The sequence below is a fragment of the Typopeltis vanoorti genome, chromosome 6 (genome assembly GCF_054136105.1).
Source record: "Typopeltis vanoorti isolate ZY-2024b chromosome 6, IOZ_Tvanoo_1.0, whole genome shotgun sequence".
NCBI classification, from domain to species: domain Eukaryota; kingdom Metazoa; phylum Arthropoda; class Arachnida; order Uropygi; family Thelyphonidae; genus Typopeltis; species Typopeltis vanoorti.
Window position 1 is genome coordinate 156,954,325 of NC_143554.1, and position 545,676 is coordinate 157,500,000.

Consider the following 545,676-nt stretch of genomic DNA (forward strand, 5'->3'; position numbering starts at 1 on the left):
TGTTTAAGGTTTCCTTGTCCTGCGGGGCTCTGGTGTTGTGATATCACTTTCTGGCCTTGTTTTTGGCCCTAATCAAGTCCATTATCTCTTCTGGGATCCAGTTAGGAGCGTGGAAGACAGTGGTTTGAGTGACTGAAGCTATTGCTGTGTTGATGTGCCTAGTTAAATTGTTTACAGCATGATCTATTTCTTCTTTTTTTACGAATGACAGGGGGAGGACCGATGTGGACTGGAAGCACCGTAGAGAGCTTGTCCCATGGTATGAAAGAATGATGCGGAGAGAGTTGGTCATGGAGTCCTAACCTGAGTAGGATGGGATTATGATTTGAGTTAAGCTCTTCTACTGTCTCCAGCTGGTATTGATATTTGATGTGTCTGAGGATAGCTATGTCTAATACATCAGAACTTCCTGATGGGCTGTAGTGGGTGGGCTCAGTGGGTCCAGCTACTATTGATGAGTTGAGTAAAGTGTAGTTGTATAAGGTACGGCCTTTGGCGTTGTTTGACGAACTGAACCAGGCCGTATGTTTGGCGTTAAGGTCTCCAGCTATAATTATGGAATCCGTGGAGCCGAGGATGGAGTCTAAATCTGCTGTCAATAGTTGAATACTGGGAGGATTGTACGCTGCGTAGATTTTGAGTTTGCCGGCGTTATTAGTGTGCACCTTCACACCCGTAACCTCAAGGTTTAGAGTTTGAGGATTGGTCAGCGAGTTGTGGCTTAACTAATTTTTGATAAAAATAGCTGTTCCGCATCCACTAGAGTTAAGTCTGTCTGTCCTGTGTAAAATGTAACCTCTTAGTTTTGGGTTGTTTGATGGTCTGAGGTGGGATTCACTGATCAATATTATGTCTGGATTGTACCTTTTAGCAAATTATTGTAGCTCGAGAATTTTGTTTGTTAAGCCATTGGCATTCCATGCTGTTATCATGAGAGAATTAGGATTAAATTTTTTAAACATTATAGAGAGCTGTTAATATGTATTGGGTTTCTAGGTAGAATCTTTTTCTGGAGGATGGTGAGATGCTTGCTTTGATGAATTCATGCAGCATTGTAGCAAGTGATGAGGTTAAAGCTGATGTAAGATTGGAGCTTGTTCGCTCTTGTGATGAAAAAGTCTGGGTTTTTACCGCTTCCGCATATGATTTGGACATGGTTGAGGGTCGGGTGCCTTCCTGTGATGTCGAATGTGAGATAATATGGTCTGGAGGGCGAACTGCTTGGTTGTGCATTGTGTCATTTCTTTGAGGAGCGTGGTTAGTTCTAGATGATCCACGCTTTTTTGGGTGGAAAAGGCAACCCTTGTAATTAGAGGGATGAGGTCCTTTACAATTGGCACAGCAGGCAGGTGTGGATCTGGGTTTGGTGTAGGAGTTGGTTTGATGACCCTCACCGCATTTTAGGCATCTGTATGCAGCTCTGCACAACTTTTGGGCATGCCCGAACCTCTGGCATCTGTGGCACTGCCCTGCCGATGCCTTCTTCCTTAGAGGTTCGGTTGTGATTTTAAGCTTACAGATGTCCGTGACTTCATAGATGCTTTTTTGTGTATTGGAGATTTCGACCAACACCAGTGGCATTGGTGTTTTATCAGACCTCAACATTCTACTGACTTTGGTTGGAGTCAGTCCTTGATTAATGAGGTCAGCTGTGATCTCATCAGTTGTGATGCCTTCAGCCACTCCTCTTAAAACTACCTTTAAGTTCTTCTCGCTTGCTAGCGCAAAGGTGTGGAAGGGAAGTTTGGAGTTATCAAACATATTCGTCATCAAGCGATAATCAGTGACAGTGGTATGGTGGATCTTTACACCCTCTTCAGTATTTCTTGCCCAGAAAAAATTGATATTTTGTTCTCCTAGGGATCTTGAGACTGAGGTCCATTTGTCTTTATCTCGAAGGATAACTGGTGGGACCTTTTCTTTTCTGTCTTGGGAGATCTGATTTTGTTGAGTTGATACATTATCTTCCAATTCACCTCCCGATGTTCTGCGACGTTTATTAGATTGTTCCTCATGAGAACAATCGAACTGTCGGGGAGTCTTTGTGTGTAGAACAGGTATTGTCCTCTTCTAAATCCAAATCATCATCTTCAGTGTCATTTACTTGAGTGAAGAGATTCAAGCAACCAGGATAGTCGTATCAAATTTCTTAAGGATGAATTTAAGAACGTCAAGTGACATATCTTTGTTTAGCCGTTGAATGGCGTCCTTGATATCTTTTACATTCTCCATTCTTGTGTTTGAAATATTAAGATATATTTCGGATAAGTATGATGGCAAATAGAACAGGCTAGGGCCAGAAAATTATATCAAAAGTTAAATTCTTACCTTCTATTCCGTGAACAAAGCAGATTCACAATATCTAAAACTCACTAATCACTACTGAAATCAACTTCGCAACAACTGAGTGCTCTTTTAGAGAGAGGTATGTGAAAATAAAAGTGATAAGTTATGCTTTTTTTGTTTTTTATAATACTTTAAAGAAATTTCCAAAATATATTAAGAGATAATAACTTAAATAATTTTTTGAGATTTTTTTATAATAATTATAAGAAATATTTGGAAATGTCATATTTATTTCATTTCTAAATCCAGTATTTGTGCCTACTCTGGCACTGAAATTCGATTCGCGCGCACACACCCACCCACCCACCCACACACAGTGTGTGTGTGTGTGTCAGAGAGAGAGAGAAAAAGGTTTGGAAAACAGCGAGAAATACGAAGACCTGGTCGGAAAATAATTTCCTAATTATTAATATTAATACTTTCGGAATGAAGTTTGTATTGAATAAATAAGGAAAAATCAGTTTGTAATTCCCAGGCTGCGCATATCTTATAATGGCGGAAGGCGTTCGCTTTTCCCATTCCTCCTCAAGCAAGAGTTCATCAGAATTCTGTTACTTCACCTCCGTTCATCTCATTCACCTCCAATACTACTCGCAGTTTCTGCTTTGCTGATTATAAATGAGAGAAATCTTGAGTGCTCAAGATTTTCAATCTTGAAGATCATCCATAATAAGCATACTAAACAAAAATCCCGAAGTTCGTAAGCCTTTTACAAAACTACACAAGAATTTCTGTTGGTTTAACGTCCGATGAAATATAATTATTATAATTATAATGATCATTTACTAGTAGGAATGCATCCATTTGTATGATCATCTGTTGAATGATATTAGGTAATGTTAAAGAATTCCCGTTTGTGTCCCATTATAATCTGAATTGCTATTTAATATACTTCTTATTTCACTTGAATCACTTTATTTTCCGAAATTTGACCTGGTAACGGTGAAATCTCGTGGAAAGAAATAAGCCGACTTTATTGTGCTGTTGGGTGACAATTTCTTAAGCAGTCTGTGATGGAAGGAACTCGATGTCAAAGAATATTTGACCTGATTATAGTCGTGCTGTACTAACTTGGGAACTAGCAAAGTGCATGGATATTCCAATTATAAAAATAAAAAAAGGTTACAAAATTAACTCAAAGCAGGAAATTATGGTCAGCTGAGACAACTACTGGGTTCGTTCTTATGGTATGAGTTGCTAGATGAGAAGGGATAACGGCCGTGCATGGGAAGTATTTTTAAAAACACATCACTGATGCAATATTGGAATGTTTCCCTAGAGGTCAATGAATGAACATAGCCGGATCGAAATGGATGCGCCATCTTATTAAGGAAAAGATTACTGGACACAAAAGCTCATTCCTCAAGAAATAAAATTCGTTTTGATTAAAAGTATCCACTCGCTGTGTGTCACACTGACTCCAAAGCTACACCTCTGCAGTGGAGGAATAACTCAGGAAGTATTGAGGAGTCCTATGAATGGAATATGAACTCGGCAGTATGGATGGAAGGGATGCGAGCACAGACACTGAAAGAAGGTTCAGATGAACTGGCTTTTTGTTTACCTGGTTGTATAATTTGAGTCTAAGCAGATGGAGATATTCTCAAAGGATATATGATAATCCCATGATATAAGGGTGGTGCAATTGAAGAATGTATGGTAATCCCATTCCAGAAGGGTCTTGCAAAAATGGATGCGTCTAACAATCGATAACAATATCTCTGGAGCTGTGATGAAGAGTTTGAAAGAGTTGGTGAGAATCACGTTCAGAAGCGGGAGGTCCGATATTGTATGCTCTGCAATGAACGGCATGAATTTATTAGGAAAGGTCATGTTTGAATAATTTGCTCACATTTCATGTGAGCAAAAAATTCAATGTCACGGTTGAGTTAGATCGACAGGATTCAGCATGGGATCAGGGATCAGTCCTTGGCCAATCGATAAAATTTAAGTATATTAGTTCGTGGATTTGGCCTACTGGGGATACCACGTTAAAAAAAGCGCGCCTACACCTTTTATCACTTCTATCAAGTATTCGTACTAAGAAACAACAACAACAACAACAACAACAACAACAACAACACAACAACAGTATTACGTCCTACTGCATGGAAGCCTGCTCAATGGAAACCGCCTTCTGTTTTGATACAAAACATTCGTACTTGCATTTCATGAATCGCATTTATGTCGGCTGAATGAATCGCATTAATGTGGCCGATCGAACAGGCATGAAGCCAAATTGCTCCTTTGAAATCTCCACTTCCTTCCTCGGTCTTCCATCAAGAACCCTTTCTAGGATCTTTATTATGTGGGACATCAACTTTATTACTCAGTAATTCTTACAGTCTTGTGCATACCCTTTACCCTTGTAGATGGGGACAAGAGTACTTTTCCTTCATTCTTCGGGTAAATTTTCCTATTGGCAAACTTTCATGAACAGATCTCACAGCAGGTCAATTCCCTCTTCCCTCAGAGCCTTCCATGCCTCCACTGGAATCCTGTCTGGGTCCAATCTTCATCCTCTTCATGGCCTCCTTCACTTTCACTCTACTGATGTTCTGCACCATATCCTCAGAAGGCTGCCCATCTTCTCTGTGAGTCCTCGCATTTTCCTCATTCAAAAGTTCCTCAAAGTACGTATATTCTCCATCTGTTTCTTATGTCCACATCCCTCCATAATATTCTTCCTTCAGTATTTAGAAATAAAAAAATAATAAATTTATACGGTCACGTACCATGTTGCTACTCCAGGAAAAGCAGCCGCCATCCACCATAGAAGCGACCAAATAAACAATGAGTTTCTTTTGGTGAATAATAGCGATATCTTAAAGAAAAGTGAGGTGATTTCTGTTTAGGCTACATCGATCTTTAGAGAGAGAGAGAGAGAGAGAGAGAGAGAGAGAGAGAGAGAGATGGAAACAGCATACAGAAAGAATGAGTGAAGGAAGATTTACCCACAGAGAGATACAAAGAAATCGACCTCAGGGGAGAAGGAATGGACGAAGGCCTTTGAAAAGATTAGAAGAGACCATAACAGGCCATTAGACCTATTACTGGAAAGGAAGAAAAAGAAGAAGATGATGATGGTGTATTTTAGTGAGTTCGAATTCACGAAATTCTAACCAATAGTTTATTAACTGATACTAGATGACAAAGGAAGACTAATATTAAATAATCGTTAACAGAAGCTCTATATCACGATCTTTTAACGCAGGTTACGCGCAAAGCTACGTAGCTCACTTCACTCGTATTTGCTGTCACAAAGAACACAAACCACATTCAGATTACCGGAGTAATCCTGAATAAAAATGTAATATCAGACTCTTTTAAAATTATTTTAAAAATAATTCTTTTAAAAATATTTTTTTAAAAATTTAATAGCAATAAATATATAGTTCTTTAATTTTTTAATAATTAATTATTTTTACATTTCTGAAAAAAAATTCCAACACACGATTTTTTTCAATGTTATGTACATTAAAATAAGAAACTATGGTATTAATTATTAGAATATCAACACCATTTTGATAACGTTGTTCGGATTTTAGAAAACCGTGAAAAAATAATAACGGGTAAGATTTTAGTTCGAATAACTTGAAGAGGCAAAATGATATTTCCTTTTAATATGACTCAACTTATGATTAAGAAAATACGAGACAACAAGATAAACAGTTGAATAAGAATCGTATAAATAATCATGGGTACAAAAGTTGAAACAGAAAACATAACTGGAACTTCAGTAAAAGATATGTTTACGAAAAATATTGTCAACGAAGAAAAAAGACAGAGATATCTACTAACAATCCAAATCTCTAGCCTCATTAGTTTCTTCTAGCATAATCTCGCCAGTATAACACGACATTGGATATCTAATCACAACAAAGTGGAGGACTTTACGTTTTCTAACATTGAAGTGACATCAAATTTCCCATGTCCGCAATTCCAGCCTATTCAAATCATTCTGAAAGTACTGCATATCAGTAACATTTCTGATTACGTTTTCTATCTTTGCATCATCAGTAAATAGTTTACGTCGCTTGTCAAATCCTTCCCAATGTTTTTAATGTATATTGAATTAAAATATAATTTTTAATATACGTAGGCTGTTCAATAACTAATAAGACTATATTTATACAGAAAACAGATTACCTTTAATCGTCATCATTTACATGGTCTTTTTCGAAGTAACTGATGTGAGACGCGATGCATTTGTCCCAACGTTGCGCCCACTTCTTAAACACATGTGAGAGTCCGTTTTTTGAGAGTTCTTTCAAAACCGCCTCCACAGCTTTTACACATGCTTTGTTGCTTTCGAAATGACGGCCTCTTAGTGGTTTCTTGAGCTGAGAAAACAGCCAGAAATCGCACGGTGCGAGATCAGGACTGTATGGACGGTGTGGTAGGATATCTGTGTTGTTCTTCTGCAAAACGTCCACTACACAACCAGCAATATGTGGCCTTGCATTATCGTGATGCAATAAGAAGCCATTCTTCAGCAATGGACGCTTCCTTTTGACGTGCTTCATGATAATCGCTGCTGTGTTGATCATTGTCTCTGTGATGGACGTTGAAGGTCTTCCCTGACGTTCAAGATCTTCCACATTTTGCCTTAATTCCTTAAAAGTTTTATGCCAGCGAAAAACACTTGCCCTCGACATTGCTTCATCGTGGAAAGATTCGTGTATCATGTTAAAAGTGTCCGATGCCGATTTTTGCAAACGCACACAAAATTTAATCGCATAACGCTGTTCCAAGGACGCTTCCATTTCGAAGACTGGTCGCACCACCAAGGCGCGCCGATGAGCAGTTGCGTTTAGTCACGTGACACTCTGGCACATCAGCCCGTATACGCCATTTATCAACCCCTTTTGTTAATACATACAGCAACATTTCTTTATTATACAGAAATTAATATTGTGATGAGTGGTTTCACCACAGTAAAATTAGTCTTATTACTTATTGAACAGCCCAAGTATATTGCACTATGTCCACTGTTATTCAATAAATTTTATTGAATAACAGTGGACCAAGCCCTGATCATTGTGGTATTCCACTGGTTATTATTATTATTATTATTTTATTTTATTTTTTATTAATCTTTGTACTGGTTATGGGCAGTACTACCCTTACATCACGTCCAGACATTTCGTCCAGACTTGATATAGGCCTAAGCCTTTACAAGTGTTTCACCCTATGCCTGTTCTAGTTACCATTGTAGTCATTCTCTGGTGGCAACGCCATGCCACCAGTGTGCCCTGTAGGGGCCCCTCAAGGAAAGAACTTTTATATCCTTCTACGTAAGCCCAAGCTGTTTTAAGTCCTTATAACTATCTGCACTCCATCCGCCGTGTAAAGAGATGGTGGCGCTGGTAAACCTAGGAGTTTCCCCATGCTCCTCCCGTATCTTGCTAACTAGATCTTGGTTATTCTTATAATAGTTTACCTTATTATTATGGCTATAGGCTATGGGCGTCCTGTTCCCACCGCATGGGCATCAACTACCCAAACGTCATTATCTCTTTTAATCACTAAGTCTGGCTTACGCAAACTCGCGGAGGTCGTATAATGTGGTTCCACCGAAGTCTCCCAACATTTGTTCTTAAAACGGTTGTTCAGAATGGAGACCATGGCATTATGCCTCCTCACTCGGACCCCATCGGTGCGGAAGCAACTTTGCAAATGGGCTGTATGAGACACTGTCTCACTGTAGTGGCAGCCAGCCCTACAGTTGGAGTCGTCACTACCCCATCGAGCTGTGCGGGCTCGAGTAGGCAGGGCATTGATCCTCGTCCTGATAAGGTCAATATACTCGAACCCAGGGAAGAGTCTGGTGTAATCCCTTACCCAATCATGCCGGAGAGACACCAGATATGACTCTTTTAAAGGAGCACCATCTACAGAACAGTGCAACAGAGATGTCCATCTCTTGTGTTCTGCGGGTGCTGACTCGATTAAAAACTCACATCCCCTATATACCAATTTTTGATATGTCCGTTGACTATTCTCTTATTCACACGATTATTTTATAATTCAAACTCACATTCTCTAATTTATGCAACAGTCTGTACTGTTGCATAAATTAGAGAATTGTACTGTGGTGTACTGTGCCAAAAGCCTTAGCAAAATCGAAACGCATCATGGTGTATTCATTCCCCTTGTCTAGTTCGGCTGTAGCATTGTTATAGACTGTGAGCAAGTTCCTGAAACATGACCTTCCCTTAGATAAACCCATGTTGCTCATTGCAAAGTAGAGATTCGCTGTCAACCTGTTTCTGAATGCAGGCCCTGACCAATTTTTCCAAAATCTTCACCACCACTCCTGAGATACTGATTGGTCAATAGTTGGAAACGTTAGTGTTTGCACCACACTTGTGAATGGGATTACCATGCATTCTTTCCACTCCTGTGGAATTTTATCTTCATTTAAATGTTCCCTCGCAGTCCTCTTTCAAATTTAAAGTACTTTTAAATTTGTAAAAGTATGAACATTTGACTTAAAAAGTATTGAGGAATTTCAGTTTCGAATTACATAAATATTAAGGCTTAATGAAAGTTTCTAATTAATTAATTTACTTGTTTGAATATAAAAACGATTTGAAAATCAATAAAATTACTGTTGAACGACTTTCTTTCCTGTCCTATTACTCATAAAAGGGGAATGCAGTATTGTTGTTCTCAAACCAAATCCAATTCATCCATAATGTGTATTTTTGAGGATTTTTTAATTTTTTTTTAGAAAGGATGGCATGTCTAACATATATGCAGGCATCTCAGCTGAAAGTATTGGATAAGATGTTGAGTTGTTCTATTTACAAACGGTCTCAATAGCTGTTAGCAACCATGTTAGCACCAACTGGATCGATCAGTTCAGTGCATAAGAATAAAATTTTTCGTTGAAGCGTTCAAGTTCGAGTTATAGAATACGATAAAGCATCGAATTCCATGCTGAACTGTACATTATTCAGATTCAATATGAACAGGTGGACAGTTATATCATGATACGTAAACAATGCCTAACGTAACCCTACCCACAGCTGGAATGTTTACTCCAGTAACCAAATATAGCATAGCCTTTACTTTGAAATGACTGGTGCTGCTTTCTGTATATAAATGAAGAAACTACACATCGGACATCAAGCCTCAACAATTTTTGAAGCGGTGTTTTTGGCAGAGTAGATTATAGTTGTTTGTCTCAACCGTTCTGTAACAGATCAATGTAGATAAAGCATATTTTTCGAAGTTTGCATTAAAAACATAAAATATTATAAATATTATCTTAAGTTTAATATCTATGAAAATTTTAAGATAAACATTCATATTTTTTTTTTTTTTTGGAAAATGTTTTTGGCAGTATTAAGAAACCTTTTAAAATAATTATTAAATAAATTTGAATAATATTGCATTTTGTATTGCAATACTGTATTCGTTTATTTATATTAAACATGAAGAAATGCACAAAGAAGCTGGTTATGTAATAGCGTGAAAAAAAAAAAACGAAGTAGGATTGAAATTCTGGAAAGACTTTCCATTATCTCTTCAGTTCGATGCACATCTGCAGCAAGCTTGACAGATGACGACGGTCTGATCCAGATTTGTGCTGATTTATACGTTACGTGCGTTCTATAATAGATTTTGTTGTGATTATTATTTTTAGTATTATTAAAGGCTTCTATTAAGAAAGTTATGTTTATTTAGGATGGCAACGGTATAAACTGCAAGATTGAAATTAATATTTTACCAAAATGTACTCGTCGCTAAACCAAATAGAGATTAGAATTGGTTTGACGTAAGTGAAGGGGGAGGTGAAGCTTCCGGAGGGAAAGAAACTAATTCCAAAGCCATGGGGAAGGAATATCTGCAAGTAGTTCCGAAATTAACAGGTTATAACTCCGGTCTTCATATGAAGTACGAATAAAAACACTTTAAAATATCTTATCTTGTTTTTAGCATAAAATAGTTATTATAAATCATACGGAAATTTAATTTTTATTTCAAATTTTATAAAAATTAAGTCTTTTTTAAAACACATAGAAAAATGTATGTAAAATTGTTAACACACTTGTTTGAATTAACTATTAAACCTAAATATATAAACGAACTTGCCTTATAAGGACTAGCTTATACGGACTAGCATAATTGTGACCTTGGCATAATTGTGACGTTTACATGTCATTTATGTAATGAATCATATTCTGAGATACGAAATACTATCAGCGATCTAAATTGCGAAGAAAAAGTGAAATTTAGATTGGACGCACACACAGTTTTGGAAATGAATAAATCATCTGGAAATTTATAAAAGATCGTTGATCGCTTGCAGTCCTAGTCAGATTTATTAATTATTGAAGAAACATTAAACTAGAAAATCAGTACAACATAATAATTCTCGTACTTTCTAACATGAATAGAAGTATAAATAATCACTTTGAGTGATAGAATAACTAAATAGAATCAGGCGGAAAGAAAAAAACGACTTTTTTGTTGCTTGAAAAGTGTTCTACAAATATAATGTTATCTCGATATTTCTGTCTCGTCCTAGATGGAAAAATATTGCAAACAACTGGTAAATATCTGTTAGGTTATATTTATATTTCATGCGTTTTAAAGATCAGTTTGATTGAGATTATAATAATAATAATAATAATTATTATTATTATTATTACTATTACGGAAAATTAATATACGCAAATATTTTCAACTTTTTTAAGTTAATTATCTAAACGATAACTTCTAAAGTTAGAATTAATAATACAAACTTAAAATCTCACCTTCAGATCGCGATTTTTAATAATATATCAAAATTATTAAAAATCGCGAATTAAGTTATTAATCTCGATCTCACGCAAACACACAAAATAAACGTATTTTGGAAAGGAAACTTGATTACTTGACGTTTCTATTGAGACTAAATAACACATTTTCTGTTCTTTCGAACAAATGTACATTGTCTATTAAGAATGCTGGCAGTAGCGTTCTTTGTTTGGGAGAAGCAAGATGCTAATCAAGACTGAAAATTTCAAACAAGTACCGAAAGAGGTTGACACAATACGCTCAACTCATTACTGTTCGTGGGAGCATTAAACACGTCGCTCATTTTAATGGATATTTGTAACTTGTTCAGCTGTATATGAAGTGAGTTGCTTCTATAACAGGGACAAATAGTGAACAGATGGTAATAATTTTCTATGGGTCATCGCTCCTTTTATTCTCGTAATCCGTGTTCGACTGGCTGATGGGGCTTCAGAGTTTCAGGGAAAGCGAATAGTATTTAATTAATATAAATTTGAATGATTCCTCGTCACCAGAAGAATATTCTTAAGTTATGTTATATTATGACAAGTTATGCTATGGAAGCAGCTGCTCTCTCTCTCTCTCTCTCTCGCTCTCTCTCTCTGCGTGCGTGTGTGTTTGTGTGTGCGCGCGCGCTCATCAGAATAGTTAATGCGAAAAAAACGATTGATTACAGGCTGTAACCAAAATAAAATTAATGCGATCTGCATCAACCAATCACCGCGTTTTTCCTCCACTAATAAAAATATTTGTACATGCATGCAAAGATTTAATCATAGCTACACGAAACTTCTGCAAGCCATTTCATGCTTTCAGTAACCCAGTAGTGGTCTCACATCGCGCAATGCAATCCATCTCTCACCTGAACAAAATCAGAAACATCCACGTCCATCGTGGACTTCGATCCGAAGAATGTTGGGTTAAGAGCACCTTCGCTAAACATTCTCTCAACAAGGTCAGCGTACCTTCAAGCAGTGCATAAAATGCCTCATCATTCCCTTTACATCGTTCATTTGTTTAATGAATTTATTTAATTTAATAATGAATTTATCTAATAATGTTATCTCAACTATTATTATAACTGTTTACCTGTACCAAATATCTGTCTCATACGAGCAAAGGAACCACGGAGGTAACCGGTGATCCGCCCCTTCAAGGCAGACCGCCTTGAGTAGGCCTCGGTTGCATGGGTTCTTTTAGAAGTGGAAGAACCCATGCAACCGAGGCCTACTCAAGGGGGTAGGCCTCCATCGATCGGCCAGGAACACCATACACCTGTGTGCCCTTGATGATATACTTCATTTCGACTTTCAGTCTGTTGTTTAGAACACGGGCGAGGATCTCGTAATCTGTGTTCGACAGACTGATGGGTCTCCAGAGTTTCAGAGAGAGCGAATAGTTTTTAATTAATATAAATGTGAATGATTCCTGGTTACCAGAGGAATATTCTTAATAAGCATATTGAGTAGATTATTATTAACTGATTAAGTTATAATCGCAATGCAGATTAAAAAATATGCGTGAATGTTTTTAAAAAACTCTCGTAATTGAAGTTGCATTCTTTATAAACAGTTGCATCCGATTATTTAAACTGTTCATAAACTCTTTATAAAAAGAAATCCACAGAATTTATTGTTCCAAAGGCTCTGAATAGTTAAAAAAATACAGTTCTTGATTTCTTTTAGATGGATTTGTTTTTTCTGTTATTCATTGAATTTACTTTCATTTTTTATGATTTTTCATGATTTTAAATTATTTTAAATGACTGATTCCGAGAGATAATGAGATGACATTGTTTATTTAATAAAGATACTACTAGTTTACTAGTTTCGTTGAATGATCAACTTCTTCAGGTATCACAACCAAAGAAATATGCAAAAAATAACAGAGACTTAAAAATTGTATTAACATTACTAGTACAAAAGAGAGTAGTACATTTTGAAAACAGTAATGCGAACTTGAGTTCCAAATAAAAGTTGACTTCCTGCTTTCACGAGTGCGCCAGTATTGAACAGAGGCAATGTGTGCGTCAGAAAGACTGAAACTTAGGGAGTTATTCATATGTGAAGAATATAAGGCAATTTCTCCGGATTTGACAATCTTTCTTTCAAGTTCATCATAGCACACAGGAATAATAGAAGTTTGTGTCCAGTTTACGTGTTGGACGCCTTCGTCTGAGTTAACTCAAAAGAGAACGTAGCTAGAGAGAGCGCTGGCTCTAGTCCTGTTGTAGGAGATATCTCTACGGTGTTCTTCCAAAGGTAGAAGGATGGATTTAGCAGTTTGGCCGTAGTATGGCTTTCCACAATCACCTAAGATCTTGTAGACTCTTGGAAACTGAGTTGGAAGATGTTTCTCTTTAGGTTTACTAAGTATGGAGCGAAGTTTTGGGAGTGTAGTGAAGCAAGTTCTGAAGTTAAATTTCTTGAGAATTTTAGCCAGTTTTGGCCAAAGAGAGCTGATGTAAGGCAAAGAAATAAATGCTTTGGGGGAAGAGGGATCTTCAGAAGCAGTGAGAGATGGAGAGAAAGAAATTTGTCAATCTTATTAGGAGAGAAACCATTATTGATAAAAGCCTTTTTAAGAAAAAGGAGTTCGTTTTCAATTTCTGTTTCTTCTGCTAGTAAATATTTGACCCGGTGTACTAAGGTGGAAATAATACCTAACTTTTGTGAAGGGTAGTGATGGGAAGAAGCATGAAGGTATCTGTCAGTATGAGGAGGTTTTCTAAAAATTTAGATTTAATACTTTCAGCACATCTGGTAAGTTTCAGATCTAGACAGGGGAGGCAGTCATCGGATTCCAGTTCGAAGGTAAAAGAGATTTTTTCATGAAACTTGTTTAGGTGGTCCAAATATAAATTGAGGTCGTTGACACCGTCTTCCCAGATGAGAAATATATCGTCTATATAATGATACCAAAATTTTGGTTTAAGGGGGAAGGAGTTAATAGCTTTTTCTTCAAAATCGTTAAGAAATATATCAGCGAGAATCGGAGAGAGTGGGCTGCCCATGGCCAGACCTGAGTTTTCTAAGTAGATCTTATTTTCATATTTGAAGTAACCTGCCTTTATGCAATGGGAGAGTAAAGCAAAGAGTTTTTTGGATCATTTATTCTTAAGAAGATTCAGGACTTCTTGAGCAGGAACATTTGTGAACAGAGAGAAAATATCGAAGCTAGCCATTAAATCTTTTTTTTTAAGTTTGATGTCCTTAATTTTTGATACAAAGTCAACAGAGTTTTAATATGAGAAGAGGAAATTCCAGAAAGATTTCTTAAAAAAGTTGCGAGGTACTTAGAAAGGTTGTAGGTAGGTGAGTGTATCCCTTCAACTATTGGTCTGAGCGGGACCATATAATTGAAGGATTAAAGGATGTAGTGATCTAAGTGAAAGAAGGATGTTTCTTGGTAACTCCAAAGTGGTTTTTAATAAATTATTGATAACAACTTTTTACAAAAAGGTAGAACCAAAATGAGAAATTGGGCTGTCTTGCATATATTTAAGAGAATCAAATCTTCTGATTAGGTTAATTTTATTAGAATTCTGAATTTTAGAAGCTTTAAGAGTGCTAATTTCTTTTAAATGGTTCCAAGATGAATTGTCTAGAGAATGAGATAAACGGGTTTCAAGATAGGACTTCTTTGAGAAATAAGTGGCAAGACAACGTTTGGTTTCAAAAATGCGTTCCGATAAAAGTTCCAATTTGGCTCTGATGTAAATTCTTTTTGTTTCTAGTCTGACGAAGGTATCTACAGATATAGTAACAAAATTGTCACTTTTCACTTCATTTGTACTTTATTCAAAATTATAATTCCGTTATTTGATATTGACTCTGATTTTAATTCCCCCATTACTAGAATGTATGGGTGGTAAAGTTGTGAAATAAGTTTCGACTCACACTCAAGTCATTTTATTTTAACTTTTATCATCTACAGATGGGTGAAAAGATAAGAAAAATATTCCTTCTCTTTAGTTTTGAAAGCAGCATAAACATATTCTGTCTATTTCTTCTTGTTACCTTGCTACAAGCATTCATCAACTTCTCAACTCCCCAAAATTGGTATTTGGGGAGTTGAGAAGTTTTAATAAAGCGATGGGTTAAAATATGAGCTGTCTGTCTGTAAATAACCAAATTCTAACAGTCGTATTGTTAGAATTTGGTACGACTGTTTTTGTTTCCAGTCTGATGAAGGTATCTACAGATATAGTAACAAAATTGTCACTTTTCAGTTCATTTGTACTTTATTCAAAATTATAATTGCGTTATTTGCTATGACGTCTGTTTTTAATTTCCCTACACTAAAATAATATGGTTGGTAAAGTTGTGAAATTAGTTTCCACTCGCAGTCACTTAATTTTAAACTTTTATCATGTACAGATGTGTGAAAATAAAATAAAATGTACCTTCTCTTTATTTTGAAAACAGCATAAACGTGTTCTCTCTATTTCTTCTTTATCCTGTTTTCTCACTCCCCAAAATTTGCATTGGTGCTATCTGCACACAGTACGATACCTTTTTTATTTTCCATACCAAGGTTTTAAGAGTTTTAGTAATGTGATGGTTAAAATATATACTGTCTCTCTGTAAAATATCCAAAGTAATGTGATAAATAACAAATCCTTATTATGTTATAGACTGATTATTATTATTGTCTGTATACAAATATATATGTTCGGATCTGTTTTCATTCATGTTCCGAGAACTGTGTGCGTGTGTTTGTGTGCAACTGAAATTAACACAGTAGCGGATAGTTGCGCCATCTATGAGAGAACTAGTGAAAATCAGGCCTGGAAGTACAATTATCACAACACCCGAGTACAGAGATTTACAATTTAAAACATCTAACTAATGGAAATGATAGGAACAGTAACTCATTTTATATAATTATGTGTTCCATAGATGTTAGTCTTTTTGACCCTACTTCTTCAATATAATGAAAAGGATTTTTTTAAAAAGGTGCGTTTTTCAGAAATTTAGATGAAGGAACTTTATCACAATAAAAAAATTGATTGTGATAAAAAATTTGTTTTGGTGCAACTACCAAAATGAGCGAAATAAAATAAATATGGAAGTATTTTCGTGAACATTTCACTGCTTTCCACCAGTTAAGTGGTCTACTGATCCTCCTACATTTTCATTGTTGCTAATTCATTATTAACAACAATGAGCAGAACACTGTGAACTCTGTAACTCTATCGCCTCATGCTTTTATGAATTATTGCGTATTAAGTTATATTTCATTGTTGCCTGGATATAAATAGAACATTCGGATAAACCGTTACAGTTCACTTGGTTTACAATGCGTGACTTGAAGTGTCAGATCATTGGGAAGTTTTCTATATCAATGGGTGTAGAAGGAGAATCAAATCTTCGTTACAGCTAAGGGATGACAGGAAAAAAACACAGAAGAATATTAATATAAATGCATACCGATTAGGCGTGGCGAGGAGAGGGGTGTGCATGCATAGCATGCGGTTGCTGTCGAATTAATGTATTGCGTGTAAACCATGATAGAACGCTTGAGTTTATTCGCATCTTCTACGAATTCTGACGATATCTGACACATTTCCATATGCTGTTCTCAAATGAGCTGAAGGTGACGGATGTTTCCGTGGTTATAGGGCTACGAAAGTATCTCGACCTTTCATATCATTGATGAACCGATGAAAAGTGTTGACTCTAATTTCGTTGTAGAAGCGATATTAACCCAAGAAGTCTGGATTGAGTTATACCAATATATTATGGCTCTCCTGCCTGATAATCTGGCTCTCAGATTTTTGAGGATGTCGGAACTCCTATGGTTCTGCGTGCGTGTGCAGTGAGTGTTTGATATAACTGCTAGTTTGCATACTCTGAAGGTGAGGCGTTGGGTGGGCTTTAATGTATAAATAAATAAAGATTTTAAATAAAACTGCAATCAGTATATCGTCTCTTTTTTATTCATTCTCTTGCGACTTCTTTTAGGGAAAAATGAAAGAAATGGAAATTCTGAAGATAAGTGAAGGTTGCATAAAGGTTACTATGAATTTCCACAAAGTAAAATAGGTTGAAGGGGAAAAACCAGCTTATCGATACGTATGTGGTCGCTTCTCTTGTGGATCAGCTCTGCAATTGTCGTTGGTTGGAATGAGGATTGCTACAGACCACATTGATGTTCTGCAGTTGTGTGTGTTTGTGTACAACTCAGTATTAACAGACCATCAGCACCACTGTCGAATGTGAGGTGAGGTATTCTGTTCTTGTAAACAATGTCAAGAGAAATTTGTGTTATTTCAAGTTTATCTTTATACAATTGCATGGAATCACTCTTTTGTGTCCTAATATTGCCGGTGAAAGGGTCTCAAACTTTATGCTAATCTGGAGACTTTGTTCCTAGACCAAACGTGATATTTTTTTCAGCCAATTCGGGCCTCTTAGCGTCATCAACCAGAAGAAGATTTCAACCTTGGACATTCTAATCGAAAGGAACACTTCACACTGATTCATTTATGAGGGCAGTGTGACAGCATTTGATGTTCGGGATATATGTATTCCAGAATATATTTCTTTTACTCAAGACCTCTTATTTATTGCAAAGTAATTCTCGTATGATGAGAAAATTGCACGCAAACACAAGTGATTTATAGCGCTAATCATAGAAACCACACAATCAATAGAACGACTGCATACAACGATGAGCTGCATGTTTGTTAACGATGAGCTGCATGGAATTGGTTTTCAATTTAAAGTATTTAAAATATACAGCCTACAAAAGAAAAAAAATTACAAAGTAATTATTTTATTTTTTATTATTATTATATTATTATTATATAAAATAATTCATCAGAAAAAGAAGAAACACTTAAATTTTGGAAGTCAATCTGGGATAATCCTATTAAACATAATAAAGATGCCTCATGGATTAAGGAAATAGAATCAGAAATGAAACAAAAACAAATGAAACATGTCATTATTATTAAAGAAATGGTCAGCGCACAAGCTAGAAAATTAAAAAAAAAAAAAAAAACTGGAGTGCACCTGGCAAAGACGAACTACTTGGATTTTGATTTAAAGCATCTAGCCACTCTACATGATCGAATTGGCAGAACAATTTAATTATTTGTTGCAGTCAGGCTAAGTGTGAAACTGGATGGTATCAGGACTCACTTTTCCCTTCATGAAAGATAAGGGTGCAGACCCAAGAAACTCTCGTCCAATTACATGTATACCAACTATGCTTAAGCTGTTCACTGCAATCATAGCAAATTCCATATACCACTACTGTCAGATAATCAGATTTATCCGATTGAACAAAAAGTCAATTTTCAAAAAATCTTGAGGAACAAAAGACCAGATCCTTATTAATAGAATGATTCTCAGAAATTTTAAAAGACAAAAACTAACTTAAATATGGCATGCATAGACTGTAAGAAAGCATTCGATTCCCTCCTACATCCCTGGATCTTAAAATCACTAAAATATTTGGAATTTGCAAAAACATATGTTCGTTTATGGCTGCTGCTATGAAATGATGGAAAACAACTTTAACAGTGAATAATGAACGATTCGGAGATAACAGGAATAAACGTGGAATTTTCCAAGGTGATTCCTTGACACCATTGCTCTTCAACATTTGTTTGTTAACGGATTTTGTGAAGAAAACAACACTTGGATATGAAATTCCTAAATGTAATATTAAAATATCCCATCTGTTGTATATGGATGACTTGAAGCTATTAAAGTTGTTTTCCCTTTTGGATGTCCTCACAGCAAATAGACTCTTTACTGAAGACAGTTCGTATTTTCAGTCAGGACACCAAAAGGGAATTTAGTTTAGATGCATTTTATCTATTAAACGAGGAAAACTTAATGACAGTAGCAATTTTAATTTTAATTAAGAGAAATATATAAATAATATATATAATATATAATATATATAATTTCTGGTGACGCACACTATAAATACCTAGGAATATTAGAAGCCAGTGATATTCTCCACTAGAAAGTTAAACCATAGGCAGCAGCGCAAGAATACACCAAAAGAGTTAGAAATATTCTGAAAAGAAAACTAAATCAATTAATCGCAATTAGAGCAATGAATTCTTGGGCTATACCAGTGATCCGATACACAATTGCCAAAAATAGATTGGACAAAAGAAGACCTGGACAAACTAGACCGTAAAACTAGAAAACTAATGACTATGCATCATGCATTACATCCACGAAGTGATGTTGACCGGTTGTACCTACCGAGGAGAATAGGTGGACGGGGTCTGCTGTAAGACAGACTCAGGAAGAAGAAGAAATTAGTTTAAAAAAGTTACATCGACAATAGCTCTGAGCAAATGCTTCAAGCAGTTACACAAGAAGGTCTTCTGAAAGCAACAGGAAACAAATCCGATTACAAAAAAGGAACTGCAAAATAACCGATATGTTCGCGCAGAAAATAAACCATTCCATAGCCAATTTCTTCTTCAAGATGAGATACTGAGGAAATAACTGACCTGAACAAGACGTGGCAATGGCTGCAATATGGATACATTAAAAAAAGAAACAGAAGGATTTATTCTAGCAGCTCAAGAACAGGCATTAGAAACTAATACAATCAAAGCAAAAATTTTCAACATCAATGATAACAGCAAATGCAGATTATGCGATCAGAAAGATGAGACTGTAGAACATCTAATCAGTGCCTGCAGCAAAATAGCTCAAACTGACTATAAATTCCGCCATGATGAAATGGCCAAAATAGTTCATTGGCATGTATGCAAAAAATATGGCTTTCCTACTTCTGATAACTGGTGGCAGAATAAAATAGAGACTGTATTGGAAAACGAAACAGCAAAAATTCTCTGGGACTTTCTAATACAAACTGATCGGCATTTGGAACACAACAGACCTGACATCACAATTATCGAAGATCGACAAATTTGGATTATCGATATTGCAGTAGCCTGTGATAACAACATTAACAACAAAGAACTGGAAAAAATTACTAAATATCGAGATCTGGCAGTCGAAGTTGTCAGGCTGTGGCTTAAACACACCAAAGTCATCCCAATAGTTATCGGAGCACTTGGTGCAACGTTAAAGTGCAACTATATATCCTTACGTTTTCATGACATTCAATAACAATAAACTATAAGGGGTCCGCTACGACAAATAAAATGGGAAATAAAAACGTGACTTTGAGAGTCCTCAAATGCTGGGTCGATAACAGCTGATCTTCGAATGAAATTCCTTTTCTAGGGCGTTTGGGTACGTTGTGTAGGGCCTATTAGGAAATTACTCAGTCATAACAGTTTAATAAATCCCTTTTTAACTGGATGTTTATAAAATTCTTATTGAAATATGTTTTTAAAATTGACTCAATTCGTTCTCAAATTTGAAGGATGCCAAAAACAATTCAATATCAAAATTAGATCTCCTAAACGTAAATTATACATCCAAACACCTCAAAGATTTTATAACTGAAAGCCTAGGATGAGTCTTGCATGACTGACTTCACTTTTGACAATAGCCTTACTAAACCTAAAAGAAGTGGTCATACTATGTAGAATTTCTCTGAAGGAAATACGCTTTAGACGGTTAAAAGTACGTATTATATTTAAATAATGGACTGGCTTCCACCATCCTTCGCTTTCGGATGGGCCTGTTAAAACAGGAAAAGCAGGATACCTTTTCAACGAATTACAAAGTCACCTAACTTTTTTTCCTCATCCTTATTTGTTTGATCTACTTCTGCCCTCTGAAACTGGAGTGTTTTCCAGAAACTACAACCTCCCACTTATCAAGAAAAATGTCCACAATAAGTGTCTTCTTTTCTAACCCTTGTCTGCTTCCCACATGCGAGATTGATGTGTTGTAGGTTCTTCTGTCTCTCCTGTGCAAAGTTAGTTTGAAAAATGAAATATCTAATTACTTATATTTTAGAGTACAAATTTTATTTATTTTTTATATACTTTGTCTTTAAATTAAACTTTATTCTTTTTATTTAATTTATCGTTTTTAATTAACATTGAATCGAATTAAAAAGTACCATTTATTACTTTTAAAACTGTTAAAATTAAAATTTTATTTAATCTAATTTTGTCTAATTTAGGCAGCATTATTTGCAATGTTATGTGGATTCCAAGTTCTTTTTAATTCCGCACACTATCAAAATTCCTTACCTGCAATTTTTCTTTAAATTCTCTCTGAAAGCGCAACTGCTCCGTTTTACGAGGTACGGACTGCCAAATGTCTTCACACTTGACTCATAGAAGTTAAACAACCTCACAAAGTTCCGCGTGAACATTGAAAATGCCTTACAATAATTGGGATTTTTATTCATATATGATTCATCGAAAGAAATATGCAAACCACAGTTGTGCAAATAGTGCTTGCACATGTAACAAACACAACTATAAAATTGTTGTGCATTTTAGTTTTAATTTATTCTATTTATTCCTAATGTGCCGATCAGAATGAAACGATTTTGCAGAATTTAAAAATTAGATTGTTTTTACTAATTAGCACTAATTTGATGTTTAAAACCCTGTAGCGTAAATAATGTTACTTTGTAGACTAAGGATTATTATTTTTATAAAGTGTCAATATAATTTTCCAGTTTTCTTTTATTCATATGAAATATATTTTCCTTTAAAAATTGCAAAAAAAAATACCTGATTTAATAAAAGTAATGTTGCAAAATATTGTGAAAATTTCTCATTTTTCTGTCGTAATACTTTTTACAAGTAAATCAAGTACAACAGTAACACATGCATTATGACATAATTTTAAGTAGACAGTGTGGCTTGAAATAATTATGTTTTTAAGTATACGCATTACTTACATTAGTAATTCATTTTTAAACTGGTTTTCTTGAAATATTTGGATAATTCGGTACTTAAAAGCCGAATTAGAATATCAAAAATTGAAAGGCCCGCCCACCCATCCCGTTGCACCAGTCGAAAATGCAACATTCATGTACTCGTCTCTGTACTTCAACTGCCATCTTGGTTAGCTTTCCCACCTTGTACCCAACCATCGACACTGTAATTTCTTAACGACTGCAATGTCCAGCTTCTTGATCACCAACACTCCCTGTGCCGCGCCTCTCCAGTGTGGAGCAAAATGCTTCAGCAAAAGCAGAGATGAGAACTAGTCCACTCTTCGCGGAATTCCGAAAAAAATAAAACATCAAAGTTAACTAATTCTCGACACGAATCCCTTCACCACCCGCTCCGGGTTGAACAGGGTTTAGAGTCGAGTTTATATACGCGAGTGCATTGTTGAAAAAAAAAAAAAAAATACCAAACAATGAAACTGTCGTTTTTCATCTGCAATTGTCGGTTGGAAGCAGTGTTTACGCAACAATACAAGCCCTGTACCATAATCATATGGACCAATCACAGATTTTGTTCTATCTTCTGTACAACTAGTGATTTGTTGAATTAAAAAATGGCGTAACAATCGGGGGGGGGGGCGTTTACCTTTTCCAACTGTCCGATAGAATTGATTCAGTGAAAGATGAATGAAATGTCCATTTTATGTAATTAATAAATATCAAAACGGACATTTTAAGCGTATTTCTCAGTACCTAAGAAAAGAAAGGGTTCTGTGCTTTATTAATGATATTACAGTAAGTATTGTACATCTGCTCGAAAAGGGGATTTCTATCATAAGCGATGAAGAAAATACAACTATAAACTCTACTCCAACTAAGTTGTTCGCAACGGATGTTTTCAGAAACTCGTGCACAGATTGCCGTTTTGTAATTCTGCTGCACAATTAAATCTTCACATTTTGACAACCATCAAGATCGCCAATCTCCTTCAATCTCATAATATCGGAGTGGCTTTCGAGCCTACTTTGACTATGCGCCGTTTACTTCGTTCGACCACAACCATTTCTATCTTGATGTCTATAAAGATGACGCCAAAGATGAATATTTTGAAATAAGACAGAACGTACGCATTGAAAACTGGCTATAATCGGAACAGGCCATCCGTGATGAGTTCCAGAGCACCAGTCACACCAAGTTGAGCACTAATACTGTACCAGAAGAATTCCATTAACTGGGTTTCCCGGAAGATAAGCGGCACACAAGACGAATATCGCAACATCGAACCAGGTGCTCGTCTGGGCTGGTGGAAAAAGTGTGTGAACTGGACAATTGACCAGTGGAAAACGGTACTCTGGAGCTATGAATCAAGGTTCACCTGTTTCCAGTCTGAAGGCAGGATGTGGAGGCAGCCTGGTAAACGCTTGTTCCCACAGTGTGTTGCACCCACAGTAAAGTTTAGTGGTGGAGGAGTAATGGTGTTGGGTGCATTCAGAAGGTTTGGAGTGGGACCACTGGCCGTTGTCCATGGTTCCATGAAGGCAGCTCAGTACCTTGATATTTTGGATAATCAGGTGCTGCCTACAATTGGGAGATTTTATGGAAAGGACCTTTGTTACAATCAAGACGACAACGCCCCATCCCACAAAGCTGCAGCTGCTATGGAATGGAATGAAGAGATGAGTGTTAATCGACTTGCCCTCACCTACCCAGAATCCTGACCTCCATCGAACATCTGTGGGACGAATTGGAGCGGCAAATCAGGTCCAGAGGAGCACGTCCTCGATCTCTCGCTGAACGCAGTGTTGCTTTGATAGAGGAATGAGGAAAAATTCCACCTGATGTCTGCCACCACTTGACGGAAAGCCTCCCTCGTGGGGTGCAGGAAGTGATCGAAGCTAAAGGTGAACATACCCGCTGTTAGAGTTCGCCTGCTGGTATCAATTGTAAATAGCTAAAGGGTTCGGTCGATTATTGGGAAATAATGTATGCGTGTTACACTGTTCCTTGTAGTAGGTCTGTAAATTCTTTATTTAACAAAACTTTCAAAAATTTCTAAAAATAAATGATAATCTTCTTACTTGAACCCTATCGTATTCATGCATACATCATTTGAATATTTTTTAAAGATTAGTATTTTTCTTTCAAACGTTTTACGTTATTTTCGACTTAGCGAGAAAAGCAAATGTGTTTTGCTTTGTGGAATTCTTCACGTTCCTTGCGCACTTTTATTCCTGCGATGAAAAAAGGCTTCAAAAGGAATTTGTCAATTTACTTAAGAAATTAATCTACTTCGCCGCAGGGAATTGAATACTTTCCCGTGAAGATATCAAACGTCTTTCATTCCTCTTATGGTGCACAATTTCCAAAACTACGATTTTGATATGCTTTGACAAATGAATGGATAAAAATACATTAAGAAATTTAGTTTTAAAAATGCGAGAAATGTAAGAAAATTATTATTTTCTTACTTTCCTATGACTTCAGTTGTTTCTTTAAATTTCTGAATAGGAAATAGTGATATGGGGCCAGGTTTCGCGAATAGGGTGGGTGAGGCAGACATTGAAAGACCAAGTTGTGTATTTTCTGTTGGGTTTCATGAGGAGTTGTGCTTTGTTCTGCAAAAGCAACACGACTCTGCTCACGCGATATTTTTCTTCATTACCTCCTCCAATTCTTTCAGTGCTACTGAATAAACTGATGCTGTATCAGTTTCACCCTTTTTGAGGTACTTGGAATGGATTGCACCATCGATATCCCAAAAGAGAATGGCAAGAACCATCCCTGCTGACGTTTGGGTTCGGAACTTCTTTGGCCTTGGGGAACATTTTGTGTTCTACTCCACTGCCTGTTGTTTGGTCTCTGGGTCATAGTGGTGAAGTCATGTTCCAACACCAGCCACAATACGAGCCAAAACATTTGCATCCGATTTCTCTAATTGACCCAAAATCCCTTGAGATAACAGAACACATTTTATCTTTTGGTCAGCATTCAAATATTTGAGGACTCATTTCGCTGAGTGCTTCTGCATGCCCGGATGTTGGTGGATAATCACCCCAAATAGTTTCATGTATATGCCCAGAATTTTTGCAATGTTTTTGTATTCGTCTGTCATCAAGGATCATGGAATGCACGGCATCGATGTTTTCAGGGGTGATGTCTGTGGAAGATCTTCCTGACTTAGGGGCATTTGTTGTATCAAGATGCCAAGATTTATACTGGGCCACCCATCTGGCAATTGTTGGTTATGCTGGGGCAGAGTCTCCTAGAGCCTTACACAGAGTTTGGTGAATCCCCCCCCTCCCGTAAGACGTCAGGCTGAACATTGTGACTGTTTTCTCTTATGGGAAGCATGAAGCTACTAACAATGGTTTTTACTTCAGTAATTCATTACGATTTTAGGGAACAAATCTCATTAAAATTTCTAAATATTTATATACATTGTCTCCATTTTTTATTAGTTTAACATATAAACTTTGAAATCAAATATATAATAATATTAATTATCTAAATTTTCATAACATTTTGAAAAATTTTGAAATTTGCTTTTTTTTTTTACCCCCAAACCTTTTTGAATATAGCTTCTATAATTTATTTAAGTATAAAATGCAAAACTTTTAAACTAATGCAGTCAGCTGAGGCTGTTATTATATTGTTTATTCTTGGGTTAGTAGTTTCACTATTTTTTTTCAACTCATGTGTTTCCGATATTTTTGGTCCCTCCCAATGTAAAGAGAACTTGATCTCAAAGAAAGCTGTGCACTTTCTCAAGAATCTGTTTATTTTTTCTTCCTTGGACTTGCTCTAAACCAGACGACTGGGATGAAGATCGTCTTTTCCCCAAGATTTGAAATGACATACCCTTTCTTCCCGCGTAAGGATCTTCTTAGAGTTACCCCAGTTTCCCAAATTTTATGGAGAAGAATAAATTGGATAATCTGGGAACGATGTTCGTTTAGGTTCACGCCTCTGTGTATAGCAGGAACAGTTTAACTCCATCAGCTGCTTCATTACGGCATTTCACGTGCTTTCTTGATTTCTGATAAAATCTCTTTTCAAATAATGTAGTAAAGGGTCCAAAAGCTTAGACCCCTTCAAAATGCCAAATTTTATTCGGCTAGGGAAAGATAGGGTTTTTCCGGTAGTGTTTTTCTCTTATCTGGCGCTTTATCTTTCTATTCCCTTCTGCCATACGACCGAGGGGGGTGGGATGTATCCGTGTGTCTTCACGGGGCCGGTTTGCCTGCTTGCGGGATGAAAAACCTCAGATAAACTGAAGGAAAAAGACTGCTATCCACGCACAAGACCGGCTAACTTGGCTATGCCTGAGGAAGATCCTTCAGCTCCTCACATCACCGACTGGAATCGAACCTACGACACTCCTTCCCCAGGCATATGGTTACGAAGCGTTTAGCCACGAGTCTAACCGCGCGGACTTTTTGGCACTTTAAGCATACGCAAATCGTACTTTTTATTTGCCTCGGTGCACTAAACGATTGTCCAGTTGGTCAAGAATGCCATATAGGGTTTATCTGTAAGTGGTCCACAACACTCTTAAGGGAAGTGGTTTTATAAAGATATCTGATAAAATGATAGCCTTTCCAAATAAATAGCGATCGATTAACAGGGGGTGTTTTAGCCTATCTTCTACCATAAGATGCTATTTGACCTCCTCCGACAAAAATTCGAAACTCAAAAGGAGAGGTATCCCAATGGTTACAGAGATGTCCATCTCAGAAGTGTTGGTTTTCTTTCCACACAACCTGAAAAACCGTCAAAGAAGCAGTTGCGATTAATAGAAATTTATCCATAAAAACTATCCAGTTTTGCCAAATCTATTTTCCAAGACGATATCGCTATATCAGAGTCTATTTAATTTAGTGGGTTTCGATGACGTCTTTTATCAAAGCATGGGCTCGAGTAGGATTCGATGGACCTTTATCAGAGTTGTTCAGGTGAGGGTGAGTTATCTGGTCTCATGGGTTGGCGGAGGTTTTCCTGCAGGAAACCCAATTTTTTTTATCTCATAACTAAGAACGCCGTCAAATAGAACCCCAAGCAGTTTCCATGCAAACATATGAAGGTATAGTAGCACCGATTTTGCGGCATTGTTGATTCCAGAAAAAAAAGCCATTCTCCCCGACCAAAGGAGGTCACGTAATGACAATTCATTACCACACCTCTCACCCACTAATTATGACTCTTCCATATCTCGAAAACACCGTGCACTAGTAAAGACTGAAATAGTGTGAATTTAATGAAATGCATTAGCATAAATGGCCCACTGCAAATGGATACGGACTGGCACCTTCTCTCGACATCGTCACCATTGTAAACTGTGCCCTGCTCAGAAAGCCCTGTCACCTGTTCCTTATCACGTGTCCATCAATTACCATGCTTATTATCATCTTTGCTATTTCAGACAGACTGGCAGTTCTGCCTTGATTAGAATTGAAGCCCTCAAAGACTCTCTTAGATTTTTGAAATCCAAGTCTTTAGCATTGCAATTAACACCACGCGCAAGGTTCGTTGGAACCGGAAGCTCAGATTCGACCGTGTTTTCCTGAAAACATGTGACGTGCTCAGAAATCATCTGAACCTGAGCCGATCAAACTGCGTGCCAATGTCCAAGTTTTGGGAGATGATCACCATTGATTGTTCTTAAGTTTTTAATTAATATTTTTTAAAGAATTTTTATCTCCGCAACTTTCTTCAGTTGTTCCTTTGACATTCATTATTGTGATTCGTGTTCTTAATGCAGTTTTAGTTTCTCTTTCCATGACGATATCCACGTGGCGTTGCATGAAATAAATTGCAGATTTTGAATCAATGCTGTATAATTTTTGTTACGTGTGTAAACAGCGAAAGTTATTTTTGAAAGAGAGCCTTGTATTTATTCTCTCTCTCTCTCTCTCTCTCTCTTATAGCAGATATTTCAGAGTCACATGATCATTCGGATCTCAAACTATTCGCACCTCAAAATATAGGCCAATGGCATTCTTTTCTTCTGCGTATCTCGTAAATGAACATACCAATTGATTGAGTACCTACGTACATCACGTTCGTCCCTTGTATATTCCAGTAGATTACCAACCCATTTTCTCTTTGGAAGAGTCAATAACATAACAAACTCACGCAATATGTGAGATGAAATTGGTTTCAATCGGTTCATTTCTACTGACAAACCTTGAGAAAAATAACTTGAACTGATCGTAATAATAACTCAATATGTGGATGTTGGTTCTAATGAAACAGAAATTCGGCTTCAGTACTTGAAACAAAACCCTGATGCAGATAATTTTTATGATCATTGTGTTTGTTTTTCAAGCCCTTGGTAGTGAATTTTGGAACTTGATTTTCCGCTTCGATGTCACTTCCGCCTGACGCCCAATGTATACCTGCAACGTTTCGCAGCATTAGGATCACTGGGTGGCGCTCCACTAGGCCTTAAACAGGGATACCTCAATTTTTATCAGTCTGTAAATGCTTAGAAATTATGGTTTAATTTAAACTCTAATAAATTGCTATTTATTGATGCTTGGCCCCATACAATGATAAAATATCTTCCTCTAAGGGTATCGTTCCACGTATACCATACATTTATGCTCATCACTTTCAAGTTAGCCTTATTTGTTGTATTGGTACTGCTTATTCCAAACGGATAACTTCATCCGTTTTTATGTAAATATACTTCGTAAAATACGAGCCCACGAAAGGTTGTAAGTCTATAAGTCATTAGTATACTGTGGGTGGACTAAGAAAGTTTTCTGTAATTAATATATTTTATGTATTTTTTTTTTTTAAATATCCGAACCCTGCTCTAGACAAACACATATCTTTTTTGGACCACTTCAGATATCGAATAAATGGGACCGACCGGTGATTGGCAGTGTAGAATTATGATTATTTAAATTGATTTCTGTACCCGCGTCCATTGTTGTGCACGTTGTGCGTGTTCGCGCTAGCTTGTTTCAGTGGCTGTAGGTAGGTGGCATTCCAGCAGAATACTTGGATTTGTATGGACAGACAGAAACGCTCTTGGAAAAATACCATCAAAAAATCACTTCTTCCAGCATCTCCTGCAGGCATTTCAGATTCATTAGACCTCTGCCACAACCCTTGAACACATTCTGAATTAAGCGAGAGCACCCACGTTGTCCACAATCTCAGAACGGTCAACGCACCTCCACTTCAGAAATAGCCTTCGTTCACGCCTGCAATGCTATGCAATGCAGAATTCAGGAAAAGCGTCGAGCTCATCATACACATTGCTTGCAGCATCCCAGTCAGCTGCCCTCACAGACCCTCTCTTGTCAAAGACTAAAAGCTCATAATTGGCCAACCTTCCTCTTGCGGGACTGGTCAGGAATAAGAACTATATGACACATTCTAACATTTATATATATAACTGATACTCCGCCCAAAACGTCAGTGGGTCTTGAATATATAAGCTGTGTATATATAATATGTAAATAATATGTAAACTTTGCATATACAATGAAAATTAGTAACGGAATAACACTAGACCTGAATACGCCACTTGGCCTAGACTTATGATAGAAATAAAATGTTATTTTTTACTTATATAATATATGATGATGACACTTTTTATATAAAATAAAAAGCTAATAATTATTATATAATTAAAGTTGTATAAATATTACTTATATACTTTTAAAATGAGTTTGAAATTCTTTTTAATTTAATGCACCATATTATTTTTATATTCTCTTTATTTAAATAATGAGAAAATTGATGTGCTAGTAGGCTTCATGTTATGAAAGAAGTTATCCGTGGCATATCTGTGGTCTGTAGAGGCGTTGAAAATTGAAAATATTGAAAATATTTGAAATTTGAAAAATCCGTGGGATGTAGAGGCGTTGAAAATTGAAAATATTTGAAAAATAGTATATATATATATATATAGTATATTTGAAAAATAGTATATATAGAGGCGTTGAAAATATTTGAAAAATAGTATATATAGTATAGTAGAGGCGTTGAAATTATTTGATAAAAAATGCTGTTTTTTAACCTGCTTTATTTGCTGGAATAAACAGTTCTTTCATTAAATACGAGCACGTGATTAACCGTGTTCTGCTATTACAGTGAGAGCAAGTTACAGGAAACCTGTTGCCGTGATTGATCTGCTCATATTTTGATATTATAAAAATAATTAAGTTCCAAAAAGAGCAGTGCTAGTTCTTAAATTGTGCCTGGAGAATGATTGAGAAAAATAAAACAAATAAACTTATGTCATGTAGAATGATAATTTCAAAGTATTTCTCAAGAGCAGTAGAATAGAATTCTGATTTTCTACACCTCAAAAATCCTGTCTTAGTAACACGCACTGTTGTTGCAGTGAGGAGGCAAATTAAGTGTTTTTAGTTACATGAAATCATCTTGATCTAAAAATTGTGGCATGCAAGACTCGCTTACGATCGGTTTAATAGTCTGTATTTTCACGCTCTCTGTTACGACTATCAAGTTACGAAAAAATAGCGAAGACACGTCCCCTTTTTTCATTCGAAACATCAGACTAGAAAAGGTCCACTTGTGTGCTGCTAAACTTTTTGACAGCGAATAGAAAGACCTTTAAGTATGGAATAAGGATTACCTTCCAGACTCGACATTGTCTTCAGTTTTTTTTTTAACATTTTAAATATAAAATACTAGCAGCATTCCTTCTTCACCTGTGTCTCGTCTTTTTATATATAAATGCTCGATTCGTTACATTCAGGATGATAAGATCGAAATCGTGATGTACGCCCAATTCATAATCTTAATCAGTGGAGAGTTTAAGAACAGGACCAAACTATGGAAATCGCTTGGTCCAGTTCATTGCACAATATTAATAATTGTTTAACTACTTAATATTAGACTTATTATAATATTACTTACCAAGCAAGAATTAATTACACATCATTCACCAATAAAAATTACACACTTCAAGAAACGTATTAATGACCAATCAGTTTCCAATACTTTTTCTCGATCTCTTCAATAAAATCCTTGCAATAGATCTTTCAAAAGTGATTGTTTAATTTTAAATTTTAATAACTTACGATTTTAGAAATGTTAAGATTATATTAAACACCTTTCAACAGCTCAAATATTGGAATCCTTTATGCGATGCATGTTCATTCTTACATTCTTGGAATCTAATCAATCGACCGTAAGATGCGGTGATTGATTCATTCAATCCAATACCCTTGGAGGGTAATGGATGGCAATGCTGCAACCAATGAAATTCTAACTGAGGCTCGGCTATTGCCGTTACCCTCTTGCCATGATTACAGCTTTAATAGCTCAATAACACCTTATCCCTACACTGTCCTCTACAGATAACGGGGAAGATGAAAAGCATTCTTGCTTCGCTCCTTTAAGTCAGTCCTTATAAGGATAAGGACTTACATTTCCTGCCGCTAGTATCGACATTGTTTCATATCTTAATCATAAGCAATTGTCTATTTGCTATCGTGACAAGGGCAGGGTATGTCCTACCCCACAGAACAGATTTTGGGCCTATCATGGAGGCACCGTATGAAGAACTAAATTTCATAGAACTTCTGGCTATCGTCAAGCATGTAGGCAATCTACTGCACACTAAATGGCCAGGTAAAGTCGTAATTCATCAAATCGAAGAGGTTGATTCAGATGACCCTCAACTTTCTGAATTTCATCCCATTATCCATCAAGATAGCACCAGCGTAAGAGAAACAACTGCTGATTACAATTCCATTGCAGATCACAGCGATTATCAAGAGATTTGTGCTCGCAAGAGACGTAAAACTGCACCTCTGAACCACCCAAAGCGGATCGAATAGAAGAAGACGGTCCAGACCCAGACTCTCCTACTTCCTCAAGAGAAACGATACCTCCAATTATTCTGCGAGAAAAGAAAAAATCGATATCCCTAAGGACTATGATGTCCAATTTAAAGATTACATAGAGTAAAGCAAAGAATGTCTCATAAGGTATTAAAATACAGCCCTGCTCAGTGATGGATTATCGAAGGTTGACTGGTGAATTGGATGCCAAAGGTATACAGTATCACGCCTTTTCACTAGGATCAGAAAGAAACCTCAAGGTAGTAATCAGAGGTGTCTAAGAAGACGTGTCTGGGAAGAAGAAGTGGTTGCGAATCTCCACCACCAAGAACTTCCACCCGTTAAGGTCAGTCGAATGACCAAAAGAGACAAGACTCCAATGCCACTGGTTCTAATTGAGATCACTCAGGCTTATAAGCATATATATGATGTGACATCCATCTGTGGTCTAAAAATTACTATAGAACCACTAAGGAAAAGAGCTTCAACAGGGCAGTGCCACAGATGTCAAACATTTGGCAATGCCCAGAAGATGTGCAGGGCTGAATCAGATGTCTAAAATATGGGGTCGCCCACCCAACAAATACATGCACTAAACCAAAATCTACCCGGGCAAAATGTGCCAATTGTGGCGGTCCCCTCACTGCTAATTACAATGGATGTGCTCACAATCCAAGAAATAGAAAATCAGAAGCAGAAACATTTTCTTCCTCACTCAGCACACCTGTGTCAGAGACTACTTCACAGTTTCCTGAAGTTCAATATAAAAGGTCAGATGCCCTTCAGAAGAAGGCAGAGGGTCCCAAAAGAGTAACTTCGCAACAACAATCTAGGACATATGCGGATGTAACTCGTCCTAAACAGTCATCCCGTGAACAGACAACACCATACACAAATCTGGCAGCTATCATTACTTCTTCTCTCGCAAATATGCTGTTGGATTTTAGCAGTTCCAATCCTTCACAAAGTTCTACTAACAGATTTCTAAAGGACACACAAGCCATTATTTCAGTGCTCACTATTGAACAGTACCAAAGTAAAACCAGAATCTCTAGAGATCATTGCGTGGAATGCGAACGGCATGAGGAGTATGATTTTAGAACTTCAAAATTTCGTCCAAAGACATCAGCCAGATGTCCTTTTACTAAATCGGGTTGTCTGATGGTGTTAGGTGCTTAAACGTACCTAAGACCATCAGACAACCCCAAAATTTGTGGATACCAACTGTACAGAGCTGATAGACTATCCCACAGAGGAGGAGGCACGGCAATTTTCATTAAAAATTTCATCTCTCATCACTCCATAAACATCCCTCCTATCATCAACCTCGAGGTCACCGGCATTGAGATTATCACGAGTTCTGTCGGCAAATTAAAACTCTTCGCAGCATATCATCCTCCACATAAATCATTACTGTTCTCAGATTTGAACGCCTTATTCGATACCGGAGAGCCTTTCATTGTGGCAGGTGATTTAAATGCCAAGCATTCAACCTGGAATAGCCGTTCCACCATTTAAAATTGAAGGATACTACAAAACTATGCTGCTGTCAACACCCTTCTTGTAATAGGTCCTGCTGATATCACCCATCGCAACACTAATGGTCGGGCTGATGTGTTGGATATAGCCATATTGCAGCACATCAGATTCTAATACAATTTAATGATGATCAACAATCTGTCATCAGACCATAACCCAATACGATTCAAATTGGGAAACCTCAATGCATGTATTGTAACGCGCTCTGTTCTTTGTTTAATATAATTGGAATCGGTTGATTATAGTTTGTAACAGTTTTTTACTTTTTAGTCCCTTACATCAAATGCCAACAGCCTTAGTTGGTGAAACTAGGTCAATATAGTCCCATTAGAAGTCATCCCATAGCTTTTATCGTCAAGAAAATTAAACATTTTTTAACATAATGTATCTTCTTTTCTATTCTTTATTACTAATTAGTTGTGCGCGCTTTCCCTCTCCTACCTTTTTCACGTACTCTACTGCGTCTTAAGTTTATCCACCTTCCGTATTTATTAGTCGTATGCCTATGAATACTGAAAAATTTATTTGTAAGACTGCGCTATCAGAATATCAAATATTCGGCAAAAGACTGAATAAAACTTCCAGTAGATCTCTCTCTCTCTCTCTCTCTCTCTTACTAGTGTAACTTCCTTCAACAAAGTTTACATAAACAGTCGTGGTTCCTAAGTAATTAAACTGCACTTTTAATGCCTCACTTGTTTCCCCCTCACAAGTGCGATTATTTTTATAAACAGTGCACGATAAAGGATCAGGCATCACCCTTTTAACAAATAATTAAAACTCATTTATTGACATTACTATGAACTATTCATGAATTTAAACATTAGGGAGATTGCTTTCTCTACCCATCTCTAAAATCTTTAGCATAAAATTAGAACCCTTTCACTTCAACACTAAATCATCTCTTTAACTCAAAAACTTATTTTACTCTCTGCTCACAAATTCAACTTATTAAACTTCTAGTTTACTCGCAAAGAGGGCTAACTCTCTGCTAAGTTATCTTTACAAATTTGATATCAACTTCTAACATGCCAATTGACTCTCTTAGAGACACTTCTCGTTACTATTAAACTAATTCTTAACAGTCCATCTATAACATATCTCCTAGATCAGGGGTTCTCAACCTTTTCCAGTGGCGTACCACTATATTCAAGTCAAGATATTAGATGTACCAGTAAGGTAGTGACTCTTGTACCACCAGTGGTACGAGATCCATTACCTTACCATAGTATGACTCTAGTCGTACCATAGGTTTACAATCTCTGTCCTAGATGATAAGAGAAATTGCACAAAATGATGGAACTTACAGAGGCTCTCTATCGCACATTCAGTCAAGAGTCTTGCACCAAAGTCTCTTTGGCTTTTCTTTCATCTCGAGTTTTAGGCTTCCTTCAGGAGTGTCTTGCATCAGCGGTATCACCTCGGATATTGGCAGGCTTTTGGACTGCAATCTGCGGTACTCGAATAGCACATACAAGAGGTTTCAGCATACGGGCAATTCTCCTCTGGATCCTACTTCGGGAACTTCTACTTCTAGCTGCCGCCACTTCTGCTACTAATCGCCGATGACTGCAAGTGCCGCCGAGTGGCTCTGCCTCTCTTCGGTAACAGCGCTTCGCCTTTGCTCTCTCGGCAACTGGACCTGGATTCTCCCTTTAATAACTGGAGCCTTGCCTCTCCTCTTTTCTCTGCCGCCACTGCTCTGGTTCCGACCTCCTCTGTTGTGGTTCCGACTGCCTCTCTTTCTTTGCCGAAAACTTCCCCTAGTTCTCTGCCGGAAACTGCCTCTGATTCGGAATCCGCTTATGGTCCGCAGCTCGCCTCTGCTTTCTTTCCGACTTCTGATGACTCTGTGCTGAAGACTGGAAGCCCCTTATGCTCGGCTCAGCCCCCTTTTATTTTGCGATCTCGGGACCTTGCACTAAGGGTAGTAAACCCCGAAGAATTAGGCATGACTCTTTCATCTTATTTTAGGTTTGACCGGCTCGTTGTTCTCCTCTGTTTTGCATGGGACTTGACCTCTGTAAAAATTGATGTCAAGCGCTTTGATATTTTTAAGCTACAATCCAGTTTTACAATCCTATCGGTAGGAACTAGAATTCTCTGGGTTCACTTTGGGATGAATAATTTCGAAAATGGACTCTCAGTTTTGCTGCGTTCTGCTTTTCTTTGCTTCCCTAAATAAAGCCTCTCTTCAAGACATGGCAACAAGTGAACGCGTAGACAGAATGATAAATATAGAAGATACGATTTTGTATCCGATAAAGAACGTTTTTTTTTTTGTTTTTTTCATATAACATTATGTTATTCGAAACAGATGCCGATGGCATATTTTTAAAAATATTTTATTTTAAATTAATTTGTTTTGATTCATAATTCATACGGAAATTAGATGGGATTCAACCTACTTTGAACTTTAAACTTAATTGGTTGATGGACTGAGTCCTTGACTCTTTATCTCTTCATCTGGATTTTAGTTTGTGGGATTATTGTGGGTAATTTAGCCGCTCATTGTGAACATTGAGGTTGTATAAGCTTTTTCTTGCGATGGAGGATTTCAGTTTTTTATGTTTGAAACGATCTGATGGCTTGTAGTCCGCTGCCTGTCGAACCAGCTGAATTGGGTGATTATCCGTGATTCTGAAGAATTTCTCCGCAATGCTTGTCATGTACGTCTTCGTATCTGGAAGATTGGCTTCTTGATGTAACTGGATGTTTCTGATGAACCACGGGGCATTAAACGCCGTTCTTAGGCATTTATTCTGTATTATCTGAAGTCTGTTGATGTTGCTTTTAGTCGTGTGACGCCAGGTTGGAGAGGCGTAATTTAGTTGCGGTCTGATTACCGATTTGTAAAGGAGGATTTTGTTGCTTATGCTTAGGAAGCTGTTCCTATTCAAAAGTGGATATAGCTGTGCTATGGTCTGACTTGCCTTAGTGGCGACACTATCCATATACGACTTGAAGTTTAGACATCTATCAAGATAAACTCCCAGATATTTGGTAGAATTGCGCCAAGGGATGATTTTACCAACATTTGAATGCTTCTATTCGGTTCTGCTTTACGTCTGGTAAAAAGTACTACAGAGCTTTTGTTTGGATTAATTGCGATACGCCAATTGGTGTACCAATCCTCCAGTTTATTGACTTCCCTCTGCAGCTTGATTGTGGCCAAGTGTGAACGGAGGGATCTGGCTATAATGATTGTGTCATCGGCATATAGAGCGGTAATAGCTGGGGAGAGTTTGGGGAGATCTGCCATGTATATGGAGAAGAGTAGGGGAGACAGCAGAGTGCCTTGAGGGACTCCGGCCGTGATTCCTCTCTCTGTGGGTCTGATACTGTTGAGTTTTGTTTTACATTTTCTGTTATTTAGATATGATTTGATAAGTAGAACTAGTGGTAATGGACTACGAACTTCGTGTAGTTTAAACATTAGTCCGTGATGGCAATCTCTATCAAATGCCTGAGTGTCGTCCAGGAAAACTGCGCCAGAGTGTTGGTGCCATTCATATCCTTGAGTTATATGTTCGATAACTCTGTAAATTTGTGGCGTTATGGGGTAATATTTCCTAAAGCCGAATTGTTAAATCTTGAATGACATGGTTGATATCTATTGCGTCTTGAACCCGTGTGAGAATAGCACATTCGGCTATCTTACCTATGCATGAAAGAAGGCTGATTGGTCTGTAATTTTCAGGAAACTGTGTATTTATTCCAGGTTTGGGAATTAGGAAAACGTCAGCAATTTTCCATCGCTCTGGAAAATAATTTAACCGGAAGATGGCATTAATGATGGCTACCAGATGCATAACCCCTTTGCGGGGAGAGTAACTTGAGAACTTTGTTTGTTATTCCATCTGGACCCGGAGCCTTTTTGTTATTTAGTTTTCTTAAAATCTCATATATTTCTGTTGGTGACACGGATTTGTTATTGGATTGGAGTGAGACATTTTGAGTTATTTTACGCACTCGGGTGTGAAATTTATATCTGTATTGATATAATTGGGGCTGCATTGTTTTTCTAAGCTGTCAGCAAATGCTTCAGCTTTTTCCTCGTCGTTGTATACAACATTAGATTCACCATGGATTGGAGGTAATGTATAAAGATCATCATTTTCTATATTGATTGATCCTCTGTGTTTAATTGGTGAATTTTGTTATTCCAGAGTTGGTTACGGTGGTCCTTTAGGGCATATCGAACCTGGTTTGTTGCTCTATTGACTGTTTATCCGCTGGGTCCATTGCTCTCTGATATTGTCTTCTTAATATGTTTTTCTTCAGCCTGCCTTATCCTTATAAGGACTGGCTTAAAGGGGCGAAGCAAGAATGCTTTTCATCTTCCCCGTTATCTGTAGAGGACAGTGTAGGGATAAGGTGTTATTCAGCAATTAAAGCTCTGATCATGGCAGGAGGGTAACAGCAATAGCCGAACTCAGAACTTCATTAGCTACAGCATCGCCATCCATTACCCTCCAAGGGTATTGGATTGAATGAATCAATCCTTCTTCAGCCTGCCTATGTTCTCCTTTTATCTTCATTCTGATTTATGGGTCTTATAAAAGGGTGTGTGATTTGGATATTTACTAATGAACATCATTGAAGAGAACTCACTCAAGAGACTATTTAAAGTTAGATAAAACTACTGTTTTAATTTCCTTAGATATGTTTAAAGAAATATGCTTAAAAGTCTAAACACGGGATTGATAAATGTCAAAATATTTTCCTTCTGGGATCTTTCGTGAAATTCATCACTGAGGCAACTCGTAGCAAAGGTGGAGCAAGCTCCGCATTAAGTCTTCATATTTTATCAAACTGGCATTTTGCACTTTCAAAAGCTTAATTTGGTTTTACAAATATCACTTTGGCATAGATCATTTTATCCTAAAAGCGAGGCTAATTCAGTAATTGGTTGTCTCAATTATACATCCGTTTTCATCTTTTATTAAAGAAAAAGTAAAAAGTAAAAAATAAAAAAAAAGGAAAAGAAAAGAAAAGAAAAAGAAAAAAAGAAAAAAAAAAGAAAAGGAAAAGAAAATAAGGCGAAGTCGTCATTTTCTTGGCTAAAATAAGATCGCAATAAGATGGATTTAATTTATGTGATTTCTTTTTCTTAAATGTAATATTATTAACAAAGGTTTCCATATCACTTAAAATTAGCATGTTTAACGAAACAGTATAAATACACATATTTCGGAAGCAAGCAGAAAGGAATTTGTAAGCCATAACGTGAACGACCTTTGGAAAGAGCAGCTTGTGAAACGAAGCATTTTGCAGCGTAAAAGGTCCCAAGTTACACGATGTTTTATGTGTGCCTTAGAAGTGTTTCTAGTACAGGTTTGCCTTCTTATAAATTCATTTAAGCTATTATAGTGATAAATAAATGTTAACATAAATCCGATTTAAAATATTAAGGTGAATTTTATATTAACTAAAATAATTTGATTGAAATATGATATACTGAAAAAATATTTTTGTTGATTATTCTTTGCAAATACACCTTTTTAATAATAGTATAATTTTTATTGTAAATTACATAGACGACAGGTGCGTGTGTGTGAGAAAAGGGAAAGTAGAAATACCTATTTATTCCTGATCGTGGATACTTTTTATCGTGGATACTTTGACATAGGAGAAGAAAAAATTTAATTTTAAATAATTTATCAGTTTTGAGGATATAATTAACCACGTTTTTACATATGACGTACCACACCAAGATGGTGTAATCTAACATTATGTCATTTGTACGGATTGTGATTCCATGTCATGAATGTTTCAGTCTGCTAGAAATCGGTGTTATGTTATTATATTTCTAGAAGTTTTCGTAAATGTATTTCGTTTAGGCAAATATGCGTGATTATTCTATTTTTCAATACATATTCCTTTTTATTCAGCAATTAAATTAATTTCCCATCCAACTTAATTTAGGTATTAGCCAGTGTTAAGGCTAATACTTTTCTTTAAAAAATCCCAACTATTGGTAACAATAGTGCAGTTAATTTTATTTTCAGTGTAATGTCTTCCAAGCAGAGTATTGCATCTAGTTGTGTCGTATGTTTACAGCGGAAGAAACACGAATTTCCTCGAGTAAAAATTCTGCCAAGTCGGTATGAGACTGGCTGACTTCTCTAAATGCGTGTAATATCTACCTAAAATGATGACGTCGATTGTTAATAATTTGCTTTATATTATCCAGTTGTCTTATTTTATTCTTATATATAATTTCTTTCATTTAGATCAGGGTTTCTCAAACTGTGTTCCGCGGAAGGTGAATAGGTGTTCCGCGAGAAGTTCTGGAATTTGTCATTTTCGTTTTCCAAGCATTTTTCATGAATAAATATTTTATAGTAAATATATTCTCAGGAGAATAATATTCGTGAATATGTCGAAAAGCTCAGACCCACAACACCTAATAACATCTGTGTAGCGTTAATTTTCACACATCGAAAGCCTTTCAACATTTGGAAGAGGGAATGCCGCTGTTTATGACCGGTCATAAAAATTGCTTGCAAGCTCATTACAACAACTGGTGTCATATCCTCTGTTCTCAAAACTGAAGGAAATGACGTCTGTGTAGCAAATGTCAGTGACCAGGCAGCATATTTTTAAACATGGAAGTATTCATGAATTATCTTAATTTTCACACATTGAAATCTTTCAACAATCGGGAAAGAGAATACCGCCATTTATGACCGATCATAAAAATTGCCTGCAAGTCGATTACAACAATGGGCGGCGTGTTCTCAAAACTGAACGAAATAACATCTGCGTTGCAAATATCAGTGACCAATCAGCAAGGAAGTATAAAGAAAATTTTTCCACTGAAATTGAAGATCAAGGTATTCTGTATCTGGTTCTCAAATCTATTACTACTGAATACTTTCTTCGCAAGTTCGTATTGCAGTGTGTAAGTGCTTGTTCTAAAACCGGAGTGCCGTGATTTTTTTAAAAGTAACAGGAATACAGAGTTAAAATCTAATATGAATAAGAGTCCAGGCTCTTTGTTTAATTTTGGTATTAAGAAATCTCTTATTGAAAGTGTTTATGACGGAGCAGATAGTGAGTCATCCACCTCAAGCCTACGAAGATCTCCAGGATGTACAAAAGGAGGGAAAAACTGCCAGCACACAGGAGAAAGAGTCTACATTCACTCGTAAGTACTTATAATAATATTATAAATATATTTGGTGATCAGAATGGGATATGTCAATGAAAATCAGCACAAATTAATTTAATGATGTTTGCCCGAAGAAACTACGACATGTTACAAGATTTCATTAGTCCAGTGATTGATAACTAATTTAAATGTAATTTATATTTGTCAACATGCCACACCGTATACATAAGTGTACTATTACTCTTTATGATTATGCCATAATTAATTATTAATACTTATGTTAATGTATGAACTTTAAAAACTTTTGGAAAGTATTTACGAGTAAATTTGTTTGGACCTGGCCCTCGGAAAAAAAGAAATCAGCTAACGCCTTTTTATTCCCGTATATAGAGAGTAGGCGAGGCGGCTCTTAAAAAAAGAATTATTCTTACTCTTAAACAAATTTTATAATTAATATCTGATTTATTTCGAGCTGTTTATTTTTAGTTACTGAAAAGTAAAAGCAATTGTAATCATTCTTATTACAATTGCTTTTACATTATTTGATACGGTTTAGTACTTTTCTTACAAGTTTACTTTTGAGTGTTGCGGTCTTTGTTTACAATTTTGCATTATTCATTTACTTTTATATTATTCGACATTTCTTATTTATAATCTTATTGTTTTTCATACTAAAGTTACCTTTACAACACAATGCTATTTGTTTTTATTATAGCTCTGATAAATATTGGAATTTGAATATTACTGAAAAAATACCCATGGATCCTTGTTTAAAGACAGGAACTTTAACACAAGGAGGAGCAAATACTTCTGCTGACACATCTACTCGTATGATTGGAGAAGATATGGAATTGCAAACTGCGGTTTCTTCAAAAGCTAATATTAAAGAACAAGAGTCATCTAAGAACAGACCAAAACGGAAGTACCATGAAAGTTATTTAAATTAATGATTTACGTGCATTGGCACTACACATGCTCCTGATGTTTTGTGTAATAAAATACTAGTAAACAGTTCTTTGGCTCCAGCTAAACTTCGTAGGCACTTCGAAACGAAACACACTGATTACAAAGGAAAAGATATACAGCTTTTTAAGAGACGACGTGACTCGCTTGAAAAATCTTAACTTCAAATGGCTACAATTGCTACAACTGAAAATGCAACAGAGGCGTCTTTTCGCGTGAGTTACCGCATTACACTTCATGGTGAAGCTCATACAATTGGTGAGACGCTCATTAAGCCTTGTGTGAAAGACATTGTATCATGCATGTTAAACGAGCAGGTTGCTAAAAAAATAGATGCAGTACAATTGTCAAATGATACTGTTTCACGCCCATCAAAGATCTTTCTGCTGACATAGAAAAAGAGCTAATTCATCGACTTAGACTTTGCAGTGAATATTCATTGCAAATGGATGAATCTACAGATGTTGCCGGACTCGCTGTATTACTAGTGTTTGCTCGTTACATATTTGATAAAAGTATTGAAGAAGATTTACTCATGTGCGAATATCTACAAGAAAAAACTACCGGAGAAGATATATTTAAGTGAATTAATAATTATATTACAAAACAGGAAATCGGTTGGGAGAAGTGTACTGATATTTGTACAGATGGTGCTCAAGCAATGGTAGGAAAGAGGAAGGTAGTTGTAACACGTATCCTGCAAATAGCCACAAGAGCCACCAAAAGTCGTGTTTTGCATAGACAAGCACTAGTAACAAAAAGAATTCCTACATATTTAAAAATTATTTCGGATGAAATCGTAAATATGATCAACTATGTAAAATCTCGACCACTTCAATCCAGATTATTTAAAATTTTGTGCGATGAAATGGGTAGTGCACACAACGCACTTTTATTACATACTGAAGTGAGATGGCTATCCAGAGGAAAAGCATTATCGAGGCTTTTTGAACTTCGTAGTGAGTTAATGGTCTTCTTGGTGTCACATAATTTAGGACAAAATTTTATTGAATTATTAAGAAATTCTTCATGGTTGATGAGTCTTGCGTATCTGGCAAATATTTTTACAAAGTGCAATGAAATTAACTTATCATTACAAGGAAAGAATACTACAATTTTTAATACAAGAGATAAAATTGCATCTTTTGATAGGAAGTTGCAATTCTGGATTTCTACAGTTGAACGGAATAATTTTGATTGTTTTCCCACCTTGCATGAATTTTTGACTGAAATAAATTCAAAAGTAAATGAAGACGTATCTAACGTAATTTTAGAACACTTGCATGACTTGCAATCAACCATTTTGCAATATTTTCCAAAATCCGGTGAGGACAATTCCTGGGTTCTGAATCCATTTACAGTGACAGCTAAGCCAGCAGGCTTCAGCGCAAGTGACTATGAGAATCTAATTGACTTAATTAGTGACTCTGATTTAAAACAAAAATACAAGGAACTGCAAAAATAAATGATTTCTGGACAAATTTAACAGACGAGTACCCCAGCATGTCAAAACTAGCTATTCTTGTTTTACTTCCTTTTAGAACCACATATTTATGCGAGGCAGGATTTTCATATTATGCTGCAACCAAATCAAAGCCCAGGAACAGACTCGATGCTACACCAAATATGAGAATTCAACTTTCTAATATTGCGCCTGATATCAAAAGAATTTGTAATTCAAAGACCCAAAAACATTAGAGTCATTAAGAACTTAATTTGCAATATACGTTTTACTATTTTTATCTATTTTGTTTTTACTAATTAACATTTGACAATAAATGATTGCTTTTTTTCTTAACGCTTAGATTTATTCATTCATTTTATTTATATTTAACCTACAAAACCAGCACACAGGAGAAAAAGTCTGCATTCACTCGTAAGTACTTATAATAATATTAAAAAGTTTTGGTGATCAGAATGGGATATGTCAATGAAAATCAGCACAAATTAATTAAAGGATGGTTTAGTTGATGTTTAATTAATTATCAATCAATAATTAATTATCAATTATTAATAATTGATAATTAATGTATTTTATTAATTATTAATTAATACATTACAAAATAACCAAGTGTTCAGTGAACATTTTAGGATTTGTGAAGTGTTCCGTCGTAGAAAAAGTTTGAGAAACCCTGATTTAGATGATCGCCTTTTAAAGTTAAAGACCAGCCGAATTTTGGATCTTTTTTTTCGCTACTATGATGATTGCTTCAGTTTATAACCAATTCACATTGGAGATTCTCGTATTTATTTTCACGATGGTGGTGGCGATTTTGGCATGTTTTATGCCATCGATTTAAAACAAAAAGAGTAAGGATCACAAAGTATGATTAACAATATTTATCTCACTTTTAAAATCCAGATATCGAACTCATTTAAACTTTTCATTCGACCTTGGAACGTATTCTCGCTACCAACTTCCTGCCAATCGTGGAATAACAAATTTTGCTGCGTTTACAATTTACGAAGGTTTTTTTATTTTTTATAATAAAGATTATTCTTTAACACAGAATAATTCTGTAAAACATATGAATTGTTTTCGTGTATGAACCGAAGAAATTCGACTTGCTCTTTTTTTATCATATTTTAATAAGACGGTCTTGTAAATATATCTAAATGTCATGGAAATTATCCCTTATTAAGATTTTTTTAAAAATGTTTTCCAAAACTTGTTTAAAATTTTTAAAAATGTACTCGTTATACTTTATTGAATGTGTCATTTCGAAATGTATCTAAAAATTAACTAGTAATGGTTTATACAATAACGTCAGCAAATATTCCCCCATGCAATACGATTGCTTTTTCTTTCAACAAATTATTTTACAGAACAATATTAAAACTTCATTAAGTTTTCAAAAAAAAAAAAAAGTTTGACATATTTTAATGACGTAAATACCCTCTTGCCGAATTTTTGGGCTCATCAGTCTGTCTCAAATGCTCTCATAGTAGTTCTTTATATACGAATGAATGATCATTAACTCGGTTAATATACATATTTTTTAAAAAGAATTCAATGACTAGATCAGAGATTTAAGTAAAACGGTTTTAATATAAAAACACGACTAGTTTCGGCTTGTAACAGCCTTCTTCAGGTGACATTATAAAAGAAAGAAAAAAAAAACACTAAACATTGAGGGTTAAAAGATTATGAACAACACAAACAGTCTTTATACATAATTAACATGAAAACGTTGTAGTTGTATTTGAAGCTGTTCTTTCGTTTGTTGCATTGTTGGGAGAGTGCGTGCTTGCTGCATCACGTGAACTCCCGTACATGATTACAGCTGAATGACTATCTGGGAGATTGTAGTTCAAGTTATTATTTAGATGAACAGGATTGAAGATGAATTCTCTAGATTCCACGATTTTTCTCTCTAGTTCATCATTGCAACGGAAGATGTTTGTAGATTTTTCCCAGCAGACTTTGACTTTGGTTTTCATCATTAGGATTAGCCGAGAAAACGATATGACTTGATAATGCACTGGCTCGTTGTCTCTGGTAAGTAATGTCCCTCAAGTGTTCTTCCATACGCAATTCGAAAATACGCAAATCTTCGTGTGACTGGATAAATCAATTTGGTTGAAAAACCAAATTGATTTATCTTTTTTTTGGTTTTTCAACCAAATTGATTTATCGAATCACACGGTGGCAAGGTTTTTACTTCTCTCTCTCTCTCTCTCTCTCTCTCTCTCTCAAAAAGCTGGAAACTGACTGGCGTCATATATTTTTGTTTGCTTAATAACATTTAAAATACAGAAGATATTAACTAACCTCGTTCTGTTTCTGGAAAACATATTTCCTGATCTTTGATCCTGGACTTAATATTTTTTAAGCTGTGCTTCTAATTTCATTTGAAATTCCGAACACAAGCAAATAATTCTCCATTGATGATAATAATACAGAAAGAAAGACACAAAATGTCTTCCTTCGATGTTAAATTAAACATATTTAAATATATCGGACAAATCTCATCACTGGCTTCAATTTTTTTTTTTAACATATCTAAGCATAAAATAATTCATATGTCGTATTATTTAACTATAAAGAGCTAATAAGCTTCATTTCGTCAATGAAAACATTACTAAAATTAAGGGGATATTAAATCCCACATAGTTTTAAAACCGAATAAGAAACTCAAAGATTGAAATCAGAGAATTTCTTGCCGAATATAGTAAACTATAAAGTATCGGCGACACTAGAGTTAGCCAATGCAAGTGATCCTAGTACGTAGTACAATAGTATTACGTAGTACAGTAGTATTACGTAGTATTGTACTACGTACTAGGATCACTTATCAACTATAAAGTATCGGCGACACTAGCGTTAGCCAATGCAAGTGATCCTAGTACGTAGTACAATACTACGTAATACTACTGTACTACGTAATACTATTGTACTACGTAGTACGTAGTACAATACTACGTAATACTACGCAGTATTGTACTACGTACTAGGATCACTTGCATTGGCTAACGCTAGTGTCGCCGATACTTTATAGTTTACTATATTCGGCAAGAAACTCTCTGATTCCAATCTTTGAGTTTCTTATTCGGTTTTAAAACTATGTGGGATTTAATATCCCCTTAATTTAAGTAATGTCGTATTATAAAATATATTATGTTATTTCATATTCTAAAAGTTGTATATGCAAATCTCGAAAAAAAAACTTTTATATTTGTTTTAGAATTCAAATTATTTCAAAATTATAATTATTTCTAATTATGAAATATTAGATAACATAATAATATAATTAATGATTATTATAAAGTTTATTATTTTAATAAAGCTTTTAGAAACAAATTTCAAATGAATTTATATTTAAGCTATTTTATTCAAATTTCACATCACTCTTTACTGACTTTTAACATAATACTTTTTAATTAATGTTATAATATTATTATTAGTAGTAGTAGTAGTATCACGTGACACCTCCAAGATAACCAGGAACTCATCGTGTAAGAACAGTCTATTCGGCTACACACAACTCAGTACCGTAGTGACACTTCTACCATCACAGCCCGTGCTATAATTATGAACAGTAATTTTGTCTGCAAATTGCGTGTGTTCTCATGTCCGATTTGCCTGTATGCAAGATGAGAAGCCTGCTGCCTCCTACCTTTCAACAGAAAAACCCAACATAAAAATTCCTCTCGTCACGACGAGAATCGAACTCAGTTTTTTCCAATTCAAGGGCGCAATGTCCCGACTTCAAGGCTCTTAAAATGACGTATGCTAACTCGTATGTTAGCGATGTCCCTTTCATAATCATAAATAACTGCTTTGGAAAGAAAACTACTTTCACAATCCTTAAAGAGTTTCTTTAAAATAAACAGAAGTTAAAAAGAGAACGATTATACTCTTCTAGAAATTGAAATGAAATAAATAAAAATGAAATCTCGAAAACATCGTTCCACTCCTCGAGCAGAAAGAACTCTTTTTACATTTTCGCAAATTACGATTCCGCCTCCCAAATATATGTGAGTGCACTTTATGGGACCTGCTGGCTTAAGGGACAAGAGCACGGTAGGAAACTGTCAGTATCTCGTGTTCCTAATGCTAAGCGTTATCTATGTAATCGTAGATGTTGTTCCAGCGTGGATGTTTCAGATTTGAGGGTTAAAAAGACTTTCTTCTGAAAGAAATCCCGTGGATCGCTTTTGTTGAAAGATCTGAGGAATCCAACAGTCCGGAAAAAGTCGTAACGCATTCCAAACCAATGCTTTTTATTTATTTATTTATTCTGCCATTCTTATTTGCTTTTATTTAAAGTACATTATTGATTACACTGAAAAACAAGGCCAGAAAGAGGTATCATAACACAAGAGCCCCTCAAGATAAAGCAAATTTGAATCAATTAAACAAACATGTACGTGAAGCCCTCCAAAAACATCGAAACCAAGAATGGGAATCTAAGCTAACAAAATTAAACCCTGAGGACAACTCCATATGGAACTTTCTGAGAACCTTTGGAACCAAAACACAACTTTTACCCCCAATTCAAACCTCGAATGGAACAGCTCACACTGATAAAGAAAAGACAGAGGCTCTAGCTGACAGCTTGGAAAGTCAATGCAACCCCTCATATGAAAATGTGAACATCAATCTCATCTACAAGATTCACCGCCGAGTTAGGCAGGCCATAACACAAAAAAAGATGACCTAGAACCTCTCACACCGACTTCTCCAACAGAAGTTATAAACATTATAACCCACCTGAACAACAATAAAGCTCCAGGCTCAGATGGAATTACAAACAAAATAATTAAACTACTCCCCAGAAAATCCATTGTACATCTAGTCAATATAATTAATGCCATCCTCAGACTCCAGTATTTCCCTTTAACATGGAAAATAGCAGATGTCACACCAATCAAAAAGATGGGAAAAAACGCTCAACTCCCTGAAAACTACAGACCTATCAGTCTTCTGTCAAACCTTGGAAAGATTGCAGAAAAAGTAATCCTCACAAGAGTTCAATTACAAACGGATAAACTAGGTATAATCCCAAATGAGCAATTTGGATTTAGAAAAAACCACTCCACTGTTCAGCAGATCCACAGGATCGAGTACATCTCCGAGGGCTTCAGCCGGAACCTTCATACAGGTGCAGTCTTTTTAGATGCTGCAAAGGCTTTTGATAAGGTGTGGCATCAAGGTCTTCTCTACAAGCTCATCACATTCAATATGCCTACTAATCTAGTTAAAATAGTTCACTCTCACCTCAGAGACAGATACATGCAAGTCAAAATAAATGAAACTGTATCAACCAGACGCAAGGTTCTGGCGGGAGTGCCGCAAGGCTCACTCTTGGCCCCCTTGCTGCTTTCTATCTATATTGCTGATATCCCTCAAAACCCAAGCTCAACAATCACTGCATTATATGCTGATGACACCGCATTATTAGCAAGATCTCTCACCCCCAAACTAGCTATTAAGAGACTCCAAAGCAGTTCACACGCTCGAAAGATGGTTTATGGACTGGAGAATTCAAACCAATCCACAGAAGAGCTCAGCCATACTGTTCACTAGAAAAAAGCCTCAAATCAAGGAAGATATACATTTACTAGGTGTTAAAGTCCCATGGCAGAATACAGTCAAATATCTTGGAGTAATTCTGGATAAAAAAACTACAATTCACCAACCATATAGAACACATAAGTTCAAAGACATCCAAAGCAATAGCGCAGCTCTACCCCATGATCAACAGAAAAAGTAAATTCGATACTCAGAACAAACTGCTCATATACAAGATGGTAATACGCCCAGTCATAACTTATGCATCTCCTGCTTGGAGTCATACTTCGAAAACAAATATTCAAAAGCTGCAGAGAATACAAAACAAATGCCTGAGAATGAGTTTGGATGCTCCGTAGTTCATCAGAAATTCCCAAATTCACAGAGACGTCAGCATTCCCCACATCACATCTCTTCTTCATAATCTAGCTGAAAAGTTCTTCATCAAGACAATTAATCATCCGAACCCACTGATCAAGCAAGCTTCAGACTATAATGAAGCAGATTTCTGCAAATACAAGAGACCCAAGTCAATTCTATGCTCAGCTGAACACAGTTAATCTCACTGCCCTGAAAGGGCAGTGAGATTAACTGTGTTCAGCTGAGCTTAAAGCTCAATATATTAAAGCTCAATAATTAGCTAGCTTAAAGCTCAATAATTCTCCAACCAAAGAACTTTCCTTTTCAGATGGAGAGGAATATGAAAAGCATTTATGCTTCACCCATCAAGTCAGAACCGTTATGCGTTATGCGTCGTTTATTTGTATATTATTAACTGGCGTTATGACAAAAACTGTAACAAGAGCCTCTTTAAAATTCTTAAATTATTTAAAATTATTCGTTTTCCTCTCTCAGGAGGTACGATGCTTTATAGCAATAAAAAATTAAATGTTAAATTAAAAATGAAAAACTTAAAATTAAATAATTTGTGTTTAAATGCCTGTGATTTACGGATACTGCAGCTGATATTCATAGACAAATACTGTATCCAATCTCTCATTTTCAAATAGAAATTCGATCCAAATTCGATCCTTTATTTATTAGAATAATTTACTTGTTATAGAAATGTTTTAAAACCAACTGAACGTTTTTTTTTCAGGGTTTCAAGGCAGTTAGTTATATTGCGAACACTACCCAGAGCGATGTGCGTTTTAAAAGCATGAAAATGAGATGGCAAGTATATGTTCATCCTATTATCCATTTGCGACCATTCAAAGAATTAACGTGAATAATTTTAAAGTTTATTGGTAAACATTTTTTTTTAGCTCAAAGAAGGTTCAGTTCAGTTCGTGATAGAATTTAATTCTTTTAGCATATTCGTGGAAGCAAATCTGTAAAATTAATGTGTATCGAGTCGCTTCTGCGTCCATTAGAGATATGCGAAATATTTCGTTCATCTGCCTTCCTGTGTGCACTGAGCACGTGCCAAAAGGGACAGGAAGGTGGATCGCCTCACAAATCTTAAGCACGGATTTCAAATAAATGTCAGTAAAATCTCTCGAGCCGAAATAAAACCATCGCTTGCTTTACGACGGGCGGAGGAAACTAATCTAATAGAGAAGTATGCATCTAAAACAAAATAATAATAAAAAAAAAACCTCTGTCTTTCTTTTGATATACTCGTCGGCCTTTCTACAAAATATTGCACTGAGTTGTTTGAACAAGTTGGTCTGTCACAAATATCATGATAGTTCTGACGAAGCCAGCGATAGCAAAACGGACAATGAAAAAAATATTCTTCTTCCTCTTCTTCTTCTTCTTCTTCTTCTTCTTCTTCTTATTATTATTATTATTAAGAGAAATCCTCAGGGACTCATCGAGGAAGGTCACAATCTAAACCCACCACCTTTCATACCTAATCTTGAATTCATTCACGCTGCTCGCACTCACAACATCCAATGGCAATCCGTTCCAATCAAGCACCGCCCTATGAAAGAAACCCCACGCTCTCATCCTTTCACTGCATTCGTTCTCAACTTCCATGGATTCACTCTCGTGTTCTCCCTATCTTCCATCAATTGAAATCCTGTATGAACCCTTTCAAAAGTTCAATCCTATAACTCGTCTTTCTCCTGTCTGCTAGTGTTGTCTGCAGTGTACAGATTCTCCAAGTGTCTTTTCGTAATCAGTATTCCACAACCCCGATATCATTTCTAACACTCTTCGCCCTCTCTTCACTGCATCGGACACCAGTCGACATCACGGACACTAGAAAGCCAGACGTGCTCACAGTAGGAAGGTGTTCGGAAGGCCTTGTGCAGAGGCAAAATGACTTCGTTATTTTTACACAACACGATGTTCGTTTTAGTATTACATTATTCGCTAAGTTGTATTCGCAATCTTTGAAACATGGCCTTTGAATTTCAACGTACTATCTACAAAAACTTCAAGAACCCGAGGCTGATCGGCTTCTTCTAGAATAATCCCACCAGTTGGGCATGACGAGATATCCCGCCATTCGATAACTCATCACACCAAATTGCATGCTTTACATTTACTGAAATTCAGCTGACATGTTCACAATTCCAGCTTATTCAAATCATTCTGCAAGTATTGCAGTACAGCAGCATTCCTGATTATCCTGACTACCAGATCGTTCCCAATGTCATTAATGTACAGATTGAATAACAGTGGACCAAGGACTGATCACTGTTGCAAAAATGTTCCAAATCCATGGTGAAGGGTGTTTAAAAATCTTTTTTTTAAGACATCGTCTTTTCTACATGATGCGCGTAGTCATGGTACAATTTTCATTAGAGGAAAATCTTTCGGCATCCTTTGTACTCCTCATCTCTCTTTCTTTCTCTCTCTCTCTCTCTCTCTCTCTCTCTTGCTTCTTGTGTGTGTGTGCGTGCGCTCTTTTATGTGTTCTCTCTGGACCAAAAGTCAAATATAATAAAAACAATTCATGACATGCGTCGAAGAATGTTAAACTCTAATATGAAAATATTTTTCCACACAACCTGCTGAAAGACCTTTCACAGCCATTAGGAGATGCTTGATGGTCCATGGAAATGCAAGCGCAGTTGAACATTTAAATTGTAACAAACAAAAAAGTGCCCGATTAATAAAATAGTCCCTTTTAAATGTTGCTGACATTTAATGCAACACACACACACACACACACACACACACACACACACACACACACACACACACACACACACGTTCGCACTTTCTTTCAGTTAGAACTTCGTTTTGAGGTCAGTGATGATTACTCTCTTCAAAGCGAAGGAGATTTTTTTAAAAGCAAACATCTCTGGTTTTTATTGCTGTTAGCCAAAGTACTTTGCCCATTGATCTCACGAGAAGAAAACAAAAGTCCTTTGAATAGGATTAAGTTAGGAAAAGTTCTCAACCAGAACACGCAATTTCATACAAGATAATTCCAACGCGAACTCAATATGTGGCTGTCAGATTCAGTTGTAAATAAATGTATTGTCATAACTCTTTCACAATGTTGAATGAACAATACCTACATCTGATTTTTTTTTCGAAATTCGATTGCGATATCCAGAAAAATTCTTCGGCAAAATCAGAATGATTTCGATGTTATGTTGCTTAGAATTTCATTTACTGTCCTAAGTTATTTGACCTTTCTTGCCTCTAAAATGATTTATTGTGTCTCTTTCCAAAAATTGAAACCAATTTCACATATGCGAAAAAAAAATCAATCCTGAAATGCCCACTGATCAGCTTTTGTAATGAGTCTATTTAGTGATAGTGAATTTGGTGTATTTTATTCTACAAATCAGTGCACCGGAAGAGATGCACTGATTGTTCTTTCACTTTACGTATAATAATTGAATAATTTTTTTTCGAATTTTAAAATTTTCAAATGTTTGCTTTGAAAATATGATGTCAAATATTTATATTTTTAAATAATATTTATTGAAATAAATATGTCCTTTTTCTTTCGTTTCTAGCAAAATAGCATTATATGGATCATCACATTTCAGATTTAGAAACGATTTTTTGTTATTCATAAGACAAAATTAAAAAAAAAATGTTAAAATTCTAAATTGCCTTACTCGGTTTCCGATTGTGTCTTTTTGGTATCAAAAATTTATATCCTATGATATTTTAGCAGTGATTCTTCCCCTTCGTCATTTATTTATTTATTTGTATTATGCATATTACGATAATATCTAGTGCATAACCTCGTAGATATGTTGAAAATATAATGTGAAAAATATCATATACGGAATGATTCAACACTTTTGCTCATTTTGAAGATTTTCTAATGCTTCCCCCCCCCCCTCCTTATTCTCTCCTTGAACTGAATTGCATAACTACTCTAAATTTCTATACAGGTTTGAAAGCTTTTCTAGGCAGCATTCAAAATCAATTACTTCATTTTACCATTTTGACAAAAGATATACGGCAATCAAATTGTATCGTGAAGCTTCTGAATCTGTTCTATTTATTTGCAATCTAAAACCAGCTGTTCTACTGCCCGCTGAAATTATGTGAAATTTTAGAAATAATATGCTATATTTTCACCATGCAAAATTGTTTATATGCATACCACACAAAAGAAAGTTCAAAGTTCTGTTAATATTATTTGTGTTTGTTTTTCTTTTAAAAAAATCTAAATATTAGTTCTTCTGCTGCTGGAAGCTATTTCTGAAATAATCTACGTCTTATAAATACTGGTAATTCTACAAATCAGTGCACCGGAAGAGTTGCACTGATTGATCTTTCACTTTACGTATAATAATTGAATAATTTTTTTTCGAATTTCAGAATTTTCAAATGTTTGCTTTGAAAATATTATGTCAAATATTTATATTTTTAAACAATATTTATTGAAATAAATATGTCCTTTTTCTTTCGTTTCTAGCGAAATAGCATTATATGGATCATCACATTTCAGTTTTAGAAACGATTTTTTGTTATTCATAAAGACAAAATAAAAAAAAATGTTAAAATGCTACATTGCATTACTCGGTTTCCGATTGTGTCTTTTTGGTATCAAAAATTTATATCCAATGATATTTTAGCAGTGATTCTTCGCCTTCGTCATTTATTTATTTGTATTATGCATATTACGATAATATCTAGTGCACATCCTCATAGATATGTTGAAAATATAATGGGAAAAATATCATATATGGAATGATTCAAAATTCTTTTTCATTTTGAAGATTTTCTAATGCTTCCCCCACTCCTTATCCTCTCCTAGAACTCACAGGTTTGAAAGCTTTTCTAGACAGCATTCAAAATCAATTACTTCATTTTACCATTTTTACAAAAGATATACGGCAATCAGATTGTATTGTGAAACTTCTAATTCTGTTCTATTTATTTGCAAACTAAAACCAGCTGTTCTACTGCCCGCTGAAATTATGTGAAATTTTAGAAATAATATGCTATATTTTCACCATGCAAAATTGTTTATATGCATACCACACAAAAGAAAGTTCAGTAGTATTATTTTTGTTTGTTTTTCTTTAAAAAAATCTAAATATTACTTCTGCTGCTGGAAGCTATTTCTGAAATAATCTACGTCTTCTAAGTACTTGGTAATATCCTCTTAGCTGGAGGAAACGTTGAAGGCTTATTACTCTCAGTGCTATTGAGAAGAAAGGGGAGAACACTAAAGTGCCCCAGGCTGTAGTGCAGAATATGTCAAGAATGTCTTGTTTCCTTTTCGATTGTTGATTACCTATATTCTAACAGAAATACTGATATTTCGTTTACATGCTTATACATTATTTATGCCAAAATAATTGCTTAATTTATAATGATCAGTTTTACTTTTATTATCAAAAGTTAGAAATTAAATCATACAATTATCTTGAAAAAGAGGATTTGAATTATTATCAAAGAAAAGGTGCATATTCGTTTCATAATCTTCTTTTTTTGGGGGGGGGGGATATAGACCTAAGCAATCTGCGGATATTTCAGATAATTTATTTCATAAATCGTTCGCAAGACAGCTGTTACAAACGTAAATCACTTGGGGAATATTACCCATTCATTTTAGTGTAAAACAGTAGCAAAGGTTCAGTTACTTTAGATATCTAATCTAGAAGAAAATGTTATGTCTGCTAAGATTAGAATCATACGTGAATAATTTTTCTGACATGATTTCTCTATTCGTAATAATGTAACCAATTTCCAGATTTTTTTCCCTCCTGCAGACTTCATGTTATATGCAGTGATTTCTTCTTTGAACTATAAGAAAAAAAATCAGATAACAGGAGAAAAATATGCAGTATTTTCTTTTCCACTAGCTGAATTTACAATGTTCTTCCTTTGTGTTTTGAAGAAAAACTGCAAATGACATTTTTCTTACTATTTTTGCCATTATAACATGTCATATAATTATAAGAGTGACATTTTACCGTTTTTCTCCCACACGAGAAACAGAAATAAGGTGGTAATAATATTGTTGATTCTGCCAAACTTCATCGTAGCAGACATTTTTATTACAAAACTTTGTAATATATATATATATATATATCTCCGAAACAAGAAATTTGGAACCCATATCACATCAATGTTGAGTGTTGGCAAGGTGAAAATGTTCCCGTTATTATTTATATATTTCATTTATTAACTAGGGGGCTATGCCCAACCCCCCGTGTTCCGGTATGGTAGACCAGTTCTCCTTCAATTGTGATAACTCGAAAGGGGGTTCAGCCACTGAATTCTGATGACTCGAATTTTGAAGACTCGACACTCAGGGTAGCCCCTGAATTCTGATGACTCGAATTTTGAAGACTCGACACTCAGGGTAGCCCCTGAGTTTCAAAACGTTTCGATAAACATGACATAAAAAAGCTTATCATTTTATATATATATAGGGTAGATTTTATTTCATTATTTTTTTGATGAAATACTTTACCTGGAATACTCTTTCCAGTTTCTCTGTGTCAAAAAAGAACTGAAAAATTAGCCTTCAAGATGAAAAAGAAACAGTGCATTCGGGTATCCCTCTATCAATATTTGTAGTCCTGAAAAGGACTGTTTTGATGGCCTTGAAAACAAACATTTTTTATTTCATACTGTTCAGAATTTAAAATTCTTGACCAGCGTGGAACACCTTGAAGCAAGGGTAAACACACAAAACAATTTTACACTCAGGGCACCAGATTTTTGTTTCCTTTCTGATATTTTTTTTATTACATACATAATATTTGCGTGGAGGTTTTTTTTTATTAGCCGTTGGTGGTAGATTTTCGGGATAATGGTTGGAGTTAGCAGCGTTCAACCTCGGATGTCTGACCGGATTTGCTGTTTTTCTGCTTGCTGAAGAAGGTGCATGTGCATGCAGCAATGCTTTCGCAATTTCTATTCTGTATTCTAGATATGTTATGGTAGACAAACATTTTTTCTTATACAGGAGGAAACTGTTCCAAATAACAAAATCCAAACACTTCAAAATTCAAATAACATGTCCAAACACTTTTTTGTAATATTTTTTATGCTGTTTCCTCATTACAGAGTAGAATGATAGCTGCTGATCGCACCTGTCGACTCAACCCATAGTGTCGTTGTATGCACATACAGCAATGGGTTTTTCTTTCTTCAAACCATGCTTCTCCACGGATTCCGCTGATGGATTGTGCAGGGAAGATAGCAGAAAAACATCTTTTTTGTCTTTCCAACCTAGTGCAAAGACTTTCCCTCGCTGATAAGTTCGGATTTCCCCCTTCGATAGCTTTCCTGAAGCCAGATCTGGAGGCATATCTCGCCTTTTTGCATTTACAGTACCATAACTATCTGTAAGATGCTGTAAAAGCAAATCAGCGAGTTCAGGACACATATATAGTAATTATCCATTATAATGCAGTAAAGGGTCTAGTAATGTAGTTACTAGACTCCAGTAAAGGGTCTAGTAACTGCATTACTGCACGCATCGGCAAGGGGAGATCCGAATATTTATTCGGATCTCTTTGGGATTTCAAGTGGATATCCTTGGGATTTCAAACCCGTATAAGGTTTGAAATCCCAAGGATATCCACTTTTCGATTCGCAAAGCATAAAAAATTTTACTCCATACTTCGCTTTCTTTTTGGGAATATACTGCTTACATTTCAGTCCACCTTTGAATGGCATAAGGCTTTCATCGATACTCAAGTCTCTCTCAGGAATGTAGAGTGATCTACATTTTTGACGGATTTTCATCAGAAAATCATAAATTTTGTTGAGGACTGGGCAAGGATGTGTTGCCTGATCGTATTCTTCATTATTCTGAAAATGCAAATACTTCATGATGAGACTGAATTGTTTTTCAGTCATAACATCACGAAACATTGGCGTGTTCAGAATCCAGTCTGTAGACCAATGCATTTCGAGAGCGGGCTTTCGAAATGTATTTCGAAACTTCGGGTTTTTCACTTTCTTTATTCTGATATTGCATTTGAAGGATGACAGTGATTTTAAATATTAATTTCACCTGTATCCGAATATCACATAATTTCCTGATTTATAATAATCACGAAATATGTATATTGTCTGATTTATAATTTGCTAATTTATAATAATCACCACATAGTTTCAGTATCGAAAAATTAAAGTTATGTGGAACAATTACTAGAGAAAAATAACGAATCAAATAAAAACTGTACCTATGTTTCATAACAGTTTTCGGGTGTGTGATAGTAATGCAACGGGGGGGTTAAACTATCAGAGGCGAAATAAAGTTCAATTCTATTGTAAAAATATGGAAATAAACTTTCACATTTGATATACATATTTTGAATGATAAAAGTAAGCAAATGTATCGCTTACTTTAAAAATTGGAGAATAAAATATCTGAATTATGCAGAAAATATAAATTTAAATCATAACTGTTAATTTCATTTTGTAATGACCAATTATACAAGGAAACCAAGAAAGTAAAAGTACAGATTACTATACAACATGAAGAAAAAATTTAATAATATGATTAAAGAATTTCATGTTATTCTCTATAAAGCAAAGTTGCTCAAGCGTGTCCTAAAGGAAATCTGTTAAGTAATATTCGATTTCGATGGTTTTGTACAAAAATAAAATTAATATAACCTGGAGCCGGTTTTCTTTTCTTTTTTTAAAAGAATATTCCAAATAATTATCGTGAATTAATTTCTTCGAGAACAAAGAAAAATCTTTTGTCTAGTAGCGATTAGAAAAAAATTAGCGCAAAAAAATAAAAAATTAAATTGGTTAAGTGAAGAAATTATGCAAGACCTTTATTTTGTCCAGAAATTAAAATTGTATTGTACAATAAAAAGAGAAAACAAAAATATAAATAATTTCTCTATTTTTAGTCTATCATATATAACTAAAATCCAGTTCACCAGCAGGGAACAAGAAAGTCCTTTTCTTGTTATAGGCAACTGGGAGGCAGCTACGGACGGGAGATAATCCGATTAACCTTTCTCTTCAGCGTGAGGGTTTATCACACCTTCTAATGGACATGACAATCAAATTGCACTTCTTATCCAGGTTCTTTAAACAGGTGGGCTGAATCTTATCCAGATTTATTTGGACGTCTATAGACGTCCTAGCCGGTAGGAAGGTTAATACCACTTTCAGATTTTTCTCACTGTTGAGTGCAAACGTGTGGTATAGCAGGTTGTTGTTATCTAGCAGTTTGGTTATTTTTCTGTAGTCTGACGATGTTTTAGGTTGAATACGTATCCCTTCCGTGTTTTGGGGCTTTTTTTTAGTTCTTAAAGATCTTATAAGAACTGGGCAATGAACTGAATCCTTGACTCTTTATCCTGTTATCTGAATGAAGAAAATCTGTGTGGATTGAGTGTTATTGAGCTAAAAGCTGTAGTCATGGCTGGGTAACGGCAATAGCCGAACCTGAGTTAAAACTTCATTGGCTACAGCATTGCCATTTGTTACCCGGGAAGTCCTAAAAAGGACATTTTTTTGTTGTTACCTCCGGTCTTCCCAAACTCGTGTTTGTGGCTTTTACCAATTACCATTAACATTACTGACAGGATCGGTGAAGCACAAGTGCTTTTCATATTCCCCTTTATCTGTAATGAGAGTTATTTGGGAATGGGAGATTTGTGTGCAATTAAGCTCGCCCTCTGAGGGAAGTTGTGTTAGCTATGATCGGTTGAGAGAAGAATAACCTTCGGTCTTTTGTGTTTGTAGTAATCAGTCTCGTTGTAATTGACAGTTTGTACGATTAGTGGGTTCGAATGTCAACTTGATTTCACGAAGAATTTTTCTGCAGGATCACGAAGAAGGGAAGAAATGTATGGAATGCCAGTTTCTCGGTGAATCTGTGAATATTTGTGGCTTTCTTAAAGTTCTTAAAAGAACTGGGCGATGAACTGAGTCCTTGACTCTTTATCCCGTCATCTGAATGAAGAAAATCTGTGTGGATGGAGTGTTGTTGAGCTATTGAGCTCTGGCTGGGTAACGGCAATAGCCGAGCCTCAGTTAAAACTTCATTGGCTACAGCATTGCCATTCGTTTTATCACTCTGTTTGTGGTTTTTTATACTGTGATAATTTTTTTGTAATAATATGATATAAAAATTTTAAGGGTGTACATAAATTTTTCATAAATTTGGAAATTGCTTTTCAAACATAATATAAGTTATGATAGTTAAATTGCGTGTTTCTGCATGAGGTCGCTCACACCAGTTTTAACGAATTCTCCAACTATCAAGCAAATTTGTTTTACGAATATAAGGAAATATTCAGGTTTAATTGTGCCTTCCCTTCATGTTAGGCGCAAGAGAGTGCAAAGGAAAGAAGAAGCATCACAACTACTGCCAGTCGCCGTGCAGACCACCGTGCGAGTAAGTTGTTCCCTTTTTGTTTAGGTTATTTTTCAATGACTCTGTACGTTTTAATCGCAAATAAAAGATTTTCCTCGTAAAAGCAATAACCAATATAATTTGGGACGATTGCTTAATTTTTTTTTTCAACTATGGCCACTCCATAGAGAATCACTGAAATGCGTAACAATTTGTAACAATTGAAAATTTGCATTTTGATACGAATTTTAAATACAGTTAGATAATACGCACAGAAATCGGAAAATAATCACTCGGGAAATTATTGTTTTTCCGGATTGAACCAAAGAAAGGATGAAATAACTCGTTTACCTTTCTTATTTCTACGCAAGTTCCAACCTCCTTCGACTATAATCAATCAAACAATCCGCGAAAGCTCTGGCAGAAAACGGGACATTCGTCGACACTGCTTCCCTTCCCGTGGTAAATATGGGCAAAAAAGTTATAAATCATTTATAGAAAATTACTTCTCCATATCGGTGTCCTAAACACATCAGTTCACACTTCGCGCACGCAAACTAGATGAAACTCAGAAAACAAAACAAAAAAATTCATTGCAAATGGTTTACAGCCATTGATTTCTGGGTGCTCTTGTCTCAGCGCACACCCTATCTCCTCGCCTTCTGGGTGAATTAAAACCACTATAACGCTAAGAATTGGACCTCCTGCGCCATCTGCAAGTCTGTTTAAAGGTCTCAAAGGGGGTCTGTATTTGTGACCGCACACCCTGGTTATTAATGCGACTGTGGTGCCATGTTTACGAGTAAAAAAAAGTGTCCTCTTCATGAAGCATTAGTTATATTTGTTTAATTTTAAGAATCACGCGAAGCCAGGAAACAGTTAGGGGAGTGTTTGCCAGGAATAAATGCAAAAATGTAATATCGGTGATATTGCTATTCCTTGGATGTGCGCGGAACACACCTTGACCCCCCCATCACACACACACCTCCTCCCCCATGGACCACATCGTACAACCTCATCGTCTAAATATGATACGTTGTTGTGTCTTAGGTTAGTTGAGGTCGCCTAACAATTTCGTCAAAACAGGCCGAAACGGATAACGTGTTTTTAAAGGAGTGAAAAGAAAATGTAAAAATGGTATTTTTTTAGGAAGAAAACACCAGTACGTAAAAATTGTACAACTAAACAAGTTTTCTATACTCTGTGGCATCTTACATTAGGAATAAAATATTTTAATTCGAAAAACTTTATTAACTGATAGCACACGTCGTGTAATATTTCAAACACGTGACTTATTATGCCATTCATAACCTTAATCCCTGTGCATTTTACTGTTTGTATGCTGACCATACTTGGTTTAAAGTAAGGCCTTGATGTTTGGTACACTCTATTAATCAGGCTTCTTTGATTTTGCGAACATAGTTGCTGAATTCAACGTATAACATTCTTGCGAGTTACCAAAGTACCTTTTGCCTTTTTTGATTGGGGGCACGACAAGCTAGAATACATTGGCGCACTCACCTTTACATCTTTAATCTGTTCTTTTGTGTGAAACTCTCCCGTATATCCCATTTGTGTGGCGTAACAGGTACTGTCCCTCCTAAAATTTTATATTCACTTAATCTGAATGAGGCAGTTTTGGTGACCCCAGCATCTCGGAGATTTTAAAACTTGCAGGACGGCAACATTCAACTTGTACTAGTTTAACATTAGCAGCTTTATGCCTGCCGTTTTTATTGTACGGTGTAGAAACTTTATGGTAAAGAAAGTCCATTTTTTCTTCTACATCTGCCAAACCAGGTGATGAGCTTAGTAAATGATCAAGTCTCTTCAGATAGCTGTGGCCAGGGATGAAAACATTTCCAATCGGACTGCTTTAGAAGGCTTCGGTCTAACCTATTCCAGGCAAGGAAGCCTATTAAAAATCCAGATTCGCATTGAGAGGTTGTAGCAAATGGGATTAAGGCCAAAAGAGCGACACCTGCCAAACCTAGGTATTCAGCTATTTGAGAACACCAGAATTCATCAAGATTTTGTTGCCTTAGCAAAGATTTGCTCCGTAGTTCGATGAGATCATCCTTCTTGTTATCAGCGTAATCCATCAAATCTAAATAGATTTTATTTGTAGGTTAGATTAGGTTAGTTTAGTTTGTTTGATTAATGTATGCATCGGTTTTGTGCTCGTATGACAAACAAACAAACACACACACTAAAGAGAAGAAAGAAAGGGAAAATAATATGATGGTTAAATGAATAATTAGAATCTTGTTTTCATACGATTGCAGTGTCGGAAGAATGATGAAAGTAAAGAAAAGGACGCTTTCCCCACCCAGTTACATTCATGAGAGAAACACATCACATTTATAACCTGCAAAGGCATTTAAAAGCCGCAAGATTCACCTGCGTTATTCTGAATGCCGAAACAAGTCATTTTTAGCTAACTGAGAGAGAGAGAGAGAGAGAGAGAAGGATCGTCAATTGGACGAACTGCCATCTTTCAGACAGCATACGGAATTTTCAACTTTTCAAGCAGTTTTGGTCACCGACAGAAAGTATTCTAAAGGTCAGCGAAATTGAACTTTACAGCTTGCCTTCTCAAATAAAACTGCATAATCAGCCAGTTGGTGTTTCAAAGAGAATGATCCGATTTCAAATAATTATATTTAATAACGAAAATGTGGTACAGTTACAAAATAAATTACCGAATATGAAGTAAGTTTCACTCACCACAATTACAATGCTCAATATGCCCTCCACCTGCTGCACGAACAACAAGAAAACGTTCCTGGACGAATGCCATCAAAAAATCACTTTTTCAGCTTCTTCTCGAGACATTTCAGATTAATTACATCTATGCAACAACCCTTCTGAAATAAGCCAGAGGATCCACGTTGTCCAATCTCCGAATGGTCAACGCACCTCCGCTTCAAAAATTGCCTTCGTTCCACCGCTATGCTATACGACGCAGCAAAAGTGTCGAGCTCATCATACCCGTTGCCTGCAGCATTCCAGTCAGCTTCCCTTGCAGACCCTCTCTTCCTCAAAGAGTAAAAGTCTCATAATTGGTCAGCCTTCCTCTTTCTGTACTGGGCAGGAATAAGAACTATAGGAGACCTTCTATAACTGAAACTCCACCAAAACTTCAGTGAGTCTTGAATACGTAAGCTGTGTATATATAATATGTACATAATATGTAAACTTATAATAAAATTAATATAATAAAAATGAGCAAAGGAATAACACGAAATCTGAATACGCCACTTAGTCTAGATTCATGATAGGAATAAAATTTTAGTTTTACTTAAATAATACGTAATAATGATATTTTGTCTATAAAATAAGCAGCTAATAATTATTATATAACTAATTGTTTATAAATATTACATATATACTTTAAAAATAAGTTTAAAATTCTTTTTAATTTAATGCACCATATTATTTTTATATTCTCTTTATTTAAATAATGAGGAGACGGAGGTGCTTTTGGCTTATGTTATGTTATAAAAGAAGTCATCACGTTGTATGGTTTTTAACCTGCTTTATTTATTTGCTCGAATAAATAGTTCTTTGATTAAATACGAGCACGTGATTAACCGTGTTTTGCTAGTACAGTGAGAGCAAGTTACTGGAAACCTGTTGCCGTGATTGATTTTCTCACATATTTTGAAAACAGTTTCAATTTCAATATTTTGACATTATAAAGATAATCAATATCAGTGCTGGTTCTTAATTGTCCTAAAGATAATCAAGAGCAGTACTAGTTCTTAATTGTCCCTGGAGAATGATAATAAAACAATAAACTTATATCACGTGGAATGATAATTTTCAAGTATTTCTCAAGAGCAGAAGAATAGAAATCTGATTTTTTCTACACCTCAAAAAGAATCATTTACTCGTGTCTTAGTAACACACTATTTTTCCAGTGAGGTGGCAAATTAAGTGTTTTTAGTTACATGAAATCATCTTGATCTAAAAATTGTGACATGCAAGACTCGCTTACGATCGGTTTAATAGTCTGTATTTTCACGCTCTCGGTTAAGACCATCAAGTTACGAAAAAATAGCGAAGACACGTCCCCTTTTTTCATTCGAAACATCAGACTAGAAAAGGTCCACATGTGTGCTGCTAAACTCTTTGACAGCGAATAGAAAGACCTTTAAGTATGGAATAAGGATTACCTTCCAGACTCGACATTGCATTCAGTGTTTTTAAATATTATAAATATAAAATACTTACTAGCAGCATTCCTTCTTTACCTGTGTCTCGTTTTCGTATATATGAATGCTAGATTCGTCACATAAGATCGAAATCGTGATGGACAGCCAATTTAGATCTGAACCAAACGATTTCCATAGTTTGGTCCAGTTAATTGTGTAATAGCATAATATTAATAATTATTTAACTATTTATATTAGACTTATTATAATATTACTTACCAAGCAAGAATTAATTACACATCATTCACCAACAAAAATTACACACTTCACAAAACTTATTAATGACTAATCAGTTTCCAATTCTTTTTCTTGATCTCTTCAATAAAATCCTCGCAAGAGATGTTTCGAAAGTGATTGTTTGATTTTAAATTTTAATAACTTGCAATTTTAGAAATGTTAAGAAATTATATTAAACACCTTTCAACAGCTCAAATATTGAAATCCTTTATGCAATGTAAATTCATTCTTAGTTGATGGATTTGCCCTTGGAGGGTAATGGATGGCAATGGATGGCGACGGCTGTTGCTGTTACACCCTGGGGCACAGAGTTTCGAGAGTTTTGAGTTCGCTCTCTTAAGGTTTTTGCCATAAGAGAGCAATTTGAGTCTCCGGGGAAAGTGTTATCTGGCACGGTCCGCTGAGGGGCTTTATCGGTGAATGCATTTCTTCGGAATATATGAGCGGTTCTGCTCGGTGGTGGTGTGTGGATGGAAGGCCATCACTGAGTGGAGCCAACGCTGAGATAGACGGTCTTTCGCTCACGATTGAGTGGCCTAGGGATCGTCCGAATTTTTAGAGACGGCTTTACCTTAACATATGGCAGTGCTGTAGCCAATGAAGTTATAACTGAGGCTCGGCTGTTGCTGTTACCCTCCTTCCATGATCAGAGCTTTAATAGCTCAATATCACCTTATCCTTACACTGTCCTCTACAGATAACGGGGAAGATGAAAAGCATTCTTGCTTCGCCCGTTTAAGCCAGTCCTTATAAGGACTCACAGCTCCACAGTAGTAAATTGTTCAAGTCGGTTTTCGAACTCTGTGAAAATATTGCATTATATCAAGCAATACTTAATTTGAGTTGTAAGTCAGCAGTTAGAATTGAGGAAGATGGTTTAATGTTAAATCTGCAGTCAACCAAGGATGTAGCTTTTTAATCGCAGCTTTTTACTTCAACAGTTTTACATTTTGTTTGATCGTTTTTGTATCATAAATATCACATTCGCCAGCATGACAGATTTGGCTAATTCCCTTTTTTTTTTTTGTTCTATTATTAGAGTTATATTTGTGACAAGTTCATTTAATTCTCCACCCAGTTCTGCATTTCCTGAGTCATGACCATTACACTAACAATCCGTTTTGTCTTTCTTTAGTTGAGACGTGAAAGCAATTCAGATAACCCAAGAGGGTGAGTCGCCTCTCGCTAGGGAAGTCCAGGAGTGTGTGGTTGCTTCTTATAGCCTACCGACTTGTGTAGTTCGTTAACTCTTTTTTTTAACTTCTAAAATTTTGTGTTAAATTCAACACCGGATTTTTTATGTATTTGTTACCTCCAACTTGATTTATAACATTTTTTATTGAATTTTCTTTACCGATTATGTTTTATTTTAGCTGGAAAATTCAGAGAATCGTCTAAAAATAGCACTGTGACTGAACACAGCTATTTTTGTCTTTCTTTGTCAAAATCCTCCTTTTTTTCCTGCTTTGGAATGAAAAGTGACTTGAAGAAAATAATTCCTAAAATAACTTGTTTATAACCGATTTTACTCTGAAGGCAACTTTTCTCAGCACGAAGGAAAAACGGAAACTGAAAATAAATGAAATCAAACCGAATATTTGCATTTTCAGAACGGAAATCGAATAATCAGTTAAAAGTATCAGCCATGTGAAAATCAAGTGTTACCAATTCAGTTGTTAAATCCAGACACGGAACTAAAGCACTATATGTTGATTAACCAACCTCTCGTGTATGGGCTCAACATAAAAAAAAAGAAAAAATCAGCGAAATAGTTGTGGAGAAACACTATATTTTCAAGTACGGCAATCTGCTTTCATCTACTAAGTAATCAGCATTTTATAATAACCGATCTTAAAATCTTCACGAAGTTCATTAAAAAAAAAAATCACCTCCAAACCCTAAAGTGGATTTCTATATCCATGTTATGCAGACGTCTCCTATCCCTCTTATCGGTATGTCCTGAACTATAATTCAATCGCTTTTAGAAAAATTTCTATTAAAACTCCCAGTGAGCACGTTGGACTTTTAATCTCATAGTGGCTTGAGTAGAGGGTTATGTAATCGTGGACATAACAGTGTTAGTTGAATGATCTTTTTTTTTTTTTTTTTTTTTTTTTTTGACAGATGAAAGTTTAAAGCCCATGTTTTTTGGAGAGAGGGAAAAAAAAAATAAACACTTTTCCGTGCCAGAGATCGACTAACTCGGGAACCGGCCGGAGAAAGGTTTAGAAAAAGTTCCTCTACTCTGCTAATGGAATCGAAACTGGTTGTTTTTCGAATCGCCTTCAAATATTTCACTTTTTCTTTCTTTCTTTTTTTTTTTTGTTTTTAATTTTAGAGTTTTACAACTTCAAGTGTTTTTTGTTTTATTCGAGATAGATATTCAATGCGTATTCACCTTTAGGTTCGGAACTGGCTCGTGGATGATATATTTTCTTTTACCCTCCCCCAATAATCGGACTCTTCCAATGGGGAGGGAAAACAGGGAACGATTCCTCTCTGGTTTGATGGAATTCAATGTAATTTGATACTGAAAATCACTAAGAAATTTGGTGGCTTGAGCTTCACCATTTAAATGAGAAGTAGACGACGACATCAAGTTATATCTTCAGACAGCCAATGCTAATTAAAATTAAATTGTACTTGCAGAACGTAATTGAACTGTTCTAACAATGATAATAATGGTATAGTGCGACCACAGATGCAAGACCTCCTTGAGGCTTCTGCGCATGGCAGAAGAAGGCGAATCCATTCCGATAAAAGTAATCAATGCGTTTCGTGGGTTGAGTGTTTATTGTTGTACGTCGGGAAATGAGCTTTTCTTTTAGAAAATTCTAGTTTTTCAAGTGGGAACTATTTTGCTCGTACAACAGATGGAATCTTTTTACGTATAAAGCACGTGATTTCGCCTGTTGCTAACGAACTCGTACATCGCCTTATTCTTTTCTCCCCTTCAACATGAATTGACTCTTCTTGGCGCATTGCCAGCAGAGGGTCTCGCATCTGTTGTATTCAGAAACACTCTTTTAATACCGTTGACTGCAATTCTCTTCTTGTGATTCCTGTTGTCATTCTGCACCCGAGATTAGGTTTGCTGTTTCCCAGTTAAATGTATCCATGCTAATATAAGAAAGAAATTATTTAAATTCTAATTTAACAACAAAATTCAGCCTTTCGGACAATAACACTAACATGCAACATCCTCAGCCTCCGAAAGATTTGGGCTTTTCTGTTCAAGACTTTGTTTCTTCCCCGAACAACTCCTAACACCATTACTGGGCCTGATTTATAAATTAAAATTTATCAACGGTATGGACGTATGCATAGGAAAACACATAGATATGTAGGATTCGGTACTATCCACGGTTTCAGATATCCGCGGCGTGTCTTGGAACGTATCCCCTGCTGATAAGGGCTGGGGGGAATATATTCACTTGACACGCGGACAGGTGGACTGTAGGAGGTGCGAGAAAAATTTTCAAATTTGAATTCTTCAATTGTTTCCTTGGATTTATCTGCTGAAGAGAGATCCAGTATTCTCACGATGCAAAAGTATACATTTGACAGTGGGACTTTACATTTACTATTTCTTCTTCCACTTCTCAATGTTTCCTTCCAGTCGTATACTTTTCTTGTAATGACACGGGGTTCTTTACACTTTTGTAAAATTTTTCAGTTAATGTTTTCAATCCCGTCTCACCCAAAACATCTATGCCAGCACAGTACTCATCTTAAAAAAAATCCAACCCATGCGTAATGTTTTTAAGAAATCACCATAAAACCAGGAGCTGTAGCAACAACTAAGTGAAACAGCTAAAGAAGGCCTCATACAGTGCTCAACAACCAACTTCGTATCCTAAAATCAAATCAAGTACAGACCACTAAAACAGGGATTGTGTTATTCATATTCAACACAATCGCACTGCAGAAAATGTGCTCATCATGCTGCACATCTATTCTCAGCAAAGAAGGAGAAAGAAGAAGTAAGTTATACCAACACAACACGATCGACAAAATTAACATACATAAATGTTTCTCATTAACATATTTTATTTTTCACTGTGTCTCCAAAAGCAAATATTTGACTGCTAACAGGAACTCCGAAGAGGTCCTGTCACTAACTGTCTCTTGAGGTAGCTTTGGCCAGAGATGAAAACATTTCCAACCGGACTGCGTTTAGAAGGCTTCGGTCTAACCTACTCCACACAAGGAAGCCAGTTTGTATCCCACTGAGCGCAATCCACTGCAGCTCTCATCGAAATGGTGCAATCACATGCGACTCGTAGCTCTGAATGCATTTCTATTCTCTGATCTCGTCGAATATCACTAGGGGCGAATACCAGGAAGGGCATTCGATCGATTTCTAATCTTCGCAGTTGAAAATCCAGATTCGCATGGAGATGTGGTAGTGAACTGGATTGAGGCCAAAAAAGCGTTACTTGCCAAAACTGGATATTCACCCATTAGATTTCATCAAGATTTGATTGCAAAGATTTAATAAGATCATGCTTCTTCTTATCATCATAATCGATCAAATCCAGAATGATTTGATTTGTACGAGGGGCTGGTCGTAATTAAGCGAAAGCAATGCTTGTGCCTCCTCCAGCACCCACCATGTTACTCACTTGAAATTGGTGTTTTGGGAAAGGGGGATTGATTGTAACAATGTACAACTAAAAGGTTCTTCGCACCTCCCTGCTGTACCCCCCTCCCCATCGGGAGGTACACCTCAGTTTGGGGAACCCTTCTATAAACGGATTCTGGAGTTTGTTTAATCTGGAGAAAAGGAGGAATGTGGTCTGAGCCAATGGTGATCAGTCTTCTGTGGCGTCAGTGGTATACCCCACAGCAACATTTAAGAAAGGGGGTGCAGGAGTCGATCAGATGTCATCGACTGCTGCAACTCGCATTATTTCTTCAACTGTGAATTATTAAAAAATATCAAATGCTCTTGTTTTTCTGATTGCAAATGCACCTGCCTTGTTACACTACTTTTAATTCACGACTGATTGTTGATGTACGCGTCGGTTTTGTTTGTGCTCGTACGGCGAACAACAACAAAAAGTAACGAAAAGAAAGAAAGAAAAGGAAAATAATAAGATGCTTACGTGCATAATTATATTCTTGTTTTCGTACAATTAAAATAATTTAAATAACTTCTGTGGATCAAAGATGAGACGCGCATTTTACAGTTGGAAGAAAAATAATAAAAAAAAGAAAAAACAGGCATTTAAAGAAGCTGCAAGATTCGCCCGCGTTGTTCCGAATGTTGAAACAAATTATTTTTAGCTAACTGAGAGAGATAGAGAGAGAGAGAGAGAGAGAGAGAGAGAGAGAGAGAGAGAGAGAGAGAGAGATCATTAATTAGTCGAACTGCCCTCTTCCGGACAGCATCAGGAATTTTCAAGCAGATTTGGTTCACCGCGAGAAAGGATTCGGAAAGTGAGTTTTGCCACTTTTCTAATCATTGTGAGACCAATTTTGGATTTGCTCTAACTTAGTTTCAAAGGTATGAAATAAGATTATCAGTCGCCACTTTTATTCGGCTGAAATCCAAAAAGACGCGTCTTGCTACGTTTCAAATGTTAGATCCGAAAAATAAATAAATAAATACTTGAAAAGTAACGAAAAACGCCCGGATCATTATTTACTTAACTATTTTAATAATTAATGCTAATGATTATTACATAATACTTTAATGTAATTATTAAAACTAATATCCGTTACGAAGCTGCCTCTCAGCTGTAGCCAACCTGTCGCAAAATATTTTGCAGAAAGGCTTTTAATTCCACGGATTCAATTCTTGATTTTTCATTTTTCCTTTCATTTTGCGTGCGATTTTTCGGACTGATTTTGTTGAATGTCATTTAGCAATCTGCAATGCTTGAGAACGAAATACCTTATTTAAATGAATAACTTAAATAACTGCAGCTCACAAAAGTGTATTCATTAAGTAAAATGTAAATTTTTAATTGTGAATAAATAAATAAATAAATATATATATATATATATATATATATATATATTATTGCATGTTATTAAGTTTAATTTTGCATGAAACTATTTTTCCCATACTTAATTGTAAAATACCACATTATCTAACAGATACACTATATACTTATATCGTGTATAACATAACTGGGAAACTAACACTTTATGCAGCTTACAACCCTCCATCAAAGAATCTACTACATTCAGATCTGAATGCCGTCCTGGCAATAAAGAGCAAGTCATCATTGCCGGTTACCTAAATGCGAAACACCCTCCATGGAACAATAAAACCACCAACAGAAACGGCTACACCCTCTTCAGCTACTCCAGTTCAAACTATGCAGTGGTTGAAGGCCCGTAAAACCAACACATCATAATATGTATGGCACAGCCGACATACTTGACATTGCTATCCTACAAAATATTAAGCTACACTATAGCCTAGACTCTTTAAACGAGCTGACATCCGATCACAATCCAATCCTGCTCCAGCTGGGAAAGCAAGAACAACTGCTGCTTCCCCCCCCCCACACACACACACACTCCTTCATCTCATGGAAAAAACTAGCAGAAGTACTATCGGAACACATTCGACCTGTCCCTCACATCAGATCCATAAAAAAAGAAATTGAAAATGCTGTCAAAAGGCTGACTCAGCAAATCAACACAGCCATAAAGGTTGTCACCTCTACCAAAACCACTCTAAAGCCAAACCAACTACCCGAAGACATCGTGGATTTAATTAGGGACAAAAATAAAGCAAGGAAAAGGTACCACAACACCCGTACACCTCATGACAAAAAGATCCTCAACAAACTGAACAATGAAGTTAGAGAAGCACTTAAAGCTCACAGGAACGAAATATGGGAAGCCAAATTAGCTTCTATCTCACACGGCGAACACTCCATCTGGAACATATTAAGAAGCCTCAAAAACAAACCTTTTCCCCCACTCAAGTCAGACAGGGGCCTAGTACACACGGACGCAGAGAAAGCTGAAGAGATAGCAAAGAACCTAGAAAAACAGTGTAGCCCTACATACGACAACTTGGATATCAAGCATGTCTTTAAAATCCACCGCCATGTTAGATATGCACTAAAACTCCACGAAACCTGCAACAACAACCCTCAACCAGTAGGTGTTCCCCAAGATTCCCTGCTGGCACTGATCTTATTCTTGATATATATGGCAGACATCCCGCACAACCCAATGTCATCCAGCTTAGCACTCTATGCGGATGACACAGCAGTACTTGCCAGATCTCTACAAACACATCTCATCACTAAAAACTGCAAGAAAACCTACTAAAACTAGAACAGTGGTTCTCCAAATGGAGATTACAAGCGAATCCCCAAAAGAGTATAGCGATACTTTTCACCAGAACATTGGCAACTCCCAAGGGGGACCTTTATCTATTCAACACCAAAATCCCCTGGCAAACAGAAACAAAATATCTTGGGGTAATTCTAGGCAAAAGATTAACGTTCAACCCACACATCAAAGCCTTATGTGCGAAAGCATCTAAAATCGTCGCACAACTTTGCCCTCTAATAAATGGAAAAAGCAAGCTAAAAACCAGAATTAAAGTACTCCTCTACCTGCTGACGATCCGCCCCATAGTGACATATGTATCTCCAGCCTGGAGCCACACATCCAACACCAACATGCGCAGGCTACAGAGAGTGCACAATAAGTGTTTGCGCATGATCCTGGATGCACCGTGGTTTGTAAGGAACGTCCAACTGCATAGAGATACAAACATCCCTTACATCTACTCCTTCCTACTAACTACAGCGGAAAAATTCTTCTCAAAGATCTCTACACACACCCCAACGATCTAGCTAAACAGACAGCAAACTATGACGAAACTGACCTCTTCAAATAACAAGAGGCCAAAAGCCATCCTAAATACTAGCAATAACGATTAATCTCCGTGCCCCCCCCCCAGGGCGAACTCTCAGCTCATAAATCTTTCCTTCAATTCGTCCTCCCTATCAGACAACGGGGAATAAAAAGCATTTTGCTTCACCCTTCTGGTCAGTGATGTTATGTTATGTAATGTATGTAACAGTTTTACTTTGCTTTAGTTCTGTTAATCCAAGGAGATATTTTGTAGCCGAATATTTGAAAGGGTTAGTGTGGGAGAAGCGCTTCAGTGACATTAACAACATTTCTTCAGACGGTTCCGGACTTACTTATGAAACAACAGCCAAACATTGGCAGTCATAACAAATCAGAATCGATGTATAATGAAGGGCTGTAAACGAATTGCGTTAAATAAATGTTTAGTTTAACAGAATGTGCAGTTATGCTCTCCTTGCAAACAATATGAACAAAAGTAGAAATTTCGTGCAAATACGCTTCAGAATTCTGATGACTGAGCTGTGGCCACAAACATTTTCTTCAGTTAATTTTTTTTTAAAATTAAATTTATATATTTTTAAAAAACCTGAATTCTGACGTTTAACCCTAATAAATTTGCTTTAAATAATTCGATACATTTCTATCTTTAAAACAAAACGCAATTTTATTTCAAGGTATGGGATGCATTTCACATTAAATATCCCCCCCCCCCCCGATTTCCAAATTCCTCAGCAGGAATGCGTAAATTTGGAGATAACCAACTCACCGCAAAGTGCCATTGGATGCGATATTATTCATCGATCAGTTCTTTCAGTTGCAGAATAAAAAATAAAAGGTGAAAGGAGATTGTGAAAGGAATCCTAAAAATCTCTTACAGACACCACCATCACATTTTCACTTGGAAAAGATAGAAGACCGTTTAAATCTTTATCATTTTCCTGTCGTGCATCTCGGATTGTCTTCAGTTCAGGCCGCTGTTGCATGTGACCACTCGTAGCACGTGGATGGTAAGAGTGGTGTTGTGCAATGCACTGCGAGACTGGTCAATGGACTCTTGGAAATGTGTGGGATGGAGTGATGAATCACTTGCAATTAAAATGAAGTGTTTGGGCACCATGGCGACGACCAATTTTGTCAGGTCTGTTAAATGTGGTGGATATGCTAAGATATAATTATGAAAAGTCTAATGGAATTAGTAGGAGTCAAGCAACTCCTACTATTTATCCAATGGATTTGAATTCCTGAAGAGATGGAAGAGAGAAGAATGTTTGCAAGTGAGTTTCTAATTTCCATTCATTCTTCGTCTTCTTCTGCTTTCTTAATCTTATTATCCATCGATTTCTATGAAGAGTATCTCACGGCGGTTGATGCACATCAATCAGTGGAACGAATGAAGAAAATATCAGAATAATATTTTCTGATCGTTAAATTTCAGGGAAGCTCAGTTGATTGGAAAAGGGGGATTGGGCTTATTATCCGGAAATCAATCGAGGATCAAAGTGAAATCATTGGAGAGGAAGGAGAGTGACAGTTTCAACATCAGTTGAATTAGAGAAGAATCCCACCGGCTTTTGAAGCCATTTTGTAATCAAACTTTGTCCGGATGATACTCGCCCATACGATTTGACATTGAAATCATTTGCGATTCCGTATTTCGGTTGAGGAAGGCATCTGAGAGTCCACTGCACAATCGTCGTTTTTAATTTCTGGAGAAATATCCCATCAATAATAAAAGGAAATGTTAAGGGAGAGAAAAAGGCATAATAGAAAGACAGATTCAACGGTAACATCCGTTGGCTTCCTGTAAGTAGTCAGATAGCAAATATTTTCTTTCTTTCTTTTTCTATAAGATCACGAAAATAAAAGTTTATTTTATAAACGTGCAGAGAATGTTGAAGCGGAAAGAATAATTAAAAAGACGGAACATCACAAAAAATATCGTAAAAAAAAAAAAAATCAGCTAACGCCTTTTTATTCCCGTATACGGGGAGTAGGCGAGGCCATTGGTGCCGAGGGGGGGATTATTAATCAACGGACCTAAACCTTTCACAGGATAAAGGTGGTCAGCCCTACGCCCCGGTGTATCCTATGTCCTGTAGTGTTGCGTTATCAAGGCCGGCTTGCCTGCTTTGCGGGATGAACAACCCCAGGATAAAACTGGGGGGAAACCTACTGTCTACGAACAAGACCGGCTAACTTGGTATTGCTGAGAAAGATCCTGCAGCTCCTCACGTCAGCGACGGGAATCGAACCCAGGACACTCCTTTCCCAGGCATATGGTGCGAAGCGCACAGCCACTGGGCTAACCGCATGGACAGTATAATAATATAATATTATAATAATAATTATTATTATATTATATCAATTAATAAATTGATAAATTTATTACATTATATTATTATATTCTCATTATAATATAATAATAATAATAAGAAGCCTCTGGAGCTCAGTGGAGTTGCGTTTGCACACCACGACGCTTGACCGCACGAAGGAAGTCTTCTTGATTTCCAATCTGGTCGGCGACTAGAAGAAATTTTTCTAAGCCTTTTTTCGACCGGTTCCCGAGCTTGTCGATCTCTGCACCGGCAAGCAGGTTTTTTCTTCCGGAAACTCGGGTTTTTCGTCCCGTAAACTCAAGAAAATCGACCGTAGAACCCACACTATTTTCAGACATTAAATAAAAGTGTTAGGGTTAGGAACCACGAGATGGCGGCACTTGTTGAGCCGCCTCTCTTTACTGTGTGCTGCTTAATTAGTGATAGATAGCCTTGGGTCAGCTATCTCTGATTTATACCAGTGGAGATTGAACTGCCCACTCAGTCTCCAAAAGTTAGATAGGGCTTAAACGGCCTCGCCTACTCCCTATGCGGGGTTAAAAAGGCGTTAGCTTATTTTTTTTTTTTAATAAGATGAATTTGAAGGACAATTCATGATTAAGGAGAAGGTTAAGGAACAGTGGAAGAAATGCTGCCAAGTTGAAAATTGCTAAATAAATCTCTGAAAACGAATACATTTTTGAGTTCATATTATTCTCAGATTACTCTTCGATATTTATTTCTTATAATTATTTGCAATGGTTCCTTCTGTTCTTGTGGTGTACGTTTAAAAGCAAAACATTCCGGCAGTTGAACTCTTATGAATTCCCTCATCCTCTTCTTCAAAATATGCTTCTTTTTTTTTTTCGTTTGGGTTAAGAACACGAAAGAACGAACGTTTTTAATTGAAGAAGATCGCAGTCGAGTTAGGGATAAAAATTATTCATGGGTGAGTTCAATTAACACTTTTCCTTCTGTTGGAACGCGGGGGGATTCGTGAAGATGAGGTCGGACAAATGAGGGACATTAAAAAATGTTGTTTAGAGTTCAGTAGCAGAGAGAGAGAGAGAGAGAGAGAGAGAGAGAGAGAGAGAGAGAGAGAGAGAATTTCTCTGATCATAAGCATAAGCAGAAGACAAACATGTAATGCAGGAAATAAAGTTTCAGGAAATATAAACATATTAATGAAGTTGCGAAGTTACTTGGAGAACGGACTGAACAATAACTATCCACAGATCTCGAACCACGTGAAAACAGAAAGTTGTTCGTTTTCCTCTGTTATCATTAAGGCATCTCATTAATGATAACTTACTTTTTGTTTCGTACTATTTTTTTCTAATATCAGCACTCGTATGAAGCCATAAAAGAAAAATATACGTAGGGTGTTCAATAAGTAATAAGACTATATTTATACAGAAAACAGATTACCTTTAATCGTCATCATTCACATGGTCTTTTTCGAAGTAACTACCGTGAGACGCGATGCATTTGTCCCAACGTTGCGTCCACTTCTTAAACACATGTGAGAGTCCGTTTTTTGAAAAGTTCGTGAGTTCTTTCAAAACCGCCTCCGCAGCTTTTACACATGCTTTGTTGCTTTCGAAATAGCGGCCTATTAGTGGTTTCTTGAGCTGAGGAAACAGCCAGAAATCGCACGGAGGGAGATCATGACTGTATGGAGGGTGTGGTAGGATATCTGTGTTGTTCTTCTGCAAAACGTCCACTACACAACCAGCAATATGTGGCCTTGCATTATCGTGGTGCAATAAGAAGCCATTCTTCAGCAATGGACGCTTCCTTTTGACGTGCTTGATGATAATCGCTGCTGTGTTGATCATTGTCTCTGTGATGGACGTTGAAGGTCTTCCCTCGCGTTCAAGATCTTCCACATTTTGCCTTCCTTCCTTAAAAGTTTTATGCCAGCGAAAAACACTTGCCCTCGACATTGCTTCATCGTGGAAAACTTCGCGTATCATATCGAAAGTGTCCGATGCCGATTTTTGCAAACGCACACAAAATTAAATCGCATAACGCTGTTTCAAGGACGCTTCCATTTCGAAGACTGGTCGTGCCTAAGGCGCTCCGAAACAAGCTTGCGTTTAGTTACGTGACACTCTGGCACATCAGCCCGTATACGCCATCTATCAACCTCTTTTGTTAATACAGACAGCAACATTTCTTTATTCCGCAGAAATTAATATTGTGATGAGTGGTTTCGCCACAGTAAAATTAGTCTTATTACTTATTGAACCGCCCACGTACAAAATGAAACTTCTATTAAGTTTATAACTGAAGCCATTTCTTTGACACTGAAATTCATTTGAGAAATATTCCCGTGAATTCAGTCGATGACTATTTTTTAGATGAACACGTTTCAATGCATCCACTTTCCTTCATCCCCCCCCCCCCCCAAAAAAAGCTTTCTGAATTCTGAACGCTGCCATAGTGAAAATTGAAAGGGAGCTCTCAATATCTCCAAATAGGTGAAATTATGGGAAAATATTACGAAATGGCAGAAAGAGGTAGCTGGATTTTAAGAATTCTTGAACCCAAATTCGCAAAAATTAACACATGTTGGAGTAAATTGACAAAGTTTTTTTCATTATCATCCTGCTACAGCATCTGTACTTAACAGCGCTGCACGTACACTCAGTTGACAAAAGCATTTGTGCACCTTACGTGCCATGCAAATGTTCTATCAATGAAAGGTAGAATGTGCTGCTTGTTTGCACTGTACTCGATGCCAAGATGCTACAATCAGCTAAAATGAGACTTCGGACGTGCGATGGTAGTTGGGTGTCACCAATCAGTATGACGAAATTCACCGTTGCGTATGTCATTCGTAGATGGAAAATTGATTTGCTACCACAGCAGGAAAACGCCTTTGGAAGCTACCAACACTCACTGACCGAGATCGATGAGCTCTGTCTCGGAATGTTCTTTCATCCCACCAACGGCGGATCTCACAGTCAACCTGGAAAATGCTGCAGGGTCATCTGTCAGCAGTAGAACTGTCTGCATAATGTTGTGCCTTAGGTTACCACGACAGAGCTGCTACGAACAAGCTACACATCACCACTACAACCTCAACGCTAAACGACGTTCGGCCTGGTGTCATTCACACCGTTCCTGGACTGTAAATGACTGGAAAAGGGTTCAGTGGAGCTAAGAATCACAGTTCGCAATATTTCATTCTGACGGCGTGTTTGGATCCGGAGATCGGTTACGGCAGGATTGCATCGTTCCGTAAGTTAGTGTAGACAGCTCCAGTATTGGCGTCACATTTCCAGTTTCTTAAAAGGACTCTTAATACAAATATTCAGAAGCAGATATGACTATTTCGAGCTTTCCCATGTGTTCTATCAAACTAATGTATGACATTTTATGACAAATAAAATGACATATATATTTTTGAGAATACGCAAATTTTCTGGAGTTTTTTAAATGAAGCCAGTTGTTTAAATGAAGTAAAAAAAGGGTTATCTCGTTGTCGTAAATAGCTTTTTTTTCTCCCATTATAATTCTGTCAAGTCTTAGAACTGTAGAATCAGTGACTTCCTCCCTTTTTCTTTCAAATCTCTATTCCAAATAAAGATTGGGTCCAGGATTCTTCACTGTCAGAGTAATAGGATCGACTTCATAGTTGGAAGTATCGCTTTACCAGCAAAAAGAGATCATCTGCAAGTTCTAATGGATGGGAAGTCACTGATTCTGCAACTTTAATAACGTTCCTAATTTACTCAATACTTGTACGCAAAAGGAGCAGGAAAGGTAGGATCTTTGGACGTTTCGTATAAAATTTCGGAGTTTCATCATTTTCATCTTTTCTCCTAATACTGAATGGACCTTAATTCAAGAAATTGTGTTACGACTTTTTCAAAAGCACGTTCAATGAAAAGATTCCTCGTTTTGCTAATCTTGGACGATTCGTCCTTCATTTATATATCTTGATGTGCGAGGGTAGTCTGGAACGTTTTCGGCCTAACAATGAAAAAACAAATTTATAATTTCAAAATTATTTTTATTTTTCAACAAAATCTCCCTTAAGACTTACACATTTATTCCAGCGATGCTCCAGCACGATTATCCCGTCCCTGGAGTGGTTCTCAGTCAGATCTGCAAAATACCCCTCTACAGCTGTAATCACCTCTTGATTCGAAGAAAAACGCTGACCAGCGAGGAAGAGTTTTAGTTTAGGAAAGAGAAATAATTCAGATGGACCAAAATCTGGGGAAGAGGGTGAATGTTCCAACAATTCATAGCGCAGATCCCTTAATTTTTCCATTGTCAAAACACCTTTGTGGAGTGTTTTCTTCTGCAGACCGGATCTTTTCTCATAAATTATTTTGTTTTGCCTGGTTAAAAGATCGGGATAATATTCCTCGGTTACTGTTTTTCTCTTTTCAAAATAATTAATAAACAAAATGCCTTTAGCATCCCAAAACACAGATGCCATGACCTTTCCCGCTGATGGAACCGACTTTGTCTTCTCTAACGCTGAACAACCGGCTTCTGTGGACTGTTTTGACTGCTGTTTGGATTCTCTTGTGTAATGGAGAATCCAAGTCTCATCCATAATAATAAATCGACGCACAAAATCAGTTTTATTTTTGTTAAAACGCTCCAAGCACTGTTCAGAGATTTTCATGCAAGTGCGTTTTTGATCTGCTGTGAGCAAACGCGGCACCCATCTTGCACAAAGCTTTTTCATTTGCAATTCTTCATGCAAAATATATCCTACACGTTCCTTTGAAATGGCTATAGTCTCAGAAATGATTTCTGGTGTTACACGTTTTGGACGTCCTTCACGTGGATCATTTTCAAGGCAGGTCCGGCCATGTTTAAACTCTGCAACCGATTTCTTAATTGTCGAAAACAAAGGAGAAGAGTTTCCATAAAGCTGCATGAACTTTGAATGAATTTCTTTTGCCGTTAAACCTTCTTTTGCAAATAATTTTATAACCGCACGAGCCTCAATTTTATCCATTTCAAGGGATACAGGCAACTCTTTTGCTTCAGACAGCTGTATAAAACAAACTACTTCACAGAGCGACTTGCAATTTCACATCGATGCTTACGACAGATGTACCAACTTAGGAAAAGAAAATCTTGCCACTAATGTTGCCGTCTATGGTCGAGGCTGAAAACGTTTCAGACCACCCACGTATAAACAACAAATTGTGCTGCATGCGTTTCTTGTTTAGCAAATCGAGCACTTCGATCAAAAAAGACCAGCGTTACATACGTGTACATCGAGATAAGTTTAAGATGAATTTCTTGTTCAACAACCCAGTCATACATACGACTGGGTTGTTGAACTGGAAGATCGCAAAAAATTCCAGTTCCTCGTAGAAGTAAACGAAGATACGGAAATCCTACCGCGACTGGAAGACTTTTACGTCTTTTCATACCTTCATTAATTCCAAAAGATGAAAACATTGCGAGGCAGACCAGATAAGATTTCGGATGTGTCAGTTAATAGGAATTAGAACTCCACTACCTGAGGCTTAACTACGCCCTCAATGAATAAGAACCGAAGACAACCAACAAAATGCTTCATAAAACTCCAGTACTTAAAACAACAGTTTAAGATTACCTTACAGGAATTGTGTTACGGCCAAGTGGCTTCCTTGTTCAGTGAGTACCACATCAAAGTGGCTTTTTAACCTTTGCATAAAATCTCGAGATTCGTACACCGTCGAAACCTCCTTATCCTCCCATGAATAAACCAGGCGTCGTTCACATTCGTTGCTCTGGTGTTATTTGCCGTGGAAGACGCACAGGAAGTTAGTAGGAGATCCGCATGTCTGAACAGGTGAGCGACCTAGGAAGAGGAAGACAGCATGAATCAGGATTTGTATCCTGTGCAGCTGCCACAAGCCATCAAGTAGTTGGCCAACAAGACCAAATGCCTCATCATAATTGTTTTACAAGAACCTTCAAGGAAGCCTCGCAAATTTAACGATCTCCGTGCAGTGCATTGAAAATCGAGGCTTAATCTTAAGCCAAGTTTGGTTTGCTTTCATTAAAAACCGAACTTCCGAAGGCCTTGGATATGACCCGCGCCAGAGCACGGAACGTAACACCAACTACCAGCAGTGTTCTAAGACGAATAAAGTGATAACTTTAACTGTTTTTTTCCGGATGTTTATTTATACGTACGAATTATGACATTCGGGTAACATCCAAAATATGTAATTAATTAATCAATCCAAAATATGTTGAATGAAATACAAAATATGTATTTCATTCAACTCGTTTAAAGTCTCTTTTCTGTACAACGTTTGCTACTTCCCCCGACTTGCATCGTCAGGGGAATTTGGGTTACATTTCATTAAACTCGTTCATGCTACCTAAAAAAGCAAATGCGAAAACTTGTAATGCTATAGAATGATCAGCCTAATGAGTCACGTTCTCAAAATGTTTCTGAAAATAATTCAAAAAAGAATATACATAAAATGTGAAGACACCATCAGTGATACCCAATTTGGCTTTAGAAACGGATTGGGAACAAGAGAGGCTCTTTTCTCTTATCAGATCGTATTCCTAAAATGTATTGACCAAAACAAGGAAATATTCATTTGCTTCATCGACTTCGAGAAAGTATTTGACAGTCCAACATGCTAAAATTATTGTACACTTAAAAAGAATTGGATTAGATGGTAAAGACATCAGGATCATCTAAAACGTATATTGGAACCAAAAGGCATCTGTTCAAGTTGATGACTATTACAGACTCCATTAACATCAAACGAGGAGTAAGGCAAGGATGTGTGCTGTCACCTCTTCTTTTTAACATGTGCTCAGAAGCAATATTTCAAAAAGTCTTGGAAGGAACAAAGGAAGGGATTAGTGTAAATGGTGACATCATCAGTAACATCTGATATGCTGATGACACAGCTCTCCTGGCTGACAATATTCAGGATCTTCAAAATCCTCTGGAACTAGTGAATGAAGAAAGTGAAAAAACGGGATTAAGAATAAATATCACCAAAACTAAATTAATGGCCATAAGCAAGAAACCAATTCTTAATTCAGCACTTCCTTTAAGTGGAAAACAAATAGAAAGAGTGGCAAAGTTTAAATATCTCGGATGCTGGTTAAATGAAGATTGCAATCCGGAAATGGAAATAAAAGTTAGAATTGAAATGGCAAGAAAAATATTTCTCTTGATGAAATCAACACTGTGTAACCGCAGATTAAACTTAGAACTTAGAATACGCATAGTTAAATGCTATTTATGGTCTGTACTGCTGTACGCTGCAGAAATTTGGACCTTGAATACAACATCAATTAAAAAACGTGAAGCCTCGAGATGTCGTTATACAGACGAATGTTAAAAATCCCATGGACAGCAAAAACGTCCAATCAGGAAGTACTGGAACAAATGGGGAAATCACGTGAACTTTTAGATACCATAAAAAGAAGGAGTGCATACCTTAGTCACCTACTTCGTAATGAAAAATACAAGATACTTCAATTGATTATAAAAGGGGAGATAAATGGAAGAAGAGGACAAGGAAGACGAAGAAAATCTTGGCTGGCAGACATCAGACAGGACTGGCATGAGCTTTGAGGGACTGTTCAGAGTGGCTGAGGATCACTCAAAATTTGCCAAGGTGGTCGCCGACCTCCGATACGAGATGGCACTCAAAGAAGACGAATAATGATCTTCAAACATGTGTTATCAATACGATAAACTATCTGCACAAGTGCGTGCATTTTTAAAAATATAATAAATTTCGCTATTCACTAAACTGTGCGTTAAAATTATTTACGTCTCGTGCGAAGTGCTTCTGAAGTGAATATTTTGCCACCACGTATCAAACAATCGTTTCAGAAATGAGCGACGCGCGCGTCGAACAATATTATGACGTCATAATCGCTCATGCAGAAGAAGGGAAATAAACGTCACAATCACTCAACAGTCAAACCAACTATACAAAAGAGAGAAGGAAATCTTATCATTTGCGTGTTCTCGTTGACGGTATAATAACAACCTCACCGAGGCTTACATACGTCGTTCGTGGTTTCGGTATTTTAATTAGAAAAAAGATTTCCGAATTGAGCTTTGAATGTAAGCAAACGCCTCGCGCTGAATGAAGTTGCTCTCTCCGAATGCTTCTCGAAGATTAGTAGCATTCGCGTATTCGGAGCTACGGAGGAAGGACATCCGCGTGGAGATTGTGCGGAAGTGAAGACTGCATCGAAGCGCCGGTTAAGGTTAGAGCGCAATCCGAGAGACAATTCGTAAGAGAAACGTAGGTTGCTGGTGTATCGCCAAGGGCACTCGAGAGAAACGACTCCGAGGCATTAAGTAAAGAGAGGAGGAGCTAGAGAAGGATAACCCTGTCGCAGGACGGAGGAATGGAGAACGACGGGGCGGCTCGACGGTAATCGGGAAACGAGTTGCAACTGAGACGCTTCTGGAAAGAGGATTGGGAGGGAGGGCCAATAAAAGACGATTTCATGTAAGGGTTCGTTGCTTTTGTCAAGTACACTCTTCGTGTCAGCGAATTATTTTCTTTACCTGAAGGTTCCCCCTTTTTTTTTTTACGGTTCAGTAACGTTTTAATAAACGCTTTTCCGCTGATCGTATATGTACAGAGGAAGAATAAAAAAAATTAAGCAGCAATTCATTTTAAATTAATTAAATTTTTTCTGACAATAACAAGGTTTATGATCATGCGGAGTATTCACATATAATGAGACATGTGACTATTTTATATTCTGTACAGTACAAAATGCCGAGTACGTTATTTTTTATAAATATAATTACACATTTTTAAACTACTTTTTCTAAACTACTTAAATATTTATCCATCGTATTTATATTGGCAGGAATGTGCGTGCAATTCATCGTACAATGCAGCAATACTACTCGCAGTTCAACAGTAATAATAGCAATCGTGGAATGATTTTATATTAATATACACCATTTTTCTGCATTCTGTCTTTTGTATTTTTCTTTCAATATTTTTATACATGAAGTATTTAATACATATAATTTACAACAGATATTTTTAATAATATAAATTTGTGTTGTTTTACTTCTCAACAAAAATCCACTGAACAAGTTACCGAGTACTTTCTTTTTGATATACTTGTCTGTTTGTTTCGATAGTATTTCTGCTATTTCCCTCGAAGCTCTTGCAGCGCTTATCTGAGGAAGGTGGCCGTGGTTTCGTGGTTTAGTTTCAGTACCCTTCTCGAGCAAACGTGGATTTAAGCGTTTATATATACGAGGGTGGTCTGAAAAGTTCTCGAGCTAACAATAAAAAAAAACGAATTTATAATTTCAAAATTATTTTTATTTTTCAACATAATCTGCTTCACGACTAATCCATTTATTCCAGCGATGCTCCAGCCCCATTATCCCGTCCCTGTAGGGGTTCTCACTGAAAACTTCGTAAGATCTGCCAAATACCCCTCTAGAGCAGCAATCACCTCTTCAGACCAGCGAGGAAGAGTTTTATTTTTGGGAAGAGATAGAAGTCAGAGGGGGCCAAATCTGAGGAATAGGGTGGATGGTCCAACAATTCATACTGCAGATCCCTCAATTTTTCCATTGCGAAAACACCTTTGTCGCTGGTGCATTGTCCTGATGAAAGATGATTTTTTTTTCCTACAAACCTGGTCTTTTCTCACGAATTTTTTCGTCTAGTCTGGTTAGAAGATCGGAATAATATTCCCTGGTTATTGCTTTACCCTTTCCAAGATAATTAATAAACAAAATGCCCTTAGCATCGCAAAACACCGATGCCATCACCTTTCCTGCTGATGGAATCGACTTTGGTTTCTTTGGCGCTGAACAACCGAATTCTGTACACTGTTTTCACTGCTGTTTGGATTCTGGTGTCTAATGCTGAATCCAAGTCTGATCCATAGCAATAAATCGACCAAACACACAGTCAGTTTGATTCTTGTTAAAACGCTCCAAACGTTGTTTAGGGATTTTCATGCAAGTACGTTTTTAATTTGCTGTGAGCGAGCGCGTACCCATCTTGTGCAAAGCATTTTCATTGGCAATTCTTCATGCGAAATATATCCTACTAGTTCTTTTGAAATGCCTATAGTCTCAGCAATTTCATCCATTTTGACCAGCCGGTCATCCGATACCATATCGTGCACTCCATCAATGATTTCTTTTGTTATTACACTTTTTGGACGTCCTTCACGTGGTTCATCTTCAAGGCTGGTACGGCCACGTTTAAACTCAACAGCCCATTTATTAATTGTCGAAAATGAAGGAGAAGAATGGCTGTAAACATTTATAAACTTCCAATGAATTTCTTTTAGCGTTAAACCTTCTTTTACAAAGAATTTTATGAAAGCCCGATACTCAATAGTAGTATGGGAGCCACTTCTGACCAGATCAAGATCAAGATAAGATAAGAAAAGTGGGCGTGGCTTCCTGACGTCATTGTGAGTGACGTCCCCCCCACCCCCCCCCCCCCCCACCCCCCCCCCCCCCCACCCCCCCCCCCCCCCACCCCCCCCCCCCCCCACCCCCCCCCCCCCCCACCCCCCCCCCCCCCCACCCCCCCCCCCCCCCACCCCCCCCCCCCCCCACCCCCCCCCCCCCCCACCCCCCCCCCCCCCCACCCCCCCCCCCCCCCACCCCCCCCCCCCCCCACCCCCCCCCCCCCCCACCCCCCCCCCCCCCCACCCCCCCCCCCCCCCACCCCCCCCCCCCCCCACCCCCCCCCCCCCCCACCCCCCCCCCCCCCCACCCCCCCCCCCCCCCACCCCCCCCCCCCCCCACCCCCCCCCCCCCCCACCCCCCCCCCCCCCCACCCCCCCCCCCCCCCACCCCCCCCCCCCCCCACCCCCCCCCCCCCCCACCCCCCCCCCCCCCCACCCCCCCCCCCCCCCACCCCCCCCCCCCCCCACCCCCCCCCCCCCCCACCCCCCCCCCCCCCCACCCCCCCCCCCCATTATAACAAGTGAAGCAAATTATTGAAGAAGAAAAACGAAATTTAAATGATTATCTGCAGCAAACAACAGAAAAATTTCTAATTGAGGTAAGGAAGGAAGGTTTATTTAAACCCATGGAGACAAAATTGGAATACAAAACCAACCAAGTAAAAGTGAGAACTGAGAGATAGAAAAATAAGGCATTGCATGGAAAATACCTTCACAGCATAGAGGACAGCGCTGACAGAAACTTGACCTGGCAGTGATTGAGGAATGGAGCACTAAAGAAAGAAACAGAATCGGTAATTTTTGCGGCACAAGAACAGGCCATTAAAACCAACGTTATGAAGACAAAAATACAACAAATTCAAGAAGACAGTAAATGTAGATTGTGCAAAGAAAAGGAAGAAACGGTAGACCACATTATAAGTGGATGCAGCAAAATCGCACAAATTCAGTACCGTAAAAGACATGATAACGTAGCTAAGATAATCCACTGGCATTTATGTAAAAAGTAGGGGATTAAAGTATCTAACGACTATTGGAAGCATAAAGTTCACCAGAAAGTGGTTGAGAATGAAAAAGCAAAAATACTCTGGGATTTCAAAATTCAGACTGACAAAATCTTGGAATGTAATACACCCGATATTACAGTGGTTGAAAAAAGTGAAAACAAGGGTGTTCAGTTTATCGAAATTGTAGTACCAGGAGACAGTCGGATTGATGACAAAGAAAATGAAAAAGTTACAAAATATCGCGATTTGCAAATCGAAATTGAACGAATCTGGCAAAAGAAAACGAAAGTTGTTCCCATAATAATAGGTGCTTTAGGCGCCATCCCTAAAACATTGAAAAAACATCTAGAAGCACTCGACTTAGATGGATTAAAAATTGGGCAGCTGCAAAAGGCTGCTTTGTTCGGCACAGCTTTCATTTTCAGAAAGTATTTCCACAACTCATAAGCCCTTGGGAAGGGCTGGAATTAGTGAAGTATAACCAGCCTTTTCTTAAGACTTCGGTGTTTTATAAACTCCCCTCTAAACTATATTTGGAATGATGATCCAAATCCATCCTTCGGTAATGCTGCGGCAATGGCAGTCGAGAGGAGGACTTCTGCGCTGCCGTTGAGAAGACGTTGTTCAAACGTAGTGTAAGATACTCGGAAAGCCTTCAAGAGATTTTTCAAAAGATGGTTGAAGGGTCCTTAAAAGAGAAATTCTTAAAAAACTGTCGCTGCTTGTGGTACGATTTTCATCCCTCATGGCAGCCAGAAGCACTCACCCACTTAACACACGGTATTAATCCAGTGGCCTCATAGCCTTAGCTGCTTCGATTTTAATTCCACTTCAAAGCAGCTTCGTGCGGAAACTTCTAATGAGTTCTGAGAGTTGGAAGAAAAAAATCTTGCAAAGATTTGTTCAAGTTAAGGGATATTACATCCCATATAGTTTCTTAGCCGAATAAGAAACTCAAAGAGTTTCATGCCGAATATAACAACTATATAAAGTTCGGCGATTCCAAGCGTAAGCAAATACCTGGATACTGCAGCAACTGACCCTTAAGGTAGTGCAAGCTGAGGCAACTCGTGTCGAAGGTGGAGCAAGTTCCGATCACTATTCTTGATATTTACCCATAATGTGAACAGCTCCTAGGAACTGTTTTACTGTTCTACATTATGAGAGAAGGTCACTACCCAGAACGGTTCAACCTTATGTATAGGTGAAGCGGGCTCTAAAAATAAGACGATCCCGAAAGATGGCCCAACTCAGCGTTGTTCCACTCGATGACAGGCTCACCCCATCACCAAGAAGAACTTCTCAGCGTTGGCTCCATTCAGTGATGGCCTTCCACCCACACGCCACCACCGAGCAGAACCACTCAAATTCCGAAGAAAAGCATTCACTGACAAAGCCCCTCAGCGGGCCGTGCCGGAGAAAACACTTTCCACGGAGACTCAAATTGCTCCCTTAAGGCAAAAACCTTAAGCGAGCGAACTCATAATGGCCCTCACCGGTTTCGACCTTATGAATAAGTAAAGCCGTCTCTAAAAATTCGGACGATCCCTAGGCCACTCAATCGTGGGCGAAAGACCGTCCATCTCAGCGTTGGCTCCACCCAGTGATGGCCTTCCACCCACCCGCCACCACCGAGCAGAACCGCTCAAATTCCGAAGAAAAGCATTCACCGACAAAACCCCTCAGCGGGCCGTACCGGAGAACACTTCCCCGGAGACTCAAATTGCTCCCTTAAGGTAAAAACCTTAAGAGAGCGAACTCGTAATGGCCCTCACCGGTTTCAACCCTTTTTGAGGTCTCATCAGTGAGTAGCTTGACCTAGTTAATATCAAGTTTGTAGCGAGCAGAACTTACACCCCTTCTATGAGTATTGCGTTGAGGTGTCCTAATAAATTATTAGATATATGAAGAGCCAAAGGCGACATATAACTTGTTCAATGCGACATATTAGGCGACATATAACTTGTTCAAGTTAAGGGATATTACATCCCATATAGTTTCTTAGCCGAATAAGAAACTCAAAGAGTTTCATGCCGAATATAGTAGAAACTATATATATAAAGTAGAAACTATATAAAGTTCGGCGATTCCAAGCGTAAGCAAATACCTGGATACTGCAGCAACTTGCAAAGATCGTTGAAAAACCCTTTTGAAGAGGCCAATAACCCTTCTGGATTGTTCGGGATATGCGGTTAATATCCGAATCGAATCTTAATGAAAAAGAAAGAAATATATTTGTTGTTCTTTCTCACCTCTCTTTCTTTTAATTTCTTGAGGTTTCTTACATTTAAAAACCATTCGGGAGTATTATTACGAGTGGGATTCTTCACGTAATATCTTGAGAGATCTTCATAGCACCTCAAACTTTTCACGATTCCTTCCGATGACTTCCTTCACAGTCTCACTTAAGTAACTCACGCGAATAAATATCCCCAACTAACAAGAACGTGACGACATAAAAAACACATTCTTAATCAGTATTCAGTTTCGGATTTCGCATTCAACTTTCTTTATTGATTTCCTTTTTCCGTTTATGATTATAATTTAGAAACTTCACGGCTGGCATTGATATCCCCACCCCCCAACGCACAACCTGTTTCTTCATTCTCCATAAGTCTCCACCCCCCGCATTGCTTTCTCTTTCCTCATATTACAGTCGTGCCAGCTCATCGTGAATTCTCCGTATTAATTTGCTTTGCTTGTCCGAGAATTAATTAAGTTGGCTTTTTCGCAAAAATAAATACAAGAGCATGCAAACAATCAGAGCCAGCTAAAAAAAAAAGGGGGAGGAAAGACAACTGTAACCAAGTTCATTGCCTCATTATTGACTCAGTTTTCTTTTTTTTTTACCTTCCAAAATGTAAATAATAACAAAATTTGTCTCAACAAACGAATCAGCTAAAACCACCTATCAGTGCAGGGTTTGTCATTGCGGAGTACAAACAGAGATTTAACCTTCTTAGGTGTTTGTATAAAAGGGAGAGAGGGGGGTTTCTTGATAAACAGCTACCTGACCTCGCTATACAGTGTTCCTGATTCCACTGACCTTCGTTCACCTACCTTCACCTCTGTTCCCGTGTGTTATATTACCAATCCGTTAATTTAGTGTGGCAATCTTTTCACTGATATTTCTGCACGCAATGAACAAGGGGTGCTATTCTGTACGTAAGATTGAAATTATTAGAAAGTAGTCATGCGAGTGGGGGTGTAGCTCAGTGGTAGAGCATTCGACTGCAGATCGAGAGGTCCTCGGTTCAATCCCGCGCGCCCCCTTGAATTTTTTTCCCCATTCTGCTTTCGTTGTTATAAACATTGGAAGGGATTATTTTCCTACAAGTTGTTTTAAATATTAAAAAAATAATTTATGCAATAATAGCAATCAATGAATAGAATTATAAACGATAGTTAATTGCGATTGGAATCAATTTCCCCCGTTTCCATTCTTCTCAATAAAAAATTTAAAAAATAAAACATGTTTTCTTCATGGCATAACTGGTTGGATATCCTTGAATAACTTAGATGTTTAAGTGAAGTATGCAGTTAAAAGTTATCTTACATAATAGCTAGGTATTATTATTGTTGTTATTATTATTACTATTATTATTATTATTGGGTGACATTTCAAGTTAATCCCGGAAACACCTCGACCACACACAACTCGTCAACCCGTCAGCTCCGTTCGACTCAGTCTTCCATGTACATACGAGAATGCCTTTATTATTCATCTGCTTCTAGTGCCATCTACCGGTGAATAAAGTATTTTTGTCTGTATTAGGTACGTTTTACCTTTACTAATATATATTAGGTACGTTTTTGGCAGATTTGTTTAACGAAAACTCCCATATCCTCTTATCACGGTTAGAAGGGACGGATCACCCGAGTGTTTCCATAGGCACTGGGCTACTGCGCAGCAGACACAAAGAATGACGGAGCATTGGAATGGATGGAGACCGACGAGGAAGGAACAGCAATTACCAGCAAAAATTCAATTGGAAACTGAATGTCGCATTACAAACGTACACTCTCAATGTTCCAATTGGAGGTTTTTTGCGCGTTTCTTAGACATTAACTTCAAGACATCTAGAAGTCATCAGGAAACATACTTGGATTTCGTTGTCTCTTCACCGGTTGTTTCTCTGCTATTTCCGAATGGTAAAAAACCTCAGTTTCGAGAAAAAAATCCCAGCGCACACTGGCCGAAACCCGGTGCTGCAGGCACCCAAAATAAAAGCTTTTTACCCATTGATGTGAGTAAAATTTCAAACCTGAGAGTGTTGCGAGCGACCCTCAAAAAGTCTTTCAAATGACCCTCATAAAACCGAACTGCACAACCAAGCCAATTCACGTTCTGCACTTCGACCTGAGTTTTCTTTAGACAAAGCAAGCCTAACACTGCAGGTTGTGATTCTCTCATTCTATTTTCTGTTTCACTGCCGGCCTATAACCACCTTACCGGCCATTATGGATCAAATACGCATCCTCATACGCTTCGGATCCATCATATATTTCAATGTAATATGAATGGTATTACAATTTTAATATGCACTTCGCATCCATGATAACCTTGACATTTATCGATGTCTTGGTCGGTAGCGTATAAACAACACAATAAGTGATTTCTATTATGATTTTTAAGGAAATCGAAATATCATAAAAAATATGCATATTTGTGGTGAGGTTCATTGTTTCCCAAATTGAATTTGATTGTCGTATTTGAATTTTCTTTTTCTAATTCTGATTGAATAAAGAAATCGAACCCGGTTTAACATAATAAAAGACCATAAGCCAGCTTTAATAAGAATCTAATTATCGTCAATTAAACGATCCCAACAGTTTATACTTTTGGTTCAGTCCTTCATCGAATTATAAGCAAACGATTTTTCCACGTGAAGCGTCTTCACCTCTGGTCTACTTGTATCTGTTCATGTATCGACTTAAACTTCATTGTAGGTCTGGAGTGGCTTAGAAAATTTCATTTTTTACATAATTAGTTTAAAGAAGTCGATTCGTAGATTTTCATTTCTTCATAAATGCATAAATTTTAGCGAGTTCATAAAAGACCCTACAAAACCAATTCTGCCTTCATCGGTCTCCACATCTTTTCTTCAAGTGGGTGAATACAGCCTTGAGAAATGCTATTCTGCCAAAACACTGTCCTGTCTTCTTTCATGCAAGAAAGGTGTTAACTTCCTTTATATTCGAGGATGCTGACACTCCAAGACCACACCCAACAGCTTTCTCTTCCGCGGGTGGAATTTTTCTTTTAAGAAACGCACCAACCTCTGTAATCTTTGGTGTCTGCTTTTCCATTCTCTTATACAACCCGAACATTCAGCTCAGCCGGTATTGAGAATGCCCTCTGGTGGGAAAATCCCGGATTCAAATCCCGTTTAAAACGCGAAGAAACTTTCCCAGAGCTTATCAAGGAAACGAAGGGTTGGGCGATCTTATACGCGATATAATTGTTTTCTTAAGGAATTCCACAGGTACTCATACACTAACATGGAATTCTCTAACAACAATAAGCAGAAACTGTCCAACATCCTGTTTTTATATATTTCATTAATCCACTGAATTGCTTCTCTTAATCCTGCCGCTTTTACGAAATAATTTTATTATTATTATTATTCAAGGAGAACATCAATAAATTTATCCTCTTTTAATCCGTGTCCACACACACACACACAGTTCTAATTTTCTATTGGTCCTCGAGTGCAAGATGCAGAATGAAAAACGATTGGTTGCAAATTGCACGTTGAAAATCAAGATTGTTTGAAATGGGGTCGAATTCAAATATTTCGGGAAGAAATCATGCGATGCAAGATTTCGAAGTTTGAACGGCAAAAGAGTTATTCCGGAATAACATTGGGACGTGAATTTTTCAAGTTTTATTTAATTTCGGTGGGGGAAGTGTTTACCCTCCCAGCAATGTAGAATAGAGATCGTATTAGTCACTGTACGGAATTGGTTTTACCCTGTCAATATGATAGTTCTTACAATATGAAGAAAGTTGTACTCTAATATAGAAAGGCTTTGTATTAATCATGCAAGCGCATTAATATAACTGGGAGCCAAGTAGAAAGCGGATAAAACTTCGAAGGTTTGTACTGTTTCGATTTTTTTTGAATTTTATTATTTCATTTCAAAACAAAATAATTAGTTTGTTTTATTCTAAAGACAAAATTATGTCGGTTAAAAATGCTTTAGCTAGTAAGTCGAAGTCAGTTTGATGATGTAATTGGATAACAATAAATGCAGTAAAATCTAGACTTTGTGTTCGTCATCTTAACATCTACCGTGAATTAAATGGATTATGATTATTACACTCTTGTGGTGTAGGTGGACATTTCAGTGCATAATAAGAAAATTATTTTGCTCTTTAAAGTGATATAACAGGTTTGATGTAAATTCACAGTTCACGAATTGGAATCAGAGGACGTTTCGGTTTGATTTATTCCACTTTGATATCCACTGTGGCTAATAAATTAGGGGAAAGAAGAAAGATAGTAATTGTAAACTCTTACGTGTAACTACGTGTTCACCGCCAGAGGGCATTCAATACGAATATTTATTCCGTTGAAACTAAATTCCTTTAGTTAGTCGTAATTGTCGTAAAAAGAAGGAAAGAACAAATTCTCCTTGTTATTTCTTCTTCACATCTTCCCACTTCGAGCGAGTTTCAGTAGCTCTAACCTTGAATAACACACAATTTCAGCGTGTTGTTAGTTGGACACACACGTGCGCATATTCATTTTGTGCCGGCTTGATGTAATTAAACTGATGTTAGCGCCTTCGAGCCCTGCAAGAGATTATTAATGGGAAAAGAAAATTCTTCCCCAGGTGAGGCTCGAACTCACAACCTCGGCATCACTCACAAGTACTGTCTTATAAGTACCGCGCGCTAACCAATTGCGCCACTGGGGAGAGCTGCCTTCATTTATCTGAGAAATTATCGTGTGCTTCCTCTGAATGAAAGAGCAGACTTACAATATTTGCCACGTACTCGGAATAGATACGACAAGAGCATAACCATCTCAGTATAGTAGATTACTTAAAAGTGCTAAGAATAAACGATTTTTTCTTTAATTGTTTTTTCAAAAATTGTGAATTTTTTCTTAAATTTTTGAAAAGTCTTAAAAAACTGACGGGGGTACTCATAGTATTCTAGTATCGTAACAATGGGATTTTCTTTTAAACTGAGACAATTTAATTACAATCCCACCCATGAAATGCTGTAGAACTGCACTACTAATTGGTATTTGAATTTGTGGGTGGGAAGACAATTCAGAAAACCTGCCAGTTCCTTCCTGCAGCAAATACAATGGTGTTCTTTCACTGCGGAAGGGAAAAATCATCTTCTTTCTCAAGACATCCTCAAACACGTATGGCATCAATTTCATGCAGCAAACATACTCTGACTGCCGTTCCGTCTTCTTGGAATTTGATGATTTTATCTTCTTTACAATCTAATCGGGTGGCTTTGATCCCTTCGTGGAATTTCGGATTAATTTAATTAAACATGTAGAGTCTGGAATGGATTGAAAATTTTCCCCCTTTTGGTCTCTAGAGCAGATTATAAGAAATATATTAAAAGTACAAATATATAAAATTGATAAGAACAGAAAAAATATTCTAAGCCTCCCCGATGTAGCAAAAAGTACAAAAAGTCTGCAAATAACCTTTCGCCAGTGCGAGTACAGCACGATTACTGCGATATAAAATCAATAAATTGATTTTATTATCAAATACTGGTTCAAATCCAAAATAAATCTTGTTCGAAATGGTTACCATCATTCCCATATTAACTGAATTATTCCCATTAACAAAATATCAGACATTCCTTTAATAAACGGAATGAACCAATAACACGCAACTAACGGTATATTAGGCATCGGCTATACACATACACTGCTTAGAAAGAAGTCAACGAACACATGGGCACAAGGCACATCATGCCGTGTAAAGAGTCACTCTTTTGTGGATGATATAAATTTAGACACGAAATCAATTGGAGCAAAACGATGCTCCCAAGTCAGTGCAACTGTTTCCGGGTAAAATTGTTGCAAGAAAGGAACTGATGGAGTTAGTTTAAAAGAGGCGATGTCCTAGGATGACATGTTGCAGGCAAATTGTCTCTTTTGCAAATTTTTGACAAATTGGGCAATCCCATTTCAATCAGAGATACAATACTCAGATGGATGCTGAGGGAGCCAACTGCCACCCACAGATCACATTTACCGACAACGACAGATTAATTTACCGAACATGACTGTGGTACACAACGAAGGAAATGTAAAAATCGCTACTGTTCGGCGGACGCATTGAATGTGGAGTTTCGGGCATCAACTAGAACACGAGTCTGCACACAGACATTCAGAACCGAGGCTCAGAACATTGGGCTTCCATAGTAGGACCGCAATATGCAAGGGCTTCATTACCCGAACAAACTTGCAGCGTCGTCTTCGGAAGTATAAAGAACGTGTCGAAAGCTGTGTTACGGAGCGACGAGTCACGCTACACCCTCTACCGACCAAATGGACTGGTGTGGGTGTGATGCATGCCCGCTGAACATATCTTACCAGAGTGCAGGACGTCAGTTATGAAATTCAGAGGAGGCGGAGTGAATGCATGGCCCTGTTGTTCTTGGTTTGGTCTCAGGCCTCTGTCTGTGGTGCCACGAACATGAAACTCCGAAAGGTACCCGAACATTCTGGACGACGCAATGCTTCCTATTTTTGTGGTGTTTCTACTGAACTGACATTGTCTCTTTCGGCAAGACAATGCACGGTGTCATAAGGTGCTGCAGCGTAACTTCGTGGTTGGTGAAGGTCACCACACTTGACTGGCCTTCACAGAGTCCGGATCTCAACCATATTGAACATGTGTGGGATGAACTGGAGCGTCGGGTGAGGTCAACGGACTTTTACTTCACAACAGTCTAGGACTTCAATACGTTGCTCACCTTAGCTGTTTGTGAGCAACGAACAGCTAAGGTGAGCTATTTGTTGCTCACACTATGGCGTCCATTGATTTCTTTCCACACATTTTCACCAGGAAAGTTTATACGATCAATGTGTGTGTGTGCGTGTGTGTGATAACGGGAAAGGCCGAAATCGGAGCGATTTCGAAAGGATCTCAATATCAGTTCCCTTTTATTTTGAGCAGAACGAAGCACAAGGAAACCGCGATAACAACAACAACAACAACCACACGAAGCATCTTCTAATCTGCTTCAGCCCAGAAATGCAAGGAGACGGCAATGAATGACCCTTTGGAACATGTTGTTGGGTCTTTTAATCGCATCTCGCACCTAATAAAAGCACTCAGTACAGCACTAATCCGAGCAGTGTTGCCGACCGAAATATGAATCCAGTTGACAAGAATCACGACTGAAAATGAACAAGCTGATTATTAATTTCAGTCCATCTTAATGGGGAGTTCCACGGTGCGCGTGCAAATGAGTGGAGTAACTACGACTGATGAGAATTTACGACGATGTAAGCCGATATTTGATCAGATTGTGCGAAGCTGTTGCTGTCACGCATCCACGGAAGCAAATGCTCAGTAAACGACAGAAAGAGGAAGGGATGAGCCTCTCAACATTCCTATAAGTACAAAAATTAAATAAAACAAACGCATAATAAATAAAATAAGCCGAAAAGTATTTCCTTCCGTGCATGAATTTTATGAAATTTCAGATTTAGAATCCCCGAAAATTGTGAGCAATTTACCCCCCCCCCCCCCTAGGAAAATTAGCCATTCCGTTTTTCTTTTCGATCGGATCGCATTCATTGGCGGAAAAATTCAAAACGTTGGGAAATTACATTTCGCAATAGTTGGCTCTGAATAGATGGAAGTTCTTCCCTTGAGGGCTCTACCGTTGTTTTAATGAAAACAAGGGAGATATTCCCTCGCCCCCTCTCCCCTGTCAGTGATTCTGTAAATATCACGGTTTGCGATCACTTTTGTTATTTTATTTTATTATTATTATTTTTTTTTTATGAAATGGCTTGGATTCTGAAGACCCTTAAAAGTCGAATTTCATACCAACCTCTTCTTTGGTTCAAACGTGCACTTCAGCAAGGCAGAAAATGTGAGAGAACTCCGTTTTTCTCTCTTTCTCCCTTTCTAAAGGGAGACAAAACTGACTTCTGTGTCTTATGACCTCGTCTGGTCTTTTCGGTGTTCCAAAGGAGTAAAAAAGGTGCTTCAATTTTCTTGTCTCGATGATCCAAATCCATCCTTCGGTGATGCTGCAGCAATGGTAATTGGGAGGAAAACCTCTACTCTGCTGTTGAAAAGACGGTTTTTAAGAAACGAGGGAAAGGTTCAAGAGATTTTTCAAAACGAAGACACATAGTTCTTAAGAGAGAAGTCCTTAAAAACTGCCAGTGCTTGTGGCACGATTTTCATCCCTCAAAGCAGACAGCCCAGCCAAAAGAACTCACCCACTGAAGACACGTTTTTAATCCAATGCCTCATAGCCTTAGCTGCTTCGGCTGTAATTCCACTTCAAAGCAAACGAAGGCAAAGCATATATATATATATATATATATATATATATATATATATATATATATATATATATATATATATTCTTTCAAAAATTATTTGAAAAATCCTTCTGAAGAGGCGAATAACCCTTCTAGCTGATAAGGGTGGTTAGGGATATGCGATCAATATCCAAAAACGAATGTTAATGAGAAAGAAAAGAGATTTATTTGTTTCTTCTCTCTTCCCTCTGTTTCTTTTAATTTCTTCAGGTATCTTACATTTATTAATCATTCTGGATTAATTTTTATCAGTTTCATAATAACTTGAGGGGTCTCAATCGTGCCTTCAATTCGGAAGGCACTTTGTCTCCTGCGAGGTGTTTTGATATCCCCACCGTGTCACTCACTCTTTCGAATTTTCTTCTTAAACCAAATTCCTGTTGGACTCATAAAGGATCAACATTAAGACGAACTAAAATTTCACGATTCATTCCGATTACTTCCTTCACAGTCTCCCTTAAATAACTCACGCGAATAAATATCCCCAACTAATAAGAACTTGATGGCATAAAACACATTCCTTCTCGATATTCAATTTCGTCTTCCTTTTAGGATTTTGCATTCAAACTTTCTTCATTGTTTTTTTTCTTTCTCCCTTTTATAATTATAATTGAGAAACCTCGTGACTGGCTTTAAATCTCCTCCCCCCCCTCACCACACACATACCGTGTTCCTTCATCCCCCATGAGTCTCCACCCCAGCACTACTTTCTCTTTCCTCATATTACAATCACGCCAGCTCATCATGAATTCTTCGTATTAATTTGCTTTCTTTTTCATTGGCCAAGAATTAACGAAGTTTGATGTTTCGCAAAAAGAAAGAGACAAGTTAATTGTGCATGCAATGCATCAAAGCAAGCTAAAAAAAAAAAAAAAAACACTATTATTCTCAAGTTCATGGTCTGATTATTGACTCACTGTATTGTGTTTTTACCTTCCAAAGTGTAAATAATAACAAAATTTGTCGCAACAAACAAATCAATGCAGGGTTTGTCATTGCAGAACACAAACAGAGATTTAACCTTCTTAGGTGTTTCTATAAAAGGGAGAGGGGATTTTGATAAAAGCTACGTGAGCTTCCTATACAGTGTTCCTGGTTCCACTGACCTTCGTTCACCTACCGTCACCTGTGTTCACGTGTGTTATATTATCAGTCCGTTAATTTCGTGTGGCAATCTTTTCACTGATATTCCTATACGCAATGAATAGGGTGTGTTATTCTGTACGTAAGATTGAAATTATTAGAAATTAGTCATGTGAGTGGGGGTGTAGCTCAGTGGTAGAGCTTATGTTAAAAGGACTTTAGGAAGAAACAGACACTGAGCAGATTATGATGTTAAAAAATATGGTAGAATAAATTGTTAAAATATACATATTGCTAAGATATATATATATAAAAAAAAAAAAAAAAAAAAAATGTAAATCAAAATGCCCAATAGAAAAAGCATTCTATGTACATGTGTATATATATTGTAAATAGTTGTATATATATTTATTTTCAATGTAGTTAGATGCTTTGGTGTAAATAAAATATAATGGTAGAGCATTCGACTGCAGATCGAGAGGTCCTCGGTTCAATCCCGAGTGCCCCCTTACTTTTTTCTTTTTCGTTTTCTTAAACAGTCGAAGGGATTTTTTCCCTGTAAGTCGTTTTGAATATTAAAAGAATACTTTATGTAATAACAGCAATCAATTAATAAAATTATAAAAGATAGTTAATTGTGATTAGAATCAATTTCCCCCCCCCGTTTCCATTCTTCTCAATAAAAAATAATAAAAAAAAAAACATGTTTTCGTTATGACATAACTGGTGTTGGATATCCTTGAATAACTTGCATGCTTAAGTCAAGTACGCAGTTAAGTTATCTTACACAATAGCTAGGTATTGTTATTATTATTACTTTGAAATGTCATAGCATGCGTGACATTTCAAAGTAACCCCGGGAAGACACACCACGGCACACAACATGTCAGCTACGTACATGCGTGCTAAAGGGTGTTTCCCCTAATATAAATTCGCTACTTATAACTACCTGCGCGATTCGGGCAGACAGAAATTTAACGAAGATAGAATTTGATTTTTAAGTCGCGCGGTGAAAAATATATGAAAAGATAAGGGGCTACTACGATTTCTAGACTGTGTTTTTGTCAAAATCGCGTCGTACTGCGTTGAACAAGGGTTACTACAATTTGTAGACCGCGTTATATTGAAACCGCGTTGTATAAGTACCATGTTATACGAAGGTTACCTGTACTGACCATTTAAAACTATATATTTAGAAATTTATGTACATTTAATCATACAAATACAACATTTATTTTACAAATGATATTCTATCTTTTTCAATTTAACTACTTGAATACAAATTCTACCCTCCGGTTCTTCTGTATGAAGTGGTCAATAACATCGTCATAAAACGTTGGTTGTAACTTAATTTTCCCAAGCAACACGCACACTTGTAAAGGCTGGCTGAAGCTCGCTGGCTAGAGCTACTTTGACTGCGTATGGCCCGCATTTAAGCAACAGCGTGAGAAGACGTGGAGGGAAAAAACCAACAAAAAAAGTTTTAAATATAAAATTCCAAAAAAAAAAATAAATAAATAAAAAATTGTATACTACTAACCTTACCCAGAAGTAACTGAGGAATAGGAAGAGATTACTAACCAAATGATTAATAGATATCAAGTATGGAATTTTATGTCTTGGTAATAGAATAATTGTTTTTAACGTTAATTAAAATTATGTCATTAGCTAGTAACTACTAACACACTAATCCCCTGTCTCGCCGTGCCGTCTCGAATCCAACCCTAACTTTAATATTTGGATTTGGGACTGCATGACGAACAGAATCTAGGAAGGGGGCTGACACCTTTCGCTAGAGAGAACCTCCACCTCTGTAATGATAAGTCTTTAAATAGGAACCCACCCCACCCACCCACTTCAAGACTAGTTTTTATTCAGCTTTCCTATCAGTCTTCTCACTTCCAGACCAGTTTCAACAGAGCTCCCAAGTCTGCAAAGTCTACAAATCTCCTCTGCTGATGCACAGCCAGAGTGGGCAAGGACGACACAGACCAGTGGGAGATTCAAAGAGACAAAATGGTGAGCAACAGAAGGTATAAAGTGTAATTAAAGAAGTGGAAGCTTAGGCTGAAACTTTAATAATTGTGTTTCATCGATGGGTATGTCTTCCATTGGCCTTGGCAGAGCTGTGCCCTGGTCATGGAAGGCGTCTAACAATAGTTAGAATAAACAGAAATGGCACTCAAACAAGATCTGTTCTTATCAGCTACATATCTGATACGGGTCCCATCGGGATCCAAGATATTAAACTGCTTTTTGGAAGTCGGTGGAGTGCATTGGACATTTTTAGTTGTTTGAAAGGCTTACGTTACAAAATAATACACTTTTCGATTTTACTGTCGAGGATGTGCTTCTTCTAACGAAATTTTACGCAAACATTAAATACTGTATCGCTTACCCCACTTTTAAAATTTCAGTGAGGAAGGCGTAGTCGCCCACCCCCATCTTATATTCGTGATGTAACCATTTTAAACAGTTTCAAAATATGGAGTAACCACAAGAATGGAAGAACTAAATTATAATTGATATGAGAAAGAAGTACCGAATAACTAAATAAAACTTTAACACTCAAAAAGTTGGTTCGCAAAAGAGAAAGCTACTTTCTCCAAAATCCTTAGTCCTTATAAGGACTGGCTTAAAGGGGCAAAGCAAGAATACTTTTCATCTTCCTCGTTATTTGTAGAGGACAGTGTAGGGATAAGGTGTTATTGAGTTATTAAAGCTCTGATCATGGCAAGAGGGTAACAGCAATAGCCGAGCCTCAACTACAACTTCATTGGCTACAGCATTGCCATCCATTACCCTCCAGGGGTATTAATCACCGCATCTCACGGTCGAGTTCCAACCCTTCCTCCAAAATCGTTTGTGCAAGCATTCTAATAAAGAAATAATAGCTAAAAAATTTCACTTTATTTCACATTCTCCTCGTCTTTAAATCCGCAGAACGGAAATGACTTGGGTTTCTTTTGGAACTCGGGAATTTTCTGCCTAATCTTGATCAAGACTCGCTAACGAGTGGTATTACAAGAATCAGAACGAAATGATTACGAGTTCAATATGACGATCTGTGATTTGTATGCGACGGAGTATTTCTTTGCTGATTCTTTCTAGAAAACAACGTCAGAACACTCGCATTACCTTACGAAGCGAGTTGTTATCCAATCTTATCCGATCATAACTTGAAATGGGAGCGACGTCCCTCTCTTAGGTGGTGAATTAGACAAAAAGTAATATCGAAGTCACAAATTATCAATCCTTTTCAATACCTCTTTAATTAATTATTAATGTTTATTGTTAAATAACCGAATTGCATTCTGGTGCATCGCAGCTAAGGCTATGAAGCCACATCATTGTGCCCTTAAATTGTGTGCGTTCTTCTTGTCGGATTACGGGATGAAAAATTCAAGTTTACGGGAGGGAAACCTTCCGTTTCAGTATGAGATGGCTACTTCATCTTTAGATGAAAAAGAAAATATCTAAAGGCTATTTGTATCCTAAATGGGATTCTAACCCAGGACGTTCCAGAGAGTAGCGCCTGTGTAGTTCAGTGGAAGTGACATATGCCGTCCAGAATGGTAGATCATCCGAAGAAAGAGCATCGTAAGTTCAATTCTATTCGCTGACTAGAGGAACTTTAACTAAGTCTTTTTTCCCAGTTTGGCACACGCAAGCGGATTTTTTTCTCAAGGAAACTCAATTTTTCATCCGTTGATTCAAGAAAATTCAACCTTAGAACCTACACCCTTTTCAGACAGTAAACATAGTGTTTAGAAATAAGGACCACGAGATGGCGTGGTCCTTATTCCTGTCACTGAAAAGTTAGACAGGAATAAAACGGCCTCGCCTATTCCTTAAATAGGATAAAAAGGTATCAGTTGACATTTTAATTTGACATCCTTTAATTTGAAAGTCAAATTAAAGGATGTCGATACCGAATGATTTACGGAAGTTTCTTCGGTATAAGAAGAGATCACCACATTGATTATGGGAGGCTTGAAGTGACTTTAAAATTCCGTATTTGATAGCCAGAGTAAGATTTTAGGCATATCTGATCTTACTTGCTTTACAATCTGAAAAAAAGTAAGAAAGAATCAAATTCCGACTATAGTCAAAATCAGTTGAGCGATGTGTCCTGTAGATAAGAAAGGAAGAAAAACGAAATATCAGAGTTTATAATTCTGTGAAGGTTTCAATAAGTAAAAATGGTATGTTATTATGAGAAAAAACCGCTTGTCTGTGTAAGAGATCGACTAACTGAAATAAAAAGTTTAGTGAACGTTCCTCTAGTCAGTGACTAAAATTGAACTTCCGGTGTTCTTTCTTCCGGCGGTCTAGCGCCGTGGACGGCACAGACCACTTCCACTGGGCTACAGGGGCATGTTCAAAACTATGAACTAAAAAAAAAAAAGTTTAAATGTAAACATAAACTGACTATTTAAATCATTTCTCGTATATGTAATTTTAATGATTTGTGTTCGTGATTAATATATTTACTAAAATCTATAAAAAGTCTATTATTTGTTTTTTAAAAAGACAGACTGAATATTTTCTCTTTAATTGTTACGCTCTTTTTCAAATGTAATAAAAATAACTTATTTGTCATCTGAAAAATATTAGATACATATATATATATATGTGTGTGTGTGTGTGTGTGTGTGTGTGTGTGTGTGTGTGTGTGTGTGTGTGTGTGTGTGTGTGTGTGTGTGTGTGTGTGTGTGTGTGTGTGTGTGTGTGTGTGTGTGTGTCTAATCTTTCTTAGATCAAAGATAAGATAACATGTATATCTTATATATCAAATCAGATGATACAGTACTAATTTTCTCTACAGACACAACCGAACAAATGAAAACCATCTTGAATGCCGATCTTTTGAAAGTGACAAATTGGTTCCAGTCAAACAAACTCAGTCTGAATGTCTCAAAAACTAAATATGTAACTTTTAACTTGCTAAATACAACTGGCAAAATGAACTTCGCTGCACAATTAAGTTTGAATGATTGGAATTGCAGGACAAATTCAAATTGCAACTGCGAGAAAATAGAAAAAGTCAGTGTAATAACTTACTCGGGATTAAAAATTGATAGTAATTTAAGCTGAAAACCTCATATCACCGGTGTCGTAAATAAAGTAAGGATTATGTTAAACATACTTTGCTACCTAAACAGATTCTTGAATTTAAATATGCTAAAAATATTATATTTTGCCTGGATTCAAAGCACACTACAATGTGGTATATTAAGTGGGGGAGGAATCTATCGCACTACTCTGAAACCTTTAGTCTCGACTCAGAATAAAGTAATTAAAATCTTAACTATAAACAAATAAGGATTCTGCAATGTGTAATAAATACACCATACTAAACATACTATCCCATAGATATTTATACGTCTATGGGGTACTGTTATTCATAATACCCGCAAGTCCAACCACTTGCCAGAAGATATTATGAATCTGATTAGAGAAAAAAATAAGGCAAGAAAAATATATCACAACACCAGGGCGCCGCAAGACAAACGGATCCTGAACAGGTTCAACTCTGCAGTGAGAGATGCCCTTGCAGCCCATAGAACTCAACTCTGGGAAGAAAAACTAACCTCCATCTCTACTGATAACCACTCCATATGGAATCCGAAAGATTAAAAACAGAAACAAACCTCTTCCCACCCCCTCCAAACAGATTCAGGTCTCATCCACACGGATGCTGATAAATCTGAAGCAATAGCAAATCATCTTGAAAAACAATGTAAACCTGCATACGATCACCTCCATTTTAATCATATATATACAAGATCCACCGTAATGTCAGATATTCACTGAATTCTGCTATCACATATTCCACTCAAATTGCACCCACCTCACCTGCTGAAATATATGCTATTATTAAGATATTCAAGAACAAAAAGGCTCCTGGACCCGATGGTATCTCCAACAAGGAAATAAAGCTTCTACCACGTAGAGCCATTGTCCATCTGACAAATATAATTAACTCCATCCTTCACTACAAACATTTCCTTCCTACTGGAAACTGGCGGACATAATACCGATCCATAAGCCTGGCAAAGATCCCAGATCACCTCAAAATTACAGACCAATCAGTCTCATCTCTAATCTCGGCAACATTACTGAGAAGGTAGTTCTTACCAGACTTCAATATTCAGTACTCCGATTAAATATCCTGCCCGAGGAGCAGTTTAGCTTCAGACAGTCGCATAGCACCACGCAGTAAATACACAGATTGGTGGAACACATCATCACGGGTTTTAACTGGCGTCAATGCACTGGGGCTGTTTTCCTTGACATAACCAGTGCATTTGACAAGGTTTGGCATTATGGTTTGCTATACAAACTGATATCATCTGGTGTACTACCAATCGGAATCATTCATCTTATAAAGGCATACCTCTACGATAGGCGCATGCAAGTCAGGATGTGTGGGGTAGTCTCGACCCAAAAACGCATCTTGGCTGGAGTTCCACAAAGATCCTTACTAGCACCAATCCTATTCTCCTTATACTTGTATGATATACAACACAACCCATTATCTTCAATTAAAGCCCTATAGGCTGATGATACAGCGATATTAGCCAGATCCTTAAAGCCTCAGTAGCCATCAAGAAACTGCAAGAAAACCTGCTGCTAACAGAACAATACTTTTCTAAATGGCGCCTCCAAGTGAATCACCTGAAGAGTGTAGCCATCCTATTCTCCAGAAGATCACTGCTTCCTAAAGAAGATATTCTCCTTTTCAACACTAAAATTCCGTGGAAAAATGATATCAAATATCTTGGTGTAATACTGGACATAAAACTGACTTTCAGCTCCCATATCAAGACTCTCTGCGCAAACACATCAAATTCCATAGCCCGCCCAGCTCTATCCGCTAATTAACAGAAATAGTAAGCTGAGCACCAGAATCAAACTTCTCATATACAAACTGATGATTCGTCCAATACTCACCTATGCTTCACCGGCCTGGATCAAATTCTAATATTCTCAAACTACAACGTATCCAGAATAAATGTCTCAGAGTGATCCTGGGGGCCCCATGGTTCATTCGAATTGTCCAGCTACATCGGGACACAGATGTCCCCTATATTTACACTTTCATGCAGACTATAGCAACCAAATTCTTCTCAAAAGTATCTGTGCACCCTAACAAACTGATCCAACTGGCTGCAGACTATGACGCAATGGATTATTTCAAACATAAAAGACCTAAAGTCATCCTAAACTTCAGCACTGAGGACTAATCTCTTAGTCCACTCAGGGCGAGCATTTAGCTCATAAACTTTCTCCACTCACAGTTTCTCTCATGATAGCCGGGAATATGAAAAGCTTTTGATTCACCCCCTTATGTCAGTAAAGTTGATAGTTGATAGTATTATTCATAAAAAACGACAACGAAGACGTAAATATCAAACAAGATACTTTGCTTGGTAGACATAAGGGCCTAATATATTTAGTTCCAAAAGCAAATAAAGAAGCAACACACAAACATTATACTTATTTAGCGCCAAAGGTATTCAACACACTACCTTTAACAATAAGAAATGAAACTAACCCAAACCAATACAAATCTGTAATCAAAGAGTATTTATTTTCTCACAGAAATGAGGAAGCTCTGTTCAAAATAATTGTATAAATTATTACTTTTTAGCATATTTGTATTCAAAGATCGTCTTATGTGTAAAACGTAAAATTTAAATGCTATTGAACTGCTTTGTTTTATTTTGTTCCTAATTAATTATGCAACTTTCTCTGTATGATGAAATTTTATTTTATCTGCGATTTTATTATGTAATTATATAATAATAATAATAATAATAATAATAATAATAATAATAATAATAATAATAATAATATGTAATATGTATATTATATGAATGTACATATGTGTATATAATGAAAATGTATTGCATACATTTTTGTGACTTTATGCATATCGTAACCTGGACGAGCTGTTGCTCTTAGGTTACACGTGATTGTAAAATATTTTGTACTATTATGGGAAGCTTACAAGTAAACATGATTTTTTATTTAAAAAAACCTTTACAACATGATAATATTGAAAAGTATTCCTAAACAGTTTCAGCATTCGTGTTGCACTCATCAGAATTTATTTCGAAGCTTTTTTTTTCATCCGCAGACTTCCGAATGTCATCAGAATGCGAACAAATAGACGCAGATGAGCAACGCCAACCACACCAACAGACCTTTTGAACGCATTTTTTTTAATCTAATGCACAAATGTTATTGTCATCGAAGTAGCTGCAGTGCACAACAATATTAGAACACCTTAACGCATCCTGGAATAGAACTGACCCTTCTTCCAAGAAGGAGGATGGAAAGTCATATCATTTCATGAATTCTCCGTCGGTTTACGATGACTTGACCTCCAAAGTGGAAGGTTGAGCTTGAAATTCCGTCAATAAAAACTATTGTGCGCTACATTTTGCTCCTGCATTGCTGTGCTCTTCGGTTTTGGTAACAGAGTCCCCCCCCTCCTCCGGGGACTTCTCGAGTTCATTCCACTAACCACACCAACAGACCTTTTGAACGCATTTTTTTAATCTACTTTTTTTTAATCTACTTTTTTTTAATCTAATGCACAAATGTTATTGTCATCGAAGTAGCAATTGGAAAACTGAATATTGCAATACTTCCGAATATTTAACATTAAGTAAGGTAAGCATCATATAGCATGGTGATTTTTTATCTCTTGATTCTGAATAGAAAAATATCTATATATATATATATATATATATATATTATTTATTTTATACAGGATTACTTTAAAAAACTAATTTCACAGTTCTGTAGTTCTTAAAAGAACTGGGCGATGGACTGAGTCCTTGACTCTTTATCCCGTCATCCGAATGAATAAAATCTGTGTGGATGGAGTGTTATTGAGCTAAAAAGCTCTAGTCATGGCTGGGTAACGGCAATGGTCGAGCCTCAGTTAAAACTTCATTGGATACAGCATTGCCATTTGTTACCCTGGAAGTCCTGATTAGTAAGTAAAGGGTAAAATCTCAAAAAATCAGACGATCTCGAGACCACTCAATGGTGGGCGAAAGACCATCTATCTCAGCGTTGGCCCTACTCAGTGATGGCCTTCCACCCACACGCCACCACCGAGCAGAACCGCTCAAATTCCGAAGAAAATAATTCTTCACCGACAAAGCCCCTCAGCGGGCCATGGCGGAGAACTCTTTCCCCGGAGACTCAAAGTGCTCCCTTAAGGCAAAAACCTTAAGAGAGTGAACTCAATAACTCATCATCCAGGATAACAGCAACAACCGAACCTCAGTTAACTTCCTTGGTTCAGTATTGCTAATCGTTACTCTGATTAGTAAGTAAAGGGTAAAATCTCAAAAAATCGGACGATCTCTAGGCCACTCCATAGTGGGCGAAAGACCGTCCATATCTCAGCGTTGGTTCCACTCAGTGACGGGCTCCCCGACCACTGAGCAGAACCGCTCAAATTCCGAGGAAAATAATTCACCGGCAAGAACCCCTCAGCGGGCCGTGCCAGAGAACACCTTCCCCGGAGACTCAAAGTGCTCCCTTAAGGCAAAAACCCCAAGGGAGCAAACTCAAAAACTCACACCCAGGATAACAGCAACAGCCGAACCTCAGTTTACTTCCTTGGTTCAGCATTGCAAATTGTTACTCTGATTAGTAAGTAAAGGGTAAAATCTCAAAAAAATCGGACGATCTCTAGGCCACTCCATAGTGGGCGAAAGACCGTCCATATCTCAGCGTTGGTTCCACTCAGTGACGGGCTCCCCGACCACTGAGCAAAACCGCTCAAATTCCGAGGAAAATAATTCACCGGCAAGAACCCCTCAGCGGGCCGTGCCGGAGAACACCTTCCCCGGAGACTCAAAGTGCTCCCTTAAGGCAAAAACCTTAAGATAGCGAACTCAAAAACTCATCACCCAGGATAACAGCAACAGCCGAACCTCAGTTTACTTCCTCGGTTCAGCATTGCTAATTGTTACTCTGGAAGTCCTAAAAAGTCGGTTCAGCATTGCTAATTGTTACTCTGGAAGTCCTAAAAAGGACTTCTTTCTGTCCTCTGATATCCTCCCTTTCACAGTTCTGTATTTATAAAAAGATTTATATATATCCATGATATATTAATTTAGAAATGGTGTGTACTGATCATAGAACGTAATAAAGGATGTTATAATCATTTCTAGGTGAAATGCTTTTGTAATAAATATTTTGCATGTTTTGGAAATGTTTTAATATTTTATAAATTTAATCTGAAGAAATTTAGCACTTTTCAAAATAAGGGGGGTAGAAAAATCATTGTTTCTAATTTTCATCCACGAACTTCAAGTTTAGCAAAAGTTCGTTATAAGATCAGAAATGCACAAAGCTGTAGTCCGGTTGCAGTTAAAGTGAAATATTTTCGTTTTTCACAATTTCAAAATCTAAATTCAGACATTTCTTTGAGAAGAAATGAAATCTGCTCTTTTCTTTCTTTTTTACTTCCTTGTGAATATCGAATGACAAAAATGTCATCATCAGGATTTTTTTTTTCAGTTTCGCGATCTTTCTCTCAGTAGCAATTTAAATTTTTTTATTTCTACATTTTAAAATCTGTGACGATTTATCCTATTTTTGATCATAAAGGTTTGTTTACGTGGACTTCGAAATCTTTGAGGGTTTTTTTATTTTAATCGATGCAGCATCGGCTGAACCACCTAAAATATATTTCGATGTTTTCTAAATCTTAAAATGATAAAATATGTAGCATATTGTAACGACACATTTATCGATTTATGATTTATCTTTTAAGTAATAAAGAAAAAAATAAAATTTACACAATGAGAATGACAATATTTCCAAGAACAAACAAACGAGGAAAAAAAAAACATGAACAATAGAGAAGACATTTGATAATACTGGAAACATAAATAACGAAATACACAATTCTCATATAAATGTTAGTAAAGAAATAAATATTTTAAATATTCAATTAAACATATTATGCGTATAAAAAATAATGAAAAAAGATGAAATTTAGAATAACATTCCTTTAAAGATTAATCTTCTTTAAGTAGTCTAATATATTTCTTAGTTTCGTAACACACCTTTTAGAGTTAAGGATTATTGATATCTTTAAGTTGTGTGGCGAAACCTTGTAGAGTGGCGCTGGTGCCTGATAGCGGTTGCCAAATGTTTATATATATATATTTATTTATATGACCAGTGATTTTGATAGTTGTTAGAGTAAGTTGAGTGGTAAAAGATCACTTGTTTGGGAATATTTACTGCGTTGTTTTACTGATCGTGGTATTTCGTGAAATATCAAGGTAAGACTTTGTTTAGATGCAATTTAATTGCTATCGCCTTCCTTAGCCTACGCTTGATATTGCTGGCAGTCTTTTGCGGCTGCGGGATATTTTATTAACGCACATACGCAGTTAAATCGATATGAGCGTACCTGACCTAGACGTATTCACTGATTTGCTCGATAAAGAGCCAGCTCTTGTACTTATTGATAAACTCCAAAAGAAGTTCAAGCTGACATGGCCTACTAGCACGATTGACCCCGACATCATTATCGAGTCACTCGATAAAAAGCTAGCACTCAATTTTATTAAAAAGCTCCTCGAAAAGTTTGAACGGGATATGCCCAGCTACTTAAACTTGTATTCCTCACTTGAAGTCGATGTTGAGGAAAATGAAGACTCCCCTCAAATGGAGGAAAAACTCAATCTAGTTGTCTCTACCTCTAATCCTTCTGATCAAGAAGAAACCCACGCACGTAAGAAGAGAAAAATTCTCGCTGCTGAGTCAACAAATGTTGTTGGTATGGACGAGGATGTTCCCATTTCAGATCCCTCTGTTTTCCCCAATGAAAAGGTGCCACCGATTATCCTAAGGGAAAAGCAGAGATGGAGAATACTCAGAACCATCATGGCTAATTCACAAATCAGTTACACATCTGCTAAAAATGCAGACGAAGGAATACGAATCCAGCCCACCACGGTGGCTGACTATAGAAATCTTACAAAGGAACTGGATACAAGAGGAACTCAATATCACACATTTTCACTTGCCTCCGAAAAAAATCTGAAAGTAGTCCTACGAGGAGTCTCCGAGGATATTGACACAGATGAAATAGTTACTGACCTTAACCTACAGGAACTACCCCCATAAATGTCACTAGAATGTTTAGATCAAATAAGACACCTATGCCTTTAGTTTTAGTAGAAATTCATAACATTTACAAAGACATTTAAAATTTAAAATCAATCTGTGGACTCAAAATCACCCCAGAACCATTGAGAAAGAAATCATCTTCTGGGCAGTGCCACCGATGCCAAAAATGTGGCGAGAATCACCCCACAAACACCTGCGCCAAGTCAAAATCCATCCCGGATAAGTGCGCTAATGTGAGGGTCCTCACCCTGCTAATTATAGAGGGTGTATACATCACCCCAAAAACAGATGGAATGATCCAAATCATCAATCTACCTCGTCATCTAGTGCGAGAGTTCCTGAAGCTCAGGCTACTCAGTTCTCCAAGAGTGAGAACATGACAACAGGTGCTGCCCATCATTAACTGAGCCCCTTAAGAAAACGAATCTTCAACATCAAGTGAGAACATATGCTGATGTGGCCCGCTCCAAACAGATAGTACAAACCCAGAACCGGAATAATCCACACTCAAATCTATCAGCTGTTATCACCTCTTCTCTTGCAAACATGCTGCAGGATTTCAGCAACTCAAATCCATCCTTAAGTGTCACAAAAAGATTCCTACAGCAAACCCAATCCATATTATCTGCACTCTCTGATGCATAGAAAAAAAATCGTTCCAAACTCTCTTAGGATTATCGGTTGGAATTTCTAACAAACTGTTAGAAATCCAGGAATTTAATAATAGATACAACCCAGATATACTGCTAATTAATGAAACTCACCTGAGGCCTGCTAACACCCTGAAAATCAGAGGGTATCAGATTTACAGAAACGATAGGCTTGGGTATAGAGGGGAGGTACAGCCACCCTTATCAAAAGCTATATCAATCATCACTCAATAACCAACCCTACTACCACCAACCTCGAAATCACAGGAATCAATGTTCTCACAAACTCAATTGGAAACCTCAAAATTTTTTCTGCATACAACCCTCCATTAAAGACATTATTGACCTCAGATCTGGATGCCATCCTTGGAGTAAAAGGACTGGTCATCATTGCTGGAGTCCTCATTGCAAAGCATCCTGCTTGGAACAGTAAATCTACTAACAAAAATGGTCGCATCCTTTCTAGCTACAAAGGATCAAACCATGCTGTTGTGGCCGGACCTACCGAACCAACTCATCTCAGTATATCTGGCACTGCTGACATCCTGGATATAGCCATCCTGCAAGACATTAAACTACAGTACATCCTTATATCACTAAACGAGCTGTCGTCGGATCACAACCCAATTCTACTGCAATTGGGAGAACAAGAATGCCTGTCTCCTCCCTCTCATTCAGGCATATCATGGGAGAGATTGTCTAAAGCACTTAGGGATCAAATAGGACCCGTCCCTCACATATGCACACCAGAAGATGTGGAATCTGCAGTGACTAGCCTCACCCAACAGATTAAGTCCGCTATAATGGTTGCAACCTTCCAGAAACCTGTTCCCAAGCCTGATCGTTTACCTGAGGACATTATGGACCTGATCAGAGAGAAGAGCAGAGCTAGGAAGAGATTTCATAACACTCGCGCACCTCAGGATAAGACAGTGCTTAACAGATTGAATGGAGCAGTAAGAGATGCACTTAAAACACATAGAAACGAAGTTTGAGATAAAAAGTTAGCCTCTATCTCACCTATTGATCACTCTATCTGGGGCCTACTGAGAAACATCAAAAATAAAAACAGATCCCTCCCCCCCAATAATCTCAAACCAGAGCCTAGTCCACACAGATGCAGATAAGGCAGAACCATACTTAAAAATCTTGAGGATCAGTGCAAACCTTCTTATAACAACGTTGATTTCAATCATCTGTACAAAATCCACAGACAGGTTAGGCATGCACTAAACCTCTCGGATATCAGTGCTGACCATATTGCACCCGCATCACCTGTTGAATTATACGATATTATTAAAAAACTTAAGAACAATAAAGCTACTGGACCAGACAGCATCTCAAACAGGGTGATCAAGCTGCTGCCTCGAAAAGCTATAGTGCACCTGACCAGTATAATAAATGCGATCTTAAGACTTCACTATTTTCCCTCCACCCGGAAACTGGCTGATGTGATTCCTATACATAAGCCAGGCAAAGACCCACACTTACCGCAGAGTTATCGTCCAATCAGTCTCATCTCCAATCTGGGTAAGGTTGCAGAGAAGTCATCCTCTCACGACTCCAAACCTCAGTAAATAACCTAAACATCCTCCCTAAAGAACAGTTTGGTTTTCGACAACACCATAGTACTACCCAGCAAATCCACAGAATTGTGGAATATATCACCACCAGCTACAACTGGCGCCAGTGCACGGGAGCTGTATTCCTAGACCTATCCAAAGCATATGACAAAATCTGGCATTTTGGACTCCTGCACAAACTTATCTCAGCCGGTATCTCACTAAAAATGGTTCATCTAATCCGTTCATATCTTCAGAATAGATCAATGCAAGTTAAAATTAACGGTTCTACATCGTCCCAGCGCCATATCTTTGCTGGAGTGCCGCAGGGATCTCTACTGGCTCCATTGCTGTTTTCTGTATACATGTCAGACATCCCACACAATCCGATGACTTCCATTTTAGCTCTGTATGCGGACGATACGGCAATACTAACCAGATCTCTCAGACCCCACTTCGTTACCAGAAAGCTTCAAGAAAATCTTCTAAAGTTGGAGGGTTGGTTCTCCAAGTGATGATTGGAAGTCAACCCCCTGAAAAGCTCAGCCTTTCTTTTCTCAAAAAGGCCAATATCTCCTGCAGGAGATGTGTTACTATTCAATACTAAAATTCCCTGGCAGAAAGAAACAAATTACCTGGGCGTGATTCTCGACAAAAAGCTATCTTTCAACCAACATATCAAGTCTGCATGCGCAAAAGCATCTAAAGCCATAGCTCAGATCTACCCGCTAATTAATAGAAATAGCAAACTCAGCAACAGAATCAAATTGCAGCTATACCAGATGACGATTCGTCCTATAATCACCTATGCCTCTCCAGCCTGGAGCCACACCTCTAATACTTACATTATCAAGATACAGAGAGTGCAGAACAAGTGCTTGAGAATGATTTTGAACGCCCCGTGGTATGTTAGAAACAGCCAACTCACAGAGACGCAAATATTCCCTGTATTCTCTCTTATCTACAATCCTTAGCTTCCAAGTTTTTTCTAAAGACGTCCATACATCCCAACGATTTGGTTCAACAAGCTGCAGCATACGAGCGAACGAACATATTCAAATATAGAAGAGCAAAAACTATATTAGCCTCCTATAACGATGCATAATCTCCATGCCCATTCAGGGCGAGCAAACTGCTTCTAAATTTTACCCTCACTGTAACCACAACAGATAGCGGGGAATATGAAAAGCATTTTGCTTCACCCATAAAGAATAAATGTCAATTGTCAATTGTATGGTTGCCGGGATAAGAATAGCACCAATATCGTGCGAGGCGACTAAAATTGGTACCCAGGGAGTGTAATGGTTGGCAGTGCTGTAGCCAATAGCCAATGAAGTTCTAACTGAGTATCGGCTATTGCTGTTACCCTCCTGCCATGATCAGAGCTTTAATAGCTCAATAACACCTTATCCCTACACTGTCCTCTACAGATAACGGGGAAGATGAAAAGCATTCTTGCTTCGCCCCTTTAAACCAGTCCTTATAAGGATTGTGCAACCATTGCAAACAGCATTTAACGACTAGTTAAGTCGTTAAATGAGGTTCACCATTACTACTGGTCATCGATTTCGATGGGAGCGTTTGTGTTTTGAAAGGGAACTTCACTTTACCTCACAATTCCGATTTAAAGATGTTTGGATACCGAATTAGTTTTAGTACTTCTCTTTTCCGCATATGTATATATGTATAGAATCACACCGTACCACTCGTTTATATCACTGATGATTTGACCAAATGGGTGGAGGTTAATGTTGATTTCCGTACTTTGCTTTGCGTGTGTTCTTCTGGACGGTTTATCCGTTTCGCAAGATGACAAACCCGAGTTCTACAAGAAAAAAATTCTACCACTTTCTTAAAACATCAATTAACTCACCTTCAGATAGGAATCCCCCTAATAAAGGTTTGCTTCATAGACGGGATTCGAACCCATTTCTTTCTAACCAAAGGGCATCGTCGAATGTAATTTAGGCACGAAGGCTCAAGTTTCATCTTAGAGAAAATAATACTGAAATTACTGTTAATGAAATTATCATGTAAATGTTTGTAAAGAAAATATAACTTTAAAATAAAAAGTGATATACAAAACGTATGTATATATTAATTAAAGATGAAATTTAGATATTAATTAATAAAAATTTTAGATGTTGATTGAATAATCAACATTTCCATAATATACCTCTTAGTTTTGTGTATCATTATTATATGTAAATTTCGTTCAAGTAAATTTCGGATCAGGCGTGTGAGAGAGAGAAAAAAGTCCCCTTTTAGGACTTTCAGGTTAACGAATGGCAATGCTATAGCCAATGAAGTTTTAACTGAGGCTCAGCTATTGCCCGTTACCCAGCCATGACTAGAGCTTTTAGCTCGATAACAATTCATCCATACAGATTCTCTTCTCTCAGATGACGGGATAAAGAGTCAAGGACTCAGTCCATCGCCCAGTTCTTTTAAGAACTTTCGTTCAGTAGTTTTTATACTTATTCTGCAAATGAGATTCCAATTGTAATAAATATAATATAATATAATATATAAATATATATATATAATAAGGAAAAGTCGGGCAAGTATATTTCAACAAAAGAAATATGTATTCATTCGCAAGATATAGATATATATTTATCGAATCAGAATTTTTTAACTACGATTGTTTTTCAGAAACAAAATAATACTATATGGTTAAGATATTCAGATAAATTCAGGACGTTGTTGTTGTTGTTGTTAACAGAAACCTCCAGGGAGTTAGGAACTCATCGAAGGAGAACACAAACTATACGTGCCAGCTACCATACTTGTTCTTGAATTAATGCACACTGCTCGCACTCACAACATCCAATGGCAATCCATTCCAATCACGCACCACCCTCTGAGAGAAAAATCTAGCCCTCACCCCCTTCTTTCTCAGCTTCCCCTTGTCCTTTCCCCACCTTACATAAATTTAAAAATTCCATCAGTTGAAATCATGTATGACCCATTCAGAAGTTTGTAAGTCTCAATCATATCACCCCTCCCTCTCTCTCTCTCTCTCTCTCTCCTGTTTGTTAGTGTCTGCAGTCTAAAATTTCTCAGTTTGTCTTCATAATGAGTATTCCACAATCCTGATATCATTTTTAACACTCTCCTTTGTACTCTCTCCACTATATCAGAATCACAACGGAGACCAGATCTGCGCACAATAGTCCAAGTGAGGTCTTATCAAGGCCTTGCAAAGAGGCAAAATAACATCTTTACCTTTACATGTGAATGTTCGTTTCAGCATTGCAATTATCATTTCAGTTGTGTTTGCAATCTTTGAAAAATGGCCCCTAAACTTCAACTTTCTGTCTATCAACACTCCAAGATCCCTATCCTGATCAGTTTCTTCTGGCATAATCCCACCAACCTAATAGGACATTGAATATCTAATCACGCCAGTGTGAATGATTTTACATTTACTGACATCCAGCCTATACAAATCATTCTACAAGTACTTCAGTCTCAGCAGCAATCTTGGTTATCCTACCTATCTTTGCATCATCAGCAAATAGCGGAATGCCGCTTGACAAATCCTTCCCAATATCATTAATGTACAGATTGAATAACAGTAGCCAAGCACTGGTCCTTGTGGTACACCACTGGTCACCTTAAATCTTGAAGACTCACATCCTCCATATGCGATTTTTGATATCTGTCAGTCAGCCATTCTCTTATCCAAGCTAATCGTTTATAATCCAAACCCATATTCTCAAATTAATGCAACTGTCTTCCATGCTGTGTTCTGTCAAAAGCCTTAGCCAAAAGTATCATGGTGTAGCCATTCCCTTTGTCTAGTTCAATGACAACATTCTGATAGAATCTGAGCAAGTTGCTAAAACATGACCTTCCCTTAGTAAACCCATGTTGTTCATTGCAAAGCAGAGATTCTCTGCCAGCCCATTTCTGAATGCGAGCCCTAACCAACTTTTCCAAAATCTTCACCAACACTCCTGAGATAATAATTGGTTGATAGTTGGACGCATCAGTATTGTGCCACCCTTGTGCAATGGAATTACCATGCATTCTTTCCATTCCTTTGGAATCTTTCCTGTTCTGAGAGTCATATTAAACACCTCGTCAAAGGAATGGCCAGTTCAGCTGAACGCTCGTTTAGCACACCTGGTGATATCCCATCAGTCCCTATTGCTGAATTCTTATTCAATAATTCGTGCAACAGCGTTAATACGTTCTCCTCATACGGTGAGGGTGAAGCAGTGATGTCAGCGGTGTACACACCAGATTGATAGCTTTTAACAAACTAGGCACTCGTTAATTGAACAACCTCTTTTTCATCTCTACAATCACACCATCTGGATTTAGAAGAGTTATTCTTTCATATTCATTCTTTCTTTTACTTGCAGCATATCGATAGAATTCTTGTGGGTTGTCTTTAGCACGCAGAGCCAGTTTCTTTTCACATTCACACTTTGATTTCCACGAGCTGTGACTATTCTAGCTTGCTGCTTATAATTTTCATAACGGATATTATCCTTAATCCTTATGCACACGGTATTCCTTCCGCATCGTCCTTTTCTTACTAATCTCTTGCTTAATAAGATTACACATCCATTTGACTCCTACTCTATTTATTCTTCGAACTCTTGGGAGACATTCTGATATCGCATCATTTAAGTATTGTTTAAATTCTTCCCATGCACTGTAAGTATTCTTCCCATCCATCAACCGATCCCATTCCACTGAACTCAGAATATTCCTCAGTTGGCCATAATTTCCTGCTTCGTAGTTCAGCACGGAACCTTTCCTGAATGGAACATTCATAAACTTAGCCACTTCCCAAGTGAGTACCGTACGATCACTGTCACCAATCGGAGGCAGAATTGTTACGCCTTTAACTGAAACGCTCTCTGACACTATAATCAAATCTAACACTCTTTGCCCTCGAGTTCCTTCTGTCACGTGCTGATTGAGGAAGTTGTCCCACAACAGCTCAATAAATGCATTTTCATTCTTCTCATGAGATTCTACTGCTACCCAATCAATATTTGGATAATTAAAGTCTCCAATTATGATTACTCTTTTCGCGCGTTGTCTCGATGTACGTCTGTGCTCTGAAACAGTCTTTGGCGCAAGCACTTTTCCATGCCGACAACCTTCGCTTGTTCAAACACATCAACAGGTTCATTCCTTTTTTTTTCCTGAATAGTTGCCCAAACACGGTAGTGACGTTTTATAGGTTTCTCAACCTGTATCGTATGGGATCAATAAAAACATTCGAACATTGGAAAATCAAACAAAATCCACTTTAAATGAAGAATTAAAAATGCAACCAAAACAGGTGGAAACATCGCAGTTCGGAAAGTTGTGTCTCCGTCCACCCATACGAAGCACTCCTTCTAAGTCCGCTGCTGAAAAAAAATTTCTGCTGATTTTGACTAAAAAATGAGCGTCTTTCGCACTGAAAATTTATAACCTTGAAATATGAAAAAATTGGAATTCTGTCTCCAAGATTTTCACAAGATTACTTTTTTTTTCTGAAAGAAGGGCTTCCCATTCTTTATTGAATGTATTAAATAAAATCCATCTGAAAGTTTAGAAACTTAATTTTGATTCTTTGAAAACAATCAAAAAGTGACCATTGATTATTTTTTAAGAAATAATCTAGTTTAATAAATAGGATAATGTTTGGTGATTTTATATCATAAGAAATTGAAAGTTTTAATTAAATCCAATATAAACTTTAGGATAATTTGAAAATTAATAAAATTTGAAGATAACTATTAAATTTTGCTTATTATATATGAATAAATTTAACACACCTTTGATTTATTTGAATGAAAATTTTATTTCAGTCTCCTGTACCAGATCGTGACTAAGCGTGTAACGATGTATAGTTTCATTACTTGACATTTATTGAAATTCCAGAATTATTAAATTATTGAACTGATACGTGTGAAATTTCCTAACGATTTAAAGCCAGCATTAATGCTGTCAATAAGAGATTTACTATATTCGCCTGAGAACTTGTTAACATCAACTGACAAGAAGGAAACATGCATCACGCAAAACGTTCAAAGGTAAAATTCGTATAATGAATTCCGCCCTTGAAAGTTTTGCATACGTGTGGTATCTGTAGAGAGAGAGAGAAAAAAAAAAAAGAAATGTACGTGCCTTTTTTTTCTATGATAAGATGTAAAAGGGGTATTCGTGAAAGTCTATGTACGACGTGAAAGCAATGTAACATTCCTGCTTCATCTCTTAATTTCGAAATAATACTTTTGAAGAGAGGGGGGGAAGTGATCGTATTGTTTTCTTGTATAAATGCAGACCTTCTACTGCTTCAGAAAGAAAAGCAATCTCGTGCCCATACCGCCCACTGAGATCTTTATGTAGGTGTATGTGTGTATGAAAATGTCACTTACGCAGCGTATATGCAAAATATTTGGTCACACACACACACACAACCATTTACGTTCGAGGCAACCATTTAAGAATTCCTGTCAGCAATCGTCAACAGTGTGGATCAGAGTGGGAAAAAGAAAATATCTTTCCGAGATCGATAAAGGGCTTCTTGAGTGTGCCCGTCTGGCTGGAGCCACGATTCTGAAAACAGCAGAGTTAACATGTTTCTCAAAACGCGAGATATCCAAGGTGTTTAATCAGTGGAAAAACAACCCACATTGCTTGTGTAAGAGGCGTAACTGTGGTCCTAGAAACGAGATTGCCTCGTCTTAGAAGACTTCTACGGAAAAACGGAATGTTCTTTGAGCAGCAATTGACCGAAGCATTTAATGAAGGCTCTACCCCACTCACCCCCACCGAAATACGAGCAGGGAATTGAAGAGGATTAGTAATGGCAGTCGCATGCCTAAACGGTATTAAAGAAAAGTTTCTAATACGGTGGTCGGTATGAGCATGATGGATTATTTATTTATTTATTTACCTATATCGGTGGAAGATATCACAAATTGCAAAATAATAAGTGAGCCACACACACACACACACACACACACACACACACACACACACACACATTTAATCCCAAAGGATTCGTGGGAATGCATTATTCCGAAATTAGTGAATTCTTAATTAAACATTCTTCATGTTAAAATAAAGAAGACTAGAAATATTTAAGAAAAACTATTCCTTCTTATTTAGAACAGTCATTTAGAAATACCCGTGCATTAAATGCGATTTCTAAATATTTTCATATTCATAAAAGTCAGATTTTTAAACAGATTAATTCTTTAAACCCCGATGTAAATTCTGTATTTACATATTTCGTTAGTATATCTTCAAGAATTGTGAGAAGACGTAGTGGAAGAATACTTGAAATCTTGGGCGTGCATTTAAGTACGATAAAGTGATGCAGCTGCCATATGCTTTCTTAATAGCTCGTAATAAATTTGCGTAGGTCGGCTAACCTTTAAAGATTACAATTTAAAATTACGAAACATTACATACATAAATTGTTTCATATCATATATATATATATATATATATATATATATATGCAAACATACACACCATTGCACGCATTTAAGATACTACAATTATATAATTCTTATAAAAATAATTTAATGGTATATTAATATTTTGTAAAAATCTAAGAAAATTCTCTTAAATACTTTTATTTTCAATTATTTTTCAAATAATATTAAGAGTACAATATTACTTTATAAGAATTCCTTGATAACTAAATATATGAACTGTTCATAAACTGTCTCTCTGAAGTTTCATTTATGGCAGTAACAATGAGAAGTGATTTGTTTGCATTTAAGTGAGGCTGATGCAAGTACAGCCGCAAAGTCAGTAGTACTTTTTTAAATATATGTGTTCCACTGACCTGATTGTTTGTTTAGAAAAATAAACACATTTGAAAGAGAAATAGAGAGAGAGAAATAAAAAAAAAAAAAAGAGATCTACTGGGTCATAACGTACGTGTGAAGGGTCAGAGCAAACTCCCTCCTCATCGTGCCCACTCCGATATGTACACAAAACTTCGCACGGAAGAGGGTGCAAAGTGCAGAACGTAAAATGCTGTTTCCAGTTAGCTTCGTTTTTCCCCTCAGGTGGCTTACAGAATTTTGTGGGCAACTGCAGAAAACCTTGGAGTGGCATTGCTATGCAGATGTTTTAATTAATATGTGAATAAGCTATTCTGATGAATTTAACAGGAGATTGAACAATGGGATTATATTGAATGCGAATGTCAGGCGACAAGAGCGAGAAGGATTTGAATGTGACTTTCCCTCACTTGCAAGTTTTCGTCGAGTTTGGAGATCTTTCACTCCAGTCTAACATCCTCCCACCTCCCTGCTAAGGGATGAATTCGTGAATATTCTTTGATCCCACAGCTGCACTTTAACCTCAGCAAACCACACGTATCTCGATTGATTTTTGCTTAAACTGGAAACCAAATTGATGTGCAGAAGTGGGCAGAAGTGAGGTCATCACTGATTTGCAGACGCGTATAAACAATTCATAAAGAATTGAGTCACTATGACTGATCCCATTAACACGGATAACTACAAGATTAGTAGTCCAAAGGCAAAGGAGTCCCCTTCCATGCTTTAATTGTGTCCAAAATATTTTACCTTTCTTCAGTCAATATCCTTAAGAAGTCTTAAAGTTCTACTAATCTTTTCTAACACCCATTCATTTGTACGCCTTTCAGTATATGATATCCTCAGCAGCCTTCTATAACACTACATCTCAAAAGCAGATATCGGTTTCTTATCTGACATCTTCAGGTTCCAAGTTTCGCATCGTTAAGTCGCTGTTGGAAAAGCAACTGCATCCAGAATCCTCAACTTTGTTCCCATGGAGATAGATCCATCCTTCCAGATTTTAGACAGGTCTCTGACTGCTGTTTTAGCCATTCCTAACCTTTTTCTGACATCTTCTGAACAGCAATTCTTCACATTAATAACGGATCCCAGGTACTCAAACTTGCTGACTTCCTCAATTCTTTCTCCATTAAGATACATTTGTTTCTCAAGAGCTTCTCTGTTTGTGTTTCCTTTGAGAACCATAATCTTTGTATTGCTAGGATTGCGTTGAAGCTCTCTGTTATTACTGATCTTGTTAACTGTGTCAAGAATTAGTCCTAGTTCTTCCATGTCATTCCAAAGTAGTACTGTATCATCAGCGTACCTCAGATTACTGATCAATCTACCTCCTCTCCTAATTCCTGTCCTGAGCTCACCGAATGCTTCACGCATGATGTCCTCTGCATATATACTAAACAAGTGCGGAGAAAGTAAACATTCTTGTCTAACTCCTTTTCCAACTTGAAGCCAGTCAGTCAATCCAACACCTGTTCTTACCGTGGCTTCTTGCTCCTTATACAAGTTGGCCATGAACCTGATAGTGTGTTGAGGAAAACCCATTCTTTTCATTACTTCCCACAATTTCACTTACTCAACACAGTCAAAAGCTTCAGAGTAGTTTAAGAAACACATTACCAGAGGGAGTCTGAATTCTTTATATTTTTCTATGATCTGTCTAAGGCAAAGTATCTGATCTCTGGTGCACGTATAATGACCTGAACAAATATAGTCGTAAAGGTTTATGAATGGTTTTGAACCAATAACAACGCAATCGCATAAGTGAAAGCAGCCATCAGAAAACTCAAGAATAATCCGCTGCCAGGAATGGATCAAACACAAGCAGATGTAAAAAAAAAATACCCGCTTTATATTTCGTAATAACAATACGCCCACACACAGTTTTTTTCTTCCCAATAGCAATACATGCTAAATATGTATATGTATGCTACACATCCACATCCACAACTCAACCTAAATGTACATGTACAGGAAAAGAAATTATACGGAATAAAGAATCGTCTATTATTAACGTCAGAATTCGAAGGAAGACGCAAGACCTTGCTGACTATAAGGGTGAAGCAAAATGCTTTTCTAATCCCTGCTATCTGATAAGGATTACTGTGAGATGAAAGGTTTATGAGCTAAGAGCTCTGCCTGAGTGAGTGCGATTCAGAGATCTTCATTTGGAAGTAGGATGGCCTTCGGTCTCCTATATTTTGAGAAGTTTGTTTCATCATAATTGGCTGCTTGTTGCACTAATTCATTTGGATGTGAAGAGGACACTGAGAAGAACTTCACTGCTGAAGACTGCAGGAAGGAGTAGATGTAGGGGATATTTGTATCCCGGTGAAGTTGGACATTTCTGACGTACCATGGTGCGTTCAAAATCATGCGGAGACATTTGTTTTGCACTTTCTGTAGTTTGAGGATATTTGTACTTGAGGTGTGACTCCAGGCTGGGGACGCGTAACTAATAATGGGTCGAATCATCAGTTGATAAAGGAGCAGTTTTATTTTAGTATCCAGCTTGCTATTTCTATTGATAAGAGGGTAAAGCTGTGCAATGACTCTTGATGCTTTTGAACATGAGGCTTTTATATGTGAACTGAAAGTTAGTTTTCTGTCCAGCAGTACACCCAGATATTTGGCTTCTGCTTTCCAGGGAATCTTGGTATTAAATAGGAAGATGTCATCTTTGGGGAATATTGAGTTTTTGGTGAAGAGCATGGCAATACTCTTCTGAGGGTTTACTTGCAATCTCCATTCCGAGAACCAATGCTCTAATCTCTGCAGGTTTTCTTGCAGTTTCTTAGTGACAAGGTGCGGTTTAATAGATCTGGCTAGTATAGCTGTGTCGTCTGCGTATAGGGCAATGATGGATGACATTGGATTGTGCGGAATGTCCGCCATGTAAATCGTGAAAAGTATCGGTGCCAGAAGGGACCCTTGAGGAACTCCTGCCAAGATGCGTCGCTGGGTAGATAATATATCATTTAGTTTGACTTGCATTCGTCTGTCACTAAGAAATGACTTTATAATTTGGACTAGATCTAATGGAATGCCAGCTAAAATCAACTTGTATAGTAGTCCAAAGTGCCATAACTTATCAAACGCCTTCTCTAAATCAAGAAAAACTGCTCCGGTGTATTGATGCCAATTATAACTTGTGATAATAAATTCTATTAGTCTATGAATTTGTTGGGTGGTACTGTGAAATTGGCGAAAACCAAACTGTTCTGAAGGAAGGATGTTTAATTTTTTTACTGAAAGTTGAATTCTGAAAAGGATAGCTTTTTCTGCTATTTTGCCCAAATTAGATATCAGACTTATGGGACGATAACTTTGAGGCTGCTGAGGATCCTTGCCCGGTTTGTATATTGGAACTACGTCTGCCAACTTCCATGCAGAGGGGAAGTACTTAAACCTGAACATAGCATTTATTATTGTTGTGAGATATACGATGGCCTTTCAGGGTAGCAGTTTAATAACTTTGTTGGAGATGCCGTCAGGCCCTGGAGCTTTTTTATTCTTTAAATTCTTTATGATGTCGTAAATTTCAGTTGGGGAAGTTGGTGTGAGTTGGCTGGTACAGGTATCGGGCCGTTTTAGCACGTGTCTGACGTGGCGGTGGACTTTGTAAATATGATTGAAATTTAGATTTTTGTACGAAGGGCTACACTGTATTTCTAAATTTTTTGCTATAGCTTCGGCTTTTTCAGCATCTGTGTAAACAATGTTCAGGTCAGATTTGAGAGGAGGAAGAGATTTGTTTTTGTTTTTGATGTTTCTCAGGAACTTCCAAACGAATTGATCACCAGGTGATATGGAGGCTAATTTGTCTTCCCATAGTTTGTTTCAATGGAACAAGCAAGAACATATGCTGACGTGGCCCGCCCCCAAAAAGCAATCCATGACCAGAATATGAAAAATCCACATTCAAATATAACAACCATCATCACCTCTTCTCTTGTAAATATGTTACAGGATTTCAGTAACGCAAATCCATCACTGAGCACTACAAAAAGTTTCTTGCAGCAAACACAGTTCATTTTATCTGCACTCTCCAATGCATAGGAAAAAATTTACCCCAGATTCTCTAATGATTATCTCATGGAATGCCAATGGCCTTAAAAATAAAATACTAGAAGTGCAGGAATTCAATGACAGATACAAACCGGATATACTATTAATTAATGAGACTCATCTAAGACCTTCTGACAATCCTAAATTCAATGGATATCAACTCTACAGGAATAACAGACTGGACTTCAGAGGTGGTGGCACAGCCATCCTCATTAAAAATCACATCAATCATCATGCCGTAGCCATTCCCACAACCACTAATCTTGAACTTACTGGTATCAATGTCGTCACAAGCTCTATCGGAAACATAAAAATATATTCTGCTTATAACCCACCATCCAAAACATTGCTGACCACAGATCTGGATGCTATCCTCGGCATTAAACTACCGGTTATTATTGCCGGAGATTTTAACGCAAAACATCACGCATGGAGCAGTAGGTCTATAAATAGGAATGTCCGCATCCTTTTTAACTACACAAGCTCAAATTGTGCAACTGTGGCTGGTCCCTCAGTGCCAACTCACCACAGTCCTACTGGCTCATCCGACGTCTTGGATATAGCTGTCCTTCAGAATATCAACCTACAGTACTCCCTGGAATCATTGAATGAATTATCTTCAGACCACAATCCTATTCTGCTCCAACTGCGTTATCAGAGGGATTTTTCCCATTCGCCTCACACCTTCATTCCCTGGGAAAAACTATCCAAAATACTTCCAAACCACATTGATCCCATCCCTCATATTAATTCCAAGGAAGAAATTGATTCTGCAGTCAATAAACTTACTGATCAAATCAACACAGCCATAGCATCTATCACCTCAACTTCAGTTACCTTCAAGCCTAAACGATTACCAGACAACATAATGAACTTAATCAGGGAAAAAAATAAAGCAAGAAAAAGATACCACAACACCAGAGCACCCCAAGACAAAAAATATCTCAACAGCATGAACAGTGCAGTGAGAGATGCACTCAAAGTCGAAGGAAGATGCTCACACGTAATCTATAAAAGAAATGTTATAATTAAATAATAAAGGTGTGGTAAAATTTGGCCAATTTAATAACATTAATTAATAATATAAAGCATTAATTTATAAACACGAGTTTTTTAATTTAATACGTATTTTATTAGAAATAATTAAAACTAAATATTTATTTACACACTTCTTACTAATATGTCAACCATCTGACGAGAAAACGAACAAACAAACAAACAAAATTCCAAACATTACACTCGTCAAATATTTCGGAAAAAGGTGAACGTAGTTTCGAATTCGACGTACTGTCTAAAACCCCATTTTCTGCTTTGGTTTCATCGAATGGCACTTGGCGGAGGTTTCTCCCGATTCAACAAAACAGAGAACTTTTCCCCTGATCTCTATTTTTATTTTTATTTTATTTTTTTCATTGACAAAATAATGTGCAACCCGCAACTGTTATTCACGTACTTATGCAGTTTGAAGTCTCCCAATCAATTAATTCGACTCACCGATTTCTATTTTTTTTTTTCTGTGCAAAGGCCGTAACATGAATGTGGACCGCATGACAAAAGCGAAGATAAAAATGACTCCACTTTTATTTAGTGTCACTAATTAACAAAGGGATAATAATTTCCTATCATAAATGGCTAAGATTTGCCAATAATATCTTAGAAAGTAAAACAAACATTTTGAGAACTATCTCATTCGCTTGTCCGGTTAACAAGAGCTAAAATCTTATTGTTCTGAATGAGGCACCCCTTTGGGTCATAAAGAAACTCACTGTCTCAGTAGTTTTACTGTCTTGATTCAATCCTTTTTTTGTGCGTTTGCACTGAGTTCTTGGTAGAGCAGAAATCTCCTGCATGGCAATCGCATTTGCTGCTACAAATGAAAACGCAAATTTTCCAGCCCTGCTTACGATCTGAAAAGAAAAAAGAAATCAATTTTTCTTTGATTATATTTGTTGGATGGTGATATGCACTAATTAGGAAGTGTGTACTGATCCTAAGGTTATGGCTGTAGAATAGAAACCTTAGCGGACAATGGTGAACTGATGACTGAGAACGCTAAGATGAACTTTATGGATAGAATTGTTGAGAGCCATTAAGATCTGTGAATAAGAAATTCCATATTGGGGCATCGCAGATCTAATGAATCCTTAGTCATGTTTCTCAATTAGCACGAGGATTTGAAAAGTCCCTCTGCAGAGTAATCTGTAACGATCTCCCCGTTGATTGGATAGACATGGATTGGATTGGATTGATTTCGGTGGTTTGGATCGAATTCGGTCCAGCAAAGTTTCGAAGAATGGTTTCTCGGCAGAAGATGAGATGCCCAGTCTCAAAAGAAGGTGATGCAGTTTTTCTTTAATTTAGGGTTAAATGAGATGACCTTGAGAGAGTTTTATAAGAATTACAACATCCATGATGCCATCAAAAACATTGCTGATTCTTGGGAGGAAGTGAAGCAATCAACAATTAAAGGGGTGTGGAACAAACAAGACATTGATGAAACCTTTACTATTCTTTTTTTTTTTTTAAATTTCTCCTCTCTAAACGTTTTGTATGAGTCTCTGTTTTTATGTTCTGCTTGTTTGAAAGAAAGAGCACAACAGTTCCTATAATTCCATCACTTATTATTACAGTTCACGGATATAATTAATATTATTACACTATCACACTGTATGATTGTTGCTACATACGAGCCACTATAGTATTATTATTATTATTATTATTATTATTATTATTATTATTATTATTATTATTATTATTATTATTATTATTATGATATGCGCTGTTCATCAGGGATCCGAGTTACGTACAAATCTGACTTGAAGACGTCCTCAGGAACTTATCTCGTTCGTAACCCGGGGACTGCAGAATTTTAACAACGGCTTAGATTTTAAACTGAGACAATTAGTTAATGTGAATTCTACCCACGAAATGTTGAAAAATTGCATTTTAATACTGCTGGTTGGTATTTGAATTTTCTGTTGGGGAAAAATAATTCAGAAAATCTCAGAATACTGAAGTTGAAAACCGATTTCAAACCAGTTCTCTCTTGCAGTAAACACAACTGTGCTCTTACACTGAGGGACGAAAAAAATTATCTACCTCCCCACATGAAACATGTTTTAATACGTGGCACATTGAAATCCAAACCCACAACCTGCATGTTGGAGAAGAAATATCTTAAGGCCCTCGGTTCCTAGGCCAGCAAACATACTTTGACTCCCGTTCCATCTTCCTGGAATTTGATGTTTTGAACCGCTTTCCAATTTAATTTGATAGTTTTAATCCCTTCGGATAATTTCAGGTTAATTTAATTTTATATTGATAACCTGGAGTGGCTTCAGAACGTTTCATCTTGGTCACTGGAGATGGTTTCCGGACAATTAAAAATAAATTAAAAATACAAAACTATATAAAATTGATAAAAATAGTAAAAATATTTTTAGCCTACGCACGGTACAAAACGCACTCTAAGTCTGCCTGTCCTGGGTGGGAAAAATATTAAAAATAAATAAACCTTTAGGTTGCCAATTCAGTATTATGCAATTAAGAAGGAAGAAGTCGTTACTGACTACAGCAGGGAAATCTTTTCAAAAAATGAGTTTTGCTATGAATCCACCGTGCAGGAGTTTAACAACTACAGTCATATAAAAATGAATTGTTTTTTATTTGTGTTCTTACTCATTAACACATCTCTTGTACTTTTACGCGGGGACCCTTATCTATGTTTACACTTCACGAAGAATTAAAATTGGAGGAATGCGATGCTTACGAGTCACTGCGACTGTTTCCCGGTGAAATGGTTGCTAGAATGGAACTGACGAAGTTTGAAACAGGCGATGTGATACGATGACATGTCGCAGGCAAATTGTCTGTTTTGCAATTGTTGAGAATTTGGGCAATCCCAGTTCAATTACTGATACCATACTGAGATGAAACTCAATGCTGCTGCAAGTGCTCCCGCAGTTGACAACCCACCACATTCACCGAACTTGACCGTAGTGCACAAAAGGAAATGTAAACATCGCTATTCTTCGGTCGAAACGTTGGATGCGGAATTCCCGATTTCGACAGGCACACGAATCTACACAGGAACATTCAGAACAGATGCTCACAACAGGAATTTCCATGGTAGGACCGCAATATACAAGATCACATCGCCCGAAACCAAAATGCCGTTCCGTCGTCACACCCTCTACCGACCAAATGGAGGTGTGGGTGTCGCGGATATCCGCTGAACGTCTCTTACGCGACTGCGTAACCCCGACTATGAAATTCAGAGGTCGCGGAGTGAAAGTTTGGTCCTATTTTTCCTGGATTGCATCCGATCTCTGTTTGTGGTGCCATGAAAAGTGAATGAACCCCGTGAGGTATCTGAACATGACTGACGATGCAATGCTTCCTACTTTGTGGCGAACTGGCCATTTTCTCTTTCAGCAAGACAAGCACAGTGGCATGAAGGATGCTGTTGTAACTTCGGGGTTTGTGAAGAAGAACGTCACCACACTTGACTGGCCTCCACAGAGCCCTGATCTCAACCTTACTGAACATCCGAAGGATGAACTGTATAGCGTTCGGGTGAAGTCAACGGACTTCCACCTCACCACAGTCCAGGACCTCATTACATGCGTACCTGAAGAATGGTTCAAATTTTCATTGATCGCTATCGTAAGCTTGTGGAAAGTATTTCCAGTTGGATTGCGCAGTCATTGCAGCGAAGAGAGGTCGTCCGTGCTATTTAGGTGCGCTGTTTGTTGCTCACACTATAACGTCGTCCGTTGACTTCTTTCCAAAAAGTTCATTTTCTCCAGAAAACTTTGTAAGTTCAGTTTGTTTGTCTATGTGTGTGTGTGTGTGTGTGTAATAATGGGAAGAGGTCGAAATCGGAGTGATTTCGAAGGGATCTCAATTCCAATTCTCGTTACTTCGAGATCGAGATGAACGAAGCACAAAAACAACCACACGAAGCCTTCTTCCAATCTGCTTCAGTCAAGAAATGCAAGAAAGTGTTGGCAAGGGAATGATGCTTCGGAACATATTTTACTGCTAGATTTTTCAACCCCCCCTTCACACTTGTAAAGCAAGGACTTAATCCAGCACTAATCCGAGCAGTGTTGCCGACCCAATAAAGAATCCACACTTGAATGAAAATGAAGAAGCTGATTATTATTTTCATTCCACCGTAATGGAAAGTTGAACACTGCACGTACAAATGAATAGATTACCGACGATAGAAAAGAATTTCCGATGGTGATATAAGCCGATGTTTGGTCAAATTGTGATCAGATGCGAAGCTGTTACTCTCGTGCAAGCAAAGAAGCGAACGACAGAACGAGGAAGGGATGAGCCTTTAAACATTCCCATAAGTCCAAAAATAAAATAAGATTAAAGTAAAATAAATGAATAACAAATAAAATAAGCCGAAAAACATTTTCTTACAGGAACGAATTTTAGTGAAATTTGGTGTTTAGAATCACCGAAAAATTTTGAACAATACCCCCCCCCAAAAAAAAAAGTTTTTTTCCCATTCTAGTTTGTCTTTTAATCGGATCATTCACATTATAGAAAGATCAAAACTGTTGGGAAATTACATTTCGCAATTATTTGCTCAGACCAGATTGAAGTTCTGCCTTTCAGCGCTCTACCGTTGTTTTGATGAAAACAAGGAAGATATTCCTCCTGGCCCCTCTCCTCCTGTCAGTGATTCCGTAAATATTACGGTTTGCGACCACTTTCTTAATGTTTCTATGAAATGGCTTGGATTTTGAAAACCCTTAAAAGTCTTTTTTTTTTTTTTTTTTGCCACACGGTACCAATCTCTTCTTGGGTTGAAACGTGCGCTTCAGGAAGGAAAAAAACTGTGAGTGAACTTAATTTTTGTCAAAAAGATTTTTGACGAAAATGACAAGGTTCTGAACAACTCCTCTTTAATCATGGCCACCCTGCATTTATCGGATTCAATGCCGCTTTCCTTCCTAATGTGACATATAGATGGGATTCCTACTCAGACAGTACACTTTATGATGTCTTCATTAAGCACATTTGTCGAAGGAAAATATACGAAAATCCTTTGTTGAAGTAAAAGGAGATTTGAGTCTTAAGAAATCTCTGAAAACCAAAGTTTCAGTTAGTTTAAAATGGAAAGGTAGATATTCGGAAAAAAGTTTTCATACTTGGTAGTTATTGTTGCAGCGCTCAAATATTTGAATAAAAATATTTGAATAAATATGAAGACAAATTGTTTTCACAATTAATTTTGAAATTTACTTTTTTTTTTATTAATTTAAAGCCAAATTGCAGCTGGTAACTTATGCTGATTTGTTTCGCGATTGCTTTTAATTTTCCACATTTTTCGAACCTCAATTCCCCCCCCCCCCAAAAAAAAGAAGCTGGGTGTTTGTTTACGTAAGAAAGAATTAGGGATTTCCAATAATAATGTAGGAAACATATTATTGGAATCAGAAACGATTCAGTTACCTCGCTTAAAAGGAAATGAAGTGCATTGTTCACTTTTTGTATTGTTGTCCACCTATATTTAACATCGCTCAAAAACAAAGAATGGTTAAAGAAAGAACTGTTAGACCTACTTTATGATGGCCTTCGTTTTGCTTCAGAATGAGGAACAAAGTGAGTAGATTTCTGGAAATATAGACAGTAATTAGTCTTAATTAGTTTAGATTATATTTAGTAACTTATATTTAGTAACTTATATTAATTTTAAATCAGTCCTTCTTAATAAAATCTCATTTAAAATAATAATTTCGAAGTTAAATAACTCGATCAAATTAAGTTACTGAAATATTCACGGAAACAATCTGAATATTTAATTTTAATAATTTCTAAGTGTAAGAATATAAATGCGTTTATAAATAAGAAAAGAATGTTTGTTGATGAGGCAGGTTGAAACCCTTTCACAAGAGCATCCATACATGCTTTATGATTTTTAAGGATTTAAGGTTCGATTCAGTTTTGTTTATACATTCTGCTAAATAAGATAGGAGGGAGGTCATTCTTTGATTCTGATTTCAATCTTCAAGTTTACAGAAAACTCAATCCTAAATCGCTGGATCTTTGCGTAACTTCATTCTTTAAGTTATTTAATTTTCACTCACATTTTAGATGATTGGTGTTTATTATAGTTTGTAGTAAATTAATAATAAAACAATTTATTACTATTTTTATTATTATTATTAAATTAGAATAAATTAACCGTTTAACGCGCCTTTTATTCCCCCAACATGAGGGATAGCTGGGTACCGCACTGCATCTTAATCATCGCTGAGAGCTGAGTTCATCGCGGATCACGATAGTACGGAACACAACGGCCATCTTGTGTTCCTAGCTCTGACTGGCCTTATTATTAGAAGTAGTTTCAAACGTATGTCAGTTTTTCCGAGCTGCAGAATTAAAATCCAGATTATTCTTGAGTAACCTGATTATCCTTCGTATACCATTCAAACTAACTCAAGAGAGCTTCATAAAATTTCAACGTCTGGAATAGAATCTAAACGGACTTTCTTCTGGGTCGAGCTTTCTCGAACCAGAAACGACGCTTCAACTCACACACGCGCCAATTAAACATAAGATATTAAATTAAGAAACGAATCATAAATATTATTAATATAAGTATTAGAAATTTTCCTAACAAATATTAATAAATAATCATATGTGCGTATTACATTTTATTTTGTAATGAGGTGTTGTAGAATTTGAATAATTCTCAATTTTCAATCAATCAATTAATTCTCTGATTATAGAAATATCAATAACCTTTAGACAAAAATATCTTATCAGCAATAGAGTCGAACTAGTTCATTAAGTCGTTGTACTATACATTATGAATAGTTAAGGTATGCATCTAGTTATCTTTTAAGGAAATAGGGATGGAGAAGGAGGAGGGATGAATTCCCTTTAGCTTATATTCAAGTGAACATAAGATTTATTTTTTTAAAAATTAAACTCCACTGGTCCCGATCTGATCTCTGCTAATTAAATACGTCACACGTCATCTGATAAAATATATCCGCACACCCATTAGTAAGGTTGAATATGCTTACATACCTTACATGTTTGGCTACTGCAGTTATAAGCGGACCGTCTCAAAAGCTTCACAGAAAAACAAGTAAAATGGGCCGTACTGAAGGGCGTAGTCAGTTTTGAGGTGGCAATGTGACCTTTGCACCAACTCAGTGTCGGAAACGTCTGCCCTCCTGCTGCAGCTGTCCCGATCAAAGTGTGATTCACTCAATCTAATATTCGTAAATGACAATGGAAACATTGCGAAAACCTTCGAGGAAGAGATCGAATTTGTAAAACAAAACTTCCTCTTAACGGAATTCGTTCACAGTATGAATGACAAGAATAAAGAGTGGAAATTGGTCAGTTTTATAATCAGAAATAAAAGCCTTCGTGAATATTCCCAAATTGCTACGACATCATAACCGTACTCAATAAAATTAATCACCAGTTAACCAGTTTCGGTAGTTGAGACTTTGCCCCTACGGAGAGGATAATCTGTATGAGCGGTCTGCCCGGGATAAGTAACGATGTGCGTGTGCCTAGGTAATGAGGAAGAAGTAAAGAGCATCAGAACAGCTTAAATTTCGATGTCAAGGAAATCTGCTTCGTTGTGGGTGGGTTAATAAACAACCAATGAGATGATTCGATCTTTGTATCCACACCAGTTAAATTAGAATTCCCATTTTTCGTTTTTGGCAAACAAAATAAGATGCATCAGAAACAGACGCCACCACGTTACAACGTTTGTCAATATACTGATCATCTACTGCCCTGAATAATGTTCCAAAACAAAACAAAAAGATCAACAAAACCTCCCATGTCCAGCGTCATACCCCAACAAAAAACTATAAACCATCCTTTAAACCTTAGAATTGCATAAATCTTACCAGTTTTGCTAGTATTATACTCATTAAGAAGATGAAACATTTCGAGGTGTATAACTAATGTTTATTATGATCTGCGGTGTTGGAGGAACTTGTTGTTGCACCGAAAACCAACAGGGAGATTTTACATAATCCCCTCATCATAGGGCCGGTAAGAAGTGCACTGACTTACTTGACAACGTAAGTCTGTTTCTACTGATCATATGTTTAAAAAATTAGGGAACTAAATGACCTTCAAATACACACACATACACAAAAAATCTAATAATTATGTATTAAATATGGTTTGTAATGTGAAAATCTGTATCTAATAATCTCTGTAATGTAATAATCATAGATATGACAAGTGCATATCTACCTACTATACCTTCTGCATGACTATTATTTTAGTAGACAGTATGTAAATAACCCTCTTATTACGGACATATTTATAATAACAAAACTCTCTTGTATATTTCTCATTCCAGAATCTAAACGTTTGTCCAATACTGTATATCATATAAAAGTTTGTCTTATATTGTATATCATTGATTTGTTGAATATTATATCTCATCAGTTTATCTTATATTGTATGTCATCATTCATCTCTAATATTGTTTATCATGTAAACGTTTGTGTTATATTAATATCATCGGTTTGTCCATTATTGTACATATCATATAAAAGGTTGTCTTTATATATCATCAGTTGGTCTTATATTGTAAATCATCATATTCTCTAATATTGTTTATCATATAAATATTGTCATGTATTGTACATCATCAGTTTGTCTTATAATTTTAATATCATCTAAAAGTTTCTCTTATATTGCATGTCATCAGTTTGTCCAATATGTTATATCATATAACTTTGTCATGTATTGTGTATCATTATTTTCTCTAATATTGTTTATCATATAAAATATTGTCATGTACTGTATATCATCAGTTAGTCTTATAATGTGTACCATGATTTTGTACAATATTGTATATCATCTATATATTTGTCTTATATTGCATGTCATTAGTTTGTCCGTTTCTCCACTATTTTATATCATCATTCATCTCTAATATTGTTTAGCATGTAAACGTCTATGTTAAATTGATATCATCAGTTTGTCCATTATTGTATATATCATATAAAAGATTGTCTTTATCTTTATATATCATCAGTTTGTTCTTATATTGTATCTCATCATTTTCTCTAATATTGTTTATCATATGCAAGTTTGCCTTATATTCATATCATCAGTTTGTCCATTATTGTTTATCACATAAAATTTTGTCATGCTTTGATCATCAGTTTGTTCAATATTGTATATCATTTAAAGTTTGTCATGTCTTGTATATTATCAAAAAGTTTGTCATGTACTGTATATCCTCAGTTTGTTGTACATTTTATATCCTCAGTTTGTCGAATATTGTATATATCATATAAAAGATTTTCTATGTATTTCATTAGTTTGTCCAATATTTTATATCATATAAAAGTTGTCATGCATTGTGTATCAACAGTTTGTCCAATATTGTACATCTTCTAAATCTTTGCCTTGTACTGTATGTTGACCCAAATTGTATTCTTTTCCTTTTTTTATTTTGTCTTATATGTACTATGAATAAATCAAGCATACTGCAATTATTTATTGTAATCATTATCTGTATTTTATCTCACATTGTATTGAGCTTTATGTACTGCACTGCATTAATGTTATTGTGAAATCGAAACCGTCGATCAACCGCAGCACATCCAGGACCTGGTTGGCCAGTTGGTTTGAGAAAATCGCCTGTCCACGTACGAAGTTCGGAAATGTCACTCGACAAGCAATACCAAAAGACAGCGGATCATCGAGATCTGAAGAACACGAGTTTTTTTCATTGGTCGGACTAAACTTCCGGAAGGACAAGGTCAACTGTCAGGTCGAGTGGTGGAAAGTTTGCCGCGATTGAACTGTGCAGCGGTGGAAGTGATCGTATGTATGAATGACTCTTCAGAATAGTTTCAGTCCCACGGAGGAATGTGACTGTGGCGGATGGTATGAGAAGGCGACCTGTACGAATGTGTTGTTTCAACTGTGAAGTTTGTGAAGGAGTCGTCATGTGGGATTTTTTTAATATTTCTTTTTTGATTAGCAGTAAAAAACTTATAAAAAACATAAAACATAAAAATATAAAACCCATAAAAACGTAAACAAAATCGTAAAAAACAAAACAAAAAGCAACTACTTCCAGTAACGGAGAATCTTAACGCTGCTCCCTCTAACGACATTCAAGACAATTCTTGCTTTCAACTTTATCGCAAAATTTAAGTGAAGTCCCTTTTCGCTATCAACAAGAAGAATTTGATGAGATGGAAGTTGAAGAACTTTGCTAGCGGAATGCCTTTCGGATGAATTGGAACGCTGGGAGCGAAGCCTAATTTCCCGGCATCGGTGACCGAACTGACGAATTCTCTATTGAAAGAACGGAAGGGAATTCCAGAACAGCAGGAACGAACCAAAATCGAGTGGGAAGACTTCGCAAAAAAACTGAATGGTGTTTTTAGAGCACAGGGGGGACCAACTTCAAATTACTGACTTTCGTATAACAACGAGAGTTTGGGTGAGAAGGCGGGGGATGTATTTGATCAGATTCATCAGAGCGTAGCTTAAATAAATCCGTTTTTTCATCTCAGGTAAGTTATACGCTTTCTTATTCCATTAAGAAATCATGCGAACAATTCCGACTGAAAAAAATAAGAAACCTTTGAACAAGACGAGAAGAAGGAAGACTTTCTCCAAGAATGTTCCCTCCTCCCTAGCCATCTCCTGATGAGGCACCAAAAAGTGCCGAAACATGTTTCTTGAATGGGGAAACTGAGGATTTAATTAGATTTAATATTTTTAAGACTGAAATGTAGTCTCACGTGAGAGGCAGCCAATAAGCCAGGAGGCGTCTCTGTGGGTGTTAAAAGAGGGCAAAGTTCAATCGAAATTTAGAAGAAAATTAGTTTTCTTGTGTCCCTTTGGAGGACATCGCGATATGTCAAGAAACATGTCGAGATGGTGGGAAAGAGACTCGAAGAAGTCAGAAGTGTTTTTTTTTTGTTGTTGTTGTTGTGAATTTCTGATTCCAGCCGTACTCAGCAGGACCAAGAACTCGTCAGATGAGTGCACTGATGATGAGAGGTTTGTTCTGAATTTGTAACACTAGAGCTATGTTTTATACACCGAAAACCATTGGCAGGGGCGTGCAAACAAAAAGGAACAAAATATTAAAGAGCTGGAAAAAAAAATTAAAAGGAAAAAATAAAGTAAAAATTTGTCTCGTTAAATATCCTGCATTTTTCATTTGATAGAATTAGAAACTGTTTATTTATAAGACAGGCCTTTAAACTATCTTAAGAAAAAATAATTTTAGAAACAAAATTTACAAAACATTTTAAAAGCGAATTTTTTGGTTCTAATTTTTTTTTCATTTTTATATCAATTTTCTTCACAAAATGAAAAGATAATGAAATCGGTTCGACACCCAACAAGTAACCGCATTAGAAACCACACTTTTTTCTTGATAAAGAAGGAATTCATAAAATTATTTGAGTTCAAAAACTTCTCAGACGGACGCTGTCATCCCTTTCATTTACGTCATGTTCGGTAAGGAATTGACAATAGATCGATTGCATGATGTTGTTCCGATCGACCTCTGTGCTCCGGAACAGTCTTCGGCACAAACAATTTTCCACGACCACAAAACCTTCGTTTGTTTAAAACACCAACAGGTTCCTTTCCTTTCCTTTTTCTTTTCTTTTTTTTTTTTCCTTAAATACTTGGCCAAACGCGCCAGTGACGTGCTGCAGGTTTCTCGATCTGTTCCGTATGGGGTCAATATAAACCAAAACATTGGAAGATTGGAAAATCAAACAAAATTTACTTTAAATGAAGAATTAAAAATGCAGCCAAAAATAAATGGGAACATCGCAGTTCTACGGAAGTTGCGTCGCCGTCCAACCATACGAAACACTCTTTCCGAGACTTGGAATTCTCAATTATTTTGGCCTTTCTTCGTCCATAATGTCCTTCGCGTTGTGTTTCGTCAACAAAACGCAATTTAATCAGAATTATGCGTTTCTTGGACTGGGGTGTTTGTCAGCTGCAACATTCTCAAATTCGTCCACATATTCGGTAGGAGGCGGTTTGTGGAGCATTCTTAACACCCAATTTATGTACGGGAATTGCACGATGCTTCTTAAACTTTTGAGGCTGTCTTTCTGTCATATTCGAGTTCCCCTTTGAGTTCTTTATGGGGTAACTTAATTTGTTTCATGCTCACGCTATCCGAACATGTCCACCCCATCACGCCGACGTTATCAAAACTATTCCATCATCATACATCATGGTAAGTATTCTTACCGATTTTCGTACTGTTATTTAACCCTCATCTGCTTCTTAGAATCATTGTCTGTAAAGAATTCCAATACTTTCTACGTTTGCTTGTTTAAACAGAGAATCAGTAGAAAATGCATCAAAATATTTACGCGCAAAAACATTATGAGAGAATTATTTCGACACTTCTAGCTTATCTCGTAGCAATGCGCAGTTCCGCTTACACTTGACAACACCACTCAAATTTACCTTGCCTAGAAGCAGTTAACTGTAAGAAGAATATCAGAAAATCCCACCTGCTGATGCAATCAATTCTGAGAGACACCCCTCGCAGCGCCATCTATCGCGGCCTAGTGAACGAAAACTCTCGGTGGCTCTGCAACGAATGATTAGTCGTTTTGAAGAAACGGGATCGTTGGGGGTAAGACCTAGTAGAAGTCGCCAACCAATCAGATCGAAACAAGTCAGTGAAGTTGCTACCGCCGTTGAGGTCCATGTCATGATGTATCAAGACACACCGATGTGCCTTACACAACTGTCTGGAAATTTCTACGGAAGAGTCTGATCTTCTACCCGTTCAAGATCACCCAGACACAGGAGTTGCGTCCGCAGGACTTAAAAGCCGACTGACATCCACTTGAACATTCCTTGCTCGGGTGGAGTTGTACGCTGCGCAGCCATGGATGATTTTGGGTGGAGATGAGGCTCACTTTCACCTGAACGCAGCTGTGAATACAAACAGTAACCGAAGATGGGCTACGCAAAATCTGCATGCGATCCAACAAATCGGTTTGCATTCACAAGGCTGTTTTGGGTTTACCGCTTCGTTTATCATTGGATCGTTCTTCTTTGAGAACATTCGCCGTTCAGGTTCTCTGAGCTGCTGAGTTTCTGCCGAGAGGCATCGCGATATGACAGACAATTTCGTTTTGCAGAGCATCGTCTGTGCATGGTGTCAGTCATTTTCGTGCAGAATGGGGGCCTCTCCACGGTTCGGTCGATCCGTACAGGGGGTTCTTCAAGAATGTTTCACGGAAGCCGGAGTGACCAGCCGTGCATTTCAAACTTAATGGCCGTCTCGTTCACTTGATCTGCCCCCCCCCTCCATCACTTCCGGCTGTGAGGATTTCTTAAAGACACGGTTTATCGGGATTATCTTGATAACTTGTGAAAGGCTGAAATTATTTTAATGACTTATTATTTAATTGCCATCCAAATAAGTGGTTTCACGTGGTGCTCGTTTATTAGTCCTTAATGAGTGTGTGCAACCGCAGCATAATTTGAACATCAGAGAACGACTGTATCTGACGTCATTAAAATATAAAATTGTGAAGAAAAGATAAAGTCAACATTTCCTCAAAAAATGTGACGCAAAGGGGATAGAAAACTGTTGAAAATTGATTACATGATCATCAACTGATTCCCTCTACTAGAAATTTCGGAGGATATCCCTGGTGCAGAGTACTTTTCTAAGAACTTTTGCTGCCTGAAATCTAAACATACCCCCCCCCCCCAAAAAAAAATAAAATAAAATAAAATAAATCTGATCGGGCTCTACTTGTGGATTCAGAGCTCGCCATGATTGGACAACAGGATGTTGGAAAGCTCTGATGTCCACGCTCTCTGGCGGCAGCCACGAGAAGATTGTTTATAAAATGACATTTTCTCTTCGGTGTGAAGAGAAAATATCAATTCGTAGTCTAAACGAATGCAGTTTAGACTACGATCCTGTGTTGGGATTCCATGGAAAAAATGCTATTTGGACATGCTGGTGACATTTTGTTGTCTGTGTTGTGGGGGGTTCTACAGAAATGACTCTTATGAGTATCGGCATGGTGACGAACTACGTCATAGTATTGCAAGAACGAACGTAGAATATTTCTGAAGAGTTAAAATGTTCGTCATCCAACTTTACATTGATTGCATTTTGAATGAGAGAATTGCAGAAACTGACTGCATTTTGACAATTTTATAGATCGAAATAAATGATGTCGATTTTGGTGGAGTAGAAACAACCAAAAAGATTATTAAAAACTTTTATTTAATTTTTGACAAAGTGATTCCATCCAACAGTCTCTTTGACATTTGGAATTTGTTTCCATCGAATCTTTCTCTGCTTTCGCAGAGAGATTAACTCCACGTATTAAAAATAAATAAAAAATAAATAAATATGAACAGAAATTCCAGCAGTGAGAGTAGCTTAAATAAACAGAAGAAATCTCAGCAGCTTTTACCTCAGGTTAAGAAACTAGCAGCAAAGGGCAGACACGGCATCATTTCTATATTTATTACATCGTAAAGTTATTTTAGATTTCTATTATCGTGATTTAATGCACTTAAAGAAGAAGAAGAAAGTGTTATTTATTTATTCTTGACTTATAAAACAAAATATTGGGATTCAGTGATGAAGAAACGCAAATGCAAAGGTTGGAAACAGAAGCGAAGAATGAAACTGCAAAGCGGTTCGTTGGGCGAACGAAGAACTCCTCTCTATTGGCCGAGGTTGTTCCCTTCAGGGGGTCAAGTTTATTTGATGTTTCCGCGAATATACGAAGCACCCCTTCTTATTCTTTCAAGTTCCAGTTTCAAGTTCAACTATTACTCTGAAATCGAACAGGATTTCTATTTTCAACACAATTTTTCACTCAAATTGTCTGAATTGTTCAATCTATCTTTCAGGCAGACCAAAATCCGCTGACTTAATTTCTTTGTTGATCAGCAATCAAAATATTGTGAGTTTGATATTACGTAAGCGTCTAAGAAAAAAAAAAGTTCATGCGATACCAATAACTATTAAAAGAAAGGATAAAAATATTTTTTTATTATATCGGCAAGAAACAAATTTTCTAATTTCACCTTCTTTTCTGATTATGTGAATTCGACATGCCTTGGTTCGGTATTGCATCGCTTAAAAGAGGATGAATTCCTTCCAGCTGGTTCGATGATCTCCTTTTATTAGTGTTCTTCATGAGCAGTTTCACTGACGTCGGTTCGGTTTCAAACTTCGGTTCTCATCGCACACCTGGCCTCATACGACAACTTTCCTTGTGAGGAAAAATTATCTCTAAAGCATCCACGCAACATTCGATATTTGATGTTTTGTGGCATCTGTTGTGTGAGCTGAATATGCAAAACAGTAAAAATAGTATTTTGAGACTAGTTTTGTTCAAGGTAATATGTTTTCTCAGACAGTCGACTTCATTGAAGGCATTCCTATATTTTTAATATTAATTATAGAAATCTGATAGAAAGATTTATTTTTTATAGAAATCTTTTAGTTGCTCTAGAAAATCTGGAAAATTACTTAGATTTCATAAGTAAGTTTTAATCTACCTTTATCTATTTTGAAAAAGATTTTTATATAGAGTTGTAAATTGGCGGATGAAATTGGTCATCGCTTAACACAGGTGGATGAAACCCTAGGACGGTAATGCTGTAGCCATTGAAGTTCTAACTGAGGCTTGGCTATGGCTGTTACCCTCTTGCCATGATCAGAGCTTTATAGCCCAATAACACCTTATCCTTACATTGTCCTCTACAGATAACGGGGAAGATGAAAGCATTCTTGCTTCGCTCCTTTAAGCCAGTCCTTATAAGGACTACAAGGACTGTGAAACTGGTTGGTTAAACAAGTTCGAACGATTTGGGCTTCGAGAAAACTACCAGTGACGGCTGTTGCCGTCACCCAGCCTTTACCAGACCGTATAGCTAAATAAAACCCCATTCACACATTTTCTTCAATCAGATAAAGAGACAAGATCTCAGTCCATCTCCCAAAAAAAGAAAAGTGAAATTGGTTCTCCAAGGTTGCGTTTTTCGATTTCGTTTGCTATGAGGTAATCAAAAACGACCTTTCACGAACTAATTGAAATATTTAAACTAAACATGGCAAACGAAATCTGTATTCAAATCCAAGTTAATCTTAGATGTGAGACATATTTGATCAGCCAAAGAAAGCGAGGTGAATACGATGTTTGTGAATGTCTTTTATGATAGATGACTTTACTCGTCCGATGCGAAACTGCATTATGCAAAAGCGCGCGCAACACAAGAAATGTAAAATTCGGACAAGAGTGGCTTTTATTATCCTCTCAAAATTCCATTAACGATTTTTGAATGGTTATGTAAGGGCACTCTTTGCTGATGGCATCTGTCAGAAATCGAGAAATTTCATATTTCTGTTCATCACATGGATTTGAAGATGCGTAAAAAATATTTCAAATTTATCGAAGTGAGTTCAGAATGAATTACAAAAGACGGGAAAAACTCACATTCTGTTTACTAGCAAAATGTTTCACACGCTATTTTTTCAGTACAAAAAGTGGGATGGGAAAAGCACAACAACAATTGTTAAAAGCGCCATCTTAGGAGCGAATGGGAGATACAAAAATGGTCAATATTTTCCGAACTAAAAAGCAATTATGTGTAAGTAAAAGTTGGGAAAGATCAGCAGATTAAAACGAACTCTTTCGGGTGAGGAGATAAACGTAGACCGTTGGGTCCATTTACGTTACGCCAAATGTGCAACTTTTCACAAGTTTCTTTCGAACGCGTTCTACAAGGAATCAAATTTTAAGAAGAATTCTTTTCTCTTCTTTTCCAGTGGACTCTGTGCTTGGTGGATATGACATAACAGAGCAAGTCCGTTCTTCGAGACGAATAAAAACAGATGTTCCAGGCTGTTCGTAATATGATAAGTCACAAAAACAAGGAGTCTGCTCTGCTGAGCAGCCAAACAGCTAAGAGGAAGAAGCTTGTCCACAAGAGATGGGAGAAAAGTTGAGATATTTCTGACATCACGAAAGGCTACAAAGATGTTCCGTGGTTCTAAACTTTTCGCTACACCTTCGACAATTCCTCGGACATAAGGGAGACGAATATGAGTTGTTCCTCTCGAGAGGAAGAATCCATCCTTTAACTGATAAACCAATTTTTCGATGAAGAAATCACTAAAACTGTTCGAAGAAAAGTTGACTTAAAATGCTGTAATTCCTTCTGTAGAAGTTCGTTCGAAGACCAAACAGATTTGGCACGATCTATTAAGGTCTTCATAACCACAGATATTATTATTATTAATTATTATTATTACGTTTTATTACCTTACCTAACCCCCCCCCCCTCCCACCACCACAAAAGTCGACAAAACTCGATCATACTAAAGAGCATTGTCGATAACTAAGTAAAAAATACAGACTGGAATTCCCTACTTAAAATAAACGAACCTCTATCATTATACCAGAATTTTCAACTGAAGTTCACATAAATATACAAAAAAGCAACAAAACCTACACAAACGAGGCGACAAAACCTACACAAACGAGGCGACAAACTGACAACAATCCATGGATAAATGGCGACATACTAAATATATTACTGTAAAAGAAAATTTATGGAAAAAAGTCACCCAGTAAAACACATTTATAAACCTTATACTAAAATACCACGGTTTCTATATAGATTCCCACCTTAAATGGATAAAACATATAGAATACCTACACACCAAACTCCGGATCATCGCAGCAAAACTCTTCCAAGTTAAAGACATTATTCCGCCCAACATAAAAAAAACTCCTATATCACGGTATCTGCGAATACCTACTCGGATACGGAATAACAGTCTATACAAATACATCAAACAGCCACCTAACAAAATTAGAAACACTACACAGGAAAATCATGTCAACAGTGATCTGGACACCTTACACGCAACAACCAATATCCGACAAGCACATGGCGATACACGGAATTCTGAGTATCGAAAACCTGAAACACTACATTACATTAACAAGGAATTACTTCAACATCACCTATCGAAACAACAGAAACACATATCGTATAACACGACCCACAACAACCCTCTACATCCCAACACCCTCCAACAACTCATACGGTTCTTTTGTGAGATCACATCAGATACCCACGCAACTCAACAACCTACCAAGAAAGTTAAAACACGTAGATAACTACAGAACATTAAAAAACGAACTCTGGAAAATATACCAACAAAGTTAATATACCATTAACATTAATATATACATCACAAATCACCAGCATCCAATGCCAACATCCCATACATAAACAGTAGCAACAACACAAATAGTGAAGGCTAAATCCCACTCTCTTCATAAAAGATAACCGAAGCTTCGAAGTAGGTGGGATTAACTTGCCTCACTCATCTACAAGTAATCCTTATAAGCAAATGCAGAAATATGTATGTTTTATCACTCTTTCTCAATTATTATTATTATTATTATTCTGTATACTCTGTATTCAAAAATTCTGTATAGTCTTTATTGATAATATTAGACGAACATGTGTTGTAAATACACAATATAGAAGCAATAAAGTATTATTATTATTATTATTATTATTATTTTAAAAAAAATATTATTATTATTATTGTTGTTGTTATGGTGTGAATCTGCGTGGATATCACTGCCTGTGAGTCTTTTCCAGAAAAATTTAAACCTGTAGGCTGGCACTCAATTCACAGATTCAAAAATGCAATTTGATTATTTTCTTTCTTTCTTTTTTTTTTTTTTTCGTAAGGTGAGTCGGTTCCCAGGATGAAGTTCATTTATTTTGTATAGAAACTGCTGCATCTCAGAAGAAGAATCGTCGAACACTGGAATAATGTCTTAAACACATCTGCACCAATGGGCAGGTTTATACGAAATACTGTCGGGAAGATGTCGCTTAAAGTGTTCCAAAAAAACATTGACAACTGTTGGAGAAAAAGAACTGTTCGTAGCTGTTCCGTTGATAAAATTTGTTTCGAAAACTGAAATATCCAGAGTGAATAACAAACTCAAATAGTTTTACAATATCCGATGAAAATTTTTATTTGCATCAAGCTGTGGTATCTGATAATGGAATGTCAACCAACGAGGATGACAACAACAAGATGGATCATAACATGAGATGGTTAATCTGCGTGAATGGTCTCCCATACCGACCACGCAAGAACGGTCCAATAAATGTGTATGCAAAATAAAATGATTATTATCGTATTGAACTGATCTTTAATCAGTTAATTAACTTGATTAAACTGATCTTTAATTTAAAGCAGTGTTGGTTATTTTCTGAAAAGCACGAGAACTGTGGTTAGCCTACCATTTGTGTCCAAATGCATGCCCTTTAGATTCAGACAAAAACTATGTTTTATTACGAACCTGGTGTAATTTGAAGGGTACTCAATTCTTGTAAAATGCATTTGTAATAATAACAATAATAATAAAATATATTTGCGGCTCGGAAAGGTTTCCATTCTACGAGTAGAACATACATCTTGCAGGATGAGATAATTATGTTGGTGTATCTGCGCATATCCTAGAAAAAATGAAGCACCTTTGAGGGACTTCCTTTCAGTTTGTGTTCACTTTTAATTCCACGACTAAATTATCATTACAAACAATATTGCACCTTACCCAAAGAAGCAACCGCTACAGTTTTTTTTTTTTTTTTTTTTGGAGATGGACTGAGTCCTTGACTCTTTATCCCGTCACCTGATTGAAGAAAATCAATGTGGATGGGGTGTTATTGAGCTAAAGGCTCTAGTCATCTAACTCTAGCCGTTACCCAGCCTCAGTTGAGGCTGGGTAACGGCAATAGTCGAGCCTCAGTTAAAACTCCATTGACTACAGGATTGCTCAAATATACTGCTACACACTGACTGTTAACTTTTATGGCGAGATGGATGACAATGTCTTGGATTTTTATCCCTTCATCGTTAAGGAGTTGAAAAGTGAAGAAACGATTACCCAGCACCTGGCTCACCCAATTTAGGGCCGTGTCAGAGCGCTCGTGCCGATGTGTAGAACTGCCTTCGGGCGTTATGTTTCCATCTGTTCTCATCGTAGTTGGTTTTGACTCTGGAATGAGTTGATTGGGGTGGAGAACCGCCTTAGCAAAATATGTAGAGCCAGTCCGGAGAAGTGATGTGGGTTTATCTGGGATGTTAGCATCTGGACGTAGAAAAGAATTCCTGACAAACAACGGAGCATCAAAAATCATACGGAGACACTTATTTTGAATCACTTGTAGTTTTTTTATGTTTTGCTGGTGAAGTGTGGCTTCAAGCCAGTGATCCGTATGTTAAAGCGGGTCTGATGATTGATTTGTAGATCCGTAGCTTGTTTTCGGTGCTAATTTGGCTTCTTCGGTTTTAGGAGAGAGTAAAGCTGGACAATTGTGGAATTGGATTATTGTAGGCATATACAACGCGAGGTTAAAACTGAGGCGGTTTTCTAGTTGTATGCCTAGATATTTGATTTTAGTTTGCCATGGAATGTCTGCATTGAACAGTTTAATTTCTCCACAGCGAGATGTCCTGTTCGACGCAAAACGCCCATTAAATTACGGATTAGGCCTAATCATGAACACTCCGTTCGATGAGCTAAATTTTAAGGAGCTGCTTGCAGTTTTCAGACATGTAGGAAACTTGCTACACACCAAATGGCGGGGCAGAGTAGAGATCCATCAGTTCTCTGAAGTTGAATCAGAGGAATGTCATCCCTCTGACCTTCTCCCCAGCACTTCCCAAGACACCAGCAGAGAAGATGCCTCAACCGTCGACACTCAGTCCTTAGAAGACTCTGAAAACTACGAGGAGGTCAGCAGAATAAAAAACGTAGGAAGGTGACTACAGCCGTAGAGCCCGAAGCACGAGGCGACTATAACCGCAGAGCCCGAAGTACCGATGGACACAGCTGCACAGATCAAAGAGTGAGTCCCATCGGTGATTCTACCTGCTAAAGAACAATGGTTGACAGTAGCGGAGGTCATGAAGAACTCAGAAATTAAATTCACTTCGGCTAAAAACTCCGACGAAGGAGTCCGTATTCAACCTGAAGGAGCATCGGACTACCGTCGGCTTACCAAACTCATGGACGAACTGGAAATTCCATATCACACATTTCAACGAAAGAAAGAGAAAAACTTAAAGGTTATCATTAGCGGTTTAGTGGAAACGAAAACATCAGAAGAGATAGCCACTGACCTAAAATCACAAGGCCTCGAGCCGATAAAAGCCTCTCGATTGTATCGGGTAGACAAACGTCCCGTGCCCCTGGTTCGAGTGGAAATCAGCAAGGATCAGAGATAGAGAGATCTATGATCTAAAAACTGTTTGTAATCTAGTGATAAAAACTGAGCCACTCAGAAGGAAAACATCTGCAAGGCAATGCCACCGCTGCTAGAAATACGGGCATGCGTAGAAACTTTGTAGAGCCGAGTACAGATGTGTAAATTGCGGAGATAAACACTCCACCCACACATGTTCCAAACCAAGCACTACTCCTGCTAAGTGTGGCGGTCTGCATCTGGCAAACTACAAAGGCTGCACACTCCACCCAGCTAACCTTCTGAAAGCTAGAGAATTAGGAACTCCAACATCACAGAAGCGTACAACACCTTCTGCAGCAGAAAACCCTCTGCAGACTACAACTGGCAGATTAACTCGTGCTTGTGCACGAGGTAATCTGTCAGTTGTAGAAACCGGAAAAACCCACTCCAAGCAATCAAACCTCTACTGCTACTCTAAGTGTTACCTTACGGGAGATGCTAACTGCTTTCGGCAAAACCAACCCTAATCAGAATGATACAATCAAGTTCCTGAAAAGTACCAAAGTCATATTCTCAATGCTTAATGGATAATCCAACTATCTCACAGATTGAATTGTGGAATGCTAACGGTCTTAGTAAAACTCCTAGAGCTACAAGAATTTGCAGACCGCTTTAGAATTGATATTCTTTTAATTAGTGAGACGAACCTTCGTCCCTGCAACAAACCTAAACTTAGATATTATTCTTTTCTCAGAAATGAGACAGGCTCAATGCCAGAGGTGGTGGCACAGCTATCTTTGTCAAGAAAAACATCCGTTATAACGAAATCAAGAAAACCACCACGACAAATATGGAAGATATAACGAAATCAAGAAAACCACCACGACAAATATGGATATGGAAGATATTAAAGAATTTTGCGTTGAAATTCACACCAATAACTCGCTGTGGAAACTGGCTAAAGCTACACATCAGTCCTTATTGCGCAATTAAAGCTCTGATCATGGCAGGAGGGTAACAACAATAGCCGAGCCTCAGTTAGATCTTCATTGGCTACAGCATTGCCATCCATTACCCTCCAAGGGTATTGGATTGAATCAGCCCAATATTTTAAATAACTTATAAAAGTATTACGCAAAGAGTATAATGGTAGTTGAAAGTAATATACATTTTTTCTTTTAAAATTTAATTATAACTAAAGATACTTAAAGATTATTCTAGAATATTAAACTTACAATATTATTTTAAATAAAAATATATTGTTTTCTATATATTTTGATGATTATCAAAGTGAATATATCAAGATATTTTCTGTATTTTTGATTGCTGTATTTTAGGAAAAATTCAAGCAAAATATATATTCGATATATCGACAAGGTTCGTCGACAAACTCAACTCGTCATGGAGAGTTAATTTTGCAAGCTGAAATGTAGATTCACACCAGACAAAATATAATATTCTTTTTTTTTATTTAATTAAACGCAGAAGAAGAGGCGTAATTATGAATTTGGCATAAGATTTTTTTCTACATCTCTAACTAAATCTTAGCAGATGTTTTTAATATTCGGGATGTTTTCAGTTTAAGGATTTCTATTTATTAGTAATTAAAAGAAAGGATAATAAATGCTCGATATTATTTTATGGCCAATAAAAAAAAACTAAGTTTGCTATCGAAACATAAGTTGGACTTTTGAGTTGAACTGAAATTGCAAATTTTAAAAATTATTTCCGTTGTTATCGAAAGAAACGTGGATTTGTTGTTTGGCCATAAAACGACACTCGATATTTATTGTCCTCTGATTGTCTTCAAATAACGATGACAGTCTACAATGACCAGCAAGTTTATACAGTTATGATGGTACAACATTCAGTCTACGAGAGGGATTTCAACTTGAACCAGTAAGAAAGAATTCCAACCAACTTGAAATCCGAAAACAAAGAACTCGTTAAATTGGGGAGACAAGCAGCTCGTGTTTCTATTTTTAAATATTGCCTTTTTTGGAGATAACCGTGGCAAAGGTGGACTAAGCTCCACACGCTGTTAGATTTAAATATTTCAATGTCCTAAATCTTTTTAGTTTTAACCGTTGGTGAGTAGATATTATTTGGGGATATAATAGCTTCTTGCTCAGGAGGACCACTGTTTGGGATAATCGTTTCAAGTTGCAGAAAATTTATTTGAATGAGTTGCCTTTTTATTCTGATTAATTCGGGAAGTGCGTATTCTTCTGATTTGACCTTTTGAAAAGTGCGATTTCGGACCAAATAGGTTGCCACACGATGAGAATACGTAAGTTGTAAAGACGAATGTTTTAATGTGTGTCCATTTTCAAGTTCGCTTACAGCAACGAGATTTCTCTTGGTCTTCTTCACATAACTGGGGGAAGACTTCTCGGATCCAATGTGTTCGCCATTTTGTGAAAAGATTATTCTCCAACCCCTTGCTAAACTGCTAAACTTATTCCGTGTTACACTAACATCACCACGTACGTTGCCATAGTCATACGCTATTCAGCTTTTCTTTCCTCTATTTCTTTACACCCTCTGTCCAAAACGAAACCGAACTTTTCGAAAATAGAAGAAACTAGTGGCGCCACCTGTTTTATCTTTTTGTTCTCGAAAGCGGCAACTTTCATTAGGGTTGTATCAACTGTTTATGACATTCATTACATTAGAAGCCGAGTTATAGTGCCAATAGTGACAGTGTATTTTGACGAACAGTCGGTCGTCACAATATCCATGCAGTATGCGACGAATTCTCGCTATCAATCGCTTCAAAACTTCGAGATAAAACTTACCATTGATCGTTTGGCCAGGCGGAACGAATTCTTTGTGGATAATGCCCTTGGAATCGTAGAAACAAATCAGCATTGTCTTTTCTTTTGACTTATCCAAGCGTCTTTTTTTCGGATGCCCCTCTTGGTGGTCTCCACTCAGCACTCTGTTTCGGGCTCATACTCAAAACATCACGTTTCTTCACCAGTAACGATCGTTTCAAGGAAGTTTGAGTCCTTACTGACTCAAACTTGCACTATGTCTGGAGTGACTGGTCTTCAGATATTTGAAGTCTTTAGCAAAATTATGTGCCACATCACCGAGGAACGGAGTTACCATAAGGCATCGCATGATGTCCATATGGACATCATGCAATTGCACGAGAGGATTCTCTTCTTTTAAAGACAAATATCGCTTTTTTTTTGTTCCATTTAACAACTCAGTCAATCTATTACTCGAGAACGGGAACCAGTAACTCCCACGGCACCAAAGCATGCAGACAGACTTTGGAGAAATTAAGAAGCATTTGTACTCTTAGATGGGTTCTTACCAGCATGATCATTTAGTCTTAAATTTATTGCTTGTTTGATAAATCTAAAGATGCTGGTATTTTAAGCCCTCCTTTGCTCTTTCCTTCATGTTCTCCGTTGGAGTGTCGTAATTTTTTCCAGTTTTCTATTTAGCTCATTTCTCAAGTATTCCCACGCGTTTTTCATTTTATCTTTCCGTCAGGTTTCGTGAATTCTCAGCCTGAGAGGATCAGGCACAAATCAGATCGACGTCTAAAGCGAGCCAGGGACCTGATTTTTGCCATTTTCTCCCTTTCATGTTCATTTTCTGGTGCATCAGACATCACTACGAACGCTTCTGACTGTTATTTATTCTTTGTGCATTTGTATTCAAAATATCATCTTGTTTACCCACAACATACACATTCAGAACGTGCAGAGAAACAATGAAGGATGTAACACACATTCGTGTTCGATTGAGTCTTACGATCACATCCTCCTGTCTGGGATATTAAGCGATTGCTGCTTTGATGCGTCAAGATGCGTGAAGACACACACACACACACACACACACACACACACACACACACACACACACACACACACACACACACACACACACACACACACACACACACACACACACACACACACACACACACACACACATTCCTCGTATATTCTTCATTGTACTCGCTTTTATTTAGAGGTCAGTGGTTTCGAATAATCATTTAATTAACGATTTGTTTGTCATCAGAAATTCCATGTTTTCTGAACATTTTATTTAGCTTGTTCAATAATCGAATGCGATGGGAACACAAATCCTGACAGCGTGCACTAACCACGCGGATTTCTTATTTACCCCTGTACCATTTCTTTTGTATATACTTCATTCATGTGGTCTCTCTCTCTCTCTCTCTCTCTCTCTCTCTCTCTCTCTCTCTCTCTCTCACTCTCTCTCTTCTTTTCTGTTATAATTATACACTCTAAACCAATAAAACCAAATTGCCTGACTTTTTCAGTGTACAAAGGTGACAATGAGCTCAGTCCGAAAATAATACGTCTTTAGTCGGGACAGACCGGTTCGAATTTAAACGTGGCCCTATCAGCCTTGAAGATGATCCACATGGAGGACGTCCAAAACGTGTAACAACACCAGAAGGTGTTGTTGATCAAGTGCACGATATTGTATTGGAGGAGCGGCGAGTCAAATCGCGTGAAATTGCTGAGACTATAGGCATTTCAAAAGAACGTGTAGGATATATTTTGCATGAGGAATTGCAAATGAAAAAGCTTTGCTCAAGATGGGTGCCGCGCTTACTCACAGCAGATCAAAAACGTACTCGCAGGAAAATCTCTGAACAGTGCTTGAAGCATTTTAACAAGAATAAAACTGATTTTGTGCATCGATTTATTACATTCACCATAACACACCAGAATCCAAACAGCAGTCAAAACAGTAAACAGATGCAGGTTGTTCAGAGCCAAAGAAGACAATGTCGGTTCCATCATGAGGAAACGTCATGGCATCGGTGTTTTGGGATGCAAAAACCATATCGTTTATTATTTATCTTGAAAACTGTAAAACAATAACTGGAGAATATTATTCCGATTTTTTTAAGCAGACTAGACGAACAAATTCGTGAGAAAAGACCCAGTTAGCAGAAGAAAAAAATCATCTTTCATTAGGACAATGCACCTTCCCACAAAGGTGTTTTGACAATGGGAAAATTAAGGGATCTGCACTATGAATTGTTCGAACATCCACCCTCTTCCCCAGATTTGGCTCCCTCTGACTTCTGTCTTTTCCCAAAACTAAAACTCGTCCTCGCTGGTCAACGTTTTTCTTCGAATCAAGAGGCAGCTGTAGACGGATATTTGGTAGATCTTACTGAGAACCACTACAGGGATGAGATAATGGAGCTGGAGCATTGCTTGAATAAATGTATTATTCTTAAGGGAGATTATGTTAAAAAATAAAAATAATTTTGAAATCACAAATTCCTTTTTCATTTTTAGGCCGAGAACGCTTCAATCCACCTTCGTAAAAGAAGCAAACCCTTGAAAGAATAAAATAACACGTAAGAAACAAAACGAATTCCAACCGACCTCAGAGTATTAACCATCTTTTCTACTGAATTATCGTAGCCGAAATAGCAGAGGACACGCAATCTTCTCTCAAACATCTCAGAACGGAAATGACTTCCAGTGACCCCAAGAGGATCATATTAACCGAGAGATATTTTTATCTAACAAGTAGATATTATTTCACTGTGAAGAAGTGCATTTGATGAAGAAAATTTCGTTGCTAATCAGACGAAACAGGATCCAAATTCACACATTGTGGGCAGTGCTGCTGATAGAACCACGTGTGCTCAAGCTTTTCTGAAAATGATGACAACGAGTTGTTCTTGACAACCAAGTTACCATATTCTACTTACGAAAAGCAAATTCATTGCTTAGCAGTTAAGATGTAGATATGCTTCTCCGTAAGCCCTCAACATCACGAAGGCTTACAAGTTGGTGAATTCATGCACAAGTTCAGTGTTACGAGACACCTCATCTCGCTTATTCATAAAAGAGAAAAATTAAACTGAGGATTTTTTTTAAAAACAAAACAAAACGTAATCTCATAACAGTTTCTAAAATCATGGCACATGCTATATATTTCTTAAGATTGGTAAGAAGGTAATTTTTAATAAGGTGAACTTCTTAATATTTACTTCCACCACAAATCTCAAATTTCTTTTATTAGATCGTGGACTCGGCCTACTGGGGATACCACGCTAAAAAAACGCGCCTAACACTCTACCTCTGAAATGGTGTGGAAAAGAGTTCACTTGTGGCCGCGCTGTCCATGACTCGGTTTCAACGGCACTGTCGATCTACAGAGACACTTGTTGGTTATTGCTTAGTGTCCATTAAAAAAAGTAAATCACGAAGTCGTTACGGGAGTGTCACCCAACCATTAATTTTTTCGAATACTTTCATCAAGGAATTCTGCAAGGCTACGATCGTCCGTAACCATTTCCTCCTGAAGGCGAACCCCGTTGTCCGTATTATAAGCTTTGGTAAAGCTAATCTTACGGATTTACTGTAGTGGTGATTGCAGTCCCGTTTATATTTAGCTCGTAACATGACTACTGAGGTACCCACTTTTTTTTTTTTTTAATTGGGGACTCTCTTCGCACCCGTCGGACTGTATTTTTACTGGTGGGAGAGAATCTTCCAATTTTTGTTTGTTTGCTTTTGTGTATTTCTTGGAATTCTTCGTGGGTTACTTCTTGATTCAGGGGATTCAGAAGTTGAGTTGTCGGCCGAACTTGATTACCTCAGTTACTTCAAGTGCAAAGTCCGTTGACGCCACTTGAACTGATGACACGACCTCTATCCGACATGACCTTTTCGCCTCCGATTTAGAAAAACAGGAAGTAAGCTTCATCAGAGTCCAAGTTTATTTTTTTTTTAATATTTTTAAAAAAATGTTAAAGGGACTCGTTTTATGCAGATGAGTTCTTGAACACCCACAATTTCTGGAATTGTTCAATGTCGAATTTCAAAAAAGTGTTCCTTATATAAGATTTGTTTCTAATCACAATTTGATAATATCATGTAAGTTTTCTCGGCTTACTTACATGTTACTTACTTAATAATACTTAATACTTAGTTTGAAATTACTGGAATATTTATTTATTCCAGTAATTCTCTCCAAAACGTTTAGTAACATACTATTAAGCGACAGGAGAGGTAAAAGAAGGTTACTGAAATTTCCTGCACATTTTTAGAAAAATATTTGATATACAATGGGGGGGGGGGGGGGAGAACGAAATGTTTAAAAAAAAATGAAAATTTTTGTTTACTGTTGTTTGAGATTTGTGTTGCGTGTGTCCCAATGAGTCTGGAAGAGAAGAATGTTCGATGTAACAAAAAGGGATCGAATAAGAAACGCTACAATTAGAGAGATGACTGCAGTAGAAGCTGTTGTGAAGTGCTGTAAATGGAGAACGGGGGCGGTCATATTAGAAGAGTGCCAGACGAAAGGTGGACAAAATTAAACACTGAGTGCATACTAACAGTAAGAAAGAGAAAAACAAGATGGAGGGATGATCTCCAAAGAATTGGTACGAGATGATGGGAATTGGCTGAAGTGAAAGAAAACTGGAAAGTTAAGGGGTGACCTGCATCCAGCAGTCAATGGGAAGAGGACGAAGAAGAAGAAAAAGAAGAAGAGATACCAAAAATGATTCCTCTTTTGCCACCGAATTCTAAATTTGTGAAATGGACCTACTGGGGATATTTGTTTAAAAAAAAGAAAAATAAACACGCGTCTATCTGCTCTACCTCGTAGGCGGTGTGAAAAAGAGCAAACTTGCGAATTTGTATTCCGATTAAAAACGGTGTCAACATTAAGGAGAAACGCATTCGGACTTAACCATACATAAATGAGTAACTGTGGATTTATATCCTCTTTCTTTGGCTCCAACCAACGCCGAATCCTCTTCCAGTAGAAGTCGACCAAACTCTCGTTCCCTACGATTTCTAAATTCAAAAAATAAAAAAAAAGAGAGATGAAAGTAAGCGACTGGAACAGGCTTGTGCATTTTTTAGCCGTAAAATGTGTTCAGTATTTCGATGTTCTTTGTTTCAGTAGAAAGGATATTAAATACAATAATCCAATAATACGAGTCTCGCTATTTAATATTTTCGTGTTTAGTCTGAAATGGTTGTGCCGAGGTTAGCATTCCATACTGGATCTTATTTTACGACTCATAATAATTGATTTTTGCTAATTGTATGCTAAAGTAGTATTTCGAGTTTCCTCGATGTTGTGTTAACAGACTGATTCTTCCCGATATAATTTTGTTACGATTTCACTACCTTAATTGCAAAAAACTGAACTTTGTTGACTGAGTCCGCACCTGCTGATGCGACTGAACTCTCGAGTAGTTCAAAGAGAATCGTATTATTATATATATATAAACTACACGATACTTTGCTGAGTTGTTTTTCCCACTTTTATTCTCTCCTTTGTTTGTCGGTTAAAGTTGCTCTTGAACTCTAAGAGACGAAATATGCGTTTCTACATTTGTGACACGTATTTACGGATGAAAATCTTTTTAAGTGTTTTTCTGACAACCAAACTGAAAGAATACGCAGTTAATCAGATAGAAACAGATATCACGGTGAATTGATTTAAAGATGGAGACGAATAGTTGAATTTATAATACATGAGATACCAGGATATTAAATCACACTTTTTATGCTTTCAACGAAACGTAATACTAGATCCTTGACACTTATTAGTAATTGTTAGAAAATACTGCAACAAAAATATTGAATATAAAAATAGGTGTTACATACTTGTCTATTGTTTTATATTAGTATTGTAGTAGTTTTTAAATTAATAAAGAATTCTGATCAACTTTTATTCTCTTCATATTATTTTAGAGAAGAAACCAATTATCTTTATAAAAATGATAATTCGGAGGATTTTGATGCCTTTTTAGAGATTCGCGTAAATGTGAAAATATATCAAACATATCTTTATGGTTCCAACTATTCATTTCATTGTGTAGGATGTGCACAAATCTTTAAAAATAAATTTAATGGACAGGGTTTAAAACATGTTATTTTATTTTAGTTGATAGGGAAATAAAGTTCACGATAACGTTGATTACGAGGAATAAATATATTGTTAAGAAGACAATGGCAAAGCTAAAGATCTTGTACAAATATTCAAGAAACGAAAAACATCGTATCTTGGCCACATCATGAGAAAGAGCAAATACCAACTTCTACAAACTATTTTGGTAGGAAGATTTGATGGCAAAGGAACTAGAGGAAGAAAGAGAATATCATGGTTTGACAACATCAAGACGTGGACAGGAAAGAGCAGCGCACAACTGCTCCGATTAACACAAGAACACAGTTTGTTCGCTGACCTTCGATAGAGCACTATAAGAAAATTGCCAGTATATTTAGTAATTGTAATAAACCTGAGCATATTACAGAATTAATTAAGAATGCTTCGTTTCCTTATTTCATTGCCTGACCTCATCAACGTCCTTTTACCTAAAAATCTTCTGGAGTGCATTCATTCATTTAATTTCGTATAAGAATGCTTCGTTTCCTTATTTCATTGCCTGACCTCATCAACGTCCTTTTACCTAAAAATCTTCTGGAGTGCATTCATTCATTTAATTTCGTATTTTTTCAGAGGAAATATTTTGATTTTGAAGTAATTTCTGACAAGAAGCAAGCTGAAATCATACACGATTACGAGGAAGAATTGAATTTAAAGATAGTATGAATGAATTAATTTAAAGATGAATTAGTTTAAACCACCACAAAATAACCTACAGAATTTAACCTGTAGGATAGGATTTCTTCTCCTCGATTCCATCGCCTAAATGTCTTTTTTTTCACATAATAATATCAGCAACATTTAAAATTTTTAAAGGCGTTCTTATTTAAAATTTAAATTTTTTATAAAGATTAAAATATTTTAAAACTATTTTTAAAGATTAAAAACAATATTAAATTATATATGTTATTATATTTTTATTTCTAAAATAATATGAAAGGGATGACATTAATTGGAAGTTTTGGCAAATAATCCGGGAATACAGATTGAATTAAATCCAAAGTTGAAATGTACTCACAAATAAAACAGAATTCTAATAATAGCGGGTTGGATTTTATTTTTCCCACACGTCTCTTTCTCCGTCGGATTTGAATAGTTTTGACATGAGTCCAACATTACTGCAGCATCCGCTTACTGCTTTATTGAGTATTCTTAACACGCTACAAGAGAAGTTCCTCTTCGACAGGAACATTTGGATGTTCCGGCATAACCTCCACGTTTTCTGATGTTACTTTTTCGTTGATAGACGGGTTCTGATGCTGATGCTTTCGTGGTTTCAGTTTACCTCGCTTGCCATCCGGAAAAGTAGAGTTGGCGGTATGCTAGTGGCTTTCGGGACCACGTGTTTTTGTTGTTGGTGTGAGCAATAAAAAAAAAAATTCTGGCTTGCTTCTGTTTGATTGCTGCGTCCGTATTATAGAAGGGGGGGGGAATGGGGGACGTGTGAGTTGTTCTCTGCTGTCTCCCCAGGAATAATGCGTAGTTTGTTATGAAGGCTCTATGGGTTTACTCCATTTAACGCTCGAGAGGTCGCATCTGATCTGACAGATAAGATATCTATTGTACAGGTTGAAGGTCATGAGTAGTTGTGCATTCGTATGTTACGAGTGATATTCCGCACTTCTGTTTGCTGTCAGTTTGGTTTAGCACATGTTATGTAAAGGTTTGTGATATTTGACAGTAAATGTTATCTGAGAGATACGGCAACCTCCGATGTCAGTATAGTATAGTTTAGTTGTTGTTTTTTCTTTGTTTCTTTGTTCAATAATTTCTAGATTGTAATTGAAAATAAATAAACCATCATGTATTACTGAAATAGAGAGCCAAAGGCTTATTTCATCATACATATCCTCTAGGAGATGTACTTTACATTTAGAGAAAATACTGAGGACAGAGCTCTTGAGCTTGCTCCACCTTTGCAACGAGTTGCCCAGTGTGGCACTACTTATGCTTGTGTCCGCCGAACTTTTAGTTTCTATATTTTCGGCACGACACTCTTGAAATAATATTGAAATAATGTTGGATTCAATATTTATCATACATATTTCTATCATACATACCATCTAGGAGATGTGCTTTACATTTATGGAAAATGCTAAGGAAAGTGGTCTCTAACACTTTTGCTGCGAGTTGCCCAACGTTGAACTACTTATGCTTGTTCCGCCGAAACGTTTTGTTTCTATATATATATATTCGGCACGAAACTTTTGTAGTTTCTATATTCGGCTATGAAATAATGTTGGATTCAATATTCACTTATTTGTACCATCATGAATTATATTTGTAGTGTTTGTTCTTTTTTTTTTTTTTTGCATTTTAGCACATACTTCAGTAGTAATGAATGTTATCTCTCAGATATACCGAGTCCTACGCTGTGCAAAATTACCACCGCGACCTCCCGACTTTTAAGGTTGTCGGCAATATATAACCCGAGGTACTTAGCGGGTGTTACGAATGCGATTTCGGAACAGTGGCAGCTTAATGCAATGGTATGTGTGACTACATATCGTTAGTGGTGCAGGGTGTATAATTCTTTGGTCTTTATTATTAGTATTTGCGTTTTAGTGTTGTTTACTGACTATTCTACGTAACTTTGCAAGGAAAGAAGAGCAGATGGAGAAATCAGAAGAATGGTTTACTTCAAGGCAGCGTATCGGCCCCGATTCTCTACAATATATATAACTAACGATCAGCCAACCCACCCACAAGTGAGGAGGTTTATCTATGCCGATGACACAGCTATATGCAGTAATGCAAGGAGTTTTGAAGAAGTTGAGAAGAGTGGCAAAAGCCTTAGAAACACTCTCCACTTACTATGATACCAATTGCCTGAAGCCTAATCCAAACAAAACTCAGGTTTGCGCTTTCCATCTGCGCAATAAGGAAGCAAAACGCCAGTTAAATATTGTCTGGAGAAGAAACGCCTCGAACACTGCAGCAACCCCAAATATCTTGGAGTTAAGCTAGATCGTACCTTGTCATATAAGATGCATTGCCAGGAACTAAAAGGAAAAAATCTATGCAAGAAATAGCATCATAAGAAAAATGACTGGCACGACGTGGGGAGCTCAACCAGAGGTACTTCGCTCGATGGCTTTGATAATGTGTTTTGCTGCGGGGGAGTACGCTGCCCCAGTGTAGGAGGCATCCGTCCATGCAAAACACGTGGATGTGGCTTTAAATGATACCATTAGGATCATAACCGGATGCCTAAGACCAACCCCAGTCAACAAGCTGTATCCCTTAGCAGGCACAGCGCCACCAGGCATAAGACGTCAAGTGGCGGTGAGATGGAGAAAAAAAAGCAGATGACGGACGAAAGCCATCCAATGTACGGCCATATCATCACGGCTTCTAGACTCAAATCAAGGCGTATTTTTATACAACGAACTAAACCACTGATCCATAAACCTGAGAAGCGACGCCTTGTTCTATGGAGGGAATCGGTTCAACTTCAAGAAGTCCCGTAATTAAGGAAGAGTTAACCCAGGGATATCACCTACCCTACAGCACCTGGAGGACTCTGAACCGTCTTAGAGTGGGAGTGTCCACATGCAGAAGTAACCTGATGAAATGGGGTATGCAGATGATGACAGCTGTGACTGCGGAGACGTCCAAACTGACAAACGTCTTTTATATTGCCCAAATCTAACCGAGGGATGACATTCTGACGGTCAATGACAAGGCGATACAAGCCGCTGTTTTTTGGATGGAGAGGATATGATTAGTGTTCCGGACTCGGAAAGTAAAGTAAGTAAGTTTTGTTTACTGTAATTGAATTATGATAGAAGTAGTCAGTTATTTTATTTAGGTCGTGTTGTGCTTTGGAGAGGGCAGTGTTGATGTCTGCGTGGACTGCTAATAGTGCTGCGCCATCTGAGTATTGATTATTTGACTTTGTCAGTTCAAGTTTTGAATGTCGTTTATGCATATGTTGAACAGTGTGGGTGATAATATTTTCTTCGCGTTTATTTTAATAACTTTAATAAATAATAATAATAATAATAATAATAATAATAATAATAATAATAATAATAATAATAATAATATAATAATAATAATAAAGGTTTGCGGCTGTAAGCAGCGAGTAACTCGGAACCGACCGACCGTAAAAGGTTCGTGTGGTTGGACGAAAGAAGTCTAAAAATTTACTGAAGGAAGTGCGACAAAATTACTACCAAGATCTATGGTATGACGGAAACATTCAAAACAGAAAACTACCCTTTGTAAACATCTCTGATAAGTTGGAAAACATCGCTCTAGAAGAATTAACAGAAGCATTAACCCAAAGTAAAACAGGAAAGGCTCCAGGAGAAGACAATATAAACTTGAAACTTATATGCAGGACTTGAATTCTCACTGAGGTTACTTAACTTTTATAATATGATCTGGAAAGAAGGAAAATGCCCACAAGATTGGAACAAAGCAAGAGTTATTCCCATCTACAGAAAAGGACACAAATCTGATTGTAACAATTATCTTGGAATTAGCTTACTTAGTGCATGCTGATTCCACGTATATGCTTGTAATAAAGCATATAAAGTTATAAAGTAAGTGCAAAAATCTTAGCATATAAACTTAAACGTATAGTAGACCCAAAATTAATAGAAGAACAAAATGGATTCAGAAAAGGCAGGTCTTGCATGGACTCTGCATTTACGTTAAAATTATTAATTGAAAAAACAGAAAATGAACATAGAAACACACAGAGCTTTTATGGATTACACCAAAGTATTTGATAAAATTATCAGAGAAAAACTATGGGATATCCTAGAAGAATATGAAATACCAAACCAACTCTTTAGAGCCTTATATATTATATACCAAGATAATAAAATATCTGTGAAGTACAATAATTTAACATCAAGCTAGAAACCAATAAATCGAGGAGCCCTCTCTCACCGGTTTTATTTAATATATAGATAGATAAAATCATAAAAGAATGGACGATAACTAATGAAGGAGGATTCAAGATACACCGTAGCAACAGATTAGCTACTCTTCTTTTTGCTGATGACCAAAGAATCCTTGGAAATAATGAAGATGAACTACAAAAATTATTATGCAGTCTAAATAATCTGATAAAAACATGTGGTATGGAAATATCAACAGACAAAACAAAAGTCATGGCCTTCAAAGTGCTAATCCGATAAGAAGCAAAACAGTAATAAACAACAAAATAATAGAGCAAGTAAATACATTCAAATATTTAGGTTGCAGAATGTCCTATGAAAATGAAGCTGATATAGAACCAAAGATAGCAAACTTTTTAAAAGTAGCAGGCATTATAAATAAAATTTTTAAACCCAATTATGTTCAAAACACACACGAATAAGAGTCTACAATAGAGTAGCTAAACCCACCTTACTTTATGGCAGTGAGATATGGACAATAAAAAAAGCAGATGAAAGAAGAACTGAATCATCCGAAATGAAATTTCTGAGCAGAACTGAAGGAGTCACAATAATGGACAAAATGAAAAGCAGCGAAATCAGAAAAAAACTTGGAATTACAACCTCTCTAAATGAAACAGTTATTTGCTTCAAAGAAAAACGCATACTGAGAATGAATAAAAGCAGAATACCTAAACAACTTCTAAATTACCACCCAAAAGGTACTCGATGCAAAGGAAGACCCGTAAAAAGATGGAATTGAGTCCGGGACATGCCATTGGCCTATAAGTCTGGAAAGGAAGAAGAAGAAGTACGGCTGTTGAGCAGTTAATACTGGGGGAAATGAGCAGCAACCCTCACTCGAAATAAATAAATAAAACTGTAGACTTATTACAAAAGCGCTTTCAGGAGGACCATTTTATCGAAATCACGGAAGATCCTCAGAAATTTCAAAATAATCTTCGTTGTCTTCAAAACGCCAAAATCTGCTACAAAAGAAATCTTCTGAAGCCGACTTCGCGGATATTTTGCGCTTTCTTCCTTCAACGATGCAACAACTCCTTTAAGAACAATCGCTTTCGGAAAAAAAAATTGAAAGTAGCAATCAAGGTTGTTTTCAAATATGACTTCGGGACATGTTTTTCTTTCTCTCTCTCTCTCTCTCTCTCTCTCTCTCTCTCTCTCACACACACACACACACACAGTTAGAGGGAGAGTACAGGTAATTCCTTCTCAGCCCCTCCATCTTCTTCCAGTGTTGAACCTAAGTATCTGAAGTCCCTCACCTTCCTGATGACATTTCCTTCCAGCTCCAGATCTGTCTCCAGGCTGCCGCCCACTGTGCAACACATATACTCTGTCTTACTTCTGCTCAGTCTCATACCTCTCTCTTCCAGTACTTTTCTTCAACTTTCCAGATTAGCTGCCACTTCTTCTCTTGAACTTGCACACAGCAACATGTCATCCGCATGCAGCATTGTCCAAGGCGCGTCTTCTCTCACCTCCTCCGTCACCACCTCCATCACAATATTAAACAGAAACTGACTTAATGCTGACCCTTGATGCAAGCCAACTGTCACTGGAAAACTTTCTGTCTGTCCCAGACAGGTCGGAACACTTGTCTTCACATTTCTGTACATCTCCTGCACCAACCTGACATATTTCTACGGAACCTCCTTCTCCCTCAGACACCTCCAGACTTCTTGCCTTGGCACTCTATCGTATGCTTTCCCAGATCAATAAACACCAGATGTAATTCCCGTTGTTTCTCTCGAAACTTTTCCATCATCTGCCGTAACCCAAAGATAGCATCTGTCGTTGATCTACCAGGCATGAAGCAAAATTGCTCCTTTGCAATCTCCATCTCCTTCTTCAATCATCCATTAAGAGTCCCTTCATTGTGTGGAACATCACCGTTATTCCTCTGTAATTCTTACAGTTTTGTGCATCCCCTTTACTCTTGTAGATGGGGACAAGAGTACTTTCCCTCCACTCCTCGGGTGTATTTTTCTGTTGGCAAACTTTCATGAACTTGTCCCACAGCAGGTCAATTCCCTCTTTCCCTCAGTGCCTTCTATGCCTCCACTGGAATCCTTTCTGGGCCCATCGATTTTCCATTCTACATCCTCTTCATGGCCTCCTTCACTTCCACTTTACTGATGTCCTGCACTATCCCTTCAGAAGGCTGCCCATCTTCTCTATGAGTCCTCGCGTGGATTTTCTCTATATTTTCTCTAAATGAAGGAGCAGGGTTATAATAGTTGCCATGCTTGGAATAGATAAAACAAAAACATAAACATTTAGATTTCTTCAAAAATTCTGTTTTTTTTTTTTTTTGAATTTTTGTAAGGTCTTTGAGTTTTTGTAAAAAATATATTGACCAGGTAGGTGTGGTACTACAGTATTCTAACAAAGGGATTTTCTTTAAAACTGACACAAGTATTTAATTTCAATATTATCCATGAAAGGTTGCAAAACTACACTATACTACCGTTAGTTAAGGTGTTAATTAGTTAAGTTAATTTGTTAAGGCTGGGAGAGACAATTTAGAAAACCTGCTCAGAAGACTTAACACGAACAACGTTTTCCAGCCAGTTCAGTCGTGCAGTAAATACGACTGTGCTCTTACACTGCGGGACAAAAAAATCATCTACTCTCTAAGGTATCCTGAAACACGCATGGCACAATGAGATCCGAACTCACATCTTATACGTTAGCGAACAAAATGCGTTAATTCGCTCAATTCACGGCTGGCAAACATCCCCTTGACACCTGTGAAGCAAGACTCAACGCAGCACTAATCCAAGCAGTGTTGCCGACCCCAAAATAAACCGATTGGAAACCCCCTCAGGATTGAAAATGAAGAAGCTTATTATTATTCTTCTTCATAAGGAAGTTACACATTGCACGTGCAAATTAGTGGAGTAACGACGATAGATAAGAATTTACGACGGTGTAAGCCTACATTTGGTCTGATTGTGATCAAGTGCGAAGCTCTCACACATCCGCTGAAGCAAATGGTCAGTAATGGACAGAATGAGGAAGCGATCAGCCTTTCAACATTCCCATAAATAAAAAAAATAAAAATAAATAATAATTGAATAATAAAACAAATAAGCCAAAAGTGTTTCCTCCACGCACGAATTTTACTGAAATTTGGTGTTTAGATTCCCAAAACGTTTTGAGATTTGAATTTTGATCACTTTCTTAATGTTTTTAGAAATGGCTTGGATTTTGAAGACCTTCAAAAGTCAACTTTTTAGCAATCGGTACCAACCGCTTCTTGGGTTGGGGTGCGCACTTTAATAATTAATGAAAAATGTGACAGAACTCCGTTTTTCTCTCTTTCCCTTTCCGCGTTTTATAAACTCTGTTCTTATCGGTGTTCCAAAGAAGTAGAAACGATTCTTCAATTTTCTTGTCTCGATGATCCAAATCCATCCTTCGGTAATGCTGCAGTCGCGAGGAAGACATCTGCTCTGCTGTTGAAAAGACGTGGGTTCAAACGTAGTCTAAGAAACGTTCAAGAGATTTTTCAAAAGGTGGTTGAAGAGTCCTTAAAAGATAAATTCTAAAGAAAGAGTCAATGCACGTGACACGATTTTCAATTCTCAAAGCTGGCAACCCAGCCAAAAGAATTCACCCACTTAACAGACGTCATTATTCCAATAGCCTCACAGCCTTAACTGCAATTCTGGTTCAAAGCGAACTAAAGCGTAGCAACTTCATACGGAAATTCAAGTTTACTTCGATGATTTCGAAGAAAAAAATTCTTGCAAAGATTGCGTTGAAGATTCTTCAAATTGTTTTGAAGAGTAAAATAACTCGCCGGCATCGTTGGCTGAGTGGTTAGCGGATCCGCTCTCGAACCAAAAGGCTGCGGGTTCGAATCCCGTGTGCGTATGGATGTTCGTGATTGTCTGCGAAAATACTACTGGTGGTGGTTAGCGGTGGTGTAGATGACGAAGGTAGTTGCAGGTAGTGGATTTGAGTATTAATTAATTTGCTGGTTTGAATAAACAAACAGAACTTTCTTGAAAATAATCTCCGAAATTGGTGGGGACGGGGTCTCGTAGAGTAGGTACCCTCCCTCGATGAGTCTTCAAACTCCCGGGAGGTGGCTCCGGATAACTCTTATCGCTGACAAGAGTTATTCGGAATACGCGATCAAAATCCAAACGTCATTTCAATCAGAGAGCAAAAAGATAAATTTATTCCTTCCTTTCCACTTTTGTTTCTTGTAATTTCTTGAGGTTTCTTACACTTACAAACCAGTTCGATTAATTGTTATGAGTCTGATTCTCCACAACTTGATCAATCTTCATCGCACCTTCAATTCGGAAGGCATTTTGGCTCTTCAGGTGCGTTTTTGAAGTCCCCTCTTTGTCATTCACTCTTTCGAATATTTTTCTTAAGATAATATTCTTCTTGGACTCACGTTGTCTTCCCTCCCCCGTGTTGCAGTCGAATTCTCATCATGAATCCGTCATCTTAATTTGCTTTCTTTGTCATCGTCCAAGAATTCTCGGACCAAGTTCGCTTCTTCGCACGCAAGAGAAGTTTCTTGTGCAGGGGATGCGTCAATGCAAGCCACAAGAAAGAGAAGCAATCATTCGCATGAAATTCAGAACTTATTAAAGAGAACTTCGTTTGGGGTAAAGAATGGGAGTGAAGTTCACGCAAGAGTTTTATAAGTCAAGTTCATCGTCTCATTACTTACTCATTTATTTTTGTTTTTTATTTTGTTATCTTCCGATGTGCTGTCGTAACAAAACTTCATCGCAACGAACAAATTAGCCGAAATCACATATCAGTGCAAGGTTTGTCACTGTGGCGTACAAGGAGGGATTAAACCTCATTTCGCGTTTGTGTAAATGGAAAGGGTTCTTTTTAAAGAGCAATCTGGTTTCTTATATGGTGTTCCTGACTCCACTGTCCCCCCCTGCTAGTGTTACATTTTGGGAATATCGATCCTTCGCACTTCTTGTTAACTTAGTGTTTCAATGGATATCGCATCAACAACTGCGTCTGAATAAAAAAATTATATTTATTTATTTTCGTTATTTTTTCAATATTTCTCAAGCATTGTATAATATCCGAAATCCTTTCACTGATATTTCGTCATGCAATGAACAGAGTGCCAACTTTGTGTAAAACAATAAAATTATCAGCAAATTCGAATGTAATTGGGGGTGTAGAGCTTCTACTACAAAGTACACCACGCTTGTTTGCCCACCAAAATATGGTGCACAGCGAAAGGGATCCCTCTTCAAGGCCCCGCCAGATGTCATTTTTGTCCCCAACCAGAAACACTTTACCACTTAATGATGTACTGTCCTCACACCTCCCGAATATGGAACACAGTTCAAACATTCATAAAACACAAATAACCCTTTACAGAACACACATTATACTGGTTACACGAAGGGAAAATTAACACAACTAAAGCAATCATTATTATAACAACAGTCTACTCGATTTGGACATACAGATGCAAAATTTACGGAAGGGAAATAGGACCAGACATACTCAAGAAAATAAACAACATATTAAAAGACACAATCGCAGATACCATAAACAGAAACAAAATAACAAAACACCAATGGCGGCAAATAGGTCTCATCTCAGAATTCGAAGAACAACTGCAAATCATAGAAATAAAGGACCCACCATAAATTGAAAAAAAAAACATAAAACACACATATACACGATAAAATATACACAAGCGAAAGAAAAGCATATTGTAAACTTTTTCATTAAGCTGTATAACCAATTGTACATTAATTGCTTTATGCTCTTATTAATTGTAGTTCTGTGCATAATATTTGTCAATTATAGAGGTTGTAGTTTATGTTTATGTATCAAAAATGTCAATGACAGTCTAGATAGTGGAAGAACTTGATGACTTTTTGCTGATCCGGTGGGTAACTCAAATCTCTGACAAATGTAACCCTCTCCTTCTATGTTAAAACAAATACCACATATGTATATAGACATTTGCAATCTGAAAATGATAATAATGAAACAATAAATCATGTAATGATATGCAAAAACAAGTTTTAGTAATTATATGTTAAGAATATTTATGATATGTAAAGTAACTACGTGTGTATGTATAAATATGGTATATTTAAATAGCGCTTAACACTTCATGATAAGTTAATAATGTATAATCCAAACTATATCTGTATAATCCCAACTGTATATGTATAATGCACAATCCAAAGTGTACATTATACTGTAAATGTATAATGTACAATCCAAAATGTTTACAGTCCAAATGAAAAATTGTCAAGTCAAACATAACAAAGGGCTATAAAGAAGTGTCTCCGAAAGAATAATTATATGTATTATAAGTAAAATAGTCATATGCATAGAATACGTATTATATGTAAAATAGTAATAGGTATATATGTATATGTGTGTATATGTACATACATGTATAAATAAGTACATTTATATATGAATATTGTCAGATTAGTTAACTATATAAAATCCATTGTTGTATATTTTAAAACAAACCTTACGTAGGTTTAAGGAAATGTGTCTCTTATAGGAATTTCATTATAAAAAGGAAATATGAATTATGGAAATAGAAATGTGATGACTGGTAACTTAAATTCATAATACAGAATTCCATGGATAGTAAAGTTATGTTGCATTAAAAGAAAAATACTGCTCAACTCATGTAAAAAGAACTGTAGGAAGAAGCAGACACTGAGCAGATTATTGATGTTAAAAATAAGGAAAAATCAATTGTACATAATATATATTATTAAGATCAAGAAATGTAAATCAAAATGCCAATTAGAATAAGCATTCTATGTACAAATGTATATATATTTATTTCGATTGTACGTAGATGCTTTATGGTTAATAAAATATAACTGGTAGAGCATTCGACTGCAGATCGAGAGGTACTCGGTTCAACCCCGAGCACCCCCTTACTCCTTTTATCTTCGGCGTTTGTTTTATTTCATACAATCAAGGAAGGGATTTTTTTTCCTATTACTCGTTCAATTTTTTTAATACTCTGTGCATTAATAGTAATCATCATCAAATTCCTGCCATGTGCCCTCTAGGGGTGTGAAGGATATGATAGTGCTACATGTAAGACTTATCACTACCTTCCTATCAACCACACACACTCACACAGTTCTAATTTTCTATTGGTTCTCGAGTCTCGAGTTCAAGACGCACAATGAGAAACGATTGGTTGTAAATTACACGTTGAAAATCAAGATTGTTTGAAATTTGATTGAATTCAAACCTTTCGGAAGAAATCATGCGATACAATATTTCACAGTTCTCCCCCCCCCCCACACACACACACAGACACCAAAAAAAGAAAAAGAAAAGAAAAGAACGGCGGAAAGTTATTGCAGAATACACAATTCTCCATCCTCTTGACGTTGGGACATGAATCGTTTTCCAAGTTTTCATATTTTGGGAGGGGAATATATTTATAGGTTTGAGTTTGTTTACTGAATTGGTTTTACCCTGTCGATATGATAGTTCTTACAATATGAAGAAAGTAGTACTCTAATACAGAAAGGCTTTGTATTAATGACAGCATATTAATATAACTTGGGGCCAAGTAGAATGTGGATAAAATTTCTAAAGTTTGCACTGTTTCGATTTTTTTGAATTTTATTTTTTTATTTTAAAACAAAGTAATTAACTTGCTTTATTCTAAAGGCTAAAATTGTGTTATGTTAAAAAAAAACTGACTTTAGCTAGAAAAACGAAGCCACTTTGATGAGATTTTTCATATCAGCATGCAGTAGAACGAAGACTTGTGAAAGGCATCTCAACATCTACCGTAAGTTAAACAGATTATTATTAATATACGCTTCTGCTGTGGGTGAACGGGCTGAGTACATAATAAGAAAGGAATTTCGTTTTTTTTTAAATAAAACTGCCAGATTTAAAGTCAATTCATGTCAGTTGTGCAGGTTTCAGTAGCTCTAACCTTGAACCTCACGCACAGTTTCAGCGTGTCAGGTTGGACACGCACTTCCGTCTGCTTGATGTAATTAAACTGATGTTGTCGCCATCATTCTCTGCACGATATTATTAAAGGGAAAAGAAAATTCTTCCCCAGGTGAGGCTCGAACTCACAACCTCGGCATCACTCACAAGTACTGTCTTATAAGTACCGCGCGCTAACCAATTGCGCCACTGGGGAGGACTGGCTTCATTTATCTGAAAAATTATTGTGTGCTTTCTCTACATTTCCTCTGAATGAAAGAGCAGACTTACAATATTTGCCACACACTCGGAATAGATGAAACAAAAACATGACCACCTTAGAATATTGGATTACTTTAAAGCGCTGAATGGGAATAATTCATTCTGTATTTTTTTTAAAACAATGTCTATATATATGTATATATATATATATATTTTTTTTTTTAATATTTAAAAAGACTAATTTTTTGAGGGGTGAGAGGAGGTATAGTACTGTGTTCAATAACAACGGCTTCTGTTTTTTGAAACTGAGACAATTATTTATTGTGAATCCTAACCATGAAAGGTTGCAAAACTGCACTACACTACGCCATACTACTGCTGGTTAGTATTTGAACTGAAAACCCAGCATGGCACAACAAGCATGGCACAATGAGATTCGAACCTACAACCTAAAGGAGTTTGAGAACAAATATCTTAAGGGACTCGATTCCATGGTCAGCAAATATACTTTGACTCCCGTTCTATCTTTCTCGAATTTGATGTTTTATCTCTTTTGCAATCTAATCGGGTAGCTTTAATCCCTTCGTATAATTTCAGGTTAATTTAATTAAATATTGAGAGTCTTGAGTGGCTTGCAAAAGTTCCATGAAAAAATATCTTCAGCCTACCCACGATAAAATGTACTGAAAGTCTGCAAATAATCTTTCGTTGGTAAGAAAAACATTAAAAAGAAATAAACCTCCAGTTTGCAGGGTGATGCCAACTCACTATTATACAAGTGAGGAAGAAGCAGTTGCTGAGTCCTAATCCTAATCCTGTGGCTTACTCTCTTTGAGAGGGTTGCAGCTGATTACTGGGAAGATAATTATGAAGCAAGGTGGTTTCCAGTTGCAATCCTTGCCGTAAGTATTTATGACTGTAGCCGTGTGTGTTCACGAGACCGGTTGGCCTGTTTTGAGGGATGAAAAACCCGAGTTATTACCAGGATTAAACCCTCCACCTCCGTATGAGACCGGTTATCACACCTTCAGTAGAAAGAGACCAGAGCAAAGGTTCCTTACATCAGGGGCAGGAATCAAACCCAGGTCTTTCCTACCAAATTGATTCGTCTATACAGACTAAGCTACGGAGGATCGCGTTACTGACTACAATAAGCAAATCTTTTCAAAAAGTGAGTTTTGCGAAGTATCCACTGTGTAGAGTTTTACAACTACCGTGACATAAAATCAATAAATTGATTTTATGATTTATTTTATAGACAAACAAAAAATCAATTGTTTTCTCTCTTCTTGTTCAATAACACTTCTTTTGTATTTTTAAACGGTGTCCCTTATTTACGTGTCATGAAGAATTAAATAACAAATTATCATCACTGGCACCAATCCAAAACTAATGTTGTTCGAAATGGCTGCCATCATCCCCATAGTATCAGATTTATATTCATTCGAAATATCAGACATTCCTTTCTAAATGAAATAACGACGAAACTAACGCATATTAGGCATTCGGCGATACATATTGTTAAAAAGTCTGTTTTTCTCGTAATTTATATCTCTTATCTTTTATACTTCACTTATACTTAATTCTATCCTTTCTTACTTAACGCTTCTTCAATCAAACTCCTACCGGCTGCGCCATTGTTAAAAAGTTGTTTCTTATTATTATATCGATGTTCTATATTTATTTATATCTTTATACTTAATTTTAATCTTATTTTATATCTAGGATTGTTTCCTCTTCGGATACTGGCGAATTTATATTTTGCTGCGCCAGCCAGTATCCTATAGTAGAAAAGATCCTTACTCAGGGAGACAATACTAGATTCTTAGCTTTCTTACCCAATATCTTACTTAACTGCCCTATAGATCTAGATTATTGCAGTCGTCACCTAAATCTATATTTATATTCATTCACTAAATCCTTCCCGCCCAAATCAGGTTGTATTTTCATAAGCGGTAATTTGGAATCGTAACCAGGCATGACTCACGTTCAGGAAAATATGACATGTTTATTGGAATATCTAAAACACAATACAAAATTCATACACTTAATAATGTTCAATACTAAATAAACTCGAACTAAGAGATTAACACATTCGAACTAAGTAAAACTTATAAGGCATTCTAAACACTGTAATTACGCATTGGGATACAAATCAAATGATAATAAGTTAAGCTAAATTCCTTCTAGCAGTATTACTCGTAAGACCAACCTATCAACCATTCTAATGTTACTGAGACTCTAAATTCTACCTTTCATATCGCATCAAGTTAATTCTATCACATACAAGTTACAAAATCTCTCCTAAACAATTCTTCTTACTCACAAACAAGATGAACTATCTAAACAGTGACTGTCCACAGAGTTCCTTATTATAAAGTTCTTAATTTCATAATTATAAACAATCTTCTTTCTTCTAATGAACATTCACACAAAATTAGAGCAATAGCACCTTACCGACCTTTTTTTTCTCCACGTCGTTCTGCACCACGTGTTTGTCTGGATATTTCTTATCTATCTTGGCTGTCTATGCGCCAACGTAGGGGTTACGCTATCTTCATTCTTTCTGCCAGAAACGGACTCAAAATCTTTGCGTTTCAGGAACAACTCGATGGGGCTTTTCAGCAACAGCTTGATTCTTCTAGGACTGGAATTTTCTTCCTTCAGCTTTGCATAGAATCCAGCTTCATTTCTTTACAAACGCTCGCTGCCCGACATCACAGACTTCATCCCCCTCCCCTTTAAGCGAAACTGCCCGCCAACTTCCGAACCACCCAACAGGAAAACGATACGACAAGTGATCAAGAAAAAGCTCCTTGTTTCAGGCTCAATCCCCTTTTATACTCCTATAGAACGCCCTCTTTTTCCCGCCCCTTTTTGCACACGATCCTTACTAATTTTTCCCTTTGGCTTATCCTTCGTTTCTACGATGCTAATATACTCGGATTCATGGAATACATGGATACGTGATTTTCCGAATAAGCTATACCCACCAGCGTTACGCTGTACGCGTGTAGCTTTAGGCCTTCCAGGAATTAATACTTAACAGCTTTATGATGACTCACAATAGATTTTTACATAGCTTAAGTAAGGCTTAAATTTAATTCATATTATCTCTCTTTTTAAAGACATACAAAAAATTAAATCTCAAATCAATCACAATAGCTTAAATATAAAGGTGCGTAGATAAAGAATACAAATTTTTACATAAAGTGAGGAAGTTTCACTTTTAATTACAACTGATGTGCAGGTATTTCTCTATGTTTGCCATTTTTATATGGCAAACATAGAGAAATACCTGCACATTCTTTCCAATCAGTGTATGTAACAATATACACTGATTGGAAAGAAGTTAATGGACACACCCATGGGCTGGGTACACCGTGCTGTGAAATACGTCACGTGTTTGTAGACGGAAAAGATTTGTGCACGGTATCAATATGTATTAATATGATGCTCTCTAGTCAGCAATAGCATCCAAATGAAATGGCTGAGAGAAAGAAATTAACGCAGTTTGAAAGAGGCGTTACGAGAGGATGCCGCGTTGCACGCCTGTCTCTTGGGCAAATTGTTGAAAAATTTGGCCATCCCAGGGTCAACAAGGAATGACAACAAACTGAAATGGAATCGAAGGGAATCGACTGCAAGTGTCACTTGCATGAATTACTCACCCAAGCCGAATGTAGGGTGCCATCAAGGATATGTAAATATCCTTGATAGCACCCTACGTTTCGAAGAGTGTTATCAAGGATATTTAATTTCGAAGCCGAAATGTCGATTGCGGACTTTAGGCATCGACTGGAACACGAATCTGCACAAAAATATTCAGAATCGACGCTTGCAACGTGAGTTTCCATGTCAGGACAGCAATGTTCAAGCCCCATATTACCCGGACCAACATACGCCATCTACCGACCAAATGGATGGGTTGGATGTAGCCGATGTCCGCTGAACATCTCTTACCAGAGTGCATAACACCAAATATTAAATTCGGAGATGGCTGTGTGAGGGCATGGATCTGTTTTTCTGGTTTGGCTTCATTTGCGGTGCCATGATCATTGAACTCCGAGAATTATCTGAACATTCTGGACAATGCAATACTTCTTACTTTGTGGCGTTTCTACAAAACTGACCAACTTCTCTTTCAGCAAGACAACGCACCATGTTATAGGGCTGCTGGCCTCCACAGAATCCTGATCTCAAAACTATCGAACATCTGTGGGATAAACTGTGGTGTCAGGTGAGGTCAATGGACTTCCATTTCAAAACACTCCAGGACCTCAATACATGACCACAGGAAGAATGGCAAAAGATTTCCATTGATTGCTATCGTACGCTTCTGGAAAGTACACTTCATAGGTCTGCTTCATTCATCGCCACGAAACGGAATCCTATGTCCTCTGAAGGTGGGAGGTATGGCTGTCTGTTCCTAACATTATGACATCCGTTGACTTCTTTCCAGGCAGTGCATTTTCTCCAGGAAAGTTTCTGTGCGTGATTTCGAAGAGATATCAACATTCGAGATGAAAGGATTGGAGAAATATCATCGGAGTGATAAATTCCAGTTCCTGTAATTTCGAGAAGAACGAAGTACAAAGAAACCGCTGATAATAACAAACACTCGAAGCCATCGTCCACTATGCTTGAGCCAAGAAATGCACGGTGATGGGATTTGGAAGGATGATGTGGAACATGCTTTCCTGTTGGGTCTTTCGATCTCGCTTGTAAAGTAAGGACTTAATGCAGCACTAATTCGAGCAGTGTTGTTGACCCCATTAAGAAAGTGAACATGCGTATTAATATTATTATTATTATTGAAAGGAGTGAATTATGAAAGGGATTATGAAAGGAGACCATGACAATACCCCAATATACTTGTCTGAATACCTTACGCCATATTATCACAAAATATTCTAGCAAGCAAGGAAAGTAAAAACAGAAAACAATTACCAGTTTATATGGATAAGAAACAGCAAAATATTCCTTAGAAAGACACAAGACGCAAAACCAATCGAAATAAAATCCGTAGATGACCTCAACAGGCTGTCACATTGAAAGGAATATTGACAACTCGTAAAGAAGGAACAGCACACCAACCAACATGAATGCACACCATCAAGCTGACGTAATCACCCCGGAACATGATAATTGCCACATTCTGAAATCAATAACAGAATAGAAACAACTGACAATCCCCCAAAAAAGGACTATCTATTCTCCACATCAACATCAGAAGCATTCAAAAATACTGGCTGACCGTGCAAGCTTATCTGAAGGAAGATATAGACGAAATAGACATTTTAATACTGACTGAAGTATCTACGACAAACGAAGAGGCATCCTCCTACCAAATGCCACACTTCCAACAACACATACACTGCAGACAAACAAAACGAGGCGGTGGTATAATAATATTTACCAAACATAAACTAGAAGTAACAGAAATAAACTATAAATTAGAATAGGCAGAAAACATATGCATCGAAATTAAAAACATCAAACAAGAAAACTCCCTGATATTAAACGCAATATACAGACCACCCAACTTAAGCACCACAAAATTCCTAGAAGAACTAAACAGATGGCTTTCAGCCACGAAAGTAGGCACCTCAAAATACTTGATAATAATAGGAGACATTAATATAAACATTAGGAACATAAATAACAACACAGAACAATACCTAGACCTATTATCAGCATATAACATAACCCCATCCATACAGTCGAATACACGAGAAGAGATAGTCGGAAACACAACAACCCCAACCTGCATTGATCATATAAATATAAGGGCCCCTCCAAACAGCCACACAGCAGCCGTCATAACATGCAAACTAGCAGACCATTATTTCACAGCATTGCAGTTACACACTGAACCAGAACCCATAAAAATCACTGAGACTACAAAACAGTATCATAGCATTGTAAACGAAGCAATAGTGAACGATGAAATCAGAAAAACAGACTGGATGCAGATAGCTTTTGACTCTGCTGAAGCTGTATATAATAATCTTAAACTTGCATTTAACAAAATATATAACAAAGCATTAACAAAAATAAAAATACGCCCCCAAACAAAACAAAATCCATGGATAACAGACAACATACTAACAGACATACAAAGAAAAGATGCCCTATGGAAACAACTGAAGAAGTCGCCGAACAATATCGCTTTAAAAGCTGAATACAAAAGAAAACGGAATCTCCTAACAACCCAGATTAGAACGGCAAAAAGAAACTATTACAGCAACAAATTAACAACAGCTCAGAATGACATAAAGAAAACCTGGCACCTGATTAATGAAATGCTGGACAATATACACAGAACCACTGCCTCAGAAACAATAAAACACAGCTTTGCCTGCGATCCCAAATCCCTCAAACAGTTGGCAAACAACTTTAATCAGCACTTCGTGAACTCTGTCCAAAAGCTACAAGAAACAACCTTTCCTCACACACACGAACATTCTCCACTAGGTCCACGAGCAACCCAGTCGATGAGGTTCCCCACAGTAACAAAAGAAGAACTATCACTGGCAATTCAACAAATTAATCCTAACAAAGGACCGGGGATAGACGGAATCAGACCAAAAGACATCAAGAAACACTCAACCGACCTACTTCCAGTTATACAAAAACTGTTAAATAAAATCTTCGAAACGGGACACATACCTGAAACACTGAAGACTGCACTAATCACACCCATACACAAACAGGGAAAAAGAAACATAATAAGTAATTACAGACCTATCACCACGCTACCTGTAATCAACCAAATCATGGAGCGCATTGTACATCAGAAACTCTCTACATACGTTGAAAAATTTGAAATCATACCCAAAACACAATATGGCTTTCAAAAAAATAAAGGAACAGCAACACTCCTGAAATATTTCACAGATCTAATAAACGCTGCATTGGATAAAAACAGAATAACATTAGTGATATTCATTGACCTAACAAAAGCATTTGACACACTAACACATAAAACCTTGTTAACGAAACTTACCCATATCGGAATTGGAGGTCGTCTACTCCAGTGGTTTAAAGCATACACGAAAAACAGAAAGCACATCACAAGTATAGGATCAGCATACAGCAAAGAGGTACATGTAACCTGTGGAGTACCGCAAGGAGCTGTCCTATCTCCCATTCTATTTAACATATACACACACGACATAAGCCAACTCCCCCTAAAAAGTAAAATCTTCCAGTATGCAGACGACACGGCCAATCCATTCACAACAATGCAAATGTCGCTTACAAAAATATGCAACACGACATCAATCAAATCACCAACTGTTAACCGAAAACGGCATATATATAAACCCTGGAAAAACAAAGCTAATGATATTCAAAAACCCCCAAACCGTGCGCATAGAAACTAAATATCTCACTATCAAACATTCATCCTCCTATACACAAAGTGCAGAACCTAAAATCACAACCATCACACAGGTGAAAACAACACGCTACCTTGGACTTCACCTCGATGCTGATCAAAGTTGGAATAGCCATACAAACTACCTACATACCAAGCGTAGGATAATAGCAAGCAAACTATACAGATTAAAAGACATTGCCCCAACCCACATAAAAATACTAATCAATAAAGCATTATGTGAAAACATTTTAAGATATGCAATCACATCATACGCATTGGTTGCAAGATAAAATGGTAAAACTGATATTCTGGGAACAACCCACTCTCATGCAGGAAGCACGGACACAACACAAAATATTTAAGGTGACATATAGAGTAACCAGAACAACATATCAAATAACAAGACCACAGTCAACAAACTACATAACATATAAGTACAACAATCACTACCGCAAAGCCACCCGAAACTTCTACTTCTGACATGATAAACAAACTGCCGTTCGACAACAGAAACCTAGGAACATACAGAGAGCTGAAACAGGCACTATATAGATATTATAGTGAGAATGAAAATGAGAGCAATTCCTGATTCTCTCTCCCCCACCACACATGCACACACACACAAACCTATTACAACCCCCCCCCCCCCTCTCAAAAACTATCACTACAAGAACACAAAGAAACAAACACACCATGTCTAAATCCAACCCTATTTGCACAAAAAAAAGAAAAAAAAAGTTCAACTGTAATAGCAGTCAAATCTTCCAAGCATGTACCAACAAACAGTAAAATCAACACCTGGCTTGTGACCAGTATAGGAACACAACCATGAAACCACCACCGTCTGTCATCTATTATCTTCCTCAGATAAGCTCAGCTAAGCTTCGAGGAAGAAAATGACTAACTTGCAAATATCTGTTATACACACTTGTAATGCGTTATAAATATTATATACATATAATTACTACAGCAACTATGTATGCAATTCATCTGAGACATAAAAAAAAATAAAATAAAAATAATAAATAAATAAATAAATAAAATAAATTATTATTATTATTATTATTATTATTATTATTATTATTATTATTATTATTATTATTATTATTATGTATATTCTAAATTCAAAAATTCTGTATAATCCTTATTGTAAATATTCTAAATATTATTTAGAAATATTATTATTGTATGTAATTTATACTGAGACATAATAAATTGTTTTTCTTTTTTTTTTAAATAAAAATAAAAATAAAAAAAATAAAAATAAAAAATGTAAAAAAAAATATTATTATTATTATTATTTCCGACAACTCCAAAGAGTCGACAGACTCATCGAGGGAGGTTCTAACGTCATGTCAAGAACAACTATTCAACATCCACACAGTATCTCTCATACCTCACCTTGAACTCATTCACAGTCATGACACTCACAACAGACTCTGGCAGCTTATTCCACTCATTGACCACTCTCCAAGTAAGAAAACCTAGTTCTAATGCCCTTTCTAACTAAACTCTTGCTCAGTTTCCATGAATGGCCCCTAGTCTTCCCACCACCAGTCCTATTTTCAAAAATATCTTCTGGATTAATCTTATAGAAACCCTTCAGTAATTTGAATGTCTCAATCATATCACCTCTCTTCCGTCTCTCAACCAATTTTTGCGACCCACAAATCTTCAGCCTGTTCTCATAAGGTTCATTCCATAGACCTGCTATCATCTTGGTCACTAGCCCCTGGATCATCTCCACCTCCTCCCCATCAAGAAGAAACCGTGGCGCCCATATCTGGACACAGTAGTTTTGTGGGGTCTTATCAAGGCTCGATACAGAGGAACAATAACTTGTTTGTCTCTGCTTGTTAAAGTATTTTTCAGCAACCAAGTGATTTGATGAGCTGATTTAGCCACTTTTGCGATGTTCCCGCAAAACTTCGACTCCCTATCCACCAACGCTCCCAAATCCCTGGCCTCATCAATCTCTTGGAGTAAGGTTCCACCAATGTGATATACTGCTGCTAATCTTTTCACCCCAAAATGCATAACCTTACATTTTGCCACATTAAATCGACATCCATTTTCCTTAGCCCAGTCCTCCAATCTATCCAAATCATCTTGCAAAATTTTGACATCCTGTGCACTCACTATTGCTCTACCCAACATTGCATCATCAGCAAACAAATAAACACTTCCTCTCAGATCCTTTCCTATATCGTTAATGAACAAATTGCAAAGTAGTGGTCTAAGAACTGAACCCTCCGGCACACCACTAGTCACAAGCTGTCTTTTGGACTCTACTCCAGAATAAATCACTCTCTGATATCTCTCCATCAACCATCCTCCTATCCATCTCATCAACCCTATACCCATTCCCATATGCTTCAGTTTACTGATTAGCATTCCATGTGGTATCCTGTCAAAGGCCTTAGCAAGGTCCAGTAGAATCACTGTAAACCCATTACCCTTATCCAGTTCAGCCGTCACTGTGTTATAAAACGTGAGCAAGTTACTGAGGCATGATCTACCCTTCAAAAAACCATGTTGTCCCCCATACCATATCCCATTTTCATCTTCCCAATCCTGTATTTTTCTCTTGATTAATTTCTCCAAGACCTTGACAACGATTCCTGATATGCTAATCGGTCGGTAATTTACAACAGCAGTCTTGCAACCTCTTTTATGCAGTGGAACTATTTTTCCCCCTTTCTGTCTCCTCGGGACTATCCCAGACCCGAGACTCAAAAATTAAATAAAATGGTCAAGGGCACTGACAATTCTTTAGCCGCTTCACGTATGACACGAGCTGGTATACCATCCAATCCCACAGATGTATCGACGTTGAGGTTTTGTAATAGACTACTCATCTCCACTTCATTCACCACAATTCTCGTATAATCTATTGGTTCATTAATTCCTGCAATGTCACCACCTGGATGATATATTCTTGCAAAGTGCTCGCTCAGTAATTCAACTATATCAACTGATTCAGTTACCTCCCTATCATCGGCATTCTTTAAAATCATTCTACCATATACATTTTTTCTTTTACTTGCAACATATCGAAAAAACTGTTTGGGATTCTCTTTAGCCTGCATGGTTAATATTCTTTCATAATCCGTTTTTGCCTTTCTTACCACACTCGTTACCCTTCTGGTCTCCGCTTTATACCATTCATGTGCCTGCTGGTCACCTTTCTCCTTAAATTTCCTTCATAGTTGGTTCTTTTTTTTGTAGCTCAAGCATAATAGTGTTATTCATCCATTTAACCCCTACTTGATTTATTATTCAGACTCAAGGTATACAATCAGTCATTGCTTCTGCAAACACTTACTAACCACCTCCCATGCACTATCAACCTTCAGCCCTTGCAGTTTTACATGCAAGGCCTGGAAGTTGATATTGTCCCCTCCATTTGTCTCCTCCATATTTTGATGCCTTATACTAACTGTCCCATTCCAATTTGTTGTCATTTTTACTGGTTTAGGCATATTACACACATTCATACACTCAACCGTCTCCCTGCAGTCTTCATATCCACTCCCCCCCCCTTTAATAACTCTAGTTTCCCTGATTCTGCACATCCACTTCATTCAGCAACAGCTTTTCAAGTCCGTCTCCATACACCAAATCCATTCAAATGCAAACCATCCATCTTATATAAATCCTTTCGCCCACTGAACTCATTCCACAAATTCCACACCACTCCTCCTGTATAATCCACGCATAAAGTCATTAGCAATTATGGCCCTCCTTCTATACTCTTCACTGTCATACCGTGGAAACAGACTCACCATCCTAACTCTCCCACTCTTCTCTTTTGCTACCTCAAGCAATTCCCTCACATCCTCACTCATAGCCATTTTGTCTCCTTTCAAATCATTCGTTCCTGCTACTACTACTATCAATTCTTTCACTCTCTGTTTTTGAGCTCTAATAGACTCGCTGACGTCCTTAACGTTCGCACCAGGTTGGTACGATTTTGTTAAACTCTCTACTAACACACCTCTTACTAAGGAATCTCCATACAACACTCGCTCTTTCATTTTGTTTACACTCACTGTCATACTCTTATTTTTTTTTCTATCATACTTTTGCCGTTTATCAGCCGCTATGCTCGGTAAACATTTTTGCCAACGCTCGAGTTGCCGATTTCCGTATGTATCGCTCCGCGTACTAGAGCGATCTCACTCATTGCACCAGTCTCATCATTTTTATTCTCCGATAATTCATTCATTCGTTCTGTGTGTTTACCTCTCACAGCTATCTGGTACTACCTCGCAAATATCACTATTTGCTTGATTCTCACTTTCAACAACGATATCACTCGCGTGACCTGATTTACACTCTTTAATTCCTCACATTCTTTACACTTTGTGCACACATTCACTCCACTTTCGTTGTTTAACCAGACTCCAACCGCTCTCCTCAATGCATACATTTCGCAAACGGTACACTGAATCAAATCCTTTAAATTAAAATTTTTAGACAAATATGGCGCCCTGGACGCCATCTTTGTTGTATTCCTCTTTATGGGAGCCATGTGCACGATAATCATATCTATCAATTTACTATTTAAAATACTCAGAAAATACCCCAAAATCACCCACACACACTAAAATACGAAAAGTAAACAATACTATGCAAATTCACCAATTATTACTCAAAATGTTCAGGAGCTGTCCACAAACACTACACACCATATAGCCCTCTAGTGGCAGTTATGAAATAGCTTAGATTTTTAAGCTTAAAAGTCAATTCTTTTTATTAATCGGTATCAACTTCTTCTTGGATTGAAACGTGCACTCTAGTAAGGAGGAAAACGTGACAGAATTCCGTCTTTCTCTCTCTTCCTTTCTAAAGAGAGGCAAAAAGGACTTCTGTGTTTTATAAACTATATTTGGATGGATGATCCAAATCCATCCTTCGGTAATGCTACGGCAATGGCACGCGCGAGGACTTCTGCGCTGCTATTGAAAAGACGTTGGTTCAAACGTAGTCTAAGATACGCGAGATTTCTCAAAAGGATTTTTCAAAAGGTGGTAGAAGGGATTTTCAAGGGATTTTTCAAAAGTTGGTTGAAGGGTCCTTAAAATAGAAATTCTTTAAAACTGTCACTGCTTGTGGAACAATTTTCATCGCTCATGTCAGGCAGCCCAGCTAAAAGCGCTCACTCGCTTAATAGACGTTTTTAATCCAATGGCCTCATAGCCTTAGCAGCTTCGATTTTAATTCCACTTCAAAGCAGCTTCGTGTGGAAACTTCAAATGAGTTCTGAGAGTTGGAAGAAAAAAAATCTTGCAAAGATCGTTGAAAAATCCTTTTGAAGAGGCCAATAACCCTTCTGGATTGTTCGGGATATGCGGTTAATATTCGAATCGAATTTTAATGAGAAAGAAAAAAGATATTCTTGTTATACTTTCTGTTTCTTTCAATTTCTTGAGGTTTCTTACATTTAAAAACCATTCGGGAGTATTATCATGAGTGTCATTCTTCACGCAATATCTTGAGATATCTTCATAGCGGCTTCAATTCGGAATGCACTTTGGCTCTTGCAATGCGTTTTAAAAACCCCTCCGTGTTATTCGCAGTTTTCGATATTTTTTTAACCAAATAATTCTTGAAATCACAAAGCATCGTTCTTAAATCGTAATGAACTCAAATTTTTCACGATTCCTTCCGATGGCTTCCTTCACAGTCTCACTTCAATAACTCACGCAAATAAATATCTCCAACTAATAAGAACGTGACGACATAAAACACATTCTTAATCAATATTCAGTTTCGTCTTCCTTTTCGGATTTCGCATTCAAACTTTCTTTATTGATTTCCTTTTTCCGTTTATGAATATAATTTAGAAACTTCGCGGCTGGCATTGATATCTCCCCCCAACGCACACCCTCTTTCTTCATTCCCCATAAGTCTCCACCCCCAGCATTGCTTTCTCTTTCCTCATATTACAGTCGTGCCAGCTCATCGTGAATTCTCCGTATTAATTTGCTTTGCTTGTCCGAGGATTAATTAAGTTTGTTTTTTCGCAAAAAGACAAGCGCAAGCAATTCATCAGAGCCAGCTAAAAAATAAATAAATAAAGACAACTGTAGCCAAGTTCGTGGTCTCATTATTGACTCGCTTTTTTGTTTTTTTATCTTCCGAAGTGTAAATAATAACAAAATTTGTCGCAACAAACAAATTAATGCAGGGTTAGTCATTGCGGAGTACAAACAGAGATTTAGCCTTCTTAGGGTTTGTATAAAAGGGAGAGAGAGGGTTTCTTGATAAACAGCTACCTGATCTTCCTATATAGTGTTCCTGGTTCCACTGACCTTCGTTCCCCTACCTTCATCTCTGTTCACGTGTGTTATATTACCAATCCGTTAATTTAGTGTGGCAATTTTTTTACTGATATTTCTGTACGCAATGAACAAGGGATTTTATTCTGTGCATAAGGTTGAAATTCGGGAAAGCCAGATATGTGAGTGGGGGTGTAGCTCAGTGGTAGAGCATTCGACTGCAGATCGAGAGGTCCTCGGTTCAATCCCGAGCGCCCCCTTCCTTTTTTCTTCCATTCTGCTTTCGTTGTTATAAACATTGGAAGGGATTATTTTCCTACAAGTTGTTTTAAATATTAAAAAAAAAAAAATTATGCAATAATAGCAATCAATGAATAAAATTATAAACGACAGATAATTGTGATTAGAATCAACTCCTCCATGTTTCCATTCTTCTCAAAAAAAAAATGTTTTCGTCATGGCATAACTGGTTGGATATCGTTGAATAACTTAGATGTTTAAGTGAAGTATGCAGTTATAAGTTATCTTACAAAATAGCTAGGTATTATTATTATTATTATTATTATTATTATTATTATTATTATTATTATTATTATTATTGGGTGACATTTCAAAGTAATCCCGGAAACACCTCTACTACACACAACTCGTCAACTCTTCAGCTCCGTACGACTCAGTCTTCCATGTACATACGAGAATGCGTTTATTATTCATCTGCTTCTAGTGCCATCTACCGGTGAATAAAGTATTTTTGTCTGTATATTAGGTACGTTTTTGGCAGATTTATTTAACGAAAAGTCCCATATCCTCTTATCACGGTTAGAACGGGTGGGTCACCCGAGTGCTTACATCGGCACTGGGCTACTGCACATCGGACACAAAGAATGAGGGAGCATTGGAATGGATGCAGACCGACAAGGAAGGAACAGTAATTACCAGCAAAAATTCAATTGGAAACTGAATGTCATTACCACTACAGACGGCCGACACGTAAAGATCAAATGAGCGGATATGAGTCATGTACGCTCTCAATGTTCCAATTGCAGGTGTTTTGGACGTTTCTTAGAAATTAACTCCAAGATATCCAGAAGCCATCAGGGAGACATCCGTAGATTTCGTGGTCTCTTCATCGGTTGTTTCTCTGTTATTTCCGAATGGTAAAAACCTCAGTTTTCGAGAAAAAAAATCTTCCCGCACACTGGCCCAAACCCGCTGCTGCAGGCACCCAAAATAAGAGCTTTTTACCCACTGATGTGAGTAAAGTTTCAAACTTGAGCGTCTTATGAGCGACCCTCAAAACCGAACTGAACAGCGAAGCCAATTCACGTTGTGCACTCCGACCTGAGTTTTCTTTCCACAACGCAAGCCTAACACTGCAGGTTGGGATTCTCTCATTCTGTTTTCTGTTTCACTGCTGGCATATAAGTGTAATCCCATAAATCATTATATATATATGTATGTATATATATACAGTATATATATATATATATATATATATATATATATATATATATATATATATATATATATATATATATATATATATAATATATTATATATATATATAATATATATATAATATATATATATAATATATATATATATATATATATATATATATATATTATATAATATATTTTTTTTGTTTGTTTGTTATTGATTGGAAAAAGATATTGAGGGTGATTATTTAGTAAAATTGTGTTAGTGAAAGCATCGCGTAATGTCGAAATTGCAAAAACACTTTATGATGAGTAACATTTATTTATAAAAGAGATTTCTGAATTTAGAAAGTAATTTTTTTTAATGTCTACGTTTTTAATATATATAAGTTTATAAGGTGGTTTTGCAATGGAAATTAAAAACATGTTCATGAAAATACTTCAAACTGTTTTTGTGTAAGTCATTATATTTTTCTTTTTTCTTTTTTTGTTTTTGCTTGTTATGATGTTGGGGAAAGATTTTGAGGGTTGATGTTTAGTAAAATTTGTTAGTGAAAGGATTGCGTAGTGTCGCAATTGCAAAATCACTTTTTGATGATTAACATTTATATATAAAAGAGATTTCTGAATCTAGAAAGTATTTTTTTTTTAGAGCGATCATCAGTCATTCGGTTTGTTAATGACTGCATAGTGCATAATCATGCACCATGTCGAAGTTGATTTAACGGATTCTTCTGTAAGTGAAAATGAACAACAACACACAGGTCATGGCGTTAATCCACGTGTTTCTCTAGCTGGTGAGGCTGGAAGCTCTCGTGACCGCCCACAATTCAGGTGATTTCCTCTTATGAAGCCCTCGTAGAACTACTTTTAGATAACAGTAAAATTATCCAAGATGCCAGGTTAGTTTCAGAAGAGCAAATGATGGTTGCCTACTCTCCTATTGAAGGCACTGAGCCTGAAAATAGGAAAGGGAATGCTGTCATCTCCTCATTTGTAGCTGCTTACAGTAGGATAAAGTTATATGAGGTCATGGAACCCTTGCAAAGACGGCTTTTATACACAGATACCGATTCTGTCATTTTCAGTGAAAAACGGGCGATTACTCACCGTCCACTGGTCACTCACTACCTTGGGGAGCTAGGTGACGAACTCGACGGTGACTTTATAGTTGAGTTTGTTACCACATTCCCCAAATCTTATTCCTACAGAACGCGGGAGGGTAAGATTGTGACCAAATGTAAAGGCATTACTTTAAATTCTCGCGCGGCCACTGAGATTAATCTGGAATCTATGATAGCAGCAGTAAGGGGTGAGCCACAAAACATCCAAATTCCTGTGCCATTTTCGGTCCATAGAGACAAATGGCGCTGTCAACTCAAAACAACCTCCGTCACAAAAAGATTTGGATACGCTTTTGCAAAGCGCAAAGTGTCAACAGATACATGCACTTTTCCCTATGGGTATTTTAAAGGATAATTTCTTACAGTCACATACCTATATAAGCAAAAGATGACATCTATGGGACAGAAAACTAAACAACATTCTACCTAGTAGGTAAAAATCCATGCTTGTTTCCCAACACGATAATTGCAGTGTCGCCCTTCTCTTGTGCGGTTTTCACATCACTGTTATTGTTACTATTATTCCACAATAGCTTTTTATTTCTTAGAATTTAAAAAGAAAAAAATTCGTCTTGGTATGATTACATGGTGACTGTGATAAAAAAAAATCTTGATGGGGATATTTTTTTGATATTAAAAACAAGTGTCTATATTTTTTTACATGATCTCTGATTATATAAAATAATCACAGTCTAATTATGTTATCATTTTCGCCATGTTCATACATCCATTAACATGCATTATTTCCGGAGCTACTCAGTCAGGAAGAACAACATTCGTGTTGTCTCTTATAGAACATTGTAATCAACTAATCAAACCACCACTGGAGCGAATCGTTTACTGTTACAGTGAAAATCAGGATAAATTTAAAAAACTTACCAACATAGAATTCGTGAATGGTTTGAAGTTACCTGAATTTGATTCTAATGTGAGAAATTTACTCATAATCGATTTGGTTCACCAGACTAAGGACAGCACGGAACTAGCTGATGTTTTCATAAAAGGTTCACATCACCGTAACATCAGTGTCATTCTACTGACACAAAATTTATTCTGTAAAGGTACACATTTTCGGACAATTTCTCTCAATAGCCATTATGCTATTGCTTTTAAAAATCCCCGAGACTCTTTACAGTTTTTTCATTTAGCTTTCCAAGTAATTCCAGGACAAACGAACGTATTAGTTCAGATTTATAAAGATGCAACTCGGAAACCCCACTCATATTTAGTTTTAGACTTTAGACAGGAAACACCTGATATTTTACGCTTGAGGTCACTGATTTTGCCAGGAGAAGAACCCAATACAGTATTTATCCCTGAATGGCTGATAGAAACAAACGATATGAATATCTCATCAAGTACTTATCTCATTCCTCTCCCAAACAAGCGAACGATGCTTTAAAACACTGCATTTCCAGCCAAATCACCACTCTGTGAAATGTGCAAAAATGTTTTATCTGGAAATATTCCACTAAAACATAACCAGAAGTCACGCCTACGAAGGAAAAAAAAAATTATAAGCGCACTAAGTAACAAATCGCTTCCCTTCATTACTAGAAGAAAACTGGTTTTACAGCACGGGGGAGCACTGTTCCCATTATTGGGCAGTATCATTGTTCCTTTATTGACTTCACTTATTAGAAAATGAATATGTTTAAAAAATTTACGCTCCTCCAATCCCCAGGTGAGCGTGAACTGTACGCACTGGATGATGAAATGAGTGCCATTTTAAAAATCAGAAATAAACATGCAGATGAAAAAGTAAAAGCATATTTAAATGTTCTGCAAAAGTATTTTGGTTTGAAAAACCAATTCGCTCACACAGAAGGAGAGCAACAGGAACGTAGACTGCCACATCCAGAACCTACACTAAACAAACCGAATACCCAGAACCATTCCCGTCAAACATCAACATCATCCAGTCCCAGTGAGGAACATGCTTCCATTAAAATCCCTGCCCGCAGGAGAGGTCAAAGAAGAGTACCAAATTCGTCTTTTTATCTCTCCGAAAGCTACGTGGGAATGAGAAACTGATGTGGAAAAAATGGTAAGTGAAAAACAATTTTTTAAATTATTTTTTATTTTCAGTAAATGATCTGTCACAGAATAAGTGACAACAATAATATCATTTAACCACAAATCCTTAGAATTACATTTGCTAATAATGTTTTGCATAGAAAGACCGCGACATCTCAATATTAAAAAATATACACAGTGCAAACCACACGCGACAGAATCATTAGTGTGTACAAGTGCTCTATTATAATGCCATATATTAGTGTTGATATTCAGAAAGCTAACAATATCGCCTTCGGGTGGACGACCGAAGCTATCGAAAAAATCACCGTTTTTTTCTTTGATATGGATAGCTTGCCAATGTTGTACTGTCAACCAAGTCGGATCTGTGTTCACGACGAACATCGACTATCGTTGTCTGATCGGATGTTGTGGCAATTCATCACGAGCACAAACTCCTAAACCCACTTTTCTTGTGGTGGGTTCTAACTCTAGTATGCTTACTAATTGTTCAGTGTTCATAGTCCAGTAACACAGAACGATCTTTTGTTATGAATAACGAACACTCAAATTCTGCATAAAGAACCACTGTGATGTTTTCAGGAAGAGGTTGAGCAAATTTAATTTCGAGGCGCACACTTCCTCTTCTTAACAGGCTGACATGGGGGGCAACAGCATTTTCATCTGGCGTTAAGACAAATCCATAGAGAACGTTTCCCTTTACGTATTCTTCATAAGAAATGTTATTATCACAGTCTCTGTTCCATTTGCCTAGTGATGTGAACAGAACATGTAACATCTGCTGTAATGCCTTTCTTTGAAGTTCGGAGTCAAAGGTTGTGAGGGATACTGAATACCGTCAGTTGTCACCACAAGAAAAGTTAGATTGAAATGATGAAAATTAAATGGATTTCTGTTGAAAGTGCCATTAAATCCATCACTAGCGACCAGTGCAATAATTAATCTAGATGGTATTTCACCTAGATACAGGTTGTCTCGTGTGGCATCTGACATACCCTTGGCAATCGAAAAATAAGACACTTGCATTCGATTGATAGGATATACCATGTTTGACTTGTCTAACAGAGACAGGTGAGCCAGTTGAATCTTTGGGTTTATTTTGACTTTGCGGACAAAAACTGTAGCCTCTTCAATTTGCACTTTAGCCTTAGCATCAGCATTTGCAGTCGATAAACAAAATTCGGGAGAACTGCGAACCATACGAACACGAACAGAAACGTTGTTGATCTACCGGTCTTGATGCATGGTGTCAGCGTGTATTCGCACAAGCATCTCGACACTTTTCGATTGGTTAATTCGGGCTTGTCGTTCACGCATTCCACATTCACTTTTGGTAAACATATCCCTAACATTAGCCACATCATCTTTAACAAATAGTTAATTTGTCAGTTGACTGTTTTAGCATCTCTGTCATAATTTAGTAGGTTTTCAATATAAGCCCTATAAGGATACGTGTCTGATGCCACATTCACTAGTTTATCTTGGAGAAAAAAGTCAATTTGACTGAACAGGGAATGGAAAAAATTATTCACAACACCAACTGAAGAAACTTCGATAGGTTTACCATCATTGTCAGTGATGTTTACCATCATTGTCAGTGATGATTTTCCCAAATCCAAGTATTCTTCAGATGTACCTGGTATGCAAAATTCCACAGGACCTCCACTATCAGTACTGGATATTGCTTGATAGGTGACATAAGAACATTTTTCCACACACAAGTTGACACGAGGGTGGGAAAAAAGATCTAGCTCTGACATCATATCCTCAGCAAAGGATGTCATCTCGCTTGCGCTTTTTAGTATTCGTTTTTTTGTTCTTGCCTCCTTGATCTCTCTGAAGTAATCGACTCTGAGCCTTTTCAGCAATGGTTTTCCCAGCTTCTGATGCTCTGTTTATAATAGCTCGACGTACAGGTACCCCTTCCAATATATATCCTATCATATGCTGACCGGCTTTTAAAGCTTGACGACCGACAAATTGAGCTGCAGGTTTTAAAAGTGGACTTAGAAAGGAGTAAGCACTTCTAAAATTGCTACCTAATCCGTACCCACGCTGTACTGGAGGTGCTGTAAATATTTGAGCCCCACCAGCCTGCAGTGTGTAATAGCTGAGATAATCAGTTATCCTTCAATTGTCGGAAGTGTAATTTCACTATTGTCTAGCCGCCACGAAAATGAAACAACTCGCCGCTGTCAGAACGAATTTCAATACGAATTGACTGATATGTTTGTTTTCGTAACGGTACTAATCAGGGTGAGCAAAAACGAAGGAACACTTGGTGCTGCACTGAACAACTCGTAACAATTGTGCACATGTATCACCAACTATCTGTTTTTGTATTAAATCAGAATAAACAAAATATGCGGGTTAACCCCTCTTTATATAAACTGGATATTTCCCAGTGATTGTGCCTTTCAGTTTAACACTAATCTGATTAAAACCCAGTAGAAGGCCCAACCCCGGGGCCTCCTTGGGAAACAAAAAGTTATAATCTTTTGGGACTGTCAGAGAAATGATGTTGTTGGGATTCTTTTTTCCAGTAATCACGGAACTCATATCAAATACTGCTTGAAGAAGTTCAGAGGGTGAATTGTAACGGCCATGGGGAATGTTGCACACTTTGTAAAATCCTTCTTTAGACTTTTCAAAAACTTTATTTTCTGTGATGTTGTTGTTGCCAATAGTGTTGACTCTCAATATCGACAATGTTGACCTCCTCCAACTTTACGTATTATATGAAACTCATCGTAACCGGAATCGATGTTATTAAATTCTCCCGGAAGCTGAATATCGGCAAGAGCAACTTCCCATTTACTTTTAAGTCTGATCTCGTGTGGTATTCCACTTGAAATTTCGTTTGTGTGTTAGTAAGAAGCATTTTCATACTGGCGTTATTGGGAAAGGTTAAGTAAAACATCTTCGCTACTAACCCAAGAATTATACGATGAGGGATTACCGAGCCACTTAACAAAACACTGAAGCTTTCCTTTCTATTTGCGGTGTTTAAGTACTTGTTCGATTGGATACACGTCTTCCGGAAGTTCATTTGGTATATCAGCCTTTTGCAGTTGAGGTTCATAGAAAGTTCTTCACTATCTCTCTGTCCCGACCTCGAAACTCTATATACTACAGGGTTTCTGTTAATAACCTGAGCAATAGTGAACAATTCTCGTGTCCAGTTACCCCAAACCCTTTTCTAAATTTGTGGGTATCATCACTTAAAACCACACTATCACCTACGTGAAATTTTGGTCTGGTAGTCTCCTCTTGGGTTCCGTACAAATATTTCTAAACACGATCCCCGTTGTGAAGGTTAACTTCTGAAGGAGTCATACCGATAGCGCTGTGTGGTGTGAGATTATAAGTATGTAGAAGGGTCGACAAAACTTTCATATAACATTTACTTTTAGTATACGTCTTCCATTTATAGATCTTTGTTTTTCATGTTCTAATAAATCTTTCTGCAAAGGGTGCTTTCATTTCGCTCCTGGTCTTGTAGAAATGAATATTATGGTTCTTAAACAATGCACGAACATTCTTGTTGCAAAACTCTTTTCCTTGATCACTGTTTATGTAACATGGCAGTTCTTTAAAAATAGACTCAAAAGCATTAACAACAACGTCTGCTGATTTTTTCTTCAGTGTTCGAACCCACGCAAATCGGGAAAAACAATCAATGCACACAAGAAGGAAACACACACCCACATTCTCTTTTGCATGGGATGACATATCTGCCAAATCACATTGAAAAGTGTGAAAAAGTGTCGGGACTTTGATTTGATTGCGTTTAAACTTTCTTCTAATGGGTTTATGTCTCACATAAGTAAGCTGTGTTACTAACCAACTTTTCACGGTTTCATGAGCAAATTTGCATGTTTCTGTAAAGCTTTGATACTTCCAAAACTAACTGCTGTATTAGGATTACAGTAATCTGCCAACTTTTCTATTACTAACAATACGTTTTTTTTCTTTGCAGGTGAAAATCAAGAACCATCGCAAAAGTGGCAGATACTTGCTTTTATAGCAGTACTGCTAATATTAGTGTATGTGGAAATTGCCATACTCATATGGGACACAGTATCAAAATCATCCAATCGAACATTTCTCATCAAACAAATGTTACGACAAGAAAAACACCACATGCATTGGTGATATCTGTAAATTCCTATTTCTGCATATTACATTGTAAATAATATCTGTGAAATAAAATGTGCAAACTTAAATGAACATACGGTTTCGTCGATGTGTTATGCATATTTAAGTAAGATCACTTTTGAAATCACACATAATTTATTTATTTATTGAACTTCAAGATCTTAAATTTAGACAAATCAAAATATTCGGATGAATTATGAATAAAATACGAATTCCAATATGAATATAGAATAAAATATGTATATGAGCTATGGAAAAAAAAGTGTGTTTGAGAGACATCAGCATATAATTAAATTATTCAGAAACGCCTAATCACTCCCACCACTAGATTCTACTATACTCAAAGAATTGGCACCCTTTAACAGGAATGAAATACACCAAAATGTATTGGAAAATTAGTACAGCCATCTGTAGACAACCAAAGACAAAACATGACGATAATGACGGATGTGTGTCACCCTGGGAAAATTCAAAGATATCTTATCTCGAAAACATCGCTCACAATTCCACAGGCAAACCAAAACACCATATGATATCACAGAGATACATATGTTCCCCAGAAATTTCCAAACACATAAGGTCACGATTGCTTATCCCTCAATATCATCCAGAATGCATTACACGAATCCAACACACCACGTGATGTCTCTGACAGAAGGTGGGCCCCAACGAAATTCCAAACATTCCAAAATTTATCTAATCACTATCCATCAGCCATAATGCCATACGCAAACCATTTACGTATCTACAATAACGTCGGTTATTGTAGATAAGTAAATGGACGACGGACACGTCGCTTCCCCTTTCAGCCTACCCCTATTGGTTTCTTAGTGTCCCACCAGTGACGACATGAATGTTTATCCACTAATATATCTCCCTTTTTCATTCAAAATAATAACATCACATATTTACAACAAATAATTATGTCACGATTCCTTATCTTATCTTGATCTTGATCTGGTCAGAAGTGTGCCCCCAATCACGACACGATTTTTTATCCACTAATATATCTTCCTTTCCATTCATATCAATAACATCACTTATTTACAAATAACAAATAATGTCACTTATCTTCATTTGATCATAACACACACCCACTACATGATTCCTTATCTTATCTTATCTTGATCTGGTCAGAAGTGTCCCACCAATCACACCATGAATCCTTATCTCTACAATCACCCATAATTCCATACGCAACACAAGAACTGGAGCTATTGACACATATTCCCCCAGGGAAATTTCAAACATTCCAAACTCATGACGTCATTATCTCAACAACCAATCACGTCACGATTCCTTATCTTATCTTGATCTGGTCAGAAGTGCCAAACTAATCACAACACGAATCCTATCTCTACCATAACCCGTAATTCCATACGCGAACCAAAACACAAGAACTGAAGCCATTGACACATATACCCCCCAGGGAAATTACAAACTCATGACGTCACACACAATGATGTCAAATGACGTCACGTTTCAGCTGTCACTTCCCCCATCATTTACCCTACCCCTATTTGGTCGGAAGTGCCCCAACTACTACTTGAAATGTTTGCTTTCGTAACGGATAATAATCAGGGTGAGCAAAAACGAAAGAACACTTGGTGCTGCACTCAACAACTCGTAACAATGGTGCGCATGTATCACCAACTATCTGTTCTTGTATTAAATCAGAATAAACAAAATAAATATACTCTTTATATAAACTGGATATTTCCCAGTGATTGTGCCATTCAGTTTAACACCAATCTGATTAAAACCCAGTAGAAGGCCTAATCCCGGTGCCTCCTTGGGAAACAAAAGGTTATAATCCTTTGGAACTGTCAGAGAAATGGTGTTGTTCGGATTCTTTTTTCCAGTAATCACGGAACTCATATCAAATACTGCTTGAAGAAGTTCAGAGGGTGAATTTTAACTGCCATGGGGAATCTTGTACACTTTGTAAAATCCTTCATTAGACTTCTCGAAAACTTTATTTCCTGTGATGTTATTGTTGTCGACAGTGTTTACTCCTACTCCTACTCCTCCTCCAGCTCCACGTATCATATGAAATTCATCGTAACCGGAATTGATGTTATTAAATTCTCCCGGAAGAAGAATTTCGGCAAGAGCAACTTCCCATTTATGTTTAAGTCTGATCTCGTCTGGTAATTCCACTTGAAATTTCGTTTGCGTGTTAGTAGGAAACATTTTCATACTGACGTTACTGGGAAGGGTTAAGTAAAACAACTTCTCTACGAATCCAAGAATTATACGATGAGGGATAACCGAGCCACATAACAAAATACTGAAGATTTCTTTTCTGCTTGCGCAGTTTAAGTACCTGTTCGATTAAATACACGTCTTCCGGAAGTTCATCGGGTATATCAGCCTTTTGCAGTTGAGGTTCATAGAAAGTTCCCTCCACTATCTCTCTGTCCCGACCTCGAAACTCTATATACTACAGGGTTTCTGTTAATAACCTGAGCAATAGTGAACAATTCTCGTGTCCAGTTACCCCAAAACCCTTTTCTAAATTTGTGGGTATTATCACTTAAAACCACACTATCACCTACGTGAAATTTTGGTCTGGTAGTCCCCTCTTGGGTTCCGTACAAAAATTTCCAGACACGATCCTCGTTGTGAAGATTAACTTCCGAAGGAGTCATACCGATAGTGCGGTGTGGTGTGAGGTTATAAGTATGTACAAGGGTTGGCAAAACTTTTGTATAACTTTTACATTTAGTAAACATCATCCATTTGTAAATCTTTGTTTTCAATGTTCTGATAAATCTTTCTGTAATGGGTGCTTTCATTTCGCTCCTGGTCATGTAGAAATGAATATTATGGTTCTTAAATAAGACACAAACTTTTTTGTTGCAAAACTCTTTTCCTTGATCTGTGTTTATGTAACATGGCACTTCTTTAAAAATAGACTCAAAAACATTAACAACAGCGTGTGCTGATTTCTTCTTCAGTGTTCGAACACACGCAAATCGGGAAAAACAATCAATGCACACAAGAAGGAAACACACGCCCCCATTCTCTTTTGCATGGGACGACATATCTACCAAATCACATTAAAAAGTGTGTGAAAGTGCCGGGACTTTGATATGATTGCGTTTAAGCTTTCTTCTAATGGGTTTATGTCTCACATAAGTAGGCTGTGTTGCTAACCAACTTTTCACGGTTTCATGTGGCAAATTTGTATATTTCTGTAAAGCTTTGATACTTCCAAAACTAACTACTGTATTAGGATTATAGTAATCTGCTAACTTTTTCATCTCTAATAATAAGTTTTTTTTCTTTGCAGGTGAAAATCAAGAATCATCGCAAAAGTGGCAGAGACTTGCTTTTATAGTAGTGCTGCTAATATTAGTGTATGTGGAAATTGGCATACTCATCTGGGAAGTGGTATTAAAATCAACCAATCGACATGCCTCATCAAAGAAATGTTACGACAAGAAAAACACCACATGCATTGGTGATGTCTGTAAATTCTTATTTCTGCATATAATTTCCATATTATTTAACAGGAAAGAAATACCCCATCTATAAACAAGAAACACAAAACTTGATGACAATGACGGAAGTTTGTCACCCTCAGAAAATTCCAAGATATCTTATCTCAAAAACATCGCCCACAATTCCACAGGCATACCAAAACACCACGTTATGTCACAGAGACATATGTTACCCAGAAATTTCCAAACACATAACGTTACGATTCCTTATCTCTAACATCACCCACAATTCCATACGCGAACCAAAACACAAGAACTGACGTCACTGACACATCTGCCCCAAGGGAAATTCCTAACATTCCAATCCCATGACGTCACGAAAAACATCACATACAATGACGTCAATCAGCTTATCACACAATAACGTCACGATTCCTTATCTTATCTTGATCTTGATCTGGTTCAGAGTGACCCCCACTACTACTACCTACTACTTTGGTTTTACCCTGTCGATATGATAGTTCTTACAATATGAAGAAAGTAGTATTATATATAGATTGTATTAATCATGTAAGCATATTAATTGTAACTGGGAGCCAAGTAGAATGTGGATAAAATTTAAAGTTTGCACTATTTCGATTTTTTTGAATTTTATTATTTCATTTCAAAACAAAATAATTAGTTTGTTTTATTCTAAAGACAAAATTATGTAGGCTAAAAATGCTTTAGCTAGTAAGTCGAAGTCAGTTCCATTATGTAATTGGATAACAATAAATACAGTATAATCTAGACTTGTGTGCGGCATCTTAACATCTACCGTAAATTAAATGAATTATGATTATTATACACTTCTGGTGTGGGTGGACATTTCAGTGCATAATAAGAAAATTATTTTGTTCTTTAAAGTGATATAACCGGTTTAATGTAAATTCATAGTTCACGAATTGGAATCAGAGGGCGTTACGGTTTGATTTATTCCACTTTGATATCCACTGTGGCTAATAAATTAGGGGAAAGAAGAAAGATAGTAATTGTAAACTCTTAAATGTAACTACTTGTGCACCGATAGAGGGCATTCAATACAAATATTTATTCCGTTGAAATTAAATTCCTTTAGTTAGTCGTAATTGTCTTAAGAAGAAGGAAAGAACAAATTCTACTTGTTATTTCTTCTTCCAATCTTCCCACTTCGAGCGAATTTCAGTAGCTCTAACCTTGAATAACACACAGTTTCAGCGTGTTGTTGGTTGGACACGCACGTGCGCATATTCATTTTATGCCGGCTTGATGTAATTAAACTGATGTTAGCTTCGATCCCTGCAAGAGATTATTAATGGGAAAAGAAAATTCTTCCCCAGGTGAGGTTCGAACTCACAACCTCGGCATAACTCACAAGTACTGTCTTATAAGTACCGCGCGCTAACCAATTGCGCCACTGGGGAGTGCTAACTTCACCTATCTGACAAATTAGTGTAGACTTTCGCTACAGATCCTTTGAATGAAAGAGCAGAGTTGCAATATTTGCCACGTAGTTGGAAAGATAAAACAAAAAGTAACCATCTCAATATGTTAGATTACATCAAAGTGCTAAAAAGGAATGATTTTTTCAAAAATTGTGAATTTTTTCTTTCATTTTTGGAAAGTCTCTGAACTGATGGTTTTCGTAAAAAAAACTGACGGGGTAGTTATAGTATTCTAGCATCGTAACAATGGGATTTTCTTTTAAACTGAAACAATTTAATTACACTCCCACCCATGAAATGCTGTAGAACTGCACTACTAATTGCTGTTTGAATTTGTGGGTGGGGAAGACAATTCAGAAAATCTGCTCAGGATGCTAAACTTGAAAAACGTTTTCAAGCCAGTTCATTCCTGCAGTCAATCCAACTGTGCTCTTGCACTGAGGGACGAAAAAATCATCTACTTCCTCAAACACGTATGGCACCAATTTCAGGGCAGCAAACATACTCTGACTGCCGTCCCGTCTTCCTGGAATTTGATGATTTTTATCTTCTTTACAATCTAATCGAGTGGCTTTGATCCCTTCGTGCAATTTCGGATTAATTTAATTAAACATGGAGAGGATTGAAAGAATTCCCCGTTTGATCAGTAGAGCAGATTTTTCAAACTATGTAAGAAATATATTAAAAATACAAAATTATATTAAATTCATAAGAACAGAAAAAATATTCTTAGCCTACCCGAGGTTGCAAAATGTACATAAAAGTCTGAAAACAACCTTTAATAACTCACACGAATAAATATCTCCAACTCTTACGAACGTGATGGCATAAATAACATTCCTTCTCAATATTAAATTTCGTCTTCCTTTTAGGATTTTGCATTCAAACTTTTTCGTCGTTTTTTTTTTTTCTTCCTTTTATGATTATAATTGAGAAACTTCGTGACTGGCATTGCTATCCCCTCCCCCAACACACACCCTGTTTCTTCGTTCCCCATAAGTCTCCGCCCAAGCACTGCTTTCTATCTCGAAAAAAAAAAAAAAAAGACAACTGTAGCCGAGTTCATGGTCACGTTATTGACTCACTTTTTTGTGTTTTAATTTCTAAAGCGTTCATAATAACAAAATTCATTGCGACAACGAAATCAGATAAAACCACATATCAGTGCAGGGTTTGTCATTGCGGAGCACAAATAGAGGTTTAACCTTCTTCGGTATTTCTATAAAAGAGAGAGAGGGATTATTGATAAACAGCTACCAGACTGACCTTCCTATATAGTGTTCCTAATTCCACTGACTTTCGTTCACTTACCATTACCTGTACTCACGTGTGTTATATTATCAATCCGTCAATTTAGTGTGGCAAACATTTCACTGATATTTCACTACGCAGTGAACAGCGTGCGTTAATCTGAACATAAGTTCAAAATTATCAGGAGGCGGGCATGTGAGCAGGGCTGGATTAACCATGAAGCAAAATAAGCACGTGCTTAGGGCATCATGGAAAGGGAGGTACCACAGAATTTCTGCTTTAGTTAGATGACGAATTTAATTAAAATTGACTTTTAATTAGTTTTTCATTGTTTTTATCTTTTCTTACTGTTACTTACTTAGTTTCAATAAATAATGACATGTAGAAGGCCTAATAAAACTAACCACGTGCATGACGGTTCGTTTACACCGTATTATCGCTCACGACGCTTTCTGGCACTACCATTGTGTCAAATGAGGTAATTTTTTATAATTAACGAAACCATTTTATTTTTTATTTTCCTGTCTGTTTTACGCCTTGTTTTAATAAATTGTGTCTTATAAAAGGCTCCAGAAGCAACTATAAAACAAATCACGTGGTTGTCTCAGAAACGCGCCTCCGGTAAAAGGCCTAGCTGTCGCAGAAGTGCGACTCCGGTAAAATAAGAGTTACTTAAAGCACAAAGCACAAGATTCAGCTGTAAGCCGAAAATTAAATTGTTCATATGATTTTCCCTGTGATATGTGTAACTGTGTTGATTGCCACCTAATATTCAAAAAAATAATCTTTTTATTTCTGTATTTAACAGATCCCAAGAAAGATGAAACGTGTTCAGTTAAGTGGTGCACAAAAGCGAAAACTATCAAAAAAGAAACAAGAGGAGACTTTGGAATTAGATTCCAAGACTGCAAAGCTGACTATTTCATAACTTCAAATCAAAATACGATGATGTTGGAATTATCAAGGTGTCACAAGCAGGTTCATCTAGCACATGTCTCACTACTGACCTCACTTTGTCCGTAAATTCTCTTGATATCTCTACTGCAAATGTTGATGCAAGTTGCTTAACAAAACATTCTGAGGTTCAAATAATTGCTGAAAATGAGTTTAGTGGGTGATGGTGGTGAAATGATTCAGTCTGCAAAAGATGAAGTAAATATAGCAAAAGATCCAGGGTTGTGGCTTGATTTCTCTACTGATGACGTGGCTTATTGGACTGCTTGTGGACCCAGTGACTGTCAACACCACAATGGGCCATTTGACAAGTCTTACCGACATTTCAGTAGTGGCAAACCAGCAAGATACTGTTCGCAGAAATTTTTTGTTGGGACAAAAGCCAATGGTGAGAAACAGAAGAGAGAGTGGTTATTGTATTCACCACAACGGGATCAGTTTATTGTTTTGTTTGTAAACTGTTTGTTCCTAAAAAATTCTCACATTTTGTTACAAGAGAAGGATTCAGTGACTGGCGAAATACTATTGTAATTGATCAACATGAAAAAGCACTACTCACCAAGACTCTATGCTAAGATACTTAACTCGCAGACAAGGTGTAGGGTTGGGACAACATTTGGAAAAACAAATTCAGGAAGAGTGTGATTACTGGGAACATGTTCCTGAGAACACGGCCCTAAAAAGTTCCCATTGCGAAATGGGAACGTTTTAGGGCTACTTGAGCTCATAAGTCAGTTTGATCCATTTTTAGCAGGTCACATTGCGAAATATGGAAATTGTGGCAAAGGAAATCCTTCTTATCTGTCCAAAGCCACCTGTGAGGATCTCATTCAACTGATGGCTCGAAATGTCCACGTGCTTATTGTTAATGAAGTAAAATCTTCTGGTTATTTTAGTTTGTCTGTTGATTCAAAGCCACCTGTGAGATCTGTCACATATCGACCAGTTAAGTGTTGTACTTAGGTACTTAAAAGATGAACAGCCTATTGAACGCTTTTTAACCTTTCTGGAAATGAAAAGCCATACCGGTGAGGAAAAGGAAAATCAGGTGTTGCAGTACTTACGTAAAGTTTGTCAGCTAAACTTTTCAAAATGTAGGGGTCAGTCTTATGACAACACTGCTAACATGTCTGGGTATTATAAGGGGATGCAGCAAAATTTTTTAGAAAAAACAAGTTTGCTATATATGTGATCTGTGCAGCTCATTCTCTAAATTCGGTAGGCCGAAGTACTGTTGACTACTGTCAAGAGGCGGTTAATTTCTTCTCCACAGTGGGGTTGCCCTATAACTTTGTTTCAGCCTCAACCAGCCGGTGGGCAATTCTTAAAGGTTGTATTGGAAATGAAAATGTCTTAAAATCCCTCTCTGATACCAGATGGGAGGCACATGCTATGGTCACAGCAGCAATTTTGAAATCTTTCCTTCAAATTTTAGAGGCGTTAGACTGCATAGCCGAAGACCAGTCACAAAAGGGAGACATTAGAAGAGAAGGCAGATAATATTGCAAATAAGATGCAAAAGCTGGAATTCGATTTTATGTTGAATTTTTGGGATGAGATTTTGCAAAATTTTCATAGAGTAAGCCAAGTTCTACAGAATGAGGATGTCAACTTAAAAACATGTGCAGATCTGTATGGATCATTAGCTGACCAATTGTGCACTTCACGAAATGAATTTGAAAGATATGAAGCAGCTACAAAGGAAGTGCTACCAGATCTTGATTACAAGGCAGCTCAAACTTGCAAACGTATCAGAAAGAAGGTACCCAATGACGGAGATGCTCCAGAAGTATATCTGAATGCCAGAGATAAATTTCGTATCACCACCTTTAACACAATTGTTGACAAACTTTAAACTGAGATGAGAAGAAGAGGAGAGATATACAAAGAAATACCAGAGAGGTTTTCTTTTCTAAGTGATGCGCCACATAATGCTACTTCAGTGACTTCATCATCTACTGAAATTGAAAGGTATTCTCAGTGTTGTCAAAAGCTGATTGATGCTTACCCAGAGGACTTGAACACTATTTCTCAGCTGAGCTTCAGCAGTTTCACTCATATATGTGCCATAAGTTCAGTGCAACAAAACATGTAAACATAAGATTCAGTTATGCTGAACTTTATAAAATAATTGTAGAAGACAATGTTGAGTGTGCCTTTCCAAATGTAGACATTGCCTTTCGTACATTTTTAGCATTAATGGTCACAAATTGCTCAGCTGAGCGTTCATATTAAAAATCCCATCAGAACAACTATGCAACAAGGCAGGTTGAATGCCTTATCTCTACTAAGTATAGAAGCAGATATTCTATACTTATCTCTTATGTTACGTAAGATTAAATTTGAGGATCTGATCAAAGACTTTGCAATTAAAAAAGTAGGAGAAAACTTTTCAAATCTAAATAACGTTGAAGTATACAAAAATAAACATTATTTTCCATATTACTACAAGTTTTGTTTCATTTTGAAAAATAAAAATGTATTTTTATTATTGTTTATATTTTGATATCACATATATATGGGGCACCAAAATCTTTTAAGTGCTTAGGATCTCTATGGGTCTTAATCCATTCTGCATGTGAGTGGGGGTGTAGCTCAGTGGTAGAGCATTCGACTGCAGATCGAGAGGTCCTCGGTTCAATCCCGAGCGCTCCCTGTTTTTTTTTTTTCTTCTTCTCCTGCATTTATCTTTTAGGAAAAATTCCTAGACGAGAGGGGAGTATTTTTCCCTACAAGTTGTTTAAAATATTTTAAAATAAATACTCTCTGCAATAATACAAATCAACGAATAAAATTATAAACAACAATGAAATGAGATTACCATCGACACCTTCCCATCTCCCCCTGAAAAAAAAACATACCTACAACAAGCTCTCGAAACGACATAATTGGTTCGTTATCCATACAAAACATGTTATCGGTGAACACAAACAACTCTTATCTGTTACCTTTCGAGTGCGACATTCTTTATTCGATACAATAACTTATATGTTTAAACAAAGGATGCAATTATAAGTTATTTTACACATTAGCTTATTATTATTAGGTGACACCTCAAAGTAGTACCAGGACTTATCGCCAGAAGACATCACTCCACACAATCTACCTTCCAAACACTCAATCCATCACACACACACACACACACACACACACACACACAACGCTAATATTCGTAATCTGCTTTCAACGCCATCTACCGTCCACTAGCAATATTTTCGCCTGTAAACTATGCGTGTGCATGTTCTCTGGAAGATTTGCGCAATGAAAAACACTGCTGCCTCCTTATTAAATCGGATTAACCATCTTCAATTCGCATTCTTTTCCAATCGAAGGGCGCAATGTCCCGTCACTCTTCCAACTGCTACGGAGTGCTTCTTACTGTTCAGGACTTCTTCGACCATTTAATGAATACTTTTTTTTATTCGCTTGAACTCGGTAGAGAATATAAAACGCATTTTGTAACCGAAATTGATTGTAAGTGAATAAATTGATTCGAAAATTGTGATTTGATGTGTTTAATAATAACGTAAACAGAAACCTTTTCACGAAATATGGAAAAAGTGAAATAGGAAACTTGGAGCTTAAAACTAAAATTAAATTAAAATGAAAATAAAATAAAATAAATTAAATTAAAATTGCCTTGGCAGGTCTACTAATATTCTCAATACTTGCACTTTAGGCTTCGAATAAGTAAAGCGATGGTCTCACATCGGGAAATAAACTGCAGAAGTTTCAGTTTGAAATGCAATGGCATCATACACTCGGCGAACCAACTAGCAAAATAGTTTTTATTTCTTTATTTTTTTATAATAGCAAATTTTTCGGTGTATTTGAGGGGCATTAAAATTGTAATAAATGTGGAAAAAAATTAATAACTAAGTTCAGGAATATACACACGAAAAGAAGTTATCATATGCAGCAAAACATGGTTGTGTAACTCTGAACTTATATATAATAAATTTTCTTTGAAATTTGTAAATCAATAAAAGAAACGCACATGCGCAAACTGAAACTGATAATACTTCAGTGCTGACTTTACAGTAAATATTTGAATTTTATGCACCTGCGGACAAGGATTGTGATAAGGAATAAGCTCACAAGGTAAGAGGTAGATACTTGCAGCGTGCATTTGATTACAAAAGGTGCTGCGTGTGCAAGAGTTAACATGCATGTGGAAATGGAAAGCTGCAATCGTTGGGGGTGGGGTGTTACTTTTTCGGAACAAGTGGGCGCTATGATATGACATGGAAAATGCAAAGGACAATTATGAGATCAGGGGTATTATTGTTCCCAAATATTTGGCATGAGCGTAACATGGACAGAAGGTAACAGCCAGATAGTAATAGAACCGGAATGGTAGAAAATGTTTCGTCACAAGGAAAGAAAGGGAAAGTGATCAATGCTATTTCTCTTCTGAGAGGGCAGCCATCATACGAAATAATGCACACGCGAGTGGAGAGTGTTTCATATGATAGTTGACGATTTGTGCCCTCTAATAGCACAGAACTGAAGGAGAGTAGCAGCGATAACTTAAACAGGGCAGCGATATTTTGTGGGATTTTGCTGGACTTCACACATTGTAACCTGAGATGAGAGGGATATCTTCAGGCAAATTATTATGGCAAGTAGAAAATGGGTGATCTCTATTAGAGATTTTAGGTCTCGTTTGAGGGACAAAGGTGGCAGATACCATGTTATGGTGCAAGAACACAATGGTCATAGTTCTCCTCGTCTTCGTTGGTGAGAGTGATCATGTGGGATTACTCGGCTATCGCAAAGGCATAGAGTATTAAAGAATCTAAATAGCAGTGGTTCTCAAAGGGTGCGCCCTGTGGTATTCCAGAGAAATAAGTGTCCAGATATAAAAATAAATATAGTTACTCTATTATACCTTTTCATTACGGATATACCGCTCTTTTTGTGATCACATCATTATTATGTTAATTAACTGGATTAACTAATTTTTTAGGTTTTTCTTGCAAAGAGAACAAGAATATGGTTTATTCTTGTTGTGTATATTACTTATTTTAAAAGTGTTGGAAGTGGATGTTATGTGCACTTATTTTCAGATAAATACACCCAAATAAAATGGATAGATTTCTCAAAAAGAAGCGTGATACTCAAGAATTAGATTCTGGAAGTGAGCAAAAGTTAAGTGCAAGTAAGAAAGCAAAATCGCGGCCTACTCGCAAATATAATGAAAGTTATTTAAGCTTTGGTTTCACTTGGACCGGAAGTGAAGATCATCCTTTGCCGCTATGTTTAGCATGTGATGTTAAATGGCAAATGAATCATTGCTTCCTAGTAAATTCAGTAAACATTTTAAAACTATACACTCTAATTTACAAGATAAATCTGTAAGTTTTTTCAAGAGATTGTCTGAACAGCAAACAAAAGCGGCAAATTCTTTTAAAAGTATAATGACTGTTTCTGATAAAGTTCAAATCGCTTCTTATCAAGTCTCAGAACTGATAGCAAAAAATATGAAAGATCATACTTTAGGTGAGTCACTTATTTTGCCTGCATGCAAAAAAATGGTCATGACGATGCTAGGAAATGAAGCAGCAATGAAAGTAAGCAAGATTCCTCTATCCAACGATACAGTTCACAGGAGTATTATAGAAATGTCTTCTGATATCGAGAAAAATGTATGCAGTAATAAACTTCAGTATTCAAATTTTGCATTGCAATTTGATGAGTCAACAGACATTACCCACAAGGCGCAACTCTTAGCATTCGTCCGTTTTATTAATGAAGATCAAATAGTAAATCAGTTTCTTTTTTGCAAAAAATTAAGTGCGTCTACAAAAGGTGAGGACGTTTTTAACATTTTGAATAGCTATCTTGATAAATGGCAGTTAACATGGAAGTCGTGTGTAGGCATTTGTACAGATGGAGCCCCTTCCATGGTAGGCTGTGTTAAGGGCCTTGCATCTTTTGTAAAAAAAAAAAAAAAAAATGAGAATGTTATCGTAACTCACTGCTTTCTTCATAGGGAGGCCTTGATGGCAAAAACATTGGGAGAAAAATTAAGAGAAGTTTTAGATCAAGTTGTTCAGATGGTAAACTTTATTAAAACAAGACCTGTCAAATCGCGTTTATTCGAAAAGCTTTGGATTCACAACACAGACGGTTGCTTTTACACACTGAGGTGAGGTAGCTGTCAAGGGGGAAAGTACTTACCCGTGTACACGAGCTACGACAAGAACTTCTTGCGTTTTTTGAAGAGATGAAACAATTACATTTTTGTAACCTCCTTCGGTGCGAATTTTGGATTGCCAGGTTACAGTATTTGGCCGATATATTTCAGCAGCTCAATATTTTGAATACTAGCATGCAAGGGAAAGAAGAAAATATTCTCAAATCCACTGACAAAATTAAAGCGTTTCAGAGATAACTACAGATCTGGAAAAGAAAAGCTGTTGAAAGTAATTTGGAAATGTTTCCATTGGTAAGTAACACTTGCATAAATGAAACACCTCCAATAATTTTTCTTCTAAACTTGTTGAACATTTAACAAGTTTAGAAGAAAAATTGAGTTCTTATTTTCCATCACTTAACACTGAACAATACGATTGGATTAGAAACCCATTTATGGAAACTTTAAGTGATTTGGTTTAACATTAACAGAAGAAGAACTGGCAGCTATATTCACTGATCGTGGATTGATGATTAAACACAAGGAATTGTCTCTTGAAGCCTTTTGGATTTCTATAAAAGAAGAATATGTGTCAATATCTAAAAAAGCTTTGAACATTTTACTACAATTTTCAACATCATTTTTATGTGAATTAGGATTTTCTACCCTCACCACAATTAAGCGTAAAAAGAGAGGAACTCTTCAATGTATTGACGAGGAAATGAGAGTTTGCCTTTCAAATATATGCCCAAACATTGAAGCAATCACTAGGACATATCAGGCTCATGTTTCTCATAAACACAAGAATGAATAAACTTAAGGTATGGTGTGATTTTCTTTCTTGACTACTATGTATAATAACTACAACACTTTTTTGAATGTTAGTCAAGTGACTTTTAATTTATCGTCCTACATGTTTCACCGATACTGCTATCGGCATCTTCAGGGAACAATTGGTAAGCATATATGAAGGTAACAGACTAGGTTTTTAACTGACAGTTCTAATTCATACAAAATTAGTATTGTGCGAGACAATGCACGTGTCTCGGGAACAAGATTTATTTGTTACGAGACATGATATAATTGGCGTGAAAGTTCATTTCTTTGACGTTTAGTAATCTAATTAAAGCTTTAATTTCCGGTAGGATTAGGCCTTGATTCTTATTTAAATCTTGTTCTCGAGACACGCACATTGTCTCGCACAATACTAATTTTGTATGAATTAGAACTGCAGTTAAAAACCTAGTCTGTTACCTTCATATATGCTTACCAATTGTATTCCCTGAAGATGCCGATAACAGAATCGGTGAAACATGTAGGACGATAAATTAAAAGTCACTTGACTAACATTCATAAAAGTGTTGTAGTTATTAAACTTAAGGTATGTTTCATTTTATTTTTTTCTGTAATATTTGACTTAATTATTATAACATATTTCTCGGAAATGTGTATATAGTGCGCCTACAATTATTTGTAGGATTTTAAATGCGCCCCGACTTCAAAAAGTTTGAGAACCACCGCTATATAGAATCACAAGTCACGTGATTATAATATAATAATCTTCAGGCAGTACCACTGATGGATTATGAGATCACTAGTGCAAGAGAGCAGTTGGGATATTTCTTGACAGCAAATCGTACCGCGAGCATGAAAGAAAGAAACTTAGGGAAAAAAGAGGCAACTAAAGTAAGAGAAATTATAATTATTATTATGTGACACCTCCAGGGAGTCCAAAGACTCATCGAGGGAGGACACCTACTCCACATCTGTTTCCACCACCCAATCAACTAACTACAACTACATCAACGCCATCTACCACCTGTTTCCACCACTAATACTTCCACAATCACAAACGTCCATGCCCATGGCGGGATCCAACCCGCAGCCTTTTTGCTGGAGAGTGGATACGACCTCTCAGCCAACTATATAATACTGATTATTTGGTGGGCGTGATAATGTGGGATTACTTGGCTATCGCAAAGGCATAGAGAGAGAGAGTATTAAGGAGTCTATATGGAATCACAAACCACCTGATTTATAATAATCTTCAGGCAGTACCATTGATGGAAATCAAACAGGAATTTGAAGAGTATGCTTTTAGCCGACAAGTGGATTGGTTTTTCAGCTGACGGAGAGTTCTGTAGAGATGAGCAGTGGCAGAAATTAGGGCAAGATGCAAAAGTACCGTCTGACCTCTAAGCCAATGACGTATTATCGAACTCTCATGGAGATATTCCCATTTCTTTCAGATAATGTGAAGAGGAAAAGAGCTAATACTGCCAGTATCCACTTTGCGGCTGTTCAGAAAAGTTTGGTTAAGCTGTAAAGTAATCAATAGAACGTGGATGCCAGTTGAATATCGTTAAGTGTAATGTACGTTTTAGACTTGTAAATAAAAGAGACAAAAAGGACATTCCTAATCTACACTGGAAGAAATAGGAGAAACAGTAGATATTGAAGGTATAGTGAATAGAAATTTAAAATGCAAGGAACATATTGCATGGATGGTCAAAAAATTTCAAAGATAGACAGAATCAACATCAATTATTCAGCAGATATATGGTGTCAGGAGGTGAATAATACACAGTACAGATCAGACCACATTTGCACCGCTATACTCAGGTCTCGTAACCAGGATCTGGAATGGATGAAACAACCTTGGCGAGAATAAGAAATGTGGATTCAAGAAAGGAGTTCAGGACTGTGCAATGATAGCTATGAGGGGAGATCGAAAGCATGGAATGTGCAGTTTGGTGGAGAGAAAACAGGAATGTCTACCATGCATATTTACGAATTTAGGGACACAAAATATACGTGTTGAAATGATTATTTTAGTTATTATTAATAAAATAACATTTGATGTTTCGATGCCAGCATCGAGGTCATCATCAGAAAACTAGACGTGTATATGAAGACAAGCTACATGCTCTTGCACTCTACAAAGGTAAACTGAATCTACGCTGTTAATTGATCTTTTACTTAGCTTGACCGCAAGTGGTAAAAAAAAAAAAAAAACACAATAAACCCTGCTCAAGTCCTCCCGTACTAGGCTTTTCTTCGCGACTTGTACAGTTCAGGTTGCTATACTAAGATTTTCTTCTGGACTTATCCATTTAGGTTGCTATTGAATGTTAAAAAAAAAAACTTCACATCTTCTTGTATTGAGATTTTTCTTTGGCTTGTTCCGGTTGCCATAATGGTTGTAAATGGGTCCTCCACATTCTTTGAATGGTTAGACCCCCCATTTTTGTTCAGATTAGGATTGTTTGAGCATTTCACATGCTCCTTTAAATTTCCTCTCGAACCAGGTTTTGGTGTATCTTTTGGTATCTTTCCAATCAATTCTGTGGCATGTCTGGAGTGCATGGTCCAAAAGGCCGGTTTTTCCAAAATGGATATATTTAATGTGTTCGTCGTTCCTAATTGAGATGGTTCACCCCGTTTCCCCTGTATGACAAATTACATGTGCATTGTATTTTGTAAATCTCTGGGTGGGCTAGGTGTGGAAGAGGATCTTTGGAAGAACTGAGTAGGTGTCTTAATTTTGTCAGGGGTTTAAAGGTGGTTTTGATGTTGTATTTGTGCAGTGTTGTCTATTTTTTCAGAAATGCCTCTAACATAAGGAATGGCAATGGCATTCTTGAAATCTTTTTCGTTTTTAGTGGTGTCTCTGTGGAGGATCTTTTGAATAGTTTTTTTACTGTATCAATTTTTTATAAATGTATGGTTGATCTCGTATTCCTAGTTTAGAGCTTGCTCATTTGAACAAATAGTTTGAGCTCTGTGTAAGAGTGCTTATGAGACCTAGTTTTTGTTGGGTGGTGGTAGGAATTTTTGTGTATTTACTGGCCTGTGTATGTGGGTTTGCGGTAGACTGAGGAGAGACAGCGAAGATGTGTGACAAGTGTTTCTAGGAAAGGAAGTTGTCTTTTTTCGATTTCAGTGGTGAATTGTGTTGTTTGTTTAGGTGGCTAAGGCATGTATTTAGTGCTTCGCAGCCATCCTTATAAGGACTGGCTTAAAGAAGCGAAGCAAGAATGCTTTTCATCTTCCCCATTATCTGTAGAGGACAGTGTAGGGATAAGGTGTTATTGAGCAATTAAAGCTCTGATCATGGCAGGAGAGTAACAGCAATAGCCAAGCCTCAGTTAGAACTTCATTGGCTACAGCATTGCCATCCATTACCCTCCAAGGGTATTGGATTGAATGAATCAATCACCGCATCTCATGGTCGATTGATCCCAATTATATGTTTCACCTTCCGCTTCGCAGCCATGGGACCAACTAGCTAAAATATCATCAAAGTATCTGAGCCAAATTTTGGTCTTTAGGCATGCTGAGTCTAGAGCTCGTTGCTCAAAGTCCTCCATATACAGGGTGTTCGGGATAAATTTGACAGTTTCGTAAGGAAAAAGAAAATCTTCTTTGTATCTATTAAATTTAATGAATTGACAAAAAAACATTACAGGCAGAGTTAATTACAATACTATCAACAAGATTTACTCAAAATAACCACCATTAGCATCGATCACAGCTTCAATTCTGCTTCGGAACCTCGAACAAGCTGATGCTACAGTCTCCCTGGGAAGGGCCGCAAAAACTGTTTTAATTTTATCCATTAACTGGGCTTTTGTATTACTGGAAGTGCGATTGGTGTCTTTTTCAACTGCGCCCCATACAAAATAATCCATGGGGTTAAGGTCTGGGGAGTTTGGAGGCCAAACATTTGGACTGGTGAAGTCGTAGAAATTTTCAGACAACCATTTTTGACTTTTCCCAGAGGTGTGGCAAGGGGCCGAATCCTGCTGCCATACATACGGCCTACCATTGGCTACCCTTGTTATCCAGGGCTTGACTACAGTTAGCAACTCCACGAACAAAGCCCGAATTCCAATGCCAGGGTTCTTCAACACCTGTTCCTGCAGATTTGCAAGGAATTCTGCTGTACGAACGCAATCAGATCGTCTGCTAGGGATCTTTCTTCTTGCTACATCCTCGTAGTCACCATTGCAAGTCTCTAGTTCATGCCTGATTGTTTTTACTGTATTCAGGGAGCATTGGGGAGCAGTCGTAATATCCTTATTTTGATGGCGGGCACGAATCATCATGATACAAGTTATTCTCTTCCATGATTCAGGTGGGTTCCAGCTATCCATCCTTTCTGACATCTTGTATATGAATGAAGAAGGGTCCAAACTTTTAAATGAAGAGAAGTGTGTGTTAATACATGTAACTTACGGAAAAATATAATTAATTATAAATATGTCAAATTTATCCCGAACACCCTGTAAGTTAGCTACTGAGGGGGGAAGTCGTGAACCTGAAAGTGGTCTCTACCTTCTTTTTGAGGATAAAAATTGTTTTGCCACACGAAATATCTGGAGCAGAGTACCTGGGCAAATAGGGCCATGATGTCGTGTGGAAATATGTTCTGTAGGAGGAGCACAACAGTATCGATCGTGACATTGGTGAAAAGGACAGTTGTGTTAAAGCTCACTAATAAATCTTGATCGTTGAGTGTAATGATTTTAATTTTGCTTATGAAATGTGTATTTATGTAGGAAGGGGAATGGCCTACCATTCCCCTTCTTCTTCACTAATTTTTTGGCTAAGTAGTAATTCGGGTTGTTCGATTCCTTCAACAATCGGATGTAGTGGCGTGTTTGTTTTGTGTATTTTTGGCAGGCTGTAAATTCTGGGTGCACAGGCATAATGAGGTATTAGTTTTTTGGTAGTTTCTTCTGGCAATGTGTTAATGGATTTAACTGATTCAGTTGTTTTCTTTTTGATGCGTTTCGTGGGGTTGTAGTTTACCATTTGGTAGGTGTTGTGGTCCGATACCAAATGGTTTATTTTTTTTTTTTTTATGTAGGTTGTCTGATCTAAAACAGTAGCATTCCCTTTATCTGCTTTTGTGATTATAATGTCCTTGTTATTTTTTAGGGTTTTGTTTAAGTTGCTGCTTAGTTTTTTGTTTGCATTTAGTATGCACGATGTTTCCATACATATTTTGTCAGCTAGATTGGCAGGGAGGGATCATTTATCATATCGAGACTTCTCTCGATATGATAAATGATAGCCAATTTGTTTACTGACCTTGGCGCAATGGCGTAGCTTAGGCCTTTTTCCAGTAGTGAGAGTTCACCTTGGGTGAGGTTGTAGCTTGATTTGTTAATAACCAGGCCGTGGTCTGATGGCGGTTGGTTGCTCCTAACTTCGGTTGTTGGTGATTGGCTGCTCCTTTGGTTTTGTGTCCCTAAATTCGTAAATATGAACGCTAATCATCATGTAACCTTAAAAGAATGTCTAACATGGCTGTGAGAAGTGCTGCCTGCATAGATTTTTCAAATCACAGATGAAAAGGAAAGGATAACAACTTGGGGTCATCCGTGGAACAACCTCTGGCACTGCAAAAAAGCGAGTTTTTTTTTCTTCGTTTTGTTGTGAATTGAAAGTGGGATCGTGGTAGGTAGAAAATTAAGAGTGTGGGAGAGTTATTATTATTACTATAAAAACCTCCATGGAGTCAAAGACTCATTGATAACATAATGGCATTCTTGAAATCTTTTTCGTTTTTAGTAGTGTGTCTCTGTGGAGGATCGTTTGAATAGTTTTTTTACTATCCATTTTTTATAAATGTATGGTTCATCTCGTATTCCTGGTTTAGAGCTTGCTCATTTGAACAAATAGTTTGAGCTTTGTGTAAGGGTGCTTATGACACCTAGTTTTTGTGTTGGGTGGTGGTAGGAATTTTTGTGTACGTACTGGCCTGTGTGTGGGTTTGCGGTAGACTGAGGAGAGACAGCCTGAGGGAAGATGTGTGACAAGTGTTTTTACTAATAAATATGATTCTTCTATCAATAGCAGAGTTATATTAAAACTGAAGATACCAAAAACACGTTTCTAGTCCAGTTTTTGATTGTCTGTTTTGTTTCTAACCTGTCCCTATGAGCATTAAGTTAAAATAGGTTTGAACACCATTTGAAACTGGCTTGAAGTTATTCTTTTTTATATAAATATATAATTTATTTAGTGAAAGTTTAAAGAAAACAACTATATAATGAACAAATATAAATAAAAAATAACCTACAAATAATGGGATGCATACAAAACATGGAGTGGTGTTCAGAGATGTTCATTTCACATCATCTTTTGCAATATTATACAATTGCCATGCTTGCAATAAGAACACAGAAGGATTTCAAATTCTTTATTGCAATGTGTGAGGAACTTACAAGCCCTGATGTTCGATAAGATCTTAGCTCGTCTTGCATCTTAATACAAAGTCATCTACTTTGTGAACAATCATCTTCTTCACTATGACCAGTCACGAGGAGGCAAGTTAATCATCTTGGTTACTCTCACTTTAGCAGCACATCACAGAGCTTTATCCTCTCTCAAATGTACTTTTATCTGAAAATTGTACGCGTGATCTGCAGCCGATTTTGAAGTTGGTGGGTTGTAAAACCTGAGTTTTCTGGGAGAAAAAACCCTGCCAAAAACAGATGAGATCGATTAACTCACCTTCAGTTGAAAAAAGCCTTCAGAAAAGTTTGCTTGTACTAAGACAGGAATTGAACCCTTGGGATTTCCAAATGATGGCGGTGTCCTTAAGGATAACTCGATGGAATCGATATTTAAATAAATTTATAAATTTCAAGTAAATTAAAGGCAAAACAAAAAAAGTGTTTTATAAGTTGGTGTAACTAACTAAATAGGTCTTTACATCACGGCAAATATACATAAAATAAAATATAATACAACGTAAATGGTGAATTCTTAAAAAAAAAAAAAAAAAAAAAAAGATGCCTTAGCAGTAATAATAAAATTAATAACTTTTTTTATTCTAGAAAAAAAATTCATTTTAGTAATATTACAGAAAAGTCGTTCATCAATAAAGAAAATATTAAACTAATTGACAGATCAATAGAAGCACATCGTATGCAGTTTATTAAAAAATATTTATTGTTAATATTGCCTTATAAAGCATGGAATGAAATTAAACGGTGGTTCTCAGCGATATTATTAGTTGACTTTATTATTTTAATCTCTAAGCGAAATAATAAAAAAATGAAACGAAAAAAACATGCACACTGACACTTAAGATTAGCACTACTGTTTAATTGCAATTAGTCCAATTACACTTTCCATAACAATCGAAGCAAAGAAAAATTCACGTACGTTGTTTTTACGAATAAAATTCTAATTATCTTATAAGTTTAATATTCAAAAAAAGATCGGAAAAAATTATACCCGCTCCCTTTCGTAATTACCCCCAGAACTTTTCCACTACTTTATTCTGGGTGAGAAATCAAGCCAATGCTTGCAAAAAAGGAGTTGGTAATAGCACAACTACGATGCACATCGAATTAGACACGAGTGTGATGCAAAAACATGTCTAAACTTCTAGTCATCATTTAAGCCTTGTTTGCTGCAGATGGCTTAAATATTTTTAAAATTATTTCAAAATGAATTTTATAGATATCATCATCATCATCATCGTCAAATTCCTGCCATGTACCTTCAAGGGGTGTACAGGATATGAACAGTACTACATGAAAAAATTACATCATTACTAACTTCCTATCTACAATTTTCCTCCAAATCAGTCTGTTACTTGTCAAGACTCCAACATTATCAGATCTTATATTTCTATCGTCTAAGGCACTTTGTACCGTATCAATCCACCTACATCTTGGTCTTCCTCTGGGTCGTTTTCCTGCCAACCTGGCAGAGAACACTTGTTTTGCTAATCTTTCCTCTCCCATTCTATTTAAGTGACCATACCATCTGAGATTAGCTCTGCTAACGCATTCCTGGATGCTGACAATGTCAAGTTCTTTCCTAATATCCTCATTTTTAATATGATATTGCCATTGATGCCATCTGTTCATGCCTCTAATCTTTCTCAGGACTCTCATATCTGCGGTCTCTAGTCTTTGGTCAAGTGTTTTACTTCTGACCCAGCTCTCAGATCCATAAGTTAAAATTGGTTTGAACACAGTCTTGTATACAGCTAATTTAGTGTTCCGACTAATTTCTTTCTTATTCCAAATGAATTTATTCAATTGACTTCCTACGATACCAGCTTTGCTGATTCTGTTGTCTATTTCTATATTTAGTTTACCATCTTCAGTAAAAATTGTGCCTAAGTAGCTGAAATGTTTTACTTGTTCCACAGGTTCTCCATTCACAACACAGTTGACATTTTCAATGATTCTGCCTATTGAAATACACTTTTATTAATACAGACCAGTATTTTACAAATAAACATTTATTAAAACCTACCAGTTTCGCCAGCAAACTGTCTGGCTTTTTCAAGGTATTACGGAGATATGAAAGTAAATGCAAATTAAAAGTAACATAAAAAACGTTGTAAACCAACGTTTTTTATGTTCAACATCAAAAACTTCTGTTGTGCATTTCAATAGAAATGCACAACAGAAGCATTTCTTCCGGCTTAGCACATCATTACTGCACGTCTAACCACACGATAGATTGGCAAAACAGCTCCATGCCATATCTCGATGACGACTACAGGCATCGTGTATTTAAGGAAGCCACAATAGTACTAATAACCGGCGGAAACCTCAACAGAAATCAGGGTATAATTTTCAACAGTTCGTGGAAAAACTTGATCCTCTCTCTCAATCAATCTGAACTGCAGCTGGCCAGTAATCACATTGCAAGTCTACAACAAACGCGCATGCGTGATAATGAATAAGAACAATAAGCCATCTTTGTCACGCGAAACGTGTAACCATAGATACTAGTTTGGTTTACAACGTTTTTTATGTTCCTTTTAATTTGCATTTACTTTCATATCTCCGTAATACCTTGAAAAAGCCAGACAGTTTGCTGGCGAAACTGGTAGGTTTTAATAAATGTTTATTTGTAAAATACTGGTCTGTATTAATAAAAGTGTATTTCTATATAAAAACGACCAAAAATGTATACTTTGATTCTGCCTATTTTCATTGTCTTTGTCTTTTTATTGCTGACCTTCATACCATATCTATTACAACAGATATTCAATTTAGTCAGAGAATCTTGCAGACTTGTAGCGGATTTATTTAGAAGTATAACATCATCCGCAAAAAGCAAAGAGCTGACATTAACATCTCCAATTTTGATATCAGGTTTAATACCACATTCCTTCATAATGTGATCCATATAGATAATGAATAACAGAGGGGATAATGTACATCCTTGTCTCACACCAGATTTAACATTAAACCATCTTCCTGTACTTCCTTCAATTCTAACTGCTGACTCAAAACTCAAATAAAGACTAAGTATTGCTTGATATAATGCCCCATTGACACCATATAACTGCAGCGTATTGAACAGCTTCTCTCTTGGCACCTTGTCATATGCCTTTTCCAAATCAACAAAACTTAAATACAGATCTTTGTTATATTCCCATGCTTTCTCGACTATTTGTCGTAAAGTGAAGATCTGATCCTGACAGCCTCTATTTGGCCTGAATCCAGCTTGTTCTTCACCAAGCTTTTCTTCCACAATTCTTCTCAACCGTTTCTCAAGTATACTTGCATAGATCTTGCCAGGAACACTCAGTAGGGAAATACGTCTGTAATTCTCACATTCAGTTTTATTTCCCTTTTTATATATGGGTACTATGAGAGCTCTACTCCAATCATCGAGAATTCGTCCCTCTGTCCAGGCTTTCTGAACTATGCAGTGCAGCCACTGTAAGACTCTTATACCACCATACTTCAGCATTTCTGGTCGAATATCATCTACTCCTGCTGCCTTTCCACATTTCAAGCCTTTGATGGCTTTTTCTACTTCAAGTATGGATATGTATTCCTGACTGCATGCCTGGTCAGTGTTTTTTATCACTGTGCTGTCATCACTGCTTGTTTCATTTAGCAATTTTTCAAAGTAATTACTCCATACTTCAAGGATATCTTTTTCTCCTGTTTTCATTTCACATTTATCATCTCTAATTCCTTTTACAGCACACTTTCCTCCATTCCTAAGCTTCTTCAACAACCTCCAGAATATTTTGCCACTTTCTTGATATTTATTTTCTATATTCATGCCAAACTCCTCCCATGACTTTTGTTTAGCTAGTTTTACACTGTTTAGCTTTCTTACATTTGTCTCTGTATTCTGTAAGAGTAAAAGCTCACTTATTTGCCAGGAACTTTTGATATGCTTTCTTCTTTTCCTTCACTGCCTCTTTAACTTCCTGTGTCCACCAGGGAGTTCTGATTTTTTTATCTTTGCACACAACCTCACCACATGCCTCTCTGGCAGAATTAATCAATGTTTCCTTCAGAGTTTCCCACTGAATCTCCAAGGTTTGATTCCTGTTCTCAAACTCTTTCATTTTCTTTTCAATAATATTTCTGTATTTTAGTCTACAGTTTACATCTGAGAGCTGCTCAACTTTTATTCGCTTTAAAACTTTCTTACATGTTATTCTTTTCAATATGAAATTCAATTTTATCCTGCTCAAGACTAAATAGTGATCACTTCCAATTTCAAATCCTCTGTACACTCTGGTGTCCTGCACCAGGGAGAAAACATCACTATCAACAATAACATAGTCAATGAGACTTTTCTTATTCCTAGCCTCTTCTCTCCGTGTGAATTTGTGCACATTTTTATGTTGGAACATGGTGTTAGTAATAACCAGTCCATGTCCTGAGCAGAAATCCAACAGATATTTGCCATTATTATTAGCTTTGCTCTTTTCTCCAAATTTTCCCAAAATATTTTTGTATGTCTCACAATCATTTCCTACTCTACTATTTAGATCCCCAACAAGGACCAACTTTTCCTTTTTCATTGTGTCAGTTGCTTTTTCTAAAGCCTCAAAAAATTCCTCCACTTCTACCTTAGTAGAACCTTCTGTGGGACCATAGGCACAAATAAGTCTCATTGTCCAGTTCCCCATTCTCATATTTGCTCACATTACTCTACTTGAGACTGACTGCCATTCAAGAAGATTAGCCTCGTATTTTGTGTTGAATACTATGGCTACTCCTTCTTTTCCTTGATTGTTATTGCCTGAATATAACATTTTGTATTTATTGCTCAGAAAGATCTCACCAGTTTTGGTCTTTTTTGTTTCAGTCACCCCTATTATGTCGATCTGGTACTTATCTAATTCCTCAGCTAGCTCCATTTCTTTGCCATTCAGGCTTCTTACGTTGATAGTACCGATCTTTAACTCTGGTGATGTTGAGTTGGGGTTTATTTTCAGATTTGTTCCAGTAGCTGACTTTTCGCTGTTCGCCCTGGTTCCCTGGCGAAAACAACGGGGGCCTTGTTTAACCGGGCGACGCCCCAGCCGGCATGAAATTTTGTCATGTTGTACCATCATTTTTTATTTTGGTTTAACCAATAAGAATACAATTTGGTCGGCTAAATCCCAAATTGCCAGCCCATCCTCGTTCGTTCAGTATCAAAGTAGATACCCAACAGGGTGCACCACGAGAAGGTGAGGATTGGACATTAGGTCAGAAGCCACTGGTCGGTTCTCCGCATTCCTTTAAAGGCTATGTGGAGGTCTCCTCTCAGTTATACAGCTTTGACCCTTAAGCACCCCTTTTATAGATATATTTCCTTCATTTTACTGCTCTTGTGGCTTCAGTGTCCGTAGAAATGGCTTCCACCACTCCTCCCTTTCAGTTCCACTACAAAATCCTCTTTCCACTCCACAAGACTGTGGCCCTCGAAAGGGTACCACTGAACTGAACGTGTCACGATGGACCCCCACGTCTCCATATCCTCTTATCACAGTTAGATCACCCAAGTGCTTCCAATGGCACTGGGCTACTGCACAGCGAACACAAAGAATGAGGGAGCATTGGAATGGATATGGACCAACAAGGAACTGCATTTACTGAAAAAATCCAATTAGAAGCTGACTGTCCCATTACAAAAGCTGACTGTCCCAATGTTCCAATTGGATTTTTTTTTTTTTTCATTTCTTAGAAATTAACTCCAATATGTCTAAAAGCCAAATGTGCCCTCTCTCAAATATTTCTAATGCTTTATAAAACCCAACTATGAAACAAGTAAAATTGATCTCAGCATAGTGATATATAAAGATATTCAGATATATGACATATAATAATTAGTTTAAAGTGGATTCTTGCGATTTTAATTCTTCACTAAATTGGAAAACATTTGTAACTTCATAAAACTGCAGACTCTATAAAACTAATTCTGCATTCATCGGCCTCCACATAATTTCTTCAAGTGGGTAAATACAACCTTCTGAACTACTCTGCCAAAACACAGTCCTGTCTTCTTTTGTACAAGAAATATCTTCACCTTCCTTTATATTAGAGAATGCTGTGACTCCTAGACCACATCCATCAGCTATCTCTTCTGTGAGTGATATTTAATCTTTCTGGCACAAACATCTCAACCTCTAAAATCTTTGGTCTCCTTTTCGTTCATTTATACAAACCAATTCTCCTTGCTCTGTCGGTATTTTAAAATCCCAATCCACATAGCAACAGAGCTGTAAAAGTATGAAATATATAAATGCATATGCCAAAGTGTATTCGTAACCCCCTGCCCATTTTTTTTTTTTTTTTTTTTTTTTTGATGACATTGAAAATTTTCTTATTTTTCGATAGCTACTGAAATAGTATGGCTCTTTCTTTGATAATTACTATCATGCATCGAACAATAGTTTGCTTGTGAAAATGCAACTCTCTGACACAGTTTTCCCTTGGAATTGAATGAGGGTTTTTGCCCTCTTAAGGTTTCTGTTTGGTCTCTGAAGAGAACCAACCAGTTCAAAACAGCTGTCAGGCCAGTGAAACCTTTATCTAAAGCACTAATAAAAGACGAATACACAGATACATGGGTAGCGCCCGTGTCTTTTAAATAACACTACTTAAGGCACCTTCGAAGCTGAGGATCATATTTTCAAAAGCTGTCTGGTCAATTTTTGTTAACTTAAACTTGGAAAGTTTCTGAAATTGGCCATCTACATAAATAAGGGTTTGAAATAAGGTTGTATTTTTATCTATCCCCTATTTCTATTTAGAAATAGGCCTTGTTGGCCAAGTGGATAGTGGATCCACTTTCCAGCTAAAAGGCTGCGGATTCAAATCTCGCATGTGCACGGATGTTTGTGATTGTCTGTGGAAATATGTGATAGATGGCGTTGGCATAGTTGCGGTCAGTTGGTGATTGAATGGTGGAGACAGTTGTAGAACAGCTGCCCTCCCTCGATAACTCCTCTCCCTGGAGGTGTCAAATAATAATAATAATACTCTATAACTTCTTGTTCCCCAAAGGGAGTATGTGCGACTCTTTTAGAAATCGAGATCCAGTCGATCTCCATGCTTCTTTGTACTTTGTCGCCAATAGCTGATTTAATTTCTTCCTGCAATTTGTGGACATACAAATGATGACAGTATCTGGTACTCAAACAAGCACATTGTTAATTGTGTGGGTTTTTCCTGTCAGTTGGAATGTTTTGTGGAATAAAATCTCCAGTCTGAGGAAGACAAGACATGAGTGACAAACAAGTTGCATTACCTTTTTAATCCTAACTGGTAATACTGTCTGAAATGGTGGGAGTTCTATGGTCGATTTTTCTATGGTGTGTGGTTAAAGAAAATATTTATTTTCACGTAAAATAAACCTAACTGTCCACATCTCAAATCAATCAGCTAATCAACTGAGTCACTTTAGTTGAACTCTCCAAAAGATAAACTCCAAACACAACTGATTGAAGAAATGCTTCATTTTTTTATAATTTCACATCTTTTACATTATATTTTTCTCCTTTTTTTTGCTATAATTGAAACTGTGTGTGTGTGTGTGTGTGTGTTCAAAACTAATTTGAAATTACATTCATTCATTCATCCAAAATTTAATGAAATCTGGTATTTAAGGTCATTATTAAAATGTCATTTCAGTCGACCATTTTGAATGGCAAAATTGGATAAAACAAAATTGTATTGGCCATGCCATGCATAATGATAAAAAATATTTTAGATTCAACCGCTGTAATAATTATTGGTGTTATGTGATTAGCAAATGCACCTTTTTATGATTATCTAAGACTTATGATGTCGAATCTGGTATAACTGCAAAGTGAATCTTGTTTATATGACTTGTTCATGAAACCGGTTTTAATATGCCTTGAAAGTTCAAAAGACTGATTTTGTCCTTGTTTATCTGTGGTAAGTGAAACTACAAATGTTTCAGGAATGTTATTGTGAACACAGCAGTGTCTTAACTTTAAAATTGCAAAGCTTTCCTGGAAAAAAAAGAGATAAAGAGAGAATTAACAATAATGCTTTTCCAAAGAATAAAATTTTTCTGCACAAAACTACTGTTATTATCTTAATAAATGAAATTTATTATATAAAATGCTACAGGTCAAGGGTAGTTAAACTGTTAAAAATACTAATAAAATAATTAAAAAGAAACTGTTTGTGTTCTGTGTGTGTATCAGTTAATAAAGAATGACTAGGTTATATCATTAAGTCACATTTTATTCATATTAAGGAGGATTTTATGTTTCCTGGTATGTCTGTTTGAAGAGCTAGCATTGTTGGTAATTTATATATTGTATGTCAATCAAGTTATTACCAAATAATTCTGAATGATAGTGGTACATATTCATAGGGTCATTTAAGGATAATTATAGTCTCATCTCATCTTCCTTTCCCTCTTTTACCTTGCGGTGTTGAAGGTTTATTAATCATCGGACCTTAAACCGCTCATAGAATAAGATGGTCAGCCCTACACCCCGGTGTATCCTATGTCTGTAGTGTTGGGTTCTCAAGGCCAGTTTTCCTGTTTTGCAGGATGAAAAATCCCAGGATAAACTAGGGAAAAAACCCTACTATCCACGCCCATGACCGGCTAACTTGGCTATGGCTGAGGAAGATACTTCAGCTCCTCTCCTTACGTCACTGATGGAAATCGATCCTAGGACACTCCTTTCCCAAGCATATGGTTGTAAAGTGCACAGCCACTACGCTAACCGTGCAGATAATTATAGTAACCTAGCATAAAGTGTGCATATCAGCTGAAACACACACATTTTAGATAGTAAAAGGCTGAACTATTGGTTTTACTCCAGGTGCTCCAGCTTTCTTTTCAAAAACGCAAAAATATGAATGGTAGTCTAGAACACTTATTTTCAAGTAACAGAGTTAATGTCAAAAACATCATAATCATAATCAGTGTTGCTAATGATGGTAAAGGCTGAAATAATAAAAATGAGGCCCACACATCAATATTCCATCTGTGCAGAATTAAATACAGAAATGGCATGTTTTTTTTTTCAATAACTTATCATTTGAGTGTAATAAAGATGAGTAATTTCTGCATGTGGGTTAGTAATTTTGAATTGTGGTCAAAGCGAATAAGATAATGAGATCAGTGTATGTCAGTTAATTGCACGAGCTCTCCTGGTCTACCTGTTTTTGGGAAAAAATAATAAAAATAAAAAATAAATAAATACTCTTATCACTTCCTTCTGGATACAGGATAACTATCCACATGAAACAGGTTATCTGAGTCTGATGGTTCAAATTTCAAGGTAAGGATGGATGTTTTATGAATTTTATTGCCAGCACGAGACCATATCCTGCTTACCCCCCCCCCCCCCAACCAGCCATGAGTCTATAGCTGTCCAGCTAAATCTGGATACAATTCTGTAACACCTGTTGAATAACATGGATAAGAAGTGCAACTTGGTCTCACTATTTCATCCATGTCGGCCTGTATTAATAGAAGCCTGAAGTAGTCCAATACAAAGATTCATATTTGGTCTCGAAAACAGAGTTCCTAGATTATCTAACCTTCAGCACACCTAATACTCATATGCTATAGGCTAATAGCTTTTCACTGGAGGGGATTCATATGGAAATAAATGACTTTTAGTTGAAAAAGCCTTTATAAAGTTTCCTTGTGTCCTAGATAGGATTTGAAAACTCAGGTCTTTTGTATTGAAAGGAATAATAGTTTCCTACTGAGCTATCAAGGCCGTCTGTATATGAGAATAATTTATGAAAGAAATTTGTTAAATCAACAAAGATTATCAGAATAATTAAAGGTTGCATAGTACAAATAATAAGGTCAAATGAATTTAATTTACCCTTGAAATTCTGCAATCTTAAATGTTACCAGGATGTACCAGAGAAAACTATACAGGAGCAATGAATGGCAGTTAAGCTTAGATACTGGTTTTTTATGCATCTGTTGGACCATTTCCCAGAAAGGATCTTTTTAATTTGAGCTGATTACTAATCATAATAATTCATTTTTAATCATAATCAAGTTTAATGATTAAAAATGAAAAATTAGTAAAAAAAAATGCAAGTACCTTGGATTCTTTTTTTATGAACCCAGAATATGACCTCAAATAATGATTTCAATGAAGATCTAATAACCTAGCAAAACTTAATCCTCTGTAATTAAAAAATAAAAATAAATAAATGCTTCTTCCATAATTCCATTTTAGAAATGCATAAATCCATAGACAACATGAAATTTCTCTTCTTGGAATAACATTACCTCTAATCTATCTTAGTAGAAACCTATTGTGTCTCAGCATCCAATTAACCAGTTTTTTTTTTTCTTTTTCCAAAACTAACCACAATACCTGTTTTAAAAAAAATCAGCTAATGTCTTTTGTTCACTTATAGGAAATAGGTGAGGCCTTTTAACCTTATCTAGCTTTTGGAGACTGAGTGGGCAGTTCAATCTCTACTAGCAGCCAAACAGAGATAACTGGCCCAAGACTATCACTAATTATAAGTGGCAATGATGAAGAGTGGCAAACAAGTGTTGCCATCTCTTGGTACCTAACCCTAACAGGATATGCTATTTTCTGAAATAGTGTGAGGTTCTATGGTCAATTTTCTTGAGTTTACAGGATGAAAAACTTGAGAAGAAAGGCTTAGAAAAAGTTCTGCCAGTCGGCAACTAGACTTGAACTTAAGTCTATTCTATCTTTGAGCTGCCTAGCACAGAGGATGCAAACATCACTTCCACTGAGCTACACAAGCCAAATTACCCATTTATTCAATATAAAGTGCAACAAGCTCTTCAATCATAAAATACTGCTGTGTGGAGTTGTGATCCTCAGTGCAGAAGAGATAAGCTGATTAAACACTGAACCTTACTAATACACTCTATCTTTTTTTTTTTACATTGTTTCTACTGCATTTTCTATACACATTTCTATAGCTGATGGTCATCAGAACAGAACAAAATCAGAGTAATTCTCTCGATTTCAGTAATTAGAATGGTTCAAATACTGCAATGACGGATGGAATGAAAGCAGAGAAGATCCAAACAGAGTTGTCAGAGGGTGTGTGTGTGTGTGTGTGTGTGTGCGCACGCATGGGAAGAAAGCTGATTCCAGAGTGCAAAAATCATTGTTAGGTCCGACAGAAGAGTGGAATTTCAGTTTAGAAACTAGATTCAGGGACGGCGGAGGAGTTCAGTATTTAAAATCTTATATGGGCCCCAATCTTTAGGAATTAATCTTTACTTCTGTTAATTTACTTGAGTGCTCTTGTGCTATCTTAGACACACAATGCCTATTAATCAAGATAAAACATAAAGAGCAACTTGTTTTATAGAGCTGGCCAGTTGGCAAAAGTATATGTTTTATGTTAAAAATACCAAGCAATTTTAAACCTGGTTTTACTCCATTTCCCAAGTAAGCAAACAGACAAACAAGTCAAGTTTGCACCTGCAAGCCTAGCTGATCCTACAGGTAGTGCAAGACCAAGGCAACTCGTAGTAAAGGTGGCATAACCTTTACCATGGTTATGCCACCTTTACTTGCACATAACCTTTACTTGGTCTTGCACTACCTGTTAGATCAGCTAGACTTGCATCACTTGTAGGCACAAACTTGACTTGTTTGTCTGTTTGCTTACTTGGGAAATGGAGTAAAACCAGGTTTAAAATTGCTTGGTATTTTTAACATTTATTATACCCAAGGTAAAATACTTTCTACAAAAAAGTATATATTGCTTTGGATTGGACCTTACTAATGTAGAGGTCCAAAACGGATTGAAAATACTTTCATGTTTGGTTATTATAGCAAGATTTTAATATTATATAACTGTTAATTCACTTAGTGTACTAATGTACCATAGATTTACAACTAATTGAGAGCAGAATTTACACAAAAAATTATAATTTTGTATATGAGATGAAGCAGTTTATCAAAGAATGAAGTGAAATCAACAATGGCTCAGTAATACTAATACTACAAAACACATGATTAAACAGGTTTGAATGTCCAAAACAGACCATCTTCTGCAGATGATAATAGCTTTTTTGCAAAATGTGATTTGAAAATAAATATCAATCCTTATTTTTGTAAAAGCAGTAGAGGTTGCACTAACATGAGATATGCAATCGAAGAATGGAGTAAAATTAATCATTTTTGTAACCATCCACTACACCTTGTGACAATGTATGCTCAAAATCGCTATAAGTTTTTCCTATTCTGTTGTCTTCATTTTTGATTGGCATATCAGCATTAATATTTGAAATACAGGCAAATTTCTGAAAGCACATTTTATAATGTTTAGAAGAGGGGGGGGGGGAAATACTGCAAAATTTTCTAAGATCAAACAAAGGGATGAGAAACTAGTTCTGTTTATAATTTAAAAGAATAAATAACAGCCTGCCTTTGTGAGTTATTTCATTTATATATTTATTGTTGCTTTTTTTGCTTATCTTGTTCTCTTGAACTTAATCTCAATTCCCTTATTCTAATACTGATTAATTGCATGGTTCAAAACTGACAGATGCACTGCTAGAAGTAAAATGTCCAAAAAATAAAAAATAAAAACAGGCTAAAAGCAGGTATAAAAATCACCCATGAAGAGCTGCCTTTGTATATCAAAATAAATTGAAATAAAACTGATGAAGACATAAAATGGACTTAAGTAAATTCTGTAATAATTAATGATTCTGTTTAGTTAACTTAATCTTGTCTACTGCTAATTTTTTTTCTTGAACTAATACAAAAATAAGCTGGTCAATTTCAAAAATTCTACTAAGTACAAAATAAGTTATGAAACTATTTATTACGAAATGTGATAATGTTGGTTGCATTTGTGTAGAACAACTGTGATTTTTATTACAATATGATGACAAACATAAGTAGTAGTTAGAACTCATGTCTCCATGGATTCTTGATCAGCACCTGAAATATTAAAACAATTATCAACAGTAGCCTTTTTCATGTGGTACATAGTAATTATGATATTTTAAAAAATAATTTGATGTCTGTTCTAGAAACAATTCTCTACATGCAATTTTGTACATGAGAACAAAGTACCATTCGACTATATGCAATTCAAAACATAGATAGCTTATAGAAAGATAATCAATTATAGAAGCAAAATCAACTGTGGGTGTCTTTCATTTCTTTAATACTTGAACACATAAAACCAATTTCATACGGATAAACACTGCCACTTAAGGTGATCTGCAGTTAGACAAATGGCAGGTATCCCTACAGATTCTAATCAAATAACATAGTTTCCAAACCATACATTATGATGATACCACATAATTAGATATTATACCAGATGGAACATTTACTGGTCTCACAAGGCCCCTACTGTTTTGACTTGGAATCAGATGAATAAGGAATACTTAGTTACCGAAATAACTTCAACCTCAGCAGAATTTAAGCACTCAATGTAAAAGAAATGCAGAGAGTAGAGGAACTGAGAAAATATCATTTGACATAATTTTTGTTCACGAATCGAAGGCCAATGCAGGTGAGATCCTGCAAAATAATATGCATGGCTACCTCCATAACAAGCATAATAAACCACCAAAAAAGTTTACACTTAATTCCCAGATAAAATGCCATGCTAAACAGACCTCCTACAGAAAATTTTCTCTAGTCATCACCACAGGATTTCTATAATGAGAGTCAGCCATATGAAATGATTTTGTACAAGCTACAAGATCCTTGATAAGCAATATCTCAAAATTGATCTTTTCACCATTCTTAAGGAGGGTAAAGAAAATGTAATAAATTGTAAATTGTGCAAATCTGGTATATCAGGTTCTGATATACCAGACGTGTTAAGACAATGATGACAATATTGCTTAGGGAATGCTTATGAAAATACTGACCAAACTGCTCACAAACATATCGTAGTTTTGGACCATTTGCTCTACCAACCCCATCTGAATGAAAATAATGCTCAACACTAAATGTCTTTTCTTCCAACATTAACATCATTGTTAGCTAAATGTAATATGCAGTCTCTACATATTGAAAGTTTATTTTTCACTTGGTTAGACTATAATAAATTTAGTTTAATCCTTTATCCAAGTGAGAGCAAACAAAGTTTGCACCTGAAAATATCTTCAGGACTGAATATGGTGTTGTACTATCTTACCTGGGTAAGTAGTACAACACCAGGCAACTCGTAGCAAAGGTAGAACAAGCTACCAAGACCTCCTATCCCAGTATCTCCCATAATGCAAAACACATCTCCTTGTGGATATGTATATAATGTTATGCATTAAGGGATTGGCCACTACCCAGACTAGTTTCGACCTTTATTGATGTCTCTTCAGTGGGAGCCAGGCCCAGAGTTGGAGATACCAGGCAGAAGCAATAGCAAGGTCATCTTTACCTATAGGAGTTGCCAAAGGGTTTGCCACCTTTTTTTTTTTATTAAATTACTCTGAATTTAGAGAAAGATGTTGAAAGTTTATTTTTCACTTGGTTAGACTAAAAAAAAGTTTGTCAATGAAACCAAATATTTGACTATAAATAAAAGTAACATACCTAATTCATTAAACATAAATTCTTTTTGATATTCTTTCAAAAACTGTGCTGATCTTGATTCATCTAGGAAAAGAGAATAAACTCTCTTCACATCACTGATATTGACCTCAGAACCCTAAATAAAGAAAATACTGTGCTCAAAAACCATTCAGTCATGTCATCAGAAAGAACATACAGCAGTTCAAATTATCATAAAAGTTTCTATGACAACAGAGACATTTATGTCACACGAATGCTAATGTTTTGCTATATTCAGAATAATTTAAGAATTAATATATATAAAGTTGGCTCACTGCCCTTAAGCTGGCAGCAAGATTATACACTATTCTTTCACAAAATTAGAGATAATTTATTGCTATTCATTTTATAATAAATTTAAAACATTGTCCATGAAAAGGAAACATTAACTATAGTATTCAACACTAAACACAATAACCTCTTGAATGACATGCAATTTCAAATGAAACTTAACAATAATCCTTATTTGTGCTTCTGGTTTTATAGAAGGTTCTATTAAGGAAGAAATAGTTCGAGTGATGTAGAGTTTTTTAAATCATTACAGAGGCCTGCAAAAAAGGAAAAACTGTTTCAGGAAGACCTTAATCTTAAACTGAAAAGAGATATATAGAAATGCTTGGAAAAAAATCTAAATAAAATAGCAAAGCTAATAATAATGATAAATATTTGTTGGATTTCTGGACACAACATGGACTAGTCATCACTAATACTATGATTAAACATTAACACGAGCACAAATTCATATGAAAAGAAGACAAGCAAAAAAAGTCTTACTGACTCTGCTGCTACTGACAGTGATATCTGTCAGTAGTATAAAAATCATAAAAAATAGCATACAAATAAAAAGTGATCATCATTCAGTTTTGAACAAGATAAAGATGAGTATCACAGTAAGAAGAAATATGTATAAAAGTTTAAAAATAATCAATCCCACAAATATTATTTGGAGGAAAGAAAAATGAAAGCTAAAAAAAAAAAAAAATTACAGATCCTGCAGCAAAATCAGAAGAAAACACTCATGGATTCAGCCAAAAGGCACATGGCCAAGTTGTGTGAAGAGAGAAAAATCAGAACTTAACTTCAGTGTAGACGCATGAAGATAACAAAGCTATCCTGGAAGAGAAGAAATCAAAGGAAGTTCCTGGAAAGTAAGTCAGTGGGTAACCTGACTGAATACAAAGAAATGTATCTGTGCATGTAGCTAAATAAAAGTCATGGAAAGGAGACTGGTAAGAATATACCATGAAAGTAGCAGAACGTTCTGAAGCATACCTAGAGCTGTTGCCCCCCCCCCCCCCCCCCCCCCCAGGGTGGTCTCTGAGTTTGCCACCCCTCTCAATACACACCAAAAATACTACAAAAAATCAAAATGACATATAGGGAAATAAATTAAATCACTATGCTTATTTTTGAAGTAAAACTTTAATTTCAACATTCTAAAATGTTATTTTTCTTGCTTTTCTGTTCGCAGAATCGTCACTGACATTGGCAAAATCTATTTCATAGTAATGTAGGTAATTCTTAATCAATTTTATTTCGAAAACCTCCTCTCACAACTAGCAACACGTACAGCAATTGAGAGGAAAATTCGCAGTAGTGTTACAATATTTGGAAATTAGTTCTCGACACTGTATTTTAGAAAGGTTCAAAGTGCCACCTGGGGTGGACTTCCCCCTCTGCATCACCCCCCCCCCTAGCTACGCCACTGTTCTGAAGGCTATTGAAAAAGCATAGAAATGGAGGAAAGAGCACTGTAAAGGAAATCAGAGTGAAAATAAAGATATTCTGAATGTCTGAGTTTAAAAAACTGTTAAATGAAGCAGCAGTTTCAGAACAGTGGTTAAAGTTATTAAAGAAAAATGGAATAATAACATATACTCCAGATTATTAAGAAAAATTATTACAGTGCTCATCTATGAGAAATAAAAGTATGTAAAAATTATTAAGGAATTTCCCTACTGCACATTTCAGGTAAATATACTCAAGAAGAGGTTAAGAAAAACCCAGGAAAGAACAAGCTGGTTACAGACCAAATAGGGTTTGTCAGGATCACACTTTTTCTTTATGACAGACAGTCATAAAGAAAAACAAACAGAAATTATGGAAATAGATACGGAAAATGCATGATAAGGTGCCAAGAAAAACTATTCAAAAACACTACAATTATATGGTGTAAATGAGACATCGCACAGAGCAACAGTCTACATTTAAGTTAAGTAAACACTTAGAGACTACTGATAAACCCACTCGTGAGGTTCGTGAATGATCTGACATATACCATTTTGTACAAAATAGAGTAACTTGGCTCGCTTTCATCCAACAGACTTTATCCCTAGTCCTATATGAATAAATGAAGCATTTAGACTGACAAAGATATAGGATCATGCTTTGATGTAAAACCACAGTAAGATGCACATTATCTACACTGTTATTCATCATTTAATGTCATAATATCTTTTAAATATTTTACATCCAGGTAGAGATAATGCAGTGATTAGGGTGACAGAAATCAATGAGATAAAGGCAAATGAAATGAAAATACAAGGTATTTTACAAAATATCAATGAGAATGCAGTCACATGATATCAGCCCATGTACTATGAGAAAGTGCAGGAGAAAATTTCTGGCTATTGTTTCATTTAAGACCTATACAATGTCAAGGTCCTGAGGGAGTAGAAAGAGGACAAGATAGTTCAGTTACATAAATGGCTCCAAGAGAAAGAGAGAGGGAGAAAACTAGCAAATTACAGACCAATCAGCTCAAGATTGTTAGTTCAGGTCTCAGAAAATTTGATTAAGGTCAAAAATCAGGATGGATAAACAAGAATACAATATTCTCTGGAGGACAGCCCGAATTTGTGACTACACCACAATACAGTTAGATTTTGCAAAGGCACCTAATAAATACCATGTGGAACCCTATTAAATATATATAATATATTATAACATATATTATAATCATCATCATCATCATCAAATTCCTGCCATGTACCCTCAAGGGGTGTACAGGATATGATAGTACTACATGAAAAAAATTACAGCATTATTAATTTCCTATCTACAATTTTCCTCCAAATCAGTCTGTTACTTGTCAACACTCCAACATTATCAGATCTTATATTTCTATCATCTAAAGCACTTTGTACCGTATCAATCCACCTATATCTTGGTCTTCCTCTGGGTCGTTTTGCTGCCAACCTGGCAGAGAACACTTGTTTCGCTAATCTTTCCTCGCCCATTCTGTTTAAGCGATCATACTACCTGAGATTAGCTCTGCTAACGAATTCCTGGATGCTGACAATGTCAAGTTCTTTCCTAATATCCTCGTTTTTAATATGATACTGCAATTGATGCCATCTGTTCATGCCTATAATCTTTCTCATGATTCTCATATCTGTGGTCTCTAGTCTTTGGTCAAGTGTTTTACTTCTGACCCAGCTCTCAGATCCATAAGTTAAAACTGGTTTGAACACTGTCTTGTATACAGCTAATTTAGTGTTCCGACTAATTTCTCTCTTATTCCATACGAATTTATTCAATTGACTTCCGACCATACCAGCTTTCCTGATTCTGTTGTCTATTTCTATATTTAATTTACCATCTTCAGTAAAAATCGTGCCTAAATAGCTGAAATGTTTTACTTGTTCCACAGGTTCTCCATTCACAACACAGTTGACATTTTCAATGATTCTGCCTATTTTCATTGTCTTTGTCTTTTTATTGCTGACCTTCATACCATATCTATTACAACAGATATTCAATTTAGTCAGAGAATCTTGCAGACTTGTAGCGGATTTATTTAGAAGTATAACATCATCTGCATAAAGCAAAGAGCTGACATTAACATCTCCAATTTTGATACCATGTTTAATACCACTTTCCTTCATAATGTGATCCATATAGATAATGAATAACAGAGGAGATAATGTACATCCTTGTCTCACACCAGATTTAACATTAAACCATCTTCCTGTACTTCCTTCAATTCTAACTGCTGACTTACAACTCAAATAAAGACTAAGTATTGCTTGATATAATGCCCCATTGACACCATATAACTGTAGCATATTGACTTCTCTCTTGGCACCTTGTCATATGCCTTTTCCAAATCGACAAAACTTAAATACAGATCTTTGTTATATTCCCATGCTTTCTCGACTATTTGTCGTAAAGTGAAGATCAGATCTTGACAGCCTCTATTTGGCCTGAGTCCAGCTTGTTCTTCACCAAGCTTTTCTTCCACAATTCTTCTCAACCGTTTCTCAAGTATACTTGCATAGATCTTGCCAGGAACACTCAGTAGGGAAATACCTCTGTAATTCTCACATGCAGTTTTATTTCCCTTTTTATATAAGGGTACTATGAGAGCTCTACTCCAATCATCCGGAATTCGTCCCTCTGTCCAGGCTTTCTGAACTATGTAGGGCAGCCACTGTAAGACTCTTTATACCATCATACTTCAGCATTTCTGGTCAAATATCGTCTACTCCTGCTGCCTTTCCACATTTCAAGCCTTTGATGGCTTTTTCTACTTCAAGTATGGATATGTATTCCTGACTGCATGCCTGGTCAGTGTTTTTTACCATTGTGCTGTCATCGCTGCTTGTTTCATTTAGCAGTTTTTCAAAGTAATTACTCCATACTTCAAGGATATCTGTTCCTCCGATTTTCATGTCACCTTTATCATCTCTAATTCCTTTTATAGCACTCTTTCCTCCATTCTTAAGCTTCTTCAACAACCTCCAGAATATTTTGCCACTTTCTTGATATTTATTTTCTATATTCTTGCCAAAGTCCTCCCATGACTTTTGTTTAGCTAGTTTTACACAATGCTTAGCATTCTTGCATTTGTCTCTATATTCTCTAAGAGCACAAGCTGACTTATTTGACAGGAACTTTTGGTAGGCTTTCTTCGTTTCCTTCACTGCCTCTTTAACTTCCTGTGTCCAACAGGGAGTTCTGATTTTTTTTAATCTTACAGAGACAACCTCACCACATGCCTCTCTGGCAGAATCAATCAATGTTTTCTTCAGAGTTTGCCACTGAATCTCCAAGGTTTGATTCATGTTCTCAAACTCTTTCATTTTTTCTTCAATAATCTTTGTGTATTTTAGTCTACAGCTCACATCTGAGAGCTGCTCAACTTTTATTCGCTTTAAAACTTTCTCACATGTTATTCTTTTCAATATGAAATTCAATTTTATCCTGCTCAAAACTAAATAGTGATCACTTCCAATTTCAAAAATCCTCTGTACATTCTGGTGTCCTGCACCATGGAGAAATCATCACTATCAACAATAACATAGTCAATGAGACTTTTCTTATTCCTAGCCTCTTCTCTCCATGTGAATTTGTGCACATTTTTATGTTGGAACATGGTGTTAGTAATAACCAGTCCATGTCCTGAGCAGAAATCCAACAGATATTTGCCATTATTATTAGCTTTGCTCTTTTCTCCAAATTTTCCCCAAATATTTTTGTATGTCTCACAATCATTTCCTACTCTGCTATTTAGATCCCCAACAAGGACCAACTTTTCATTTTTCATTGTGTCAGTTGCTTTTTCTAAAGCCTCAAAAAATTCCTCCACTTGTACCTTAGTAGAACCTTCTGTGGGACCATAGGCACAAATAAGTCTCATTGTCCAGTTCTCCATTCTCATATTTGCCCACATGACTCTACTTGAGACTGACTGCCATTCAAGAAGATTAGCCTCGTATTTTGTGTTGAATACTATGGCTACTCCTTCTTTTCCTTGATTGTCATTGCCTGAATATAACATTTTGTATTTATTGCTCAGAAAGATCTCACCAGTTTTGGTCTTTTTTTGTTTCAGTCACCCCTATTATGTCGATCTGGTACTTATCTAATTCCTCAGCTAGCTCCATTTCTTTGCCATTCAGGCTTCTTACGTTGATAGTACCGATCTTTAACTCTGGTGATGTTGAGTTGGGGTTTATTTTCAGATTTGTTCCAGTAGCTGACTTTTCGTTGTTTGCCCTGGTTCCCTGGCAAAAACAATGGGGGCCTTGTTTAACCGGTCGATGCCCCAGCTGGAATGAAATTTTGTCATGTTGTACCATCGTTCTATATTTTGGTTTAACCAATAAGAATACAATTTGGTTGGCTAAATCCCAAATTGCCAGCCCATCCTCGTCCGTTCAGTATCCAAGTAGATACCCAACAGGGTGCACCACGAGAAGGTGAGGATTGGACATTAGGTCAGAAGCCCTGGTCGGTTCTCCGCATTCCTTTAAAGGCTATGTGGAGGTCTCCTCTCAGTTATACAGCTTTGACCCTTAAGCACCCCTATATATTATAATATAATTATAATATATATTATATTATAAATTATATAATATAATATAATCAAAAAGTACTATAATAAATAATTATAAATAAAATAAATAATAAGAAATAATAGCAGAATAAAGAAGAAGCAGGTGACCTATGTTGAGCCATGATTGGAATGGAAATAACCAGTTGTTTTCTGGTGGTTAAAAGCTGGGGAAAACAACAGTTAATGAAGACATTGTAAAGATCCTATAGAATGATCTTTGTAGAGATTGGGCAGTTTGAGCAAAGGATGGTTGACAGATTCACTTTAAGGCTCATAATACATTTTGAGGGGGTGCTTAAGGGTCAAAGCAGTATAAATGAGAGGAGACCTCCACATAGCCTTTAACGGAATGCGAAGAACCGATCAGGGCTTCTGACCAAATGTTCAATCCTCACCTTCTCATGGTGCACCCTGTTGGGTATCTACCTGGATACTGAACGACCAAGGATGGGCTGGCAATTTGGAATTTAGCCAACCAAATTGTATTCTTATTGCTTAAACCAAAATACAAAATGATGGTACAACATGACAAAATTTCATGGCGGCTGGGGAGTTGCCTGGTTAAACAAGGCTCCCGTTGTTTTTGCCAGGGAACCAGGGCGAACAGCGAAAAGTGAGCTACCGGAACAAATCTGAAAACAAACCCCAACTCAACATCACCAGAGTTAATGATCAGTACGGTACTATCAACATAAGAAGCCTGAATGGCAAAGAAATGGAGCTGGCTGAGGAATTAGATAAGTACTAGATCGACATAATAGGGGTGACTGAAACAAAAAAGACAAAAACTGGTGAGCTCCTTCTGAGCAATAAATACAAAATGTTATATTCAGGCAATGACAATCAAGGGAAAAGAAGGAGTAGCCATAGTATTTAACACTAAATATGAGGCTAATCTTCTTGAATGGCAGGCATTTTCAAGTAGAGTCATGTGGGCAAATATCAGAATGGGGAACTGGACAACGACTTATTTGTGCCTATGGCCCCACAGAAGGTTCTCCTAAGGTAGAAGTGGAGGAATTTTTTGAGGCTTTAGGAAAAGCAACTGACACAATGAAAAATTGGTCCTTGTTTGGGATCTAAATAGCAGAGTAGGAAATGATTGTCAGACATATAAAAATCTTTTGGGAAAATTTGGAGAAAAGAGCAAAGATAATAATAATGGCAAATATCTGTTGGATTGCTGCTCAGGACATGGACTGGTTATTACTAACACCAGGTTCCAACATAAAAATGTGCACACAAATTCACATGGAGAGAAGAAGTAGGGAATAAGAAATGTCTAAATGACTATGTTATTGTTGATAGTGATGATTTCTCCATGGTGCAGGACACCAGAATGTACAGAGGATTTTTGAAATTGGGAAGTAATCACTATTTAGTCTTGAGCAGGATAAAATTGAATTTCATATTGAAAAGAATAACATGTAAGAAAGTTTTAAGGCGAATAAAAGTTCAGCAGCACTCAGATGTTAAATGTAGACTAAAATACACAAAGATTATTGAAGAAAAAACGAAAGAGTTTGAGAACAGGAACCAAACCTTCGAGATTCAGTGGCAAGCCTTGAAGAAAACCCTGATTGATTCAGCTAGGGAGGCATGTGGTGAAGTTGTCTGCAAAGATAGAAAAATTAGAACTCCATGGTGGACACAGGAAGTTAAAGAGGCAGTGAAGGAAAAGAAGAAAGCATATCAAAAGTTCCTGGCAAATAAGTCAGCTTGTGTTCTTAGAGAATACAGAGACAAATGTAAGAAAGCTAAACTCTGTGTAAAACTAGCTAAACAAAAGTCATGGGAGGACTTTGGCAAGAACATAGATAAAGAAGCTTAGGAATGGAGGAAAGAGTGCTGTAAAAGGAGTTAGAGATGATAAAGGTGACATGAAAACGGGAGAAAAAGATATCCTTGAAGTATGGAGTAATTAAAAACTTTGAAAAACTGCTAAATGAAACAAGCAGTGATGAAGTACAGTGGTTAAAAACACTGACCAGGCATGCAGTCAGGAATACATATCCATACTTGAAGTAGAAAAAGCCATCAAAGGCTTGAAATGTGGAAAGGCAGCAGGAGCAGATGATATTTGATCAGAAATGCTGAAGTATGGTGGTATAAAAGTCTTACAGTGGCTCCACTGCATAGTTCAGAAGGCCTGGACAGAGGGACGAATTCCCGATGATTGGAGTACAGCTCTCATAGTATCCATATATAAAAAGGGAAATAAAACTGAATGTGAGAATTACAGCGGTATTTCCCTACTGAGTGTTCCTGGTAAGATATGTGCAAGTATACTTGAGAAGAATTGTGGAAGAAAAGCTTGGTGAAGAACAAGCTGGATTCAGGTCAAATAGAAGCTGTCAGGAACAGATCTTCACTTTATGGCAAATAGTTGAGAAAGCATGGGAATATAACAAAGATCTATATTTAAGTTTTGTCGATCTCGAAAAGGCATATGATAAGGTGCCAAGAAAGAAGCTATTCAATATGCTACAGTTATATGGTGTCAATGGGGCATTATATCAAGCAATACTTGATCTTTATTTGAGTTGTAAGTCAGTCAGTTAGAATTGAAGGAAGTATAGGAAGATGGTTTAATATTAAATCTGGTGTGAAACAAGGATGTACATTATCCCCTCTGTTATTCATTATCTATATGGATCACATTATGAAGGAAAGTGGTAGTAAGCACGATATCAAAATTGGAGATGTTAATGTCTGCTCTTTGCTTAATGTGGACGATGTTTAAATAAATCCGCTACAAGTCTGCAAGATTCACTGACTAAATTGAATAACTGTTTTAATAGATATGGTATGAAGGTCAGCAATAAAAAGACAAAGACAATGAAAATAGGCAGAATCATTGAAAATGTCAACTGTGTTGTGAATGAAGAACCTGTGGAACAAGTAAAACATTTCAGCTACTTAGGTACGATTTTTAGTGAAAATGGTAAATTCATATGGAATAAGAGAGAAATTAGTCAGAACACTAAATCAGGTGTATACAAGACAGTGTTCAAACCAGTTTTAACTTATGGATCTGAGAGCTGGGTCAGAAGTAAAACACTTGACCAAAGACTAGAGACCGCAGCTATGAGAGTCCTGAGAAAGATTAGAGGCGTGAAGAGATGGCATCAATGGCAATATCATATTAAAAACGAGGATATTAGGGAAGAACTTGATGTTGTCAGCATCCAGGAATACATTAGCAGAGCTGGTATGGTCTGAGGTGGTATGGTCACTTAAACAGAATGAGCGAGGAAAGATTAGCAAAACAAGTGTTCTCTGCCAGGTTGGCAGGAAAACGACATACAGGAAGACCAAGATATAGGTGGATTGATACGGTACAAAGTGCCTTAGACAATAGAAATATAAGATCTGATAATGTTGGAGTCTTGACAAGGATCAGACTGATTTGGAGGAAAATTGTAGATAGGAAGTTAGTAATGATGTAAATTTTTTATGTAGTACTATCATATCCTGTACACCCCTTGAGGTTACATGGCAGGAATTTGATGATGATGATGATAATACATCTTGAACTGATAAGCACCCAGTACAAATGGAGCAAATAACATCAGTCTATTTCCCAAGAGAAGAAAACAGGATGGAGTGTGATGAATGTTCACTGTCCTCTTGAATTTATCTCATAGTTGGCACATATTGAGAAGAAATGGTAACTTTTTTGAAGAAAAAAAAAAAAAAAAAAAGATAAGATTCAGGAACTCTGCATCTGCCACCACAACTGAAATGATGTCTTAATTCTGGATTAGGTTGAAGACTACATTTTCAGCAAGAATTCACACAAATGACCTTCTGTCATGAAAGCCTAGGCCGATTTGCAAGAACCTATAGCTATAATGTGTCCAATCAATTTTTAAGATAAAAAATGTGTATAAATAAATATATGAAATATAAAAGTCTATTTTTATATAAAAATTCAAGTGTATATCTGTATATATACAGTGATAATTTTAAACAAAATTATATTAATCTGCTAAATTTGCTTAAGTGTACAAGGTCCGACACAAAAAATGAGACTAACCCTATAATTTGGGAATGGAGAGGGGGAAGGGTGAGTTATAGAGCGATGGTTATAGAGCATGTTCTAACCCATTAGACAAGGCTCAACTCCATCACTTTACTCAGTACGAGTTGACACGTGTTCATATAGATGTTTTCTTACCATCGGTCAGAAAATGTTGGAGCGCAAGAGTGAACAGCGAGTTAACATCAAGTTTCTTGTGAAACTGAAGAAATCTGCAATGGAAACTTTTCAATTACTGACTGAGGATTAAGGTGAAGAGTGCATGTCTTGTGCAAGCGTTTTTGAATGGCACAAACGATTTTCGGAAGGCAGAGAAAGTGTGAAATATGATCGCCCAGGCTGCCCACACATAGCAGCTACCAATGACAACATTAAAAAAGCACGAGATGTGATTAGAAAAAGTCAAAAGGTTGGGTTTGCACTGTAGTGAGAAAGTTCATTTGGACAGGGAAAGTGTTCGATGCATTTTAACGGAAGAATTGAACATGAAAAAGGTTTGTGCAAAAATGGTGTCAGATGAACAGAAAGAATGTTGCAAGGAATTGTGTTTGGACCTTTTGCAATGCATTAAGGATGAACAAGATTTGTTGAATTTGGTAATTACTTGTGATGAGACTTGGATATTTACGTATGATCTGGAAACCAAGCGACAATCTATGCAGTGGAAATCAACAACATCTTCAAGACCAAAAAAAAGCAAGCATGAGTTGTTAGAAGTTTAAGGCCATGTTGATTGTTTTCTTTGATATCTAGGTTATTGTAATGGCAGAGTGGGTTCCCAGTGGCCAGACAGTAAATCAGCAGTATTACCTTGAAGTCTTGATGAAATTGCACGCACACGTGAGAAGGAAACGACCAGAATTGTGGAGAAACAGTTGGATTTTGCAATAAGACAACATGCCAGCCCACAACACAATGCTTTGTCTGTGAAGCAGTTTTTAGCTAATCACAACATCACTATGATTGAGCACCCACCCTATTCGCCAGACCTGGCTCCCTGCAACTTTTACCTCTTCTTAAAGAAAAAATGATGGAGATCCTCAACAGCCTTTCAGAAAATGATTTGCAGAATTGCTTTGAACGCTGGGAATCGTATGCAACTGTGTGTTAACTCAGAAGGGAACTATTTTGAAGGAGGTCGTAGTTGATTTTCTCAATTTGTTAAATAAAAAGAGATATAGGCACAGTCTCATTTTTTCTGTGTTAGACCTTATATATGGTTCATATAGACTGCTAAAATTGGCCAAGAAATGGCTGACAAAACATGATGTGTGATTCAAATAGATTCACAGCATTCCCAGATAGGTATTCTCATCATGTCTCAATAAGTAAGGGTATGTACGGCTGACTGAATCATACGTAGAGACAAGCAAGAATAACTTCCTCTTGATGTTACCTTCAGGCTTAATATGGTAATGTTTGTGAGTGGTCTCTTGATTTCATGATGTTTGCCACGGGGATATTGATTTCTTATAATCCGTAACCAATGTAAGGGACAGGCGAGCTGACCAGCTGTAATATCTGCAGGTTCACTTCCCTTAATTCTAATGTGACTTAGGATCCAACACAAGCAAATGTTCAATTGGAACCTCCTTATTTGATAGAACAAATGTTGGATCTGAGAGAGCACTAAATGTGGGTATTCCAGATTTCTTAGTGTTTGCAAAAGACTTAGTATAAATAACACACCTTTGGTACTGTTTCAATTTAAATCAAAATGTATTGCATACAGTTTAGCAGTATAAGTTGTTACATTCTGGAAGGATTTGATTAGAACAATATAGTGGTTAGAAAGACCTCACTAGATTCTGATTTCAAATCATCTGAATAGATAGGTGTAAAATCAGAGTATGATGCTCTGTGTGTGTGTTCGAGAAAATTGCTGGCAGACAGAGGGAGGAAGATGGAATATTTAACTAATCCACACAAGGAAAAGCTGCATAGTGGAGAGTACCTTAGCATAGGTGTCACATTTAATGACATCCATGCAGTATTGTCTATTGATGTTCAGAGTTTGTAGTAATGGTTTGATTAACAAACCAAAAGGACATATGGCAGCCTGGCAAGTATTATTATACATATTTTCCAACTGTAGATAAAATAAAATTAACTGTGTGGGATGGTCCAACAGTAATTTTATTTTTGTAACCTCGAAGTAACAAGGATAGCTAATCTGCTGCAGAAATAGTGGTGTTCAAAAATGCTCTAGTTACTTTCTCATTGCCTGATAATGGATAGAATCCAACCATCAAAACATAATGTTCCTTGCAGAAGAATAGATGTGAGACCAAGTTTTGATCAGATAAGTGCTTAATATAAATGCAACAAAACATCTATCTGCACATCGTAGGAAGAAGAATGTTCCTGACTCTATTATACTTATCTCTTTTATCCAATAGGATAAAAAATGTCAGTGTTTTATTAAATATGAGTCCCAAGATCTTTGCCTCTGTTGCAGTGGTTATTATCGTATATACTATTCTTAGTTCTAGGGATGGAGGCCAAATCACAGCAAGATGCAAGCAGACAGATAGATTTCTGTGGCAAAAATCTGACCTATCTGCAGCAGTCTATCTATGACCCTCCAGATTGCAATAATGATAAAGGATGGATTATCATCTTTTATCATCATTATTATATTATATATTATAATATACCAGGGGTGGCCAACTATGCATTCTTTTGGAGCCAAAATAATTCCACTAAGACTTAAAAGAGCTGCAACACTTGATCGATGCAATGGTACAGAAGTGAGTTTGTACATGGCTGTAACGAGCTTGTAAGAACTGCTTTGACTAATTACATACCTAATTTTAAGGAGCTTACTAAGAAAATGGATACAAGGAAGGCTCTACTAGTAAATAAGTAACTAAAATTATTGTGTTTCAACTTTAAAATTATTCTAATTGTTCAAAGTAAATTTCATTTATGTGTTTCGAATTAAACTTTTTATTACAGTAATTTTCATTAACCCTGTTTCTCTCTCTCTCCTCTCATTTTTTTTTATTTTTATTTTGTTCCTCTTTTTTGTTGTCTCCTCTTCTCTTTTTATTTTTTCCTGGTAGACTGCTAGCTGCATGACGGATGGATGCAAGCCACATGCAGCTCGCAAGCCACGTTGTGACCATCCCTGTATACATTATAATTATTATTATTAAGAAAGACCTCCATGGAGTCAGGGATTCATTGAGGTAGGAAACATACTACATATGCCAGCTGTCATACATGTTCTTGAATTCATTCACACTACTTGCACACACAACATCAAATGGTATTCCATTCCAATCACGCCACTCTATGGGATAAAAATCTAGATCTCACTTCCTTCTTGACAGTATTCATTCTCAGCTTCCAAGGATGCCCTCTCATTCTTTACCCACCTTCCACGACATGAAAAATTCCATCAACTGAAATCCTGTATGACAATTTCAGAAGTTTGTAAGTCCCAATCATATCACCACTTTCTCCTGTTTGCTAGTGTCTAGAGTCTACAAATTCTCAATCTCTCTTTATAATCAATATTCAATCCTGATATCATTTTCAACTTTCCTTTACATTCTCACCACTGTATCAGAATCACATGGAAACCAGGAACCAAACCTGTGCACAATAGTCCAAGTGAGATCTTGTTAAGAAGCAAAATAGCATCCTTATTTTTGCATGTCAAAGTTCATTTCAGCATTGCAATTATCTTCTGAGTCATATTTGCAATCTTAGCTATATGGCCCTTGAACTTCAACTTCCTATCTACTAAAACTCCAAAATCCCTTGCCTGATCAATTTTTGCTAGTATAATCCTACCAATATAATACAACAATTTATATTTACCAACACTGAATTAACATCCACTTCTCATGCTCCACAATTCCAGCCTTTTCAACTTATTGTGCATACTGCATATCAGATTATCCTGCATATCTATGCATTATCAGTAAGTGGATGTATGTTGCCCAATTCATTCATATAAAGCGTGAATATCAATGACCAAGTACTGATTCTTGTGGTACACCACTGGTTACCTTAAATCTTGCAGACTTATATCCCCCATATACCACTTTTTGATATTTATCTATCAGTCTGCCATCTTCTTCTTATCCATGCTAATATTTTATAATTCAATCCCTATTCTCCAATTTATTCAGCAATCTTCCATGCTGTATTCTGTTAAAAGCCTTAGCAAAATCCAAAAGTATCAAGGTGTATTCTTTCCTCTTGTCCAACTCAATGGTAACATTATTATAGAATGTGAGCAAATTGCTAAAACATGACCATCCCTTAGTAAACCCATGAGTTTTAAAGATAGGAATCAGAAATATCAAACTTAGCTCTTTGCAGATAATGTTGTACTTCTAAATTTAGTTAGCAAATCCAACAAGATTTGCTAACTAAACTAAATAACAGTTGTAAAAAATTTGGCATGGCAATAAAAAGACCAAAACTATGAAAATATGTAGTAGCCCAGAAACAGTAGAGAACATAGAAACCTTCATCTGTAATCTCAATGGAAAAACAACTAGTAAAATATTTTATCAATTTAGGCACAGTTTTTAGTGAAGATGGTAAATTAAATATGAAAATAGACAACAGAATAATCAAAGCTGGTGAGGAGCCAGCTAAACAAATTTTTATGGAATAAGAGAAAAATCTGCCAAAATCCTAAACTGTCTTGCAGTATACAAGACAGTGTTCTACCCTAATTTTGGTTCTGAGAGCTAGATAAATATAATACACTTGATCAATGACTAGAGACTGCAGATATGAGAATACTGAGCAGAATTAGGAGAATGAACATCAATGACAGAATTTTATTAGACATTAGGATGTAAGTTGACATTCTTAGCATTCAAGAATGTGTGGGTATAGCTAATCTAGGGCTACTTAAACAGAACGGGAAACAAATCGTTAGCAAAACAGGGGTTTAATGCCAAGATGGCAGGAAAAGACCCTCAGAGGAAGACCAAAATATTAGATATGATGATACTGGAGTGCTGACAAATAATAGACTAACATGGATGAAAATTATCATCAGGAAATTGATGATGATAATTTTTTTTCAAATATAATTTACTTTGCCCCGAGTGAAAAAAATTTCTACAATGTCAAATTCCTTTCTAACATCATCTTTTTTACTATAGTTTTGCCGCTGAAGCAATCTATTCACTCTCTTAATTTTCTTAGAACTATCATATCTGTGGTTTCTAGTCTTAACTGCTTGATATCTAACTTCATTCTCAGATCTGTAAGTTAAAACTGGTTTGAACAATATCTTGTATACAGCTCCTTTAGTATTCTGATTAATTTTTCCATATTCCATATAAATTTATTCAGCTGACTTCCTACTATACCAACTTTCTAATTCTGTTGTTTTATTTCCTTATTTTAATTTGCCATTTTCATTAAAAATTGTGCCTAAATGATATATCAATGATTTTTGAACATTTATCTGGATTAAAAAAAAAAGACTTGATTGTTTACTGCAGTATTAACAAAATTTATTACAAATACTGTACCTTACGTTTTCGACACACTAAGTTGGCAGCAGTGATTAATTGAATGGCATACCGCAAAGTGGTTTCCATGCCAATCCTTGTCAACACAGTAAGAGCATCATCACTCATTTCTACATCTTCTTCTTCACATCTAAATGAATCAGTTTCAAATTAATGAAGGTAAATTATGTGATGAGTAATAAGTTCTTCCTATTTATCCAATTTTTATATTAAAATGTTACACATTAAAAGGATTATTACCTTTCTTTTTTGGTAAATAAATGCATTGCAACATAAAACCAGATACAACTGATATGTAGAAAGATATTTTTAATATGAATGTTTTATGATTTGAAAATTTATGCATAGGCAAGAAAACGGCAACGCAACAGAGCAGGAACTTGCTGTATACACGGGTTACATTTCTGAAAAACTCCATGATAGCTAACTTTGCAATGGAAAATAAAAAGAGCACGTGTAAAACATGAGATTTCACAACTTAATATTTATACTCCATTGTTTTTTTTTTTCCCCAGCTCTTTATACAGTCAGAGAATTAGCATATTCTTCTCTATGAGTAGCTGTATATATTTTTCTGAATATAATGTTTTGCTAAAATATTTAAAATCCATATAAGTAGGGCTTGGCAAATTATGCAACATCCTACATGTGCAAAAAAAAAAAAAAAAAAAAAAAAAAAAAAAAGTGTTTGTCCTAAATCTCTCCATTTTTCTTTTTTTAATGATATGGTCCCAATAATTCAATGAGTTCCATAAAGTGATTTGTGGTGCCGTAGAGTGTTTGAAAAATTTATTTTGTGCGAGAACACTTGAATAAGAAAAAATCAACAAATAATAAGAACAGGAAGAATAAGCACAACATTAATTTTATTGTATGCGGTTACCTGCCAGAAGGTGCACTCCCAGAATAAAACTCTGGCCCTCCAGGTTGGGGGGGAATGAGCAAAGCGCTGGTACCCCTCTCTTGTAAAAAAATTATTGCTATATGAATGCCACAGGAATTTAGGAAAAGAAACAGGCCTTTGAACACAGATTTTGAGTTTATTTGTTTGTGAGCTTGTTTTCTGGTTTTAATACTGCAAGGACATCTATGGATGACTACAGCATGTAATAAATAAGCAGCTTATATAGGTCTAAAATCTAAAAGTAAAAATTAATGATTTCTAGAAGTATACAAGGCAATAAATAAATAAAATGGCATAAACAGATAAAAATCAGTGTAGAAAAACAGGTGTAAAAGATGTGGATAAAACAGATGTAAAAGGGAAAAAAAGTATTAAAATTCATAAACTGTAAATAAAAAAACAGGTTAAAACTGAGAACTTTTATTGTTAAAAGACCATAAGATTTAATGATTACAAATACAAAGAGCCAACAAGTTTCACTAGCCACTGTCTAGCATTTTCAAGGCTGTACTGGTGTGAAAACAAATGCATCAAGTTACATGAAAACATACACTTTAGTAACTGTTAGGCTGTTACATTTGATGATTTGTGTTTGATAGCATGCATGCGTTCGAATGCTTCAGTCAGAATCCGGTCCATGACCACATGTTGTCTAGTTTTTCGCATATTGTAGTTCTGTTGAGCTGAGAGAATTGATGAGATATTTCCATATGTTGTCTTTAAGAATAGCACCACTGCTACTTCTTTGAAAGTTCTGTATCTGCAGTCATTCTCGATGTAAGGCATAGAACTGTTTTTCCAATCTATAACGTGATTTGATGTTGAGAAATGATGAGTTAAAACCAGATGTGATTATTCTATTGTGATTGACATCCCCCACGTGTTCCTTCTGTCTTATTTCAAAACTTCTGGAGGTCTGTCCAATGTAAGAAAGGCCACACGTGCATGGAATTTCATATACTCCAGGAAATTTGAAGAAAGGTACCTCATCTTTAGGAGATCTTAAGATTTGGACTGATCGTGGTAGTTGGTATAAAAACCACTCTGATGTTATGAGCTTTTAATATTCTCGCCAATTTTGTGGAAACTGAATTAATATATGGAATGACAACTGTGGACACATATTGGGACTCCGTTCCACATTGTTGGGGGTTGTCTTTAAAAAGCAATTTGTTTAAAATGTTAGAAAGGTATCCATTCAGAGGTAGAGTGTTAGCTATTTGTGACAGTTCTCTCTGTACATCTCCTTCTTTCGAAATAGACCTTAAGGCTCTATTACGGAGCATATGAATGATGCTGTGTTTTTGTGATCTATGATGGTTAGATGAATAATGTAGATATCTACCTGTATCTGTGGGTTGCTTGTAAATGGACAGTTGGACATTGTTATCTTCTCTCCTCACTATCAGAAGATGAACACGTCATCGACATATCTCCACCAAATCGAAGATTTAGGTGAAATGGTGAAATGGAAAAAATATCCTTTTCTTTTTTTATTTTTTCCACCATTTCACCTAATCCGTCGATTTAGTGGAGATATGTCGATGACGTGTTCATCATCTGGAAGGATACCATGGAAAACCTTCTTGTGTTTCTTAATAAAATCAACTCACTACATAATAAGATCAAATTCACTATGGAACTGGAAAAGAACAAAGGACTACCCTTCCTTGACATACTAGTGAGGAGAGAAGATAACAATGTCCAACTGTTCATTTACAAGAAACTCACAGATACAGGTAGATATCTACATTATTCGTCTAACCATCATAGATCACAAAAACACAGCCATTCATATGCTCCGTAATAGAGCCTTAAGGTCTATTTCGAAAGAAGGAGATGTACAGAGAGAACTGTCACAAATAGCTAACACTCTATCTCTGAATGGATAATCTTCTACATTTTACACAAATTGCTTTTTAAAGACAACCCCCAACAATGTGGAACAGAGTCCCAATATGTGTCCACAACTGTCGTTCCATATATTAATTCAGTTTCCACAAAATTGGCGAGAATGCTAAAAGCTCATAACATCAGAGTGGCTTTTAAACCAACTACCATGATCAGGCAAGTCTTAAGATCTCTGAAAGGTGAAGTACCTTTCTTCAAATTTCCTGGAGTATATGAAATTCCATGCACGTGTGGCCTTTCTTACATTGGACAGACCTCTAGAAGTTTTGAAATAAGACAGAAGGAACACGTGGGGGATGTCAATCACAATAGAATAATCACATCTGGTTTAGCTCATCATTTCTCAACATCAAATCACGTTATAGATTGGAAAAACAGTTCTATGCCTTACATCAAGAATGACTAACTACAGACACAGAACTTTCAAAGAAGCAGCAGTGGTGCTACGCACAGGCAATAATTTAAATAGAAATCAAGGTGCTATTCTTAAAGACATGGAAATATCTCATCAATTCTCTCAGCTCAACAGTACAATATGCGAAAAACTACACAACATGTGGTCATGTACCGTATTCTGACTGAAGCATTCGAACACATGCACGCTATCAAACACGAATTATCAAATGTAACGGCCTAACAGTTACTAAAGTGTAGGTTTTCATGTAACTTGATGCATTTGTTTTCACACCAGTACAGCCTTGGAAATGCTAGACAGTGGCTAGTGAAACTTGTTGGCTCTTTGTATTTGTAATCATTAAATCTTACGGTCTTTTAACAATAAAAGTTCTCAGTTTTAACAGCTTAGACCAAAAATGAACAGTTTAAAAAAACAAGTTTTAGAAAGGATATACACAATAAATTAAATTAATAAAGCCAATAAGTATATAATTTATACAACACATTAAGCATTGATACTCTGTAAAAATTTAAAAACCAGGATGATGTTCGACGAGTCTGATAAAATCTGCTAGGGTATAGGTCTCAGACAGATTATTAAAGTGACAAATGATTACTCTGGCTGGTGAAATAAAAGCAGTTGATTAAAATATGAATGATAGATCCCGAGACATATTAGGATCAAAGGAAATGAGACTACAAATACTGCAGCTAGGTCACTCCTTTCTCAAACATCCACCATCTGTCTGTACCATACAGTAAAATATGAATGATGGCATATAACCCACATGTAGGCATGTTATCACCCCTCAATAGGAAGGCGTGTGTAAGATGACCATGACCAATGTGGAGATGAGCAGCAAGAACAACATCCTCTTTAAGATCTTTGTGTAGACTAGACTGCCACAATTTAATTTAAGGCTTAATCTGGTAGAGTTTATTATTAGTCTCTCTATTCTAAGATGACTGCCACAGGGATAGAGGTTGTGTCTGATAATCTGCGAATAACTAGCGTATGGTACAGGCAGATGGTGGATGTTTGAGAAATGAGCTGACCTAGTTGCAGTATTTGTAGCCTCATTTCCTTTGATCCTAATATGTCTCAGAATGAATCTTACACTTCCTCTCTAAGTTATGGAAGCTACATTTCCATAACTTAGAGAGGAAGTGCTGGATTCAAGAGAGCACTGGATATTTCTGTAGCTATAGACTTTTTTACTGCCTGAAGAGAACTTTGTAAGTCTGAATGTATTATGCATCTTTGACTGCAATACAATCTAATGTACTTTGGTGCAAGCTTTTTGCATATAGCACAGCTGTAAAGTTGTTACACTCTAATGGTATTTGTGCAGATATAATGGTGTCCGAAAAGGTGGCAGTAGATTTCACTAGGTCATCCGATTTTGAACTGTCTGTGTAGACAGGCAAAAAAATCAGGGTATTCAATTCAATGAAATTCAAAGAGCTGCTGTACACAACAGCAGGAGTGGAAAATTTCAGTAGCCTGCTGAAAGAAAAGCTACATACTGGTATGCATGAATAACACAGCAGAAGTGTTTAGTGGCAGTCTGTAGTGTTGTATGGATTCTCCCATCATGTATGAAAAATAGATGGCCATGTGGGATGGTCAGGCAGGGATTTTATTTTCATTGTGTATAACAGACAAAAACAAAGGAATATATAGAAGGAATACAGAAGCCTGTGAAATATTAAAACACTATCCAAACCTGAACAAAAATGATGGATTAATCATTCCAAGAATGTGGAAGATCCATCTGCAACCCTTATATAGCAACCAGAACAAGCCCAGAAGAAAATCTCAATATGAGAGGACTTTAGAAAGTTTAATGTAATTCTGTTTTTAATTTATTTATTTATAAAAATATTTCATGTGTTTATTTTTTATATTTTAATTTAATTTTAATTTATTTTTATATTTATAGTTTTTTTTATTTAATTTTGTTAAAATTTAATATTATTAATTTAGTTTTTCCACAAGAGGTCAGGCCAGGTAAAAGATTAATAGGCAGTTAGATTCATTTTACCTTTGCAAAGTGCAGTAGCATGTAGCTTGTATCTCATACATATGAATTTTCCTGATGATGACCTCAATACAGAGGTCAAAATGTCGATTGTTACTTTCCTAGTATTAAGCAAAGTAATTATTTTAACACCTGTGTTGTCTCCATAAATTCTTAACTATGAATGCTGACCACTGTGTAACCTTAAATTATACAGAAGGAATAGGTGACATTTGAAATGCATCAGTTGCAATTCAGATGGCTTGAGTGTGAACAGAATCTAGTCATCACAGAGTACTTTCCCTGGCAGAAGCACAGACTTTGGACCCATAATCAAGATTTGATTCTCTCAAATCTTGATTTGAAAAGATCAAATCTTGACAAACAAAGATTGTACAAAGAACATCTCAAAGAACAATTCCAGTTATTAGATCAAGCCACATATGGCTGTAAATAGGGGAAGTTTAATTATGGTCATCCTGTATTATTCCAGACAGTGGAGCAACATGCATAATTATGATGCATTCTGACAGCTGAAAAAGAAAAGCTTCCATGGTCATGGTGTTTTTGATTTTTTTTTAAAAAGTGATTTGTTGATTAGCTAATGATACTGCAGAAACTCCAAAATACACTTAAACAAACTATATGGATCAAACATGAATCATATGATTCAAAAGCCCCATTTTCACTTGTAGTGAAAATGGGGCTTTTGAAAATGAGTTGAAAATGAATTGAAAATGAGCTTTTGCCATAGATCAGAAGAAACTGAATATGGATGTAATTAGATGATGTGAAGAAGACTAATATTGATCATAGAGAAGTTAAAAAAATAGTACGGATATGTAAAAAAAGTTGAATATATAGTAAAAGTTGCCTTGGAGTGAATAAAGATTAGGAAGAACAAGGATGAATGATGCAAGCATCACAATGGCTCAACAAGGCTGAAAAGGAAGTTGAGAAATTCCTGTTTAAAAGAGAAAAAGAACAGAGACAAAAACCGATTCATTTATGTACATTCATCATAGCTGATTACAATTGATTCTCAACTGCAGGGAGTATATTATTCCCCCCCCCCCCACATGCTTGCAAAATAAAAGAGCTTGACTAAGTGAGAAGTGAGAAGCAATGCCAGCAATCAAACAAAATAAAATACAAAATAAAAATGTGAATAGAATGGCAAAAGATTGCACACATCCATCCAGCTGCTCATTAACAATGCAGTATATAGTTTATCTTAAAAAAATAAATTGATGATCTCTATGACTAATCACACACTGATGATGCACAAGAAAATGGCATCTGTTTGCAGAAATAACTAGTTTTGAGTATGAGTCAAAACACTATATTCTTAATGAATAACAGCCATTTCGTGATTTGCTATGGATTTTAATATAATATAATTATCGATTAAAAAAAAACTAAAGAAAAAAAAGTGATGATTTAAACATTTTCAATTTATTAGTTTACTGTTACCTTATTTTCAATATTTGTTTGATTTCTTTTTCTTCATATGGAGATGTTGATATTATCACAAGCCTATCCAGAAGATCAATAGGGATACCATGAGGACTTTGATAATTAGTACCACGTATACGTGTAATACCTCGATTAGTAGCCATGATAAGAACTGGAGCAAGATCACTTTCCATAGCACGATTTAAAAAAGAAAAGCATTCTATATCTAACATGTGGACCTCATCAATAAAGAGAACTCCTGGTACAATTTCTGCCTTTCCTTCTTCTCGCCACTCTGCCACTTTTGAATTTATCTGTTCTCTAACTTCTCCTTTAATTTCTCCAGTGTCACCTGCATAAAATAAATAGTTGCAATTTGAAAAACTATTAACTGCATAAAAGTTTAGAGAACATGCAGCTGCTTGAATTTTTCGCAAAATCTAAGAAACATGAAAGTATTTTCTGTAATAAAAATTAATTAAATATTTCAATTTTTTCAATAGTTCAGATCATGTAGAGGGTGGTCTGAAAAGTTCTCAGCCTAACAATGAAAAAAACGAATTTATAATTTGAATTTTTTTTTTCTCAACATAATCTCCCTTAAGACTAATACATTTATTCCAGTGATGTGCCAGTGCCATTATCCCATCCCTGTAGTGGTTCTCAGTAGCATCTGCAAAATACCCCTCTACAGCTGCAATCACCTCTTGATTCGAAGAAAAACGCTGACCACCAAGAAAGAGTTTTAGTTTTGGGAAGAGATAGAAGTCAGAGGGAGCCAAATCTGGGGAATAGGGTGGATGTTCCAATTCATAGTGCAGATCCCTTAATTTTTCCATTGCCAAAACACCTTTGTGGACAAGTGCATTGTCCTGATGAAAGATGATTTTCTCCTTCTGCAAACTGGGTCTTTTCTCATGAATTTTTTCATCTAGTCTGGTTAAAAGATCAGAATTATATTCCCCGGTTATTGTTTTCAAGATAATTAATAAACAAAATACCTTTAGCATCCCAAAACATCGATGCCATGACCTTTCCTACTGATGGAACCGACTTTGTCTTCTTTGGCGCTGAACAACTGGCTTCTGTCTACTGCTTTGACTGCTGTTTGGATTCTGGTGGGTAATGGTGAATCCAAGTCTCATCTATAGTAATAAATCGACACACAAAATCAGTTTTATTCTTATTAAAATGCTCCAAGCACTGTTCAGAGATTTTCATGCGAGTGCGTTTTTGATCTGCTGTGAACAAGTGAGGCACCCATCTTGTGCAAAGCTTTTCATATGTAATTCTTCATGCAAAATATATCCTACACATTCTTTTGTTATGCCCATAATCTCAGCAATTTCACGCACTTTGACTCACCAGTCATCCAATACCATATCGCGCACTTGATCAATGATTTCTGGTGTTGTTACACTTTTTGGGCATCCTTCACATGGATCATCTTCAAGGCTGGTGTAGCCATGTTTAAACTCGGCAGCCCATTTCTTAATTGTCAAAAACGAAGGAGAAGAGTGCCGCCCATAAATTTTTATGAACTTCGAATGAATTTCTTTTGCTGTTTAAACCTTCTTTTACAAAGAATTTTATGACCGCACGATACTCAATTTTATCCATTTCAAGGGATACAGACAACACTTTTGCTTCAGACAGATGTATAAACCAAACCACTTGATAACTTGCAACTTCACATGGATGCTTATGACAGATGTACCAATTTAGAAAAAAAGAAAAATCTTGCCGATAGTGTTGCCATCTATGGTCGAGACCAAGAACTTTTCAGACCACCCTCATAAGTTAAAAAGTTATATACTTCCCAGGCTACTGTATACAGATTGCACATTATAAACCCATGATAAATACATCATGAGATAAAACATACCCTCAACAAATTTATATTTTATTGACAAAAATTATTGCTAGAAATACTGTTTAAAAAAAGAGTACAGTTTTGTGGATATAAGGCTTTAGAAATATAAACTTCAGTAACTTTTTATTATTATTATTATTATTTAAAACCTCCAGGGAGTAAAGACTCATTGAGGGAGGTTATAAATCACCCAAATTAACTGTCATACCTTCTCTTAAATTCATTCATACTATATACACTCACTACCCCTAAAGGCAAACTATTCAACTCACTGATCTGTGAGAGAAAAACTTAGCTCTTACCCATTTCTTGACTACAATCAAACTTATCTTCTACGGATGCCCCATGTGTTCTCTCCCTGTCTTCCATATAATGAAAAATTTCAGACAATATCCTATAACACCCATTCAAAAGTTTATATAACTCTATCGTATCACCCCTCTTTTTCCTATTAACCAAAGTCTGTAATACACTCACAATCTATTCCTATAATCTAAATCCCCATCAAGAGTACAATCAAAGTGCAATAATCCAGGTGTGATCTTATCAAGGCCTTATAAAGAGGCAAAATGACTTCGTTATCCTTACATGTCAAGGTTCACTTCAACGTTGCAATTATCCTCTGAGTGGTTATAATAAATTTAGTTAATCCTATATTAACCTCCAGGCAAACTATTCAACTCACTGATCTGTGAGAGAAAAACTTAGCTCTTATCCATTTCTTGACTACAATCAAACTTATCTTCTACGGATGCCCCATGTGTTCTCTCCCTGTCTTCCATATAATGAAAAATTTCAGACAATATCCTATAACACCCATTCAAAAGTTTATATAACTCTATCGTATCACCCCTCTTTTTCCTATTAACCAAAGTCTGTAATACACTCACAATCTATTCCTATAATCTAAATCCCCATTAAGAGTACAATCAAAGTGCAATAATCCAGGTGTGATCTTATCAAGGCCTTATAAAGAGGCAAAATGACTTCGTTATCCTTACATGTCAAGGTTCACTTCAACGTTGCAATTATCCTCTGAGTGGTTATAATAAATTTAGTTAATCCTATATTAACCTCCAGGCAAACTATTCAACTCACTGATCTGTGAGAGAAAAACTTAGCTCTTATCCATTTCTTGACTACAATCAAACTTATCTTCTACGGATGCCCCATGTGTTCTCTCCCTGTCTTCCATATAATGAAAAATTTCAGACAATATCCTATAACACCCATTCAAAAGTTTATATAACTCTATCGTATCACCCCTCTTTTTCCTATTAACCAAAGTCTGTAATACACTCACAATCTATTCCTATAATCTAAATCCCCATCAAGAGTACAATCAAAGTGCAATAATCCAGGTGTGATCTTATCAAGGCCTTATAAAGAGGCAAAATGACTTCGTTATCCTTACATGTCAAGGTTCACTTCAACGTTGCAATTATCCTCTGAGTGGTTATAATAAATTTAGTTAATCCTATATCGAAGTGCATTGGAAATGTGGAGTTATAGAAAGATGGAAAAGATTAGCTATACAGAAAGAATATCAAATCAAGAAGTTTTAAGACGAGTTGGGATGGAAAGAACACTGCTAAAGAATATTATGCAAAGAAAGACTAGATTTGCAGGACATCTTCTGAGTGGTTCTTCGGGACACCTGACAAGAACTATATTACAAGGGAAAGTTGAGGGGAAGAGAAGACGTGGAAGACCAACTAGAGAGTGGTTTAATGACATTGTGGAATGGACTGGTTTAAGAATAATGGAAGCGACAGACAGAGAGAAATGGAGAAGAGCTGCAACCCTCTTGCTAGAGGATGCAACCGGACGATGACAATATCGAAGTGAAGATATTTTCAGGTGCAAACTTTGTTTGCTTACACTTGGATAAAGGATTAAACTAAATTTATTATAGTCTAACCAGGTGAAAAATAAACTTCCAACATCCTCTGAGTTGTATTTGAAGCTTATGCTATGTGATCTTTGAACTTGAAATTGTTATTGACCATTACAGCAAGATCCCCAATCTCATCAGTTTCTTGTAGCAACATGAGATAATGCTACATTATCTCATGGTGCTGTAGATAATTTTCACTATATAATTTAAGGAAATTACAACGTACTAGGATATACATTAAAATAAAATTTAATATATGTCAATATTTCGGCAATGTCACGTTGCCATTTTCAAGAACTTAAGAACAAGACACTTGCACGCAGGCACAACAAAACAGTAAATGAGGAAGAAGTCTGAAGCTATTATTTCTCCTAAAGTCCTGATGGTGCCCTCTAGTGGGCAATGTTGGAATTCTTGGGCAATTGGGCTGAAGGTCTTCTGATGTAGGTTTCCCAAATTTGAGTAAGTCTCATGCAGCCAAATTTGTTGAGGTTTGGACCGTTTCTTAGGGCTGAAGTTGATTCCATGAAAAGCCTTTCATATCTGTATTTGCTATGGTGTATTATCCAGGCTTTCTTCCACCGTATTCTATGGCAGGTATCCAGCGCATGGTCAGCAAGACCAGAGTAGCTGTACTGGTGAAACCGGATGTAGTCCTTGTGTTCTGAAATTCTGATATTTGCTGTCCTGCCTGTTTGGCCAAAGTAGGACAGTACAACCAACACCCCAGAATCAAATTCACCCTGGAAGAGGAAAAAAAGAACTGCATTCCTTTCTTAGACACACGGATGGAACCTTGGTTTTCTCAGTATATCGAAAACCCACCCATACAGGCAGATACATTCACCAACAATCCCCCCCCCCCCTCACAAAAATATGGAGTCATTAAGACACTACACAACAGGGCTAAACTTATCTGCTCGAATGACAATGCCCTAACCACAGAACTAAACCACATTTTCAAAACTTTCTCAGCCAATGGCTACCCCCCACCCCCCAAAAAAAATCCAAAAAATATTGAAACCAGTAAACCCCCCCCCTCCCTCACAACAAGGATTACTCTAAATCCATCACCATACCCTATATCCAAGGCACCTTGGAAAAAATCACAAAAATCCTAAAAAAACATAACTTAACTTCTTGTTACAAACCATATAAAAAATTGGCATCCCTGATCCGCTCTACTAAAGACCCCCCCCCCCCAAGACCTACCTGGTGTATATCAGGTCCCTTGCAGCTGTAAGCTGTCCTACTTTGGCCAAACAGGCAGGACAGCAAATATCAGAATTTCAGAACACAAGGACTACATCCGGTTTCACCAATACAGCCACTCTGGTCTTGCTGACCATGCGCTGGATACCTGGCATAGAATACGGTGGAAGAAAGTCAGGATAAAACGGCGTAGCAAATACAGATATGAAAGGCTTTTCATGGAATCAACTTCAGCCCTAAGAAACAATCCAAACCTCAACAAATTTGGCTGCATGAGACTTCCTCAAATTTGGGAAACCTACATCAGAAGACCTTCAGCCCAATCGCCCAAGAATACCAACATTGCCCACTAGAGGGCACCATCAGGACTTTAGGAGAAATAATAGCTTCAGACTTCTTCCTCATTTACTGTTTTGTTGTGCCTGCGTGCACGTGTCTTGTTCTTAAGTTCTTGAAAATGGCAATGTGACGTTGCCGAAATATTGAAATATATTAAAATTTATTTTAATGTATATCCTAGTACGTTGTAATTTCCTTAAATTATATAGTGAAAATGCATAACCAACATCTAAGCCTTTCCACGAGAATAGCTGTAGATAATGCTGGATATAAGCATTATGCTACTGATTGCCCTGCCTATCTTTGCATCATTGGCAAACAATTGTACATCTCCAGTTAGACCGTTCCTAATGTTTATCCTATCCTATCCTTCTCATCCATCCTAGGACAGGTAGAGTCCACTCCTAATGAGGGGTTACTGGCATATTAATGCAGCAGGTTCACCACTCCTCTGCTGCATCCCCTAAGGGCGATATTCATGACTGTATCTGTGTGTGTTCATGAGGCCGGTTTGCCTGTTTGAGGGAAGAAAAAACCCAGATAAACTAGAGGGGAAAAGACCCAACGACTAAACCCTGAACTCTAAATCTGGCAGATTCACACCTGCCATATACCTTGGCTTAGAATATTAACTCGACTTGGATCCGCTGATCCAAGTCAAGAGTTCATATTCTAATTCCATATTCTTCAATTTATGCAACAGTCTTTTGTGTGACATCCTAACAAATGGCTTAGCAAAATGCAACATTATCATAGTATATCCATTCCCTTTATCCAACCCGGTCATAACATTGTCATTACATATGAACAAATTGCTAAAACATCGAGAGCTCAATGATTTTAGCAATTCGAAGAACTCGAGGTCACAGACCTCGAGTTCCTTCTTTCACATGCTGTTTGAGAAAGCTGTCTTGCAACAATTCAATAAATTCTTCTTCATTCTTATCATGAGATTTCTCTTCTACCCAATCAATGTTTGGATAATTAAAGTTACCCATAATGATCACTTGTTTAATACCCATAAGGCTAAATTGGGGATGCATTTCTTTATCCTCTGCAACTGAGTCACCAGGTCTGTAGCAGCACCTCTACCATATATTTCATTCTGTTAGCTTCCACTTCACAGCAGACAACTTCAAACTGACTGCTACAAGGGGTATCATTGTTTTCTCGCATTTCTACCCTAACTGGACAAGTCATCTGATATCATCATCTCCCTTCTCTCATATCTCTTGTCATTCCTAAAAACAGTATACCCATTACACTCAATACCAGTTACCAAACCTAGGATGAGCAGAAGGTAAGGAGAAACGTTTTGTGCATTGCATGTGTCTCATTCAGAATCAGCCTGTTATTGTAGGCTATAAAACAAAAGGATAATCAATATCCATTATTGTTATTTTATAGGTAACTAAGCATGTAAAAAATGCTTGCATTTAAAAGTGATTAAGATATCAAAAAATGCAAATATTTGGCAAGAGATGCCTTGATATTGTTGTGTCATCCATCTTGCTAATTGATCCATTTATGCTGGTAAGTTGGATCTATTCTTATTTCTTTAAATTCCATTTTTTATCTTGTTAGATGCTGATTGATACTGATCCGAATATAAGGAAATTTATATTATTCTGTGCCACCCTATATTCAGATTAGTCTATATAATACAGAGGAATCAATTCAACTAAGTTTTGCAATCTTACTTTATACAGGCCGAGGTTAATATTATGAATAAAGGCTTCTGCAAGGTTCAAATAAGTTTTATGAATGGGGCAATGAAGAAAAATCAGGCAAACAACAAATGAATTCAATAAAATAAACATTTAATACAGGGTTATAGAACATGTACATTTAAGCATAATTTTCTAAGCAAGATAATCTAATTGAACAATATTCAAAATATGTCTAAAACACTAGTAGCCACTCGGTTTGGTTTAAAGATTAAAGTTAAATTTATAGATCTTATTCTTCAATGCTTAAATACTATTATCACAGCTTGTCTCTATTCAATGAGATAATTCAATTCTTTTATACATCAACTTAGTTCAAATACTCATAACAAACATAATATATTAAGCATCAAACATTCAGCTGTCAATTCTATAGTCTTCTGAATAATTGAAAATGGTTCACACAGTTCAATGTTCCAGAATTTTACAGTAATTATTCTTAAAGTAGAATTCTCTAATTCTCTCTTAGTCAACAAACACTTAATATAATTATGAGGTAGTTATCATTTCAAGGGGGGAAACACTTTAAAGCTCCATACTTCGGCTATTTTTAGTAGAAAGCCATAGTTAATGTTAAGATATATCAGGCGGAGCTAACTCTTATTTCTTCACAGTGAAATACAAAAAGGACTGCTCGTACCAGGTTACACTTTTTACACAATGGATTTACTATAGGCACACTTAAAACTGTAATTAACTATTAGTTTGAAGTAACACTATTCAAAAGAAATCTTCACTATAATAACTGAAATATTAAACGTAGAGTTACACAAGTCTTGATGCACTCATTTTAGGTAATCTACTTATTCCTTATTTTCTTCTATGCATTAAATTCAGCTTTGCACTACTCTTCCTCAAAACAACTGGAATTCGTCGTAATTTTAGAATTCCATAGAAATATTCCGAATTGCCTATTAATTCCCAGTCCTTTCTTAATCAATTTATGTCATTTCCCAAATCCCCTTACTGCCACCCGATACTTCACTCCTTGCTGTCCTGAATGCTTCTCTCCCTCTTTACTTTCGTTTTCCAATTAAAATCATTCATTCTTCCCACCAAAATCCAGTTCTAGCCAATTCAGCTTACATCTACTGGCTTCACTCCATATCACAGTCGTTCACGTTCTAAACACACACTGACTAAAAACAAGCTCCATTTCTCCTTCAGCAGCCAATCAAATTCAATCAGAAGAATTATATAAAATCACTCTTACATACAGAAACAAAATAAAAAAGATATAATATACATTTAAATTTACTTACAGTTTCTCATAATAAATTTGACATAATAAACTAAATAAAATGAATGACATATTTATATAGAGTATTTTCATTATTATTACATATTCTAAGATTAAACAAACAAAACTCAAAGCATTTATATGAATAATATATTACAAGCAAGAGACTAACAACAAATAATATTTACAAGTCTTGCTTATGACATGGTGGATTATGTTAAATGTGAATGAAGTATTAAAACATAAAATATCTTCATTTACAACTTAACAAAGGCCTACTCTTTCTCTGAAAAATTTTTCACATAAGATCCATTGGTGGAGGAATCAGACTTCTCATCTCCTTTTTGAGTTCTTAAATAGTTCCTAGGTTGAACCAAGCCTGATTTGTTGTCATGCTTTATATATTTATTTCTCTCTGCATTTCCTCTTGGATCCTTGCTGTTTCTAACATAAGGAAACATTTGTTCTTTGTGCCTATAGTGAGGTAATGTCTTTTCAGGGTAGAAACTCTGTTCTCTGTCACTAATATCTAGTCTCAGTTGTCTCACGTCTTGGTAATCCGTTCTTTTAGTCTTCCTTCTGTGATCACTCATTTCCTTGTATTTACAGTGACTTCCCAAATTTCTAATTCTATTATGGAAAGCAGTTACCTTGGCAAAATTAACTTTAACTCTTAGTTGATTTTCAGTGTCAACATCTGACTTAGGTATGGATATTTGTTGCTGTGATGGTTCATCAGTATCTAGCAGTGTTTCAGTCTGATAAAGCACATCAGAAATTCCATCACCATCCTTTTTAGTTGATTTACTTACAGATGATTTTACTTTAGTAGGCAGTTCCAATCCATTTGGTAAATAAAACTCCTTTGTCTGTCGCCTTGTTCCATCATATATATGATTACTATTTCTTCTGATACTTCTTTTCCTGTTCATTAGGGATATTTCCCTCATAGAAAAATTACAGGAGAATTGATAGTTTGCTAAGAAATTTATACCTAATATTTTATTATTATTATTATCATTATTTGACACCTCCAGGAAGTCCAGAGACTCATCGAGGGAGAGTGTGCCAACAGCATCGAACAACTGGTCCCCTTCCAACTACTAACCGTGCTCAAGCTTGCTTAACGTTTTGCATGAGCCATTAGTAGCAGCTCTACCAATCAACCAACCTTTGCTGGCTATCTGTGCTTTTGTTTAATAGTTTCACTGACTTGACAGATCTTTTGAATTGTTTGTTAGCACAAGTAGAAACCCTTCAAAATGTGATGAAGCATGTTTGAAAATTGTGTATTTTTCACAACTTTCAGTTTTGCATCATAAGTTAGTAATCACAACATTAATTGGTTACCATAAGTTTTAAATCATTTGGCAGACTGGCTACCTGATAGTAAATTTGACCGTAAACATAAAATTAATGTTTAAGAAACTTTGAGGTCAGCTTGTAATTAACAATCTAACATTCTGACAAGGTCATTATTTCTAGAAGAGTTCAATAATTCACCAATAAAATTCCATGTGTGAGGCATTGCAGAAAATCCAACATACTGTATTTCATGTTACTTCTGACTTTGTTTATTTGGCTATGAAAAAAAACAACAAATATTTACTATTCTTTTGTTTTTTAGAATCTTCTGTATATTTTATATTGGACATTATTTCCTTATATAATTGCTAAATTATGAGAAAACAAAAAAATTATTAACTCTGAATAAAATTACAGAACAAATCATGACCATAGCAATCAAAAAATATTATTAAGTGCCTATCTCCATGACGTCCAGAACTTATCATAAGAAGTCAGCTCTACATAATGAATATTATACTTCTCCCAAAAGTCATTCACATTTAGTGTACTTTCAATCACTCACAAAAAAGAAAAATATGTCCTCACACAATTGTAGACCACACATTTACTTGGCACTTAGAAAAAGATGGTGCCTTGTTCTATATGCCCTTGTTTTACCTGATTTTACATTAAACCATCTTCCTGTATTTTCTTCAGTTGTAACTACAACTTAAATATAGGCCATATATTGCTCTGTATAATCAGCAATATGTTTATCCCATATAACTCTAGCATTTTGTCAAGCTTTTCTCTGGGCACCTGATTGTATTCTTTTTCCAGATCTATAACACTTAAGTACAAGGTCTTTGTTATATTCCTTATTATGATTTCTCAGGTATTTGTCTTAAAGTGAAATTCTGATTTTGACAATCTGTTTGGTCTCAACCCAGCTTGTTCTTTTCCAGATTTTTTTTCACAATTCTTCTTAGCCTCTTCTGAAGTATGCTTGCATAAATCTCATGCAGAACCACTAAACTAAAAAATTCCTCTGTAATTTTTACATTTAGTTTTATTACCATTTTGATAACTGGGAATTGCGAGAGCTGTACTCTAATTGTCTGGTTCCACCTTCTGAATTATGCAGTGTAGCCACTGCAAAACTTCTGTACCTCTATATCTGACCAGATATCATTTACTCCAGCTGCCTTTCTTATAACAGGCTTCTGATTTTTTTTTTTAAAGTATCATCATCAAATTCCTCACATGTACCCTCAAAGGGTGGTGTACAGGATATGATAGTACTACATGAAAAATTTACATAATTACTAACTTCCTATCTACAATTTTCGTCCAAATCAGTCTGTTCCTTGTCAAGACTCCAACATTATCAGATCTTATATTTCTATCATCTAAGGCACTTTGTACCGTATTAATCCACCTATATCTTGGTCTTCCTCTGGGTCGTTTTTCTGCCAACCTGGCAAAGAACACTTGTTTTGCAAATCTTATCTCATCCATTCTGTTTAAGTGACCATACCACCTGAGATTAGCTCTGTTAACGAATTCCTGGATGCTGACAATGTCAAGTTCTTTCCTAATATCTTCGTTTTTAATATGATATTGCCACTGATGCCACTTCATGCCTCTAATCTTTCTCAGGACTCTCATATCTGTGGTTTCTAGTCTTTGGTCAAGTGTTTTATTTCTGTCCTGTATACAGCTAATTTAGTGTTCCAACTAATTTCGCTGTTATTCCATATGAATTTATTCAATTGACTTCCTACCATACCAGCTTTGCTGATTCTGTTGTCTATTTCTATATTTAATTTACCATCGTCACTAAAAATCGTGCCTAAGTAGCTGAAATGTTTCACTTGTTCCACAGGTTCTCCATTCACAACACAGTTGACATTTTCAATGATTCTACCTATTTTCATTGTCTTTGTCTTTTTATTGCTGACCTTCATACCATATCTATTACAACAGCTATTCAATTTAGTCAGAGAATCTTGCAGACTTGTAGCGGATTTATTTAGAAGTATAACATCGTCCGCATAAAGCAAAGAGCTGACATTAACATCTCCAATTTTGATATCATGTTTAATACCACTTTTCATAATGTGATTCATATAGATAATGAATAATAGAGGGGATAATGTACATCCTTCTCTCACACCAGATTTAACATTAAACCATCTTCGTGTACTTCCTTCAATTCTAACTGCTGACTTACAACTCAAATAAAGACTAAGTATTGCTTGATATAATGCCCCATTGACACCATATAACTGTAGCATATTGACTTCTCTCTTGGCACCTTGTCATATGCCTTTTCCAAATCGACAAAACTTAAACACAGATCTCTGTTATATTCCCATGCTTTCTCAACTATTTGTCGTAAAGTGAAGATCTGATTCCTGGCAGCCTCTATTTGGCCTGAATCCAGCTTGTTCTTCGCCCAGCTTTTCTTCCACAATTCTTCTCAACCGTTTCCCAGGTACACTTGCATAGATCTTGCCAGGAACACTCAGTAGGGAAATGCCTCTGTAATTCTCACATTCAGTTTTATTTCCCTTTTTATATATGGGTACTATGAGAGCTCTACTCTAATCATCAGGAATTCGTCCCTCTGTCCAGGTTTTCTGAACTATACAGTGGCTGCACAGCATAATTCAGTAAAAATAAATATTTTACTTATTTGCCCACTGTAAGACAGGTAGGGTTGGGGTTGCAAGGTAGGGTTGGGGCTAATGGGGGTCTTAAATTCATGTACACTAATACTAGGAGTATTAGGAACAAGAAGGAAGAGTTTTTGGCCATGGTTGGCACTTCCAGACCACAGGTTATAGGTATTAGTGAAACATGGCTGACTGTAGATGATATAACTAGTGGGATTGAATGTGATGGGTATAGTGTGTTCAGGAATGACAGAGAGAATAAAATGGGGGGAGGAGTATTGTTGATGAGAGCTGATGAGCTCCAGCCAAGGAGAATAGAAGTTGAATTGCAGGATAGAGAAAAGAGCACATTTGAGGCCATTTGGTGTGAGATTGTGGCTAGCAGAACTAAATATACAATTGGGTGCTGCTATAGACCAGGTGATGGAAAAGATGGTGGTGACAGTATGCACAATCAAATAGAAGAAATGGGTGGAAGGAGGGTGATTATTATGGGAGATTTCAACTATGGTCGCATTGATTGGAGTGAGGAGAGGACACATGGGAGGAAGGAACTGGATTTTATGCGGTTATTAAGGGATAACTATCTGCGACAGCATGTAATGGAAAATACTAGGGGTCAGAGAGTGCTTGACCTAGTAATTACATCTGAGGATTTGGCTGTAACAAATATGACCACATTGCCACCAATCGGTGAGAGTGATCATAGGGTCTTAACTTGGGAGGTGGCTAAAGGTGTAGAATTTTCAATTAAGACAGGGTACATGTGGAATTATCGGGCGGGAAAGTATGACAAGCTTAGGAGTTTGATTGGTTCAGTGCCATGGCATGTACAACTGCAAGGACTAGAAGTTGATAGTGCATGGGAGGTAGTTAAGAAGTGCTTGCATGAAGCAATGGCTGACTGTATACCTAGAGTCCGAATAATAAATCAAGTAGGGGTTAAATGGATGAATAACACCATTAAGCTTGAGTTGCAAAAAAAGAAACAACTATGGAGGGAATTTAAGGAGAAGGGTGACCGGCAGGCACATGAACGGTATAAAGCGCAGGCCAGAAGGGTGACGAGTGTGGTAAGAAAAGCAAAAAAGGATTACGAAAGAACATTGGCCATGCAGGCTAAAGTGAATCCTAAACAGTTTTTTAGATATGCAGCAAGTAAAAGGAAAAATGTACATGGCAGATTGATTTTAAAGAATGCCGATGGTAGGGAGGTAACTGAATCAGTTGAGATAGTTGAGTTACTGAGTGAGCACTTTGCAAAAGTATATCATCAAGGTGGTGACATTGCAGAAACGAATAAACCAGTAGATTATACGGGAATTGTGGTTAATGAAGTGGAGGTGAGTAGTCTATTGCATAACCTCAATATCAATACATCTGTGGGATTGGATGGTATACCAGCTCGTGTTGTACGAGAAGCAGCTAAAGAATTGTCAGTACCCTTGACCATTTTGTTTAATTTGAGTCTCGGGTCTGGGTTAGTCCCGAGCGGGTGGAAAGAGGGGAAAATAGTTCCACTGCATAAAGGTGGTTCCAAGACTGCTGTTGTAAATTACCGACCGATTAGCATATCAGGAATCATTGTAAAGGTCTTAGAGAAAATAGTCAAAAGGAAAATACAAGATTGGATTGAAGAAAATGGGATACTGTATCGGGGACAGCATGGTTTTGTGAAGGGTAGGTCATGCCTCAGTAACTTGCTCACGTATTATAACACAGTGACGGCTGAACTGGATAAGGGTAATGGGTTTACGGTGATTCTACTGGACCTTGCCAAGGCCTTTGACAGGATTCCACATGGAATTCTAATCAGTAAATTGCAGCATATGGGAATGGACATAGGGTTGGTGAGATGGATAGGAGGGTGGTTGACGGAGAGATATCAGAGAGTGGTTTACTCGGGAGTAGAGTCCACAAGACGGCCTGTGACTAGTGGTGTGCCACAAGGATCTGTTCTTGGACCAATGCTGTTTAATTTGTTCATAAATGATATAGGAAATGATCTGAGAGGAACAGTTCATTTGTTTGCGGATGATGCGAAGTTGGGTAGGGCAATAATGAATGCAGATGACGTCAAAATTTTGCAGGATGATTTGGATAGATTGGAGGTCTGGGCTAAGGAGAATGGATGTCAGTTTAATGTGGCAAAATGTAAGGTTATGCATTTTGGGGTGAAAAGATTGGAGGCAGTTTACTGCATTGGTGGAACCCTGCTCCAGGAAATTGATGAGGCACGAGATTTAGGAGTGTTGGTGGATAGGGAATTGAAATTTAGGGGACACATTGCAAAAGTGACCAAAACAGCTCATCAAATCACTTGGTTGCTGAAGAATACGTTGACAAGCAGAGACAAGCAGGTTATTGTTCCTCTCTATCGAGCCTTGATAAGACCCCATCTAGTCTACTGTGCTCAGATTTGGTCACCTAGGTTTCTTCTTGATGGGGAGGATGTGGAGAGGATCCAGAGGCGAGTGACCAAGATGATAGCAGGTCTGTGGAATGAACCGTACGAGAACAGGTTGAGGATTTGTGGGTTGCAAAAATTGGTTGATAGGCGGAGGAGGGGAGATATGATTGAGACATTCAAATTACTGAAGGGTTTCTATAAAATTAATTCAGAAGATATTTTTGAGAACAGGGCTGGTTGTGGGAGGACTAGGGGACATCCATGGAAACTGGGCAAAAGTGTGGTTAGTAAAGGTGTTAGAGCTGGGTTCTTTACTTTTAGAGTAGTGAATGAGTGGAATGCGCTCCCTGAGTCTGTAGTGGATGCTGTGACAGTGAATGAGTTTAAGGCGAGGTATGATAGATACTGTATGAATGTCGGATAGTTGTGATGAATATGATTTGGGGCCTCCCTCGATGAGTCTAATGACTCCCTGGAGTTGCCCGTAATAATAGTAATAATAATAGTAATTTCTGGTGGAATATCATCTACTCCTGCTGCCTTTCCACATTTCAAGCCTTTGATGGATTTTTCTACTTCAAGTAAGGATATGTATTCCTGACTGCATGCCTGGTCAGTGTTTTTTACCAATGTGCTGTCATCACTGCTTGTTTCATTTAGCAGTTTTTCAAAGTAATTACTTCATACTTCAAGGATATCTTTTTCTCCCATTTTCATGTCACCTTTATCCCCTTTTACAGCACTGTTTCCTCCATTCCTAAGCTTCCTCAACAACCTCCAGAATATTTTGCCACCTTCTTGATGTTTATTTTCTATATTCTCGCCAAAGTCTTCCCATGACTTTTGTTTAGCTAGTTTTACACAATATTTAGCATTCTTGCATTTGTATCTGTATTCTCTAGGAGCACAAGCTGACTTATTTGACAGGAACTTTTGATATGCTTTCTTCTTTTCCTTCACTGCCTCTTTAACTTCCTGTGTCCACCAAGGAGTTCTGATTTTTTTTATCCTTGCAGACAACCTCACCACATACCTCTCTGGCAGAATCAATCAATGTTTTTTTCAGTTTGCCACTGAATCTCTAAGGTTTGATTCCTGTTCTCAAACTCTTTCATTTTTTCTTCAATAATCTTTGTGTATTTTAGTCTACAGTTCACATCTGAGAGATGCTCAACTTTTATTCGCTTTAAAATTTTTTTACATGTTATTCTTTTCAGCATGAAATTCAATTTTATTCTGCTCAAGACTAAATAGTGATCACTTCCAATTTCAAATCCTCTGTACACTCTGGTGTCCTGCACCAGGGAGAAAACATCACTATCAACAATAACACAGTCAATGAGACTTTTCTTATTCCTTGCCTCTTCTCTCCATGTGAATTTGTGCACATTTTTATGTTGGAACATGGTGTTAGTAATAACCAGTCCATGTCCTGAGCAGAAATCCAATAGATATTTGCCATTATTATTAGCTTTGCTCTTTTCTCCAAATTTTCCCAAAATATTTTTGTATGTCTCACAATCATTTCCTACTCTGATATTTAGATCCCCAACAAGGACCAACTTTTCCTTTTTCATTGTGTCAGTTGCTTTTTCTAAAGCCTCAAAAAATTCCTCCACTTCTACCTTAGTAAAACCTTCTGTGGGACCATAGACACAAATAAGTCTCATTGTCCAGTTCCCCATTCTCATATTTGCCCACATTACTCTACTTGAGACTGACTGCCATTCAAGAAGATTAGCCTCGTATTTTGTGTTGAATACTATGGCTACTCCTTCTTTTCCTTGATTGTCATTGCCTGAATATAACATTTTGTATTTATTGCTCAGAAAGATCCCATCAGTTTTTGTCCTTTTTGTTTCAGTCACCCCTATTGTGTCAATCTGGTACTTATCTTATGCCATTCAGGCTTCTTATGTTGATAGTACCGATCCTCTGGTGATGTTGAGTTGGGGTTTGTTTTCAGATTTTTTCCAGTAGCTGACTTTTCGCTGTTCGTCCTGGTTCCCTGGCGAAAACAACTGGGGCCTTGTTTAACTGGGCGACGGCCCACCCGGCATGAAATTTTGTCATGTCGCACCATCATTTTTTTTTTTGGTTTAACCAATAAGAATACAATTTGGTTGGCTAAATCCCAAATTGCCAGCCCATCCTCGTTCGTTCAGTATCCAAGTAGATACCCAACAGGGTGCACCACGAGAAGGTGAGGATTGGACATTAGGTCAGAAGCCCTGGTCAGTTCTCCTCTCAGTTATACAGTTTTGACCCTTAAGCACCCTTTAGAACTCCCTGGAGGTGTCAAATAATAATTTCCTATCTTCACCAAAAAAAACTATGCCTAAATAGTTGAAATATTTTACTTGTTCTATAGGATCTCCATTCAGAGTTGACAAAACTTCAATATAGATCTTTGTTATATTCCCATGCTTTCTCAACTATTTGTCTTAAAGTGAAAATCTGATCCTGACAGCCTTTATTTGGCCTGAACCTAGCTTATTCTTCTCCAAATGTCTCTTTCACAATCTTTCTCAACTTTTTTTTTCAAGTATGCTTGCATAAATCTTACCTGGAACACTTAATAGAGAAATTCCTCTGCAATTCTCACATTCAGTTTTATTCCCTTTTTTACAGATGGTACTATGAGAGCTCTACTCCAATCATTGGGAATTTGACCTTTAGACCAGGCCTTCTGAATTATGCAATGTACTTCTATGCCTCCATACTTAAGCATTTCTGGTCAAATATCAATCTACTCCAGCTGCCTTTCCACATTTCAAGTTTTTGATGTTTTTTCTACCTCAAGTATTGATATGTACTCCTCTTGCATTCCTCTTGAAAATTTTCTAGTATCATTCTCACTGCTTGGCTCTTTCTTCCAAGATGTTAAATGAGCCATTGCTCCAGACTTTAGGATATCCTTATCTTAGGTTTTCATGTTACGTTTATCATCTTTGATTCCTTTTGCAGTACTCTCTCCTCTATTTCTAAGCTTTGTCAATAGCCTCCAGAACATTGACTGCATCTTGATTTCAATTTGTTCAATTTCAATCTCATATGCAGAACCAACTGCATATTTAAAAAAATCAAAATCTAACACCTTTTTATATTCTTATAGGGAGTAGATGAGGCTGCCAACTTTTGGAGAATGAGTGGGCAGTTCAATCTCCAATGGTAGCCAATCAGAGATAGCTGGCCAAAGGCTAACTCTAATTTAAGCGGCATGCAGTGAAGAGATGGCCAAGTGCTGCCATCTTGTGGTCCCTAACCCTAACATAATATTTTTAATGTCTGAAATAGTGTGGCTCTACAGTCGATTTTCCTGAGTTTACAGGACGAAAAACAGAGTTTTCAGGAGGAAAAAACCTGCTTGTCGATGCCAGAGATCGACTAACTCAGAAATGGTCGAAAAAAGACTTAGAAAAAGTTCCTCTAGTTGGCAACTAGAATCAAACTCACAATATTCTTTCTTTGGGCAGTTTACCTCCGTGGAGTGCAAAAGCCACTTCCAAAGAGCTACACAGGCTCTTTTTTCTTAATTTAATTATTTATATTTATAAATAATAAAATTAATTATTTATAAATATAATTAATATTAAATTATTAATAATTATTATTATTAATACATTTTTATTTTAGATTAATTATTTTTATTTAAAAAATCAACCTAATCTTAATACATATGGTTGTATTAAACTTCTCAAAATTTGGGAAACTTTAATTCTTAGGCCTCCTGCCCAACACAGCTAAGGCTAGCCAAGAGAACCCATAGAGGGTACCCCTCTTAGGACTTTAGGCTTTCAGTCTAATCTTTCCCACTTATTGTTTTGTGCAAATATGTGTGTGTCTGCAATTTTAATACTGTTTCCCTGACAATATCTCAGCAACTGAGATGAAATATAGCAGTGATTAATGTGTTGTTTAATTATTTATATGTGCTGTGTTTATTCCATTAACCCTTACAATGGGCAAATTAAATCCTTCACTGCCTAGAACATTATATCTCATACCTCCTGTGACCTTCAATCAAAAGACAATCAGAAGAATCTTGGGAAAAAAACTTAAGATACCACAAAGGCAGCCAGTCCTGATGAAATCCCACCTATTGTACTCAGCTGACGTCCACCCTATAGCATGGAAGGAAGATCATATGCAGGCAGTTCCCAGAAAAGGTAATAAATCAACAGTCAACTTCTTCAACACTTGATGAACTGCCATCTAATTAGTAACCACCAGTAGGAATTTTGCCAACACAGATCCACAAAAGATATATCTCCTGATCTACACCATGTATCTGTGGTCTTGTTCCATATGAAGGATTAGAGAAACCTGTGCCATTGCACTTGCATCTGCAAAGCCTTTGATATCGTCTGGCACCGAGGGCGTCTCAACAAATTACCATTATATAGACTGCTTTCCTCGTTTTGTATTGCCAGTTTTCTCTCACGTGTAATGGTGGGGGGCATTTTTACTTCAGATTTTCCTGTTAATATTAGCAGCTATCCCTCAGGAATCTGTCATCCACCCTCTTCCTGGTTTATATAAATGCTATTCATAATTTTGCAGATGCAGCACTCTTCACTTGTCTTATTCATATGACAAGCCTTGCAGTGTTCAAACATCTCAAGCTTCAAGAACATCTATAATAAGTATCCTGAACACTGATCTCTACAGTATCCTTGATTGGAGTGAAAACAACCCAGTCAATTTGAATGCATCCAAAACACAGTTTTGCTTGTTTTCTCACAAAAAGACCTGATCTCCAGTTACTTTTGATAATGCCCAGTTCAACCACCATGACCAAATCTCTTTTCTTAAACTGACTCTTACTTCAAACCTTTCCTGGCTATCAACTCTTTCTCCAAACCTTTCCTGGCTATCAACTCTTTCTCATTAAAACCAAGACTCTGAAAGAGATACTTGACGATGTTTCCTTGGTCTGGAGTTATGGTCAAAACTTACTCCATTTGAACAACCAACATCTAAAAATTAAATTTACAGTACTGATGGTTTGCTTCCTTTTCTTGATATAAGACTTGCTTACTATCAGAACGAATGAAGATTACAGTTTACAGAAAAGTAACACACACTAACAGATATCTTTACACTTATTCTCATCACTATCAACCCCCCAAAAAAACTAAGGTTCATAATGACATCAGATCAAGCCTGCTTTCTCATTAATGATGAGGATGAAGAAATAACCAAGAACTAAATTTCTTTTGGCCACATTTCAGAAAAATAGCAATGATAAAAAGACTGTTTCCAAAAACTTCTGTTTTCAGTCCACCAACCCAACATGTGGTTGGGGGGGGAAAAAAATCAGCTAACGCCTTTTTATGCCCATATATACAGGGAGTAGGCGAGGCTGTTTTTAGCCCTAACTTTTTGGAGACTGAGTGGGAAGTTCAATCTCCACTGGTACCCAATCAGAGATAGCTAACCCAAAGCATTCTCTAATTAAGCGACACGCAGTGAAGAGAGACGGCTCTACAGCTGCCACCGTCTCGTGGTCCCCAACCCTAACACTCATATTTAATGTCTGAAATAATGTGAGGTCTACGGTCGATTTTCTTGGGTTTACGGGACGAAAAACCAGAGTTTCCGGGAGAAAAAACCCACTTGCCCGTGCCAGAGATCGACTAACTCGAGAACCGGTCGAAAAAAGGCTTAGAAAAATTTCCTCTAGTCGCCGACTAGACTCGAAACCAAGTCTTCCTTCGTGCAGCCAAGCGCCATGGTGTGCAAACACCACATCCACTGAGCTACACAAGCTGTCAGATAAAGCTTACAAATTGTAAACATTCAAGCTAAGTCAGCAAAGATAAATTGGGGACTAGGCCAACGACTGCTGAAAATGATACATACCATCGATATCATACACTGCACCAGCTTGGACCAAAATCTAAGAAAAAACAGCAAAAGTTTAAACAGAGTTCAAAGCCATACAGCCATAGAAATACTTAAAAGATACAGGATAATATCTTCCAAGGGAGCTTGCATTATTGCTTGTCTAACCCTGATTTACCTGAAGATGCAAGATATATAGGAAGATATACAAGATATAGGAAGATATACAGTCTTATATATAGGAAGATATAATGGAAATGCTGAGATTGATCCAAATCACTACGAACTTCTACTACACTACAGTAAGTGGCCTCACCCAGCAAAGATAACATCTATTAAAGAGAAGGAAAGTGATGAATACTACATAAGGAATCAACATATAAATTGATGAGAGTAAAACAGAATGGAACGTTGGTTGTTCTTTCATAGTATATTACAAACAGTCGCTTATACAAGAACACTACTGTAGAATGCATCCCTTCTGCTCAAACAATCAAGCAGAATAAACTCGCTATAATTTATTCACTCATATATCTCTGGGAACCAGAATTCAACACCTCTTCAAAAGACGGCAACAATTTACAGTGGTAGTAGAAGCGTTATTGAGAACATAAAAAACCAGAACCACCTAGTGTTAATAGAGCAGACACACAAAATCTGGTAAGGAATCTCACCCTAGAGGAATGGGAAATTAAGTTCTGCTGGGTGAGGGAACATAAGGGGTAACAGGAAATGAGAGAGTTCATCATCTGGCTAAAAAAATAGGCTATAAACGAGTGGTTAGAAAAAAGTTACCAAAATTAGCTATAAAAACATCATCAAATTCACTCAAGGGGTGTACAGAATATGATAGTACTACAGGAAAGAATTGCATCATTACTAACTTCCCATCTACAATTTTCCTCCAAATCAATCTTTACCTGTCAAAGACTAAAATTATCAGATCTTATATTTCTATCTTCTAAGGCACTTTTTACTGTATCAATCCAGCTATATCCTGTCTTCCTCTGAGTCTTTTTCCTACCAACCTCCAACCTGGCAGAGAACACTTGTTTTGCTAATCTTTGCTCTCTCCCATTCTGTTTAAGTGGCCATATCACCTGAGATTAGCTCCGCTAACACATTCCTGAATGCAAACTACTTTAGGTTCTTTTTTAATATCCTCGTTTTTAATATACTGCCACTGATGCGATCTGTTCACACCTCTAATGTTTCTCAGGACTCTCATACCTGTGGTCTCTAGTCTTTGGTCAAGTGTTTTATTCTAACCCAGCTCTCACATCCATGTGAGAGCTGGGTTAGAATAAAAGTTAAAACTGGTTTAAACACTATCTTGTATATAGCTAATTTAGTGTTTTGACTAATTTCTCTCTTATTCCATATAAATTTATTCAGTTGATTTCCTACCATACCGGTTTTGTTGATTCTGTTGTCTGTTTCCATATTTAATTTACCACCTTCACTAAAGATTATCCAAGGTAGCTGAAATGTTTTACTTGTTCTATAGGTTCTCCATTCATAATACGGTTGATATTTTCAATGTTTCTGCCTATTTTCATTGTCTTTGTCTTGTTATTGCTGACTTTCATACCAAATCTTTTACAACAGTTATTCAATTTAATCAGGGAATCTTGCAGACTAGCACTGGGTTTATTTAGAAGGATAAAGGAAAGAGCTGAGATTAATCTCCAATTTTGATATCTGGTTTAATACCACTTTCCTTCATAATTTATTTATTTCATATCCAAGCACAAATGGTAAAGTAGTAAGTAAGTGGTACAACATTATTTACAACAAATTTAGGATACATTACAAATGAGAACAGCTTAAATTTGATAGGTGAATTACACAGGGACTAATAAGTAAAATATGAAGAAAAAAGGAAACTATACATAAGTTATATACAATAAATATGATCAGATGTTCCTCTTTTGTGCAAGGTGATTGAAGAAGGGGACAAGAAAGAAGGTATACCATGGACTGGGTTGTCCAGAACTCACAATTATCTGGCGCAGTGGAGGTAGCCCATTTGATGAGGTTTTGTTTGCAGCGTCCTGTCATTCGAAGTCTGTTGAGGTTGTTTTAAGTATCCCAGTCCAAGCAGGCACCACGTGGAAGAGGTTCGGCTGTTGAAATACCAGTATTATACTTCATAATGTGAACCATATAGATAAAGCATAACAGTTGGGATAATGTACATCCTTGTCTGACACCAGATTTTACATCAGACCATCTTCCTGTACTTCCATCAATTCTAACTGGCGAATGACAATTCAAATAAACACTAAGATTGCTTGATATAATGACCCATTAACACCATACAATTGTAGCATTTTGAATAGCTTGAAATCTTGGCACCTTGTCATATGACTTTTCCAGATCTACAATACTTAAATACAAATCTTTGTTATATACCCATGATTTATCAACTATTTATCATAAAGTGAAAATCTGATCCTGGCAGCCTCTATCTGGCTTGAAAATCCAGCTTGTTCTTCACCAAGCTTCCCTTCCACAATCCTTCTCAACCTTTTCTCAAGTATACTTGCATAAATTAGTAGAGAAATACCTCTGTAATTCTCACATTTATTTCCCTTTTTATATATATGGGTACTATGAGAGCTCTACTCCAATCATCTGGAATTCATCCTTCTGAACTATGCAGTGCAGCCACTGAAAGACTTTTATACCTAAAACTTGAGCATTTCTGGTTGAACATCATTTATTCTCACTGCCTTTCTACATTTCATCCTTTCGATGGATTTTTTTTTTTTTTTTTTTTTTTTTTTTTTTTTTTTTTTTTTTACTTCAGTTATGGATATGTATTTCTGATTGCATGCCTGTTGGGTGTTTTTTGCTACTGTGCTGTCACTGATTGTTTCATTCAGCAATTTTTTGAAGTAATTACTCCATACATCAGGGATATCTTTTTCACCAGCTTTCCATGTCACCTTTATCATCTCTAATTTCTTTTACAGCATTCATTCCTTCATTTCTGAGCTTTTTCTACAGCCTCCAGAATATTTTGCCACCGTTTTGATATTTATTTTCTATGTTCTTAACAAAATCTTCCTATGACTTTTGTTCAGCTAGTTTTACACAGTGTTTAGCTTTTTACATTTATCACTGTATTCTCTAAGAACACAAGCTGACTTATTTGCTGGGAACTTTTGATATGTTTTCTTTTCGTTCATTGCCTCTTTAACTTCCTGTATCCACCATGGAGTTCTCATTTTTTTTTATCCTTGCAGACCTCACTACATGCTTCTCTAGCTGAATCAATCAATGTTTTCTTCAGGATTGGCTACTGACTCTTCAAGGTTTGGTTCCTGTTTCCAAAGTTTTTCATTTTTTCTTGAATAATGTTTGTGTATTTTAGTCTACAGTTCAATATCTGAGAGCTGTTCAACTTTTATTCACTTTAAAACTTTCTTACATGTTCTTCTTTTCAATATGAAATTCAATTTTATCATGCTCAAGACTAAATGGTGATCACTTCCAATTTCAAATCATCTGTATACACTATTAGTGTCCTGCACCAGTGAGAAAACATCACTCTCAATAATAACAAAGTCAATGAGACTTTTCTTATTCCTTGCCTCTTCTCTCCATGTGAATTTGTGCACATTTTTATGGTGGAGCACTGTGTTAGTAATAACCAGTCCATGTCCTGAGCAGAAATCCAACAAGTATTTGTATTTATTATCATCATCTCATCTCATCATCCTTTATTATTATTAGCTTTGCTATTTTATCCAAATTTTTGCAAAATATTTTTGTATGTCTGACAATCATTTCCTAATCTGCTATTTAGATCTCCAACAAGGACCAACATTTCCATTTTCGTTGTGTCAGATGCTTTTTCTAAAGCCTCAAAAAATTTCTCCACTTCTACTTAGTAAAACCTTCTGTGGGACCATAGACACAGATAAGTCTCATTGTCTACTTTCCCATTCTGATATTTGCCCACATCATTCTATTTGATATTGCTTGCCATTCAAATAGATTAGCCTCACATTTTATGTTCAATACTATAGCTACACCTTCTTTTCCCTGATTATCATTGACTAAATATAACATTTTGTATTTATTGCTCAGAAAAATCTCACCAGATTTTGTCTTTTTTTGTTTCAATCATCCTTATTATACCGATCTGGTACTTATCCAGTTCCTTAGCTAGCTCCATTTCTTTGCCATTCAGGCTTCTTATGTTGATAATAATTGACTTTTCGCTCTTCGCTCTGATTCTCTGGCAAAAACAACAGGTCCTTGTTTAACCGGATGACACCACAGCCAGCATGAAATTCTGTCATGTTGTACCATCATTTTATATTTTGGTTTAAGCCAATAAAAATACAATTTGGTTGGCTAAATCCCAAATTTCTAGCCCATCTTCATTCGTTCAGTATCCAGGTAGATGCACCAAGAGAAGGTGAGGATTGGACATTAGGTCAGAAGTCCTGGTTGGTTCTCCGCATTCCTTTAAAGGCTACTGGAGATCTCCTATCAGTTTTATATACAGCTTTGATCCTTAAGCACTCTATAAAAACATTGGCAGAAGAAATAAGCCTAAGATGTCGAAGAAGAATGGAAAACATCTAAAAACGGATCAACAACAAAGGAATTTTTGCAAGTATCAGAAGCAGACTCCGGCTGGAAACTGACACCATCTCGCTACTAATGAGACGTGGTACATTAAGACATTATCTAAATAGTTTCTATATTCTGGGAATCTCCATTTTCCATTTGCTGTCCACACTTTCAACAGAAGGTCCATCATTTACTTCAGGAGATGAATGGCAAGTTTCAAAACAGAGACTTATCCAAAAATAGCACTCAACATTATTTAATTTTGATTATATAGAGAAACCTGTGGAAAATTCATGACTAAGTTTAACACACGTGAGCCACAGTAGTAATTATTTAATTTTGCCAACAGGATCAATTTTTAATCACTGTAATGTAATATAAACTACTCATAATGTTTAACTATATAGTGTAAAATATGTAGATCATCATCATCGCAAACCATAGGCACAGCACCCGTAGGTGTCAGATGTCATGTTAACTATATGGTCCCAGTCATGTCTGTTCATTGCAGCATGACTTAATTCTTGAAGGGTTCCCCCAACACTAGTCTTTAATATCACTGGCCCCACTCACAGTGAGGATGACTTCTGACATTTGTTCCGCTCACTGGGCGAAACACCAATGACTTTAACTTTCTGTCACTTCACATTCTACAAATATGTCCAAAGAGTTTTAATTTTCTTTGTATGACTTTTTGAAAGAGTCTATTTTAGTTGTATCCTTCTGTAGGCTTCTTCATTTATCTTTTGAGCCCATCCAATTCGTAAAATTTTATGATAACACTTTCTTTCAAAAGTCAGTATTCTTCTCTCTGATTTCTTTGTCATTATCTAAGTTTCACAATCATATAACATACTGCTAAAGATGCATGTCTCAAGAATACTTAGTTTGGTTTTTAGGCTGATATTTCAACTCTTCCAAATTTTGTCCATGGATTTTAGCACTGTGAAAGCCTTCGCAGTCCTAATTGTAATTTCTTTTTTACAGTTTAGATCATGTGTTATACAACTTCCAAGATAGGCAAACTATTCCATATTCTCAAGTTCCTTTCCATCTACAATAATCTTTTTTCCAATCTCTCTTTCACCAAAATCCATTGTTTTTTGTCTTTTCTATATGTTTGTGATTGTCTGTGAAAGTACTGGTGGTGGTGGTCGGCAGTAGATGGCATTGGTGTAGTTGCGGTTAGTTGGTGGATTGAGTGAAGGAGACAGAGTTGTGGAGTAGGTGTCCTCCCTCGATGAGTCTTTGGACTCTCTGGAGGTGTATAATAATAATATAATATATTCATCCTCCATCTGTATCTTTTCCCTTCTCTATTTAGAATATATATATCACTTGCTCTAGTTTCATTTTGTCTTCTTCAAGTAAAACAATGTCACCTGCAAAGCACAGGTGGTTGAGTCTTATTCCATCAATGGAGATTCCTATATCCTCATTTCTGATTTTGTGATTGTGGCCTTTTTAAGTCCACAATGCATGTAAATACTTTTTTATTATTTCTTCGTGCCTTTTCTGTGATGAGCCAAAGGGCTAATATCTGTTGTATGGTACTTCTATCTTTTCGGAACCCTGCTTGTTCATCTGCCATATGTTTTTGTATCTAGTTTTTTAGTCTTTCAATTAGTATAATTGTTGAGACCTGAATGCGTTTGGTATCAGGAGTCTAGAAAAACTAATAACTGGTATGAGATCTAACACAGAGAGTCAGGGAAACTAAATTATAAAAGGAGGAATGGTAAGTATGTGAGAGTAAAAGCAACAATGTTATACAACTGTGTTAATGATGGGAATGGGCTTTGTCGTGGAAACGTTGATGAGAGAGAACAATTTCAACTTTGTGTTTGTCCCATTCAGACCCATCAAACATGTCCAAAGATGTCTAGATGTATGAGGGTTGTTTGAAAAGTTTGGTAAATTTCCAATAGACGGTGACACAATTCATTCATTCATACCAGTGTCACTTTTATTCGAAGAAGTGGATGGCAGCGCAGATCAAAGCCAAGTTAGATGCAGTTCATGAGACTCAGCAGCAGCAGCATTAAAGGCTATTTATTTCTGAATAAATGAGTTTAAATGTGGTCGTAAGTCCATCGGCCGTGTTTAAACACTTTGAAGCATGCTCCAGATGCCCAACTGAGGTCACTACGAAGGAAATGATTGACAAAATCCATGGTATTGTTATGGAAGACAGACGAGTGAAAGTGCATGAGATTGCTGAGATTGTAAGCATCTCAACTGAACGGGTGTATAATACCCTGCACAAAAAATTTGTGTTTAACTTATTTTTTTACTAAACTTTCAAACAACCCTCGTATAAGGCACTAAAGAAGAATAGAGATCTGTAAGTTGTCAACTGTGTCATGCAGACTGCAGACAAGAATATACAAAAGAACATGCAAGTAGATTATTATGTCTGTACAAGAATGCTATGAGTATCAGAAACTATGGGGTATAATTTGTTGCCTTAATCAATATGTTGAGACTCAGATTGTAGACATTAGTGAGACCTGGCAATCAGAATCAGACATCATGGCATTTAAAGGCAAATATATTAGACGAAAAATAGTCACAGAAGATAAAATTCTAAAATTATACAGTTTAATTATTTAGGTTGCATACTAACATTTCTTAAAAGGTTGGAGTAGTGGTGAAAGAAATGAAGAAGGTAAAAAAAATCATAGAATATGCTGTGGCCTTCGATCTGGCTATAGCTAACACGTGGTTCATGAAGAGAGTTGGGCATCTGATAACCTATAAGAGCGGCGATAGAATGAGTCAGATTGACTATATTATGTTCCGTAGGAAACATCTGAAGGAGGTGAAAAACTGTAAAGTGATTAATGGAGAAAGTGTAGCAGCACAACACAGGTTGGTTGTGGTAGACTGTGATATAAAAGGGGAAAAGAAGAATAGACAGAAGTGGTGGGTACAGAGGAGAATAAAGTGGTGGAAATTGGAAGAGGAAGGACCAAGGAATAAGTTTAAAGAAGAGGTATTGAAAGAAATGAAGTTACCAGAGGATGTGGAAGAATGGTGGGACATTAATAGTCGGAATATTAGAAAAATTGAAGAAGAGGTGCTTGGTATAACATCAGGAAAGGGACCACCTGAGGATAAGGAGGCATGGTGGTGGAATGAGGAGGTGCAGTTGGAGATCAAGGAAAAGAAAGAGGCAAAGAAAAAATGGGACATGACTGGAACTAGAGCCGACAAGGAGGCATATAGATTAGCAAAGAAAAATGCAAAGAGAGCTGTGGCAAGGGCGAAAGCGAGGGCAGTTGATGAGGTTTATGAAGAACTGGAGAGAAACGGTGGCGAAGCTCAGTTGTTGAGAATAGCGAAAGACAGAGATAAGGCCTCGAAAGACATAACATCAGTCAAGCAGATAAAGGATGCCTCAGGAGTAGTATTACAAGATGAGGACAAAATCAGAGGAAGATGGAAAGAATATTTCCGAAAACTACTAAATGAGGAGAATCCAAGAGAGAGGTGCGAGGATGGAGAGGTAAATGAGAGACCGGTGCAAGACATAAGTAGAGAGGAAGTGGTTTGGGTACTGAGAAAAATGAAGAATGGAAAGGCTGTGGGAGCAGACCAGATACCTGGGGAAGTGTGGAAAAGTTTGAGCAATGAGGTCGTGGATATGTTATGGGATCTGATGTGTAAAATAGCCCAACAGGAAAAGATACCAGGGGAATGGAGGAAAAGTATTCTCGTCCCAATCTACAAAGGAAGAGGAGATGTTCAAGACTGTGGCAACTATAGAGGAATCAAGCTGATGTCACACACATTAAAAATATGGGAAAGAGTAATTGAAGCAAGGTTATGGCAGGAAACAAAAATTGGTGAGGAGCAGTTTGGATTTATGCCAGGAAGAGAGACAACGGATGCAATATTTGCGCTAAGGCGATTGATGGAGAAATATAGAGAGATGCAAGTGGATCTGCACATGGTGTTTATAGACCTGGAAAAGGCATACAACAGAGTGGCCAGGAAGGAGGTATGGAGGTGTATGAGGAAGAAGGGGGTGTCGGAGAAGTACGTGAGGTTGGTGAAGGAGATGTATGAGGGAACAGAAACTCAGGTCAGGTCTAGTGTCGGCATGACAGAAGGGTTCCCTATTGTCGTAGGGCTACACCAAGGGTCAGCTCTGAGCCCCTACCTCTTTGACCTGGTCATGGATGTACTAGTGGAGGATGTCAAGAAGGAGGCACTATGGAGCATGCTGTTTGCTGATGACGTTGTTCTATGCGAATCATCCCGAGAGAAGCTTGAAAATAAGGCGCTAAGGCGATTGATGGAGAAATATAGAGAGATGCAAGTGGATCTGCACATGGTGTTTATAGACCTGGAAAAGGCATACGACAGAGTGGCCAGGAAGGAGGTATGGAGGTGTATGAGGAAGAAGGGGGTGTCGGAGAAGTACGTGAGGTTGGTGAAGGAGATGTATGAGGGAACAGAAACTCAGGTCAGGTCTAGTGTTGGCATGACAGAAGGGTTCCCTATTGTCGTAGGGCTACACCAAGGGTCAGCTCTGAGCCCCTACCTCTTTGACCTGGTCATGGATGTACTAGTGGAGGATGTCAAGAAGGAGGCACCATGGAGCATGCTGTTTGCTGATGACGTTGTTCTATGCGAATCATCCCGAGAGAAGCTTGAAAATACCCTGGAAGAGTGGAGAAAGGCATTGGAGGAGAGCGGCATGAGAATTAACCGGGTGAAGACTGAATATATGTCAACGGGGAGCGACGAGGATACTGTCATACAACTCCAGGGTGAAAGACTAATTTCACGGAAGAAATTCAAGTACCTTGGGTCAGTTGTCGAGAGGAATGGTGACCTGGATGAGGAAATACAGCACCAAATAACATGCGGTTGGATGAATTGGAGGAAGATGAGCGGGGGGTCCTGTGTGACAAGAGAGTGAGTTGTAAGAGGAAAGGAAAGCTCTATAAAATGGTGGTGAGGCCGGCGATGCTCCATGGTGTGGAGACGTGGCCTATAACCAAGGCACAGGAGAGGAAGATGGAGGTAGCGGAGATGCGGATGTTGAGATGGATGAGTGATGTGACAAAGAAGGACAGGATAAGGAATAACTACATCAGAGGGATGGTTAAGGTGGGACCAATTGGCAAGAAGATGCAAGAAAGTAGGATGAGGTGGTTTGGACATGTTTAGAGGAAGGGTGACGAGTATGTTGGTAAACGAGTGGAGTATATGGAGTTGGAGGGAAGGAGGAAAAGAGGCAGGCCCAAGCTCAGGTGGAGGGATAAGATGACAGAGGATCTTAGGGAGAAAGGATGGAGTCTAAAGGATGCTCTGGACCGGAGAACTTGGAAGAGGAAGGTTAAAGATTGGTACGCCGACCCCGTTTAACATGGGATAAGGCAGAGTGAAAGAAGAAGAAGAAGAAGAATAACATTTCTTAAAAGACAAAAATATAGCTGAAAAAATATAAAAAAATTCAGAAAATCTGTGTAACAATTAAAAGGCCACTGAGAGAGAGAGGAAAAAAAAGAAGACAAGAAACCCAACTTAAATTTTATGAAGTAATGACCACTCCTACTCTATTGTTAATTTTACGTGTGGACTGTGCCATTTGGAAAATTTATCTATACAGAGGGTCCTCGACATGCGTCGTTTCGACTTTATGGCAGTAATCCCATAAATAATTTAAAAAATAAATTTCGACTTGAAGCAGCACGACGTAAAATTCAAACGTCGTGAGCGAACTTGTTTGTGAGCGTGGCAGAAGAATATGCCGTTACGCACCGTTTGGGTCTCAGCATACACTCTTTGGGTATTGCATGCTTTGTTTACATCCGCTCTCTTACTTTTGTGTTTGTGTTTTTTTGTGACTTTTTACCCTTCAATATGGCTCCAAAATGTAAGGCAGACTCTTCCGATGGCAGTGTCGAAGGAAAGGAAAGCCATTACATTAGAAGTGAAATTAGATATTATTAAAAGGGCAAAAAAGGGAGAAACGCCATGGACATCGGCTGCCCGTTGAACTTAAGTCGTACCACAGTCGGGACTATTATCAAGGATAAAGTTCGCATTCTTGAACACATGAAAGGATTGGCACCCATGAAATCGACTGTGATTACGAAAAAACATAGTAGACCCATGATTGAGATGGAAAGGCTTCTTGTTCTTTGGCTGGAAGACCAACAACAACGGCATATCCCAATTAGCCTCATGTTAATTCAAGAAAAGGCGAAAAGTTTGTTTGAGGCATTGAAAAGTGAAAGGGAGGAAACGAGTGCAGGTGAAGAGTTTAATGTTAGTAAAGGTTGGTTTATGCAGTTTAAGGCTCGGAGCAATTTACATAACCTTAAGGTGCAAGGTGAAGCTGCTAGTGGTGATTTTATCCAACCACGGAATAAAAGGTAAAGAATTGTTTTCGTTTTTGTTTTTTGTAATCATCTGTACAGAATGTACAGTTACATTTGTCATTTTGAGGATTATTCTCATTTTTATGTGGGTTTTTTTATTACAGTTTCATTTTTGTCATTTTTCTGTACTATACAGTAATTATGTTCTCCCTTTCATTTTCCTATGGCCTAGTTCTGTTTCTTGATATATATATATATATGTATGACTTTAGGGTGTTTTAGGTTAGGTAAATAACTTAGGCTATGGTAATTCCAACTTCATCGAAAATCGCCTTACGTCGGTCCGTAGGAATGGATCTCCAACGTAACTCGAGGACCCCCTGTATTATATTTAGTAATGCCCTGTGTTGTCTTTGTCTTTAATTAACCTTCGTTAATATGATCAGCCGTCTTAACTTCGAATGCTGTCATACACACACACACACACACACACATGCTTATACTATATCTTATCTCTCAACGCTCTAGCAAATTTATTTGTTTATCAACTGTACCAGATAGACTATATATTTATGTTAGAGGTTTAATGGAATATTAACAGCACTGAGAAAGGATTAAAACTAATTTTAATACTTCCAATATTTCGTCTCCATCACAGAGACATCTTCAGGGATTACAAAAACTTTTTGTAACAACACACACACACACACACAAATACAATACAAAGTGAAACTAAAGCCCTATCTAGGTGGTGCACCCTCTATGGGCATTTGCAGGTGGCCTGGGATGTAAAGAGGGATCTCTGTAAAGTTTCCCAAATTTTGGGAAGTTTAATGCAACCTGCAAATGCCCATAGAGGGCACACCACCTAGATAGGACTTTAGTTTCACTTTGTATTGTATTTGTGTGTGTGTGTTGCTACAAAAAGTTTTTGTAATCCCCGAAAATGTCTCTGTGACGGAGACGAAATATTGGAAGTGTTAAAATTAGTTTTAATCCTTTCTCAGTGCTGTTAATATTCCATTAAACCTCTAACATGAATTCTTAACAGCACTTAAGCCTCAACATACATAGACTATATATTGAGAGTGAGAGTATAAGACGTTAATCCAAAGACAATGTAGGTATCTTAATTGTATTCTTGTTACCTGCTTTAATCTACTCTAACTTAATTCAGTCATGGGAAATAATTAAAATTCTTGCATGCTTTCTCAAGCTGGTTCAAAATTTTTAGAGATAGTACAATGACAAATTACAGTACAGTATGTTGTTTAGGCCTAAGGAGTATTTACAGCATACACACACAAAGTAGATACAAATCCTTTACTACTCTAAACTTTAGCTCTGAGATAGTTTAAGATCTAAACATTACGCAATTTTGAAACACACACTGGTTAAGCATAAATCACTATTACTTATACAATCACTATTACTTACAAATTCCCCCTTTCACAAACAGTCCATCACATTAATTAAATGTTCCACAAGAATCTTCTTATCTTTTACTTCACTCACTGTGTTGTTCCTTCCTTTCCTGATGATTCGATACAATGTTTCCCTCATAGTGGCAATCCAAATAGATCACAAACAAAGCTTCTCTTTTACACTCCAACCATGAATGGCGGTGATCTTCAGATAGGAGAACGCCTTGAGAACTCTGAAGATGAACCAACAAAGCTTCTCTTTCACTTCCCGACTGCAAGTGTCATGATCACAGGCAAGAGAATGCCTTGAGAAACCAGGGATAAATTTGCTTACTTACGAGGTGCTTTAAATAAGCCTAGATTTCCGTCTTTTTCAATTGCGCGTGCTTCTCTAAACTGGTCACGTGCTCACCCTTGAGTATATTTACGCCATCTTTGCATGCTTTTCAAAATCCTTGTCCTTGGCACTTGTTGACCTTTGGATACGATGACGTCATTCTTTGCAAGTCTTGTAACTTTCTATTTATGGTGATCTTCTTTGTTCTTTACTAATCTTACCGTAAACTTCTTGACTCATGTGCCACATTAGTATAACAAAGGCTGAACACTATAACTTACAAAGAATAACATTTTAGTGAATATTTTACATATCTCATCTCATTCTCTTTTTTCCCTCTTTTACCTTGTAGTGTCAAGGGTTTATTAATCATTGGACCTCAAACCATTCACAGGATAAGGTGGTCAGCCCTACGCCCCGGTGTATCCTATGTCCATAGTGTTGAGTTCTCAAGGCCGGTTTGCCTGCTTTGTGGGATGAAAAACCCCAGGATAAATTGGTTGAAAAACCCTACTGCCCACACCCAAGACTGGCTAAGTTGGATGAGGAAGATGAGAAAGGATGAGGAAGATCCTTTAGCTCCTCACGTCACCGACGAGAATCAAACCTAGGCTACTCCTTCCCCAAGCATATGGTTGCGAAGCATACATCCACTAAGCTAACCTTGCGGACATAGTTTATATCAACTACAATAATTAGCATTAGGTATGAACTTTGGTTATTTCTTTCAGTAATGGCAAAACAGCTGCTTTCCCATTATCATATTCCCACCTGCCATCTCATCCACTTTCCATTTCCCATTCCCAATGGTGATGGAAAATGGGATACAACATACACAAAAAAGGGATGGGGGGGAGGGGGGAAGAAGAACCAGTAAAGCCAGAACAGGCAAATGCCTAACTTTTATATATAAGGAGCTGACCATGTAAAATCAAACATCATAAGTAATGTAATTACTCATCATGAGAAATTTTACACATAAATGAAGAAGTGTAGAGAAGGATACAACTAAAAGAGACTTTGTTTTAAAAAGTCATACAAAGAAAATTATGGTACAGAAATATGAACTGTTAAAAGGAAAGATAAAAGGTGAAATATGGCAGCAGAAACTAGATTTCTAAGAACAATTAATGGATGCCCACACTTAGACCATATAAAAAAATGAAGACATTAAAAGAGTTAACTATTTATAGTTTAAGATCAAGGAATATGGAAAGAAATGGAAAGATATTGGCTACCAAAAGAAGCAGACAAAAAAGGGATGGGAGGGGGAGAAAGAAGAACCAGTAAAGCCTGAACAGGCAAATGGCTAACTTTTAGATATAAGGAGCTGACCCCTTTCATCTAACATTAGCAATAGTAATTAATAATCAATACTAACATACCTGAACATCTCAACAGAAAGATGATTGCCTATTTGATGCATTTTTAAGTTGATTACTTGAAAGATTTTATATTTTAATGTATATTAATACTGAACTCAGTAATGAGGCTGAAACAGTATTAGATTTGAAAATGGGAAATGCATGAATATAAGTAAGCAAGAATATAATAGTAAACTAAAGAGAAAGAACAAAAATTAAAAAGACAAGAAACATAGAAAATTTATACTATTCATGGCGATGTACTTGCTTTTCAAATAAATCATGTCATAATGCTGAGGAGTAAAGGAGAGTAATTAGTTATGAAGTGCCATCTGGTTGTGAATATGTAGGTTTGTATGTGTGTTTACTGCATAGTAGTCGGTTCTTATAACTAAAGACTGAGCAATTTAATTTGCTTTTGTTTTCTTGAAAATTAATGACAGTGACCTTTTTAATATTCAGGATGTGTTTTAATTGTACAGCATGTAGAGAAATATATTTCAGTAGTTGTGTTCTTTTGTTTATGCTATGTGGTTTGATGGAAGTAGTCAAGTATGGAAATATTGCATTCATGGTAATGTTCAATAAGAGTGATTCCACAGAACGGATAATGAATCAGATGCAGCTAGCTGCATCCAGGATGACAGTTGAATTTGTACATAATATTAAGACATCGTATACTGGATGGTATTATTCTGGTTTTATGTTTTAGTGAGTTTGTAGTTGATTACTAGTTGTAAAGATAATTTTGTAACTGGAATGCACTGAGATATGTTTGATAGTTTTACAGATGTTATGAATATATGGGAATTTATAACTGTACAAGTTTTTGGTATGTTGTGTTAGATCTGAAACGGGCAACCTCATTCTAAATGAGGTCACCTTTCCAGAGTCTAACAGAAGATATCCATTAAATGAGCATACTTATCATTTTGGCATATGTCTTAAAAGAAATAACAAACAACTGGCAATTTAGAATAAGAACTGTTTGTATGTATCGTAGTTAGTATGTTTATACTTTAATGTAACTGTAAGTCAAAAAAAAAGGAGGGCTCAAATGAGAGTAATTATCAGTGAATTTCTACATGTGAAAGAATGCCAATAATTCGGTAAGAAGGGGCAAAGGTCACCCAATACTACAATAGCAGCGTAAGCGTCCGTGGGTGCTACGTCTGAGAAAACATCAAGATGCATGCATTCCTGGAATTGGAAAGCCCCGTATGAGGAACGGTGAAGTCACCCAGTCAGGGACGAATCAAAAGGGCGAAAGGAGAGATCAAACTCGGAAAGGTGGCGCTCTTGGGGAACATATAAAACTTGCAACAGAACCCACCCCCCCCATTTTGTTTGTTCCTGTATTCTCACCGTGTGCTTCGAGTGGCATCATGTTTCAGTTCTTATCCTTAAGAGCTGATCTTCGAGAAATCCCAGTATGGCACCACCACAGAACACAGCAAATTTTGAGCGCAGGCCGTCGGTAAGGAATAGCATCGACATAAATCCTTAGTAAGGAAACCGAGCCCCCGATCCAGGGAGAGCACGTGATTCCCACGTGGCAACAGAACCCTGTAGGAAGGAAGGACGGATGGAGAAAATCCCGAAGGAACCTAAGATAGAGTAGATAAGTACTTTTTCATATTCTAGCCCTTTAGAGAACTTGACTAACAGAAAATGGAAGAAAGTATATCTCGAATTAATAATAAGGACAAGCATGAAGAATTAATATATGTGTGTATGAATCTATGCCATTAGACTGAATTCTGAGAACTATTAACTTACTAGAGATTCTGTCGTAACCTACTCGAAGGAGACCAATAATGTGCCAAATACCTAGCTGTTCCTTTTATGTTGTAAACTAAATATTTAATGAGTTGTAGGAATAGTGTTGTAACGATTAAGAAATCCATGTTTATCTAAGAATGAGAGTGAGAGAAACGTAAGAGTTTTAACCTAGCATGAATGTCAATTTTGTCTTTGTATTGTAAATTAATTATGAATTCATTAAATTTGTATGTTACCATTCATGCTCGTTTTTCTGACCATGTGACTGACCTAGACCCTTCATAAAAATACGAACCTGGTGATCATATACATGTGCAGGGACATCCTAAATAAGAAAGGAAAAGGGGCACGACTGCATACAGACTAGAAAACCTACGGCTTCTGATTTAAGCAAATTATATTAGTAGCATCTGATACTCTATAACCTTCCTAAGCCTAGTTTAACTCTGTCCTTAAAGCCCAGACTGGCGCAGGAAATAAATTTGTCTGAGCGAATGTGGATGACTTAGGGGAACATAGAGATCAGGGAATTGGTATATTCTGGGGGCCCAAATATTTAGAGATTGTCAGATAAGCAGTAAGATCGTATACTCAATGTTAGGCAGATGATTTAGGGATATATAAGGGTCAAAAACAACAACAGACAGAGGCCAACATATATATATTAAGGCAAAGGAAAGAGTAGTAACCACTAAATCAAATAGCATTGGTCAAAGAAAAAAAAGGGCGACGTATCAGTTGATTTGTGATGACAGAGGATTTTGAACTATATGGAGATGACCGGTATATGAGCAGTTGAGGATACTGCCAGTGCCAGAAGAGCTCTTTTAGGATTTCTTGGTGTAGTACAGTGGTTGAAGATGAGTATTTGTAAGCATTAACAAATTTTGTTAATATTACCAATTCTTTTATATAGTAAGGAAAGCAGGATGAGCATAATTTAAAATATTTGTTGATTATGACATACTTTCGTGTTTATGTGGAGATCTGATAGTCAGATTTTTAAAAACATGATAGATTTTTCTTACTATGGTGAGAGAGGAAGAGGAATAGAAGATGTAATTCAATGTGGATGAGGGAAAGCTGAGATGTCCACTAATGTTTTGGCCCAAAAGAAGACAAGAATCATTATCAAAATCAGTATTCAAATGTCATCTAATTCAAGTGTCAACTATTTGTCCATTAAGAAATGCATAAGTGAAATGAATTTATAAATTCATAAAAATTAAAGATTATGGACATTATTATATGACTTACCAGAAAACAATGCAAGAAATCCTTGTGTTCGGCTATTAATAACATCTATCTCATGCAAAGTGACCGTATGTACCACTTCTTTTCGTTTCTGTAGCTCTCCTTCTGGACACTGCACAAATTTAGTCTGTGGGCCCATAGCATCATAGTCTCTAGCACGGGTAAACGAACGACCTAGTCTAGTGATTTTTCCTGTTGCTTTGTCGATTGTAATGATGTCCCTGTTTAAAAATATGTGATTTTATGTGTGAAATTAACTTAATTATTATAAATTTTATAAGTATTAAACTATCAAGATTCTAAAATAATTAATAAGATTATAAAAAATAAACATAATTATTACTATCACTATTACAAAAGACCTCATCACCAGAGGCCATATCAACCATTATTCCTATAATACCTATCATACTCTTCCTTGAACTCATTCAGAATCTATTCTATAAAACTCCTCTAGTAACTTATATTATTATGATATCCCCAACTAACCATTTTTGCCTATCAACTAAACTTTATAACTCCCCAACTTTTTGGCTTTACTCATGAGGAAAATTACACAGACCAGACCAGTCACCATTGTGGTCTTTTGTATCTGAATCCCCTTTAACATTTCCACATCCCCAAGAAATTTTGCACAGTAGTTCTGATGGCCATATCAAAGCCTTCCTTATTATTCCAGAGAGGAATAATAATAACCTCTTTCTCTCTACATGTGAGTTCTTCAACATTAAGTAATCTTTTGAGTTATTCTGCTCACTTTTGCAATGTGCCTTGTGAAGTTCAATTCTCTGTCCACATCACTCACAAATATCCTTTGTCTTATCAATTTCTTGAAATCCATCATACGCAGCTCTTTTCATCAAAACGTGCATAACTGCATGTTGCTACATTAAACTTACAACCATTACCCTTTGCCCGCATTGCAATATCTCTATGTTACTACAAAATTAATAATGGAAAAACTCACATAAAAAGATTATTTAATAGTATAATTTTCGCCTGTGTCACAGGCATCTTCAGTACATTTTAAGTTCAAATTAAACAATAACTGACAATTCCAAAAAGCACCACCTAAGTAGCTAGTGTAAGATAACTAAAAAGGTCAATAAATTTCCTTAAAAAAAATAATAATAATAATTATATATACAATAAAAGTTAGGAAAGATTAGCTGAATTATAAAGTACTATCTCCCATAAAGGGGATAAACGTAAACCATCAGATTGGTTTAAGTTAGGGGAGTGAAGTAAAGTTTTGCATGTTTCTTTATAAAGCCATTCCATGAGGAACTGACTTTTGTGAAGGACTCTTGTCTTTTTCCAATAAACTCTATGTCTAGAGATGATGGCATGTTCTGCAAGTCCAGATTGTTCAGGTTCAAGGTATTGAATATAAGACTGGCGTTCTTCTAGCTGAACAGAGGCAGATCTTCCTGTTTGTCCAAAATAAGATAATCCACAAGAGCAAGGAATCTGGTAAACGCCTGGAGAATTAAGGTGTGGAAGCTTGTCCTTAGGAGAAGTGAGAAAACTGGAGATTTTTCTGAATGGTCGAAAGGCAACAAAAATATTCAGTGGTTTTAAAACTTTTGCTATACGTTCACTAATGCCTTGTACATAACGGATAGGAATGTGCGTTATTTCTTCTGTATTTGAAGAGGAAGACATATTAAAACTACTCGAAGCTCTTTTGATGAAGGAATTTTTATATCCATTAGATAGAAAGGAAGAAGTAATATATTGCAGTTCTTTCTGTAATAGATCGTCTGAAGAACAAAAGGAGTGGGCCCGATGAACCAGTGTTTTAATAGTTCCTGCCTTCTGACTGGGATGGTGATGAGATTCAGCATGGATATAATGGCCTGTATGAGTCTTCTTTCTATAGACTGAGAAATGTAGGTTACCATCTGGTTGGCGAAGAATTAGAAGATCTAAAATGGCTAACTGCTTATTTGATTCTACTTCTAGGGTAAACTGGATCCTTAGATGAAGTGCATTTAACTTAGTGAGAAACTGTTGAAGTTCATCAGAGGAGCCATTCCATATAGCAAAAATGTCATCGATATCTGAACCAATGAGTAGGTCTGGGAGAAATGTTGTCAAAGATACGTTGTTCAAAATGTTCCATAAATAAGTTGGAGATAGCAGGAGAAAGAGGATTGCTCATTGCTGTTCCTTCAATTTGTTGATACAACTTATTTTTAAAGGAAAAATAACCAGAATGTATTACAAAATCAAATATTTTTACAATGTCTGAAGGAAATTCCTATTGCAGTAATTCAATGCTTTCAGATAAAGGAACATTTGTAAATAAAGAAACATCATCTAAACTGATCATGATATCCGAAACGTCCAAATAAAGATCTGAAATTTTATTTTTGAAATCCAAAGTATTTTTTATATAAGTATTAGTTCTTCCAGTTGAAGAAGTGAGAAGACTTGATAAAAATTTTGAAATTTTGTAACTGGGACAACCTATATAATCTACAACTGGCCTCAACGGAATGCCTGGTTTATGAACTTTCGGAAGACCATACAATCTAGGTGGATGACCGAAGAAGGTTTTAAGTTTTTTCTTTTGATCTTCATTCCATGTAGATACATTATCTATAAGAGAAGTAAGTTTCTTCACTTGACTCCCGATAGGATCCGATGTAAGAGGCCTATAAGTTGAATAGTCACAAAGTAACAGAGACATTTTTTCTTTCATATTCCTTCCTATCTTGAATAACTACAGTCTTTGCCTTGTCAGCTTTCGTAATAATTAAATTATTGTTATTCTTAAGTGATTTCAATGCTTTAAATTCAGAGTAAGAAAAATTAGGACGTGGAGGTTTGGCATTAAAAAGAATTTTCGCACATTCAAAATGTAACTTGTTGGCTGTTTTTTTGGGATAAGGATTGAATACTCTGTCTATCTATGAAAAAAATCGATCAGGGGCACCTTATTCAGTGCAACAGCAAAATCATGTCCTTTTGATAAAACAAAACGCCCACTGTCTGTTAGTGGATGTCCAGAAACATCGATAACTATTTTATCTGTATCCCTAACAATATTACTGGATCTAGAGAGACTAACCAATGATTCAAACTTGCGCTTTAATTTATCATGAGAATCATTAAAGACCTTTAGGTAAGAAGCCAAAGATATGTGCAATAAAGTGTTAAAAGTTTCAGCCGTTAAAACAGATTCTAGAGCCTTCTTGATGTCCATAATTTCTCTATTTAAGAGGGCTAGAGATTTCTTAGCATCATGTAGCTGATAATTCAAAAAAGACTTACTAGCTTTTAAATAGATCTGGTGAGCTCTTGGAGACCTAAAAACGTCTTTTATTTTACAACAGGTAGGAATAACCTGAGCCATCTTACATCGGTTTAGGAAAATTATTCTGTTAATGCATTTAGCCTTCTTTACTAATACTTTGTTGTATCTAGCAGATTGTTTGGAAATAGATGCTCTGTAAAGTCTCACAATAAGTTTTAATAATGGCAAACCATGAGCAGACATATAAATACAAAATTAATAACAGAAAAACTCACGTATAAAGATTATTTAATAGTATAATTTTTGCCTGTGTGTCACAGGCATCTTCAGTACATTTTAAGCTCAAATTAAACAATAACTGACAATTCCAAAAAGCGCCACCTAAGTAGCTAGTGTAAGATAACTAAAAAGGTCAATAAATTTCCTTAAAAAAAAAAAATTATATATACAATAAAAAGTTAGGAAAGATTAGCTGAATTATAAAAGTACTATCTCCCATAAAGGGGATAGACGTAAACCATGATCTGTTTAAGTTAGGAGAGTGAAGTAAAGTTTCATATGTTTCTTTATAAAGCCGTTCCATGAGGAACCGATGGTTTACGTCTATCCCCTTTATGGGAGATAGTATGCCTTCACAAAGTGATCATTCAACAATTAAACAAACACCAATCTTTCTACTTATGTCACCTCCTTATCATCAACATCTTTCAAGTTATCCTACCAGAAATCATTCTTTCTTTAACTCTCATGTAGATGGGATTGCCACTGGCTTGCTTGCTTAGTTTCTCTAAAATTCTGATTTTGTTCTTCTCAACAAGATAGTCATGCTTCTTGCTTGTGCTTTATATACTTACTCAAGATTGCTGATCACCTTTCTCTTTATATTCCCTCCACAATATTTTCTGCTTTTAGCAGCTTCTGTTTAATAATAATACTTATCCATTTAAATCCTGCTTGATTTATCCTCCAGCCCTGAGGTAAGCTGAGTGATACCTCTCTCTTCTTATATTTCCTAATACTTATGACAATAGTATACCTGATCTATAATATTCCCTAAAATCCACAAGTACTCTTGCATCATGTAATGCCTACTGAGTTCCTATTCAAAACCTGATAAACTATATTGATGCAAATACTCTTACTTGCATGCCACATCCTAATGTAAAATCTCTTGTGGTGAAAAATAGAAATATTTTTCACCTATATCGATTTTACATGGGCCATTAAATACATATAATTAGAAATGCATGTAACATGTTTAATGTATAATAATTTTTAATATACGGTTAAAATAACTGAATGCAGAACCACAAGCTAAAACTAAAAAGCTCAGACAGGATTAGGCTAGTGAGTGAATGTCAATAACAGTCTCAAAGACCGGACTATGAGTTTTGCTGCCAAAACCTACTGTAAGCATGGGTGATAAGGGAGCTACCGGTAAATCCAGGAATTTTTTTGGATATGATATAAAAGGCGGAGATTGAGGCTCGAAGGCTCTTATTTTTGTTCCTTGGGCAAGCTTTTCGAGGATGGGAAGAGTCACAATTCCGCAGTAGTTTCTGGAGATCATGGGGAGTTCGCTGGCAGTATTACAAGATATCCTTCTGTGAAATTCTTCGAAGAACGTACTGATCCACGTGCGTGCTGATTTGCAGTAGCTGACGAAGTTCCTAACATCAATGAAAAATGCATTAAAGTTACAAGGAAGGAATTTGAAACCGTCAGATAATGCCCGATCACAGCATTGCGCAAGAAAAAGGAAGGAGCCAGTGGAATTCACCCTTAACCCTTTTGGATTCAGGACTGTACATAATATAGAGACCTTGTAAGTAGACTGCTTTATGTTAGTAGCCTAGATTGTGTGTACAGAAGAGATAGATGTTGGTTCTGTCTAACTAATAGTATAATGTGTTTGAAGAAGTCAGAAAACCAAACGTCAGTTTAAATGTGTATAATAGAATACTATAGCTTGAATAATGCTTGTGTTACTTAATGTTAAGATTGTGCATAGTGTAATTTTGCCTTATGTTAATGAGAAAAAGGTTGTGTGCGCTAAAATCTGTCCATGTGTTTAATAAGTTGAGTGTAAATAATTTGTCTAATGCTTTAAGTGAACTGTCCTAATGAATGTGTGGAGAATCAGGATTAATACAATTGAATAATAGCAACGTAGATTAAGGATCTGGTCCCAGCCAGAGGCTTTTCCTAAGTCTATGAGTTCTAGTACGTGTGAGACTATACTTCACGGCCTTGTATTTCTTGCATTTGTCTCTGTATTCTCTAAGAGCACAAGCTGACTTATTTGACAGGAACTTTTGATATGCTTTCTTCTTTTCCTTCACTGCCTCTTTAACTTCCTGTGTCCACCAGGGAGTTCTGATTTTTCTATCCTTGCAGACAACCTCACCACATGCCTCTCTGGCTGAATCAATCAGTATTTTCTTGAAGGCTTGCCACTGAATCTCCAAGATTTGGTTCCTGTTCTCAAACTCTTTCATTTTTTCTTCAATAATCTTTCTGTATTTTAGTCTACAGTTCACATCTGAGAGCTACTCAACTTTTATTTGCTTTAAAACTTTCTTACATGTTATTCTTTTCAATATGAAATTCAATTTTATCCTGCTCAAGACTAAATAGTGATCACTTCCAATTTCAAATCCTCTGTACACTCTGGTGTACTGCACCAGGGAAAAAACATCACTATCAACAATAACATAGTCAATGAGACTTTTCTTATTCCTTGCCTCTTCTCTCCATGTGAATTTGTGCATATTTTTCTGTTGGAACATGGCGTAAGTAATAACCAGTCCATGTCTTGAGCAGAAATCCAACAGGTATTTGCCATTATTATTAGCTTTGCTCTTTTCTCCAAATTTTTCCAAAATATTTTTGTGTCTCTGACAATCATTTCCTATTCTGCTATTTAGATCCCCAACAAGTATCAACTTTTCCCTTTTCAGTGTGTCAGCTGCTTTCTATAAAGCATCAAAATATTCCTCCACTTCTACCTTAGTGGACCCTTCTGTGGGACCATAGGCAAATAATTCTCGTCGTCCAGTTCCATATTCTCATATTTGCCCACATCACTCTACTCAAGACTGCCTATCATTCAAGAAGATTAGTGTCATATTTAGTGTTGAATACTATGGCTACTCCCTCTTTTCCTTGATTGTTATTGCCTGAATATAACATTTTGTATTTATTGTTTAGAAAGATTTCACCAGTTTTTGTCTTTTTTGTTTCAGTCACCCCTATTATGTCGATCTGGTTCTTATCTAATTCCTCAGCTAGCTCCATATCTTTGGTATTCAGGCTTTGAAACTTATATTGATACTACCGATCTGTAACTCTGGTGATGTTGAGTTGGGGTGTGTTTTCAGATTTGTTCCAGTAGCAGACTTTTCGCTGTTTGCCCTGGTTCCCTGGCGAAAACAACAGGGGCCTTGTTTAACTGGGCGACAGCCCAGCCGGCATGAAATTTTGTCAAGTTGTACCATCATGTTGTATTTTGGTTTAAGAAAATAAGAATACAATTTGGTCAGCTAAATCCCAAATTGTCAGCCCATTCTCGTTCATTCAGTATCCAGGTAGATACCCAACAGGGTGCACCACGAGAAGGTGAGAATTGGACATTAGCTCAGAAGACGTGGTCAGTTCCCTGCATTCCTTTAAAGGGTATGTGGAGGTCTCCTCTCAGTTATATAGCTTTGACCCTTAAGCTAAAAAAAAAAAAAAATATATATATATATATGTATTAAAAAATATTGACTGACTGGAAACCGAGAAAAATTAAAACAAAGTTTAATAGTACAACTAGTTTCAGCTTGTATCAGCCTTCTTCAGGTACACATTACAAAAGAAATAACCAGCAAAACATAATATTGATTAGAAAGCATATCAAAAATTCCTGGAAAATAAGTCAGCTTGTGCTCTTAGAGAATACAGAGACAAATGTAAGAAAGCTAAACACTGTGCAAAACTAGCTAATCAAAAGTCAAGGGAGGACTTTGGCAAGAATATAGAAAATAAATATCAAGAAGTGGCAAGATATTTTGGAGGTTGTTGAATAAGCTTAGAAAAGGAGGAAAGAGTGCTGTAAAAGGAGTTAGAGATGATAAAGGTGACATGAAAACGGGAGAAAAAGATATCCTTGAAGTATGGAGTAATTACTTCGAAAAATTGCTAAATGAAACAAGTAGTGACAGCACAGGTAAAAAACACTCAACAGGCATACAGTCAGGAATACATATCCATACTTAAAGTAGAAAAAGTCATTAAAGGGTTGAAATGTGGAAAGGCAGCAGCAGTGATATTTGACCAGAAATGCTTAAGTATGGTGGTATAAAAGTCTTACAGTGGGTGCACTGCATAGTTCAGAAAGCCTGGACAGAGGGACGAATTCCAGATGAGTGGAGTAGAGCTCTCATAGTACCCATATATAAAAAAGGGAAATAAAATTTAATTACAGAGGTATTTCTGTACTGAGTGTTCCTGGTGTTAAATTGTGAATGAAGTAATGTTATGTAATTTATTTTTTTTTCATTCACATTTAACATTGCTTATTAAATATTAATCATGGCTTATATAAAATTATTTATTATTACTTAATTGAGAATTACTAATTAAATATCTAATTAAAACCTGATCTAATATAAGTTTATAGAATAATAAAATGTATAGAATTTTGTATAACCAAATATATATGATGTAACGTAAAGTGTTATTTTATATTTAACTGTATATGTAATCAAAAAGTTGAAGAAGTAGCTTAAATATTATGTTGTTCTTATTTGTGAAATATTTAATGTTATGTAATCACTCATGTAGCAGTAATAGAGCATACATTACATTGGCGAAATGTTTACGCTTAGTCTATTGTCATGGAGAAGCACGCGTAAACAACCACGAGTGGAGTAGAGCGTGGCGTTCGAACGTAAGGTGGGAGTGAAGGTCATAGAGAGATAAAGCAGAAAGAGAAGGAAGGTCAGAGATAAGACAGAGAGAAAGGAAGAGAAGAATTATTATTAAGCGAGGGAGGAGAGAGTTTTGCGGAACCAAGATTATAAGATCCTTAGGGCTGAAATTTATGAAAATAGTGTTCGGAAGTGAACCAATAAGTAGTGAATCATAAAGTTTAATGTTATAAGCGAAATCTGCTGTTGTTATGAAGAAAGGTTGATACCGTAATCAGATAAAAGGAAACTGGACAGTCAATGCGAAAATTCTGATTAGTTCCAGTTAATCTGGATTACGATTAAATTCTATGTTGCCCTAGGAAGAGGTTATATTGATTACTTGGAGAAAAGTGAACAGGAAAAGATATTAGTACCTAATTACTGTTGTTTGGAATAGTGAAGTGCGACTTACAGTAATACAGTTTAAACTATGGAGAATATTTGTTATGTGTGTTCCGCTAATGTTAATTAAGTTAATTCATAAGTGCTCTCTCAATAATTTGATATATTGAAGAATTTGTCTGGTAAGAGTAGTTGTATAAGTTTCTCTATTCTAGCATTAACTGTAATATACCTCCAATGCTCAAGGTCCGGGAATATATTTGCTTGGAATATAGCTTACGTAGTTTATTGCCTGCTGTGAATATAAACATTGAACTGATAGATTTGTGAAGACTGAATAAGATGTGAAATTGTTATATTAACTTGAGATAAGAAAATTTGTGTTTTTGAGACTGTGAATAGTATATGAAAGTTAGAACATTGAATTAGCATCAGTGACCTAAGAAGATGTGTTAAGTTAATTGTATAGTTCCATTTTAAAATAGAGTTCTTGTATTTGTTGACCATATCATATATTAAATGTTTTATTTTGTTGATCTAAATATTGTGTTTGCCTGAATTCCTTATTATTGCACCGTTCATAAATATTCGAATCTTGCGGGAACCCCAAGTAAAAATGATAATAGATGATTCGGCCTAATGAGATGACTGTTAACTTAATTTAGAACTGATCCTACTATTTATATAGACTAATCTAAGAATAGGGTGGGGCAGTATAAATATAAATTTCCCTACTTTTGGATCGGTGATCATTTCGTAATTAGTTGTATTATTCATAAAGGTGACTTGAAACTAGATAGATTTAGAACACGACAGAAAAGAGTCGTCACGACAAATGGCGCAGCAGTCGACAGGATGTGATTTAATAGGTAGGAATTAAATTTAACAACTATAAGATAAGAAATTGAATTTAAGTTTAGTGATAATAATCGTAGAATTACTCCCTGAAATTTTAGAAAGTGAAATAATTAAATCACAGTGAACTGGTTATAATCTGGACTCAGGCAAAGATAAAAGTTTATTTTAAGGTAGAAAGATTATTGTATTTATTGAGATAGTAATTTATTAATCACTATGGCTGTCACATCAAACTCTGAAATGAATGACAGTGAATTTTTTCGTACTGTAAACCCGCAAGAGGTTTTTCCCCAATTTTCAGGTGAAGAATCAGATGATGTACTATTTTTCTTTACCTATGTTGAAAAACTTAGAGAAATTGCAGGTTGGACTGATTTTCAATTGCTAGTTTTAATTAGAAGCAAATTAGTGGGTAAAGCAAAAACATTTTTGCATTCTTCTCCAATACTTCAAGAAACTTTTGAGTATTCCAAATTTAAAGACACCTTATTGTCTCAATTTTGTAAACTTAGAAGTGTAGGTCCTAACTTGTGGAAATTGCAGAAAATTGTTCAAAAGGATAAAGAGACTGTTACTGATTTTTACAATAGGTTATTAACATTGGCCAACAGTTTGAATGTTACTGGTGAAGATAAACCTCACTTAGATTGGGCTGTGTTCCAACAATTTAGACAAGGTGTTAGGCAAGAATTAAGAGAAACAGCCTACAAAAAGAAAATTTCTACTTTAGAAGAGTGTCTCAAAAGTGTTAAGGAAAAAGAACAAATACTAGGTGACCTTTATCCCTCAACCAATGCAAGTCTTGTGAATGTCGTGAAAGAAACTGATAGTTCATTCAACCAATCAGAAATAGAAAGGAGAAATAAAGTTGAAAAGGAAAAAGCAAAGAATACTGGAGAAAATTCAAGTAGTGTAAACTACATGACTGAGAGTAAAGAGCAATTAGACAAGAAACTGATGACAGAAGTGAAATCTTTAATTCACCAGGAAGTGAATAAGTTAAATCAGCCTATAATGGATAGTCTTAATGAAGTTGTGAGACAGTTATCAGCTATTAATTTGAAGTCTCAAGAAAATCAAAACCCCACTACAGGTAAAATTGATGAGATGATCAAACATGAGGTTGAAAAACAAAGTCAACCTATTTTAAGTAGCCTAGATAAGGTGATGCGAGGATTAAATGATGTTAGACAACAAATGTCTGCTATTCCTCAATCCAAGACAGAGACAAAGCAAGGAAATCCTCTTAGGTGGTATAATTGCAACAAAATTGGACATTATGCTAGGAACTGCTTCCATAACAAGGAAAACTACTTTAACAATAGATGGAACTCAAAGTTTGGATACAAACCCCACAGTAGAAATAAAAGAATTCAGAATTATCAAACATCTAATGAGAGAATGATGAGAATTAGAGGTGATATCCTGGGCTCTAAATGTGACATCTTATTAGATACAGGATGCAATGCCTCTACCATCAGGATGGATTATTTCCTAACATTAAAGAACAAACTGTGGAAGAGCACTGCCAAGCTGAGACAACCTGTAAAGATTACTTCTCTCTCAGACTCAAACTTTATGGCATATGAAAAGCTTCGAGCAGGAATATACCTGCCAGAATTTGGACTGTACGTGTGGCAAGACCTACTTGTTGTCCCCACTACTTCCAATCTAGATTCTCACATTATCTTGGGAACAAACTTCTTAGCAAGATATCAATTTTCTTGTGACTTTTCTAAGAAAGAAATAACCCTGATGAACAAAAGGAGATATATCAGGAGAAATGAAATTCATGATTGTGATAAGACTAACTATCAAACAAAACAGTTTAGATTGCCACTTAAATCAGGACCATCTACTGAAGAAAAATCAGCTGTGAATCAGTCATCTAATAGAGATAGTGATGATAACTCTCATGTAGACATTCAATCTGATACTCCTCTTCTTACTGATGAGCAAAAAGTAGTAGTGACAAAGCCCAAATCAGAAGTTACCACTAATAGCAAACCAAAGGTTGAAGTCAATTTTGGTAAAATGTCTAATCTATATTGTAGAACATACCACCAAGATGTGAGACAACAAAAACTTAATTCTAATAATGGAAAACGTGAATTTAATTCAAAGAAGAGAATCCTATACTACAAACTTAGAAGACATGCAGAAATTGATAATAATAGTAATAAGAGAATTGATGATAATATGAAAGAGAATAAAGGCACAAATTATAATAAGGAACCAAATTTCAGTAAAACTTGGTATTACTTGAGAAATCGAAAAGGAAATATGTGATTCAGTTTGTTTTTTTTAAAGGAGCCTAGTGTCAAAAGAAAAATTTTTCTTATAATAAAAATTTTTCAAAGAAAGGGTGAGCCTATGTTAAATTGTGAATGAAGTAATGTTATGTAATTTATTTTTTTTTCATTCACATTTAACATTGCTTATTAAATATTAATCATGGCTTATATAAAATTATTTATTATTACTTAATTGAGAATTACTAATTAAATATCTAATTAAAACCTGACCTAATATTAGTTTATAGAATAATAAAATGTATAGAATTTTGTATAACCAAATATATATATGATGTAACGTAAAGTGTTATTTTATATTTAACTGTATATGTAATCAAAAAGTTGAAGAAGTAGCTTAAATATTATGTTGTTCTTATTTGTGAAATATTTAATGTTATGTAATCACTCATGTAGCAGTAATAGAGCATACATTACATTGGCGAAACGTTTACGCTTAGTCTATTGTCATGGAGACGCACGCGTAAACAACCACGAGTGGAGTAGAGCGTGGCGTTCGAACGTAAGGTGGGAGTGAAGGTCATAGAGAGATAAAGCAGAAAGAGAAGGAAGGTCAGAGATAAGACAGAGAGAAAGGAAGAGAAGAATTATTATTAAGCGAGGGAGGAGAGAGTTTTGCGGAACCAAGATTATAAGATCCTTAGGGCTGAAATTTATGAAAATAGTGTTCGGAAGTGAACCAATAAGTAGTGAATCATAAAGTTTAATGTTATAAGCGAAATCTGCTGTTGTTATGAAGAAAGGTTGATACCGTAATCAGATAAAAGGAAACTGGACAGCCAATGCGAAAATTCTGATTAGTTCCAGTTAATCTGGATTACGATTAAATTCTATGTTGCCCTAGGAAGAGGTTATATTGATTACTTGGAGAAAAGTGAACAGGAAAAGATATTTTAAAGATACCAAGCAATTTTAAACCTGGTTTTACTCCATTTCCCAAGTAAGCAAACAGACTAAAAGTCAAGTTTGCGCCTGCAATTGATGCAAGTCTAACTGATCCCACAGGTAGTGCAGGACCAGGGCAACTCGTGGCAAAGGTGGAACAAGCTCCGATCACTAATCTTAATATTTACCCTTAATGCCAAAACACATCTCCAAGAAGGGGATGTATGATGTTTTGTATTAAAGGCAAGGGGCCACTACCCAGACCGGTTTCGACCTTTATTGAGGTCTCGTCAGTGGGAGCTAGGCTTAGAAAATACCAAGATTTAGTAATACGGAGCTTGTAAGTATTTCGCCAAAACAAGTTACCATAAGGTGTTTTAACCTTATTAAATAAAAATCTCTGGAGGAGATATAAATGTAGAAAGTATTTTTACCTTGGGTATAAATATGTTAAAGATACCAAGCAATTTTAAACCTGGTTTTACTCCATTTCCCAAGTAAGCAAACAGACTAAAAGTCAAGTTTGCGCCTGCAATTGATGCAAGTCTAACTGATCCCACAGGTAGTGCAGGACCAGGGCAACTCGTGGCAAAGGTGGAACAAGCTCCGATCACTAATCTTAATATTTACCCTTAATGCCAAAACACATCTCCAAGAAGGGGATGTATGATGTTTTGTAATTACATCCCCTTCTTGGAGATGTGTTTTGGCATTAAGGATAAATATTAAGATTAGTGATCGGAGCTTGTTCCACCTTTGCCACGAGTTGCCCTGGTCCTGCACTACCTGTGGGATCAGTTAGACTTGCATCAATTGCAGGCGCAAACTTGACTTTTAGTCTGTTTGCTTACTTGGGAAATGGAGTAAAACCAGGTTTAAAATTGCTTGGTATCTTTAACATATTTATACCCAAGGTAAAAATACTTTCTACAGGAAAAGATATTAGTACCTAATTACTGTTGTTTGGAATAGTGAAGTGCGACTTACAGTAATACAGTTTAAACTATGGAGAATATTTGTTATGTGTGTTCTGCTAATGTTAATTAAGTTAATTCATAAGTGCTCTCTCAATAATTTGATATATTGAAGAATTTGTCTGGTAAGAGTAGTTGTATAAGTTTCTCTATTCTAGCATTAACTGTAATATACCTCCGATGCTCAAGGTCTGGGAATATATTTGCTTGGAATATAGCTTACGTAGTTTATTGCCTGCTGTGAATATAAACATTGAACTGATAGATTTGTGAAGACTGAATAAGATGTGAAATTGTTATATTAACTTGAGATAAGAAGATTTGTGTTTTTGAGACTGTGAATAGTATATGAAAGTTAGAACATTGAATTAGCATCAGTGACCTAAGAAGATGTGTTAAGTTAATTGTATAGTTCCATTTTAAAATAGAGTTCTTGTATTTGTTGACCATATCATATATTAAATGTTTTATTTTGTTGATCTAAATATTGTGTTTGCCTGAATTCCTTATTATTGCACCGTTCATAAATATTCGAATCTTGCGGGAACCCCAAGTAAAAATGATAATAGATGATTCGGCCTAATGAGATGACTGTTAACTTAATTTAGAACTGATCCTACTATTTATATAGACTAATCTAAGAATAGGGTGGCGCAGTATAAATATAAATTTCCCTACTTTTGGATCGGTGATCATTTCGTAATTAGTTGTATTATTCATAAAGGTGACTTGAAACTAGATAGATTTAGAACACGACAGAAAAGAGTCGTCACGACACTGGTAAGATTTACGCGAGTACACTTGAGAAGAATTGTGGAAGAAAAGCTTGGTGAAGAACAAGCTGGATTCAGGCCAAATAGAGGCTCTCAGGATCAGATGATCTTCACTTTATGAGAAATAGTTGAGAAAGCATGGGAATATAACGAAGATCTATATTTAAGTTTTGTCGATCTCGAAAAGGCATATGACAAGGTGCCAAGAGAGTAGCTATTCAATATGCTACAGTTATATGCTGTCAATGGGGCATTATATCAAGCAATACTTAGTCTTTATTCAAGTTGTCAGTCAGCAGTTAGAATTGAAGGAAGTACAAGAAGATGGTTTAATGTTAAATCTGGTGTGAGACAAGGATGTACATTATCCCCTATGGTATTCATTATCTATATGGATCACATTATGAAGGAAAGTGGTATTAAACATGATATCAAAATTGGAGATGTTAATGTCAGCTCTTTGCTTTATGCGGATGATGTTATACTTCTAAATAAATCCACTACAAGTCTGCAAGATTCTCTGACTAAATTGAATAACTGTTGTAATAGATATGATATGAAGGTCAGCAATAAAAAGACAAAGACAATGAAAATAGACAGAATCGTTGAAAATGTCAACTGCGTTGTGAACGGTGAACCTGTGGAACAAGTAAACACTTCAGCTACTTATGCACGATTTTTAGTGAAGATGGTAAATTAAATATGGAAATAGTTAACAGAATCAACATAGCTGGTATGATAGGAAGTCAATTAAATAAATTCATATGGAATAAGAGAGAAATTAGTCGGAACACTAAATTAGCAGTATACAAGACAGTGTTCAAACCAGTTTTAACTTATGGCTCTCAGAGCTGGATCAGAAGTAAAGCACTTGATCAAAGACTAGAGACCGCAGATATGAGAGTCCTGAGAAAGATTAGAGGCGTGAACAGATGGCATGAATGGCAATATCATATTAAAAACGAGGATATTATTAAAGAATTTGACATTGTCAGCACCCATGAATGCGTTAGCAGAGCTAATCTTGGGTGGTATGGCCACTTAAATAGAATGGGTGAGGAAAGATTAGCAAAACAAGTGTTCTCTGCCAGGTTGGCAGGAAAACGACCCAGAGAAAGACCAAGATATAGGTGGATTGATACTGTACAAAGGGCCTTAGATGAAAGAAATATAAGATCTGATAACGTTTGAGTCTTGACAAGTTTCCTCCAAAACAGGCTGATTTGGAGGAAAATTGTAGATAGAAAGTTAGTAACGATGTAAATTTTTCATGTAGTACTATCATATCCTGTACACCCCTTGAGGGTACATTACAGTAATTTGATGATGATATTTTTTTTTCCTATTCGTATCAATTTTATATACTTTGTATTTTTCATTTATTTTTACAACCCTGCTTCTCCAAGGGCTCACTTGTAGTGAGTACAAGAGGCGCAAACCAGAGGTACCTGATGATGGATTATATTATGTGTAGACTGGCCCTGTCCTTCTTTCTTTTCTTCTTGCTCCTTCCCCCCAATGCTATTAGAGTACTCGAGGACTAAGGGCAAATCATTCCTATCTTGCTATTTCATTTTGTCTTATAGAGTCCCCCACCATCATGTTCTGTGACAAGCAGGTACAGGTCTCCCAAAGTCACATCATCATGCATCAAATCCAACAAGACATTCACGATGCAGCTAGAGCGTATCCCACAAGTGATGCACCCAAACCTTGCCCTATAGGGGCGACAAGTGGACAAGGACTACCTGCTCAAATCAAAGAAGCTAGTATCTCACGATCTGCAACAATTAACATTGGAACACTGACTGGATGAAGCCACGAACTGGGTGATATACTCAAGCATAGACATGTTAACATTACTTGCACCCAAGAAACGAAATGGAAAGGACTTTGCTGAAGGATATAAGATCCTATGCTATGGAACAACAACTGGCCGAAACGGAGTAGCAATAGCAGTTGTACCTATGGGACTGCATTACTGAAATTGACCATATGTCTGAATGTGTGATGAGCATCTGGATTGCCTGTGTGCATTATCTCCTGCTATGCACCTCAGCCAGGATGCCTGGCTGAAGAGCATGACAAATTTATTCATCCATGCCATCAATTCCAAACTGATGAACTACTAATTATTGGTGGAGACTAAAATGGCCATGTTGGCCATCCTGAGATGGTTTCAGCAGTACACATGGTGGCTGTGGATGCGTTACATGCAATGATGGAGAGAAGCGCATCTTGGAATGCACTGAAGCATGTGATGTGGCAGTGGCAAACACATTTTTCAGGAAATGCCCATCCCACCTCATCACCTATTACAGTGATGGTGAAGAAACACAAATTGGTTACTGGATGATATAGAGAAGAGACCTGAAACTAGTGATAGACTCTAAAGTCATTCCATCTGACAACATTGACCCCCAACAACAAGCCCAAGCAGTATTTGTGATATATTTGTGACGAGAGAGAGATTTGAGGTTAGTGCTATCCCAAAAAGATAAATCTCATCATTCATACAGATTTGGATGTTACCAAAACTAAGGCTGGAGGAGAAGAGTTCTTTTTTGTTGGAAATAAGACAAAGTTGTGTGTTTTGCTACACTCGAAATAGACAAGATTTTCCAAACCTCACTGGTTAATATTTTGAAAATCTGTATTTAAGTTGGTAGTAATTAAGGCTTTGGAGACTGTGGTGATTTGTACAAATTTTCATTCGATGGGTTTGTCAAATGAAAAGAATGAATGTAATGTGCTGTTATCAGCAAAACTGTATTGGGTTGGTAGTCTGTTGGAGTAAATCCTTTATATATTTGGATTACTTTGATGGAACCGTCCACAATCATCCAAAGTTATCATCCAGTCAGAAAGCTGGCAGTCCAACTGCAGAAGCCCGGGGTGGAAACCGAATGATAGGAGTTCACTTAGCAGGCCTTTGTGCCAGAACCAGTCAAAAGCCTTGGAGATATCAAGGCACCCACTTGGGACCCACCAAACTTTTCCATGGCATTTGTCCACATATGGATAACATACATGAGTAACCTGTTGACTAACAGTGACAGAATCCACATTGGCAGTCATGTATTAGTTGAGAGCCTTCAAGATGGCTTAGCAGTTGAGTGAATGAAGCTCTTTCCATTACTTTGAAAAGAATTGGACAGTAGTTTTGAGGGTATAGATTTGTCACTCTTTTTTAAGAATGGGTGTAATATGGGCTAATTTCCTGAATGCAGGGTAGAAATACCATAACTGGCTTATCTCCAAAACTCCATCCAATCTATACTGCTTATACGGAATAAAGGACACACACACACCAATGTCTAATCTGCGCCTTTCTAAGGTTTACTCTGTTACTAGCTTTCCATTTTTTTCCCCCATAATTTCCTAGAACATTAAGCATAGACAATTAACAATCAGGAAGACGAGGGGATTGTCACAACCAATATATCATCTTGTGTTACATGAACTGCGACTAATGAAGTGAAGAGAAAAAGAAAGTTTAAGAGCCATTTATATTTAGAAAACAGGATGGAGAAAAGCAGGTGGATACAATTTCAGCTACTGTAATTTGCTTTTAACTTCAGTATAATCAGAAAATAAGGGACTAAATCCATTTGCTAAGACATACATACCCTGCTTGAACTTTTTCTTTAGTAAGGCACTCAATCATTTTTTGACCTAGATCATACACAGTTTCCATTTCTGTTGTTTTTAAAGTTAGTTTCCCAACTTTAGCACCCTAAAAGTACCAGAAATATATACATATATATATATATATATATATATAATTATGCACACTTTCTACTTAAACACAGAAAATGCAATTAGTATTAGTTTGTAGTATAAATTAATTGTAACGTGCTGATTTAAAACTCGCATACTAATTATTAGACATATTTATGGGTTTCAGAAATTACCTACATTTTGTTTTTAATGTGAATCTTACCCACAAAAGGTTATAAACATGCTGTACATTAGTACAATGAGTAGGCAAATGGACATAATTCAGAAACCCTGCTCTACAGACTAAACATAAAACTTCTCATAAATAGGATGATAGTCTCAAACTGGGATGAAATTCATCTACCTAACAACACCGACAAACACCCACTACATGGGTTTGTCGGTGTTGGCAAATGGAAGCATTATCTACTCAGCCAACCAGGCCTACATTTTATCAATACTTCACCAACACTGTGAGGAAGAGAACTAAAAAAAATAAAAAATAAAATAAAAAAATCACATTATTATATAAATTAAACAATCATACTCCAGAATAGCTACGAACAACAGGTAAGTCATAACTCAAGTCTATATTTGTTGTGAACAAAGTCACTAACATCAGCAGGAAAATGAAAGGATGGCTGGAGGGGAGCGGCACCTCCAGATAGTAGAAAGTTTGTTTATGATGCCATATACTATTCAAGGTGAAATGCAAATATATTACTGTCTATATATTATTTCTACTAACTAAATGCTAGAAACCACTTAAGAAATTATTAAGGAAGATCTCAGCAATCAAGCCTACGACTGCAAAATGCTGGTTTAGGATATTCTAGTAAAGAGTTATTACAGTTTTAAACTGGAAATATATATTTATATAGTTTCAGAAAATTCATTAAAGTTTTTTTTTTCTTTTTAAATTTAAACTTCAATTTAGGAATAACACTTGCTTTTCTAAAGTCTACTTTATGATAATTCAAAATAGCATTCTCCTTGGTCAAGGTTGCTGTGGTTCTGACAATTGCATTATGGCCTACAGCTACATTTAAAACAGACAGCAATTACATGCTCATGAGCATTGTTTTTCTACAAAAAAATAAAAAAAAACTGGAAAACAAGAGCACAAACAGCATTTCTTTACTTAAAGCTAACACAAACAGTGTAAGATGGCAAAGAATGATACAGTGCAAATAAGTACTATAATAATTTTGGTTGTATTAATCTGAAAATTTTTAAACAAAAGACTGTAATTTAGAAACAATCTGGCCATTTCATGAAATGCCATGTCACACCATTAGCAATTAATAAGCACCTCCACTAGAAGAACGATGTGCCATGCATCTGAATTAGATAAGGTTTGCTTCTGATCTTTTACTTGTCACATATCAAATGGATATATAGAACTCCTTTGGCCTTCCTTACCATACATGTCATCCTCCTTGCCTGTACCTTGCAATGTTCGTGGTATGCTGATCATCTTTTCTTTATACTCCCTCCACAACCATTTCTTTATCTGCAACTCCTGATTAATAATACTATTCATCCATCTTACTCCTACTTAATTTATCCTCCTGCCTCTGGGTATGCTGCCTTCCTTAAACAGCCTTGACAAACTCCCATGGACTATCAACATCTCTCCCTTCCAAATTTTCATGCCATGGCACTGCTGAAAGCTGACTTCTCACCTGTCATAATCATCAGCTTTTGTAATTCCACACATACCCCCTTCTTAACAGAAAATTCAGCACATCTGACAATCTCCCAGGTCAAGATGACACGATCACTTTCTCCAGGTGGAGACAATGTAGCTAAATTGGTTATTAATGTGTCTGCTGATTATGACCAGATTCAATGCTCTTGAACCACTTGTCCCTTCCAACAGGTGCAGTCTCAGGTAATTATCTCTTAACAACTGTATAAACTCCATTTCCTTCCTTCCTTCCTTGTGACCATTCTTTCCCCCCACTCTTTTATGTCCTCATAGTTACAATCCTCCATAATAATTACTTGACCATAATAATTATTTGCACACATTATGCAAATTTGCCAATCCATACCACCTACATTCTCCCTTATACCCCTTGGATTATAGCAGCAACCAATTATACATTTCATTCTGTTGATCTCTATCTCACACTAAATAGCCATGAACAGCCATTTGCATGCCTGTCCTCTTGAGGCACTTCTACTCTTTTTGACTTCAATTCTTCAGCTGTCATTAATAAAACTCCTCCTCAAAATACTGTATCATTTACATTCTATCCCTATGACTATATCATCCTTAGTCAAAAAAATGTCTCACTAATTCCTATTATTCTTACCACTTATTCTGAATACTGTTGGCATTAGTGTACATAAAATGCAAACTTCCTTCATCCTATAACCTCTCTGTATGTGAATTAGCCCACTCTGTGCACAGTTTACTTTCTAATAACACTGACCTTAGCAACTGACTATCATCTGCCTCCCTACCAAATCCCTGTTTTTGACCATTCACTCTATCCTTTATTAATAAATATTCTAAATGCCATTTGCCCAATCCATTTAAGTGCAAACCATCATTCTTAAAATATTCCTTTCTTTTATCAAACTCATCCCAAACATTCATAAAATGAATATTCAATTTCATTTCTTTCCGAAATTTTTACACAATCTTGACATCATACTATTTGCTATAATCATTCTTTTGTATAACTCATCACTGTCAAATCTTGGATTTCATGATCTTTCCATTCTCGCTCTTTGCATTCACTGCTATCATCAAATCTTTCAAATCCTATCTCATAGAAAATCTTTCACTACCGAAATCATTCGTTCCCACTATTACAATAATCTCACTCACTCTATCCCTCTGTAATTTCACAGCCTCAGTTATATCCCTAATCTTAGATCCTGGATAACATGCTTTTATGACTTACACCCCTAATCATAGAATCCCAAAACAGCACTATATCTTTTTTCCTCTTTTTAATTTTCATGGCCTGCTTGTTTTAGTCCCTGTTCTCTCACATTCTTTCATATATCACTTAGCAATCTCTGTATATGTGATTCTGCATTTTACATTCCATGCACACACTCACTTAACTCACTTAAACTGTTATTAAATAATCTACCATTCCCAACAACCTCTCATCAACATATTTTCTATTCCATAAAAGACATCATGCCATATTAGAATGCTGCAAGATAAGCTATACAAATTAATTAGAATTTCAAAATTATAAAATTCTGGTCATTCAGTTCCTTTGTCCCAGGAGAAGCCATACATTACAATTTACACCACATACCCCTAGCAGTACATTTGGGTATGGTTGCATAAAGAAAGCATGCTTCGTATGAGAATGATTGCACTTAACTGTGAATTTAATGCTCACTGAAACTCACTTGAAACAGTACATAAACCAGGTGTGTTATCATATACACTGCTTGGAAAGAAGTCAATGGGCATCCCTACGGGCAAGATGCATTGGGTAATGTAATAAATCATTTGTTTTTAACCGTTATAAATTGGAGGAATATGATGCTTCCAAGTCAGTGCAACTGTGTGAGAGTAAAATGGCTGCAAGAAGGAAAATTACATGAAAGAGGTATTGTGATAAGAGGCTATGTTGTAGGCTTATCTGTTCAGCAGATTGTTTACAAATTGGGCCATCCCAGATCAATAATCAGCAATAACATACTAAAATGGAAGCACAGGGAGTAAACTGCAAGTGCTAATACTATCGGCTGTTTTGAAGAAACAGGATTAATTTACAGAGTGCAGCAACAACATTGCAATTGTTTTAAGCAGTACAGCTTCATGAGCAAAGCATGTTGGGGCAAGGTTAGTGCCATCACTGTGGACAGTATTAACAACCAGAATGAAGGGAAAAATCCTGTCCATCTTTTTAAAGCCTTCTGGCATTAGGCAAGTTGCGTGATATGCAAATTCCATGCATATCATGTTTGCAATGGTGTGAATTTTGGAACTACATTCTTTTCTCTCTCAGATATCACTTCCACATGATGCATAATGTATTCCTGCAAAGTTTCATTATATATATATATATATATATATATATATATATATGTAGCGATCAGCTTTTACTCGGTTGTTATACATTTCAAAAAATAGATTTAATGACTCCAAGACCGAGATAACATATAAAGATTTTGTTGTTTATTATTTTAACGGTATAATAGAACACAGAAACTAAGTAAATAATTAATTTATTAACTTGATGCTGATATTTCGCTGGTATTATAACCAGCATCTTCAGAGCACAAAAACACTGTTTGTCACAATACGCGAGACTAAAACAACATGGTGTACATTAACAAAATTATAGCAGCAACACAAAGACTAGAGTCCTGATTTTGGCGCCCTCTATCTGAAAATTTTTTCAGATAGAGGGCGCCAAAATCAGGACTCTAGTCTTTGTGTTGCTGCTATAATTTTGTTAATGTACACCATGTTGTTTTAGTCTCGCGTATTGTGACAAACAGTGTTTTTGTGCTCTGAAGATGCTGGTTATAATACTAGCGAAATATCAGCATCAAGTTAATAAATTAATTATTTACTTAGTTTCTGTGTTCTATTATACCGTTAAAATAATAAACAACATGTTCGACAAACACATAAGTCTGTCCACACATATAAAGATTTTAATGATAAATACTACTAGTTTGGGCATATAGCAGCCTTCTTCAGGTATTTATAAAGGAAAGAAATACTAATAAACATTGAATTATTTAAACAAACTGGAAATTACAGGTACAAATTGCCTCACATAATCGATACATAAAAACGTTGTATTTTTCAAGTTGTTCCAACTGGCGTGCCATTGTTTGTTGCAATTGTGCGTGCAAGTTCACGTGAACGCCAATATTGAATAACTGCAGCATGGCTATCTGGGATGTTATAACTTAAATTATTATTTAAGTGGACCGGGTTCAGTAGGATTTCCCTTGATTCTACGATTTTCCTTTCAAACTCATCTTCACAGCGAAAAATATTTTATGATCTATTCCAGCATACAGAGTGGCTTTGTTGGTCATCATTAGGATTATTTGAAAAAAGAACATGACTGGATAACGCAGTTGCATGAGATCTTTTGTATGAGATGTCTCTCTTATGCTCTTCTATGCGTTGTTCAATAGATTTGTTAGTTTGACCAAAGTATGGGATATTGCAATCACACCACAATTTATATACTCCAGGGTACTTAAGATTGTGATGAGTAGGTTTTGGATGGCTGATTAGAGAGCGGATTTTTGGAAGTGTGGTGAAGAAAGTCCTGATATTATATTTTTTAAGGACTTTAGCTATTTTCTTAGAGACTGTGCTAATGTATGGAATGGAGATGCTACCTTTAAAATTAATAGTCTCTGTTGTGCACTGCTTAGGAGGGTTCAGAAGAAGTTTCTTAATTGTTTTTTCAGAGTATCCATTTTGTTTAAAAATAAGAGTGAGGTGATTCATTTCTTTTTGTAGTTCATCTTGTTCATTCAAGAGAGAACGTTCTCTCTTGAATGAACTTGGAGATATATATATGTGAATAAGTTTTTTTAGCTTGGGTAATGTATATTAGGGTTACCAAGTAATTTTATAAACTTGGTTATTTTACTCCTAATCCCAAAAAAGGTTTAAAACCAGTCTGGGTAGTGACTCCACCCATAATGTATTGCATATACATCTCTTAGTGAGATGTGCTTTATATTATGGAAAATACTAAGAAAAGTGATCAGAACTTTACCCACCTTTACAATGAGTTACCCTGGTGTTACACCACCTTTAGACTTGAACTACATTCAGGCGCAAGCATAACTGTTTGCTTACTTGGGATTAGGAGTAAAATAACCAAGTTTTTAAATTACTTGGTAACCCTAATATACATTACCCAAGTTAAAAAAAACTTATTTACATCTATATCTCCTCCAGAGATTCTTATTCAAAATAAAAACACCTTGCAGTAATTTGTATAGGTAAAGTTGATAAGGCTCTGCATTACTAAAACCTTGGTATTTAGGGTCTAGCTGCTCACTGAGGAGACCTGAAAAAAGGTTGAAACCGGTCTAGGTAGTGACCCCACCCATAATGTATTGCAGTATACATCTCTTAGTGAGATGTGCTTTACATTATGGAAAATACTAAGAATAGTGATCAGAGCTTTACCCACCTTTACAATGAGTTGCCTGTTGCACCACCTTTAGACTTGAACTACGTTCAGGTGCAAACTTAACTGTTTGCTTACTTGGGATTAGGAGTAAAATAACCAAGTTTATAAAATTACTTGGTAACCCTAATTACAATATATATATATATATATATATATATATATATATATTTTACACATACACACTATGTTGACAAAAGTATTTGGATACCTTATGTGCATGCAAATTTCAGATCCTACCACATGCAAAGATTCAGGGAGTGTCTGCATATGTCTGGTAATAAAAGATAGGATGTGCTGCATATTTTACAATGCACTCGATGTCAAAATGCCAAGTTCAGCTTAACTGACAGACTTCCAACAGGGATGGTGATTTCGTGATCAGTGGTCTTTCCATATGTAATATCGCTACCCATCTTAATACTCTGAAATCCACCACTGTTTATATCATTCATAGATGGGAAGTTGATGGTGTTGTTACTGCAGCAAGAAAATGCCCTGGGAGACTACAGACACTCAGTAACTGAGATTGCCGAGCTCTGTCTCAGAATGTTTGAGTATCCCACATGTCATCAGCAGCAAACCTGGCCTTGCAGTCAGAGAGTTGCATGCTTTAGGTTACCACAGCAGAGTTGCCGCAAACAAGTCACACATTGCACCCCCCCCCCCCCCCCCGCAATGCCAAATGATGTTTGGACTGTTGTTTTGCACACCAGTTGTGGACTGTAGATGACAGAAAAACTGTTCTGTGGAGCAACAAATCACACTTTCAAATGTTTAATTCTGATGGTAGTGTTTGGATCTGAAGAATATACGAGGAACAGTTCTGGCAAGACTGCATCATTCCACTGTCAAGTTTGGTGGAGGATTGGTAATGGTATTATGCTTCTAACATTGTGGAAGTACTTCGGCAGTGATCCTTGCATGTTTCAGCATGAGAATGCTCTGTACCATACTGCCCTGCATCAAGATTAGTTACCACAAAACAATGCTGAAGTGTTGGACTGGGCTCAGAGTCCAGACCTCAACCCCATCAAACATCTTTGGGATGAATTCGAACACCAAATTGCTCCGGACCACAATGGCCATCATCAGCAACGGGGGTAGCTTTGCACGAAGAATCGAAAAACATTCACATTGCGACATATCAGAAATTGGTTGAAAGCATGTCCCAAAGGGTAGTTGCTAATAAATTTCTATTTGGATGGATTATATCTGTGAATTTGCTCAAGGACAATATGAAGATTTCATTCAGATTTTAATTTTTTTTTTCAATGAATGAACTAATAGAGAAATATTAAAAATAAAAATTATTATATATATAAAAGATCATACTTACAGTACCAGTGGCAGGCCTATCAATCTGAATCTCAACAACTTCACCTTCAATAATTTCTGTTTCTTCTCTGAAAAATAGTTTTTCATTTTGGCATTTATATAAAAAAATAAATAAACAGCATGAAATTTATTTAAAAATGATTACTTTAGCTGAGATTCAACAGATGATACTCAATCAAAGAAAAAGAAACAGTTACATATTTTAAAGTAGAAATTTTTTTTACTATTAATCTGATACCTCAGAAGTACAGAGTCACTGTAACTCAGTCAGCAAACAATGATGCCCTTGGCTGGGAAGAATTGGGTTCAAATCCTGTCTAGGATTCAATGAATCATACCTTTTCATGCACGCATGCATGCATGAGCACACACACATAATTATTCTCTTAAATATTATCAGACACTTGTGCACCCCTAGAATTACTCCAGCCCTCTGAATACCCCTTCATCACACATGGCAATATACATGTCTAATGGGATACTGAAACAATTTTGATATCAAATCGATAACCTCTATACTTAGTCATGAAGATACTTCATGTGCAAACTTTTGCTTGTGCACTTAGGTAAATTATTATAACAAGAATACGATATCTTGTCAAGTACAATTTATTGATACAATCTCTTGTTCTCTTGATTATCTCACTTCACAGTTTTTCAAAGTAATTATTCCAAACATCCACAAACTTTACTTCATATGTCAGTGTTATCCCTGATTCCTTTTATAGTATCCTTTTTTTCATAGATGCAAGAATGCTTTGTCATCTTTGTGATAATTATCATTTATATTCTTTCCAAAGTCTACCCATGACTTTTCTTTAATGATTTTTGCACATAATTTTTTCACATTTTGCTCGAATTAGAGGAGCATGAGTCTGTCTCTAAAGTGCAGTTCTTATTTTCAAACTGTTTCACCTTTTCACCAGTGATTTGCTTATTTCAGTCGACAGTTCACCACTGAAAGCTGCTTGTCTTTTTTTCTTTTTTTTTTTTTAAGATTTTGTACATACTTTTCTGTTCAACCATAGTTCAGGATACTGACTATTCTGAACCAGTGTGCAGATATCACCAAAAAAAAAATAACATTATCAATAAGATATTAATATTTCTTGCATATTCATTCCACATGAATTTATGTACATCTTTATGTTTTAACACTGCATCAGTAATGACTATTCCCGGTCATGAAAAGAAACTGACCAGGTTTTATCATTAGCATGACCTTCGTTCTGTTCTCTAAATTTTCCCAAAGCATGGGATTCATTTCATATGTAGATCTCCCTCAAGAACCAGATTTCCTTTTTCTTTATATTGGTCAACCTACAGTATATCAACTTGCCACTGAAGAGGCTTATCTTCATTTTAAGCATTGAATACTACAGCTTCTCCTTTTCCCACTCAACATATCTACATATAAACCAACAGTTAGCTATGACAAGAAACTTAGGTTTGGACTTATGGCCTAGAAACATTTTGATACCCCCCCCCCCCCAACACACACACTAAAAGTACCTTCCAGTGTGTATGAGAAAATACTTGACAGTCATGTAAAGTTTTTAATATCCCCCTCCCCCCACACACACACTGGAAGGTACATAACATAAGCAATCTGACCATGTCAACTGTTCAACATCCTCAACACACACAGAGTCAGGACTATTTGTTCAAATGATACAGCTCTTGCAACTGAACTTAGATTGTCAAATTGTAGCCATAGCCACTACCTAACCTTTTTTTTTTTTAACCAATGGCTACAACCCTTATAAAACAGACAAAAATACTGCATGCTCTCATCCCTCCTGCAATCAACATACAAGATTATATATTACACCACCAAACTATTCCCATCCTTTATATCCAGGATACATCTGAAAAGAGAGCTGAAGTACTTTGTAAATGTTACTTTCCTATACATCCAGCTAGCAGCCTTCATCTGTTCTCCTAAGAATAAGCTTCATCTCTTAAACATCCTGGAATGTATAAAGTTCCTTTTGCCTGCAGCTTATTCTATTTTGGACAGACTGACTGACAGATCTCCAACATCCACCTTGAAAAACTTAACTACATCCATGATTCAGCTCTTGTAACTAAACTCAGATTATCAAATTGTAGCCATAGTCACTACCTCTCTCTCTCTCTCTTCTTCTTCTCTTCTGTCTAAGACGGGTTGAGTCTTCTCTTGAGCAGGATCTTCCAGTCTTCTCTATTCCTTGCTGTTCGAAAAAGTTCCTTATATGTTCTGCATCCCGAGATGTTCTTTATTAATTTCAGCCAGGTAATTCTTGGTCTTCCAGGTCTTCTTTTTTCAGTTGGAAAAGTATTGATTAGGACGTTAGGAAGTCTGTCTGCATCCATGCGTACAGTGTGTCCAAACCATCTCAGTTGTTGTTTTCTAATTTTTTCTATTATTGTCTTTTTATACAATAGTTCTTGTCTGACTGTGATGTTTGTTTTCTTTTCTATCCAACTTGTTCTATTTATTTTTCTTAAGCATTTCATTTCAAATGCCAGCAGTTTTTTCTCCTCTCTTTTTTTAACTGTCCACGCTTCTGCTCCATAGATGACTGTTGGTATAATTATTGCTTCATATAGCTTGATTTTGGCTTGTTTAGATATCTTGTTTGTTTTCCAGATTTTCTGTAATTTTCCCATGGTGGTCCATCCTATCGCTATTCTGTGTTTGATTGTTTTGAGTTCATCTATTGTTTCTGTTAGTTTTGATCCAAGGTATATGAAGTTGTCTACTTGTTCTAATTGTTCTCCGTTTAGGGTGGCTGAGATGGTAGCTCTGTTTCTCCCTGTTTTCATCACTTTTGTCTTTTGTATATTTATTGTCATGTCATATGTTTTACAGGTTTCATTTAGCTTGTTGATCAACTTTTGTAGTTCATTTGGGGTTCTTGCAAGGAGGACGAGATCATCTGCATATTTGATATTATTTATGTTTAAACCGTTGACATTAATTCCAGTCACTACCTAACCTTTTTTTTTTAAACCAATGGCAACCCTTATAAAACAGACAAAAATACTGCATGCTCTCATGTAATATTTTTGTGTGGTAATAGTGGTGGACCATGCTCTGGATATTCCATCACATGAGATTAAATGGGAAAAAAAAGACTGTGCTGCATAGATGCTGCTATAGGTATGAGAGACTATTTCTTTCTGGAATCAGCATTAGCTATGAAACACTTCCATAACTTTGACAAGTATGGCTGCATTAAATTAATTTACTTAAGATCTGGAATACATTCATTTAAGACTACATATTAGCCTGACTTCTCTGAATTAATTCCGTTTTTATATGCTCCACACAAGACACCTCAGTAAGACATTAGTTCCTTTTCAGTTACTATTTGAATTGTTTCTATAACAATCTAAAGTGAGTGCTGTGTGCTCTTCCACACTTGTAATTTCTGCTTTGAAGATGCTGGTTACAAATTAGTAAGCTCAATAAATAATTTGGGGTGGAAGGGGTGGTGAAGCGCAATACATAGCCTCTCCCACTCAAATGTCAACCTCACCTTCCCGTGGTCCATCCTGTTCTAAAAGTACAAACGAGGCACTGCCGACCGAGTATGGGCGGTATAACCTTAACATCCTAACAGAGTAAATGCTGTTAGATCTGCCTGTCCAGAGGTGTTAGGTAGCAGCCCTACCACTGGACTTACCCAGCGACAGGTAAGTAACCTGCCCTGGGGAAATTCAAAATACTTTCAAGTTTCATGCAAAGAAAAGCCGGATGGACTGTCAGGGAAAGACCACAACCCAGGAAACGGTAAACGAAATTGGAAAAAGGAACACATAATGAAGATTGCAACATGGAATGTGAGAAGCATTGCACACAAAGAAGAAGAACTTGATAAACAACTAAACCAAGCTAACATAAAGATATGTATAGTAACAGAAACAAAGAAAAAACAAAAAAAAGGTACAAAAGAAACAAATAACTATATACAAATCCACAGTGGGGTAAAAAAAAGAAGAAAGAGCAAAAGCAGGTATAATGATTATGGTACATAAATCCCTAAAGAACAATATTGTATATTACAACTATTTGAATGAAAGACTAATAGAAATTAGACTCAAGACATTAAGAGGCCATATAACAATAATTGGTGCATATGCACCAGAAGAGGGAAAAGAAGAAGACAGTAATATATTTTATAAAGAATTACAGAATGCCATAGATAAAACAAACAAAACTGACTATTTACTGCTAGCAGGAGATTTAAATGCCAGAATAGGAAACAAAAAATACAAAACAAACATAGGTAAATTTGGCGAAGATACACGTAATCAAAATGGTTGCAGATTGCGCGATTTTGTCATTTATAATAATATGAGAATAATGAATTCAATGTTTAAACACAAGGAAATACATAAATATACTTGGTCAGCCAGAGGATACAAATCAGTAATTGACTACGTTATCACAAATTTCAAATTAGCGGAGTTAATTTTAGACGTAAGAGCGTATCGAGGCTTTGAATTAAACTCTGATCATTATATGGTATCAGCAAAAATTCGTTTTAAACCAAAGTGGCTAAAAACACATAGAATTGAAAATTCTTACCAGCCGAGCTACAAAATTTCTTCATTACAGGATCCTCAAGTTAGACTACAATATCAAAAATTCACAAACTTAAAAACAGAAACCACACATGAATCAAGTGACATAGAAGATGAATGGGAAAATTTGAAACAAATTCTCACAAAAGCAGCAACAGAAACCTTAGGAATAAAGCACAAATGGATTAGAAAAAGAGGACTACGAGACTGGAACAAAGAAATAGAAAATATAATAAAAACCAAAAAGGACAGTTACCAGAAATGGCTAAATTCCAAAACAATAGAAGCAGAAATAGAGTATAAAAGAAATGGTGCAATTGCAAAACGAGAAGTAAGGAAAAAACATAGAGAAAGATGGAACAATTTCGTAACAGAACTAGAAAAGGATTTATTTAAGCCACAACCCAAAACCTATAAAGTAATAAAATACATGAATAAAGAAATAAAAGAAAAGATAAAAATACAAACAATAGATTTAGAAAAATGGGTGACCTATTTCCAAAATCTCTGGACAGATGAGAACAATGAATTAAAATTTTATAAGACAAAGAATGACCTAATAGAAAATATCACAATGTTAGAACTGAAAAATATAATAAAGAAGATGAAAAATAGGAAAATGCCAGGAGAAGACAATATAAATATAGAACTATACAAAAATGCAGGTGAAAAATTTAATGAAAGACTTTTGAAATTTTTTAATATGGTTTGGATGTCCGGAAAAACCCCTAACTCTTGGAAAAAAGCACTGGTCATCCCAATCTATAAAAAAGGAAATAAAGAAAATTGCAATAATTATAGGGGAATTAGCCTGATGAATACAGGATATAAAATATATGCAGGAATATTAAAAGAGAAACTAAGCAGCACTGTAGAAAACAAATTACTAGAAGAACAAAATGGCTTCCGAAAAGGCCGATCCTGCATAGATCCAATTTTTACTTTAAAATTATTAATAGAAAAGAGAAGAGAATTTCAAAAAGAAACACATGTGGCATTTATTGATTATGAAAAAGCGTTTGACAAAAATTGTTTAAAATATTAACCAATTTAAACATACCAAACCAACTTTTACAATCTATTCAAGAAATATATACAGGAAATAAAATAGCAGTTAAATTAGAACACACCTCAGAATGGAAAGATATATCAAGAGGAGTAAGACAAGGATGTACCCTCTCACCTCTGCTTTTCAATATATACATAAATGAAATATTAACAATCTGGAAACAGCATAACCCATTTGGTATACAAATGACCCCGCAAATGAAGATAGATACACTACTATTTGCAGATGATCAAATAGTATTAGCTACATCAGAAGATGACTTACAAAGATCATTAAAATCATTAAATGATATCTCAAAGCAATATAATATGACAATATCCAAAGAAAAAACAAAAATAATGGCATTCAAAGGAGAAAACCCAATAAGAAGTAAAATAGTAATAGATAATAAAATACTAGAACAAGTAAACATTTTAGATACTTGGGATGTGATCTATCATATGAAGAAGAAAAAGACATAGACACTAAAATATCAAACTTTGTCAAAGTAAATGGCATAATAAATAGTATATTTAAGCCATCCCTGGTACAAAAACACACTAGAATCAGACTATATAATGTCTTGTCAAAACCAACTCTACTATACGGAAGCGAAACATGGACCATGAAAAGGAAAGATGAAAAACAAATTCAAACAGCAGAAATGAAGTTCCTCAGAAAAACAGCTGGATATACCAAGTGGGACCACAAAACAAATGAAGAAATCTTACAATCCCTAAAAATCAAACCAATTAATTACTACATAAGACAGTATAAACAAAAATGGCTAGAACATTTAAATCGAATGGACAACAGCAGACTACCAAAAATATTATACAGATACAAAATAAGTGGAAAAAGAAGAATCGGAAGACCAAGAAAGAGAAGGCATGAGACCGGAACAGGCCACATGGCCTATATTCCATGATAGGAGGAAGAAGAATAAATAATTTATTTTATTTTCTTCTGGTGCTGTTTATACTATGAAGTGTTGTTAAGAAGCAGATTTCCTATAATTTGGAAGTAGTTAGTTGGTTGAAATTGCTGTTTTAATTGTTGAGAACTTAAATGTCAATTCTGATATTTTTAACAACTCATAAAAAATCTAATCATAATGTTCAAGTAGCCACTTGATAAATGGTAGCCAGGATCTTACTTTCTCAGCATTTGGCTAATTTTCATAAAAATTAGCCAAATGCTGAGAAATTGTTTTTCTAAGATAAACAATATAATATGCACTGTATGTACTTCTAAAGAACTGTGCATCCAAGAAACTTATGAAATTAACTGCTTTAAGTATGCAATATAAAAAAATAAAAAAATGATGGTACAACATGACAAAATTTCATGCCGGGGCGGTGCCTGGTTAAACAAGGCCCCCCGTTGTTTTCGCCAGGGAACCAGGGCGAACAGCGAAAAGTCAGCCACTGGAACAAATCTGAAAACAAACCCCAACTCAACATCACCAGAGTTAAAGATCGGTACTATCAACGTAAGAAGCCTAAATGGCAAAGAAATGGAGCTAGCTGAGGAATTAGATAAGTACCAGATCGACATAATAGGGGAATCGGAAGACCGGGTGACTGAAAAAAAAAAGACCAAAACTGGTGAGATCTTTCTGAGCAATAAATACAAAATGTTATATTCAGGCAATGACAATCAAGGAAAAGAAGGAGTAGCCATAGCATTCAACACAAAATACCAGGCTAATTTTCTTGAATGGCAGTCAGTCTCAAGTAGAGTAATGTGGGCAAATATGAGAATGGGGAACTGAACAATGAGACTTATTTGTGCCTATGGTCCCACAGAAGGTTCTACTAAAGTAGAAGTGGAAGAATTTTTTGAGGCTTTAGAAAAAGCAACTGACACAATGAAAAATGAAAAGATGATCCTTGTTGGGAATCTAAATAGCAGAGTAGGAAATGATTGTGAGACATACAAAAATATTTTGGGAAAATTTGGAGAAAAGAGCAAAGATAATAATAATGGCAAATATCTGTTGGATTTCTGCTCAGGACATGGACTGGTTATTACTAACACCATTACTCAAACATAAAAATGTGCACAAATTCACTTGGAGAGAAGAGGCTAGGAATAAGAAAAGTCTCATTGACTATGTTATTGTTGATAGTGATGTTTTCTCCCTGGTGCAGGACACCAGAGTGTACAGAGGATTTGAAATTGGAAGTGATCGCTATTTAGTCTTGAGCAGGATAAAATTGAATTTCATATTGAAAAGAATAACATGTAAGAAAGTTTTAAAGCGAATAAAAGTTGAGCAGCTCTCAGATGTGAACTGTAGACTAAAATACAGAAAGATTATTGAAGAAAAAAAATGAAAGAGTTTGAGAACAGGAACCAAACCTTGGAGATTCAGTGGCAAGCCTTCAAGAAAATACTGATTGATTCAGCCAGAGAGGCATGTGGTGAGGTTGTCTGCAAGGATAGAAAAATCAGAACTCCCTGGTGGACACAGGAAGTTAAAGAGGCAGTGAAGGAAAAGAAGAAAGCATATCAAAAGTTCCTGCCAAATAAGTCAGCTTGTGCTCTTAGAGAATATAGAGACAAATGCAAGAATGCTAAACACTGTGTAAAACTAGCTAATCAAAAGTCATGGGAGGACTTTGGCAAGAATATAGAAAATAAATATCAAGAAGGTGGCAAAATATTCTGGAGGTTGTTGAAGAAGCTTAAGAATGGAGGAAAGAGTGCTATAAAAGGAATTAGAGATGATAAAGGTGACATTAAAACTGGAATAAAAGATATCCTTGAAGTATGGAGTAATTACTTTGAAAAACTGCTAAATGAAACAAGCATTGATGACAGCACAGTGGTAAAAAACACTGGCCAGGCATGCAGTCAGGAATACATATCCATACTTGAAGTAGAAAAAGCCATCAAAGGCTTGAAATGTGGAAAGGCAGCAGGAGTAGATGATATTCGACCAGAAATGCTGAAGTATGGTGGTATAAAAGTCTTACAGTGGCTGCACTGCATAGTTCAGAAAGGCTGAACATAGGGACGAATTCCCGATGATTGGAGTAGAGCTCTAATAGTACCCATATATAAAAAGGGAAATAAAACTGAATGGAAGAATTACAGAGGTATTTCCCTACTGAGTGTTCCTGGCAAGATCTATGCAAGTATACTTGAGAAACGGTTGAGAAGAATTGTGGAAGAAAAGCTTGGTGAAGAACAAGCTGGATTCAGGCCAAATAGAGGCTGTCAGGATCAGATCTTCACTTTACGACAAATAGTCGAGAAATCATGGAAATATAACAAAGATCTGTATTTAAGTTTTGTCGATTTGGAAAAGGCATATGACAAGGTGCCAAGAGAGAAGTCAATATGCTACAGGTGTCAATGGGGTATTATATCAAGCAATACTTAGTCTTTATTTGAGGTGTAAGTCAGCAGTTAGAATTGAAGGAAGTACAGGAAGACATGTCAAATCTGGTGTGAGACAAGGATGTACATTATCCCTTCTGTTATTCGTTATCTATATGGATCACATTATGAAGGAAAGTGGTATTAAACATGATATCAAAATTGGAGATGTTAATGTCAGCTCTTTGCTTTTTGCGGATGATGTTATACTTCTAAATAAATCTGCTACAAGTCTGCAAGATTCTCTGACTAAATTGAATAGCTGTTGCAATAGATATGGTATGAAGGTCAGCAATAAAAAGACAAAGACAATGAAAATAGGCAGAATCATTGAAAATGTCAACTGTGTTGTGAATGGAGAACCTGTGGAACAAGTAAAACATTTCAGTTACTTAGGCACGATTTTTACTGAAGATGGTAAATTAAATATAGAAATAGACAACAGAATCAGCAAAGCTGGTATGGTAGGAAGTCAATTGAATAAATTCATAAGGAATAAGAGAGAAATTAGTCAGAACACTAAATTAGCTGTATACAAGACAGTGTTCAAACCAGTTTTAACTTATGGATCTGAGAGCTGGGTCAGAAGTAAAACACTTGACCAAAGACTAGAGACCGCAGATATGAGAGTCTTGAGAAAGATTATAGGTGTGAACAGATGGGATCGATGGCAACATCATATTAAAAACGAGGATATTAGGAAAGAACTTGACATTGTCAGCATCCAGGAATGCGTTAGCAGAGCTAATCTCAGGTGGTATGGTCACCTAAACAGAATGGGCGAGGAAAGATTAGCAAAACAAATGTTCTCTGCCAGGTTGGCAGTAAAACGACCCAGAGGAAGACCAAGATGTAGGTGGATTGATACAGTACAAAGTGCCTTAGACGATAGAAAAATAAGATCTGATAATGTTGGAGTCTTGACAAGTAACAGACTGATTTGGAGGAAAATTGTAGATAGGAAGTTATTAATGATGTAAATTTTTTTTTCCATGTAGTACTATCATATCCTGTACACCCCTTGAGGGTACATGGCAGGAATTTGATGATGATGATACAGTATGCAATAAAAAAAATTTTTTTTTCAAAAATTAAAAAAAAAAAACTCTTGTTTGGGAATGAAACCTTATTATCCCATGTCATAAGCTACCCATTTTATGTGTTTTTGATATACATGGGAATTCTCGTAAATGCAACCGTCACATATGAAAGTTACCTGTATATATATTATTATTACTAACACCTGACTACCTATCACCTAATCCATGGAGTAAAAAGACTCATTGCAAGATGTACACATTCTTACACACAAAGCCCATCAAACTGTGCCCTTAAATTTTAAATTAAACTCATTCAATGACTCTTCATTCACCATGCAACAAATGAACACAGAAGTTCAATTTTAGGTCTATAACCAGTCCTACTCAAGCTACCTGTTGGTTGTGTTTCCCCACCTCACCTGCCAAATCACCTCTATCACCACTTATCCTATGTATCTCCTCAAACTCAACTATCACCCTAACATCCTGATCCATTTCATTCCTGCACTGATCATCCCCATACACACATTCTCTACTAATTCTAACATCACTCTTCCTATGCTGTATCTCCCTGTCCACCTTGACTCCCCCATCTCCCTGTTCTTAGTGTATCCCCCGTTCTCTCTTCATCTCCCATACTATTTCCATTAACAAGCACTTCAATCTCATCCATTCCATCCTCCCAATCTTTCGCTTCACTTCACTACTTCCTCTTATCTCTTGCTCACATCACTCTCTGCACTTCCTTCTAGAAACATCTCCAGTTGCTCAACCAAAGCCATTCATCAAATGCATGCCACACATCAACAAACTGCACTCCATCCTTGCACAGCTCTGCCAGCACACCATTCATGATGATTTTCTTCCTTCACTACTTGTATAATAACTAAAACACTTTTTTTTGAATGTTATTCAAATGGGTTTTAATTTATTGTCCTACATGTTTCACCAATTTTTGGTATCAGCATCTTCAGGGAATACAATTGGTAAGCTATATGAAGGTAACAGACTAGGTTTTAACTGACAGTTCTAATTAATACAAAATTAGTATTGTGATATATATAGACAATACTAATTTTGTATGAATTAGAACTGTCAGTTAAAACCTAGTCTGTTACCTTCATATTGCTTACCAATTGTATTCCCTGAAGATGCCGATAGCAAAAATCGGCAAAACATATAGGACAATAAATTAAAACCCACTTGACTAACATTCAAAAAAAAGCATTTTAGTTATCATACCATTCATGATGTTCCATCTCAACTCATCATTGTCATACCTTGACAACACACTGACAACCTTTCAAACTACACAATTATCTTTCATTCTCCCCAATAATGTCCTGATATTATATTCTCCTAATGTCTAACCAATGATTTGTTTATCCAAATGAATCAACAAATCATTTGTTCCCACCAACTCTGGCTTATTTCCTTCTCATATTCAAAGCATAAATTATCTTGCTCATTCTCCCTCCTGGAAAGCAGACCTTGTTGACCTCTCTCATTAACCACACCTCTAATAATGCTAATAATGGAATCTCCATACATTGTTATTCGCAAGTCATTCGGCACCTCTTTTTCTCTACTTTCCTTCATTCTATTCTTTGCACAGATTTCTTTCTTTCCGCCAAGTGCTAATATCACTTGGCATATTCCACATTTCATTTCTCATGCTGAACAACTCGTCCTTCAAATCTTGCATTCCAGCAATTTCACTCTCTGTCATTCCTGCAGTCTTTCTCTCCCTCATTCTGTCATTCCTTTCTTCTATTTCCTCATTCCTACTTTATTCTGCTTCAATGTCACTTATTTTCATTTCTTCGTTCATAAGTTCTTTCACTCCAACTTTCTTGTATTCCATTATTCACAGTTTTCTGCACCCATTTTTATGCTAGTACTGATATTTGCATTCATTGATAACTCATAGTCCAACAAAATATGGGTGCAAAAAATCTTGATTTTGATTTGAAAAAAACTTGAAAAGATTTATTGCATTTTAGTAGAATATTGTCTTTGTTAATAGCATTTGATCTTTGTGCTACATGATGCGCAGATCTTATTTGTACCACCATTTTTTTAAATGCTCAGAGCATGCTTCAAAATTCAGCAAAAAAAAAAGTCAGCAATAAACCCACAAAGCCCAACAATTAGGCAATTATACTAATCTATCAAAAATAAACAATATTATACTAAAATGTAATCAATATTGCCATTTACTAGGCATATTAGCACATCTTTTTCAGAGCTCTTTACTAATCCTATATATATCAGTGGTTTCACATGCACATTTAGGTTAGGTTGGGCATGCTAGCTATCATGTTCCTCATGCAAACCATGCTACAAAATTCACATCAATTTGACCATATGATTGCATTTTTATTAATGTATGAAAGGTTTAGGAGTGTATAGCACATCAGCACTCATCTTAAATTGTCCAATGCAATTAATTGGAAGATAACTTTGAATACTTTAAGTTATCAATTAATATAATTTTAAATATGGAAAGCATAAAGGTCAAATGAACAATAGCTATGCTACATGCGTACCATTTATGTGAGAAGCACAAAGGGTTTATGCTTCGTGGTGAGATTAGATTATCATTCGCAAATATTAGAGTGAGATACAGATAATTAAAATTTTAATATGATTTTTAAATACAGCCTTATAATATGCACAGAAAAAATCGGAAAAAGTAATCACTTGGAAATTATGTTTTCCGTATCAAACCAAAGAAAGGCTAAAACAATTTGTTTTACTTAATTATACACAAATTCCAACCTCCTTTGACTATAATCAATCATACAATCCGCAAAAGCTTTGGCAGAAAATGGGACAAACAGTGTTGATATGTAGATCATCAACACTGTTTCCCACTATAAATATGGGCAAAAAAAGTTATAAATTATTTATAGAAAACTACATGCCTATATTAAGTCATAGACATGTCAGTTTACACTTCATGCACATAAATCAGATGAAACTCAGAAAACTGAAACAGCAACTCATGAAAAATGACAATGTTCAAATGCATTGGTTGACATAATAATCAAGCACAGCTTATTTCTAGGTGCTATTGTCTCAGCACTCACCCTGCTTCGCCTTCTGGGCAGTTTAAAACCATTAGAGCACTAAGCTTAGAGTTAGAGACTTAGAGCATACCCAGGCCATTAACGTGAATGTGACAATGCTTATGCGTCGAAAAGTGTTCCTCTTCATGAAGCATCAGAATATTGTGTTTAATTTTAGGAATCCTGCTAAGCCAGGAAACAATTAAGAGAATCTTTAATGGGAATAAACGCAAAAATGTAATATCAGTGATATTGCTATTCTGTGGATGTGAACCGCACACCCAGCACATCCTGAATATTCGCCCATGATATACACCCTCTGTCCAAAATGAAACCGAACTTTTGATAGAAAATAAAACACAGGCCAATTATAATTATTCAGATCATTTATTTCAATCAATATACTCTTCCTCAGCTTCGATACAGTGTTTGGCACGGTCAATTAATTCATTAAATGAGTTTTTTTATATTGGTTTTTGGGATACTGTTGAGGGTCGTGGTTACTGCCGCTTGAACGTTTTCAATGGTGTTGTATCGCTTTCCTTTCATCAGTTAAATTAAGTCATTAAATGAATAATGGGGGAAGAGAAAGAAGTCACAGGGTGCTAAATCAGGTGAATATGATCCAACACACAAACTTGGTTTTTGCTCAAAAACTGTCTCACAATGTTCGAACAATGAGATGGCGCATTATCATGCAAAAGTGACCAACTGCCTGCATCGTGATATTCATGCCATACGTGATGAATTCTTGTTATCGATCACTTCAAAACTTTGATATAAAACTCACCATTGACCATTTGGCCAGGCAGAATGAATTCTTTGTGGATAATACCCTTAGAATCATAGAAACAAATGAGCATTGTCTTTACTTTTGCCTTCTCCAAGCGACTTTTTTTCAGATGCCCCTCTTCTGGTGGTCTTCACTCAGCACTCTGGTGCTTTGTTTTGGGCTCATAATCATCATCACTGGTAATGATCGTTTCAAGGAAGTCTGAGTCCTTACGAGTGGTTTTAACAAGGTCCTTGCAGTGTTCAATTCGATACATTTTTTGATCATCAGTCAACTTGTGGGGAACAAATCGCGAATTCAATTTAGGAAGGCCCAAACTCTCGGTCAAAATGTTGTGCACAGTTGACTGTGGAATCCCCAATTCATCTTCAATCAATCTCACTGACAATTTCAGGTTTTCTTTGATGAAATCATGCACTTTTTAGATGTTAATTTCACTCAGTCCAGTTTTTGGACAGCCTTACTTTTCATCATCCTCAAGCATTTCGCCAACACTTTGAAATCGCTTAAACCCCTCGTAAACTTGAGTATGGGATAAGCATTCATCACCATGTGCTTTTTGAAGCACTTGATGCGTTTCGGTAAAACTTTTACCAAGTTTAACACACAAGTCAATCGCAGCTTTCTGTTTGAAACTCATTTTCCGACCATTCGTCAAAACACACTATCACTCTTGGCACTATAATTTGGCTTCTAATGAAACAAATGTCATAAACAGCTGACACAACACTAATGAAGGTTGCCGCTTTCAACAACAAAAAGACACAACAGGTGGCACCACTAGATTCTTCTATTTTCAAACGGTTTGGTTTCTTTTTGGACAGAAGGTGTTATATATATATATATGTATATATATGTATATATAAGTCAACTGATGACCCTATTCCATTATTCTGCACTCCTTACAAACTTTTTGAAAGGATTATCGTCTCTAGGATTTCTCCAAAAATAGAAACCATCTTATCCAGTGAACATGTTGGATATGGACCTGACACAGAAGCTGACATGATCTGGTCCTAGCACCCACACCCATATAAAAGCTGGATACCAAAAGAGTTTAAAAACAAGTACTGCCTTCTTGGAAGTTTTTTCCCACTTGATTAGACTATAATAAATTTAGTTTAATCCTTTATCCAAGTGTAAGTAAACAAAGTTAACACCTGAAGTATCTTCAGGACTGACTCAACTCATGGTAAAGGTGGACCAAGCTCGCATTACTCCTTATCTTAGTATCTCCCATAATGCAAAGCACATCTCCATATGGACATGCATTAAGGAAAGGGCCACTTCCCAGACCGGTTTTGACATTTATTGAGGTCTCGTTAGTGAGAGCCAGGCCCAGAGGTGGTGATACTAAGGCAGAAGCAATGGAGAAGTCATATTTACCTATACGAGTTGCCAAAAGGTGTTTCACCTTATTATTAAATTACTCTGGATTTAGAGAAAGATGTTGGAAATTTTTTTCCACTTCGTTAGACTATAATAAATTTAGTTTAATCCTTTATCCAAGTGTAAGCAAACAAAGTTTGAGCCTGAAGTATCTTCAGGACTGAGGGCAACTCGTGGCAAAGGTGGACCAATATATATATATATATATATATTGTTATTAGAACTGACTCGGGATGTATACATTTAGAAAATTAATATTTGTACTGACTAGAACCAGAGAAGTATAACACAAAAAAACTTTAATGAATGATGACTAGTTTCATCGGTGTCCTGACTTCTTCAGCTGAGTAAGAAATAACACAAAACTTATGATTGAAAATTCAATCAACTTAAACAGGAACAAACTCGCCAACCTCATATCAATTCACAAAATTTACAAAATGTTGTCAACAAATCCTCTCACACACTTACTTCTGCAGAACTCAGTGTGCTCTCAAAAGGTCTTAACTTCGTTCCTTCTCCGACCTCCATTCCTAAAGAATCTTTCTTACAAAAGTTGAAAAGGCTACAGTGCAGTTACCAAAACAAACTGTGAATCTACTTAGGATCAATGCTATCTTCACTATAAACAACAGTCGTCGTCCTACAGATATTCTATCTTCGACAGAAAGAAAAGCAATCCACCTGCTTCGTAAAAACAATGATATTATTATCTTACCTGCTGATAAAGGGAACGCAACCGTAATCTTAGACAAATCTGATTATTGTGCAAAGATTAACAACTTATTAAGTTCTGATACCTATACTATTCTAGAAAGTGATCCCACAAGAGAACTACATAACCGTAAAAACAATCTTCTAAAATCTACTTCTGAACTTCCTAGACACACAAGACTATCTCTAGGCTCTCTCTACATCCCCTTATTCCTCGTTTGTACAGCCTGCCTTAAATCCACAAGGCTGACACTCCTCTAAGACCAATTGTAGAAGGTATTGACTCATCTACTTACAATCTCTCGAAATATCTTGCAGCTTCTTTAAAACATCTAGTTGGCAATTCCTCCTCCTTTATTGAAAACTCTCAGGATTTCATCTGAAAAATAAAAAACATAAATCTCAAAGACTCTGACAGAATGGTGAGTTCTGACATCGTGTCTCTTTTTACGAATGTGCCTACAGATGAAGTTCTGACTCTTCTGAAGGGCAAGGTTTCTAAGAAAAATGTTTGCTCTACTAACGCACTGCATTAATTCCGGCTATTTCTGCTACGAAGAAAAAAAATATAAACAAGCCAGTGGGTTACCTATAAGCAGCCCTCTTTTTAACACCTTGTAAAAAGATGTTAACAGCCCTAACATCTTTTTACAAGATTTTGAAGAGAGAGCTATTTCCATCGCTTCATTAAAACCTAAACTGTGGTCATGATACATTGATGACGTCTTCCTCATCTGGGAATATGGTTTAGAGGAACTACAAACCTCCTAAACCATTTAAATAAACATCAGAACATCAAATTTACATCAGAACTAGAGATTAACATTAGATTCGAAAAGGGGAGAACGCCATTCTCCCCTTTTTGGATCTAAAGATCAGTAGATTACCTGACTGTCTTAAATTTTCGATTTTTCGAAAAACCACCCACACTGATAGATATTTGCATGCCTCTTCTCATCACTTCCCTCCACAGAAACTTGGTATCATCTCCACTCTTGCCCATCGTGCAAGATGTCTTACTTCCACAGAAGACGACCTTCAAACAGAACTCAACTTCCTGAAAAGCACCTTCTTAAATAATGGATATTCATCTCGTAACATCACTAAACGTTTGAGACCACCTCAACAACCTCGACAAGAAGATGAATCCAACCCTATCACTCACATCCAGTTACCATTTATTAGTTCTCTTACCCAAAAACTAGCTAGGATTTTGAAGAAATTCAACATAAAAACCGACCATACCACTCTACCAAAACTTCGTTCTTTTCTGAGTCGACCAAAACACAACCAACTGCATTTTCCAGGTGTTTATGAAGTTGTGTGTGACTGTAGTCGTCCTTATTTTGGTCAGACAGATAAATTTATTTCACTACGTCTTGAGGAATATAGATGTGACATCTCCTACAGAAGAACCCAAGCGAGCGCCCTTTCTAGTCATGTTCTTTTCTCTGCAAACTCTAACCTGGAAGAACATCAACACCAAATTGATTGGGACCGCACAACCAATTTATATATATGCAATGATGAATTTGAAAGACGCATTGTAGAATCAAAAGAAATAGTTCTGGACCCTTCACACACGAACAACAATCTAAGCTACAGTTTGCCTGATTCCCGTAGTGCAGTAATCCAGTACTGGCGCTCTAAAATCAGCTGTCACTCACATTCAACTCACGCTAACAATAGCATGCAGTCATCAAATATGACTGTTGCTATTCTTCTTCTTTTTATTAAGCTGAAAAGCCCATGTTTTTTACCTTGTTAGTGTTATAAGGTTTGTGTTATTTCTTACTTACCTGAAGAAGTCGGGATACCGATGAAACTAGTCATAATTCATTAAAGTTTTTTTTGTGTTATACTTCTCGGGGTTCTAGTCAGTACAAATATTAATTTTCTATATATATATATATATATATATATATATATATTAGGATAACCAAGCAATTTTATATGCTTGGTTATTTTATTATATAGATAAATATTACTTGGTTATATATATATAGATAAATATTACTTCTCCATTGCTTCTGCCTTAGTATCACCACCTCTGAGTCTGGCTCCCACTGACAAGATCTCAATAAAGATCGAAACTGGTCTGGATAGTGGCCATCCCTTAATGCACAGCATTATACATGCCTGCATGGAGATGTGCTTTGCATTATGGGAGATACTCAGACAAGGAGTGGTGAGAGCTTCGTGCACCTTTACCACGAGTTGCCTCAGTCCTGAAGCTACTTCAGGCACAAAGTTTGTTTGCTTACACTTGGATAAAGGATTAAACTAAATTTATTAAAGTACAGCCTTCATAGACCTAACATCAGCTTATGACACTGAATGGAAGAAACGTTTACTGCATAAAGCAGCCAAAATCATCATCGTCATCAAATTGCTGCCGTGCACCCTCAAGGGGGTGCACGGATATGATAGTACTACATGAAAAATTTACATCATTACTAACTTCCTATCTACAATTTTCCTCCAAATCAGTCTGCCAAAAAACTAAAATTACTAGTTAATGGACTGCCACAAGGATCTGTCCTCACCCCAGCTTTATTCAACCTCTACACAAGTGATATCCCTCTAACAGCTAGTCGAAAGTTTATCTTTGACATAGCTATAGATATGCCATAGCCATCACCACCGAAGACAGTACCTTCCAAGGCCTTGAGGAAAGACTGAGCAAAGATCTGAGTTCACTAAAATCTACTTTGAAAACTGGGGACTATTACCTAATCCTGGCAAAACTTTTGTTTCAGCTTTCCATCTAAATAATCACAAGGCTCATAGAAAACTAAAAATAAACTTCTGCAATGTGAAGGTAACAAGGATTATGTGAAGTAATCCTTGTTACCTTGGTGTCCACTTGACTTTAGTTTAACTTACCATTTGGGAAAAAACTACGTTAAAAATATATACCAGGAACAACATCAAAAACAACCTGACAGGCACTTGGGGTTGTAATGCCTCAATGCTTAGAAGAGCATCCCTGGCTCTGGTCTTCCCTGTTGCAGAGTACATCTGAATTCACATCTGTTGTTTTAAGGATACTTGCGACATAAGACTGAATGATATAATCACGTAATCACAAGAAAGAACTCAATGGCTTTTCTGAAAAAAGTATTCAACGTCTTCTTACATCTTATAATCCTCCACAAAACAACAAAGATTTAATACGTCGAGTACCTATTCCTTATATCTCCGGTATTTCAGAACCTATCGCAAGAATTTTGAAGAAATATGATTTAACAGCTACGTATTCTCCTATTAACAAATTGTCTTCTCATTTTCCTTCTCCTAAAGACAAACGCTCAACTTTATCTCTTCCTGGAGTTTATCAAATTCCTTGCAACTGTGATCTCTCTTACTTTGGACAGACTGGACGCTCTCTTGAAAAAAGAATCCAAGAACATCAATCATCCATTCTTCACAATAAACCTGAAAAGTCTGGTCTGGCTCAACACGGGATTGAAACTGACCACAGCATCCTTTGGTCCAAAACGCGCCTCTTACATAGATCCCGTTATAGGTTCGAACGTTTCTTCAAGGAAAGCGTGGAGGCCTTGCTCCATCATCCCAACCTGAATCGTAATGACTGCATATCTATATCAAAAATCTGGGAAAGCCTAATCAAGATTACTCATTAATTTTTTTTTTTTTTTTTTTTTTTTTTTTTTTTAATAGCAAATTCAATCATGTTTCTACTTCAAAATATTTCGTTTCATACTTAGTGATATAACATCACGCGGCATGTTCTAATTTCAACGATCTATTGTTAGTATTCTAGCTTGTATATTTTTTAAACTGTTCTTGTAATACCACCGACGATGGTCTGCTATTTCCAGACCGAAATATTTGGTTAAATAAATATCTTTCTTGTGATTACGTGATTATATCATTCTGAATTCACATCTGTTCACCAGTTTGGAGCCAAAGTCATCACCCGACTCTGATGGACACAGCTTAACATAACAATGAAAACCATTTTTGGTAGCTTAAGATCTACTCCTCTCCCACAGTTATCTGTTATCTATCTATCCCATATCACACCTCCATGCTTCAGAAGCAAAGAAGCTACCATCAAAAAAATATTAAAAAACTAGAAATAACAAGTACCTTTTTATACATTAAGATATCTCTCCACCTCCTCCAAATTTCTGATTTGGCTGGTAGAAGCACCAGATAATGGTGCTTCTACCAACCAAATAATGGTTCCCAGGACTGGTGAAAAAGAAGAAGAAGAAGAACCTGAAATGAACTTCAAACAAGTACCTGATTACAAATCCAACTATCAAACCCCCAGGATTCAATTTACCATGACATCTCTGGAGCCAACTAAACAGAGTTAGGACTGGATATGGCCACTGTGTGCACTCATTACATCTGTGAGGAATTTCACAGTCACCCTATTGATGTGTGGTGCTGTGCAGACTATGCACCATACCACTGATTGACACACACACTCCTTCCCTGGAAGCTTCAGGAAATTGCATTTATCCTAGATAATGCCTTCGATTGGTTAACTGAACTCTCAATCTGTATAGTTTTGCTCATTAATTTTTTGTATTTTTCCCTGTATGCTAAATAAATAAATTAATTAACACACACACACACACACACACACACACACACACACACACACACACACACACACACACACACACACACAGATTCTGAATTCAGATCAGTTTTACAGAAAACAAACTTACTTAATTCTTACGCCTATAGACTTCCTGAAAGCTTGAGTAAGTGCTTCTGTTTTTGACATTTCTAACGAAAACACTTCACTCCCAGAAATAGCAGTAAATGGAGTATCTGATCCAAGAGCTTGTGCCATTCCTATTAAATAAAAAATTGATTTAAATACTGAATGACTGGCTTAAGATAAGTTTCTTAAGAGAAACTTATAGTAGTACACCTCCAAATCAAAAAATTAGAATAATTAAAGAAAATGTGTTGAATGATTTGCAATTCTAATTTATTACATAGAAAATAATTATTACCAAATATCCATGAATTATCATCATCTAAATCTATGTACTTTGCAGATTACATAACCACGTAAACACATAAAAATATAATATAATAAAAAAAACTTATTTTTACGGCGATTTTGCCTGCTTTTGTTTAGGAGTGCCCTTTTTGTGATGTCATTGGCTTTTTACACAAGAATTTTTAAGGCATTGCAGATGTATTTTAGAAACAAATATATGTAGCATAATAGAAGAAAATTCGCACATACCTGTTTTTTGGATGTGTTGCCTGTCTTCTTTCTGCTGTTATGGTGTTGAAAGGGAAGTGGGGGAGGGGGCTTAGGGCAATGTGGGAGAATTAATTTGAAAAAAAAAAAACCCGGGTTTTTTTATATAATACAAAGTAGAATATAAAGAACAGGGAAAACACATGAACTGCTATTTCTGTTTTTCCCGTACTCTGTATTCTACTTTGAATTATATAAAAAAAATGGGTTTTTCAAATTAATTCTCCCACATTGCCTTAGCCCCCCCTCCCCCACTCCCCTTTCAACACCATAACAGCAGAAGCATGCACACCGCATTAAGAAGACAGGCAACAACATCCAAAAAAAAGGTATGTGCGAATTTTCTTCTATCATTCTACATATATTTGTCTCTAAAATACATCTGCAATGCCCTAAGAATTCTTGAGTAAAAAGCCAATGACATTAAAAAAAGGGGCACTCCTAAAGAAAAGCAGGTAAAATCAATGTAAAAAGAATAGTTTTTAAGACGAGTAACATGGGAGTTTTCCCAGAAAAAATACCTATAAAAGAAAACTGTTATTTGAAAATGTTCACAAAATTAGAAAAATTTTTAACATGGTTCAAAATATTAGAATATTCCAAATTGTTCTGCTTGGTTTTGAGGAGAGCACAGAAAGAGAATATATTTCAGTAGCTGTGGAACTGATCTGTGTGTGTGAAGAACTGTTTGCATGTGAATTTCAGTTAATCATTTGCTAAACATGAGTCGAACGAGTGAGACATCAGAAGCTAAGAAGTTTTGTATGGTGTCTCTACACAAAGAAGGCCAAACTCAACAGTTTATATCTAAAAATTGAAATGTTCTCAAGCAAGTGTGAATAGAGTATTGAGACGGTATTCTTTCAAAATAATCGATCAAAAGGTAATAACTACATCAAGAAATGAGAGGAGATTGAAGAATATTGTGAAGAAAAAACACTTCCAAAGTGGAAGGTATTTTCACAGGAAATGGAAAGAACTAGACGTGAATGTGAATCTACGACGTTGAGACGACTTCACAAATTGGGTTTTAAATCACATGTGCCGAGGCGAAGTCACTTATGACTTCCAAGCAAAAAGGCAGCTAGAGTGCGATGGTGTAAGCAAAGACTGTTGTGGGGTTAAGAGAACTGGTAAAAGGTACTTTTTAGCAATGAAAGTATGTTTTGTGTGTCCCATGGTCATCAAGGGATACATGTTTAGCACCAACAAGAAGCATTTGATAAAGAATGCAGGAAACATTTAGTGAAATTTGCAATCTCTGTCATGTATGACTTGTATGACTGCAGAGGGTCCAGGTAGGCTACAAAAGAGTCAATTCTAAAACATACTAACTTTTTCAGCAAGATTCAAGTCACAATTCCATGACCACTACTAGACGGCTCAAAGAAACACAAATCAATGTAATTCCTTGGCCGGCAAACTCACCAGATTTAAACCCCATTGGAAATTTGTAGGGAATTATGAAGAAATGTCTTCAAGAAGTTTCCCCAAGAGTCAAAAATGAACTTGTTTCTAGTCTGCAGACCATATGGGCATGTTTTGATAAAAAAGACTACCACTAGTAAATAATATGCTCAACCATTTATGAACAGTTATAAAAGCTTAGAGGGGATGCAATAAAGTACTAATTATCATGTTGTTTCCCTTTGACTGTAATTTTTGTGCATTTATTTTCATATTATTCTAATATTTTGAACCACATTAAAATTACTTTAATTTTGTGAATGTTTTCAAATAATAGTTTTCCTATAATTTATATTACAATTTTATGTGTTTACATGGTTATATAATCTATAAAATATGTAGATTTAGTATTACTAAATCTACATATTTGGTAATCATTATTTTCTATGCAATAAATTAGAATTGCAAATCATTCAACACATTTTCTTTGATTATTCTAATTTTTTCATTTAAAAGTGTAGTACAATACGTGAGAAAAGAATTATATAATAAAATATGCCATTAAAACTTTTTAATATGTTGATACCATAATGACATTTAAACCATAGACTAAGAAAATAGAAATGATATCCCTTGATCATCCATGCCAACATATTTCTAATCATTACTAATGTCTTTGTTGGCATAAAAGAAATAAAACAGATAAATTATTTTGGACTGCAGAGAGAACTTCTGTGATGGATGAAAATTTTTTCTGCGAGTTTTCTGCTTTGTCCTTTCAAAGTCAGTTTTGGATTTCTTGTTACTGTTGTCTACGTAGCTCAGTCAGTATAGACAAAGCCCTTTGGCTGGAAAGACATGGGTTCAATTCCCATCAATGATGTGAGGATTCATGACTTATTTCTTATTTTTCACGGTATTAACAACACCACAAACACTTTTATCAACAAAGATGTTTTATTAACGCTAATACTTCGCTGATTTTCAACTCAGCATCAGAGCACAGCACACTTGTAAACGCAACAGTGAGTGAGTGAAACAATATAATTGCAAAAGACAAAAGATCTAAAGTCCTATTTCTTGGCACCTTCTAGCAAGAAAAAAAAAAAAAAACAGCAGTTATCCAGGAGTTTTTCTTAGGATAACCGTCTCCCAAATTTTTGGCAAATTAATGCAACCATATTTGTTAAGGTTGGGAGAATTCTTCAAAGCCATTGCTGACTCAAAAAATAATCTTTCAGATCTATAACGACTCCTAAATAGCAAGCACATTCATTTTCCTCCATCTAATCCTGAGTGAAGGAGTGTCCAAAGCGTGGTCTGCCAGTCCTGACTTGCCATAGTAATAGTAGCAAATGTATCTTTCATGTTCTTCCAGGCGGATGTTCACTGATCTTCCTGTTTGCCCATAATAGGCCAAGTCACAGTCACACGGAAATTTATACACTCCTGGGTGTGCTAAAGGGTGAAGTTTATCCTTAGGTGAGCGGATCAGAGTTGCCAGCTTGACATGAGGTTTGAAAGTGATGCGAAGACCATGTTTCAACAATACTTTGGCTATCTTTTCCGATGTACCTCTGATATAGGGAATAGAAATGGTCATGTTGTATTCTGGTGTATTAGGTGAGGGCAGAGTAATGGGCCTATGTAGTATTTTATCTATTTTGTAGGGATTGTAGCCGTTGGCTAAGAACGTATGGTGCAGGTATTGGAGTTCAGTGGTCAGAGCTGTATCGTTAGAACAAATGGCTCTGGCTCTGTGTGTAAGTGTTTTTAAAATGCCGTACTGTTGGACTGCATGATGATGTGATTGTTTATATAGGCATCTTCCTGTGTGTAGGCTTTCTGTAAATAGAAAAAGATAGTGATCCATCTGAAAGGCAGGTGACTAATGTGTCAAGAAATGGTAAACAGTTAATGACACATTAGTCACCCGCCTTTCAGATGGATCACTATCTTTTTCTATTTACAGAAAGCCTACACACAGGAAGATGCCTATATAAACAATCACATCATCATCCAGTCCAACAGTACGGCATTTTAAAAACAATTACACACAGAGCCAGAGCCATTTGTTCTAACGATACAGCTCTGACCACTGAACTCCAATACCTGCGCCATACGTTCTTAGCCAACGGCTACAATCCCTACAAAATAGATAAAATACTACATAGGCCCATTACTCTGCCCTCCCCTAATACACAAGAATACAACATGACCATTTCTATTCCCTATATCAGAGGTACATCGGAAAAGATAGCCAAAGTATTGTTGAAACATGGCCTTTGCACCACTTTCAAACCTCATGTCAAGCTGGCAACTCTGATCCGCTCGCCTAAGGATAAACTTCACCCTTTAGCACACCCAGGAGTGTATGAAGTTCCGTGTGACATTGACTTGGCCTATTATGGGCAAACAGAAAGATCAGTGAACATCTGCCTGGAAGAACATGAAAGATACATTTGCTACTATTACTATGGCAAGTCGGGACTGGCAGACCACGCTTTGGACACTCCTTCACTCAGGATTAGATGGAAGAAAATGAATGTGCTATTTAGGAGTCGTTATAGATCTGAAAGATATTTTGAGTCAGCAATGGCTTTGAAGAATTCTCCCAACCTTAACAAATATGGTTGCATTAATTTGCCAAAAATTTGGGAGACGGTTATCCTAAGAAAAACTCCTGGATAACTGCTGTTTTTTTTTTTTTTTTTCTTGCTAGAAGGCGCCAAGAAATAGGACTTTAAATCTTTTGTCTTTTGCAATTATATTGTTTCACTCACTCACTGTTGCGTTTACAAGTGTGCTGTGCTCTGACGCTGAGTTGAAAATTAGCGAAATATTAGCGTTAATAAAACATCTTTGTTGATAAGTGTTTGTGGTGTTGTTAATAACCGTGAAAAATAAGAAATAAGTCATGAATAACCATCAACACCTAAGCTTATCTGTTAGAATGATGTGAGGAACCTTATCTGGTCTCTTTCAATGAAAGGTGAGTTAGCTGGTCTCATACAGAGGTAGGGGTTTTTTTCACCAGGAAACTCAGGTTTTTCGTTTCCCAGAACAGGCAAACTGGCCTAGTGAACACACATGGATTACAGTCATGAATACGTCCCAACCATATGCTGGTCCCAAGCATGGATAAAATGGGGGGTTGGGGAAACCAATGGTGAACTACCCTATAAAAATCTCACCAGGAATACTTTGTGGGCGATGCCTGCAAAGTCACCTATGGTCGGAAACTAGGAAGATCAGTTCAGTTAGTGTTGTTAATAGTAATAATAATGATATTAACTTTTCAAATATCATGAGTCTACTTCATAAAATAACTGCAGATAGAAATAAAAAACAAAAGAAAACTAAGTGCACAACACATGCTTAATCTGAACTGTTGATAAATCAATAACTCCCCTTCCCCACTATTTCAAAACAAAACATACCTATCGACTTTACAGGAAGTATAACACAAAATAATGATGAAAACAATTTTATCCATTTGCTCCCTAAATGTTTATATGCATTATATCTAACGGAGAAAGCATGTTGATACATATGGATATAAAACAGTACTAAAAACAACAACAAAAATTCAAAAAATTTCATCTTTAATTTCATACTTCAGTGCAGTGAAAGTATGTTGTTGAATAAATGGTTAGAAAAGAAAAGTTATTTTCTCAATAATATCATTACTAGTATTAATGCTCCTCTATGAGATGGCCTATTGAGGCGACACACTCACCACATGCCATGAGAAGAACCTGAGACCTCCCATGCTTTCTAATCACAATCTGTAACCAGCTTCCATTCCAGGATGATTCTATGTTGTACCTCCAACCTCCATGTGCTGCAAAATCTCAAGTGTCTACACTGTAAGATATCCTTTACTAACTTGTGAATTTCTATCATATCTCTTTTCATTTGTCTATTCTTCAAACTTTGAATATCACATTCCCTCAATTTGTTCTCATATGCATAATTCTACAATCCAGTTATAATCTTAGTTACTTGACACTGAGTCTTTCTTAGCTGTCTTCTCATTTCCCTGGAATCCAGGTGACCATGTCTGCCCACAAGTCTGTATGTAGTCATAATAGTGAAACATCACCTACTAGAACAACATCAAACTGAACAGAATTAAAGACAGGTATCAACAATGTAAGAAGCATCAGTGAGAAAGAAATGATGCCTCTTATATATGAACTACAAAAATGCAATGTTGAGAAAGATTGGTATTATGGACATGTAGAAAAACAGATAAGAATCTGCTAAATAATAACTGTAAGATGTTATACTCAGGCAACAACTTATAATAATAGATGATTACTAATTTATTTCCAAAGGCACTACTAGTTTAGACTTTTTAGAAGACTTCATCAGGTGCATAATACATAGAAAAAAAAAATACATAAAAACATTGCTTGGGTACATCACCAATGTTCTAAATTATTTAAGGATTGCTCAAATCAGAATTCAGGGGACTATGTACATTGTAATTCCCCGAGGACATGGTCTGACGAGCCATTGCTGAATAGCAGAGGCGTAACAATGAGAAAGGTTGTGGCTGAGGTTTTGACATTAAAGTGAACAAGATTTAGTGCAATTTCTATTGATTCAACGATTTTTCTTTCAAGTTTATCATAGCATTTGTAAATAATTTCAGATCTATCCCAGTTTACTGACATACCTATGGTCATCGGGATCAGAAGAATTAAGAACATGACTGGATAAGGCAGAGGCCCTGGTTCTACCATAGGTGATATCTCTGAGATGTTCTTTGATATGAAGCCTAACTGATTTCTCTGTTTGTCCATAATATGAGGAATTACAGTCACACACCTGGATAATTCAAATTGCTGTTTAGGTTTTACTGATCAAAGCCAGGATCAAAACTTTGTTAGGAAGGGGTGTACAAATCTTATATTTCTTGAGGATTTTTGCCAGTTTGGATTAGAAATAGCTGATATATGGAAAAGTGATATAACCTTTCACACTATTACTTTCTTTGGCACATTGTGTAGGAGGATTAAACAAGAGTTTAGAAATCGACTGTTTATGATAACCATTCTTCTGAAAAATTGATACAAGCAGCTTTAATTCTTTGGCAATTTCTTTTTCATCACTGATGAGAGTATGCACATGGATTCCTAAAATAGAAATAATATCAAATTTTTGAGGTGGATAATGATGGGACTTAGCATGAAGATATCTGTTGGCTTTCTTAATATCATAATAAACTTTGATCCTGTCTCTATATTTTTACATCTGAGATATTCATGTTGTACTCTACCTTCATATAGAGAAAGGATCAAAGTTTGTTATAATATTAAGTACTTGTTGGATAACAGGTTTCACAGAGATGTTGGAACATGATGTTAATAATTTGAATAAATCCTCATCAGAGAAACTTAAGAATAAGAAGTCTTATTGAGAATGTTATTGCTGATCATGATATTTTCACATTGGTTCAAGATATAAAGAACATACAGGGATCTGAAGAAGGATATGACCACCATTTAATTTTGAGCAGGACAAAAATGAGTAGCACACTAAAACTTAAAATATACAAAACCTTCAAAAATGACAAGTTGAGCAACTTTGAGAAGTAAACTGTAAATTCAAACATATAAATATTATTGGATTAAAAATAAATAACCATACCAGAATTTTGCAACTCTGACCACAACCTCACAGACGTCTCCTTTACCATGGAACAACCTACACCCAATAGGTTGTTCTGTCTTGTGTCCTTTGGCACTACAAGGGTGACAAATGGGAATATCTCCACGATTACTACTCTTATATTTCAGTCTGACTACTGTTTCTATTATCGTGATCCAAACATCTGCTCAAACCAAATAACAGTACAGTCTAGTACAAGAAAATATTTTTCTTGTAATAGGCTATGGCAAGTGGGTGAGTGGCTTTCTGGAGCCGAGTGCAGCTGTGAAAACTGCACAGGAATAAGTTTCCTAAACTGGTTATAAGTTTATATGTATGAATATTAACCTCAAAACTTAAATCATATGTAGAAGATAAATTTTGTGAAGAACAAAGTGGCTTCCAAAAAAGGACAATCATGTCCAGCAAAAATCTTAATAGAGAAGCATTGTGAATTCCACATAACATTTGTAATTAGCAGAAAGTCTTTAACAGTCTTAAGGAACAAACTGTGCACTATACTCAAAAAGTTAAACATTCCAAATCAGCTAGCTGCTTATAGCAATAACTCCATCCATCCATTTACTTGTCTGTACAAGGATATGGGTTGAGTCCCCCCCTATTGAGGGGTTTACTGGCGTATTAATGCAGCCAGCTTGCCACTCCTCTGCCGCATCCCATAAGGGCAGTATTCTTGACTGTAATCCGTGTGTGTTCATGAGGCCGGTTTGCCTGCTTGCAGGATGAAAAACCCCAGATAAACTAGGGAAAAAAGCCCTGCTACCCACACCCAAGACCGGCTAACTTGGCTATGGCTGAGGAAGATCCTTAAGCTCCTCACATCGTCGAGAATCGAACCTAGGACACTTCTTCCCCAGGCATACGGTTGCGAAGCGCAACGACACTAGGCTAACCGTGTGGACATAGCAATAACTAACATGTATCAAACAACCAAACAACTATAAGAATTAACAAAAAAAGTTACAGAATGAAAATCAGTAAACAAAGAAGCCTGTTAAGAATGCTCAATGTCACCACTCTTACTTAATGATGAATAGTAAAGAAATGAAAGAAACAATATAAAACCAGCATTTAAAATGGATCATGGAACTATATTCAATACTCTTTTGTTTGCAGATGACCAAATAATCATACCAAGAAGTGAAGATGAACTCCAGAGATCAACATACTGTTTAAAAATAATTGCTAAAAACTTTGGAATGCAAATATCAACAGACAAAACAAAAATTATGGCTTTTAAAAGACCATCTCCAGTCAGAAGTAAAATCATGATTGAAAATAATATTTTAGAACAAATTAACTGCTTCAAATAACTTAGATGTGCTGTATATTATATACAAAAAAAGCTGACATTGATATCAAAATTTCAAACTTCCTACAGATAACAAGGATGATCAATAATATTTTCAAACCTAACCAAGTTTGGTTAGTTTATATTTTATTTTGCACAAAAATAAAATATAAAGGTCATAATGTGCCATACTAAGGTTACAACTACACATACGCAGTTAAAGAAAATTGTCAACAATATGCCTGTACAAAAATTAGGTTCCACAAAGCAGCATCTACATAGAAACAGAATTGCTGCAGAAGGCCTAGCAACACACAAGGTTAAAGGTTATAGTAGTACAAAAATTGTCAACAATACAAGTTAAATAAACAAAATGCATGTACAAGCCAAGGAATGCAGTATCTACATATAGTTAAAATTATAACAGATGTTTTTACAGCCATACATAAATAGGCAAAAAGGAATTATTATAAAAGATGCATGCATAAAAATAAAATTTGGCAATGTGGTATCTACATATAAACAAAATTACAAGAATGTTACACAAATATACAAGGTGTCCTACAGCAATACATAATCAGTCAAAAAAAATTAGTAAATAATATGTATGCATAAAAGTTAAGCTGGGCAATGCAGTATCTACATATAAACAAAATTACTGCAGCATTTAAGGTAAAGTACATAATTAGACAATATAAGTTAATAATAAAAAAAATGCATGTACAACACCAAGCCAAGGAATGCAGTATCTACATATAAGATTACTACAATAAGATTACAACAAATGTTATTACAGTAATACATAGAGTTAAAGAGGAATTATTATACATTATGCATGCATAAAAATTAAGTTTAGCAGTGTGGTATTTACATATTAACAAAATTACAACAAGGTAACACAAGGCTACAGAAATACATGATTGGTCAGAAATTAACGTAATGAATAATATATACAATAGTATTCAACTCCTGCACATATACATCACAAAACATTACATACTGTGAAGCAATATAGTATTTACATATAAACAAAATTACAGTCAAATGTGTTTGTATAAATTAATTCTTTGTAAAAAATTAAAAACATCATGCAATCTGCCCAAATCTTTCAGCATCTGCCTGAGTATACATGGTCTGGCCAGGTAGGCAAAAATTTCATTCCTCTCTCGTGCAAAGTGCTGGCACTCTACCAGTATATGATAAATAGCGAGATGTGTATTGCTTTTTAGAAATTATGGACTTTACAACCGTGTTATAAATAACTATTTTAATTTCCCGACATTTCGACCTTCATATTAAGGTCATCATCTGGAGTATATACAAATATACAAGGACAAGCTAAGTTACATTTCACACAGTAAGCTAAAGAAACAATGATTTGATCAATGGTTATTCTACTGGCATGACCTCTAGTGAGAAAAAAAAAATAAATAAATAAATAAAATACAGATAAAATTACATATTAATTAATTATCTAGAAACTACATCAAAGTTAAATTCTATTTAAGATAACATGAGAGAAACGTTATTTCTTATAGATAGTTTTCTTACAGTAACAATGATGTCTTATTTTTAATATTACAATTGTTATATTAAATTTGAATATCTGGAATTCAAATTTAATTTAAAATTTGAATTCCGGTCCTGTTTATAGTTAACTCTTGGGGAGAAAGGTTCGTAGGTAGAATATGTGCCTTCCATATGCTTGGGATTTTTAGGCCATCATTATTGTTCAGATTGGGGTGGTTGATAAGAATCTCATAGGCTTCCTTAAATTTGAATTCATACCATGTTTTAGTGGGATGTAAACAACTGATTCTATGTAAAGTGTTCAGGGCATGATCAGAAAGGTCAGCTTCAGCATAATTATTAATTTAATGTATCAGTTATGTTCCTTTTGTCTGATAGGAATCGTGGGTCCTGTTTCCCCTATATATGGTAGATTACAGGTGCAATAAATACGGTATACTCTGGGGTGGGCCAGCAATGGGTCTTTGGATGAGTTGAGTAAGCTTTTTAATTTTGATTTTGCAGGAGGTTTAAAGGTGGCTTTAAGGTTGTATTTTTGTAGTATTCTGTTTATTTTGTCTGATATCCCTTTAATGTATGGAATGGTTACAGGTTTATTGTAGTCTTACTTATTTTTGTTTTTAAGTGGGGTCTTGTACAGAATTTTGTTGACAGTGTTTTGGCTGTAACCATTTTTTAGAAAAGTATTACTGATAACTTTAAATTCGTCTTTCAGCACTTGTTCATTGGAGCAGATCTTCAAAGCCCTATTTTTTACTATTAATGACACCTAGCTTTTGTGTTGGGTGGTAGGAGTTTATGTGTATATATTGGCCAGTATGTGTCGATTTCCAGTAAACAGTGAAGGAAAGACTGCCAGAAGGAAGATGTGTGACAAATGTATCTAGAAACGGAATTGTGTTCTGTTTTTCAATCTCAATTGCGAACTGTATGCATTTATGTTGTCTGTTTAGGTTGTTAAGGAAAAGTGTCTAGTGTCTGGCAGCCATGGAGCCAGATCGCAAAAACATCAACGTATTTACGCCAGACTTTGGGTTGTAAAGGAGAGGAATCTAGAGCATATTGCTCAAAATGTTCCATATAAAAGTTAGTAATGGGGGGGGGGGGGATATTGGCAAGCCCATGGCTGTGCCTTCTTTCTGTAGGTAGAAAACATTTTGCCATACAAAATAACCAGAATGTAATACTTGCACAAAGAGCGCAGTTATTAGCTTACTGTGTGAAATGTAACTCAGCTTGTCCTTGTATATACTCCAGATGATGACCTTAATATGAAGGTTGAAACGTCGGGAAATTAAAATAGTTATTTATAACACTGTTGTAAAGTCCATAATTTCTAAAATGAATGCTAATCACCGTGCAACACTAAAAGAAAAAATGTGTATTGCATTTTTCACACTTGGGAGAGTCATTAGCTCTCAGTGAATAAGAATGCGTAAGATGACTGTGACCTATGCAGAGCCTAGTGAGAACAACTCTCTTCTCTTTATTCATTGACTAGAATGCAATGCTTGATTTCAAGTTTAATGTCATATAATTTGTTTGTTAATGCTTCATACCATTGAATAATTAGCTTTGATCACATAAACTGTCTATAGCTTGTATATGGTACTGTCAAACAGTACATGGAGAAAGTTTGAGCTGATTTAGCAGCTGCAGCCTCATTTCCCTTAATTCCAATGTGGCTGGGAATCCAGCACAACTGAACATCAAAATTAAGGATTTTCATTTTGTGAAACAGGTGTAACAACTCATAAAGTATTGGATGTGGATTATGCATAGAAGAGGAGATAGCCTGTGAAGAGCTCAATGAGTCTGTATAAATTATACACTTTTGGTAGTAGTTTTCTTTTATATGAACAAGTGCAAGCTGAATGGTATGTAACTCTGCTGTATAATTACTGCAATCAGGTGGGATCTGGTTGGAGATAATAATGTCAGGAAACACAGCAACACAGCCAACAGAGGTATTAGTTCTTGAACCATCAGTATCAGAGTGTGCTGCTCTGTGTGCATTAAACAATTGGAGGTAGACAGATGATGGAGTATGAGATTTCTGTAGCTGACAAAGTGAGAGGTTGCAGGTTGGTGTGCAAACCTGCCATGGAAGGATGCTGTTATGTTTAATGTAGGCAATGTTGTCAGCATTTATACCAAGCGCTTGCATAGTCTCTTTAATACGCATACCAAAAGGACGTACGTATGGCAGTTTGAAGTGGTGGTATTGAGTTTCCCAGTGCAGAGAAAAGAGACTAGTCCATGTAGGATGATCTGGGAGGAACTTTATCTTTAGGGCATAATTAAGAGACAACTGTTTCTGTCGAAGTAATAGAGCTGGTTCATTTGCTTCAACATAAAGACTTCTGGTGAGTGATGTGCGAAAGGCACCAGTAGCCACCCGTATACCAGTAGCTATCCGTATACCCATCACAGTGTAACCTGTGATGGAATCCAACCATCACAGGTTACTCTGTGTTGCAGAACCATAGACTTAAGACCCATAATCCAGCTTTGAACGTATAAATGCACGATAAAGGTGGAGCAACAAAGTTCAATCAGCCCCCACTTATTAGAGGACAGAGTGCGAAGGTTCAACTCTCTCTTGCACTTTTCTCTTAGTTGATGAATATGTACTAGAAATGTAAGTTTACTGTCAAAGATCAGTCACAAGAATTTGGCTTCTGTAGCTACTGGAATAATAGTGCGTCCCATTCTTAAGTCAGGATCTGGGTGAAGAGTGAGTTTTTGACAGAAGTGTACACAGACACTTTTTTCTGTTGAAAAGTTAAACCCATTACTAAGAGCCCACAGAGAAACATGATCAATTGCTGGCTGAAGTTGTCTTTCAATTATCCTCATGTTACAGGAGTGGCAGTAAACTATGAAGTCATCAACATATAGAGCATTGTCTACAGTGGGAGGAAGCCATTCGGTAATTGAGTTAATTTTAACAGCGAAAAGCTGTCACACTTAAGACATGATGAAATGCATCTAGAAATGCATCTTTTATACAAGTTTCTAAATGAACCAAATGGTGTAAAGTTGAGTGATGTCTACGGAACCCACATTGTGTATTGGAGAGAAGATTGTTGCTTTCTAAATACCAGAGAAGTCCGGCATTAACCATTTTCTCTATCATCTTACAAAGACAGCTGATCAGAGCAATGGGTCGATAATTATTTACTTGTGTTGGATCTTTTCTTGGTTTTAGGACAGCAATGACAATTGACTTATGCCAAGAATTTGGAAACTCTTCCTCTGCAAGTATTCTATTGTATAGTAAGAGAAGGAGATCCATAGAAGATGCTTTATCATTTCATAATGGATGTCATCAGGCCCTACTGCACTAGGGTGAGATAGTAGGAGAGTTCTTTTTAGTTCCTCCTTAACAAATGGCTGATTGTATGGCTCAAGAACTTGGTAAAAAAATTTAGCCTTTGTTTCTCTTGCTGTTCTTTCAGAATTAAAAATTCAGGAGGATATGAAGCTGTTGCTAAGATTCTGGCAAAATTTTCTCCCAGAGCTGCAATGGCTTTGGGAACACAAACAATGTGTTCTATATCTGCCTTTCATTTTACGGATTTTATCCCATACAATTTTTGGACTGGTCATTTGATTAATTGATGTAGTAAATTGGATCCATGATTGTTTTTGACTCTGACGCCTCACATATCGTGCTTTGGCTCGAGCATGCTTGAAAGCTATAAGGTTTGATGTGGTGGGATATCTATGAATATCCCATGCTCTGTACTGATCCTTTTTGGCTGTCTGACATTCTGGGTTCCACCAAGGCTTTGGATAGAGTGGAAACCAAGATGATGTTTTTGGGATGGAGGCTGTTGCTGCCTGGACAATGCACTCTGTTATATATTTTACCGCTTCATTGATAGGCATTTGACTGATGGCATCAGCATTAACTTTTGCAAGATGAGAGAAAGTGTTCCAATCAGCCTGGTCCATTTTCCATATAGGTATCTGTGTTGGTGAATGTGGTTCCTGTGAAAACACTGTGCAGAAAACAGAAAAGTGATTACTTCCATATATGTTCTCTTCAACATCTCCAATCTTCCTGAGCAGTGGAAGAATGGAGGGTCAGATTGTAAGATCAATTGCAGAATATGAACAGGTAGGCATATGGAAGAAAGTATTGAGTTTATTATTTAAAAGGGAGAGGTTATTATTATCAAGAATTCCTTCAATGATTCGACTTTGTCTATTAGTGTTGGCACTACCCCATAGAGTATTGTGACCATTAAAATCACCCATCAAAAGTATGGGTTCAGGTAGTTGCGAAAGGTTATCAAAATCTATTTCATTTAACCCAGCACTTGGTGGTAAATAAATTGAACATACTGTAATAAGAAATCCCATAGAGAAGCAAATCGCTACTGCTTCCAGAGAAGTATTAAGTTAGACCTGATGGAAAGGAATATGACTGCCCACTAAGATAGCTACTCCTCAATGAGCAGGACCGCCTCCAGTTCTATCCTTGGTAACATGAAATTGGTAACATCATGAAATTCCTGAAGGTAGGGTCCCTCATTGGGTCTTAAGTATGTTTCCTGTAGACAGAAACAGAAAGGTTTGTGTTTCTGCAACAAAATCTTGATATCATCGATATTTTGGCAAAATCCACGACAATTCCATTGTACAAATTTTCCTATTGTTTTGGTTTTATAGACTTGTCTGGTTTTTGGGAGGTTGAGGGCTTACTTTTGTCATATTTATATTTATCAATTGTTTTGGGGAAGTATGGATGGCCAGTGTCCATCTCTTCCTCTGGTAGAGTATTCAATACATCTGATGTGTTAGGGTCAGTTGGTAAGTTTAGTTTACTTTCACTGGGTACTGAAGTATCCATTTTTTCTGTGGGAGTATCTGGTGGTTTATCCTTAAGTGATATCTTTGCCATAATTTTTTTGACAAGTGTGTTTTCATCAGGTGAGATCATTTTTGGAGTTGTCTCTGGAGTAAGGCCATAGGTCATGTCATTGATGCACTCAACGGAGAAGTACTTGTGATCATAAGGTGCAGGTATGGTGAAATTATCAGATGGTGGAACAGACATACAAGTTTAAGTTGCTACTGTCACTTTCTTAATTGTTACCTTCTCAGCATAAGAGGATCTCAGAACAGGTGTGATAGTGGCTAGCTTTTTTTTTTACATCCTGGTATGTTATGTTTTGCTGTTTTCATTCTTTGTATTTCTTTTTCATCTTTCCATTTCTGACATGCACAAGAGTAAGCTGGATGATCTCCCTGACAGTTGACACATGTAGCTTTTTTTGCACAGCAAGATTTATCACGCTCTTTACTACCACATCGAGCACAGGTAGTAGTACCATGACAGGCAATTTGGGTATGTCCATATCTCTGACATTTAAAGCATCTCAGTGGATTAGGAATGTACATTCTAACAGGATAGCTGAGATACCCTGCTTTTACAGATATTGGAGGCTTAGGTGTATCAAAAGCAAGGATAATGTTCTTGGTTGGAACTAGGTGACCATCTCTACGTATCAGGATGCCCCTCACACCTGTCACTCCTTGATCTTTAAGTTCCAAACATATCTCCTCATCAGGAACATCAAGGAGATCCCATTCTGATATCCCTCCTCTACAGGAGGTTAAGTGTTTTATGAGGTATTATTGTAATTTCTATTCCATCCATTGTTGTTGCTCTCAGTAGTTTCTCAGAATGTTGCTGACACAATGTTTCCACAAGGACATCACCAGAACGCAATTTCTTAACAGTTTTGGGAGGTTCTGCCAGTCCTTCTAAACCTTTTTGAATAAAGAAGGGTGACATTTTCCCTATTGGTTTTTCACCTGTAGCATGAATGATTAAAAATGTTGATACATTTATATTAGAATCATGTCTTTTGTTTCTTACTTCTGTTTCCATATGCTGTATCTACGGTATCAGTACTTGGTGGGACTTTGTTAGGGATCCTGAAACATTTGAGGATGAAGGATTCATGCTCAAGAAGTTTTTGGTTCGGCACCAGAGCTTCCCACCCACCATGGAGCCACACATGGAATGACTGTGCTCAGGAGTGAAACGCCAGGGCTACCCCAGACGTTATACTGACACTACAGCAAGCCTAGGATCCTGACCCTGGACCATGGGGTGAGAGAGACTTACTGCAACACCGCTGACCCTTGCAGGCAAGCTCATTAGCCAATTGATCCTGGCTGGACCATTCAGGATCGCCTGTCTTGCCGAAGCAGGGGCCAAAGTAGTGCAAGACTACCAGGATCCCCCTTTCCGGATGTCCACGGGTCACACCGCATGGCAAACACGGTGGCTGGGCATTGGATCCCAGCGATGGTGGTCTGGAAAAAAGGACAGTGAAAAAGACTCAGGAGAAGTAGAGCGAAGAATACGGGAAGAAAAGCAAAGAAAAAGAGGAAAAATGAGAGGGGCCAGTACCATCACTGGGAGGTCCCCTCCACCACAAACAGGTGCCCCACATGGAGGGGAAAACCTAACCAAGTTCAAAAGCATATAAGAGTTTATAAAGTTTTGACAAGACCTTCTCTAATATATGAAAATGAATTATGGACCATAACAACTGCAGAAGAATAAAGCATAGAAACTGGAGAAATTAAATTCCAATAAAGGACAGCAGGATATATTCTCTTGCACAAAAAAGAAACAGAAATACACAAAGAACTAAAAATAGACTCGGTATTAGACAAAATATATGAATACCATAAGTGGACCAAATATATTGCAAGAACGGACAGTTCACAAGACTACCCAAAAAAGATACTCCGATACCACCCAGTTGGAGGACACAGAAATCAGGGATGACCAAGGAAAACATGGAATGAGACCAGAACAGGCCACTGGGCTCAAGGCCTTGAAAGGATGATGATGACGATGCGATACCCAAGTCTTAATAAAAATTAATTACTAGAAGACTAGACTCATACTATATTGGTTATTAACTTGGGCCTTTCAAATGAAAGGGCAAATTGTCATTTTATCCTTACACTGAGCTACCAAGATACTACAGACTCCTGGTCAGAATTTGTCTTTGAAAAGTAGTGCAATATCAAACAACTCATGCTGAAGGCATAAATATTCATAATTGCAAACAAAGTTATTTGCTTACTTCACAATTTGCTTACCTCCTCTGAGACCTCACATGAAGTCTGGCAACCCCCAAAGAATCGGTATGAGTCTTTCATCTTAAGTTTCAAGTTCGGCACGCCTTTTGTTCTCCTCCGCTTTCTTTTGATTGTAAGTTGCCGGCCATCAGAAAGTTGTTTGAACTCTCTGACTGACTTCGGAGATGTTTACACTAGAGCCTGCAAGCCTTTCTCATACATATAAATTTCAATAACAATCTTTCTAATGCTGCCATGTACAGCTTTGGCGACAAAAACATTGCCTTTGTTTTTAATACTCTAACATATTCTTATTAAAGCATAAATTAAAAAATAAATTAAAACTAAGAATATTTGGTTTTATTTTATGTCAGTCTTGATTATTAATATTTTGATCAATCTTGTTCCTCAAAATAATTCAACCAAGCAGTTGAATACATTGTGAGAGAGAGTGTTCACATAACAATTTGAAAAGACTAAAATTCATCTGCTGCAATACTATTCATTTCTGTCATAAGATTTTTTTTAAAATGTCAGTAAGTAACCTTATCAAATCGGAAACTTTTCAATCTCATTTTCATCTTGGGAAGCAGAAAAAAATCTGCTGAATCAAGTCAGAGAATTAAAGATAAGGAGATATGAATGAGAATGAGCACTGAATTTTTTATTTTATTTATTTATTAAACAAAAAAAATATTGACCTATTTTTGGAATCAGATTTTCTGGCAGTTTTGGATCTTATCAAAACTTTATTTCATTATGCCATCTTTCTGTGTGTCCCTAAAATCTTCCATGAGTAAACTGCACATTTATCCACAAAATCTGAAATTTTATCAGTCCCACACATGAGAGTTCCCAAAACCTATTGACATAACAGTGTTGTATGTGGACAGGTGGTTAGAAAGAATAAAGGAATTTGATGGAGTTTTTTTTTTTTTTTTTTTGAAGACCTGAGGGTTGTAATCATGGGGAAAACAGTATTTTGTAAAACTATCTTAAAGAGAAGAGGTGTAGGAAATGAAGGAGGTGAATGACAAGTTGGTTTTATGAGATAGAGCTGAACTGTATATGGGTGTTGACCAGCAGCTGTTCATGTTGATACATGATTTAGAGGAAAGCAAAGTGACAGTAGTGACCGGTTCAGTGGAGCAGTGATCATGGAAACACCTATAGAAAAAAAAAAAATAATAATAATAATGCAGCACCAGAGTACCTGTGGTAAAGCAAGGGCGTCAGTAAGAGAGGGATCAACAATTAAGCATACTACTCTCTTCTGAATACAATCAAGTATTCTGAGGGGAAGGGGATCTTAGGTGCATCACTCCAGATGTGGGAAACAGTATTCTATCAGGAAGATCTGAATGTCAAGAGAGAAGTACTGTTTGGAACAAAAATGAACCAAACATTTTGGAGGATCTCATGTGTTTGTGTGGATAGGCTAGATGAGAAAGTTAACCCAAAAAGAGAAAACTGATCCTGGTTGGTGAGCTGAATATTGTCAAAAGTGAGGCATGAGACAGATATGCATTTTAGTGAAATTAAAATTCACCAGATTATCCCCACCTCATTTGAGAACTGCAAGGAGATCAGTGTATAGAGCATTAGTTTAAAAATTTTGGAGCATGAATTATCTCAGCACCACAAGGTTTTAAAAATGAAAAGGAGTGGAGAGTACTGTCATCAGCAAAGCTATGAATAGGATTTGATATCAGAGAGAAAAGATCATTCATGTACAAGAGAAGGAGGGCAGGTGAAAGCAGACACCCTGGAGTACACTAGCAATGACTGAAAAATCTGATGAAATGAGGAAACATCCACATGACCTGCCATGAATGATGAAGGAGAAGCTGACAATCGATTCACAAAAGGAAGGAGGAGTACTGTAAGATGGTAGTTTGATAAGAAATACCAGACTCAATCAAATGCCCTGGAATTATCAAGAGTGACTACTTGAGGCTCTTCTGACTTTTCCATGGCCTGCATCCAAAGGCAGGTGAGATTGGATAGGAGATCTGCTACAGAATGGGAATAGCATAATCCATACTGGTAATCCATACTAAGTAATTGGCAAGTCTCCAAGCAGTGAAGAGGTTGGTTGTTGATGACTTTCTCCATTATTTTTGAGAATACTGAGGTCAGAGCAACAGTTTGATGGGTTTTTTTTTATTTTCCCTTTTGGAAACAGCCAGGATAAAAGTTTGTTCTCAGGCTGTAGGGAAGATGCCACGTCAGTATGATAGCTTGAAGAGACAAAGGATGGACCTGAGTTCTGGGGCACAAGCTTTTAGTGCAACTAGAGGAGTAGATAAAAATTTGCTCCCAGAGTTTAGGGTAGATGCCAGATGAGTGTGACAGCTTGAAGAGATGAAGGATGGATGTGAGTTCTGGAGTACAAGCTTTTAGTAAAACTGAAGGAGTACTTTCAAAGCCAGAAGACTTATTGGTATCATGACTAATGAACATTTTTCTGATGTCCTGCTGGCAAAATTTCAGAGAGAAATTTGAAATTTCACAGTATGAAATTTCAAAATTTCATACTGTGGATAGTTTAGGGAATAGTGGGAGATCTGTCAAGGTCAAATAGATGAGTTGGAGGAAAAAACTGATGCCAAGAGGTCTACCTTATCTTTAGGAGATGCTACCATTGTACTATCATCATGTGAGAGAAGTGTAAATATAGTACAGAAGTTGTAACTCACAAGCCTTGGTGAAAAATGAGCTGTAGTGCAAACTGAGTGAGAGGATGGAGTTTTTGACATGAGCCACTGGGCATATTATGTGCTGAATTTTTAGCATGGATTGCTCTGGCACAATTGGTCATCCATAACCTCTCTGCATTCTTGAAAATGTTTAAATCAGTAAAAAATCTCTAAATTCCTATAAGATGTCTATAATATTTCCCATATTTCTGTGAAGCTTTTCCCCAGTGTTACATGAAACCTGATGTTATATCTTATTCCACCATTGTATTTCTGATACAGCACAATACTCTGTGTAAACTCAAAGTTCTGACTTATACTGAAAACCCACAAACACGAACAGATACATACCAGATCACCTATGAACTGAAAGTTATGAATTATCATAAGCACAGGACTGCATCAATCATAGCATTGCTAAATCACGAGATTCTCAAATGTGTCACTCTACCAGAATAGATGCAAACTGCAGATTTTAAAAAACAGTCATAAAGCCTCAAGGGTACATACAGTAGTTCCTGGAACTGGAATCATGCTGTTTGATTCCAAGCATAGGTTCTTGGAAGATGGTTCTTCCAAGGAGATGGTTCTTGTACAAAAGATCCACAGAATGTTGAATCTCAAGAAACGCATGTAAAGTTTGATACCGTCATTATCATTATGGAGATACCATATTATCATTATGGTATCTCCATAGCCAGTCAATGTCCTACAGTTGGAAAAACCAGAGTTCAAATGGTATCTTGGGTGCAAAGAATCATTACAAAATTTTTCAACAGAAGGTGACCAGACCAGTCTTTTATGGAATAGACAAGCTCTTATACCTCTCAGAAATTTAGTTTTTTTTTCACCTTAATAAAATAAACTGGCCTGAGAATAAAGGCAATGGAAAGACATAGCAGACTATGCAGTTAGGATTAACTACTCAATCAGAGTAGTAATTAGGTTTATATAAACCCAAATTATTATGTTAGACTGGATTAAAAGCACAGTCTTACAAGCTGATATATAATGCTACAACAGTCCACTACAAATCTGCAACATCCATGATACAATCAACAATGAAGAATGAATAGGTAACCATCAATTTAAACTATCTATGGAACATTAATTTCATATTTCAGATTTATTTCAGCTGTATCATTACTTAAATTAACTTATATGTTTGAATTTAAAAAAAAAAAGAGTTCTGACTATTTAAAATGTCCTTAACTGAAAGTATGAGAATGATGGAATATTCTTATTCCTAATTCCAAGATGAGAATTAGGAATAAATCTCCTGATTTCAGGCAATTAATGCAGCCAGCCAGCTTCCCATTCCTCTGCTGCATCCCGTAAGGGAGAGTATTTTATATTTGTAGATGTGTGTTCACAGGGCTGGTTTGACTGTTTTGAGAGACAAATAACTCGAGTTTATGGGAGGGAAAAACCCTCCACCTCCATTTCAGGCCAGCTAACTCACTTTTGGCTGATAATTCCTGATAAAGGATCCTTGCATTATCGACAGGATTCGAATCCATATGGTATATTAATTCAGTATAAAATTAACTTTATTTCTTATTATAAATTAAGGATACCAAGAAATTATATACTTGATTTAATCCTTTATCAAAGTATAAGAAAACAAGTTTGAGCCTGAACTATTTTCAGGACTGGGGCAACTCATATATAGAAGCCTATGACTTCACATCACTTGCCTTAATATTTCTTTATTTCTTATTGCTCCCTCCCCAGCCAGAATCAATTATGTCCTTGAAATAACAGGAAGATTTCTCCTAATCTTAAATCTATTATTTTGCTGTATGCATTTATCAAAAAAGGTTTCTTAGTTTTTGTTTTCCACAACAAAATACACTGCTTGGAAAGAAGTTAAAGAACACTCCCACAGAAAAGGTGCATAATACCATGTAACAAGTCACATGTTTATAGATGGTATATGTTAGAGGAATATGATGCTCCCAAGTTAGTGAAACTGTGTCTGGGTGAAATGACTGCAAGAATAGAGCTGACAGATATTTAAAGAGGTGTTGTGATAGGATACCATGTTGCAGGCCTATCTATTTGGCAAATTGTTGACAAACTGGAACATTCCAGCTAAACAATTAGTGATACCATACTGCGATGGAAGTGCTACCTGCAATGAACAACCTACCACACTCACTAAATGTAGCCATAGGGTGCTACGAAGGATAATATGTAAAAATTAACATTCGTCGGCCAACATGTTGGATGCAGAGTTCCAGGCATTCACTTGAACATGAATGTGCGCAAAAAAAATTCAGAACTGAGGCTCACAACATGAGTTTCCATGGTAGACTGTAATATGCAAGCCCCACATTAGCAGAATCAACATCCAGCATATTCAGTGGTGCAAAGAACATGTGAAAGTTTGGAAGGCTGTGTTACGGAGCAATGAATCACGCTACATCCTTGAGCAGATGGATAGGTGTGGCTGATATCTGGTGAACATCTCTTACCAGCATGCATAACCCCAACTATAAAATTTGGAGGTAGTGGTGTGATGGTATGGTCCTGTTTTTCTTGGTTTGGCCTTGGACCTGTTCATGGTGCCACGAACACTGAACTCCAAGAGGTATCTAAACAGTCCGTACAATGCAATGCTTTCTACTTTATGGTGTTGCTATAGAACTCACCATTGTCTCTTTCAGCAAGACAATGCACTATGTCATAAGACTTCTGCTACAACTGCATAGTGTGTGGATATGAATGTCACCACACTTGACTAACCTTAACATAGCCCTGATCTAAACTCTACTGAACATCTGTGGGATGAACTAGAGTGGCAGACGAGGTCAAGAGACATCCTCCTCACAACAGTTCAGGAAGTTATTACATGCTTACAGGAATAATGGTTCAAAATTCCCATTGATCACTTTCATACAGTTGTGGAAAGTATGGCCCATAAGATTGCTGCAGTCATCGAAGTGAAAGGGGGACCTTCATCTTATTAAGGTGGGCATCATGGTTGTTTGTTCCTCGCATTATGGTGTGTTGACTTCTTCCCAAGCAGCATGTGCATCAGTTCATCAATTCATCTCCTATTTTATAACATGCAGTAGCAATGTTATAAAATATTTTACAGATAATCAGATAAGTAACTCACTTAGACAATTTTATTAAACTTTCATTTAAGGTAGAGAAGAAGAAAAAAAAATTAAGTAATCTCACCCATTGCAATAGCAGTTTTTCCAGTTCCAGGCTGCCCAGCAATAAGAACAGCTCTACCTGCAATTTTCCCCTCTTTAATCATTTCCAAAATGACTCCAGCAGCACGTCTTGCTGTTAACTGACCAACCATACCTTGAGATACCTATCAAAATACAATTTTAGTATATATTGACATTTTTATGCAAACTTTATTAATCACCTGCTAGTCAATTTATATCTCGATGGTTCATGAGAATGGTATCATTAATGGGATGATCTTTTATTATAACTAAGTTTTCCAAGATTTTGATGTAAGTGGGAGTGTCTGAGTGTACCTTAATTATTTTGAGGTGAACTCAGAGAACAGAACTTATGAGGATTACCACAGACGTTAATTTCTGACATAATTTCAAACACACTACCTAACTTTTATACACTGGTGTCTCCAAAAGCTAAGAATGAACTACATTTTTACCTGTATATGAAAAAACTTTCATGACTACAGTCAAATTTGAACATAAATTTATTGCCAGCATACTAATAAAGTATATTACACAAAAAATGTGTTATAAATTTAGTACAAATTAAATTGCAATATGTTTTTGGCAAAAGTTACAAATTTCCTAAGGACATAGTTATGGAATTAATGTACAGTGCTTACAAAAAACTATGCAAGAGACATTTCAGTATGAGGTTCTTGAGGCAAACTGGCCGACTCCTCAATCATAGCAAGGAAAGACCTTGTTTGTTTCCTGGAGGGGAATTTTGCAGCAATATATCTCCCTATTGCATCCCAAACATATTCTATGGGATTGAGATCTGGGGAGCATTCTCAAACATGATTTATTATCTTCAATCTCCAGAAGTATCTACTGCTCATGTACAATGTGGTGTGGCACTGTCATCCAGAAAAATGAATTCTGCACCTACCTCACCATGGATCAATTAAACATGATGTTGAAGAACTTCATTGCAATATTGTTCACCAGTCATAGTCCCTTTTTCCAGTACTTGTAGTTTGTGTGTCCATTAAGCATAATACTTCCACAGACATGACTCCAGCACAACCGTATCTATTCCATTCTAGAACATTCTCATGATGGTAAGCAGTACCATTTTCACACCAGATCAAGTGTTGTATAGAATCAGAGGAGGGACTACAATGACTCTTATCTGTAAAGAGTACATTAGCCCATTGGTGTCTTGTGCAATTTTTATGGATACAAAACTACTGCTGAAAATGTACTCTACAATAAACTGTGGATAAAGGGATGCAGACTACAGGCCTTCAGGTGTATAGGCCTACATGTTGCAGATGTCTTGCCATAGTTTGTCAAGATAACCACATACCTGTGCTTGAATGGAACTTGCATTTTGCTATTATAACCAAAATTCTGGGCGACCTCTTAGCAAATGTCTGGAACACATTCCACTGGTTTGAAACGAGCCAGAGGAATCACCAACTTGTTCTATTTATTTTTCTTAAGCATTTCATTTCAAATGCCAGCAGTTTTTTCTCCTCTCTTTTTTTAACTGTCCACGCTTCTGCTCCATAGATGACTGTTGGTATAATTATTGCTTCATATAATTTGATTTTGGCTTGTTTAGATATCTTGTTTGTTTTCCAGATTTTCTGTAATTTTCCCATGGTGGTCCATCCTATCGCTATTCTGTGTTTGATTGTTTTGAGTTCATCTATTGTTTCTGTTAGTTTTGATCCTAGGTATATGAAGTTGTCTACTTGTTCTAATTGTTCTCTGTTTAGGGTGGCTGAGATGGTAGTTCTGTTCCTCCCTATTTTCATCACTTTTGTCTTTTGTAAAAACTGTACCTATCTCTCTCCAAACATATTCTCTCCCTCTTCAAATGACCGATTTGCATTGCATTCTAAAGGAATCACCAACGTCACAAAACCCAAGTCAATGGTTTGGCAACGGATTCACTATTATTAATCTCACCTAATGGCCAATCTTTTTATGGAGAAATACATACAACTAAGGAGGTAACACATAAACAAGTTGGTGAATACATTATGCTGTAACATTTGTCACACTGAAAGAGTTTACAGGGAATCTTGGTTTGCCTTAGCAATGATAACCATGCTATAAAATTTACCACGGAGTTGAAATAGAATAGGTTGAAATCATGAACAAATTATACAAGATCTTTATTTTGTCCAGACATTAAAATTGTATTGTACAATAAAAAGAGAAAACAAAAATATAAATAATTTCTCTATTTTTAGTCTATCCTATATAACTAAAATCCAGTTGACCAGAATGGAACAAGGAAGTGCATTTCTTGTTATAAGCAACTGAGAGGCAGCTACAAACCCGAGATAATCCGATTAACAGTTCTCTTCAGCGTGAGGGTTTATCACACTTTCTAATGGACATGAGGGTCAAATTACACTTCTTATCCAGGTTCTTTAAACACGTGGGCTGAAACATATCCAGATTTAGTTGGATGTCTATAGACGTCATAGCTGTTTGGAAGGTTAAATATTGAATTGCTAAGGCAACCGTGGCCCTACAGAAGTTAAAATCATTGTGGGGAGATAACAGAATAGCAATCACAACCAGACTAAGACTAATCGACACCATGGTAAATTCTGTCCTCTTGTATGGTTGTGAGGCCTGGACTTTATTGAAAGAAGATGAGAGGAGACTCCTGCCTTTCGAAATGAAAACTTAGAAGACTGTTGAGAATTCCCTATACCGCTCATGAAACCAATGAAAATGTCTGAAAACTGATTGATTCAATAGATGGGAGAAAAAGGGAAAATATTCTGACAGTCATCAGAAGAAGACAGATGAAATAGTTCGAACATGTGGAGAGGGCTAATGGCATTCCAAAGCAAGCACTAGAAGGAATCATTCCGAGATCTAGGTTGAGGGGCCGACCTTGATTAAAATGGACTGATAACATAAAAAAATGGACAAATTCCTCCCTTTCTCAACTGACATCAAGAACAAGAGACCGAGACAACTGGAAGAGGCTAGCAAAGAATATCACCTACCAGCCATGAATGACCCAACGGTTCATTTCGGACTACGGGAGAAGAAGAAGAATATGTTATATCTTTCATCATTATTCTTGCATAACATACTAAATTTATTTAGAAACATAGTACTTGTTGAGTGCATTTAGAATTCTTTGAAAACAACACAATGTAAGTGAAAAATTTCAATGGGACAGTTTTTAAATAAATATAGTACACCATTTCATTTTACATTACTATTGCACCATCAGTGGTTTGCTTAAATTATATATAGAAATATTAAGTTCTTTAAAATATTCTTCAAGTGCATTATAAATAGTCACTGTGTTGGGACATTCTTTTAATGAAGTGAGACATAACTTTTTAAGAAATTTAGTTTTATCAAAGTATCTCCCACACATCACGATTTGATTATTTTTTTTTCTCTCTCTCTCTCCAAATGACTGATTTGCATTGCATTCTAAAGGAATCACCAACGTCACAAAACCCAAGTCAATGGTTTAGCAATGGATTCACTATTATTAATCTCACCTAATGGCCAATCTTTTTATGGAGAAATACATACAACTAAGGAAGTAACACATAAACCAGTTGGTGAATACATTATGCTGTAACATTTGTCACACTGAAAGAGTTTACAGGGAATCTTGGTTTGCCTTAACAATGATAACCATGCTATAAAATTTACCATCATCATCATCAAATTCCTGCCATGTACCCTTAAGGGGTGTACAGGATATGACACTACTACATGAAAAAAACTACATCACTATTAATTTCCTATCTACAATTTTCCTCCAAATCAGTCTGTTACTTGTCAACACCCCAACATTATCAGATCTTATATTTCTATCGTCTAAAGCACTTTGTACCTTATCAATCCACCTATATCTTGGTCTTCCTCTGGGTCGTTTTGCTGCCAACCTCGCAGAGAACACTTGTTTTGCTAATCTTTCTTTGCCCATTCTGTTTAAGTGACCATACTACCTGAGATTAGCTCTGCTAACGCATTCCTGAATGCTGACAATGTCAAGTTCTTTCCTAATATCCTCATTTTTAATATGATATTGCCATTGATGCCATCTGTTCACGCCTCTAATCTTTCTCAGGACTCTCATATCTGTGGTCTCTAGCCTTTGGTCAAGTGTTTTACTTCTGACCCAGCTCTCAGATCCATAAGTTAAAACTGGTTTGAACACTGTCTAATATACAGCTAATTTAGTGTTCCGACTAATTTCTCTCTTATTCCATATGAATTTATTCAATTGACTTCCCACCATACCAGCTTTGCTGATTCTGTTGTCTATTTCTATATTTAATTTACCATCTTCAGTAAAAATCGTGCCTAAATAGCTGAAATGTTTTACTTGTTCCACAGGTTCTCCATTCACAACACAGTTGACATTTTCGATGATTCTGCCTATTTTCATTGTCTTTGTCTTTTTATTGCTGACCTTCATACCATATCTATTACAACAGCTATTCAATTTAGTCAGAGAATCTTGCAGACTTGTAGCGGATTTATTTAGAAGTATAACATCATCCGCATAAAGCAAAGAGCTGACATTAACATCTCCAATTTTGATATCATGTTTAATACCACTTTCCTTCATAATGTGATCCATATAGATAACGAATAACAGAGGGGATAATGTACATCTTTGTCTCACACCAGATTTAACATTAAACCATCTTCCTGTACTTCCTTCAATTCTAACTGCTGACTTACAACACAAATAAAGACTAAGTATTGCTTGATATAATGCCCCATTGACACCATATAACTGCAGCGTATTGAATAGCTTCTCTCTTGGCACCTTCTCATATGCCTTTTCCAGATCGACAAAACTTAAATACAGATCTTTGTTATATTCCCATGCTTTCTCGACTATTTGTCATAAAGTGAAGATCTGATCCTGACAGCCTCTATTTGGCCTGAATCCAGCTTGTTCTTCACCAAGCTTTTCTTCCACAATTCTTCTCAACCGTTTCTCAAGTATACTTGCATAGATCTTGCCAGGAACACTCAGTAGGGAAATACCTCTGTAATTCTCACATGCAGTTTTATTTCCCTTTTTATATATGGGTACTATGAGAGCTCTACTCCAATCATCGGGAATTCGTCCCTCTGTCCAGGCTTTCTGAACTATGCAGTGCAGCCACTGTAAGACTCTTATTCCACCATACTTCAGCATTTCTGGTCGAATATCATCTACTCCTGCTGCCTTTCCACATTTCAAGCCTTTGATGGCTTTTTCTACTTCAAGTATGGATATGTATTCTTGACTACATGCCTGGTCAGTGTTTTTTACCACTGTGCTGTCATCACTGTTTGTTTCATTTAGCAGTTTTTCAAAGTAATTACTCCATACTTCAAGGATATCTTTTTTCTCCCGTTTTCATGTTACCTTTATCATCTCTAATTCCTTTTATAGCACTCTTTCCTCCATTCTTAAGCTTCTTCAACAACCTCCAGAATATTTTGCCACCTTCTTGATATTTATTTTCTATATTCTTGCCAAAGTCCTCCCATGACTTTTGTTTAGCTAGTTTTACATAGTGTTTAGCATTCTTGCATTTGTCTCTATATTCTCTAAGAGCACAAGCTGACTTATTTGACAGGAACTTTTGATATGCTTTCTTCTTTTCCTTCACTGCCTCTTTAACTTCCTGTGTCCACCAGAGAGTTCTGATTTTTTTATCCTTACAGACAACCTCACCACATGCCTCTCTGGCAGAATCAATCAATGTTTTCTTCAGAGTTTGCCACTGAATCTCTTTCATTTTTCTTCAATAATCTTTGTGTATTTTAGTCTACAGCTCACATCTGAGAGCTGCTCAACTTTTATTCGCTTTAAATCTTTCTTACATGTTATTCTTTTCAATATGAAATTCAATTTTATCCTCCTCAAGACTAAATAGTGATCACTTCCAATTTCAAATCCTCTGTACACTCTGGTGTCCTGCACCAGGGAGAAAACATCACTATCAACAATAACATAGTCAATGAGACTTTTCTTATTCCTAGCCTCTTCTCTCCATGTGAATTTGTGCACATTTTTATGTTGGAACATGGTGTTAGTAATAACCAGTCCATGTCCTGAGCAGAAATCCAACAGATATTTGCCATCTAAAATTTACCACGGAGTTGAAATAGAATAGGTCGATCACATTAAACTCTTCAGAATATGCTGATCAGGAAATTAGAAAGAAACAGTTATCTAGAAACCAACCAATGATCCTCGGAACCAGAAATTATGTACCATAATGATGATGTTGAAATATTGTATCATATCTATCATAAAGGATCTGGTTCTACAGGAATGTGAACTGGCAATAATAAAGGATGCCTTCTCAAAATGGCTGTATTAAAAAAAAAAGATCGTAGCAGAAAGCATAAATTGATATGCTGCCCCCTCACAAGCAAATGTAGGAGCAGTCATTCTAATTTACATGACAAAAGTTTCACGGAATTGTTAACATTCTAAAGAAATATACATAAATAAAAGTGTCTTAAGTTTATATATTATAATTCATATTCATCATTCAAATCATAATTAATAATGATGTAACTCTTTCCTAAAGATGATGGAGTGTCAGTGGAATTACTGAGGGTAACTGGTGATGAAGTAGTGAATGTATTAACTGAAATTTGTCAACAGGTTTGAAAGAAAATATACCAGCCAATATTCAGCCCAATTCCAAAAAAATCAAAGCCAAGAGATTGTGAGAATTATAGAACCATCACTTTAATTTCACACGTAAGTAAAGTTATGCTGAAAGTGATCCAAAAAAGGCTGGAACCATATTTGAATAGAGAAATGCCAGAAGAACAAGCAGGCTTTAGGAGAGCCAGAGAAACCTGGAGACCATATAGCAAACATGAGCTGGATTATGAAAAAGAACAAGATTTTCAGATGGAAGTATTCATCTGTTTAATTGATTATAAGAAAGCTTTTGATTGTGTGTTGTGATCCACAATACACAATGTGTTGTGGATCACAAAAATAAAGATGTCTGCAATATGATGAAAGCAATGAGAATACCCAAATATCTAATTCTTTTGATCAGAGAACTGTGACAACCAAGAAACTTCAATAAAAAGTTGTTTTCAGAAAAACAGATGATGTTTGAGTGGAAAAAAGGTTGCGGCAGAGGTGCATACCATTTCCCTATCTCTTTAATATTTATGGTGAATATATTGTGAGAATGGCTGGCTTAGACAAAGACCCAGATTGATGGTAGACAATTAAATAATTTAAAATATGCAGATAATACAACCCACATAGTAGAAATTAACAGAAATATCTTGAGTGGTTGATTCTGTTGATGGAGGGAAAGTGAAAAAAAAGCCAGGCTTAGACATTAACAAAACAAAAGTGATGGCATCTGGCAATTGGGATGAATTTATGATTGAGGGAGATAAAACAGAGGTAGCTGAAAGTTATAATTGGGAAAAAAAGTAATGTTAAACTTAACAAAAATTATGAAGGACAGAGATGTTAGCAAGGCCATGAAAGATAGAACTGTGAAAGCAGTGGTGTTTTCAGTAATGATGTATAGATGTGAAAGCTAGATCACTAAGAAAAAAAGACAGAAAGCAAATTGATTCATTTGAATTACGAATGTGGAGGAGATTATTAAAAATTCCAGACTAATAAGATGGTTTTAGAGAGAGTATGCAAAAGAGTTGGAGTGACAATATAAAGGAACCTACCAATTTGAAATTAAAACTGCTGGAAGAAAAGACAAGAGACCAAGTGAGATAGAGATCTTTATTCACAAGATCACCAAGAGTCAGAAATGACTGGATATCACATAGTTTTTATTTATTTTTTTTTATGTAGTGCTATTATAATATCCTGTATGTGTCAGGAATTTGATTCTAAGGAAGAAGTTTAAAAATCAGAAAAGGACACTGTTAAGGTCCTAAGATATTCCAAATCAATAAGCAATCTAGTGAATCCCTAGAATCCACATATAACAGATTACATACCAGCAGATAAAGGATAAAACCAACTCAAGCAATTGAGAAAATGCATACACTAAAATGGAATGCACAATTATGCCTTTCTATTACAAATATTAATGTCAACATCACAAACTCTCAATGTCAATGATGAACTCTCTTGACCACAATATCAAGGTTGAAAATAAAATGTGGAGAAATGCATTCTCTATAATACTTTGCATCTACTATCGTTTTAAACTGATGACCACCAGAAGGTTAATCTAATGTTACTTTTTATTAATCTTGTTGTGTTTATGTTAGCTTTTAGTGGTTCAAAAGGAAGAAGTTCACTTCAAAGCTACTGAAACACAGAGGTAACCTGCTACTCGACACCATAGACGACAGGCTGTTGCACGCAAGCAAAATATGTGTGTCTCGATCACATAATTCCAAGGTGCCGCGACTGTGCAATTACAGAAAATGAAAATTTTTAGTCATTGGAATCTCAAGACTAAATGTTTATTATTGTATTAGCTTCTTATAATGTATATGTTCCTTTTGTAACCCAATACCAAAGTGCCTAAAAAAATATTGATTTATTTAGTTCGTTCATTATATAAGCTAGGAAGGGTATATTTTTGTTGGAAAATAAAGATGTTTAATTAGCTAAGTATTTATTGGTAATAAAAATTTAATTTTGTGGATCTGCGTTTTATTCTGTAAAATTACAGGACACTTAAACGATACATAATCTAATATTGATTAAAAAGATATGGATTTCTATAATACACTACCTTATTTGGGTGGGTCTGTGGGACCCCACCTTATCACTTTTGTTACATTTTCCCCTCACCAGCACTGGGTTAAAGTATATTGTTTTATTTGGAATTTCCTGTATCAAAAAATGTCTTTCAATATTTTAACATTTTGCTTTACATTTTATTTACATAACATCTCAATTATCCAAACACAGCAAAAGAGCTAGTTACCAGTTAGATAATTGAAGATTGGATACATGGTGCTGTACCAAATGATGGTTGACACACTAACTCATTCAAGGGTTGGTTAATTGAGAAATTCGAATTTAGCCATAAAGGCTGTCTGTCTATCAGGAAATTATTTAATTTAAATGAAGATAGGACCAATAAAGCGAATTTTTTTTGCGTTAAAAAATAGGCTTGAGAGCATGTTTTGTATAAAGAGAGAGATTAATTTCTTAAGAAAGTAATACATCCCTTTTGCACATCCTGCAATGATAACAGATTAATGGATTATACCATATAACTTCTCATACAGATCATTCAATTTAGGCTAAATTTTTATGATATTATATTTTTTTTTTTTTTAACATGGTGAATTCTGATGCAACACACACACTATAAAATAGAGTAACCATTTTTATTCCTAATAATAAATTTTTTTTATAAAATGCTCTTATTCACTAGTTTTTTTTTAATTATCATTACAATTATTATGTGACACCTCCAGGGAGTCCAAGGACTCATCATGAGAGAGCACTATACTTCGCTAAATACATCTCACCCTCTTCTCCTACTACAACACTACTACTATCAACGCCATCTACCATCCATCATCACCAACAATATTTTTTGTCTGTATATTGTGTGTGTTCTGAAGGCCAATTTGTCAATAGATGGGATGAAAAACTCGAGTTTCTGGGAGAAAACCCCTGCTACCTCTATATGAAATCAGCTAACTTGCCTTGAATTGAAAAAGCCCATATAAGGATTTCCCTCGTCACATGAGAATCGAACCCAGGTCTTTTCCAATCGAAGGGCACAATGTTTCGGTGTTCTTCCAATTGTGCTATGGAGGCACACCCATTATTTTAGTTACATCTAAATCTGAATTATTATATTTAGCATGTCTAGAGTCAGTGAAAATAAAACAATTGAATGGTAAAAGTATCAGCATCATAATAAATTTCTTCTTAAGAGATCTAAAGGATTATAATTAAGTTTACATTTATTACTTGATCCTAATCAATAATTTTTTATACAAATAATTTCCCTATTTGTTAATTCTCCAATATTCAAAAATCTCATATTTTGGTCAATCTTCAAAGGACTTCAATGAACTGCATCAACATGCCCAGATCTTGATTCTCCTATGGTTTTCTAGCCTATCGTCTCTCCCCCCCCCCCAATTCTGTTTAAGTTCATACCACTTGCAGATTACTACTGTTCACACAGTCTTGACTGATAATGATAACGGGTCCCTTTCTAATTTCTTAATTTTGAACAATATTCTAATAACTGATGCTACCTGTTCATTTCTCCAATTTTCCACAGAACTCTAATACCTGCAGTCTCATCAAATGTCTTATTTTCAACTTTATTTTCAAACTTATTTGAATGTTTTGGATCTAAACATTAAAATAAGTTTAAATGCCATCTTCTTTACTGATAGACTGATACTTTGCTAATTAATAACTTATTCCATTTCAGATGCAATTTAGAAACCTACTGTTTATCCAATCACAGTAAGAAAGGCAATTTACTGTTCTGATAATTGAAGGATCAGATAAATGAAGTACAATTACATGGTGCTCTACTGTTGATTGAACATACATGGGACAGTTAACTACAGAATTGTTGTTTTGAAGATAAAATAAACAGTAGATTACTGTTGTTAATTTGAGCATAAACATGCAAACATAACTAAATTAAATAATATTTATCGAATCTATGAGTCAAATTAAAAACAAGACCAAGCATACAACAATTAATATATAATTGTTATTAAAGGCAAATTCATAAGCTAGAAGGATCACACAATTGTTATTTATTAAACCTAACAGCAATTAAGTTTGATTAATAACAATCACAATTAATAACATTTAACACATTTATGTCAGAGAATTCTAAAAACTCCCACCACCACTACCACCTTAATATATTGAGGGGACAAGAAAAAAACACTGTGTCCTACACAATTTCTTGTTTGTGTATTGACAGATGTGTCACATATCGTGACAGGTTCTAGAAGTGAAATTTAATGTGCTTGGAGGGGGGGGGGTAAAAAGAAATGTGTTTGTTTAGATATATTGCAAAACAATAATTAAGAAGAATACTATATTTGGTTAATATATCTGCATTACCAAAAGGCATAAATATGTGAATCAACCTTAATGAGCCATATGAGAATGGCAATCATAAGGGACAGAAAAAAACAGACACAAATAGAAATGCTTTCATTCCTAACAAATGAATTATTGATGATTTCTGATATTATATGTATGTTTCCCATAAGTTGCTGGGTGGAGTGAATAACATGTGATCTTATAAATTCTATACAATGCCTATTTGCATTTATGATGAGCATAATTTTTAAAAAAACTTATGAGGAGAGTGAAAGAGTTTTGTTTGCAAAATATAAATAACTAACCAATAATAAACAGCAGCTGCATACACTGATAGATCAGTAAACAACTGTAGGGAGGAGATAATCAAATAAACTAATAATGTTCATCAGGTGATTCATCTAGGCATAGCAGGAATACTTGGGGGTTGATGGAGCAACAAAACATCATGTACAATTTGTTGTGGTTGTTATGCATATTTATTTCTATATTTTATTTATTATTATTATTTATATGGGCACTTCATGGAGTCAAAAGGCTCATCGCATGAGACCCACTCTATTTATTAACAATACCTATCATACATTTCCTTAACCTATTCACTGTCAGGGCACTCACAACCACCTCTGACAATTCATTTCGCTCATTCAAAACTATCCAAGTAAAGAACCTAGTTCTTTACTTGGATAGAAACTTCACTAACCACACTCTTAGACAACTTCCAACTGTGACCCCTTGTTTTTCCCCTAGTACTGAAAAATTTCTTGTGTCAATCTTATAGAATCCCTTTAGTAACTTATAAGTTTCTATCATATACCCTCTTCTCTTGCTTTTTATATCTCTGTAAAGAGATGTTTTACACTGAGTGTTTAATAATTACATTAAAATTGCTTTCCAATTGGTGCAATGACTTTTAACTCTATTTCTTTTAGAATCCAGAAAATCACTGAGTCCAGACCAATAAAAAATATATACATTTAATGAAATTAAAACATTATATACATTTAAACCTAACCCTACACAACTCACCTCAACCTACAGAACATCAACCACCAACACCCTCAATTCTGATCTCCAAGCCATCCTCCAATGAGGTTCAGATAACCTCATCAATTTCAATGCTAATAAAACCCAGTTCTGTCTTATTTCTCATAAAAAAAAACCATTTTATCCCGGTATTCTTTTTGATGATACCTAAATTTCTGGACAGTTTGAGATCTCTCTCCTTGGAATTACCCTGACACCAAACCTCTCCTGGCATAAACACATCACAACCATTGCATCCACAGCTTCAAAAAAACTAGGATTTCTCTTTTGTTCAAGATGTTACTTCACTCCTGAACAGCTGTTAACATTATACAAATCACAAATCTGCCCAGCTATTGAATACTGCTCTCACACATAGGATGGAGCCCTTAAAAGCTCTCTCAAAATGCTTGACTCAATACAGAGGAGAGAAATTAGACTTATTAATGATCTATCTCTTACCAACTCACTCCCACCACTTTCGCACAGACATTTGGTTTCTGCAATATATATATTCTAGAAATATTTCCAGGGAAATGCTCATCTGAAATAACTAAGCTTGTTGGAACACATGTAGCTGCTACTCAACATACATTCACAGTGCACATAGAAATAAAAAAAAACAAGTTTCTTTCATCTTCCTTCATCCCTGCAACTGCTGTGTTGTGAAACAGTCTCCGCCCTGTTGTGTTTCCCAAGGAATACAACATACAGTCATTTACATCAAATGTAAACAAGCTCCTCCTTTCCCAACCCACTACCCATACCTGGAACTAATGTACTATAGTTTGAAGAACATTAAAAAAAAAAAAAAAAAAAAAAAAAAACGAATGATATTTTACTGTAGACTAAAGAAAACAAGGAACTGGAACTAAATAGTATCATAGTATCTAAATATGGATCTAAATAGCAGAGCAGGAAATGATTGTCAGGCATACAAAAATATTTTGGTAAAATTTCGAGAAAAGAGCAGAGCTAATAATAATGGCAAATATCAGTTGGATTTCTGCTCAGGACATGGACTGGTTATTACTAACACCATGTTCTAACATAAAAATGTGCACAAATTCACATCGAGAGAAGAGGCAAGGAATAAGAAAAGTCTCATTGACTATGTTATTATTGATAATGTTTTCTCCCTGGTGCAGGACACCAGAGTGTACAGAGGATTTGAAATTGGAAGCGATCACTATTTAGTCTTGAGCAGGATAAAATTCAATTTCATATTGAAAAGAATAACATGTAAGAAAGTTTTAAAGCGAATAAAAGTTGAGCAGCTCTCAGATGTGAACTGTAGACTAAAATACACAAAGATTATTGAAGAAAAAATGAAAGAGTTTGAGAACAGGAATCAAACCTTGGAGATTCATTGGCAAGCCTTGAAGAAAACCATGATTGATTCAGCCAGAGAGGCATGTGGTGAGGTTGTCTGCAAGGATAGAAAAATCAGAACTCCATGGTGGACACAGGAAGTTAAAGAGGCAGTGAAGGAAAAGAAGAAAGCATATCAAAAGTTCCTGGCAAATAAGTCAACTTGTTCTCCTAGAGAATACAGAGACAAATGTAAGAAAGTGAAACACTGTGTAAAACTAGCTAAACAAAAGTCATGGGAGGACTTTGGCAAGAACACAGAAAATAAATATCAAGAAGGTGGCAAGATGTTCTGGAGGTTGCTGAAGAAGCTTAGAAACAGAAGAAAGAGTTCTGTAAAAGGAGTTAGAGATGATAAAGGAGACATGAAAACTGGCGAAAAAGATATCCTTGAAGTATGGAGTAATTACTTTGAAAAATTGCTAAATGAAACAAGCAGTGATGACAGCACAGTGGTAAAAAACACTCAACAGGCATACAGTCAGGAATACATATCCATACTTGAAGTAGAAAAACCCATCAAAGGCTTGAATAGTGGAATGGCTGCAGGAGTAGATAATATTCGACCAGAAATGCTGAAGTATGGTGGTATAAAAGTCCTACAGCGGCTGCACTGCATAGTTCAGAAGGCCTGGACAGACAGCCAAATTCCTGATGATTGGAGTAGAGCTCTAATAGTACCCATATATAAAAAGGGAAATAAAACTGAATGTGAGAATTACAGAGGTATTTCCCTACTGAGTGTTCCTGGCAAGATCTATGCAAGTATGCTTGAGAAACAGTTGAGAAGAACTGTGGAAGAAAAGCTTGGTGAAGAACAAGCTAGATTCAGGCCAAATAGAGGCTGTCAGGATCAGATCTTCACTTTACAACAAATAGTTGAGAAAGCATGGGAATATAACAAAGATCTGTATTTAAGTTTTGTCGATCTGGGAAAGGCATATGACAAGGTGCCAAGAGAGAAGCTATTCAATATGCTACAGTTTATGGTGTCAATGGGGCATTATATCAAGTAATACTTAGTCTTTATTTGAGTTGTAAGTCGGCAGTTAGAATTGAAGGAAGTATAGGAAGATGGTTTAATGTTAAATCTGGTGTGAGACAAAGATGTACATTATCCCCTCTGTTATTCGTTATCTATACGGATCATATTATGAAGGAACGTGGTATTAAACATGATATCAGAATTGGAGATGTTAATGTCAGCTCTTTGTTTATGCTGACGATGGTATACTTCTAAATAAATCCGCTAAAAGTTTGCAAGATTCCTTGATTAAATTCAATAACTGTTGTAATAGATATGGTATGAAAGTCAGCATTAAAAAGACAAAGACAATGAAAATAGGTAGAATTGTTGAAAATGTCAACTGTATTGTGACGGGGAACCTGTGGAACAAGTAAAACATTTCAGCTATTTAGGCAAGACTTTTAGTGCAGATGGTAAATTAAATATGGAAATAGACAACAGAATCAACAAAGCTGGTATGGTGGGAGGTATTTTACCTTGGGTAGAATACCTTCTACATTTATATCTCCTCCAGAGATTTTTATTTAATAAGGTTAAAACACCTTATGGCAACTTGCTCTGGTAAAATACTTATAAGCTCTGTATTACTAAATCTTGGTATTTCTAGCCTAGCTCCCACTGACGAGACCTCAATAAAGGTCGAAACCGGTCTGGGTAGTGGCCCCTTGCCTTTAATACAAAACATCATCCATCCCCTTCTTGGAGATGTGTTTTGGCATTAAGGGTAAATATTAAGATTAGTGAACAGAGCTTATGCCACCTTTACCACGAGTTGCCTTGGTCTTGCACTACCTGTAGGATCAGCTAGACTTGCATCACTTGCAGGCGCAAACTTGACTTATTTGTCTGTTTGCTTACTTGGGAAATGGAGTAAAACCAGGTTTAAAATTGCTTGGTATTTTTAACATGGTATGGTGGGAAGTCAATTGACTAAATTCATATGGAATAAGAGAGAATTTAGTCGCTAAATTAGCTGTATGCAAGACAGTTTCCATAAGTTCAAAACAGTTTTAACTTCTGAGATCTGAGAACTGGGTCAGTAATAAAACACTTGACCAAAGACTAGAGACCGCAGATATGAGAGTCCTGAGAAAGATTATAGGCGTGAACAGATGGCATCAATGGCAATATCATATTAAAAATGAGGATATTAGGAAAGAATTTGACATTATCGGCATCCAGGAATGCGTTAACAGAGCTAATCTCAGGTGGTATGGTCACTTAAACAGAATGGGCGAGGAAAGATTAGCAAAACAAGTGTTCTCTGCCAGGTTGGCAGAAAAACAACCCAGAGGAAGACCAAAATATAGTTGATTGATATGGTATAATGTGCCTTAGACGATAGAAATATAAGATCTGATAATGATAATATTGGAGTCTTGACAAGTAACAGACTGATTTGGAGGAAAATTGTAGATAGGAAGTTAGTAATGATGTAAATTTTTCATGTAGTACTATCATATCCTGTACACCCCTTGAAGGTACATGTCAGTAATTTGATGATGATGGAACTGGAACTTTAAAAGTATAGATAATTAAAAATAAAGAAGACAAAATCACTATAATGTGCATCTGGTTGACAAGATAAACCAAACTTACTTGTCGAGGTTCTAGTGCATCATCTAAACCTAGCCCTCTAATATGAGAGTGAGCTCCTATCCTTTCAATGCGTGTCACTTCACGGACTTCTTGCAACTTTGTTGTTGTCATCTGTGAATAAAAAAGTAAATGCATGCCATTATTATTATATATTGGGAGTAATTAAATTTCAAAAGAAAAATTATCATATAATTTCTCCAAATTCAATCATAACAGGATACAATGGGGACAGAATCTTTCTGGGATACCTAATTGTAATTGTGCGATGTGTGAAGACATCACATCAGATAATGGCAATGATGTGGAGGACCCTGACATGCAGAAATAAAGAGGTTATGATGCCAATGTGTATAAAGCCTTGATCAGAACTCATATGGATTACTGTGCACAGATCTGGTCACTCAGTTTTCATGATGATGAGGATATGTTGGAAAGGGTCCAGAAAAGATTCACAAAGGTTGTCAGTGGTCTTTGGAATGTGGAGTATGAGGACAGATTGAGAGAATGTAAATTGCAAAGCCTTGTGAATAGGAGGAAGGGGGGGGGTATGAGATAAGTAGGGTTTGTATACATCCCATATTTTACTGGATTGTCACTTATTATGAGTTTGTGTCCTGGCGTCCTGATAAAACTCTTCAGGACGCAGAATTGTCCCGTAATTTGTTGATTTGTGTTTAACATTCCCATTCTTAAACATAAAACATGTAATTGCCAAGAAATCGATATTAGTTATTGATCATAAAATTGTCTTATCAATTGACAATACTGACATGTTGCGAGAATAGTGCAACTAGTAGACGTTGTAATAACTAAGCACGGCTTATTTGATATGACACAGATCTGTTATGAAACGTAATTAGTTTTATTATTTTATATGCCTTTAAAATGCCGAAGAGAAAGTGTGTTCTCACAGAAAAGCTAAGGACTGAATACTCTTTTATTATACCATGTAATTATGATGGCAAAGTCAAAGAGAAAGTGAAATGTACACAATGTAATGCAATATTCAGCATACAACACGGCAGTCGGTCAGACATCACGCAGCACATCGCTACGAAGAGACACAAATTAGCAGAAAATGCAAGTGTAAGTAGTAAAGTGTCAGATTATTTTTCTAAAAAAACAATGGGTGTAATGGAAAGAAATCCTGCAGCTGATGAAGCTACATTTGCATATCAGGTATGTATGCACAACCAGAGTTTCAGTTCGATGGACTGCACATCGAAAATAATCCAGAAACTATATGGCAAAAAATTCACTTGAAGTCAAAAGAAGACTCAAGCTATAATTGTGAGTGTATTAGCACCTTATGCAATTGCTGTTTTCAGAAACGAACTTGAGAAAGCTAATTATGTGTCAATAATGATAGACAGTTCTAACCACGGTGCTTTGAAAATAGGACTGTGTGGAATTTCATAACTTGGTAAAACAATCATTCTTTACTTGAGAAAATAGTCATCTGAGAAGTATATCACAGGCAAAGATCAATGATTTAGTATTGTTTAAAGTTCAATTTTAAGATTGCTATAATTAATTAAATTCTTTTCCCTTTGCTGATGTTCGTAAGTAAGAAAAGCAATAAAAGTTTGTTGGTTTATTCAAACCGAAAGTGTCCCATATTTTTTTTTTAAAAATATATGAACCTTAGAGATAACACAAATAAACTAGTCAAGGGTTGTTATCAAGTTGACATGGAAGAGATTTTTCATAAAATGGGAGAGGGAGTAGAACAAGAGGCCAAATTGTATAAAGAGGGTGTGAGCAGAGGAGTGAAGAGAAGGTTCTTTGCACGGAGAGTGGTTGGTGAGTGGAATGCATTACCCGAGTGTGTTGTGAATGTAGACACATTGAATCGTTTTAAGGCACAGTTGGATAAACATTGTGTGCAATAGTGTGTATCTCCCACAATGAGTCTTTGACTCCATGGAGGTCGGATGTTAATAATAATAATAATAATAATTGGATTTCATAAGATATGAAAATCATATCAATTTCTAACATAGTAAAAATATAATGGTTATAACTATAATAAGAAATCTGATTTTCCTGTGTTTTTCTATGCACAGTCACAGTATATGTTAATAATAATAATAATAATAATAATAATAATTGGATTTCATAAGATATGAAAATCATATCAATTTCTAACATAGTAAAAATATAATGGTTATAACTATAATAAGAAATCTGATTTTCCTGTGTTTTTCTATGCACAGTCAATGAAATACTGTATTCACTCGAATATAACTCGCCCATGCATATATCTTGCGTCCCTGATTTTACTTTATGAAAAAAGAGATTAAAAGTTTCGCATATAGTTCATACACGAAAAAAAAAAGTTTCAAACTTTAAGAAATACATAATGAATGTTGTTCTGGCAGTTTCAGATATTTCGGAATCCATTTGAAGAGAATCAGCATATCAACTCAACAATCATCAGCTTTCCTTTGTTGAGTCACATGATCTTTTATTAATATCACACCAATCATATGCATAGAGATGGAAGCAACCAGTAGAGGAAATGTGGGTATAATAAATTTAGTTTAATCGTTTCTCCAAGTGTGAGCAAACAAACTTTGTGCCTGAAAATATCTTCAGCACTGAGGTAAGGTAGTACAACACCAGGAAACTCGCAGCAAAGGTGGTTCAAGCTCTCACTCCTTGTCTCAGTATCTCCCATAATGCACAGCACATCTTGCAGACATGTATACTATGCATTATAAGGGGGGGGCTCTACCCATACCAGTTTCGACCTTTATTGATTAAGTGGGGAGGCACTACTCATAGGTCTCGTCAGTGGGAGCCAGGCCCAGACTGGAGATGCTAAGGCAGAAGCAATAGGAGAGGTGATCCTTACCTACAGGAGTTGCCAAAAGGTGTGCCACCTTATTATTAAATTACTCTGGATTTAGAGAAAGATATCGAAAGTTTATTTTTCACTTGGTTAGACTATAATAAATTTAGTTTAATCCTTTATCCAAGTGTGAGCAAACAAAGTTTGCACCTGAAAATATCTTCAGGACTGAGGTAAGGTAGTACAACACCGGGCAACTCTCAGCAAAGGTGGATCAAGCTCTCAACTCCTTGTCTCGGTATCTCCCATAAAGGTCAAAACCGGTATGAGTAGTGTCTCCCCCCCACTTAATGCATAGCAGTAAGACTTATACGTTGGTTAGACATAACTGGTAATTAATTTACGGAATTAACAACGCATATAAAGTAAATTAATTAAAGATAACTTTAATGAATCACTTCTATATTTCGACAATGTCACATTGTCATCTTCAGGAACATAAAGATATGGTATGTGCACTACAGGAACTAACAAAGCAAATGAGCCTCATTTGCTTTGTTAGTTCCTGTAGTGCACATACCATATCTTTATGTTCCTGAAGATGACAATGTGACATTGTCGAAATATAGAAGTGATTCATTAAAGTTATCTTTAATTAATTTACTTTATATGCGTTGTTAATTCCGTAAATTAATTACCAGTTAATGCATAGCAGTATACATGTCTGCAAGGAGATGTGCTGTGCGTTATAGGAGATACTGAGACAAGGAGTTGAGAGCTTGATCCACCTTTGCTGAGAGTTTCCCGGTGTTGTACTACCTTACCTCAGTCCTGAAGATATTTTCAGGCGCAAACTTTGTTTGCTCACACTTTTTTGGTGTCGAGGCTAGCTGGTGAACGTACGTGCTATTGGAGAGCTCCTGAGAGATTTGTGTTTTTTGTTGATTTATTGATGTTTTGGATTCAATTTAATGGACTTAAGTGTGTAATTTTGGTATATTATTGGAGCTTTATTAGCGTGGTTGGTGTACTAAAGTGTTTTATAACATAAACTATGTCGGGAAGTCGCCGCTAGATGAATTCGTAATGTGTAGTGTTCGTGCAAGCTCCAGATAAGATAAGTATCATTTTCAGTTATCGATACAAATTACTTAATATTGTGTAGTTTTGTTTTGTTTTGTTTGCCTTGCGTATTTTAGTGCGTCTATTTTTGGTGTGTTATAACGTATAATTTGACAAAACACGTTGAAATAAGTATGGCACCTGTGCGAAGGAAATGGCGGCCAGTAATGAAGGTTCGCCATCGTTATCAAAGAACGGTAGCATAAAAGAAATGAGTCAGTGTACTAGCTGTGAAATGTATGCTTTGCGGAGTGCGGTCGGAGTGTGGTTAGATGATAATAAAGGATTGAATGTGTGTAGAAATTGTAGGGAGAATGAGGAATTGAAGTGTATTTCGGATCGTGAGTGTGATATTTTTGTCAACCTTCAGAATGAAGGAAATAGGGATATGACAAGAAACGGCAAGGTTGTACATGAAAATTGTGAGAGTGTGAATGTAGAAAGTGTGAATGATAGTATAAATGGTTTCTCAGAGAACAAAAAAGATGAGAGCATTGAGTGAGATCGCGTTGTTGAATAGTGCGATAGAAAGAGCAAAACAGCAGCTAGAGTGCATGAACAAAAGTAGACTGAATGAACCAACCAATAATAAAAGGTATGACAGGAAAAATAGACATATGAATGTGAACATGAACAAAATGAAGGATAGAGTGCTGTATGGAGACTCGTTAGTACGAGGTGTGTTAGTAGAGGATTTGACAAAATCGTACCAACCTGGTGCGACCATAAAGGATGTAACTGGGTCTATTAGAGAGCAAAAGAAAAGGGTGAAAGAAATGATTGTTGTGGCAGGTACGAATGATTTGAAAGGAGATAAAATGGAAATGATAGAAGACCTGAATGAATTGTTTGAGGTAGCAAAAGAAAAGAGTGAGAGAGTTAGAATGATTAGTCTTTTGCCACGGTATGACAGTGAAATGTTTAAAAGGAGGGCTATAATTGCGAATGACTTTATGCGTGGGTTATGTATGACGCGTGGTGTGGAATTTGTGGATGTGTGGAGTGAGTTTGATGGACGAAAGGATCTATATAAGATGGATGGCTTGCATTTGAATGGTTATGGTGTAAGAAGACTTGAGAAAGTGTTGCTGAATGTAGTGGATGTGTAAATTCAGGGAAACTAGATTTGTTAAGGGGGGGGAAGTAGAGATACAGTCCTTATGGAGGCAGTTGAATGTAAGAATGAATATAATATGCCAGAGCAAATAAGGACAACAAATCTGAGTGAGATAGTTAATATAAATCATCAAGGTAGGGTTGGGGCTAATGGGGGTCTTAAATTCATGTACACTAATACTAGGAGTATTAGGAACAAGAAGGAAGAGTTTTTGGCCATGGTTGGCACTTCCAGACCACGGGTTATAGGTATTAGTGAAACATGGCTGACTGCAGATGATATAACTAGTGGGATTAAATGTGATGAGTATAGTGTGTTCAGGAATGACAGAGAGAATAAAATGGGGGGAGGAGTATTGTTGATGATAGCTGATGAGCTCCAGCCAAGGAGAATAGAAGTTGAATTGCAGGATAGAGAAAAGAGCACATTTGAGGCCATTTGGTGTGAGATTGTGGCTAGCAGAACTAAATATACAATTGGGAGCTGCTATAGACCAGGTGACAGAAAAGATGGTGGTGACAGTATGCACAAGCAAATAGAAGAAATGGGTGGAAGGAGGGTGATTATTATGGGAGATTTCAACTATGGTCGCATTGATTGGAGTGAGGAGAGGACACACGGGAGGAAGGAACTGGAGTTTATGCGGTTATTAAGGGATAACTATCTGCAACAGCATGTAATGGAAAATACTAGGGGTCAGAGAGTGCTTGACCTAGTAATTACATCTGAGGATTTGGCTGTAACAAATATGACCACATTGCCACAAATCGGTGAGAGTGATCATAGGGTCTTAACTTGGGAGGTGGCTAAAGGTGTAGAATTTTCAATTAAGACAGGGTACATGTGGAATTATCGGGCTGGAAAGTATGACAAGCTTAGGAGTTTGATTGGTTCAGTGCCATGGTATGTACAACTGCAAGGACTAGAAGTTGATAGTGCATGGGAGGTAGTTAAGAAGTGCTTGCATGAAGCAATGGCTGACTGTATACCTAGAGTCCGAATAATAAATCAAGTAGGGGTTAAATGGATGAATAACACCATTAAGCTTGAGTTGCAAAAAAAGAAACAACTATGGAGGGAATTTAAGGAGAAGGGTGACCGGCAGGCACATGAACGGTATAAAGCGCAGGCCAGAAGGGTGACGAGTGTGGTAAGAAAAGCAAAAAAGGATTACGAAAGAACATTGGCCATGCAGGCTAAAGAGAATCCTAAACAGTTTTTTAGATATGTAGTAAGTAAAAGGAAAAATGTACATGGCAGATTGATTTTAAAGAATGCCGATGGTAGGGAGGTAACTGAATCAGTTGAGATAGTTGAGTTACTGAGTGAGCACTTTGCAAAAGTATATCATCCAGGTGCTGACATTGCAGAAACGAATAAAACGAATAAACCAGTAGATTATACGGGAATTGTGGTTAATGAAGTGGAGGTGAGTAGTCTATTGCATAACCTCAATGTCAATACATCTGTGGGATTGGATGGTATACCAGCTCGTGTTGTACGAGAAGCAGCTAAAGAATTGTCAGTACCCTTGACCATTTTGTTTAATTTGAGTCTCGGGTCTGGGTTAGTCCCGAGTGGGTGGAAAGAGGGGAAAATAGTTCCACTGCATAAAGGTGGTTCCAAGACTGCTGTTGTAAATTACCGACCGATTAGCATATCAGGAATCATTGTCAAGGTCTTAGAGAAATTAGTCAAGAAAAGAATACAGGATTGGATAGATGAAAATGGGATACTGTATGGGGGACAACATGGTTTTGTGAAGGGTAGATCATGCCTCAGTAACTTGCTCATGTTTTATAACACAGTGACGTCTGAACTGGATAGGGGTAATGGGTTTACAGTGATACTACTGGACCTTACCAAGGCCTTTGATAGGATACCACAAGGAACCCTAATCCGTAAACTGGAGCAGATGGGTATAGATATAGGGTTGGTGAGATGAATAAGAGGGTGGTTGAAGGAGAGATATCAAAGAGTGGTTTATTCAGGAGTGGAGTCTAAAAGACGTCTTGTGACTAGTGGAGTGCCACAGGGCTCTGTTCTTGGACCACTGCTTTTCAATTTGTTCATCAATGATATTGGAAAGGATCTGAGAGGAAGTGTTCACTTGTTTGCTGATGATGCAAAGTTGGGTAGAGCAATTGTGAGTGCACAGGATGTCAAAATTTTACAGGATGATTTGGATAGATTGGAGGACTGAGCTAGGAAAAATGGATGTCAGTTTAACGTGGCAAAGTGTAAGGTTATGCACTTTGGGGTGATAGCAGCAGTATATCGCATTGGTGGAACCATACTCCAGGAGATTGATGAGGCCAGGGATTTGGGAGTGTTGGTGGATAGGGAATTGAAGTTTAGGGGGCACATTGCAAAAGTAACTATAACAGCTCACCAAATCACTTGGCTTCTGAAAAATACTTTAACATGCAGAGACGAACAAGTTGTTGTTCCTCTGTATCGAGCCTTGATAAGACCCCATCTGGACTTCTGTGCCCAGCTATGGGCACCAGGGTTTCTTCGTGATGGGGAGGAAGTGGAGAGGGTCCAGAGACGAGTGACCAAGATGATAGCAGGTCTGTGGAATGAACCTTATGAGAATAGGTTGAAGATTTGTGGGTTGCAGAAATTGGACGATAGGCGAAGGAGGGGTGATACGATTGAAACATTCAAATTACTGAAGGGTTTTTATAAGATTGATCCAGAAGATATTTTTGAAAATATGACTGGTGGTGGGAGGACTAGGGGCCATGCATGGAAGCTGGGCAAGAGCGTGGTTGACAAGGGTGTTAGAGCTAGGTTCTTTACTTGGAGAGTGGTAAATGAGTGGAATAAGCTTCCAGAGTCTGTTGTGGGTGCTACGACCGTGAATGAGTTCAAGGCAAGGTATGATAGATACTGTGTGAATGTTGAATAGTTGTTCTTGACATGATGTTAGGGCCTCCCTCGATGAGTCTGTCGACTCCTTGGAGTTTCCCGGAACAATAATAACACTTGGATAAAGGATTAAACTAAATTTATTATAGTCTAACCAAGTGAAAAATAAACTTTCTTCATCAAAAGGAAATGTGGGTGTGAGAGCATTGGGAGTGGATTGAGATTAAGATTACCATCATTAAAACTGTTGTGCAACTGGATTTTGAGAGCTTGGAACATGATTTTGTCAGAAATAATTAATTTCATTGCAGAAGCAGTGTTGCTAGAAGGTGAGCAGCCGATCGCGTAAATAACATTAATAATTGAAATGTAAATACATTCATTTTATAAATAATGTGAGCAATTATGGATTATAATGAATACTGAGGATTTAATTATAAATGTCAATTTAGTGTTTTTTCCTGAAAAACCTAATGCTAATTATTACATTGACTGTGCATAGTGCTTATGAATGAAGAAGTGGGTAGGCATGAATATAGAGAATGAGAGAACAAGTGTGCAAGACAAACAGGAAGACTCAGGTGGACAGGAAAATACAACGTAAAAAAAATTGATGCTCCAAGAGAATGTGAATGCAAGTATAGACAAAAAGGAAAGGGGATAACCTGATGTAGGGAAAACAGTTGGATTTGAGGAAGGTTCTCAGACGAGTAAGGAGAAAAAGAAATGACTCAATCAATGCAACTATTTCATTTGCCTTTTTTCTGCTACCTCGAGCATTCGTACACAAACATAACAGTTCTTTCCTGGATCAATAACAAGTTTATTTATTAGATGTGACTTCTCCATACTTTCCTTGAGCCATTTCTTTTTCTCCTTACTCATCTGAGAATTGTTGGAATAAGTGAATCATGGTTGGATGAGAATGACATTCTGACAGGAATAGAAATGGAAGGTGTGATGTATTTGGTTAAGATATACAGGATAAAAAGGGAGGTGGAGTGCTATTGATAACAGAAAAAGAGTAATGTCCATACAAGGTAGAGATGCAAGAGGGATACAGTGGTAGTGGTTTTAAGGCAGTATGGTGTGATATAGAGGTGAACAGAATGCAATACTTCATTGGACGTTGCCTATACAATTAGTAATATACATTAAAGATGCCAAGAAATTATATTCTTGATTTCATCCTTTATCCAAGTGTAAGCAAACAAAGTTTGCACGTGACGTCACTTCACAAATGGGATAGTTGCAGAAGTAAGGAGATTCTTATTCCATTGTGTAAGGCCTTGATTAGGCCATATATGGACTACTGTGAACAGATTTGGTCACCTGGTTTTCATAAGGATGAAGAGATGCTGGAGAGTGTCCACAGGCGATTGACCAAAATAGTTTCCGATCTCTGGAATGTTGAATATTAATAATAATAATAATAATAATAATGGAATATGAAAAAAGGTCAATGCAATTTGCAATGTAGTGGATGAGAGGAAGCACAGTTATATGATAGAGATATACAATTTGGTAAGGGGTTGTTACAGGATTAATGTTGAAGAGTGTTTTCATAAAATGGTGGGAGAACAAGAGGTCATCCCTGGAAGCTGTATACGGAGGGTGTGAGCAAGGGAGTGAGAAGCAGGTTTTTTGCATGGTGAATTGTGGATGATTGGAATGCATTGTCTGAGAGCATGGTGTCTGCAGAGAATTCGAATGTATTTAAGGCACAATATGATGAGCTGTGTGTATGACAAAAGGGACCTCCTAGAGTCTGTGACTCCATGGGATCTTAGGATGATAATGATAATAATAATAATAATTATTATTATTATTATTATTATTATTATCAGAACTGTTTTCATTTAACAAGAGTATTGTTTTGGTATATAATTAGCTGTCAAGGTTATATATTTCTTAAAAAATATAATAGAAAAATAAATATAATTGATTCATTGAAGCATATCAAAATTTTAGAAAATCATTAAGAACGTTAAAAAGAATCAAAAATCAAATATTATTTAAGAAAAAAATGATATTGTTTGAAAACAAGAATCAAACCCTTGGAACTAAGTGACAATCTCTAAATCTCCAAGTGACAATCACTTCTTTGACTAAATTAATCGGTTTAATTTAGTCAAGGAAGCATGTGGTGAAATTGTCTGTGAGAATAGAAATATCAGACCTCCATGCTGGACTCAGGAAATTAAAGAGGCAGTTGTGGAAAAGAAGCAAGCAAAACAATACACACAAGTAGCTCAACCAAGTCATGGGAAGACAAATATCAGAAAGATGACAAAATGTTTTGGAGACTATTGAAACTCTAATGGCAGAAAGAGATCAGAAAGATGTCTGAATAATTACATTGAAAGACAATGAAATTACACAACTGACAGATCAGGGATAGAAAATATTCAAGAGGAATGCAATCAGAAGTACATATCAATACTAGAGTTAAAAATGCCATCAAAAACCTGAAAACACAGCTAGATGATATTATTATTACTGGTATCTTCATAGAGTCCAGAGATTCATCGTGGGAGACGCATACTAACTTTTATATGCACAAAACCTTTCCTAAAACTCATTACTGCCAGGGGGGCTCACAACTAATTCTCACAATCCATTCCATTCATTCATCACTCTCCAAGCAAAAAAATCTGGTATACACATCCTTACTAACCACACTCATACACAACTTCCACAGGTGATGCACAGTTCTCTCTCTCTCTCTCTCTCTATTTGTCATGTATTGAAAAATTTCTTCGGTGTCAATCTTATAGAACCCCTTTAAAATCCCTTAAGGTTTCTACTATTTCCCCCCTTTTCAACCTATTAATTAAACTTTACAATCCACATAGGAAGCATTCTACTTCCTCAAGAAACCCAGGTGATCAAATCAGTGCACAGTAGTCACATGTTTTTCAACATCCAAGTAATCTCTTCCACTATTACCTCCAGCCCCCTAGTATCATCATTTTCCTGCAATCCAGTACCATCAATGTGATACAGTGTGTAACCTTTTTAACCAGAAGATTACAGTGTGTTGTAACCTTATCAGCCTTACATTTTGAAACATTAATATTTACAATCATTATCCTTTGCCAGCAATGCCATTTATTTAAATCATTCTGCAGATATCTACATCACCTTTATAAATTATTTCCATTCCCAGTTTTTCATCATCAACAAACAACTGAATAGCCTACTCTCACTCTTGATATCATAGCAGAGTTTTTTCTCCTGCATACAGACAAATCAGCCCTACAGAACACACACAATTTACAGACAAAAAATACTAGTTGTGGTGGGCGGTAGGTGGCGTTGATGGAGATGATTCGTAGTAGAGGTTCGGCGTAGTGGTTGAGACAGTTGTAGGTATCCTCCCGCGATGAGTCTTCGGACTCCTTGGAGATGTCAGGAATAATAATCATTAATATGCAAATTAAAGAGTAGTGGCTCTGTGGCACTCCACTAGTTACCCTCATTCTTCTAGATTCCACTCCACCATATATAACTCCCTAGGGTTATATATGGTATCTGTCAACAGACACCATATATAACACTAGACATATATAGTGTTATATATGTCTGTCTGTCAACTACCTCCATATTCATGCTACCATCTTCATATCCATTCCCATTTGCTAAAGCTTTTGCAATAATTTTCCATATTCCAACAGAAATACCATGGAGGTACAAAAGCTTTACAGTGGCTATGCAGCATAATTCAGAAGTCCTGGATTCAGAGGGCTGAATGTAGTTAGAAATGAAGAAGGTACAGAAATGTTTTGATGTTAAATAAGGTGCGAGACAATGGTGCATGTTATTTCCACTCTTATTCATCATCTATATAGATCACATTATGAAGGTAAGTGGCATCAGACCTAATATCAAAATTAACTGGAGATGTTAATCTCAGCTCTTTGCAGATGAATTTATATATATTCCTAAAATTAAATTAATTAATTAATTATAATTATATTAATGTAATGTAATTTTATATGAAAATCAGCAATAAAAAGACAAAGAATGTGAAAATAGGCAGAAATATTGAAAACTTCAATGAGAACCTATAGAACAAGTAAAACATTTCAGCTATCAAATGTGGAAATAGACAACAGAATTAGCAAAGTTAGTATGGCATGAAGTCAGATGAATAAATTTATACAGAATAAGGCAGAAATTAGTCAAAATACTAAAAACTAAAAATATACAAAACAGTGTTCAAATTTTTAATTTGAGATCTGAGAGCTGAATTAGAAATAAAACACTTGCTCAAAGACCAGACACCATAGACACGAGAGTGAGTTCTGAGAAAGATTGGGGGGGGGGAGGTTAACAAATCACATTAGAGACAGAATCATATTAAAAACAAGGATATTAGAAAAGAACTTGACACTGTTAGCAGAGCTAATCTCAGATATTATGGTCACTTACACAGAATAGGTGTAGAAAGGTTAGCAAATCAAGTGGTTTTTTTGCCAAAATGGCAGGAAAAAGACCCAGAGGAAAGGAGATGTCGTTAGCAGAAATGGATCCTTTCTGTCTCAGTTCCTGGTGTATATAGAGTTCCTTGTTCCTGCAAGTTTGCCTTCTATGGACAGACAGGAAGATCAGTCACTATGCACACAGAAGAACATAAAAATTACATCTGCAATCATAACTAGGGTCAATCAGGTCTGCCAAAGCTTGATTTAGATACTAACCAAGAAATAAATTAGAGGGGAAAAAAAATGCTCCGTCACAGCAAGTTTATGACTTGTTTTTTTTTTTTTTTAGAATCTGCAGAATATGTCCTAAAAACTAGCTTAATTTGATCAAACATACATCATGCATGCATAAAAGTTCACAAAATATAGAAAATATTAATCCTCTGAGATCCAAGTTTTCAACCAAGTCCTCCAGCAGATGCCCATACATGTACCCTATCTAGTTTTGTGCTGCGCATGCATATGTCGGTGGGTGTTAAGTTTCACATTGTACTCCCTGTCTCTGTGACTGAGACAAAATAACAGAAGAATTAGTGTTTTTACACAAGCAGTGATAGCATAGCGGTAAAAAACACTCAACAGGCATACAGTAAGGAATATATATCCATACTTGAAGTAGAAAAAGCCATCAAAGGCTTGAAATGTGAAAAGGCAGGAGTAGATGACACTCGACCAGAAATGCTTAAGTATAGTGGTATAAAAGTCTTACAGTGGCTGCACTGCATAGTTCAGAAGATGTGGACAGAGGGAGGAATTCCTGATGATTGGAGTAGAGCTCTCATAGTACCCATCTATAAAAAGGGAAATAAAACTGAATGTGAGAATTACAGAGGTATTTCCCTACTGAGTGTTCCTAGTAAGATTTATGCTAGTATACTTGAGAAAAGGTTGAGAAGAATTGTGGAAGAAAAGCATGGTGAAGAATAAGCTGGATTCAGGCCAAATTGAGGATATCAGGATCAGATCTTCACTTTACGACAAATAGTCGAGAAATCATGTGAATATAACAAAGATCTGTATTTAAGTTTTGTCGATCTGGAAAAGGAATACGACAAGGTGCCAAGAGAGAAGCTATTCAATACGCTACAGTTATACGGTGTCAATGGGGCATTATATCAAGCAATACTTAGTCTTTATTTGGGTTGTAAATCAGCAGTTAGGATTGAAGGCAGTACAGGAAGATGGTTTAATATTAAATCTGGTGTGAGACAAGGATGTACATTATCCCCTCTGTTATACATTATCTATATGGATCATATTATGAAGGAAAGTGATATTAAACCTGATATCAAAATTGGAGATTTAATGTCAGCTCTTTGCTTCATGTAGACGATGTTATGCTTCTAAATAAATCTGCAAGATTCCCTGACTAAATTGAATAACTGTTGCAATAGATATGGTATAAAAGTCATCGATAAAAAGATAAAGACAATGAAAATAGGCAGAATCGTTGAAAATGTCAACTGCATTATGAATGGAGAACCTGTGGAACAAGTAAAACATTTCAGCTACTTAGGCATGATTTTTACTGAAGATAGTAAATTAAATATGGAAATAGACAACAGAATCAACAAAGCTGGCATGGTAGAAAGTCAAATAAATAAATTCATATGGAATAAGAGAGAAATTAGTCAGAACGCTAAATTAGCTGTATACAAGAGAGTTCAAACCAGTTTTAACTTATGGATCTGAGAGCTGGGTTAGAAGTAAAGCACTTAACTAAAGACTAGAGACTGCAGATATGAGAGTCCTGACAAAGATTGCAGGCATGAACAGATGGCATCAATGGCAATATCATATTAAAAACAATAATATTAGGAAAGAATTAGACATTGTTAGCATCCAGGAATGTGTTAGCAGAGCTAATCTCAGGTGGTATGGTCACTTAAACAGAATGGGAAAGGAAAGATTACAAAACAAGTGTTCTCCGCTAGGTTGGCAGGAAAATGACCCAGAGGAAGACCAAGATATAGATGAATTGAGACGGTACAAAGTGCCTTAGATGATAGAAATATAACATCTGATAATATTGGAGTCTTGACAAGTAACAGACTGATTTGGAGGAAAATTGTAGATAGGAAGTTAGTAACGATGTAAATTTTTCATGTAGTATTATCATAATCGTACACTCCTTGAAGGTACATGGCAGGAATTTGATGATGATTCCATCATGGTGTTCCTCTCAGCACTTAAGCTTTAACACATTTTACAGGATTTAAAAAGAGGAGATTATGTGTAGAATGAAAAATGTGAGGGAATCAATGAGCTGACCTTGGATATACTCATAACCTGATTTCTGTTAAGTTGCTCCATCACTTTGCACATACTGAAAATACATATATACTGGCCAGCATATTTAAAAAGACACAAACCTGCCACTCAACAGAGATATCAGTAGTGTTTGGTATCCTTAATAATGAACTAAGAGTCTTGTAATGATTAGACTCTTAAATTAAAACTATAGTTAATAGGAATACATTTATAAAAAAAATGGATATGAAATAAAAACAAATGATACAGAAAAACAGTGCACTTATACTGACTTTCACACCAATACAAAGTATGTGCCAAAAAAAAAAAAAGGATGGAAAATGTCTAATGGACAGTATGAGTGTTAAAAGAAAGAAGGACTTGCTTCGTCTTTCATTATATGAAAAAAAAAAAAAAAAAATGAAGTTATAAAACAACACAGAGTTAAGAAAAAGAACAGTGTAACAGAGAGTGATATGAGCAAGTCACAGAATCACTAAGATTCAAGCAAAGATTTCAAGATGCCACTCATGTATATGGCATCCAGGAAAGAGAACAAAAGAAGTCATAATTTCAGATACAATGATCTGAGTGGTGATAAGAATAAAATACGAAAGGATATAGAAGACATGTTGGAAAGAGTGTGACAGTTGAAACTGAGCTTGTTGTAGCACTATGACAGGAGTGAGTTGATAAAAAGTAACCATAACAGCAAATGTGTCAGTGTACAGGTTGTGTGCCTAAGTAAAATTTCTCTATAAGGGTTGCAGATGCACGTTCCACATATCTGGGAAGTTTTGGTCACCAATTCATCCCATGTTGGCCAGGTGGGTTGGGACATCTGCCTATTAAGTAAGGCAGATTCCCACTGCATAAGATGAAATGAAATAGCAAAATAAGAAAGATTTACTCCCTAGAAGGGGAGGGACTAGTCTACAGATAATATAAGAGATGTATATTACATGCAGTAACGCATTGTCCAGTATCAGGTGCCTCAGGTTTGCCACTACCATACTCACTAAAGGGTCTACAAATGGGTGCTCTTGATAATGTCTGCAAAGAGATTGAGATATAAAGAGAATGACACAGTGTGCTGCCACTGCCACAATTACTACTATACTGTCACTGATTGTTTCATTTAGCAATTTTTCGAAGTAATGTATGGAGTAATTACTTCAAAAAATTGCTAAATGAAACAATCAGTGACAGCAGAGTGGTAAAAAAAAAAAAAACACTGACTAGGCATGCATTCAGGAATACATATCCATACTTGAAGTAGAAAAAGCCATCAAAAGGCAGAAATCTGGAATGGCAGCAAGAGTAGATGATATTCGACTAGAAATGGAGGTATGGAGGTATAAAATTCTTATAGTGGATGCACTGCATAGTTCAGAAGGCCTGGACAGAAGGATGAATTCCAGATGATTGCAGTAGAGCTCTCATAGTACCCGTATACATAAAAAGGGAAATAAAACTGAATGTGAGAACTACAGAGGTATTTCTCTACTAAGTGTTCCTGGTAAGATTTATTATTATTATTACTATTTAATTATTATCAATGTGACACCTCCAGGGAGAGTGTGCCAACAGCATCGAACGATTGATTCCCTTCCAACTACTAACCATGCTCAAACTTGCTTAACTTTTTGTGTGAGCAATTAGTAGTAGAGGCTCTACCAATCGACCAACAGTATACTTGAGAAAGGGTCAAGAAGGATTGTGGAAGGGAAGCTTGGTGAAGAACAAGCTGGATTCAGGCCAAACAGAGGCTGTTAGGATCTGATTTTCACTTTACAACAAATAGTTGAGAAATCGTGGGAATATAACCAAGATCTGTAAAGTTTTGTAGATCTGAAAAAGGCATATGACAAGGTACTAATAGAGAAGTTATTCAAAACGCTACAGTTGTATGGTGTCAATGGGACATTATATCAAGCAATACTTAGTCTTTATTTGAGTTGTAATCAGCAGTTAGAATTGAAGGAAGTGCAGGAAGATGGTTTAATCTGGTGTCAGACAAGGATTTACATTATCCCCTTTGTTATTCATTATCTATATGGATAATGAATTCAGTCACTTTTATTCACATTATGAAGAAAAGTAGTATTAAACTTGATATGAAAATTTGAGATGTTAATCTCAGCTCTTTGCTTTATGGGATGATGTTATGCTTCTAAATAAATCTGCTACAAGTCTGCAAGATTCCCTAACTAAGTTGTATAACTGTTGTAATAGATATGGTATGAAAGCAAGCAATAACAAGACAAAGACAATGAAAATAGGCAGAAGCATCGAAAATATCAACTGCATTGTGAATGGAGAACCTATAGAATAAGTCAAACACTTCAGCTACTTAGGCACGATTTTTAGTGAAGATGGTAAATTAAATATGGAAACAGATAACAGAATCAACAAAGCTGGTATGGCAGGAAGTCAACTGAATAAATTTATATGGAATAAGAGAGAAATTAGTCAAAACACTAAATTAGCTGTATACAAGACAGAAATAAAACACTTGACCAAAGACAAGAGACCACAGATATGAGAGTCCTGAGAAAGATTAGAGGCGTGAAGTGGCATCAGTGGCAATATCATATTAAAAACGAGGATATTAGGAAAGAACTTGACATTGTCAGCATCCAGGAATTCGTTAACAGAGCTAATCTCAGGTGGTATGGTCACTTAAACAGGATGGGAGAGAAATGATTAGCAAAACAAGTGTTCTCTACCAGGTTGGCAGGAAAAAGACCCAGGGCAAGACCAAGGTATAGGTGGACTGATACAGTAAAAAGAGCCTTAGCAGATAGAAATATAAGATCAAATAATGTTGGGGTCATTACAGGGAACTGATTGATTTGGAGGAAAATTGTAGATAGGAAGTAAGTAATGTTTAAGTTTTTTATGTAATACTATCGTACCCTGTACACCTCTTGAGGGTGCATGTCAGCAAATTGATGATGAATTACACAGACCAAATGGAATGGAGAGGTCACTTCAAAAGACAGGATGGTAAGCCAGTTGTTTATTCAAGAGGTGACTCAAAGCACTATGGGGGTAGCTGTGATACTCGGACAAGAACCCTTCTTGGTTATAATCCCATTAATGAGATAATTTGTATTAGACTTAAAGCTCATCCAATCAATGTATCAATCGTGATAGTTTATACACCCCCCCACACAGAGAGGCCTGATGAAGAGTGTGAGGAATTTTATGAAAACTTACAGATGGACCTGAGTGTGGAATGTTTGGTCTGGGTGAACGTAATACCTGTGGTGAAAGACTGTTGAAATTTGTTCATGCTAAAAGATAAGTTATTACCAATACCTGCTTCCAGAAACACCCACAATGAACTTATACTTGGATATCTAACAATAATAGGTCAAGACACCAGACTGATTAAATCCTGCCTCTCTAACAGTGGAAGACAAGCATCTCTGATATTCATACTTGTCTTGAAGCACACTATGGTACAAGCCATCAGCTAGCAAGAGCCAAAGTAAGACTAAGACTCTGAAATTTTCCAAGTTAGGCATGTGCCACTAGACTGGATATCAGAGTAATTCCTAGTGGGTTCACAAAAGGAACATCAACTAAGTTGGATGATTTTTTGGAGAATAGTGAGGAGAACTCACTGGAAATGCTTTGGGAAGGAGTCAAGGTTATAATACAGAATACAGCCAAAAAGTATCTCGGCCCAATAAGAAGACCAAGAGACCCATGGATATCAGATTCAACACGGGAACTAATCAAAAGAAGGAAGTTGGAGAAACAAAGAGACACATGGACTGAAAAATATGCGATTACATAGAGAAGTCAGAAGAGCCATCAGGCAGATAAGGAAAACTTTTATACTAATAAATATGAATAGATAGAGTTCTAGATGAGAAGATACAATAATAAAAGGATGTTCCATTTAGTTCATGACTAAAGCAGAAGTTTAAGACCAAATTAAATGTCATCGAATACAGGAATGGAGCAGTACTAACAGAAGAAATGGTAATCAAAAACAGATGGAAAGAATACTGTGACGAACTGTACAACAAAGAAGATAAAGAAACTTTGGAGGAGCCCTCTCACCAGGGAAATTTCGATTTTGAACCTCCTCCACACTTAGGCGAGGTTGAAAGAGCAGTTAAATAGCTTAATAGCAAGCAATAAAGCATCAGATGAAGTACCAGCAGAGTTAATTACAGCTACAGGGGCGGAGGGAAAGATTGTTTCATAGATTGATTAGAAGGATCTGGAAGATAGGATCATGGCCTTCAGAGTGGAAGAAGTCAGTTTTAATATGAAGAATTGCAAGAACCACAGAACTATTTTTATCTCTCATGCATGCAAGCTAGATTTTATTCAAGATCATCCTAAATAGGATTGAGGTCAAAGTTGAGGCAGAGATGCCTAAGGAACAAGGTTTTAGTAAAGGTAAGGTTTAGTACTAGAGATCAGATCCTTTGCCTTAGACAAATCATAGAAAAGTATAAAAAAATTTAGACTCCCTCTGCTAATATGTTTCATAGACTACTGAAAAGCTTTTGACTATGTTCAGCATGTGAAACTGTGGGAAGTAATGGAAGGAATGGGTTTTCCTCAACACACTATCAGGTTGATAGCTAACTTTGTACAGTGAGCAAGAAGCCATGATATGAATGGGTGTTGAATTAACTTGGCTTAAGGTTGGAAAGGAAGTCAGGCAAGGATGCCTACTTTCTCCTCACTTATTTAGTATCTATGCTGAGGATATCATGTATGTAGTCTGAGATATGCTGATGATACAGTACTCCTTTGTAATTGCAAGGAAGAATTAGGCCAAATTCTTGACACAAAATTAATGGGATCAGTAAGAACAGAAGACTTCTGCTCAATCCTAGCAAGACATAAGATTATGGTTCTCAAAGGAAATACAAGACAGGAAAGCTCCTGAGAAACAAGTGCATCTTAATGGAGAAAGTCAGCAAGTTCAAGTACCTAGGTTCCATTATTTATATGAAGGATTATTGTTCAGAAGACATCAGAAGAAGATTAGGAATGGATCTATCTCTACAGGAACTAATTTGAGGATTTTAGATACAGCTATTTTTTTCAACATCAACTAGGGATGCGAGACTTGGAACCTATAGAAGTCAGATAGGAAAAGGATAGTTACTTTTGAGAAGTGGTGTAACAGAAGGCTGTTGAGGATATAATATACTGAAAGGTGGACAAAAGGATGGGTGCTAGAAAAGATCAGTAAAACTTTAAGGCTCCTTAAGGTTACTGACAGAAGAAAGTTGAAATACTTTGGACACATTGAAAGGATGGATGGAAGACTTCTCAAAACAGTAATAGAAGATAAAGTTCCTAGAATAAATAGGAAGAGTAGCCCTTCAATGAGATGGATGGATGGTGTGTGTCTGAAGAGACTGATCTTCAGAGAGTTGACATCTCTAGAAAGGCATACAACAGGACCATCTGGCAAGGACTGGTGTAGAACATTACCAAAGAAAGGATTGACCATATGGCATTTGATGATGTCCAATGAACAGATTGATGAATGAATAGATGACTAATACAGATTTCAAATGTAAACTTTGTGGACGATGAATTTCACCCCCCCTCCCTTTCCCTCTTGCGAACCAACTATCCCACTTACCAAAATTTGACTTGAAAAAGTTCCACTTTTGCTCTCTAGAGCAGAGTTTCTCAATTATATAAAAAAATAAACAAAAATACAACACACATATATGAAATTATGAAAGCAGAAAAAAAAATCTTAACTCGGTCACAGTACTAACATAATGTAAGTTGACAAGTTTTTTCATGTGACTCCCATCGCAGATGGAAGTTGATAGAGCTTTTTTATTATTGTTATTTAACTGAAAATATCTAAAATTATTTTGTTCTAATTTCTTATAGTGATGGATGGATGCCCATATCATTTTTTCTTGGATCTGACCCTAATCAGGAACTGTATTTCTATGTTTATAAGTTCAAATGATGTTAAAGCCATCTTATATTGATATAGCATCTTCTTCACATCAAAAGAGAAGTAATACATTCCAAAAAACTAGTGGAATTAACTTATAGCTAATTCCACTTGGATGGGAACTGGAGTTTTTTTGTTGTTGTTCTTGTAGATGGATTTTTTTGTCTTATGAAGAATGTAAGAGAGACAAGCACAAAACCGTACATGGTGGAAGTTCATGGTAGTCAACCTCCTGGAAGGAGATGACACCTGACAAGACAAGAATTCCACTAGTTCAATGAACTTGTAGTTACCACACTCCAACTCCTTTGTTGACAAGAAGCAGTCATATACAAATACAGTCATAATACTCATAAAAAATAAATAAGAATATTATTTTTTTGTATTCTAAACAATGTATCCAAATTAAATAAACAAACAAACGTAACTAGAAACATCACTCTGAATGGGTAATATGTGACTGTCTGTGAAAATAACAGTGGTGATGGTGGACAGTAGATGGCATTGGTGTAGATGAGGCAGTTTGTGGATGTGGTGGAGACGGAGAACTGTAGAGTAGGTGCCCTCCCTCGATGAGTCTTAGGACTCCCAAGAGGTGTCAAATAAAAATAATAATAAAATATACCTGTGCAACAGAACTGAAGCTACTAACCGATAAATGTGCATCTTTTTACAGATCACAACATGATATTATGGCATAAACAAACAGTTTCACTCAATCCAGATTCTCCTCAATTAAAAAAATAAAAATAAATGTTTACTAATAAAAGATCAACAGATATCTACAAATGCATTATGATAAAAGTTCAACTTGCTAAGAAGACGACTATCAACTAGAACCCAAATTCCAAAGATTTTGAACAAGGATTTCATATTTGACACTATGTTTTAGTAAAAATCAGGTTCTGACTAATTCCTGATTAGCCATATGGTAGCTCATAGCAAGCTGGTTTGTCAAGTGTCTCACATCTCCAATTTTTGACTAACAGACTGTAGGTTTTTAATCCCAATGAAAAGTCAAGACACTTCATGACCTTGCTTATAGCAGGCTCAAAGTGACTTGGAGAGAAAAAAAAAAGTCTCATGTTTGGTCACTAAAGTGAGATTCCTAGATTATTTTGACTAAATAAACTAAATAAACTTATAGCATGCTACAGGTTTAATAACCTACAGCACATTTAGTATACCTACCTATCTATCCTCTTCATGCTTCTAGCACAAGGTCAATATCCATCTTTTTCAGTTAGCCCAGTTTTTTGTGACTGATTTTGCTTTTCTGCTCTCCCAACCAGCTATCATTCTTTTGTATTATCACTATTTGTGATATCAGTTTACATCTACTTTTCCTCAGGTTTCCATGTGTTTGCTCTGCCCATTCATTCTCAGTACATGTTCAATTCATCTTCATCTGCATTTTTGTATTTTATTATCAGAGATCACCAAAGAGTCAAAGTCTCATTAAGGGATGCCAAAGATCACCCATACTAGATATTATACTTTCTCTTAAATTCATTCACACTAGATGCAATCCCTAATTCAATAAGCAAACTATCCCATGGATACCACTTTGTCCTCTCAAGTTTATAGATGTCTATCATATCACCTTTCTTTCTCCTCTTTACCAGTGTCTGCAGTCCACATACTCTGCATTCAATAATCTTGATATCATTCTTATTATTCTTCTCTGCAGCTCTTCATTCCCCTCTAAATCCAGGAGACCAAATTTGTGCAGAAAAGTCCATGTTTGGTCATCTCAAGGTCCTATAAAGAAGCAAAATGACTTCCTTATCCTTACGTGACAATGTTAATTTTAACATAGCAATTATCCTCTGAGTTGTATTTGAAATTTTTGCAATGTCACTTCTGAAGTTTAGTTTCCTGTCCACTATTAACTCCAAAATCCCTACTTACACAGATTAACAGTGAATTAACAGCCAGTACCATTTGCCCACTGTGCCAGGTTATTCAAATCATTCTGTACATATTGTATATCAGCATCCTTGATTGCCCTACCTATCTTTGAATCATTCCTCCAGCACATGTCCCATTCCTCTGTATGTAGTGGCAGCATTATGCATCATGTTACATACAATTAGTTGATAGATCTTAGCAAAGTGAATACTGATTACAATCTCATCTTCTTCTGACATCAGGGTATGTTCTGAATTCACTAGTTATTCTTCCACATCAATTTTTAATTTCACTTGCAGCATAAAATTGAAATGCAAATTGCTTTTATACTCTGATTTAGCTATCCATACTTTTTGACCTGTGCTTTATATATTTCATAAAACCCCTCACACTTATTCTCACAATATTCTTTCCACATCTTCTTATAGATCTCTTGCCTAATAGCTTTGCACATCCATTTTACTCCCATTCTATATGTTCTTTGAACTCAAGAGACACATTCATATACTGCCTCATTTTTCAAAAAAAACTTTCAAAAAACACCTTTTCAAAGCTTTGCATGCATTGCTGAAGCTTTCCAATTCAATAACTGATACAATGCAACCAAAGATAGCATTCTCTGAGTTCGTCATAATTTCCAGCTTTAGTTCAGCATGTAACCTGACCTAATTGGAACATCCATATAGTTTAATGCTTTCCAGGCCAGTAACTGCAAGATAACTGTCACCAACTAACAGTAAAACAGCCAGTTGACATTCTTAACTAGGATACCATTTGACATTATGTTCAAATCTAACACTATTTAACCTTGAGTTCCTTCTTTCAGACACTGCTCGAAACGGTTGTGTCATAACAGCTCAATTTTTACCATAAGATTTTGCTTCTATCCAATCAATGATAAAACACCTATAATGATTATTCACTTAGCACTCATCAGGGTAAACTGGTGATGCATTTCATCATCTCCAGCAGATGAACCAACAGGTCTGTAGCAATTAGATACAAATCATCTGATATCAGTAGTAGTAGTATCCTCCTCTTCTGTCACGTCTGTCCTTTGTAAAAAATACTATATCCTTTACAGTAGACTACAGTTACATCTGACTCTGATAATCAGATTTCACTAATGCCAATAATATTAAACGAAAACGTATTCATATTTCAGTAGTGATACTGTTTTGCTCTAATTGTTTATATATAACTCATAATTTGTTCTGAATTCCGACCAAGGTATTTAATATACACCACAATTAGCACTGGGTTACCACATGTTACCAACCTTTCGTCGGTTGGGAAAGACAAAAAAAAAGCTAACATGCTCTTTTTTTCCCACAAGATCACGCTTTATAAAAGTGACCTTTTATTTGCATTGCCTTATTTTATTTGACTTTGCTTAGGTCCGTGACATTACATAAAAAACTGGAAATCATCGCAGATCAACAGTTTTCACAAGAACTTAAGGTTAACAAATGATCACATAACGTGGAAACGAAACCGGTATGCTTATGACAACAGAAAAGTAAGCTCTCTGCAGCAGTAAAATTCACTCACATTTTTACGAAAAAAATCTCGTGCAAGTACGTGACACGTGATATCTAATATGTATTATTATTGTTCTAAATGTTTACACATGCATTCCATTTAAAATAATAGAGTCATCAAAATCAAAGAACAACGCCACTTACTGCAGCCATTTTGAAAAACAATGTATCCAAGTTACCAGTTCATAAGCTCCCTTTATTGAAGAAATACGAAATATATTAAGCCAGAATGCGCCAGAACGTCGATTTTTACTTTAATGACTTCGCTATCTAACATGACACTGATCACAAGAATTTTGCAACTGTGATCAAAAGAAGTCGGTTTTATGTATTTTAGAATAAAGAATATAAAAATGTAAGAATTGCCGGCAAAGGTTGGTCGATTGGTAGAGCCTCTGCTACTAATGGCTCAGTTAAGTAAGTTTGAGCGCGGTTAGTAGTTGGAAGGGGCCCAATCGTTCGATGCTGTTGACACACTCTCCCTCGATGAGTCCTTGGACTCCCTGGAGGTGTCAAATGATATTAATAATAATAAGAAGAAGAATTTTGTTTTGCTTTCCCAGTACATCGAAGTTCTCTGTTGTCAAAACATATGTATTATTAACAATTTGAAGAGCCAAAAAGCTTCAGCTCGGCGATGCAAAATTGCATAAGCAAAGTGGATATGAAAGCCAGCATTATTTCAAAGCCGAATGTAGCAACTACGAAAGTTTCGTAAGTTTCCCGGGGGGCTTGCGGGAATGTATATTCTCAGCATCTCCGAGTTGCTTAGTGTGCACCACTTAAAAGACAGGCTGCCCAAGGCTATTTATTCACCTTTTATTAGTCCATTTTTGATACGGTTTCACTGGCCTGACAGCTGTTTTGAACTGGTTCGTTCACTTCAGAGACCAGACAGAAAAGGAACATGATGTCAAAGAAAGATGTTTTTCATAAGGGAACTCTCAGTCGGTGCATAAAAGAAATTACCAAAATAAAGAGAGCCAAAAGGCTTCAGTTAGGCGATGCAAAATTACACAAATTTGAAATAATTCTGGATATCAAATGCAGAATTATTTCAAACCCGAATGTAGAAAGTTTCGTAAGGTGACCAGAGAACTAATTTTCATAGCTTCTACATTCGGCTTTGAAATATGCTGGATTTAATATCCGCTTTGCTTACATATGTATTATTATTATTATTATTATTATTATTATTATTATTATTATTATTATTATTATTGCAGATCACCTCCATAAAGTCCTATAACTCATCGTGGCAGACTCAAGCTATTAACACAATATCTATCATACCTCACCTTGAAACCATTAACAGACAAAGCACTCACAACTAATTCAGGCAACCAATTCCATTCATTCAACACTCATCAAACAAAAAAATCTGGTTTTCGCGCCATTGCTAACTTTGCTGTTGATGTATTTTAATTATTGTACACTGACTTTTATTGTACACTAAAAAATTATGGGAGAATGATGTTGGTTAGTGATAATCGGAGAACGATAAACATTGAAAAGGATATACTATAGGTGTTTAATGAGCACGTCATTAAAGTTATTGCATCTTGAATGTAACTTGAAAGCAATATGAATTGGGGAGGCACCACTGATGGTGAAGTGAGCAGGAGGTATATGAGGAATTAAGTAAAGTTAATGCCAACGAGGCCATGGGACTTGAGGTGTATCAATGCGTGTTTTCTAATTCAGAGAATGTTCCTAGGAGTTAACAACAGCTTTAACGTACAATTTTATCATGAGTTTTAGATTAACCCAGATTACAGAGGAGTGGAAAGATGGCAAAATTGTTCTGTTTCATAAAGGAGGAATATGACTAAGGTTTCGAAAAAGGTCGGTCTGCCTGTCTGGGTTGCCAGCAGTAGAATACTCTTTATAGACAGCATGGGTTTGCTAATGGAAGATCGTGTTTAGCAATCTGCTTTCTCATTTTAACAGGGTGATAAGAATATATTGAACAAGGGGATGCATAGAGAGTAGAACATTTCGATTTTACAAAGGCTTTCGATAGATTGCCACATGGCAAACTAGTCATGAAATTGAAACAGATTGGGTTAGATAGTAGATTAGTGCGATGAGTCGGAGATTGGCTGTCTGATAGGTATCAGCAGTTTGTGTATGGAGAGTGGTATTCCAGAAGAGAAAATTCAGTATTTGTTTCTCCCATGGATGTGTTTTGAGGCCATCGTTGTTTAATTTGTATGTAAATGACATTGGAACGGGCTTAAATGATGATATGCAGTAGTTTTCAGATGATGCAAAGTTGGGGAGCGTTATGAGAAGTAGAGCAATATTATAGCTTTGCAAGAGGACCTAAATATAGTATCTGAATGAGTGAATGTGAGGGGGGGGATGTCAGCTTAAAGTTGCAAAGTGTAAGGTTTTAAAATTGGGAAAGCAACGATGGGGGGGGGCAGAGTATAGTATATGTGGAAGAGATGGAATGTCTGGTGGTGATTGTGGATATGTACTTCAAAATTCTTGAACATTTGTTAAATTGGAGGTGTCAGGAAAAAAAATAATAATAATAAATTGTGAGAACAATACAGCAGGTATGAGAACGATGCGCAGAAAACTGACGTTTAGAAGTAAGAATGTTTTGATTCCATTCTAAAAGGCCTTGATCAGGACGCATATAGATCACTCTGCACAGACAGGTTTTCAAAAGGATAATGAGATGGAGAGGGTTCAGAGACGATTGACTAAGTTGTTTTCTGGTCTCTGGAATATGTAATATGAGGACAGATTGAATCCGAATTACAGAGCCTAATGTATCGGGAGAAGAGGGAAGACACGATCGAGATGTATAAGTTGGTAAGGGATAATTACCGGATTAATGTGGATTGAATTTTTAATAGAATATTGTTAGCATTAGGGACCACTAGAGGCGGTTGTAAGTCGCCTATATTCACCGATAGTGATAGTCTTTGGCCAGGTATCTCTGATGAGCTACCGGTGGAGGTTGAACTTCCTCCTAGTCTACTAAAGTTAGATAAGGCTAAAAACGACCCTCACCTACACCCTATATACGGGAATAAAAGGAGTAGCGGATTTTTTAATATCTAAAGATGGGGGGAGGGGAAAGAGATGCCATCACTGGAAGTTGTACAAGGTGGGTAGGGAGTAAGGAGTGGATTTTCATTAAGAGTGGAGAGTGATTGCAAAGCACTCCCTAAGATATTGGTGTGTACATGGACAGTGAATACATTTAATTCGCGGTATCATCAACTCTGCAAGAGTGGAACCTCCCACAATGATTCTCTTGATTCCATGGAGGTCTGTTGATAATAATAATAATCGCTTATAAGCACTTTGTGGTTCCTAGTAAATGCAACAAATCTCTCTTTAAAAAACCAGCGATAGTCAAACATCATAGTAACATTCATTTTTCCTTATTATATTACTGTGATGTTCTAGTGCGATTGCTGAACTAGCTCACTTCACCATGGATTTCAGGAAAGCAGTAAATCTTCAGTGACACCTTAGTAACTAATTTCTGGGGGTTTCTTCTAAGTCAAGCAAGTTATACCTTATAAGGGTCGGTTTTGTTATTCCCTGAACCCTAAAACAATATCTCCAGGCGATTTCGAAGATTTCGGTTTCCTTTTAGTAAAGTTCCTCAAATTCTTATCTTTTAATCGTTTTAAAATCAGTCCAAGAAACATAATTTCCATAAGGTTAAATCAGCGTATTTTTGGAAATGTTGCAGTTAGCAGCGATATGCAGATCCACATTTATCCACTACTGTAGAACTCATTGAAGAGATAATATTATTATGTTTCAAAGAGCTGCGTAGCTCAGTGGAAGTGGGGTTTGCACACCAAAGCGCTTGACTGTACGAAGGAAGACTTTGTTTCGAGTGTAGTCGGCGACTAGAGGAAATTTTTCTAAGCGTTTTTCCGACCAGTTCCCTAGTTAGTCGATCTCGCTTACTAGCGCCAGCCCTAGCAAGCGGGTTTTCCCTCCCGAAAAATTGGGTTTTTCGTCCCGTAAACTCAAGAAATTCGACCGTAGAACCCACACTATTTCAGATATTAAGTATATTGTATTAGGGTTAGGGACTATGAGATATCGGCACTTGTTGAGCCATTCTCTTCACTGCGTGCTGCTTAATTAATTATAACCTTGGGCTAGCTATCTCTAATTGGACACCAGTTGAGTTCGAACTGCCCACTCAGTCTCCTCTCCTATACAGGAACAAAAAAACGTTAGCTGATTTTTTTTTGAAACATAAAAAAATAAAAAAATAAAAAAAAGGCATTAGCTGATTTTTTTTATGTTTCAAAAAATATCAGCTAACGTTTTTTGTTCTCGTATATAGGGCGAGGCCGTTTTAGCCCTATCTAACTTTTTGGAGACGGAGTGGACAGTTCAATCTCCACTCGTACCCAATCAGAGATAGCTTGCCCAAGGCTATCATTAATTAAGCAGCATGCAGTGAAGAGAATGGCTCAACAAGTGCAGCCATCTGATGGTCCCTAATCCTACGACAATATTTTTTGTCTGAAAATTGTGTGGGTTCTACGGTCGATTTTCTTCAGTTTCTTGTCAAGAAACCAGATTTTCGGGAAGAAAAAAGACGCTTGCCTGTGTCAGATATCAACTAACTCTAGATCCAATCGAAAAAAGGCTTAGATAATGGTCCTCTAGTCGCCGACTAGATTTGAGCACAAGTCTCTTTCTTCGTGCGGTCAAGCGCCGTAGAGTGCAAACGCCACCTCTAGTCAGCTATGTTTATAGGGAAAAAACAGCTAGCACCTTTTTTGTTCCCGTATAGGGAGTAGGCGAGGCCGTTTTTTAGCTCTAACTAACTTTTGGAGACTGAGTGGGCAGTTCAATCTCCACTGGTAGCCAATGAGAGATAGCTGGCCCAAGGCTATCACTAATTAAACATGGCACACAGTGAAGAGGCAGCTCAACAAGTTCTGCCATCTCGTGGTCCCTAACCATAACACAATATTTTAAGGTCTGAAAATGTGGGTTCTAGAGTCGATTTTCTTGAGTTTACGAGAAGAAAAACCCGGGGAGAAAAAACTCACTTTCCCATGCCAGAGATCGACTAACTCCGGAACCGGTCGAAAAAGGGCTTTGAAAAATTTCCTCTAGTCGCCGAGTGGATTCGAATGCAAGCCTTCCTTTGTGCGGTCAAGCGCCGTGGAGTGCCGCCACATCTACTGAGCTACACAGGCTCTTTTAAGAAAGGCCTGTGTAGCTCAGTGGATGTGGCGTTTGCACACCACCGCGCTAGGCCGCACGAAGGAAGTCTTGGTTTCGAGTCTAGTCGGCGACTAGAGGAAATTTTTTTAAGCCTTTTTTCGACCGGTTCCCGAGTTAGTCGATCTCTGGCACGGGCAAGCAGGTTTTTCCTCCCGGAAACTCGGGTTTTTCGTCCTGTAAATTCAAGAAAATCGACCGTAGAACCCACATTATTTCAGACACATTAAATATATTGTGTTAGGGTTAGAGACCACGAGATGGCGGCACATTTGAGCCGTCTCTTTTCACTGCGTACCGCTTAATTAGTGATAGCCTTGGGCCATCTGTCTCTGATTGGGTACTAGTGGAGATTGAACTGCCCACTCAGTCTCCAAAAGTTAGATAGGGCTAAATGGCCTCGCCTACTCCCGTATATACGGGAATAAAAAGGCGTTAGCTGATTTTTTTTTTTTTTAACTCCAGGGAGTCTAAAGACTCATCGAGGGAGAGTGTGCCAACAGCATCGAACGATTTTATTCCTTCCAACTACTAACCGCGCTCAAACTTGCTTAACTTTTTGCGTGAGCTCTACCAATCGACGAACCTTTGCTGTTATTACAGTTTAAACAAAATATTATTAATATATCATTATTATTATTATATTATATTAATATTATTATTATATTATGATAACTCAGGTTAACAAAGAACCGGTGTCATACGGAGGGGGCTGAAAAGTTCTGATTACTAGAACATTGTTACACATTAATTCCTTCAAGGTGATTATCACAATTTTTGAGCACACCCTCGTATGTTCCTTTACTGGTGTCCTGCGCATATTCAAGTAAAGAGCATTAGAGGATTTATTTATTTTATTCTTTCTAATGTAAAATATATTTTGGAGTCTTGGAATACTTGCTTCATTTTTTCCATTATCTCTCATAGGCATCAAAAACTACGTATCCTCATTGCATACGCGACAGATCACCAGAATAAATGCTATTCTAATGTTCAGTTCTAGTCGCAGACTAGTAGAATTTTTCTATGCCTTATTGCAATCCGTTCCCGAAGTTTGTATACCTTTGAAATGGAGAGTAAGGTTTTCTTCCAGGAAACTAGGGTTTTTTAATCCCACATCAAAAGAAAATAGACCGTAGAAATTACATTATTTTAGATAATAATGCAGTGTTACTGTCAGCCGCCAGATGAGGGAAGCTGTCGTTTGCCGTACTCTGCAGTTTGAATATCTTTATATCGTTGATGATGTAGTCTTGACAAGCTCTTGTGACAGCTAAGGGTGGAAAGCGACTAGCTATCGATCTTCATAAAAACGCTAGTTAGGTCTAAAACGATCTTGTGTACTTCATTTGTAGAATAAAAGGCATTACAGTTTATTTATTTATTTATTAAGACTCTTAATTTAAGAGAAAGATTATGAGATGCCTTCGACTTGGATCAGATAAATTTATTCACCAAGATGTGAGGTTACACTAGGCAGAGTGAATAATAAATGTATTTACAGGGCAGCAACAATCCCAATCCTCATGCAGCATGTAAAACATTTTTAATTCGTTTTCAGTAATCGGAATAAAAATGGAAATGAAAAATGTGAAAAATAAAAAAATATATAAATAAATCAGCTAATTCCTTTTTTTCCCTTATAGGGAGTTGACGATGCCTTTTAACGGTATCTAACTTTTGGAGACTGTGGGCAGTTCAGTCGAAGTAAAAAAAAAAAAAAAAAAACAATTAATTTAACTTTTTAAGACCAAAAAAAGTAACGAAAGTTAGTGTATTTGTTGCTGGTCCAGTGTATATACCTCATTATTTTTTCACCCTCCACCTCTTTTTTTTCATCTGAAAACTGTTAATTCAAATATTTTTTAGTTTTCATATTTTCTATTTTCAAAATCCCAACTCCATTTCGTTGATTGTTTTCATTGTTTACTGGTTTTATTTATACCTCATAATCAACATCGTTCTCTTACCGCTTGTTCTCAGCTCAATCAAGATTGGCTCTGCATATTTTATCATTTATTGTTTAAATAAGACGGCGCCGTAGTTGTTCGTCAAGGCTGTTATATCATCATATGATCACATGCTAATTGCTTAATTAATTAGATGTATTAATATCAAACGGTGTATTTCGCTCACAGAATAAAGTCGGATAATACTGATAGAGCACCTGTTGGCACCAAGAAGAAAGATCACCTGCCTTAATTCTTTGAACATCTGTATTTTTATTTTAACTTGAATTCAATGTTATATAATGCGAATTCCATGAATGAATAAATCAATCACTTTAATTTCCCGTCCGACAAAGAGCAGATGTTTTTCTTTCATGTAAGTCAGTGAGTGAGCAAATTAGAAATCTTCTTTAAGAATACAGTCGCATAGAGGAAGGTTGTGAAAGTTGTATCGAAGATTTCAATACCTAAAATGCAATAGCGATTAGTAAACCAAGATGCAATTATTTTAACTACTTTAACTAAAACGATATGTCTAGTGTCATGAATCAGGAATAAATCAGCGTAGAGAAGTGATAAACGCGATTTTAAAGATAATAAGCATCGAACATAAATAACCATCAATAAATGTTAAAATATGTGTAACTTTAGTAATTTTTTATTACAATTAAAATTATTATGCTCAGATAATTAAAAAAACCGACCTACATCTCAAAACAGAAATTCACTGTAGATTTATTTATTTAGTGTATAGCATAATAAAAAAAATAAAAAAGTAAAGACACACGGCATCAATCTATATAAGTACTTGTGCAGACAACGTAAATGAGACAGGTAGTGTACGTATACAAATAATAGGTAAAAAAGTCACTAAAATTTGTTCTCACTTTTTTTTTTTTTTTTTTTTGAGGCAAATCTGTAGGATCTGTCTCAGAAAAGTCTCTCAGGGTACCACAGTAGGCTCTTATGCTGGTCCTCCACAATGTGCTGGTTGGTTTGGTTTATAACTCCACAGTCACATTGGAGTGTAGGTAATCTTCCCCAGTTGTGTAAGATGTCTGTGTAGATACGATGTCTTTGCGTATCCTATTTAAGATTTTTCATAGATGACGTGGAAGCTCAATCCCTTTCAGATTTTGTTGGGAAGGATATACTTGTTTAAATCCGGTGACCATTTTTCTTTCCAAGTTTCTAGTCATTTCAAATTAACGTTGAAATCGCTATTTACTAGTTCTACAGCCAATATTAGTGGAAGCCGTCGGGATTTAAGGCGATTTACATTTCTATGTGGGAGATCTGTATTAGTAACAGGGGATTACTATTTATTTTTTTGTACTCTTTTACGAGAGAATCTTGTCTGCTCAAGTTCGGTGGTGCAATGTTGCTCAAAGTTGGAAGCCAGTAGAGGGGAGTGGATTTGACACAGCCTGTTATTATCCTCATTGCTGCATTTAGTTGCGTGTCGAGTTTCTTGATATGAGGACTGTTTAGCCATGCTGGTGAACGTTGAGCATCGCAGTGTAGTAGCAGAAGAACCCCCATGTAGAACCACACAGTTTTTGTATGATGTTATTAGGGGTTCTGATCTTTAAAGACATATCCTCCAGATGTGTTCTCAAAGATAGTGTTCTAGCCAAGGTAACAACCACATATTTAGGGAAATCTTGGTGCCACAGCTGAAGAATTCAACATTATCACAGATATCCCTATTAGCGCTTCCTATTAGGATTTAGGGCACTAGAGCGCGTCAGTAGTTTGTCGTGGTGTCCCTCTTCCAAAGCCTTGACTGATTAATAACATGAACTTTCTATTTAGTGAAGGATTGAAAGGAGGCAGGGTGTCTGCCTGGATTCCAAGACTTAGTTAGAACTAAAGGAGCTATGCATAAAAAAAATAAAATAAATCTTCCAATAAGTGGAAAAGGGACTACACACACACACTGGACAAGAAACACGAACATACAAACTAGTTCCTGACTATTCCTAACATGCAGACTACTTCCTCCTAATAACAGTCAGACAAACAGACATATAAACGTAACAGTTAAGATTAGGATTTCTCAGATTCGCCGTGGGAATGTACTGGCGGTGGTGAGGGAAAGTGGCCGCAATGAAAGTCATTAGCTTTTTTCTTTTTTCCAAATAAATAAACAAATAAAGGGCCGAAATACAACTTTATGTGCACTTTTTCGAAATAATCCAAAAATCATACTGCTGCTATCAACATATCGGATATTATTAACAGCCTCTCTTTTTCGTACTTCGTGTCCATTAGCACAAACATGCCTACTTTATTTTACAATCGTGAGACAAATGAATAAGCTGCGAGTCACATTATTTCCTTCAGTACATGTAAACTTCCCTTAATATCGAATTGTGCTTATTTGCTAAAAGTCATATCTGATAGAGATTTTGGACGCTCAGAGAGATTTCGTTAAAACGTCAGTTTCTTTCTTTCTTTTTTTTTTTTTTTGTATTCTTTTATATATATATATATGACTACTACTATTAACTCGGGGTTGGGATATGTTCATTTTTAATATTAACTGACTTAAAACCCGAGAATATTAACAACATGAGATTTATTTGAAAACGCAACATGTTTCGTCGAGATTGACTTCATCAGGCGTTAAGAACATAGAAAGATATTAAAAGACACTGAAAATAACATTGAGACACTCTAAAGCTGTACAATTATAAAGTTATAATATTCGACTGTGAATTACAGTTATTATAAACTTGAGCTATAATCCATGTTAAAGTTCTATTGTTGTACACTTGTGCGTGTGTGGAACCACGCGATCTCCAGTATCTGATAGTAGAGCTGAAAGAGTCAGGCAAATTATAGCTGAGATTATTGTTCATATGAAGCGGGTCCAAGGTGATTTCTTTTGACTCCACAATGCGGCGTTCCACCTCATCATGGCAAATGTGTAGGTTTGAAGTTGATGTCCAATTTATCTCATGTTGGCGGCTTTCGTTGTTCGTATTTATTGAAAACAGGACAAGGCCCGACAGAGCAGTTGCTCTGGTTCTCTTATAAGCAATGTCTCTCTGGTGCTCCTCGAGACGTAGTAGGATAGATTTCTCCGTTTGCCCATAGTAAGGCTTTCCGCACCCACATGTGACTTTGTATACACCTGGGAATTGTAGAAGGTTGTGAGATTGTTTATAGTTGTTGAAACGTGATCTTATTTTTGGCAGAGTCGAGAAGCACGTTTGTATGTTAAACTTCTTTTGGATTCTACTCAGCTTTTTGGATAGTGTGCTGATATATGGCAAGACTATATGACATTTGGAGTCGTCCTGTGTCTCTACGTTGCTACGTTGACGGTGGGATAATTGGTTGTTAATACTTTTTAAAGAGTAGCCATTGTTTTTAAAGGTCCATTTAAGATGTTGTAGTTATATATATATATATATATATATATATATAAAACAAAAACCTTTAATACATCACGACTAGTTTCATCGGTGCTCCGACTTCTTCAGGTGAGAAATAAAAAAACATAAGATATAAAAATAACAAGGTAAAAAACATGGACTTTCCAGCTTAATAAAAAGCAGAATAGTAACAGTCATATTTGAATAGGTGACCGCGTGCTACCGTTGGCATGAGTTGAATGTGTGCAACAGCTAATTTTAGAGCGCCAGTACTGGATTATAATATTGCACTATGGGAATCAGGCAAATTGTAGCTTAGATTGTTGTTCAAATGTGAAGGGTCCAGAACTATTTCTTTTGATTCGATACGATTTCTCTTCCTACGATTTAAAATAAAATAAATAAATCAGCTAACGCCTTTTATTCCCTTATAGGGAGTAGGCAAGGACTTTATACCCTATCTAGCTTTTGGAGAATGAGTTCAATCTCCACCGGTAGCCAATCAGAGATAGCTGGCCCATGTCTATCACTAATTATAGCAGCCACCGATGAAGAGGCTGGCAAACAAGTGCTGCCATCTCTTGGTACCTAACCCTAACAAGATATATTACTGTCTGAAATAATGTGGGTACTACGATCGATTTTCTTGAGTTTACGGGATGAAAAACTCGCTTACCTGTGCCAGAGATCGACTAACTCGGGAACCGGTCGAAGAAAGGGTTAGAAAAAGTTCCTCCAGTGACTAGACTTGAACTTAAGTCAAACTTCGAGCGACCAAGAGCAGAGGACGCAAGCACCACTTCCACTGAGCTGCAAAGGCCTCCTCTTCCCATGATTTTCAGTTATAAATCCTGTTCATCATGATGAGATACTTAACAGAAAAGACCTAAAAATATTCAGTGCATTTCTTTCCTTTAGCTGGGATCATATCAAAGCGAGAGAGTGAGAGATCTTTTCCACAGTGAGTTTCTCATTGATTTATCTGTAGATGGGCAGGTGGCACTGAAAGGGAAAGAAATGGACAGGAACACATGAAGGCACTGCTGCTTTATGAAAATTAGTATATATGATTATGAATGGATTAATAATAATTATTAGGAATTTGTCATAAATTTAATAAGCAAAATTATTAAATATCAAAATTATCAAATATCAAAATGATTAAAAATTTGATTAAATATTAATTAAAGGGTGATACAGGATTTAAACTGATGGAATTTTTCAATTTATGGAAGGTGGGGAAAGGACGAGAGAGCATCCTTGGAAGCTGAGAATGAAGGCTGCTAAGAAGTAGATGAGGGCTAGAGTTTTCTCTCAGAGGGTGGTGCATGATTGGAATAGATTGCCTTTGGATGTTGGGAGTGCAAGCAGCGTGAATGAATTTAAGAATAAGTATGATAGCTTGTGTGTGTGTGTGTGTGTAACATGTGGCCTCCCTCGATGAGTCTCTGACTCCCTAGAGGTCTCTCTTAATAATAATAATAATAATATCAAAACTATTAAATATCAAATATCAAATTTATTAGCGGGGAATAAACAATAATTCACACAAAAAAATCAAAAATTATATTTCATTATATATTAATAAATTATTTTAATTAAAATAATAGATTTTTTTCAATTATCGCTCCACTCGAATCTGTGGAAAGTTATACTCCTGGTTCATGAATTATCTGTCAAATAAAATAAATACAAATCATAGTACAGGTGCTGCTCAAAGTGAGCACTAAACATAAATGATATTTAAAAAGTCCTGTATAAAGACAAGAATATGTGCACGACACTGCAATACTGACAATCTACTCAGACATCGATACCACCCTCTCCAAAGCACAGGTCTTAACTGCACCAACGACGTAGTTTTACAATAATTCAACCATTCTAAATAAACTAAAACCCAAATATTAAAAACTCAAGAATCCTAACACTTACAGGCAAAGATATTACTGAATTAACAGCAACAACAACTGTAACCATCTTGAAATGACACCGGTAACAGGAGCGTGCTACTATCTGACTTTAAGAAACATACTGTTACTTCACATGGATCATTAAATGGATATTTATGTTGCTTTTTTGCTTATACTCTAATATTTTGGCGATGCAACAACAATAATAATATGCAGCTTATTATGAATCGAATCCAGCATCAAGAGGATACCATTAGGAAATGTATGAAACTTGGACACAGAAATTCCCTGATACCACAGTCACTGAGCGGTGATTGATGAACTAAAGAAGATTTATTGTAAGAAATAATAAAGTTCTCGGTGTGTTGAATTTGAATATTTGCAAAGCTAGATTGTCAGTGACTCCTGGCAAGAACTTATTATTATTATTATTATTATTATTATTATTATTATTATCCTTCGATGACTCCCTGACTCCCTGGAGGTCTCACTTAATAATAATAATAATAATAATTTGAGTCAGTGGAAGTGGCGTTTGCACTCCCTGGTGCTTGATGCACGAAGGAAGACTTGAGTTCAAATCTAGTCACCGACTAGAGAACTTTTTCTAAGCCTTTTTTTTTCTTCGACTGGTTCCCGAGTTAGTCGATCTCTGGCACGGGCAACCGGTTTTTTCTCCCAGTAACTTGGGTTTTTCGTCTCGTAAACTCAAGAAAATTGATAGTCGAACCCAGACTATTTTCAGACATTAAAAATATTGTGTTAGGATTAAGAACCACGAGATGGCGGTACTTGCTAGCCGTCTCTTCACTGCGTGCCGATTAAATTAGCGATATCCATGGGCTAGATATCTCTGATTGGCTACCAGTAGAGATTGACTCAGTCTCCAAAAGTTAGACAGGACTTAAACAGCCTGGCCTACTCCCTATACGGGCCAGCGGTTTTTTTTTCTTCCTGAAATGTAATTTTCAGAGATTGAGGTTCATAACTATAACAAAAGATTAACAATTTTTGCAATATGCCAAGTATCAATTTCTCAATGGATGAAGTGTTGATGGAATCAAACTGATATTAAAAATATACGCAGTCAACCTTGTTGTGATAATTCTAAAAGTTTTAACTTTTTAACTGTTGTAAGGGAGTATAATTTACATGTACAGCATAGCTCAGATCACCCACACCCCAAATAAACGCAGATTTTTAGCAACTTCAATGGCATTGCTATGTTGTTACTCAAGCAGATTATCCAGAGCATCGTACATTAGGAACCTCTTTTCATAAATTGGAAAATGCCGCATAATTCAAAAACGATGTAGCCCCACCAAATGTTTCTGAAATATTATATAAACCGATCTAATTAACAGAGCACACACTACATGTACCATATCAAGCTACTGTAAAAAGTTAAAGGTAATCTACTCAACTCATGTTCAAACATGCAAACATTTCAACCGACTTTCAATAATAACTTACATATTTCAATATGCAGAAAATACGAATATGTGTCCATCCATATGGTGCAAACATAGCCTATGACATAGATGTCGAACCTATGGCACGCGTGCCAGAGGTGGCACGTCCGAGAATTTTGTTGGCACGTCAACGAATTACAGGTGATAGATACCCTTTTATACGCTTATAAATTATTCAACTTTTTTTTAAATTATTACAATACGTACAAGTTAAATTTTGTTTTCCACGGGAGAGAGCAGCTATGAAGACGTGAATATGATTGGTGCGGTATTAACAATAGATCATGCGACCAAAATACAAAGGCAACCGACAAGTATTGAGTTGAGATGCTAATTCTCTTCAACCGAATTCCATAACATCTGCAACTGTCATAACAACATTCATTATACATTTTTTAGTTTTATCACATTCACGACGGGGTGTCGTTTATCGTTCCGAAGGAACTTCTCATTACCACAGGCTCAACTCACACAAAGTTTCACTAATTTTTATTATATCACACCTCCAGGGAGCCAAAAACTAATCGGGGCAGGGCATCTACTCTACAACTCCTCCTGTAGATATAGATAAATTTCAACCCTTGGTTGAATTTTAATCCTACTTGTTTGCGTTTGAGCTGGCAGGCGAACTCACATTATATGTACAGTGACCACATTTTTTTGGAGAAAATAAAGAACAAATTAGAAATTGTTTCATAATAAATAAATAAATAAATAAACAGGTTCCGTTTATTTGTTTCACTAACACTAAAAAAAGCTTTATAACGTTTACTGTTAACTATAAACATATACATGGCATTTTAAATGTGATTTTATGATATTATGATATTATTACTTAAAAAAATTTAATTTTGATACTTTTCACAAGAATGAACTTTTTTTAATAAATCAGGTTTGTGTTTGAAAAATTCATAAAACTGTAATACAATTCATGTCAAAGTTGCATTTGGTATAAACAAATACTTTCAATATTTCAATTTTTAATTGAGTTTTCTCACAGGTCCACATGTTGTTCACTAATGAAAATACTTCTTCAGTTGGGGCATTAGAGTGAGACATAAGCAAAATTCAACGATTTTTAAAATGTTTTTAAAAGATAGATGTTTATCTGGGAAATATTTAAAAAATTACCTATTAGAAACAACTAATTGCACTATTATTGTGCAATAAAATTGAATAATGAATCACACTATTTGTTCAGAAATATATTACACAGACTGCAAAAGCCTGTGAACCTTATCCAGGGATACAATAAAACTACTTGTTTTTCTTTCATCTGCAGTATAATGGCTGTTGGGAGGGCGTTTTTTTTTTCTCTCTTTTTTTTTTGTTCAAACCAACATCATTAAAATCAATTTAATAATACAATAATCAATTTTACACTGAATAATATTATAAACTGATATATAAATCAATATTATAAATACAATAAAATATTATTTATAAAATCATAAATAATTATTTATAAAATATCATATAATATTATAAATAAATTAATTAATTTTCTATTAATTTTTCCCCTATTAAAAACTCCCAAGCACGTCAGCAACTTGATTTGTAAATTTTTGGCATGCGCCGGCACGTCAGCAACTCGATTTGTAAACTTTTGGCACGCGCACATAAAAAGGTTCGCCACCACTGGCCTACGACATGCAATACGACAATTAATATTTTCAACAGTTATGAATATCTTACTAAAAACTCCATACATCTAAACCCTGATAAAAACAAAGATGATTTTATAAAATCACCGTTGTTATAACAACAAGAAAAAGTTGTTATAACAACTTGTTATAACTTTTTCTTGTTGTTTTTGATAAAAACAACAAGAAAAAGCTATACGCTTTTTCTTGCTGCAGGGACAGAACACAAAATATTAAAGGTGGAATATCTGTGCTGCTACACAGCTATGTCAAAACACTACTTCAGTCTTAACTACAGAATAACTGGAAAATCTTATAAGATAACAAGATCAAAATCAACAAGAGCTTCTCGTATGGTAAGCCAAACCTTACGACCGATGGAGATAAATTATTATGACGAGAGTAAAATTAGTTGCCTATGAAACGCTGTTTCGATATTCTATTCAATGCGACAGAGTACAATCGTCCATTCATGTGCATATTACATCTCGCGCGCGCACACACACACACACGCACAAATTACGCGTTTTTTCTTCTTTTTCTTCTGCACGCCAAACCAGAACTATATATACTATTAAACAGCTATCCAAATGATTATTGTGGATACTGAACCTAACACCAATAAACTATACCTGTCCAAAATCATCCTCAAATATGCAAAACATAAGATTCAAGAATATCTGTAGAAATATTATCAAACTATAAATCGATAAAAGTGAAGTAAAACTTCAACAACAATCGATCGCAAAAAAAGGAGGAAGCGTAGTTTATACTAAACTTATGAAAAGTCTACTAAAACAGAAAATTGGACGAATTTTTTTTTTTTTAATTTCACCGAGTTTTTTTATTTATTTTCTTACAATAAATCTGAATAAAATTAAATAAATTATAAAATTAATGTCTTCAGTCACCGAAGACACATATTTAGTGTGTTTTCATCTTAACTTTGCCTGAGGTTTTTTTTTTTTCCCCTAATACCATCACTTTGTTTAGATTAAGATTTCGTTTACAACCGAGGCGAGTCAAAGGGTTCAATATGCCAGGAACCTTAGGAAATAATTTATAGGAATTCCTATTAATTGATTTTTTTCCAGTTTAGTTAAAAAAAGTAGGCTCTCCTATTTTTTAATATGAATAAAATAATATAACCAATCAGGGTCGTCGTAACCCACAAAGCAACTCCCCACCTCAAAAAAGACGGCAAAATTTTATCTCAGCCAGAAAAACGCCGTTTTTTTTTTAAATTTAGCTTTATTTTCTATTATTTATATATTTTCTTGAATTTTCGAGAAAATACGAACATTTTCTTCCTGCTATGCAACCATTCATGGCACTTGTTCGCAAAGCCCAAAATATAAACGATTTTATAGCATTGGTGTGAAGTATAGGTTAGTTGTGTTTGTTGAATACTTCTTTAAACTCAGATAACTTTATCTGTAATTTAAAGCAAAAGTAATATTATACAAATAATATGTTTGTGGATTTTGGGGAGCAACGAAATGCGAAGAATAAAAACAAACGGAAGGAGCCAATTGTTACGGAGGGAGAAAAAAAAAAAAAAAAAAAAAAAAAAAAAAAATTCGAGCGGTGTTCTTGCTTGGCGTGAGCGAAGCTTGTTAGTGGTTAAATGTTGTGATTCATTATTTACAGAGATTATAGCCAAGTGCAGTAAGGCGAATTTCTGTATATAAACAGAACGTGAAGTAAATTTCGTGTTCATCTTGCACGGTATGCAATATATTGACTTGCTTGTTTACGATTTACCATATGCAAAAACAACTTATGGAATGCTTTCATATTTTGTGTTGAACATGTTATTTAAAAACACATGAAACACGAACGTAGACATTATTCACTCTGTTTAAGAAATCACATCTCTTTTTGAATTCCTTTTTTTCGTGACACGAAGAATGCAGACGTACGGAATTAGTGCCAATCGTGGGGATAACCCTGGCCTGCGCATAAAGGTAATTTTCATTTTAAATATATTACGGTGTGCATTTTTTAATTGAAAGAAATTTTAAGTAGTAATTTCTGTACTATATTTTTTTTTTCAAAGGATTACTTAAGTGAATATATAAAGTTAAAATGTTTTATTAAATGTTAACTGAAGTGTTTTAATTAGTAACATTAATTAGTAAACAAACTGAGCATTTCCGTTTATTTACGAATTTCTTTTAAGTTTATTATTATTAAACCTCCGTGGAATCAAAAAGACTCATTGCTGGAGGTCCAACTGTTACACACACACAGTGTATCACACCAAGTCTTAAATATGTTTCACTGTCTCCGCGCTCACCACACTCTCGGACAATGCATTTCAATCACTCACCACTCTCTATGCAAAAAACCTGCTCCTTGCTCACACTCTCCTTATATAGGGATGAACTCTTGGTCTCTCCCTGTCTTCACCCGTTATATGCAAAACCTTAATTTGATAATAACTCTTTTACAGCTTATATGCCTCGATCATATCCCCTCACCTCCTCCTATTCACCAATTTCTGCAAATTGCATTTTTTCAATTTGTCTTCGTACTCAGCATTCCAGAGACCTGAAACCACCTTAGTCTATCGTCTCTGAACCTTTTCCTATACATCTTCATCTTTTTGAAAACCAGGAGACTAAATCTGCGCACCGTAATCCATATGTGACCTGAAAGGTTTACACAAACAAGGGAACCATAATATTCTTTGCAGCATTATTATCCGCTGTGCTATCCTCACAATTTTAGCAATATATCCCCGGTATTTTGGGTTCTTGTCCACAATTACTCTCTCATTTCCTTTACCTCTTCCACGATATTTCCACCACTGTGTACTCTACATCCTATCTTTAGTGCTTATTTACAAGCAAAATGAGTAATAAAACGAAAAAAAATTGATTGCCTGATTACCATATCGACAAACACGAGGTACAAATTTAAAACTAATTAAAGTTAACTAGACTTGATATCAAGACACCTTAATTTAAAGTTTTGGCTAACATCGTGCGCATTTAGTTGCTTTTCTGAATAGTTCTGGTCAACAAAATTTCATTTCCTCTTAAAAAACTTAAAAATAACATAACATAACATAACATAAAATAAAATATATTCTTACTTTAACCTAAAGAATAATTACTTTAACCTAAACAAAATGCGACACGTAAAATTAGATAAATAATCCAAGTTAATGTGGAGAAACAAATAAAATTGGACAAATAATTCAATGAAAGAAATGAAATAAATAAATAAACCAAGTTAATAAGGAATATTATGATTGAGACAATTAAGTTCTCGGGAGGTATTTACCGATGGATGAGAGAGAGAGATTTTTCAGATAGTGGAAAAGAAGGAAGGAGCGAGAACTGGAGGCTATCTTCCTGTCTGTATCCCTCGAAATTGAGCAAGGAAATGGTGAATAAGAGGGTGAGAAGTTTTTATTATTATTATTATTATTATTATTATTATTATTATTATTATTATTATTATTACGTGGAGAATGATGGGTGAGTGGAATGCACTGTTCAAGTATGCTGTGAATGCAGAGTGTGAATGAGTTTAGGCTTCAGTATGATAAATATCTTACAGGCAGGAGAGATTTTCCGTACGTCAGTAGACTTTTGTAATATATATACACTTATTTCACATTGTAATGTTTGATAATAATAATAATATTTTATTTATTTACAATGGCAAAGTTTATTATCCTCATCACAAATTATTTACAAATATATAACTGAAGTATTACTATTACATTTTCTGTTTACTACAAGTATTGATTACAGAATGTTAAGTAAATAATGTTAGATAAATAATAATAATAATAATAATAATAATAATAATAATGATAATAATAATCAGGGCCGCGCCAACCCGAGGGTGCAAGGGGTGCACCGCACCCTGGAGGCAACATTGATAGGACGGCATTTTATGTAGCTAATATCTAATTTGGATTATACAATGCAGTATTAGGACGGCCGATAAAAGTTTGCACCAGGGTGGCAAATACCCTTGGCATGCCCCCGAGAATTTTTTTTATTTTAATTTTTATTTTTTTTATAAAAAACATATTTTATGAATTGCTAAAATATTTATACATACAATAAACATCTTGTGTGACATTGCACCTTATAATTTTACAGAGTTCAGCACTAAGCGCTGCAATTCCTACATAGGATTTTAATTAAAAATTTTAATAATACTTTTTGCTTTTATATTATGTATTTACAACACATGTTCTTCTAATATTAACAATGAAGATTATACAGACTTTTTTATATAATTTTATTTTATTTTATTTTATTTCTTTTTTTAAAGTTTGAGAAAGAGTGATTATACATACAAATTTCTGCATTTGCTTATAAGGATTATTTGTAGATGAGTGAAGCAAGTTAATCCCACCTACTTCGAAGCTTGGGTTAGCTTTTATGAAAAGAGTGGGATTTAGCCTTCGCTATTTGTGTTGTTGCTACTGTTTATGTATGGGATGTAGGCATTGGATGATAGTGATTTGTGATGTGTATATTAGTGTTAATAGTTTCTTAGCTTCGTTGGTATATTTTCCAGAGTTCGTTTTTTAATGTTCTGTAGTTATCTACGCGTTTTAACTCTCTTGGTAAATATAATAATAATAATAATAATAATAATAATAATAATAATAATAATAACAATAATAGTTTCAATAGTTTTATTATTATTATCTTTCAAAGAAATTACTTTTTAAGATAACTATAGTGTACATAATTAGGACAATATAATATTATAATTAATGTTAAAACTAATTATTATTATTACGTGATACCTCTAAGGAAATCCATATAATAATTCGCGGGAAGGGGCACTCTACTCTGCCTCGCTAAATACATGTCACCCTCTATATTATTACTTAATTCTCCTACTATAACACTACTGCTACCATCAACGCCATCTACCGCCCACCATCACCATTCAACAGTAATTTTTGTTTGTAAATTGCGTGTGTTCTGAAGGCAGACTTGTCCGTACGGGGAATGAAAAACCTGAGTTTCCAGGAGAAAAAGCCCTACTACCGCTGTATAAGGTCGGCTAACTCACCTTCAACTGAAAAAGCCTATGTAAGGATTCCCTCATCACAACGAGGATCAAACGCAGGTCTTTTCCAATCGAAGGGCGTAATGTACAGCTCTACTGTTGTTCAATTGCGCTACGGAGGCACCAAATATTCTTCCATTCAATTTATGCTCTTATTTATCGATGGGTTTTATTGGGTAACCATATTTTTCTAGTGCAACTTGAGAGTGACGTCGCAGTGTTAAGAAGAACAATTTACGAGTTTTACATTAAACGGTTATACCGTATAGTTATTTCTGAATATTACCATTTACATTTAAATTTTAATTTGCAGTTTATTTTAATTCAAAATTTACATTTGGAGCTTCTTTTTTTTGTTAGCAATAGTAAATGCTGAATGCGTTCATTTCACTTTTTTTCACAATACATTTTTTAAAGTCAGTAATTAATTTTAATAATAAATGTTTTTAATAACAATAATACTCTTATTGATCTTCGAGAAGTTACACTTTTTTTAACACCATAATACAAAGATTTGATTGCTAAGTACTTTTTTTTAAACATTTTATTATTTCTCAGATAAATTACATACATACATACAATAATAATTTTTTATATATATAATATTTATAATACATTATATTAACATAATTTATAATATTTATAATACATTATATTAACATAATTTATAATATTTATAATACATTATATTAACACAATTGTGCATAACAGATACTTGCACTTACATTTTTTTAAACTGTAGTAACATTTTATTTATCATCATACAAAGCATTTACATATATACAATAAAGCATACTATTACATTTTCTGTTCGGTACAAATGTAGAGTATACAGTGATGTTTTTAAATATAAATATACATAATTTTTTTTTCAATATCAGTATCATAGCTTATTATTATACAGCTTATTTACATATACACTTACTGACTGTTTTGTTACACAATCTGTATTCTTTGATTATAAGGATTACGTGTAGATGAGTGAGGCATTTTAATCCTACCAACTTCGAAGTTTGGGTTAGCTTTTATGAAGAGACTGGGATTTAGCCTTCCCTATTTATATTGTTGTTACTGTTTATGTATGAGATGTAGGAATTGGAAGCTGGTGATGTGTGATGTGTATATTAGTGTTAATGGTATATTAACTTTGTTGGTATATTTTCCAGAGTTCGTGTTTTAATGTTCTGTAGTTATCTATGTGTTTTAAGTTTCTTGGTAGGTTGTTGAGTTGAGTGGATATTTGATGTCATCTCACAAAAGAACCGTATGAGTTGTTGAATTGAAGGGTGTAGGGATGTAGAGCGTTGTTGTGGGTCGTGTTATACGATATGTGTCTCTTTTGTTTCGATAGGCGATGTTCACGCAATTCCTTAGTAATATTATGTAGTGTTTCAGATTTTTAATGCTCGGGATTCTGTGTATCGCCATGTGTTAGTCTGATATTAGCTGTTGTGTATAAGGTGATCACTGTTATACAATTTTCCTACATAATATTTCTAATTTTGTTAGGTGGCTGTTTGATGTGTTTGCATAGACTGTTATACCGTATCTGAGTAGGGATTTGCAGATATCGTGATGTAGGATTTTTTTTTATGTTAGATGGAATATTGTATTTTACTTGGAAGAGTTTTGCTGCGATGATGCGGAGTTTGGTATGTAAGTATTCTATATGTTTTGTCCCTTTAAGGTGGCAATCTATGTAAAGACCAAGGTATTTTGAATGGGATACAGGTTTGAATTCGGGACATTAGCAGTTTTTTTTTGTTGTTAATGCAGCGGTATCTGTGACAGTGTATCTATAGTGGTGTGGGGCGCATGATTCTCGGGTTGTGTATTATTAACATCTGTGTTTTGGTGCCGTTGATTACAACTGCGTTTTGGTAGAGTATGTTGTGATTTCATTTAGGTCTTGTTGTGCTTTGGAGAGAGCCGTGTTGATGTCTGTGTGGATTGCTAGTAGTGCGGTGTCATCTGCGTACTGAAATATTTGACTTCTTATGGCCAGGTTATGAACATCGTTAATGTATATGTTGAATAGGGTGGATGATAATTGAGGGACACCGTGTTTTATTTGTACACCCAAACTGTGGCATGTACCTATTTTTGTTACTTGTGTTCTGTTTGAGAGATAGTTCCTGAACTAGGTATGCAGCGTTCCTCTTATACCTATTGAGTATAGTTTGGTGAGTAGTATGTCATGAACAAGTGCATCAAATGCTTTGGTTAAGTCAAGCAGTATAAGGGGGGCGTACTTGTTTTTATCGAGAGCTTTGTTTATTGCATCGGCGATGTCTTCTAATAAAGTGATGGTGCTTTTTGTTTTCTAAAAGCCGTATTGGTTTTGCGAGATGATGTTGTACTTCTGTAAATAGTTCTGTAGTCTGGTGGTGGTGGTGGTGGTGGTGTGTGTGTGTGTGTGTGTGTGTGTGTGTGTGTGTGTTATTTTTTCTAGAATTTATGAAATGACTGGTAGGGTAGCTATTGGTCTGTAGTTCTGAGTATAATTTCTTTTATCATGTTTGTAAATTGGTGTAAATATTGCAGTTTTTAGTTGTTGTGCAATAATGCCAGTGTCGAATATTATGTCGAATATATAATAATAATAATAAATTTCAAAGAAGAAATTTAAAGAATTTTTAAAACATTTTAATTTCAAAGAAGCTATCCAGCTATTTACAGCAATTAAACATCATCGAAGTGACCAAATATGATCTACAAAAAACCGCATTACTTGAAACAGTCCATATTTTACGAAGCTACCTGACAGACTATTCTTAGATTCTTGGGCAGAATCTGAATTGCTCTGTATCACCAGTCCAATTGTATTTTAAATGATATTTTGTTTTTACTGTGTATCAATTATGTGAATAAGGTAATAATAATAATAATAATAATAATAATAATAATAATAATAATAATAATAATAATAATAATAGTTTGGTTGTTAAGCTGTATACAAACGTTTATAATCAAATCAGGCTTGGTCCGCTAGATGGCGTTTTGGAGTAATATGTCGAAAAATATTAATATTAATATTTTTTAATCAACAAATAAGTTTTTCTATTTTCATTATACTTAATATTTTTTTTTATTTTTTTATACTTAATATTATATTTGTCAGTATCATAATTAACCATCTCCTTAGCTAACTTGTTTCTTATCATGAAAGCAAATTGCATCGGTTTTCTAGATAGGTTAACATATCTAAATTTTAATTTATTTATTTTCAGAATCACTTTCAACAACGTCCATCAATATCATAAGAGATTGTGTAGGCAGACATCAGCAGAAAATCTGCAAATCTTGCATGTAATTATCTGAAAAATATAATTCTCCGAAGAAATCTCAACTCACAAACCTGAATGTGTACTGCCTTCACATGGGAATGCAAACTTAATAGAAAAAAACCAAAACGCTAATTAAATCTGATATTGGAATTTTTTATATAATTGTTGATTATTTCCTCGGGGAATCATCTAAAAACAAACGCGACATTGAACAGCCTTATATTGTCTGATAGCTAACATTTATTGTGCACAGGATATTTATTTATCTCACTTCCACACAAACGTTAATTTTTAATGGCAATCCCTCCATGAATCGTCTTAAACCCATATCATTAGTACCAGTAATCGATTAAGAATTATAAATCCGGAAAGCCTCTAACGTAAACCAAAGAGATTTTTCTATAGATAGGTTTTTCAAGCCCATTCAAGTTGCATTAGTGTACGCTGATTGATGGTTCTCACAATATGCCTTCTCCACTTGTTAGTTTTGTTGTGCCTTAATATTGCATAAGTTTCTACTGAATAAATATGCTTTATCATAATCAACGAAACTGAGATATATGAGTACTAGTTGTTATTCATTGCACTGTTAAATAACCTGCCTAAGTAACCACTTCGAAAGCCTGCCTGTTCATTTGGTTGCGCAAGGTCGAGACTGATGGGTGTATAGTACTACAAGCTTTCTACTTAATCTTCTTTATGTATCAGAATAAAGTTTTAACATTTTCTTGATGTTGGCATATTTTTCTTTCTTGATAAATAGGGTAAAACGTTTGGCCAAGATTTTGTCGATTACTTACCTGCCTGATTTAGAAGTTCAGCTACGATCCATCCTTACTGTAGCTTTTCCACATAACTTCTGGTAGAACTGTGGCACTTCAGTTACTTGTTGTCTTTTCAATTTGCTTAGCCATCCTGTTATAATTTTGAGCAAATTCCTAGACGAGGACATTTACAGAAAAAAATGTATTAACACTAAAACACTTCAGAATAAAGAGGAGTGTAACAATATGAAGAGACAAATGAAAAGAATGGTGATTAAGGCTAAAGAAGTGGGAAAGAAAGTGCAGTGAAATTGAACACCAAGTGGGATATACTTGTCCTGTTGAGGTCTGGAAATTAGTAGGGAAAGAGCCCCTTATAAATCCCGAGAAGGACTAAAGGTTTTAAGACATATTACGAAGGTTTATTATATGACGAGTAGGAATATCAAAGAGAAGAGAACATATTGTTAGGAGAAAGGATATTTGAAGTGACACTAGAGTCATGTGGGCTCTTCAAACATCAAAGAATGGAGATAATAGAGATATGAAATGGTAATAGAGATGTTAAGTATAATGGTAGTAAAATATTATAGGTCCTGGCAATGATATTCAAAAAAGTAATTGCAGATCAGAATAGAATATTCCTTGTGATTACAACTTATATATCCATCTATAAGAAAGACCCTAAAACTGTAAAAAACAAGTCTCTCAGCCAATTGAATTTAAGACATTCCCAGTGATGTCAGAAGAAGAGTCTGGCTTTACAACAGGATGATCTTGCATAGACAACGTATTTCCCTTACGACAGATATCCCAAATGGTTTCTAGAGAACTCCATTTGATTTTTATAGATCTGGAGAAAGCTTGTGATTCTGTGTCAAGGATGACAATATGGTAGGCATTGAAGAAAGCAGAAATAGATAAAGTAAGAGTAGAGATGTGCAGAAAAATTTACCAGAGACCTAGATCTGCTATAAAGATTAGTAAAAAAAATTTCCGATATCCTGGGATGCTACTTTGGAGGTTTGGAATAGGCATTATTGTGGAATGGGCGCACTCATAGGGGAACAAGTTTTACATTCTCTTCTTTTCACTGACGATCAGGTGATTCTGGCATATGACACGGAGGATATGGAATGCCATCTGAGAAAACTATTGGTATCTGTCATGATGTGACAGAAGACTTCTATCATGATGTGCCAACATTGGTGAGCATGACTTTTCCCTGGTATACACTTGGATGATCTTCAGAGTGTATCTTTTTGAGAACTGTACACAATACTCGCTATCCGATCAGATGCCAAAATATGTAGTGTTGTTCTTCAATTTTGTTTGTTGCTCATTATCTCAAACTGATTCTTTCCTTATTTTGACATCTAGTACAATATATCTCAGTTTTTTAATCGAAGAATTCTTCACCATTACATCTATGTAACTTTAAAGTTCCAAGGCCTAGTTTTCAATTGCAGCGTGATCCGGTTCACTGGAATTCTTAGCACACTTAGCACTTTGGTGTTTAACAGCTTGCTGCCATAGGTCGTAGCATTCTGGCCTCCGGAGAATGAGGAACATTTTAAGTCTTTCCAATTAATTTTGGAAGTTTGGGCCATAGTTCACCACGCCGGCCCACTATAGATTGGTGAATGGTCGCTTTAATTGTTAATACATTTAGCCATGCTTCACTGCTGAGAGTCTTAAAGTTTTACCTAGGTGTGAGTTTTAATAGTAGCATGATCTAGTTACTCGGGATTCATAGCACCCTCTCCTTTATGTTTACCAGCATGCTGCCATAATAACAATCTGGTCTCTGGGGAATGCGGGCCATTTTATTCCTGTCTAATTTTAAACTTGCTAAAAATTCAAAATGGAAATACTAGCAGTAAAATAAACAAAATCATGGCTTTTAAATTACTATCACCAGTCCAATAAAATCCTGACTGAAAATAAAATTTTAGAACAAATTAACTGCTTTCGAATATCCTCAGTACTCTACATCAATAATAATAATAATAATGGTTATTAATAATAAACTGAAAATAACAGGGATAACCAAGAATATTTTCAAAACCAACCAACTTCAAAAGCATACATTTTACAAGGTTCTTTCAAGACTTTCTGCACTCTATATAAGGGAAATAAAGACCATGAAAACTACCAGAGAGAGAGAGAGAGAGAGAGAGAGAGAGTAGAAACCAGAAAAATGAAAATTATACTAACAACAGCAGAATGCACTCTAAAAAAGCACAACAATACGTCAGCGCTAAAAATAGACTCATTAATATATAATATACAACAAATACAGAAAGAAATATTGATATATCGAAAGAATGGACATTCGAGACTACTCGAAATGATACTTCACACCACACAGTTGCAGGGAATAGAATTGAAGGACGACGAAGGGAGATGGTCCAAAACAGGCGGACTTAGTAAATCACTGAGAAAGGATGATGATGATGATGATGATGACATATTATTCATGATATCTCTCCCTAATATCGTTTACTGAGGAGGCTCTCATCATCTTAGGGAATCCATTTTAGTTTCTCACTACTCGGCTGTGAGATAATCTAATCGTAATAATATCCTTACTTGCTTAATTTACGGAACGTTTTCTTGGGAATGAAGCACTTTTCTCTTCCTTCCTAGCATACAAGAGAGTAAAATAATATATAACATCATTTTGCTCATTTATATAAGAGAGTTAAAGGATGTTTTACTATCTTTCTTATATGTTATCATAATTCCTCTTTTATGCTAATTACCAAACAGCTGCGCCCACATAATCTTAATCCGTTCTCGGTCAACACGAAGTCCCATTATATTTATCATCATCATCAACATCATTGACTCTTAGCCCTTAAACGTCCAAGATCTTCCAAATACGCTAGGGGATTTCGTAACCGTAATTCGAGGACAAGGTGGTTAGCTTTATGCCTACAAATGTTAGAAGATTCTTCTAATATTACATTGGTTTCTCTAAATCCTTTTAATATCCGTGAAAGGGACAATTTATAGCGGAGATAGTGTGATGGTTTGGAGAGATATCTTGTTGGGAGGCAGCATCGACCTCTATGTCTTTCCTAATGGAACCATGAACACTCCAACGTATAGAGACGAAGTCCAAAATCCCATGTTCGTCCGTGTGTGGGTGCAATAGTGGAGACATCCTACAAGACGATAATTCTCGTCTTCATCGAGTGAAGCTCGTGGACTCATATCTTCAAGAAGAGACTATTGTGCGTATGGACTGGCCAGCCAGGTCTCCTGACCTTAATCCTATTCAGCATGTCTGGGATACATCCTCTAGGTAGAATTAGAATCGTTGCTATTTTCAACCACCCTCACGAAAAACCTTGAGTGACTTAGGAAATCTCCGCAGAAGCCATAGTTGTTATTACCAACTGAGCACCAACTAGCAATTCGAACGCAGGAAAGACTTGGGTTTGAACTGCCATTATAAATGATAGTGTTTCGAGCTCTGTATTGCTGTTAGGGGAGACCATATTCTTTATTGAGGCACTTTAACAATCTCATTTTGATTTCTGTTGCTGATCATTATGTGCTCCCTTTTTTCTTACTGAATTAAATTATTTATTTACAGTTTTTCTGGGTGTTTCTTTCACATCTCATAACAATTCAATATAGTTATTGAGTTATCGCAATTTATGGAAATCAGTGTCTCGAGTATTTGACACTGCACTTCATCTTTTCAAAACTCATATAGCTAAGTCTGAGCAGAGTAAGCCAGACATGGCAAATTATTAAAGAGAGGAACAATAATTCGTTGCGTTCGTTCTTAATATTACTGCATTTCGTTGTATTGTCTGACGACGTGTCTGCAACCTGAACTCTATCTTTCCTGTTATTCAAGAAGACAGTAGATGTAAACAAAGGTACATGAGAAATCACATGGTGGTGCCAACTTTCTTCTCCCTTCTTGCCAGTAGCTGGGATGACATCCAATGAGAATTGGGCATTTTTGTATTATCTGATTCACGTGGTCTTTGTTTACACCACTCTCTCTGCTCCCATAAATCATACCTTCTTGGTCTCGTTAGTGAAGTCCTTCCAATATAATAAATACATAGTCTGCAATCTTTTCTAAAAAAAAAAAAAATAGTGTAATATTTAGTATCCTTAAACTGTTGTTCATTGCGTTAGTCTATACAAAGTGATCGTGCAGTGACTCCACATTAGTATAATTTTGTATTACCTTCTCGTCTACTCCCATTGGGGAATAAACGACGTTTGTGGATTTATTTATTTATTTACATTTTTACTTAAATTACAGTTCGTCTATACAACAGTGTTATGCTTTTTAGCTTTTAGTATACTTACTGAATTTAAAAGTTAGCTCCAATAAATGTTGCAGGCCTCTATTTATTTATTTATTTATTTTTTACAAAAAGCTTATACTGATTAGGGAAAAATAAATAACTTTCAAGTAAAAATTATACTTAATGACCAGAAAGTTGAAAATTTTCTTAAAAAAGTAAAAACATTTTACATGTAATAACTAAACCGATATCCCAAATCAAAATATATTCTTATTCATTAAGTAAAATGAATTATTTTCTTAAATTAAAAAATAAAATAAATCTGCTTAAGACTTTTGAAATAATTTTTCAACCTGTGAAATTACATACATACTACCAGCTTCCATATGCATCTATGATACAAGGTTTTCAATCTATAAAACTTCGATATAATAATAGGCCTAAAATAATTTTCATTAAATTGTTATCGAGATATCATCCGCAAGGTGCTCGTGATTGTTATGGTGAAGAGTAGCAATAAACGCTGTTTACCTTTTCATGTACGAGCGTTTCGTCTAAGTTTGAGAAAATAAGTGTTCGTTTGATGTTTAGCTATTTAGTCCATATCATATTCGCTTATTAACAAAGCATTAAGTACGTAACGTGCAGCAGTCGTCGCAAGTTATTTCTCGGATTAAAAACTTTCGTGCAAATACATGGTAAGTAACGTACTTGAAATATGCAACTGTCAGTTAATTATTACTTTCTGCAAACAGACGCTATATAAAAATATAATTTCTCATCAAAAGCAAATTCAGAAAAAATAGGCTTAATACAAAGATTCGCTATTTTCAATAACACGTTACAAATAACTTTTAAAATAATAAATAATTTATTTAATTAGGAAGTATTTGTAATCATCGTAGAAGCGGTAGGATTATTATTTTTGTCGCAACCGTTAAAATTGATAAAAATTGCATTTTAAAGAAGCTATTCAAACGACAGATTTCGCTTACAGTTGCTAATATATATACTGTATGCATAACGACAATTACTTTGTATTGAATAATATATCTAAATATTATTAATTATTATTATTATTATCACCAAACTTGATGAAGTTAAAAAAGTATCAAAATAAAATGATCTAATTTTGAAAGTGTATCTAGACGAACGTTGAAATTCGAGAATTAACTATGAATCAGGTACCAAAATCGCTTTCTTCCAAAATAATAGTAAATACATAAATAAATAAATTAAAATTAAAATTAAAAATCGCCATAATTCACAATATCATTTGGATTCTTATGAAATGAAGCTGTTTCAGTTCACATCATCAGTACGATATTTTATTTACCGTTGGTTGATAGAAATGTTTTAAATTAATATTCATTTTAAAATAGAATTATATTTACATTTAAATCGAGGTTTAATTGTAAAATCAAATAATGGTGAAATAAAAGAAAAAACTAGTTCGTTTCATATGTTTTTAGTCGTTGCACGTGCATTCATGGAAGTTTTTGGATTGTTATCATGTTTATGTATATTTATTACGACGATGGATAACATTAAAAAAAACAAAAAAACTCCCAACCACATTCTTTTCTAACAATTCGCACTCACGTTCTTCGCTGCTACTCCCCCCCCCCCCCCCTTGAATGTAGTCCTGTTATGAATAATCACAAACTTAATTATAACGAAAATCATCACTCCGTTAAATTAATGAAATTAATGTAATACTAGATACTTGATTGATAGTACTTATGGGTTTTTTAAGATTCAAGAGTCACAGTGGTAATAACACTTAAGTATTTAGCTGGTCATTCAAAGCCAATTGACCTGCTGTAACTCCAGTTCTAAGTTGAATACTATTGATCTGTCACTTTTATTCAACAGAAATAATCAACAGTACACAGCTCGCGCAACTCGAAGCATGAAATCAAAATAATAATAAACTACAGGACTGAAAATAACAAAATGCATTTTTCTCCTCTGCATACATACCTCTATAGATCACATCGTTCAACCGATTTTGACTGAATTCTAAATATAGTTGCCTTTTACGGTTGATGAAGGTTTCCTGAGAAATTCACGGGATCTAATTAACATGAAAGAAGGCTGAGCCCATATGAAAGCCATAATTTCAATGCTTATGGACCTCAGATGAATTCATCCCAGTCGAACTAAATTAGAGAGATTTGTATGAGTCATCATACACAGACACCTCTACGAGTTGCTTCGTTCAACTGAATTCGAACTAAATATAAAATGTCGATGACTCAACTTAATTGGGCTCTGAGCGGGGGACGGCTTCCAGTTCGGTAACTACCTCCATGGACATCTTTGCAAATGTCATGGTTCTACTGATTTTGAGCAATGTGTAATATAGTTGTTTCTTGCATTGTTAAAGGAATTTAGCCTAATCGGAATAAAACGAAAGGGAAGATTGTTCTTGGGGGAATAATTTCTCCGAAGACTCATCTATATGTTGCATTGTTCAAACTTTTCAGTTAAACAAAGAATTGTAATTATTTCTTATTTTATTCTAGATCCTGCCCTAACAGTTTCCTCACAAATGGAAAATTATACTATTACTTCCCATTTTTAAGACTTCTCTCATTTGTGCTCGGACTCTCTCTCTCAGGCACAATATGGAAGAATTAGTTGCAGCGGGATGATTTTGCTGCTCTGGAAGCTTCCTGATCTATTACCATCAGGTTCCATGATCTAGACCGGCCTTAGTATCTACTGTACTGTTTATCCTCGAACGCAGAACAGAGGTTCTCAATACTTATAGCGTGTTGGCATGTGCTTTGCTTGAAAGATGTCACTTGCACCTCATATATATATATATATATATATAGAGAGAGAGAGAGAGAGAGAGAGAGAGAGAAAACAATAGGCTATATTCTAGAGATCGAACGTTATATAACCTCTGTCCCCGATTGTATTAATGTGCTATTCATTAGCAGGATTAATTATAAGACATTCTTTGGAATATTGGTAACTCATAAATAAATAGTTCTGTGGAAAGATTAGGTGTAATCCTAGAATTCTCCAGATACGAAATAAAAGTCTCACTTCAGACCAAGGCATAAACAGTTCACTGGATGATCAAAAGCATCTACCGCCGAAGCCTGTTCACAACCATTCATGCCTCAATAGGATTAGGATTTGACTCTACAACTGATACGCGGGAAGTTGAATACACTGGATAAGTGTATTCAATTTCTCATCAGCGAGTAGACCGAGCATGACCCCTTTCAAGTCACTTCAGGACTTTCAATAAGCAACGCGGGGGGGGGGGGGAGGGGTTCATCGATGGTTATTGATCACGAGGCAGTAACGGTATGTTTCTACTTTGATTTTAATCAAACATTCATGCCACTGTGGAATTCTGAATCCCCCAGCTAATTATTTGCAAAATGTAGGCGTGTATTCGTTTAGCTATATGATATTTGGAAATGGTACATAAAATTCCTATAGCAGACCTGAAACGGAATATAATCAAACGGATCCAAGTAGAAAATAAAAAGCTTTCGATTGTTATTAATAGCCTACTAAAATTACTCGCCTAAATCCTGTCTAAAGTAGAAGTTATTATCCAAGATACGGAACCACGATTTTTAATATCATATACCGATCTTGATTTTCAAGCATTCTGAACAATAATGCCTCCATTACCTTTTATCTTGATTGATCTCGTAAAAAAAAAAAATAAATAAAAAATAAAAAACCGTGGACCATAGTAGTGGACTTTCTACGATATGAAATTTCACAATTCTGCCTCTGGAGGTCTTTGAATTATCGCAGTGAAAGTCGCGCAGATGAGATTAGGATGCCATTGTCTTGGAAATAGCTTGAGTGATTTTTTTTTTTTTACCCGACTGCAGAAAACGTCGTTTGATGTCTTAGGCAAATGAAATATTATTATTATTACCTGACACTTGCAAGGACTCATCACTGGAGAGCACTTCACCTCACTCTGTCACACACTATCTTCTGGATTAGGCTACTGGACTCCATCCGCATGCCCCTAATGCAACACGTCATTACTTCTGGAGACAAGTGGCCAGTGTCAAAACAGTGACTTATTGAAAAGTATTACGGAACTAATTAAATTTGCCAATAACATCAACAATCAGTCGTTGTAAAGTAACATAAATTACTGATATTGTATGAATTATATAGTGTAAATATATGTATATATAAAAATATAAATATAAATATGGATGTAAAGGTCAGAATATGTCAATAGATGTAAAAATATAAATGTAAATATGAATATTGATACAAAACTGGAAATGTTAATCAGTACTTGGAAGCTACATGTAAAATATGCATTGTATGCAATGGAGCATGTAGGAATAAATTACCGCCTGGTAGGGTTACTGTTGGGAGGAAAACGCAAAACACACACACACACACACACACACACACACACACACACACACTGAAGAAACAGTTCAAGAAACAAGATTATCTTGAACGAGATAGTACAGTGACATCATAGTCGCGGAAACTGTGCTGAAAAAGTAGGAATTTGCGGGAGTCCGAAGTCAAGGTACATCACGTGCTCAGTTTGCGATCATCACGCATTACGAGTAGTATCATTACTCGTAGTTTCTAGTATCACTTCAACTCAATCAACAGGTACTGCTGATGGAGTCATTTTAATTCTTAGAAGTCATAGTAATAGCGATAATGTCTTCAGATATCACAAGGATGCCTGATGATCCAGCAAAGTGTACTTTATTGCCTCGTCAGCTCATTGAAACCTTCCTGAATGAATAATTTCCTGGTCCATCACATGCTGCTGGGTCATTAGATTTGATTCTTGTAGATTTCTTTCTTTTTGGAGGGGCGCCGAGGAATTAAAAGATTTAGCGTAACGCAAGTGAAGGATTTGGATGAGCTGCATCGATGTATAATTGTTGCTTGTGAATCCACCCCACCGGACGTGCCACAAAAAAAAAAAAAAAAAAAAACTGGTGATCAAGTACCATCTTCCTGTTCTTCTAGCCAGCAATGACCTACTTGTGAACTTTTGAAAGCGAAATAACATTTTGCAAATTTCTTCATCCATAACTGAAAATCTGATGCTTCTGTTTCTGTCACTTTAGGAAATACTGTATATCATTTTTGTTAGAAGTAATTCTTTCAGACACAAGGAAAATTTTAAAACTGTATAAACTGTTTGTACGAAATAATTCATAGAACCATCGAAATTATATGCTCGAAATTATCTTCATATTTTCTAAATACTCGTAGACCCAACATTACTAGGATATTTACATAATGGGATATTTTTCAAAAGAATGTAAAAATGCATTGCCACAATGGGAAATAAACTTGATAACTTTTTTAAGGGGGGGGGGAACTATTACCTTGATACAAAACTAATGGTGCATTAGTAGTAAGCAACCATTAATAACATACATACATACATCTTCAAGGCCCACCTTTCCTAATTGGGTTGTGGGGGCAACAGCTGCAAGAGGAACTTCCAATGGTCATGATCCTCTGCCACCAAGCTCAGGTGTTCTGGTGGGATTCCCAAACGTGTCCATCCAAAGTTTTGGATATAATCTATCCAGCGAGTGCTTGGCAAAGAGGGCCTGCTGAGGGAGCCTCTCTTGTGGCATTCTGACCAGCTGCCCGTACCAACGTAACTGTGATCTCTCAACACGGAGAAGCAACGGTTGAGTATTGAGGGTTTCCCGAATTGCAGAGCTTCTAACTCTGTCGAGGCTTGTCAGCCCCGCAACTCCTCGAAGGAACCTCATTTCAGCCACTTAGATTCGTGTCCGCATTCTTTCGGTCATTACTCACCTCTCATGACCATAGGTGAGGATGGGGACATAGACTGTATTGAAGACAGCCAGCTTTGCCTTCTGGCTTAACTCCCGCTTCAATACTACCGAACGGCCAAGCTCCCGCAATATTGAGCTTGCTAAGCCAATTCGAGAATCTAGCTCTACGTCCCATTTTCCATCATTCGTGAATATGGACCCAAGGTATTTAAACTTCTCCACCTGCCTCATTGTGACTCCACTTACATGTAGAGTGCACTGGGATGGTTGTCTTGAGACCACAAATGTTTCAGTTTTGGCCACACTGATCTTCATTCCGGCGTCTGAACAAACAGCTACAAACCTATCCAGGGTCCGCTGGAGGTAATCTGTGGAAGAGCTAAGCAGAACTTGGTCATCTGCATAAAGCAGACGTCCAATGCTATATCTTCCAATTCTGACACACTCACTGCCTCGGCTGTGCCTATCAATCCAGTCCATAAACGAAAAGGAGGGTGACAGAACACACCTTTGGCGGAGGCCAACGGAGACTTTGAAAGGTTCAGACTTTGTGCTGTTTACCCTGACACAAAACTGGGCATTCATACAGGGACTTGATGACAGCTAATAGTTGGCCATCCACTCCATACTCCTGTACTACTTGCCAAAGCTTATCCCGAGGAACCCGGTCATATGCCTGCTCGCCCAGATATACAAGCAGCCTGACACACTCGAGTCAGCCAGAGGACACCGTCTCGATTTAAGGCTTTTAGCATTTCGGGCCGAATTTCATCATCGCCAGCAGCCTTGCCCGATTTTAGCAATTTTATTGCTAAATGGACCTCTTCTGCTGTGAGACTAGTCATTGCCCCGATCTGCACCTCTTGGATGTCCACAACTGCTGGGCCACCCGGGTTAAAAAGGCTCAAGGTATTTCCTCCATCTGTGGAGGATATCCTTCTCGGTTGTTAAAAGTGCACCATCAGAGGCTTTAATTGCCCTTGCTGTGCACGATTTCCTCCCTCGAAGGCGGCGGATGGTCTGCCAGAATACTTTGTTTGCATTTGCATATGATGAGTCTAATCTTTCTCCAAAGGATTCCCAAGCCTTCTGCTTTGCTGTCTTTACTGCCTCAGCATACCGCAAACGCATCTCAGGTGACCTGACCCTAAGCCATGTTAGGTAGGACTCCTTTTTTGCCCGGACAGTTTTTTGGACTTCTTGATCCAAACTCTTTTTTTTAATATCCTGGCATAACCAAATGCGATTCTTAATAGTTACAATATGGAATAGTTGCCTAAAATGAATTTGATGAGCGCCGCTCTTACTGTTGTACTTAACAATCAGCCCTCCACCAATTCTTGATAAAAGGAGTGTTTAGAAGTATTTTCAGGTTTGAAGCAACAAGTGGTAAAGGTGGAGTAAGCTCTGATCACTTTCCCTTAGTATCTCCCCTAATGCAGATCATATATCCTTGCGGGCATGTATGATTCTATGCATTAAGAGAAGGGCCACTACCCAGACCGGTTTCGACCTTTATTGAGGTCTCGTCAGTGGGAGCCAGACCCTGAGATGCCAAGGTTGAAGTAATGCAGAACTTATAAGTTTTACATATTCAAGTTGCCACAAGGCTTTGACCTTATTAAATAAAAATCTCAGGATGAGAGAAAGATGTAGAAAGTTTTTTACTTTGGTAAAAGTTTTTTACATATGTATATATAAATATGTATATATGTATTTACATATGTATATATACATACATACATACATAATTATATATACTGATTCTTGTAGATTTGTTTCTTTTCGGAGGGGCAGGGAGGGATTAAAAGTAATATACCACAAGTGAAGAATTTGGATGAGCTGCATAAAATATCATAAAACTAACAAGTAAAATAATATTAAATTATATACACTTACCTTCTAAAAATATATTTTTCTGTTTAAATTTGTTTCACTATAAATTTACAACTCACACTTCACTCAGTGACTAACTAGACACAGAGGGCAAACGAACTGGTCACTGTTCACAGCGGTAATGAACATTTTTTTCACAAATCAGAAAAAGATGAACCAAAAACAGGAACACGTGTTTTATTGCTGCAATAAAACTTTAAAACAGACAAAGCATCCCATGACCGTGAATGTATTTTTATCGATGTATGAAAGTTTTAAGAGTGCATAGCGCATCAGCGCTCATCGTAAGTGGTCCAATGCAATTAATCGCAGGATAACTTTGAATGCTTCTGCATAGAGTGGGGGAACAATCTGTTGTCTTTAGGATTTATTAGAAAACAACAATGAAGGAGAATGCTATATTTGGTTAGTATATTTGAAATACTCAAAGATGAAAATATGTGAACCATTATTTATAAGACATATAAGAATAGGAAAGAATAAGTGTGAGTAGAAACACTTTCATTAATGGTAAACGAATTATTAATAGTTATCATTTGTGATATGTGCGTCCTATAAGTTGCTGGGTAGAGCTAATAGCATGATCCTATAAAGTCTAAACATGAATAAGTGAATTTATGATGGCATAATTAAAAACAACTTATGAAGAGAGAGAGAGAGAGTATTGCAGGAATAAATATGGGTTGATCGAGCAGCAAATCATTTCGTAAAATTTGTTGCATGTGTTATGTGTATTTCTCTGGTTTGTGTATATTTCGTTCCGTTTTCCAAGAATTTTCTTTTGTTTACTGAGACTCAGTGTACATAACATCCGATCATTATCGGAATTATCCACACATTCAGGAATCCTACATTCGTTAGTTTCGTTTTTTAGTATCAGCGGTTCTTCTGTCTTATCAATCTCACATATGCTGGTATTTTGTTGTAGATCAACAACGTCTTATTATTATTATTATTTGACACATTCAGGGAGTCCAAGACTCATCGAGGGAGGGCACCTGCTCCACAACTTTCCTTCTCCACCACTCAACCTCATCCATCAACCACATCATCTACACCAACGCCATCTATTATCCACCATCACCACTAGTATTTTCATGGACAATCACAAACATCCATGCTCACGGCGGGATTCGAGCCCGCAGCCTTTTGGGGCTGGAGAGCGGATACGCTAACCACTTGGCCAACCAGGCCGCTCTTATAATACACAGAATATTCATTTATATTCAGGAATAGATATTTCTTAATGTTTGTTGTTTCCGAAGACTAGAATAAAAATGTCTCTATATCGTTAAAACTCTGCAACCTCAACAGATACTATACAGCATAGCAAGAGAAACATTTAGGTTTTTTCTCCTAACATCCACTTTCAAATTTTCAATTCCAGAAAACATGTATAACAGTAAAAAAAAAATAAAAATAATGAGGGATTTATTATCCCATTAACTTAATGTGTAACAGCTGTTTGCAATGCAACCATCGGATACAGAAAGCGCTCAACTCATTACAACGTTCAATTGGATTGGTTGACACAATAATCAATCACAGGTGTTGGATGAACTCAAAATGTTAGCTCACCTATCCTCGCCTGCTCAGCGGTTTAAAAATACTAGAAAGCTAAGAATTTGACCCGCTGCGCCCTCTTTACATCTTAATGCGAATGTAACGCAATGTTTATGCATCGAAAAGTGCCCTCTTCATGAAGCTCTAATGCTTTATTACCCTCGTGAAGAGGACAATGAAGCATTAGTATATTGTGTTCAATTTTAGGAATCGCGCGAAGTCTGCAAACAATTGGGAGAGTCTTTAACGGGAATAAATACAAAAATATAATATCGGTAAAATTATATTTCGTGGATGAGCACGGCATACCTAGCACACCCAGAATATTCTCCCCTGATGTGTGTGTGTGAAAGAGATGAACTCTGCTGCACGGTAATGCAAAAACAGCGTCAGGCGGCAGCCCAAATCCAAAAGCGATTGGAGGAAGCTGAAAGAGAGGTAGGGAAGAGTCATCTATTAAGCATATTGCTCTCTCTTTCGGATTCAGTCAAGCATCAAGCATGCGTGTGAAGGTTTGAGAAAATCTTGATATTTCCAGGAAATTTTATCGAGTCTGTCATCACGACCTTGTTACTACGCTGCCTCTTATAGTCTCTGCCCTATCCTTTATGAGAAGATTGCCAACTTTCTCTGTAGTCGCTCATTGCGTGTCATGGTGAATGGGTCCATTTCATCTGATTTTTTCGTGAATGTCAGAGTACCCCATGGCCCTGAGCTTTCATCTACAGTGTTTCTCCTATACATCGATGATCTCACACTAACATTCTACCCTATTCATAGCTTGTAGATAATAACACAAGCTTCAGAATTTTCTAGCCAATATCCTAAAATCGGATCATCTAGCCAAGTCACTTTCAAATGGGGATGAAATACACTTTATAAATCTCAAATTTATCCAACCTTACATTCTTGTTTTTACATCTGGAAGAAGAAAGATCGTGCCTTACGATAACACTTTGCTCACCAATCAACAGCAGTTTTCTGCTTTTATATCTAGCCTGCCCTGGCATAAGTGCACATTACGACCATAGCCTCTTCAATCTCCAGAAAGCTTGGTATTCTTTTTCGTTCTAAACATGATTTCTCTGGTGCCGAATTCCTGATACTTTATAAATCTGCAATTTGTCCAACCTTACATTATTGTTTTTACATCTGGAGTCGTGCATCAAAATTATAGCTAAGTGGGCCAGCTGTGTGATATATTGAAGTGTTGTAATAAAATGGACGTTATCAGTTAGTCGAATTTCTATTCTTTGATGAGAGAAAGAGAGAGAGACAGACAGACAGGGAGAGTATTAAGAATTTTCGGTAGGTTTTTGCTGACCCCCCCCCCCCTTCAAATTAAGAATATGGAAAGGATCTGTAATTTGGAAGCCGTTAAGGAAAAAAAAAATCTATCCTGAAATTTACTTTCAAGAAGTGCTTCGGTGTTGAGTTGAAGTTCATTATATTGTTCTCATCCCATTAAAGATTTTACAGATCAATTAGGGGAAAAAATCTAAGCTGACCAGAATATGAAATGGTTCTTACCTTCGATAAAGAGCCAAGAAGCTATTTTTTTTCCGGCGACGTAAATTAAGTTAAGGGGATAATAAATCCCTCATTATTTTAAAGCCGGATACGAAACTCGGAGATCGAAATCTAAGTTTCATGCCGAAGAACTATCGGCGAGTCCAAGCGTAAGTCAACACCTGGGTAGTACAACACTAGGGCAACTCGGAGCAAAGGAGGAGCAGCTCCATCACTATCCTTAATATTTTCTCATAATGTAAAACGCAGCTCCTAGGAGATGTATTACTGTTTTACATTATGAGGAGAGGTCACTACCCAGACCGGTTTCGACCTTTATTGAGGTCTCATCAGTGAGTAGGTAGAGCTGGATAGTACCAAGGTTTAAGTTAACCGAACTTACATGTACCCTTACTATATGAATTGCCAGACCGGTGTACCCATATATTATTATTATTATTATTATTTGCCGATAGTTCTTCGGCATGAAACTCTTTGATTTCGATCTCCGAGTTTCGTATCCGGCTTTAAAATAATGAGGGATTTATTATCTCCTTAACTTGGTTCTTACCCTGTTAAAAGTTTTTCACAATTTTGCAGGATCCAATCAAATTTTGAATTCTGAGTACTTTTAGTGATACGACTTTTTTGACGATGGATAATTTTGCAAGCGTTGTTGCTTTATTTCAGCAATGAGCAAGCATTCTTCAGAGGCATCGCCTAGCCTTATGACTGAAAACCAAACAAAAACAAACAGTCCTAATTCAAGGAAGAGGTCCCTCTCCCCGCAGAGTGAATCAACACAGTTGGACTGTGATACAAAACTCCGTTTAGTGAACTTAGATCAAACAACCAGCGGAGATCCGTGTGACTCTTCTCAGCAGAACTCTCCATCATCATCAGATCAGTAAGATTTTCCTATTTTTATATCTTATTACGATTATTGTTTTCATATTCTTTCTTTTCATTTTAGTCGTGTCATAATTGAATGTGTTTTTTAACCGTTTTAACGGAAAAGTGTTGAAAAAAAAAAAGAAAACTCACATACTGCACGTTTTGCATCCTTTCGTGTGAATGGCTTTAAAAATGCTTTAGACACAGTAATATTCTTCGAAGAATCGTAATATTGCTGTATTCGATGCGAAAGGCGAATGTGATACTGCTAAGCTTGAGACGGCCTCGTAGTGGTGTGCGAGTTCAGTGCTATGTATATCGTGGTTTACTGTCTTAATAATAATATGAACGTCATGCGAAGAGGCACTGATCCTGCAATTTGATGTCTTTTTGCCTTGTGACCAGTACAAAATGCTAATATATTTGAAAAGGGCTTCTTTTTTAATTAAAATATTTTTAAACATTGTGCCTACTTAGCAACAGAACTACGAGGGAAATACTACTCCGGAGTGATTATTTTCCAGAGTGATTCACTGATAGTAAATTTTAGATCTGTAGTAGTTGTGATCTTTGAATAAATTCATGATATTAAATATTTGTTTAGTAATTAAATGATGAATATTATAAGAATGTGAGTAAGATACACACTAGCAATCATGTCTGGTTTCTTAGGTGTATCTCACAAAAATTATTATTATTTATTGAATTCGTTTTGAGCATCGGTGCTTACGTAGAGAAGTGATTCCTGAATTCAGAATGAATGGATTTGAAATTCAGAATTTGGAATCAATTCTTCCAAAAATTTGTTAAGTCAGTTCCCATTTTGTTTTATTCGAATCATTGTATGGTGAAAAGGGGATAAAACGTTTCGAAATTATATATAGCTAAAAAACTTCGATGTTGGCTGGATAGAATTCAGTAAAATTTTGAATGTTTAATGTAGAATGATTCGAACTGATATGTGACAGTCCGCACTGTCGGAAGGAATTTAATGAAATTTGGTATTTAGAATCTCACGTACTCTAGCCAAAAAAGATCGCTGATTCATAAAGCCCTAATTTTTTATGTACTCGTTGGATTTTTTTCCCAAGTGAAAAAAATATTACAATGATCTCTTTGAACACTAAATTTGAGGTTGCAAAGACGAAAATATATTCATTCAGAAATTCATCAAAAATATGATGAATTTTATCATATTTTTGATGATATGATATCAAATATAAACAATTGTAGGTCATTTCAAATTCACAATTTGTAATGTGCTCATTTGTGTAGGAGAGGGGTGTAATATAGCAGTTTTCAGTTTTAGGTTCCTGACTCGCTATAATCGGACTACGTTTATTGGCAACTCTTCGAAACGATAACAATAATTCCTCTCTGATTCGTTTTAGTATCTCTATTAAAATTTGGAATCATTTTAGTCAGACCATTTGGATGGTAAAATCTGAAAGTTCTGTATTATGATAAAACATTTATTGGTTCAGGAAAGGAAATTCCTAAATATGCATTGTTATGTATAATAATCCTCAAACTCCTGGCACAAAAAGTCTTCTTTGGGAGTAAGAGATGTTTTTCAGCCGCCGACCCGTAAAACGTTTACTACGGTATATAACGGTAGTGAGCAATTGCGTAATAAATTACCACCTAAATCGTGCTTCTAGACTGTATTCAGCGATGCTCTCTCAGCCCATTAAATATGATGTGCAAACTTTATGAAAAATACTGCAAGAACTGCATCCGGTGATGCAGGAAATTTTCCTTGATATATATATATATATATATATATATATATATTATATATTACATTATATTATATATATATTATATATATATATATATATATATATATATATATATATATATATATATATATATATTATATTATATTATATATATATTATATTATATATATATATATATATACATATATAACATAGTTCGTTTTCTATGTTCGCTTATAACTCGAGAACAAATTGGCCGATTTTGATTATGTCTTCACCAATAGATACAGGATGTTCCAAAGATGCTTTATGTGCATTTTCATCGACGTAAAATCTACAAATTATGGAAAAATGATTCATTTTTTTACCTCCCTTCACGGGAGGTACCTTATGCTGGACGGTGGCGCACTCGGGAGGAGAGAAGGGGCACTTTCCTCAAAAAAAAAAAAAAAAAAAAAAAAAAAAAAAAAAAACACTAGAAAATTTTCCAAAAATCTTTTCCTAATTAAAATTAATTTTTTTTATTTATGTTGTGTCATGTCTTCTATTTCTATACTACTTATGAATTAGCGGTCACATAAGGTGGGAATACCCTATAACTATCGGAAATCACGGCTGCTGTGAACGCAAAGCGAACGAAGTAGTGCTCGGGCGGATGAGCGCTATTTCGTTTGCCCGAGCCGGGCCAGAGGAGATCACGGGTATCATGTATTGGCGATCACTGAAGATGCTCAGTCATAGGTTGTGTGCAGTGCGTAGTGTGTATTCTCAAATGGCTTACTCAACTCCGTCCCTCCCCCAAGATTAAATCTTGAGTGCTGTCCCCCCAGAGATTAAATCCTGAGTGCGCCACTGTGCTGGACCATTCCTTACTTCACATAATATGCATCTGTTATATTATCTGTAAACCGGTCCCTTTCTTTCTTTCCTTCTTTCTTTCTTTTCTTCTTGCTCCCCCCCCCCCAATGCTGTTAGAGTATTCGAGGGCTAGAGGTGATTTTTTCCTATTTTGATTTCGTATTATGCAGTGGGAGTCTGCCTCACTAGTAGATGAAAGCCCCAACCCACCTGGCCAGTGTTGGCCAGGTGGGTTGGGGCTTTCACCTACTAGTGAAATGGGGAATAAAACTTCCTAAATATGTGGAAAGGGCATCTGCAATTCTACTATTTTTTCTTTCACTGACTTCACTCCAAAATGCTAATATGGTTGTGCCGTATAACAATACATCTCATGCTGCATTAGTTGTCGTGCAGAATAATCAGAGCCGCGTTCAGGACTTAGGCAAAGTGTCCTGTTCGAGAAGTATATTACAGTCTCCAACAAAAGTCAGTGATATTGTGAATGAGGAATACGGAAGGTATAGGATTAATCTTAGAGGAGAATTTTACATAGGCACATGGAACGTTCAGGGTCTATAGATGAGTACTTTTGATATTATCTGTAAAGAGATGGAGAGGTATAAAATTGCCATCTTGGGAATTACAGAGATGGAATGGAGAAAGTCACTTCAAATGACAGGATAGTAAGCTAGTTGTTTACTCAGGAGGTAACTCAAAGAATTATGAGATAGCTGTGATACTGAAGGCAGTTCAGACAAGAACCCTTCTTGGTTATAACCCCGTTAATGACAGTTACTTTGTATTAGACTTAAGGCTCATCCTGCCAATGTGTAGATCGTGGTAGTTTATGCATTCCACAATAAGCTTGATGAAGAGAGTGAGGAATTCTACGAAAAATTAGAGACTGTTTTGGACTGCCTACCAAGGAGAGACGTACTTTAATGCAAAAGTGGAAAAGAATATGAAAGTTAGGCCTGAGTGTGACATGTTTGGTCTGAGTGAGTGTGACACCCGTGGTGAAGGACTGTTGGAATTGCCCATGCTAACAGACTAGTTATTACCAATACCTGTTTCCAGAAACACCTACGACGGATCTATACTTGTACTTCCCATATTGATAGGTCAAGGCACCAAATTGATTACATCCTGGCTCTCCAGCGGCTGAATACAAGCATCTCTGATGTGCATATTTGTCCTGGAGCACACTGTGGTACAGACCATTAGTACAAAGTAAGACTGAGGCCCTGAAAACTTCCATGCCAGGCACATCCCACTAGACTGAATGTTAGAGTAATTCCTAGTGGGTTCACAGAAGAAACATCAACTAGGTTGGATGATTTTTGGAGACTATTGAGGAGAACTCACCAGAAATTCTTTGGGAAGGAGTCAAGGTGATAATACAGGATACAGCCAAGACGTATCTCGGCCTAATAAGACCAAGAGACTCCTGGATATCAGATTCAACTTGGGAACTAATCGAAAGAAGGCGGTTGGGGAAAAAAGTGACACAGGGACTGAAGAATATATGCGATTACATGGAGAAGTGAGAAGAGCCATGAAGCAGGAAAAGGAAATGGTTTATACTAATAAATGTGAAGAGATAGAGTTCGAGAAGAGAAGGCACAATTATTCAAGGAATTTTCATTTAGTTCATGACCTAAAGCAAATTTAAGTCAAAATTGAATGTCATCAAAGACACGAATGGAGCACAAGTAACAGAAGAAATGGAAATCAGAAACAGATGGAAAGAACACTGTGGGGAACTGTACAACACAGAGGATAAAGAAAATTTGGAGAAGCCCTCTCACCAGGAACATTTCGCTTTGGAACCTCCTCCACTTAGTCATGAAGTTGAAAGAACAGTTAAGCAGCTTAACAGCAATATGGTCCCAGGTGCAGATGAAATCCCAGCAGAGTTAATTAAGGCCATAGGGAATGGATGGATAAGAGTGTTTCACAGATTGATTACAAAGATATGGGAGACAGGATCGTGGCCTAGAGACAGGAAGAAGTCGGTTTTCATACCACTACATAACATGGGAGATATAAAGGATTGTAAGAACTATAGAACCATTAGTTTGATATCTCATGCAATCAAGATTTTATTGAAGATCATTTTAAATAGGATTGAAGCCAAAGTTGAGTCAGATGCCCGAGGAACAATCAGGTTTTAGGAAACGTATGGGTACCAGAGATGATCCTTTGCCTTAGACAGATCCATAGAAAAGTATAAAGAATTTAGACGTCCTGTGGTAACGTGTTTTTTAGACTGCTCTAAAGCTTTCGAGTGTGTTCAGCATGTGAAAGTGTGGGAAGTAATGAAAAGAATGGGGTTTCCTCAACACACCATCCGGTTGATAGCCAACCTGTACAGGGAGTAAGAAGCCACGGTAAGAACCAATGTTGGATTAACTGATTAGCTTCAGGTTGGAAAGCGAGTTAGGCAAGGATGCATACTTTCTTCTCACTTGTTTCGTATATATGCTGAGGACATCTTGCGTGTATTCATATAAGGCCAATAGCAGGAATTAGGATAGGTGGTAGATTGATCTGAGGTATGCTGACGATAATGGACTCTCTGTAATGACAATGAAGAACTACAACAACTTCTTGAAACAAAATTAATGAGATCAGTAAGAGCAGAAGATTTCAGTCCTAGCAAGACAAAGATTGTGATTCTCAAAGGAAATGCAGACAGGAAAGCTACTGAGAAACAAGTGTACCTTAATGGAGAAAGAACTAAGGAAGTCAGCAAGTTCGAATACCTGGGATTCATTATTAATGTGAAGAATGACTGTTCAGAAGACGTCAGAAAAAGATTAGAAATGGCTAAAGCAACATAGACTTGTTGGTTTATGTATATGTCCAATCTGGAAGGTTGGACATATTTCTGTGGGAACAAAGTTGAGAATTTTGGATGCATTTGTTTTACCAATAGCAACTTATGAATGTGGGACTTTGAACCTAAAAAAGTAAGATAAGAAAAGGATATCTGCTTTTGAGATGTGGTGTTACAGACGGCTGTTGAGGATATCATATACTGATATGCGTACAAATTGGGTGTTAGAAAAGATCAGTAGAACTTTATGGGCCCTTAAGGATATTGACAGAAGAAAGTTAAATACTCTGGACACATTGAAAGGATAGGAGGACTTCTCAGTACAGTAATAGAAGGTCGAGTTCCTGGAAAAAGAGGAAGGGGTAGACCGTCAGTGAGATGGATTGTGTGTGTGTGTGTGAGAGAGAGAGAGAGATAGAGAGAGAGAGAGAGAGAGAGAGAGAGAGAGAGAGAGAGAGAGAGAGAGAGTAGATCAGTGCATGGCAAGGACTGGTATGGCACATCAATGAGCATCGGAGTTACCATTCAGTGGCTGTCCAATGAACAGATGTTGACGGCCCGCCCGCTCGTGTTCAACTAAATGTACCGGCTGAACCGTAGGAAATAGGCGTATACTCTGTGTGACAGAAATGTAGATCTTGATGATATCTACAAAAAACTCCGCGACAACATATATCTATCTTCTACAGATGATTTACAATATACAAAAAATCATAGTTTGTCAAGGCGCGACGCGCTATTGAAGCAAATGAAGCAGCCTAGGCACATTGATTGGTGTTCTATGGAGGAAAGAGGCTCGCCCTGCTCAGATGAGAAATCGTGGCCTAACACGAGAGCTGACATGAGTCAGAAGCATCCCGTTCATGTTACACGCGCAGTGAATAGCTCACCTTACCGTACTGCAGTTTAAAAATATCTGGCCAATATTTTGAGAAGTTCTTTCGTTATCATCATCATCATCATCATCATCATCATCATCAGTGTTTATTAGTAGATTGTCATTACTGGACAAGAATTTAACCATAGAGACGCATAATGTTACATGGTCGCGACGATAGCCTAAAACTAATATGCGAGACGCATTGAGACTATGAAGCACTCCAATATCTACTTTTATTTTGCAGAGTAGAGGATGGATATTGCATTGATTTATCACAAATGAATCCAGGAGCTGGTGATCCTACAAGTAGAAAAACCGTTTCAGCAATGATTTTTTACGCGTATCGCATGATGGTACAGATGGAAATTTTAAATCCACTGCGCAAGATATGGCCGACTCATTAATCAATACTGGGTTGACATGTACTAAAATTGAATCCGAGCGTCTCACATACATTCGTTTAAACCAAAGTAAACATCGGGTAGAAAATTATATACAGGGTGTCCCATAAATTTGTAAATATTTCAATAGTTCATAAAAATCGGAAAAATTGGTATATTAGAGTATGGTTTCGCACGAAAGTGAATCGCAAGAAGGAAGATTTTTTATTTTTTATTTTTTTGGTAGATAAAAAAAAGTTAGTTCAAGATTTCAGCAATAAAGGGGGCTGTACCACATGCCTCATTTGTGAGATATATGCAAATGAAAGTCCTATAAAACTAATGAACGCATGCGACTTCTCAGTCATTGGTGCGAACAGAAATGTTTTTTTGAAAAGAAAGATTTGTTGTTGTGATGCTATCATTGGTGATAACGCATTTTTAGTGAAGTTGTTTTACATAAGCGAGGAATCTGCAGCCGAAGCTTTACGAAAGTTTCGAACGTAGAAAAGAATGAAGAAAGGTCAAGGTTCCGTCCCTTCTGTCGGACTACAGTTTCTAATACGACGTTTTGAGGAAACTGGAAGTTTGTCAGATCGCCCTTGCACCGGCAGACGAGTGTTGTCCAAAGCCCGTACCAGCGCTGTGTTATCGCAAACGCCCTAGCTGCAGAATCAACGAGTGGCGTAAACACTGCGTGGGAAGCTGTAAGAATCATGGATATAGCGAAAACGGCCGTACTGCGCATCCTTCATGGTGTGTTAAACTTGTATCCATGCAATCGTCAATCAAGCTTCACCATCTGTTACCAAATGATACCACTAAGATGGAGGAATTCGCAATGCTGGCTTTGACAACAGTCATATAAGATCCACAATGGCTGGAAAACATCTTTTGTACGAAGACGCATTGTTCATTGTATGGGACAGTTAATACGCCCAGTTAATACCAAAATCAAAACAAAGTAATTTGTCGAAATTATTACAAAAGGTATCTTTGATTGTTTGGGCAATTTTCAATGTACTATGTTCCATAAAGCATCTATTGAAGCGGTCGACAGAACAATGAGGGGGGGGGGGGGAGATATCAGATAATACAGTTGAAGAATGGGTGGAATGCCTGTTTCATTTGCCAGTGATTTTCGACAAACACTGCCCGTCGTATCCTGCGGAACAAGGAAGGACGAAGTGATTGCCTACCTTAATGAATCATCACTATGGCATGATATAGAAAAGTTTTCTCTCAAAATCAATAGGCGTGTTCACCTACATGGAGACTCTAATGCGCATTTCTTCTCCTCAAAATTGTTAAAAAAAAAGCAATGATGAAGTACAGCAAAGAGACGGAAAAATTATATTAACATACCTAAATATTGGAAAAATTGTCCAAACTGCAGACAAACTGTTGCGCAGTGTCTACCATCTATTGAGAACATAAAACTCACCTTCTTGATTCAGGGAGAGAGCTATCCTCGCACCTTGAAATGACGCCGTGTCAATAATGAGCCAGTTGGTTCGTAATAGGGTTAATTGCAAATCAGTAGATACTCCTGTGGATGTAGATGACGCAGTTCATTTTCCCATGAAATTTTTAAATTCGCTTAATCCACCTGTGCCTGGTCACGAAATTAAATTGAAATTAGGCGTTCCTATTATGGTGCTTCGAAATCTGCACCCCTCCCCCATCTTTGCAATAAAACTAGGTTTCAAATAAAATCGTTGAAACCTAATACAATAGAAGCTGTGATGTTTACAGGTCCAGGTATCAGAGAAATTGTCTTCATCCCTCGGATACTCCACATTCCTTCAGATTATCCATTTGCATTTGCATTCAAACGGTTACAATTTCCAATAAGAGTTTGCTTTGCAATTACGATTAATAAAGCCCAAGGACAGACCCTTAGATATGCAGGTTTAGATTTAAAAGGTGAATGTTTCGGACACGGGCAGTTATATGTAGCATGTCCTCGGAAGGGCTCAGCTAGTATATAATTTATTATTATTATTATTATTACATCACACTTCCAGGGAGGCCAAACACTCATCGAGGGAGGGCATCTACTCTACAACTCTTCGTCTCTCTACTCCACCAACCTCATCATCTAACACCAATGTCATCTGCTGCCGACTACCACCACTAGTCCTTTCACAGACAATCACAAACATCCATGCCCACGGCGGGATTCGAACCCGCAGCCTTTTGGCTGGAGAGCGGATACGCTAACCACTCGACGTTTTATGTTAATTCTTTTATCACAACGAATACACGCCAGAGATACAGAACTCAGTACTGTGTTACAAAGTCATCAAGAACAACCCACATTTTATAAAGTGCAAGGTTCTAATATTTCACTCGAATGAAAAAAATCAAATGTATATAGTGAATTTTTGTTTTCTTTCCGTGAAATTGAAAAAAAAAATGGAATGAATGAATTTTATATTTTTTATCCTCGATATCCTATGATAGTTTAGTTTGTTCTCTTTTTATTGTCATACTCATAGCAAAATATATTCCACATTGCCGTTTTTCAACAAAAGGTGATCTGTTCCCACAACCGCTGTTTGGGTCTTGTCCTTTCATTTGTCCAAAGTTTCAGACACTGAGGAATAATATTTGCCTAATCTTTCTCAAAACTTTGCAAAAAAAAAAAAAAATTTCGGAAATCAGATATAGGATTGCAGAGATTATAATTTAGATTAACCCCAGCCGATCACTGCTCAGGCCACTGTATAATCAAGAAAAGCGTTAGCTCATTATCGATGTGTGGTAGCATTCCCTCATATTGAAAAATCTGGAAAAAAAAAATCTATTCAAATAATATAGAATCCTACTATTGGGGACAAACTCGGAACTTTTTCACGCCGATTCAGTCCCTCAGCAAACAAACAGGGATTGGCTAGCACAAGTGATGAAAATCACCTTTCACCAAAAGACTTGCAAGTATTCCTGCTATAGCCTGATTGCAACCCAGTCTGTTTGTTGAAAAGCAGAGACGTTTTATACCCGACCAACGTAGCCTGCTAGTTTCATTTCTGCGTGTTTCATTTGTTTTTGATATAGTTTTTTTTTTTTTTCTGTATGCCTATCACTCGGATGCCAATACACGTTTATAATCATTTATCATTATGTGCACTTTTATGTATTATATACTTATGTAATATTATCAGTTTGCTGCAAGTAATTTCGACATTTTATCAGTCTGCAACACACTTCAGAATCGTGTCTTTATGTATATTTATAACTGCTCTTCAGTTGCAGCTTTAGTTATATGCATGTGCCAATTTTGACATACTCCCTCTTTTGTGCAATCATAAAAGTATGAATAATTCAACATGGTTTTACAGAGCTGGTATCAGATCATGGAGTATTGTATCTCTGTATGCATGTGTAGTGCATAATTGCAGCCCTAAACTAGTTTCAACTTCAGCAATATCAGAGATAACCGCAAATCTTGCATGATACCAGTACACTCGTAACTGCCTTGAACCAAAATAACTTTTTTATTATTAACAGCAATATAAATTTCGGAATAAATAAATCAAAAAAATTCTTTCAAAGAAGAAAACCAGACTACACATAGCGGCCACTATATTAGAAACCTTTATGCAGATACACGTAAACATCACTTATACAGCATATGTGCAAAATACTTGGTCACCATGTGTTCTAGGCAACTATTTAAGAATGCTGTTGGTCTAATCATCAATAGCGTTGATCACAATGGGAAAAACAAAGGCTCTTTAGGATGTTCTATAAAAGGCTCATTGTATGTGTCAGTCTGTCTGGAGCCACGATTTGGAAAACAGCAGAACTGACTGGTTTCTCAAACGGCGAGATATCCCGAGTGTTTAATCAGTGGGAAAAAAACCTCCAACGCTTGTCCAAGTGGTATTACTGTGGTCCTAAATCAGTCTGTCAGGAACGAGATCGCCTTCTTCTCAGAAGTCTTGTACGGACAAACAGAACTTCCTGGGTGCAGCAATTGACCAAAACATTTCATGAAGGCTGTTCCTGACCTACATATCACCGAACTATGTACATGGTATTGGTAGTCACATGCCTATGTGGAAACCACTGATTTCTGTGAAGTTTCTAATTCAGTGGTCGGTATGTGTAATTCATAATTTGGTTTTCTTATTCACAGTTTCGGGGAGAAAATGCTTAGTTAAAAAGCGTTCTGATGTCATTCTGCATTGTTTCATCTGAATCTGAACAATGCATTCTTCTTCTGCAGCTTTTCCCACTTAAGTAGGGTCGCTGTTTGTGGTGAGTCTCCACCACAACTTCCTGTCTTGGGCTGTAGCCACATCCAAGTTCTTCATCCTCAAGTCCTCCTCCACCATCTCCCTCCATCTCTTCTTTGGCCGTCCGCGTTTCCTCTTCCCCTGCACATCCATCTGCATGACTTTTCTTCCCACATACTCTTTCTCCCTACTCATCACATGACAAAACCATCTTAACCTTGCCTCCTGTATCTTTGCTCCTAAGTTCATAACTTTCACGTTCCCCTTACATAATCATTCCTCAGATGATCTTTTCTAGTCACACCGCACATCTTCCTATGCATTCTCATCTTACCTCCATCCTGCTGATGTTATTTTTCCTCAGGGCCACAGTTTCCAAAGCATACGTCATAGCTAGTCTCACTACTGTCCTGTAAATTTTGCCTTTTAGATTGATCGGCATCCTCTTATCACATAGCACTCCAGCCATCTCTCTCCAGTTCCTCCATCCTGCTTGTATCCTGCATCCCACTTCCTTCTCAGCCTCACCATCCTCTTTCATTGTTGAACCTAAGTATCTAAAGTCACTGACCTTCCTGATGACATTTCCTTCCAGCTCCAGATCTGTTTCCTATCTGCCATCCACTTTGCAAAACATATACTCCGTCTTACTTCTGCTCAGTCTCATACTCTCTCTCTTCCAGCACTTTCCTCCAACTTTCCAGTTTGGCTGCCACTTCTCTTGATTCTGCACACATCACGATGTCATCTGCATACAACATAGTCCAAGGCGTGTCTTCTCTTACTTCCTCCTTCACCACCTCCATCACAATATTAAACAGGAACTGACTTAATGCAGACCCCTGATGGAAGCCAACTGTCACTGGAAAACTTTGTCACTCCCAGGCAGGTTGGAACACTTGTCTTCACATTTCTGTACATCTCCTGCACCAATCTGACATATTTCTCCGGTACCTTCTTCTCCCTCAGACATCCCCAGACTCCTTGCCTTGGCACTCTTTCATACTCTTTCTCCAGATCAATAAATACCAGATGTAACTCCCGTTGCTTCTTTCGAAACTTTTCCATCATCTGTCGTACCCCAAAGATGGCATCCGTTGCCGATCGACCAGGCATGAAGCCAAATTGCTCCTTATACAAAACATTTGGGAAATTCTGATCTTGAACTGGACTAATTGGCTTCGTTCTTATCTTTGTTTTTGAATATTTATATACGCACTTGCATATTAGTCCATTTAAACGGAAAATGCTTCAGTAGTTGATAATACTTCATCTCTGTTATGGAGCAGAGATGAGGTACTGTCCAAATCATAACTGGTACCGTTTGGTATACGAGTCAAAACGTTTTTCAAAGTTAATTTTTATTAACAGCTAACAACTAATACTGTTAATAACTTCACTGTTATTAACAGTGAAGACGGAAATACATATTGCTATTAATAAAAAGTAATTTTTTCCCCTCCACTGTGTTTATTAGTATTATTTCAACTTGTAGTCCGCTCATTAATCATCACCGTAGTGTGATTAGCCAATTAAGATTTTAAGGTCTCCAGACACATTTAGATTGACGATGCTTCTGCGTCGCAAACAATTTTTAAAGTGGACTTGATCTATAGCTAACAGACCTCACCGGCTGAATCAGCCATGAAGCTGGTATATTACATTGGTATATCTTCCGTGTTACTTTTCTGTATTTTCTGGTATCAAAATTCCAGCCACCTGAGTATGGCAGCATCCAATGAACCTTCAGTTTAAAAGCTCTTATAAAGATTCCTCACCTCCTAGAAGAGATTCGAACCCTATATCTTTCTATCGAATGCAAATATCGTGATATCCTTGCAGCTGCTCTGTAACGAAGTCTTGCAACCGAATCTCAAGATCTTGCAAAAATTTCCTGCTAATGTCACTGATTCTTTAATAAAAGGGTTTTGGTACTAAAAGAAATTCCATCCTGCATAGAGACACTGTGTCCTAACAGAACGAGGATCCATTTGACAGTATTCTGCTATTCAATGAATATAGCATATCGGCTACTCTTCAGATGATCTAACACCCTGGGGCTTCTTACTGTTTTACTGTTTCATTGTGAAACCGCCGAAGAACTTCTCTGGCGTCGACGAACTTCTCTTCTGCAAAGAGAGGTTCACCAAACGCAATGTATGGGGGGGGGGAGGAGTTGTTCCATGTCATATATCTTAAATAATATATTTTTTTAACCAAAAGAACCTTACTTTGTAACCTCTTTGTACGAGGTCATTTCAGAAGTTTGATGTTTGAAAATTCAAAAGCGATATCATTCGATATTAAATGATAGTGCCGTGACCTTCATTTGAACGGAACTGATATCAATTGTTATAATGGTATCCAGTATGTTCGGTTCGTCTGCAATGACTCGGTTCACACTGACTTTGAATCCAGCATCATAAATATGTAACAGGCTAAGCTTTTTGAACTGCCATCACATGAACTAGAAATCCATTATTTCCTATCTTTACTGTCTGTGAAGCCACAACGGCATTCCGTTCAGCAGTGTGCACTTATAATTACAGTAAAACTGGCCAAATCAAGTTAAACATTTTGGCCATCATTCAAGAGAATGGTTCTTGAAATTTAAAATGTTCAACTGCAGTTTAATTGTTGATGGTACTGATGCCTTCCTCCAGTCCAGCTAACACACAACTCCTTGAAAGTTATTATTGGAGATGCGTCCGCTCCTCAGACATACTATGCGATTACGGCTTGTTCTTCGACCTCATGGCAGTTGTTCGAGAAAATTTGTTTCCCGCTACGAACACACAAGTGAAGTCGTTCAGGAAGTGTGTGTTGATTATCACGTAGATAATCTTTTTGTATATTGATATTTTAATAAGTGACTATAATAAGTGCATACAAGAAGCTTCTGAAATAACCCACGTAATCGAATATACATTCAGCAATTATTTCCTATGATCAAAAGATTTCTCTTCTGTTTTAAACTGCAGTTGGTGATATTTAAAATCACACCTAACCTAAGTTCACGATGTAAAGCATCAATAAATAGATAAATGTGTACATCCGATTTAATGTTTCCTTTCTCAGGCAAATAAGTCCAGGTGGGGCCGTAGGACCTCCATTTTACATTGAAGTTGATGCAAGTACTGCGGCAAATTTAAAGGCAGGCACCCAGTACACTCTTGTTCCAGTTGATTCTGAGCCAGTGAAGTCCTCGGCCGAAGGTGGAGATATAGCAGTGACTGGCTTCGATAGCAACAAACAAAATCAGTATGTATTCTCTCTCTCTCTCTCTCTCTTTCTCTCTCTGTGTCTTTTTCTCTCTCTCTTTGTGTGTGTGTGTGTGTGTGTGTGTGTGTGTGTGTGTGTGTGTGTGTGTGTGTGTGTGTGTGTGTGTGTGTGTGTGTGTGTGTGTGTGTGTGTGTGTGTGTGTGTGTGTGTGTGTGTGTGTGTGTGTGTGTGTGTGTGTGTGTGTGTGTGTGTGTGTGTGTGTGTGTGTGTGTGTGTGTGTGTGTGTGTGTGTGTGTGTGTGTGTGTGTGTGTTGAAATAAGAAGAGAAAACAGTATTTTCGATTCTATCATGACTTTATATTACTTGGGAAGAGCATATGTTATAATGTTCTCAGAATCCTCTTAAAGCCGTCAACTTAGTAGAATAAACAAAAGGGAAACATGTGGGAAGATGTTAGTTCTGCTGAACTAAGAATAGTCAGAATAGTTATTAGTATTCAGAAATGTCTCTGCATTTTTTTTTTTTTTGTGTGTGCTATCTATCTCACGTGGAAGACAGAAGAACTTGTTGGAAGAATAGCATGTGTGAGCAAGTGGTTAGAGAGAAAGAATCTGTTAACATGTTTCTTGAAAAGCTTGTGGTTGTAGTTATCGCGAAAAACAGTATGGATAATGTTGTTCCAAAAAACAGAAGTTGATAAAGTGTGTATAGATGTTGACCAGAAGCTCCTCATATTCTTACATGATTCGAAAAAAGCGGAGGATCTGCAGAGACCATGAATCACGCCCAAGAAGGTATCTATAAAAAAGACAATACAAAAACAGATGTCTATAAAAAAGTCATCGGAAGGGATTTGTGAAAGAGATGGACGATCTCTTAAGCTGGTTGTCCTTTCTGTAAGAATTGTTAGGGAAGTTTTAGGTGCATCACCCAAAGTGTGTGAACAATATGCTAAGGTCTGGAGGATTTGATTTTTATAAAGCGAGGAGTTAAGTTGTAGAGAAATATTGTTTTTAGAATAATACGTAGCTTTTTAGAGGAAGCTATGGATGTGATATACTTGTGCCTTGGAGATCTAGATGTGAAAGTCGACCCAAGAAGAGACGTGATATTGATTGAAGATCGGAATCAAAAGTAAGAGGTATTGAAGTAATATCTTTCGTCCGGGAAATAAGAGAGGACTGTGTTTTAATAGCAACGACATTCACTAGATTATTTTTACCCAGCTTGGAAATGGTGAAGAAATCCGTGTTTATGGCCTTGGGTTTGGAGACAAAAATATCCCATACTGCCTTTCTTATCTTTCTTGGCTTTTAATCGCTCAAAGCGTGTTCTTCTAGGAGAGGCTTGTCGCAATAGTTTCTTGAAGTAATATTTTGCAGTGAACTTCTATAATGGGATTAGCGAACATATATTCAGATACGAATTAAACGAATCGGGTATGCGTTTTTTTTTTTTTTAATTAAAATCAAGTGAGCTAAAGTGATCAGTTTCTGTTCTTTGAACTATAAGTATTCACCAGCCGGTTTTTCTGTTTTGCTAAAAGATGAATGAAACCGAGTTTACTGGAGAATAATTTTTTCCATCTGACTGGCTAAACCATTTCCGTTTGAAAATGTTCCTCACCTCCTTTGTGGGTCCAAAATTTGAGCTTTCGTCTCAGTGTGCAAATACCCAAAAATAGCATTCGTATATTGATTCCAGGAATGAATGGAATGTGCAAGTTAGATGGATTGTAGGGAAGGACAGAATTGTTAATACAAAATCTGTCAAGAAACAGATTGAAGAATGACAACCGATGAGAATAGAAAATGATGGTGATGATGATATTACCTTTTTATGCGCTCAACATCTATCATTGTTGCAAACATGGTTTATGTGCAAACGTTATTATCAAGCTTTGAAGCAGGGGCACGCCGGCCATATGTGCAATGTGTGCGACGCACACAGGCGCCATAGAGGAGGAAATACTTTAAAAAAAAAACGTTTTTTTTTAAAGTGATTTTTTTGTTTGGGTGGGGATAGGGGCGCCAACTAAAGTTTTGCACACAGGTGCTGGACACTACTGGCGCGCCCGTGCTTTGAAGCTATATGGTATCGAATTAGAATTAGCCGATATGAATGTCTTTAATGCAAGAATATAATATAAAACAGAATACCGAGTTTTAATATGTCACTCAACACGAAAGATTAAAATATTTGAAGAAAGAAGAAACCAGAAATGAAACGGTGAAACATATCAGCGTTTGATATCTGGTGGATATTTTAGCGGAAAAGTTAGAAATTAAGGAATATTCATTTTAGGCTAAATTAAAGGGCTCCTTTTTTATTTTGTAGAATGCCAGCAATTTTGACATACGCGTCGTTTTGAGGTGTGATCAAGCAAACATTACCGTATAATAGGTATTGACGAAGCATATATGAAGCGTTTCAATAGATCGATTTTCTCATGAAACTTAATATCGGGCATTAATCTTCTTACCTTTTTATTTAATAATGGTCGTATATTGTGAATACTCCTCAGTATCATGTTGTACATGCATTTCCTGGCTTATTTTTTAGATCATAAACGGTCGCATTTATTTATTTTTATATTATGCCATGTTACTTCATCTGCCAATGAGTACTTTCAAATCTTGAGAAATAACTCCTTTCTAAAACCACATAAATATATAAATAACCTTCCAGTCACTGCAGTTTTTCCGCAGAATTAATTTCGATTTATTTATTATTTCTGTAAACTCAAGAACGTACTGTATCTTGAAATTTTTCTTTAATTTAATGTTTTTAATTAAACTGACACTCAATGGGAAAAATATTGATCAAGTGTCAAGATATAAATATCTTGGTTGCTGGCTTAATGAACGGTGGGATCCAGAAATAGATATAAAGACAAGGATTGAAGTTGCACGGCAGTCCTTCATGAAAATGAGAACACGATTCTGCAATAAAGACCTAAACATGGAAGTCAGATGCCGAATGCTGAAATGTTACGTGTGGTCTATTCTGCTCTATGGAGTTGAAACATGGACATTGAAGGCGACAACCATCAAGAAAATCGAAGCCTTTGAGATGTGGCTATACAGAAGAATGCTAAAGATATCATGGACAGAAAAAATTACCAATGAAAATGTCTTAAAATCCATTGGCAAAGCTAAACATCTTGTACAAATAATCAAGAAACGAAAAACATATCTTGGACACGTCATGAGAAACAGCAAATACCAACTTCTACAAACTATTTTGGTAGGAAGAATTGATGGCAAAGGAACTAGAGGAAGAAAAAGAATATCATGGTTTGACAACATCAAGACGGGGACAGGAAAGAGCAGTGCACAACTGCTCAGATTAGCACAAGAGCGCAGTTTGTTCGCCAAGATGGTCGCTGACCTTCGATAGAAGATAGCACAATAATAAGAAGAATTTAATGTTTACCGCGAACTGCAGCTGCATATATCATCAGTTCTGTGAGATGCTCCCAGCTTTGGTGTCCCGATTCAATAAAAATATAAATTCTTGCGATGATAGTGGAATGGTTACTCCAATAACTAAAACCAAAACCAAATGAATTGTATCATTATCCTCTTGAACCCCGTCTCCTACTCCTCTGCAACAAAATATGACTTTAGAACTGACTCACTTCATCAGCTCTGGTTAGTCATTCTCTGGAATGCTGAAACAGATTTTACAGATCATGCCAGGCTACGCTGGGAAGGTGCTTGGTGCATACAGCATTGTTCTTTTACGATGACAGACGTCCGTCCAAAAAAGGAAAATAGAACTTGAGCATATTTTTGTGGTTGGAATTCGTCTGGTAATATGACTGTCTAGATATACCAGTTATTTGTGGTAGGTCGTGGAGAATGTTGTTAGCACAACAATATCATTGCTCTCATGCTAACAGAGTTGTATCATCAAAATAAATACATACATTTATTTTGATGATACAACGGTTGTAACGGAGATTGGTGAAAACAGTTACGAGTTTTTGACTTGGAAGATAACTAGGTAGGGGAGAAGTTCACTCAGAATAAGATTTGTGTAAAACTACTGTAAGGTAGATGATTATGGAAAGCACCGTAGTAAATAATATAAAGAACTGTGAGTGCAAGAGATGATTAGTGCATAGATTGGTTAAAACACCTGAAAGATGCACGATTTAGGATAAATAAGGCTGGAGCGGAATGGATAAATAACGAAAGTAAGCAGACACTGACGTTGTTAGGGAGGAGGTCTAAGATAATAAACAATAACAAGGTACATGAAGAGTATAAAATCAAAAAAAGTCAGAGTAGAAAAGATAAGAAATCATAGAAAAGTCACTAATATGGTCGGTAACAAAACACCAGAGGAGATTGACCATTCATTCCAAAGGAGTTCTTTCGTTAGGTGGCGATTAAGCTTCTGGAGGATGTGGCGGAACTATTTAATAAGCGTTCTATGAGGGTATTAAATACACATGAAAGTGATGTGAAAAGCCCAAAGGTTGAGAAATATAGAGAGAGACTAGAAATGAATGAATTTTGAGGTATATTAATCGTTGATCCATTCATGATCTTAACATAGCAATAGAAATAAATGATATATATCACCAGGTCTTCTTAATGAATGTGCGAAGGGGTTGGCTGTGCTGCCTTGAACTGTATGTTTATTTTGCATGAATATTGCAATATAAGAGGTTTCTAGAGGAGTGAGAGGAAGGAAAGCAAAATAGTGCCACTGTACAAAAACTGTACCAAGACGGAGATTTCTAGTTGCAGACTAGTATCTACAGCTTTAGTTAAGGTATTGGGAGAAGTTTGTTAGGACCAGAATATAGGGTTGGGTCTATAGGCTCAAGTTCTCCACGAAATTCTAATGGGTTTGCAAAAGGGAAAATCTTGCATTTGTAATTTACTTCTAATTTACTTATGATAAAATGAAAAACATACATTGCCTGTTTTAAATTTAAATAAAAAATGTTTTAAATTACCTAATAAATTGTTTGATGTCAGTTGCTTTCAAGAAGATTTAATTAAGATGGTAGCTAAGACAAAAAGTGAGATGACTGTTTGAATGCTACTAACTGTAATATTTACTAAGGTAGACTCATATAGAGTGATATTTTTCGTCTTCATAGAGGCATTTGACAAATTGTCTCATGGAACGTTGATGTGCCTCTTTGGGAATGGATAGCAGGTTAGGAGATGAATATCAGATAGGCTATTTGATAGATATGAAAAGTTATATATGAGAATAATGTCTTATTTGTAATTACTATTTTATATCGTTTGAAATTATATTGTTGGTGATATACATTTGGGAAGAGTTATGAGAAACGATACTGATGTCAGTTGCTTTTAGTAAAATTTAATTAAACTAGCAGCCTGGACAGGCAAGCGAGACCACTGTTTGAATGCCATTAACTGTAATATTTGCACTTCGGACTGCAGAAGTAATCATGTGTATTGTACTGTAATGCTGTGGTTTTGGATGAGTTTTGGAATCTCATAGTTTTGGATGAGTTTTGGAATCTCAAAGGAGCTGGATGAGTTTTGGAATCTCATAGTTAAAGTACGAATATTTTGGGAATGAGCTGGAAAAAGACCCAGAAAAGTTCTTCTAGAATACGACTGTGTTTTTTTTTCCCCCGCAAATCTGCTATTCCAGGATACATTGTGAATTTCGTATATACCATACAGCGTATCTGCTAACAGGTAGAGACAAGGAAGTCGGTTATTATTTCTGTTTATATAAAACCTCGATCCTGTCACACCGGGATTATTGCGTACATATTTGTTCACTTATTGTTCGCAGGGGAGTGGGTCAGACATGAATAGCGAAGGTAAAGTTATGAGGAGAAGTTGGGGGAATGTCATTACAGAGTTTATTGATGGATACGTGGACATCATAGGAGCATCCAAGTTGGTGAGATTATTTTTATCAGCTTAATATGCAGTGGTCATTATTCCTAGGGTGGATAGGGCGATAGGCCATTCTTGGAAGTTACATAAGCGTTAATGAACAGGCAAGTGAGGAGTAGATTTTTTACATGGAAGTGACGAGCGACTGGATTGATTTTTCAGAAGGTGTATGAATGTACAAAAATTGCAGTTGATGTTTAGGAGTTATGAGTGGCTGGTGGGAATTTGAATTTGTTGATATGGTTAAGAGAACTAACGCGATGAGGCTAGAGTGGAAGAATCTCTCGTGGCCCATCGCCAGTTGTGGTAAACTACTCATAATAGCAATAATAATATTTCTTTTATGCCTCTGTAACGCAGTCGTGACATTTGTCCTTCGGTTAGAAATATCTCAGTTCGAATCTCTGTAAATCCTTCTAGGATTTACGGAGATTTTTTTCAATTGAAGGTGAGTTAGTCGGTGCGATATGGAGGCGCAGAGTTTCCCCTCCAGGAAACTCTGTTTAATTTCTTTATTCCAGAAAACCAGTAGATAATACCCAATTATCAGAAACATCAAAATTCCAGCTAATTGCGAATGATTACTAGCACATATACTACCCTACTTAACAAACCCTAAACCAGCTCTTTCCTCTGTAATTTCATGCTTAGCTAATGTCGTCGGCCCGACATTAAAAAGGCGCACAAAAAAACGGTTGAATATAGCTAATACTCTCAATGTCTGAAGTAGTGAAATTATGTAAGAAAGTCTTTGAAATCACTGCATCGAACATTTTAGAGAAATCGTTCAATTGAACGATTTAGTGGTATAATGTTAGATATCAGAAATATGATTACAGGAATTTCTCTGTACAGTAGAAGAAAATCAGAGGAACAGAACACCCCCCCCCTTTTTTTTGACGATATTCAGTTAGAATATAAAAATAATACAGCCCACTTTTACATCAATTTATCATTTTAATCAGTTGTAGAAAACATGCTGTTCGCCTTCGAAACCTGGAGAATTTCACTTTCTTTCTCCTCAACGCTCCTGGTTATGAGATTTAGGAAGTTATGTATTTTTGTCTGGATTAGTGAAATCTGATTAAAGCTTTAGAATAACATATGATGGCATGCGTTTGTAGAGAAAGTTATTACCAGAACATGACAGATTGTCTTTAAAAAACTAATTCGGTATATATGCTACTTCTTGAAAAGGAAGGCAGTTCTGCTAAAGTTAGCTGTTGCCTATGTCGCTAATAAATCTCAGAATTAAACATTCGATCAAGTCTTGACATCGTTTCAGTTATCTACAACGTACCACTACGTATTTTATCCTGAAATTAAAGATCGTTTGTGTGTATAATATTTTTGAATGATATATATGCTATTCGTTCTACACGGGATTCGAACTCAGATCTTTCCAACCATATTTGGTTAGAAAGACCAGAGTTCGAATCCCGTGTAGAACGCGAAGAACCTTTATAAGGACTTTTCAACTGAAGGTTGGTCTTTACCATACGAGAGTGGTAGGATTCTCCCCCCCCCTAGAAACTGTCTTGTCCAACCGGCCAGAAGAAAATAAGAACAATACACGTAGAGTTAACAGACCTACAGATTTTGCAGATATAATTAACCGCCCTATGCTCGTATATTATTAGGGTTTCTTGAAGTTAAGGTGCCTGGCCGTGACCAGCCTTGTAACACCTTCAGGGAGATGATAATATACATACTTCGTTTCGAGAAATGAAAAATCTGGCTCCTTTTCCATTAAACTGTTATCAAGAGAACTCTTGGACAGAGTATGCTGTACCTGTAGAAATAAAAGTCAAGACTATATTTATAGATGCCTAAATATGATGAAATGACTTCCAGAAAGGTGAAATCGAAAAATTCTTATAAGATGGGATACTAATTTCCGGTAAAAGTAATTGCCACAGAAAGGAAAATTAAGCTTTCTATATAGAAATTTTAGGCTTATCTCATTCTATCAGCAATTTAATTATATCTTCCATTTAGGCCGAAATCAATCCATGCGAAATGAACCATGTCGAATAGAAGAGTCACAGAGAAATAAAAAATGCAAGATTCAGCAGTTGTCATCCTGTTCAGTAAACCACTTGCATCCAACTCACATCGGAAACAGACTCCAGTAGTCAGAAGACAACATGATTAAATCATGGCATCATGAAGCTTGGAAAAAATAGATACTGCGATCAGGTGAATGCAGATTTACGCATTTGTACAGTATCAACGATGCAGCTATAATTTCTGGACTCCATCCTTCGCCAACGAGGAGCTGTTGTGTCTGACTAGAACTGATCGTTCTGAGAGTATTCATTGGGTGCTCTCCCTCGGGTCCACACACAATATCGCAGTATATCCACGAAATTCCTTAAGCATCTCTGAAGAATGTCATGGACCGAGTTTAAATAATTGCTTAGAAAAAAACGATTATTTGAACAATATTTCACGTTGTTCATTGCGCAGTGTTACATTTCTATCCGCATATATTTTTTTTGTATTCTTAATTATGAGAAGATTTCTAGAAACAAACGTGCAAAATGTGTTTTAATACTTAGCTCCAAGAATTGAAAATGCACAAAATGCCAGTAATAAGCTGCATAATACGTACGTTATCGTCATTACAGAATATTACTAAAAACTCGTTTCAAGTTTTGTGCATTGTTTAAAACTAAATTACATTATTTTACTATGTGATTTTTCAAACATTTATCGCCATTGGTCTGATAAAATATCTACTCATGTTCTAGATAATAAGACATAAATCTCCTTTTTTGTTATTCTATAATTTATTTATATATTCTTTCATGAGCGTCGTTTTTAGACGCACAGACTAAGATATGTAGATCATTCGTCATGTTCTATAAAAACTCTTTGTAACAAAAAAAAAGTTAAATAGTATTAAATTTGTGTATTTTTGGAAGATTCCATGAACAGGATGCTTAGAATACTGTTCCTTAAATAACTTCCAAATGATGTGATTTTCTTAAATAGTAATAAATTCAATAAAATAATACTAATAGAAAATTTTGCCTGCGACCACCCTAACCTCCAGTTTCAGGACGCACTGTCACTTCAGCATTCACACTCCTAAAATAATCCCTTGCATTTACGTGTACCATTCTGTTTAAAGATTACATTTTTAAGATTTGACAAAACTAGATACTCAGGAAGTGATTTTCGAATATTATTATTATGTACCTTCTATGACACATTTTAAATCGATTGTATATATTAATATATATTAATACATATATTATATATATATTAATAATTGTATATATATAAATATATAAATTATATACCATAATATTAAGAAGATATCTGAATTACAATATGAAAAGCTAAGCTATTTTTTTTTTGACAATGGAGCAGTTCCTTTTTTAACGACTGGGTTTAAACAGTCGCTTTTAATAAGTTTAGAAAAGAAGGATATTAATTAACAGATTCAGCACAACCGGAATTTGAACTTAACAGAAGTAGTGTAAACTTTTACGCTGTAACTCTTTGTATAAATTTCTTCTCTATTCTTTTGAACTGTTTCTGATCTGAAGTTAACCCCTTTCTAAGAAACTGCTATGAAGCTTATTAGATTTACAAATTGGTTACTTTAATGTGCTATTTCCTAATTTCAACATTACCACTATTAATTTCTGGCATGTGCAATAGTGTTTCGAAAAGTTTCGTTTGGCTGGTAATCAAGGGACTGCGTGGTAAGAAATCGAGAATCTTCGCTTCTAATTGGAGTGCTGTAACCACTCCAATTAGAAGCGAAGTGTATGTGTGTGTGTGTGCGCGCGTGCACGTGTGCAGCTGGAAATCTGTGGAACAGCGTTATCGCGGAAATTTGTGAGAGGAGTGGGGGGGGGGGGTGTTGTGAATATCTATTAATTGCTTTGGCATCCAGCGTGCACAAACTTTTCTGTAGTCAAGGTGATCCTGAACACTACTGCACACGTAATCCACTGATATTTTAAGCTCTCGGCAATGCGATTCCTGCTAACGCCATGTTAGCATATCCAACTATCATTTCTCTGACCTAACTGAAATTTATTTCCTTGATATGGCGATTGGCCCGTACACTTTCACCAAGTAGCTATGAATTTTCACAGTGCAGTACCCTTAACATGGAAATCGAATCACGCTGCGAATCCCACTACTTATGTTTCCAGTCATTATTCTCACGCAGCTAATGGTCGACCTGTTGCCATCTTGTGATCCTAAGAAAACAGACGTAGAAAATGCTCATTCGTTTCTTCCCCCCCCACTTTTCTTCGCGAACAATATGTTTTCATATATGATGTGTTGTGTTGTTACCTTACTCTTCAAACTAAGGTAACCGTACAAATAAGGTAATTTCCACATAAAGTGCAGTATAATTAAGATTTCATTACTAATTTTCACTATTATCAACAATTTTCTTCTAGATCGAACTATTATTTACGCAATAACTACCAATTAAGTTAAATGTGTGCATGATCCAAGATCCGAATAAACTTAACTCGGTTGTATGCGTATTAATAAGCAGTAGTTATTTTAACAGTGCTCCTAAACATTATTAATATTACGGTTCTAAACCAATTAGTATTTTCAATGAAACTCAGCTTCATATCCACAGGAACTGGTCAGCAAGTGGATGTAAAGGTGTCTATATACAGATGGCAGGAAGTCAAATAGCATTGCCCCTTTCGCATGGAGACTGTAGCAGTCCCGTTGCAATTGCCACTCCTCATCCTGGGACACCCCTCACTACATTTTCAAATGATAAGCAGAAAGTAAGTAATGAATTAATAGATTCCAAATGAAACAAATTGCAGCCGATATAGTGTTTCGTAATTTTTGAATTTTATCCAAAATATAATAATTTTATTGATTATGCCCGACATGACTAACATAAAGTCCACAATATTAGCTGTTTCCTTTTCATAGAAACAATATGATATGGAATTGCTTTTGTAATTTTTTTTATGAAAATCAAATTTTGTCCTGCAACCTATTAAAAATACTGTAGTATAGATGGTAGAGTTCGTAAGCATTGAGTGGGATTAGCATAATTGTCTGCTATAAGGAAGACGAAGAAGAAGAAGGAAAGAAACTAATTCCATTTAACAGAATAGAGCCCAAAATTGTCAAATTAATTGGACAGATGGAGCTTCCGGAGCTCCCTCTGTCCGCAACCAAATTGATTCCTCAGTTTCGACGAAGCCCTTTGGTTGGAAAGACATGTGTTTGAATTCCAGATATGACAGGAAGAACCTTTAGCAGGACTTTTCAAATAAAGGCGAGTTAGCCGGCCTCATACGGAGTTAGAGGGTTTTTTTTTTTTTGTTTTTTTTTTTCATCTCGGAAATTCGATTTTTTCATCCTTCAAAACAGGCAAACCGGTCCTGTGAACACACATCTATGGGCATAAAATATCATTAGAGGAATGGCAAGCGATTATATTAAATTGCCTAAAAGTCCTAATTACGTAACTCATCCCATCTGAGGATGGATGGAATTCGACAGGTGGTGCATAATCTAAACGTTTGTGTGATAAGAGTGAAGAGATAACCTAGAGGATACGTCCTGTTACGAAGACAAAATATAGGTTCCACTTCTAGTTTCATTTGCTCTGCTCCTCTTCAGGATTCCGGTATTTATATAGCCTCTAAATCACAATAGTAGTGACTAGAATAGGCCCCCATATTTTTCTTAGCTTCCAAATCCAGGTCTTATCTTAATTAATTCCCTAGATTCAGGTCCGTGATCTCTCAGATAATTTGTTGTATGAAAATACCCGCGTTGTTTCATAGAAATCTTGCAGGATTTCGTATTTGTATCTTAATTTGAAAAAGTTCTATTTCATATTCCTCGTTTCAGAATAGAACCTAGGATATTTCAAATTAATTATCGCATTACCAAGGTACGGGTACGTGATTACTGATTCATATCACCATTTCTCGTTTATAGAGGAAAGCCCTTAAGAGTAATCAGTCCTTGAAGAGAAACAACAACAACAACAACAACAAAAAAGCCAACTTTGAGGATGGTTAAGAACTTATAGATATAACAAATGTATAATATCCATCATAAATAACATACCGATACCAAAGAAGTCGCAAAAGCATAACTAACAGTGAGGCTAGTTTTCTATTTTTCAAACATCTGAAATTCAGTTTTGAGTTTTTGATAATTTTGCAATTAGCATGAAAAAAAGCGAACTCAAGAGGAGTCGGTGCTAGAGCACACCTTTTTAGAACAGTAACGATTTCCATATTGATGAGTTGTTTTTGTTACTTAGAAGATATATTAATTTTTAAAACATCTTTATTTGTCTATTGAAAATCTGCAGATTGCGTGAGGCTGTGTAGTGATTTAACCCTATTTACAAATAGTTTCTTGAGTATATTAGGACTTTTTAAAGAAGTCTGTTCAAGATCCGGTAATTAACATTAACAGGAAGAGTTAATATTAAATGGAAGTTGTGGATTTTGACAAACTTACCCTGATAAAATTTATTCTTATCTCTGGTAGTGTGAAATTCATAACAACATTTTCATAAAATCAGGAGTAAAGATTTATTTTCTTTCCTTTTATCGCGGAAAAGCAAAAGGAAAAATGCCATATTACAAAGACTTTTGTTACATTAATGATGTAATTAATTTCCTGAAATTAGAGAAAAAACTGTAACTTTAAAGTAGGAAGAACTAAAATTGAACGTACTTCTTTCTTCAATATATCTTATGTTTCATTTAGTTCAAAACTTAATACTTTCTATCTTCAGAGGATCTCGCAAATTTTTCATATAACATTCACCATTTTAAAATACTTTGTAATACTGTCCAGATAATTATATAAACATGTAATTCGTAAATTTCCTCGGTATATTTTTTAGGTTCTGGAAGGAGCGCAGATCATAGATATTCAATGTAACGGCCAAGGTGATGGGATCAGAACCCCAACTTCTTTCATTGGTGGAAACCCTGAAACTGTGATTAAATGTGAAGCGCCTGGAAGAGATGATCCCATTCCCAGTAGAACTCATTATGTTGAACACCAAGACGCCTCTTCTATTGAAAGCGAATCCAAGGAATTGACATATACCCCATTGACAACACGTGATCAGTCTCAACATGTACCCATAGTAAGATTTTTTCCTCATTTTACTCAGTGACATTTTCATTTGCTAGTTTAATAGATTTTTAAAAGTAACTGAGATGTCGTCTTGATTTATTATTTCAGCATTCAGGACATTTTGAGACTCCACGAATCTCTCATTTCCAGAATGCAGCATTGACTAATTCCTCAACTCCTCTAGCAATGGTGCCAACACCTTATTCTCTACACCGCACGCCTACAATTTACAGTTCTCCTGGAATTGGGAGTCCCATGAGTACACCATTTCAGCATCCCTCTTTACCAGTCGGTCATCCACGGGCTCACACTGCAAGCTCTCAGCATTTATCACCCGTATGGTCTCCTTATGCTCAAGTAAGCAATGAACATTGATTTCAGCTAGTATTGCTAATTTTAATCTTTTTTGCTATCTGAATTCCACATATATATATATATATATATATATATATATATATATATATATATATGTGTGTGTGTGTGTGTGTGTGTGTGTGTGTGTGTGTGTGTGTGTGTGTGTGTGTGTGTGTGTGTGTGTGTTTTCTGTAAATGGGGATCTTCAAGCTACTTACTTTAATCCCCCCATTATATGGATTACCAAAAATTCATACAGAAAAATACTTCACTTAGACCAATTATTGAAGCCATTGAATATATAACTTCTCAAAGTATTAAGCCAAATCTCTAAAATATTTATTCGACTCGATCTCCAGAAAAATTCTGTTGATTTTGTTTCAGTGTAAAGACCTACATATTCAAAAAGAGAAAATTATGTCTTGTTTTGATGTCGTTTCCCTCTTCACGAATGTGCCTACAGAAGTTTTAACTCTCTTAAAAGATAAATTATCGAAAAAAGTAATGATTTATTATTTATTTGAGTATTTATTTAGTTAAGTATTTATTAACCTATTCTGGTTATCTCCAGTTTAAAGACATTATTTACAAACAGAACTTTCGCTTAGCCATGGGCAATCCTTTATCTCCCCATACTGACGAATTTATATTTAGAATCTTTTGAGGAAAAAGCTGTCTCTTCATTTCCATTGAAACGTAGGTTGTGGAAAAGATTTATAGATGACATCTTCCTATTCTGGAGTTATGGACCTAATTCTTTAAATAATTTCCAAGACCATCTCAACAGTCAACACCCGAAAATCCAGCTTTACTATAGAATTAGAGATTGATAGCTCTCTCCCGTTCCTGGATGTCAAACACTCATTTTTCGAGATATTAAAGATCTCCATTTACAGGAAACCCACTCACTCCGATAGATATTTCCATGCACAGTCCCATCACTCTCTGCCTCAAAACCTTCGCATTATCTCTACGCTAGGCAAACGTGCTCGCTCACTCCTCTGTGAAGAAGAAGATATTGACAGAGAACTTCAATTTCTTCTGACAACCTTTCAGCAAAAATGGTTATCCAAAATAAACAGTTAATAAGCTACTATTCAATTCACTTCCTCGCCATATTGAAGATAGAAATGATGAAAAAGGCTACAATCCCTACCATACAGTATATCAGTTCCGTTTCGCCTAAATTAGCTCAAGTTCAAAAATATAACATCTGGACTTCTTTCACTCCTCTACTTAAACTCCGTTCTTTATTCAGTACGCCCAAACAAAAACATAACAACCTCAAATATCCCAGCGTTTACCGTATTTGGTGCAACTGCAACATGCCTTATTTTGGCCAGACAGAAAAAGCCATCGAAATACGTCCTCTAGACGTATTTCGATGGAATTTTCGATACATCTAAATACGTCATAAAAGAGACGTCACATATGGTAGAATTAGAGAAAGCGCTCTGTCGAACCACGTCTTCAAAATGCTGACGCTAACGATGAAACCTCTTATTATTCACCCAGTCATGTGAGACAAATCGGAAAACATTTTTCGATGCTATGATGAACTGGAGAGAAAAATTGTAGAATCCAAAGAAATCGGCCTCAATCCAATACATCTCAAGACTAACCTCAGTTATAATCTCTCAAATGTCATTGCGCTGCTATCCAACTTTGGCGCTCACGAGACCTTGAACGAGTGCGCACGCCCAACAATGAAGAATTCGTAGTAATCGGTAATAGCGTTGATAAAAAATGGGAAAAACGAAGGCTCTTTCGGAGTTCTAGCTTATTGTGGGCGCCCGTCGGCTGAATTTTGAATTCTGACACGTTTCTCAAAATGCGATCTATCCCGGGTGGAAATCAGTGGAAAAATAACCCAAATTGCTTGTCTATCAGGAACGAGGTCGCCGTCATCTCAGAAGGCTTGTACCGACAAACAGAACTTCCCGTGTTGCTGCAATCGACCGAAGCATTTAATGAAGGCTGTTCCCAACACATATCTCACCGAAAAGTTTCTAATTCAGTGGCAAGTATATCATTATATTATTCTAAATTTTATGCGCTACTTATTTAAGTTCAAGAAGAACATAAATAAGTTAATCAGTTAAAAAGTAACCTATACATTTAAAAAAATAGAAAAAAATTAGTGTTCCACAAAACAGTTTTCAGACTGAAAGCAGCTCCCGACATGAAAAACGTTCTGCTCCAGAGATTCAGAAAGGAACTTGATGTTGAATGCGCACGCATTAATTTTTCTAAACGTCTTGTTTAGCAAATAATTTGAAGGAGGGAGGACACAACAACATAGTCGGTTGAAAACGAAGGCATTCTTTATTTAACCTTAAATACAGAATAATTTCAGTATCTTGGACAAATATGAAACAAAAATAACAATAATTTAGGATACATTTTAGACCTTTGTGAGGAACCCCATCCCTAAATAAGGGAATTTCTTTAGTAAGGGAATATCTTTAAGATTAAAGAGAGAGTTAGAGAAAATAGTAAAATGAAATATAATATTAATTTGTCTTATTAAAATGAAACATACTGTTTCATTTTAATGGAATAATCCTTACGGGAACAATCCAACACTAAAAATTCCTCTATAAATTTAAGAAATAATCTTAGCTGATCTTCTATCATTTAAAATTTTATTATGTTTTCTAAATCAACTGCTGTTTAAATTAACTATATAACTATTAGATATTTATTAATTGATTTCTATATTAAACCTTTTAAAGAATAATTCACTTCCATATAAATTATCCTAAACAACGATAGCCAAGAGCATTCTGGAACTCCGTTCTCGTGTTTGTTTAATTATTATTCTCATTTGAGCTGATATTTTTTGTAACTTATTCTTGCAGGTTTTTAATAATGCTGCAAAGGTGTGTGACTTTCCCCCCCTTCTCTCTTTTGAATCGTAACCATTAAAAGTTGCTAGCCTGGATGGCCGAATTGTTAACCATACTGCGGGTTCGAATCCCACCGTGGGATGGATCTTTATGATTGCCTTTAGGTGGGAGATGAATTTCCTCTCGCGGTGTGGGATCACCGCCCGCTTACTGGAGGCCCGAAGTGGCTTGAAAAAAGTACCATGTTTGGTCTCTAGAGCAAGGTTTCTGGACTATGTAAAAAATAAATAAAAGATAGAAAAAGTTAATAATTTTTTTAAAAAAAAATTCTTATCCTCCCTACTGTACGAATATATATACTCCGTTTACAAAACCTTTTTTGGATGGGATTGCTTTCCTTGTTCTTTGGGAGGAAGTTGAAAACAATTGATTGCGTTATATTTAGAAGAAACAATTCTTTAATTTAGTTATTGCACCATATTTCAGTTTTTCCGTTATTTCTCAGAACCAAAGAGCCTCTCTGTTCTGCTTGCTTATATGGTACTAAATGGCGAGTAACCAGAGGCCTAGCTGGCGGGGGGGGGGGGGGGGGAGAGCAGAGGTGGCGGTCCGCCCCGAGCGGCACTTTGAATCGTTTTGAACTTTTGCAGTTAATTCTAAAATATATTCTCGAGAACTCATTTCCAAATATTATAATACTACTGCGAATGTTCCTCACAATTGCTGTAAGTGTTGCTAGTTGTGAGAGGAGTTTTTTTCTAAATAAAAGTGATTAAGCATTACTATGGAATAGACTTCGCCAATGTCATCGACGATTTTGCTAACAGAAAAGCAAGAAAAATATCGTTTTAGAATGTTGGAATTAAAGTTTTACTTCAAATATAAACATAGTGTTTTAATTTTTTTCCCTATACGTCGTTTTGACTTTTTGTAGTATTTTTTTGTGTGTATTGAGAGGGGCGGCAAACTCAGGGATCGCCTCTGGCGACAAAAGCTCTAGCTACACCACTGCGAGTAACTCTGTTGCAACATCTTTTAACACACAGTCAAAGAGCACAGCATAGTACTTCTTAAAGTCATTTACGAATTACCAGCAGGAGTGTTTATTGGCGTATGAAAAAAAAAATAAATAAAACTGATCTGTGAAAACAAATGAAATGACACGCCATTGGTACCGGTAAATAATAGTTTAAAAAAAATCGCTAAATTTTCAGAAACAAATTTAATAAGGATTGTGTTGTAAACCTTACTTTAGCTTATTCTGATCTGGTAACCATTAATTTTGTTTTCGTTGTTTTTTTACTTTCAGCCATCTCAGAGTGTATTTGGTACACCTGTTGCTTCCACTACCAATATTGGAACAATATCCATTGGATCCAGCGTATCTTTGAACAGCAGTGGAGAAGAAGGGCAAAATTCCTCTCCCGAGTATCCACGGTGCGTCTCAACAATCTGATATTGCAGTATTTTTAATGCAAAATGCCTTTATTTAGGATAAAGTGTTGTTTGTTTCTTGTCATTAGAGCATTACCTATATGTAGTCCAAAATTTGTTAATTACTTTGAAATAAAAGTGATCAGTCAATTGGCTGTAAATTCGTAAGTATAATCAAGAATTCATATGATAAAAAGTTTGGTTGACGTATGTATAGATGGCACTGTTAATTTTGGTGTGTAAACGCTGCCTTTCTGCTGTCATATTAATTTGGCGTTTTCATTTTGACTACTTTAAGGTGCCCTTTTAAGTGCTTAAAGCAGTGAAAAGGGCACCCCCCCCCGTCAACGGGTAAGTGCTAAGAGAGCGTCATTTCCTCGGGTTCGAAATTAAAAGGGTTTAAAGGGATTAAAAATAATAATAATAAAATTGCACATATATTGAAAAGAGTAATTTTAAATGCGCGGAATTAACAATTCGTAGAAAGATAATTATAACAAAATGAATAAAGCCATCTCTCACAATTTAAATACGGTTCTAGACACTGCCTTAGCGTGTTCGATCTATGTGCCAAATTTTAGATCTCAATTTCATTTCGAGTGCTTTGTACTGCGTAAATCAGAAGGCCTAAGCAGAAGATAAAATACTGGATAATTGGTGTCGAGTCCGCATAGCATCTATAAAAAGGGAAATAAAAATAAATGTGAGAATTACAGAGGAATATCCCTACTGAGTGCTCTAGGTAAGATTTATGCAAGCATGGCATACTTGAGAAAAGGCTAAGAAAAATTGTCGAAAGGAAACTTGCAGAAGAACAAGCCGAGTTCAGTTTAGGTCCGGACATTTTCAGACAGATATTTTTGAGAAATCGTGGGAATATAACGAGGTTCTGTATTTTCATTTTGTGGATCTAGAAAAGGCATATGACAAGGTGCCAAGAGAAAAAAGCCGTTCAAAACGCTACAAGTTATTGAGGTGACATTTGACGGTAGGACACTGATACAGGATTTTTCGTTAAAAACAAAAAATAAAAATAAATAAAATAAACAAATAAATAATCAGTTAAGAGTTCAAAAATTATTGTGAAGAGACAGCATGGCGATTTTATATGCCTTAAGGAAAGAAGTCTAAAAATATAAACAGTTATTATCATTATTACTGCGATTTATTAATATTTAGCCAGCTGAACGCCTTGTCCTTATTGTTTATGAGTTTTCTTTTTTCTTCTTTCACAGGGCCCCTCACAATACTCCAAGCAGCGGAGAAATGTCATTAGAGATGCCCGGTGGAGTCCAGAGGCTGAGTGTACCCGGAGAAGGTCAGATGGCACAGTACGTTGGACCCTTGGATAGTATGCGTTATTTTGTGCCATTCAATGGACGCGAGAATCACAACGAAAAGGAAAGGCGAAGAAGGTATGCATAGGGACACAGTGGTTTGAGCCATTTTGTTTGCAGTTTGCATTTATGCTTTGTTTTCGTTCTTTTTTCTTTTTCTTTGGTTTTTAGTTATGCTTTAAAAAATAACTTTAATACTATCCAAAGTCATCTTGTGTAAAGAATTACAAGTGCTATGGACACGAATTTTGCAGAATGCAGTCCTATGCTGCATTTAGATTGTACTACTCAACTCGGCCTCTTGAACAAAATAAGGGAAATGCATTTCTCGCATCGCGAGAATGGAATACGAGACGAGGCAGAATAAAATCTAGTAGTTGTGATTCTGTTCTGCAGACTTCTACGAATATGTCATCCTAGGAGAGTGTTACCGAACTTCTTCCAGGTAGTGTGCCAAATTTAAGAGTCATTTTCTTTCTATTTGTATAACTGTTTGCAACTGATTGAGTATTGGCGTGTAATTATTTAAATATATATATATATTTTAAAATAAAATTAGGGTGACTATAACAAAAAAAATCAACTTGGTGTACATTCGAAAAAAAAAAAAAAACCTCCATAATAAGATTAAAATCGGTTCAAGAACAGTGGGAATCTGTTATGAATAATCATTATTTGGTGTCGGTATAAAAATAGAAGAATTTTAGACGATGTTTAGTTCCAAATTTGGATTTTTCCGGAGTGACTAAATATTTTAATAACTTACAAGTACTGTCTTCAAAACCTAATTCAAGGAATTACTTGCATAGTGGGTCAAATGAGAGTAATATGCATTTATTATTGCCAAAGTTTATTTCTCAATAATATAAGTTCGTTTATATTTAATCAATTAAGTGGGTTTTCTTTATTTTACTTTACTGTCTGCTTGAAGAAAGCATACTTAGAGAGCAAAAAAAAGATTTTATCGAGAGTCACGCAACGACTAAACAAGTGCTATCGTGAATGCATGGCTAGTTCGATTACAAGAATAGATCTAAATTGAACTAACTTCGTTTCTATGCTATCGATAATGTGGTTGTTTGTTATCGATCCGATACTTTTATTCAACATGAACACTCTACAAGACATAGTCTGCCAAATTTGAACTTTGAAACTGAAACACACCCAGAAAGCGTCGTATATCTCTTTCTACCTTTTCTTTTTGATTCCCACCCTTCTCTTTCTACGCAGACATTTATACAGGTTATTTATCATTTAAGGAATTTTGGTGAAATTAATTGCATTACCGAGGGTCCCTTAAGAAATTAAGCCTAATTGGATTAAAATGAATTGGTTGTTGTTTGTAGACACTTCTGCAGGATGCATCGTTCAACAGATTTCGACCGAATTTAGAATATTGATTCGCTACAGTATTTTGGGATTTCAAATATAAGCCGAGTACTGTATTCTAATAAATTTCTATACAGAAATACGAATCAGATTTAAATTCAGCGATGACTTTGGTAGAAGTGATACTGTTGGTAGCTTGGTTTCTCCTGCATGCCAGAATTACAATTCACATCTTAGGGAGCTACAGTTGTGAACGGCCATAAGGAGAGGTCTGAGAAGAACAGTTCTTGGCTATAGGTTTGAGAAAACAACACACACACACACACACACACACACACACACACACACACACACACACACACACACACACACACACACACACACACACACACACACACACACACACACACACACACACACACACACACACACACACACACACACACACACACACACACACACACACACACACACACACACACACACACACACACACACACACACACACACACACAAAGTAGTTTTATACAGGCCATTTCACGATGGGTCGATGATCACCAAAATTTCACCTTGCTGATCATTGTGAAATGCTCTGTAGTATATTCAGCGCTACTTTAGAAACAGTGCCGAATCAAACGTCCTACAACAGAGGCCATCAATTATTCTTGATAAAGCACCAATTTCCTTCTACGTTCTCCTGCATTCTTGAGTCAAATTCCTTATGCACTTTTGTACTTTTGTTATTACAAGATAGACATTTGACGATTGTCAAGGTAATATCGAACGGCATTATAATAACATTGCTTAAAAAAATAATAAAAATAACTTATTGAACTGAAAAGAATGCATTCACATGCCATCACATTATTAAATGTAGGCATGTTAATAGGACCTGGAAGGAGTTTGCATGACGGCTCTTCAGATCCTTGTTATCGACTAAAAACTTCACATTTTTTTAAAACAGATAGTACAGTATTGTCTCCTGTGGCAGAAATTATATTTTTCTTGAAATAAACACCATAGAATAGTTGAAAAGTATTTTGAACTGAGGATATCATGATTCAGGAAAGAAAAATTTCGCCACCTTCATATGAGATCGTATTTCAGCAAGTAATTATTATACTTTAATCCAAAACACCACCTTTCATCATTTACAAAGTCGATTACTTTTCATAGTTTTAGCAGCCTGAGATCGGGTTTAGCATGAAGATGTCATTGACACTGATATGTTTTTTTTTTTCATTCTTCAGTTAACTTCTGTAAATTTCGCATTCACATTTATCCTGAAACATCCCAAACGTTGATGCTACATGTGTGCAAGAAACATTCAATATTAACGGATCATCCTGTGCTAGGAGCAGCATCACGAAGAGAAAGAAAGATTTGAGGAGGAGGAGGAGGAAGAGACATTGAAAAAAAATGACACTTGAAAATTCGTTTTTGGCTGTATTTCGAGTTTGATTGACTGGATGTGACATCTTTGAATTTTCTCTTCATATTCATAGAGGTTAAGCAAAACTCAACTAAAAAACAGGTGGAATGACTGAAAGCAACACAGTGATACATAGAAAGACCCATTCTAAGAATTCGATAAGGAAACAAACAAAAGTAATGGATATTGCAACAATAATACAAGGCAATAAATGAAGAGGAACAAGATGTGATGAGAGAAATCAAATGATGAGAACAGCGGGATGTACACCAAAGACCTGATAGGCCAGCAGATGGTACGATGAAATAAAAATATATATTATGGGCATTTATGAAGTAAAGATGCACAAGATCAACTAAAATGGAAGAAACACAGAAGCAGTCATCCAGCAATGGAGTGAAAAAAGGCTACTGCTGATGATGATTCTCGAAATGCCGTTAAACTATTGCATTTTAATCTGTACTAGTTCAGCAAATGAACGCGCTCTAAATTTATAAACGAAGTTGGTCCTTTATATGCAATTATTTCGAATTTGTTCACGCTCTTTAAAACTTCAAGTTTTTATTTTAAAATGAAGATTTTCTAAAAGTCTTTGTGTTTACATTGGTAAACTGTGTGGAAAGGTTTACGATTTCTTCTGTGCTTATACAACCCACTCCATCAATACTTACAGACGCTTGTCTTTTACTGCAAAAGATAAATGCATGCTTTGAAGCGGAACGACCTAATCGCACGGGTTATATATCTTAGATAGAATATCTTACGGAAAGAATACTGCACGTGAATAAGATTACGGATAAATTCCTTTTGGTTTCTATAACAACGATAGATGACAATGAACATGTCATCCTTAGCGTACACTAGATCTGATGACCAGCAACTGCCTGTGTTTGTACTTTGTGAGAGGAAAGTGGAAGAAGAATGGCGACCTGTTCAATAGAACACCATCCATGAAAATACCTATAGAAAACACATCTTCTTCTTCTTCTTCTTCTGCAGCTTCTCCCACTTAAGTGGGGTCACTGTTTGTTATGAGTCTCCTCCACACCTTCCTGTCTTGGGCTGTCACCACATCCAAGTTCTTCATCTTCAAGTCCTCTTCTACCAGCTCCCTCCATCTCTTCTTTGGCCGCCCACGCTTCCGCCTTCCTTGCACATCCATCTGCATGACCCTTCTTCCCACATATTCGTCCTCCATCCTCATCACATGACCAAACCATCTCAACCTTGCCTCCTGTATTTTCGCTCCTAAGTTCGTAACTTTCACTGTTCCCCTGACATAGTCATTTCTCAGATGATCCTTTCTGGTCACACCGCACATCCACCTAAGCATTCTCATCTCTGCTACTTCCATCCTGCTAATGTTATTTTTCCTCAGGGCCACAGTTTCTATAGCATTTTCTATGTCATAGCTGGCCTCACTACTGTCCTATAAATTTTGCCTTCAGATTGATCGGCACCCTCTTATCACATAACACTCCAGCCATCTCCCTCCAGTTCCTCCGACCTGCTTGTATCCTGCATCCCACTTTCTTCTCACCTCCTCCATCTTCTTCCACTGTCGAACCTAAGTATCTAAAGTCTCTCACCTTCCTGATGACATTTCCTTCCAGCTCCAGGTCTGTCTCCTGGCCACCGCCCACTGCGCAACACATATACTCTGTCTTACTTCTGCTCAGTCTCCTACCTCTCTCTTCCAGTACTTTTCTCCATCTTTCCAGTTTAGTTTCCGCTTCTTCTCTTGAATCTACACACAGCAAGATGTCATCTGCATACAACATTGTCCAAGGTGCATCTTCTCTCACCTCCTCTGTTACCACCTCCATCACAATATTAAACAGAAACGAACTTAATGCTGACCCTTGATGCAAGCCAACTGTTACTTGAAAACTTTCTGTCTGTCCCAAACAGGTCCGAACACTTGTCTTCACATTTCTGTACATTTCCTGCACCAACCTGACATATTTCTCCGGCACCTTCTTCTCCCTCAGACACCTCCAGACTTCTTGCCTTGGCACTCTATCGTATGCTTTCTCCAGATCAATAAATACCAGATGTAGCTCCCTTTGTTTCTCTCGATATTTTTCCATCATCTGTCGTAACCCAAAGATAGCATCTGTTGTTGATCTACCAGGCATGAAGCCAAATTGTTCCTTTGCAATCTCCACCTCCTCCCTCAATCTACCATCAAGAACCCTTTCTAGGATCTTCATTGTGTGGGACATCAACTTTATTCCTCTGTAATTTTTACAGTCTTGTGCATCCCCTTTACCCTTGTAGATGGGAACAAGAGTACTCTCCCTCCATTCCTCGAGTATATTTTCCTGTTGGCAAACTTTCATGAACAGGTCCCACAGCAGGTCAATTCCCTCTTCCCCCAGTGCCTTCCATGCCTCCACTGGAATTCTGTCGGGGCCCACCTCTTTTCCATTCCTCATCCTCTTCATGTCCTCCGTCACTTCCATTCTACTGATGTTCTGCACCATCCCCTCAGAAGGCTGCCCATCTCCTCTGTGAGTCCTTGCATTTTCCTCATTCAGAAGTCCCTCAAAGTATATTTTCCATCTGTTTCTTATGTCCACATCCCTCCATAATACTCTTCCTTCAGCATCTTTGATCTGCCTCACATGTAAGATGTCCTTAGCTGCTTTATTTCTACATTTCGCTAGTTGGTAAATTTTTCTCTGTCCTTCCTTTGTTTCTAATTGATCATACAGATCTTGATATGCCATGGCCTTCGCCTGTGCCACAACTCTCTTGGATTCTTGCTTTCTCTCTTTGTATACCTCTCTGTCCTCTTCCACTCTTGACTCATCCCACTTCTGCTTTGCCTTCCTCTTAGCTGTCACTGCCACTTGTACATCATTATTCCACCACCAACCCTCCTTCTGCTCTCTAATCTTTCCAGATGTCTCACCAAGCACCTCGATTGCACAGCTCAGGATTACTTTTGAATTATGTTTCCACCAATCTTGTACACTTTCCAGTCCATCCGAAATCCTCTCTAACACTCTCTCCCTAAAACGATTCCTCACACTCTCTTCTTTTAAGCGAAACCACTTAATTGTCTTCATCCCATGGCAACCAGAAGTTCTTATCTTCGATCTTAATTTAAAGTCTGCGCACAGCAGTCGGTGTTGTTGTGCTACTTGATCTGTTGGAATTACCTTACAATTTGTCACAACCTTAAGATGTTTTCTTCTAGTCAAAATGTAGTCAATTTGTGAGCTGTTGTTACCACTTCTAAATGTTATCAAATGTTCTTCCCTCTTGAAGAAAAACGAGTTCACAATTGCCAGATCAAACGCTTCTGCAAAGTCCACAACCCTCTCTCCTTCCTGGTTCATCATTCCCACTCCGTGGCCACCATGCACCCTTTCACAGACTCTATTCTGTCTTCCTATGTGCCCGTTCAAGTCTCCTCCGACAATCACCATCTCATTTTCTTCCAATTCCCTCATTTCTTCATCTAACACGTTCCAGAACTCATCTTTTTCCTCTGCTGTACAACCAACTTGCTGGGCATATACACATAATACGACCACCCGCTCTTCTCCAAGACCCAATTTCATTCGCATGATCCTGTCGTTCCTTCTACCCACGTCCAGTACTTCACCCTTCATTCTGCCACACACCACAATTCCTACACCATTTCTTCCCTCGTTATTCGCTCCAGAGCAGAACAATTTATATCCATCTCCCAGTTCCTTTGCTTTTCCCCCTTTCCACCTTGTCTCCTGCACACATAAAATGTCCAACTTCCTCTTCCTCATCATGTCTGCCACCTCTCTTCCCCTTCCAGTCATGCTTCCAACATTCAGTGTTCCCACTCGCAACATCCTCTCTACCTGCTGGGCTCGCTTCTTTAACCGCACCCGCCCTTGATGCTGTAGCCCTCGTCCACTTCTCACAGCTGTAGGGCGATGTGGCTGCGCGTCGCTTAAGGGGTACGCCCTAGCCCTTATATCATTTTCTCTTCGACTCATAATCACAGTTTGAGTTGGCACTGAAGTTTTACGACCGGATGCCCTTCCTGACATCAACCCTTGCATTTACCCGGGCTTGGGACCGGCACCTATTGAGGCTAGCTTGCCTCCTTCGGTGGCTGCATGAGACGAAATGACTTAGCAAGATAGGAAAGACTCACCCCTAGCCCTCGAATACTCTAATAGCATCAGGGGAAAGGAGCAAGGAGATGAGAAAGAAGCAAAGAAAGAAGAGGAGGGACCAGTCTACAGAATAATATAACAGATATACAGGGTGTTCGGGATAAATTTGACAGTTTCGTAAGGAAAAAGAAAATCTTCTTTGTATCTATTAAATTTAATGAATTGACAAAAAACATTACAGGCAGAGTTAATTACAATACTATCAACAAGATTTACTCAAAATAACCACCATTAGCATCGATCACAGCTTCAATTCTGCTTCGGAACCTCGAACAAGCTGATGCTACAGTCTCCCTGGGAAGGGCCGCAAAAACTGTTTTAATTTTATCCATTAACTGGGCTTTTGTATTACTGGAAGTGCGATTGGTGTCTTTTTCAACTGCGCCCCATACAAAATAATCCATGGGGTTAAGGTCTGGGGAGTTTGGAGGCCAAACATTTGGACTGGTGAAGTCGTAGAAATTTTCAGACAACCATTTTTGAACTTTTCCCAGAGGTGTGGCAAGGGGCCGAATCCTGCTGCCATACATACGGCCTACCATTGGCTACCCTTGTTATCCAGGGCTTGACTACAGTTAGCAACTCCACGAACAAAGCCCGAATTCCAATGCCAGGGTTCTTCAACACCTGTTCCTGCAGATTTGCGAGGAATTCTGCTGTACGAACGCAATCAGATCGTCTGCTAGGGATCTTTCTTCTTGCTACATTCTCGTAGTCACCATTGCAAGTCTCTAGTTCATGCCTGATTGTTTTTACTGTATTCAGGGAGCATTGGGCAGCAGTCGTAATATCCTTATTTTGATGGCGGGCACGAATCATCATGATACAAGTTATTCTCTTCCATGATTCAGGTGGGTTCCAGCTATCCATCCTTTCTGACATCTTGTATATGAATGAAGAAGGGTCCAAACTTTTAAATGAAGAGAAGTGTGTGTTAATACATGTAACTTACGGAAAAATATAATTAATTATAAATATGTCAAATTTATCCCGAACACCCTGTATATTACATGAAGTAAGGCATGGTCCAGCATCAGGTACCTCGGGTTTGCCATGCCCGTACTCACTAAAGTGAGCCCTTGAGGAACCTATAGAAAACACATAATGCAGAAAAAGAGCCCCTATGGGAAAATGAGTGTAGAGGATCAATGTGTAAGGGAAAGCTATTAAGCGAATAACTCTTTCCGATTAACGGATAAAATCTGGCATCATGAGGGTGGTTTCTGACGCGCCATTCCAGATTTGAAATCATTCTTACGCTGGGGTGATATGGGATTTAATGTTAGAGTTCAGCAGAAGAGCCCTCTTTTCCATGATCGACCATGGAAAAGGGATTTGGGTATTCCAAAGGTCATCCGAATTGGCACCATTGCAATGTTTGAGCCACATCAGATCATATAATGGCGATACCAGATCTGATAACCTTTGGCATGGGATATCACACCTAACTAAAGCGCATGTTCCACTTTACGGAAGGCACGCATGGTGTATTCTTAAAATTTTCGATGAGCGGTAGTCGCAGTGGACTTCAGTTGAGGTTTTGTGATGAATAACAAATCGGTTTTGATGTCTATAAGTAGCAGTGCACATTGTAAAAATAAATAAATAATTCTGCTAACGCCTTTTCTTCCCCATAGGGAGTAGGCGAAGCCATTTTAGCCCTTTCTAACTTTTTGGAGACTGAGGGACCAGTTCAGTCCCCGTCGGTAGCCAATCAGAGATATTTGGCCCGACTAATTCTAAGTGCCATCCGATGAAGAGACGGCAGACAAATCAATATCATTGATATTGGTATTAAGCCTTAGGTTGTTGGTAAAGTATAATGGAAACTGTTTTCCAATTGGAATTCTGTTAGATTTTTTGGATTTATTTTTATTTATTTTTTACAATATTCGTTGTATTTTTGATATTTTTGAATTTTTTTTGTTATTTTTTTTGTAGGAAATTTTTTTCCCGCAATAACTTATAATCTATGTTAGAATGTTGAAAAAATTGATAGAGTAGGGTCTGTACTAGGGCGAAGGACTTGTGGACATGATACCCATATAAATAAAAATTAACAATGGAAAACAAATTGGTTTAAGAGTTTGGAAAGAGTTTTTTTATTATTATTCGTTTTGTTCGATTAATGTAAGTAGAAGTAGAGTCTGTTGTTCTATATGCAGAGTTCCATATGTTGTCTATATATTCTATATCCTGAGGACGAAATTCGCTCTGCCCTGGGGGTTAAAGTTTCGAAAATTCCAAGTTTTTAAGACATGACGTGTGTGTGTGTGTGTGTGTGTGTGTGTGTGTGTGTGTGTGTGTGTGTGTGTGTGTGTGTGTGTGTGTGTGTGTGTGTGTGTGTGTGTGTGTGTGTGTGTGTGTGTGTGTGTGAGAGAGAGAGAGAGAGAGAGAACAGGCTGAACACAAGAGGGATATCTGATTATCATGAAGAAGGCTAAAGTTGTTTCGTTTTCTATTTCGGCAATGATACTGTACATATTTTGGCGTACGGCCTTATCTTCCTCTCAATTGCAACCACAGAAATCACCACGAGGAACACTGTTATGATTTCCATGCATGCGACTCATTCTCCGGGTCATTTCATTATCAGTCTTCGCTATTTATCTTTGAAGTGACTTGATTATGCTAGCTAGAGATGGAGAGCCTTCGGCATGTAAATATTTAATTTAAGTTTATATAAATATAAAGTTCGACATGCGAGCGAATGCAATGGCTACGGAAATTTGAATATGGGAATAATGAAATACGCGAATTCTTGTGCTTGCCATTTATGCGGTACATATGTTTCTATAATTTTATATATATATATTAAAAGAATATATATATATATTCTTTTAATCGTTTTTTAATCGAATATTCTTTTAATCGTTTCAGGAGTCGAATTAAAACTGCTTGTCAGACTCTGAGGACTTTGGTACCAGGACTGAGTGAGAAGACAGACAAGGCTACTGTGTTTGAGTTTACTGTTCAGTATTTGCTACATCTAAAAAGAAGTATAGGAATTAAATATGATAAGGTACTTTTCTCTGATGCTAGACGTAATCGAGATGTTCTAGATCTTAGTTACTATGGCAGAAACATGGCACACGAACATTGAATTATTGACCACACAGTATCCTGATTCAATGCGAATGGTGCCAAACCTTTCATCTAAAATAATAATAATAATAATAATAATAATAATAATAATAATATAAATAAAATTTATGAAAACTTTATTCAAGTTATTTCCCATAAATAAATATTAAGGGTTGGTTTTGTTCCAAAATATTCTGTGGTCTGCGATGTGGTGTGTCACACTGCGGTTTTATTATGTGTTCTGTTACTGCATGCTAGCTACTGCCAAATCTGTAAGAGTTCATTCAACTGTATTATAAAGACCGCTCCTTATGAGGACAAATGGCAACATTATGGAATAATTTGTGTGTGATTGTTTATCATATAAAATACAAAAATTATTTGCTTGTATAACTGATGTCACTGTTTATGCGTTGAGTGATAGCATATTTTGAAGATTAAATGTGTTAAATTCTGTTCTGATTTGCCCAAAAGAGAAACAAATGTTCGACTCAGAAAGCAGCAGATTTCGAGGCGGAGATCTGAAGGAGCAAGGGTAGGGGTAAGTGGGTGGGTGGGTGGGTGGTTGAAAATATAAATAGATAAGAAAGTTCTAAGTTAACGCTAATGATTTAGAGGTTTTTCATTTTTGCTCAATTATTTTCATCTCATTCGGCCACTACATTAATGGAATAATACCTCTACCAGCAGTAAAGTATCAAGTGAGCCATTTTTGGATAAATCTAAAGGTTTTTACAGAATTCATGAATATAAAATATTCGATTCTTAACGGAACAAGAAGTTAAACAGTGCTTAACTTCTTGTTTAACTTTTTTAGCGAGCCGAAGTGGGAGGATAAAAGAGGGATACAATCATAGGTAGTACCACCTAGACTGAAGAATAAGTTGATGAATTCAGCCATGTGTTTACATCCCTTGTGGATCTTCGAAATCAGTAAGATTAATTATATATAACACGCAGAAAACATGGAACATGTCAGTCTCCATGAAGTTAATGTTGGCATGTTACACATGTTTATAAAGCGAACTTTCTGTGTTAAACACTGGAATGCCTCAAGGGTCTGTACTAGAGCACTGTTCACTTCGTATATTAACGATGTAAGGAATGATTCAAGGGAGATTAGGTTCATTTGTTTTCTGATGATACCAAACAGTGGAGGACAAGTTGATAAAGGTGACGCAGACATTACAGATTGATTTACATACATCGGCAGTGTGGGCGAAGGATAATAATTATCAATTTAATGTTGCAGTACGCAAAATTATGCACTTCAGAGTCATGCATGCAGAGATCTAGGTGCGATGGTGGATACATAGTTGAAGTTCAGAAGGTGTATTGCAAAATTTGATCAAATAGCTCAAATCATTACTTGTATATTGACGAACACATTAACAAGTAAAAGATTTGAAAGTTATTATCCCTCCTTATTCGGCTTTATATTGAAAATTTTTATATCTTCAAAATTTATTTTTATGCATCTGAAAGAATAAGTTTTTCAAATTTAAATATGCATTAAAACGAATCGTACATAAGAAATAAGGAAATTTTATTTCTTGAAATAAATTGATGATTAAGAAATAAATATTATTCCGAAATGTAAACTCGGAAAAGGACTTTGAATTTACATTTACAAATATTTATCACCGTGTTTTCATTCTGTTTTGGTCGGTCGAATTTCGCAATGTTTTAACATATTTTATAGCTTATTCACATTTTATAGATTATTCAGACACTTCTTTTTTTTTCTTTTCTTTTTTTTTTTTTTTAGTCCAGAAATTCGATTTCGGAAATTTTCAAAATTTTTCAGTTTGCTGGTTTTTGAAGATATTTCTAACACATGGCATAAATCCAGAAGCTGCAATACTTTGCTTTATGCATACGGTACAGTGTTTTGCATCTGTTCCCACGTTACGTTAGACGCTTATGTAAAAAGCAGCTGCGTGGTTAGTTGCATTTTCTCGCATCAAGAACACTGAACTCATCAGTCGAAACATATCTTAAACATTCTTTTTCACTCTCACATTCGACATTTGTTTCTTTATTAATAAAGCATTGCATAAAGAAAGTGCTTCTTATAGAAGATATTTATATCCAAAACATGTGTTTTGGGTTCTTGGCAATTCTAGGCCGTGATTGTTATCATTATTGTTATTACATGCCACCTCCGAGGAGTCTAACAACTCCTCGTGGGAAGGCACTTCTTGGCACAATACCCACTGTCTCCACTACTTAATCCTCCGTCTACACTGTGTGCTACTATCCACAATTCCATCTATCACCATCTATAGTATTTTTTGTCTGTAAATTGCGTGTGTTCCCATGGCTTATTTTTTGTATGCAGGATGAAAAAACCAATTTTCCAGGATATTCCAATTGCTATGGATGTTCGGATCCTGTAAGGTCTGAATAATCACATATTTATTTTCATTTGAAAAAAAGTAAACTATGGAACCAGCATGATAAAAATGAGAAAATCATACTAAGAGAAAATTAGCTGGGAGTTTTATTATTTTATAGGATTGATACAGAGGAAATATTTCAGTACTTGACTAGTGTGAGGAGAATTAGAGGTTACCCCTGGAAAGTGAGTAAGAGTACAGTGGGCATAAGGACTAGATTTTTTGCTTTGATTTTGATGAATGATTGGAATTGGTTGCCGTAGTTAGTTTGTGAGTGCTTTTTCAATAATGAGCTCAACTTGAAGTATGACAGCTATTGTATGATGGGAAGTGCTTGTGGAAATGTTAGTAGAGCTATTGTGATGAATCTACGACCTCCATCGAGGTGCTCATGTAATAATAATAATAATAATAATAATAATAATAATAATAATAATAATAATAATAATAATAATAATAATAATAATAATAATAATAATAATAATAATAATAATAATAATAATAATAATAATAATAATAATAATAATAATAATAATAATAATAATAATAATAATAATAATAATAATAATAATAATAATAATAATAATAATAATAATAATAATAATAATAATAATAATAATAATAATAATAATAATAATAATAATAATAATAATAATAATAATAATAATAATAATAATAATAATAATAATAATAATAATAATAATAATAATAATAATAATAATAATAATAATAATAATAATAATAATAATAATAATAATAATAATAATAATAATAATAATAATAATAATAATAATAATAATAATAATAATAATAATAATAATAATAATAATAATAATAATAATAATAATAATAATAATAATAATAATAATAATAATAATAATAATAATAATAATAATAATAATAATAATAATAATAATAATAATAATAATAATAATAATAATAATAATAATAATAATAATAATAATAATAATAATAATAATAATAATAATAATAATAATAATAATAATAATAATAATAATAATAATAATAATAATAATAATAATAATAATAATAATAATAATAATAATAATAATAATAATAATAATAATAATAATAATAATAATAATAATAATAATAATAATAATAATAATAATAATAATAATAATAATAATAATAATAATAATAATAATAATAATAATAATAATAATAATAATAATAATAATAATAATAATAATAATAATAATAATAATAATAATAATAATAATAATAATAATAATAATAATAATAATAATAATAATAATAATAATAATAATAATAATAATAATAATAATAATAATAATAATAATAATAATAATAATAATAATAATAATAATAATAATAATAATAATAATAATAATAATAATAATAATAATAATAATAATAATAATAATTAATAATTAATAATAATAATAATAATAATAATAATAATAATAATAATAATAATAAAATTCGTTCTGCAGAGCGAAGAAGAGCCTTTAAATGTCTCTTTTTCTCTCCTTCCTGATAGTATTTACAATACTCAGGCAGCATTTCATGATTTGATTTGGAGGTAAATTTTTAGAATCAGAATTATTAAAAAATAACAGTTTTCGAATAAATAAGACATATCAGTATAAACAAATATAATCTTTACTTGTCGTAATAGTAGCAAATGCGCCAAGGTTTGGTATATTAATATCTGGTTCATAGTGATAAAATAATTTTCAAATAATGTTGCGTAAAACTACTTGTGTATTGAACTGCCCACTCAGTCTCCAAAAGTTAGATAGGGCTAAAACGGCCTCGCCTACTCCCTATACGGGAATAAAAAAGGCGTTAGCTGATTTCTTTTTAAAATATTTTAATATGTACTAAATTTATATAAATACTATCTATTTCGTCTTAAATCCCAAATAAATTACTAGTTCTCGAAGTAACGATCTGCCTTTATTCTCCCGTTGACGAAACTCTGTGACGATTGAATGGACCTGTAGTGCTGCACATTTTCAATTTATCAATAGTGGTATTTTCTTCGAGTAAATTTAGAAAAAAATATCACAAATGTACAAGCTGTTATCAACGGTGTACTTTAAGTAGACTTCTTCCCTTTATATAAAGCATTCTTTGAATGTGTGATTATTCTGTTTCACCTCAAACTCATTAAACAAGGTCTTTTAACAAAATTAGTAAAATAACCAGAAGACGATCGATTTTTTTTGTTTGTTTGTTTGAATTCAGTGTTTCGGATTGGAACGATTTGAAAGAGGAGATTCCGTTTTCATTCCCTTTTAAAGTATCATGTGATTTATTTGAAAAACTAAGAGCTTTTTTTCTCTTTTTTTTTAATACTTTGTCCAATTTTCCACTCGTATGTAGAATTGAATGAAAATGGAATCACCTCTTGTAACTTTGTGGATTTATTGCTATTATTATAAATTATTAAATAAATATTCTGTTTTCTTTACAGGAATTTATGGAAAAATATTCCCCATACTAAAATATTCTGATGTGTACATTGCTGGCACACATGCGTCCTTGTAATTATTTGTAAAGCTACTATTTAGTATCTATGCCGAATTCAAATAATCCTACTGTGTTAAATAGCAGCATGTTTGGCTCGTAGCCAGCTATATGTAAAAAAAAAGAAAAGAAAAATGTTTAATATTTAGTGCAGTAAGAACGTCTTAATTAGCTGTTTTGCATGCGTTTATTATTAAGGTAGAGAAGTATGCTATTGTAATCTCAAGAAATATGTAAAATATTATCATATGCAGTTATGTGAGTAATGCTAAACTTATCTGATTTATATCCTATTATATTCCTTTCATTTATTGCTAATATATAATATATGCTTTCTAAAATAAAGATGTATAAAAGTGAGCAATTTGTTCATCTGTTTTCTGGATCAACACGTATGTCAGTAACTTTGAAAAGTGGCTAAAGTTTCTCAGTATTATTTCTAAAATTCTCCTAATCATAATTACTTCGAAAGTATGTGTGTTTTTTATGATTTAATTCACATAACACCTGTTTAATTGACTGGTTAACCGAGTGGTCATAGGCATATCTAGGAAGTATGTCTATAAGACTTAAAATTTTAACTCTGAAAGCGCTATCCAATGGGTCATTCTGCACACGTGCACAGACTCCAAGAAAGCAGTGGAAACATAGCGGCTCACATTTGATTTGCTGCCATCTTCCTGCAAATGAAAATCTACTGTTTTCTGGTTATTGCGCAATATTTTAAAAATTCAAATATTATTTTTACATTATAGTAATCTAACTAACATCACGAAAGTAAAATGTCCAGCTTATTTCAAAATGACTATTAAAAAAAAAAAAAAAAAACGCTATAAATATAACGAATCCAGAATTCAAGAAAAGAGAATATAATATGAATGAATTCTGATAGAGATAACGATCCTTCCTTCCTCTCTGCTTTACGCTTTCCCCTAGACTCAAATTGTTCCGTGTAGTCATATTAAGAATAGTAGCTGGATAGACGATACTAATTACTTAGAGTCCCTCTGTAATAGTGCAAAATCTTGTATAGGTAATTAAGACTAAAGGAAGAAATTACACATCAGAGGTGGAAATTCAAAAAACGTAGCTTTCAGACATGTTCAAAGAATTAAATAGTATTAACTGGGTGAACAATGCTTACTGAAAACGACATTACTGCAAAATGAGCAAGTGTGAACGACAGTTTGCATAATCTAATGTCTAGGTTGGTTTGTCCCTAGAAGTAAACTTCATAAATCTGCATCCATTTCAACATATTCATCATATTTGCTGCTATCCAAATTCTGATAATCACCCTGAACTGCTCAATCTGGTTTAACTCCCACCTGAATCTCAATCAGGAAAAGTTATAAATCTATAATACATTAGTTCTGTGAATGGGCTAAGGATTTTCTATTTTTATTTTTTATTCACACACACATGTATTTAAATTTCTCATTTGTTATTTTTGAATTGTTTATTAATGAATTGTCATTGGCTGTTATGTGTGTGTGTAAGCACTGAATGAATTCAAGAACAAATAGCTGGTTTGTGCATGTAGTGTGCAGCCTCCGTCAATGACTTAAATAGTTTTTTTTATATTATTATTTAAAGCCTGTGTAGCACTATGGCAAAGACGTTTGAATTCATAGCACTACGCTTTCCGCAGAAACAAGTTCTGAGTTCGATTCTAGACTAAAAGATTTGCTGACTAGTAACTTTTTGTAACCCATTCTTTGGCTAGTTCCTGGTATATTTGATCTCTGGCACTGCAGAGATAAAATACATTGGCAAAGCCTCTTTTTTTTCTCCGTGAGACTCGGATTTTTCATCCAGTAACATCCCAGGAGGTCGACCTGCGAACACTATTTCAAATAGTAATATATTGTGTGGAGATTAGGAACTACATGATGGCGGCACTTGTCTGCTTCTATTCAGCGCATGCTATTTGAAATAAGTCATAATCGTGGGCCAGCTTCCTATTTTTCGTTGGCAACGGTAGAGACCGACTTCCCTTCAGTTTCTAAATCCAAAATTAGGGCTGAAACGAGTTCACCTATTCCCTATAGGGAAGAAGACATTGGCGGATTTTTTTCTTATCTGTTTTTTACACAATCTAGTAACCCTGTTCTAGGCACAAAACATGAAAAATTTCAAGCTGCTTCTGTTCTTTGGTAAGTATGGTATTGTCTTCCACCTAGGGCGATGCAATTCACCTCCGACCTAAATACCGTATAATCATAAACATCCATCTTTGTTTGCGGGATTCAAACCCGCAGTATTTGTTGATTATATTCATACTCAACAGATACAAATGTATCCGGATTCCAAGAAAACGAGCAAAACTAAGAAAAATATAATATCATAGCAAATTTTACATCCTTTAAGTCTATCAAATATGTCAGATGAATTGTCGACAGCGAGACGTATGCACTGATACAGCAGCAATAAGAGAGAGAAGAAAATGCACGGATAGAATATGTTCAAATAAAATAGTAGCAAACATCAAATTTCTCTACATTTATTTCATAGAGCTATATGGGTGTTTGATTTGTGTGTTTGTGATGTTTCCTTCAGAGTAAAATCCATCTCCAGTTTCTCAGAATATGCATTCTGAGAATACTTCCACTTGGGACCTCGTCTTGTTCTGAACATAATTTGCTAAAATCACTTCACATCAAGGTTTTCAGACATGTGACATTTTAAGACAAGCCATGAGTGCAATAAAATCAAAAGCTAATTTAATTTTGCCCAAAATATTCATATAAATTTATGTGATTATTATTATTATCATCATTAGAGAACACCAGAGAGTCGAGTACTGATCGACAGAGGCTGTAGATCACTCACAGCGGATGATACACCGTCTTTTAAACTCATTCACACTGAATGCACTCACCACTTCAACGGGCAGATTGTTCCACTCACAGTTTTGTGAGAGAAAAATGTAGCTCTCACCTTTCCTCGCTGCACACAAGCTTAATTTTCATGAAACCTCCTCTTTTGCTCTTCCCACCTTCCATCATAACTGAAAAACTCATCCTCATCAATTTCTTGTAACATATCATCACCAATATAATATACTGTTGGAGATCCTATCATGCCAAAGTATATACTTGTACTCTTTCTAATGTTGAATTAATTGCTGATATTACATTTCTCCTGTTCCAGTTTATACAAATCATTCTGTAAGTTTGTATATCAGATCTTGATTGTCCTGCCTATCTTTCCCAATATTATTACTGTATAGAAATTAATTACAATGCTTCAAGGATTCATCCTATAGAACAGAACTGATAACCTTAAATGTGGTAGATTCATACGTCATACCCCAATATACCACTTTCAGATACCTGTTCATCGGCTACCTATTAATTCAAGTCATTATTTAGATGAATGTTCGCAACCAGTCCCATATTCCAAACTTTAGGCAACAACATTTCATGTGTTATCCTATCAATTGCCTTAACAAAGTGTAACAGCATCACAGTGTATCCATTCCCTTTATTCAATTCATTCATATTTTTATAAAATATGAGCAAATAGTAAAACATGATCCTCCTATAGTAGACCAGTTGTGTTCTTTTCAAACTATAGTGTTTTTCAATCCATTTCTTTAGGCGAGTTCTTGCCAACTTCTCTGAAATATTCACCCCCTACTCAACAGATACTGATAGATAGATAGACACAGCAGGTTTTACACCACCCGGAAATATACATTCTTTCCTAAGCTGAGACACAAATTATACAAATATGTCAAAGGGTAAGGCATTTCGGCTGAAATTCTTTTAGCATGTGTGTGATATCCCATTTGACCCTAATGCTGAGGTACTTTTGACCTTGTGTATTGCCATAACCTTTGCAGTAATTCAATTTTATTTATATGTAGATAATGCATTGTTAAACTTAATTTTTTGTGAATGCATATTATTTACTAATTTCTCTTTGACTATTTATGTACTGCTGTGTATCTCAGTGGATGTGGCGTTTGCAAACCACGGCACTTGACCGCACGAAGGAAGACTTCTTGGTTTCCAATCTAGTCGACGACTAGAAGAAATTTTTCTAAGCCTTTTTCCGACCAGTTCCCGAGTTAGTCGATCTCTGGCACGGGCAAGCGGGTTTTTTCTCCCGGAAACTCAAGAAAATCGACCGTAGAACCCACATTATTTCAGACATTAAATACGAGTGTTAGGGTTAGGAACAACGAGATGGCGGCACTTGTTGAGCCGTCTCTCTTCACTGCGTGCCGCTTAATTAGTGACAGCCTTGGGCCAGCTATCTCTGATTGGGTACCAGTGGAGATTGAACTGCACACTCAGTCTCCAAAAGTTAGAAAGGACAAACGGCCTCGCCTACTCCCTATATATACGGGAATAAAAAAGGCGTTAGCTTATTTTTTTTAGCTGTACCTTTTGCTGTAATTTTATTTTTATGTACATATTGCATTGCTTGGCTTGGTTTTTTTACATGTATCTTGTTTACTACTTTGTCTTTGACTATTTATGTATTGCTGTAACCATTGCTATGGCGCAGTATGACTTTTGCTCTTCTTGTACCAATAAAACATAAACCAACCAACGCGCTGCTGAATCGATATCCAAATTATGTTGAACTTCATTTTTATGCCCTCTATCTCTTCATCCAGAGTTCTGCTAGCATTATAAATTCATTACGTAAACATACACCTGGTTGGTAGGCTTGAGCGAAGTGAGCACTCATTATTTGAACGATCGCATCTGTTTCTGACACACGAGTAACGTCTGCATTCCTGAAATATATTCTTCCACATTCATTACTTCTTTTACTTTCAGCAAAGCGATGTATTTCTTACGAGTTGCCTCAACTTGCATGGCCAGTTTCTTTTCATACTCTGATTTAGCTATTCGTACACTACTCATAACTTCTCTGTCCCGAGTTTTATCTATTTTATAATTACTCTCTGTTACTGAATGGCATTCCTTTCATATTGTCCTTTTTATGGGTCTCTTTCTTAATAAGGTTTCACATCTATTTCACTCCTTAACTCACTAACTGTAGGATCTATTCCGATACTTACTCATTTAAGCACCTTTTCTACGCTTCCCATGCATTTACATGCTTTCCAATCAGTAAGATGTCATGGGATCAAAGATAATATTCTTCTGAGTTGATCATAATGTCCAGCTTTATAATCAGCATGTAACCAGTCCTAATTGGAACCTCCATGTAGTTAGCTACTTCCCAGACAGCATAACATGATCAAAGTCATCAACTGGTAGCAAAACAGTCACATGCTTAAGGGAGAACCCTTCTGACGCTATGATCAAAATCTAGCAATCTTTGACTTCGAGTTTCTTCTTTCACATGCTGCTTGAGAAAGCTTTCTCGCAACAGTTCAATAAATTCTCTCTCCTTTATAATGAGATTTGTCTTCTGACCAATATTTGGAGAGTTTACTTTATCCACGATTACTTGCTTAGTACCCATTAGGATAAATTGGCAATGCATTTCGTCATCTCCAACGGCTGAACCACCAGGTTTACAACAAAATGTTATCATATATTTTATTCTGTTTTTCCCAGACTTCACACCATATAGCTTCAAACTTGCTCCAAGGGATATTACTATTGTTCTGATGTGTTTCTAACCCTGACTGGACGCAAATCATCTAATGTCGTTAGTAGTACCCCCCTACTGTTGTGTCGTTTTGGTCCTTTCTAAAAACATTCTGTCACCGTGTTCGAGTTACTACATCTGAATCTGATAGCCACGTCTCACTCATGCCGATAATCTTAGACCACCAGAGTAACGAACACTACCCATCTGTTTCCGATGCTCCTAGCATTTGCATATTGACAGTCATAGCAAGTTACCTTTGAATTTTCGACACTTGCATTTATAGCCTGCTTGGCTCTATTTGTTAACTTTTCTCACCGTTCTTCCCACGATGGTCAATTTTTCTCAGACGTTCTGCATGAGATCTCAACCCGATTAACAATTTCTCCAGACTCCTGGTGCTAATTCCATTCGATGCTGGCCTTCTCTCTTATACAAATCTTTTCTACCATCAAACTCACTGCACACTTTCAAAATATTACATCAGCTTCTTCTATATACAGCCTGTGCATTGAATCATTTGCTATCATAGTCTTTCTTCTTAACTCAGTTCTGTCGTATCTTGGTAACAAGCTAACCGTTTTTACCCTTTCACTTTCTTCCTCACTTCCAACAAATCTTTCATATTCTCTCTTTCACTATATTTATGACTATCATTAAATCCCACAAGCACCACCATCTTCTCCTTTACTTTTCTGTTTTCCCTTTAGGGCTAAAGCGGCCTAATCCCTATACGGGAATAAAAAGGCGTTAGCTGATTATTATTAGTAGTATTACATTTGAGTAGGCGAGGCCCGTTTTTAGCCCTATCTAACTTTTGCAGACTGAGGGAGGAGGAGTTCAATCTCCACCGGAAACCAATCAGATATAGCTGGCCGAAGACTATGAATAGTTACAATTAGCATCTGGCGAAGAGAGACAGATAAGTGTTGCCAAACCGTGGTCTCAGCCTCACGTTTCGCTATTCCCTATAGCGAAATTAAGAAGGCGTCAGTGGATTGTTTTAATATTATATTCCAGGGGTAGCCAGAGTTTTGGCAGAAGAGCCATAGTTACCTACCAGAAATTGTTAAGAGCCACAAATTTACTTTTTGTTAATTGTTAAGAGCCACAAATTTACTTTTTAGAACATTTTTATGGGCAACATGAAAAGCTTCCTTAATATCAACGCCAGAGTACTATCTTTTAATGCTATTAAATCTAATAATTCTTCTCGCGTCACTCCGTCCTCAAGAACGAAACGAATAAAAATTGCTATTTGTAGTTGGTCTGTAATGTCAGTTGATTCTTTTGTATCTTTTTAAATTTTCTGACAAGGTAATAACTACATTGCCGAACAGCAATGTAGTTAATTGAAAAATTAAATTAAAAACAACAGAAAATTAAGAAAAATTATAAATTTTTTTAATTTGTTGGTTGAGCCGCAATAAAACTTAAGAAGAGCCCCATGCGGCTCGCGAGCCGCAGTTTGGCCACCGTGGTTATATTCTGTTAACTGTTTCTCGACTTTTTTTCAGTTTTCTCATCGATTATCTAACAATTTATTTTAATCGGGATTAAAGTTATCTTCAACGGTGCTGCAAATCAGCTTCGTTTACCAGTGCTTTGTTCTTGCATGTTTTTGGTGGTTTTTAAAACAACCTATTTAACAACATGCCTAAAATTACTAAGTAATATAAATCCACCAAGAACTGCAATAATATATTAAAACATACCAATTAATTTCGAAAACTTAATAAGGCAGAAACATCATCAATTTTACAGCAACTTTGTAAACACAACTGCATACAAATAGCCTCGAACCAGACTGATATACGTAATCAAGCCACCGCTAATAAGAGCATGTCGCATCACAAATCTTTATTATCTGCTGATGATAAGACAAAATTCTCACTTTACTAAGAAGTGTTCACTGCAGGCCTTCTCCGATATTTCATAAAAAAGTCAGCAGGAGAATTCTGAATAACTTACATATCCACAGGTCTTGGAGTATGCCCAATTGTGATTAAAACGTGCTCCTGAAGATCGCCTTTACGATTTTTTGTACTTATTTATTAATCATCCTACAGACCGAAAACAAAGAAAGCTGGCTTATACCACTGTTCTTTTCCCTGCACCCTCCTCAGTTATGTCGAGAACAATGCAGAAAATAGTTTAGTAATCATTCCTTCAGCGCGTACCTATTATTATTAGGATGCCTATCTATTATTTTGATATCAATATCGATTATACTTCTCTTCTCTTGATCTGTAGATGTCATGTGTGAACCGAAACTATCGAAAACTTTAGTGAAACCTATGGGATTGCTCTATACGTCTCCATGACATTTAATCCATCCTGGCATAAAGTACTACTTACAGAATTACTTTCTTATGATCCATCCTTTGAACTAGATGGTCAAAGAATGGATATGGATGGTAGATCAGTTCATCTACTGGATGTTCACTAAGTGTTATAAAGAGATTACTTTCCTCAGATTTCCCACCCAAGACCAGAGCTCTGTATTTTCACTCCTGCTGTTTTTTTTTTGTTTGTTTTTTTATTCATAAATTACCTATTACCAACTTCAAATCCTATACACAATTTTGCCGATAACACTATTCTCTATTCCTTTTATACATTTCACAAAGCTTGCATAATCAGTTCCTTAAACAATGATGTCATAATGAATGGAGTGGACACAACCTTATCAACTTCAACTCAACTGAAACATAGTTCTGTCTTATTTGCAAAAACCACATTTCCCTTCCCTTCACTGTTCATAAAACTGAGATTTACACATGAAATCATACATCATTCTTCTTAGCCTGACTTGACTTACTCCCCTAGCCACTCTTGGCACAACATCACAACCTTCTCATTTCTTTAACTTGTAAAACACTTTGTACATAACAATAAAACATGTCTAGTAGCAAGGCTTATACGTTGGTCAGACATAACTGGTAATTAGTTTACGGAATTAACAACGCATATAAAGTATATTAATTAAAGATAACTTTAATGAATAACTTCTATATTTCGGCAACGTCACATTGCCATCTTCAGGAACATAAAGATATGGTATGTGCACGCAGGCACTAACACAAATCAAATGAGGAAGAAAGCAAGAAACTAATATTGTTCCTAAAGTCCTAATGGTGCCCTCTTGCGGGCTAATTTGGTAGTCTTGGCAGTTGGGCTGGAGTTCTCATAATGTAAGTCTCCCAAATTTGGGGTAGTTTCATGCACCCAAATTTGTTGAGGTTAGGAACGTTTTTTAGAGCTTCTGAAGATTCTTTGAATAATCTTTCGTATTTAAACTTGCTGCGATGAATTATTTTTGTTTTCTTCCAACGAATTTTATGGTGGGTATCTAAGGCATGGTCTGCCAGCCCAGAGCGGCTGTACTGGTGAAACCGGATGTAGTCTTGGTGTTCTGAAATCCTGATAGTTGTTGTTCTGCCGGTTTGGCCAAAGTAGGACAATTTGCAGCTGCAAGGGACCTGGTATACACCAGGTAGGTCTAGGGGAAGTGGTTGGTCTTTGGTAGAGTGGATAAGGGATGCCAACTTTTATATGGTCTGTAACAGGAAGTAAGGTCATATTTTTTGAGGATATTGGTTATTTTCTCAGAGGTGCCCTGGATGTAGGGGATGGTGATAGACTTGGTGTAATCTTTATTGTGGAGGGGGGAGGGGGGTTGTGGTTTACTGGTTTTAGTATTTTTTGGATTTTTTTGGGGTTATAGCCATTGGCTAAGAAAGTGTTGAGGATGTGGTTTAGTTCAGTAGTTAGGGCCTTGTCATCTGAGCAGATTAATTTTGCCCTGTTATATAGTGTTTTTATAACCCCATATTCTTGTGAGGGGGGGGGGAACTGCTGGTGAATGTATCTGCCAGTATGGGTAGGATTTCTGTGAACAGAGAAAACCAAAGATCCATTAAGCTGGCGGGTGATTAAAGTGTCTAGGAAGGGGAGGGTGTTGTTTTCCTCTTTTTCTAAGGTGAACTGGACTCTGGGGTGTTGGTTGTTTCAGTGTGTTAGGAAGGAATGGAATGTGTCTGAGCCATGTGGCCAAATAGCAAACACATCATCCACATAACGAAGCCAAATAGTGGGTTTTTGTGGAGTGGAGTTTAAGGCTTTCTCTTCAAATGTCTCCATAAAGAAATTGGCCAAGGGTGGGGAAAGCGGTGAACCCATGGCTGTCCCCTCTATCTGTTTGAAGAACTTTCCTTGCCAAACGAAATAGCCTGAGTTCATTGTGAACTGAAAAAGGGTTAAGATGTCGGGAGGAAACTTGGCTTGGATGAGCTCTAGGGTTTCTTTGAGTGGGACATTAGTGAATAGGGAGGAGACATCAAAACTGACCATTATGTCAGTGTGTTGGAGTGTGAGGTTTTCTATACTGGCTTTAAAGTGGGCTGAGTTTTTTATGTGTGATGGTGTGTTGCCAGTGTAGTGTGTGAGCGTTTTGGCTAAATGTTTGGCTAATTTATATGTGGGGGAATCAATGCCATCCACTATGGGACGCAATGGCACATTTTGTTTATGTATTTTTGGGAGTCCATATAATCGGGGGGTCTAGAGTTATAAGGTTTTAGTTTGTTGGTGGCTTCCACAGGCCAAGAAGTGACCTTCTTAAGGAGTCTGTGGAGAGTTGTAATCTGAGCTGGTCGGATTATATTCAATGGCGAGGTAAGTCGTACGGTCTAGTAATAAAGCAGTTAGCTTACCTTTGTAGTCTTTTTGATTGAGCACCACAGTGGGGTTTCCCTTATCCGCCTTGGTGATTACTATTTTTTTGTTGTTTTTCAATTCCTGTAGGGCTGCATATTCGTTTTTGGATAAGTTGGTTTTTGGAGGTTTGGCTTTTGTGAGAACAACAATTTTGACGTATCCTCCCTATTCACTAATGTCCCACTCAAAGAAACCCTAGAGCTCATCCAAGCCAAGTTTCCTCCCGACATCTCAGCCCTTTTTCAGTTCACAATGAACTCAGGCTATTTCGTTTGGCAAGGAAAGTTCTTCAAACAGATAGAGGGGACAGCCATGGGTTCACCGCTTTCCCCACCCTTGGCCAATTTCTTTATGGAGACATTTGAAGAGAAAGCCTTAAACTACGCCCCACAAAAACCCACTATTTGGCTTCGTTATGTGGATGATGTGTTTGCTATTTGGCCACATGGCTCAGACACACTCCATTCCTTCCTAACACACTTAAACAACCAGCACCCCAGAGTGCAGTTCACCTTAGAAAAAGAGGAAAACAACACCCTCCTCATCCTAGACACTTTAATCACTCGCCAGCTTAATGGATCTTTGGTTTTCTCTGTTCACAGAAAACCCACCCATACTGGCAGATACATTCTGCCAGCAGTCCCCCCCCCCTTCACAAGAATATGGGGTTATAAAAACGCTAATATAACAGGGCAAAATTAATCTGCTCAGATGACAAGGCCTTAACTACTGAACTAAACCACATCCTCAACACTTAGCCAATGGCTATAATCCCCAAAAAATCCAAAAAATACTAAAACCAGTAAACCACAACCCCCCTCCCCCCTCCACAATAAAGATTACACCAAGTCTATCACCATCCCCTACATCCAGGGCACCTCTGAGAAAATAACCAATATCCTCAAAAAATATGACCTTATTTCCTGTTACAGACCATATAAAAAGTTGGCATCCCTTATCCACTCTACCAAAGACTAACCACTTCCCTTAGACCTACCTGGTGTATACCAGGTCCCTTGCAGCTGCAAATTGTCCTACTTTGGCCAAACAGGCAGAACAACAACTATCAGGATTTCAGAACACCAAGACTACATCCGGTTTCACCAGTACAGCCGCTCTGGGCTGGCAGACCATGCCTTAGATACCCACCATAAAATTCGTTGGAAGAAAACAAAAATAATTCATCGCAGCAAGTTTAAATACGAAAGATTATTCAAAGAATCTTCAGAAGCTCTAAAAAACGTTCCTAACCTCAACAAATTTGGGTGCATGAAACTACCCCAAATTTGGGAGACTTACATTATGAGAACTCCAGCCCAACTGCCAAGACTACCAAATTAGCCCGCAAGAGGGCACCACTAGGACTTTAGGAACAATATTAGTTTCTTGCTTTCTTCCTCATTTGCTTTGTGTTAGTGCCTGCGTGCACATACCATATCTTTATGTTCCTGAAGATGGCAATGTGACATTGCCGAAATATAGAAGTTATTCATTAAAGTTATCTTTAATTAATATACTTTATATGCGTTGTTAATTCCGTAAACTAATTACCAGTTAATAAAACATGTCTCAAAATGTGTTAAATAATGTCCTCACATATCAGTGCTATTCAGAAAAAGTCTGTCCAGTTAATTGGTGACCCTTACCTTACCCAACCACACTAACTACTTTCTTAGCAGTTAGGTTTCTCTCTTTCCCTCTTTTATAGGTGTATTAATGAGAATTGTTTCACTGAAAAGGATGTTGCCTTTCCTTCACTTAAGCCTTTAACTATGCGTGTAATTGCTAGTCTTCATCTGTTTACAGCCTAAACACATTTTTTCACCAATTGTCTTTTATTCAATGTATTGCTGTGTTCTGGAAAAGTGTATATAATTTCTAAGGACCACACTAGTTATACAAAAATATATCAAAAAAAATATTCATTTTAATGTATAGTACATCAGTATGTGTTACTGATATACTACACATTTTGCAACCGTACTTCTGCCGGTTTAATAAATAAATAAATAGAACAGAGCATCGTGTCAACAATAACTGTTCCTCCATATTTAAAAGTCTCATTAAACTACATAAACTTGATATTCTCTTTGCTCTTTTGTTTTTATTTCGACATAATCACATGTCCTTGATACAAAGCACTATTGAAGAATAATAAAATCCACGATCTTTCATTCGGAGCCGAGCATAAAAAAATTAGAATTTATGTTCATGAGTACACCGAAAATTTATTTTTAATCAGCACTAATTTTTGAGAACCTTGCCAACACGTGGATGAGAGCGGCAGCTAAATGTTGCTCTACAGGAAAAGAACTCCTTTCTTTTAATTTGAACCACATTTATTTCGTAGTACCCTATAATACTTTATGTGTCCATACAAAATCAGAGCGGAAACATATTCTTGCCATGACGAGAGGAAATTTTACATGGGCTTTTTCAACTGAAAGCGTTAGCCAATCTCTTACGGAGGCATCATGGCTTTTCTTACAGTGGCTCTGGTTCTTCATCGGAATACATCTGATAAAAAACCAACGCAATTTAAAAGCACATAATGTTATTAGTGAGCGGTGGGTCGCATTGTGTGTAGCATTGTGAAGACATAGTTAATGGAGCAGCGAGTTGTGTGCAGCGACATGCCTCCCGTGAAGAATCCTTCAACTCCCTATAGTTGTCATCCAATAATAATAAGATGATCATGATGATGATATGATCAGAATTTTCTAGAGACCTGCATAACTCAGTGGAAGTGACACTTGCATCTTCGCGCTAGGCTGGCCGAAATTTGACTTCAGTTCTAGTCTAGTCGCTGATTGCATGGGCATTTTCATGGACAATTACTTTTCTTCAACTAATTCTCGAGTTAGTAGATCTCTGGCACGGACAAGCGTATTTTTGCTCCAGAAAGTTGGGTTCTTCGTCCCGTAAACTCAAGAAAATCGACCTTAGCATTTCCGACAAAAACATGTTAGGGATAAGTACCAAGAAATGACAGCACTTGTTTGCCCGTCTCTTCATTGGTTGTCATACAAATTCTGCTACATCTACCATGCAGTTTTAAACCAAGGGTGTGCTGAAAAGTCGTGATAATCATTGTGTAGGAATTGAGGTAGAACCGTGTTCTATGTGTTTATCAGAACTTTATGCCCCCTCTTATATAGAAATATATGGACATCTAGCAAAATTTCATGTCATCCTTATCACACCTAAATTTCTACTACTAGTTGACATTATTGGTTTAGAGAGGTTGACAATTTGAAAATATTTCCAAAAAAATGTTCATAAAATTCTCAAAATTTTAATCAAAACTTTGATTTCAGATTAAAAGTTACAGTTATGTTCGACTAATTCTTTCATCAACCTCCAATGCAGTACGAGGGACAAGTGAGAATTTTTTATTACTAGATGAAAGATCATTACGACTTTCTTCTTTTACTAGAAGAAATATCATTATGAGTTGGATTCTAGTTACGGAACAGAGGATCTTTTTCCAGATTAATTTCAGCTGGTTAACAATTTAGTCATTACCTGGCACAGGAATTTGTGACATTATGTTTTTTTTTTTTTAACGTGACATAAGTGTTTAATTCTGCTGCTAAAGACAATCTACCATAGGACTCATATTTCACGCAATAATGTAGACTTATGAGCCAAAACATTGTGACCATCATCTGACACTGGATGCCGAGGACAGCCGTCACTGATGGCTTTTTGGTACCCACGGATCTCCGAAAATTTAGTTAGAATGAAATCACCTCGTCTAGTGGTCATTTGGTCCGCTAGAGATTGAACTGCCCTTCAGTCACCAAACAGAGTTAGTTAGGACTAAACAACCTACTCCGAATATGGAATAAAAAAGGCGTTAGCGGATTTTTTATTTGATATATACAGGGGCGAATGCTGGTCTTGAAATTCACATTTGTTCTTATCATTCAGGGAGTGAGAGGTGTGATTGAAGTCTATTTAGCGGAATAATGAATTACTGACCATTTAAAACTATATATTTAGAAATTTATGTACATTTAATCATACAAATAGAACATTTATTTTACAAATGATATTCTATCTTTTTCAATTTAGCTACTTGAATATAAATTCTACCCTACGGTTCTTCTTTATGTACTGGTCAATAACATGGTCATAACAAGTTAGTTGTAACTTAATTTTCCCAAGCAAAAACCGTACTTGTAAAGGCTGGTTGAAGCTCACTGGCTAGACCTGCTAGACCTATTTTGACTGTGTATGGCTTGTGTTTAAGATGACATGAAGGGAGCAGAAATGGCTATGCACGCGCATGAAATCACAATGCTGCACCGAGGACCTGGAAGCTTCCACAACCGAGTAAGCCAAGGTAGCTTTGACTAGACGAGCAAGCATCGGCCTTCGATATACAATGCAAAGCTCAATTTTGCTGCGCAAGCTTAAGACGTCTTCTGTCTGCAAAAATAAAAGCCTAAATGGAGTGCTTATAAATGCATGCATTCATTAACAAATAAATATTACTTCTTTGTCAGGTAATGAGCTTGTGCAGCAAGCATAGAGAATTCGCCTCTGAATATATACTATACATAACTGCGAATTTTCCTAAAAGATAAAAGGGATGTTAATGGCTCTCTCCAAGTATTCTTAGTCTATTCTATTATTTACAGGTAGGTATGGAATTTAATCTTTCTTCTTTCTATAAACCAGTAAAAGGTGACTTTGCAATATGCTTTTCAAAAGCATGCAACTACATCCGAAACCTGCACCTTTACTGAAAATTTAGTAGATGAAATTATAGGATATTTCTGTTGCATCCTTCATAATTTATATATATTGTTTGAATTTTTATATATAGTCTGAATAAAGTTACTGCTGTTAAGGAACTACTGAACACATTTGACAATAAACATGAAAGAAATAACGCAGAATGAGAATGAAATTAAAAAAAAAAAAAAATATATATATATATATATATATATATATATAATTTAGTATGTCTATATAACTAGGATATACGAGTATAATAACTTTAGTATATAAACTAAATTCAAATTCTTGATCGATAACAATACCAGTTTCTTAAATTTTTATAGTCGTGTGCTGAAACTCTGACTTTACTGGTGATCTATGCTTCATCCTTGTAAGATGTTTGCATAGCTCTTGGAAATAGTGCGTGTGCATCTGGACTGGTAGGCATCCAAGAGAAAGAACTATTTTACATTCGTCTCCAGTCACCAAGTTGTGGAACATTTTCAATGGTTTTCTTCAACAGGTTCAATCTTTAGTTGATCATTGGCATGAACTGCATGTAGGGTTATTCTAGAAAGTAGAGTTTTAATTCAATAACAATTCAATTTCATGGAAATCGATCTCAGAACTAATAGTTTCAGACAATAATATATAGGGTTAAGGATATTTACAGGCAACAAGATGGCGGCAGATGCTTGCTGGACTCCTATTCAAATGCCTATTAAAACCAATGAGGGCGTTGGGCCAACTATCTGTTTTTGACTAAGCGTAGAACGTATATTCCAGTTGTGCTAAGTATGCGGTGCTCATCCATGAAATATCAGTATCACCAATATTATATTTTTGCATTTATTCCTGTTAAAGGCTCCCCTATTTGCAGATTTCGCGTGATTCCTAAAATTAAAAACAATATACTAATGTTTTATTTCCCTCTTCAGGAAGGTAATAAAGCATTAGTGCTTCATAGAGAGGGCACTTTTTGACACATAAACACTGCGTCACATTCTTGTTAATAGCCTGGGTGTGCTTTCAAAATGCATACACCTTTGAGCCCTTTGAAAGATGTAAAGAGGGTGCAGCAGGTCAAATTATTAGAATTCTAGAATTTTAAAACTGCTGAGAAAGGAGGACTGGGTGAGCTAAAATTTTAAGCTTGCTCAGCACCGGCTGTGATTGGTTATTGTGTCAACAAATCCAATTCATGAGTTTCATTCTGTTTGGCATGGGTGAACTGTGAACTGATTCAGTAGGCAAGTTTTTATATATAACAATATAAGACAAGTTTTTAATATATAATTTTCCATAGATTTATCATTTTTTCCCATATTTGCAATGGAAAACAGTGTTAACGATCTATTGAATGTCCCGTTTTCTGCAAGAACGTTTGCGGAATGTATGACTGTAGTTGAAGGAGGTAAACCTCTTCCTCATCTTCCAAATTTACAGAGCATGCATAAAGATGCAAAAATTTTGCATCTTTGTGCATCTGCAAATAGGGGAGCCTTTAACAGGAATAAAAACACTGAGTATATGAGGCACTTCTCTGTTTCACAATATAGTACAGTAGAATGGTTAATTGGATGTGAACTGCGGTCAAGACTTTTTTGTTGGCCATGTTTATTATTTTACAGAGAGAGAGGCGTTTGGAATAAGCATGGATATTCTGACCTTAACCACTTAACTGCAGCAGTGCAAAAACATGAGCGCTCCCAATCACATGTTCAATCATTTCTAAATCTCAAGATGTTTGGAAAACAAAGAATTGACACTCTCATCAACAAACAAAGAAAGATTGAAGTTACCTATCATAATGAACAGGTAAAGAAAAATAGAGACATTTTAGAAACATTAATTGATACTGTATGCTATTTGGCTAAGCAAGGGCTTCTTTTCAGAGGTCATGATGAATCTGAAGATTCAAGTAATCGAAGAAATTATTTCGAATTTTTAAATGTGCTCCGTGAATATGATCCTCTTTTAAACAGTCATTTAAAGGATTCGACTGTATTTCAAGGAACTTCTTCCACAGTGCAAAATGATATTATTAGCGCTATATCTGATGTGATTAAAGATGCTATAAAAAAGAAATTGCTACCGCTACATTTGTGGCCATTATTTTGGATGAAACATCTGATGTCATGTCAAAATCGCAACTATCAACTGTTTTCCGTTTTCTCCGTGATGGGCAAATACGCGAAAGGTTCATCGGATTCACAGAAGTAACTGATGATAGAACGTCTAGTGGTCTTTTTAAACATGTTGTAAACATAGTTGAGGAATTTAATATTAAGGGAAAGTTAGTTGGGCAAACGTATGATGGTGCCTGTGTAATGGGTGGCCATATTAATGGGTACAGAGGAAAGTTATTGAGGCATATCCTTTAGCAATATTTACACATTGCTATGCCCACTTTTTAGATTTAGTTCTGAAGCAAAGCCTCTCGAATAACTAAATTTTTCTAAATCATCGAAAATAAATAAATGCTTTGCAAGATTTTGTTGCTAAAAAATTACCCTCCGTCGCACCAACCAGATGGAACTTTACTTTCCGTTTAACAAACCCAGTAAAACGTAACAGAAATCAACTTATTGAATTTTTTTGAACACAGTGGAGAATTCTGGGGAATGGGACGTGGATGCTATAATCAAAGCTCGTAGATTTTTGCATTTCTTGCAAGATTTTCAAACAATTTTGTCGCTAGAAATTTTTTCTGTTTTATTTGGCTTATACTGATGTCTTGAATGATATACTGCAAACTTCATCCTATGATATATTGTACTGCTGTAAAAAAGTGTTGTGTCCCAATTTATGATTATTATTCTATCTAGTGAAATTCTGCTTATCTATATTCAACTTTTATCTATGTACGAGATATCACACCAAAATACAAATATTTAAGCTATTTCTCCCCTTAGTGTCCGTAATATTTATATTATACTGCACCTTTTGGGACATTATTTTGAGATATTAAATACAAAAACAAGGAGCAATTACTAAAATATGTCTGAATGTGAAACAATATTGCAGTCGTGACACTTTATCTCGTTTTTTTTTAACACATTAATTTCCCGCGCGATTAGGTTCGTATGTTTTTCAAGTGGTGCATTGGGCAGCAATTTCAGACAACTGTTTTATCAATGAACAAAGGTTTATTAAACTCATTACTTTGGTACAATTCAATTTCTAATATAATTCAATTCAATACTAAGAAAACATTTACAAAATAACATTAGCTTATCACAAGTAATTTGGCTATGACCCTATATGGGTATTGCGATCATGCCGTCATAACAAATTCAACACATACATATGTATAATTTCAACATATGTATAATTCCAGATCTAATTAACACGTTAGTTAATCCTATATTAGTATGAATACGCTATATGCTGTAGTACCTGGACATGTGAGATCAACTCACTCTATTTAACTATCTAAAACTATGTAGATTAAATTATCCTTTCACTGTGTTAACACATAACTTTGACATTTAAAACTTTCCTATAAGTTACAATACACATGGCTAAATCTCAGGACACATAATTACTTATATAATATTAATATTAACAAGCATACTTTCATTATAATCAGTCATGTACTAAAGTCCTAGTATAAATTTCCTTAGTCTCTTCAACATTCAGTAATAGAATAATGATTACAATTACAGACGATTTTCAGTTAATGCGAGATTTTTACCCTTTTTCTCTTGAGATTTCTATATTGGCCTCTACCTTTTTTCGATTGAACTATCCTGGTATGATCTCTCCTATAATCGGTCACTCCTAAGTTCTTTTTGCATTAAACTGTGCTTATACGATCTTTACTTTTCGTACTTGAATTAAGAACACACTTTAGAATCTTCTATACCATGGCTGTGAAACTCACCACGTGGACATCGATTTCTTTACAGATTTCCTTTTTTCGTAGTTGTCACTGGACTATGAAACACATAGACAATATCTTCTTTCCTTTAGCTAAATGGCATTCCTCGTTTCTTACCATAGGAAATACGGAATCGAAATCCCGCTCACTACTTGTTCCCTTGTTGTGTCGGACGGAGATATAACTCCAACCCCGCCACTCAGGAAAACCGCTTCAAAACCTATACGAAGGAGCTCGTGAAGAACCTATCAGGGAAAACGCCTTGTGTGTGTGTGTGGGGGGGGGATTTCTAACCCTTGTATACCTCGATCGCTACCGACACCTTCTTTAATTTCTTTTCTCCACCCCTTACTGGATTCGACTTCACCGACCAATTAGGGTGGCGTTTTTCTGCCAAACATCCTGCGGTCGCCGAGCACGTGATGATGTCTCAATCCGGGAATTGACCCTGAGCGATAGTCTATTGTTTTTCTTTTGCTTACCTCTAAATTAATCCCCCTTCCAAATTTTCTAAGAATTTACTTAATATTTTAATCTCTAGCTTCTCACATACAATTCCTTATGACTAATCTTTTCTGTTTTACTTAGCTAATGTTTTCAGTTTTCATATCACAACTGTAATATATTCTTTCTTTTATTATTTAGTTCAACAAACACCTTTTGTTATATATTTTACTTGGATGCAAGAATACTTTTCTTTCTTTAAATAATTTATGTATTAGCTCTTATACAGGGGTTTTATTTTATTTTCTCTTCATGTTACACCATGATAACTGGGAATTCTACATTCTTAAGGTATCAGGGTGTAACAAAAGTGCATGACACTATGAAGCAGCTTAGGAATGATAGGGAGCATGGATTTGATGATATTTGGATTTCTGTATCAAAGGAGAAGCATGCAGTTGATGAATCGAGACCTACGAGACTGAAGAGACGGAGAAGAGCATGTACCTTCGATTACACCAGGAAATAGTAGACTCCATGTGCCTGGAGATGGATGAAAGATACTCTTCTCTTTCGAAACTTGCATTTTTTTCAACTCCTTTGTAGTGAAAGATATGGCCAGTATGCGAAGACCTTTCCTGATAGTATTTTAGAAAACTTAAAGGATTTCTATGGCCCCGTTATTGAATATATTCGCTTGAAAAATGAACTGAAAGTATTATTTTCTTCTGGAGAATTTGGCAGGAAACCAGTGCATCACCTATTAAAATTCATGCAAGAAAATCAACTTCAGGTTGCATTCAAGGAAATTTATAAGTTAGCAGAACTTATCATGACAATTCCGAGTTCTACTGCTACAGTCGAGCGTTCTTTTTCGACTATGAAGAGAGCACATACGTGTTATAGAAGAACACAAACACAGGAAAGGCTGTGTGGTCTAAGCTTAATCGCTATTGAAAAGACATTGATGATGGAACTGAAGGAAAAGCCTTCATTTTATGATGATATGGTAACGCAATTCCTAAAGAAAAACAGAAGATCAACTTGTGTATAAATAAAATAAGTAAAAGAGTTATTTTAGCCTTTCTTTGATTTAGTCCGGAAAATGATAATTTCCCAAGTGATTACTTTTTCCGATTTCCATGTGCATTATATATGTATTTAAAAATCATATCAATATTCAAATTATCCGTGTCCCACTCTAGTATTTGTCAATGAATTTTTGTCACAGAAAACGGCGCGCGTGAAGCATATTGTTCATTTGACCTTTATGCTTTCCATATTTAAAATTATATTAACAGGTTGTCACGTTCGCACCTGGGTATCTGTCTTTCCTTTATTCCCAGGGAGGTACTAGCTTTTAGCGTATGTATACTGTTTCCGCGTCGAGCGGTCGCACTTTCACAAAGTTTATACTGTATAACATGTTAGTCCAATTTCCGTGGTTTTATTTCTAAAATCAACATTTGTTAAGTGTCTGGATGATATCGAACATATCAAATGCAATTAATGCTGATTTCATATATATATATATGTGTATATATATATATATATTCATTTTGCTTTTCATAAATCGAGTGCCTTCTGTATTCAAAAGCTGTATTACAAACAGCTGCTACACATGTTTCTGGAACTGAAAATGTACTGTTCGCATGAATGCAGCATACATGCGAACATGTATGCAGCACATCAGAATTAGGATTTTTGACGCCGCATGCAATTTCTATCTGAGCGCCCCTGTAACGATCCGGGAGTGTGTGATTCTTTACGATAATAAAAATTGAAATTACTTGAAATTTCTTAAATAAATTTTGACAGAACAGCAGCACGTTGGTTCGCTAAATGTAGGATAATCGTTAAAAACCCGTATATTCAAAAAATTCTCAAAAGTTAAAGCAAATTTTGATAAAGCCGCTTCACTTTAATCGTTGAATATAACGATACAGGGATTACAGCCTTCTCACCGACCCGAATCGCTAACAAAATTAAAATGAATTTTAATTAAAGTTAAAATTTATTTGAACTAAAATTTAAAAAATTCTTGCATTTTACAAGTTACTAAATTCTTAGTAACTTGTAATAATTTTTATAAGTGGAACTATCTTTTAGGAAATTAAAAGAAACTCAAGATAGATGAGAAAATAATAAAAGAATTCAGAAATAATTAGAACATTTAATATAAGTATTCAAAAAATAATATCTTTACAGAATAACAGAAAATAAATTAAATTACATAAATATACTTGATTTTTTTTTTTATTAAAATTTTAAGGTTTTTAATTTCATATTCACAAAATTAGAAATAATGGTCTTAACGTCTAATTCCGCACATATATCATTTTCAATAGCTATTAACGCCAAACTATCAAGCCTTTTTTGTGACGTACTTGTTCTTAAGTAGGTTTTAATCAATTTCAACTTGGAAAAGGAACGTTCACCGCTCGCTACACTAACAGTTAAGGTTAATCGTATTCTTAAAGCAATTGAAAAGTTAGGGAAAGATAAGTTATTGGACACAGTAAAATTAAGAATATCGAAAGGGCTTTTGAATATTTAAATTATCCATCCGAAAAATATCCCGGAAAGCACATAACTCGTCATATAGTTCTATTGCATTTACCTCTTTATTGTCGCCGTCCTTCAAGAGAATCTCTGAATCGTCACAAATTTTTCGTAAATCTTCGTTATTAATTTGTAGTAATCTGTACAAGAAATTGAAATTATCATATCTTTTAGTTGTCCAAAATGTTAACGAACACATTGCAACGTCTAGAAGTGTATAAAGCACATTCACTCTAAATTTATCTTCTGACGATTGTGGCGTTTCGCATGATGCTAGTAGTCAAATTGTCGTGTCTTCTTTCGTCGTCGAACTTCCGTACCAGTTTTAAATTCTTGTTCTCCATCCACCTCTTCACTCAGTTATTTTGCCGTTTTTAGAACTTCTTTAAAATTTGTATCTGATCGATACTCTTGTAAGAATATTTTTAAGTTTTCGATAGATTCTAAAGCAAGTGTAATGTTCATATAGTTAGCCGATCTCATACGGAGGTAGCAGGGTTTTTTCTCCCGGAAACTCGGGTTTTTCATCCCGCATACATACAAATCGGCCCTTCAGAACATACGCAATTTACAGACAAAAATTACTAGTTGTGGTGGTGTTGGAGGTGGGCGGTAGATGGCGTTGATTCGTAGTAGAGGTAAGGTGTAGAGACAGTTGAAGATGTCCTCCCGCGATGAGTCTTCGGACTCCTTGGAGGTATCAGGAATAATAATAAAAAAATAATAATAATATTTTTGTCTTGAAGCATTTTACTCACAGGGTTTATTCTGTTAAGTAAATCATACCAAGTTATAAGAGAGCAAATAAATTTGTAGTCCTTTATTTTAGCACATAATGTTTGTGCTTCGTGCAGAGTTTCTTTATTAAAATTTTCATTATTTAAAATTTCAAAAAGTGCATCATAAATTTCTCCTAACTGATATCGTAGAGGGCGGATTGCATTAATTTTACTATCCCATCGCGTTTCTGATGGCTGTTTCAATGTTAATTTTTTTACGAACTTTAAAAGGATTGCCCAACGTTTGTAAGAGAATGAAAAGAATTGCATATTTCTTGAATAACTGCAAAGAAACTAATTGTATCTGTATTCACTTTGCCTGCATCGTTAATGATTAAATTTAGAGTATGAGCAGCACCTGGCACATAAAAAGCTAGAGGATTTTTGTTCAAAAGCAAATTTTGGAGCCCATATTTTCCCCATTGTCATACCCTTGACCTCGCATGTCTTCAATGGGAATGTTCCGTTTTTCCAGTTGTTCCATTATTGTTGCACATAAACCACGTCCTGTAGAATCTGATATATCTGCAAAACCTAAAACGTTTTCCCTGATCTTGACAATTCCATTGTCACAGGAAACAAAGCGAATAATAATGGTCATTTGTTCTGTTTTACTTGCATCAGGTGTGCAGTCTAAAATTATGGAATAATATATAGATTTTAGAATTGATAATAAAATTGTATCTCTGATTGCGTTATTAAAGTTTCCAATATTTCATTTGGACTGTCTTTACTCAAACAGTGTACTCTATTGTTTCGTTGTAGGGCCCTTACAACATGATTTTCCATAACGGGATCAAACTTCTCAAACAGTTCGACTAATTTTAAAAAATTGCCATTATTTCTTTCATATAATTTATCAGATGAACCGCGTAAAGCTAAATTTCGGGTACCAAGAAATTTTATAATTTCAATCAAGCGTTCTAAAACACTCGTCCAATGTTTCTTTTTCATTTCATACATGCTTTGAGTCTGGAAATCAATAGTAGTTTTGTTTTTTTAAATTTTTATCAAGTTCCTTCCATTTTAAGAAATTTTTCATGTGAGGTAAACTAGTCTCATGTCTATGTAAAGTTGTACTTACATTTCTGCAATCGTTATAACCTTCTACAAGACTCAGTGGGTGATTCAATTGATTCAGTAGGTGCGACAAGTTTGCAACAAAAGCAAAAAACAGAATTTAAAGTTTCGGAATAAATGAGCCGTGTTCTTGCACGAGCTCCCGTTTTTCATTTTTCCATTACAATACGTGTCGCCAAATTTACGACAATATGTACCTCTGGGATATATTATATTTTTATTTTGAACAGGCCCCATTTCAATTAAAACAACTCGTAATTTTTCATCAATATTTTCCCGTTCACCTGGATCTTCTAAATTCACAGAGACTAACAATGTGTTAGTTTCGTGGACAACTACAACTAAATCTTGTTGGAGTTGACTAAATCCTAATTATTTTTCACTTAAAACATGTTCAATTATCTTGTTCAATAGTTGCAATAGTACCTTCATGCAAACCGGATGATGTGCACGGTTCTTCAACTCTGATTTCTGATGTATCGAGTTGGTTACAATCTGCATCAGAATATTTTAACAAATTTATTAAGAGCCCGAGTTTGTTTCTTAATATCTGCTTCTTTCGCAGCGTGACGCTTATGATTTTGTGCACCGGATAACTTTTTTTAAATTTTTGATCCCATTTCTATTTTATACCCACAAGAGATTATTACACAACACGACACAGAGACGAAATAATAGTCCGCAGTGCGCTACTGTCAGTAACCCACTGAGATGCGTACCATATGACTGGTTAACTAGCAACAAATGTTTAGCATTTAGCCTGCTCTAGCTGCAAAATTATAACAGCCGGCTGATCAAAGAGGCGGCAATATACATTTTTTTTTAATTTTTATTCAGTGTATACGGCCTCATTTATTTTAATATTGATCATTCTAAGAATTATTTTGTTTTTATGATAAAAATATTGTTTCTTAAAAATTAACTTATGAATCGTTCCCTGGGCGACGCCCCATCGTAGCGACGCCCGCGTGCACCGCATGCCCGCTTCCTCCGGCCCGGCAGCACATGTTCGCATGTATGTAGCCTGCTGGAGCTAAGTGGTTTCCATTAAGGGGTCCTTGGAGTTGTCTTACACTAATTGTTCCTAAATATAATACACAGATGTTAAATATCTGTTTTACTGTATTTAGTAATAAACCAAGCTTTTCTTGCTTGTGCAGTATAGCACTTGTTGAGGTTGTAAAGTTTTTTTAACGGTATAGGGATATTTTATTCTAGTCTTTGGAAGCAGATTCAACTCATTCACCACTCTCCAAGTAAAATAACCTAGCACTAACACTCTTGCTAACCACACTCTTCCCAGTTAATCATTTAGAAACCCTTTAGTAATTTGAATGTCTCAATCATATCCCCCCCCCTCTTCTGCCTATCAACCAATTTCTGCAACCCGCAAATCTTCAACCTGTTCTCATAAGGGTCATTCCATAGACCTGCTATCATCTTGGTCACTCGACTCTGGATCTTCTCCACCTCCTCCCCATCAAGAAACCCTGGTGCCCAGATCTAAGCACAACAGTCAAAATAGGGTCTTATCAATGCTCGATACAGAGGAACAATAATTTGCACTTGATTGTCTCTGCTCGTCAAAGTATTTTTCAGTAACCAAGTGATTTGTTGAGCTGATTTAGCCACTTTTGCAACGTCTCGCTTAAACTTCAACTCCCTATCCACCAACACTCCCAAATCCCTGGGCTCGTCAATCTCCTGGAGTACACCAACGTGGTATTCTGCTGCTAATCTGATAATCTTTTCAATCTCCTGGAGTACACCAATGTGGTATTCTGCTGCTAATCTGCTAATCTTTTCACCCCAAAATGCATAACCTTACAGTTTGCCACATTAATTTGACATGCATTCTCCTTAGCCCAGTCCTCCAATCTATCCAAATCATCCCGCAAAATTTTGACATCCTGTGCATTCACCATTGCTCTACCAAACTTTGCATCATCAGCAAACAAATGAACAGTTTCCTCACAGATCCTTTCCTATATCGTTAATGAAAAAATTAAACAGTAGTGGTCCAAGAACGGAACCCTGCGGCACACCAATAGTGTGCCGCAGGGTTCCGTTCTTGGACCACTACTGTTTAATTTTTTCATTAACGATATACTTGGAGTGGTGAATGAGTTGAATGAGCTGCCAGAGTCCTGTGGGTGCCATGACTGTGAATGAGTTCAACGCGAAGTATGATAGATTCTGTGTGAATGTTGAATATACTTGGACCACTACTCACAGGCCGTCTTTTGGACTCTACTCCTGAATAAACTATTCTCTGATATGTCTCCATCAAACACTCTCCTATCCATATCACCAACACTATATCCATCCCCATATGCTGAAGTTTACTGATTAGAGTTCCATGTGGTATCCTGTCAAAGGCCTTAGCAAGGTCCATCAGAATCACTGTAAACTTATTACCTTTATCTCAGCCGTCACTGTGTTATAAAACGTGAGCAAGTTACAGGCATGATCTACCCTTCACAAAACCATGCTGTCCCCAATACAATATCCCATTTTCATCTATCCATTCCTGTATTTTCCTCTTGATTACTTTCTCCAAGACCTTGATAACGATTCCTGATATGCTAATCGGTTGGTAATTTACAACAGCAGTCTTGGAACCGCATTTATGCAGTGGAACTATTTTCTCCTCTTTCCACCCCCTCGGGACTAACCCACACCAGAGACTCAAATTAAACAAAATGGTCAAGGGCACTGATAATTTTTTAGCTGCTTCAAATGCGACACGAGCTGGTATACCATCCAATCCCACAGATGTATTATTCACATTGAGGTTTTGTAATAGACTACTCACCTCCACTTCGTTCACCACAATTCGTGTGTAAACTGTTATTTCCTTCATTCCTGCAAAATCACCACCTGGATGATATACTCTTGCAACGTGCTCCCTCAGTATTCCATTATATCAACTGATTCGGTTACCTCGCTGCCATCGGCATTCTTTAAAATCATTCTGCCGTATACATTTTTTTCTTTTACTTGCAACATATCGAAAAAACTGTTTGGGATTCTCTTTAACCTGTATGGCTAATTTTCTTTCATAATCCGCTTTTGCTTTTCTTACCACCCTCGTTACCCTTCTGGCCTGCGCTTTATACCGTTCATGTGCCTGCAGGTTTCTCCTTAAATTCCCTCCACAGTTTTTTTTTTTTGCAGCTCAAGCATAATGGTGTTATTCATCCATTTAACCCCTACTTGATTTACTATTCGTAATCTAGGTATACAGTCAGCCATTGCCTCCTGCAAACACTTGTTAACCACCTCCCATGCACTATCAACATCGAGCCCTTGCAGTTTTACATGCCATGGCACTAAACCAAGCAATCTTCTAAGCTTGTCATACTGACCAGCCTGGTAATTCCACATGTACCCTGTCTTAATTGAAAATTCCACACATTTAGCCACCTCCAAGGTCAAGACCCTATGATCACTCTCACCAATTGGTGGCAAAGTGGCCATATTTATTATAGCCAAAGGTAATATAAATATAAAGTCTATCATATAAAGTTTACATATAAAGTCTTCACAAAAATTATAAATAATACAATAAAATCTAAACTAGAGGGTATGCAATCCTATGAACAAGCTGGATTCAGAAAGAATTACAATACTTTCGACCATATTCAAACATCAAGGCAGCTCATTGAAAAATTAATTCAATACCTTAAACCCTTATGTTTGGCCTATATAGACTACGAAAAAGCAGTTCATTCAGTTAAAACATCTGCAACTCTAAACGCATTTTAAACCCGGGAACTGAGCAACTGTATATTGAAACACTAAAACATATTTACAATAATGCAACTTCTGTAATTAAATTATATAAAAACAGTGAGAAGTTTCCAATACAAAACGCATACAAGGCGACACCATATCTAGCAAATTATTTACAGCTGCACTAGAGGAAGTCTTTAGAAGCCTTAAAAAGGAATAAGCATAAATAGATAAAGGCTGCATCATCTGAAATTTGCAGATGATGTTGTCCTAATAGCAGATAATCTTGAAGATCTGGAAGAAAGGCTAAATCAGCTAAATGAAGCCTCCAGAGTAATTGGATTGAAATTAAATATAGAAAAAAAATAATGACGAATAAATACATAAACCATGGAACTGTCAAAGATGAAAACCATGAAATAGAAGTTACTTCACATGCATATTTGGGCCAATTGTTATCCTTTGAGGATCGCCAAAGAAAAGAGATTGAACGGAGAATTCACCTTGGTTGGATGGCTTATGGGAAAATGAGAGACATACTCAGAAGTGACATCCCTATCCATCTAAAAAGTAAGGCTTTCGACCAATGAATACTTCCTGTCGTAATATACGGAGGAGAAACATGGACTCTAACAGAAGCCCTAAATAAAAAGCTGAGAACAACAGAACATCGCATGGAAAAAAGTATGCTAAAATAAAAATAAAAAATAGGAATACAAATACCTGGATAAGATCTCAAACAGGTGTCATGGATATTGTAAAATACATTAAACAGGCTAAGTGGAGATGGGTTGGCCATATTGCCAGATGCAGTAACGGGAGGTGGACTAGAAAAACAACAGCGTGGAGACCAATGGATAGAGCAAAACAAAGAGGTAGACCGAGAAGAAGGTGGAGGGATGAACTGGAACAAATTGCAGGAGCGAGATGGATGGGAGAGGCAGAAAACTGAGTGGTCTGGAAAACCATGGGGGAGACCTTCGTGTCCAGCATTGGACAGAACCAAAAGGTTTAAGAAGAAGAAAAAGGGTTCACCTTCTCCTTATGTCCTAATATATAAAAGGCATTTGTGGATTTTTTAGCACTTGCACGCACGCTCTCTCTCTCTCTCTCTCTCTCTCTCTCTCACACACACACACACACATTGGACAGTACTGATTCTGCATAGTCAGTACTGTCCAAAAATAAATAAATAAATAAAATTTTAAAAAATCCGCCATCACCTTTAATAACCTATAGCCATTTTTGTTCTATCTATCTTTTGGAGACTGAAATGACAGTTCAAACTCCACCTGTAGCCAATCAGAGATAGCTGGCCAAGACTATACCTAATTATAAAGGCCATCCAGTGAAAAGACTGCTAACAAGCACTGCCATATCCTGGTTCCTAATCCTAACACTAAACATTTATACTCTGTAATAGTGTGGGTTCTGCGACCAATTCTAACTACTGATTAACCAAATTAAATTAGTGAGATCAATATCAGAAAGTTCTGACACGATGCTATTGCATAAGGATTTGAATAGGTTGGTGCTTTTGGCTGAAGAATGGGGATGGTACTTTAATGTTGCTAAGTGCAAGGTTATGCACTTAGATAAACCGCATTCAGTTTTGCCAGAGAAAACTGAATGCGGCTTATCGTATTCGAGGAACTTTGCTTTAGGAGATGGAGAAGCAAAAGAACTCAGAATTTTGGTTTAAGGGAAATGTAGGTCAGAACACTTTTCGAATATTTTAAGGATTACCTTGAAAATTGCTGATATAATGCGAAGAACTCTGACAAATATGGATAAATAGGTGATAGTTCTGTCGTGTAAGCTACTCATCTACCCTCATTTGGATTTCTGTGCACAGATCGGGTTATTTTTATAGATTAGTGATAGGGAAATGTTGGAGCAAGTGCAGAGGCTAATAATTAAGCTTGCCGCTAAGACAGTCTTCGATTAAAGGAATACAGTCTGTAGAAGTTGGAGGAAATGTTATATGATTCAGACTTATAATTTGGTAGCCTATCAGATTGATCGAGAAGAATTATTGCATTGGATAATGGGTGATGGAAGAACAAGTGGTCATCTCTGGAAACTGTACAAAGGTCATGTGAGAATCAAAACAAAAAATCAGCTAACGCCTTTTTATTCCCTTATAGGGAATAGGCGAGGCCGTTATACACTATCTAGCTTTTGGGGACTGAGTGGGCAGTTCAAACTCCACCGGTAGTCAATCAGAGATAGCTGGCCCATGTCTATCGTTAATTCTAGGTGGCTACTGATGAAGAGACTCAGACAAGTGAAAAGGAAATTATTTGCATAGCAGTTGGCAAGTGAGCAGAATGAGTTGTCAGAGAAGCTGGCGTATGCTCCAACATCGAATGTTTTTATGGGAGGATATGATATCATTATTATGGTTTGTGAGTAGGAGAGCAACCCTACTTGCTTGTCGGGAAGTTGCCCAAAATTTGTATAGAAAAAAAAGTACAAGTTTGTATTTTTCATCATCAGCCTGTTTCTTTACGAGTTTCATTCAAGAGCCTGTACAGCCTGTTGATGACAGTCGACAAGCTGTACAGGCTCTTGAATGAAACAAACTGGTGATGAAAATTACGAGCCTGTACTTTTAATAACTGTACAATAGAAATCAAATGTTATTTACCATTTCGATCATATGATGACCGATTTTTTTCCATCTGCGAATTTAGTATTTAAAAGCTTAAATTACTGTTATTAATTATTATTACGTGATACCTCCAGAAAGGCCAACGATTCATCATCGCAGAAGAGAACTCCGTGCACAATAGCACTATCCATCAATTACACAGTTCATTGGAGTTTTTTTTTTTTTCAAGTTAGTTTTATATTAATATGTTACTAGCCGTTTCCTGTGCATTCTCTTTTCAAATACCGTGTGTCAAATAAATAAACAACGATAGCAACAATGTCAACTTTCAAGCTATATGAACAAAAAAATGAATCTACTTAAATTAATGTAATCTGTCGCCAATGAAAATTGATAGCTTTTATCTAATTTATTAATATTAGTTTACATTTTATCAATCGCATCAGTTTTTGTCAACCTGTATAGTAACAAACATCACTGACATATTAATAATTCTTCAATATATGATATAACGCCAACTTTATTGTATTCTGGAGAACATCATCTATTCTCACGGTTGGTTCAATTAATAATGTTTCGATATATGATATGACGCTAACATTATTGTATTCTAGAGAACACGATCTATTCCTAAGTTTAAACTCATGCAACAATAATAATAATAATAGGCGTTAGCTGATGATGATGATAATCAGAAGGGGCCATCTGTATTATTTGTATTGGTGCACAATAATCATGTGATAATCACACTGTCAGAAATTTTTCTGTTAATTTGTGTTGACTATGAGATGGCGCTGCTGGATGCGCAGTTAAACCGGAGTTTCAGATGCTGTTAATATAGTATAGTATTCGTCGTTGATCTGTAATCGTTAGCATCGCCGCTTAGCAACTAGATGCTGCAAGGATACTGTGGGATGAATGGATAACGAAGAGTGTTTTTATAGGCTGCACTTAAATTGCAGTTCGGACATCGGAATTTTATTAGAAAGAATAATGGATGAAGGTGCTTTAAAACATCTCCAGACGGGTTCTGAAGACGACGTCGTCAAAATTTTGACGGATTTTAACACTAAGGTAAAAAGGAGCAAATCCTCAGAAATGACTCGATTTCTTATTTTCCTCGTTTTTGAGTTTATTGTGGCGAGATTGTAGGTGTTTGAAAGGCGCGCTTGAATATGTACAAATATGCTATTTTAAAACAACAAATATTTGTTTAACAGGTGGCAAGCAGTAAGGCCAAACCGTCTTTTTGATTGATACAGCAACATTTTTATGAACAATGTTGATGCATTTAGAAAAATATATAGTTTTTATTATTAGTTAGATAGTAACCCTGTCTTTTCGGACTAATCGGATAGCTCACTCAAATAAATTAACTAGAGATATATGTCCACTATCAGATGCAAGATTTATTTTCTGTTGGTTACTTTTGCCAACACGTAGTTTGGAATGGAAACTTACCTGCGTTAAACATACGGCAATAAAACAAATATTTTCAGAAATTATTTTATGTGATATACTTTTTTCTTTTTTTTTTTTCAAAAACGAAACGAGAACCTTCATCTTCATTTATTAAACAATTCCGAAGTGTGGCTTATGATTCAAAAGAATCGTAATCTACGATTGCTGTGCTGGAGATGTTGCGTACTGTCGCCTCCCTGTCTTCACCAGCGTGGAGAAGTCAAACGACGGGAAAACGCACAGTTTTTGGAGACCTCATAGTGGTGGGGCGGAGTGAAGATTGTAGATTTGTCTGGAACTGTTGATTTCCTCTAAACATAGAAAGCATATTAATTTAAAGGATTCCTGAGAGAGAATGTCTTTTTCAATTTACTATTTTTATTATTTCTTGCAACAAATAATGCAATTTTTGATAATTTTCCTTTAACAGACATTGATAATTTAATAGTTATGGTACTCCATTGAACAGGTCGGATCTGAGAGAACCATTCTGTGTTTATTAAAATAATTGTAGCTAAAAATGTATATCTTAATACTTTATTACATAAAAGCCAGCTATCAAATGCATCTTAAAATTGAAATTTTGCAGTTTGCAATATTTTCATATACTAGGATTTTTCCTTACACAGTTGCCGTCAGTGAAACAATTTTTTACATGTGTTCGTGTATTTATGTCAAAGCCACCCTTTTCAATTATCAAAAAAAAAAAAAAAAAAAAAAAGGTGGTGGGGAGGGGAGATAATAATAATGATTCAGACTATGGAAATATCATGCCCCTGGAACGTCTTTTAGATAAGTGCTTTTCCCCATAATCGAATCAGCTTTCCTAAACCACCAACCACAAAATTCTGGACAGATATATTTAAATTTTACAATGTATGCTCTTTTTTATATTATTACATGACACCTCCACGGAGTCCAAAGATTCATTGAAGGAGAGCATCTACTCTACAACTCCCAGTCTCCAACATTCAATCCACCAACTACAGTGAATCACAACTACACCATGTAGAAAGTTTTTTTTTATAATGTGCAACTATACCAACATCATCTACACCAACGCCATCTACTGCCCACCACCACCATAGTATACATCATGATTTATAGATTTTGTATGTTAATTTATACTGTGTTTACAAAGAAAAATAAATAAATAAAATCACAGAAATATTGTTTCTGTGCTTTTATTTATTTATTGTTCCATACTTTTTATTTTCTTGTTCTGGGAAGTCTGAACATGGAATTCTCTATTAAGAAAGGCTTATGTTGAACAATTAAAAAAAAAAAAACTATATAAGTTATATAAAAAAATAAATTATAACTCATCTTCAGTTGAAAAGCTTTGGTAAGAGGTTCTTTGCATCCGACAAGTGATTCAAATCCAGGTCTTTCCAATTGCAAAACTGGGAAGAGCAATAGCTGATAAAGGTGATGTAGATAGGATTTAAATAAATTGGCAGTATGGGCAAAGGACAATGGTTTTCAATTTAATGTTGCAAAAGGTAAGGTAATTCACTTTAGGATGAATATATTACATACTTTGTATCATATTGATGCTACTGGATCAGGAAATTGGTGAGTTCTGGGGTGAAAGTGGATAGAAAAAGTTAAGAGGACATATTGCAAAAGTTGGTAAAATAGCTTGCCAGCTAGTAAAATTACTTGAATGTTGAAAAGCACACAAGTAAAGATAGGGAAGTTATTATCCTTCTTTATAAGGCTATATTTCAGTTGCATTTTGACTACTGTGCACAGATTTGGTCACCTGGGTTTCTTGCTGATCAGGAGGTGGTAGATAAGATTCAGAGACAAGTGAGCAAGCTGGTGACAGGTCTGTGGAATGCAGCCTGTGAGGATAGGTTGAAGGTATATAGGTAGAAATTTAGATGTCTACCCTTTATAAGATATTAAAGAGGTTTATAAAAATCAATGCAAAGGAAATTATGCAGTATATGACAAATAGTCAGAGAACTGGGGTCATTATAGAAATTGTGTAAGCCTGTGGTTAGTAAAAGTGTGTGACTAGATTTTTGCAGGGAGAGTGGTGAATGATAAAATGGATTGGATTGCCAGAATTGTGGGTGCTCTGACAGTGAATGAGTGTAAGGAGAGCACCCACAATTCTGGCAATCCAATCCATTTTATCATTCACAGTTCTTTTTCTGTTTTGTATGTATAAATGTTATTGTGGGTCTCCCACAATTAGTCTCCAGACTCAATGGAGATACTGTATAATAATAATATTCAGAATTTCTACTTTTACAAGTGAAATATCAGCCATTTAATTTTTTTTTTTCTTTTCCATCCCTCATTAAAACTGAAAAAGAACTTCAAGAATGACTTCAAGAGTGTTTAATTAATTAGCTGTCAAGAAGGATAAAAGGTTTGTATTTGACCAGACAAGGCAACCAAAAGCTTACAGTGTGTTTCCACTATCCTTTCATTGACTTGCATTATTTTACACTTTTGGCCTTGTCTTGTTTGGGACATGTATGTGACATTTCATTGTGGTATTTTTATAAAGGATGTAAATTAGTGTTTCTCATTGAATTTACAGAGAATCACAATCATATCAGATATGTGCTCTTCAAATGAACTATGAGAACGTGTAGAAGATTAGTCTGCCCTTGTTTAATGAGTCTTACAATTGGAAGGGTCTCCTAGGAGTGGGAAGAAGGCAAAATAGTACTGCTGTCCACTATTAGTGCTATGACTCAGTGATATAACAGTCTATCTACATTTATAATTCAGTTATTGGAGAAATTAAAATCCAGTTTGTAAAATGACCATGTTTTAGCAATCTAGTTCCATTTTCTGATAACATGACGAATGTTTTGGGTAAGGGAGATCATATATGGTGATAGTTTTGTACTTTACAAAGGCTTTTGAAGGTTATCACACAGTAATCCATCAAATGGCTAATGGATTGGCTCTCTAAACAATACCAGTAAGTTGTGTACTGGGTGGGAGCTTCCCAGAAAAGAATGGTAATGAATTGTTCTAATAGACAATCTTAGGTGTTGAATGTTATTCATAACTTACTTTAATGGTATTAGCAACACTAAGTGAACTGTTTTATTAAAATATATATATATATTTACTTTACTGGCTTATGTTTTGCTGAATTTCAAACCAACATCTTTAGAGCACAAAGCAGCATGTTAGAGTTTATCTGTGTCATTGAGTAAGTGAAACAGTTCAAATTGTAATATACAAAAGAAGTCCTAATTTTCTGCCCTCTAATGTTGTAAAAAAAAAAAAGAAAAAATTATTATTCAACACCTTTAGGGAGTCCAAAGACTCATCGAGGGAAGGCACCTACTCTACAACTCCCCATCTCTACCACTCCACCAACCACAACTACCTTCATCTACACTAACGCCATCTACCGCCAACCACCACTAGTATTTTCACAGACAATCACAAACATCTATGCTCATGGTGGGATTCGAACCCACAGCTGGCTGGAGAGTGGATATGCTAACCACTCGGTCAACCAGGCTGTCAAGTCTCCCAAATTTTTGGCAGATACCTTTGCCAAAATTTTGGGAAACTGTTATCTTAAGATCAACTCCTATATTGCTATAATACTTTTTTTTGCACCATTAGAGGGTCTGAAATTAGGACTTTAGATCTTTCATCCATTACAATTTGAATTGTTTCACTTACTCATTGTTGCATGTAAACTATAACATTCTAGTTTGAAATCCAGCAATCAAGTTAATAAACTATTTTTTAAATGAAATAGCTCATTTGGTGGTGTTGATGCCATTAAAATAAGTCGTGTACCAAATTGTGCTGTTTATTATTAATTATTATTAAGAGAGACCTCCAGGGAGTCAGGGACTCATCAAGGGAGACCACATACTACATGCACCAGCTAGCATACTTATTCTTGAATTAATTCACGCTGCTTACACACACAACATCCAATGGCAATCCATTCCAATCACGCACCACCTATGAGAGATAAACCTAGCCCTCACCCCTTCTTAGCAGCATCCATTCTCAGCTTCCAAGGATGCCCTCTTGTCCTTTTCCCGCCCTCCATAAATTGAAAAATTCCATAATTGAAATCCTGTGTGACCCTTTCAAAAGTTTGTGTCTCAATCATGTCACCCTTCTTTCTCCTGTTTGCTAGTGTCTGCAGTCTATAAATTCTCAGTCTGTCTTCATAATCAGTATTCCATAATCCTGATATCATTTTAACACTCTCCTTTGCACTCTCTCTCTCTCTCCAATATATCAGAATCACCACAACAGAGACCAGACCTGTGCACAATAGTCCAAGTGAGGTCTTATCAAGGCCGTGTAAAAGAGGCAAAATGACATCCTTATCTTTACGTGTGAATGTTCGTTTTAGCATTGCAATTATTATTATTATTACGAGCAACTCCAAGAAGTCCTTAGACTCATCGAGGGAGGTCCTAAGCATCGTGTCAAGAACAACTATTCAACATCCACACAGTATCTATCATACTTTGCCTTGAACTCATTCACAGTCTGGCACCCACAACAGACTCTAGCAGCTTATTCCACTCATTCACCACTCTCCAAGTAGTTCTAACACTCTTGCTAACCACACTCTTGCCCATTTTCCATGGATGGCCTGTAGTCCTCCCACCACTAGTCCTGTTCTGAAAAATATCCTCTGAATTATCTTATAGAAAACCTTCAGTAATTTGAATGTCTCAATCATGTTACCCCTTTTCCCCTATCAACCAATTTCTGCAATCCACAAATCTTCAACCTGTTCTCATAAGGTTCATTCCATAGACCTGCTATCATCTTGGTCACTCATCTCTGGATCCTCTCCACCTCCTCCCCATCAAGAAGAAACCCTTGTGCCCATATCTGGGCATAGTAGTCTAGATGGGGTCTTATCAAGGCTCGATACAGAGGAACAATAACTTGCTTGTCTCTGCTTGTCAGAGTATTCTTCAGTAACCAAGTGATTTCATGAGCTGATTTAGCCACTTTTGCAATGTGTCCCCTAAACTTCAACTCCCTATCCACCAACACTCCCAAATCCCTGGCCTCGTCAATCTCCTGTAGTACAGTTCCACCAATGTGGTATACCGCTGCTAATCTGCTAATCTTTTCACCCCAAAATGCATAACCTTACAGTTAGCCACATTAAATTGACATCCATTCTCTTTAGCCCAGTCCTCCACTCTATCCAGATCATCCTGCAAAATTTTGACATCATGTGCGTTCACTATTGCTCTACCCAACTTTGCATCATCAGCAAACAAATGAACAGCTCCTCTAAGATTGTTTCCTATATCGTTAATGAACAAATTAAATAGTAGTGGTCCAAGAACAGAACCCTACGGCACACCACTAGTCACAGGCTGTCTTTTGAACTCTACTCCTGAATAAACTACTTTCTGATATCTCTCCATCAACCACCCTCCTATCCATCTCACCAACCCTATATCCATCTCCATATGCTGCAGTTTACTGATTAGAATTCCATGTGGTATCCTGTCAAATGCCTTAACAAGGTCCAGCAGTATCACTGTAAACCCATTACCCTTACCCAGTTTAGTCATCACTGTGTTATAAAACATGAGCAAGTTACTGAGGCATGATCTACCCTTCACAAAACCATGCTGTCCCCCATACAGTATCCTATTTTCATCTGTCCAGTCCTGTATTTTTCTCTTGACTACTTTCTCCAAAACCTCGACAACGCAACGACTCCTGATATGCTGATCGGTCGGTCATTTGTAACAGCAGTCTTGCAGCCTCCTTTATGCAGTGGAACTATTTTCCCCTCTTTCCACCTCCTCGGGACTAACCCAGACCCGAGACTCAAATTAAACAAAATGGTTAAGGGCACCACTGACAATTCTTTAGTCTCTTCACGTAAGACGCGAGCTGGTATGCTATCCAATCCCACAGATGTATTCACATTAAGGTTTTGTAATATACTATTCACCTCAATTTCCGTATAAGCTATTGGTTCCTTCATTCCTGTAATATCACCTGCATTTATCTTTTGAGTTGTATTTACAATCTTTGCTATATGGCCCCCTGAACTTTAACTACAGAGGATATTCAGATATTTGTTGATATAGTCCGACCACATAAGTGAGAGCGCTCATTGGCAGTCTGCCAAGAAGATTCAATTCATGTTAAAGGGGAGAAAGAAATAAGGTGATGAACGAATTGGTCAACATCATGCAAAATCAAATGCTTTATAGGAAAAATTTTTCAACTGTTATACAAGCAAAATAGTTACCACTTTAAAAACTACAATGATCATAAAAGAGAAGTTAATTTTCTGATGTGTAATAATAAACAACTCATCCCACAATGTGGATTTATTACCCTATTATCGAAATGGATTTTCCTTCTGTTGACATGTGCAGAAGTGTCGAAGGGTCTCGTATCTGTGGGCATACTATAATGCAGGTTAGAGAAATTTTGTAAGGAATGATACTGACGTCAGTTCTGTTCAGAAAGATATCAGATAGCTTTTAAGGTAGTTGCAGTTTTAGAGTTGATAAGTGCAAGGTGTTAGTTGCACTTTGGAGGTATAGTCTGTATAGTGTATTATGTGTAATTATGCTCTTCAGGGATGGATAAAATTTAAACTAGGTGTGTGTGTGTGGGGGGGGAGGAGTATATGTTAGTCGACAGGGTACATTGTTCTGAAAACTACACAATACATTGCTGCTCTGATAAAGAGCACACCCTGGAGATAAGGAGTCGTATATTATTGTGCAAGGCATTGATCAGACTAAATATGGACTACTGTATGCAAAATGATTTGGTCACATGGTTTCTAGAGAATCCAGAGATAATTGATTAAAGCGTTATCAGGAATGTTGGTTAGGAGAGGTTGAGGAAATGTAAATTGTAGAGATTGGTGAATAGGCAAAAAGAGCTGATATGAGGATGTGGCTAATGGGGGGTCTGAAATTCACGTACACTAATGCTTGGAGCATTAGGAACAAGAAGGAAGAATTTTTGGCCGTGATTGGCACTTCCAGGCCACAGGTTATTGGCATTAGTGAAACATGGCTGACTGTAGATGATATAGCTAGTGGGATTGAATGTGATGGGTATAGTGTGTGTTCAGGAATGACAGGGAGAATAAAATGGGGGGAGGAGTATTGTTGATGATAGCTGATGAGCTGCAGCCAAGGAGAATAGAAGTTGAATTGCAGGATAGAGAAAAGAGCACATTTGAGGCCATTTGATGTGAGATTGTGGCTAGCAGAACAAAATATACAATTGGGTGCTGCTATAGACCAGGTGATAGAAAAGATGGTGGAGATAGTATGCACAAGCAAATAGAAGCAATGAGTGGAAGGAGGGTAATTATTATGGGAGATTTCAACTATGGTCACATTGATTGGAGTGAGGACAGGACACACGGGAGGAATTGGATTTTATGCGGTTATTAAGGGATAACTATCTGCGACAGCATGTAATGGAAAATACTAGGGGTCAGAGAGTGCTTGACCTAGTAATTGCATCTGAGGATTTGGCTGTAACAAATAAGACCACATTGCCACCAATTGGTGAGAGTGATCATAGGGTCTTGACTTGGGAGGTGGCTAAAGGTGTGGAATTTACAATTAAGACAGGGTACATGTGGAATTATCGGGCTGGTAAGTATGACAAGCTTAGGAGTTTGATTAGTTCAGTGCCATGGCATGTACAACTGCAAGGGCTAGAAGTTGATAGTGCATGGGAGGCAGTTAAGTGTTTGCATGAAGCAATGGCTGATATACCTAGAGTCCGAATAATAAATCAAGTAGGTGTTAAATGGATGAATAACACTATTAAGCTTGAGCTGCAAAAAAAAGAAACAACTATGGGGGGAATTTAAGGAGAAAGGTGACCAGCAGACACATGAACGGTATAAAGCACAGGCCAGAAGGGTAACGAGTGTGGTAAGAAAAGCAAAAAGGATTACGATAGAACATTGGCCATGCAGACTAAAGAGAATCCTAAACAGTTCTTTCGATATGTTGCAAGTAAAAGAAAAAATGTATATGGCAGAATGATTTTAAAGAATGCCGATGGTAGGTAGGTAACTGAATCAGTTGATATAGTTGAGTTACTGAGTGAGCACTTTGCAAGAATATATCATCCAGGTGGTGACATTGCAGAAATGAATGAAACAATAGATTATACGGGAATTGTGGTGAATGAAGTGGAGGTGAGTAGTCTATTGCATAACCTCAATGTCAATACATCTGTGGGATTGGATGGTATACCAGCTTGTGTCGTACATGAAGCGGCTAAAGAATTGTCAGTATCCTTGACCATTTTGTTTAATTTGAGTCTTGGGTCTGGGTTAGTTCCGAGGGGGTGGAAAGAGGGGAAAATAGTTCCACTGCATAAAGAAGGTTCCAAGACTGCTGTTGTAAATTACCAACCGATTAGCATATCAGGAATTATTGTCAAGGTCTTGGAGAAATTAGTCAAAAAAAGAATAGAGGATTGGATAGATGAAAATGGGATATTGTATGGGGGACAACATGGTTTTGTGAAGTGTAGATCATGATTCAGTAACTTGCTCACGTTTTATAACACAGTGATGGCTGAACTGGATAAGGGTTATGGGTTTACATGATTCTACTGGACCTTTCAAAGGCCTTTGACAGGATACCACATGGAACTCTAATCAGTAAACTGGAGTAGATGGGGATGGATATAGGGTTGGTGAGATGGATAGGAGGGTTGTTGATGGAGAGAGAGTGGTTTATTCAGGAGTTGGATCCAAAAGTCGGCTTGTGATTAGTGGTGTGCCAGAAGGCTCTGTTCTTGGACCGCTACTTTTCAATTTCTTCATCAATGATATAGGAAAGTATCTGAGAGGAAGTGTTCACTTGTTTGCTGATGATGCAAAGTTGGGTAGAGCAATTGTGAGTGCACAGGATGTCAAAATTTTATAGGATGATTTGAATAGTTTGGAGGACTGGGCTAGGGAAAATGGATGTCAATTTAATGTGGCAAAGTGTAAGGTTATGCATTTTGGGGTGAAAAGAATGGCAGCAGTATATCACATTGGTGGAACCGTACTTCAGGAGATTGATGAGGCCAGGGATTTGGGAGTGTTGGTGGATTGGGAATTGAAGTTTATGGGGCACATTGCAAAAGTGGCTAAATCAGCTCATGAAATCACTTGGTTACTGAAGAATACTCTGACAAGCAGAGACAAACAAGTTATTGTTCCTCTGTATCGAGCCTTGATAAGACCCCATCTAGACTACTGCGCCCAGATATGGGCGCAAGAGTTTCTTCTTGATGGGGAGGAGGTGGAGAGGATCCAGAGACGAGTGACCAAGATGATAGCAGGTCTGTGGAATGAACCTTATGAGAACAGGTTGAAGATTTGTGGGTTGCAAAAATTGGTCGATAGGCAAAAAAGGGATGATATGACTGAGACATTCAAATTACCAAAAGGTTTCTATAAGATTAATCGAAGATATTTTTGAGAATAGGACTGGTGGTGGGATGACTAGGGGCTATACATGGAAGCTGGGCAAGAATGTGGTTAGCAGATGTGTTAGAGCTAGGTTTTTTACTTTGAGAGTGGTGAATGAGTGGAATAAGCTGCCAGAGTCTGTTGTGGGTGCCACACTGTGAATGAGTTCAAGGCGAGGTATGATAGATACTGTGTGAATGTCGAATAGTTGTTCTTGACATGATGTTAGGGCCTCCCTCGATGAGTCTGTAGACTCCTTGGAGTTGCCCGGAATAATAATAATAATAATAATTTAAGTATAAGAAGAAGTCTACAATATTAATACTAAAGATATTATATATATAGAATAGTAAGTAAGAAAGAAAAGAATCAGAGGCAATCCTGGAAATTGTGTAAAAATGTGCTGAAGAGGAGAGTGAAGAGTATATGGATTAAAGTTTATTATAATGGTGGTGAAAGTATGGTTACAGAAATGCAACAACTATGTAATATGGTATGGAAAGAAGGGAAAATGCCAGAGGAGTGGGTGAAATCAATATTAGTAACATTTTACAAGAAAGGAAATAAGCTAGAATGTAAAAATTATAGAACAATTGCCTTGGTAACATGATGATGATCATATTGAAAGAAAGATTGAGAACACAATTGGAAGCATACCTTGCAAATGAGCAAGTAGGATTTAGTAAGGATAGAACTACAATTCAACAGATTTGGACAATGAGGTTAATAGCAGAGAAAGCTAGGAGAAAAAACAAAAACATATATACTTCTTTGTTGATTTTCAGAAAGCATTTGACAGTATTGACCAAAAGTGACATTAGTAGTTCTGGAATCCTATGGAATTGATAAAAAAAAAAACTAATAGCTATATTAAAAGATGTTTATCAGAATTCAGTTGCAACAGTTAGAATGGGTGATGATTTGGGGAAATGGTTTAAAACAAGCAGAGGTACTAGACAGGAAGACCCAATATCACCAAGCATTTTCATCGCACATTTAGAAAGAGCAGTGAACAAATTGAAGGAAGATACCAAAGGAATATCTGTACACGGAATGAGAATTAACAATCCGAGATTTGCAGATGACATTGTTATTATTGAAGACGACGAAAGAGAACTACGAAAAACACTGAAACTGTTAAATGAGGGAGGGAAGAGATTTGGACTTGTTATGAACTTTGCAAAAACAAAAACAATGGTATTTGGTGAGAAGAACATGAAACAGAAGATACAAGTGGATGGAACTGATATAGAAAATGTATAACAATTCACATATTTGGGAAGTAAACTGATATATGACTTGGACTATAAAAAAAAAATAAAGATCAGGATTGCAAAGGGAAGAACAAATCTGAAGGCCATGGATAACATCTGGAAAAGTAAAGTGATCAGTCTGCAAACATAACTAAGAATACTGGAAACATGTATCTTCGGTGTACTGTACGGATCTGAAATGTTGGTAATAAATAAGGAATCAAGAAAAAGAATTTTGGCATTTGAAAGAACTTGTTACAGGAAGATTCTAAGAATAAGATGGGTACAGAAAATCACCAATGAAGAGCTCTATCTGAAGATACAACCAAAACAGAATCTAATGCAGAAGATTATAAAATGGAAGCTGCAATTATTTGGACACATCTGTAGAATGAGTGAGGACCGGAAGATAAAGACATTTATGTTTGGTATTTTGGATGGTTTAAACGAGGTAGACCATACAGAGAATGGATAGACGATATAAAAGGCTGGTGTGGAATGGGTGTACAAAAACTGCCACACTGTGCACTGGACAAAGAAAGGTGGAAGAAGATAGTGAAACAGGCATCAGACATCAACGGGCAGTGAGCCCATGGTTCGTGATGATATGCGCATGCTGAGTGACTCCATGGAGGTTTGTTATGAGAATGATAAGATAGTTTTAAAACTACATTTGTTTTTTCTAATTGAGCATCTTTTTTACACCTTACTTATATGTGAAAGGTCACAAGCCCAAAACATATTAACTGCATATAAAGTTCATACCATTTTGAACAATGGAAGGTTGTATTCTTTGGGGAAGCCTGTTCCAAAGAAAGAAAGGAAGTAGATGGAATGAAAGAGGACACAAAGAAGTTGGTTTGGTGAGTTTCAAGCTGATGGCAAAAGGGTGGTGGTTAATAGCAGCTTTTGTTCTTGAGTTTGAAGGACAGTCAAGGAATAATAATGGAGGACAGTGCTTAGCAGAGCACCCTCCATGAAAGTATCTATAGAACAGGCATAAGGTATTTGCTGGCCTGGTTGGCTGAGTGGTTAGCATTCATGCTCTCAAACCAACAGGCTGTGAATTCAAATCCCATTGTGGGCATGGCTGTTTGTGATTGTTTTTAGGAGGGAGATGAATTTCATTGCCCATGTGAGACCACCTCCCTTCTTATTGGAGGCATTGGAGGCCTGAAGTGGCTTGAAAAGTTCTATGATTTGTTTCTAGTGCAGGGTTTCTGAACTATGCAAAATAAAAAAATATATATAATTGATAAGAATGGTAAAAAATCCTTAGCCTACCCATGGTACAAAATATACTATAGGTTTATAATAACTTTATGTGGGAACTGTACAAAAAAAAATAAGGCAAAACCAAATGTCTGTGGGAGAGCCATTGCAGTGTGTGTGTGTGTATGTGTTTGAGAAAGAGAGAGAGGGATTATAATTAACTAGATTGTCCTCTTGTAGATGGAATTCATCAGTTATAGAGTATTTTGGTGCTCCCCCCCCCCCCTTAAATGTGTCAGCAATATTATGTGGTTTGGTAGATTTGGGATTTGTATAAAATTAGAACCTGTAAAGATGTGAGTAATGTCTTGTGTGAAAAGTATCCATCTTCTTTCTGGTCATCAAGACATTTGTCTTCCTTCATGCAGATGCCACTTTTCTCTTTGTCCATCTAATTGCTGTTCATCCATGCAGTATATCCTGCTCATTTCCATTTTAATTTTTAAAGTCTCTTCCCATATGTCCAACTCATTTGTTTCTTTCCTTAAATCCTTATTCTTTATTTTATCTTGCAGTTTGATGTTTAGAATGGCTCTCTTCATTCTGTGCTCAGTTTTTCTCATTCTGTCCAATATTTAGTTATTAGCCATGTTTTTGATCCATATGACATAATTGGGATGATACATTGGTTAAAAAGTTTGGCTCTGTTTTTGGGTTTTATTTTACTGCGCAAATATTTATTCAGTTTGCCAAAAGCCATCCAGCCCAGCTGAATTCTCTTTTTATTATTATTACGTAACACCTTCCAGGGAGTCCAAAGACTCATCGAGGACCTTTTCATTTCTTCATAAATGCTTCTTTTTCCTAATGCTAAGCTTCTACCAAGGTATTCTTGTACTTGCTCTATTTTATTATTGTCTATTATTTGTTTTTCTATTATCTGGTTTACTTCGATATTTATCATTATTTTAATTTTTTATAGTTTACTAGGGACCCCGTCCCCTGACGCCTACGGTGCCCAAACCCCTGTGTTCCGAACTGGTAGGCCAGTTCTCCTTGAATTCTGATGACTCGAATTTTGAAGACTCGACACTCAGGGTAGCCCCTGAGTTTCAAAACGTTTCAAATAACTTGACAAAAACATTACACAAAAATGTTACAGCCTACATCCATTTCCAATTTCAGCTTGTTTTCAAGTGTAGTCTGATCAGAGACTTATACAATGGAATGATAATCCTTTTATCTCTGCAGGTCAGTGTCCTTCTCATTGCAGCAATCCTCTGTGTTACCTTCACGACCTTTGCAATATGTCCCCTAAGTTTCAGGTTTCTATCAATCATCAACCCCAGATCTCTTGTCTCCCTTACTTCCTCAGTATAACTCCTTCCATAGAGTACACAGCATCCCATCGATGTTTCCCAAACCTCAAGACCTTACATTTTGCTGCATTAAACTGATATCCCCATTCATTTGCCCATCTATCTAGCTTATTCAAATCGTCTTGCAGGGCTACCACATCTGCACTATTACTAATAACCTTCCCAGCTTCACATGATCCGCAAACAATTGAATATCCCCTTGCAATCCATGGACAATGTCATTGATATAAAGATTAAACAATATAGGTCCCAGTACTGAGCCCTGTGGGATCCCACTTGTAACCCTCTGCTTTCTTGAAACTGTGCCACCATACACAACTCTCTGATACCCATCGGACAGCCAATCCTGGATCCAGTTGACCAATCTGACATCCAGACCCATGTGCTCCAACATAAATATCAGCTTATCATGTGGACCCTGTCAAATGCTTTCGCTAAGTCTAAGAAAATTGCATTATATGCCTTTCCCTCATCTAATGTTCTTGAAACTTTATTATAAAAAGCTAGCATATTGCTAAAACAAGAGAACCCCTTCACAAATCCATGTTGACTCTCACAGATAAAACCACCCTCATCTGCCCAATGTTGTATACGGTCCCTCACTACTTTCTCCAAGATTTTAACAACTACTGATGACATGCAAACTGGCCTATAATTAGACACTTCCAGTCTGCTACCACCCTTATGCAATGGCACTATTTTACCTTCCTTCCATTCCAGGGCACCTACAGCCAGACTTTCATTGAAAAGTCAGGTCAAAGGCACTGTCAGTTCCCTAGCACATTCTCTCAAAACTCGTGATGAAATACCATCCAGTCCCACAGCTTTACTGACATCCAGAGTACTCAGTATTTGAAACATACTCTCCTCCTGTACCTCTAAACCTCGAACCTGCCCTATCCCTCTAGCATTAAAACTGACTCCTCTGTGATGAAATACTCCAATAAAGTGTTCATTGCACAATTCCACTATGTATCAGTCACTCTATTCCCATTTTTATCCTGCAATATCATTCTTCCATAGTCATTTCTCCTCCTACTGGCCACATAGCTAAAAAAATTTCCTAGGATTTTCTTTGGATCTTAGGGCCAATCTCCTCTCTTATTCCAGTTTCGCCTTCCTTACCATACTAGTCACTCTTCTGGCCTGTGTCTTATATTCTTCATGTATCTTCTCTTCACTTGTCTCCTTATATCTCTTCCACAGCCTCTTTTTCGCATGCAATTCCTGCTTAATATTGTTTGCCATTCACTTTACTCCAAATTGTGTCCTCTTCTTCACTCATGGTATACAACTTGCCATTACTGCTAACAAATATTCTTTCACAATTTCCCACGCACTAATGATATCCCAGCCTTCCAATTCCTTCCTCCATGAAACTTCCCCAAGTTGACGTCTTAGACTATTATAATCACCTGCCTTACAATTCCACATACGTTCCCATCTTTTTGATACTCCTGCATGTCTCTTCATTTTCCAAGTCAAAACCATATGGTCACTCTCTCCAGTTGGGGGAGAAATGTTATCTCAGTTATTATCAACTCTTCTGATGCTGTAACCAAATCCAAAACTCTTGAACCTCTTGTTCCCTTTATTACATGTTGCCTAAGACATTTGTCCCTCAAGAATTCTAGAAATTCCATTCCCTTATTGCTACATGCATCTTCCTCTTCCCAATTTATACTACTGTAGTTGAAATCTCCCATAACAATCATTCTTCTTGCACTTGTCAAACTCAACTATCTAAACATCTCCTGGTCCCCACCCTCTGTACTCCTGGGTCTGTATATCACCCCTCTTTTTCCTGTTTGCTAGTATCTGCAGTTTACAAATTCTCAATCCATCTTCATAATTAGTATTCCACAATCCTGATATCTATTTTAATACACTTCTTTGCACTCTCTTCACTGTATCAGAATCACAATGGAAACTAGGAGACCTGATCTGCACACAATAGTCCAAGTGGGGGGGTCTTATCAAGGCCTTGTACAAAGGCAAAATGACATCCTTATCTTTACATGAGAAAGTTTGCATCAGCATTGCAATTATCTTTTGAGTTGTATTTGCAATATTTGCTACATGGCTCCTGAACTTCAAATTCTTATCTGCTAACACTCCAAGATCCCTAGCCTTATCAGTTTCTTCTAGCATAATCCTACGAATATAATATGACATTGGTTATCTAATCATGCCAAATTGAATGACTTTACATTTATTGACATTGAAATGACATTCATTTTCCCATGCCCACAATTCCAGCCTATTCAAATCATTCTGCAAGTATTGCATATCAGCAGCATTCCTGATTACCCTGCCTATCTTTGCATCATCATCAGCAAATAGCTGTATGTCACTTGTCAAATCCTTCCCGATATCATTAATGTACAGATTGAATAACAGTGGACCAAGCACTGATCCTTGTGGTATACCACTGATTGATTATTTATTTATTTATTTATTTATTTTTATTAATCATTGTACTGGTTATGGGCAGTACTACCCTTGCATCACATCCAGACATCTCGTCCAGACTTGATATAGGCCTAAGCCTTTACAAGTGTTTTACCTTGTGCCTGTTCTAGTTATCATTGTAGTCATTCTCTGGTGGCAATGCCATGCCACCAGTGTGCCCTGTAGGGCCCCTCAAGGAAAGAACTTTTATATCCTTCTGAGTAAGTCCTTATAACTGTCTGCACTCCATACACCATGTAAAGACATGGTGGCACTGGTAAACCTCAGAGTTGCTCATGCTCCTTCCATATCTTACTAACTAGAACTTGGTTATTTTTATAGTAGTTCACTTTATTATTATGCCTATAGGCTAGTGGGCACCCTGTTCCCACCACCTGGGCATCAACTACTCAAACATCACCATCTCTTTTAATCACTAAGTCTGGCTTATGCAAACCTGTGGAGGTCCTATATTGTGGTTCCACCGTGGTCTCCCAACCTTTGTTCTTAAAGCAGTTGTTCAGAATGGAGACCACAGCTGAATGGCAAAGAAATGGAGCTAGCGGAGGAATTAGATAAGTACTAGATCGATATGATAGGGGTGATTGAAACAAAAAAAGACAAAAACTGGTGAGATCTTTCTGAGCAATAAATACAAAATGTTATATTCAGGAAATGACAATCAAGGAAAAGAGGGAGTAGTCATAGTATTCAACACAAAATACGAGGCTAATCTTCTAGAATGGCAGGCAGTCTCAAGTAGAGTAATGTGGGCAAATATGAGAATGGGGAACTGGACAATGAGACTTATTTGTGCCTATGGTCCCACATAAGGTTCTACTAAGGTAGAAGTGGAGGAATTTTTTGATGCTTTAGAGAAAGCAACTGATACAATGAAAAAGGAAAAGTTGGTCCTTGTTGGGGATCTAAATAGCAGAGAAGGAAATGATTGTCAGACATACAAAAATATTTTGGGAAAATTTGGAGAAAAGAGCAAAGCTAATAATAATAGCAAATATCTGTTGGATTTCTGCTCAGGACATGGACTGGTTATTACTAACAGCATGTTCCAACATAAAAATGTGCACAAATTCACATGGAGAGAAGAGGCAAGGAATAAGAAAAGTCTCATTGACTATGTTATTGATGATAGTAATGTTTTCTCCCTGGTGCAGGACACCAGAGTGTACAGAGGATTTAAAATTGGAAGAGATCACTATTTAGTCTTAAGCAGGATAAAATTGAATTTCATATTGAAAAGAATAACATGTAAGAAAGTTTTAAACGAATAAAAGTTGAGCAGCTCTCAGATGTGACCTGTAGACTAAAATACATAAAGATTATTGAAGAAAAAATGATAGAGTTTAAGAACAGGAACCAAACCTTGGAGATTCAGTGGCAATTCTTGAAGAAAACCCTGATTGATTCAGCAAGAGAGGCATGGGGAAGTTGCAAGGAGAGAAAAATTAGAACTCCATGGTGGACACAGTAAGTTAAAGAAGCAGTGAAGGAAAAGAAGAAAGCATATCAAAAGTTCCTGGCAAATAAGTCAGCTTGTGTCTCTTAGAGAATACAGAGACAAATTATTATTATTATTATTATTATTATTATTCAGGCCTCCAAGGAGTCAAAAGACTCATCGAGGGAGGTCCTTCCTAAGAAATAAAGTCTGTCAAGACTCACTGAGGGGAGGTCCCCCCCCTGAGAAACACAAAGTCTATCATACCACTCTTTAAACTCACTGACCATTCTCGCTCCCACCACTCCATCACGCAGTGCATTCCACCGCTCAACCACCCTCCACACAAAGACACCACTCCTTACCCTCTTGCTCACAGTTTCCTTTCGTAACTTCCAGGGATGGCCTCTTGTCATCACTCCTTCCCGCTGATCAACCAAGCGAAAGAACTCCCCAGTGTCAACCCTGTAACCACCTCTCAACAGGTTAAAAGTCTCAATCATATCACCTCTCTTCTATCCACCAAACTCTGTAGTCCACATTCTCTCAGCCGATCCTCATAACTATCCTTATACAGTCCTGAAACCATCTTTGTCATCCGTCTTTGTATCCTTTCCACAGTTAATTTATCCCCTTCAAATCCTGGGGACCAAATCTGAGAACAATAGTCCAAGTGTGGTCTGATCAGAGACTTATACAACGGAATGATAACCCTCTTATCTCTGCAGGTCAGTGTCCTTCTCATAATAGCAGCAATCCTCTGTGTTACCTTCACCACCTTTGCAATATGTCCCCTAAACTTCAGGTTTCTATCAATCATCAACCCCAGATCTCTTGTCTCCCTTACTTCCTCCAGTATAACTCCTCCCATAGAGTATGCAGCATCCCATCGATGTTTCCCAAACCTCAAGACCTTACATTTTGCTGCATTAAACTGACACCCCCATTCATTTGCCCGTCTATCTAGCTTATTTAAATCCTCTTGCAGGGCTACCACATCTGCACTATTACTAATAATCCTTCCCAGCTTCGCATCATCCGCAAACAACTTAATATCCCCCTGCAATCCACTGGCTATGTCATTGATATAAAGGTTAAACAATATAGGTCCTAGTACTGAGCCCTGTGGGACCCCACTTGTAACCCTCTGCCTCCTGGAAACTGCTCCACCATACACAACTCTGATACCTATCAGACAGCCAATCCTGAATCCAGTTGACCAATCTGACATCCAGACCCATGTGCTGCAACTTAAATATCAGCTTATCATGTGGCACCCTGTCAAATGCCTTCGCCAAGTCTAAGAAAATTGCAATATATGCCTTTCCTTCATCTAATGTTCTTGTAACTTTATTATAAAAGGCTAGCATATTGCTAAAACAAGAGCGTCCTTTCACAAATCCATGTTGATTCTCACAGATAACATTACCCTCATCTGCCCAGTGCTATACACGGTCCCTCACTACTTTCTCCAAGATCTTAACAACTACTGATGACACACAGACTGGCCTATAATTAGACACTTCCAGTCTGTTACCACCCTTATGCAATGGCACTATCTTACCTTCCTTCCATTCCCTGGGCACCTTTGCCAAAGCCAGACTTTCATTGAAAAGCCACGTTAAAGGTAGTGTCAATTCCCTAGCACATTCTCTCAAAACTCGTGGCGAAATACCATCCAGTCCCACAGCTTTACTGACATCCAGAGTACTCAGTATCTGAAAGACACTCTCCTCCTGTACCTCCAGACCTCGTACCAGTCCTATCCCTCTAGCATTAAAACTGACTCCTCTAGGATGAAATACTCCAATAAAGTGTTCATTGAACAATTCCACTATGTCCTCTGCATCAGTCACTCTATTCCCATTTTTATCCCACAATATCATTCTTCCACAGTCATTTCTCCTCCTACTGGCCACATAGCTAAAAAATTCCCTAGGATTTTCTTTGGATCTTACGGCCAATCTCCTCTCATATTCCAGTTTCGCTTTCCTTACCACACTAGTCACTCTTCTGGCCTGTGTCTTATATTCCTCATGCATCTCTTCACCTGTCTCCTTATATCTCTTCCATAGCCTCTTTTTCGCATGCAATTCCTGTTTAATATTGTTTGTCATCCACTTTACTCCAAATTGCGTCCTCTTCTTCACTCGTGGTATACAACTTACCATTGCTGATAACAAATATTCTTTCACAATTTCCCACGCACTGGTGATATCCCGGCCTTCCAATTCCTCCCTCCATGAAACTTCCCGAAGTTGACGTCTAAGACTATTATAATCACCTGCCTTATAATTCCACATAAGTTCCCGTCTCTTTGATACTCCTGCATGTCTATTCATTTTCGAAGTCAACACCATATGGTCACTCTCTCCAACTGGTGGGAGAGACGTCAACTCAGTTATTATCAACTCTTCTGATGCTATAACCAAATCCAAAATTTTTATACCTCTTGTTCCCTCTGTTACATGTTGCCTAAGACATTTGTCCCTCAAGAATTCTAGAAATTCCATTCCCTATTGTTACATGCATCTTCCTCTCTCCAATTCATACTACTGAAGTTAAAATCTCCCATAACAATCATTCTTCTTGCACTTGCCAAACTTAGCTGTCTAAACATCTCCTGGTCCCCATCCTCTGTGCTCCTGGGTCTGTAGCAACACCCCACTAAATATCCTGTCTTGACTACCTCTACCTCACACCATACGCTCTCAAAATCATTTGTCTCACTTCCTTCCAAATTCTCCACTCTTAGAGGACATAGGTCATCACTTATCATAAGCAGTACCCCACCACCACGCTTTCCCCTCATATCCTGACGAAAAATGCTGTACCCAGCGACTTCTATTCCTGTTGTTATATCCCCTTCTGTCAACCACATCTCAGTGATTGCATTAATTTTTGGCCAGGCTGATGCTATCTGCGCCACCAATTCCTCTCCCTTATTCCAGATACTCCTGGCATTAGTATACAGCATATAAATGCCATTGTTTCTATACCCAGCATTATCCCTTCTAGACTCCACTGGGCTCAGTGTTACCTGACATTGTCTCCCTTCTCCCAAGTATCCATTCCCACAAGAGGCCACCCCTGCTATCATCCTCCCTGGGACACACTGACTCGTTCAGAACAGCAATCTCTCCAGATGCCTACATTCTTCCAAATGGAAGAAAGCTAAACACTGTGTAAAACTAGCTGAACAAAAGTCATGGGAGGACTTTGGCAAGAACATAGAAAATAAATATCAAGAAGGTGGCAAAATATTCTGGAGGTTGTTGAAGAAGTTTAGGAATGGAGGAAAGAGTGCTGTAAAAGGAGTTAGAGATGATAAAGGTGACATTAAAACTGGAATAAAAGATATCCTTGAAGTATGGAGTAATTACTTTGAAAAACTGCTAAATGAAACAAGCAATGATGACAGCACAGTGGTAAAAAACACTGGCCAGGCATGCAGTCAGGAATACATATCCATACTTGAATTAGAAAAAGCCATCAAAGGCTTGAAATGTGAAAAGGCATCAGGAGTAGATGATATTCGACCAGAAATGCTGAAGTATGGTGGTATAAAAGTCTTACAGTGGCTGCACTGCATAGTTCAGAAAGCCTGAACAGAGGGACGAATTCCCGATGATTGGAGTAGAGCTCTAATAGTACCCATATATAAAAAGGGAAATAAAACTGAATGTGAGAATTACAGAGGTATTTCCCTACTGAGTGTTCCTGGTATGATATATGCAAGTATACTTGAGAAATGGTTGAGAAGAATTGTGGAAGAAAAGCTGGGTGAAGAACAAGCTGGATTCAGGTCAAATAGAGTGTGTCAGGATCAGATCTTTACTTTACGACAAATAGTCGAGAAAGCATGGGAATATAACAAAGATCTGTATTTAAGTTTTGTCGATTTGGAAAAGACATATGCCAAGAGAGAAGCTATTCAATAAGATGCAGTTATATGATGTCAATAGGGCATTATATCAAGCAATACTTAGTCTTTATTTGAGTTGTAAGTCAGCAGTTAGAAATGAAAGAAGTACAGGAAGATGGTTTAATGTTAAATCTGGTGTGAGACAAGGATGTACACTGTCCCCTCTGTTATTCATTATCTATATGGATTATATTATGAAGGAAAGTGGTATTAAACATGATATCAAAATTGGAGATGTTAATTCATTAATGTCAGCTCTTTGCTTTATGCGGACGATGTTATACTTCTAAATAAATTCGCTACATGTCTGCAAGATTCCCTGACTAAATTGAATAAATGTTGTAATAGTATATGGTATGAAGGACAGCAATAAAAAGACAAAGATAATGAAAATAGGCAGAATCATTGAAAATGTTTGGTGAATGGAGAACCTGTGGAACAAGTAAAACATTTCAGCTACTTAGGCACAATTTTTAGTGAAGATGGTAAATTAAATATAGAAATAGACAATAGAATCAACAAAACTGGTATGGTAGGAAGTCAATTGAATAAATTCATATGGAATAAGAGAGAAATTAGTCGGAACACTAAATTAGCTGTATACAAGACAGTGTTCAAACCAGTTTTAACCTATGGATCTGAGAGCTGGATCAGAAGTAAAACATTTGATCAAAGACTAGAGACCGCAGATATGAGAGTCCTAAGAAAGATTAAAGGCATGAACATCAATGGCAATATCATATTAAAAACGAGGATATTAGGAAAGAAGTTGACATTGTCAGCATCCAGGAATGCATTAGCAGAGCTAATCTCAGGTGGTATGGTCACTTAAACAGAATGGGTGAGGAAAGGTTAGCAAAACAAGTGTTCTCTGCCAGGTTGGTAGAAAAACGACCCAGAGGAAGAACAAGATATAGGTGGATTGATATAGTACAAAGTGCCTTAGACGATAGAAATATAGGATCTGGTAATGTTCGAGTCTTGACAAGTAACAGACTGATTTGGAGGAAAATTGTAGATAGGAAGTTAGTAATGATGTCAATTTTTCATGTAGTACTATCATATCCTGTACACCGCTTGAGGGTACATGGCAGGAATTTGATGATGAGATTCAATGTCAACCTATTTCTGAATGCACGCCCTAACCAATTTTTCCAAAATCTTCACCACCATTCTTGAGATACTGATTGGTCAATAGTTGCTTACATTGGTCTTTGCACCATCCTTGTGCAATAGGATTACCATACATTATTTCCATTCCTGCAGAATCTTGCCTGTTCTGAGACTCAAATTATATAGCCTAGTCTAAGGAATAGCCAGTTCAGCTGAATACTTTTTTATCACCTGTGTCGATATCCCATCAGTCCCTATTGCTGAATTGTTATTCAGTTTGTGCAACAGGTCTAATACTACCTCCTCATACACCTGAGTTTCTTCATCCAGTGAAGAGGTAGCAGTGAATTCATTGTTGCACACACCAGATTGATAGCTTTTAGAAATGGGTACTCATTAGTTGAACAACCTCTTCTGCACTGTCATCATCACACATCTGCATTCTGAAGTTATTCTTTCTTTTACTTGCAGCATAGTGATAGAATTCTTGTGGGTTGTCTTTAGCTTGCAAAGTCAGTTTCTTTTCATAGTCAGACTTAGCTTTATTATTATTATATGATACCTCCAGGGAGTCCAAGGACTCATCGAGGGAGGACACCAGGTCTACAACTCCACCTCCACCATTCAATCACCACCTGACCACAACTACACCAATGCCATCTACAACAGGAAATATGTTATATAACAGAAAATTCCATACAACAGGCTGGAATAGTCTGTTGACTATTCTAGCCTACTGCTTATAGTTTTCATAACAGACATCATCCTTATGCACATGGTATTCGTTCCACATCATTGGTTTCTTACAAATCTCTTGCTTAATAAGATTATACATCCATTTGACTCCTGCCCTATTTATTCTTACCCTGTTAACTGGATTTTTTAGTTCTGTTAATATTTCACCTACTGCTTTAATCATTTCTGTTGTAATTTCATCTTCTCCTGGCATTTTATTATTTTTCATGTGTTTCATTGCTTGCTCAATTTCAACATTTTATTTTTCTGGCATACTTTCTTCTTCATCTTGATGTACTTCTGTCTTCCCTGTTGTAGTGTTTTTAACAATGCTTGTGGTATTATACAATTCTGAAAAACATTGTCTAGCACTTTCCACTATGCCTTTTTTTTTATCTTTGATATCTTGTCCATTTTCATCTTGTAATATTAGAAATTTTTTTCTTAGTGTGAGATTGTTTTGTAATACTTTCATATTTTTGTAATCTATTGTTTCTTGTATCATTTTATCTTTTCTTTTTATCTTTAATATTTTTTCTGATTGTTTTATTTATTTCTATTAGTTCTGTTATATTTTTTTCTTCTCCAGTTGTCTTGTTTTCTGTAAAAGATTTTTTGTTTTCTCTGAGAGGTTTTTATGTCTAACCTTTTTATCTTTTGCAATCTTATGTGTACTTTTTATATAATTTATTAGATGTACTTATTAGATTTAAATTTTTCCTGTATATTATCCATTTGTAGATTTCTGTTTTCATTCTTGTTATTTCTTTGATTGTATAATTTTTATGCAATTTCTTCTTGGTATAATTTTTTGTTGGCTACTAATGAATCACTATTTATTTACATATTGTTTTATTCTGTTTCATCCTGTAATTTTAATGATTACTGAAACATCTTTAAATAGGGGAGAACCAGAGGTCATCCCTGGAAACAATATAAAGAGGGTGTGAGTAGAGGAGTGAGAAGCAGGTTTTTTCATGCAGAGTTGTGAACAATTGGAATGCCCCTGAGAGTGTGGTGTCTGCAGAGAATTTGAGTTGTTTAAAGCATTGTATGATGAGCTGTGTGCATGATAAAAGGACCTCCAAGATGAGTCTTTGACTCCATGGGGTCTTGGGTAATAATAATAATATTTTAACATGAGATGATAAAATGTAATCTATTTCACTTCACTTTTTGTTTGTCCATTTGGACTAATTCATGTCCATTTTCGATTTGATCCTTTCTTGTAAGATGTGTTCATAGCATTCAACCGATTCCTCATCATAATGTTTAGCATCATATATCCTCTTTCATTTTATTCTCCTATGTCATTTTTTCCTATAAACTTTTCAAGTTAATTTTTATTTTTTCCCAGTTTTGTATTAGTCTCCCAATACTATTGTGTTGAATGTAGGATTTTGCTGTGTTGCATTGGACACTGTGTCATAGAATTGTTCTACATCATCTTCATAACTGCTGGTTGGTGCATATATTTGTATTATTTTAATGTTTTCTGTTCTGATGTTTGTATTATGATATATGCCGTCTGATCTGATAATACTGCTTATTTAGTAACCTTGTTTGCTATACTTTTGTTTATGAGAAAACGTACCCCTCTCTGCTTGACATAATCTGGTCCTTTCCAGTAAATAAAGTACATTTCCTGATTTTTAGTTTATGCATTCTCCTTATTTTCTTTTCATTTCATATTCTAGTTCTTCTATCTCTTCATAATCTGATAATATTCTTATGTTACATGTAACAATAATGAGTCTGATAGTCTGATCTGAAATTTGACAGGATGCAAAGTATATGCTTGGCAGGGAAATTTTGGAGGAAGTTGAAAAGATAAGACCTAGGAGTGGTGGTGGACAAGGATCTGAAGTTCAGAGGTCACATTGCACAAGTTGTGAAAACATCACATGGTATGGTAATGATGCAGAGGACCTTAATTTGTAGAAATAGAGGTGTTGGTTCCATTGTATAAGTCCTTGATCAGGCCTCGTATGGATTATTATGCACATATTTGGTCCCCTGGTTTTCATGGTGATGAGGATATGTTGGAAAAGATCCAGAGAAGAATGATTAAGGTCGTAACTGGGATATGAGATATGAGGAAAGATTGAGGGAATGAAGTTTGTAAAGCCTTGTGAATAGGAAGAAGAGAGGGATATGATTATGACATTTAAGTTGGTAAAGGGTTGTTAATGTGGAAGAAATTTTTCATAGAATGGGGAAACAGGATAGAACAAGGGGATATAACTGAAAGTTGTGTAAGGGGAGGGTGTGAGCAGAGGTATATGGAGTAGGTTCTTTTCATGGAGAGTGGTTGATCAATGAAATGCTTTGCCTGACATTGTGGTGAATGCAGATACATCGACTGAGTTTAAAGCATGGCTTGATGGGCTTTGTGTATAACAGTGTTTGCCTCCTGCAATGAGTCTTTTGACTCGATGGAATTCTGGTGTTAATAATAATAATAATAGTTCACAGTTTAGCTTCTCAAATTCTCACTGACACAGAGCTAACAACCACCTCAGGCAACTCATTCCACTCATTCACCATCCTAGTGGCAAAAAATCTAAACTTCACATCCCTGCTAATTGAAACTTTACTCAACTGCCAATGGTTGAAATTGTAAATTCACATAAATATCTAGGACAGATCATTACAAATGGCCATAAACTTTATAATGAAATTTCAGCTAGAATTACAAACAGGATTGGAAGTTTTTAACCATTATAGAGATATTCCCAGCAATGACCTATGATAGTGAAACCTGAAGCCTGACTAAAAAGGTTAGAGACTCTGAAAACAACACAGTGACACATGGAAAGAGCTATTATGGGAATAACACAATTAGATAAAAATAATAAGGAAGCAAACAAAGGTAATAGACTTTACAGAAATAATAAAAGGCAATAAATAGTGTTGGGCACGATGTGATGAGAATGTCTGACAACAGGTGGATAAAGAGGACAACAGAATGGACATCAAGAAGTAGTTATTGGAAACCAGGTAGATCACTGGTAACATAGAACAATGAGATAAAAAAGATCTTATGCACAAGATCAGCTAAAATGAAAGAAGCTTGGAGTGGTATTCATCCAGAAGTAGATTGAAGCAAGCTGTAAATTTATATTTGATGATAAACATATCTCTTACTGTGAGTCTGCTGATTTCATGGAATTTATTGTACCAATTGATTATTTCTGGTGATGAAATTGTGTAAAATGCTCAGAAGAGTTAGAAGTATCAGTTGACTCTTACTTTAACAGTTGAAAAATCTATCTTAAAATGATTTCATTCAGTTACACAATTAAATAATAAATATATTAAAAAAATAAAGGAAATACGTTTACTTTCAGCATTTGCAAACCTTCAAGTTTCCTGAGTTTACTGTCGAGAAAAAAAAAGTAAGAACTTTTGAAAACACTATTTTAATTTAATTTTTCTTATATAAATCATTATTCTTTGAGTAATAGTATATTTAATTTAGCATTGCTGAATCTTGACTACAAGTCTGATCTTGTAAAGATCAGACTTGTAGTCAAGATTAAGGAAGGTAATAGACTTTACAGCAATAATAAAAGGCAATAAACGGTTTTATCCACCTGTTCTCAGACATTCTCATCAGAGAATGTCTGACAACAGGTGAATAAAGAGGACAACAGAAGCTCCTTGAGTAATGCATTTTCACTGTCAGATGTATAGTTGGTCGAGGAGAAAAATGATGCATCCTTTAATCATTTTCTTTTCAAGCTTTTAGGGAAATAAGGACTTTAATTTGATGGAAGGCAGTCCAGGTTTTTTCCAGCCTTTAGTTACTATTATTATTATTATTATTACTCTGTATGTCCGTGCAGTTAGCCTAGTGGCTTTGTGCTTTGCAACCTGGGGAAGGAGTGTCCCCAGTTCGATTCCTGTCAAAGATGTGAGGAACTTGAGGATCTTCCCCAGCCTTCCCAGGTTGGGGAAGGAGTGTTCCAGGTTCGATTCCTGTCGAAGACGTGAGGAACTTGAGGATCTTCCTCAGCCATAGCCAAGTTAGCCGGTCTTGGGTGCGGGCAGTAGGGTTTTTTCTGCCAGTTTATCTGGTGTTTTTCATCCCGCAAGCAGGCAAACCAGCCCCGTGAACATACGCTGCTACAGTCAAAAATATATCCCCTCCAGCGGCAGGCTAGGCTACAGGTCGGTTGGGAGTGGTACTAACAAGAAGTCACATCTAAGTAACACGTGGACCCTGCAGAGGAAACGGGAATATGTGTAGTGAAAGAAGATTATATTACTCTACATGGAGTTGGCAGACTCATCGTGGGAGGTTCATTCGATCGACAAATCTCTCATACTGAATCTTAAAATCCTTAACATTCCATGCATTAACAACATATTCTGGTAATGCATTCCCTCCACTGACAATTATCCATGTAAAAAATATACTCCTCACATCCCTCTTCACCACAGTTTAAAACAAAACTTCAAGGGATGGCTTCTGGTTCTTTCCCTTCCGTGTGTAGAGGCTTAAGTGCTGTGAGGACATCATGTTGGAGGCTTAATGGATTTTTTACAACACTCAAAAAGAATTAAAATAGAATTTAATACTTCCTATATTTCGTCATAGTCACTAGGACATCTACGGGGATTACAAAAACAATTAATGTAACATGCACACACAAATCTTACAATATACTAAGCCCAACCATGTGGGTGACACTAAAGTCCTATCTAGGTGGAGCGTCCTCAAAGGGCGGTAGTAGGTGGCTTGGGGCTTGCCCTGGCGCTCCACCTAGATAGGACTTTAGTGTCACCCACGTGGTTGGGCTTAGTATTGTAAGATTTGTGTGTGCATGTTACATTGATTGTTTTTGTAATCCCCGTAGATGTCCTAGTGACTAGGACGAAATATAGGAAGTATTAAATTCTATTTTTATTCCTTTTGAGTGTTGTAAAAAAAAAAATCCATTAAGCCTCCAACGTGAGGTTCTTTCCCTCTTACCTTCTACTCTTTTTATAATACCCTGCGGATTAATCCGATAAAATCCCCTCACTAATTTAAATGTCTCTCTCATATCACTGTCCTATCCACCAAATTCTTCAATCTATATTTCTTCAACTTCTGTCCTATAGCCAGCATTCTGGAGTCCTGATATTATCTTAGTCACTCTTCTCTGGACCCTCTCCAATGTTTTCATATCACATTGAAAACCAGGTGACTAAATCTGAGCACAATAATCTAAGTATGATCTGACCATCGCTTTATACAGTGGTACAACCTCTTTATCTCTACATGTTAGAGTACTTTGTGCCATAGCAGCACTATGATGTGCAGTGTTGGCAGCACTTGCAATATGCCCTCTAAACTTCAGTTTGCTGTCAACCATCACTTTCAGATCTCATCCACTTTCTGCAGTACAGCAGGCACCGTCAATATAGTACACAGCCTTATATTTCTGCACTCTAAAATGCAATACCTTCCACTTATGAATATTAAAACTATAACCCCACTCTTTTGTCCAAGTCAAAAGTCTATTCAAATCTTTCCGAAGAGAATTAATATCAGCAGTACTACTTATAATTCTCGTCAACTTCAAACATTTGACGATCCCTGCAGGAAAGGTGCCCATGGAATGGAAGGAAGGTAAGATAGTGCCATTGCATAAGGGCGGTAGCAGACTGGAAGTGTCTAATTATAGGCCAGTTTGTGTGTCATCAGAAGTTAGTAAGATCTTGGAGAAAGTATTGAGGGACCGTATACAGCATTGGGCAGATGAGGGTAATGTTATCTGTGAGAGTCAACATGGATTTGTGAAGGGATGCTCTTGTTTTAGCAATATACTAGCCTTTTATGATAAAGTTACAAGAGCATTAGATGAGGGAAAGGTATATACTGCCATTTTCCTAGACTTAGCAAAGGCATTTGACAGGTTGCCACATGATATGCTGATATTTAAGTTGCAGCACATGGGTCTGGATGTCAGATTGGTCAACTGGATTCAGGATTGGCTGTCCGATGGGTATCAGAGAGTTGTGTATGGTGGAGCAATATCAAAGAGGCAGAATTACAAGTGGGGTGCCACAGGGCTCAGTGGATTGCAAGGGGATATTCAGATGTTTGCGGATGATGCGAAGCTGGGAAGGGTTATTAGTAATAGTGGAGATGTGGTAGTCCTGCAAGTGGATTTGAATAAGCTAGATAGATAGGCAAATGAATGGGGTTGTCAATTTAATCCAGCAAATTGTAAGGTCTTGAGGTTTGGGACACATCGATGGGTTGCTGCATACTGTATGGGAGGAGTTAAACTGGAGGAAGTAGGGGAGATAAGAGATCTGGGGTTGATGATTGGTAGAAACCTGAAATTCAGGGAACATATTGCAAAGGTAGTGAAGGTAATACAGAGGATTGCTGCAATAATGAGAAGGACACTGACCTGCAGAGATAAAATGGTTATCATTCCATTGTATAACACCCTGATCAGACCACACTTGGACTATTGTTCTCAGATTTGGTCCCCAGGATTTGAAGGGGATAAATTAACTGTGGAAAGGGTACAAAGGTGAATAACAAAGATGGTGTCAGGACTGTACGATGTTAGTTATGAGAATCGGCTGAGGGAGTTTGGACTGCAGAGTTTGGTGGATAGAAGAAGGAGAGGTGATATGATTGAGACTTAAACTGTTGAGAGGTGGTTACAGGGTTAACACTGGAGAGTTCTTTCGCTTGGTTGAACAGTGGCAAGGAGTCATGACAAGGGGCCATCCCTGGAAGTTACGAAAGGAAACTGAGAAAGAGGGTGAGGAGTGGTTTCTTTGCATGGAGGGTGGTTGAACCATAGAATGCATTGCCTGATGGAGTGGTGAGACTGAGAACGGTCAATGCGTTTAAAGAGTGGTATGACAGACTTTGTTTCCTAGGAGGGACCTCCTTCGATGAGTCTTGATAGACTTGTGTTTCTTAGAAAGGATCTCCCACGACAGTCTTTTGACTCCATGGAAGCCTGAATGATAATAATAATAATCCCCGGTCAATCCACATGATATATCATTTACAAACAAGTTAAACAGCAGGGTTCCAAGAACAGAACCTTGGGATATGCCACTGGCTACCTTCTTTTTTCTGAGATACTGCTCTATCATACACAACTTTTATCATTCATAGAGCCAATTTGCGATCCATCTAACTTAGTGGTTCCCAAAGTGGGTGGTACCGCCCCCTGGTGGGCAGTAGAATTACTTAAGGGGGCGCCAAGAGGCAAGCAGGAAGCAGGGGGGTGCTGAAGGTGTGCTGCAAAATGCTGAAATGTGCAATAATTAATTGCTGGTGGTTGATTATTATTGTTTCCAAGACATTTTTCGTTGTTTTCCAAAACATTTTTTGAGTTTTTTGTTGGTAATTTCTGAAGTGGTCCTTTTTTTTACCGTAATAGTACTGAGTGTGTTATACTGTATTTTCCCATATTCATATTTACTGAACAAAAATGCGAAGCTTTTAGCTATGTCAGTGTTG

At 36.4% G+C, this 545,676-nt stretch overlaps 3 protein-coding genes and 6 non-coding genes across 12 annotated transcripts in view; 5 read left to right on the forward strand and 4 right to left on the reverse strand.

Annotated features, from left to right (window-relative positions):
• Nucleotides 1–88,379: 88,379 nt before the first annotated feature.
• TRNAC-GCA (transfer RNA cysteine (anticodon GCA)) lies at nt 88,380–88,451 on the forward strand. The gene has a single exon. It is a non-coding gene; the product is annotated as a tRNA-Cys (tRNA).
• A 3,559-nt stretch (nt 88,452–92,010) lies between these two features.
• TRNAI-UAU (transfer RNA isoleucine (anticodon UAU)) lies at nt 92,011–92,102 on the reverse strand. Its single transcript is given in 2 exon segments — nt 92,011–92,046; nt 92,065–92,102. It is a non-coding gene; the product is annotated as a tRNA-Ile (tRNA).
• Nucleotides 92,103–167,306: 75,204 nt separating this feature from the next.
• TRNAI-UAU (transfer RNA isoleucine (anticodon UAU)) lies at nt 167,307–167,398 on the reverse strand. The gene is given in 2 exon segments: nt 167,307–167,342; nt 167,361–167,398. It is a non-coding gene; the product is annotated as a tRNA-Ile (tRNA).
• A 13,861-nt stretch (nt 167,399–181,259) lies between these two features.
• Nucleotides 181,260–181,331, forward strand: TRNAC-GCA (transfer RNA cysteine (anticodon GCA)). The gene has a single exon. It is a non-coding gene; the product is annotated as a tRNA-Cys (tRNA).
• Nucleotides 181,332–194,625: 13,294 nt separating this feature from the next.
• On the reverse strand, nt 194,626–194,717 carry TRNAI-UAU (transfer RNA isoleucine (anticodon UAU)). The gene is given in 2 exon segments: nt 194,626–194,661; nt 194,680–194,717. It is a non-coding gene; the product is annotated as a tRNA-Ile (tRNA).
• A 4,810-nt stretch (nt 194,718–199,527) lies between these two features.
• Nucleotides 199,528–199,599, forward strand: TRNAC-GCA (transfer RNA cysteine (anticodon GCA)). Its single transcript has one exon. It is a non-coding gene; the product is annotated as a tRNA-Cys (tRNA).
• Nucleotides 199,600–223,135: 23,536 nt separating this feature from the next.
• rept (RuvB-like helicase 2 rept) lies at nt 223,136–413,912 on the reverse strand. Of its 3 annotated transcripts, XM_090394501.1 has the most exons (12): nt 413,829–413,912; nt 406,189–406,514; nt 370,897–371,007; nt 354,840–354,981; nt 331,378–331,507; nt 310,656–310,722; nt 303,071–303,177; nt 285,084–285,301; nt 247,500–247,833; nt 240,795–240,924; nt 224,885–224,999; nt 223,136–223,273 (listed from the first exon to the last, which is right to left on the reverse strand). In XM_090394501.1, the coding sequence occupies exons 3-12, from the start codon at nt 371,005–371,007 to the stop codon at nt 223,245–223,247; spliced, it is 1,383 nt and encodes a 460-aa protein (XP_090250627.1). In that variant the 5' UTR covers nt 406,189–406,514; nt 413,829–413,912; the 3' UTR covers nt 223,136–223,244. The 3 variants fall into 3 exon arrangements, with proteins under 3 accessions (XP_090250627.1, XP_090250629.1, XP_090250628.1); XM_090394503.1 differs by lacking the exons at nt 406,189–406,514; nt 413,829–413,912 and adding an exon at nt 394,965–395,072; XM_090394502.1 differs by lacking the exons at nt 406,189–406,514; nt 413,829–413,912 and adding an exon at nt 392,694–392,798.
• On the forward strand, nt 412,286–483,987 carry LOC150106144 (uncharacterized). Of its 2 annotated transcripts, XM_090394498.1 has the most exons (10): nt 412,289–412,504; nt 435,371–435,587; nt 449,557–449,739; nt 460,226–460,382; nt 462,485–462,733; nt 462,832–463,080; nt 467,236–467,363; nt 468,596–468,775; nt 478,508–478,649; nt 483,575–483,987. In XM_090394498.1, exons 2-10 carry the CDS (start codon nt 435,373–435,375, stop codon nt 483,602–483,604), a joined length of 1,533 nt encoding a protein of 510 aa, XP_090250624.1. In that variant the 5' UTR covers nt 412,289–412,504; nt 435,371–435,372; the 3' UTR covers nt 483,605–483,987. The 2 variants fall into 2 exon arrangements, with proteins under 2 accessions (XP_090250625.1, XP_090250624.1); XM_090394499.1 differs by lacking the exon at nt 449,557–449,739 and having other exon boundaries at nt 412,286–412,504.
• Nucleotides 483,988–514,729: 30,742 nt separating this feature from the next.
• ric8a (ric8 guanine nucleotide exchange factor A) overlaps nt 514,730–545,676 on the forward strand; it is a 340,114-nt gene continuing 309,167 nt past the window's right edge. Inside the window, exons 1-2 of the mRNA XM_090393889.1 lie at nt 514,730–514,825; nt 541,541–541,588. Coding sequence (XP_090250015.1) covers nt 514,745–514,825; nt 541,541–541,588 — 129 coding nt within the window. The 5' untranslated portion in view covers nt 514,730–514,744. The remainder of the gene's footprint in view (nt 514,826–541,540; nt 541,589–545,676) is intronic.

What these genes read in the sequence shown, in the direction of transcription:
- LOC150106144 (XM_090394498.1), top strand. Translation starts at nt 435,373, where the DNA reads ATGAGCAAGCATTCTTCAGAGGCATCGCCTAGCCTTATGACTGAAAAC. An exon ending in TATGGTCTCCTTATGCTCAA is followed by an intron (nt 463,081 to 467,235) that starts GTAAGCAATGAA and finishes TTTTACTTTCAG; the next exon opens with CCATCTCAGAGTGTATTTGG. An exon ending in TCCTCTCCCGAGTATCCACG is followed by an intron (nt 467,364 to 468,595) that starts GTGCGTCTCAAC and finishes CTTCTTTCACAG; the next exon opens with GGCCCCTCACAATACTCCAA.
- rept (XM_090394501.1), bottom strand. Translation starts at nt 371,007, where the DNA reads ATGACAACAACAAAGTTGCAAGAAGTCCGTGAAGTGACACGCATTGAA. An exon ending in ATTTCTTGCATTGTTTTCTG is followed by an intron (nt 247,834 to 285,083) that starts GTAAGTCATATA and finishes TATTTTATGCAG; the next exon opens with GTGACACTGGAGAAATTAAA. An exon ending in ATTTATGTTTAATGAATTAG is followed by an intron (nt 223,274 to 224,884) that starts GTATGTTACTTT and finishes TTAATATTTCAG; the next exon opens with GTGCTGATCAAGAATCCATG.